Source organism: Patagioenas fasciata, chromosome 8 (genome assembly GCF_037038585.1).
Source record: "Patagioenas fasciata isolate bPatFas1 chromosome 8, bPatFas1.hap1, whole genome shotgun sequence".
In the NCBI taxonomy this organism is placed as follows: Eukaryota; Metazoa; Chordata; class Aves; order Columbiformes; family Columbidae; genus Patagioenas; species Patagioenas fasciata.
The window spans coordinates 30,617,827-31,194,542 of NC_092527.1; the positions used below are offsets into that span (position 1 = coordinate 30,617,827).

The following is a 576,716-nucleotide window of genomic DNA, read 5'->3' on the forward strand; positions in this document are numbered from 1 at the left end:
CCCTGGGGTAATCTTGCTGATGTAGTATGAACTGAATGTCTGGGAATGTCCCTGAGTGTGGCAGGTGGGGGTGATATTCACAGAGGGTGATTTGAGCCACAAGTAACAGCTCTTCAGCTTGTAGGGTAGGAGAGACCTGCTATTGGGGTGATGACAGTACTGCCCAAAAGAAAAGTGCTGGTGAACATACCTGTGCATGAAACCAATCGCATTCTGTGCTATGTCCGTGTGGTGACAAAGAGCAATATGGTGGACACAAAGCAATGCTTTGTGCTGGCAGCATTTGGGAAAGAAGATATGTTCACAAGTCCTGTCTTGGTGTGGGTGAACTTTGGTCATGAAATTGGGGATGATCCTTTGCAAATGAGTGACTAATCCAGGTGTGAACGTGGACAAAGTCTTAAACAATGTCCAGCAAGGCTGAGAAGATAAATGAGACTAGGTGGAGTACACATTAGCTAAGCAGTGGCATTTGCTAGCCCCACAGTAGTTTTTACTTTGTGGGGACAGGGGTTCTGGAGACAGAGATCTTCAGGAGCAGCAGTGAATTGCTGCTGGGTCCACAGGGACTGGAGAAACTTTAATCATAATGTAAAGACAAGTTCTGTGTGTCACAGCTGCAGCCTCACTGTAGGAGGATGACATTTGGTGGGCAATGCATCCCTTTGTGGTGCATAGCAATGGCAAGATCCAGGGGTGGAATGTGTCCTGCTGATGCTACATATCTGGGGCCACTGTTGATCTAGGGAGACAGTTGAGGTTCTTCCTGTTCCCTGTACCATATTGCTGCTTTACAAGCAGCAGGAGGGTGCAGACCTGGGGCTGACCTGGCTCTGTGCATGCAGATCAGTGCCTGCCACAGGTGTGTGTAACTTGTGCAATCCCCTCGCCTGTGGTTTTATGGATCAGCTCAGGCTGAGGTCTACGTCACAGCTCCCACACAAATGAAATGTCATCTCCTAAACATTTTGGCAGTGTAGTTTGAAAAGAAGCCGATTCCAAGCCAGAAATAACATCCGTTGCGTTGGGGGTGGGTGATTTGTTTCCCGTGCCCCCACCTCCCACTTTCCCTCTGCGTCGGGATTTACAGCTCACGGGCCGGGCCGTGCCGTGCCAGTGGGTAGCGGCTCCCCCCGCACCCGCCCGCTGAGCCCCCCTTGTCCCCTTCCCGCGCCCCCCGGAGCTGGTAGAGCTATTCTCTGCAAACCGGCTTTAGCCTCCGGACACTCTCTTCACTCTTGGAGAACAGTCATTTAGCGACAGCTCATACCGTTTGCAGCAGCCAGCGGTGTTTGCAATCCCCTCTTCCCTCCTCCGACTTGCTTTCCGCTCTCTCCGGGGGCAGCCGCGCTGCACAGACCCCCCCAGCCCGAGGCATGCGCTTTGCAGCGGGATGGGGCTAAGCTCGGGGCACCGGCTAGCAAGGAAACCCCACCGCTCTCCAGGGAGGGCATAGCCATCGTGTCCCTGTCGCGCTCTCCTTCCCTTCCTAGCGGCTGGGAGACCCCAGTTAAATGGGAGAAACTGTGGAGCCGTTCCCACTCAGGGACTGGGGGTGGTGGGGGGAGACAGCGCGGGGAGAGTGGTGTAGTTGGTGGATCCGTCCTTGGACGGCAAAGAATGTGGTAAGTGGGTGTGTGGGACGATTAACATAACGCTAATTATTGACACTTTTCAAAGGGAGGAGGAGAACGAGGGAAGGTCGTCCGTGGGTTTCAACTGTAGAGAAAGTGTCGGCGTGTTGCTGCGCTGAATCGCTCCGGAGGGACGTAGCACAGGCACAGATGGCTATGACAAGGGTGACCCCCGGGAGGATGGGAAACGCCCCGCAACCGTGCCTGCCTTCTGCCCTTCGCACCATGCCATTATTCACGCCTTGTCCGGGAGCTGAAGCTGCAACGGCTCCTTGGGTTTTGCGAGCAGAAAGCAGGTGTCCTGGCCGGAGAAATGTCACATCCCTGCGATGGGAGCGGGAGCACTATACTGGCATGACCTAAAAGAAATACTTCTGCCTCACTCCTCCCGACACAGTCCCGAGATGATGCTTCAGTGAGCTGCCTGTAGATGCTACCCTTTCTTCGCCCCCCAACTACGACCTGCTAGTGTCCTTTCCTGGATGGTGGTGAGGTTGCTGGGATTCCCACGCACACGCGCAGGTTCCCACGGCCGGGAGGCTCCGCTCGGGACGGGCACAGCCTCATACCGGAGGCCGACTCTGATGCGGTGCTGCCTGGATGCCTGACGCTCTTACACACGGGGAATCACCCAGGAGCTACTCATCTCAGCTGCGTTCCCTTATGTCCCTTACCCATACCCAGCCTTTGCGCGTACATGCGCATGCATATACATAGAGTGAGGAATGCCTACACTGCCATAAATACGAGTATATGTAAATATACATCAGGTGAAACAGTGCATGACGGCTGCTTTATCTCAGGCAAGAGCACACATACCAAATCAGGAGAAAAGGCTGGATGATGCTCCAGCTGATTCGGCGCGGTGTCCCGCTCCCGCCCCCGGCCCCGCTCCCGGCCCCCGGCGGCGCGGCGCAGCGCGGCTGGTGACTCGGCGGTGTATTTCAGCGGCGGCGGCGGCTTGGCAAGGCTCGGGGCTCCTCCCCCCGTGTGGTGCTACCCTCTCACTTGATCAAATCCTTGAACGTGAACAGTTTCACTGAAAAGCACTTTTCAAAAAAAAAAAAAAAAAATCCACCAACAGTAGGGAACAGAATCCAACTACCGGGGAGTCAGGTTTGGTGGTTTTTTCCTTGTTTTTCTTTCTTTCCTTTCTTTATTTTTTTTTTTCCTGGTCGTCGTCTGAGAGACTGAGAAAGGGGGAAGAGAAAGGAGAGTGAGAGAAAGAGGAGCCTTTTGCAAATAATAATTATTATAATTGGAATAAGAATCCGGCCCCTTTCTCCTTTAAAAAAAAAATTTAAAAAAGCCCTAAACGCAACGCCTCGTTCCCCCTCCCTCTCCAAGCCCCCCGACTCGCTCCGCGAAGGGATGGAGAAGCGGACTAACTGCTTTCCGACCAGCCACATCGTTTTTCTCGCCTGGACATGGCTCTTACTTCTCTCTTGGTGTTGCACCGGCGCCGAAATAACTTGCGGATCCTGCTCGTCTCCATCACCCTCCTGGCCGCCCTCCTCGTCTCGCCTTAGGCAAGAGCAGCGACAGCCGCCGCCGCGAGGATTACGGAGCTGGCCGGGCGGCCGAATGCGGGGCTCGGCCGGGGCGGCGGCCGCCGCGGAGCTGCTGCCGGGCGGGGAGCCGGGGGGCCGCACGGGGCCGCGGGGAGCGGCGCTCCGCTCGGCGGGGGCGGGCGGCGGCGCGCCCGGGGGCCGGGGCCCGGCGACACCGCGGAGACGGCGGAACAGCGAGGGGCGCCGGGCACTACCGGCGGGCGGCGGCCGGGGGGTGCCCGCGGCCGAGGGGCAGCGCGGAGCCCGGGCTCAGCCCCGTGTGCGCCTGGAGGAGGGGAGAGCGGAGCGGCTGCGAGGGGCAGAGGAGCTGAGGCTGAGCAGCACCACCTTCGCGCTCACCGGGGATGCGGCGCACAACCAAGCCATGGTGCACTGGTCCGGGCACAACAGCAGTGTGAGTATTGCCTCTTCGACCCGACCCGGCTGGGCTGGGATGGTGCCGCTGCGGCCGGGGGTGCGGGGAGGAGAGGGGCGCTTGGCGGGCACCTTGCTTCTATTACCAAAGGAAGAGGTACACGGACCAGAAAAATAAAAAAGTTTCCATGGGAAAGGATGAAGGAAAATGGGAACACTTTCCCACCCCCCGCCCCGAAGGCAAAGCTGTGATCTCCGAGGCAGTGCGATCGGAGCGTGGCCAAGGGGGCTGAGCTGGCCGGAACCTTCTCCCTTGTCCAGGGGAGACCCCCGGCTCCCCGCTCCAGTCTGTCCCGTCTGCCTGTACAGCTGGGTCCCCTTTCTCTCTTCACATGTAATATACACCTCAGCACGCTTCGCTGCCTCTGTGCCAGGGTATGAGTGATGTACAGTCGTGGTGGAAAAGCCCTGCTGTTCCCCGCTCTGCATGCTGGCGACAAGAGAGATCCCATTAATTCATGAAGCCCCACAGCACATTAAGGGGCTCTGAAAGGAGGCAGGTAGTGCAAGCACAATGAAAAGTTCATAAAAAATCGACGGCATCTCATGCCATTTCCCTGAAGTCAAAAATAGCAAGTAACTGAGGTGTCCCTGAAAGCCTGTGAGGCTGTGGTGCATGTGGGGGGTGTCCCAAAAGCCCACACGCCATCATGCCATGATAGTGCAGGGCCCTCCCTCGCACCCTGCTTTGCAACGCCTGGCAGATGGCTGTGGAGAGAACTTCAATTTTCTTTTAACTTGGTATCAGAAATACTATTTCCACTCTGTAAAGTCTGAGAACAGGTGTAATTTAAAGGACTCCAGGAGACATTTATGTTTGGTGGCAGTGTTCCCATTATTCTAATTATTAGCGCTTATCATTGCATTGAAAATGCCTCTTTTATTGTTTTGCCGCTATTGGAAATTGGCATAAAGCAATTAGCAGCATTAAACAGATCGGCTGGATTTTCAGATACATTCTTCATGAAACTGATTAGTCATTAAAAAGTGAATTGTCTGTCTATCTGACTGGCTATCTATATCTATGCATCAGCTGTAGCTCCATGATGTGCAATTCAACCACCCCTATTTTTTTGACTGGAAGGTTTTTTTTTCCCTCTATTTATTATTACTTAGGCAATAATTCTGACAGCAATGTAGATGTTACTTTGATTTAACCATTTTTAAAAAGCAGTTGTGTTTGCCAGACACAAATTCCACTCTCATTAAAGATGAAAGCAAACATTCAAAATAAAACAGCTGCTTGGTATATTTTAGCAATACACTTGTCTCTAGGATTATTTATTTTTAATATAACATGGCATGTAATGAAAAAAACAACCTATATGCCCTCTGTTTTGTTTCATTTTGGTGCTGAATCAAGGTGTGTTGAGCAAAAGAAGCTAAAATCCCTCCCCCCCATTCATTCCTAGCATGGTTTTCCAATAGTTTTGAGTCTTTCCAGTTAAAGTAGCAGGGAAAACTCCTTCTGTAGGCATTTTCAGGGGAAAGAAATGTTATCTTTTCTAAAATGCAGGTCAGAAAATGATTTTCACAAAATTCTCCCTCCCACCTTGGTTTCTTTTACAGAAATGTGCCATTTAAATAACTAGTTTCCTTTATTCTTTAACTCCAGGTGAATAAGAAGGGTAATAAAGTAAAATGTCTTGATTGTTCACAACTTTCCATTAAGATTTTGCACCTCAAGATGCCATGCATTGAAAGCTTCTAACTCACAAACACAAGCAAAAAGCAAAAGATTGGTGTTTATTGCCAGTGTGGTATTCATAGGAAGGAAAAGTGTGCGTGTTAATATATCCTACGTAGTATTATCTATTAGCTATCTTTCTAATATGAGGTTTCCCATCTGAAGACTTTTTCTCTTCTGCCTCTTAGAGAAAACACACTGCATTTAGTGATTAATTGGATTTCTTTTTTCTGAACAGTGTAGAGGGAAACTTAGATGCTTGAACCTGGGTCCTTTCACTTTTTAGCAGAGAAATCTGAATCCAATGCCTGTTTTTCTGCTGCAGTTCAGTTTTTACCTACTTGTACTGTTGGGGTGACTGTGGCACAGGAATGTCAAGCAATTTGCCCAAGGTCACTCAGGGAAATTGTGTGGCTTCTTTTGCCAGCCACATTGGTTCCCAGACTCTCACCTCAGCATATATTTTCTTAGGTCACAGTAAATGTAAAGCAGCGGGAAGGTGTACTGAAAATGGACAAAAGATATTAACTTGTGTCATGATTATGCCAGATGACCTACGAGATCAGGTAGGACATGCCAGGACTGTATAAATGGGACTGTATAAATGTAGGAATAGTTACATTTATACAGTCCTAAAATTACGTTTGGCCCTTGGAAGGCAACCAGGAGGCTGATGTGGCCCCCGGTGAAAATGAGTTTGACACCCCTGCTGTATGCTATTGCTTTCAGGCTACCCAAGCAGTAAAGAGGCATACATCTCACTTTTACTAATTCCCTGTTACTTAAACAGACTTCAGAACTTAAGCTTTTGTCTCTTATGATTTATTAAAAACATGATCAATCAACATTCATGCAATGAACTAGTATATTTCAAATCAGGCATTAGTGGTGGAGAATTCCTAACAATTGGATGGATTTGCAATAAAGATAAAAGCATGGTAATAAAAAAATCAGTTTTTTACTGGAACGTATAGATCTACAGACATTCCACAAAAGAGAGATCTTTGCATCTGCTGCATGTCCTGTTACCTAGAATGTTAAAAACTTCCTGTGGTCTTATTTTATTATTATAAGAACAACTCCCCCTCTGTCTCCTATACCCCTTTCCTCCCATCTTCCTCAAATCTCACTTTAATTTATTAAAAATTAATCCCATCCACTCAACAAACTTTTGTTTTCTCCATTTGCAGATAGTGAGATCGGGATTAGGATAGAAGCAAAAGGCTGGTGAGATCAGGGAATTTGTGTTCTCTGCTTTGTCCTACCCAGAGGCTTTTTCTGCGACCTTAGGAAAGACAATTAACCTCTCTGGATCTCCTCTTCCATGTTAAATGAGGATAGTACTACTTAGCTACCACAAAGTGGTGGTGTGGAGCAGAATTCCTTTCTGCTTTGTACAATACCTGAAGATGTTCAACTGGAGATTGTTAGGAAAATGCAAAAATACTGTTCCGTGTAGAAATGAGGTTTGTGTTCTTGGGAAGGGGACTTGACTTAATTCAGTGGGTCTGATATTAGAAAAAGGAGATTGTTACTTGAGCTTCAAGTATCGGTCCGCCCTAATAAAATAATTTATTGAGAGAGGTCACTGAAGGTCTTGAGGGACCTGGTAGAGATCAGATAAAGTGTTTTCTTGCTAAGGCCTTTCTGAAGGAGGAAGAAGTTTTAGTGAAAACTACTCTAATTCCCAGAAGATCTGCAAGCCATTCTTTTTTTTCAAAGCCATTCCACTCTGAACACACACCATGTACAAATGTGCATTTGGTGAGCAGGTGTATCCTCTGCACTTGTTTTCCCTCTCTAGACGGTTATGTTAGTGCATGAGATGTTTCTTCCTTCTGCTCACTGGATGCTCTCTCCAGCCTTCTTGTGAAGATTATCTGAATCCTCGGATTTTTTTTCTTTTTCTCTTTCTGATTTCTAGGATAAAGACCTGCAAAAATAAGTAACAGCACCTTTAGTGTTGTTACAGCCTTAAATCTCACTGTCTTGTTTCTTGACAATAGATTTTTTTCAAAAGATTTCAAGAAGCTACTGTGGATAAATCACACTCAGATCATTCTCCTGACATGATCACTAGTGGAATGGTAAACAGGGACTGTTGTCATTAGGTTTCAGAGTTGACCCTGTGATGAATGTAGCTGTTTATAGGAAGTACTTAATCCTGTTCATGCTTTTTCCATGATGGCAATGCTATAAATTCTGTGGTGTTTTGGGTGGGTTTTTTTGTTGCTGGTTTGTTCGTTTGTTTGTGGTTTCTTGTTTGTTTTCAATATGAGAAGCAAAGATGCACATTTTTAGCTTTCTTCTTTTGACCTCTGGAATATATTTTCAATCCATTGTCTATGGAGAGGCTTCAGTTTATTATCATAGTATGCTTTAGATATCATATATATACATGCTTTTTACTTTCTAGTAACCAGAGGCGAACTTCAGACATATAGATGAGGAAATGCACTATAATGTGACAGTAAGAGTAGGAGAGGGTTTTTGTCTAAGGCATGTGCAATACTGCAGGTTGCTTCAGCCAGACCAGGTTCTTGTATGATCCTAGAGGCTGGATTTTTCATGCTATAAGAAAGAAGTCAGCCATGCATTTCTCATCTCAGAGCAGTGCAGAAGATAAACCTGCAGAAGTATAGTGTGCCTAAGTGAGATAGCTGCTACCTGTGCAGGCCACACAACTGCACTGATGTTTGTGGTGTGATCCAGTCTCTGAAGTTGCGGAAGGCAGGACAAGAGCTGGTGAGAGACAGGACTGGGGTCTTGTTTTTTCTTGTCAGCCAAGCTATACTGTTTTGTCCAGAGGTCCTGTCAGCCTGTGGCTGTCATCTCTAGAGTTAATGTGGTTGTGAGGCTCACTCTAAGACTGGGAATATGAGATGTCTTTGGGAGAAAACTCTGATAAAGAGGAGGCCAATACTACTACAGTAGGCTACAGCCACCTGAAGTAGAGTTAGAACGAAGATGGAGCTTGGTTAAAGAGGATATAGCGTGTGGCAATAGCCACAACGTATGTCACATTGGACCTTGGGAAGAGTTTCTTCTCAAAGAAAGTGGTGCAGCAAAGCACCATAAAGTTTTGAGAATCCCTGGAGATTTCCAAGACTCACGTAGACATGATCTGATGGTGCCAACCCTGCTCTGAATGGGCTTCCGTGATCCTTTCACCCTGCTACTACTAATCCTATTCCTTTACCCTGTGCAAGCTCTGAGGGCTGGCAGTGAAAACCAGGTTGTACAAGTTCTCGCGGTGAAGTCTGCCTCTTCCGGGAATGATTCTTCTGAATGCTGTTGGCAGTGTTGTGGTGTGATTTGCTAATGTACTGGTGGTTTGATGCTGAGACATTACTCACTCCCATGGCGAATTACAAGCTGGGGAGGGTGATGGGCTTGCTGTGTGCCAGGTAGTTTTTCATTAAGATGCCTAGTAATGCAGTGTGTGATGGGCAGAACGAGGTGGGCAATGTTTGCAATTCCAAATAGTCTGCTGTGCTTGGAAGGGTGGAAGGGGAGAAAATGGATCTTTAGGCAGGTAATGTTGCATTTAGTTGTCAGCCATGGGTAACTGCTCCAACGGTCTAGTTGGGTTTCAGTCTAAAATGTTTACTCCTAGATTGCAAGAGGGTGACAGAGCAATCATATTAATTGCACTACATTTGGTAGATGTTTTAATTGCTATTCTAGACTCTTTCTTTCTCAAATGTTTTTTGGCTAGGTTGTGGTTGTGTTGCCATTGAAGGTAGGCTGGCTGTGTCACAATGTCTTGATGCATTTCCAGTTCCCCGCTACCGTTAGTAATGAAGTTTGCCACTGAAGTCCTTCTCCATGACTTTGCCAATCCATTTTTAATTAATATTGAAGTACAAGATGGGGAAATAGAAATGAAACTCTTGCATGGCAATTGCTTTTATGTTTGTGTTGCGTCAGTAGAGCAGGAAGGAGGCATCTGGAAAATATTTTTCAGGTTATTCCTCTCCAGACTGATTTTATTGCAAAGTCAGGTTGATGTCCAGTGGATCGGCCTTGATGTTGCCTGTGGATCCTGTGAAGCTGGCAGATTCCCCGGGCCATTACTCTGCCTAGCACAGCAAGCTGTCGATGTTCTTGTAGCTCAGAGCTCAGGAACAGCACTGGCTCTGTTCTGGGTGCCTGTCAGCAGTTTCCCTTCAGGCCTCAGTACTTAGACTTTTTCATGCTCAGGGATGAGGCCTAGGATTTGTGGCTAAGCTTTCACAGTGATTTAAATGGAAACAGAAACAGATATTTGATTCTTTAATTAATTTTTAATGGAAAAATTCATCCAATTAGATGACAAAGTATTTTGAAAATGGGTGTGAACAGATAATTGATGTTAGGCAGGAAAGATTTTTCCCAAAAGAGAGGTGATATGAGACCTATGTTTTCTTAAATGCAAGGCTGTGGGAAGATGAAACTTTCTGAGAGCTTCCAAATTCATAGCTGGATTCATAGCAGAGATTCTAGAAAAAATATGAAAACAGTCTCATCTAACAGGCAAAACACAGGTTAAGGTGTGAAGATCTTTAATTCTGGTTGTACTAAAGGATACTGGAAGCCAGTCTTGCAAACAGTCAAGTATTTCCTGAAGTCATACCATAGTGTCATGCTTGTTAAGCTCACTGGATGTCTGTAGATAGAATGGAGGAGAGCAGTACATGCTTACCTGGTCAGTATTCTCTTACAAATCTGTGTTTGTTTCAGGATTAAAGGCCAAACCTGAGCTCATGGTTGGGATTGGTTCCAGGACAATTGCAAGGAAACCTGTCAGTTCTGGAGTTAAGGCTTGGGTTTGGCTGGGATCTGGTCAAGTTTAGCTTCCAGTGAGAATCTGTGCTTTAAGATGTTGAGTCTAGCTTGTCTCTAATCAAACAAGTAAATTAAATGACATGTTCCTTGTGAAGCACTGAATGCAGCTTCCTTTCCTCCTGTGCACAGCCCTTCCCTCTCTCTTGCTTGGCTCTGGGAGGTGGTAGTTTGTCCCACACTTTAAGCCATGCTGGAGACTGATGTGGTGATGTACTTGGCAGAGCCCAACAGGGGTTTTCAGCTGAAATAACCCTTAGATGGAAATTACTGCTTTGCTGTAGCCACGCCTTCGCATGCAACTTTCTTGGTTTGCTTAGACTCCATGCAGGATTCCAAGGCAAATGAATTCCCAAATTCTAACTTGCCCTTAATGTCCAGGGAAAATCGCAGCATTGTTAATGCTTCATTCATGGAAAAAGAAGGGCATGACAGTATTTTCTGTCCTGCCTCTATGGAGTGTTGTGAGACCGAGGGAACTGAATAAAGTGTGCTGCATGTTTGAAAAGTGAAACTCTGTGGGTGTTAGACATAATTGATAAATAATCTGCTATGAAAAGTTTAGGGTCAATTCCCAGCCCTGGTTGCCAGCAGACTCCCAGCATACAATAAAAATTAGAAAAGATTTATGCTGAATAATCAAATATATATATTTTTTTCCTCCCCTCCCTCTCAGTCCTGGAGGAGACTTGATTGCTCTCCCACTGAAATGAGTGGCAAAACCGTCTTGTTCAAGGACGGTCCCTGACACTGAGGCTGTCACGATGTTTTCTCCCCTTCATATTCTGATATGCAACAAAAATGCTAACCGGGCAGATCTGCGGAGCACTACAGGGCCTCTGTGCCCAAAATAGCATCGCTTTTAATTAGCCCCTGCGTGATTTGGACGCCCTGGGGTACAGGCTGTAGGAAAGGGTGCCAGGCTGCTGGTGTGTGAAAAGCAGAGCTGGGCGCTAGAGGGAGCGTGGGCATTTGCTAAAGGAAGGAAATCACTGCAAAGGATGGGGAGGGGAGCTGGGGCCTGGGAAATGCTCACTGGCAAGACAGACGCTGCTGAAATATTGATATGAAAACCCGCTTGGAGTCATTGACTCTGTGAAACTCTTGCTGTCTGGGGTTCCCTTTGCAAGAGAGGAAAATAGTCTAAGCATGCACTTGGCCATGGTAAAGCCTTTTGTACCCTCCTCATGCTGCTGATACTATTTCTTGATTGCTAATTGCTGCCAGGCTTTTTCCTGAAGGTAAGACTCCCAATGCCCAGGGTCTCTCATCTGTTGCTCCCCTCCAGTCTGACTCATGTGCCTGTAAAGCCACCAGCAACCCCCAGCAGCTGGCAGCAGTGCTGCTGGGTTGGAAAAGGGAAGATGTTAATTAACCTTTACAGTGCCAGGAAGCAGCAACCTGAATCCTGGCTGCCCCTGACTGGAGCAGTGTGTGCTCTCCATTTCCTCAACTGCTGTGCCCCTTTTTGTCCCCAGGATAGCTGTCGATAGACCCTCTTAGCTGCCAATCTTCTCCCTCTCCTGCACCAGCTATAGCTGGTAGGTGAGGGCAGAGGAATTGAGCTTTGTGTGCCTCGTCTACAGAGGATACATTTGCTATAGCAGGTCCCTGCTACTTGGGACTCCACAATATTTTGACCAGTTTGAGGATGTTGCATATCTTAGTGTTTCTATTCCCCTTTTCTTTCTTGTGAGTGTGAGGGAATAGAAGGGACTGGAATTCATCCCAGCCACTGCATGCTAGGACAAAATTACATTTTTTCCTGGGCAAAGTGGTTGCACTTACTGCTGTCATTGGGACTAAAATGGATGTTTGGGACTTGGGAAAAATGGAACTGAAGCATGGCAAATCACTTAGGTCAATGATCAGCTAGAGGCTTTGGAATTGGAAAAGCAACTGCTTTGATACTGCTCCAGACACTACACCTGTCTATAATATGTAGGTACTGGTGATACATTTTCAGTGGATGGTGATACTACTCATATGCTCCAGAAATATGCTGAGCCCCTTGTGGGGATTTGGTAGGGGACTCCAGTGAGGGGTTAGTGGAGCCCAGGCCTTGAGCCCAGAGCTCCAGCTGACTTTCAAGGCAGAGAAAAAAGCATGGGTTGAGTTCAGATGTGCTTCCTTGGGGTGCCAGAGGAGAGAAGGCTGTGCATGCAGCTTGCCTTCATGATTTTTTGATTTGCCATTGTGCCTAATGGGGGTGTGCATTGCCCCATACATTGGCTTCCCTGTCTACAGGGCAGAGTTAACTCACGTGCAGGGCTGTTGCTGAGGCTTAATATTTGCAAAAGCAAGAGAATGTATAAAACATGATTATTTAGCTCTTGCCAGAAATGCTTTAGGACCTCATGAGCACAGGGTAGAAGGAGTAGAAGCTCTAATTGGTTGTTAGCCTTTCCCTATGGTTTTTCCCTGACTGGCAAATTCCCCCCAGCTGTGATCAATATATCAGGTGTAGACAAAGAGGACGTCTGTCTGCAGCCCTCCCTTGCCTCTGTGAAAAGACTGAAGGGGGAATTCTTTCTGCACAGGTAAGAGAGTGGATGACTGTGTAGTTGTGGGCATTTCTCTGTTCTAGGCTTTCTGTCCTTTACCACCAAATACTGCTAGTTTTGTGCTTACAGCATGATAGGTGTGATTTTACTTGTAAAGCTCTTATATTTCAGCTATGTGTTTCAAAGATCACTGAAAGGAAGATCAATAGTATTAGTCTTATTAATCTGATGGGGTAGTTGTTTTTTGTTTGTTTGTTTTTTGTGAAACTGAGGCATGCAAGAGAGGAGGAATCTGTTCTGGGTTGTGCTGCTGATCAGAATTAAAGTTTGAAGGCAAGTTTTCTGGTTTATGTACCTTATTGATATGACTCCTTAATGACAAATGACATCTTTTACTTCATCTGCCACGGCTCAGATGCTGTGTGTATTTTCTTTTTAGAAGAGATTGCATGAAAGAAAGGAAAAATAGATGAGAAGAGGAACTAAGAGGGGGAAGAACAGGACTCTCATGAATAATAGAGAAGTGGAACTTGCTCAGCTAAAATCATTAACAGATTGATCAAGTTAACGTACTGCAAACTTCTGGCTGAAAGTGATTTAAGAGCATCTTTGTCTGCTGTTCTAATCTCTTTACCAGCATGGCTCCCCAGATTGAGTTATTTCAAATTGCAGCTCTTTTTGAGCTGGATGAGAATTGACATGGTGAAACTGCAGGAGCTGTAAATTTGGGCTTCCACTGGAAATACAGAGAGACAGGAGAGGGGTCACATCTGTCTGCTGAGGGGGTTGGGAGTTGGCTGTGAATTATGTGGCTTGTTTGTAACAGGTTGGAATATTCTAGGATGACAGTCATAGTAGGGCACATGTAGGTCTGTATGCTTGTTTGTGCAATGTTGTTGGGGGTAACATAGGATGCAAAATTCAAGGGTCTTGTTAGCTTTTGGGATCGTTAAAGTGGCTTCCCCACCCTTTGTATTACACTTCACAGCCCAAGGGGAAAAGTCTCCACCAGGTACAGCTGAAAGGCTCCTGGGTGAGCCAGGCAATTAGATCTTTCTCCTGCCCTCTTGGATGGGGCCTGGGCTGGTTCTCCCCATGTTATGCTTCTGCAAGGTGGAGAGATGGGGCACTATGTGAAGGGCAATGTCTTTGTTCTGCCACCCACAGCGTCTTTCTTGCTTTGTTCCCAATCAGTAAAATGTTGGTAGCACATGACACTGTAGTGTGAGTGTGGATGGGGTGCAGAAGGGTATCTGGGGCTGGAACCCTGTTCTCCTGGACAGACCTACTCTCTGAACTGGCATGAACCCCTGTGTTTTCAGTGGGACAGGGTTTTGCTTCTGTTTGTGCATCGAAAACCTGGTGCAAGGCACAAGACTGGTGAGCTGCATGTAAAGGAGCGTGGTGGCCTTGTGCACAGGAAGCCTTGCTCACAACGTGTGGTGGGAGAGGCAGGTAGGCAGACCTGTGCATCAGGCAGGAGGTCTCTGAGAACCACATTTGGCGTCTGGCCTGAAAAAAGGCTTGCCTGTGAGATGGTGAGACTGCAAATATGATAGCTATGGTACTTGAAAGAATAGTTCTTTCAGAAGAGAGTAAATCTTTGTCCCAGTGTGCTTTGGCAACTGTTGGAGCAATACCAGGAGGAAGCCCTGTGCAGTCACAGTGTCCATGTCCGGTGTTACAGAGGTATAATAGAGGTGATTTGACAGTTGTTGGCCAGACTTTTCTGGGTAGCTGAGCTTTGAACAGAAGGGCTTTCAAAAAAGTGTGAAATATTGAATATGGCAGAGAAAGGTCTGGCTGGGACACCCCACCAGATTATGATTTCTGCTGAGTGTTTTTGAGGCTCTGCCCCAGTAGCTGTACTGAATATTTGATTATCTGGCCTGTGAGAGCTGTCTGCTCTCCGAAGGATCTGAAAATGAGTGAAATGTCTGGCCATTTTGTTAAGCAGCAGAAGTTAGCCATCACTTATCCATTAACTATTTGCCCTTCCAGGACTCTTCTATCTCTCAGTGTTTCTTTCATCTCTGTGATGATCCCTCATTCTGTTGCCCATTTGGAGGAGTAACTAGTGGCACATGGTGTACTTGGCTGAGCATTACAGATGTGCTGGAGGGCTGGCTGTGGTGGATATGCTGATCAGCGGGAGCCCTGCCAGCTGTAGGGATGGACACTGGGTGGCTCGTGGTTCAGGCCAGGTATTATTTTGGGACCTGCATCTTCACTCAGCTGAACTTTCAGGAACTCAGTATCTCTGTGACCGTTTCCTCTGTTAAATGCAGTTCAAGGTGGTCAACAGATTCCAAAGTTATCCCTCCCATGCTAACTCCCAGACAGCATTGTTTGTTTCCTCCAAAGCTGAAACTTTGTTTCTTTTTGAAGGCAACCTAAAAACACAGCTACAATATCAGCACTGAGGAGGCCTTAATTTGCCCAATTAATGTTATTCACTGTTGTTTTTTGCCAGCCTGCCTGGGAACTCTGTTCCTTTAATCAAAAGACAACATCACTGGCAGTGTAGCTTTCTCAGTTTGCTTGTGCAGCATCTCTTTGTTCCAGGCTCAATTCTGTCCACCCTTGCATTTAATTAAGATTATCTTCATTACTTGTTCCTACCTTGCATGCTACAAGTAACAAAGCCTGCCTTTCTCAGTTGTGCTGAGATCTTGTACTGGTGGCTCTTAGCTTTCTGTGTGCTTTATTTTTTTAAATTTTTTGTGTTTCCTGTAGTGCCACTGGAAATAAACAATAAACTGGAGTGGGGAGAAGGTGTCTTAGTGAAAACTCATAGAAGGAGGAAAGAGGCAGGTCCAACTCCAGCACTGATGAATGAGATCAAATGGTAGATGGCCCGAAAATATTAGATCATTTGAGAATGCTAGGTCTTCAGTAAAATGGGAGATTATCTTCTTCTTCCTCAAAGGGGAAGGTTAACAGTCATGAAAGTCACTGACTAATGGAGTCTCTCCTCAGTTTGGGGCCTGAATGAGCCTCAGAGATTTCTTCATGCACTCATCCTACTGAAGACAAGGGTGAGAGGCAAGAGCTGACCCACGGAACACGTGAGGACAGAGGACTGAGTTGATATGTGTGTGAAAGTGTGCAGTGCCACTGTTCCTGTTTCACAGATCACTGGGAAGCACCTTAGCTAATGCTGTGCATTCCTACCTATGAAAGTTGGTCTGTAACATTTATCACCCTTGGTAGCAAACAGGTGTATCAGTATAAAGCTTGCTATACCTGTGTTTGTCAAAATGATCTGCATGTGGGCGCCTGAGAGGAGTATGGGAAGGAATGGGGTGGAGCTTCCTGGGCTTTTTACATCTTTTAAAATCTCATTTCAATCACTGCATGCTTAGGAAAAAAAAATGTGGTTTAGAATTGTAAAAGATACTAGGCCTTTGTTTACATGTGTGCAAGGATATGTGACCTAATAATTGTAGAACTAGATATATAACTATTTAACTAGATAAAATGTAAGTACCATGTAACCAGAGATTATTTTGGGCTGTAGTCTGACTCTGCCTGCTTTTCCTCTGTTCCATCTCTACACTATTCTGCTGTAGCTCATGTGCTCTGATCCCTTTATATGGGCTTGCAGAGCCCACGTTTCTTCCCCTGATGTGGCCTTTGGGCAGTGGGTGTCTGATATGAGTCAGGAGTGAACGTTTTTTCTGTGCCTGGTCCAGCTGGATCTTGGCAGCCCTCAGTTACAGACCAAGTTACTTTGGTTGAACATGGTGGTTTGTGTGCTGAATTTGGAGCTCTCATTTATGTTCTCTGTGGGTTCAGTTTTACTCTGATCTTGTAATCTGCAGATCTAACTGATCTTGAGATAGGAGGGAATGATAACAAGGTGGAAAAGAACTGGCAGTTAGTTCAGGTCTTTCCTTGCAACTTTTTCTGTCCTGAGCTAAAAGCAGTTTTTCAGAAAATGCCTGTGAAGTTGTAGGGTTTTGACAGGTAAGTAGAAAACTGCGCTTAATGGTTAACACTTGGGAGCAAGAATGGTGCATTTTTTTTTTTTTTTTTTTTTTTTTTTTTTTTTTTTTTAAAACCCAAGTGTATGTACAGCACCTTGCCCAAATCTTCTATCTTTAGAGGATTATGTATATAACAGGGGTGACATAACCTTACTGTTTGTTTTTGGCTGCATATACAGAATTTGAACCCCCCTGAAGAAGAGTCAGTGTGCTCTTTCCCTGCCAGCCCGTTCCTACAGACCGCAGGTGATCAGTTGTGGTGGGGAAGACGTGGCCTTTTCCGTTGTTTTGCCTTTTTGACGCTGGCCTCCGTTAGTCTCTAGGTTGGCATGTTGGTTAGGTTTTACTCACTTTCTCCTTCCTGAATGTGGGGCCAGAAGATGTTCTGCTCCTATGCCATGGTCCCCTGTGGTGAATTTGTGCTGACAGGTAGTGCTGGCTACAGGGAAGCTGGTAGCTATTTCAGGTTCATTTTTTATTTAAGTGTTCTCCCTCCAGAGTCACGCTTGTGCTTGACTTATACTAATGCATTTTGAGAGTAGGGAAAAAAAAAAAGGTCCCCTGAGCAAGGCATGTGCAACTATTTGAAACTTAAGCAGTGTTTTTTTAATGCTGTGCTGCTTTGTCACTAAGTCTAACTCCTGCTGGGAGAGAAGGGAGGAAAGTGACTATTTGGGGTCAGTGTTCAAGTGTCTGGGACGTGGTCAATTCAGGTTAGGTGTACCATGGCTGAATGATGTCTGGAGTCATCTCAGACAAGAAGTGGGCAGAGAAATGCTGTCAGAAGGTTTTTCTCCTACCTGTTTAGGTTGATAGAGTTGAATGGGTCATTCTCACCTGCCAAGGTGCATAAATTGCTGTCATGCAAGCTAGAACTTTAGACTTCTGGTTAAATGGTCTGTCCTGCCATTAACTGAAAGGAGAGGAATGATATCAGTAAATACATATTACCCTTTCAAGGGAAGCTGTTCAGCTGATGTTCATGGTCCAAAATTCACTCTAGTTTATGGCAATTTTATGCTGGTGTTGCTCCAACAGAACTCCACTTATACTAGTGCAAACAAGACCATAATGTGAATATTTCAGTGTGCAGTGTAGAGCCAGTGTGGGGTATTAAAGTATCTCCTTGGCTTTCTGCCTTTGATTTTTTTTTTTTTTTTTTCCCCCCTTCTTCATTCTTCTTAGCTCTTCTTTTCCATTGTACTGAGCTTGGGACAGTGGACATGAGTTGCCTGATTGTGAGGAACATGAATAAGGCTGCAACTTGAGGGAGGAAGATTGAGGTATTATCATAGTGTGGGCAAGTATCATTCTCTCCGTCTTGCACTGGTGGGAAACTTGGATGTTCAAGTGCAAATTTGCTGTAGTGTACTAGCGTGAGCCTGTGATGGCGCCATTAGCAATGCAAACAGTGGTGTTCCTTGGCTACCAGTGATCAGGGCACCTTAAGATTAGAACAGCTCAACTGGACTTGCCAAGTCTCTCTTCTTTTGGAATATTTTTAATGAAAACCTCAGTGTGAAAATATATTCTAAATGCTGGTGTGCTGGTTCTGGGAAAGATGAGTGTTTATTTCTAGTGCACATGATATCTCTCAAAGCCTTACAGGCAACTGTGTGCACTCAGTTCACTGCTTTGCTAACCATCTTCACTGCTAATGAGGGGCTGTTGTTTTGAGAGGTCACGACCACCTTCCTGAATGGAAGTTGGAGAAAAGGAACAGTTTGTAATAAACTAGAAAAACAGACTTTGAAAAATTGTGCTGTGCTGTATCCTTGAGCTGGGTTTGCAGACTCTTTTACTCTTCTGCTGGTGAAACGGTTGCTATGAGTTCTGTGAGTTGGTGTGTTTTGTTTGGTTTTTTTTTTTTTTTTTTTTTTGTTTTGTTTGTTTGGTAGAAAAATAGTACACAAACTTGGCCAGACAGCCCAAGTACTGTGAGTGATCCCTTTGCTATACTAGAAGTGCTGTTCTGGATCCTTGCACTTCTGCTTGGAGTAACTTGTCACTGGAATCCTTTTGTCTCTCTTTTGTTCCCTCTTTAATGAAACTGCTATGCTTGGTTTAAATCCTGGGTATTGTAAAAAAACACTTGCCTTGAAAAGGACCCTTAGCTTGATGAAGCAACAGCTTCTGTCAGAGCAGCATGTTTTATTTCAAGGGCTTTTCATCTTCCTGATGCTGGAGTAGGACAACAATAATTCCTTCAAATATGGTGGCGATACACTGATGGAATGTCAGTAGGGTGAGAATTAGCCACATGTGCCTTCCCCTTTTCTGGCTGCTGGCAGGCTTGGATGGGATGGAATTTGAAAGCCTTTTCTGTCTGCATGGCTGTGCTTCAACCTATCTTTCACAAAAGACAGCAATCAGAAGAGCATTAATACTACATTAAATTACAAAGTGTCACAAGCCATTGAGCTGCATGGTAGAACAGAGGGTCATCCCTTGAAGGAGTTGAGCAATACAGGAATATGGTCCTTTAGAAGCAGTTTTTAGTGATGATGAGGGCCTCAATTGCGAAGTTCTGTCAAGCAGCATCCAAAGAACACACCAAACAAAAATGAGGCTTCTGTACTGCATTAGTGGAGACCGTCCTGGCTTGTGGTATGGCATATTCTCTTGCTGCTTTGCCCATTGCCTGAGCTATGAATTGCTTTTCCAAATTCCCATGTTGGCAGTGACCATCTCTAGCTGTGCTGTGCTGGTCCTTCATTGGTCTGGGATTTAGCTTTCCTACTAGGACAAGTCCTGCTGGCTCATCTGAGGAGCGCAGCCAGTGCTTTATAGGGTCTTGATGAAAGCCTAGAGAAGTCATCTGGACTTTGGCTCTGGAGTTAAGGATCCTTAGCTCTTGAGGCTGAATGACTTCAAGCACAAATAGACAGTGCAGTAAAGGTGGTGTATTTATTAGAGCAAGTTCTCATTAACTCTTCTTCTTGACAGGTTGAATATCTCTAACCGTTACTGTCCGTTGTCATACAAGATCTGACTCAAAGCCAGCAAATTCTTTGCATTTCTACTGAGTTTAATAGGTTTTGGATATGTGCCCAGGAATATAAGATCACATGTGCTGGATGAGACTTAAAGTCCATCTATTCCCAATGTCATATATCTGACATTGCTCAGTAGCACAGCTCTATCTGGTATTGACTTCTATCTGGCATATCCTTGATTCCAGACAGATGCTAGATATGTAGCACACAGGGCTCTGCAGATAACTTACTGCTCATGGTGTTTTTGTGTGTCTGTGAGGTGGCTGACAGAAGGGAAACAATTCGGGCTTAACCCCAACCTCCCATCTCCACCCTCATAGGTCTCCCCAGATTCTGACTTGGAGCAAGCATAAATTCTCATTCCGAATTAAAACCAAAACCAACCAAACAAACAAAACAACCCCAAAACAAATAAAATCCCCAAATCAACCAATTAAATGAAAAAAAAAAAAAACCAAACCAACTAACCAAATAAACCCCCTCCTATTCCTCCTAATTTTAAAGGATTTTTTTTTTGTAGAAAAGCTGAGGGTTTTTTAAGCTAAAATGAAACATTTATATACTTACAAAAGAAAATTCAGTGCAATTTAGAAAATATAAAATATGCTGGCCATATTAAGTAGTTGTTTTACTGTAAAAAATAGTTATAGAAGCTGCTAACCCCTCTGATTTTCTACTCTGTGTTCTGTCTTGGTATGAAGTTGATGAAAAGAAGGTTGCAGTGTTTATTTGCTTTTGTTGCAGGAAAGCAGTGAGGTCCATGCATAAAAATACAGATTATAGTGTCTGATACAGGCCACATTAGTAAGACTGTGTTGCTTTGTTCTAATTACAGGAATTATGTTGCTGACGTCAGTTTGTCAGTCAGCAGAGTGGATGCTTATGTGCTGCTCTGGAGGTCACCAGAAAGTAACAGCTGAGAGTGGTTTGTTTTGAGGAAGTTTTTAAACTGAAAAATTCAAATGGAAAGGTGTGTTTTTGTTGCTTGCTTGTTTTTAATAGGGATTTGGCAATACTTTTTGCTAACAACAGCAGTTGACTAAAACTGAAATCAAACTCCCTCTTCTTTGTCCTGGTTAGAAACTTACTAGTGTATGGTTGGGTAGGTTGGTAGGTTGGTGTGTTTAACAGTGGAAGAGGAGTTGCACTTCACATCTAGATCACTTGATAGTATTTCTGAGATCCAACAAAATATTTTGGCAAATGATTTCATTTTGCTTAAAGGCCTGGGGAAGGGAGGGGGTTGTGTGTGGTTGGTTGTAGTGTGTTTTGTTTTTTTTTTTTTTTTTTTAACCTCAAAGTTAAGTTGCAACTGGAGTCATGAGTGCCTTTAGAAGCAATGGGGTAGAGCTCACCTGAGCATTAGTTGTGCATGATAGATAAATGTATATGAGCTCATCCTTTAGCCTTTACATTAACCACTGACAAGCTGTTTCCCTCTGTGCCTCAGTTTCCCCAGCTGTGAGAGGAGATGGACCTCTTTTGCAAAGCCCTTTGAGACTGACTGATAATAAGCACTGTTACCTGTAGTTTTTGGCAGCTGAGGGTCAGGCATTGGCCATAGTTGAAGGCAGACAATACATGTGAACTAGTCTATAGTATTTTTCCAATCTTAATTTTTGTGGGTTGCATAAACAGCATAACAAAGTTGTGAGACTTGTGGCCTGTTTGGTTGTGATCCCATCAGTCTGCAGGGGGTTGTAGTCTAAGAGCTGCTGCGTAGATGTTCCAGTTGAATTCAATTTATTGTTTGCTTTTTGAAACCTAATTTCATTTCTAAATGTGGAAAGTGTATGAAGGTGGAGATTTGTCCTGGTGCTGGGAGGAGAGTCCTAGTCTGATTATTTAAAATGAAGTAGTTCTGATTAAATATTTAGCCTTTAAACAACACATTTAATACAGTGAATTGCATTTTTATTTATTAATGGCTGTTGCAATGCGGTTTGGAGAGGAGTCCTGCTAAAACGCACTGTTGTGATATTGCGAAATATAGTAATGACTGTAATATTTTGTTGAATTATAAATGTCCACTGTGCCTACAGAACTACATAAGCGTTATATTTCGAAGTTGTTTTTATTTGAAGAGTGATATGTGGTCATTGTTTTGCCTTTTTTGCATAGTTTTTTAGACTGTTGTTAATTAAAGGGGCAAAATAAAAGCAGGACGAACAGTCAGGTGTTGCCACCCTCTTCTCATTATTAAAGCACCCCCAGGAAATGTGTTGAAGATTATTTCTCTTGTCCAGAGCCAGGTTTTACAAAGACAGATTCCTTGTAGTGGAAAGATTGCAGTTAAAGGGAAAGGTGTGTGGGAAAGCCATGCACAGGGTTGACCTAGACCGCTGTTTCTTTAGCAGAACACCCTTGTCTTACTGCTCCTACTCTTTGGCTTCTAGAGAGCACAACTGAGTTTTTCAGCAAAACTACATTTATGCAAACTGACAGAACTAGTCTTAAAATAGCATCTAGCGTTAAACTGACATAAAATGCATTAAGTGGTAGTTACACTAAAATGAACAAATATATCACCTTCTTAAGAGGAAGATTAGTGTCCATGTTATTTTTCAGGCAGCCTTTTGTAGGTAACCTACTGGAAAAGAAGGTGTTAGTCCAGTCTTGTTTCTAAAATTCTGCTGACAAGTTTTCCCTGTTTATCCATGGGGGAGGAAGAAGCAGTGAGCTAACAGCTAAGTCTGGAAAATAAGTTTTGCGTTAGAACGAATACAGCTGCCCAGACAGCTGCATTCATATTTTGTTCCTGAAGGATGAAGTAGATTGTTCTTGGACCATTTAATTACCTTTCTTTTATACTCTGTACCAGAGAGGTTTGTTCTATGCTTGCTGTGATCTATGGTATTGCAGTTTGTCTTGAAAGAGGAACTTTTGGAAGACATCAGTAAAAGGCATGGTCAAGCAGGAGTCTGAATGGCATCTGTCTGAGCTCACTTCTCAGCATTTGTGAGCTGATCGGGAGCACAGTACAACAGATCAGTGTGATGGGTTGTTGACTTGTGTGCTGCAGATAGCTCTTGACAGCAGGGTGGAAATGAACATTTTCAAACTGACACCTAAAAATGTCTATAGCCTGTCGTGCTTTATAGGGGGATTTTTCCAATTCAGGGACACAGTCTCTAGGGAAGGCTTGTGAATTCAAAGCTGTTTCTATTGTAGACATGAATGCACATTAGTTTGTTCGTGGAAAAGGAGCTTGGTCAGATATGGAGAAGGTATAGGCCACTACTTTGTCTCTGCTGTATTGTCTGTAGCCACAGACTGAGGAGCTGGTGGTAAGAGAAAATAATAGGCTTTTCTCCAAGGATAGCTCTTAGCTTCCCCTGGGCTTTCTGCTGCCTCATTAGTTGATTAGCTTCAAAGTGGTGTCTTGGGAAGAATCAGTGCTCTCAGCCAGGCTCCCTGGCTGCTGGTGAGAGGGGAACCTGTGTCGCTGGGGGATTTGAATGAGGTTGGTAGAATGCTGCAGGGGTGAAAGGAGGTGGGTGCTTCAGAGGGCCAGGTGATGATCCAGTTGGCTTTGAACAGTTCTCAGAACCATGAACAGGGAAGGAAAGCGCTGGGGGGCTAGAACCGACTTCAAACTCCTTTGGGTACTTAACCCAGAAAGAAAATACAATCGGAAGAGGAAATGCACATTTATTTCCTACCTGTACTAATGACCTCTGGCAATTATCTACCACCTTCTGCTGAGGCAAGGGGAGATGTTAATGGGAGAAGGAAAGGAAGAGGAAACTGGGTTCTTCGTAGTGGTTGGGTGTTTCAGGGAGTTGAAACACTTGGGAGCCAAGTGGGAAGATGGGAGTAGGAAGGTCAAGCGACAGTGAGATCTGAGTCCAATAGAGCTACAGAAAGTGGTGCCCAGATGAGGACTTGCTGGCCACAGGCAATCTGGCAGGACTGTTAGTCTATATTATACAATCTTTGGGTGACTATATTTCCCCAAGAGTTTTCTTGTAGGAGGGAGAATTATGGCCCTGTGACCTGCTTTTGGTCAGCATGGCTAAATGTTCCTCCATGGTGAGGCCATGATGCTCTAAGCTTGTGAGGTGCCAACTCCCATTAATTACATAGGCATCAAGGCATCAAAATCCACTGAGGAGCTGGAGTATAGAACTTCTTTCACTACAGATTATCATGGGAGAAATCTTGAAGCTCATGCCCCTGTTTAACTTCAGAGATGTTTTTCTAGTAACAAACATACACCACAGTGACTACACAATGGGACTCCATAGATACTCTGCAAAGCCAATGAGAAAAATCCAAGTGTAAAACCTATTGTGAGAAAATCACTTCAGCTCAAAGGGAGAAAACTTTGTAGTAAACCAACTTCCACTTCTGTGCAGGGGGTTGCCAGAGAGAACTTATGGTAGTAAGTAGATTAATTGAATTTAAAGCATAGAAATTGTATATAACCTATCTGAACTATAAGTAGAGAGATGTAAGCAGATGGTGTGCTGAGTGAACCCATCATTCTTGACCTCTCTAACTGCTCCAGGTAACAAACATTTCCCTCTTGCTTATGTGAACATTTGTTTCTGGTGCTTGCTGCGTATGTTTTGCCACCAGACATTGGCAGCCTGCTTCCACTTACTAGAAGACAGATTTTGCTTATCACTGCAAGAGACTGTGATGTGATTATGACCACCCAAGGCTTGGTCTCAAACCTTGCTTCCTGAAATAATAAATGGAGGTTGACTCATCTTTCTTTAGCTTTCAGTTTCATTGTAGTCTTAGGTTGTGAAATGTATTTACGTGGTGATTGTCTCAGCAAAGATAGCGTCCATCTTTTCTGAATTTCCAGATGATGTCTTTTTTGTTTTATATCTTTATACGCAGGTTACTGGGAGCGTGATTGAATGAAGCAATTCTTGCTTGCTAGTTTTCCTTACTTAGACTGTAAGAGTATGAACATGGGGGGAAAATGGTCTGCTTGCAGGCATGAATTGCTTGGGAAGAGGGGGAAGGACCAGCTCTTACTTTGTGTGTAGCCAGCTGGGTCTGATCTAGACCAGGTGCTGGGGGGTGACTCTGTTCCTGTGCAGTTCCCTTCATCTGTATTAGAGCTGCAGCAATCCTGCATGCAAAGAGTAAGTATGAAAAGGTGACTGGGGATTGTAGTGTGACCTGCATTACTTCTGATCTATTGAGCTATTCCCCAGTAAGTTAAACATCTTCTTCTAGTGGTGTTATTTTGCTATCACTTAAATACTGAATGCAATCTGTAGAGTTTGAAGTGTACAGCCTACTGTCTTTTGGTTTTGGTTCAGGCAAGAGAGCGCTGGGAGAGCTTGAGCTTCCTTGGGGGAAGTCTGGTGCTGATCTCTGAGCTGATTGAAAATGCAAACTGGATTTTGGGTGAAGTAAAGCCCAATGGATTTTTCTGGGTTGAGCCTGGGCAGGTGCTACTGACTGCTGGTGTTTATGTTCCCAGGGAAGTAAACTACAGTAAGAAGTCTGGATACCTTGTGAGGCTACTACGTGTTAAAACTGGATGCCAAAGTATTTTCCCCAAAATTGCTTGTGCTTTTTTTTGCAGCCAGAAGAAAGAAAAAAGGAAGAAGGCATAATGAGAAGCTATTCAAATGCTTTGTTAACATATTATCTAAGTGACTTTGCTTTCAAAAGAATATTTTTTTCATGTTTAGGTGGCATCACTGAAAAATATTAGTCCTACTAAAAATTTATTTTTAATATTTCACATTGCTGTTTACTAGTCTTATGGCAAATGTTAAATTGAGTGAGAATTTTTACTTAAAGTTTTCAACCACATGTAGTGCTAGTTTTAAAATGAGAATAAAATCAGTACCATGAGTCTCCATAAGACTCCTGGGAGAGGAGAGTGATTACAAACTTACTATTGATGTGTTTTTTTCAATGTAACCAGTTCTCAAAAAAACCTGAAAATTTCTTGAAAAATTTGAGTTTCGATCAAAGGACTTTGTGACAGAATACTCTATGAATATTTTTGGGGGTGAAATAGTTTTGATTTTTGGTTGTTCAGTGCTGGAAATATGGTAAAAATTTTGAGCAATTTTAAAAATTGTATTATAAATGTTTACAAAAATGGGAGAAAACATTTAAGCTTTAAAGGAGAGCACAGATATTTTCCAGTTGGCTCCAGTCATAGATAAATCTGTCAACATTTATAATCTGAGCTAAGAAGTTTAAATATCAAGTATCATGTGCTGAATGTTTATATTGAACTGCCTACAATCAATCCATAGGGTCAACTTTTAAAATGTCAGAGGTTTAAATAGGACGTGTTGACAAGAAGCTGAGATTTGCTCAGGGCACTCATATGCAGAACAAGATGCCATTTTTCTCAAATGTGGTGCTTATGGCTGATGAGTTACCTGTTTTTTGCTGGCAAAAGTTCTTAAGTTACTGGAGCTGTCATTAAAGAATTTTCTGAGTGTGATTGGGTTTGGGGCACTGGAGCTGGTTCCCTGTCACTGGCATATCACTAGTAGCTTTGACCCTTGGTAATTTTTGCCTTAGTGGAATTTTGTTGTTGCTTTTTAATGCTTGTGCAGGAGAGGAAATGGCCTGTCAAATCAGGTGAATTAAGGACTATTTCAAGGGAAGATCTGTCCTTGAAAATCAGGAAATAATTTAACATGTGCTTTCAGAGCAAGGCTGCACAATACATGAGAAACAAAGGGGGTTTTGCCTATTTGTGTAGCAGTTGAGAAATGAAGAAAGGATAAAAATGCTTAAAACATCAACGGTCAAGTGGGAGGTTTGGGGTTATTTAACTTTCAAATGCTAGCAGATTGCTTATCCTACCATTTCTATTGCCTTTGGAAATGTGGAAATGCTTCCTTTCTTCCACCTGTTAGAGCTCAAATCATGTACGTGAGCATCATAGCTGTAGGTGTAACAAATGGGATTAGTGAGAGTTGACACCAGCAAACTCCGATGGGTGACAGACATGAGGATGCAGGGACATGATTATGAACAGGGCTGGCATGGTTTGGGGTAGGGAACATCCCTTGCTCTTTGGAAAAGCAGTGCCCAGGATAATGAGAACCTGATCATGTCTGGACTCTTTACCATCATAATACAAGTAAACCACTGCAATATTGGGCTTCAAAGAGCTGACTTGTGATCCAGTAAGGTAACTGCAGTGTGCCTATCCCTTTTCTTTTCCATTTCTTCCTGTTGGAGCCATTCACTTGGAGAGACATTAAAATGCTGTTGATCACTTTGGTTTCTGGAGAAAATATATATGAAAATCTGGCTTTCAGTGAATATGTCCGGATACAACATATGTGTTCAGGGAAATCAACAGGTGAAATCTTCTGAACTGCAAGCTTTGCAGTATCTCACCAGCCACTAATTTTAATCTAAAGCCAAGTGACTGCTGTGCTGATTTCTCTGTATTCACCGCTTAATGTGCCCAGGTTGCAATAGGCATTTTTCTCAAGCCCTCTGGTGTCTGGGGCTCAGAATGATGCAGGTGACAGTGCCAAGAGAAGTGTCTGGCTGGGAACACCTCACTCGAGTCTGTTTGCAATGGCAGCCATGTCTCAGAGAGACACAGGCAAGAAAACACCCTTTCAAATGGTTCCTCAACTTGTTGGATCATTTGAGTATTTTTGAGGCAGGCTGTGGAATATTACTCTTAGCAATAGCCAAGGAACCTTGACTTTCGGTACAAGTCTTCTGTATTACATTAGTCAAATTAATCCCCAGCCTGCCAACCCTTGGTGAGTTTGGTTTACCATCTGTGATGTTTTTTTTTCTATTTAATTTTAGCTTAACGTTTTTATTTTAAGGGTGCTTGTTAACTAGTCGCCATAAAAAGTACGTATATTGAGTCCTTGCTTATGTCACGCTGGGAGATATGTGTTGAACGTCCCCACTGCGGAAGTCAGGCTTCCCCACAGAATATGAATGCTTTGAACCTTGAGGACAGTAGTGTCTGTCCTGTCAAGTGTGATCGGGGTCTGTGCCAGCACAGAGGATGTCATGGTAGCCCATATGAACATGACACTTCTTTGGCTGTCATGCACTTGAAAGTGGTCTCATCTAAATGAGCAGCTTTACTGCCTAGTTGATAAGGGCCTTTACAAGGGCTGACAGAGCAGCCTGCTGATCAGTGAGCTGGCATCAGGATTTGATGCCATCTACTTGGTGTTTTCAGGCTCCCTGTTGCCATAAATCTCAGGGGCTCCTTGAAAGAACTGAGGCACTCTGGTCCTTTGGGGATTCTGTCCATGGGTTAATACCTGCTGTGACGCTGAGAGCTTATGATAGATCAGGCATGTTTGAGTCCAGCAATGGAACATGATTCATTGAAAGTGGAAGCTGAAAGCTTTATGGTGAGAGGAGAAAACAACGCAGTAAAATTTTTACCTGGCTTTTCTGCTTATAGTCAATAAATAATTTACTCTGTTAGTAGTTTAAAGCTCTGATTTTGGATCCAGTCATTTCTGCTTGACTACTTATGGTGCTAATGATCTCTTCTCAAAGAGCCTTCAGTTCAGGCTCAGAACCCTGCAAATGAGAAGACATCCCCCAGGCCTTGACCACCAGCTCTCCCCAGTGCTCAACAAGGCATGATGTCCCAGGTGCTGGGAGAAGAGCTGCCATTCAGATAATTACTCAGTGTGTCGTGGGCTGTGCACTGAAGGAGTTGAACTGCTCTTCTCCGAGTCTGTCAGTGTTTGAGAACATGCTGATTAGGAGCAGCTAAAAATAGTAGTGTAGGAGGATGCATGCTGAAAGACTGTCTTAAGTAGGCAGGAGAAAATAGAGACTTTGCTGATTATCCATGTATATGTACACACACACACATACATACACCCCCCCCCCCCCCCCCCCCCCCCCCACTAGGAAACTCTGCAGGGAGTTGGAAATGTAGCAGCTGCTTGTGATCTGGAAGCAGCTGGTTGGATTATCTATGAAATGTGCTTTATGACTTCAGTCATCCGCTCCAGCATGTCTGGCGCTGTCTTCAGGATTTTTTTCTTCATCTCCCTGGTCTGGCAGAACCCTTTTCCAGCCTCTAAAATCTTTGCTTCAGGACAGTTAGAACCTCTCTCCCCTTCTCCCAAACCAGAATTTTCCTGTAATTCTTATTTTCTCTGGCTGCTTGTTTCTTCTCCTGCCTTGGCCACCCATAAGTCCCTCGACTCTAGCCAACTGCCTTTACGCAAGGCCTGCTTGTATGTGTTATGTTCTTGGTGCCAAGATGACTTTGATATATAGGGCTGTGATGCTGGTTCATTATTCTGATATCTATCTTGCTGCAGTTTGAAGATTCATTCCTGGAGGCACTAATTGTATTTCTTTGTGTTTTCAAAATGTTCCTTAACTGCTTTGTTTAAGGTATTTCTGATGAGCTGGGCTCTACCGCTCTCCTAAACACTGGTGACTGCAGCAGCATAACACTCTGATTCAATTAAAAAGATAAAACAAACCCAAGATTGCAGTTCTGTGTGACCATTTGGATTCCACTGCACCCACAGGGATCACACAGCTGAGAAGACACTTAGCATGAAAGAGTCGCAGGGACACTAGTCAAAGAGTTCTGGTTTCGTCTACTCTAGAAGATGGTGGTATAGTTATGTTCTTGCTGATTCATTGTAATAGTTCCCCAGAGGAAGATGATTTTCCTATTCTTTGATTTAACAAAAGATTTGGTTATTGAACATTGAGGCTTTAGGGGTTGTAAGATGTAATCTTGCAATGAAATTCAAATGACTTGAAGAGCTGCCATCCCTCAGAAGACACAAGGTAAAAGATTTTTTTTTTTCTGGGTCAACCCTGCCTTAGTTCAGTGTGAAGTTAAGAAGGTTCTGGTGTTAGCTGATTAACATTGGTGTAATGTTTAGCCAACTTTCCTTTGTGTTTTCCAAACAGCGGTGGTCTCCAAGGTACAGTAACTGCTCATGCAACTCTACTGATCAGCAAAATGAGTTTGTCAGTTTGATGTAGTGCTTCATAGTGACTGAAGGTGGCAGAGTTGAGAATGCTCCTGTGACTCCAAGCTTGGAAACGGGTTTATTAACTGGCCATGTAGGTCTAGGGAAGTGTGTCCTTAGCAAACATCAGACTACTTTCCACTTCAGAGTGTGACAGCTGGTGCAGTTGTGTGCTGTAGCCTTCTCTTCCTAGAGACTGCCAACATTAAACATGTTTGTGGTTAGTTAAGAAAAGAATTAATTCATTTTGTTTGGGGAGTTTGGTGACTGGGAACCCTAAAAGCTGGATTTTATTGTCTGTTTGTATTGCTGTTAAACTAACTGATGCTTCAAGGGAAGTTAGAAAAACCTGCCATTTTAGGAACCATTCTGTTGCCATCTTGGGAGTGTTTTGTATTTCATCTTCTAATTTTTTTTTTTTTTTTTTTTTTTTGTGAAGACATCTACATAAGAATGGAATATCTTGCTTACAAGTCTTACCTACTTGCTCCAGCTATAGCCAGCATAATCTCTCATGTAAAGAGTCTGAAGACTTGATTCTTCAGGCTTTAACAGAATAAAGATAATTAATAAAGAGAGGATAGACATGAGATTAAAAAAAGCTTTCCAGGGACTTCTCTGAAATCCTTTATGGTGCTGTTGATGATAATTTTGCAGAAGGAATATCTCTGCATTACCATGTGAAAGTCTGAGCTCTGGGGAAGCCCTGCCATGCAAATGTGTGAGTACTTGCAGTAGCCTCATTCCCCAGGTTGTGTGGGGTTAGGGACCTGCTGGTGTGACTCAGAGCTTTCGCACACTTGGATTTCACAAAGTACGTGATGGAGAAAGCTGCCTGCGAGCTGTGCATGTCAGCAGCCTGAATAGTTCAAACTCTGAAGACTTAGCTACATGCATGGTGCACTTTGCATTGTGACATATGACAGCTGATGGCAGTTGGCTGAGGACTGGAAGGATGGCTTATGTTTCAGCAGAAGGCTCACTGAAATGAATGTTCTTCTGCAAAATGTGTTCGGTTGCTGGTGTTGTGTGTGTGTGTTTTGTTGTGTGTGTGTTTGGTTTTTTTTTTTTTTTTGGTGTGTGGTTTTGTTTGTTTGTTTTGTGGGGTTGTTGTTTGTTTGTTTTCCTGAGGAAGCTGTCAGAAACTTCTGAGCAGCTGTAGTCACAGTGTGCATAGAGGGTAGGGATCACCTGGTGATAGAAGTGGGAGAAAAGGAGGCGTTCACAATTTGATTTCTCACATGTGTCAGTAATACTGATAGAGGTTGATTCTCTGAGTATTGAATTCCTGTGTGCCAAACTACTGATATTGACAGGAGTCTTGTTGACCTCGGCACTTGGTGGAATTAGTGATTTGTAGAAACATAATGAGATGATTGTTCTGTGTGATCCATATAGATTGCTTGAGATTGCAGTGATTCTACTGACTGACTTCTGCTACAGCAAGCAAGTTGCCACTTGGCTATTGTGCCCAAGCAGATCTGATTCCCTGTTGCTTGCACTACTGCTCTTAGGAGTCAGTGGTATTTTTCTGATATGGTTATACATTGAATTATACATGTGCTTTGCTCAGCATTGCAAGTGGTTTGTCACCCTATGGCCTTTTTGTTTCCTTACGACTACTCATTTTGTCCTTATTCCCTAAAGTTCACAACCATCCCAGCTGTAATAAACTACAAACATTTGATTCTGATAAGCTGTCACAAGAGATATCAGTGATGTAAAGATGGTTAGTAGCAATAAGAAATGGAAAACAGAGTTGAAAATAAAATGTTTTTAGGGAGCTCTTAGCAATTCTCTTGTGATCTTGCTGTTGATCTTGACTGCACAGAAATGACAGTATGTACTGAAACACCTTGCTACGAGGAGGAAAGTAGAAATGGCCTCTGTTGTCAGGGTGAACTGTGGAGGAAGGCTTGAAACCTGGGGACTAGCATGAGATTTTTGTCTCCAGAGACAGAAGGTGTTGAGTTGATTGGCTGTTGAAAGCTAGGTTTCTACATCCCCATTTAGGCAAATAGGTCTGCAAAGAGTTCTTTAGAGACATACCAAAATCCTTCATATAGTGAGATGGAAAAAGACAAAGTGACTGAAGCTGCTTTTTATATTACCGTGGGGTTTCTTTTTTTTTTTTTTTTTACTTGAGTACAAAACACATGTATGTGCACACACATGTATATGCAGTCGTTGGAACCCAGAGCCTTCTGCTTGGATTCAGATACCAAATGCCAATTGAAAAGGTAGATACAGGCACCTAATCCTGTACCCTGTGCTTCACTGATTCTCTCCTTTGGTGGTGACTGAGGGATTAAAAGGAACATCTGGATCCTGCTCAGGGTCCCCAAAGCAGCTGGTGCTTGGAAACGTGTTCCTGGGCATGTGCTGGCTGGAGGTTGGAACCGATGGTCCTTCTTTACCTGGATGTTCATTTACACTGTTGAGTTATATTCTTTAGAGTTGAGATAGGGCTGTGGGGCTGAATCATTCCTGTCTGATGGAGTGATAACAGAAAATGAAATCACTGCAAACACAATTTACTTGGTGTCCTTGATGAGTGTCTGTTAGAGAAGATGATGATTCCCTGTCCTGTTCTTCCAGAGCCTTTACGCATGCTCCTCATTGCACACCACAAGTCTTGGGAAGATGGTGAGGTATGAGGGAAAGTGATTTGTTTCCTGCCAGGTGAGGAGGTTATTTCTCCCAGGAAATTTTCTAAGGTCTTGCAGGTTCTGGCTCTCCAGCTGGTATCCAAAGCTTTGAGGGAATGGATGCTCCTGTCAGTGCAGGTAGCATTGCATGATGCTTTATGCACCAAACCTGGAAGAGGAGCAGCCAGGGACCTGAGGTACTTCATGAAAGTTTGTGAGTATTCGTTTCTGTTTTGTGTTGTTGGTGTTGTGTCATGCAGACAGGAGCAGGTCTGGCTGCCTCCTGCTCAGCTTCCCCTTTTGGAAAGAAAAAGAAACACAAATGGATTTTGTCACCTTGCTGCTCTGGGAAACTGTATGTTTTGATGATTAGACATCAGCTTGGAATTTCTGATGTTTTAAGATGTAAGGTTCCAAAATACACAAAGACCCCTATGGGAAGCTTTATGGTTTGCAATCCTCCTTACTCTTTGAGGTTATAGCTTTTTTTACTGTTTGTGTTGTCCTGCAGTTGATTTTTAAGCCAGGTGGGGGGGAAATCTTTTGAGTTCTTTGCTCTTTTTTATTAAAAAGAAGTTATTTTTCTGCAGGGCAGGAGGAATTTTAAAATGCCAGATGGGTAAATATATGCTTATTTCACCAACTATTCTTCATTCTCATGGATTTCAGTTATTTGCTGCTGCTTTTTTTTTTTTTTTTGACCTTCATTGACCAGTTCTACTTAAGTTACTTTGGGGAGGAAAGCGTAAGGAAGTGAAAGCTTGTTTGAAATGCTGTGGGTTTTTTTAGTGCAGGTTGTTTCTTTTGTCCTTTTTTAAATGTTTAACAAAAGTGTTCTTTTGTGTTCAGTTAGGGGGAACTGCTTTAGTTTTTCAAGGCTGGAAAAAGGACAAAAAATTTAGATCAAAAGGGCAGAGAAATGTTTGCTTTTGGTCAAAGAGATATGCTATTAGATATATGTTTGGAAGCAAAATTATTGACAAGCTCTAATATTTAGGTACTGAAGTGTTTCAAAGTGCTTTCTCTGCTTTATAACTCCTCACATCTATTGATCACTTGAGCTTTCTGTAACCTTCCTCCTTCCAGCAGATTGGCTGGCAGTACCTTACATGTTGCACCCTTTTTAGAAATCCCTCACATAAAACATCTTAGGTTTGCGCAAATATATTCATAAAGCATGACAGCGAAAGACTTGAAAGCAGAAGGAACAGTGCTGTCCCATTATCACTCCGTCGTATTTGGCAGTGACTCCAAGCCATGTGTTTACCAAGCTTCAACAAAACACAGGTTATTTGAATCCTGTGTCTTATCTGGGAGTTTTTTAGCATGGACTGGATTTTAGCCTTGTTTGTTACATGATGGTAATGTGACAGTAATAGCATTTTCCATCTTGCAGAATAGTGCATTCAGGAATGTTATGAACAATTTAGTAGAAACCTCTGTGACAGGAACATTTCTTAAATGGAAAAGGTAAAGATTGTGGCTGCAATGTGTTTCCATCTGACCCTGTCTGCTGCCAGCAGAGGCTTTTGCAGCTGGTTCTGCTGCAGCCTGTTCCCATGGCCTCCTACAGCCCAGCACTGACAGCTGATCCATCAGGTGGGGAACCTGAAAACCCAAAACTTGTCAGTGTACTTTTCAGCTCTCTTTTCTTTCCTCTGGATTCATCACCCAGCTTTTCAGGATTACCACAAGGCTTGCAGTGGGAACGAGCAGCTGAAGCTGGCCAAAGGGCAGATCACTACCAGTTCTGGTGGCAACTTGGGTTTGTGCTGCATTAAAGTGGCTGCATAACCAAGCCCTTGCTTTACTTCTGCACTGACCAGCCATTTGTGCTCTTAGTTATGTTGTACTTATATCTCAAAGCTTATCTTCCTTGTCTGCTTTTGCAGATCTTTCACTAATGCTTTTTCAACCAAAGCATGTCTGGATGAAATTACTCTGGTGTTTCTCACCAACTGGGGGTATGCTGTGTCTCAGTGGTCTATTAGTGGTAGGTTGCCAAGAGCTAGTGGGAATAGGGGTGTATGGGGGGGAACAAAACCAACCAACCAAAAAACCCCACAACAAACCACAAAAACAAACAACCAGCCAAAAAAAAAAAAAACCACCCCAAGAAAACTGAAGTATCTCCTGCCACTTCCATTCATCTAGTTCTCATTAGTCGCTGGAAGGACTGGGGTCTTTCAAGCCAAAACGGTATTGCTGTATTGTGATAATGTGCTTATTTGAAGTTTTGAGTGCTCCTGAAAATTGTTTACAAGTCATCTGAACTTCTGGTCACCAAAGGTAGTTTTTGTGTTATCCATCCTGCTATTGTGACCCAGCAGAGAATGTAAGGAAAACTAGCAGAGAGTTCAAGAGTTTAAGGGTAACTACTGAGAAACTGCACTTCACTGGCAGCCTGGCTTACAAGTTGTTTAAATGCATATCGGATCTCTTGATTTCAACAAGTGTTGCGCTGCGCTTATGAGAGCGCTTGGTGGTTGTGGATCTGTTTCTACTTTTTTAGTGTGTGATGGGAGTGGTGAGGTTCCCTTTGACTTTTGGTGTTTTTCAGCCTTCCCAACCTCATCAGGATCTACTTTCAGATGTTGCTTGGCCAGGAGTGGGTGGGTATAGGACTACTGTTATTTTAGCTGAACTTGGAACTGAGTCCTTATCCTACTAGACCTGTATGGTTATCAGGTGGGAGAGTTTGAGCATCTGGTCCAAAAGGGTATAAATGCTCTTCCCTCCTCTGTGTTGATTACTATGGAGTCCTCTCCAGATTGACTAAATGTTTTGCATTTCAAGCAGTGCTGTGAAAACTGACTGATCCATTTGGCATTATGCACTAGTTGGTCTGTTGGCAGATGTAGGATATTGGATGCTGACTACATTTCCTTCCAGTGAATCATGGGTGCCTATAGCTAGCCAGGTTGTTACTTGTTTGGGGTTTAAGGGCTGGTTATAAATATGAGGTCTGATACCAGATTGATGGGTGAGTCTCATGGGAGATAAGTGCCAGTGCTGGCATGCAGAGAAGTTTACTTTTGAGAGGCTTTATTTCACTTTCATCCTGCAGGTGGGAGATGTTCCCCTGGCTCTGATGTGATTGCAGGTAGCCATAAAAATCTATGTGCTTTATCATGAGACAGATAACAAGCTTGGCAGAATTGGAGTCAGTGATTGATGGCTTTAAGAAGTTAATTAATTAGAACAGTGTTCTTTGGCCGGTGGTCAGTCTGCTTGTTAATGAGTTGTGTAGCACTAAATATGATGACAACTTAAAGAAAAAAGCTCTGCAATCCTAAACATCCATCCATCCAAATACCCACATGCTGGCAAAAGATGTGCAAAAATAAAAGCAGTAAAGGCATATTTGAAGTAAAATTTTGTTCAGCTGTGTAAAAAATAAAAAAACCCCAACCTGTTGTAATAATCTGTTATGTGATTTGGGCTTGGGTTTCTTCTAAGATGACTTGGGTTGCAGAGGGTTAGACATAAAAGGGCTCAGAAACACAGAACTGGGGATATTGTGTTGTAATGCTTTGAGTGGCAAAGCTGACTTAAAAGATTTTTGCCTTTTCTGAAATCCCCACCTCTGGGTGGTGTTCCTCGTAGTTGTGTTGATGCCATTGTTTGTGGGAATGTACATGTCATGAATTGCTGACAGTCAGATCAAGAGCAAAACTGAAAAGGAGGGGAGGGACGGTGAGTGAAACAGAAATCTAGTCCCAAGGATGATTGTGAGGATATAGATCACTGTAGAGAGGGTGAGAATAAACACAGTCAGAACCTCTTAGGCAGGATTTGCAGCCAAAGAGATTGTAAGTGGGTCTGTGAGATGGGGTGCTCACAGAAATGTCCTCCATTCGAGAAGATAAGGCAGCTTTATTTTTGTGGCACTAGATTTCGTTCTGGGGTACATTTCCAGAGTGTCTTGTTGATGTACATTGCAGTAACTGTCATTAAAGTCAGAGACACTTTTAATAGTGATTCGAATTGCCCAACTGTGACATATAGACTGCAACAGCAGCCCGCAACAGATACGTTGATGTGTCTAGAGCCATCTGACTGATTCATAGCAATTAACTTATTTTGTAAATTGAACATGTTTTTCTATTTGCATATTGTTCATTGGCAATTTGGGACTTTTCTGAGGTTTATTCATTTTTCAGAATTATCTCCTGTGACTCATTGTTTGTCCATGGCTGACTCATGAACTCTTTCATACAAGCATTTGATATGCCGGTTAATTTGAATTAGATTCATAGGTTATTTGGCATTGGTTTGGTGTCTGATTGGACAAATCCAAATGCTAAGTTCAGACTCCTTGAGAAGAGTTCAGGTCACTCTGTACATAACTGTGCTCCACTATTCATATAAATTTGCTTTTTCTGTAAACTCTTAGACAGAAATGTGCTCATTGAAAGTATTTTAAGAAAGATTACATCAAAAGATGCTGGAGCAAGATCAGGGCCAGATCTTTAGTTTGTCTGCAGAGATAGGATAGAACTAAATTTTTAGCAGTCTGTTGTGGTAAGTTTTCTGATGGCTACATCAAGATTGGCAAGAACTGGTTTTTGGGAGTAGCTTATGCAACCTTCCCATTTTGCTGCCTGAGCAAATCTGACTGTAGGCACATGCATGAGACTGGATGCTGACAAGTTACACTGCTGTAATTGCTTGCTACCTCTCATCTGAGTCTTCAGTGCTGAATGATGTGCATCCTTTTTGTGTGCAACTGCTGAACTCCAGGGAGACAAGCAGCAGTGTCAGCTGAAGCCAGTAACGTCTGTCTCATCCTTCCTTCCTTCCTTCCTTCCTTCCTTCAGCGTGGGGCTGTGCTTGTAGCAGGAGGGCAGAAGTGAAAGTGTGTCATCTTCTCAGATGCTCCTCACTCAGGTTAGGCTGGTAATATGCTCAGAAGGAGATACAGCATGTATGCTATCAGTTGCAAATCTAGCACTGGTTGTGTTACATATCTTGGCATATTAACTTAAAAACTATTTCAATCTGGAGGTAGGTCTGTGTGTCTCAGGAACACTCTTTATTTTTGCTGTAGTGTGTGCTCTGGCAGAAGAGCAGAACAAGCAGCTCAGGGAAGGAAACATATCAGAACTGCAGGAATTTTTCAAGCTCTTCTCTCAGTACCCCTTTACTCATTTGTGATCTGTTTAATTGACCATAAACTGAGTGTGGGACAGGTTGCTTGTGCCTTAGCAATTATAGCAGCCCAGCTTAAATGTTCTTTAGTCAATACACATCATTCTGTTTGTGTCTGGTATTGACAAAAATGTAGCTTGGCTTCCGACCCCCCTGAAGGTTCCTTCCACCCTTGCTGGGGTTGTGCCTCATCATGGCCTTGTCTGGCAGAGCTGTGCTGAGGGATACTTGGAGAGAATTGTGTCTTGTGAAGAAGGAGGAGAGTAATAATGGGTATTTGCAAAAAAAAACCCCTGACTGTGTTAGTGAAAATCAAATTCTGCCTGCTTGCAAGCAAATTTAAAATACTTTAGCAGTGCAGCTCTCTGGAATTGTGAGAGTGAGCCCATTTCCAAAGTGACAAACACTGCAGAGATGGCTTAACATAGACAGAAGGCTCATCCTTACCATGTTTTGTAGTCTCAGGGCTTGCCTAGATCTGTAACTTGCTGCTGGTGGCTTGCATGTTTTCTCCTCCATCCTCTCATCCATCACAGCCTGTCACCTGGCTGCAGGAGCAGTCTGGCAGGCAGAGGTAGGTTAAGCTACGTCAGAGCTTTTTGTTATTGAAAGCACGTTCAGCCTGTGGATGTTAATCAATGGTAAATTAGAATGCAATTGATATATTCGTGTGACATGCACATTAATTTTAAATGTGTTTATTGTAATTAGTGCTATTACAATGAATGCCAGAGGAAACGGGGAGTGATTAACCTCATATAAGCTTTGTTATAATTTGTTTAAAAAGTTCAGTTTTAAAATGAGACAATCAAAATGTTGCTGGTTGATAAGGGGGAAAAGCATAGGAGGATGTGTTTGAGTGTTGTTTCCTGATGAGGGTTCATATGGAGACTTTGCCATTCTCCTCTGACTTGCTTGGGTGACTCCTTCTCTACTACCTTCCTTCTTCCCAGTGAAGGCTTTTGACTTGGATCTATAAAGTCTGCGGTGGGGAAGCTTCTCTGCTTCTCTGCAATACTCTGCCTCTGTCACCTGCTCGGTCTGTCTCTGATTTGTGGGGCTGGAGCGAGAAGCTGTTGGGAGTGTCCCACCTGGCAGGGCCTTGTGTTCAAAAGACCCATAGAAGATGATGTAAAACCTTTGGTAAAACATGGAATTAGAGTCTCTCCTGGCAATACACAGACACAACGTTGTGATCTCATGTAGCAGGGCAAGAGGAGGCTGAAAAGTCTGTTTTGAAGGTGAGGCTGCATCTAGGAGAGGTATCATCTGGAGAATCCTACTGGAAGTAAGTGTCCCTCTCTTCTATTCCAGTAATTCCTTACCTGGAATTTGTGTGTTGCTTGTGTTAGAAACCTTGTTTGCTCTCATCCAACCAGTGTTCTGCAGTGGCCACTGGTCCACGAAGAGAGATATGTGAGCCTGCCACAGATGTGATGAATAGAGCTAGGCTTTAGCCAACAGGCGAGAGGAGGACTAGGACTCCCTGGCTTGTCTTCTGTTTCTCAGAGTCTTCTTGGAGTATGATGTTAACTATGTCTTCTGTGAGAGACAAAAGGGGTTGCTTGATCCCATCTGTAGCCTGTCTGGTCTTGGTTAACCCTAGGGATTAGGCAAAGGAAAAATAAAAATCTGATGTAGAGGTCTAGTGGAAACTTGCCTTATGCAAGTGCTGTGGGTGACTCACTGTATCCCTCCTCCTCTCTGCCAGCCTCTGCTGCCTACATATAGATTCAGTTCTGCTGATGCATCCACATCCTGGTTAACTGAATTCACAGTGGAGGTTGTTCTAGTCCACCTAGTTAATAATAAATACACCAATAAAATGCACTACCTCTTCAGCATTGTTATGTAAGTATAAGTCTATAAGTAGATCAGGCTTTGTTCTGTGGACAAAGAACAACTACGAGAGCAGAAATTAAATAGATTAAAGGGACTGGTTATTAGAGAGCCTTGTCTGCTCTGCAAAAATAGTATTGCAGTATAGCTCAGGGTCCCTACTATTTAACTGATTGAGCTTTGATCTTTCCTACTTATTTCCTCATGAAGTTCTCCTGATTTCTATGAAGACACATTCTTAGTTCTGGGCATCTGTGTCCTGTGCAGACCTGGCTCTGGAAGGAGCTAGTAGCTGTCCAGTTATGTTGAGGCTGTTTCAGGGACTTTATAGTGGAATGGTACAGAAAGGACATTTTTGGCACAGATATACCCCATAGCCACTGTATGCAGAGTGCTTTTGGTACCTGAGTTTGTGCCTTTGCAAAGTGCTGTGCATGTGTGTGAACTGACGAGCTGGGAGCCAGGCCTGGGGTTTCTTTGTTGTATTCTTTCAGATGATGTTGCTGTGTCTCAAATTTACTCATCTGGCCTGTCCTCATTCTGCTTCCCCCCCCACCAAAAGCTATGCCAATGTCTGCGCAGCTCTAAAGAAAACATTGATAAGCATGTGCCTGTTTTATTTTTCTGTCTAATTCTTCACTCTGAAGGATGATTGAAAGACAACTCTGAAAAAGGGTGTGTTTTCTCTTGTGTGCCTATATGTTTTCATCAATAGAATATAACCCTTCAGGAATGGTGGCAAAATAATGAGCAAGTTGAGAAGAGCCCTGTGAAAGCTCCAGTGGCTGTATCTTGAGTAGAGGGCCTTTGAATCCCACCCTGCAGTTTAATTAGCCCAAGATGATGGGTTTTGGTATGAGGTGGGGTTCCCAAAATGCTCTTCATCTTCTCTACAGTTTGTTCAGAGGAAAAGGAAGATGTGTTTGGAGAATAAATGTTTGGATTAGTCTCTCTCTACAGATTTCAAAGGTAGAGATGTTTTTCAGTGTTGTCTAAACTGATATCCCCTGTGATGGAGATGAGTTTTGCGCTGAATTCTGTCTCTACAGCAGCATGGTTAGGTTTTATTTGTGGTCTAAAAGCAATGACAGCATGTGGCTTCATCAGAGACTACTGTTCTTGATTACATGACAGCAATATCCCTTTCTCTGTTTTTGGTGACATACTGTGAGCTTTTTGGTTTTGCTGTGGGGCAGTTTGTTGTGAACACATTTTGCTTCTGGAACAATGTAAATAGTCAGTTTGGCCAGCATCGTTGTTTTTTGAACTTAAAAACCTTTCAAAACTAGGACAACCATTATGTATAATGGCCAGCCTTCCAGACATAAACTACTAATAGCTCATGTAGGAAACGCCAATATGTAGGAAATCCATTTGATAATGACTGCATGATGCTGGTGCAAAACAGCACTTTTCCAAATATTTTTTTTCTCCTTTTTCTCGATAATTTGCTTTCAGCATCCCAGGAGAGCTGCCTTCTTCATACTGGGGCTTGCTTGGCCTATTGGGTTTCCAGGTGAAAACATAGGTTGCTTGATCCAAGACAAAATTTCTCCCAGTCTGCTGGGGACAGGGCCTATGAGTTGTGGTTAAGCAGTGGTAAATCTGCTGGCTTTGGGGGATGTTTGGGGTATAGGTCTTTAACACATTACCCCTGCTTATAAGATACTGGGATAGAAGAGGTGGTCTGTGCTGCTTCCTTGCTGCATTAAGCTGCCTCAACAGCCTTGGTTGTTGCTGTGGCATTTAGACACGTGTAAATGAGTGGATCCATCCTATTTTGAGACCTGTGTTCTGATGTCTGAGGTTTTGACTCTGACAGAGGCTCAACTGATTTAGCTGGCTCTGTGTTTGTGCTTCAAAATGGTAAATGGCTGGGTCAGGACATGAGCTTCTCTGTTGTCCTCAGTGTGACCATAGGCTGGTATTGTGCACAGCCTCCAAGTGCTACACAGATGCCTGGAGAGGATCTGCTGTTGTTTGAGCATTAGCCTGTGTTTGGTGCTTTCTCAGGGAGATGATTATTATGTTTATACTTATAGGGTATATTTTGCCTTTCCTTTTTTTTGGCTGATTTCAGCCAAATTTGGCAAAAAGTCAGAGGCATGTATGCTAGGTAGCCTTTATAATCTTCAGGATAGAAGATGGCCAGAGAAGGAAGAAAGACCTTTGGATTGCGATGGCAGCTACTGTTATCCTGTGTTGGACGTGAGGGGATCCAGATGAGAACCTCAGTGATTAGGGAGGTGCTCTGCACTGAGCAGCCAGGAAACACCAGGCAGTAGGGACCAGATGTTTGACACCTTGGTGTCAGGTCTCCACTGAATGGAGGGTGCTGGTTATGCTGATACTCTAGAGCTTGTAGATCACCACTTCATCTACAGGGACTATTTTTTGTGGGTCGAAAGCAGGCAAAACACAACTTTGTGCTTAGGGAGTGACTGGCAAGGGACAGAAGGTCAGTGGTGAGCATCACAAAGAAGGGATCTTCCAAGGAGTGGGGAATTAATGGCTCTGAACACTCTTGCTTTGTGTTGTGTGATAAATCTGATGGAGGCAGTAAAACTGGGGTGTCTGCAGGGAAAGAAGTCCAGCTGCCTGGGAGGGAGAGTTACACAGCAGAGAGTGGAAGCCCTGGCTGCAGCCCCAGGACGTGTCCATTGCTGGGTTAGGTACAGGACAGAAGGGTGGAGCAGGAGCACTCTGTGCTTTGAAGAACAATGGAGACCAACTTACAGCCAGCTGTGTGTTTTATCTGATGACTCACTGTCCTGCTGAAGAGGAGCTTTTGGCTTTTAGTCTTAATCTTGGAAATAGTAGCAGCATGGTGCACGATTCATAATTGACCAGTAGGGAACTTGGGAGTGCGGTCCTGTGATCTGCTTCAGCCAAATTCTTGTACTGCTGTGGTGGGTAACTAGTTCAGAAAGTGACTGGGAGGGAGCAGGAAGGAGGAAAGGCTGATGATGTGAAATCCACATTCACAAAGGCTGGTTTTGCAGCCATCCAGACAACACAGCAGTAGTTAATGTTCATGTTGGACATATGAACCCTGTTTTCTGTGGCTTGAAATGAACATTGTCAACTATTTATTTATTGTTTTTAATTTCTTTTTTATTTTTTGCAATATGCCCCAGAGGTTCTTCAATTACACTTCTTTCCCCACCGTTCTTTTTATCCTTTTCTATTTCACAAAAGACAGGGAGCATTTTTCTCTCTCTCTCTCTTTTTTTTTTTTTTTTTTCCTTTCACCTTTTTGTCAGGTCTCATGTGCAATTTCTCTGGGCAATTTAACCACTTTATTGTTCTACCCCTGAGGTAGCTGCATAGAAAATAAATCGTGACTAACTGTAGGAAAATTGTGACTAACTGAAAGGAACTATAAGAGAACATTACATTTTCCTTTCAAAATTAAAATGTACCAGAAACTCCTGGATCCTAGAAAGCATCGAGTCCTGTATATGTTTAATAACTCTGGACTGTAGGTAAAAGAATACCCTGCAATGTGATCTGAACTTGCGTATTTAGCAAACAATGCCTTATAGGATCTAAATAAGCAAGTGCTATGTAGTGAAGAGAACTTAAAAATACAGACTCTCCCTTGCTTTATGCTTTTCATCAGTTATCAAAAGCATCAGTCCACATTGTGAGCTAGCTGCTGGGTTCTTTCTTGTAATGAGAGCTGAGTATGAGTTATATTATAGAAATGTAAATGGAGCAATCAGAACCTGAATCTTTGCTTTTCCTTCCTCTGCAGCTTCTGTAGTGGGAATGAATGGAAATAAATCAGCTTAAAAAAAAAAAAAAAAAAACACCAAACAACCCATTTTCATTGCTTTTCTGAAGGCCTACATGCTGGGTTTTGGCAAAAACTAATGTTTTCCACCAAATCGTAAACCCTTGTCAGGAGTGAAGATAAGACTTTAAAATGGGAGCAGAAGAAACGGATCCTCGTCTGTGACAGTGCTAATGGCTGCTGTTATCATTCTAGATGATAGGAGCTGCAAGGGTAATCAAATGGTGCATTGGCATTGATATGAATATTTTTATCCCAATAATCCAAAGAAAGAGAAAAGAATTCAAGAGGGAAAGCAGAAAAGGAGACTCAGAATCAACTGCAAATGTTTTCAATGAGGGAAATAAAATATGAGGTTCAGCACTGAGCAGCCCTCTCAACTCTTAGGGATTACTGCTCTTGGCCTGGCATTGGGCACACAGGCAGGACATGGCTGGAGAAGCTGAGTCTGTTAGGATGGAGCTACTTGGTGGCTACCAATATCTGCAGATGTCGGTTTGCCTCCTTCAGTGCTAGCTTGATTTAAAATTTGTTAATCATTAGGTTTCTTTGGAAAAGAAGGAAAGAGATCCACAGCATAACACTGAGACTTCTAGTTCCAAACAGTTTATATTGTGGAGGACAGAGTAGAGATGTGGTTATGGTGACAGTATCTTCTTTCTCTTTAACAGGAGCAAAGATGCAGATTGATACACTGTTCTTTAGCATGCAAAAGTGAGACCAAAGCCAGCCTTGTGAGCACATCTTCTAACTGAATAATGGTGGCATGTAACAAACCTAGTGCCTTATTGATAGGAAGAAAGGTTTAGGTCTTTTGAAACTTCATTAAACACTCTGTAGTAATTAACTACTGTGCAAAGGTAGCTCTCTGCAATGCTGTCAAGCTGGGCTAGTTCCAATTAGATACACCACCTCACCATACATTATTGACTAATCTAGACTGGACATAGGGTGCTTGAGAGAAATGACTTGGAGAGAATGTGCTTCTCTTCTCTCTTGTTGGGAGGGGACCAGGTAATTTGTTTATAAAGGGGTGGTGAGTCTGGTTATAAGAGTTTCTTCCATGTTTTGCTTCCTAGCTTCAGTTTCCTGGCATGACACAGAGATTTTCACAATCCCATGAGTGACCAGGGCTGAATATCACAATGGCTGTTTGGGACCAACTGAAAGATGATCTAATTCAGCATCCTGGCTCCAGGGGTGGTGGGTAAGTAGGAGAGAAGTGAAAGGACTGGGGCAAATTGGATTATTTAGTTGGCTTTTAGCCATCCATGTATGTAATTTTTTTGTCGGAGTCCATTCCCGTTCAAGAGACTTGTGACCTGTATAGTAAAAATGAGCGCAGTCAAAGGAAGGAAAAGGGTAATAGATGTACAGGAAGGGCAGTGATAGGGCTGGAGGGTATTAAATCCAAGTACCTTGATGCTCAGTTACCTTTTCCATTGGTATATATTAAATTTTGCTTTAGATCTACCTTTAACATATCTTGTCTACAATACATACTGTACCCCCTTATTCAATAGATGCACCTTTCCAGTTGTGTCCTTGAGTCTCTTTCCTTTGCTGTGAAAATGCGCTGTTTTCTTCTGCAAGCTCTGCAGAGCTAATATAGCTGTACAAAGAAGATGGATTCTGCTCACCTCATCTATCATCCGCAGCGTTGTCACCCGGGTACTTTTCTGTTGCTGAACCCTTTATTGCAGGTGTGGATGGGGGAATGCAGATTCTTGGCTAGTGAGGATACATCGCTGGTGCCCTCTCCTGGAGGCAAAGCCGTGCTCTGCTAATGCTCACGAGAGCATCTCCTGTCACCTTTCAGTAATTCATGGCTTGGAGAGTATAAGGCATCAAGATGGGGACTGTCGTGGGGGATCAGAAGAATGAAGTGTGCAGTCCCATACCTTGTGACAATTACCAGATGCTTCAGAGAAATGCTTGGCATCTGTGGGATAATACACACTGCAGGGAAGTTTCTTCTTTTTCCTAGATTGGTACAGGCCCAGGAATCTGATGCTTTAAATCTACATGTAATGCTGTAACATGGCAGTGGTGTACAATCCACAATTTAGAGAGTTGTTGCTTGCATAGTTTCCCTTTCAATTGCTGGGGGGTGCTGGGGTGATGGTGGTGCATGCATCTGGTTTGGCCACCAAAAATCTGCAAAGTGAAATTGCACCATTGAGGGGCAGTTCCCCCCAAACAAAAAGCTGTTGAAGTGGTGAGGGCAGGTGCTCTCTCTTGTCCTGTTTTCATATGGAGGCTGGTCCAAGCAATGCCCTGCTCCATGACTGGGCACTATCTCAGTGTGTGCCCATAAAGCCCATCTTGCTCGTTAGGTAGCTACAACCTTTCTTTCAGAGCAGTCGTTCAAAATGCAGCCTTTAGCCATCAGGGTGGTTATCCTTAAAACTACCAGTAATGCAAGTAATTCTATATATGTGATCATTTTTCTCAAACCTCTTGCGTGCAGCTTTTCCTCTTCTGGCTATCACAAGTAAGAACAGTGTCTTGATCTCCTTGGTGAGGCAAAGGATGGATGACCCACTGTTGAAGCTTATGTGTTAAAAGAAACTGGATACCAGAGCCTAACGTTCCATGTAGCAGCTCCACTACTCCAGATCAAAGGCCTATCTAACCCTGGATCACTTGTATTAGAGAGGAAAGATACATGTGCTGAGACCAGGTTTAGAAACTGCATTGGATCAGGAGGTGTGAGTTCTACCAGATTTGAAAGGGAGCTGGGGTGGGCTATGTTGGCAGCCTGGGAAAGAGGAGGTAAACAAGCAATAGTGTGGGTGTGAACATTGTGTAAGGAGGTGGGTGCAAGGGTGTAGGAGCTGGTACAGGGAGAAGGATTAGTTTGCTAGGGCTGCACTGGAGGAGACAGAGACCAAATGGCAACAGTGGAGTTGGTAGGAGGGAAGGAACTGGTGACAGAAATTGAATGAATTGCTCTGGCATCCAAAGCAGATAGAGGAAGAACAGGACTGTCTTCCGGCTGCTTCCTTGCAATCCCCAACCCATCTCCTGCCTTGCTCCCACACAAGTCTGTGCTGTCCTGAGGTGAACAGGACTGTCACTGAACAAAGCCTGTTATTCATCTGGTGCAATTTCCTGGTCTATTTTTCTGTGTTGTTGCTCACAAAGCTATGTTGGTAAAAAGCAAATTTCAGTTCATGTAAAAATGGCCCAAAGAGGGATGGATTCCTTCAGCGACAGTGTCAGGTCCTGCTGGCTTTGCCTGTGTCAGATTAAGCCCAGTGTGTGAATGTGAAGGTGTACCAAGTCCAAATCTTCCCTTGTCTTTTGTGGACATGTGGAAATGCCTTTAGGAACCTACACTGAGGAAACAACCTGAGTGCAGAAGCTACTACCTTAGACCTGCAGTCTGTGTTCTGGTTTTTGTGACTCCCTTTGATAGCCCCTTTGAGCTGTATCTGTGATGTATGTACAAACCCAAGAATGTTTAGCTTCAGGCAGCGTGTGCTGATGAACAATGAGATGCCTCCTTGGCAGATACTTGTAGTGCTTATGTTTGTGAAGAGGGTATGGTGGCATTTCCAAGTTTTTCCTACTACCACAGGAAAGTCTGTGTTAGAGGGGGGTAAGGTGGTCCCATATTATGTTACTGAAGGCTAGGAAACAACCTGTGATGCATTACAGAAAATAGAGAAAATTGGCAAATTGAGTGAAGCCAATAGCCACCTGGCAAGGCCTATATTCATTTACTCTGCTGGGATACTGAAACTTTCAAACTTATGAAAACCACGATAATACTGAGTCTCTGTATTTCCAGCCAGCTGGCTGCAGTTGCTGTGACAGTCACCTCATTTGCAAGAGAACAGTGAGTTGACAGAATCTACTGAACTTTCAAACAGCAGCAGAGACCAGAAAGTTTTTCTTTAATGGGCTCTATGATGGGCCCAGGGCAAAATGACTACTACACTTCAAATTCTCCAGGTCCCTTGTCAAATGCTTACTTTTCCTTAGAAATGCGTTCTATTCCTTTTTGGTTTGGGCTTGTTGTTGTGTTTTTTTTTTTTTTTTTTTTTTGAGACTTTTTTTGTATCTAGAATTCAAACCTTTATTTTTAACCACGTTTGTATGGGTATGTTTTGTAAGTGTTGGATATTTTCTGTTTCAGAATAAAGTTTTCTTATCATTTTAATTTGGGGGGTGTCTGGAGAGGAAAGGTAGGTGAGAGGAACAGGGCTGCAAGGCATATTTAGCTTTAAATCACTGATTTCCGAAGAGATTTCCCGTCTTAAAACTATGTTGGTGAGAAGTCATTGCAATCATTTGCTCTCAAAGAAGTCTAACTCTTGGGACAAATCTCTGGAGTACATCTGAGCTTTCTGTCTATTGAATTCTCTTTGCTGAATATTGATACTGTTGTCTGGGTTACAGAGAGAGATTTGAGCTTACAAGTTGTATTAGTTCTTTATTACATCATCTTAGATGGCCTTTAATTTGTGTCTGAAGCAGCTGAATCACCTGAGTTTGAGTTGTAAAGCCATGACAGCACTCAGAGAAACAGTTTTTTCTCTCATTAGTAACAGGTTGTTGGAATCAGATGTGAGGCTGACATGGTCTGCTCTGATACTGAGGCAAAGCAATGCCTGCAAAGGGCTACAGTTCCACTGGAGCTCAGGGTATTCAGCATCTTCCAGAGACAAGCAATACATCCCCAGTGACTTGGGGTGTGGATGTGGTTGAGCCACTGTAGCAATTAATTTGACCAGACTTGCTTCCAGATTAAACTCAGGGATATAAGCATACGATTTCTTTTGAGGTCTGGTCCAGTCGTTCATCTTGTCAGGTATCTTTGTATTTCAGAATCCTGCCTGGGGACTGAAAGTGTTTTGTAATACTTAGCATGTGTGTGCATGGGGAAGGAGATAAATTATCTTGCCATCACTGGTTTTGGTGATTTGTTTTCCTCTTTAGTGGTCTGTAGCCAGATAAATGTAAGCATTTCTATACCTTAGCCAGTCCGATGTTGCTGTCCGGGTCTGCTTACCAACCTCATTCAAGCATTCCCAGAGCTGTATGTAATCCTCAGCAGAGATAAGGGGGTATCTTCACTGCTCTTGAATGCTTGAGCAGGTCTGTTCCCATTTGCACTTTTTGCAAAACTGTCCCCTGTCAATAATTTATAAGCACTAGGAAGATCTCATCTAGAAAATTATGTATAATTCTTGTCAGCCATGTTCAAGGAAGAAGAACTGAAAATGGAATAAGACAGGCAGAGATGGGCTACTGCGATGACTGGGGAAAAGAGATCCTGCCTCATGAGAGGAGACTAAAAGCTTGTAAAACTGGTGGAAAGGACAACGGAGATGGGAAGTGCTTGTTCTCTATAAATACATTAAGGTCACAAATACTAGGAAGGGAGAAGAGCTAATGAAAACAGAGGGCAATGTTGGTTCAGGAACAACTAGCTGTTAACTCTTTGTGAATGAGTGGAAGGTAAAGGGTGAAGGTTTCTGTGCAGAGCAGTGAGGCTGAGTAATTGCCTTCTCAGGGGTACCATGAAGGAAATGGAGCATTTTATTAATGAGAGATAGTTGCTGATGATGCTTTTGGAAGATCTTGGCACACAGGAAGTCTCTGCTGTTTGTGTGTTCCTAGACAAAAGTTGTGGGATACTTTTTGTAGATTTTTGGAGACCATATTTTTCTAGGATGAATTTAAATGGCAATGGTCTAGTCCTCCAAGAATTTTCACCTGATCATACTGTTACTATGTGCATATGCAACTCCTGCGTGTAAGCTGCTGCATTTCACTCCAGAACAGATTGGTTTAACCTGTGGAAGGTGTAAAGAGTGCTTTTGGATAATTCTATACATTAACCTTGACTACTTTCAAGGTGTTTTGAGGTGAAGAATGCTCTTGGAAACATAGACAAGAGGTACTTGTTTCATGAGATGGCAATGAAGACAAAAATAGCTCTACTTGTTGACAACATAAAATGATGTTGCCTTCAGAATAGCATGATAATTGGAAAAACTTCCTTGAACATTTAGATGGTGATCTGGGGCACCTGCATTATTAGACCCCCTCTCTGTAGAAGAACCTTTGATTCACTTTTAAGGAATAGAGCATGTCATTTGCATTGACTTTGGATGGGAGCACAGGTATTCTTTTGTTTGCAAAGAACAGGTGGAAGATGACAAGTAAATGATGATATTGTTACGCTTGCACTTTAATAGTTTCCAAGGAACTTGCAAGCAAGTGAAGGCAACACATGAAATATTCATAGTTTGTCTTTGTTCTCATACAAAAGGTTGAAAGCTTCCAGAGCCAGAGTTCAGGGTACATGAAGCATATGGAAATAGTGCTTGCAGCTTTGCCTGAAGGGCCAACACTGACCTTTTTTGGGAGTGATAAATATTTTTTTTCATCTTATCTCAATTGAAAAAGAGATCGTGTTTCAACACTCGAGATTCAGTTCCTTCATCTGGAGCAGATTTCCTTCTAGATCTCTCTCCTCTATAGCCAACCCCCTTGTTTGAAGGCAAAATAAGGTTTTTGAAGGAAAACATTTCCTGTATGCTGTCTCTTCCCTCTCAGTTTATAGAAGGACCACAGCTAGAAATGTTTCTCTGTAAATGAACAGAAGAAAACAGACATTGCAACAGCAGAACTTTTACAAGTGGTTATGCCCAAGAGGAAACTCTACCTTTCGTCACAGTGCTGTAGATCTGTAAGCAGGAGAAACATCCAGCTTGTTCCACAACTGTTGTGTGCCTGTTTCCTCTAAGGACCAGGCTTTTCTCTTACAGGGATTTCTGGTAACTAAAAAGGCAACAAGTGTCTATGTGTCTGCTGTTTTCCCTTCAGGCCTTTCTCTGTTGCAGCCCTTGATTGGCATTAATTCAAGATCATCTGTTCCTAGTCAGCTGTGATTGACTGGCTAAATGCAAAGAGCAGGTGTGTGAGATCATGCAGCTCTGGTGGGTGCTGGTCTCTCTGAGCACCCTGTGTCCTGCTGCTCCTCAGTGCTGCCCTTGCTGTGGATGGAGAGAGATTTGTGTGCTAGGCTGAAACAGTACATTCTTGCGGGTTTCCCCACATGTAAGTCCCTTTAGGGGGGTGGGCAGAATGTGGTGATTCGATACACAGCTAGGATCTTAGCACTCTGGCCAGAACATTGTCAGCGATGAGCTGAGCCAAGGAGTACTTTGCTCTGGCTTCTTGACACTGCTGGTGATATCTGGAATGCAAGAAACCTAGAGACACTTGCAGATCTGTGATGCTACTTTGTCTCCAGGTGACTAGAAAATTAGCCAGGACTTTACCTGGGAGCTGGAGATATGCAATCTCTAGTAGCAGGGTTTAGTGCAGGGACATTCTTGAGCTGGTTAGAGTGTCTAGAACTTGAGTCAGCATTTACCTTCACATCTGTCCAAGTCCAGATGCATACTGTATATTGTATAAGATAGGTAGTGCTGTTGTTGTATTGTGTCCCTGCCCTCTCCTGGGTATTTGTACTCCTTTGATGGGATGTCAGAAGGGTTGCTCTTGAGTGATGTGATCAGGGGCTTGTTGACTCCCTGCTGTCCATGTCTGGGTGTAGTGGGAAATCCATTGGTACTTAAAGCTACTCTTACTGGTACTGATACTTAAAGCTGGTGTTTTCAAGTGTGGGTGTGGGGGTCCTGAGAGGTGAGTAGCTCCAGCCACAGTGTGCTGACTGGCTCTAGCAGCCAGTTCAGTGTGTGAGCAAGTTCCTTCTGTTGGCTGAAATTCCCTACCCAGAGAAGCCGTTGTTTCACTTCAAACACTCATGCCTATGAAAGGGGGCAAGGCAGTGCTGGGGTGACCAAGTGCTGAGGGAATTGCCTTTCTGAGCCAACCTTGGAATAGGTTCTGTGTTCATGCCCTGAACCACCTTCTGTGAGAGATGATCACCTACTGTATTACCAAAATGGTGATGGTTTATAGCCCTGGTCATCTGAAGCAATGCTTGCAGTGGGCAGCTACAGATGTTTCTTTTACCTGCTTGAAAAAAAACTTTAGCTATGGAGGGAGCCAACTAACAGCCCTGAGATTTCTTCTTTGCCTGCAGAATGGGCGGAGCAGAGTATAACCTTCGTAATGTCACGGGGAACCTGCCCTGACATGGGTTGGAGGAACTGCCAGCGCTATGATCTGTTTGTTTTGGCTTGCAGGAGAGGTATCCCTTCTATGGGGTGTCGGAGAAACACTGCAGAACTCTGAGTCTGATGTAATTAAATTAATTCAGGGACCAGCACCAGTGGCCTGTTGTTTAACCAGCATTTACATTCAGCTATGACTGATCATAATGACTAAAAGTAAAGTTGCATAGATTTTAATATTGTATTTGGTTTATTTAAAAATAACAAAAACATTGGCTTTCAAGAAGCTGAGTTCTCAACTGGAGAGTATCTGCACTTACTGCTGATGTCTGGAACTCTACATATTTTTACTCACACAGACTGTCATTACTTATTAGTCAGTTTGTAGAATTTAATCCCAAGTTGTTCTTTGGATAATGCCATATCCACAGAGATAATGCTGACTGTTCAGTTTTTGGTACCTCCCTCTCTGTGCATTAGTAATGCTCTCTAAACGATTCAGCCACCTACCTGCCTTTTTCCATGATCAGGTAGGATTAAAGGAGACCAGTAATCACGAAAAATTAATATTTGGAGGTAAAATTAAGGGTCGAGTGAGAATAGAATGAATAGAAGTAGAGAGCAGATGGTAAGACAGTACATCCAGTCAGTACAATACGAGAGAAGTGGCAAGAAAGGAGCAATGATGCAGAAATTCTCTATATCTGTGAAACTTTCCTACCTATGATCATGTGGCTTGTATTTTTCCTGTGCTGGAGTACAGGGCAGTGTTGGTGACTGGCATCAGTAATGGAGCTGCTACTGGTGGATATACCAAGGAAATAATACCCAGGAGTTACAGAGGTTTGCAGATATTCCTCAGCAGTTCAGCTGTCAGCAGTTCTGACATTTTATAATCTCATCTCCTTTATTAGTCTCTGCTTCGTTTTTCTTCTTGTGTGCATGTGCATGCTCTCTAGTAATGCTGCATCATGCCTGTCCTACCATCCAGTGCTGCACAACGCTGGAGATGACATTTGCAAAGTGTCAGCAACCCAGCAGCTTGGAAAGGCCATTCTGCTCTGCTGAGAGTGGATCTCGGCACCTAAACGCTATTGTTATAGCCTATTCAGGAAGCCTGAGCCTGGCAGTTTCTAAATGGCAATTAATTTTTTTTTCATCTGTATCCTACGATATTCTAATTAGAAAGTTGAATGAAGCGTTTCAGTTGGGGGGGGAATAAATTTTTATCAAGATGCAAATGTTTTGTGAAGATAGTTTCAGTTTGAAAACAGCTTCCATTTTTGAAAAGTATTTAGAAAATAAATCTGTTAAAAAGTAAGTGGAGTATGAAGCAATTAGGAAATACTTCAGTTTGCTTTTGCTTCTTAAAAGCAAAAAAAAAATTAATAGGCTATGAAAACTTAATAGAAAACACTTTTGTAGTAAAATTGAACATTAATTTCATTAAAGAATTTCCACCGCCCCTGCCTCCCCCTTGAGCTAAAGGCGTTTGAAAGCTTTGGCTGGTAATAGTGGCAAGAGCCTTCCAACTGCCATTCCAGTAGAGGATTGTAGGACTGGGATCCGAGTGGACTTTGGTTCATAAAGCATTTGAACCCACTAATATGAAGCTTGCTGCTTCTTGTGCTGATCTTTATGCAGACTAGTTCTTCTGTGGTTTTGTTCATACAGTTAGGATTTGTTCTGGTGGCTGGAATTTTGTGTGGTTTGGAGAAGGTGCAAAAGAGGTGATGTAGTTTAGCTGAGATGAATGCCTCCCAGCTTTGAGTTGTGGCCAGTTTCTCTAAATTCATGGGTGGTTTCATTCTAGCAACAATGGAAAAAAAATAGAATGTCATGTCTGCTGGCACAAGAGCTTGGTAGAAATTTCAGTTCTATCATCAGCATTTCATTCCTATGACATGTGATTGTTCAGATATATGACTAATCCTCTAACAGTATAGCAATCATTTGACCTATTCATTTTGTTCTCTGATTTGCCACCTGAAAAGCAAAATATCTCTGCTTATTACTTTTGGTATCAACACTGAAGGTGAGAGAAGAAAAAATTAATTTCATAAGTATTCCATGTGAAGAATATCGAGCTCTATTCATCAGGATACTTGGGTGTACTGAAGTATTGTGAAATGTTGTGCCAAATCCCAGCTGCCATTCGCCTTGGTGATAAGCAGCAGGAGGAGGGGATGCCAAGTAACAGCTAATAAGCTTCAGTGTGCTGTACAAGAGGAAGCACAGCAGTAAACTGTGTCATACTGATGGTAACTTTAGCTGTAAAGTGTGAGAATGAGGTGCAGAATTCATCCAAAGCTGCTGGACTGAGTTGCTTCTGCCTTTCTTTTTTTCTTTGAATGATCTGATGAGACTTCTTTAAACATGGAACCAGAAGGTAAGGAGCTGTAGGAGGAAGCACTCAAAGCTGTGTTCTAGCTGATCACAACAGGACCCTTGGACCTCTGAGAGGTGGAGGGTGGGTGAGCTGGCTCAGACTGTCAGACCTTGGTGTCTTGCCTTCCTGCCACCCCCTTGGGAGTTCTTACGGAAAATCATGGAGAGATCTGCTTTCTGCCCTCTCACTGCACTGCTAGGTGGTAGATGGAGAAGGACAACCTGCTCACTTTATCACTCATGGTCTCTACAGCTCTTAGTGTCTTAACATACAGGCTAAGGTGAGCCTCTGTCATATTTGTGGATGGGGGACCTTGTCCAGCACCTGAAAGGTCTCTGTGTGTCAAGCCACACAAAGAATGTTTTGAATGGGAACTGCTGAATTTTGGGTCTTTTGTAAGCTGAGAATTTGTAGGTGCAGATGCACTTTAATGCCTTGATGTTGAGAACTGTTGTCACAGGAAGGTGATAGGAAAGCTGGACTTTAAGCTTAGGACAGCCTGACCCGTCCTGAGAAGAGGTGCCACTTGCATACACTTCTGGTACAAGAGCTGGTCCTTCCACTAAAATGAATATTTTTTGTGTGTGTCTAATCCTCCTAGCTGCTTTAGTTTTGATCTGTGTAGCACTGCTGGTGGTACTGACATCTTTCCTGCTTGCTGATTTTTTTTCTCCATGTTTTCTTGTCGCTGAAGGTAAGTGCTCCAAGAAAGCCCTGTGAACACTTTTTCTGAGGCTGATGAGCTAATACTGAAGACTCATCATCTCCTCCTTCCATCCATTTTTGTATGTATCTAAATATGTTTCCTGGGGCAGGATGGATTTGTCATTGTTATTAAGAAATGGAAATAATCTTAGTTCAGACTCATGCTCTGATGTTTTCTATGAGAAGTTCCAGTGTCTGTTTTCTTTCCATAATTGGAGGTGATCTGCATTATTACTGACTTGCAGCAATGTCTAACCTGTGAATGCATGGCAGGTTGTGTGTGGGGAAGATGTGAGGAGAAAGGAAGTTGCACAGTGTGGGAATATGGTTGTTCTTAATGTCAGTGAGCAAATGGGATCAGGAGGGCTTTTCAGGGTGACAGCAGTCTCATGCTGTCACTTTTTGTAGTCAGTTGTGACAGCTGGTTTGACTGCAGCATTCTCTTCTCTACACCTTTTCAAACTTTGTGTTTCTCACATTGTTAGCAGAGAAATGAGCTGCACAGCACCCATGTCCTCCAGCAGTGTGGTCATGGTGAAAGGAGGATAGTGGGAGTAGTTATTCCCCTTCAGTGAGCATTATACAAATGCAGAAGCTTGTTGATTCAGACCCCTTCATGTGCTAAGGCTGGGCTAGGTTGGGGGATGCTTTTGCTTGTAGGGGTTTGCTCTGAGTGACTCTTTTTTTTTTTGGCTTTGTGGCTACACAGTGGACTTTCACCCTTCCAATATACCAGTAGAGTCAGGAATGGATGTCTCCATTTAGCTAGGGACCAGATTGTATTTAGTGACTTGTTTGGCATCAGACTGAGAGTTTGGGCTGGAACTGAAGACTGGTCTCAAAAAGAGAGAGCTGCGAAACATTCATGATTGTCCTCATTTTCATGTCTAAATTTGCTTGAAAGTAACTACCAACATCTCTGTTACTCCAGTAGCAGCAAAAATATTGTAGCCTGGCTCCTGCCTTGTGCTTTTAATCTCTCTACAGGTGTCCAAAACCAGCTGGTACGTGTCATGATCACCATGTTACAGAGGAGGAGACTGTGACAGAAAGATTAAGTGTCTTACTGGTATATGCACAGGTCAGTGAAAGAAGAAACAGGACAGACTGCCAGGTTTCCTGATCTGAAAACTATAGAAAAGAATATTTTAGGAGCTGATCTGTTGGGATATGCTTAATTTCTTCCAAACTCTCACAGATAAACATCTCTAGCATTCTCTATGATTCTTCCACGAGTGTGTTTTTTGCTCCAGGATAAATTGAGTCAGTATTTCACAAGCCCTGCACATTATGACATTTTCATGCCTGACTTTAAGAGGTTGGGTATTGGCCATTTTGCTTTGGTTACTGCTTTGAGTTTGAGAAGACAACAGGAGAGCATCTTTGGGCTTGTCCTTTCAGCTATGTTGCCACCTGTCCTCCACTCTCTCTGCATCTGGAAGCAGAGTTTTCCCAATATCATATGTCATCACTAATTAACATGATACCAGGACAGCATAGTGCTCCCCTTATAGAGGAAAAGCAGCTAATAATGCATGACATCTACCTAGTGCAGTCTGAGCTGGCCTAATTTCTTATTTGTGCCCATGCACTCATGTTTATGAGCAACGGTTGCTTGGCTCCCTCGCTGCAGCGAGCAAGGACTACACAAACTAACAGTCTTTAGAAGTCTCATAAGGCAGGACCAATCTTTCACAGTTTACCAGTGACTTGGCCAATAAAACTAGGAAACCTATGCTAGGCTGTATCTCACCTGTAGGTGCGTGGGAGAGGGATGTATGTAGTCCTGGTGTAACTGTTGTGGAGCTCCAGGCTGGCAATGGGTGAGGACATGAGGTCCTGTGTGAGAAGCATCGATGGAGCTGCGTAGGGAACTGACCCAGAGAACAGCAGAGGGCAACAGCCAGCTTCAGCAGGGAGTGGATTCTTCTTTCCTTGTGCCTGTCATCTTTTGGCTACTGCTATTAATTTTCCCATGTACTAAACAATTCACTCAACTTTTTTTTTTTTTCTTAAAAAAAGAGCCAATTAATTGCTTAATTTCCCTTTGCCTGGCTCTTCTGTTGCATTGGGGCACAGCAGGGAGGCTGTTTGTGGAGGAAATGCCTGCTGTATTGGCTATTTCTAGGGAATTAAGGACCCTAACAGCAGCTAATCAGCATTTTAGCTGTAGTTTTCAATATTTTCTCAGTGTTAATGTTGATAATAGATAGCTGGCCCAATTAAAACAAAAAATTATCAAAGCGTGTTTGAAGTGCCCTTAGGTAATTCTGTGTGCCCTTAGGTAATTCTGTGTGCATTTGTTGGAGAGCAGCTAAGAAAACAAAATTTGACCTTCTGCAGAACAAAATCATGTTATAGAGAAGGATTGAGACAGTGGGAGAGTAAGAAGTAAAAGCTGATGTTAATAAGGTGTGGCAGAGGTTTGGCCGTACTGGATCATTTTACCTGTTAAATGCAGTATGCTTCTTATGGCACTGAGCAATAAATGAGTGTTATGTTTGAGTCATATAATCCTTTATGCTAGTTCCTCAGTGATATCCAGAGGCAAAGAGGGTAGGTATCTTTCTGCCTCTGAAGGTAGATGATTCGCATTCTGAAGCATGAGATTTGATTACTGTTATCTTAGCTGCTGTGATTATTGACAGTAAAATTAACCAGCTCTTTTTAAAGCCTAGACTTGTTCTGAATATACTGGCCATTTAACAGGGTCACCTTTCACTGCTGTGTGAGGCAATGGCATCACAAGCGGGTAGAGGATTGCATTTCTGCTGGGGTCTTCACTCAGACATGGTTTCCCAAACACCCAGTGCAGTTAGGCATTGAATTTGTCTGTATGGTTGCTACAGTCGCATGAGTAAAAGTGGCATGCTGTGTGGCAGTGTGATAAAAAGACGCCCACAAGTCATAAGGTTGCTTTGTAAAATCAAACCCCTCCAATTTAGCATAGAAGTAGTGATATCAAAGTTGAGAAGTTCCCGCTTTGATTCTGTGTCTTAAGCTGAGTTCAGTCTAAGTACTTTTTTTTAAGAGGGTGGTGAAGAATGCCAAATTAAAGCAGGAGAAAGTGGTGGCAATTAGGACAGGGAGACTTCCTTTTTGAAGTCAGCAGTTAGTTTTGATGCTGAAGATGTCCTCTTTTAGATCTAATAGGTAGATTGTGGTTTAGCTTCTGTGTCTTGACTGTGGTATTAACACACAAATAGACCTAGCTGAAATCCTGTATATTATGATGAACCCTGGGCTTACTGTGTATACCTTGTGGCACTTATGTACTAGTAGGTATCCTTATGAATTCCAAAAGACTAAGAGGGTTGTTGTTACTTGCCTGACCTTAATGTCACATCAGCAGACATGAGATGTGCCGTGGTTGTTAGCAGTGGGCTCTTGGTGCTGGTCATACTTTGAGACGGGCAATTGTTTGTACCAAATCAAAGAAGCAAACTGCGGTTGGATGGACTAGTTATCTTTGCTCTATCAAGCTCTTAGAATGCCAGAGTTTTGTAAAACTGCATCTCTCCACCTCAAGAGAAGGCAAAACAGGAGACTAAGAGATTCCTGACCTTACAATTTAGTCAATGAGTTTGAATATAGTTTCAAATTGTGTAGAGAGTGTGTCAATTTAAGTTTGGTGAAGTGTATGAAGTGCTGAGAGCTCTGAAGTCCAGGTTATTGGGGAGCTTTAGGAGTATAATACTGGCACCAGATACCAAAAGGATATGTTGTCTGCTTGGAATTGCTATAATGGTAAGAGTTACGCAGACTGAGTGCTACTATTTGGAAAGGAACTGCAATACAAGTGATAAAGAGGAGGGATCATCGTTTTATGGAGTTGCAGAACTATTTTCATTAAGGGGAGATAAAGAAGATCTTCCTCTAAATCCTGGTTTTGCTGAGACTTCCTTTGTGCTACAGAGCAAGACACTAGGCTCAAATACTCAAGGGATTTAGGAACCTGATGCCAACTTAATTTCAGTGGCTGCCAAGTGCTCAAATAGGAGTTGGAGCTGTGTGAACCTGATAACTCAGGACCCAGGAAAGTTGCTCAATAATAAAGCAGAGGTGGTGTGCAAAGAAGCTGCAGGTATTTGTGAAAACACCTTCACTGGGCACAATGATTCCAAAATAAGCTTATTTCTGTGAGGTGTTGCTACACTTACTTAAGAATGCATTTCTTGCACCAGTCAGTTTCCCTTTGCAGACAATCCATTGTGTCTCTGCAGCTTAATTCTCCACCTGTAAAATAGAGATAATATTGTCCATCATTTTTCTCAGATCATAAATCATCTGAGGTGACCTGACAATCCATACATTTGATCCTGTTTGGATCTTGAGTGCTATTTCTGTGTGAGCAATAACTTGCAAAAGTACAACCCAGAATCTGTCCTCTTCCGCTGAGCTGCTTAGCTCTGATTGCAAAAGGGGAACCAATTGCTCAAAAATATTTTTCCCCAGACATACTTGCTATGTTTAAGAGTATCAGTCTATATGCTTGGTTTAGCTAAATCCAGCACTCAGAAGAAAAAAATGATCTAGATACTGCCAGAGTCTTTAAACTCAATATCCAAAAGGGAATTGAAAGACAAAGTTTCTGAAAACCCCGTGTAGCTAACTTTCTAGTCCTTCTACTCCGTAGCAAAAATGCTGCAGATTGAACTGCCGATACGAGCAAGTATTTTTCCTTGCATTAGGTTCTCTTGGGGGATGGCTTACTGGACTCTATTAAAGCTAGTGCTGGAGACTGAAGGGCAGCTGAGGTCTGCGAGTCTTGGATTCTGAACTGTCCTCTGTCTTCAGAGGCAGAATTATTGTTTGGGCTGTACAACATTAAAATGCAAAGTGGAGATGTAATGCTGCTGGACATTTCTGAGCTGCAGCTGATATGTTGGCTGTTAGGAGATGCTTACACTGCTAGCAGAGTGTTTGAGGCCATATTTGTGGCACTGTGCCAAAACCCTGCAAGCTGCACATTATTAATGGGCAAAGTTCTTGACGAACAGAGCATATAAACACATTTTGCTGGTCTTACTTCTGCAGAAAACTGGGAAACACTCAGCACCTACTTGACAACTTGCAGAGCTGGATTCTGGATTCAGAGAGAGCTCTTCCTGGGAAACATCCTTCCTATTAATAAAGAAAAAAGATTATTTGATAAGTCGTGGCACAGAAATACTACTTTTGCCTTAGGAGGCCTGGCACAGCCTGTGCAGGTGGCTGGCATCAGCAAGAGTCACTAGTATTGGACACAGTGGATGCATCTGGGAAGGTGAAGGGCTTGATGCTTTGGAGATGTGTGTTGAAGAGGTACTGAGGGATGTGAGGCGAAACCCAGTTAGTCCAAAACATGGCAACTCTACTTGAGAGTTCAGAAGTTACCCTGTCCTGTGGGATTCAAGAGATGTGAATTCAGGTCCTGGCTTGGCTGCAGACTTCCCATGTGACTTCAGGGCAGATATTCAAAGGGGACTTAGCATTTATAAAACAAAGTAGCAATTTCAATAGTATCAGGCTTTTATTATTTAATGATAATAAAAAAATTTGAAAATGTTCTCCTCTTTTTAACACCTCACATTGTCTCACGTTTTGCCTACCAGCACCTCACCGCTGCCCCTCCATTGACAAACCTGTGCAGAATCACCTGTATTGAGGTGTGGCAAGAAGTACTTCATGGGCATGGTGAGCTCCATGTGCTGATGACCCCAGGCTGGAGAAGGTTTTTAGACTGGCCCTTAAAGTGACATATTAAAGCCTTCTATAAAAAGGGCAGGGGGAGAACAACCCACACTCTTGCCTCTTTTTTTTTTTTAATGTAGTATGACCAATATAATTTGTCTGGTGGGCCCACATTTGAGAAAGATATTGTTCACCTTGAACACTTGTCTACAGAATTAGTGTCCTAAAGATCTGTTATCCTTGAAGGTTTCAGATACCAGAGTTTCTTTAGGGAGTTGGTGACTTAGAGAATAGCTCCCTCCTCAACAACAACAACGAAAGGACAGACTTTTTTTCTCTTTTGTTGGAGCCCAAGTAGGATTTTAGTCTGGGATAATAAATTTAGATCTGTATTTAGTCTCCTTTGTATAATTCACTCTACTTGTGCCCGATGCACTGATGATGCTTAAAGTATTCCTTTGGTTCATCCCAAATGTGATTATTATCACTTTTAATTATTGATGAAGTAATTATTATCATAGAGTAATTTACTTTGACCTTTTTGGAGCTTATCCCTCCAAGGGGGGCTGAGTTTGTGTTTCTTCTGTGTTGTGAGGAATAACAATGTATTCTGTCCAGGTGGAGAAACCCTGTCTCTGGGTTGGAAAGCAGTGACTGTTACACACCATCACCACTGAACAACCATCCATGGGGTCTGGAAAGAGCAGGAAAACTGAAAGAGCAGGAAGATCTCTGTGGAGATTAGCTGTTTGCATTTTGGTTAGATTTAGTGAAGCTTTGGGGATGGTAGCCATGGAGTCATACAACCTCATTTGCTATCTTTGACTACTGACTTCCCAGCAATTTTGGAACTCTGTGCTCCTCTGTGAACTGAAAGGTCAAAGGTCCCTAAAGACTACACTGAAGCTGTCTCTGAGTGTAGCTGGTATCCTCTTCTGACAGGACTTTTTGTTCCAGTAAATAGGATAAAGCTGACTTTGTGGGCCAACAACAGCATGCTTACTGTGGGCTGTGGATGCCTGAAGCATTTTTTGCAAGGGGTCATGCAAAGAGGGTGCTTCTTGTTGCTGTTCTGCCTCACCTCTGCTGACCCACTGCCACACTGAATCAGTAGTGCTGTTCCCTGGGCACCAGATGCTTTGCTTTACTGTGGTCACTGGAAGGCAAAAATGTGAACAATCAAACTCTGTGCTGTAACAGTCCATGTGTTAAAACCATGCTGGAGACCACTTTATAGCTTTCATCACAGCAGAATCAAGGCCCTAATTCTCCCTTGGAGCAGAAGTAAACAACTTCAGACCTCATGAGCATTATATGCCTTTTGGACAGATGAGCTAATTCTTGTTGTGGCACAGCAATGTGTGACCCACTTTCAAAGGATATAAATTTTTTATGTCTCCTGACGCTAGCAAATAATGCAGAGCTAGTCCACTTCTTGGGCTGACTTTCTGATATTAATAAGCTTCATTTGTTTTTTTCCAAGTGGGAACGGGATTAGAACATGCCTTAGTTGCACTGAGGTGTGAAAGATGCTACCTCCTTCTTAAAAAAGTAAACCTGTTCCTGTCCTCCAACTGAAGACACCAAGCAGGACCCACATGGAAACTGTTTTTGAGTTTTGGACAAGTGACATTGATCAACCACAGCAGTCTTCCTCTGAGGGTGGGTGCACAGATGCTGTGCTGGTAGGTTTTACTGGAAATATGTTGGTAGAACAGATGACTGCAGCAAGCAGCCACTGAGCCATGCTACCTCCTGCTTGTTGTGGAAAGAAGAGGGATCTGGCTCTAGGCAATACCACCTGGTTTAAGATGTTATGACGTGGTGTGGCATGGCACTTTGTAAGAGGAAGCAGTCCATGCTTACAACCTTTCTTTGGGTTGATGCTTTATTCATGGAGACTTTCAAGGATAAGAAGCTCCTGGTTTCGGCTAGTATTAGCCCATGTTCTAGCTGCCAGCAATGACGGCTGTGAAGTCAGGAGAGAGCATCCTCTGTTCTGGCTGTGTGTCATATCTCCTCTTTCGTAGCACAGCCAAACTGGGCAGCCTGCTGCCTTAGGACCTGATTTTGGGTTGCAGAGAGAAGCAATACTACCATAGGCATGATTGGCTTGGACTTGCAAATCTGTTGGTAATGTGGGATTACCAATGGCTTGTTTATTCAGGCCAACAAATTTTTGAAGACTGGCAGGCAAAGATCTCCAGTAACTAGCTGTAAGTCTCCTTGCTTATGTTTTGCTGAAGTAACACTGGCTTATGTGAGCTAACAGGTGACTGTATATGGGATGCAAAGTTTGCCAGAGCAGCCGTTACTTTTACATGTGTGCATGAAATCCCAGTATTATCACCCCTGAGGAGTAAAATGCTCAAGGCTTCTAATCTGGTCCACTCATGAGTGCATTTACACAGCTCTCCTTGCATGCAAAATGTTTGCTGGGAAAATCTACATTCTTCTACTTCTACCTCCTCTCTGGGCACACATGGCCACCCTTGACCTAGAGAAGAGCATGTTCAGGAACAGCGAGTTCCTTACATGAAAAACAAAAATGAGTGGTACAAGAACTGAGTCACCTCATTGTTAGTATAGTGAATTATGTAACTCCATGCACATCATTAACATGTCATTTGTCACAGCAGAGTTTGATGGATATATTAACCTCATTCAAGCTACTGTTTGCTTGCAGAATGGATAAGGGCTTGTCAGCTTCATACAGCAGGAGGAAGGGCCTCAAACTCAGTAAAATATGAAACATTAAGGAGAGTTGGACATCAAGGTGGAGTTTGGGCTGAGTTTCCTTACAAGTAGGAGTAGAAGTAATAAAATACACTTTTATTATTTTAATGACCATGGCATGGCTTGAATTGCAAAGGTCACTCTGAGATCTAGAGGAAGAAAGAAAGGAGTATGATCAAGGGAACAACTTTTTCATTCTCTGCCATTATCTTCCACCAAGGTTACATTCTTCTTCTTGTGCCAAATCATTATAGCACCAGGTAGGTCTGTAGTGTGATTTATCTGTAGTACTTTGTATGTATCCATGATTTTATCTGTGAGACAGCCAAATGTATGCTCAAAGATCTGGTTTTCGTGGTGATGGGTATCCACAGTAGCACCTGGCAATAATTGAAGGGTGTGTAACAGATCTAGTGTGCACTCTTCCATGCATGAAGGTCCTTCATGCTCTCCAGTTCAGGGTGGCATCCCTCCTTGCTATTGTACAGAAGGATTAGGAACCAGCATTCTTTCCATAATGGTTACATCCCACTTGTGATGACATGACACGTGCAACTAACCTCCTGCTATAGAACTGCTTAGAGTTCTTTTCCAGCCATAGTATCCCACTGTCTTATGTTCCTTGACACACAGGATTGTTGGACTCAAGATTGAAGGGTCTTTTCCAACTGGAATGATTCTATGGAGTTTGACCCCTAGATCCTTTGCACAGGTCAAGGTACTAGCAAAAGGAACAGGGGGAGGCATCTAGTGCTGCAGGTAGATCCAGGTTCCTTCAGGATGTCCAGCAAGACCTGAGATGTATCTCTAAAGTAATACTTGGAAACATGGTTGAAGAACAGCTGGGAATTTGACGTTTTTTCACCACTCCCCATGGCCCTTTGTGTGTTAATAGCTGGAGAAATCCTGTTTCTCCTTAGGAAGATTGCACTGCTGTGATTAGAGTAGGTTAGGAATTTGCTGACGCAGATATTACATGCTATTTCCAGTGCCTGGTCTATTCATTCCTTTTGGGTTTTCAATATACCTGTCAGTTCCTTATTAATTATTTGAGGCTTTCTGTTCTCCAAATGATGACCTTTTCTAAGAGAAGTGTAGGAAGAGAGCTGGCTTTTCTAAGAAGTGAGTTATACAAAAGGGAGTAAAATACCCTAAGGAAGAAGAAAGAAGAAAAAAAGGAAAAAAAGGAAAAAAAAGGGCAGAAATCCAATTTTGAGCGTGCCAGTGAGAGAAGTCAGGAGTCAGTGATACAAGCCTGGATTGAGAAAACAGCCCATAACGTGTCTACAGAAGGTAAATACTAAGGTTATTACATTAGCTACACTGGCAACTCTTGTTATTAATTTGAGGATGCTGATATCACACTGGCTGGAATTTAGGTAATTGTGCCTGTGGCAAATGCTTCTAACAGTTCATGCCTGAGTGAGACTTTTGAGTGAGACAAGAAATCCATTACCTTAGATACAGCATTCACTCAACAGCCAAGGTCCTATACATCCATCACTTGCCACAAAGGTTGTGTTCCTGAATCTGAGTGTGTACTTGAGCTCTCTTTTTCTGAGAAGCATTTTAATGCACTTGCCCAGATACACAAATACACTTTTTCTTAGCCTTTATGGTTATGCAGAAAATGTCAGAATGTGAACTGAAGTGTTAACTGTCCCCGCAGGAGTTCAGGCAGCCAGAATGAATAATTTTCAGAGGTTTGAACAAGCTTGTTCGTTGAGTGAGGTGTTAACCCTGGAATTTGCAGATGACCAATTAAGCACCCATAATGATTCACAAGTGATGGTTTTAGCTGAAACACCCAGCTAATTTGTCTAGTCATGAACCCATCCTGCTGGAAGCCCTGTGTAGCACAGCACAGAAGTCTTTGTCTATCAAAAACACAAGTAAAGATGAGAAAATAGAGAGAGAACATAATATTTAGGAAAAATTAAATCCCATGCAGAACACTCTGTAAATACAAGTAGTGACGATCATTTGTGGTCTTAATTTACCTACTTAGATAGGATCTGAGTTAATTGGATGATATGTGAGAGTGTCCAGGGCTTTTGTTACAGAGTGTTGATCTATCTTGCTCTAGGATGTGAAATAATGTATTGCATGGAAACCTTTGCTCTGAATTGCCCATCTGTGGATGGACTTGCCTTGATTACATGTGTGTGGTTGTTTGAGGGTGAATAAGCCTTGTTTCAGTTCATGTCCCCCACCTCTGTTATAGTTAACACTGGACTAGAGGTATCTATGGCAACAATAAATGTCTAACTCGGGCCTGACTGTACTAGAAAGATTTACTGACTTGTGGTCTGTTGGTTGAAGGCTGTCTTCAAATACAAAGCAAAGTGCTAGGTGGGCAAGTGCCACTTGGTATGGGGATAGTAAGTTCTCATCTCCTGTGCAGACTGCCCCATGATACCATCCAAGGCTGGTAAGAGATGGCCTACTGATACTACCCAAGACCCATGTAAAGATAAAGCCTGATGAATTACTGTTTTGTGAGACTAAGAGAAGAGAAGAGGAAGACCTCTCTGCTTTCTGCTTCATCCCAGTAAGACTATTGTATTATAACTAACAGGAAGAAAATATATCTCTGACTCTAACAAAATTGAAAGGGAGGCCTCAACCAAGAGGTAGGAGAAGACTGGTATGGATCATGTGAGTTAGGGAAGACAGAAACAACCACGAACTTAGAGGCTGTGAGTCACATTTACTGACATTCACTTCCTTATTCTCGATGTGTTTTTAAACTACTGACCTCAGACTTCAGGTGTCTTGGACATAACTGAACATTTTACTCGGGTAAGTAACTCTCTAAATGTGTTATGATGGAATGTGTTTACCCTTTTGTACAGGGACACAGAGGATTTACCTCGGTGAAGTGCTATAAGTAGCTATTTGAAAGAAGAGTTTTATTTTTCCTATCTGTATTTGGAGGTAAAAGGGAACAGGACATTTAAATGAAGATTGACACACCCATTATCTAAGAGCTAGCAGTCCATTATGTCAAAAGGGCTGGGAAAAAGCAGTCCAGGAGAAAATGCTGAATCCAGGCTTAATGTCAAAGCTCTGAGATTGGTAAACTGCTCCCTGGAGGTTTTCAGTATGCAGACAGGGGGATGAATAGGATCTGTAACTTTCTGGACCTTTGGTTTTCCTCAGTTCCATGACCAGACTAATTGAATGTTGGCTAAATACTAAAGTTTTTGCAAAACTGCCTTTATTCATTTCCCCAACGGATTGCATTGGATTTCTTAATTACAAGTATTCTTGTATTTTTGTCTCTTCCCGCATCTGTTCTGGAGCAGATACCTCTGCTATCAAAACAATTAGGAACCCTGTTCTTAAAACATTTTCTTTGTTTTCTCAGCAGAGATAAATAGTAAAGAGAATCATAAGCCCAGAAAGATCCAGTTTATCTCTTCTATTGCAAACATTTTCAAATGAGCAAGGGTGACCAAAGACAATGCCACTGTATATTCCTGGCCCCTTGCAGTTTTGTCCTGGTTGTCAATGGGGCAGGATGACAGCAAGTGGTGGTGTGGAGGGCTGAGAAACTTAGTTTTGCATCCATAGCAGGCAACTAAGCAATACTTGTCCTTTCATTGCTACTAGAAATTTGACTAGCGAAGGTGATGTACTAAATATATAGCAGGCCAGGTTCAGCTTTGGTCGAGGAGGACCCATTTGTGCCGAAATTAATTAATTACAATCAAGGTAAAATTAAATTTTCTGTAAGGAGTCAGAGTAGTTGGTTCAGCAACTAATTAGTTCTTTGGCCTATTGGAAGGTACAGGTTTTGAATGCAAATGTGAAATAGGATCATATAACACCTGGCACTCCTGTGGACCAGGACGTAGGTTTGCTCCTTACTCAGTAGAGCAAACTGCATGGTCACGGCTGCACCTTCTGTTCAGTGATAACTGCACAGCCTGAGCCACCCGCAGTGCCGAGGACTAGGAAATAGTTATGTAGCTCATGCAACAGCAGCCCCTTCCATTGCCTGTTGTGTGCCATTAGCAAAAAAAACTCGCACAAAAGTGTCTGATTTGTTACTACCTAGATTTATGGCAGTGTAGTGTTCCTCTTAGCTTTTATCTTTTCATTTTCTCATTCACTTTGGAAGTCATATATGGAATATTAATTTTTGCCTGAACAATTGCTCAAGAGATGGTACAAAGAGAGACAGAGATGTTGGTGGTTATCTCAAGGGACTTGTAGCCTAGGTATAATAGGTACAGAATCAGCTAAGAAAGTACAGGAAAAAGAATGGCAGGGTTAATGCTTAGCAGGCTACATCCAGGGGCTTACTAGTACCTGCAGCCATTCATGTTCTAAGGCATTTTGGAGACATCATAGTAAAGGAGAGGTTTAGAAGAAACTTAAAAGAATATACTGTGCAGAAGCTCACAGGGGTGTTCTTTCTAAGTCCAAGGGAAGGGTACCGGGGGAAGGACTCCTGCATCTAATGTGTGGGCAGACGAGGCTGGCAGGTGACCAAGGACAAGTGACAGAAAAGTCAAGAATAAGGAAAGAAAGAAGCATGTGCTGCATGTTAGTGATGTAATTTAGGAAGAAATAGGGAGAGATTGAAGGAACTGAAGAGTAACTGGAAAGGAGTTCTGAAAAGATAAGTAGGATTTCAGGGTTGGGGGCTTTTAGCTTGAAGAGTACAGACATTTAGTTCAAACAGTTGGAAAGAGGGAGGGGAGAGAGAACAGAGGATAAGGCCCCTAGGGCTTTCTCCCGGAAGTCAAGGGCACACATGAGTGGAAGCAGCAGATGTTGAGAATGAGGGAAAACAGGCGTGGCTGGCAAAGTAGAGAAGGGCTAATAACAGGAATGAGGGGTGAAACAGTTGAGTGCCACACAGGAAACTGTAAAACTTCCTGCTACCTGAGACTTCTGTTGCAAAGTACCTGTTGTATCACTGCCTGTTGCCTACCAGCCTCTTTTTGTTTGTAAGATGTGCTCTTACTCTCAGCAGCAGGAACTTTTTGGGAACTCAAAGTTCTAGACTTAGTCTGTTTTATCTATTTCCATACTGTGAAGCAAAGAAGCGTATAAAGAGAAGAAAGGTTTCAGATGAGCTCCCTCTATTATAAGCCATTTCTTACCAGCTGGGACAGCAAATAAGTGGCACTTATACACTGAATTTAATGCATACATGTGGAGTTGCCAACCTCGGGATTTTGAGCAGCTTGATCTATTAGTAAATCCATTCTGCACCTTCCTCTACACAAAGTCAGGTGTTAAAAATGAGACCTTTAGTAACTGTTAGTAGTAACAGGTCCTCTATTTACAGTGGTCCTTTGCTGCTCAGAGATTGCAATTTTCTTTTGCTTGAAGAAACATACATTCACATGGTGAAAATTGGAGTTTATCCCCCATGCTTTTAGATGCGATTGCCTTCTGTGCAAGTTAAAATTCAGCTGGCTGGTAAAGCAGGGGCTTTTGCTAAACTGTCAGCTATGATATTAAATGCCTCTGGGAAAGTTGCAGCACAGGGAGAAAAGGAGAGTGCAGGAAGTATCCCACGAAATTACACTCCTAAATATGTAATGAAAATGAGTTACAATAGTACCAGTTTTCAGCCTTGTTATCATTATGGATTTCTGTGATGCCATTTTCTAGTTTCTTTTTTTTTTTTTTTTTTTTTTTGTCAAGAAAATTAGCTGCATTGGAACTTTAATTCCTTCCTTAAATTACTTTCCATTCTCCTCTTTTCTAAACCTACTAATATGGCTTTTTTTCTTCTGATTAGCCTTATTTGGCAGACACATCAATCAATACATGTTTAAAGCAACAACATTGTTATGCAGTTGTATGTACCCCAGGTTCTTCCGCTAGGTGGATGTATATTTGTAAAGCCATTAACAGAAATATTCTTGTTATAATCAAATACTTAAAAAGGCCGTGGTGTGTGCATGGAAATTAAAGCATAAATAAAGAGTTCTTGCCTACCCTTACTGTTGAAAGATTTAATCTCTGTGTACCTATTTTGTGGGCCCTGGGTAACTGCAGCCTGGGTGGTCAAAGGATGGACAGAGCATCCATGTGGAAAGAAAAAAAAAAATACCACCTTATGTTGTTTTGCTGATGAAAACCAATTTTTTTTTTTTTTTTGGTGGAAATGGAAATAAGGGAATGTCCTCGACACACAGCTGATATGAGTAGTTTGGGTCCATTTCCTAGCTGATAAACATCCATGTAACAGAACCACCAGTGCACTTCGTAGAAATCATTGATGTCAACAGAGAGGCCGACTCTGAATGGTCATGGAGGAAACAATTTGTGCTCTTACCCTTGGAGATGTGTCCCCCTGAGCCAAGGTTGATGCACACTGGTGGGGAACAATGCATAGACAACTTGTCTTGTGCTTTTTGTCTGTTGTGGTGGCAAATAAATGTCTTGTTCTCTAGTCTTGTCAGTCTGAAACTTTTCTTGAGCATGAGGGAGCAAATAAAAAAACAGAGAACCACAGTTAGAATTATGTGGCTGGCTCTGTGTCACTTCTGGATTGCCACAGAGATGATCACATTAAAGTTAGTATCTGAATAGCTTAAGCTACCCAGAAATGAAAAGTCAGGTACAGAAACTTGTGCTCAGTTTAGTACCGCAAGTGAAAGTAAGAACCAGAACCTGTCTGAGTGGCAATGTTGCTTTCCTTTATGGGAATAAATTAACTACATTATGTTCCACATAAATTGCATTTATACCACACAGATTTGTTAGGGCTGTATCTCGGGAAGAACTGTCTCCTCTGCTATGACAAAGTTGCTTTGGCCTTTCCAGATCTTGGCACATTGTAGCACAATCCCGCTACTTCTTTGCTGTTTCTCCAGCATTGCCAGCTTGTTTTTGTTGGTTTTCTTTGCCCAGGGGCTGTGTTCTCCTTTTCCTTCCCACCTCCGTGTTTCCTTTCTACGTGAGGGCAGTGTGACAATGATTCTTGATGCCTGCCATATTTGACAGAAATTCTTTTAATCCTGTTGCTGAAATATCTGTACAATTGTGCAGTACTCAGTTTGTTCACTAAAATATTTGTTGAGAACTGAAAGCAAGTCAGGTTGGGGTGGAGGAGGGAGAAGGGGAAGATAAGTCTAGATTTGGCTCTCAGTTGCTTGCATGTGAACCAGTAAGCTTCTCTGCTTATTTGGACCAGCAGACTTCACTGGGTCACCTTTTACTTCTGAAACAAAGCAGGTCAGATGCTAATCCAGCTTTGCTATATTAGAAGGGGGACAGTAACAGAACCCTACTTAATAACCTTAATGCTAGCAGTGGGCTTCCTGCTCTGAAGTTTGAGAGTCAGGTGCTTTTGCGTTGTGTGCGCAGTGTACTTGATTCTGCTTTTCCTTTGTCCACTGTCTCATGGCATCTAGTCTTGGAAGACTTGTTCCTCCTATGTACTTAGTGCACAAAGCCAGACTACATTTGCTTCTCACTAACGCTATTAGACTAGTATTGCCTTGCTTCACCCTCTCAACTCTTACTAAGTTGGTTCATTTTCTTTGTCCCATCCTAGACCTGCATTCATCTTTTCTTCTAAGAGAAGCGATTAGCTCTTGAGAGTCTCTCTCCATCTGCACAGCAGTCCTGGCAATGTTACCCTCTCTGTCCTGCCAGCTAATACACAAACATTTACTCAAACTATTCCCTTTCCGTAGCTTGCTTTCACTCTTGTCAGTCCCTCCTTTAGCAACCAAGCTCCGATGTACACTGAGAATAGGTATTGGAGGGGGAGAGTGTTTCCAGGAAGCAAACCCCCAGCAGCTTCAGTGAGCAAGATTGTGCATAACCTGCAAGATACACTAAACCTTGCAGTGCACTCAGTGCAAGTAAGGCCTTGGTATTAGCTCTGTGGCCAGTCTAAGTTCACTTAAAGATCATTTGAACCTGAAAGAGAAGAACGAAGATGCTCAAACAGAGGGTAACCTGGCTTACAAGGAAATCTTGAATGGATGGGAGTTGTTTAGTTAGAAAAGAGGAAACTGAAGAGGGATGATAAAATTGATGCAAAAGGCAGTTGTTAAAGGTTAATAATATTTTCTATATAACTATGAAGTACTGAATGACAAATCATATGCTTGAAAAACAGCAAGTTAGTTCATATCAAAAGGTTTGTGATGGTAAAGTGAGGAAAGACTGGTATAGATCCTTTGAAGGCTGTAGTGTTTCTGGCATCGAAGATCTTTAAAAACAGACTAGGCAAATATCTCTAGGGAGTGATTCAGATAAAGTAGATTCTGCCAGGGGAATGGAGATCAGTTAGATGATCTCTCAAGATCTCACTAGTTCATGTTTACTTCCAAGCCTGAATGATCCTCCAGGTTTGTTACATGTTGCAGTAAAGGCAGCAGGTTTTACTTCCAGTTGCATCTTTGTATCAATCTCAACAAGATCTTGATTTGCAAGAATTGGTGTGCAGCTTAGTCTTTTCTTCAGAATCTCGGAGGTGGCTTATCATACTTTTTTTTTTTTTCTTGATACAACTACATGTAGGCTTTTAAGACAGAAATACTATATAATTCTGGAAGATAAGACCTGGCATCATTTTCATGAGCTTTCTTTAAAGGAAATATACAAGTGCTTACTGATTGCTATACATATAGGTACAAGTTTTCACTGTTTTCCTGGAAAATAGGAAGCACTTCAAAACTGGGTCTCTCTAAGCCACTGTAGCTAAAGCAGGTAATTGTATTTTTGCACTTTGCCTGTGACAAAGTAATTTCTGGAGGATAACACTGCAGCTATAGTGATTACATCTTTACTTCAGGCTGCAGGAAGGATGATAAGAAAAACAAGCTTAAGTAGGCTGTGCAAGGAAAAGCTGCAGCGAGGACTGGATTAAGCCACGCCTGGCTGGGGGAGAGATGGGGACTGCTCTTGTATTGCACTGATGTGACAATGAGACCTGTGGGGGATGCAGAGGCAGGAGACCAAACCTCCAGTGGAGGAGGAGATCTCAGCAGTGTCAAGACAGCAAGAGATGGGAGAGCAGTGAGGAACTTAATCTGATTTTGGAGGAGCAGAGCTCAGAGATGGAGTCAGATGGGGCTCTGCTCTGTGCCTTCCTAGTGGTGCTTGCTTCTGTTTGGAGAAGGGTAATTCCCAGATGTTCACTGTGATTTGGTGGTAGGAAATACTTTGTTAGGAGAGTGATATCCTGGTCCAAGCTTGGTAAAGAAGGTTAACTCGTTTCATTGCCTTTCAGCTAGGGCAAGTAAAAGGCACTTAACATGTCTGAACTGTTACAACATATAGCTGTGGGAGGTAACTCTCTAAGCTGCTAGACTCAGTTTTGCTCATTCCTGACATTCAAATGTAATGAAGCTGAAACAGTGACAGTGCACTGTGAAATCCTCCCTTCTTTGTGAGTTCTGCTTATTTTTAGCATTCACTGCCATGTCTTCTCCATCTAAGGCTGTAGATGCACTTTGTCTGGGTTGTGTTATTGCTCTCTGATGTTCCTGTGAACTCAGCCACCCACTACAGCCCTGGTTGGCTGGACATCCAAAAGCTTTGTGCAGGATAGCAATACTATGAACTAGAAGGAGACTACTGCCGCACCTCAGGTGTTCACTTGGAACATGAGTGAGAACATCTGCGTAAGAAATCAGACATGAGCAAGACAGAGGGGACTTCACATTTCCCTTCTAATAATAACTTTTAGAAATAGCTTGAAATTGTCAGTGCACTGTATTGACTTTATGCATATCTTTGAAGTGTCCAGACTCTGCATCTGCAGGTGCTACATTCCTTTTAGGGTACCCCAGAGTAATTTGAGTTGTACAGCATCTTGATGACTTCAAGTGCACTGTGGCAAAGCAGATATGATCACACTTTAAAGTAAGATTGCTTACCTTATTCAATCCCAACACAGGTTCCTCTTTCAACATAGTGCCCACATAGGGCAGTCACTTCATGGACTCTACAAATGAAAGGCACACCGACAAATCCGTGTGGTGTCCAGATCTCAGGAGTGACTCCTGTAGAGGGGATAGTGAGTCACAATAAGTGGAATGTGAAACTGCTTCTAGGTTCAAAAGATACAGTTTTCTATTTCTGATGTGTTTTGATAGGTAAGTGCTATCTCAGCGAGTCCTGGATGGTGCTGCGAGATACTTCAGGAGTAATTAGGAGTGCAGACTGCAGTTCAAAGCTGACTATTGTTCATTTTTTCTGCTGCTGTGACCGATGGGCTTTGAGTCACAAAGACACTGCCAAGGTCTGTACTGTCTGTCCATAGATCTCCATAAGGCATTTGCTATATGACCATGAAGCTTGGAATGGTTGGACATCCATCTACCTATTTCCAAGGCTGCCTCTTGCCACATGATCCATAGCTACTGCTCAATGGAGAGAGAAGAACATTATGCCCTTGCAGTGAACGAGATGGTTGTATTTAAGAATGCCCTGAGGTGATAGATCTTATCCACACCTTAATCAGGCAACATGAGAACTTAAACTTTCTGGGCATGATGCAAAGTGCACTTGTGTAGCAGGAAAGGAATGACAGTCTTGTGGGTGGAAAGATTTTTGATTCATAGGCTGGTTAAGTCTGTTGTCTGTCAGGTTGGCTGCCGATAAACTGTGGTGAAAACTTGTCCTTCCTGTAATTGGTAGGGATGGGCCTTTTATCTTACACACATTTCTAAATGAATCACCCCTGTGCACAGATGTCCAGATACTGGCACTTACTGAACATATACGCTTTGCAAAGCCTCATTTATTGCATACCTTTAGTGGATTGAATTCTAGCAGCCTTTGAAAACCATGGTATTAAATGTTATATGGGCCAGCAGGGAAAGGGAGGCACATACTATATGAGATAAGAGGTAGAGTTTGCAAGGATTTCTTTTCTCATGCTTATTTTTTTTTTGGTTACAGAAAACAAATTACATGATCTGAAATTAAATTTGCATCTGCTTGATGGAACAAGGAAACCACTTTATTTATAGTTTCCAGATTAAAATAAGTGAAAGCTTTTTTTTTTCATTTTGCTTTTTATATTTCAAAGACATGTACCTGATACAATTTAGGTAAACTTAGTTCTGAAATATTATTTTGAAACAGGAAAGGTGAGCTCTGTAAGGAACCACTGTGGAGGCCAGACAGCCTTATCCTTTAGCTCTGATTTTATCAGATCTTTTCAAGCTATCTTGCTCCTAGCCCTCCAATAGGAGTTTATTAGGTTGGGCTAAAAATAGGTCTACACCAGACCTAGGAAGAACCTCCAAATTTGGAGTTTTGGAGTACAGTGCCGTATTTCTGCTGCAGTCTGGCACTGCAGAGGCAATGCTTCTAGCACAACCTTAGCTACTTCGTGTGGTACTACTGGGATGGTGCTGCCCTGCCTAGTTGCCAAGTTGCCATATCTGGAGAGGATGTATAGAGGTATTGTGTATGTGTGCCTCCACATGGAGCTGTCTGGAATCTGATGATTCATTTACATTTGTCCCAAGCTGTGTTGCAACCCACTAGGCTGTCTCTAGAAGTGGGTTTCCATAAGCAGACTGTACATTTTTGACTCACTTTGACTTGTCTGTCTTTCCTTTTATAAGAAGGATGGTGGTAGAGGATTTTGTTTTGGTTGTTGTGGTTTTTTTTTGGTAGCGATCAACTATCTTGAGTTAGAAAAGTGCACTGCATGAACAGGGCCCTCTGGCTTTATTGCTGTGTGATTGCTTGTGCATTGATCAGTGGTGTTTCTATTTGCAAGGTGCAGAACTCATTAAAATCATAGAGTGATTCAGATGAGGGGTGCAGGGTGGCTCTGCAAGTCTTCTGGTCCAGCTCCTGCTCAGATCAGCTTTGAAGCTGGAACAAGCTGTGATGTTAGTTGCTCAGGGCCTAGTCCAGTCAAGTTTTGAATGCCTCTAAGAACAGGAGATCCCCCAGCCTCCCTGGACCCCTGATGTAGCAGTTGATCACTTTAATTGTGAAGCACTTTTTCCCCCTCATTTATACCTTACCTTGGTACAGCTTGTGTGTCATTGCCTGCCAACAAGGTTGATGCTTCTTAGTGAGACTTGATACCCCTTGTTGCAATGAAGAGTCATACGTGTAGGGGGATTATAGATAAGGGAAGTCAAATAATGCATCCCTGAGCTATTACTATTCCTGAACAGGGCCAGCAACTTTGAGTTTGAAGGCTGCACAGTGAAACTAAGATTCATTTTCTGCCCGTCTCCCCATTTCATTAAATTCCTGGTCTCAGCAACAGTTTCATTTTGGACTATTTACTGTTCTTGTTGCCATCTTTGTCACTGGAATGGGATATCAGCATGTTAATGCCTCATATAACCCGTGAATGATGGTAGAGCACTGTCGCTCTTTGACATTTTCAATGCTCTGTAATTTCATTATCCGGCCATTCTTCCCTTTCCCTGCAGAGTAGTGTGTCTGACATGGTGATTGCCACTTCTAATGTCTTTTTCTGCTACTACTTCCAAAGATTTTCCTCTGTCATTATGGGTGGTTCATCTTTCCCAAAAGAAAGGTAATTCTTCAGGTTGAGATGAACATCCTCAAACTATATTTTTTTTTCTTGTGGCAGAAATAATCAATCACTGCTTCTTTGTGATTTTCATTGTGAAGGATTTTATGGTACCATGTTAGATATATAAGCATAACTCTTCACTGTAACATGATCACTTTCTGAGTGGAACAGGGGAGGTCTGATAAAGAACTGTTAGTTCTGCTCTTGTTCTTTATACGTCTTAATTCTTTGGGTGCTCCTGGTCTCTACCTGAAAATGGTAATACAAGCTAAACACTTGACAATTCTTATTGTGAAAGTGTGTTTTGAAAAGTGTGTTTAAATAGCAGAATGTTTAAAAAGTGTCTCCTCATGGAGCTAGGTTGCAGAGAGATGCCATGTATCTGATGTGGCTGATTGCTCTCTGTGGTCCACTTCAGACAATCATCTTGGCATTTCTCAGATTCCTCACTACTACAAGGATGGAGAACAGTGGCAGTGCCCTTGACTTTTCCTGTCCTCCTGTGGTATAAGATTTTTTTTGGTGGGATTTTGTTTTCTTTTGGCTTTTGCAGTGAAAATCTGGATTTTGTTCAGAGAAGTTAAGTGTCTTAAGATTCGCAGAGTGGGGACACATGAGGCTCTATGAATTGTTTTAGACAAAACGTTGTCCCTCCTAGTTCTACCTTTCTATAATAATATAACAAGCTCATGGAGCGAGTATATGCAGGTGACTTGTTGAAATCTTACTTGCTCAACTATTTGGCAAATGTCTCTGGATATCAAAGATACTAGACATCAGGACTTGTTTTAGTAACATCTTTAGGGCACTCACTGAATGCTTATACTAAACAAGACAAATATGTCCAATGTTAGCAACAATTCATTTAATAGCAGGGAATTTTGTAGTATGTTTAAGAGCGAGGATCAAGTGGCTGAAAATCCCAGAGGGTTTCTCATCCATGGGCATGTTAATTTTTACTAGAAGTTTTAGAAGAGTGGTAGAAGCAAGTTCAGAAGAAACTTCTCTCAAGGAAATAAAGTTAGAAATGCAAAACCTAAGAAGCTGCATTTGCACGTGCTCTTTTCCTTTGCCCCTAGCTTGCAAAACTTCTCAAAACCGTTACTGGGGTCATTACCCATCTGCTGGTAACTGTTACAATTTGAAAGGGCTTTTCATGGAATGCTTGGGGTTAAGGGGCCTTCTCCTGAGTTCCGGCTCTGTTTTGTCATTTGGAAAATAATTTCACTTTTTTTTTTTTTTTTTTTTTTTCCAAGTGAGTGATAATATTTGCTAACGTAACATGTACAGACTGAAAGTCTTTGATTTCATTACTCTGGATCTGTTGGAGTTCTATTTAGTGTTAAATGTTTCTGTTTCTGCTCTTGCACACAAATTTCTCATGGAGGCATTACTGACTCTCATGGGTATGAAGCAAGATGTCATTATGTTGGTTGCTGGATGGACTGTCATACCTGTAAGACTTTGGATTTAGCTTGGATTGTGGTATACTTGTTATGATTCCTGTCTACACAAATCTCCTGATCCCCTCTCTCCCAAGCACATCTGAATTCTTCTTGTACACAGATGAATTTGCTGTTAATTCAGGACTCTCCAAGGGGCTGGTGCAGTGCATGGAGATTTACTGAGTGCTGGAAATACAGCTCGGTATTTGGAGCCATGACTGATGCTGTTTGTGGCAAGGACATTTAACTAGACACAGCCTCATGGCAGAGCCCCTTCCCTCACACAGGACACAGTGAGATACTGTCCCTTGCACTGGAGCTGCCAGTCCTTGGGCTGGTGGTGTTGCCACTTGTCCCCAGCAAGGTACAGCTGAAGTGGACATAGTGCACAGAAATGTGATGGGGGTGTTCAGTGAGTTGGGACATGTGATTTACTGAATTAATATTCAGACTGAAATCCATATATGCATATATGGCCAAAGGACTTCTGAGGTGGGAGGGAGGGTATGGGTCTACACACCTGTGCAGGGAGCAAAGTGGACAAGAGCTGGCAAGGACCAGCTGGGTGAAGGAGAGAACTATGTGAAATCTGTTAACCAAAGGTCAATCTCTCTATGCTGTTGCTTTGTGGCTAAAAGGGACCAACTCTTCCCCTCTCTTAACTGACTAGAGAGCAATCCAGAGGAGATCAGGCTCCTTGGACTAACTTTAATCTTTTTAAAGAGAGGAAACATTTAAATTGCAATATCTAGAAAAAGCTTTATGAAACTGGGTTCTCAGCCACTGTGAGTAACCTTGCTAAATAGGCTACCTTGCTTTACAACTTTAAATCTACTTTGGACAGAGTATTAGCAATTATCCCATAGGGAACAATCCAGTATTTTCTGGATGAGCTAATAGACCTCTTCCATCTCTACTTTCTATTGTGCTGTGAAGATGTGGATGATTGTTACTAAAGACCGTGAGAAACAACTGGTCAGCTCGTTGCCAAACTGCTATAATTCATGGGTGTTATACATGGGCTGCAGTTTGCTTAACATTGCAATCCATGTATTCTAAATTGTTTTCATAGTGCTTGGCCAATAAAATTACAGGTTTATTATGTTCGTGTGGATCTCTTGTTTAATCAAGAATTCCACACGTGCTGTGAATGCTAAGCTGTTGCTCTAAAAATACCCCTTGTTCTCTTGATATAAGAGCATGTGAGTCAAGTTGGGTTTATTTTTTCTTTATATTGAAATGTAAATCCAGTATTCTTGAATGTGAAGGGCTCGTGGCACCTTTAAGTACTAGCAATAGCTATTCAGGAGTGCTCTGTGCCATTCTGACTGTAACATTGCTAATTTGAGGCATCTAAAACATCCTGAGTCGATTTTCTGTATTCTTTCTTGGGGTGAAAAAAACAAGGCAATGGAGCTTAAAAACATCATGTAGTTGCATCTATAGCTAGATATGCAGCTGGACAGTTGTCTTTACGTGTGTGTTTAAAAAAAAAGTAAAGAGTATGTGAGGTGGTTTGGGGATTAGAAGTCAAAAACTTTAAATGGAGATCTGAGTGTATTTTAAAAGTCACACTCTGTAATCAGAAAAGTAGGAACTGAGACTGGGTTTGTTTTGTTGTTTTGTCTCAAGTCATCACTGGCTTCCAAGAGCTAGGGCTTTAAGAAAACCAAAATGCAACAATCCATGAGAGATTACTTGAGATCTTTGATGCAGTGGAGGACTGTGGTGCTCTGACAGGTTCAAGGCTGAATCCCTGATGCCTGTTTGCTTTAGCATCAATTTCCTTGTGAGAGCTGCTCTGACCACAGTAGTCTTGGGCCAGGTCTGTAGAGCTGTTGGAAACAGTCTTGTGCTGATGTAGTTACTGGAGACATCTGTACCCAATTGCCTTTTGAAAGGCTGAAGTGGAGAGTTCCTTCATTACGCTGTGTTGTAGATGTGAATTTACAACAGGTTACACTGTTCCAATAATGATGTTTGTTGAAGATTATCTTGCTGTCTGTCCTGCTTTACAAGGGCCCAGAAAAGTATTTCTGATTTGGGAGGTGCCTTATTAGAAGTAGTTTGTAGATGATCACCCTTGTGAAAGAACAATCATGAAACAGCAAAGGTAAAATGGGCCTTTGTATTTGTTCTTTATTGTGTCACAGCTACTTAAGACTTTCTGCTCACCTTTTCCTACCTGTGTATCTTGCCAGGTAAGACAAAGAACCTGTATAGACTTGACACCATGACACCATCAGCTTGAATCAGTCCTCTGGTCCACACTGTGCTTCAGGCTTTGGTAACATTTGGAGCTCTAATCCTTTGCCAGCTCAAGATTTAGTAATGAAAAGCCTGTTGCTGTTTGTCTTGGAACTTTATTCACCTGTTGGAGTGGGTTCTTGTCATGATGAACTTCTTGCATAGTCACAAAGGCAGAACTGGAGACTGTTGGATCTAGCTTATATTATAGTCCTCTGTTTTAGAGGCTGTTGTGATTATTAGAATTATTCTTAATCATGGGTTTGCAGCCATCACATCATGAAATTTGGAATGGGTGGTGGGTTTGTTCACTGGAGGATCACAGCACATAGAGAGAACTTGCATGGAACTTGTGGAGATGACCCAGCTTTACCTGAAGAAGAACTGGCAAATTTATTCCCTAGTGCCCTATTTAAGATTTTGTGGTCATATGTCGTGCAAGAATAGGATTGAATTTCACCCTCAGATAAGCCTTGTCACCTCTCCCTGTCCTTAGTACAATCCAGAGACAACTAGACACGATTGCTTTTCTGTAGTCCTGTTTTATTAGAGCCTAGACAAGCTAGTGTGCCTGGCCCATCTCCAGCCCATGTTTTTGTTTCAGAGCAGGTGCCAGTCTTAGGTTTTGTTGCATAGTCATAACAGATTCTAGAGAGACTGTGTGGCAAGGCGTGATAAGGGGGTGGAAGAATGTCTGAAGTCCTTCCTGCTCCTGCGAATTCATGACATTCATGAAGACAGGACCTTGTGATGTGACTGGTGAGGGAGAGGAGAAAAGATTATTCTGATGGAAATCCAAGGCTCCTGAGACAGTAAAGAGAAGAACGAAGCAATCTATCAGAGGCCTTGCATAATGGCCATTATAAGTCTGGTTTGGTCAATTTGCATTCTTCTTTTGTCTCACTGCACAGCCGTTCTCTGTTATATTCCTCAAGGGTCAGAAGGATTTTTGGAAGTTTTGAGAAACTTCTAGTTCTGAACTGACAATATACCAATGCAGAAACAGTCATTGAGACTATTTTTGTTGTTTAGAGGCATTCTCCCATGCTGGGCAGTTTTTGATATCTCAGCACAATGTGCAGGACAACCCTATAGCCAGTGTATGGGAAATAACCTGAAGGTCATCTGGAGACCCTGCAACACAGCAGAGTATATTCATAGAATAGGAGCCTCTGTTTCTTCTCCCTTTTCTGCCTCCAGGTTTTGAGTCCCAGGTATTCTTGTGATGGTGAAGAGAGCCAATGCAGGTGCTGGCAGATCAAAGAACTGAGCCTTCTGTTTAAATCTTTCCTTTACCATGCAAGACTGAAAGGGATCTATCTCTTGTGTTATAGCATCTCAAATCCTGATCTTAAAAACAGTCGCAGTTTAAATGTCAGTCAGCAGTCCCAGTTGTCATAACCATGATTCTTATGAGGAAGGATATGGACAGTGGCTTGAAATGAAGACTATGCTTCAATTTCTCAGTCGGCTAGAGGGCCAGACTTTTTCAGGTCTAGACAAAGAATTTTCTAGATCTTCTAGGTAAGAGGAGGAGAGTGATCTCAGAAGGTCAAACCTGAAAGTTTTCTACTGCAGTGAGGGTTGCAGTACAGAGCAAGTAGATATTTTCATCTGACCAACTTCCCCTGGGACCCAACCAGCTCTAAAAGTCAATAATGTTTTGGATTGCAGTGTTGATTTGCCTCTTTTATACCATCTATGTGCATAATGTTGACTCTGTACTTATGAATTTCCTATCTTTTACCGCTTTGAAATTCTCAGCCATAATGTTGCATTAAAGGAGATTTGAATTCAAGTTCTCAGCTTTTTTATTTTTTTTTAAGTAACAGAACGCTTAAGTCTGTAAGAAAAATTGACCTTGACAGCTTTAACTGTGCTATTCCACGTCTTCCCATGTAGACATTAGCACAAGGTATTTCTAAAGTGGGAAAAAATATATTTTCTTTCTTGCAGACCTCAAAAATAGATGAATGGATTTTTTCTTAATTTGCCCCCTTGTCCCTCCGTCCCCCCGCCCTGCCGCCTCAGCCGCTTCCCTGGCAATATTGGGCTGACATCAACAGTTGTGATTTTATTGTGGTTCCTGACACATTTCTTTGTGCTTCACCTGCCCAGCCCTGAAGTTGGTGCAAGGACTTCGCAGGACAATTTTTTGGGGTAGAATGTTTTTTTTTTTCTTCCTACAGGGGTGGATTTTAAGCAAATATTTTTTACCTGTCTTTAGGAAATACTTAGATGGGGAAAAATGTTCACTTTCTACTATCCGTATCTTTCCTCCAAAGCTTTATTTCCTTGGCAGGCACAGCTCTGGTAACTGGCTGCTTTGGAAAATGGATCATCTGGCTTGAGTGACAAAACAGAGATCTGAATTTGGAGTTGAGGTCCATGTAGTGCCTTTACTCTCAGGTCCTGGGTATATCCCAGAGCTAAGTCCATGTGTCACTACTGTAGCCTCTTGCTGCCTGGAGGAATCCTTAGCCCTAAGTTAGGTTCCTATGATATGGCATCTTAGGGGCCTGCTCTTTCAGCTGACCTGGAGAGAGGCATCCCATCACTGCCGTGAATTCACAGTTTTGAAGTCTTTATGTGGCCAAGCATGAAGGAGGAGAAACCACAGTGTGTTCCTTCTGTTAGACAGGTGGTACAGCACCTGCTCACATATTTGTTCCGCTTGCCAGGAGGCTGCTTTATCTCTGGGTGAGGCTATTTGCAGGCTATTGTGATACAGATCATGTTTGTTCTTTCTTGCTGATGTAGCTGCAATCTGAAATAGTTAAAAGTCAGGTGGAGGTAGAGCTGAACCCCATGGCATCTGCCTATGGTGAATGTCCATCAACTGGCTCATACAGTTATTTGGGTTATCAGGCAGAATCCAAAGGGCTCTGGCCCAGCAGTACTTAGGGCTGCTCTCTGGAGGGGATGGTCTGCAAGCCTGGATGCCTCAGAAAGAAGGGAGAAGCTGAAACTTGAACTGTCCTCTGTTCTGTTGCACATCATAGAAGCTGTTGCTAGTGTCTTGCATGGGCCAGTTTGCTGTTAGCATACCTGTTTCTCTGGACTCCATAGGAAGAACAGCCGTTGTTTTGTTTTAGTGCCCTTAGATTCAGGAGGATGTTATGTATGGCTGGTTCAGTGTGGTGGATGTACACAGAGGAACTATTCTCAGCCCAGTTTCTGGAAATACCTGGTGAGCCAGATTTCATGAAAGTCTGCTTGATTAGGCCTTTCAAAGGAAATAATATCAGGGCTCTAGGGATGTTTGGCATGTGCAAGGAGCTGTTCTTCACAGGAATAAATGAAGGAAGTTGCCCAGAGAGAGAGTGTTTTCACAGCAACAGATGAAAATAATTTTGCTTAACTACTTAATGATACAACACAAAGAACTCAAAAAAAAAAAAGGCAGCTATGTAGCTATGGCACAAGGAGTTCAGGCACTGTAGTGATGATGAAACATATGCACATGATGAATACAGAATAAAAATGAAAATAAATACAATAAAGATGATTAAAATCAGGAACAAAGATTAGTTCAGAGGAATACCAGTAGGAAAAGGAGCTACTAGGGTAGAGTTTGACCTTACCGCAGCTGAGTCACTGAGTTTCAAAGTAGGTTTGGGCATCTGCAGACAGGAACTGCTGCATAAACATAGGTTCAAGGTCAGAAGAGTGCAGTCAATTGGTCCAACCACGTTTTTATTACCTTAATATGTAAGTTAATCAGATCATTTAATCTTTGTTGAATCTACAATAATGTAAAATATATGTTAATTGGCTAGTTAGCACTCAAACTATTGCTTCTGACCTTTTGTCTGTGGAGAGCCCTGACTCTTCCCTGCTTGTCTCTTACCTCCAGCACTTTCTGATCCTGTATGTCCTGCTAAACTTGACTGATCCAAGTTGCCTGTGATAGTTACTCTTATATTTTAAACTATCACTTATATTTTTATCTTATTCTTTCTGCAATGATTCTCATATTTCACTTTCCCAACTATTTAGTTATATTTATAAATACTCTACCTAGCCATATGTAAAGGATTATGATTAAATCATGGGTTTATACTAATGATGTTGGAATCTTTCAAGGTCAGGTAGAAAATGAGGGGGAAAAAAAATCTAAGTACTGGACTTTTATAACCACAGTAACCATAACAGAACAGTTTGCCTGTCTTTTGCCGTTTTTTTCTCCGTGCCTACAGTTGTCACCTGGCAAACGGCACCAGTCCTTGTTTCTCTGGGCTGTTGCAAGGAAAGGAATAAGCCAAAGGCTAAGGTACTTGGATTTGTTGATAATAAGGATCCGGTAGCAGGAGTGGAAGATCTTTTAACTGGCGGTTAAAAGCAGATGCAAGGGCTTGTCTCCTAACAGGTACATCCTTCCCTTTCATGGTAACATCTGTGGACCTCCAACTTTTGGACTGGTTCCCCTGGAGGGAGAAGGATGTTTTCTCAGAGTAATATTGTTCAAAATGGAACAATATTGTCTCAGAATAAAATTGCCATCACAAATTAGTCTCTCTGCAGGTGGGTGAGCTGGCATCAAAGCTGGGAATAGAGCGGAGAGGGTCTGATGTCCTTCCTGGTTCTGAGTGCCAGGCCAGTGACAGGACTGCTGTGCTGATGCGGTGGCTCCTCCAGCACCCATATCCTGCTGTCATGTTGAAGGCAAGGCTCTGTGTTTTGCGGAGCTCAACAGGTGCATGTTTTTGTGGCATGGTACCTAATTCCCTGCTGCTATTCTCCTGAACTAGCAGTGGGGAATCTTTGGGTCATAGACATGAGGCTGAAAAGGACTTCAACAAATTATTCAGTCCATCTCCTGTCACTGGGAAGAGAAGGAATCTCTTACCCATGCTCTGTTTAGTGCCATTATTTGAGTTTCTAATTGGAATCTGAGGAAGATCAGTAATATTTTTGTATATATATGTACATATACAGGGGAGGGGAGAGAGTGCATGTGTGTGTGTGAGAGAGGAGTGATAGTTCAATAGTAAAGCCTTGAGTCTGAAATGAAAGAAGAATAAGGTTCCTTAATTTTCTTGAAAAATCAGCTTATAGGACCTTTTTTTTCTCTTGCTTTCCGAAATGGCTTAGACACAAAATTCCCCACATAATTTAGTTTCCTTTACGGAACCAGTCAGTTTTGCCTTCAGTCCTCAAGGAAAACCCTCACCTGTCATGGCAGTTTACAACATCTCAAAGGGCTGCTCTGTCTTACCTTCTGTCAACCTTATTTATTTATTTCTAATTGAGAACTGTCACCTGGAGTTCAAGTCATTCCTTCTTTTCAGGTCCCCATGTCAGAAGCTTTAAATTGCCCTTTAGCAGGTATACGACTCCACAAAGTTAAATTGCTGTGCAAAATCTGCTGTTTTGCAGATGGTATCAGAAGGTAATTGGAACAAAAATGGAGCCAGAGAAGTAGCTGGGGCCTTGTTTTATTTTCTTCCTGAACTCAGGTAGAGATGTGCACACAGCAACTTTAAAAAGAAGATGAGGGGGGGAAAAAAATTAAATTTCCCAAGTCTTTGGTGGAGGCTTCTTAGCAAAGGGGAAGAATTGGGATATATGATCCAGCATTGGTTGCTGAATCAATAAAAATAAATTGTGAGTTCTTTGCTATCACCTCTCATAATGTATGATAGGGGACCCTTAAATCATATCACTACCTGCCAGGAGAGATTGTATTTATGTTTAACTGAGTTACACAGAGATAAAGCTCAGGCTTCTGTTATTTTAAGCAATCTAGATGTCTTTTCTGGTGGGAATGTGTGTGTTTATGTGCAGCAAGGCCATCCTGAGGAGCTGGGCAGGACTCTGTGGAGCACAGCTGTGCCTTGTTGGGGGTGGGTCAGATAAACTGAGGTTTTTTTCTGTCTCTGGCTTCTCTGACCAGTATTAGTGGAAAGCTGCTGACAGTATTGGTGTGTCCACCCTCTGCTTCAGTGTGTTTATTCCTAATGGTCTGGAATTCTACTTAAATGTCTCCTGTGTCTTATTGCTGTCCTTAAAAAGGTGACTGATTCACCACACCTTTCCCAGACACTCTCTCCTGATGCCATGTGGCTAATAGTTCTAATAATACTTAGTTTTTATGAAGTGATTTCTCCTCCGTCCCAAAAAGGATTAAGGCTTCTTTATCTGACCCGGTACTGCAGCCTCTGGGACAGAATCCAGCTGCTCTTAGGGGCTGATAACCTTCCTGGAGGCGGTTCTTTTATTTCTTTAGGAATGAGATGTTAAGAATGTGTTTGTAGTTTTTTCTCTGTGTGTCCACTAAAGGCAAGCACATAGGTATACAGGAGGTATATGTGCTGAAACTGAAGCAACATTTACCTTTTTTTTTTTTCCCTATTTCCTTGGAAAAAATTTTCTGTGAGCGATATTGTCCAATTTTTAACGTGTAGTGGAGATGAAAGAGTAATATGGGTGACTTGCAGATGCTGTACAGCTAGTGGCAATGAATACCTCTTTTTTAGGTAATAATTGAAATCTACGGCTTGAAGGGATGAGAATCTGACTCTTTTTCCCATGCTGTTGTAAAACATTAGGGTCAGATTCTTCTGAATCCTGGAAGCACTAGTCCTTGCTTTGGTGGTGGTGTTATTCAGGTGCATTCACAACCGTGTAATGGACTTGTATGTGCAAAGCACCTCTGAACATTTCCTAAATCACAGTCCCGGCACCAAAATGTTTAAAACCAAAAGCATGAGGGACCCTGTCAGGCTCAATTCAAAATCCTTTCTAGAACTGTGTGAGCCAGAAAGGTAAATCCATTACACTGGAAGAGGTGTCTGTCTCAGTGTTGATGCCAACAGGTGCTTTTTCTCTGACAGGCTGGGCTTGTCCTTTAGTTTCCAAGCAGAGAACGAACACACAAGAATCCTGCCCTGTTCTTGCTGGTAGCAGCCTGGCAAGAGCAAGTTGGGCTTTCCCGAGCTGGCCGGTTCTGCAAAGCACTGTAGTGGTTTTGTTTCTTTTTTTCTTTTTCCACCTCAGATTCTCTTTGTTCACTGCAAGCTCTTTAAATGGGAATTTCAAACTGCTGCTTAGATCCCGAGGGCTCTTTTGTGAAGATAATGTGATCTGTCTCCAGCATCCCAGGGGAATCCATGGGAAGACTCTGGCTCCTGCTTATTCTGCTGCCTCTGATTTACATTGAAAGGAAGGAGGACGGGGACAGAAGGAGCATACCGTGGCAGTTTTCATACTGGAAATTGAAAAGCAACACAGGCAAAGGAGGATTAAAGGAGAATATCTTTCTTTTAGTTACTGGTTCTTGTTTTGAAGACCAATTTGACAGTCTCAGCTGTTTGAGATCACAAGTTCACTGGAACATGTTTTGCTTTGCTGTGTGATCTTGGGACTTGTCTCTTTCAATTTCAGAGGGTTCTCTTGCCTGCAGTGCCTGAAGCCACCCACAGATTGTTTTAATCTCTCTAGAGGTTAAAAAAAAGTCATTTGTTACTGCTTAAATTGGCATCACTTTACTGGTGCAAATGTGTCACTCTGACTTTCAGTGAGCAGGATTTGGTGCGTGTTTCTTACTACCTCTGATTTTCTTCTTGTGTCTTAGTTTGTGCTATTCCTAAACAGCTAGTAAGTAACTGAAGATATGTTTTCTTCAGCTACATGCACCAGCCAGGGGAAAAGAAGGTAGATTGGTATTTAAGGTGTATGTGTTCTCTTTTTTGCTAATTGTTCAGTTACTGTGGGTGAACTTGTATTGCTGCTTTGTCTTCCGGGTGATGCTTCTTAGCTTGAATTAACTAAATGTGTTGAAGTGGATTATTTCAGCTATGTTAAATTTCTGGATAGAGACTCTTTTGGAATAAAGTGGTCTTGATTTTTTTGTGATGTATTTGCAAAGCAAATGGAACCAAACTCTTAAAAGTTGATTTGGGTTCTTTTTCCCAAGTTTTCCTATGTAGAGAAACACTTAATCTCTCCCTGCCTCTGGTTCCTCATCAGTAAAACAAAGATGTCGTTACTTGCCTTGTTTCACAGTGCAGAATCTGTTAACACCTGTGGAATTTAAATTCCTCACCTGGGAGCTTTGTAATAATGCTATATACTTCTCACAACTGGAGATGACACTCTTGAGTACTGGCAACTGCACTTAGACCTCTAGGGTAAATGAGGATGGTGATGTTGGGTAATGTGATCGCATGCATGTATGTGTTTTTTGAGGGTGTATTTGTGTGAAGTGGTTTTGGTGGGACTAGGGTTATGTAGTGATTATTTTTGAGATCCAGTGTACCTTGGTCTAGGAAAATATTTGTACTGGAATGAAGTTACTTTGCTTCCCAGCAACCTGTGTCATGCTATGTTTTGAATTTTCAGCTAAACCGGTGTTGATAACACACCAGTGTTTTAGGTGTGGCTGCACAGTGCCTGCATGGTGTCAAGGATTTCTGTCTTTCTCACTTTGCCCACCCCAGGAATAGGTGAGGGGCAGTCAAGGGCTGGGGAGGGGGCACAGCTAGAACAGCTGACCCAAACTGGCCACAGAGGTGTTGCCTCCCACATAATATGATCCTCTGCAGTAATAACTAAACTGTCTGGAATTATAAGTTTTCCTCACTTTTCCTCCAAACTTTCCTCATCTCTTCCGGTTCTCTCCCCCATCCCCTTTGTGTGGGCAGAGTGAGTGTCTGGGTAGGTGCTTAGCTGCTGGCTGGGGTCAACCCACCACACGCTGAAACACAAATGTATGTGGAGCATGTAAATGAGCTGCTGCCCACTTTCTGAACATTTATGTGGGAAAAATTGGGCTGATAATGGTGGCTTTTGCCTGAGTTAACTTTGAATCCAAAGATTATATAAATCATAGAATCATTTTGGCTGGAAGAGGCCCTCAGGATCATCTAGCACTAGACCATGTCCCTAGAAGCCTCATCTAAATGCTTTTTAAACACCTTTGGGGATGGTGTTTGACAACCTGACAATGCCTGATAACCCTTTCCATGAAGAATTTTTTCCTAATATCCAATTTAAACCTCTCTGGGGGCAACCTGAGGCCATTTCCTCTTGTCCTATCACTTGCTACTTGGGAGAAGAGACAGAACTTAGCTTAGCAAATTCATCACCCTGAATAACTTCATGAGTTTGATCAGTTCATCTTTAGTTATTAATTTTGTGCCTTAAAATACCCCACCATCAAAACCCAAAACAAACAAATAAAAAACCCCAACCAAAACCAACCAACCAAAACCAATCAAACAAAACAACCCAACCAAAACCAAACAATTAAAAACCTCCTCTCCCCGCCACCTCCCCATGTCCCCAAACTCCAAACAAACAAATCCCCAAAACAAAAAGAAGGAAACAACCATGGACATCCATGGAACAGTGCTGCTGGCTTTTAAGATGTCTGAGTATTTTAAGCCAATTTGCTTTCAGCTGTGAGCAATTTACTCGTACTGGTCATACTGCGGTTGTTCACATTTTAAATTTACTTGTTGGGTGGTGGTGTTCTCACATGAATTGGGGAAAGTCAGATGAAAATTGCAGACAAGCTCCCTGTGGCTGTTGTGTGTGGGGTGGAGAAAAGGTTGCGAATATCATGGAAATAGGTTTGTGGGCAAGAAATGGAGATCCCAGTGTGCCAGAGCAAGCAGGCAGAGAGCTCTCATTTTTCACATGTAAATCTATCTGTGGTCTCTTTGTCGCACTGCCCAGTGCTCATCCCTTTGCTCGTTATTAATTACACTCTGTAAATACGTGGACAGGGCTACTGATAAGCTGTGCTAGTGTCTGTGCTGATATAGCAGGATGACTTAGAGAGGAGATGAATCTCATGAAGTGGATTAGTGCTGGCCTTTCAGATGTCTGCTTGAAATGATCACCTGTTCTCTCTGACTGCTGTGCTGTTCTCTCTGCTGTCTCTATTATGAGTGTTGCCTGATACAGGAACATGACTACCTTTGATGTGGCATGTCTTGGTTGTCCTGAAGGTCATTGTCAACCTGCTGAAGGAACTGCAATGCTTTTACGCTCTCATTTGTGGGAAACTGAGTTATAAATTCTACTGTGGGGTATATGCAAAGCACTTTGGCAGTTTAGAATTGGCAGGATCTAGAAGAGGGTTTAATGAACGAAAGTAATTTTCCTTCATAGTAAAATTTTATGGGCATCAAAATTCTTACACCACTGAATACTCTGAAGAGCTGCTGAGCACTTCTGTGATTTATGGGCTCAGGGATTCATAATAATTGTCTGAACAATAGAGATCTCTTCAGGCATGTGTTTTCAGTGTGGAATGAAACTCGGGCTACTGTTTCTGGTGATATTTTTTCTTGCTTCTGTGCCAGCAAAGTTACGTCAAAACTCAAGGCAGCTGGATTGGGCATTCTTGGAGACCTGCTGGCCTTGCTTTAGAGAAGCAGTCCATCATACTATATCTGGATTTAGTGGTTCAGTATACTATACAGTGAGATGGCAGGATTTCTTGGTGCCAGAGACTCTTAATCTGTATTGTAGTATGAGCCACTGAAGATAAAGAATTGTCAGGAGCTGGCATTTTTGTCATGCAAACCTTATAGCAGGATATTCAGCAGGCAGAATAGTTCCTGAAAAAAACAAACAACATACTGACTGTGGTGAGGCATGTGTGTAAAATAAAGTGCATAAGGAAATTGTTGCAGGACTGGAACATCACTTGTTACCAAAGAAAAAAAAAAATCTGATTATCCTTTCTCTATCCCCACTTCTGTCTAGAAAACCAAAACAGTTTATTGAATTTTTTCAGGTCATTTAGTTTTGTGTAAGCTCAACTTGAAATTGTATTTTCCAGAGGGTTTGTATTGCCTTAAGGGAGCTGTAATTCAGCCTGGCCTTTTTCCCTGCTCTGCTCTGCAGGCTGTTTCTGCCTTTCTTCATTCTCAACCAGCTGAGTTGTTTGGTCTCCTGAGGGACACCTGTCCTGGGGTGTCCGGGGAAGCGCTGTGTAGCTCTGTGGAGCCTGGCCAGGGGAGGCAGGGGCAACTTCACATCTGAGCTGTATTCCTTAGGGTGAGCAGTATGACGCCGGAGAAAATTGCAGATCAGCATTAGAAGACTTGAAATTAATTTTGGGAAGATTAGTTTGATGAACAGAAACAGTTTAATTGGGCACTGTAAGGGTGTTTCCTGTATTTTTATTAAAGAACACCTAAATGTAAGTTTTTGCAGTTTCTGAATCAATATCCCTCTAAATTTTTTTTTTTTTTTTTTTTTTTTGCTTTTATATCTTTTCCCCAGAGCAAAATGTTTTCATAGTAATTTAGGTTGAAGAGTGGGCATTTTCTGTGGGGTGGCAGTTTTAGATTTCCCTCAGTTCAGAAAATGTTTATTTTTGTTTTGAAATAGTACATTAAATGTAAAATCTCCAATTTTCGATTGAACTCAGCTTTAAAGTGAAAACTGTCAAGATTTTCATGCAAAATTACTCTGGCACAGAAAAGCCACGGTTGTTTGTTAGTGTTGACAAAAACAAGCTAAGCTTCTTCAACTACAAAGTAGAAATTGGAATCGAATGTCTCAGCTTAAATCAATGAGGGTTTTACCATTTTCATTTTCTTTTTTCTTCTGTCAGAATTCAGTTTTGGAAATTATGTCCAATTTTCCTTATGTTTTGTTCCATTATTTTTCAACTAAAGCGTTCAAATAACAGAATGTCTTAGAAAATCTGGTGCTTACCCGCGTCTGCCCTTGATATTCCTGCTTCTGGTTTCCTCTTAGCACGTTCAGGGCAACATGATGTGAAGGCCTCAGAATAGCCCCTTGAAATGCTTTGAAGTTTCCTCTGCAAAGCTGTGTCAAAAGCACCCCATGAAAACAACTCGCCAGCCAGCTGTGCCTTTCAGGCTTTGATTTGTGTTTTAACCATATGTGACACGTCCTTAGTACCTACATTTGCTCCACGGCCTCACGAGGCAGCGTTGTGGGGAATGTGTGTTTGCAGCTTTTCTTGGGAAGGTTGTGTGTTCAACCTCTCCAATCCTCTCTGGTTTTCAAGCTCCCAAATCACTGGAAGAGTTGGCTTTAGTGAATCTGGAATGTCTTGTGTCAAGAGCAAGTGGGGACAGGGTGAAGGCCACCTAGGGTTGTGGTGCAAGTGTGTTGACTGGCCTGGGCATGTGTGATTTGAGGGCCAGGTTGCTGTAGGTGACTGTACTGGGTATTACCACTGCCTCAGGCATCTCCTGCATTTTTCTGGGACCCTCTGTGAGATTTACCTGCAAAGGGATGCTCATGTTTTTCCTTTTCATGCATTAACAACAGGCAGAGCTGGATTTTTGTTTCGCTATCCTGGTGAAAATCCATACTAAACACCGTGCTTTTACTTTGGATTTATACCCAGGAGCTAAGTAGGATTCAACTCACTCCTGTAAAGCTGGTGTTAGCCTGGTGTTTGGAGGGTTTATTACAGATAAGTGACATTCTTCAGAAATATAGAACATAAGAGATCTGGGGAGAGACACACAAAAAGCTGGGAATGTACAGATGTTGCCTTCAGTTGTAATTGTAATTTAGGGTAGAATTATTCTGTTGAAATTTGACCAGGACACAGAGATTTTGTTATGTTTAGGGTCGGATCCAGGATCCACTGAACTCACCAGAAGTCATCCTGCTGTCTTCAGCGTGATCAGGCTCTGAAACTAGAAAACTTTGTGAAAGCTCACCATAGTTGTGAGCAATAAGAAAGGTATTATTTCTGGCAGGGCAGAGCTTATACTGTGGTACGTGGCTTCCTGGAGACTCTTGAGAGGGGCCCTGTCCAAGCTCCTGTGGGAATGAATATAGGGAACATCCTAAAAATATCATTCTCATCAGGTTTTGTCTGGGAGCAGACTGCACTGCTTCCCTCAGCTGGTGTTAGGGGAGGAGGTGTCCAAACCCTGGTTGCTGCAACTTACAGCTGGCTTATCCCTATTTTTATGGGAAGGTGTGTGCATGGTTTAAGCTGCGATAAAAACCATATTGTTCTTATTTCCCCACTGCACAGCATTGGTTTAGGCTGACACGAGCTCGCATACGTTGACTCAAATCTGCCTGGCAGGTTTCTTTTCACACCCTGCTGGAAGCAGCTCGGCTTTTATTTTCCTCCTAAAGGTCTCTGTGTGGGGAAATAAAAGGACAAAATGCAATCAAGGAGGGGGAAAGTGAATCCAGTAGAGAGAGGGATGCTCAGAGCATCTATTCTTAAGCCATTAAGTTGGGCACTGACTGCATAGTCACGTACCAAGGTCCCTTACAATCTGAACAGGTTTCTTCCCGATATTATGCTGGCAGTTACCGACTGCTGCAGCCGTTGTGATATTGATTAATCCTTTGGCATTTTTCTGCAAAGCTTTAAACTCCTCACCCAGCAGCCTTTCAGCTGGGAAACCCAAATGAGAGGTGTGGTGGGTCCCACTGCTGCGGGAGGAGGGAGACATGGTTTTTGTAGTAGAAAAGATCCTTGTCACATAGGAAAACATTAATGAAGCCAAACCTTTGGGTTGTACCTCTCATTTGGACCTATCTTTTAGCCAAACTGTGAAGTATTTCTTAACAAACCAAACCAAACCCAAGAATTAAGTAAAAATTTCCCTAGATGCTTTCACAGCCCAAGCAGATGAAAGGGAAACTAGGCTATTCTTGAATCCTACAAGAGGAAACAATGCCGAGATTTTAAAATGAAGCAATACCAAAATGGAGAGCTGCCCCAGTGCTCTTCTTGAGGCTGGTCCCATAGAATCTGTCGGAATGAACTGTGTGACATTAGTTATGCTAAAAATGCAAAGAACAGATATTCAGATTTCTTAACTTCCACTGAGGAGCCTCTGTTCTTTCAGCAGAAGTTCCCACCTGAGCCTGGGACCTTGCACAGGGGCTCACAGGCTATTGGGGTACACAGCTGCCTTTCTGGGAGAGAAAGGCATCACACAATGTAGCTGGTAGCTAGCACGATTACATTTACCTGTGAAATCTGGGGTCAGAGCACCAAAGTTCTCAGAGGGAAATAATATTCCCCTGTTGTCCTCCATGTACTGCTTAACTCTCCCCTTCTCCTGCCTCAGTTTTGCATGGACAGGACCCAGAGTGTTCATGGCTCACCAGGTAGCCATTCAGTGCATCCTGAAGGCTCTGACTCTCCTTGACCACTAAAGATACAGCTGAAGTTTTGTTTTGCACTGTGTCTAAGCTGGATGTCATGGTCTGTGTCCCTCTGTTCTACCACAGCGGAAAGGTGATAGCATGTGGAAATTCCCATGCTTCATGTCAGTGATAGCAGAGAGAGACGAATGAAGCTTGTTCTGGGTAAAATGACTGTTTTGCTGGATGGGGTTCTACACAATCAAACTTGTCTATTCTTGCATGGAGACTCACCAGTTTGTGGAAGCACTTTGAGAAACAGAAAAAGTTGACTAATTTCTGATTGGGCTGTTGAATTTAACAAGGGTGTGTCTGATTCCCATCCCTGACATTGAATAACCATCATTGTAGTGTAGTTGTAGAGAGGGCAGCTAACAAGGTTTGATTAATTTCTGTTGTCATGTTTTATTTCAAATGGAAAACATTACGAGGTTAAAATAAGTATTACTGGTTACATGATGCATTAAGGTAATGATTTTTTTTTAACTTGCTTGATCCTATAATACCACAATTTTAATGGATAAATGCTAAGCTCTTTGGCTGATTTCAGATGCCTTGTGTATTGTTACACAGCCTAAAGGAAAACTTTTTTTTTCTCTTTCTTTTCCCTTTTTCCCTTTCTCTTCCTCCCTCCCTTACCCCTCCATAGGTGATTCTCATTCTGACAAAGCTTTACGACTTCAACTTGGGGAGTGTTACCGAGAGCTCACTGTGGAGGTAAGTGGGTTGTAGAAATCACAGCAACTGCATGGAGGGGTTGTAAAACGGGAGGCTGAGCAAGGGAGGTGTCTGAGTTGATCGGGGAGGAGTCGGGAGGGAACCTGAGAAAACTGGAGTTGCCTTTTGGAAAAGGGATACGTGGTTAAGAACACATTGCTTTAATGAAATGGGGTTTGCAAAGAGGAAGGTTCTGTTGTAAGGGTGTTTTCCTGGCACACAGAGGAGCTTGGTTTCATTCTTGCCTTTGAGTGTCCTTAGACAAGTCTCTTCGTTCCTTGGAGTCTCTGCTGTGAGGCTGGCAATGAGAACAGTCTCTATAGGTGGTATGTACCTGCTGTAACGGTGTCTAAGATGGTGTACAACACTATGTGATACCATCTTAGCTGACCTTAGCTATGTTCCTCAGCACTCTGAGCTGAGATGATCATCTTGGCAGTGAATCTTTGTTGCCTTGGGCTGTATAAACAATAACCACTGAAGGACTAGAGATATCACAGAGAGATGCTGGTGTCTTTTCTTACCATCCCGCCTGTGGCAATGAAAGGGAATACATTTAACAGAATTGTTATGAGGTGTTTTTTACCGTAAGGACAAAAAAAAAAAGCAAAAGCCAGCCTTGTGTCAGATCTGTCTGGTATGTGATAGCTACTGCTTAAGCTGATAGTTGGTGGAACTGTTAATGCATTGTAGTGGTTGCTCCAGGTGTGAGCAGGTTCTTGGCAGATGGTCTCTTATTCTTCTTTCTTTCTAGCTAATTTAAAAGCCTCTGTTTGGAGCAGACTTTGGGCATGTGCTGCGGGTTTATTCCCAGTAATGTATTTAAGGGTTAATTGTTCAGTAGAGCTCTTGAAACTTCTCAACTTGCACAGTACATCCGAAGCCTAATTGCACTGTACCATGGTAATCTGCAAAAGTATAAATAACCACGTAGCGAAGAACAGAGAACACAGTCATTTCCACTTATCCTGGTACTTTTAAAGGTATTTAAGTCTTAAAAAACTTGTGCCTCTTTACCTAACAAGTACAAATGGCACTGTGATTATGCTTTAAATGTTTATTGCCAAACAGTCTGCTCTGCATAAATAATGGAACAAGCATGCAAATCCTGTCGTAATACTGAACTCACAGCATTACCTGAGCTCTGCAAAATGGTAATAGCAACACCCCTTTTGGAGTTTTCCCAGAGTGATGGAAATGTAGTTCATCATCAGTACAACTGAATGCATCCAGTTCTCAGCCAGCTGGGGAAACACATTTACTTGTGTTTCAGTGTGTTCTGGGGCACTTCTGTATCTTTTCTGCAGTGAAATAGGGGTCAGTGTAGGGCATAGAAACTCAGAAAAGTTGAGAAGTCAGAACTTCCTGAGTTATCTTGCTGGGTCTGGGAGGAAAGCTCAGGGTAAGAACTGTGAGGTAGAGCTCCTGGGTGTTCCTGGGTTCTGAAAATCAGTTTCCCACCTGGAAACTTCAGGATTAAGCCATGTTGTACTTCAGTGTGGAGTATTAGAAAACAGCTATGAGTTTCTTTAGAAAGGACGTTGTAGAAATACAAATAGATACTGAGTGTAAGCAGTAAGCCAAGAGAAAGACTGCTTTTCTCAAGATTTTCTGTTCTATTTGCACATTAAGGCCTCTGAATCTTTGCATTATTTAAATCAGTACTTTTCAATATTTTCTTTTATTTTTTGAGACCCTGAAAATTTCAAAAGAAGGAACTGTCTTTTCCAGAGTGAACTTAAGCCTTTTGGCAATAGGTTTGCTTTCCTTAGTTACTTTTTGTAAACTCCTTCAAAGCCATCTGTTGAGCCCCCAGAACTGGTGGGTCACAAACTGAATGCAACTATCAAGTAATTATCAGAAGAAGGTCTGGACATTTCCAGGTGTGTATTGTTTTTTTTAACTCTTCCTGTTTTCTTGAGTTATGATACATCCTTTCTGCTAACAGGGAGTCCTGCCCATCTGAGTGTGATATCTGTTCTGAACGGTTGGCAAACGCAGTTGCTTCCAAAAGAGAGGAGTTGCTTTTGTGGCAGAGAGCAGTGAATCACACAGCCATGCTTCAAAGGATGCTAAGATAGAGCAGAGTGCAATGCAATCTCCAAATATCATCTTGCCTCCGCCTGCTTCATGCATCAAAAGCTTCTTCTCAGTTCCCCCTGGGTTATAGCATGAGAGGCTTCTTTTAATGGAAAACTGAGTTGCCATATGAGAGAAATTTCTAATCCCTGCATCAAAATACAGAGACAACTAAATCAATAAGAAAACATCCTGAATGTAATTAAAAAGGGGAGCAAGAACAAGAAAGAAAAAGAGAATTAAAAGTAGCATTGGAAGCTGCTCCTATATCAGGCTGATAGGAGTTTAGACAAAGAAAATGCTACTCAGCATGTGAATGCAGGAACACTGGCATTGCTCTAATAAGCAAATCCATGCTTCTTGGGCCCAAAAAACTACAGAAAAAAAGACTTCAATTCCTGCTGAAGCAGCCAGCCTTGAAGCAACCAACTTCAAGGAAAAGATACACATACTCAGTCACACTCCTCCCCTTGTGAATGTCACCTTTCTTCTTGGTCACAAGAGATACCTGTCAGTTTTGATTTTTTGTTTTTTCCCACCCAGTTGAGTGGAGGTGATCATTTTCCTCCTATGAAAGGAAGCTACTTTATTGTGGTTGCACTTGCGATGGTGTTTGAGACATCAGAATTTGTGGGGAGAAGTATTTTTGTAGGTTAGCAAATATAACTGTAAAGATTATTTAATTACATAGGTGTTTCAGACATGCAACCCCTTCGTTATTTCTCATTGTCTAGCAAAATATCTAACTGGATAGTTGAGAATCAAGCTACATCCTGCCTTCTTTAAGCAAATATTGGATTAAGGGTTGGACATATGTATTCTGTAGAATTTTTTTTTTTTCCCTCCCCTACTAACACTTCTTCTCCATCAACAAAAGGAAAACAGTTCTCCCTCTTAATCTATAAACTTGTATGGTTTTGATTTGCAATGCTGTTAGAGCACCTTTAATTCCCAAACCCTCTGTAGGCCCAGGTCCCTGCATCAAACTTCATTGCACATGATGAACTGAAAGCACAGGGGAAGGATCTGTCATGAAATATTAATTCTCTCTGTAAAGAGACAGGCTGCTTCACAATAATTGCAGTTCAAGAAGGTATCTGTTGAACAGAGGAGAAGGAGAGGGTTAGATATGCAAAATACGGTGTCTGAAAGGTGCCATTCACAACTAAGGGTTGAAAGCTTGGGAGGTTTTTTGGGGCCTATTTTTTTTTTAAAATCTTGGGCAAATTTTATTCGGGTGGGGAGAGAAGGGAAAGCCGATTCAGTAGCTTATTTCTTCAAATGTGTGTGTCCATAAGACTTCCAGATAGGACCATAGAAATTGTGATTGTGATAAATGAGTTTTGTGTTCAGGTGTATTATGTGGGGAGTTCTGTAGGTTGTGTGGTAGGCAGCAAGTACTTAAATCAGTTAATCTTGTTGCTGTCCAGTTGTTTCCTTCTTGTTTTGTGAGTGTGAATAAACAGGAATTTGTCAAGCTCCTTTCTTATCCTGTGGGCCTTTTAGATTTCACAGGTTGAACATTTCTTTGATTGTTGCTAATCCTGTCTCCTGTTTAAGCTGTACAGTTTTGAGATAGGGTTGTGTGAACATGACATTCTGGGTAAGTATTTAAAGTTGCTATTGTAATATTTAAAATGTTTTCAACTGTTTCAGCTAGTGTGGGTTGAGCAGTTATTTCTGTTAACATAACTGGAATAAAAGTTATTCCACTGTTGCCTTTTTTAGTATCCAGGAACAGTTATATTTATTTGGATTGCAGCAGCTAAAGAGACAGCCTCCATCCCAAGGGAGCTTTCAGTCTCGGATGAAGACAGAGACAACAGGGCGATACAACAGACAGGAGAAGCACAAGTTAGCAGGGCGGTATTTATGATCAATACAACAGCCATGACTGCAACACATCAGCTAATTAGGCAGTGGGGAGTAGTTCAGATTTTCTTCCAAAGTGCAAGCACTTGCATGTGTCAGCTCTGAGTCCCTGCTGCCATTTTACCCACCTTTGATGGGTCCCCTGGAGTTCCCCTCCTCTGGCTGTGGTCCCAGCTAAATTAGCTGCTGGTACATAATGCCAGCCCACGCATTAACCCATACTCAAAACCATGACTGATTCTTTCTGCTTAAGAGGCTAAAATGCTGATGAAGGAATTTATACACGTATTTTTTCTTGTTTATTAAACAAAAAACTATTTTTTCATGGTAGCACTTAAAAATCCCCAAGCATTTTTTTTTTTACTCTTGTGGCTGCTCTGCCTGAAGAGATTTGCCTGTTGTCTTATCCTCTGTGCTGAGTTTAAAAAAATAAACCAACTTTTTTTTTTTTTTTCTTTTTTTTTTCTTTTTTTTTTTTTTTTTTGGCAGAGACAGCTGCAAAACACAGCAGCTGCAACTCCTAGCTTGGAGCTAAATGACTAAAACCTCTCAGCTTGGTTGCAAGCTGCTTTATGTCTTACGTTGCTCTTCAATTTAGATCTGTTTGAATTACCAAAGGGCTTTACGCTGTTTCTTCCTATGTCCTTACCTCTTAAGCCTCTCACAGTCTCCAGGGACCATCAGTATGTATCGGTGTTACCTCTAGCATTTGTTCCCTTGCAAAGTTTCAGAGCTCATGCTGGTTTTTGTGCCCTAGGCTTGTGTGTTGCACAGGGAGCTGGCTCCAGATGGGGTTGCTCTGTAGGTGTGAAATGGTGAATGCCGTGTAAATGCCACGTCTCCCCTTTGGGCACTGGGACTTAGTCTCCTTGCTTCATATGTAGCTGTCTCTAAGATAGGAAAGAAGGCAAAGATCAGGAGAATCGTTAATTCTGACTCAGATTTCTGTATCATCCTCTATGAAACATGGTAAACCTGAAATGGGTCATGACACAGCCAGAGCTTCCTTCAAAGGGAATTTCTATCCCAGTGGCAATGCATTATGTAGACTGTGGTGCTGAGAATGGTGACTTCTGGTTTCTGCTGCAATACCTTGCTCAGTACTGGTCAGGCTCCACATATTTTGAAATGGGACATTGTGTTTTTTCTGGAATATGCTGTATTGAAATGCAGTCTCTAGACAGGCAGTGTGACCAGCTGACATCTCCCTGCAGTGTTGTCAAGTTTGATTATATTTATTGGTTTTCAGTATTATGCTGACAACCTGCATCTTAGATATATGTTATTTTCTGAAGGAGTGTGTTCAGGCATGAAATTAATGGAGCTGATTTTCAAAGTAGTAATGCTTCCCATTATTATGTCTTATTTGAACTTTTTAATGACACTGTGAAGTGCAGAAATCCTGTGCTGATGAAGAGAAGGGTTTCTCATGTCTGCACTCAGCCACCATGGCATGGAGGGAAGGAGCCAACTTGGTGTGTAAGCACATTCCTGACCTCTCTTTGATTTGAAAACCAGGATACCCAAAATTTCGGCAACTCCACTGTTGTTGTTTGTTAGTGTATAAATAGCCTAGCTTGGCGGTGGCTAGTTTTTTCAGGCTATGGGAATCACTTGTCAAAATCCTTGTGGCTGAGAGCTGCTAGGCACAGACTATGTTTGCTGAAGAACTATGGGAATGGAGAGGTGCAGCAGGTGACTGCAGGTGAGATGAGAGTTGTTCCTTGGGGCTCCCAGCAGCCTGAGGTGTGATTAGTGTTGGTCTTCAGCAGCATCCAAGAACAATGCAGTTCTCAGTCTCCAGTATTCTTGCTGATTTGTCTTTTCCCTATAGTGAGTGATTCAGTTTACCCTGTCTCAGTGCAGCCTGGCTGTCAGTCACAGATGCCACCATGGCATGGGAGCCACAGTTGAACTATTTGGGAGATGCACAGTAGCTGCATGTTGGTGTGTTCATGAGCTACCTACTGCCAAATGAAGATTGTGGCCATTTAATAAAGAAGTTCCTTGTCCCAAAGAGCTAGGTAGTCACTAGCTGTGAAGAATAGAAAACACAGCATTTGTATGTGTCTGGGAGTGGTGCATAGATTAAAGTCCCACCTTTCCTTATTAAGATGCCTTAGTCATCTCGTTTCATGAAGCTCGTTTGTTTTTCATGAACCAGCCTTCTGGCTGGTCCATTTGTTGTGTCTCTTAATTGCTCCATCAATGACCTTTCTGTGGGGGCGGGAATATCATCATACAGGGAACCTTTTGGATTTATTAATTTTTTGTTTGCCAAGAAAGCTCTGAGACTAATTACCAAGACTTCCCAGAAGATATTAGTTTACAAATTTTAATGACACTTGTGATTTATTAATGTGCTTCCCCCTGCATCTGCTCATCCCTATTCCTTGGTGGAAATCCTGCTGAATCGGAGAGAATTAATAAAAACAGAATTGCAGATTGTAATGGTGTTTTAGCTAGGCTGCCAATTAAAACTTTTACCCATATTCAGAACGCTTTATTCATATTTGTAATTTCTCTGAAGACAGAGGTAAGTCTTAGCTTTGACTACATTCTGTCCAGAATCTTGATTTGGTGAGGGTGTTGCGTATCAGTCCATGGTGGCGACACACAGGTCCACATTACATGTACATGTAACTCACTGCTCAACATGGTCTACACATCTGTGCTTCATCCACAGATCTTCTGTGACTTGAAAGTGGGAATGCTTTGCTGAAGTTGTTGACCTCCAAACGTGGCTGTGGGAGGACTGGGTTGGTCAAGAATGATGGATGCTGCGAATATGTTTGTGTGAGGAAAGTGTTAGTTAAATAGGTCTTGAAAGGTCATGTGGATGTACATCAGTTTTGATCTCATAGATAACTGGCTTATTTGGGATGTTCCTGTTAATAAGTTGACCTGGGAATTTTTGAATGCACTTTGTTTTCTGGCTGGAGACAAGGAGGCAAGAAGAAAAGGCAATGTATCAAATTCCAAACTTTTCAAGGGAATATTCTTAGGATAAAGATTGAATTCCAGATAAAATGTAGAGAAGGTAAAAGCGAACTTTGTTCAGTTTTCATTTTCCATGTTTCAAGTAAAAGCCCCAACTAGCCTTCTCTCTTTTCCTCTCTCCCTCATAACTGTTGAATTATTTATACTCCACAAAAGAGCTCCAACGGGAGAGACTGATACTTGTCTTACGTGTGGAAGATCCAAGTTCAAGCCCTTGCTGTGAATTAGTATAAAGGGAAGTACTTTTTTATTCCTCAAGTAATTAAATTGTGTAACTCATTGCTACGCGATGTTGTGAGGCAGAAATAATAAAAGCATAAATGGATTTCAGAAGGGGATTCAATGAATTAATGGAGGGTATTTCTTCTGGTGGCTGTTAAATGTCATAGTGTGGCTGTAGCCTCTGTCTTACAGTAATTACTTTATGATATGACATTCAAGGAACAGACAGCTTCTGGATCAGTGTTGCAGAAACGTCATCCAGTTTTTGTTTTTTTGTTCTTCAGCAATGAGCTATTTGTGTTTTAGGTATTGTAATGGAATAGGTGGGATTTTTTTTGAGACATGATACATGTTAGTTGTTTTGGAATTTGGAGGTCTCTTAAGAGAGATGGGAAAGAGAACATGGGAAGAACTGTGCTGTCTTTTATCTCTTCCTTGAGTTTTCCCAGAGTATTCTGTAGCAAACTAACAGGCAACACAAATTTTTGACCTGACCTACTGTGGCTGTCTTATTCGATGAAGGAATTTGAGTCTTCTACACCACAAGTAGGTTCTCCATCTGTTGCCCAACAGGTGACTATCTTGGATGCTATCACGTTTTCTTAGTAAAGCTATTTTACGTGACTAAAAGTATGCTTTGAAATAGTAGATATAAACAAACAAACAAACCCACAAACAAATAAAAACAAAACAAACAAACACAAACAAACCCCCCACCAAAATACCCCCCCACAAAAAACCCAACCCAACCAACCAAAAAACACCCAAACCAACCACCCAACAAAAAAACAACCAACCAAAAAACCCCACAAATAACAACAACAAAACATAAGCAAGCAAACAAACCAACCAAACAAAAAAAACCCAACAACAACAAACAACCCCAAACAAACAAAACCCACTAAAGCAAACAAACGAAAACCAAAACCCAACAAAAATCTTCTATATAATTTAACTCGCCAGTCAGTCTTTTCAGGAACACAATGGGGTTTGATCATCCTGACAATGGAAACTTAAACCTGTCCAGATCTCTAGTGTTTCCATTCCAGAAAGCTTAGATAATGGAATGGGAAATTCAACTTCAAAAGATATTTCTGGTGTGATAAAATTGTGAGGATCTCAGTGTGAAATAATGACATTTGTTGTGGAAAAAAAAAAGGTGTTTAAGGGAGGTGAAAGATTATGCTTGTTCCTGCTTTTGCATGTTATATACCCTATATTTAATATAGTTTTTTTCTGTCCTTGCCAATGAATTTATTTGATTATGAACTCCTCAAGAAGGGAGACATCCTATCTCATCAGAAATAAATTTTAGGCTTGGTTCTTGTTCCCAGGTATGTAGTCCTGGGGCTTTGGTGGAGAAGTTCAGAGGATGCTTTGCCAAAAATGAATGTGTTTTTGAACATCACAGTCCATATGAAATAATCTCATCAGGGATGGCAGGTAAAGTGTTTGTAGTGCTTTGCCTACTTGTTTAAAAAAGTAGCGAGACAGCATTCAGGAGGGAGTTTGTAGCCACAAACCTGCTGTTGCAGGTCCTGTGGGTGTTGTGACTGTTGCCGCATCAGCAGAGACGCATCTGTTAACAGGAATTGGTTATTCCATCTCTTCTTTATCATTTGGAGCAGCAATTCCATTGCTCTCATTAGGGAGCTGCTCCTTTTGTTGAGTTATCTCATCTTACATTCTAATTAGATTTGGATGCCGACTGCAAAACTTTTTGCAGGAAGCCACACTTAAAGATGAATTTGTTTTGGACTTACTAATGTCTTTTTCTGATCGCTCTCTCCTGTGCAGAGGAGTTTCGTTGGCACAGATTAGTAGTGGATGCATTCAGCGTGGATATGTGCCAATATTAATGAAAACCACACATTAAATTAGCTTATAAATATGCAAATAGATAATTGCAAAAATAAGAACTGTCATCGTAAATTACATAAGAACTTTCGTAGTAGATGTGACCTAGTAGGACTCAGCCTGACAAGAGTTGTTCAGGAAAGAATATGATAAAAATATTACAATATTACCAAGTTATGTGGTGTGGAAGGTGTCTACCAAAGCAGGTGCGTGTAGCATCTCTTATATGAGGACAGGCTGAGAGAGCCAGGACTGTGTAGCCTGGAGAAGAGAAGGTGCAGTGGAGGGATCTCATCAATGTGTGCAAACACCTGAAGGGAGGGTATAAAGAAGATGGAGCCAGGCTCTTTTCAGTGGTGCTCAGTGACAGGAAAATAGACAATGAATGAGCACAAACTGAAACTCAGGAGAGTTCCCTCTGAATATCTGGAAACATTTTTTACTGTGCAGGTGGCTGAGCACTGGCACAGGCTGCTCAGGAACGTTGTGGAGTCTCCATCTTTGGACATGTTCAAAAGCTATCTGACTGGTCCTGAGCAATCAAATGTAGGTGACCCTGCCTGAGCAAGGCACTGGGCCAGATGAGCTCCAGAGGTCCCTTAAAACCTCAACCATTCTGTGATCCTGTGAAGAATAAGGGAGCATCAGACAAAGGTTCAGGACAAGTAGAAGAATTTGATTTTTAGGATAACATGTAGTATCTGTGGATCTCCTTACTGGAGCATGTTTTGGTAGGTAAAGTTCTCGTACGTTCAGGTGGAGTCTAGGCGAGTTCCTAGAAGGAAAAAAAAATTAAAAAAAAAAACTGTCAAGAATGATATTGCATGCGAAGATTTTATCTGTGGCTCAGAAAACCCCCTGGGCTCTGCTCAGCTAGAGATGGGCACTGCCACCAATCTCTGGGCAGCCAGGGCCAGATCAGGAGCCAGCAGGTTCTCCCACTGCACAGTTTCTGAGTTGGTGCCACCTCATGGCTTGCTGCAGGATGTGGTTCCCCATCCACACTAAACCTAGGCTTTACATCCGCTTACATGATTTGTTTCTGTTTGAGTGAGCTGTTCTTTTCCTCTCTCTTCCCCTCTCCCTACTCTCTCGACTCTTTTTCCTCTTTCCAGTTAGGCTTGGGACCAATTCATATAAATCTTTGATGCTTTGTACAGTGGCTGGTAGAATATAGTGCTTTAACATGGGTTGTGTCTGTTTATATTGGTGTTTTATTATGTTGTGTGTTGTTTTTTTCCCTCCAAATGTACTACCATTTTATAATGGTTATAAATAATCTGATGGATGGAGAAACATTGTTAAAAAATGTACAAGAAATCCTTCCATCTTTCTCTTAGTCTGGTCTGTCTCTCTCATTATCTCTGTGGTACATGCATTAAGCTTCTAATGAAATTAAGAAGTGCCCCAGTATCAAGGGGTCATTTTTCCAAATAATATTTACAAAGGGGTACATTTACCCAGCCCAGAAGGTAGCCTTTGATTTATTTACTTACCACATGTTCTTCATCTGTAAAATCTGTCAGCCTATTCTTTTACAGTATATGCCTGACCAAGTAAAAATGAAAGCTCCTGTAAACTACTATGGGAACCTAGTGCATTTTTACATGTAAGATTTCTGCCTCTGAATAAAAACTGTAAAAGATAAGTGAGGCCATCCTGTACCCAGATTATTAGGGCTTGTTTCTGAGTCTTTGATGGGCAGTTACTTTAGAGAATTGCCTCTGTAAATATTATTAGTCGCTCATATCCAGTTAGCCATGAAGCTTGCTATCTAGATGCCTGAATCTAGGCTATCTGCAGGATCTGGGCATTCAGCATCCTGCAGGTCTGGTCAGGGATGCAAATGTGGTGCTGTAGTGAAATAGTTGAGGGCTATTACCCTCTGATAAAACTGAGAATGTTGTATGGCATCTGTAACTGGACAGTTAAATTTTCTTTTACGGATCATGTAGTCCAGCATGAAGCATCAGTGGGGAAGATGAAAATATGAGATTGGTTATAGCAAGATGGCTAGGTTGTTAATATAACCATTGTTGCCAAGCCTTACCCCAAAGTCAGGCAGTAGTTTTGCCTGAGCGTAAGTGGAGCAACTATGAACTTTCCGGAGTGCTGATGCATTTAAGATTTGACAGTCTCCAGCTCTCTGTGGCTACTGCCAGGAGTTCAGGGCTTCATAGCAGAATTAGGGAGGCTGAATGGATGTGTGCATCTCAGCTGTGTACCTTCATAGCCCGAGGTTTCAGCAGGGACTCTCATGCCATGGGGTCTGACTTCATACACTGTGTTGTGCAAGCAAGCAATGAGCTGGGACTGGTGCTATCTGTAATTATTAGTTTGTACAAGCTCAGCATATGTCCTTTTGCATCTCGTTCTCTGAAATGTTAGAAATTTTAATAGCAATTTGCTTTAAGAAGGAAGCTTGGTTGTTGATTGTTGATCCTGATGAGGGAAGAACAAGCAGAGGGTTCAGAGCAGAAGTCAGGAACAACATAGGGAAGAACAGTCTACACACAGGGAATAGGTCCCAGGACCTGGTGTGAGAAGAGAATTGTATGACTTCCGTCAGCACCAAGGGATGTGTGAGTTCCCTGAGGACTTCAGCAGACCGTGATCCATCCATGGGTCTCACATAATTACTTCAGGGATCACAGACAAGCTGTTGACTTTGAGGTGCACCAGACACAGGTTTCTGTAAAGCCAGCATATAGGAGGGCTTGTCCTTTCCTTGGGGTACTTGAAGCTGTAAGCATGGTTGAGGAAAACCAAGGCACTAAGAGCATCTGTTAAAACGTAAGGTTTCAGATATAACGTTTTATTGCCATGGAGTAGTTAAAGCTACAGAGCAAGCAGTGGAGCATGGTACATCATTCAGTGTGCCTCTAGCAGAGTAGAGAATAAATGTCCCATGGAAGATTAAAATCCCATCGGTTCTATTATCTGTAACCAATAAAGGCAAGAGGGATGTGTATGAGGAACAGAGTTAACACAGCACATCTAGCTTTGTACCCACAAGTGCACATTTTCTGTTTTGTGCAAAGTATGGGAAACAAAGCAAGACTTTTTTTTTTTTTTTTTTTTTCCCTCTGGAAGAGTAGATTGCAAGGGAGACGGTGGTGATCCATCTCTACCTCTCTGAGGACTTGTATGGTGGTCTACACCAATGCCACCTCATCACAGGGGCAGAGGGTTTTGCTCACATCATCTGAGAAGTTCATATCTTGTCCTGTGGCACTTTAATGGTGATGAGTACAAGTCTCTCTGAGTAAAACGACATAGCCCTGTTGTGTTGTGGTATAATAGATATATAAGAAGCCCATATTTTCTCTTTGGATGTGCTCCTTTTATATAGTGACAGTGCATGTGGTTAGTTTGGGGGACAGATGAGGGTGAAGGTGAGTAGGCTGTGATCTAGCTTAACTGTTCAGCTAGATCTGATCCAAGTGGGGTGCGTGGAACCTGGTGATTCTGGTTCATCATGAAATGTCCTCTATAACATAGCATATCGAAAGAATCAGATTTGTGACTGTGCAGACATGGGAATAGTGCTTTTCCTTGGTATGCAACAGCAAACTTGTTCTTATGTCTCTCTGCTTCAAAAGTATTACTGGACATGGCACTTTGCAAGCATGCCCATCTTGCAAATAAGGCAATTGATTTGGTACTTGTGCTGCTAGGAAGCTTTTGGGACACGATTGGCAGTGCCATTGCTGAGTAGCTCAGGTCTTGTGGAAAAGTGGGTTCTTGAATTCTTCTGCACAGACGCCCCACCTTTCTACTGTTTAAGTTTTTGTATCACTTGCAGGAAGCAAAGGTAAAATCCTTTGTTCCTAGGGCTACTTTCTTGTGCTACCTTTATCTCAGCTTCAGTGGTCACTGTGCTCCCTCTCATCCTGTGTGACAAAAAACATTACAAATGCTGCGGTAGGCTGTGCTGCAAACTCTTATCTTTAAAAATGACATTCATAAAGGTTAATAATTGGAATGAGCTCTGGCAGTTACTAATTAACACCATTACACAATCAGCTCACATTCTGGCAGCATTAGGCATACTTAATCAGTCAATTATCATTGATCTCAGAAAGCGCTGCTCTAAAGTTAGCATAAGGTGCCTTTGTGAGTGGAGGGAAGGAATTTGACAACAGCACAGTGGTCAGGCTGCTGGAAACGTGTGGCTTGAGGGACCAGTGTTGTGTACCTGATTGTGACGGATGGATCTGAATTAGAAATCAGATAGTGTAGAATCACCTTCAAACAGAGGTGTAAATAGGTTTTACCACTGTCTCTCCTTGCTGTTTGAAACAGTAGGAGTGTTCATAGAGAAAGCTGACTTTGGGGAAAAATGGGTTTACTGGCTTCAATGAATTTCGGTAAATGTGATGACTTAAACGCTTTCCAAAGGACAGATGGAGCATAAGGTATTTTTGTCCTTGCTTTTCTTTTTCTTTATATGATTGATAGTTCTTGAGGTAAGGAAGTTGCAAACAAGATGGGGATGCATGGGATTTCCCGTTAAAAGTGTTACATAAAGTGGTCTTAATCTCATTAATCTACATGTTATGACAGCTTTGTGCTCTCTAAGGAACTTGGAGGTGTGGAACCTTTGCTGTTTGTACTGTCTCAGAATGCAGCGGGATCTGGCCTGTCTGCTGCATGGAACGGCTGTGGTTTTCTAGCCAGTGTTTTGTTCTTCCCAACTTGAGTGTGGTCAGCACATGCATGTTTTCTAAAACTATTTGTTGTTTGTGCCTGGTCGGGAAGGTGTGCAGTGATGTGTGGCCCACACAAGCAAGCATGATGGCTATTGTTGAGAGCATGAAGGAGATTTTCCAGATCTTTATATGGAAAATGAATGTGTGGAACAGAGATGATCAGGGCTGACATGTTGGTCTCTGTTCTTTGTGGCTTCACTTCTTGAATTCTGGTTTTTGACTGTTTAAGATATAGTCTGCAATGCATGGAAATTCACAGGGAGTTACATACACCTCGATAGAACAGGAACATAATTGGTGGCATGTTGGAACATAAGGGGGGTTCAGGATACTGTGAAAGTAAAGAAATCTGTGTAGCTGAAGAGGCCAGAAAAAACGTGTGTTGTGCTTGATTCCTCTTTGGAACATGACCCAGGGCCTCTGTCTATTTAGGACAAGGAAAAATGTATTGTTGTGATTACTTTGGAGTGCATTTTCAACCTTTCTCTCCTGCTGCTTATTTTCTGGAACTTTCCATTTTGGGCAGATGATCCAGAAGAAAATCTGGTTAGAAACCTATAGGCTGGATGTTTCCCAAAACCTTTTTTGTTTTGGTGCGAAAGAAATCTGAGAATATACTTCATGGCTGACAGAAGTCAGAAATAAATTGATTTCTTTCTGTATGCTTGAACTTTAGCGTTTGCTCTTAGTGAAAATTTGCAAGGGATCTTGGGAGTAGGCATACGAAAAACCATGTCAGAAGCTCAACTCTGGCTTCAGCTTTTGTAAAAAATTAGCCCAGTGCAAAGGGCTTTGTTTAAAAACTTCTTTCCCATGCATATGATTCCAGAAGTAGCAGAATGTGAGTGCAAGCACAAGCCATCCCAACTCCTAAAATTTCCTTGCCTCCCATTAAATTTATCTCTAAAATTGTGCCCACATACCAGGGCAAGGCTCATGGTTTGTTGCTGTGTGTACATACTTTAAGGATTTGTGCTCAACGATTCTTTGTTTCAAAGCGGAGGGCTAAGATTCACTTGAGCTGCAAATGCTTCTCAGGAGGGTAAAGTAATCTTCGTAGAAGAGATGTGAAGATTTTGTTCACTATTGGTGATTGTACAATGATTATTTAACCTGGATAGAGGAAATATGTAAAGGAACCTGTTTAGACATATGTCAGTAATGTGGAGTTCAAATTTTAAGGAAGTCACAGTATTTCCAGGCACTTTTCCAGGCTTTGGGTCAGGCCTTGTAAAAAGTAATGAAGGGAAACATGTCTTCATGTATCAGGTACTTCAGCTGAGAAATTCCCCTGGGCAAACCCTGGGGCAGCCTTGTGGAAATCCGTGCCTCAGGAGAAGCTGTAAAAGATGCTGCTTGGGCTGGGTGCCAAGGCAGAGCTGTGGCTTCTGGGTGCAGATGCTGCACTCCAGAGCTCAGACAGGGATTTCCTCCCAAAGCCTCCATTAACACATAACCTGTGCAGGGTCTTCTGGAGGTGATAGACGCTCTTGAAGAAATGTGCAAGTCTCAGGACTCGGAACTGGTAGATAGCTGTGGTGTTCTGCTGTATGAGAAATGATGTCTTCTGTGGTGGTACTTACATACTTACATACTTACGAAGTATGTCGTGGTATGGCAAGAAATACTATGGTAACATTTGTAAATGTTGCTAATTTTGTGAAGAAGTGGCAGGCCACAGTAGCTCAGTTAAGGAAAAAACAGTTGGATGTTTTCTTCTTACAACAGTCCTGTAAGTACATAAATAGCTACAGCATGACCCTCCACCCCTCCTCACCAGCCCCTAATAGCTATTCTCCAGTTACTGGATGATTTGCAGCAGTGCAGAGGCAGGTTTTAGGAAAAACCTCCTTAAAGCTGAGACTGGCTTGCCTTGGAAGGTGGGAAGTCTCAATTTTAAAAGACTTTAGGTATGTGCTAGACAGCCTTCTGAAGTAGACGTCTTGTTCTAGTTAGTCTTGCCTTTGGGAGGGAGAACATTGAAGACTTTTTCTTATCCCGGTTTCTGCGATCCAGTGATAGCAGAGCCTCCCACCCATGTCCCTTGGGAAGAGAGCAGCACAACAGGCATAATACTGGAAGCTGACTATAACAGGAGCTGAGAGGTTGAATAATTTTTACTTGATAGCATTCAGCATAGTTTTGCATCTTGTGACCCATCCTACCTTGTCTTGAAATGTCCCTGTTAGAATATTATGTAAATGGGATAGTGAAGCCAGCATGAAAATTGGACAATGTGCAATAACAAGTGTTAACTTTAGACTGAGGCTGTGTTCTCTGCATTGCATTAGTTCCAATTTAGATCCCATCAACAAGCAAAATATTGCATCTGCAGATGCACAGTTTGATAGGTTGCACAGGTTTGATGGCTTGAGAGCAGAAAAAATTGTGATCTCACCTCTTTGTCCTCCTCCCCAACTAATTACCCAATGGAGACCATACAGGGCACAAATCAGCTAGTTGGTGTTGGATGACTGCTAGAAACATGCAAGTGCTATCAGCACAATGGTGTTCACGCTGACAATGTGCTGGCTGAATGGTTGGTGGAAGAGTAAAAAGATGTGTTTGAAATGTGAGCAATCTTATGCAGTTCTCAATCTAGCTTTTTTCTTTCCTAAAGAGGCATGGAGCTGTGGCAAAAGCCTGTGCTTAAACCACAGTGCTGTTTTGTTTGTAAAGCTAGACAATGGAAGATTTTTAGATGTAATACTAGGTAAAGTGGTGAGTGCAGGCAAGGACATCTTGATAGTGATTTCTTTAGCTCATGGTAGTGGAGTAGGAGGGATCATGCTAAAAAAGAGAGTCTCATATGACCTGTTGACTGGAACAGACTGTTGCTTTGCTTTCTAGTAGTCCCCATGCTTCATGGAGAAAAATATCAAGTGATTAATTACTTGTGTATCATGGAAAGATCAAATTTAGAGAAGGAGTCTTTTGACACTAGAGTCTTCTTCAGAGCAGATACTTTTTGAAAATACTGGGTTACACTCAGTAATCCTAAATTTAAAAAAGTTTGTCTAGAAGCAGCTATGTAGAAAAACTGTGAAGCAATAGCTGTGTCACTGGTGATTCATCAACGTGTTTCTATTAAAACAATTCCTGGTTATAAAGGCAGAAGGAACATTGTAATCACTGTACAAGATGATGAAGAAGGAAGTCACTTGCTGCAGATACCAAACAGAGGTTAATTCCCCAGATGAATGCCTGCTTGATCAGCTGTTAGTACAGTCTTGCTGGAACAATTGTCCTTCCTGTTAAAAAAAACAAACAAAAAAATCACACAAACACCAAACACAACCAAACAACACCAAACCAACAAACCCAAACCGGAACAAAACAAAAACAACCAATAAACCAACACCCAAAATAGACCAAAGTACCCTCTTACCCAAGCTTGTCTAACCTCAGTTTGTCAGGTTTTGGCTCTTGTCATACATTTGTTGAACAGGTGGAAAGGCCCTCTAATTCCTTAGGCAGGTACTTGCACCCTGATCAAACACCAGAAGTTTTTCATAAATGAGCAGGTTTTTCCATTCTTCAATCATTCTTGTTTGGGTGATTCTTTTCTTGTCATATGGCACCAAGTCCAATGTCCTCAAAATTTTTATGTTCCTGTTTATAATGTGGGAAGTCTCAGGCAGACACTCTTCATTGAAATGCAGCTCTACACGTCTTCAGATTCAGAGATTTAAAGCACAGAGAAGAAGTAATGATAATAATCTAGTCATGCAGCGCAGGCCAGAGAATCTGACTCAATAGTTTCTACATTGAGTCCACAGTGTAGTTTGAAGTATTGCTTGTTGGCTGGAAACATGTTCTGTCTTTGCTAATACTTATAGTCTTTCAATTATGTGATCTGATTTGCATTGCTGCTAGGACTGTATTTCATTTTTGATGCTACAGCAAATGGACTTTAGGCTGAATTGGCCAAATTCAGTGATGCTGAAAGGCAGGCTGGTATTTCTACATGTCTGAGAGCCTCCGCACCTGTGAAATTTCATATTGCAGCCATGATTCCTTGAGGATGAAAATCTAAGCCTCAAAGCTCTTTTATTCCTCACTTTCCCTCTCACGACATTATAATTATTTTCAAAAAGCACTGAAAGCATAAAATTGAGGGGGACAAAATAAAGCACTAGCTCATTTATATGGAACTCTTTTTTTCTGAGCTGTTTTTATTGGTCTTTAAAGGACCCTCAGAGTGTTTTCCTCCTTGAGACCGAGGACTGAGAAGGTTTTGTTTAATTCTCAACTCTACCAAAGGCTTCATGGCTGATGACTGTCTCCATGGATGGATGCTTACGGACTAACTGGGTGCAGCCTTCATCAGGCTTCACATCATCTGGGAGCTGTTATCAGACTGCAAGTAGTGCTGAGCAGCCCCAGCTCCTCATCACCAGCCAGGAATGAAAATGCTTAGTACATTGAATGGTAAGTGCTCAGGACACTGCATCAGCATTGCCGTAAGGAGGTTGCTGCAGATGAAGATCCTCTCTGTCTTGGCAGGGGTAAGGGCAGCTGTAGGGTTAAAGGCACTGTACTGACCAGCTCCCTTCTTGATTGCTTCTCCTGCAGGAATTTCTCTTGGCTCAGGGGAGCAAAATTAAAATGTGCAAATTCCATGGCTTTCTTCCTTAGTTGTGGACTGAAACAGGACACGGTCAACAGTAGATTTGTGTCGGAGGATTTTATTTGCTGTGATTTTAAGATCAGGGGGTACAGATAAACTATGCAGCTTTTCTGCAGCAGGAACTGAAACGCTATTTTGCAAAGGCATGGTCTTGGCTGATCTGACCCTTCTGGCACAGAAGAAAAATGGCTCTGCGTTTTGGAACAACTGGCTTGTGTTTCCTCATGTAGTTAGTTACCTGAAAATAGCTTTCTGACCTTTGTACAGATGCTTTAATTTCTCTTCCTGGACTAGGATATTTTATTTTAGCTTTGCAACTGTATTATTTACTTCTCTAATGTATTTTTAGGTGCAGTGGTAGCATGCACATGACACAAAATAATGTACAGTTTATATTTGAATTGGATTGCAGATCCCCATGCATTAAGGAAAAAAAGCTGTCTTTGATTCCCTGCCATTAAATATTGTTATGTTGTTTATAGGGTTTTAAAATCAAAAGCTCACCTAGTCATTTCAGCACTGGTCTGCTCCTACCTTTCTGCCTCTCAATAAGGCATTTATAACAGTTCATACTGTTTTTTTTTTGTCTAGCAACATTTGTTGCAAGTAGTTTAGGACAAAAAAAATAGTTTGCTATCATAAACCCAAAACTGCAGAAAGTCTTAACAACCTTTAGTTATCCTTCCTCAGAGTTCCCTTTAGAAAGAAAGAGCTACCTGATGAGATAAAAACAAAGACTTGGCGCTAAGAAATCTCTGTTTATATTCTGCAAATGTGACTTTATTCTATCAGAGTATTTTTTAATTTTCTATTTATTTTCTATTTATTTATTTATTTTTTTATGACAGAAATTGTGAGATGTCCCTCAGTTCCATTTGCTTTGTTGAAATAACAGAACTGATGCTGCGGTGCATGTAGTCGATGGCTGTGGCGTGGAAGTGGGGCTGGTGTGTCTGATCCTGTATGCAAAGGGATGGCCTGAATGAGAGGCTGGTTTGACAAATTGCTCTTCAGATAACAGCCTCTTCCCTGCGTGTTTGTGCTCTCTTTTTGCTGCATAGGTCTAATGTGACTGGTTAGGTTTAGTGGCATTTGAGCAGTGAGGTTTCTGTCTGTCTCTGGGAGCGAGTGCCAGAGCTGGCTCAAACTTGAATTTTCTGTCTCATAAGTGAGTGATGTTTAAGTTTCTTTGTCCATCTAGACATCTTGATGAAGCATTTCCACCCAGCACTACTGATGATTCTGCAAGTTACAGGATTTTACTGAGATTCAGTCCAAAATTTCCTTTATTCTAGTTCCAATTTTTGCATCCATTTTGAAGAGGCAAATAGGACTTTTTTTTCTGGCTGAATCCAGCAAGAATTGGATCAAACTTTTAGACCTTTCACAATCTGATTGTGAAAGGTTTTGATCCCACCGGTCCTTGCTTTGCCAAATTGTATACCTAATTATTTTAATCTTACCTGCAAAGAATACACTTCACTCTGGAATACTTAACAGTTTTTTTCTATGTATTTTGCCCGAATGTTGTTTGCAAAACAGTAATAAGACTTGCAGAGAGCAGTTATTGTTCTTATCATTGGAGACTAACAGTTTCTCTAGAAGGATGTTCTGTCATAGCGTGGGAACACAGTCAATGAGAAGGGTATTTTTGCTGCTGAAGTTTCTTTTCTCTAGTGATACTTTTCTGGATTCTAGTTCATTTGTTCTTGAACATGGTAGTTATAATGAATCAGGGCAATGTGCTTCTGTGAAAACCCCATTTGGTGAAGTTTTGAAAGAGCATCCACAGAGCAGGAGAGCAGGGAGTAACCAGCTTTGGGCATTACCTGGCAAGGGAAGAGCTTGGTGCTGCACTTCAGGAACTGGGCTGGCAAGGCTTTTGGTACTTGGCACATGGCTGTGGGCCACCTGTCAGGTCACATGTCATGGTAAGCATTACGTTTCCTTCCAGGTTGCAGAGCAGCCAACAAAACAATGGCTTTTATTGCTCCAAACAGCTTCAACTTGGGAATGGAACAGCATGAGTGCAGGAAACTATATGTATCCTGGATTGATGACCACCTGTGCTGTGGCACACCTCTGCTTCGTGTCAGTTTTCTCTTGGCTGAGTGGATGAGGGAAGAGTGGCACAAAATGAGGGAGCTGTTGCGGGGTGGTGACAATGGATGTCTTTGCTGTTTCCCTCCAGTCCACAGACACTGCAGCCAGCACCTTAAGAAAGCTGTACCTGGCAGAGTGCCCCCTCTTGCTTCTGCATTAGTTTGTTCCTGTCTAGAAATAGCTTTTGTTTGGACCAAGTGTAAACTGACATCAAAGATACTTTCACTTCTTTCAAAGGATATTATTTTAAAGGGCAAATAATGCCTACAGCAGGGTCCCCTTCCTTTTACTAGTGACAAGCTGATTATTTTTCCTGCTATTTTTTGGTTTTGCTGTTCCCAAAACTTTCAACTGGTATGAAAACTCCCAAGTGGCTTTTGCCCAAACGCATGCAGGTGAGCTTTTAAATGTGAATTACCTGGTAGATAAATGAGGATCGGTTGCTATATTTAATTATGCAGTCTTCTGTAATGTGTCTGCAAGAAGCATTCATCTTGTGGATAGTAATTATTCTTAGCATGCCCATCTAAGCAAGATTATGCTTTGGTAATTGGTTTTGAATCCTATATCCATTTTATTTTAAGCAGCACTCTCTTTAATCCTTTCTATCAATGTTTGGGGATTGAAGGTGAGGTGAGCAATGTGGCAGGAGCAAGGGAAGGTTTTCTTTTTCTTTGTTAAGATGCTGCTGAGCTGACATGGTAGAAGTGGAGGGCGGTAGCTGGCGAGCACAGATGATGACAAACGAGGCTGCTGGCTCATTTGTTCTGCACACTGAAATGCTACACACTGAGGCAGCCCAGACGACACTGGCAGAGACAGTCTGTGCAGAGCCACGTGCCATTGCTGGCCCTGGCCTTGCAGTGAAAGTGGGAGACTCTCCCTCCGGTGACATGGGGCCACACTGATGATACCGCTGTTACTCATCAGCATTGGAATTTTGATGATTTCTCTGTGTGGCTCAAGGTACAGACCAGTTGCCTGGCAGTCTTGGACAGCAGGTGGTCGAATAGCTCTTCATGCTTTTCAAATGGAAGTTATGATTCTTCAGCTAAGTGCCTGTATTGGACAGATCTGACTGTAACCTAGAAAATTGATTGAGTTGTGGCTTTGTTTTCCTTTTCTATGCTTATTTGGTCCCATTGGTCACACTAGCTATTTTATTTATGCAAATAAGCTCAGAAGATACTTTCTGCAAAATGGAATTAGATAGCTCCATGTTCATCTCGTCTTTTCTCTTCAGTGGCGAAACTGAAGCAGAGGAGTTGACAACTAAATGTTTTCATTATCCTAGCGAGTGCTTCCAGCCAGAAGGAATAACTCTTACTGGGGAGGGGAAAAAGAGTAGATGTTCATGGTATGGTTTATTGCTGCTGGCAGAACCATGTGTGGAAGCTCTTTTTATTGCCCTGATGTTTTAATAGGTCCCCTCAAACTCAGCACAGTGTAGCCCTTTGCCCTGCACTGTCTCCAATCTGTCTGGGTACCTCCAGAGGTCTCTTATTTTAAAACTTCTCTGGTAACCTGCTTATCCCTCCCCACTCAGCACAGTGCATTTTCTGAGTTGCATGGAAGGACAGGGAGCAGAGAGCCCTTCATTCTCCCAAGCTCCGTGCCTTCTAACCTGTGCAGCATTTATGAAGGCACTAGACTTGAAGAGTTCTTGTACTAGGGAAACATGGCATCCTCTGCTACGTTGTTCCCTAGAGCAAAGGACATTGTGTTTACATAGCATAGGTAATAAACACAGCTCTTGGGAACAACTGACATCTCTATTCAAAGGCTGGCTGCTAAAATCCTCAACTCAGCAATGAAAAGCAATCTGTCATACTAAAATAACCCCTTCATTACCTGGAGGCAGAAGAGCTGCTTGCAGAGTACCCACACTGCTTACTACCTCCTTATACACTGTGCTCATGTCTGCTACTAGTAACCAGCATGTGCTCAGTCCAAGGCAGGTACCATGTCAAACCAGATGGATCCAACTGACTAGTTTGAGATTCCTAGTTCCATTTGGAGTCTTAAAAACATGGTAGCTGTCACATATTATTACAGATGACTGTTAAGGTGGTTTTAGTTTTGAGCAGCATGATGCATCTAGCTCCTGGCAGGGAAAAAATAGCATCGTGCCAGTGAACTTTCCCATCCATGAAAGGTTATTACTACAAGGGTTGATATTCCACTTGCAGAAAGGAATTTATAATTGTACTTGCTTATACAACAGCAGCAACAACAATGTTCCTATGACAAGAGCAAAAAGGGAGATTAAGAATTTATGTTTTCTGCTCAGTAGAGGTAAGATGGATATATATTTGAGAACATGGATTTAGCTGTCCACTCCTAGAAATGAGGTCAGGAGATCCTGTGAGTAAAGACTTGAAACAGTCACATTACCATGCAGCATTTCAAAGTCAGGTTTTAAAAGTGTGTGTGTGTGTGTGTGTTCATGTTTGTTGTGTTTTTTTGTTTATGTTTCTGTTTGTTTGGGTGTTTTTTGTTTGTTTCTGGTGTTCTGTTGTGGTGTTAGTTTAGTGTTTGTATTTTTTGTTGGTTTGTTTGGTCTTTTTCTTCTTCTAGGAATACGAGTGTGATTCTCACCATTAGCAACAGAGATCTAAGGGAATCTTTGAGCAGCTCCAAGCCATGCCATGTGTTTGCAGTCTCTGCAGAGAGAGGCTGAAGGCTTGCATAGACTGAGAGAAGATTGTTCTGCCTGGAGAAGGCAAAACTGTGTTCCTGGGGTTGGTTGAGAGAGTCTAGGAAGAATAAGAGAACAGTGGTGCTGTTTTGCCAGAACTGTTGGGCCCAGAGACACAGCTTATCCTCTTGAGATTGTTCAGTCTACATTTAATTGTGTCTCTTGAGCGTTGCCTGAGTAGAAGGCTTCTCTTGGATGAACAAAGAGAGGAAGGCACTGCATGGTTGCCTTGGCCACTTCCCCCTTGATCATCTTTTTTTGGCTGACTGATAGTGTGGCACTGTGTGGTATAGGTATGGTTGAGAGGGTGGCTGAGATCTGGAAGTGATGGCTGGTGAGTGATGAAAGGGAAGGGACATGGCTTTTGAGAAACTGCAGTGGTGGTCTGACTGGGCCCTTGGGGCTGGTTTTGGGGAAGCCAGACATTATTGGAAGTTTCTTGGAGTGCTACAGGCTTCTGATAATTATGAGTAAGTCAAGAAGTAGCCAGGGCCCACTTCCAGAAGCTGTCAAAGCTTATTTTGTTACCTAATTATCCCATTAGTTACTTCTGTTGGTGGGGAAAGCTGTGTTCTGCAGGGCATGAAATATTTGGGTGCTCTCAGCTGTGGTACCACATTGACTGCAAAGATGATGGCTCAGAGTTACAGGGTGGTTCAGACCTCACTTTTTCTCCACTTGTTGGGTAGAGAGCCTGAAGCTGGATGTCTGAAAATCAGTGATGTGAGCATGCTGCCTTACAGATTTAATGAAAAACATCTGTGTCACCTTGTTTATTTGGCCTGATTTTTCCCTCCCCAGGAGGAAATTTTCATCCTGGTTTCCCTGTCAGTCCTGTCTTTGGGACCTGGCAAAAGCTGGATGGGCTTGGGGAGTTATTTCCAACCGAGTTCAGTTCTTAATCGTGGTAAAAATAAATAAATAAATAAATAAAAATCCTTCCATGCTTCTTTTCCTTTGGAGGCAAAACTAACTTTCCAAGGCAGAAGATGAATTTGAGATGCTGCTCACAGGAGAGACGGTCTCTTTCTCATGCAAGTGTGTATCCACCAAGGGCTGAACAAATGGTGAATGTAGCTGTTAGCATTGGGAATAATTACCAACATCCCGGAGAGCTGTAATGGGGGAAGATAAGGATGGGCAAACCAGCATGCTCTGTGTGTGATAGTCACTCCATCAGCCTTTAAAGCCAGACAGTCTTTCATTTTTATTATAATTGTGGCATCTCTTTAATTTCTGTGGCATAATGCACTTAATCCATAATTATAAAATACGCAACTAGCCCTTGGCTTTGCTGTGTTCTCATAATGTGAGAGTGATTCTATGTTTTTATTAATTTAACTTTCTGCAAGCTAACAGATTGCCATAAAGGAAAACAGAATTTCTCAACCAGTACAGCTAATAGCTGTATTTCAGCAAAGGCCCCATGGTACATGTTGAACAATAACTACCACTCCTGTGCTACTTGCAGTTTTTAATTGAATTTCTATCCCATGGATATCATGTCGAAGCCATTCATCTGCTCCACTAAGTCTTCTGATATTAAACAAGTTCTTCCAAGTTATTACTGTAGTACAAATACTGCTTGATAGTTGATTTGCATTACATATGCTCTGGTCTGGTGGAGGTAATGCAATGCAGAGAAGTTTAGCTTGCATAGGCACAAGCAAAAGAATCACATCTTTATGCATAAAGCTGTTGTACTGTGCCTTTCCACTTCTTGTAGGAATGGTAGGATCTGCTCAGCCTGTCCTGCTCATAGTGAGACCGTGACATTGGAAAAATTATTGTACAGCTGTGTGATGGTCTTGGAACCAGCAATGGAGACCTGCCCAGCTCATCAAATATTTAGAGTCTTTGTTCTCTAAGGAAGTGGCTCTTGACAACCCCTGCCTGCAGCACAGCAAAAGTCTTTCTTGTTCCATGGTTTGCCATGTTTAGCCAGTGCTGATGAACAGAAGTTATAATGCTTGTGCAAGGAGTGCAGGGTAGATCAGCGCTGGGGAAGAGCTGGGAACAGGTCACATCTCCTAGTTATGTGCATGTAGCATAATAAATCACTCCTTGTTTCTGACATAGTGTTCTTGCTTAGAGGCTGTGAGTCTTAGAATTGACTGTCCTGACATGAACTTTGACCAGACTGCCATGTGGTGGGGTCTAAATATCTCTTGAATAATAAACTCTTGACACTTGTGAAACTGTGCTCTCAAGTCCAGTGTGTGGAACTGAGGGGATCCATAGCTTAGACTTGTCTATCACCTTGCTCTGCCCTTTTGTTTCATCTACATAACCTTTTTGAAAAGAGAAGTCAAAACATTGCATTCTGTTGAAAGATGTGATTTCAGACCCACTTTCCCCTTGCCAAATTCAGAGACTTCTTATGTCTAACAGTGTGTCTGTAATACTGGAGCATTACAATCCATGTCTAATGATTTATCTCTGGGCTCTTCTTATTCAATGGTGTCTCTACATGATAGTATACAGTAGATGAAAGCAGGATGAGGTTTCCATCCAGTGTGTAGAAAGGATCTACATAACTAGGCTGTTCAGGAGGGAATGTCTGAACTGTGTTTACTGGCAGTCAGTAAGAGAAAGAAGAAATGTCTTCATTTGTAGGCTGGAAACAATACACTGTTTTGCAAAGCTCTCAATGGGAGCTTTCTCAGGGTTTGCAAAAGAAGTGCAAGTGTGCCACGCTGAATATTAATTATGTGGAGATTCTGAAGTGCAAAACTAAAGGTGATTTCTTAGCACGCTTCTTCCCTCTCTACTGTTTTCTATTGATTAATATACTAATGCTATTGGGGAATTAATAATAAAGTGACCTAAAAAGTCATAGTGACCCCAGACATCTGGGCTTTGGAGTTGCCGCCTCCCAGCTGAGGGGCTGGCTGTGTTGTCCTGTTTCCTTTCTGTTCAAGTCTGAAGGACACGCTTGGTTGGCGATAGCAGGGTGCAGAGAGGCACTCAAACAACTGACCTGATCTTGGTTTGATGTTGTGCAAACAGTTATCAGTGTCTGGCCTTCAGCATATTAACAAGAAGTTCTTGGGAAATGGGAGCACTGTTGCTTGCCTGCAGCTTGATTGTGTGAGTGCAGGGCTGTGCAGGTTGCAGGTAGTCCCAAGCCCCCCCCCCCACCCCAAGCTGCTGATATTTGGAGAGAAGTCGATCTCAATTCTGCAGCCACGAGTTTCAACTAGGAACGATTCAGTCTTTTTATAAAAGCACCTTGGAGTATAAATTATCTTAATGGTGTCTAGATTGTGATGACAAGGTTTTAGCTGCACGGTAACTTTTCAGTGATGTAGGGATGGAAGTTTAGGCTGGATATTAGGAAGAAGTTCTTTACGGAAAGAGTGATCAGGCATTGGAATGGCCTGCCTAGGGAGGTGGTGGACTCACCGTCCCTGGAGGTTTTTAAACTGAGATTGGACATGGCTCTTAGTGCCATGATCTAGTAAATGGGCTGAAGTTGGACCAAGGGTTGGACTTGATGATCTCTGAGGTCTTTTCCAACCTAGCCAATTCTGTGATTCTGTGATTCTGTGATTCTGTGATTCTGTGACATCTGGGCACTGCTGATTGGGGAGTTACAGGAGTGAGTCTGATGCATGAAGAAGCAGCTGCCTGAGGATAACCTTGGTGTCCGAGGAGCTGCCATCGAAGGTGTAAGCCTTGCTGTAAGGACAGTGTTTGCTGTATTTACATCCTGTTTTCTGGATCCAGCACCATTCTGGGAGGTTCATAGGGCAGCTCCAGGTTTAGTACTTTCTGTCTGGATTCAACCTCCTGTTAGTTTCTGCTGCCCCGTGAGCTATCCAGGCAGCATTTAAAAGCATGTAGCAAAATCCCATTTAGAGAGCCTGTCTAGAAACCATGATCTGAAAACTCTGCCTCTTTATCTTCTTTGTAATGTTGCAACTCTAATATTAGCTTGTGACAGCGATTATTGATGGTGTCATTAAGGATGAAATCCCATTCCCAGAAATGCATTTAATATTTTCCCCCTTTTTTTTTGCCACAGGGATACTGATAAGTAGTGGCAGAATGAGATTTTTTTCTTGTTGTGGTTTTTTTTTTTTTTTTTTTTTTTTTTTTTTTTTTTTTTAAGGAAGAGAGAGGGTGGGGGTTAAAGAAGCCCTTGTTTATTGTTTGCTCTTATCCATGAGGAATAGCAATTAATTATAGAAAATATTTTGTGTATTAGAGTTATTAAAGTGTAATCTTTACAAAATAATGACTTGTAGCAAACCCCCATCATTTATTTGCTGCATTATCAGCATCAGTTACATTGTAAGGTATGGACAAAGAAATAACCACTTCAGATAGCACTCCCAAAATGCATTTACTGTTGGCTTGAAAAGACAGCTGCTATTTCAGCATGGTACTCTGATTATTACAAACACATTGTTTTAAAGCTTAGCAGCTGTGTGATAGCTGCATATGTACATGGTGTAATATCTTTTTCTGTGTTCCCCCTTTCAATAATCACAGCACTGAAGTCTAAACATGAACTTTATTGATCCATGACTGTAGCTCATTAACATGGAAATATTCCCTTACATCTGAGTCAAACACAAGTAAATACGCTTGTCTAAAATGAAGTCTGAGGAAAGGCATTTTTGACTGCATGGACTGTGATTAATAGAAGCACACAAGAGAGAGGTTGAAGTAGTATTGGGGTGGGGGGCAAGAAGGGTATCTTGGTTAAAGCTTGGCCATTTTCCTGTAGGAGTAGATCTAACCTGTTTGTTCATATTTCAACTGGATAAATGATCCTGGTCTGCTGTGATAGTTAGAAGTGGGTGATGGGACTGGATGGAATGAATGTTCTGAGGAACATGCTGTACTGTATTGAGACTTTCAGTTTTGGATGTGATGAATAGTTTGTTTTGGACATATGCTAGCTGAGGGTCTCATGTTAGAATTGAGCAATCAAGCAGTGTACTCAAGGCAGTGGTGCAAATCAAGCAGATTTCCTGTCCAGATGCCCTCCCAGGAACCTTCTGAAGGGACAGAGGTGGGGGAAGAAAGTTCATCTGCTCTGAGCCATTGGCCACTCATCACTGTGCTTATTCTTTGCAGTAAGAGGTGCACCACTTTCCCTACATGTTGTCATGCTCAGCATGTCCCTGGCACTGCTCATTGACATCTTCATCATGACTAAAAGCTTTTGCTAGAAATCGTGCCACTGTGTTAGCCTTCCTCTTTTGTTACCTGCATTTCATTTTCTCCTCCATCTTCAGAGTAAAATCTGTAGAGATGTGCACAGACAAGTCTGCAGAACTGCCCTGGCGTCCAGTGGTTCAGCAGATCCTTCTTGACTGCAGGGGGCTTGTTTTCAGAGCATTACTATTCAGCTGGCAGGAAGATTCCTTCCCAGAATGTTAAAGCTGATGTTAAAACAAACCACGTGCCTTCTGGTAAGGCAGCTAAAAACTATAAGGAAATGGCTAGTGATGAGCTGTCACTACTTCCTAATTAATCACAGGCTATTGCAATCTACCTGCCAAAAGATGGGCAACTCTTTATGCTGACATTATCCTTGGGGGTCTTAATGGTGTCCTCCAGGAGTGTAGTATCATGCTTCATTTTCTCATTGGATTTTGAAGCATCACGTTGAGTAGAATGAAGAAAAAAAGCCAGTTCTCTCCTGGTCTAAATAATGTTGCTGAAAGAACTTAAGTGCCACTGCTTTACGATTGTCCAGGAGCTGTGAGCAAACCATACTGGGTTAGAATACAATTAAACATACACTAACAATTAAATTAATTCTGCTCTTTTCTTTTTTTTTTTTTTTTTTTTTTTTTTTAAAGTATGGATGCATGGAAAGTGCTGGCAGAAAGTTGAGCAACAGTTGGTTAATCAACAGGCAGAAATGCTGAGTGGGACTGGAGCCCAAGGTCCAGTAGGAAGCATGGCCAAAAGCCTAAACCATGCTGAGTCACAGACTGGAATGCTAGGATAGGCAATTATGTTGATGTACTCTGAGCTCTGGCAGACCTCGCACACTAAGTCCAATCCATATATCAGGGCTGAGAAAATGTGGATCTGAGTTTACAGTTTGAAATGTCTGCATCTCTGTGAACCTTTGTGGGAGAGGCCATATTGCAACCTAGGTGGTTGGAACAACAGCATAATATATCACCATGTGTAATGGCCAGAAAGATCATAACCACATAGGAAGCCTGTGGCAAAGTAGGAACCTTGCAGGTCTCCCAAGATACCTTTCAGTGCCTTTAGTACAACAGAATTCTTTCTTCAGTGAACCTCAGGGTCTGCATCTTGGGTGTCTTATCCTTTTCATAAGTAGTTAAATCATGATTATATCCAAAGATATAAAGAAAATCCATGGTGTGTCTAGAAAAAGGACTTTAATATCTTGGATCACAGACAACTTTCCCTTTCCATTTGCGTTGATAATACACAGGGTTCTTAGGTCTTCAGAAACTCCTTTTAAAAGACATGACTTTAACATGCATAAGAACCACGTTTTCAGCACGCTACTTAGGAGCAAAGGCATAAGGGATATTTACCCTTGTATTTCAGGGCCTAAACAAAAATATTCCTTGTCTAATACCTGGAGGAAATACCATTCTGTGGTGTAGTACTGGAGCTAATTCTCAGTTTTAAGAAGTTTACATTAGCTCTTGAGACAGCCTATCAAGCTAGAGAGATGACTGGTCTCTTCTAGTACTTCCCTTAATTTCCTTGCTTCTTAGCCTAAGGTGTCCTCTCTCATGAGTTTGAAGGGATGTGCATTTCTTTGTGCTCCGTTTACTATTCTTTCATTAAAATGACAATCATCTAGCCATCTCCTGGGGGACTTGCTGAGGCTGATTGACTTTTCAAGCCGTTCCCACTTTATTGATCTTTTGTCTGAAAAATTTCCAGCAGGTTTATTCTCTCAAGACAAAATATTTTGTGCTGGATGAGCTACTGAGCACCAAGCACGAAAGATGACAGGAAAAGGAAGCTATTCTGAGGTAAAATTCAGCTTGAACCAACTGTGGTTTGAAAAATATTAGGCAGTGAGGTCTTGGGACACAATAGTGCAGGAGCGATCAGGTATGTGCTTTCTGAGCTGCCCACAAATCATAAGCAGTTAGTGGAGGCGAGGGAGATCCCCATGTTGAGGTTCTGCCATATGGATCGCAATAATTTATTAACTTTGATAAAAACCAGGAACCTTACCTCTTTGGAAAGTCTGTATAGACACAAGCTTAGACCTCGGTGTCTGCATTTTGAAGACCTGCTAACTAGAAGTGAGACAGTTAATCCTCATCCTCAGGGAATGAATAAGACTCACCCTCAACCAGTGCTAGTGTGAAATATCTACATGCAGTGTAGCACTGGATTTAATTGTATTATGAGAGGCTTAATCCAGCTGCTGATCTGACTGTTGCCCCAGCCAAGAAACTGATTTACAGATGACTGGTTTCTTCAATTTTTGCACTTGTATCCCTGTCCTTATGTTTCTCAATGAAAATTGTCTGTTCTGAAGAGCTAGAAGAGGTTGTAGTGGCATAACTTGTCTGGATGAGATAGGAAGAGTCATTTGGGACCATTCAGAACAACCTTAGCTTATTGTCCTGGGACCCGGCTGTATGACCAGGCCACCCTGCAAAGCAAGTGGTGCAACCTACATAAAGGCATTTCCAGCTGTGTAATCCAGCTCATTTTCTATTGTGAATTATGTTATCTGTATTATGAGATGCTCAAAAAATGTTAGCCCGTGGTTCAGGAGGCTGAGAGAGTTTGAAGCCCCTGTTGTGGATATTTCAGTGGCAACTAGAATGGGTAAGCCTGGAAGGATTTAGGAGAGGGCTGATTATATGTTTTGTTTTATTTATTTATCTTATTGAAATAGAGCTTGTGGGAAAGAGCTTGGTGGGAAAATGTCACTGCAAAAGAACTGTGTGAGGAATATTAGCCTGAGACTTACTTGTGTTATTTTATGGCTCCAAATTCTCTTCATTCCTTAAGAAAACCAAACTTAGCGCTATTACTTTGACTCATCCATGCAGACTTAAGCTTCTGAAATTTCTTAGAAATGCGTAATTCTCAGATATACAAAATTGTGAAATGCTTGTAAAATACTAACATCCTCTTGTTACTGTTACTATTAGTTTGTATGTTTGTATCTACAAACATACATAGATACATAGAAAAAGTGGGTCCTGACCTCTATTATGTAAATTAGTGTAGATGTGCCAATATTATTCATTCACTTGAGTGTGATAGGGTCATATTGACTTAAACTAATTGTGGATCTGGTGCTGTCTTCTTAGTTGTAGAAGAGTAGCATGTAGAGACACTCAGTCACGTTGTGACTGGAGGTGAAGATGTGTTCCTCAGTCTAGAAGAAGGGACTTTTTGCATTGCCAGACCTCAACTGTCTCAGGTGGCTGCATCTCATGATGGCTTTTGTTTGTTTATTTTTTATTTTTGTTTGGTTGGTTTTGTTTTTATCGTTGCTTTTGTTTTTGTTTTTGTGTTTTATTCTTTTATTCTTTTTTTAAACAGTAAGATCCAATCTTTTCCCAGGAAGCTAAGTTAACTAAATGGGAAACTGGAGTGCTGAGGAGCCTTCCCTGGTGTCAGGCAGGATTGCTGTGGTATTTATGCTCAGGTTGTGTGGGTGCGCTGCAGGGGACAATAACCTTTGTGGGCCACAAGTAGGGAAATTGCAGGTAGACATAAGGCTTGTGGGAGAGGGGTCAGCTGAGGTAGGGAATGGAACATGTTGCAGACAGACTGTAAAATTTGGTTTGGGAATTGTCTGGGATTTTTAATACCTGTCTCTAAGGAACTGGGATAAATTACCTCCATCATTGCCTTCTTTTTAACTACATCAGTTTTGCAAAGATAGTTTGAAAAAGTTAACATGGCTTCTGTTACATTAGAGATGACTCAAGTGCTTCTAATGTCCTTGCTGTCCTGCCTACTCCTGAGGCCAAAACGGGCAGATGGTGTGCCAAAGGCAAGTTTCTGGTAACCCCTGGCCACAGCCACCATCCTAGTGAGCATGAGTGGACACTGATGTTGATATCTTCAACTGGAAAACTGTGGCTTCAGTCACCTCTACCCAACTCTTAGAAATATGAGCTGACCTGCTGTCAGGGTAGTTTGTATTGCCCAAATTGTATTTATTCTTGAAGTCATTGGGAGGACTTCTTTGTCATCCACATCCAGCACAGAAATACAGAGTTTAGTGGTGGGACAGTTCCACAGTCTTCCCTTGACATTTTAGTCAATACACATTTAAGGGGAGTTCCAGTTAAAATGCATCTAATAGCATGGATTTTGAACTGAATCTCTACAATTGCTTCAGAAAATTCTACATTCAAAGCACTTTCCTTTTGCTACAAAGTGATACAGATTAGAATGATTAGCTATTTAAGAGAATCATTACAGAAGCATTTTGAGCTGTAGTAATGAAAGTAGAAAAGGGCCTGGGAAGGTCCTTGTTCCTTATTAATAATCTAATTAATATCTGATTAATTAATGAGGCTTTGTCATCAAAGCTGCCTTTTGTCTATGAGGCTGTTCAAGTGTCCTCTAGACCAAATTTCTTGAATATGTCTTGATAAGGCCATCTCTGCTGAGTCAGTGAAGTGGCTGGAATCAAATCAATACGCTACCTTATCAGGAATACGTAAAACTCTTATTTGGAAAATTAGAATACATCAGAATCAAGAACACGATAAACATGTCAGATCTCTTAGACCAGGGGTGTCAAACTCATATTCACTGGGGGCCACATCAGCCTCATGTTTGCCTTCAACTTCTCCTACATTTTTACAGTCCTAAAATTACATTCAGCCCTTTGAAGGCAACTGTGAGGCTGATGTGGCCCCTGGTGAAAACTAGGTTGACACCCCTTGTACAGTACAAATTGGAAGTGAGTAATGATGAAGTGCAGTTCTTCAGAGTTGTGCAAAGATAATATCTTACATAGATTTCAGAGCCATGAAGATAATTAAGTGAGTGAAGCATCTCCCTTATGAGGAAAAGCTGAGGGAGCTGGGTCTCTTTAGCTTGGAGAATACTGAGGGGTGATCTCATTAATGTTTATAAATATGTAAAGGGTGAGCATCACAAGGATGGAACCAGGCTCAAAAAGATGTTTCAAAAGAAGTTACCAAAACTATTATCTGATTGAACTTCTTTTTCCTCAGTGGGATCTCTGATCTGACTTCTGAATCTTCGTGAAACCTAAAGTCCACTAGAACTAATGGGTAATGGTTCTAGAAGTATCAAGGATGTAAAACCTTGTGTCTGATGGCAGAAAGATGTTTTCTTTAGGTTGTTTTAAATACCCTGGGTTTCTGCTGATACATTCGGATAGTAATTTTTTTTTTTCCCAAGAAAGATCTGTATGTTAAAGATTGGTTTCTGAGACATCCAAGATGAAAGTTGTAATTGGACTTGAAAGACCAGTCATAGAATGATCAGAGACATTAATAGATTGTACAAAGAGTGGCTAAACATAAAGAGGGAGTATTCAGACTGGAAAAAAAATCTGTGGAGAATGTGACAACAATCAGTGAAAATACAATTGGCAGCATGGGGCTCCATGGTTTCAGTCTTGTTAAGTGGTATTAGTGGACTCTGAATTATATTATCAAGTTAAAAGGGAACATTCTTCATACAGCACACAGTTGTTGTGTTGATTACCATGTGACAATGAAGTTGCCAAAAGTTTCCCTGTGGGGTTAGACAGATTTATGGAACCAAAAGCCTACTGATGGCTCTTGTACAGGAAAAGATCATCGTCAATTTAGGAAGTCCATGGTATTGCTGTTGGCTGGGAAGCTGCCCCAGAAAGCAGTACTGTATGCTTGCTCAGTTTCTGTTCACTTCACCAGACTTTCATTGTCATTCTTACTTTTCTTTAGTGGGGTGGGGAGGCAGTTGTCTCTGTACTTTTAAAATATTCTGACTTGACTAAAATCACTCTAAAATCATGGTTGAGTGAAAACAAGGTCTCAGTAGAGCAAATGAGCTCTGCTAAGTGGAAGATTCACAGAGTACAGGATTTCCTTGTTTAGTAAGTAGGTACAGTCCAACATGGCTTCTGGAGAGACCTTCATTGTAAAATTTCCAAATCCAGACTTACATCAGCTCCACAAAGGGAAGGACTGAAGACTGGATTTTGTTTGTTAGCTCCATTGCAGCCATTTTTGATGGTATAGAAAACAGTGCTCATGGTGTCCTGGCTGTGGCTTTAGAAGGTCCTTTGGGATGACCTAGTAAAACTGGTGGGGTTTGGCTTTGTTTGTTTTGGTTTGTTTGTTTGTGTGTGTGTGTGTGTGGTGGTGTTGTTGTTGGTTTTGTTTTGTTATTTTCTGTCAGAAAATTGCGTTCTTCCTTGTGTGTGACCAGGTCAGCCAGACAGCCTTGCACTGGTAAGGGTGGATCCTTCTGGGAGCTGCCTCACTGTAAGGGAAATTAAACTCCATTGTTGCAGGCTGGCAACAGGACCTGGGCTCCTTTGGTTGCCTTGAGGCTGGGAATGAAATAGTCCTGGGGACCTGGCAGCAATGAGCGACACCATGACCATGTTTCTGGGAGAGCATTGTAGACTTGCACCTGTTCCCTGCCTTGGCAGTGGCAGTGGTCACCCTGCCTTTCCAGAGCTCCAGTTGGGAGCGGATTAGCTGCAGGGCCAACACTGTGTTTCTGCCTCAAGTATTTGGCTGCCCAAAGCAAAGACTATGGCTTTGTCTGGGCTAATAAGCAGCCCTAAAAGAGGAAAAGTTGCTTCTCTCTGTTATATCTAAAAACAAAAAAGGCTTTGGGAGTGGAAAATGCTTTACGACCAACAGCCAGGAATTAGTCTGAAATCTTCAACAAGCAAGAAAAGCAACAATCTCCAGGAGTTCAGAAAGGCATTCCCAGAGCATGCTAAATGACAAGGAGCAGCCTCCTGCCCTGTCTGTTAAGTTACCTGGACCAGTTTCCAACATGGTGCGGTAATTATTGTGTGGTTGGCCTGGTTCCAGATTTCAGGAAGAACCCATTTAGTAGTCATTAGTGCAAAGCAGTGTGGTGGGGTTAGTGCTGAGCTGGCTTTGCCTGGGTCTTGAACAACTTAGAGTCACTGAGGTCATTGGCCAAAGGGGTTGACAGCTGGGGCTACCCCAGGGAGTGGTTGAGCTGGACTCTGACTTGGGAGAACTCTCTTCTCAGTGTGTCATAGCTTCAAAAAGGTCTTTATCTCAGGAAGGGTATTTGAGGGGGGGCAAAGGGGAGACAGAAACAAGTTGTTTCACAAGCAATGTAACTCTGGCAGCCTGACTTCTTGTGTTGTGCAGTTGAGCTCTTTGTAGTGTGTTAATATGTGAGCTGTGTTTGAATGCTTTCCTGCAGCTGGATGTTCAGAGAGGTGTACCTGCTCTCATGTCTCCTGGCATTAGGTTTCAAGATGCAGCTTTTTCCTGAGCGATAAGAAGTTTGCTCTCCTTTTGTTGGCTGCTGGTTTTCATGAAACTTGTAGAAACTTTGTTCCTCTTGGGTTTTTGTTTCTCTGTCAAACTGGGAGAAAATTGACCAGTGGGTAAAAACAAGAAGTTGTTTAGAGGATATGGAGAGGCAGGCACACTGCAGGCAGACAGTTTGCAGGCACATGAGAGGAGAAGAAAATGTTAATCTGGGCTGCATCTGTTTCTGTTGCTCTCTGAAGTGCACAGAGAATCAGGATATTCTCCTACTCATTAAAGTGGAGCTGTGCCCCCATGCGGTTCTCGGTGTGGGGCTGTGGGTTTATGTGTACTGAGATTCTGATCTGGAGAAGAATGCATAAGCTTTAGTGTCTTAGGAAAAAGGCTGAGAATCTAAAATCAAAACCATACCTGCTCCTTCTTCACAGACAGTCAGGGGGAGTCACAGGCGCAGAAGAGAAACCCCCTGACAGAAGCGCTGGTAGCATGTGTGCTCCAGGAGGTCGACTTGTCCCTCCAAGCCATCCAGTGCTGGCATTTGCAGCTCTTTTGCTCCTGAGAGACCGATACATATTTTATAGATTATCTCCATAGCTGGGTATCTGAGACTGCAAACAAACAAAACCTCCTTTCTCTGCCTGGCACAGCCCTGAGATGGAAATCATCTGAGAGGAGGACTCCTCTAAAAGTTATTTGGATGACATTCTCTTTGCCTCTCCACACCTCTACTTCATATCCCTGGGATGTGCAATCTTAGCGCAATATTAAGATTAATTGTTTCAGGCCTATTTGTGAGATTCACAGGGAAGCTCAGGCTCAGAACTAGAGGAGCAAGATGGATCTTGTGAACTCTGGGTGCAATGAGTTATGACCAGGTTTTGTAGAGAGGAGCTTCTCTGCCTGGATGTGCCCCTTGAGCCCTGCTCTGCCAGGCAGTGGACAGCGCTCAGAGCAATGGTTAAAACACGTCGTCACCCATGAGGAGAGGACAGTGGAACCAAGCAGGTGATTTTCTTTCCCAACTATTTATAATAGCATACAATTATGGGAGAATTTGCAGTCTTCTGGTAAACTAATTACATCATAAACCTTGCTTTTCCAAAGGGAATATGTAGAATTTGATGCCACAGCCTGCTTAGGGAAAGCCCACATTTATTTGGTTATATGAATATGACACTTGTGTTGCACTGGATCATGTCTTTCTTCATGTTAACCTAGAACAGCAAATAGATTCTTCCTCATGGCTGGTAGGAAATGCTAGTTATAAAAACCAAAATCTGAATTGGAGTAGACAAAAGTCCATTCAAGACTGGACTACCCCTTGAGTGTTATTGCCTTTCTTCGGGCATTGACAGCAGCTTGGTTTGCAGGATGGAAAGCAGGATAAGAGGGGACAAGGCAATGCTGTAAGGTCAAGGTATGAGGACATAGGGAACAAAATGCATGGACTGAGCTTTTGCAAGTTTGATATGTATAGCCAGAGTCCATTCCACAGTGTAACAGTTTCTGTGGTACCAGTGGTGTAACGAGGTACAGCAATTTGGTTTATGACAGTATCGTTAATAACACTTTTATGTATACATAGGTGTGTCTGTGGTTAGAAGCTATCTGCAAACTTCAACATGAGGCTGAAGGCAATAACAGCCTTCCAAGATGATGAGACTCCAATGATGGCTTCAATGGAGCAACCCAGAGGAGAAGCAGCCAGGCAGGGTCAGTTGCTCATAAAAGGCCCAGCCAAGGTTAAAGCAGCCATTTGGGGTACAACTCATGGAAAGAGTCTTTTATATCACTGAATCATTGTCATTTTGATATAACTACAACATTTCTTCTTCTCTGCTCCTTTAATGATATGCTTTGAGGTGAATCCTATTCTGACCAGAGGAAAAGGAGAAAACAGGGTATCCAGACTGCTTGTAGTGCCAAGCAACTGTAAGGACATGGGGGCTAGTTAATTTACAGTTAGAAGTCTTTGACTGCAAAGATAAGTAATTAATGATGGAGAACGGTTCAAGTTAAGATTAAAAGCTGAGCCAGACTTAGGTTGCTAGAATTAGCCAGACAACTTTTTCTTTTTATTTTTTGTAAATACTTGTTCAAGAATTAGGCAGTTTGGTGATAGGAGTTTAGTAGGTTTGAGTATTGAGCCATACACTAGATGATTATAGAAGCTGAAATGGCTACTTGTGGGTGCTTGCTTTTTGAAAAAATGAACCATTACCTATGCAAGCTTTCAGTTTCTTCATCTCTAGAATAGAGATAATATTTCCCAGTATGGCCCTTGGGACTTCGTTAGTTTGAATGGATTAACATGAGACAAAAGCTTCAGATTCTTTGGATAGGGAAGTGCTGTGGAAATACAGTATATTATTGTGATATCCTTTGAGACATTTCTGTGAAGCCAGTGGTGTCTGTCATGATAATAAAGAAAGCCTTAGAGAAGCTAACAGAATAATGATCCTACTTCCTTTCTAGCTATTCTTTGAAAGGGCAAATGCAATGAGTGATAATGGTTTAATGAGAAAGAGTCATTAGGGCATCCAGCCTGCATCTTTAGAAGTGCAAGGCATTTTGGGAGATCTGAAAATGACTGGGAGAACAAAACCAAAGTAGCTTTGTCAGAATATTAAACTATTATTTGTATTCTCTTTGAATGCTGATTGAAACCAGTGATCTCTTTCCCTGGCTGGTGGCTGGTACATGTGTAGTCAAGAATGTGGCTGTTCAGAGCTTTGGTGCTGTTGGAAGGGTGAGGTCAAGGAAGTACCTCAGTTTTTGCCCTCTGTGTGTTCCCCTCTGCTAAGAGCTTAGTGTTACTTGAGGATTCCTGACCTGTTGAATTTGCATGTATAGGAGGCCTCACGTAGTGGAATTAATTGGCCTGGATCATTCAGTTTTCTTAACTGAGCTGCCTCAGTTTCAAGGTTAGCTGGAGGAGGAAAGCTGCTAGTTTGTTTTTTGTGTGGCATTGACACCTAGCAAGACAAGAGCTTCAGATTCTTTGGATGGGAAAGTGCTATGGAAATACAGTACATTATTGTAATATCCTTTGGGATGTCTCTGTGAAGCTCAGCAAGTACCAAAACTGTGCATTAGTACAAAAGAGTATTAAGTGTAAATAGAGCTAGTATTTAGCTCCCTTTCAGTATTAAATAGCTAAACTAGAACACAAGCAAGTTAAGACTTGAAACACCCCTGAAGGCTGAGTGTTCAAAGCAGGAAGGTTGGTTCATCCATTTAAGGAAAGAAGTGGTTTGCAAAACATTTAGTAATTGTGACTGAAAGATGCACGGAAGAAAGTGTGTTAGAGCCACGTCAGTGATAAAACAAGCTTTTGACTTCTTGGGTCCTGCAGCTTGGAAGCCTGAAACCTGTTTTTTGCGGCATGTCTCTTCTGCTTTCATTCTGGACTTCGCCAGTAGCAATAAAACCAGCAGAGGTGGGTACAGCTTCTGCCATCACTCAGTTTTTGCAGCCACTGCAGTGGGAGCCTGGAGCTGCTGAGCACAGCAGTTCTGTTCACTGTGGTGCCAGAAGGGTGACTTGGGCCATTCCTCTGCCAGACAGGCAAGGAGCAGAGGATTGGTCTCAGGCAGAACCACAAAGCTGCAGATGCTGGGGACTTGCTGAACTTAGAAAATCAGAAAATTACTGGGGCGAGTTACTGGGAAAGGCACAGAGTTGCTACATGTTCTCTAATAATCTGTATAGTAAAAAGCGTGTGTAGAGAGGAGGGCTGGGGCCATGAATTCTCATTCTAATAGAATCATAGGTATGCCCAGGTAGGCTTTTTGTCAGGGTCTTTTCTTGTCCGCCTGATAAGGATCGTGTTTGCTCTGTCCACATGATAGAAGCTGTGTACGGTCAGAGGCCAGGCTTTCTCCACAGTTTGGAGGCAGTGGGTGGGCTCTTCATGCAGGTTGTGACACCACTCCTAAAAACAAACTGGTACTTATCACTCTTCAGTTGTAGGATCCTGTACTAGGTAGCTGTTGATTTGTTCTGGTAGGAAAAAATATTGGTTTTTTTAGGAAAAGCAGAGTACAAAAACACCAGAGAAACAAGCAGGGCAAAGTGAGGTTTCCAACATGCCCACAAATGAGGAGGAGGAAGAAGCTACAGAAAACCCTCTCTGACGAAGCAGTCCTTTTCCCCAGTCACGAAAGGGTAATGCCACCCCCAGATCATCTGCTCCTCTGAGGGGGATTTGCTAGTGTGGGGGCCTGAATCTGTCTTTGTAACTCAGAAAAATTAAATTCCTGGCACAAAGTAGGATGGGGGTGACTGAGGACTCAAGATACCAGTTTAGGTACATTTTTATCTACACACGAGTTTAGCTGTTACAATTCTGAGCCACATTTGGATCCCCATCTCCAAGTCAAAAATCAGCCTACTTAAATAAAACTGTTGATGAGTTTAATTTGGATTCTTCTGTTGGATTTATCTAAAAAGAGAATTGGTGCTAAGGATGCTGCTGAAATCAGTCCTCTGATGTAGATATCATTTGGAACCCCTACCAGCACACAAGAGCAGAGCCTGCCCCCAAAATCCATGTTCACGGGTGCACCACAGCTCCCCAGGTGTGTAAGATCAATTGATGCAGAGACAGACTCCACCCCAAAGGACTCAAGTTTTCTTCTCTTTTCTGCTGCCCACCCTGAATGAAACACAAAAGCTCGAGTTTTAAGGGTAGTAAAGCTGAAGCTGTAACTTTGAGCACCTGTTCACACAGTCCTTTCCTTCCCATCCCCTGAGCTCTAATAACTGCAAACTCTTTTTGTCTCCTCTTTTCTCCAGGTCAACAGACTATGGCACTACCTATGAAAAACTAAATGACAAAGTAGGCCTGAAGACTGTGCTGAGCTACCTTTATGTCAGTCCCACTAACAAGAGGAAGGTAAGGGAGAGCCATCAAGGTGGTAGCTATAGAAACTAAATTACAGCATTCTGTTCATTCTGAGAGGAATTATGATCCTAAAGTGAGATCTGTTGGTAATTCACAAGAGCTTGAATTTGCAGTCTAAGTTGTGCTAGTGCAATTCCATGAAATCCAGTAGAACTATGCCTGTTTTACTTGTGATGGGGATGAAGTGCTTTATCTCCTGCTGAATGTGTTGGAGAAATAAAAGGGTTGCTTTTATTTGCTTCTGCCTGTTATACCTTTAGAGAAGCTGAACTCACACAAACATTTCTGGCACTCTTGCTTACACTTTGGCTAATACACCTCTCCCTGCCTTCTCTATCTCATTATAAGAAGTACTGAGTAAAACACATTTATTTCTGCATTTGACTGTTTTTTCCTCTTTATGCTTTCCCTAGCTGGAAATTGGAGGTAAAGAAGTAAATGACATTTTCATTGGTTGCATCACGTAAGGGGGCTGAAAGCAGAGTATGCCTGGGAGAGTGGGTGGGAGACCTAAGGTTTGATTTGAATGTGTAGGAGAGAAGATGAGGTCATAGCTTTCAAACCCCCTGCTCATGCTTCCCACGTGATGCAATTAGGGCTGCAGGTGGCTCACAGAGTGCAGCCCAGGAGTTTCTACTCAGTGCCTTTTGGTTTAAAATTATTGCCTGTGTTGATTAAAAGAACATAGTGGGACAGAGATGCTTTCAGCCACCCACAGAAATCAGTGTGGGAGGGCTGCAGCATGTCGCTAATTGCTGGCAGGGGAGTTGTGTTTGGATGGGTGCAACCCATTCCACTTGATCACTTCCAAACTGCCCATCTCCATCAGTAGGTTTCCAAACTAGTATCTTGATACTTGTACTGCTCGTATTGCTGCTATTGTAGTAGTGGTCAGTCTACACAGGTTTCAGGATTTATGTTTGTTTGTGTGTAACCTTAAGGCAGCCAGAGCCCTGATTACTATTGACAACCATATATGTGTATGTATAGAGGAGAGGAAGAATGCAGTGGGCAGGCCACAGCTTATATTTTTTTTCTGATGCAGAAGCTGAATTCTCACTATAACAACCTTGACTTTTTCCTGACCAAAATGGAAGGAAGATGTTTTGTAATGAGCTTTCCTGGCTTTCACACCCCTCATATTCAACATATTGGCCACTGAAGAGTTAATTTTCCTCCTTCTGTTTCCAGAGCAACTCTGCCCACCCAAAATCAGAGGCAATATGCTCAGTTACAAATCCTACGTCACTGGTGTAAAGTCTCACTCACAAACCAGAGTATTAGGATATACAATTATCTTCTAGCAATTTCTCAAGCTATTGAGCTTTACAGATCAGCAGTCTTTTTTTGTTTGTTTGGGTTTTTTTTTTGAATTAATAACACCTAAATTTCATCATCTAGTGGCATGCACACCTATATTTACCTGCTGTTTTATTATTTTGGATGACAATTTTTAAGAATTTTTTTTTGGTGTTACATCTTAAGGAACTGATTCCTGGACCTGTCTGTCTTCCTACTTCTCCCTACCTAAAAGCCTTTTGAAATTGAGAGACAAGCTGTAAGAAAGACCCATAGGAAACCAGCTTCAGTGCTGGCTGCTGTGAGAACAACTTGTTCTTCATTCTTCTACCTGTTATAGATGTATGGACACTGTTACTGAGCATGGTTAAAGAACTGATATGACTGAAACCAGAGCTGACTCTGCTGCTTTGACCATCTAAGCAATTCCAAACATCCATACAGCATTTGAAAAATACCTGGAGAAGGTGTCACTGGGTTGGAGCATCTGGGATTTGCTGAATTCAATATCAGGTTTACTGTCCACCCACCCCTTACAGATTCATGAGGTTGTGAACTGAAAAAAATGAACTTGGGATGCAGTCTTCTCAAAGTCTCTCTGGGTGAATGCTGTTATGGTGTCCTGCAGGGTAAGCATTATGTTTTTTCTTGATCTCTTAGAGAATAATGAATCACAAAGCTACAGGTGAATTGCAGCCCAGTAGAGAAAGTCTGGATCCTTGTGTTTCACCTCTAACAGCGCAAGTGCTGACTAGTTGAACACGATGCGGTGATGTCTTGTGGGTATCAAAGATTGTCTTTGTTTCAGGCAACAAATGGAGGGGGAGATATCAAAAGCAACACATTCACAGGGCCTTTGCACACACAGTAAATCATGCAGACACTTTCCAGGCAAGATATCCTCTCCTGAGGCATTAGCTCTCAGGTACTGATGGGACCCTGCACGCCTCGCAGCTCCTGTCGATTTGTGATGGCTTTGCACACTGTTGCTAGCCCTGTCAGCTCATTAGCGCTTAGAGGATTAGCAGTTACTTGGAGGAGGGGAAAAGCTTTCCATACATTCGTTCCTAATTGATTTACTAGTGAGAAGGATAATTACCTCTCAGCTACCCTGCAGAACTACAGTGGGAATTACCTGTCAGATTTCTTTGAAGGCCCAAAATGCCTCTCTTCAGCTGTTAAATAGGAATTATGCATTCAGCCAAATGCCAGTTATATAAACATCATTTACCTGAATTGTGGCATAACTCTGGGCTCACTTAAGAGGCAAGAGGATTTAAACACTGGCTTTTTTTCTTTCTTCTTTTAAAAGAAAAGCTTTTTATTTCTAATTTCTTAAAAAAAAATAGTGGGAATATTGTAAAATTTTTGGAAGCTTCTACTGTATTTTACTGCTCAGTGCTGTCAGGTCATGGTGGGACACTGATTTCTCAATACCAACATCTCTGCTTATTGCAATATGGGGGATCAGATAAGGCCAGAAATGCAGAAACTGAGCAGGTGGGTGAGGCATGGCTACAACCCATGGTCTGGGAGCCTGTGTCATTCCCCTTCCTGCCTTGTCCCAATAAAGCCATGCTTGATGCACACCTTACCCTCCTGCATTATGTCACCCCAACACCTTTTTCTTATGAAGAGGATTCCTTTCTGGAAGAAATATTGAGCTTAATGTAGGAATAATTTGGTGAGATTCTGGAACATGTGCTACATGTGGATATGAGATTTGATGACCTAGGCCTTAAAATATTTATTTATTTAATTCTCTTTGGGTTTTATTCTGCTCCCAACAAAGTTAATGTCTGTGCAGCAGCTATGTAACGCTGATGCAAAAACAAGTCCTCTGTTAGTTTCATGTATCACTTGCCTTTATTTTTCGAGCTCAAAACTTTTGTTTCAGTTTGGCTTATATGTTTAGTCAATTTTATTCATTTCATGTTATCTTTACTCTTCCTCGTAAGCTGCTCCTGTGTGTGTCTCCCATCCCTAACAGGAGAGCCTCAAGAGGGTGTTTGATGTTACTCCTGTCTGTTTGGTGTCCTGCTGAGTATTGACATGTCTTTCCTGACACAGCAGACTGACAAATGTTGGAGCAGCCTGGAAGCAGCTGGTTGATCAGTCCTGCCCCTTGCTCCTCAGTGAAACACATCAGGCACTAGTGTTTGTTGGTGAGCAAAATCACCACGGAGAGATCATGGCTTTATGCCTGAAGAGAAAAGAGGCAGCTGAGAGGGGAAGAGTTGAAGAAATACAATCTCTCTGGTCATCATGGTGATAAATCCAGGCCAGCTGGAATTCTCCCTGGGTACTGCTGGCTCTACTGGTGTTTGGCATTTAGAGGCCAGGTTCAGTCTGCTGACCCAACCTGCTGATCACCGGTTTTGGGCTGTCCAATTCCTAGACATCACAAGAAGGTATTTGGAAAACACGCTTTGCCATTGTCTAATTTGAGGTTTCAGCTTTGCAGTTATAATTAAATCAATATAACAAACATCCAAATACTACAAGAAGTCACTGAGAATACTTCTTCCCAGCCTTGATTCCTCTTGCCTGTCAAGTACCATTGTGAGTGATCAGGGCTAACTTGGTGATCTGAAAGCACCCATCGTTTGAAATGAGACCACCTCAGGGTGCCGACATAATGAAGAGTCAAGCAGGCTGCAGCCCAATGTGAATCCGTAGCCTCTGGCTGCACCAGAGCAGAAATTCTTCCTGCCATGAGCCGAGAGTACTTCATCCTCATGTGGAGCAGTCATGCTGCTAATTCTCATCTCCTAAGAACTGACGAGCTCAGGGTTTCATACCACTTTGTAACTGTGCATACAGCCTATGCTGCTGGGAGCTGCAACTGCCAGACTTGCATCTGCTCTCCTGCAGGTGCTTGGGCTGTTTCTTCTTTCACTTGCACACTAGGGGCTTGTATTTGGATCAAGAAAATCTACATTGAGTTCTCATTAATACTATGAAATTCCAGGTGATCATTACATGGAACAGTCAGACAGCTCTGAAGGCCTGGGGGCCATGGCTTTCTGAAGAGCTGTTTTGGGTCCTAGTGAGAAGCCAAGTGCGTGTGGTTTTGACACTTCCACCACCATGAAGATGCTCTAATGGGCAGAGTGTATTCCAGGACACATTTTCCCCTTCAGTGCATCTACCCACCCAGTTGTTTGCCTGAGAGGCCACATGAGCAGCATCTGCTTTGCCCCATTGACCCACAGATTGCAACAAGCCTGATAATTCTGTGGTGAACTTCAGAAAGGAGAAACCTTCATATTTGTTTAGCAGCACCCCTTCTTTACAGTTGAATGGGATTTAAGGGCAGATGGCTGAATGCTCAGAAAAGCTGAGACTTGCAAAAAAGCATAGCTTTGGCTTTTCTCCTCTATAGCCTCTGGTCTGTCTTTAGGGATATGACAAAGGCTGCTTACTGTCTGCTGGGCAGAGATCTCAGTTCCCTGCTGACCTTTAATTTAATGCTATATTTTGGGCATTAGTTACATTTTACTAGAGGCAGATTTTCACAGCAGTGTGGGAATTAAAATTGTTTATTTCTTGCAAAGCACTAGGTGGAAAAGCCTCTTCTATTTTAATAAGAACATTTCTCTTGACTTTTTAAATTCTCGTTTTCTTTCTACCTCTTTTTTCTTTTTGGTTGTTGAAAACTTTCTGATAGAAAATTGCATAATTTCCACAAAAAATTAACCCTGTGATTTTTTCACTAACTGCCTGCACTTCAAAATGGCACTGCTTTGCAACTGAAGTTCTGCAAGTCCCTATTCTCTAGCATGGGTTGGCCTGCTGGTTGAGATCCCTTATCTCAAGAACATTTGCCTTCTTCTTGATTGACAATAACAGGATTCATTTTAGAATTGATGCCTCATGGAGGGATGCAAAGTCCTTCCGAAGGGTGTAGAAAGAAGAATGGAAGTCCCATATATCTGAAGCACTGCTCCTTGAAGACACTGAGGTGCAATTTTGAATCTCAAGGAATTGTTGAACCGTAGATTTCATGCGTTACTTTTTCCATTAAATGTTCTGTGAAGAGTGAATATATTCTTGGTGAAGGTGGTGTGTAGTTGAAAACCCAGTTTTCACTTTGAAACTTTTATTTCTGCCCTTGGGATTCCTGTGGAGGTTGAGAGGATGGGGTTAAAAAGCACTTAAAAGAAAATGGAGAGAGGAAAAAGGAAGTGAATGACAACTCTGACAAAATCAAACCAAAAAGCACTTGCCTGTATAGAGTACTGCTCAGATGAGATGTGGATAACCAGGAGGTCCTGATTGCATTTAAGATCTGAGATGCCAGTTGTGATGTCTTAGAAATACCTTCCTTCATGAATTTGCTTTGCAGTTCAATTAGGTGCAGTCACATTTAGTTTTCTCCTGTGCTGTTACCATCGTTGTTGTAGGTGATGACTTGAAGAATTAAAAGGTCTGAAGTCTTTTATGCTGACTCTCTGCACAGAAATATCATCCAGGTGCAGTGACTGAAATGTGGATTCCTCCATTTTTCCCTTATACCAGAACTGAAACATTAGAGATTTTATTTATAGATAGACCTTCTAGCTAAGGGATTTGAACACTAGTTGCAAACAGCAGAAAGCAGAAATAAAGTTACGGTGCTCAGTTAAAGAGCTTTGAGAAAATGGTTTTGCAAACTAGTTTCCCAGCTGTCATAAAGTCAAAATAAAGGGCCAGTCCAAATCACTGAAGCTATAAAAGCCAAAGGCATGTGGCACCTCTGATACCTAGTCATGCCTCTGAACTTGGCCTATCAGAATGAGAAAAGTTTAGAGGTATTTGGACAGTCAGAAGCTCTGAAAGCGAAATCTAATTAGATTTGTTTGTTTCTGTGCAGCTTCTTGGGGATGAAGCATGGCAACTGTTTATGAGCTGGCAGAGAGCAATGCTGCGTTGCAGTTCAGGTTAATGAAGCAAGAATTTAATTGTGACTGTAATATTGAAACTGCAGAGGAATGCATTTACCTGACTGGAAACTAGCTAGCACATTGGGAGTGACACCTCCTGTTACAGCAGTTGGAGATCCTAAATGAGTGCAAGTCGCCTTGACCTCCTTTTTATTTCTTCTTGCTTACTTAGGGAGTGATTGAGAGCAAATCCTGCCCTGGCCTCATGTATCTCCAAAGGGAATCCTTCAACTGCGATTGGTGCCTCAGGGCAGAACCATGGTCCATTTGATCCCAAAGGGAATTCCACAGCATTTTGTTCTCTCCTTACTCATCAAATGCTGATGATAAAGCAGTGGTTCCCACATGCACCTGATCCTTGCTAACCCAGCCTGAACTGAGCTGCCATCCTTCGCCACAGCTCCCATTAGTCATCTGCTGCTTTTCCCTAGGGTTGCATCCCAAGATAACAGTGAGAAACTGAGCTCTGGAGTATCCAAAGGCCATTTGGCAGATGGAAGGTTTAGTTGGGCCCTTTTTCCTTATTATACTGACACTGTGGTGAACAGCATGTGTTGCAAACTGGCACTTGCTGGTAAGATCTCAGGGAACATACTTGTAACACAAAGGCAAAGGGGCTGAGTTAGAGCCACAGGGCAGGAGTGATAGAACCAGTTGTTTCTATTGTCTTTCATCCTTGATCTTTCCCTGCAGCCCAGTGAAATACAGTTACTAAAAAGCTCTTGGTTTTGCAGCTGCCACTGACAAGGCCTTAATTACCTGAGCTGCAAATGGAGTTGTAATTATCTCTTTGTGCACCCCTTCTCTGGACCTGTTGAGCTGCATGTGATGTTCCTGTGCTTCTTGGCTCTCCAAAACCCATGCCAATCAGTCCAGAGCCTGCATGGGCAGAACCTGCCCATTGCTGTACAAGAAAGGCTGTAGCTCTAAAACACAGCACCTGGATTAGGTGAGCTCAGATTTGTCTGCTCTGGTTATACCAGTGGGTTGTACAAATGTGACTGTGATCTGGTTAACATCTCAGTGTATTCTGTGTCTTAAATACATTCCAGGGACAGTCAATGTCAGTCTCCAGAGCTGACAATTTAAATAGGAGTATAAAGGTGGGAGAAGTAATATTTTTCTTCACTTACTGGTGAAACAAAGATGATATCCACAAGGTCACCCGCAGAATCAGAGGATGTGTGACATGACGTGTTTTATCTATGAGATGGACTCTTGCGAGCTGTTGTCCATGGGATTCTCTCTACTTTTCTGATGAATTCAGCTTGAATTTGTCACCTAAGAAAATAGAAAATTTTTGTAAATGTTTGCAGAACCATGACCAGAAACTGTGTGAAAGAGATCTCTTGAGTTGCAGATGTGTTGTAATACCTGGAGAAAATAATGTAGGAATTTCTCCTTTTGAGGGGATTTTTGTCTCTCTTAAATTTAGAAAAGTCATATTTACTCTGTAAGTTTCTCTGACCTTTCATACATAACAAATATTGTTTCCTGATGCTGACTTAGTTTATTAGTGATTTCAAACATGGTTCAAGATCAATGAATGGAAGATGTTGAGGTGTAAAGGCAAAATAAGGGTGTTGTTAGAATACCCTTAATGTATAGGATCTTTCTCAGTATGCACAAATAGGTTTATTATTATTATTATTATAATATTTGGAGATTGTGCCTTCCTGTGGATCTTTAGTCAAGGGGTTCCTGTGCAAGGGTGCTCTGCCCTGCTGCAGCCTGGGGCTATGGGGCCTGGCATGTCAGATGTCACACTAGGACCTGACCTGACCTATGGGCTCCTGTGCTTAAAGAAAGAAGGAACTACTATCTGTTCATTTACAGATTTTAATGTTACTATTTTTGACTTGACAGAAATCATAGAGATAAATGAAGGTTGTGCAGCATCTCTGGGATGTGGGATGTGACCGTTTGTCAGCACATACAGCACAGAATTGGGACCCAAGCTTATGAGAGATCCCCAACAGAAGTTTTCTGCTTTCTTAAAAAAAGGACAATCTGATCATTGTACTCCAAGGAAGGCTGACTCTCAGTATTGGGTGAACATGCAAACTAGAGATTCTTTGGGCTTTTTCAGTTAATTCTCTGAAAAAGTAAATGTATTAAAAACTAAAGAAACAAAAAACCCCAAAGCCCACTGGACCTAACACACTGCTCATCAGCTGTTTCTAAAAATAAACACAATTGAGATAATTAACAAAAGGCTCACATATGGCACTATTTAATGAGGACAGAAAAAAGAGGGTTAGAAGTGAGATGGGTTTCTGTTTATACCTATATTAAAGATACTACATTGAAACACATCATTTCAATGTTAATGAAGGAAAAAAAAATCATATATTATGAAATTCCAGAATTGAGTTTGCCTGTGTGTGCCTTTCTGAATCTGCATTTCATGTCTTTGAACTTATGCATTCCAAGAGCTTTTACTTGCATTTTTCATAGGTTTCTGAACTCATCTAATACATATTACTGCTGAAGTATTGAAAGCAAATGGAAACCTAATGCAGAATTTCATTAATAAATGTAGAAAATAAAATGAGGGTTAAGTTGGCTTTATTAAAAATGTTTTGTTAAATAAATTTCATTTTAGTCTTCACAGATATTGCAAGTCTGGTTGATAAAAGTAAGCATGTAGACAGAAGATGTTTAAGAGAAATAAGAAAAAAACAGACACTTGCTATTGCCATTTATCCACCAAGGAGTGGAACTGTGACCCTGAAATCTCTGTTTAGATGCTGTCTGTGGCTTTGGGAAAAAATTGGCCACTTGGATGAAAGCAGATATAGATTTTAGGGAAAGGCAAATCAGAATTCAAACCCTTTTGACTTGGCTTACTTACCAGGCAGACTTCCCTGAGATTGCTTTGTGTGCAAAATAGAGTAGGTGAGCACTGTTTGTGGTGGTAAATGTAGGTATCTACCACTTTAAACATACAATTCCCTGTCCCATCATCTTTAAAAAACCTAAGATTGATTGAAGAGAGTGTCATTGCACTTGTTTGTCTACTTGAATGGCTGTGGAGTCAGACTGTGAGGGGGAAAGATGGGAAAAAAACAAGCCAATATTTCAGCTTTGTTTTTCTATGACTTGCAAATAATGTTTTGGGAAAAAAGGCCGGTTTTTGGGTAAGAGTCACCTTGGCAGGATACTGGTGCACATCTGTGACAGGGCTTCTGTGTCTGGCTTCCAGAAGTCAGCCCACCTCTCCTGTTGCTCTTTCTGATTGCTTCACCTTGAATCGCTAGAGTCAGGGTCCTGCACAGCCTTAGGGGATGGTCTGAGGCTGTAAGGAGAGGAGATAGGGTAAAACTGGAAAGGTCACATACACTTTTAGATCTGGACTTCCCAGAGCTAACTGCCAATGTCTAATAATGAGGTAGCTTGCTCTCATTTAGCTATTAAGTGTTAAAGGACAGATCAGAAGTTACAATATCCACTAAAATAAAGCTGCAATTTTGCCGCTCAGCATGGTCATTGCTTTTGTGGAGCAGTTGGACCTGTGTGAGCTTTCGGAGTGCCCTGTCTTGGCTGCTGGGAGGAAGAGAGGCTGCCTGTACTTAACACCCAGCCTGTCAGCAGAGTGAGCACAGCTGCAGATCCTGATGTAGGGCAGGTTTGTGAGACCTCCTTCCTTTCTCCACCCTCCCTACCTCTCTGTGAAACATGGCCACCTCCTTTGCTGCTGCAACTCCAATCATATATTAATTTATGAATTATGAAAAATGAGGTAGTTTTGAATTAATGAGAAGGGGAATGGTGCTTCACAGACAGCGGGGTAATCAATCAATAATAATGAGTCAGCATGTCCTGTTATTAAAGAGGAGGAAAAATAATAGAATGGGTGGAGAGCAGCTCTTGGAAAAGGGGCAGGTGGGTCCTTTTGAAGACTGCGTAATGGTCTGACCTTGATCTTTCATGATATGAGCTGGTTCATCAGAATACAGTTATTTTTCTTTAAGGAAAGTAACTGCCCTGCCAACCTCAACCCTCAAACCCAGCAATGTTTAGCAAAATGTCTTTTTATTTCATTCTTTTCCAAAGTGAAGAATCAGGAAATCCAGCATTACTCATTGAGTGAATTCTCATTTTTAGTAGAATAGATGAGCAGTGTCTGCAGGGTATGTGCTGGCAGTTGAAGGGTCGGGACCCCATCTCACTTTCTGCCATGTGTGCACATCTGCCTCTTACAGTGTAAGTGCAGTAGCTCTGACTTCAGCTCTGATGTGATCAACTCTGTGTAAAATGCTTTCTCCTAAGCAGCACTGTGGATCTTTTTGCCAGTTTATACCTAAAACAAAGTATCAGGGTTGTGCTGCAGATAAAACCTTTGTCCCTGTGCTGGTTTGATGAAAAACTAGTTAATTTTCCTTCATGCAGTTACAAACCTTTCTTTTTCATAGCTAGCATAGTCATTGTTTGGACTTAGTTTAAGAACAAGTAAATAACACCACATGACAGAGTTAATGTTTTTAATTGTGCTGGTCTGAGAGCCAAGGACAGTTCTGAGCACTCTGCCCACAGGTGTGAGGTGGCTAATAAGGGAGGCATGTGTGTGCATGGAAGGATATGAAAAGGAAAATATGTCATTTTTTCCCAAGGCTGCAAGGTATCAGTGACCCTCTTGGAACAGGACATGGCAACTGTGTTTCAGAGACACTGGTGCAGTTGCTCACCTTCTTGGTGTGTAATTGCAGACAAGACTTCTACCATAAACCTGCAAGGACTGTATCACTGGAAGCTAATTTTGCAGATGTAATGGAAAACATCAAAGCCAGTGAGCTTGTAGTTGTGAATCCTGTTCCTGAATCCTGAACCTTCCAATATATTGGGATCCCTGACATGTGAGTTAGTGTGTGGAGCTTGCAGCCACAGCTGGGTGCTACTGCACAGAGCTCTGCAATGCCATCATGTTTTGTAACTTTAACCTTTAATTTTTGGGGGCCTTAGTCTTCAATCTAGAAAATTGATAGACCTTCTCCTACATCCTCGGCTTCCTTCAGTGGGAGGCTGTTAAGAAGAGAAGTGCTTTAGGGACAGTGAGTGACATGACTAATAGATACCATGTTAGTAAATTGAGATAGATCATTAGCATCTGGTTGTGAGCATTGATAAAGCTGACTGTTGTCTATGTTCTCTCTGCAATCTGTCTAAAAAGCAGAAAAATAAAGTGTGTAAGCAGAAGAGAAGCAATGATGCATTTAAAATTGTATTCAGGTTTAATGGCCTCAAGGGAGATAGATAACACAATTTTTATTTTTCTAAAGAGTCATGAAATACTCTACTGTCCTCAAATAAAGTAGACTGCTGTATATGAGCTTCAGAAGTTTCCCTCCATGAGTAACTATCCATGCACATCTCTTTGTTTTCTGTAATGGGGCAACTACTGTGAGTAAACTTATTCCCACATATAAGTGTTCTCCCAAGTGAGACCGATAATCAGAGGAGTGTTTTTATATAAATGATGTTCTCAGTTTCAGCAGCTGTGGTGCACACAGCCTCTCTTTACTGATAACATTATTTTCTGTAACTATTTCTGCTTACATGGTAAGTTACCATCATGGTGAAAATTATGTTGTATTTCTATAGAGAATAGCAAAACTGCGCATTTACTCAAATAACATATAATTACAACAGTGAATGCTCCTTTTGTCTTTCTGGACACACAGTTTGAGATCAGAGCTGTTTCGTGTCACTGGAAAAAGCTGGTGACCACAAAACAATGTGTCAGATGTTGTGACAGTTAGGGATTTCCTATGTAAACCAAAAAGAGTTAAAAGGCATCATGCAGAACTGTACCATGCAGAAATACCAGACTCCAGAGCAAAGCATAATATACATCAGAAGCTTTACATTTCCCTTCTCCTGATTTGGTGTCTTTTTTTCTGGTGGAAGCACTCATTGTTGCCTAAGGCCATCAGCTGGGATTCCTTCTCCTTCTGGTTCAGGCCCAGTCATGGACATGCTGGTCAAACTGGTTATATCAAAACCAGCCGTAAATGGTGATGCTTATAACCCATCTGGTGGTTCATAGAGGGGACTTATGCGTGAACATGGTGCAATATGGAAAAGCCATTGGCAAATAGCTGAACAACACACAGCACCAAAGTGGTCTCAGGAAGATGGGATGACTGTGGCAGAGGACTTTGTTCTGATGATCTGTGGGGAGCTGGAGAATGTGCAGCTATAACAAGAGTATAATGGGATGGAATAACCTTGGTTAAACTCTGCCTTGCTGTGACAATGAGGTTTTACAACGAAGCATGTGGCTGTTGCCAATCCGTCACTCTTTGCCAGGTCAAACACATGCTTTTTGGATGGCTTCCATCCCCACTGGCACCTGAAATTTAACAAGAAAATGCTTGCTGTGCCTTGTAATTAAAAGTGAAAAGTACATGTGTCCAGTGCCAAAAGACAAGAGAACACAGGGAGTCATGTTGTTCTGACCTGCTTAGCAGTAAAACAAAGATGAGATGTTCTGCTTTGTTGGGTCTAGCATGATGGCTTATTCCACTCCTGTGCATGTAAATTGGATGCAGCCTGGGATTCGGTGTTGTGGACAGGTTCGGATGGCAGACTTAAAGTATCTGAGTTCTTTTCCTAGCTCTGATTTTGCTTAAGCCTTACAGCCATGATATATTTCCATTTCCTACCTGCCAAGGAGGATGGCAGAGTGGTTTTCCTTGAGGAGCTCTTGCATTGTATCTAATTTAGCCTTGATTTGCTCCTTATCCCCAGGGCATCCTGCAAGGTGCATCTGTGCTCTTGTGTAGCTGCTTGAGGTGGTAATTAAATGAAGTGCTCTCTCCATAGGGTGTGTGAGCTGGGAATTCTGTGATGTGTTTTGTTTTGGTATGGTAATTTATGGCAGGTATGCCTGCAATGCCAAGAGCGTATTTTAATTTTGTACAAATCTGAACAATTAATTGTAATTGTAATCTGGATATAATTAAATATGAGAAACAATAGAGATCAGAAAGATTAACCAAGGTTATTCACTGTAACTGTGCATGGAGGGCTGATGTACACCTTTTTAGAAAAGGTAAGGTGGTGCTGGTCCTCATTCGATTGTGTATTACTAATCTCTTTTCTCAGAGTTAATAACATAAGATATCTCTCCTATGGATTTTCAGACAGGAGGACAATAGATAATCATTCTTTAGCCACCAAACTGCTCTATCTCAGAGTGTCCCCAAAGTCTTTCTGTCATCTCCATCCCTTTTAATTTTTAGAGGAAGCGAATGAAAGAATTACTGAGATGCTGTTTCGGCAGCAGGTTTATGCTTCCATCATTTCTGGTTGACACAATGGGCTCCCACTGATGTTAATGTCAGAGATCTATGCTGTCTTCTCAAACAAACTTACCAGAGTAGAGAACTGCAGTGTCCAGCACAGCTGGAGGAATCTATGGAGGAGGTCCTTCATGGGAGTTGGATGCTTGCAGAAACAGCTGTTGGCATCTGGAAATTTCAGTGAGAAACAATGGGATACTGCAGAGTAGAGGTTGATCTGTAATTCCTGATAGGAAGTTCTGGAGACAGAATTATATTAAGTGCCTGAAAGGTCTTGAGAGAGCTATTTGGTTCTTTGATCAAGGTACATGTAATGTAGACCCAACGCAAAAGTCTCAGGAAAGTCTATTTCATTGCTCTGTTTCTATGGGTGTCTGACTCATTTTTCATTATCCAATAATAAATACAGTAGTGAAAGTCACCTTTAACACTTAAAGATTGCTTGGATTTTATGGGATTGTATTGAAATGAGTGCCAAGGTATAAAAGCCTTATGGTTGAGCTACTTTTATAACACATGCTTCATAAACCCTTACAAAGTGAGTGCAGTGCACTTCATCCTTTAAGATTACAGCGTTATGATTCTGGGAGATGGTGATCTGGTACTATATTCATTAATTAAATCTGTTATTAATGTTAAATTTTGGGCAATAAGAAGTCAAGTTACAAGAAGTTGAAATGGGCTAGGTCCAGACAATTTATCTCTCATGAAAGCTCAGTGCACCTTCACTGCTTAACTGATGCCTACAGGTTATCCTTAACATTAAGGAAGTTTTTGAGCCCATGTGAGGCAAGAAGGAGCCAAAATTTGGGCTACTCTGTAACACAAGAGATTGCAAAGAGAGTTTTCCTTTTGGGGTGCAAAGTTAGTAATTATGTGGAAGCTATTGCCTTCTTCATGGAAGTCTGGTTTAGATTCCCAGAGAGAAGATGTCTTTCTTGTCACAGCTGCTGATCACTAAGTAGTGGGGTGGGTTGTATGTAATCAAACAGGATTTCTCTCTGGAGCAAATTTTTATCACTGCCATCTCATATTTTTTTTCTGTCTGACTGGTCATGGTGACTGGAAAGGCAGAGGTTGGCTTCCTTTTCCTTTGATTTTTGCAAGAGTCAGTATATCTCCAGGGCAGTCAGAAGGTATCCAGTCATTTCTGAACATCTTCTGTAAAAGTTCATGTAAAGTTAAGGTATGTTTTCTAAACAAGTGCAAATCATGCAAAGATATTTGTAGCTTAGTGCTGATTTATATGGGCGTTGCTTTCGCTGCTAAGTAGCCAATTACTTCTGACATGGGTACTTTTTTGTCTCAGATGGCTATGGGCTGATTTAATTAAACTGTAGGGTTTTTTTAAATTTAAGTGACATGTGATGAGGGAAGAAGAAAAAAAAGAGGAGATGTTCTTTGCAATGAGTTGCATCTGTCCTCCATTGGATTGGGATAGAAGGGCTTCAGGTATGATGTGTAGCTGTGTTCTGAGAGGTTAAGGCTGTGTCTGTACATCTGAGTGCATCCTTTAGCCTACAGGGCAAGTAAATTGCAGTAAGGATGTAGGAGAGGAAGAATGCGAGGGGAATAAATAACCAAATATTTGCCAGGGAGACATTTCAGATGGTCAAACATTTAATCTAAAATGCTTCAGCAGTAAAAAATTACTTTTCACCTAAGAGAGTTCCAAACTTCACATTGAACATACTTGTGATGAATTGATTTTTTGAAGGAAGAAAATGATTTTTTGTATCTTTAAGCCTTTAAATGTCATTTGATTTTGGTTTTTAGTTTCAAAAGGAGGAAAAGACTTCATAAGTCCAAACAAAGCAAAAATCCTCCTTTTGCATTGACATTTCAGCATAAATTGTTGAAATGTTTCAGCTTTTAAAACTCAAAGGTAATAAGAAACATTGTGGGGAAGCAGGCTTAGCTCCATAGGTCTTGTGGGACCATTTAATCCTTTAAATGTTTTAAATCAAAATGGGAAAGCAAAAAAAAAAAAAAAGTTGTTCTCTTAAAAATCAGATTTATGTTTTCTTATGGTTAATGTAGATGTAGCCCAGCTTTAAGAAGTGCCTCTGAGTTGAGGATCTAGTGGAAGGAGGCAAAAAAAAAAAGCCTCTTTACATGTAAGCTGAGAACATTCAATATGGAAATCGCTATGAAGCTGTAAACATGAAACCTTAAGTTTCTTTGTTTTTACAGCATCGTTTTTGGCAGAACTACCTTTTCAATTGCAGGAGAGGATTTAAGAGGCAATGCTACAGAACAAATTGCTAATACTTTGCTAAGGATTTGGGTTTCTTTTGTAGCTATGGAAGTCTGGGTGGTTTGTAGTGTGTGGTTTTTTTTTTAATTAACTGTTTTGTTTATTTCTTTTTAGGATAGTGCTTTATATAGGTAAATGAGAATGTGACTGGGACCTCTGAAAAGGGCCTCTTATGAAAAGCATGTTAAAATGAAGAGGAAGATCAGAAAGCAATACACAATGGTTTATCTACTGATTTCTGGGAGCAAAAGATGTTTATTTTGAACCTGATTTACCTATATTCATTTACAGGGATGCTTCCTGCTAATGTAGCTCAGTGGTACCACTACTACAGGTATTGTCTCTATAAAACTTCTCTGTGCTGATTTAAAAAGAGACATTTTGGTAATTTACAGTCAAAATTTATGTTGGCTAAAAAATAAAAGGATTAAATGAAAACTGATATTAATAAAAATTCCTTTTATGTGGCAGGTTGTTTCATTTTTTTTGTCCATAGATAGTTTATTAAAAGCTCCAGCTGTGTATGAAGCAGATCTCTTATGCTGGTATAACACAGAGACAGGGAGCAAAAGCAGTGGTAAAGTGTTTGAACCTGATGCTCTGGATACAAGGTAACATGATGGGAACATGGGGGTGGTTGTTCTTGTGCTTTGGGTGCAGAAGAGGAAGGGTAGTGGTGATGTGCCAAGCAGGCCTGTTAAACGAGAGAAGGACCATGACGGATGCTGGGAGAAGAACCTGGTGCCAAGCTTTAGGGGACTCTTTGACATAACCGCATCAGACAGATTCAGACAGATAGGAGTTCAGACTCCATGTAGCTCCAAACCAGTAGAATCTGGGCATGTTGTAGTGTTGTGCCCATGAGAAGTGTGCTGGCTCATTACTGGTGTGGTTCAGTACTTCAGACCACAGTCATCTTTGTGCCCAGGTAGCTTGGAGCACAGGAATCAGAATGTGTCACCATCTTGAGTTGTCCTCCTGGACACAGCTTATGTGAAACCAGTACTCAGGAAGGTGTTTGCATTAACACAGTGACATTCCTGAGATTTTAGTCAGGGTAGCAGGAACTCAGATCTTAGTTACACATCCTGCTTTAGTTTTTATTATATTAGTCCCATCAGAGGGCTTGCCATTTCAGTGGATTTGTGCTGTGATTGGTGTCACTTTCCTTCTTCCCCTTCTGCATTTGTTCAGAGCTTTTTTAAGGGTCCTACATACTCTCCAACAAATCTGAGTGCCTTTAACTGCTTCTGTGGTTTGTGTATCAAATACATCATGGCAGGTATAGGTATGACACCTCCCCTCTTTGTTCTTTCTGCCTGCAACCTGTGCTGCCTATTTCCTGGGATAAATCCCCTTGAAGTATTTGGAGCCAGATGTGTTTCCTGATCACATGCCAAAGATCTCAGGCTGTACATTGTAGTTTATGTTGCTTTTGCAAGGTGGCCTCTCCAAATCATTTCCCTTCAGTGTGCTTCCCTGCTGGTATCTGGTGTTCTGCACAACTGGATTTTATTCAGAAGAGTTCTGTATGTGTCATCGTTGTCCTGAGAGCTCCTACTTTAAAGGAGATACACCATGTACCAACCTGCTCTCTTCCTCTGCATTCATGCCCTAAGAAATGTCCTAAAGTTCATTCTGATTTTCAGCCTGGTTTGTTTTGTCTGGTGTGTGCTATTCATTGTCCACTGAATTTTGGAGCCTGGGCTATAGCCTCCAGCAAAAAAGCTGTATAGTATAAACCACCTCAGCTTAAGTATGTTTTCAAGGACTTGCTCTTAGCAGTAATCAATCCTGCCTCCCCTTCTACTCTTGTCTTAGACTAGAGAAGACGACAACTGAAAATAATGTTTTATATATGTGTGTGTATATATATATTCTAGAATGTAGCAAGGTGAAATGTAATTTCCTTTTTAATAAAGACTGCTATTTAATTTAATATTATAGAAAATTATTAGATCTTAAACCCCTATAAATTACCTTCGCAACTCTCTGGTACTCCTTTGCTGTTTCCTTATGGCGATTATAAATGGCAACACAGCGTACTGACAGAAATGCTTGTTCTGACCGGAGTTTGTTTATTGGCTCTTAATGAAAAGCGATTAATCTATATCACTGCTGGAATGGATCCTCTGCCCTGGCCCCATAATGAGAAGTGGAGGTTTTGGGCCTTTGACAAATGTCCTGCTATTTCCCCTGCCAAAAGTTGTCCCCTTTCTCCATAGCTTCCAGGAGGCAAAAACAAAACAAAAAACAAACCAGAGTGTCACACTGTTTTTTTCCTGCTTACCACATAACAAACTGTGGACCACACCCTGCTGCATGACTGGTGATGACCTTTTGTTTTTCACTCTGATTGAGCCTCCTGTTTCTTCCATCCTGCTTTGTGTAGGATCAGCCTCATTTGGGAGGGCAGGTGACAAGAGAGATGCTGGGTGTGTTCCTTTTTCAGTTGGAAGAATGGAGAGTTGATATCCGAACTGCATGGGGGGGTGGGTGACTGATGTGATGGCACTTACAACAAGGTACGGCAGCTCTTAGACTCTTCCAGTTTTCCCTCTAGCTGTTAATTTTCCTGGCTTGGTGGTTTTGTTATTTGATCTTGAAATCACTGTTATGCTTCCAGAGGAACAAATTGCCTGGCTTTGTGAACCATCTGTTGAAAACATTACACCTTTTCCATCTCATCTGACCCATTTATTGAACTATCCACCGAAGTGTTGCAGATGGAGTGTGAAAGAGCAGCATGAATGTTTTGCGTGGGTACCACATCAGTTCTATGCTCTTTGTGGGCTGCCTTGTGCTCCTTATCTGAGGGCAGAACTTTAACATCGACTTTTTAATATACAGCATTATTAACTTTGTAACCTTCTGTAACATCAGGTGGAAAATCTTCTTATTCCTGAAGTGTCCTTCCTTTTAAATGTAAGGTCTCTCTGGAATACCTTGTTATATTGGCAATATTGCAACCTTCTTCCATTCTGCAGATGCAAATGATTTTTACTGAACTGTTACAGTTCTCTGGCACAGGAAATATGCTTTGGATGAACAGGGAACAAAATGACTTTGGAGTCTAAGTCACCAGTGACAGAAAAAGTATTAATATCTTGAAATAGTGGGGAAACCTTTCTTGTTTGGAACAAAATGAATTCCATATTTTGATCTGATTAGAAAGAAGAAACATACCAAAGCTTCCTTCTCGTTGGACGCCATTGGGACCTATTCTCGAGAATTCCCAGGGAGTTGCCTGTGAGAAGTTTCCCATTTCATGTCCTGTGCACCAGAACACAACCCAAGTGCACTTTTCCAGGACTTGTGGTGTGGCTGCCTGTGGGAGCAGGTGGAGGTTGCTTTATGAGGCTGGTAAGCGGTGTTTGTGAGGGATGTCAAAGGAGCTCAGACCTCACTCTGGATTCATACATGTGACTTCACCCTGAGACCATGTTCAGTTCTAGTTTTAAAGGCCCTTTTCATTTCTTAACGGGAAGGATCAAAACCCATTTACATTACATTCACTTTCCCTTTGTGACTTCATGGAGTTAATGAGGTACTTAAGATTAAATAAGTGCTGAAATTTTTTTGCTTGATCAAGGTCTAACATACCAAGAGTCTCACCATTTCTTGAAAACTTATTTTGGTTGTCAAAATTAATGTGTTTCCCTACTGTAGTCTTGAAGCTGTAGCTCTGTGAAACTGGATAAGAAAAGTTAACATGGACATGTGAATGTAAAAAACTGCAGTGGGATCTCCTCTAGCTGATCATTCTGCATCTGGCTAAAAAGGCAGTTCCTGGATCTGTTTTCCTGCTGAAAGGCAGTTTCTATATTTATTTCAGCTACTGTATCAATAACATGCTGTGTTTAGCACAGCTCTAATTTATTTCCCACTGTTTGCCTTTATTTTATGGTACTGGCATTTGCTTTAATGTGATGTCGTTTTCTCCAGATGTTAATAAGATGGTGTTAATGTTTCCACAACATTTTTCTTGATAACATTTATGTAGAGCATGCCATCTGATAATGTGGAATCAACCCATTTTAAAATATTGGTAATAATATTCTAATTAAAATTAGAGTCTCAGAAGTGTTTTCCTCCCTGTACAAATTGAGGTCATACACTTTCCCGCGCTTGGAGAAAATTATGTGTTCACTGAGTGAATGAATATTTCCTACTGTATAAATTGGAAGTGTGATATATGAGATCATGTATCAATGTTTGCACACACCCACATAGACTATTTTCAGATGCCAGTAGCTGATCCAGGTAGGCATTCTGTTTTTTCAGGGAGGTGTCACACCCATTTGTAGCTCTGCAAGCTGCCGAATAATGAACCTTAAATCTCAGAGATGCCCTGTTGTGTACTTTTGGAGAGAGTATTCCACATTGGCAAAAGAGCCGGTAGACTGGAAAGGGAACAGAAAAGCCTGGTGTGGCTGTCTGAAATTGATATACCCAACCAAATTCAGCTTTGATGTCAACATGGTATTATTCATTCTTGCTGGGCTTTCTGAATTTATCTAGATACAAACAAAATAATAATAATGATTGAAAAGAATCACTGAATGAATCTATGAATGAATCACCATATAAAATGGAAGTGAAATACTGAAAACAAACAAACAAAAAATCCTACGTGGGAAATCCTATGGGCTGCTTACACTCTTGAGCTATGTTCTGAACACATCTAATAGAAATCAGTGCTGTATGACCTCACTTTCTAAATAACGTTCAGTTTTACTTTTCCATTAACACTCTTTTCCCTCCATTTTTCTATTTAGATCATGCTTCTCAGTGATCCAGAGATCGAGAGCAGCATCCTTATCAGCTCTGATGAAGGGGCTACCTACCAGAAGTATCGTCTGAACTTTTATATCCAGAGTTTGCTCTTCCACCCCAAGCAGGAGGAATGGATCTTAGCCTACAGTCTGGATCAAAAAGTGAGCAATTTATTTCATATTTCAATGGTTCTTGAGCCAGGTGTTGAAGTGGATAGTGTCAAGAAGGTCACACTTCCAGAGATGGAGAAGAAATTACAGTGTGCTTTGTTGTGATCTCACCTTGCAGGTTTAAATGTGCTCAAAACCCACGCAGTGACTCCAAAGTAAGCTTGCTAAAGAGAGTGAAGTTACACAGTGATCATGAGTATGGAAACTTTAGTAGTGGTGATGGTATCAAAGATGAAAAGAATCTGTGATTCGACAAATACAGAACTGTTCTAAACATCTTTAGATTTGTTGGCTGTGGTGATTGCTGAGCTGTCTTTGAGGATCAAGCACTGGGGCTGAGCTGGTCTGTAACAGCTGGCTGTTGCGTGTGACAGAGTGCTCTTTCTGCTTGCAAACTGAACTCGGTTATCTGGAAATCAGTGATCGGCAACGATGACAAACTCCACTGTGCCACTTTTTAACTCACTTTGCAGTGCCTTCTTTTAGTGAGACAGCTCTTAAGTCTGTTACTTTGTCCTCAGCAAGCCTGCTCCTACAGAGCTCTCATCTACCTTGAAAGCTGCTGAGCCATGTGGATGCAATGTGACTTGTAAAGCGTCATGGCTATAGACTGTGTGCTTCAGTTCTGCAACAGCAGTCCCCACTACAGCCCAAAGCTGAGACATAGACTGGATCATGAAGCTAGAAATTTTAGAAAGCTTAAAAGAAGCCAGGCTTTTATCTTTACTCTCTTCTGTCATCCATAGACTAGAAAGCAAAAACATGCTGAATAGCCACTTTTAAGTTTTTTGCATTCATCTGTTAAGTATGTGTGTTCAAGATGGGATTTTCAGTTCCTACAGTTATTTTTTAAGTTTTCTGAACTAGTCAGTCTCATATCCCAGCTATAAGGACAATATACCTAAAACATTGTGCCTCTTGTATTTGACAGAATTTCATTTGAAAGGCTAGTGTAAGTCTCTACCCAAGTAGTTGCTGAGAGTATAATCAAACAATCTAACCTTCCCATCCCCTTGTTAACAGAATGCTATGGCAGGCACCAGCTGCTTTGCTGCTATGCTACTGGTAATGTTTGAGTGACATTTGCAAGCACAAAGCTATTGGAAATACACTGCTTTCATAGTATCAAGTCCTTACTGTATGAAGGAGTTAGTCAAATGTCAAATAGTTTTGTGCGCTCAGATGTGTTAACAGGGATTTTGAAGTAGGCTAGAAAGACCAATCTATTCGATGTCACAGAATGGTTTGATGCCACTTTCAAACTGGAGGTAAAGCTTTCAAATAGTGATGGTGTTTGTACAAAGGCAGCCCTGAAAGAAACAGAGATCCGATGGGTGTGAGAAGCCAGATATGACATGCTGAGTATGCGTTTGCAAAGAAATCCAGCTGTAGTGAGTGTGGAGCATCTGCTTTTGGGTTGAAACACTGTAGTTCTATTTCCAGCACTTTGTAGTCTTTTTGTGCTATGTTAGCCACTGAAAAGAGAAATTAAAATACAGAGTATTCACGTGCATTTGACTATGATGTTGTAATTGTACTTCTCTGGTCCAGTACAGCAATAGTGGCTCAAGAACATCTGGGCCTCTGCTCCTTAAAACCAATGCATCTGAGTGCCCACTTCAGCTGTTCTCTTCTGATCAAAAGAAAGCCAAGGAAAATGAACTATGAGGTTAATCCGGAGGTTTCTTGCATTTTATCCCAGGAACTAGACAAATTTGTCCACAATGTAAGAGCAAAGATGAGGTGCTCTGCAGCTTGTTCATCAAATGGAAATGAAACAACTTGAAGTTTAGGCTTTACCTTTATATCTGCCTTTGCATTCAAGGCCACTCATGATGCTTTTCTTCAGCATTCAGAAAGACGGCCTTAAGTGCTGGTTGAAAGTTGATCCTTGAGTGGAACCATGGAGGCAGCGCTTTTCCCAGTTGAAGCATTTGCTTAACATAACCCAGGTTTATATTGTACTCAGCCACATCTTGGCTTGGTAAGAGCTGTAAAAAGATTGTCACTCCGGCTCAGGATCATGCAGCTTCATTCCATTACAGTTGATGCTGAGATAATGGACTGTACTGTTAGAGTGCAAAGGCAGCACTATAGGCTGTGACAGCTGTGCTGTGGGAAGTTTCCAGATGAAGTCTTCTGAGAGGCCAGTGTAATTCATGCCTGCCTGTCTGGAAACAGGGGTACTGCCACAGCTGAGTTGGAACCAGAGGTCAGCTGTGACCTTCTGTTAGGTGCGAGTTAGGCCAATTATAATAAGAAAGTGTCCTTGAGGCTAAAAACCCTAAATCCTTAAGAAGCTTCATCAGGTCTTGTGCATCTTTATAAGACTGTTGCAATTGTCCTCCTCTCTTGTTCTCTAGCAGCCACATCTGGATCTCACCTTCCCACACCACTATGCTGTGCCCTCTGTTCTAGCTGTGACCATGGGATTGTGCCAGTGGCACGATCTGCTGCTGACTGGAAGAGAGACATCAAGATATTAAGAGTTCCTAAAATAAGTGGCTAGAGAGGCTGCAGTAGTGCTCTGCAGTTGTGGGGAGGCTATCCAAACAGATGCCATGCTGCTGTCAGGGGCTCATTCTCCAGCTGCAGCCTGGTTCTGCTGGTCCTCCTCTGGCCTTTTGTTTTGTGCCCATTTTCCTGTGAAGCAGCCTGAAGTCTCCTGGCACAATATAGGTGGTGCTGGATCAAATAGTGCTTGCTTTCTCACTTTATGTACCCAGGTTTTTCAGATACAACTGCTCTGAAACACTTTTGATTTAAATGCATGAAAGGTCAATAAAACAGAAAGTTTATCAGTCTGTAACCTGCAGGTAATATTCATCCACAGATACTGTGACAAGGAAGGTGCTGATGAAAGTCAGTGGCTTGGTGTATGTTCAGTTGGGCAACCACTCCTACAGTGAGAGACCATAATCTTCCATCTCTCTACGCTTTAAAAGTGTGTTTGACCTTTAAAGTCTATTTGTAATGACTACTTTAGAGGCAGATTTAAAAATGCAAATAATTTTGAGAACAAATCAAATACATACAGCTTGACTCCCAGCAGTAGGAACAATTAAGGGAAGATGTAATCCATCCTCTCATAACTGTGAATGTGTAAACAAGTTTGCAAATTTAATTTCATTTCTTAGATTAAAAAACAGCTTTCAGATTAATATTTATTTTATTAATTTTCTTTCCATTACAAATAATAACATGATGTTGTAAGCAAGCTGTGGTCAACTTGGAAATTAATGAGAATGATCAATCTGAAAATCCATTTTGCATAGTATGTTACTTCACACAGTAAAATGAAACATCAACAGCTAGTGCCCTACAAATAATTGATTTTATCACTGCCTAGTTCAAAATATTTTAAAATTGTTTTCTGTATAAAAATAGAAAACAATATTAGTGCGAAATAAAAATAGTCAATATTTTGGATCCTCCTCTTAGAAAGTTTTCCTCTGAGATCTTCTGACCTACAGTTCCATGACTGTGATTCAAGCCTCTTTTTAAATAATTCTTTTATCCTAAGCATCCCTCCTTCTCTCCATTTTAGCTAACTTCTACACATTTGACAAGAATATTAGTCTATTTATGCAGTTGATTAAAAAATACCCAACCAAATAAAAAAACTCAACACATTTTGCATTCTGTCCTCCAACAGAATAATTGTCCCTTCCAAGCTGGTGTTGTAGAAGTTGCATTCACTATTTTAAGACAGTGGGGAATAAATGGAATAATGTAGAACTCGACCCTACCCTTGTGTGGAACCATGGTCTTTATACATTGTCTGCAGTTTGGCAGTGGCAAAGTGATAACTGTTTTCAGACTATGATATCCCAGTTAGTTATTTATGCAGCTAATAGCACCTACCTACAGGCTTTTAGCTTGCCTAGGAGAATACCGTGAGACCTCAGACTGAGTGTATTTATTTGTGACATGCAAGGCTCGTACTCTCTTTCCTGAGCAAGAGATACCTTCCTGTGGTAATGTTCTAGTTGTGAATTTTCTCAGCCAGTCACTGTTATGCAACTGTCAGGTGTAATTCTGATCATAAGCTTATGCTTCCATCTTGTCCTGCTTGCTCTCTCTTACTCTCAGCCTTGATACTTAGTCCTTGCAGTATGCTCTGTGGATAGACTATCTGTTTTTCTTACTGCTCCTCCTATAGCTTTGTTGTTAAATAACCCCACTCCCCTAGCTTATCCCTTGCATGAATCTATTTTTATACCTACTTGTGGACTTTTGCTACCAGTCTCATGCGATTCTAGTTTAAAACTCAAACCTCACAGCAATCTTAAGTCCAAAAATGACCTTCCCCTTCTTTTAGCGAAGGAACCCATTACTTTTCACCAGAACTGTTCCTTGAAACATGACTTCATAGCTGAGAAAGTCAGAGGCTTTCCAATGTTCTCTTCCATCCACTGAAATAATTGAATACAGCATCAGTTCAATCCCCAAATCTTTTATTACCACTCCCACATGGGTATTGTCCCTCATTTTCTTACTTGGGGCTATTCCGGGGAGCAAGGGAGAAGATTCGGTGAGATGGATGGAGCTCAGCAGGCTTTCTGAAAGACATTTTACTGTGTGGCTGCTGCTTGTTTTGTTCACATAAGGACAAATCACAAGCACTACTATTTGTTTCCTCTTTAGAGTATTCAATGAGTTATTGAGGATACTTCCTCAGTATGAGCCAACACAGCATATCATTCCTGTTCTTAATTTTTGTAGCTGGTTATGGTCCTCCTCTGTCATGCTAACTCTGTTGTATTATCAAATAAATGCAGTATGGCTGAGCCAAGAAATCTGTTTGTGTGGGCACAAATGTGTAGCAAGTTCGTAGACCTTAATGTCTTCTCACAACATATAAAGCATAGACAGAAGGAATTTTTGCAGGGCTTTAAGCAAGCATGGGTGGGTATACTACTCCCCCCTGAGCAGCCATGTGGCATTGTGCAGTTGTCAGGCCCTGGGAGATTAATTGCAACTTGCGAGTAGAAAATCTTGGATCTCTTCCCAGTAGCTTTGTGTGTGTCTACTTTATTGATAAAATAGTGCAATCTGATGTGTGCACATGTTGGTTCTGTAAATGGCCCCCTGTGGCCTTTGACAGAAGGTGGACACTACGTAAATGTTATAGGCAACTTGGCTGCAAGTCAGGCTGGGTCTCACTAGTAGTGTCTGTATTGGTGCTTGGATACATGAGCCAAAATAAAGGGAAAATGGGGCTTCTCACATGTTTTTGCAGAAAATACGTAGGAAGCCATTTGAAATGACCCTTGCATCAAAGTGTGATGGGAAGGGGAATACATTAAAAAGGTGTAATATTATTTGTTGGAAAGTATTGGAAACTGCTTTATGGAGTGCTGTGAAAGGTGAGAGTCTACCAGCATATACATGAGGTATCATTTTCATTGCTGCCATTCATAGTGGCTGGGGATGAATATCTTGAATTGGTCTTTCATTTCTGATAATAATATTTCAAGTGCCTCATCATTTGTCTCACTTGTCCATGGAACCAACTAATTCTTGGTAAGCTCAGCTTTCCACACCCCAGCACCCTTCTGGGGAATGGATCAGTCTGGAGGGGGAAATGGAGGGGAGTTTACAGTTCCATGGAATTTCTCTCAGAATGACATTGAAACTTCTTGCAGAGCAACATGCATGAATATATATATATATATATATATTTTTAAGAGATAAAATATTAAGGAAACAGGGACAGAGAGACTTTAAATATTTCAAATCACCATTGTTAAGAGAAAAAGAATATGCAAAGAGATAAAGTTCCACCTGTTCCTTACAGGCCAAACTGTAATTTGGAACCCCTGGGAATAGGTGAGGGACTAAATAATTCAGTAACTGACCAATTTAAATTCCCCTGCTACACCATTATGAATTTGAGATAAACATTTGGATAAACAAGGCTGACAATCAGTGGCTTCTCCCTCCACAGAGATTAATCTTCATCAGGAGGTAAACAAAAGAAAGTGGGTGTCTTAATATCTCTTCAGTTGAGGTGATAAAATGTGCAAGATAACATTCTGCTGTATCACCAAGTTGCACCTGACAGTATCAGGTCTGACTGGGGAGATTCCTTCAGTGTTGGAGATGTGGCAAGTTATCTGAAAATTGAATGTGGTGCATGTCAGAGCCCTGACTATCTTGACTAGACACTGCTGAATTTATCAAAAGGAACCACAGATAACACTAGGACTATGTGGGAAAGTTTTTTTTTTTTTTTTAATAGGCTAGACACACAGAACCAGAGTCATGAAGGCAATTCCTCTCTGCTGCCAGGTGAAATTGTCTCCTGAAGTTTGGGCCCAGGCTCCCACTATGACATGAGGCAGTTTGGCTGTTAAGGATGGTATTTTTTTTTTTTTTTGACAGTGTCCAGTTGGGTGAGGTGCTGCTAAGTTTATCCAGTGGGCCTTACTGAGAGGAAGGCAAGGTTGGTTTCATGTAGGCACCTGATTCTAGGCAGTCATCCATCTTTGTCTGGGATTCTTTCTGAGGAGCCATTTTTATGGACTTACACAACAGCCCAAGTTGGAAGAGATCTTGAAAGATCATCTCGTCCAACCTTTTGTGTGAAAGGGAGCCCAGAAGTGATTATCTAGCATCCTGTCTAGTCATTTATTGAAAGCATCTAGTGAGGGGGACTCCACTACATCCCTCGTGGGGAGGTTCCAATGACTGATCGTTGTTGCTGTAAAAAATGTATTTTTTTATATCAAGATGAAAGCTCTCCTGATGCAACTTATACTCCTTGTCTCTTGTCCTCTTCATGTAGCTCCTTGTGAAGAGGAGCTATTTAAAGAAATTAAGTCCTTTATACATGCATACACATTGAGAAAAAGACAAATGCTCATCTCCTCTGGGACATGAAGAGAGCCCTCAGTGCTCTGAAGGACCCTTGGGCCCTACACCTCAGGGCCTGTCAGTGCTACAGGGTGTCAGGCTTAGCTCTCCCTCCATCTGCTCTGCCCAGCTTCCCTAGCATAGACACTGGACAGTTCTATTCTCCTTCGTTCCCAGTAAGTGCCCCAGGGCTTGGTGTCAGGTATTTCTGTGCCTCTCATTGAAACTTAGGCATGAGGAGGCTTCAGGGTTGTGTTCAGGTGCACTTTGAATTGGAACTCGTAATGTTGGACAGTGCAATTCTATGATAGCAGCTGCTCACTGCAGCTGTGCTGAAATTAAGCTGATACATGTCCAAAGTGAAATGTGACTCCAGCCCTGTAGGTTCTCTTTCTTTAGGAACTGAGGTGTGGGGCTGATGAGGAGAGGTGGGTTGGTGGCTGCCTCACATCTCATTTTGGTATGAATCAGCAGGCTTCCAGAGCTGTCACCTTGTCCTCAGCAGCACTCCTGATACTCAGATGCTCATACTTCTGACAACTACAGTTACAACTTCTCCTTTTATCAGCAACAGCTCAAGACTGCACCTCTGGGCTAAAACTCAGCTTTTCTTAGCAAGATGTGAACATCATATTTAACAAGGAAAATAAGCTCTTTCTGTTCCCTCATGGATCCTCATGGTAGAATCACCATTTAATTGTATGATGTCAGAGAACACACGGGGGCTAATTTCTTATCATGGCTCATTGATATCTGAAGAGCACGATGGCTGTGGTTCCAGACCTAAGGATACAATACTCAGCTTTCAAATTTATTTTGTACCAGTCACATGGCATTTGAGCACCCTGCAGAGTGAAGCTGGAGTCAGGTGTACTGCATTCTTCACCCAAAGGAGAAAGAAGTTGCTCCTACAGGCCTAACATACTAAGGAATGAAATGAAGTGAGTATGTTGTCCAGCTATAAACACTTAATGTTTCATGTTTAATACAAGCCATATTACAGTAACTGCTCTTAGAAATCCCTACCATACTGACTGGTCCATTGTATTGCACATTCATATTAAGAAGCAATCCCTGCCCCAGAGAGCTTGCAATTAAACATGAAGCTGACAGAAAAAGCATTGTCCCTGGAGTATCCACAGTGTATTCAGGCACAGGTCATTAAAGTGTTTCATTGCCTAACTACCACTGAGGACTGTAACAAAGTCAGAAACTGAACCCAGATAGAGTCCTGTTCCCATGACTTAACCACAAATAAGCCTTTCATCACTTTGCCTTTTGAATGCTCTTCTGAGAACATCAGGTTCTACAAACATATCATGTGTCCTTTGCTGGACAAGCCACCTGCCAGCAGCTCTCTCAGGCAGGCAGGGCTCCATCAAACAGATAAACTGAAATGTTAGTAAAGTTAAAGAAAACCTAACCAAATGAAAAAAGCCACCACCCACCAAACCCTGGAGATTGGGAATATTTAACGGCAATTTACAGAAGTCTCTTCTTCAATATGGTAATGAACTGAAGAATTGAAATCACTTAACTTCATTTACAAATCATGAATATGTATCAGTGCCTTTAAATGAAAGGACGACTAAAACAGATATAGTGTTTGTTCAATTCATTAAAAGGAAGACAATTTATCAGGAGTTTTTTTTCCACTCTTAAACTGAAGTTATATGCAAATGTAGGGAAATCAAGTCCTTGCGCTAATTCTGCTGCATGATGAATATTTTTATAATCCTAATTAGAACCAGTCATTTGGTTCAGCAATTTCCCCCAATCTAGCCAATTTGAAATTAAAATAGATGCCTTGATTACAAAACTCATTAGCAAAGAAGCACCCTTTTCGCTAACCAGTTCATTTGGAATGCACAAACTGAATGAAGTGAGGAGCACTTGTGTTGTCAATTGCCGTAAGTGAAGTGAGCCTTAATTGTTAGCATTGTGAAGTATTTGTATTGCTGCATGTTTCATTGCAGTATAATATATCATTCATTAAATGTAACAAAAGCAGTTTTTAAATGATTCAATTAAGTGGTATTGGTGCATCAGGTAATTTTTATGAAGTCAAATGTCATAATTGTTTGCATTTGAAGTATTGATGGGCATTACTGTCAGAAAGAAGACGTATGACTCTGCGTTTATCATTCTGATTATGGTAAGCTTGGCAGTTTTAATAGGAGATGGGAAATTAAATTATACAGCCCTGGCTCTACTTCAGAAATGTCCAATGAATTTTGTCCTAGCAAAATAGTGAACTTTGGGCTTGTGATGATTTGTTGTGGCAAAAAGAAAGTAACTGCTTGTGAAACTTGATTTAGCTGGAACAGACTTTCCTAATGCCTTTTATTTATGTTACAGATACTTCATGAACAGATTTTACTTTGAGAAGGAAAATATAGAGATGAATGGGGGGAGACACGTTAGATGCTGAAATGTTCTCTGCTGCTGAAGAAACCTAGTCCATTGTGTAACAGAGCAAGGGTCCTCTGGTTTATTCCTGGGCCACACTAAATCATGACTGTATATTGATTTTATCTGGAGCCTAAGTGGGGTGAGAGGTGGTTATAAATATAGCAGATGGGAATAAACATGAAGGAATGAAGAAGGCTGAAAAATAAGCGCACCAGCAGCATGATTTATTTTGCCTGACTGTAAAGATCTAAAATGTAGCAATGTATACCTATGTTAGGTGCAGAGGCTGCACACAGTAGTTGGTGGTGATCTACTGAATGGTGTTGATTGATTTCTAGAAGCAAATGCAGGTGACTATTTTAGAATGAGGTAAATTGTACCTTAGACTCATTTGTATTGACTACACCTCCACTGACTGTCAAGAAAGTAATTTCCTTTGCTGAGATCTAAGTATTTGCTGTATTACCTGAGGCTGGGGGACTTGAAACCAACCCTGTTGTCTGAATGTGTGCAAAAGGGATTACAAGGGATGTGATTCCAATATGATCAAAGCAACAAAAAGCATTAAGTTTCCAAGTGCCTGTGATTGTGCCTACATGTTATAATGACCCAGGCCTTGGAGGAGAAAGCAAATATGACGTGCAAGCAAAGATGGAATTACCAGTCTTTTGTTTTTTCTTTATCAGGATTCATTTGTGTAGATGTTAATTTTCTACTAGGCTGCTTCAGTGAAATGAGGTGTATCCCGAGGGGTTTACTTGGCCTTTTTTCCTTTTTGCATTTCTTACTTTCTCTCTCTTTCTTTGCCTTCCATGTTGCTTTTCAAAGCTCCATTTCAGTATTTGCCCAGCCTGATGGCACCATTAAGTCTCCTCTAAAACCTGTTTAGCAGAATTATCAGTGATACCACTTTCAGTTGAAGAAAGAGTGCAATTCAACTGTTGACTCCACTAAACCGTCTGTTGCTGCTGACTGTGGAAGAATTTAGTTTGGTGTCCTTTCCCCTCTCATTGAATTGACTCCATGTGGTGCTTGAGTTTAGAAATGTGGCTATTCAGGACAAAGAACAATAGGATTAATTTTACCCAAAATATTGCAGCTGAAATAAGAGGAGCCTAAGAACATAAACTTGTGTGAGTTGTCATCAAAATTTCATTTTGAATAGCACCACATTTAAAATGTAGGACTTAACAGGAAAAAAAAAAAAAAAAAAGTAGTAAAATCTGACCTCAGACAAGCCAAATGGTTTAGCCTGGGCCTAATTTTAAGGTTATGCGTAAGTGTTTTTGTGGATTAAGACCTGTAGGTATGTAAGCCTTAATACATTAGAGTGTGAAGTGCTTATACAGACAGGCTTTTTCACTATTGCGAAGTGCCTGCAGGGACATACAAATCATGTATGGGCTCTTAGTGTTGGAATTTTAGGTAGTTTCACTCTCTTGGATTTTGCTGTTCTCTTATCTTTCTTTAATGCTTTGGCGGCGTTAAAGCCATAGCTTGGGGAAGATGGGTCTGCCAGCACCTGAAATTAAGACTGTGAACATGTAGAATTGAATACAGAGGGACACTATTTAAATCCCTCAGACCAAGAGTGCTTTCTGGAATGTGGTGTTTAAGAAACTGTTATGTTTTATCAACCATGAGGGGTCATGCTTGATCCAAAAGGATTGGGGACCCAGCAGCTCCCGTTACTGTCAGTGATTCAGGCAGCTGAGAGCTGTTAGAAATCTGCTCAACAGGGACTGTTCTTTCTGTCTGGGTAATGGTAGCATTAATTAGTATTTGCACATTGCCTTGACAATAAAAGGTCTCAATGTTTAGAAGTATTGCACATTAGGATGGCAGTGGGCTACTTAAGACAATACTTTCATCTTTAATGTCCTTAAAGATGGATGATTGGGATGAGATAGACCAGTGTCCTTGAGGCAGCCAGCTAGATGGATGATGCTAAGGGGGGAAGGTACAGTCTTCCCTGCCCGTGCATGCACATGCCTATTTGCTACATCATCAGCAACCCAGAACTGGGGCAGTCTGTGAGGGTGTTCCTGAGGAGTGTATTTCTATATGCCAGATCAGGAGCTCACAGTCACGAGTTGGGATAGCTGGCCTGGGAATGGCAGGCTGTTGTCCCTTGCTCTCAACTCTGCCCCTAAGGCAGGGGTGTTTAATCTTCCTTTTAGCAGCTACTGAACCTCTGGCATAATTGCCTAACCTGAAAAAACTGCTAGTACTTGGAAATAGAGACATGTGAAGTATCCAGGGATGGGAATCTTTAGGCACTATACAGTCTTGATCCTTATGCAGAGCCTTGGCTGCAGTTGACAGTGCCAAGGGCCAAAGTATGTACCAGTGTTTTACTTCTAGCTGCTACTGTAACTATGCTTTCCATTGCAGTTCAGGATGTACAGGATTCAGTCTAGCCATCAGATCCTACAGCCTGACCCTGGACCATAGAGAGCACCTGTGACTTGATTTCAGTGGGGGTCTACTTGATTTTGTAGATCCCAGGATGCCCTTGTGACTTTTGCACCATGCAGTTCTTAGTAGCTCCCTTTGTGCCACGGCCAGAAGGAATCACCTGGTTTACCTAGCAGCACTTGCATTAGCGCAGTCTTGTTACCTGCCATAGTTGTGGAAGGAGATTTAAATGCCTCAGAAATCACAGCCTGATGGTTGCCAGTACCAAGGCAGAGTTGACAAAGCAATGAGAGAGGCTGAAGGACAGAAAGGCAAAGCGAGCTATGCAAGAATTAGCCAGCTAACCATTGACAGTGCTGCAATGTTACCCAGGCTTCCTAAAGCACGTTTTGTTTTGCTCTCCACTGGCCCAGGTGGTCCTATAGAAATGTTACAGGAGTTCCTCTTCTTGCAACCACATCTCTCTCCAGGCTTCAGGCTGTGGCAGAACTTCCAGTGTGGTTGGAGAGGGGACACCAGGTGGGAATTCCACATCAGCAGGTGCTGTAGTGGTAAATGTGCCACAGGCAGAGAGGGCCCCTCTTTATATTGTAGCACAGCACTATACTAAAAAATTCTTAATTTAACTTCAAATAATTTAGTGGCTATTGTTTGAAACAGTTTTCTATAATACTGGAAGCTGATATGTGGCCCTAATTTTGTTTTAGGTTGCCCTTTACAAATAAGTTTGTCTCTCTCTCTTCCCCTTTTGAGTCCCTACAAACCTCCAGCGCTTGGTTTCAGTGGGGAAATGGACCGTGTTCTGATTTAATAGCACACCTGAGCTGCTTTACAAAAGATGTGTGCAATCGCATATGTAGGAGCTGAAATTCAGTGTGGGACCATTTGTTTTGGCAGGGAAATGATGATTTATATCACTGGAGGATCTTGCCTGAAAATATGCATGGTATTCTGTTCCCTCAAGAAAACAAGATGCATGTAGTGTACTCCTTCCAGTGCAGATGTTTGTTTTTCTCTCTAAAATCTGCCGGCTGAGAGATGCAGTCTCTGGACTCATCTGCCTGTGTGCAAGCTATCACTTATGTTAGACAACTATTTGTTTCCATTGTTCAACCTTGACATATGAAAATTCACCTTTTTTTTTTTTTTTTCTTCTGATAGAAACTGCTTGTAATGAATATTATTCTGCAGAATAACGGTGCCAGAGGAATAGCTGTAAGTCCTTTGTCCTCACAGTAGGCACAGACGATTCGAATATCCCATACACCCCATGGTAACCCAGTGTGTGTTTCAGGTTTTCATGGTCATTGCTTCAGTGGTGAAAAGAGAGGCCAGTGCCTGGATTTTATGGTCTAGCACCTCAGAACTAGAAATCCAAAGCTTTTAGACATCATTAATTGGTCCCTTGAAAATCATTAATTTGGCAGAGAAAAAATCAGGAAGGTGCTTGAATAGTTTCGGTTGTCCTCTCTTATATTTCTCTTGATTCTTCTGTTGCTTAGGAAAGGTTAGGAATTGTGTTTTTCAAATGCTTCCTCACATTTAATAAAACTAGAAGCTTTAAAGAAAAAAAAAAAAAAGGCAAAAAGAGCCAAAGTTTTTGTAATCTCCTGAGTCTAGAACTGTTTTCCTGTGGGCCATCTATGCTTCTGAGAGAGATTTTTATTCATCATGGCAAATGCTGCTCACTTTCATTTGCATTTTGGTGTGTGTTTCTACTGGATGTTCCATGTACGTTGTCTGGGAGAAGACTGGTGGCCTGTTTGTATGGGGTGTGCACATTGCTCGTGTGCATGTTAGAATTTTTGCAGTAGAGAAGCCCCACAACAGTTTTGTGGCAGTTACAAGAAGTTCTTCCAAAGTAACAAAATTCTTTAGATTTGTGTTCAATTGATTTTTATAGGACCATGGATGGCTATAAAACGTAAGTTAGGGCATGATGCAGTAAAATTTTGGCACATCCAGAGTATTGTGAGTATGATAAAAGGAAGAGCTGAGGCACCAAAATGAAGGGCAATATGTTTGATAGACAATTGATGAAACAAACAGCAAAGCTTAAAGCTCTTTAGAAAATCCTTGGGATTCTATAGCGCAAAAGGAGCAAAATTTGATCCTTCCCCTAGCCTCCTGCCTTGGGCAGCTCATTTCTGCCAGTGGCTCAGTGATCATAACCTGTCTGAATGTAGATTTGGTAGCATTTTATACTTGCAGTGTTCAAGTGATAGCAGCACATCCAAATAACATGTTAGCAGAGTATACTGTACCCAAGGGGACTTTCCTGCCATATAGTAAGAGAACAGTGATGTCATCAAAAGTTTTGCTGCCAAAACAGGACTCTGGTTTTGTCTTCCGACTAACACAGCACTTGCTTCAGGCCAGTTGATTTCCTCAATTCTCGGTGCAAGTCCACGAGAGTTATGGACACGTACCCAACGGCACAAATGTGACAAAGCTGAAAATTCTGCTGCAAAACTGAGTCCAATGTTCCCTAGATGAGTTGTGTGTTTTCTTTAGTGACACCACAGAGAAGGCTGCTTTATTTTTCCTCTGCAGCCTTCGCTTCCCTTATGAATTATGCTGCAACATCACTGTTGAACATAGGTTAACTTCAAGAATTAAAGTTACATTGTATCAAGTTTCGTGACTCCTTGACTCTAGTTGTTGCCTTGGACACGGTTTGTGTACTGCTGGATTTTTATGTGGTTTTATTTTTTTCTTCACCCTGCTCCATAAAGTGGATTGAAGGTAGCTAAAGTTTGAATTATAATAAATGGGATAAATTGTTTAAATATAGACACCACAGAATATACAGAAACCTAGAGAGCTGGCAAAAGGGGTTGGATAAGAGTTTTCTTTTCTGGCATGATCTGCAATTGCAGATTCATTTATTCCAAAGGTACAATTTTCCACTGTTTGATTGTAGAAATGGGCTGATGGATGAATCAGGGACGACAGTGGAAATGGTGTATGCCCAGCAGCCCTAGGGGATCCCTGAAACATGCGAGTTTCTCATTTGGTGATTTTCCTGGCAGTGATGTCTCAGTGCAGTGACAGTTTCAGCTACAACTGTCAAGCTAAATTTTCCCTGATGGTGGTTGGTATTTACAATGATGCTGTTCATTTGGTTTTGTCCTGTAAACATCCATATGCCGCCCTTTGCGCCAGAGCGTGGGTGGCATTGTCAGTCTCCCCTGCATGTTTGGATTGGGATGAACTGAATCCTTGTGAAGTGCAGGGAGTACACTGTCTCTCATCTTCCATGAGACCACTTGCTGTTCAGGATGAAGGAAAGGCTATTCCTCTGGAGCTTCCTGGATTTGAAACTCCTTCCTACATGTGCCCTCTGGCTTGGTTGTGTGTGTGTAGAGATAGGTACATGTGTAAGCAAGCTCTGTTTTTCCCTTCAGTAGTTGCATGTTGTCTGTGCATGGATTACCAGGGAATCTGGCCAAGGAGGAATTTGGCTAGTGAGAATTAGACTGAATTACCCCACAGGATTTGAACAGCATTATACAGGCAGTACTGGAGAACATCTTCAAGCTCACAGAGCCCCTGGTAGAGTCCAGAGCTGACTGGGGAGTAGGACAATAAAGCTGTAAGGAACTGCAAGTTTATTATGTGCTCAAGCTCATGGAAACAAGTTTGCTTTAGTACTTAAGGCATCCAATGAATCAAGATATACAGGCCATTTCTTCTCAAATTTAAGTTCTCTTGATTTATTATAGGACAGGATATGACAAGCATGCAGTAGTGAGGATGGTGTAAAATAATGAATTGTAGAAGATGGTACAACAACCAGGATGTTTGAGTAGGAGATAATATTCACTAACCCGTGTTCTCTTTCTGGGGACACAAGGCTCCCGTTAACTCTGATGACTCTTTCTCTGGGCTGGTTTGGTCCAATATCTGGCCTTGGTCCCAGGCAGAACAGAGATAGGCTGTGTGTGGGAACCAGAATTGTTCAGAGAGGGATTCTCCCAGTGCAGGACATGTACACTTCTTAAACAGGGCCCTTTCATCCACTGTAGCTTCCCAGAAACCTTTCAGGATGGCATTGGGGGATATCTGTGACCAAAAGAGTTGGAGGTATCATGGTGTGTTGTGGCAGCCTGTAAATGCCTGCTGTAAGGCCCAAGAAGCAGAATCCAGCTAGAGTACATCCAGTGAAATGCCAGTTGTACCATCCTTCCTGACTCGCAAATCTCTTAACAGGGGGAGCTGAGATTATAGGCCTTTGGTCCATCTACTGATTACACTGCCATAAGAAGTAATGGACACTAGTGACAAAATGGGAAGGAAATTATTAAAAATTAATATGTGCAATGCTTGTATTGAACTGTCTTAGGAAGTGTGTCTAGGAAAGTTCTCTAAGCATTAGAAATGTCTGTCTGTGCTTTCTCATGCATGCTAGCCTTCAAAGCTTTCCATTTCCTTGATGTTATGCCATTTATACATACAGGTAGAAAGTTCTGTGCTTCCTTTTTACAATCCCTGGAAAAAATTCTGCACATTCAACTCTTGGAATCTCTCTCTTCTGGTCACTCTTGTTGATTAGCTTTTCCTGACTTCTCTCCAAGTTGTCTGGCAGCTGTGCCTCTGATGCATTTCTTGGTTTATGCATCTTTGCCTCAGACTTGGTAAAACCTCTGCCACGGAGAGCAAAATGTTTAGCTGCTCTGCATGCACAGTAGCTGGTTCATGAACCCCCTGGGCTGATGTGCTAATGCCACCGAGCCAGAGCAAACCCCTCCAGCTTTACAGCTTTGTTATTGTGTGTGCATGGAGGGAGGCTGCAATGGTCTCTGGCAGCAGTGAAGGATGGGGTTAGAGCCAGAAAAAATTCTTCATGGAAAGAGTTGTTGGGCATTGGAACAGGCTGCCCAGGGAAGTGGTTGAGTCATCATCCCTGGAAGTGTTCAAGATGTGTAGATGTGGTGCTTAGGGACATGGTTTAGTGGTGGACTTGACAGTGCCAGGTGAACAGTTTGACTTGGTGATCTTAAAGGTCTTTTCCAACCTAAATGGTTCTATGATTCAATTTATTCAGTGTGCAGCCATGAGCTTCCTCAATCGTCAGAAAGTATATATGTTGTGTAGCTCAACCTTTGTTCACCCCGATTTTGGGTGCTTATAGGAAATGTGCTTGCACAATGGGCCAGTGCAATGCTGTTATTTTCTCATTTTTCCTGGGGATGACAAGAGCTACTTGTTAGCTTTTGAAATCAGATAAGATCCCGGCTGAGTTCCTCTCTTAAGAAAGGTGTGATTTAGCATTCACTAAAGATTTCACAGTGATCCCTTCTTTGTATTATAAATCCCTGACCTTTGTATCATAAATCCCATGGCCTCAGTCTGAGAGGGCACAGTGTCCTCGCAGAGTGAAGGAGGTAGAAGAATGTGGACAGTTGGTGAGATTGTTCTGATTTTGTGAAGAAATAATGTTGCACAACACCCTGCAAGGTGGCATGAAGGTCTTAAGCACGTGTGAAGTTTGTTGCTCTTCACCTGGTGAGATGAGAACTGCATGAGGAGTGTGAACACTGACCCTCTGCTGGGGCTGACCCCATGTGGGAGCAGCTTTGCTTTACAGCATTTTCACCTATGTGAGCCAGATTAGTTTCAGGTGTGTGTCTGCTCAGTGTCTGCAGGGTGATGGGTCATGTAACTTGGGAGCTGCCTTTAGTAACCTCCCTTGCCTGTGAAAATCCTGATGAATGGAAAACTGAAGCTGAACTGGGTGGCAGGAGTGTATGTGTGTTAAATAACATACAGTTTAATCTGGAACAAAGTATGTTGCTTTAATTTTGCCAAAATGACATGTTCTGCTTGAGCCCAAACTAATATTTCTTTCAAGCTACGTGAAACTTTTTACATGGGCAGCAATTACATGTCAGACTAAAATGCTGTTCTGAGTGCAGGTTCAAACCCTTTTCATTAATGCCCATGTATATGCTTTCACAAATGCTGGTTTTTTTCCACATAACTCAACAAAATCTTACTTGAATTTGGAAGGTGTTTCGGTGATGTGCAATCTCTTTCACTGGTCTGAAAAAAAACACTCATTAAATCCCGTTCTGAATAAAATAGAGGTTACCATGCAGATAGTGCCAAAGGGTTTATAAAGAAGAGAAGAAGGGCCAGGCATGTGATTGTAGCTTTATGTCCTGCTCTGGCTAATGTCTGAGCCTCTTCTGCTTTGCTTGTTTTAGTCTTATGCTCAATAAACATAAAAGATTGTTCTGTAATAGCAACAAATGTACCCAGACACTTGCATTGTAATTAAAGGCATATATCACACAAAAAAAGCACATTTGAATGAAAAATGTTCTCATTAGACATGTAGTTCCCATTTATTTCCCCTTATTGTTAAACTTTTGGAGTATAAGCAATGAGCAGAGTGTCAGGAGAGGCTTCTAAAGGGGTGCAATGTGAAGCCCCAGGAGCAAACAAGATTTTCTTCTTGGGCTGAGAGGACACAGAGCTCCTCAGCGGAGGCTGACCTGCATGGCCCTCTTGGCTGTATCCACATGGCTGATGGATCCAGTTAGCACAGATTTTGGATGAAAAACTGCCTAATGATTTTTGAGCTGAGAAGAAGCTGGGCAAAGGGACCAGCCTGGCTTGGAGGGAGAAACCTCAGCAGCCATTAGAGCTGATTCAGTCTTTTGTCACTGTTAAAGAGCTGATCCCAGAGAAAAAGAGAGTGAAACAGCAGCTGGGGACAACAGGAGCAGCCTGCTCCTCTGGCTGAGCCTACTGGATGCCAGTGGAAAAAATACTGGTAGATATATCTCCTGGTGCACCTTGTAGACCCTGGCAGCAGGAAGAAGCTCTGCCACCTCCATCTCATTCCAATCTTTTCACAGTTTGTGTTGTCCCTGTCTTCCCTGTTCTGTATCCCTGCCCCTTTCTGTGTCTAGTCTCACTCTGCTCTGCATCAGTGATGTGGGAAAGCAGCCCTCTGCATGGCATGTTACTTGGGAGGGTTTTCTGACGGTGTGTTTGTGTGCTAGTTTTTTTGTTGTTGCTGTTTGGTTTTTGTTTTGTTTGTCTTCAGTTTTCAGTAAGGCTTGTTAACAAAACATTCATCAGAATTGGGTCAGTTGCAGCATATTGCTCAACTTTAGCCCTGCCCCAGACTGTAGAACTGATTTTGAAGTGGTTAAAATGTCATAAAGAAAGGAATAAACAAGCAACCAAAAGAGTTAGCCTTCCCTCAAAATGGCATTTCTTACCTTTTGTAAGTTACTAAAGATAAATTATTTAGAAATTATTGAAATGTGTTTTGACTGACCAAAGGGAACACATTTTTTTCCGCAGATTTTTGGTTTAAGAAAAAAAAAATAAGAAAGTAATAATTTTCATCTCAGTTCTGAGCCACTCCGGCATTTCTGGGGGTGGGGAGAAAGTAGGAAAAAGAGAGGCTGTTTTTCACCCAGGACTGAAACACACCTTAACTTCTTTAGTGATACTCATTTATGTCGCTGCTCCTGTTACAGCTGTATCTGGACTCCTTGTTTTACTAGAAACCAGTCACGCAGTAGAAAAGCAAAACATACACTATGTTCTCAGCAGAAATGAGAGGTTTTTTGGATGAGTATGTACCAATTAGGCTAAAGAGAAACTGAAATGTGAAGGTTTTTGAGTGAACCTTTTTCACCAGTTTAGTATACTTTCCTCTTGGAGATGAAGTGGAGAAGCAGAGAGAGGCAAATCTTGCTTTGAGCATCAGGTTTAAGCAAACTACACCACTGTGAGTGAACCCAGCAGGTGAAAATATTTTTTTAACTGTAAAAACATGAAACATGGCATCAGTGCATTAAACCTGCATGGTTTCTTTATAAGCCAGGTTTGGGTTGAGTTTTGCAATTACAACATGAAGTTGAACATTTCCAAAGTGTTTGGGCTTTGTGCAGAAGATCCCTGACCAGTGTCTTACAATAGTGGGATGGAGTCTGAGTTTCTTTTGCCTGAAGACCTACTTTTGCCAGCCAGCATGTGAAATATTTCAGTATCAGATTTTCAAGTGTAAAGAGAACTTTCCAGCTTCTGCTACTTTTTTTTTGATACTTTTTTTTTTTTTTCTCTGTATGAGTCAGATGATGGAAATGCATTTAGTATTTAATTTCTGTGTAGACCAGTTTCTCATCAAAACTGTTTTCAATGCCCCTACTGTGCAACACCTGTAGGGAAATGAGCAAATCTGGTGAGTCTCAGACGTGCAGTAGTCTGTGGACATGTTCTTTTTTCACACCTAAGATAATCTGGCTGAACCATGCTAGAGAAGAACGTTGGGCTGTAATGAGGTCTTTTGATGCAGCCTTTAATCACCTGGAAAGGAAATCAAAGCAGAGAGATAAACCGGTCCATTTGTTTTCATTACAATTACTAGTTTTTACAACTCTGTGTAAACAAAGCCCATAAATATGGTGCTGGTAGACTTCTTTCTCCTAAGCTCAGCTCCACCAGCTGTTACACAAATCTTTTGGCTTGGGAGGGAGGATTTATTTTTAGGTTCTTTAGTGTGAACTGTCAAGGATGCCTCACCTGAATTCTGATTTCCAGCAGTTTGTGGCAAGAGAAGAGAGTGAGAAACGTTTATTTTTCTTCTCTAAACATCTAGAAGCACTTTCAGACTTCAGATCTTGGTTCCTCTGAAGCCCCAGCAAATCAAGATGTCAAGGACTGATATTTCTCTGGGAGGAGGTGGAAGGAACAAACACAGATTACATAATTCATCTTGAGTTGATCATCAACTTGAAGGTGACGTAAGCCTTTGTGTCACCTGCTTTTAACTGCTTGACACTCCAGAAGTGTCCCCCTGGACTGAGGGGAATGGTGGAAGAGAGGAATCAGAGGAAGGCCCTGAACCTTTCCTTGAATGCAGCCTTTTATTACTGTGAGTAAAGCCCCTTCCATGGCCAGGGTTGCTCCTGACCTGGTTTCAGCCACCCAGTTGCACATGTTAGATGTGAACCTTGTCCTTATTATGCTGCAAGTAACATGTCCTGCCTGACATGAGAACCTGAGAAAGGGGGCTGCAGAGACCCCACAGCTTAAACATTATACTGGTGCTATAAAAGGGAGGGGTTTCCAGCTGTCCTCAAAAAGAAGAGGGATGGAAGACAGGCAAGGAAGATGGAAGATGTGATATAGAAGCAGGACGTGTTTCTGCAGTACCATGCTATCTGCATGGCTACATCAATTCTGTCTTCTTACCCAATTCTTCTTGATTCTGTTGTTTTTCTTTTGTTCCTTTGCTCTGCTGAGGCTTCGCAGCCTGCTCTGCTGCCAGAGGTACACAGTACGAGTGCTTGAGGGCAACTGATGGCTGCAGGATTCTTGTAGGGGATCTCCACAAGCAGATTTAGCATGTAGGACTATGAGAAAGGAGGAAAACCACAATTTTATGACATCTCAAGTGGAAAAATGAATAAGGGAAAATGGTTTGCTTGTTACAGGTATTGACTGGACATATTTGGGTCAGTCTTAGCTATTTGGCAGTTTACTATCCCAACTTTGATTTCTTGGGATTTGGGGATCTAATTATTATTTGTATGAATGAGGAGTTATAGGAAGACAGTGTCTCAGGGATTCAGCTAGTGCTGAAAGAAAAAGACACCATTTCAAATGATGAAAAATGTAAAACAGAAAAAAAACTAAAGAAGGAACACTTCAGCAGCTTGGAATTTCTGTGCTAAATTCAACCAGTGGAGCATGGTGACTAGAGGGATCTGGCTGTTGGCAGTAGCCTTCAGTGGTTGAGTAGGGGTAGATGTTATTTTAGAGTTGAAAGAAATAGAAGATAACAGGGAGAAATACAATTATTACTCATATAATTTCACTTGCTGCAGCAGTGCAGACTCATTTGTTTGGGTTTTTTTTGGTTGTTGTTCTTGTTATTTGGTTGTTTGGGTTTTTCTGTAAGTAAGGGCAACCTTGTTAAATCCTTCCTGTGTCTAATTTAAGGTGTGGAAAAAAGATCTTTCTTTGCAATGGGTGAAATGAGGACCATCCATTTATACTATACGGAATATTGTTCCAAGGTATTTTGAAGTGTTTCTCCTGCAGTACTCAGCTGCTTAGTGTGCCTGTAGAGAAAATGTTGATGTTATCATCTCCTGAAACATTTTCACTGCAGTTCAAATTTGATGCATATGGCTCTCTTCTTCCATGTGATGGGTCATCTCTGGCAGTTATCAGACATGACTTCTCTGTTCTGTGCTCTCAAGGCTGAAAAGTGTTTTGAGTTTCTCCTCCAGTTCATTTTCCTTCTAGGATTGAACTTTCTGACATGTTAATGGTAGCACCTTCTTCTCCTTTTGTAATTTCATCTCTAACGCAGAAGTATAGAGAAAAGGCACATGTTGCAATTTTCTGAGTGGTTTACAACATTTTCTCAGCTTCTGAGCCTCTAATTTTTTCCCAGTGATCACAGTCATTTTCCCTCTCTAGAGAAAATCAAAGACTCTGCAACAGTCTTGGTTTTCTGAGTTATTCTTTTGCAGACCACTTGTGTGCAGTCCAATTTCCTACAGAAATATTGACCTAATTTTATTTTTCTTCTGTCCCAGTTTGATTTTTTTGGCAGGAACCCTCCACACATCTTTTAGATATTTTTAATTTATATTTTTCTTCTTCTCCCCCCACCAGCTCTGGCTGAGAAGTTTGCTTTTGTGCTTTTCTGGGACCAGAGCCATCTTTTCATGCGAGCAATCCAGGCTACTGCTTGGGATCATGCTCTTCTGAGGACATGGTATGCCAGCCTAGCCTGCCCCTCCTCTTCCATCATGTTACCATATGTCAGCTGCTGCCCAGTAATTACAACTGGGCTGACCCTCACCCTGCTTGATTAATACGAATACATCTTCCCATCATCAGCTGGATGTATTGTCTGGGGGAAGTCTAATTTTGTATGCAACAAATTAATTGTTTCCTTAAGTACTTACAGTCCAGCTGTTCTTCCTCACTTTATCTGACACTATTATTGGCAAGCTCCATATTCACTCCAGGGTTGGCTGGCAGACATGAAACTATTGAGATTCTCCCCAGATGTTTGCTCAGACCAATAGACCTAATTTCATAGCAATGAAGAGTATATGATTGTATTTGTATGTAAACTTTTCATGTATATTCCTGATGCCCTGATTCTTCTTTTGTGTTTGAGTAAGAAAGTCTATAAATACCAGAGCTCTCTGAATCTGTTGTCCATTGTTTCTGAATCTATACATGACATCTTCAGTGAGCCTCTTGCTGTGGTAGTGTATCCAGGCTATTGGACGCTTGGCCTTTCTTCAGCTCATGCTCAACTTTCAGTCTTCTACCTGCTTCATCCAGGAAGAACAAGGATGTCAACCTGGGAACAGGGGACCTAACATGAAATCCATGTTAACTAAATAATCTGTCTGCAGTGGGGTCACTGTGGACTTATTTTAGTGTCTATGGAGAGAAATGGAGGCTTCTATGGTATGAATGATAAGCAACTTTAGAAGTGTACCGTAGTATGTCAAATGTGCTTTAGAAGTGCCTGTTTCAAACCTGTTTCTTGCCTATCTAAGGATGACCCTTGGTGTCTAGTTCAGATATGGATGACTAACATCAGGGGTTGAATTTCTTCTTGTGCTTGTTTTTCCTTCATTCCCTGTTCTTCTCCCCTCTCTCCAGAAGTGGAATTTAAGCAGGCCAGTTTCTTGCACTGCTCCAGTTCTAAGAACCTTGACTTCTTGAGAAAAGTCATCCTTTTGTATTATTTTTTTTGCTAGTTCTCATTTGGAAAATAAAACACCCCAAACAGATTAACCCAGGTCCAAACAGGATCATCCAAGCAAGCCAGCAGGATGTGTCACCCTTAGAGTTTGTACTGAAGAATTGCAAAAGCATGGAGACGTTTCTCACATGGAACACTGTATGTGCATTTGTGTGTCTATCACTCCTTCCTTTTGAGCTCTGTAGTTGTGTCTGTGTTTCTGGCGTGTTGCACATGTTCATGGCATAGAGTCTGACAGCAGGGATAAAACTACTTCTTTAAGGGGCTTGCTGCCTATCTCAGAAACAATGTCAGTGTTAAATGCTGCGGGTGTTCTTAGAATTTGAAGCAGCAGCATTCAGTCTGTGTTATGTAGTATCCTTGTGATTCAGAGTTGTGCTTGTGAGCAAGACAAGTATGAGTTAAGGTTCTGACCTGTAGTGAAATAAAGTTGTTTATCACTTGGTCTGCCAGGGTCTTTCCTTGAACAGAATGTGTATTCTTAGTAAAGCACAGAACTGTGTTGGTGTTTGTGATATGTTTGATGCTACGATCCTTGAATGTGGAGCATTGTGATGCTGTTTAGATAAACATTTGCTCTTTACCTTCTTGATGGATGGCCTTTTCATTTCTTTTAATCATGTGTCTGACTAGGCTTCTGAACATAAGCAGATTTTCCCCCGTGCTCAGTACCCATTTTCAAAGGCTGTGCCAGTACTGCTGAGCTAAAAGCCAGGTGGGAAAGCAAAGCTGCTCTTGGATCCTGCTAATGTGACTGACCAGCCTGATACTTTCAGGGAAATACTTTACTTGCTTCATCAGATCTGAAAGCACATTAAAAGTTATCTTTTTGTGACATGCAATGCTGGCCACTTCACTTTCCTCAATCCCATCTGCCCTGTGGCAGCATTGCATGCCAGTCTGTGGGCAAGCAGAAATTCTAGGGTCATGCCTAGGAAAACCCTTGTTGTATGCTGCAAGGGTAGATGAGATTCATAAGCATCATTTGGTGGGTTCAGTGGGGAATTTGAACATGGTATGTTTGTTCTCAAAAGTACCTGGGGTTTCAGGAGGCCCCAGGTGCTGTCTGCTCAAATAGGTGCAGAGGATACTGGGATCGGCTGAGTGCTCTGTGTTTACTGAAGTGCCTCTGTGGCAGATGCAGGATTCTGAGTTTATTTTCAAGTTAAAAACTGAGTTTTATCACCTTTGCCTTGAGTCAAGACTTCGTTCTGGTTTTGAATACTGTTTCTGAATTGCTCCTTAGTCAAGCCCTCTGCATGTTGTTCTTTAGCTGAGTCAAGGCACAAGACCAACCCATAGAAACATAAAGGCCTCGAACAGTCTTAATTTTTCATTCATCAGAGTAGGTCAAATAATACAAGGGAATTGCAGAAAGGGTGTACCATTACAGTACATCCCCATGGTACCCTGAAGTCCATTCCTCCTAAACCTGCATGTTGGAGTGCTCTGGAAGGTAGAAATGCCAGACGTTACGTACCACTAAAGAGCCAGAGCAGAGCTTTAAAAAGGGAAGAACTTGGCACCAACATTCTTCATTTCTTTCCATTGCTTAGTATTCAGCTTTAGAACAAATTAATCTCTATTGAAATCTGCTGTACTTGCCATTAAATTTGTTGTCTCCTCTAAAAGCATCTATTCTCCCATGAAGGTAGATGAACAAAAAGTGTATATGTATATATATTCAATTTTAATGCGTACTAGAAAGCTCTTTATTGTATGTTTTATTTAGTAATTCAACATTAACCTTTACATTCAGATCTGTAAATAATACTATAAAAGTGAACTGGGCCAGAGAGACCTTTCAGGAATTTGTTCTGTCATACAGCTTTAAGATTCAATCATGTGGTTAAAATTCAAACTGGGTGCCTAGAATAAGTAGGTGAATAAATAAATAAAAGTTCTTGAAATGAATAATATCTTCCTTATCTCTTTATCTGAAATTGCCTAAAGGCTGCAAGTTCAATTTAATCCTTCTACCATCAGTCAGTCTGAGCTTTAACGGAAAGAAGTGGGGGGAAAAAATACTCAGTAACTGGTGTCTGTTTTTTAACTTGCTAGAGAGAAGGATGCTCCCTAAACGAGACAATATGGGAGAGAGGAGTAGTTAGAAAGAGATTGTGCGTCATGCCACTGAGCTACATGTAGCTACTGCTGTCATGCAGTTGCAAAAGAAAAGGAAGTGCTGGGGGCAAAAGATAAAAGAGAATCTAAGGAAATGGATGTATTTTGCTAATCCTTTCCTCTCATGGTGGAAACGTTTAATCCCCAGCAGAACACAGTAAGGACACCAGTCCCACTTGCACTTGCTTGTGAACAGGAGCTAATAGAGGCAAAGATGCCTGGAGCTGGTGATCTGTGCAGCACGGCAGCTCAATCTGCAAGTCAGGAAACAAAGAGGAGAGAGCCAAGTTGTCTGATGCAACTGATGCAACTCAGTCTGTGTGCAGAGGTTCTTGTATGTGTAAAGCCATGTCAAATGATTCAAGGAATATGCTGGCAGGCACCATGCTCATGTCAAGGCAGACTTGTAGTGTTATAGAGGTTTGACTCTTGGAGTGTGGATTTTCAATTATTGTTTCTAAAAATCTGATGTTCCTTCAGAAGGAAGGAGGTGATGCTATTTGGATAAACATTTGCTGTTTACCTTATGATGTACAGCTTTGATGTTGAATTCATAAGCCTAACCTTGAATTTGGAGAAGGGATTTTCTTTTTCTGGCTCCTTTAAGTAAAAAAAAAAAAAAAAAAAGATAAGCAATGTTTCATTTTGTATCTGTGGAGAATTCCTTTTGGGGCAGAGGCTTCTCTACGGTATTTTTTTCAGAATATTACTGTGAATGTTTGACTGTAAAAACAGGGGAAGCCCACGTAACATGGGCTTTTAGCGCAATATCTTACCTTATCTAATGACAGTGCCAAAGAAATATGGCCAAATCATAATATTCAGATCATGTCTGATCTCCTGATGGGGCAGAAAATCTTTCCCATATTTCTTAACACAAGCCCAGTGATGTTGGTTGGAATAAAGTCTATACACTTGAAGCCTATTTTGACATGAAGATTGGAGGATGCCTGCTTCCATCCTTTTTCCCCTGATGTGCTTTGTTCACTGACGGCTTGAGGTGTCATTGGCAGAAATTGCACTTCCCATTAGCATAAATGCAAAGGACCGATTCTTTTGTCTTTGTACATACCAGTTGCATTAGATCCTTGATGGGGTCTGATTTCAGTTTTTGCGTTTCCTTCTGCTAGCTATAAAGTGATTTGGTTGTGTAGTTGAGTACAAACACAGTAAGAATTAACCAGCCAGCTCAGGCTTTGGACACAGCTCAAACAACCCTTTCCAGTCACCTTTGTAAATTGTTCTGTGGTCCAGTTCTGATGTGGCTGCTGGATCTCTGTGGTCAAAGATACCGCCCATTCAAGAAACTTTAGTGTTCAGTGCAAGCATACATAGTTTATCTTCCCAGGCACACTTAGCTATCCATCATAGCTGTGCCGTAGGTTGTGAACCCTACTAATCTGAACGTGGACCTGCCTCTGATTTGTAAATCCAGTTACTCAAAATCAAATCAAATGCAGAACCTTTACTCAAATTATATTGTTTTCCCATTAAGGACCTGAATTTGGATATTTCTCAGCTCTGTTATCTACCTCCTTAGACTACAATCAATCCTTATTTAATTGAGCCAGAATTTATTTCAGATGAAATGTATTTGAAATCATGTTCAAAACACTGCCTGCTATTTATTTCTCTATGATCTAGTTGTAAAGCAGAGTAGTTAAGTTTCAAAGTGTATTTTTTTCTGAAGAGCCAAACTTGCCTAAAGTTAGAGAAAAGGAGCTTATGTATGCTTTGTTTATGACTGAGTGGATTGTGGGTAATAAATCAATCATATGGAGAATGGTGTTTGTGGTACTAAGCCCAATGTATACAAAGCAAACTTATGTTGGAGACTTAGTGTGGAGTTGCATGGAAATTTGGTTACATTACAGCTGCACCATTTGTTAGCCAGAAAGACTCAAAATTATTGTTAGATGGAAAATTTGACTTTCAAGAAGAACCACTTCACTATCTTTAACTAATGAGCAGATTGATTTCTAACTTATCTCAAAATTTAGACCTCATTCAGAACATAGAAGTTGTAAATTAGGAGCGATTTCCTTTTCTTTCCCACACAGAAGAGAGATATAATCCATAACATAAAAGTGAATCGCAGCATGACTTTGAATATGGTCACTACCTACCACATCATAGTCATGCTAACTGATTTGTCTTTCATTGTATTTAATGTTAGGAATTTACATGTCATCAATCACTTGCTTCCTGTAGGGCTGAAAAGGCCAGAGGGACTGCCAGCTTTGTCATGTGGCATCTAAAGTGAATGTGTTGTCGGCTGAAATCAGGAAGCGCTAAAGTATTCAAAAAGAGTTTGGAAGAACCAACATGCTTTTGAGTCTCAGCAGCTCTAGGTTAAATGTGAGGGGAGGAGATGACCTTACTAGCCTTCCCTGGCAGCAAGGCTGATCAATAACTGCAGGATGATCCACTCCTGTTCTTAATCTGGGCCGATTTTAATTCTTTATTTAGCAGTAGTCCTTACTCTTCCTCCTCAAAGTTTATATTTCTCTTCTCTCTCTGTCTTTCAGCTGTACAGCTCCATGGACTTTGGAAGAAAATGGCAGCTCATGCATGAGCGCGTCACTCCAAACAGGTTTTACTGGTGAGTTATGCCCTTGGGCTTTGCTGACTTTGGGCAGGTTGTGGAGGGGAGAAGGGCATCTAACATGGAGGGTTTGGCTGCTTTATCTGAACACTAAGTATGCCCTTGGTTTTGGTCATTATCAATGTTAGATACTCAATCCATAATATGTATCTTGCAGTTCTATAGCTGAGTGTCTCCATGTTTGTACCTCTTTCTTGTCTGATAACAGTGGTGTCTTGTAGAGACAAGTACAGGTCTTTTGGTAACTCCAAATCTCCTGCTTACCTACGTACAGTAACACAGAGAAACTGCCCAGTGCTTCAGTGACAAGACTATGATCATTAGACCTATTTTTCAACCCTTCTGAGAGCTACATTACCCACAAAACAACCTTTGTGCAGAGCCAGCCACTCTGACCAGTCTCTTTATGCAACCATTGGGAGAAAGGAAGAATCAAACTCTGCTTTGAATCACTCTCTGAGGAGCCAGTTTCTTCCTACTGACTGGTGAAAGCCCAGGATCTGCAAGCAGTTGCTAAAAATCTGCTTTGTGACTATTTTCCTTTCCATTTCCCAAGTATCAACTTCCAAAATTGGGAGTGTCTTCAGAAGAGATGATTAAACTAGTTTAGTTCTTGTTTCCAAACTCCTCCATTCCAGATGCCATTTTTTCCAAAATTCTCTTCACCACGTGAAGGCCCAAGAATTTAGTTTAGTGAGAAAGAGAGAACTGAGTACTATTCTTCTGTAGTTGAATCTAGGATTTGGGGCTTGAATCATATTCTTAATGCTTTACTACATGCCAGAAGATGGAATATTTATGTGAACATACAGAATTGCTGATTTACAGAATCTGTGAATAGCTGAAAAAGTACCTAGTCCTTAAGGCCAAAAAAGATGGGAATATTAAGAAACCACAGGCTCCTATTCTGAAGAGTCAAAACTATAAAGGACTTGGATGAATTTACTCCTAAATGCAAAACATGAGATATATCTATATATTTCTAGATATCTACCGATATCTAGATATATAACTTAGAGTCAAATTCTCATAGAAGTTCTTGCACATCATTAAAATATGTGGAATCCAGGCCTAAAACATCTATAGAGTGGATTTGCAATATTTTCACACCTTGCAGTGGATATATATATAGTATTCATAGTATTTTCAAATTGTCTTAGTCCTTCTGCAAATCTCTCTAAACAGCTTTAGAGTTCCACATTTAAAACGTGGATTTTTGGCACTAAGCCTGGAGATTTCCCTCAGTGTGCCTGTGGATTTTGGACAGTCTAATAAAGTTTTTGAACATCTAGGAGAGGAAGATGTGATGGTCACCTGCAAAATACATCAAAGATCTAGAACCATGTCTGACCATGCCACTGTTTCACATTTCCATAGTGAAGGAAAGGTAACCATGTTCTCCTGGTTCTGGTGGTGGATGGTTGATTGATTTAATTATCCAAAAATCCTTTGATTTCACTGTTCGTGCTAGATGAATGTCACAAAGGTGAGTGTAGATCCTCTCCAGGTGTGTCCTTTTGTGGAGCAGAATAGCTGTTTCCATGGGACAATTGTACCCTACCCTTCAAATAGTGCAGTTGAGCTTAGGGGAGAGACTTTCTTGGAGAATGAAGTGCAAGGGCTGAGCTGACTTGAGAACAAAGCGTAGTCTCCTTCTGAAGGAAAGGCTCTGTTGTTGTGGTTTGTTTTCTACTTTTCTATAATAATGGTTAGTGGAAATTGCCTGGTTTTGTATATTCATTTGACGCCCAAACCTGTAGATTGTTTTCAACAATCTACCTCATTTTTCATATAACGTTTTGGCTGCACAGTTTGAATGCTACTTTTAACACTGCATTATATAAAGGCTCTGTTTCAAGTGTCTCTTTCTCTTAGAAAATGTGGAAGTCTTCTATAGTTAAAACTTGTATGGCATAGAGCTAAAAATCTTTATTCCACTCAGAAACAGTAGAATCCCACTGACAATAAACTTGCCAAGAGAGTGAATTAGGTTTTTCCCAGAGTGAGAGAGATTTCAACCAATTCGTAGTGCAGGGGTCAGAGATGTTGAAACTTTGGAACATAATAACTCCCCTTAGCTGTCTGATTTCCCTTTTTTTTTTTTTTCTTTCTTTTTTAAAGCTGCAAACTGTGATGGCTTACAAGTTCTGACCTGTAAGATGTGTACAGAAAAAGAAATGCAAGGAGAACACTTTAGCCTTGGGAATTTTTTTTCTTTTTATTAAGCTATGAAAGAGGGAGAAAGTACATATAGCTATGTTTCAGAGTGACATGAGACACTACTCTGTGGAATTCATCACCTTATCAAATACTACATTATCGAACCTCTTAATTAAAACTTCCAGGAAAGGTGAAATAATAGCAAAAGGGAGATGCCAAAATCCGAGGTGAGCTGCTTGTTTGTGTTGCTCTGCGTTGTTTATTAGCAGGGGCTCAAGTAAGCATCCTTCATCAAATGGCAAAGTGTTCATCTGATCTGAATGCATCTGGCCGTATCTGGGGCAGCCTTTGTCTATTTTTTTTCTTCTTCAAAGCATGACTTTCATCTCTCAGGCTGTTGTGACTGGGTTTGTGAAGACTATAATCTTCACCTGGTTCGTGGGATCAGTCAACCTGACAGGGAGAGGTCTTATTTTTCTCTCTGAGACCTTTCCAAATAATCATACCTTCCCTGAGAGAGCTCCAGATATAGAGTCTTTAAAGCCATGAGAAAATTACAATTGCATCAGAACTCTTGAGGCTGAGATATGAATTCTCACTCAGCAGAGTAAGAAAGACCTATCTTGGTAGTCATCACGGACACAAAGGTCACTCTGTGCATTTTACTATAGCTCTGGCAGGCAGCATCTGTTATGGACCCCCACCAGTCAAAAATAAAGTCCTAAGCTCTCAACCTGATCTGTGGCTTTGTATCCCGACTCTTGCCTTCAACTCCTTTCCTTAGTCCCAGATTTTAGTGCCAATCACTGGTTTGTAGCTTTGTATTCTCCTCCTGTATGGATGTCACATGTCCCACAGTTAGGGGACACTTATCCTCAGTTCCTGTGGCCAGCTCAAAGTTTGTGCATGAGCTGAGATTCACCTCATAGTTATAAAAACTAGGATCTGAGATCTCTACTTCTGTAGTAGTGATTCATTTGTTAGCTACACCCACTGATGGCAGTGGCAGAGCTTGAACAGAATGTGTTACTTGATGTGAGTACAGGCATCCAAATTTGGCTCCCATGTGTCTTGGCCTCAGAGATTTTAATAACTTAGGATCCTGTAAGGCTGGAAATAGGCATTTACGCTAATGTGATACAGAAATTCCCAGATCACTCGTCACTCTGAAATTACACAAGATAACTGGAACCAGCATGGGTGCAAAGTTTGTTCAAGAACTATTTAATGTTCTTTCCTCTTAAAACACATTTCTGCAGTTCCCTCTGGGCCCTGTTTATTTTCTCTCACTATAACTTAAACACCTGTGCTATCATGTGGAGGGATATAAAAAATGCAGTCCATATTTTATACTGTAAGAAATGTTGGGGAAGTTGCCTTGTCTTGTAAAACACATGGTGTGTTCTGTGCTGACTAAATTCTGTTTCTGTTCAGATAAGAACTCAAAGCACTTGAATTGTCCTTAAATTGCTTTACTGCCTCTACCTTTACCTGTACTGGGACAATGGGACTAAGCAGGTGGGCAAGACGGTTCATGAAGCATTCACCAAACCTTGTTCAGCACTTTGCTGGACCACAACTTTTCCATGTCATCTTGGGTGGCTCAAGCTGACTTTGCCTTGTTATCTCCTAGCTAAGACTGAAATAGGAAATTATTTCTTTTCCTTGTTGGAAGTAGCGGGTGAGGTACTCGGATATTGTGATACCAGGTACTACAGCAGTGGATTAAGAACACTGAAGGGCACTAGAGAGTTAAAAGATGTTTTCATGTTATATGAAGACCTTTTATAATCTTATGGCTTACTTCTTTAAAATGTGGAGTTCCACAAGGTGACCTGTGTTTTCTGGCTTTATCAGCTAAACGGTTGTGAATATCATCCCTGGTTCATCTGCCTATGTTTGCGGAGCAGACACAGGGAACACAATCCTGTGCAGAGGACAGAGCTGTACTCCTTGGGACACACATCCTCTTTTTTCAGGTCTGCCCAGGCTGCTCTTTGCTGGAGCGCTCATTCACGTTTCCTGCCTCCCATCATCACTGGGGAATATGAAGTGTTGGATGTGGGACCACTTTCCATTTTTTTTGCCTGGTACATCTAGACATTAATGCTTTTCTCATTTTAATTTTTTTTTTTAAACATGCTTTCTAGGATTTGGGTTGATTCTGTCAAAGCCTGGGAGAGGGAACAGTGGGGAGTACCCATTTGTGTGGAAGAGAGGGAGAGATCTGCACAGCATTTCTGATGGCTAGGAGGATATTTGGAGCACTGAAGTAATTGCCCACGATGATCCTAGACAGTAAAAGGCGCTGAAATAGACACTAGTGGTGAAAGCTGGGCAGGAAACACCAACAAGGAAGGAGGAGAGACAACATGAGGAGGAAAATAGGATGTGCCCTAATCTGCTTCGAGGAGCAGTGTTTAAATCCGCAAACAGGAGAAATGTGGTGTAACGAGAATTTCTCCAATACACTGCTGATTCTTGCACTGAGTGTCCCCAAAATTTTATTTTTTCTTTTTCTGTGATAACAAACCAGATTTCTGGTTGGTTTGATATTCATGAATGCCAGCCACAATTGCTTTTAACTCCAAGGATTAACAACTGGGAGAAAGGAATAGGCTGTGGATCCACTTAGATGAAGCTTTGGAGTTACAACTTCTCTGCCACAGATCTTTGAGACATAAGCCATCCAATTCTGTCTCTGGAGGGCAAGGTTTTTGGTCCTTTTTGGCATCATTTTGGATAGGAACAGTGACAACATGTAGCCAGTGTATTTCTACTTATTTGCAGCTTGCGTTTCGTGAAGACTATAGCACAGTCTGGTTTGAATATCTGAGAGTAATGAGTTAAGGGATTTACCTCAGTGTTTCAAGTGGTTGTGATCTGGGTTTGGATCTGAAGTTGGACAGAGGTTTGCATCTGTTTTTATTTCCTTATCTCTGTGACAGCACTGATATTTCCTAATCTCGGTGCCCATTTGGGTCCACACAGGCTGTTTCAGCAGCAGTTCCATAAGTGACCTTCGGATGCAACTTTGTTACTTTTACTTTGACTGGTTTGCCAGCAATGAAATGGTTAGTCAAATATGTGCCTGTCTCTCCTGTAAATCCCACTAATCATTAACTACCAGATGGTGTCATTGGATGGTGCTGGGGAAACAGTGCCTGATTTTTTACAGCCAAGTTTAGTGTTAAGAAAACATAGTCTTGTAAAAGTCAAATTGACTGTTAAGTAATCCTGCACTAGAATTTTTCAGAATTGAAACCATACTGTACATGGAGCTGTGGATAAAAGGAATAATTCCAGTTTAGCAGCCATGGCTAGTACCACCTATAGATAGCATCATCGAGGCATATACCCAGTGGCTATTCACATAGTTTGCACATGAAGAACTGAACAGGGACCTATTAGTGAAGGCTAATAACTCATTTGCCTGTGTCAAGGGACTTGCTTCCTGTGCCCTGTGGGTGAGAAGACGCGGGAAAAGTTTTTGTCCCAGAGGGTAATGCTGACATAAATCTGGAATGCGTTACTCAGGCCACCACAACCATGAACTGTATTAGGCTGAAGACAAAATTTTCAGATTCTAGCCTCAAGCTCTGTAATAAGAGTGCGGAAGAGATGAGACCTTCTTAAAAGGTCTTGGCATATATTGAAAGATTTCCTTGCAAGGTCACATTACTTAATCAAAGATCACAACACCATGGTGATAATAAAACCAATTTCATTTTCTGCAGGTGGGGAAACTGTGAGGTTAGGGATTTTCTTTTCATTTTGTGTGCCTACAATTAATGCAATTGGCAGTATAGATATTTTATGTTTCCAAACATTAGGTCATAGCTGACTAGCTTGTGATTACATGGTAACTCAGTGGCAGAGATAGAAATAGAATCTGAATATAGAGTTGGATACTTTTTATTGGCTTGAAATAGTGTTTATTTTTGTTGAAAAAGTTTCAAGTCATTAAAGATATTTTAGAATTCATGTCAACATTATCCAAATATTTGTCTCAGAATTAAACAAAGGAAGATCCTGAAATGGTTGGGATTTTTAAAATGTTTTTTGAAGTGATTTTTAAATTAGAATAAAACCACATATTGCAATATATGAGCTTTTAAAATTAAAGTAGGGAAAGAGTGCAGTCTGAAACAAAGTGTCTGGATAAAGTCAACATAGAGGCATCTATTTCCATTTTGCCCTGTTGTGATGCAGACCAGATATTAGTCCACAATATCCAAATTAGACGTTCAGTAAGATTATCATACTTCTTAATAAATGTGATCAGTAGCATACAAGACTGATCAACAAAGTTTGAGAAACCTTTGTGATATTTATATTTTGCTTCTGTCCATGATCATGTTTTTTTCCTAAACTTAAATGCTATCCTGTTTTTCAACTATAGATTGCTAAGTGTTCTTCCAGGGATGCTGTGATAGATTTCAAGGATATCTAAGAGTGAAGAATCCTAAATGACCCTAAGAAAAGGAATATCCTTCACTTTCTGTCTCTGGGAAACCCTGTAGCACGGTGTTATAGAGGCTGCATAGAGCTCACCTGTTCTGTTTGTGCCTATAGTTAGTCCAAGGTTCAGCCTACCATTCCCATTTTTGAGCACAGTCCATGTTGTTCGTTTTTTTTATTGTTTTGTGTGTGTGTGTTTGTTGCGGTTGGATGATTGGGTTGTTTTGGTTTTTTTTGCGGGGAGAGGGTTGGTTTGCTTGCTTTTTGTTTAGGTTTTGTTTTTTGGTTTTTTTTTGAACTGCTTTATCAGAGTTTGGCACAAATGGTTGGATCTGGGAAAACATCTTTGTAGAAGGTGGCAAAACCCCCTATTATAATACCGGAGGAGTAATACAGAATATTTTCTAGTTTACTTGGGACTAAAAGCGAAGATATTTGGGTTTCTGGTGTATTTTTACACTTTATGCTGACTAATGGCTTCATACTATAAAGGAAATTTGATACAACTAGTCTCTGTCCTATGAATTTAAGCTCTAAATAGTAGCTGATGTGTTGGAAGAACTCCTAAAGGATGTTCATTGCTTGACTTTGAAGTTGCGTGATGCTCCTCTCCTTACTGCCTGTTTTCCCAGGAAAATAAGCATTTGACTTTTTTAGAGAGTCCTGCGAATGCCAAGCTATTAGGTTCCCTGGGTTCAAAGTTCTATTAGGAAGACAAAAGAAAAGCATACTGGCTACAAGGAGTATGTGTGATCATGAAGGGTAGTAATTTAACGTGCTTGAAATTCTCCTTTAAAACCAGTGAACTACATAATAAATGAACCAGAAGAAAAGAGCCAATGACAGAAAACTCACATTTCTTATACCACCTCTGAAATTCTGGTTAATATCACAGCCAGAACAAGTTCTTTCATTGACCCATTGAATATACCCTATGGGAGGGCAATTTTGGAAAAAGTTGCCTTTTGTGAACTTTTCTTTCTAACCTCCTTTTTCTTGCAGAAGGAGGGATTACCCACTAATGTAAGTGTGGACGTCCCTACATAAATCCTATCTAGTTTTAGAATATGTGATTTTAGTACAATTTGTGATGTTAGCCATATGTATGACTTTAATGTACTGTGGCTGGCAGTGATTTTTAAAATTATTTTAAAGACTGGAACAATACGGGTTGAAACATTTCTGTTCACTGTTTTTTAAAGTTAACGCTTACCACTAAATGTCACATATTGTACTGCAGTTAGGGCTTTCAGCCATCAAAAAAACCATTTGCTTTGGTCTCTCATCTGTCAGGTTTCCTTATGTCCTGGGGGCCAGTCACTTCTCTCATTTCTGCCCTGGCTAATCTTGGCTCACTTTGTAATCCCCCTCATTCTCTTGTGACTAAGTGTCTAAGACTGGAGTAAACCAGATAAACCACTAGCAAGAAAGATCTAAGTAGGAATTTGTTGAATATTTCATAGAATCATAGAATGTCCTGAGTTGAAAGGGACCCACAAGAATCATTGAGTCCAACTCCTGTCCCTGCATAGGACAACCCAAAAGTTCACACCATGTCTCTGAGGGCGTTGTCCAGTCTCTTCTTGAACACTGTCAGGCTTGGGGCCGTGACACCTCCCTGGGGAGCCTGTTCCAGTGCTCCAGCACTCTCTGGGTGAAGAACCTTTTCCTAATGTCCAACCTAAACCTCCCCTGGCACGTTTTCCTGCTGTTCCTTCAGGTCCTATCACTGGTCACCAAAGAGATCAGCGCCTGCCCCTCCTCCTCCCCTTGTGAGGAAGCTGTAGACCATGATGAGGTCTCTTAGTCTCCTCTTCTCCAGGCTGAAGAAACCAAGTGACTTTAGCTGCTCTTTATATGGCTTCCACTCTAAACCCTTCACCAACTTCACCAGTTTCTCTCAATTAAGATTGATCCCTGGACTGGATCTGAATGCCATGTCTATCTGGACAGTGCATGGGGGAAGGACCTGTTTCCTTTCTCATGCAACAGGGGTAAGAACTCCAGCCTTCATCGCAGTGTTTCACAGACCAGTGTTGGAAGCTTAAATGCTGTACCGCAGACCAATGCAGCCTGCCTGGGCCGACTTCATCCTGTCTCTCCTATTGCACGTGAACTCGAACACAAATTAATTTCAACCTGTCAGTAACAGTCCCAGAGTAATTCTTTGTAATACTTTGTAGGAAGCAGTGATGAAAGCCAGCCCTCTAATTAATATATTTAATATTACATCTCTGAGGCATATGGGGATTTCCCATACTGTCATAGCTTGGCAAAGCTAATGAAAAGCTAGGCTGCCAGGCTGATGGTAGTATCATATTTTGTGCTGTCTGGTTAGTAAGGAATATTCTCCCACTTTTTTTATTTCTGTGTGTGTGGTATTTGCCTGAAGTTTTGGCGTTTGTTCTGTAGCATACTAATCTCTGTTTCTGCGCAAATGGGCAAATTTTCATTGTGGGAGAGAACCCTTCTTGCTCTTAGATGACTTGCAGAGAAATCTTTGGGACTTGTTTTAACTCGCCACTTTTCTGAGAAGTTGAGGAATGACATTTTCACATCCTCTGATTGTGGACATAATTTTCCAGCCATTTCATTCAGTGGCAAAACACCTGCTGACCTCAGGGAGCCGAGCCTGGCTGCTGCCCCAGACCTCATCCCAGATGGCACACTTAGATTTCCAGAGATGCACCTTTGTGTGGGTTCTTACAGCTCTTGTTTCTTTACAGCAGCTGGGGCTGGAAGCATTCTTGCATTGGAGAAAGTTGCAATCAGGTAGGGAATTTATCCTCACTAAGTACATCAATATTATCAGGGACCGTTTTTGCTTGAAACTCAATTTTCAGTCGTACCTCAAAGCTCTTTGGGTAGATTTTCTCAAGAAGAATCAGAAAAGGACCAGATAAATTCTAGTTCATTTTCCTGAACAGACTTCAGCCTCTGAGCCTTTGTAAGTTTGTCTGCCATTAAGTTGAACAAAAACAGTTGTTTCATTTAACAGAAGGAGCTGAACCTGTGCTCTGCAGAAAGAACAGTCTTATCATGGCAAACCAGACAAGATGTTTCTGCATTCATTTAAACGTGAGCCATTTGTGTCACTCAATAACATGCATTAAAGATAAGAAGGTCCCTCTTTATGCCTTCTGCCTGTTGAAAATTAACAAACTCTCTTAAAACGACAATTCATCAGTGGTTATATGAGGCAGAATTCATTCTCGGCAAGAGAAGAAATTGAAACTCCCATCCTTTCGTTCCCAGGCATTCCCCTGAGCCTCCTCTATAGAATGAGAAGAGTTTAATTTGCTATTGTTAAGCATAGTGAGCATGAAGCTACATCAGAACCTGAGTGGGAAGGAGTATCTTATTAGCTGCACTACAGGTTCTTTTAAATAATGTTGATTCAGTAACTTGTCTCTTGCTGATCATATACAGAACGAGGATGAGAAGCCAGTAAGTGAGGCTGTTTTACTTGCGTATTTGGAGTGAGCTAACTGGAATAGGAGATAGCGGTGGCTACCATAGCTCTGTAATTATCTTGCAGATAATTGTCCTCCACTGGACAGAAGGCAATGAAAATGGGATGTAGGCACATTTTCACATGTTTAGTGAAATACCAGGAGTTCTGCAGCTAAGTTTAAGTGGGAGAAACATACCAACCTGTGACTGCCACGAAGACTGAGGAAGTACTATTAATAATCAGTACCTGTACACTTCAGAGCTGACTGCTGTAGATCTGGGTTTTCTCCCATAGGACAAAATCCTGTTTCTATTGGAAAAAAAAATAAGAAAAACAAACAAAATTCTGTCAGGTTTTTGGCCAAAGGTTACAGAAAGATTCTCAGGGTTTGCTCACAATATTTTGAATTTTCAGATTTTGATTGAAAATCTTTGAGGGAAGGAGACATGCTCCATTATAATATTGATTTTAGGGGAAATCTGAAATAGTGGCTCCCTAAAGCCATTTCTGGATCTGCTGTAGTTTCTCTAGAATTTTTTTATTTTATTTTATATTTTTTTATTATTTCTACAAATCATTAGATTTGAACAGTCCACTGACACTTCAGAATTTGCCTTGAGGCTCAAAAACAGCAGAGTATTACTTTTCATTTGGCCTTGTACTTTTATTTCCTTTTATTGCTCATCTATAACAACAGATTAAGAACCTAACAAAGAGAAGCTCTTGATTCATCTACAGCTTGACCATACATCTTTACTTCTTGACATATGGGCAGCACAAACCCCTGTTGCAGCACTCTGCCCTGAGCTTGCTTACTTGAAAAGGGTGATGCTGTGGGACTCTGCCATTGTGAAGAGCTGGGACTGCTTGTGGTGCTCAGCCTCTGGGCAGCCTTCTCTCCGTGCAGTTGGTGCGTCCATCTGACTTGAAGCAAAGGAACCCACAAAAGCTCTGTGGTTTCTCTGGTCAATCCTGCTGCAGTGTCACTCTTCCACTGATGGAGAGACCTGCAAGTGGCTCTGGCCATTTTATTCATCTCCTTTCCATTCTGTGAGGATGTTTGTTTTTTGAATGCAAACCTTTCATGTCATCAGACACATGGTGATCTGCAGACCTCCTGTCACTGTTGCTTTTACCCATCATAGCCACGCAGACTTGCCATTTCTACAGACAGAGCTTGTTTTGCATATCTGTCTGCTGCCAGAATCCTTTTTGTTTCCTGCTTGTTTGTCTTTTCCTCTTGTGGATGTTGGGACAAATGAGCATCTCACTCTCAGTGGCTAATTGAGTACACTTTTTTTGGCGGGGGGGCAAGAAGACACATTGGTGCATTTATGCTTGATGGTCCAGAACAGAGTAGTTTATTCTCCTCTGTCTTTCTACTCCTTCCCCTTCTTCTACTTTCATCTCTCTGATCCTTTCCTGGCTGACGGTTAAAAGTTAAAGAACAAAATAAGCCATTTCATTCTATTCAGGTTAGCATCTGAAATGAAGAGAAACAACTGTCACAAAAGGCTTGTGACAGAAATCTAGTTTTTCACATTGACTTTCTCCAAAATGCATAAACTGACCGACAAATGTATTTCCAAAATGTTAGATGTTATCCCAGGGTGATTCTTCACAATATTCTGCAACGGGGAATGTGGAGATTCATCCTTCCTTAATTAATACAATGTACAATGCCCATAGGCATACAGGGCTCATCAGCATATCCTGTACATTTTGCCTGTGCCAAGTTTCATACTGGCATCCCCTCTTTGGACAATTTAAGTTTTATTTTTATTCATCATCTGCTGCATTCATTTATTGAACAATGCTTTCAGTCTGAAGCTTTTCAGAGGCACTATATTTTGCCTAGGACTCTGTTAATAGTTGAATCACTGAGCCTTAGCGTTTCAGGTGTGTCATAATTTCAGTCAGAAAATGTTCTAACACATAAGGGCAATTAAACACATAGTAAACTGAGAATCCTTGTTTGGTGTAAAACATTACTTGAACGGGTCATGTTGCTGGGAGATGTTGGGGAAAAGATCTTAACAAACTCAAAGGAATGTTATGAGTCTTCTAAATGTTTCCTTCCAGAGAGGGAAGCAAACTCCAGTGAAGTCCTGGGCTGAGCTGATGGTGTCTCTGAGCAAGTACTTTACTTTTCCAAAGTGATCGGAAACAGGGCTGATTCATGGTTCCTGAAAAACCGAAGCAATAAGATATAGCAATTATTCATCTACGTGACTTTCAAAAGAGGATAGCCAAGCACTGGGTAAACATTAATTAACTAGGCTTCATAATATAGTAGGTACTAAACTAATATTAAACCAAATGCAGGGAAAGAGATGAAAGTCAATATGTCAGTGACCAATCTTGGAAGAGAAACAAAAGCTCTGTGCTTGGGTTTCACAGATCCGCACAAATCACAGCTGGTAGAAATGACATTTGCTTGATTTATTTATTTTTTTCCAAAAAGCTGAAAAAACCCCTACACTTTATCAGCCTCAACTCCCACAAACTATTCTACTCCCAAATTTTCCATAGGGAAACAAAGATTTTTGGTTAAGTAGAAGGAACTATTTATCTGGAGGGGATTCCCCTTGCCCCCTTTACCCTCAGTAATTTGGCTTAGATTTTGATCACAAAAATTACTGTTGTACGCAAAAATTTCTGCAGTTTAGGTTTCTACTTCTCCAATATTTCTGTTTTTTCCTCTCCTATTCCATAAAAAAGGGATAGTGGACAAAGAAAAGTATGAGAATTAGAAAAAAGCTAAAAATATGTAATTTTTTGTTTTAAAAAATATATATACTTTTATTCTTCTTTCCTCAAAGGAAAAGGAAAACAAAATAAAATAGCAGTCCTGCAAAAAATGTCCCTTCCTCCAGAAGGCAAAACAGAATCAAACCCTTCTGTTGGAATATGTTTCAAACTTGTCCACCATTAAGATTGCAGACCTCTAATCCCAGGTAAATCTCCTCTCTTGAAATGCCTTCCTCAAAGCATCATTGTGTCTGTTGGATGCACATAGGGCAGAGAGCTGTTGGTATATCATGCACTGAAGCTTTGAGATGTCTTCAAGACAATAACATCTGAAGTTGATGAGCCAATGCTTCATTACTTCCACCATATTCCAGTGCTGGTGCTGCTAGGACATGGAAAAAAAAAAAAAAAAGGGCTTCTTACTCAATTAGGATAAGCCCTCAGGGCTGCTTCTATAGATCCCAGATCGGCTGTACCCTGATGAGTCAGGAGCAGCAGGCTGCCTGGGAGAAGCTTATTTAGTTCGTAAGTAAGCAGCAGGACTGTGACTGCACCTGGTAGCACACCCGCTTCGAGTGCTGACTTGACGCAGCTGACAGATCTGATCCCTGCATGAGTCTCAGTCCCCATGAGAAGTTATTTCAGGCTGGGAAATTAAGATGCCACTTCCAGCACATGCCCTGCCTGTGCCGCTGGCCTTTTCAAACATTGACAGGACCCTCAGGAACTTCAGCCTTTTACCCACACACATTTTTCAGTTTATTTCACAAAAATTCAGTTGTATTTATTGGGATTTATAGTAATGGTTGGGGAAGAAATGCCAGAGGACTTTAAAGGATTAAGACCTATTAACTGGATGAGAACTAGACACAGAATTATTTGTACTTACTTAGTTTTTAGTATTTGCATGCAGGCAAAACCAAAACATGAATCAAAAGCAGTTTTGTTCTGTTGATAAATATTCTTTAAAGGTTTTCTTGGGTTCAGTGGCATTTCTTTCCCATTGCTGTTAATTTCTGTGATATGATGAGTCATCTTCTATGTACCAGGAAGAGGAAAAAAAGTTTCTATGTGCAGCAGAGCCTGTTGTCTTGTGTGGATTCTCTAGTGATTGGTGACATGGTTGACCCTAAATGTCAGCTTTTCCCTCAGGGAAAGATGGATTTGCACCTCTTTCCTCTTCCCATCCTGCTATATCTGTGAAACAACTGTATATACCAACTTTGTACTTCTAGGACCTGTAATCCACTGAGTTTACAAGTGATTGATTGGTTCAGACATTCAGCAGGTGGTGGGGTCGAGATGCAGGTAGGCAGGCACACGTGTATGCATATGGAAACACACGCAGAGGCTGTGAACACAAGAGTTTTGTTTCTTTTGAGATACCAGGCAGGACACCTCCTTAAAATTCACTGGGATGTTTTAAAAAGGATTGGCTCTGCTGAAAAGAAGTTAGCTGAGAATAAACACTTGGCAATTTTTTTGCCTTATCTTGCAAGTGAAGTCTCACAACAATTACTTCTGCCCACGTCCAGAATTGTAGCATCATGGAAATTAGCACTCAAAAAGATGTAGGAAGCTCCAGGGACCTGGCTAAGACACTTTCTTATTGTAGCTTCCTGCCCAGCTTTTTTTCCATTTCATTTGAAATATGCTCTGCAAGGAGATTTTGTCTATAACTCTTCAGAAACTTCATCACATCCTCCCCCATCCAGCAGCGTCTCCCCCTGTTCAGCCACAGAAAATATTATTGTATTTATGTGTTTAATAAATACATCCTTTACCCCAACAGTTCAATATTTGTATCTGTTCTTAACTAGGGTAGTTTATGGCGTGTTGTCGGTCTGGGGTGTACATAGCATGTGTGCACATTGGCTCTTACATGTGAAGAGTTAACAGCTGATGGACTTAGTTTTAGGCTTGACTGCAGTAAATAACAGATCAAAACACAGAATCCCTCTGGTGACCTGAAGGTAACTGCAGTTATTGACACCTAGGTGAATGTGATGCCATGTCAGATGATGAAGGTAGACTGTTGGCTCTTGGACCATATTGGAAATGTAGGTATAATGTAGCAATGGTGCTATGTGAAAAGGCCCAGATCAGTTGAGAAGGAATTGTCACAAACTTTATAGATCAGTTTCTGGTCCCATTTGCCCATGTGGACATGGCCCTTTTGTTGCTTGGATGAGTTAGTTCCATGCATTGCTTGCCTGGTACCACACAGAAGTGTTTATTCACTTCTGGGGCAGAATACAATTGAAATTCCAGCAGACTAATTGGCAACATCCACAGATTTGACTGCAGTTGCCTGCAGCAAGAGAATGTGTTTTTCCCCGTTTACATATTACAGCACAATAATTATGCCTTGTTCCTTCCCATTTCTAACCCTTATCTACTGCACAACATCCTGCTAAGTACGTCTCCATCTGTTTCCTCCCATCTCTTTACATGAGCAGTGACAATTGCCTTCAATCTGACATCCCAACCTGCAAAAATTAGTTCTAAGTCAGCATCTTGGGAAAGTCTCAACCCATTGTAAAAGTTTTGATTTTGTTTTAAAGTTGACTGGTCAGAAACCGGGCACAACCCTGGCAAAAAGCTCAATCCAGCACATTCCAGACCAAATTTGAAAGGCTGATCTGTGACCTGATTTTTTACCTTGTCATAAATCCTTGACACAAATGTTGCTGATGTCCAGTGATATCCACCTTCACCCCACAAGCTAATGGGTCCAGGAGATGGAAGAACAGAGCACCTCTTCTTCTCTGTTGATGGTTTAGGGAGCAAGGTACAACAACAGGCAGCCTGAATTGCTCAGCATTCTTGATCTAAGATGCTAGAGCAGCTAAATCTCAGCACTGTCTTTCGTCATTGAATGCCTGATGCCTGCAAAATGGGTAGGGGAAAAAAAAAAAAAAAGTAAAAATGGTTTATTCCATGGAAAGGCAGTAGAGTTGGTAGGAACAGTGAGCTGAAGTGTGCAGTGGGCACATAACCCAGAGAGCCTGTATCTTTCCTCTTCTCCTTTCTTTGCATATGCTAGCATTTTTCATTTTGAACTACATAGTATCTTCTATGGAAACAATTCAGGAGTAGCTACTTACAGTGCAGAATACTTTGTTTTCCTTGTCCTTCTCACTTGCTCTCCCTCACAGTCAGAGATGAAATATTAGTAGAGTAGCCTAGTAAATGTGCATTCAAGCACAACATTCTTCCTGCAAGACAGAAGTAGGGATCTTGCCAGGGTCCTATCCATCCTTCAACTTTCAAGACCACACAATCCTCTCCTGAAAAGAAGGGAGGAAAGATCTTGGGAAAAACAAGAGCTACCATGAGAACAAAAAAGGAAAAGCAGCAGTAGAAGGCTGGGGGAAAAACTAACCATTGCTTCCCTCTTAATGGAATTCAGAGATAGTCTGAATTCTTAATTGGCCAGTGATCCTGTGCCAGCTGCAATACTGGCTGCAGGGTCCGAATTTCAAAAATGGCCTTTGCAGCAGTCAGGGAATGCGTCAGCATGGAAAAATGACCTTTCCTGTCACTTCTGCCTACATCCTCTCAGCATTTTCTCATCTGAATGGTGATAAATCAATAGAGATGCTAGAGTATGTTGATTTAGCATGGTTTCTCACGGCAAGAGAACCCTTTTTTCCTCCCTATGGCCATCCAGGGCAGCAGCCCACCCGGGTGCATGTTGTGGACCTTGGTTTAATTTTTACTGTCTGGAGCTTGTGCACATACAAAACACAGAGCTGAGCTGTGCATGGCACCTGAGGTGGGACCATGTGGCAAGAAATCTGTTTTCAAGCTAAGCTTAGACTTCTGAATGTTGGTAAATACTCATGTCTTTGTAAGCCTCTGAAATAGAGCTGTTTATCAACCAGAGAGCCATGAAACCCCTTCTCAGCCAACCCACTCTGTGGGTTCCACTTGGTTGTAGAGAACGTGCCTGGGAAAGGATAAGTCAGGGGATGCTGAGATCTGTCCTCAGTTGCTCAAATAAGTTTGAGCAGTGCATCCTCCAAATGTTCTTCAGAGAGATAATGTATGAGAAAATATAAGGCTGTGAAGATGTCTCTTGTTTTGTTTCTGTTCCTGTATTGGCAGACCTGAGAAGTTGTTGTAGTGAGTTCTCAAGACCAGAGAAATTACTACATGAGATAAAGGAATAGATTTACAGTCTCTGCGTGCCTTTTTGCAGCTAGACCTGCATTCACATCTTGCTTTTTCCACTGCCTGACTTCTTTGCATTCTTTATGTAAAGCTTCTTCAGATAAATTATGAAAGACCATTTACTGAAAATACCGGTATTTAGGAGCCAGAGCACTGCAAAGCAAAGCTGTGTTCTTTGCCAGTGGGAACAGACGTGAGGTGAGGCACAAAGAAACAGCATTGATTGGGGATTTGTTTCTGCAATCAGAGTTTTTGATAGAAGAGAGCTACTTGGTTTGGGAAAAGGAAGAATGACCGATACATTACTTTACAGGCTTGTTATCTGCCTGCAGATAGCAGGAGCTCATCTTACTTTTGGGTTGCAGGAGATTGCTTTGTGGGCTTTTCCACTTCAAGTAGGGTGTTTGGCGAGCAGAGAAGTACTGGGAGGTGCTGTATGCTGGGGTCATTTTGTTTTCGTTGTCAAAACTAATAAGGAAACAAGTAGATGGCACTGGGAAAAAACTTCAAGCTAGTATGACATGTTTCGGGAGACGAGTCATCTGGTGCTCACTTAATAGACATTATGAGCAGATCTACAAAGCTTGTGTATGCAAATGCACAATGGTAATGAGTATTTTGGATTTTGTTTGATAATACTTAGGTTCTTCTAATTGTAGTCCCTTTTAAAATGAATAGTGCTGTGGGAGGCTGATGTTTCTTATTACCTGGGCCAGGAGTAGGTTTGCCCCACTGCTGGGGGGGAGGGACAGTGCGCCCTCCATCTTGAGGGGAGGGACCCAGATGACACAGCTGGTGACAGGACACAGCAGATGGCTCTGGGAGAAGGCTGGTATCTGCCTTCTAGAAGGAAGCCTGGAGAGTGCGGGCTCCAGGGTGAAGCTGGATTTAAATAGGAAGCCTTGGGAAGGGCTGTGGGGCAGGCCCCTCATGTATTCCTAACCTGCACTTAAAAGTAAAAAGTACTGAAATAACTGTTTCCTCCATCTCTCTTGGCATGTCATACGCAAAGGTTGTGATTGCAGAACAGCTGAAATGACAGCATTTAGGGCTACTTATGGGACAAATGCGGAAAACTTCTGCTATAAACTAGAAGGATGTGTGTTGTTTCTATATGTAATGGGAAATAATGTTGCTGCACACCATCATGTTTTTCACTGACATTTTAAGGAATTTCTGTTTGTCCTACTGTCACTTCTAACTGTGTCCAGATACTTGGAAGATTTGACCCCGATAGTTATACGGTCACAGGGACTCAGACCTGTTCTGGCATCCTTACCGATAACAAACAGCACTTTTTTTCGCTTGTGGAATCACCCTGGAACTGATGGTAGCGATTAAGGAGCAGATTGTTTCTCACTGGGAGCAGAATGATGAAAGCCCTGCCTGTGCAGCTTTGTTTTGTTGTGTTGGGTTTTTTTAGCCACAATTCACAATGTTTTGTGAGTGGACCCACTACCGATGCGGTGCCCCAGTCAACGAGCAGCGCCAGCTTCAGTTACCTACACGTTGGGTCATAATGTAGTTGTTTTGGCATTTGCAGCACTGCCTGATCTTAGCTGAACTCTGGCACAAACATTCTAGCCATTGCTTCATTCACTGCGGTTTTTGTGAGATCAGAGCATCTGTATTTTGTTCTGTTTCTGGTTTTGGGTTTTTTTGCGGGGGGATGTGGGAGATGTTTTAGCTGTTGATGCCTTGAGGATGAAAGCAGCAAAAGATTGTGATAAAAGTGTTTCAGAATATTAGGGAATTGTGAACGTTGGCCTGCTCGGAGGGAATCTATTATTTACAGTCTACTGTATCAAATTCAGCTTCCACCAAATTAGAAACTGATTTTTGTCATTGTCTCTTTTTAATCTAACCCTTTGTTTCACTCAGGAGAAGCAGCTCCATAAATCACGTGGACATCTAGGGATTTTTTTTTTTTCCCTGCCAGCCATTGCTAGGACTAAATGTTCATCTCACAGTGATTCTTATCTGCCAGGACACTAATAATAACATTTCTGTTCTGGGCTTGACTTTTCCCTCTGCCAGGAGGAAAACTATCTTTGCAATGTACCTTGTGAAATATTTTAGGAGTAAAATAACAATTCACAGGAATATTTGCCTTGATTTACTTGGGTTTCAACTGGTATGATTAAAGAAACTTATCATGCCTTGTTTCATTATTATCCAGGACCATGGTATGCGATCATGGGGTGAATAATGCATATTTTCTTGCTTGCTTTTTTTTTTTCTTTTTAAATCAGAACTTCACCATGCAAATGTGTGTCGTATTTTTTATTTTGAAGATGGGCAAACTAAGGTAAGTGATAGCAAGATTGGCCAGCAAACCAGAGGCAGATCAGGAAACTCAGTCTCTCATGTCACGGATCAGCTAAGTAAAACCCCCTTTAAATTTGCTGTCTATAAGCATGAGACTGCTGTGCCCTCATCTTCCCTTCAGCATTAAAGCAGAGCTCTGGTTTTACTGGGTTTTGGAAACAGCTTGCTTTGCCATCACAAGAATGATCATTGTAGTCTTGATCTTGAAGACAAAAGCAGGTTCACTCACCAGTACCTGGGATGATTTCTGTCTTAAAGGTGAGTATGTGGCCCCTGAGAGCCAGCTGTGTAGAAACACAAAGGAGACAAGTTGGTAAGAGGTGGAGACCCACATACCAGGTGTCACAAGGTAGACCTGAACTGGTTTTGCTTTCCCTAGCCCTCTCTCTGATTTCAGCCTTTTATCTAACTGGCTGCCTTCTCTCTCTCTCTCCCCTCACCAGGTCAGTGACTGGTTTGGATAAAGAACCCGACCTCGTGCACATGGAAGCACGGACAGCTGATGGACGTGAGTACCTGCAGCCAATGCTGAAAAGTGGTCTCTGAATCACAAATGGAGTGGGAATGGAAATTCATGTTACTCATTTTGTTTCTCGTTTTACATTTGAATTGATAGGAAAGATGTGGGCTGTGGAGTTTGATGGGAGGCATACTCTTATCCTTAGCCCAAGGTGGGAAATTCAGAGGCTACAAGGCTTCTGTGTGTGGAGAGACTGGGCAGAAGAAAAATCTGTTGGGCTAAGAAGCCATCTACTGTGTTTCCTATTTAGCTGTTTCACTATCACATATTTCTCTGGGCTACTAGCACTGTGCAGTACAGCCTCTGTGTATTTCCAGGTGTTTGGAACAGCTGGGTTGTGCCTGGGAACCTGAGAAATTGACTACAGTCAGATGACTTCTCAGGTCTCTATGCCCCAGGTACCCTCTGTTTCATAGTGAAGGGGTTTTTCAGTTTTGCTTATGATATATGAATAGGTGCTCCATACCAAAGCATTACAGGTCATGAAAAAGTGCCTGGATCTGAAGTAAGAAATATAAAAGAATTCTTAACTCCTCACTGAAATGATTCTAACCACATTTGCAGTAGAATGGATTTGTATGTAGTTAACCTCCAGCAAAGAAGACAATAAGTATTAGAAGTTGACTTTTTTTGCCGCTCTCTCCAGTGTTTTAGGTGTTTCACACAGGAGCTACAGCTCCTAAGGTGGAGCCAGCTTTATTCCAGCTCAGTGCTATGCAGCAATGGGACATGTGTCCCTTTTATGCTACAAGGACGGTGTAGAAAAGCAGCATAGGACTGAGGTAGTAGCGGATTTCTCAGAGGAAAAGGCCTGATTTTGCTGGTTGCAAACTTTTCTCTGTTGTAGTCAGGCGCTGCGTAGGCCAGATGCTGTGTGAACAAGTTCCTGTCTATCAGGGTGACTTCTCTGAGGCTGTGGATCTTCTAAAATCACTCATTGGCCTCCCACTGCTATTTAGTGATGGCAGATGAATAAATTAGCAGGCAATAAAAGCTCAAGGGTGACAGCAGTTTGTTGAATATGTGGAAAAAGCAAAACAGGCCAGCAGGTGGGTGGGCAAGGTAGGGAAGCTTCTTCAGTGCCTTTGCTGCTGTGTGTGCTGTTCCAGGGATGCTGGGAGAAGTGGCCAAAAGCAAATAAAAATCCTGAGTAAGTAAGCAAACAAACTGCTGATGGAGTCTGGATTCAAACTAAGTTTAAACTTGCTCACCCAGCTATTTGAATGTTGGATGTGTCAAGGATATAGATGCTTCGTTTGAAAGATGTCTCCCCAGTCTGCAGGCCTTCAGGTCTTGTTTGCTTGGGGGTTTACTGTTTGTTTTTGTTCTAATGTATAAATTCAGCGCTTTGAAATTGGCAGTTGATGGTATTGAGGGTTTCACTGAAAGTCAGACTTAAACCAGTAGTGTCAACAAAACATGGCCATTGCAGGCCATCATCCCAGCAGACAGAAGCGAGACCCAGTGGGCTGTGCTGGCCCTGCTGGCACGTCCTGCTGGGGAACAGCACCAAAATGACTCCTCTCCCAGCCAAGCATAGCACAAAAGAACTGTGTTGCTCCAATTACAGTTGTTGAGACTTAAAACGATACTAGTTTGTGTTACAAAACATCAATTGCCTCAAAGCTATAGCCTCACCTGGTGTGAAATGGTACAGCTCTGTGTACTTAGGAATGGGAAGCTGAACTTTTCTCCTAGTTGGCTTTGTAACCAAAAAGGGCCTTCATGCTCTCAGTGAAATGGCTGAGGCACTTACACCTGCTGGAAAATGGGTCCCTGCAGTTATTTTCTCTTGATCAGAAAGTTTCTGATGAAAGTTTTCCTCAGTAGTGAGGAGGAGGAGGAGGCATTTTTAAAGCCACTTAGGTCAGTCTGGTGGCTCAGTCACTTATCTGATGCATTAACAGACATAGATTTGAGTATTACCACTGCTCAGTTCGATTCAGGGACAAGAATCCTTGCCTTCAGTGTCCCTGGCCACTTTGAAAGGACATGGTTCTTCTAGGGGGGTATTTGCCTGTGCTGAAATGGTATTTAGGATTTGACTCTTCAACTTGATGATTTTTTTTTCTGTTTTGTTGGTTGGTTGATTGTTTTTTTTAACAGTAATGGGACTCAAGAACATATCTAATACCAATTCAGACAGTAGAGCCTCATATATGTTCTGTGGCTGGGAACAGGCAGTGTGTAATGCTAGAGTCTCATTCATTGATAAATGAGCCAGGGCTATCAATAAACTCATGGAGCTGGGAGGCAGAAATCCTGTTCACTGCTCTGTCTGTCCTCCAAGATGTCTTGCCCCATGGGTTCTGTCTGTCCAGTCATTAAGACATAAAGAATGGTAGCGTGTCTGAAAAAACATCTGCCTCACTGTTTTGTCTCTTTAAATATTTGCAAGAGGCTGCTAATTCCAGTACCTGATCTCAAGCTGTTCCTGTCGACTGTAGCTGATGAAGGTTTTAACTTTTTTCTTTTTTTTCTTTTTCTTTTTTTTTTTTTTTTTTTTACGTCTTGGCAGAGCTATTGTAGCAGAATAATAATCTAGGCTTGCATTTTTAAATTATAAAAACATATAGGAGCCTTGGGCACTGTACCTTCTGCCTGTGTGTAATAGACAGTGGCAAGGGCAGGGTTGGATGCAAGGGAACTATTACGAATACACTGACGCAAGCACCCACCCACACCCCTGGGAAATATATACTAAACTTTCTGGTGTTCAGTGAGATAATTTTCTCCTCACTCACAGATACGATGCAATAAACGGTATTTTAATTAAAGGGAAAAGGAGGATAAAAACCTAACCATAAAGATAAAACAAGGTAACTTATTCCTGGGGAATAATTTACAGTCCTATCAACATTCCTAGACCCTCTTTTCCTTTGGGGAAAAGAATTGTTAATGACAGCTAGCTGTTTTCACTGCCCTGTGATAACCTTCACTGGCAGTTTATGATTTTAAGTCTTGCCTGGCACCAGGACCTGACTTCAGCTGAGCCAATCTGCCAATTCAACTTGTTTCCACCAGCTGCCCTTCTCCACATTTGCCATGCTGGCCAGCCCTGCCTGCTTTTAGCTGCCAGGGAGGAGAGGAGCTGGCCTTGCTGTCCTGTGCCTCTGTAAGCCACAGTAACTTGCACATGGGTTTGCCCTTTACAGCCTTCAGCACAGTGACAGGTTTGACTATTTCAGCATCTCCCTTCGGGGACCCACATCTTTGAGCATTACCCACCAGAGAGAGCCTCTTGTGCTCCTGCTGCCTGCCAAAGCCATCATGACTGGTGGGCAAAGAAAAGACTTAGTGGCTTATTGCACCAGTTTATCACTGCAAATTTCAAGCAATTGCTTCAGCTTTATCACTTCTAAGAAGGGTAAAAATACAGTCTAAATTCTGAAGATGAGAGACTATGTTAATTGGCAATGGGGAGGTGTTTCGAACTCCTCAACTAGAAAGTGGCTGCACATCTGAGAAAGCCATTCCCTCATCCTAAGTGAGATAAATTGGTGGGAAGGGTATGTGCGGAGGTATGAATGCTGGGATTTGAGCTGCAGCAAATCCTTCAGGCTGCTTGATGTCTATATTGCCTCATTCACAGATGGGCTGAGAAAGTAGTTGGATGTTGGGTTAAAAGCATGGGAAGTTTTTGAGGCTGTCTTGGAAATAGGAGCTCTTTTCAACTCCTTTTGCAGTGTAACATAATAAGAAGAACCCAAACTCCCTAATCGTGGTGTTATATGGGATGATATATAAATGGGAAATAATCCCTGGAGAGAAGCCAACTTCCCTTAATGCGGGCATCTCCCCATGAAGAGTAGGTAAGGCTTTAAAGGCATAACTTAGGCACATGCCACCTGCCCCTTGGGGCAACCATTCTCCTTTGTGGCTGTGCAAACAAGGCTGAAAAGTTAATTCCCTTCAGAGAAGAGGGAGATAACAGCTTGGAAGAGAGCATGACCCCTTCTCTTTAAATTGGCATTTTTGTTGAGGGGCCCTGTATGAATGGGACCAGAGCTCATGAAGCTCATACTCCTCAAGAAGGTTGACCAGGAACTTGGGGTTGTTTCTTGCTTCTAGTCATACACAAATGCAAACTGCACGCTGTCATATTTTCACCTAATTTTTTAATATGTTTAAAAGGAATTTTTTTTTTTTTTGGTGGGGCAGCAGGAAGCAACACAAGACTTGAACTTGGTTTTGTGTCCAAAGGTAGACAGGTTTGACAATAATTTTTCTGTCTGTGTTTTCTTTCGTAGGTCTTATGTTGTAGAATATACAAAAATAAATAAACAAGAGACTACACAGAAAATTAGTAGTAAGATACCCCTCCTTTTCCACCACTGACTTCCTGTGAATATAAATTAGGTGCCTTTCTTTGAGAATATTTGATTGCTGGTGTAGCACACTGAAAATGACACATTTCCCAATAGACAGGAAGCTAGTTGTCATGTCAACACTTGTGATTTATTTGCATTTATTTGTGACAGGTTTTTATTCCTCTTCCCATTCTGTCACTCAGCAGCAGCAAATTATCCCATTTTCGGAGGGATAAGTATATCCAGGCAACTGTGTGGGAGAATGCACCGGAGGGAATGAGCTTCTAAAAATATGGTTTATGACCTCTCCTCCTTGTTTTGCCTAATTTTAGTGCTACTTCAAAGAACAAGTCAAGGCTGCTGTGCAATTTGGATAGCATGGCAATATATAAGACCCTCTCTTTTTCTGAGGATTTGCTTTTATACACTGCAAAGGTGTCTTAGATTCCATGTTGAGGAGATAAATAGCAGCTCTGGACCATGTGTGTGTATGTCAGATGATGAAGACCCTTAATTTATCCCAGCTGAAAGTCCAACCTCTCTGCTGCTGCTGGTATTTTATGTGAGGAGAAAGCACAACTCTGTTACTCCACTTATTTGGCACTGTCTCTAGGCCAGATATTTTTCACCATCCACTTTAATTACCTCCAGATACTCCAAGCTGGCAACAACATCAGTTTCTGCTGCTTTAGCATCATCGGTGGGACTACATTTTCACTACTGTGCCAGACCTATGCAACTGCTCTGAACCAGCCATGTAGCCCTTATTAACCTGCAATTCACAGTGCCTCAACCCAGAATCACGTCTGTAGCCTTTAAACATGGACCTTCGGTCATGTGACTGGGCACAAACCTTTAATAGATTAAAGCTTAGTTGTAATTTGTGATTAGATTATTTTCTAAAGAATGATTATTCTTGTTACCAGTGCCTCTGACTAGCATTCTTTTTGCATTAGGAGTCCGTTGGTGGGACAAAGCCATGGAAGGGGAAAATGTCAGTTTCAGAATCTTGTCTTTAAATCTGGGATGATGGTTAGCTGAGTGTCAGAGGATTTCAGTCATGCCCTCCAGTGCTTTCAACAGAACCATGTTTTGCTGTCACTGGAAAGGCACTGACTGGGGACAGTATCAGGTTTTATGGTATGGAGAATCCTCTAAGCAGCTTTGCTAGGCTAGTTACTGTCCTTTTAAGCTTCCCTTTTAACCTTTCGGGTTTAGTTTGACAAGATCCTTGTTAAGAGGTGCGGTTGTGAGCTAAAATCCCTGCACCAGGCTCACCCCAGCCCTTATAAATTCTCTGCTTTCTTCCTTGATGGTCTGTGCTCACCCTTTGTAGAAAAGCAAACAAGTGTGTGAATCCAAGAAGCCTGTAGAAGTGCTGCAGTGTAAAAGATATGACCCTTGTATCACTGCAGTCACCATCTTAGTCTTTTTTTTTTTTTCTCCCTAATTTGCCCTTTTCAGAAGAGCAGTTGAAAGGCAGAGATGGCCTATTTCGATTACATGAATCCGACGACACAGTGCCTTGAGTGTTCTGTTTCATGACATCGTCTTAACCTGAGTGAAATAACGCTTAATCCCCCATAGCCCCTGGAAACTTGCTGGAGGCAGGCATGTCTATTCGTGCCACTCCAAGCAACTTTCTGCATGTCTGCTTTTGCCTTATGTCTTCTTCATATTCTTTTCTCAGTTCTGTACCTTCTCTCAAGCAAGGCTAAGGACCGACAAGGCATCCCATTAGTGTGATGGTCTTCTCATCTTCTCTCTAGGCAGAAGCATAGTACTGGCTTGGTCTTTCTCCCCTGCCCCCTGCCTTGTGTCTTACTACCACAATTAAAACCAGTCATCAAGGCTAGGGTATTTCAAGGGGAGGGTGGGGATATAATTCCCAGCAGGGTAGTGCAGTCTGTAAATTCTGCCTGGGTACCTTTGAAATCTTCTTCTGCTCCATATGGTCTCATCATCAGTTTTTTGATGCATTTATGTTTCATACCCTCCATTTGTGGTTTGAACTCCAGTCTCCTGAAGGATGTCTGCACAATGGGGAAGGGAAAGAGATCTGAATCCAGAGAGCAGTTAAAGGCTGGAAGTAGATCATGCAATAACATCTGTCCAGTTGGAGACAAAGTTAAGACTTCCCTTATCAGAGACCTATTTTTGAGTTGCCACTGATATTTTCAGAGAACAGGCTCCTACCTGGGCATTTCTCATGCGTACATGCTCTCCTATTACAGACACCCACTACTTGACCTGTCGGATCCAAGAGTGCTTGGAGACCAAAAGGAGTGGACCATTTTCGCGCTCCATTGACATCAGCTCCCTTGTTGTTCAGGATGAATATATCTTCCTCCAGGTATGTTGGCTTGATATGAATGTGACGTGAATTCTGCTTGTGTGAGGTATTTATTCTGTGTAAGAGCGGAGGAATTCTTAGGAGAAGTGCATGGGACATAAGAGCTGGGACCCTGTATCTGCCTGCTATAGACTGGCTAAGCTGTCTGGGATGAAACAGTTGATTTATCTGCTCATCACTTGTCCATGGTGAATCTTATATATTTTGAAATTTATTCATCAGTAGTAGTCATAAGGGTCCATGGGTTTCACAGAAGCTCTAACTTGCTGTTGCTACCAATTTGACAATCAAGTAATGCTAATGGACCAAAGAAAGATTTGCAGTGGGAGGTAGAATACTAAACATTGGAAAAATATGCTATAGGGCAACTTCAAAGTGGAAAGTGGCTGTAAGTTTCTCAACTGTTGATGTTGGGTTTGGAGATGAGAAAGTGACAGTAATCGAATGAGAAACTACTTGGTTTTGAGATTTTTCTGAGAATACATGGGCTGGATGGAACAAGGCCGTGTGTCTCCATTTCATACCTGTGGAAGTGTGAGAATGAATAGTACGGTATGGAAGAACAGTTTCTGAAGATACGCCATTTAGGCAAAAACTGGAAGCCAGGCTGCAGTGGTTCCAGGTTGTATTATAGAAAGCTCAAGAGGCACAGAGATTACAGACATGATGATATTAACTGCTTGTCACCAATGCTGGAGAAGGGGAATGGGATGAGTTGAAGCTTGGATCCAGGTGGTACAGAAAAGACATATGGTTCCCTTTTTGAGCAAGACTAGATTATGTTAAGCTGTTAAGCTCATATTTTACTTTCTTAGGGGAACATTTTTCTTGAATGCATCCAAGTTATAAAAAAGTTCTGTTTACTGTGAAATTTTCCTTAGAAATGGGGGTTAAAGTGAAAAGGTTGCTAATTCTGTGCTGGATTAGGTGGAAGACTAGATCTAATTGACCTGAGAGGACTGCAGTGTGGAAAATACATGCACTTGAGTAACATTGACAGACTTCTCCTTCTGTGGGTAGGGAAGTCTGCTGCTCTGGAGATGACCAAGTGCTTTGGGAGCCCAGCTGCCCTCATTCCCCTATGAAACCAAGCCTGCTGCTGCCTCCTTTGGCATCATGGGGAGACCCAGTGCTAGAAAACACTGAGAGTGTATCTTTTACCACTTAGTAAGTCACGATTTGACTAGAGGCAATGGCTTTCCAATCGGTAAATGTGCTGTTCTCCAAGGAGTGTTTTAGAGAAACTCTCTAAATCTGGAGGTTTATGTTTGTGGCTGAGGGTATTGTGGAACATCCTATTCCTTATGGCTAGCATGAGGCCCTACAGACATTTCTGATTCCACAGTTCCCATATGTGTTAAAACAACGCTGCTCCGTTTAGAAAATTGTGCTTGCAGTGAGGGCATCTGCCTCATATGCACATTCCTCTGCCTCAAATTAGCAGTGAGCAGCTCAAGCTAATAGCTGCTAATTGCTTCAAGTTAAAAAAAAGTGTCTGTGTATACAAACATAAACATACATGTATATGTAATACTTCAAGTGCCTTGACTGTCCCTAGTAATGTTTTCTTATAGCTAAATGGGTGTTTGAACTGAAATTTATATACCTGCACTTTTAAAAAAATGTTAAATATACACACTGAAGATTTCTGTTGTGTTAGGCAGGAGACTTTCCCTTTCATAGGTTATCTGTCACTTTCACTCTTTTTTTGCATCATGCTTGCAGGATTTCTGACTGTCCAGCAGCTTGTCTTCAGCAGCTGCAGAAAATGAGCATGGATCGAGTCCGTGTAGTTCTTGAGTAACACTCAGGCATGGCAGATTCACAGAACACACCTCTCTGAGCTGAAAGTGTGTTATTAAGTAAAGCAAAACAAGGGATTCATTCACTGCTTCACATGGGCAGGCAGGTGTTCAGCCATCTCCAGGAAAGCAGGGCTCGATCACACGTAATGCTTGCTTGGGAAGACAAACACCATCGCCCCAAATATCACCTCCTTTCTTCTTCTCACCCCAGCTTTATATGCTGAGCATGATGTCATATGGTGTGGGATATCTCTTTGTTCATCTGGGGTAAGCTGTCCTGGCTATGTACCCTCCCCACTTCTTTTGGATTCCCAGCGTACTTGCTGGTGGGGTGGTGTGAGAAGTACAAAGGCCTTGACTCTCTGTAAGTTCTACTCAGCAAAAGCAAAAATATCTCTGTATTACCAACACTGTTTTCAGCACAAATCCAAAAACACAGCCCCATACTAGCTACTATGAAGAAAATGAACTCTAATCTAGCCAAAACCAGCAGAGCTCAGTACGTATGTAGGAGTGCTGATATGTCCTGGATGTATTAGTCTCACAAGCCATGCGATGTAGCTGCCTATTATGGAATGTGTCAGATTCACTGAGTGTGCAGTGTCTCATGCATATCATTCTGTCTGGATAATCTTGGACAGAAATACAGGAGCCAACTCTTTTGAATTTCAAATATTAGACAGAGATGAATAAATAAATATCAAATTAAATGTTAAGAACCTGGTGAGGTGTAATAGCTGTGTGAAAGACGGGTGCATGAGTTCTCATCTGTCTGTGCTGGAACAAATCAGAAGTAATGTTGTGGAGCAGAGAGAGGACCTAATTTCTTTTAAGTTTTGCCATGAAAACAGTAGATTTTTAGTCTAACCCAGTAGTCTGTGTTCCTTTAAAATGACTGAAGATCATCAGAACCTTCAAGGGAAATTTATCTTCTTCTGTTTTACCTATTGCAGGATGAGATAGGTCTGTCTCTGAATATGCCCTTCTAAGTAATATTAGGAGGAACTTAAATATAGCTTAGAGAAGACCCTTAACTTTTTGACACCCAAACTTAGGGAAGATGAATACCAGCCATTACTATCAACGTGTTATATTATCTGCATACAAGAATTTACCAGTGAATATCTAATCTAATTAAGTTGATCAACAGGCCTGTAGTCTAAGATTCTTGGGAAGGATTAACCTATGTAACTGTGGACTCAAAGGAAACGTGCATAATGCATGGGGGAAAGAAGAATATGGAAAATATTACGGTGCCATTATAAACCAATGATTCCCTATCATGTTGTGCAGCAGTTCTGAAAGGAACTTGCAGAATTGCAGTGCAAAGAAAGAAAATGAGAATGATCCTATGTTTGAAAAATCTCGCCCATGAAAAAGGTATGAAAAGACCAGGACCTGGTTACCAAGCAAAAGAGATAAATAACATAGCACATGATGAAAAATGTAAAAGGTAATGAAGAAGGAAGAAATAGCTACTGAGAGAGCAGGAAGAATTCTTATGTATAAAACAGTAGGTGATCACTCTGAATTTATTAATTTTCTATTTGATTGATCAATTGTTATTTAAGGATGCCTAACTCATAACTAAGATTGGATAATTCTGCATAAATAGGCATATTGAGAGAAAATCTGCCCTCTGTATCTATAAGATTTCATTCAGTTCACAGGATTGCTGTGATGTAGCCAGGACCCAGTATCATTGTCTTCTTTTATGTTTAATGCTTAAAACTCATACAGTTTGCAAAGCAGGTCATTTATTTGTGAGAAAACCTTGGAATATATCAGAATTTATTTTCTGTACCAAAAAGGAGCTAATTCAATGAGCAACTTTGCCATTAAGGTCAGTGTCGCTTGTGTTCAGTTATATAGCTGTGCAGTAGTGGAGCCCATACTTTCTCTACAGCTGTAATATACCATTTTCTATAGCTGTACCACACCTTTTCTTATTGATGTCTTTGAGTACTCACTACTGAGCTAGTATCACTTTCTATGCATAGGTGCAGGTATAACCTGCAACTGTCTATAAGATTTGACTTCCCGACAATTATCTGAAACACTCCAGTGTTCCCATGTGCAGAGTAAAAGTCCGGGGGTCAGGGATAGTTGTTTAGTTTTTGTATTAATCTATTGTATTGATATTTCTATGGTAAAAGAAAATCACAGAGACAATTTTGGGAAAAACACTTTTCAAGCAAGTTTTGTATCAGGGTTTCTGATGGAATTGCCTAGGTTGCTTAAAAGAGTCTAAAATGCAATACGCTCTAATGAAAATGGGGATTATTTTTCAGGAAGTTCTGGTTTGAGTGAGAAGGCATTGTTTGGAGAAAAACTTGTGTTTTTTTCTCTAAATAAACAAATAGAATCAGTACTACTTAGTTCTTTAAAGACTAAAGAGAAGGTCAGGAATGATCTCTTTATGTTTCCCGGCCAATAGATAAAAAAGGTCCACTGAAAATGTAAGAAAGCATGAGCAGATGTCATCACTGATTAGGGGGAAGGAAGAGGGCCTGGGCTAAAAAAGTTTATGTGCAACTGTCTCAGGTGCAATAGCTCAGTGATTGTGCTGCATGCCTGGAGTCCTGTGTTGGATGAGCTTGGCTGCCAGCAGGGCCTGATGACAAACCCATGAAAGGACTGTATTTGCACACAAATCTCTTAAGGATCAGGAGAAGGGCAGTAATCATGGTGAAACCCTTCTAAATGTGTAGCGTGAAGACTGCTGGTAGTACTGTTGTTGTAGTGCTGGTGGCCTAAGGAGGTGAGACAAAGTTTAGAGGGAGAAGTAGCTTTTTTTAATGGGGTTGGAATTGACAGAGTTAGAAAAGGGACAGATAAGCTTTTCAGCACATTCAGAAGATCCTAAGGGAATTGATAAAAGATTTGGTATTTGAAAATTGTCCTTTCTTTTTTTTCCAGCTATAGATGTAGGTCTTATAAAATATTTTTCCTCTCTCTATTAATCTTGTTGTGTTTTCCTTGTGTAAACCCTTCAGTGGGTGGCTTTCCTCCCAGAGGTCATACCAGTCTAGCTCAGCATTTAGTTAACGCTGTCTCCATTCCTCCCTTAAGCTTCTATCTCTGTCAGCACTTGGAGACCTTCAGGGTAACTTCAGTCTTTTTGCTTTGAATGGGCTGTAAGTCAGTGAAGAGATGTATGGGTGGGCGATCAATACCTATCTTGATTGTTTTTTATGTCTTTATTTTTCTCTGAGATGGTGCAGACTCTGCCATCCCAACAGAAGTGCAGCTGAAGTTGATCCGAAATGTAGCTCGGATGTTCAGTACTTTCTATGGCAGTGACAAAGCTACTGGGCAGGGAAGACTCCTCTGAGATTTAGAAGCTAATACATGGATTGAATTTGAGGGTGATGCCAGTTTTCTCCAGCAGGCCAAACAAATGCCTTTGGAGATGTACACTTTGAGATCTACCATTGGCTGGTGGTCTCACCTTGTAAGGACAAGGATCAAAACCTGCAGGCTCTGACTGAAAATAGCTGGCTGTTTGCTTCAGACTCTACTCCATTTCCACTTTACATGGGAAGTTCTTTGCACCATTAACCATGCGAGTACATTATCACTTTCCAAGGCTTTAGAAGTGAGAACATGGTTGCCCCTTCCCTTTTTCACTCCCACGGTATGATTTATCAAGGTGTTTAACTGCTGGCTGAAATTCATAAGAGGGCTTTGTCTCTCACCTGGCCTCTCCTGCCATTTCTCCTCTTGGTAAGCTTTCTTGGCAGTTTTCTATGCCATTTCATTTATGATTCTGTTTCCTGGGAACCCTGGGCACTGTACAGCTTTATCTTGACTCCAGATTCCTTGAGGTCAGGTTCTGCTGGAGCTTATGATGGTCCCATGTCCAAAAAGCTAAGCTGCTCTGGTGGTTGCCCTATTTTTTGAGGTTGATGTGATGAAGGAAGGAGCATGAGGAAGCTGAGAACAGAGTGAGTCTTGACTGTGGTTTACAATCCTGAACAAGATGGAGCCTGTGGCACTGCCATTGAGGGGCAGGGGATGGTGATTACTCACAGCTTGCACATGTAGCAGTGTGGGACCAGCTACAGTTCTTATAGATGGTAGGAAATCCATGCAGAAAGTGAAAAGTTTAAGTCAAAATGCTCTCTCTTCTTTGATACTGACCATGCGTCTGTCTCTCTCACACCCTTCCAAGTAATTTTGCAATTAGAAGACTTCCGCTTAATTCAGAGTTGCACAGCAGGGCAGTGTCCCAGGCCACTTAGTAGCATGAGTGAGAAGGGGCAAACCTAGAATTTCTCCAGATGTTATGTGGTGCAGCTAAGTGGGACTCTTACAATACGTATCTGAATAATTCCTCTGGCCGAGGAGCAAACACTTCTGCCGAAAGCTGTTGAACCAATTCAGTCGTCTTTTGCATCAGAAAGTCTCCTTAAAACATACGTAGATGTCACTATTCACTCACAATCACTGATAGCTTCTTACAGAACCCGTGGATAACGTTGCCTTTTTTGGATGCCTGGAGTCTCACCAAAATGTGTCTAAAATTTTCAGCTGAAGTAGTTTGGCAGAAAATGGCTTCGATAGAAAATGCCTGGGAAAAAAAAAATCTGAATCATATTCAGTTTTTATCAAAGTGAATATGTTTATGAGAACTTTTTCTTTTTTTAGAACTCAGTAAAAAGAAAAATCTTGATTATTTATAGCTTTAGAGCTGGGGTTGGGGAACATTTATTTCTCTTTGAGGTTTTACAGAGGGGAAAAAAGTTTATAAGTCTATAAGCTACATATGTTTAAGCTTAGCTCAGAGAAGTAGTTACTATTACTGGTTTTAACTGTGGCTGTTCAGGAAAACTTAGAAGTGCTTATGTCTGGTAGGACATGAGTGTATGTTTCAGATTTATTGGGTATTTAAGGGTAGGCTAAATGAGCACATTTGCTGAATCAAAGTCAGTTATCAGGTGAGTAGACTTCAAGCAGCAGCCACAGCTGAGATTATGCCAATTCATATGGATTCTTGACCCCTCAGTTCTCCAGCTGTCAATTTAATAACTTAAGTAGTAAATTTTCTGCTTCTTTCTTTTTTTTTTTTTTTTTTTTTTCCCCAGTGTGAAACTTCTCAGCAGTGAAACAAGGTAGGAGGGAAGAAATTAAACTTTGATTTCCTGGTATAAAGCCTTCTCTTTATTTTCATAGAAGCTAAATACACCATGTTCAAATATAAATTTCTTTCCTCTAAGCCAAAGGTCTTAACAGAAATCAATCCATGCAATTTATTTTTAACTTCACCCTGCTTAGCTACGATTGATTTTTATCTTTGCGATCGATGGTAGAGAAAACGGCTTGGTGGGGCAATGGAACGCTCTCCAACTTGTAGGGTTTTGTCTTTGAGTCTTTTATTGAAGAAATCATTAAAAGCTTATTATGAAACTAATAGGATGAAGACGTTTAAATGATGAACATGATTACACCTGTTCTACTGGTGAATAATGCCTGCTACAGCTGATCTTGTCTTGCCCCTATTTAAAATGCTGGACAGCACTCCAGTGGGGGAAATTAATCCATACAGATGAAAGAAAGTGCATCCCAGGTGCTAGTTAAAAGCTCTTCTTAAAGCAAGACAGGCAATAAGTAGTTATCTATTTTCCTTTTCACTGCTGGATTCTTTTCATCCATTTCTACAACTGTTTCATCTTTGCTGTGCCAAATATCAGATTTTGAACTTGAACTTAAATATCTGTTGATTAAAAAATTATTAGCATTTTCCTTTATTTATTTATTTATATTTATTTTTTCTAGGGCTTTTTGTGCTGTACTTTCTTTCATCACTTTCTCCCTTCCCTTCATGTTCTCTGATTTATCAGCAGTGTCGACAGCAGAAGATGTAAAGGATTACCTTGGCAAACTCATATGTTTGCTCTGAAATCCTTCAAAAGGAGATATAATGTGTATACCCATGTTCCTTGTTAAGTTGGTTTCTGTGTAGGCAATCTGCATTTGCAGCTCTAACTTTGCTCATGTTTTGGTGTAACCATGCACATTATCTGCAGGAGTTGCTTTTGAAACAGGTCCAATATGTCCTCTTGAGAATACTCTGTCCCATCATAGCTCTGAGGGGAGAGGGAAATGAACAGGGACTGATCAGTACAATAAATTCTCCTTTGTCTTAGCAAATTTTCAGTGATGGGCCTGAGACTCCAAGAAGTGTCATGTTTTCAAAGCCTGCTGAATTTACCAGGCAGCTTGAGGTACAGAAACACTAATCTGTATGTCTCTGCAGCACAGGGAGACGTATCTCCTCACATTTGGGGAATTGCATATTGCTTTAATGACTGTGCAGAAGGTATGATATTAATGAAAACCCCAGGGAAGACAATTCTAACTAGATGGTACCTGTCATTATGTGATTTATGCTGAGGCAGAGGAGAAGCTCAGTATGCAGAAATATCTGGAAGACTGTTTATCCTGGCCGCAGTAGATAATCAAGAAGGAAGAACACTACACTAGGCTTGTTCTTCCTCATGCCCTGAATCTCTAGTGACTTGGCATTGCAGTAGGGCTTGGGAGAGGAGACACAAGTTTTCAATCCTCATGCTGGCAGAGCTGTGCAAGGCCTAGCTGGTTCTGAAGAGAACCAGAGTCTCTCACTAAAGGTGTGAGCACAGCAGCCTGCTTGCTTAACCTGTCACTTCCCCATGCTTTAATCCACCATCTGATTTAGGGGATTTTATGATCACACAAAGGAGAAAGGGTAACTAGGGTTAAGGTAGTGAGGAGGGATGCCAGGGCACCCCATGGATTTGGAGAGCACAGATCCTGGATGCTGTTACAATGCTGACACAGTGCATCTCATCTCTTATCTTCTATCAACGCATTTCATGTTACTGGGAAGTCACCTCAGTTAAAAAAGAAGGGGTTTATTGAAAATAACAACAAAAGACTTACTATTAATGAGGAAGTTTAAAATTTGGTTCTGTAATGGACTGAGTCACCATTTACTCTGCTTGAAGTGAGAGGTAAATTACAGGAATCACAAATGTTTAATATGTCTGGTCATTGTGGGTTGATCTGTGTTATTATCAATTCTCTTTTGCTTTGAACGTTATCAACAGTGTAAAAACTAGATGATCCATTCCAGTAACTGTGCAGGGTAAGTGATTGTTATTTTTGTAAACCACTCAGGCTGATAAACTGTGTAGAAAAGAACCCTCTATTCTTTCTCAGCCATTAGCCACTATCTGCACACTGTCACTGTTTCTCCACCAAGGCTGTGCCTCTAAAGTATGATGTTTAATTGTCAGCATCAGTGCATGTTCCTTTAGGCTTTCTGTGAGTTCTTTGAGCAGCAGGAGACAGGAGGGTTCTTTCTTAGCCCAGGATTGTTTCAGAGATTTAGTAGTTCCGTATTTGTTACATGAATACCTTCCGTACATTGGAAATTATGGGTCCCAGCATCAGTTAGCCAGGAAAATGAGAATGAAGCCTGGCACATTGTGGTCTATAGTTCCTGACATCATCTGGGATGTCTTTACATTCTCGGACCTCATAACTCATTCTGTTTGCTTTTTGAACTCTTTTAGACAGCACATGGTTTTTTAGTTAAGCAGAACATCTATCTAAGAAAAAAAGGATAAACAAAACCTGCCCTTCACAGAGTCACAGAATGTTAGATATTGGAAGGGACCTCAAAAGATCACCTAGTCCAATCCCCCCCCTCTGGAGCTGGAACACCAAGATGAGGTTACACAGAAATGTGTCCAGGCAGGTTTTTAATGTCTCCAGAGTAGGAGACTTCACAACCCCCCTGGGCAGCCTGTTCCAGTGTCTGTCACCCTCACTGTGAAGAAGTTTCTTTTCATATTTAAGTAGAACCTCCTATGTTCCAGTATGCACCCATTGCCCCTTGTCTTATCATTGGTTGTCACTAAGAAGAGCCTGGCTCCATCCTCATGACACTCACCCTTCACATTCAGTCATTAACATGAGAAATGGCTTAGTGTGTTTCTAGATATGTCACAGAAATTAAGGAGATGAATGGATTCCATGTCAGCTTTTCTATAATTTTCTGCAGCCTTGTGAATATATTTGTTGTCTTTCTGTATGTTTGATGTGCTCTGTCTGGTTGCAGGTCAGGAGGGGAGATGAGACAGAATATTGAAACTCTCAGGGCTCTTAAAGAGAAACTTCTGATGTTTCTATTTTTAAGTGTCAAATGATGAGAGACCGTACTTTTGTCTTGAAACAAAATGTGCAAGTATTAGAGTAGTATATAATGAATGGAGGGAGAAAGGAAGAACACAGGTTAGGAAAGATAGATGTGTTTAGTGACAAACACATTTGTCCAAAGGAATAATTTCCACTGATCAGGAGCCCAATTAAACAGATAAAATAGAAATCCAGAAAAACAGATAAGGGATCCAGTCATTAGCAAAGGGGGAAGAAAAAGACAAACCCAGCTAATTCTGTACTGAGCATGACAGAATAGCTCGCAGCAAATAATTGGGTGACATTCATCAAATGTGAACAAAAAGGAGGCATTAGAGGGCAAAACACTATCATAATCTCTGGGATTTACAGTGTTGGATAGTTTGCTCATAGGAAAAGTTCATCAAAATAAATTAAGTTGGGCCTTAAAATTCATTCGTTAGCACAGTGCTTGCCAAAACTTTATTGAAGGCATGATAATTTTTTTGGAACTGTTATAACCATGGATGTAACTCATGCAAAGATGAGGTCCTGGTTAGGAGAAGCTTCACACAGCTCCTGCCAACAGAATTGTGGATGGCTTCATATTAACTGGCTCAGAAATAACACAGACCACAAAGATTTCTATTTCTAAACCTTTGTCAAGGTTACCTAGTCCAGGTAGAGGATTGGAACAGAGTTTAGCTAATGCATAGTGAACTTGAATAGTGTTTGAACCCTACCTTTCTGCCTTAAACAAACAAAAATAATCCAAACAGAACAAAACCTCCAGGTACCATTTTTCAGTGGCATAAAGCCAAAAACCTACGTAAATCTCCCTGAGTGTGGCAGAGCTGAAGTAGATCCACTGTTGGTACAGAGGAGGAATTTGATCACCACTTGATATTCCTGCTACTTTATGTTCATATGATGAAGTTGAAGATAGTGTACTGTTCCCAGTGTTAATTAGACATCACAGCATTTACAAAGTATGTAAATATTCATGTCCGCATCTTAAAGATGAGTTGATCATCTTGTCTTAGCCCATCAGAAGAAGTGGATCTTGAACCTAGGATCCTTACAAGTAGTCAGTGGACACATTCAGTCCTATCTGGACTCTGGTACAAATTAGAGCTGGTGCTGAAATCATGAATGATGTAAAATGAGCTCATGTGACAGTGTGTTATCATTTGAGAATTTGAATCTTCCAGTGGAGGTCAGAAATATCACCAAGAGGAGATATTTATATATTCCCTGTGCTGTTTAGATGATATGACCTAGGAGTGTGGGATCCTTTGGGCAACAAGAGATACAATTACCACTAGTGAAACACTGGAACAAGTTGCCCGGGAAGGTGGTGAATGCCCTATCCCTGAAAACATTCAAGGCCAGGCTGGATGGGACTCTGAGCAACCTGATCCACTTGAAGATGTCCCTGCTCATTGTGGAGGGGTTGGACAAGATGACCTTTAAAGGTCCCTTCCAATCCAAACTATTCTGTGATACTGCAAACATGGATTTTTGCATTTGAATTGGACTCAGCTTGAATCAACTGCATGGTCTGTTCTCTCCTGTGAAAACTAGATTTTGATACAGCAATATTAGATAGGAAAGATGTCCTGGAGAAATAACACAGCCCTTTCACCATCCTCACAGCTGGAGTGCAGACCCCCAAAATGCTACTGTGCCAGTCCGCAGTGGACTTATATGAAGTGAGAGTCAAGTGACTCATGTTCTCTCCCTGCCTCTGCCACAGCCTTGTTTTGATACTCTAGGCAAATCACTTTAGATTTTCCTGACTATGTTTCCTCTTGACTTTAGCTATATATTGTCTGTATGGAACTTGTTTGGGATATGGGTAATTTTTCTGTCTTCTTATATGGTATGTAGTATAATGGTGGTTTTTTTTTTTTTTCTTTTGGGAGCACTAAATGTAACTGTGATAACTTCACAAGTGAAAATGGTGAACAAGCAGATGGAGAAGTCTTAGTGTAGAAGCCTGTCCTATTTCTAAACCTTGCTTTCTTTCCAGTTCTTCAAACTGTCAATAGAAAAGCCTTATCTTGAGTTGATTAGATATCAAATTTCATGACCAGTAATATCGTGTCCTTTGAATGACAGCTTCTCTAGGGAAGAAAGCCACTATCTAGAGGTAATATCATTACTGAGGATATAATTGATGCTATAGCAATATACCATGTAAGCTCATTCTGAAATATCACTGTCAGATAAAAGGAAGTATATCTAGGAGAGAATCTAGGACCTTTCTGCTAGCTTTATTGGAAACTTAAGAAGCAAAAAAAAAAAAAGACATTCTATGTAATAGAAAGTGCTTTGTGTATTGTTTTATCTTAAAACCTGCAAGACTGGCACAACAGCAGAATATAGGAAATTCACTGATGTAAGCCTTCCAGTAGGAAGGCCTGAAATGGTACCAGAAAGAGCATCCACAGCAGGAGTGACTAGTGACAGGTTTAAAATCTCATATTTTACAAATTGTCAGGGCTAGATTTCATTGATGCATGGTATTTATGTGTAACCTTTACAGCTTGTTCAGTCCATAAAACCTCAGGTTTGGATGCCTGTCAGTTCCCTCCACATCCTCATTCAGACACAATGTGATTTTGGAGAAACCAATTTTATAGCAACAAGGAGCATGTCAGAACTTAGCTCCAGCTTTCCAAGAATGCCTTCATTGCATTTACTCTTTGCATTAAATGGTGGTCATGTGGATCTCTTCTCTTAGTCACTGTAAAAAGTTATTGGAAGACAACCCTGGGCCCAAGGACCTCGAAGCACAAACAGACAAGGCTGAGAAGCAGCAGAGAAAAGAGCTGTTACCTCCTCCTTACAGGAGAGGAACAGAAGCACAGAGACCTTAAATGGTTTGCCCAAGGTAGTCATGCTGGAACCATGTAGTGAAACCAGATCATCTTCTTTCTTCTACTCAAGACCTTAAACTTTATGCCCTCTTTTCCCTTTTTCCCCGAGATGTTAAAATCAAGCTGGATTTGAAGCATGAAAGACAAAACAGAAAGTTCAGTAGAACAACCTAAATATCTAATGCTCCAGCCCTCTCAAGTCTGGAATTTCTTTGGTGTAATACAGATGCTTTTAGGGACAGCTGTGCAGGTCATAGAAAAGATATCTGTAAGACAGGTTGTCAAACCCTCTTAGAGGTGTCAGCACAGGGTGTTTTGGAAGGGTCATCACTCAATTTCTTTTGGCATTTCCACAGGTGACAGCTGGTGGAAGAGCAAATTACTACGTGTCGTACAGACGGGAGCCTTTCGCACAGATTAAATTGCCCAAATACTCTCTTCCTAAGGTGAGTGCACCAGTTATGAACACAGAGGTGTAATATCTTGAATAGCACAGCCTGCCCAGTGGTGAAGCACCTTGATGGGGTTCCTCTCTGGGGAGGTCCATTTGTTGTGGTACTTGAATGATTGTTCTTAAATACAGATTTGGGATCTTTACCTCTCCTTGCCTTTGATTAGTGAGTGTTTTAGGAAGAGCAGTTTCTTTTATCCTTTGTAAAGAGCAAATGGGAATGAACAGGTATCTCAGAAAACAGAGCTCAAACCAACTTCTCCTTGACTAGTCTTCTATAAACGCCTTTCCTACCAGCTCTCTATTAATGATTTCTCTAGTACCCTGGCTGTGATACTGAGGGTTCTGGAGAATCTCTGTACGATGGGAAAAGCACAGGGTATAGCAGCTTCAGTGTCCTCACCCTGTGGCTGGATGTTACCAAGTCATGGAGGCAGAGTTGGCTCCCTAAAAGTTGCGCCTTACCAATGCCTTGAACACACAGAACCTTGGTGTGATGCTGCTTAGGAGATGACCGAGATGGCCTAAGAATAACACTGGCTGGCAAACCTGGGAGGGAGGGAAGTTGGTACTTCTCACACAACTGTGCCTCGATTCACCTTCTCAGGCTGTAGCTTTCTACCAGATCAGGCAGTGCAAGCCTGAGCAAGGAAAATATGTCCCTAGAATTACACACAGATTCCATAGTGTAGTCATTGCTTGGGATTGTGAAACAGAAAGGACCAACCTTTCCAGCGCCTTGCCTGGATACAAGTTTCTGGGGAGCATCATGGGCAGCCAAGACCACTGTTGCTCTTTGGAGCTTCAGGATGAATGTTGACGCTAATGTCATAGAGAGCTGATAATCAACAGTAATGCCTCTCCCCTTCCTCCCACAAGTGAAAATTTTGGTGGGATAATTGTAAGATAATTGGTTAGGTTTGCATTGTGGGCTGGATCTCTGCCTTTCTGATTGCCTACAGGATATCTGCAGTCTAGCAGATAAGGCATATTTGCTTCAACTTGTACCTGCAAACTTAAGAGTTGTGAGAAATTTGCACCTGAAACTCCCGATGTTGCCCTTCAACTTCTTCCCATTTGGGTTGATCACAGTCCACAGTGTATTGACACCTGCATAGCACGTATATGGTTTATTTTGTTTGTAATTCCATGGTGGTGGTGCGGGATTCAGAATGTCTGACCACACATTAACTTTTGAAAACGCTACTGAAATTTTTCAGGAGAAAAATGTTATTTATGCTCCCACCTTTATGGATTGTCCTTGAAAGCTGTCACTCTTTAAAAATACAAGTGGATAGTGAGATTGACTGCCCTATAATCATTCTGTTTTATTGACTAACTCAGTCATAGATTGCTGGCCTGTTACAAGACATTAGTTGGTGGTCCTGGTTTGGAATTGGTACATAGCATAAAACATGGGATGCTTACGTCATTTGAAAATCAAAAGTACTTTCAAGCTAGGTTTCACAGCAAAGTCTTCTAGCCATGTAAAGGAGGCTTGTTTATGCTGCCCTTAGTCACTAGAACAGTTCTGCTGTACCGTAATAACTATCCTGTCAGCTGAAGATTAATGAACTCTGCTGGAGTTGTACATATGTGAAGCTGGCAATAGAGTAATGCAATATTTTTACTGCAACTGGTCAAAACAGATTGAAGTAATTGGGTGTTTTGCTTTATTTTCACACTGCTGGAATAGGTTGAGTATGTACTTAATCTTTAGGGAATTAGAACTGTTGGACAAGAAAAAACTTCCTGATTTATTTTCCCTCATTGAGGGAAATGGCAAGTCTCCCACCGATTGCAGTCACTGGGACAGAATTAGGTCTTTGAATGTTTTTTCTCCCTGTCCCATCCTGATAGGCTCTGTTATGTCTAATAGAAATAGCCCCATCTGATCAACCCCAACTTTTCATCTAGGTATCTCAAATAGAAGACTAAGTTGCCTCCTAGGCAGGAGGGAGGTATTGAGCTGATCTTGCTCCAGATATTCTTTCCAAAAATTAGGTCACTCCATCCTTTGGGAGACTTCCAGAATTATGGTTTCTTGATGCAGAAACAGTGCAAGAAATTAATCGAGGCTCCTTGGCACCTTAGGGAAATTTTAAATAGATACAAATAGATAAATGAAGTCCCACATAACCACAGTGATTTTGCCTCTAGCTGAACTAGTGTTAGTTTGTTCAACAATGGTGGCAAGGATCAAGTGCCTCAATAGTCTTTACCTCCCTGGAAACCATTTTCCATGAATTTGCTTTAAACTGAGAAACTTTACTGTTGAATCTCTTTGATATTAAGACTAAATGGAGAAACCCTTGCTGGACCTTCGTATCTTGGTCGGGAGCAGGAATCCAACACGTTAGTGGATATATTATTTGTTAGCCTGTAGGTAGTGGGTAATAGATCTCAGACAAATTCTCAATAGAAAAGCATGTTATTAAAAATCACTCCCAGCATTAGCTCAAACTGATCCCCATACTTCAGCCTCAAATAAATGTGAACTCCTGTTTTTTTTAAAACTGCTTCTTTACCAGTTGGAAGCACAAACACATTAGTTCAGTATGTGGATGGAAATTGTCACTGCTTTCAGCCTGGTACTACACCATCATGCTTAGTGACTATGAGGACTCCAGACTCCAAGGTTGTGAATCTTCCATGGCAGATAATACTCACTTTCAAATTTATAAATAAAAAATGAATCTGGATTAAATTCCTTGAAGCTACCAAAAATGAAAGAAGCAAAAACCCTTCACCCAGCTGGTGATCATTAAAAAAAAGGAAATACAGAAAAGTCACAATGGTGGTAATTTATTGGCTTGCTCTAACAGAAAATTGTTTAACATACCTATAATTCATGCTCCATCTCCATTCTTTCATAAGTCATGGTAATTACTACATGTCCCAAAGGGCAATGAAATACAGAGATCCTCAGTAATAGGTCTTTTGTCTTCTTTTAACAGGACATGCATATTATCAGCACAGATGAGAATCAGGTGTTTGCAGCTGTACAAGAGTGGAACCAGAACGATACATACAACCTGTATATCTCGGACACCCGAGGGGTGTACTTCACCCTGGCCTTGGAAAACGTGAAAAGCAGTCGAGGACTGGAGGGAAATATTATCATTGACCTTTATGAGGTATGTAGTAAAGGTCACCCTACAAAGAACAGCAACTGCTTGCTAGTTCAAGCAAGTATAAATCCCTTACCAGCCCTCCAGGATCTTCATTTGTTTTGGGATCAGCCCAGGGGCATTTATTGGATTTGATGCTGAGCTGGCTCATGTGGGAATAGATGCCATGCATTCTGATATAGGTGTGATAACTGGTTGCTTTCAAGTCAATAGCTGGTTAGCTATGTGGCATTTCCAGAAGTGAAAGCTGTTATACTTTCTCTTCCTAATGTGGATGTCTAGAGAAGGACTCAAAATACTGTTTTTCCCCTTGGACAGCTAGAGACACCTGCTCGCAGGCAGGGAATGTGATTTCACCATCATGAGCCCTGAGCAGTTTATGAATTCTAAGCAAAATTTTATAGGTGCCATTTGCTCGGAGATAACAGCTGGTTAACTTCTACCCTGATTTATCCTCCATTCTCATTCTTCTGCCAAAACCAGTCCATTCAGAGCACTTGTTCCAGTTCCTAGTTTCTTCAGAGCATTCTGGTTTTGGTGTGTCATAACTTGTTGGATGGAAGATCTGCTAAGGCTCAGGGCTCAGTGCTCTGCCAGCAACAAGCAACTAATTGGTAATATTAATAGTAGTGGTTGCAGGCTCACTTGGGATCCCAAGTTCTAATGTCACATGGAGAAATGTGTTTGCAATTACATATAGAAATTAGGATTACATTTATTTATTTCAGCCACAATAATGGCTATTTAACAACATCATCAACTTGTTCATAAAAATCCAGCTAGTTTAAGACAATGAGAGAAAACTGAAAAATAACACATGGATCAGTATAAAGAATAGACTTTCCATTTTATTTTCACCTAGTTAAATACATTTTATTGCCCCTGAAATATGATATATTTCTTGATTGTGATGAACCAGCTACAATAAACATGCATCATCTCCAATTCCTTGGCAAACTCTGTATTTTCTAGCTGTGTATTATGAACTCTTTACCGTTAAATGCTGATAGAGATTTTCACAGAGTCATTCAAAGGGCAGTTCACTCAAGGGGCTTTAGAGTGGAAGGATTTTTATCCTGGTTGTTGCCAGGAAGTTATACAGCAAGTTCCTTCTTCCCACCTCACTTTCACAGCTGTGCAACGGAAACCAGATTGAACACAAAATCTTGGGGACATATTGGCAGGAGCATATTCTGCTGGAATGGGTGCTGCTGACAAAAATCAAAACATTTGGAACACCTGGGTTGATTTTGACAGAATTTAGGAGTGGAAGGGAAGCGAAGAAATCAAGTTTGCAGAACATCAGTGTTTCAGCTCATTTGGAATTTCCATATTTTGTGTAAAAGAAAAAAAAAAGACCAATACAAAAAGATCCCACCCTGCTTCTGATGTGTCCTGCTGTCTCCAAAGTTATGGCAATCTGGGGAGGGAGTGGAGCAGACTGTATCCTCAGGCTCACAGCAACCATGTGTGACATGGTGCATGCTGTACCTTCAAGCCCATCATCAGCCTGTCTGCAAGCACTCAAGAAAATCCAAAAGTTGACTGTTTCCTAGGGGTTTGCTCTGTGAACATCCTTGTTTTTTCCTTCCAGGGAGAGAAAGAGACTGCATGAAGCTATTCAGCTGTGCAGGCATCATCAAGATGTATATGTAATGCATTCACAGTCTTTGAAGGCTGGATTGAGATGACTCTATTGTTTTTTTCGGAGACCTTCCACTCCTGAGAGTGCTCAGATGGGCCTTACTTTTGGCCCATTCTTCAGATGTATTTTTTCATCTCTCTCCATTTTTCCTAGGTAGCAGGGATCAAAGGCATATTCCTGGCTAACAAGAAGATAGATGACCAAATTAAGACTTTCATTACCTACAACAAGGGCAGAGACTGGCATTTACTGCAGGCACCAGACACTAATCTAAGAGGGGAACCTGTAGTTTGCCAGCAGGTGAGTGACAGACCTCTTCCACAGCACAACTGACTCCTTCATGACTGCTTATTAGTCACTAGGTTAAAAGAACTTCCAGTGAATCTGGGTGGGAGGGATTCTTGCCAGTCAGAGAACTGCAGAGTCCAGGTGCTCCAAAATGGGGCACAGTTTACAGACAAGAACTTCAGGTTTGTCTTACTGCCATAATTCAACACCGTTCAGTGAACAGCCCTTTTACCATAGGCTGTAACCCCTGTATTTCAAAGTTTCAAAGGAGTGGAGTTTCACTGGTTAATATCTCTCCATGTTTTTTTTTTTTTTTTTTTTTTTTTTTTTCTCTTGACCTACTGGGCATTAAGTAAGTTGATTCATTTTTCTATAGCTTCATAGATTTTAATGGAAAATTCTGATCATCTTTCTTGATGTTTTTATGGAACTTAAGTCAGAATAAGAAAGTTTCCGGAAAAAGTGCTCTACATCAGATCATTGTTAAAAACAGGTGAAGACGTGCTTGCTTATAATGCAGTGTTCCTGCTTCTCTTGTTTTCAGCTACTTTCATGGTGCTTATTCAGGAAATGAACATATGCTGCTATTTGCATCAGTGCTGAGAACAGAGGGGTCATTTTCAGAAGGATCAGACCATCTGTGTGCAGTCAACAAGGGTCCCTCTGATATTTAACTTGTTGCATATTAAAGCTCCTGCCTTTTGTTTGTTTCCTGTCAACAGCCCTTTTGCTCATTGCACTTGCATCTGCAACCCTCAGAAAATCCCTATACTTCAGGAAGCATTTCCAGCAAAGAGACAGCTCCTGGGCTGCTGGTGGCAACAGGTAAGAACATATGTGCTGCTTATCGCCCACTCATGCCCCGCTGGGAGCCTGAGAGTATACAAGATGTTTCCTGTTGATATAAAAAGTTTCAGCTCTGTTTCAGCAGTTGCTGAGGTATTTCACATCAACTCCTATTTGCTGTGGGCTAGGAGAAGATAGGTGGCCCCTGCCTTTAAAAAAGATCATACCTGTCAGGTGTTTGTTGCTCTGCAGTAACCCATATGTAGGTGCAAGGGATCATTACCAACTGCCATTACTAACTCTTCTCACTTGACATCAGTCCACCAACTACTGTAGATGTCTACCCATTTACTGGAGTTACCATGAATGAAAATAGGTCCTCTAAGCATGGCTATGCTCCTGGGAGATCTCCATACCTTCTACCTTTTGAGTAGCAAGCAGAGCTGTCACAAAGCCTGTCAGGTGAAACCTTGACTTGAAGAATGCCTGTCTTGTGCACAGCACCTACTTCCAACACTGCATTGCTCCCAGACTAGCAGCACTTCATCAACACTGCATGGGTCATTGTTACTGTGGGTTGTTCTGCAAAAGAGTGCTTTGGCAGGTCACGATGTTTTAATAGCAACCTGCTATAATGCTTTGCAGTGGCAATGGCTGACCCAGTGTAATTAATCTTACAACCATTACAGTCCCTGTGTGCACACAGCATGTAACCTAATCAGGATGGATGGGGCTACCAACCATACCCAGAACTTCCAGAGCTCTGTGGGAGCTGCTGTGCTAACAAAATGCTTTCTGAATGGCTGGCCTCTGAAGCATGTAGGCTGCCCTGCCTTTTCACGAGGAGTCTCCTACATGTAGTAAAATATGTCCGAATAGCTTAACTGTTCTTTCTGAGGCCCATTTTATCTCCTTTGTCTTGTTCAGCCTAACAGTGGCTTGCAACTGTGTCATTTTAGCATATTGTCTATATGAATTTACACTGTTTCTTCCAGCCTTTTCCATTCTTATGTCCTTCTGTGCTTCCACGTGTCTGCCAGACTAACCCAGAACCTGAGAGACAGGTTCCCTGCATGACATTTGTATCTCAACAAGGGAAACAGTATGTGATTTCCAGTTCACTGATCCAGGCCAAACAGGGTGAGATAATTTAGTTTAAACCTCCAAATCTTCCTATGCATAGTTGAGTGGAGTCATCACTCCTGGCAGTTCACACTTGCTAGACGGATGCTTTGGAGCAAGACCTACTCATGATGCTGTGATTGCAGAGCCTTTTTTCTTTAACCTTTTAGGAAGCACATAGAGGCAGCGGGACAGTGAGATTCTAGGCATTGATCTAAATTGTTAGTAAATGAGGTTCTTTTCAAGCTGCCAGAGCATGGGATGAATGCTTTCCCAGTCTAACAATTAACCTTTAAAAGGCAGAATATCATTTCTGCTTTACTGCTTTGTACAATAAAAAAGCTTAACCTCTTGGGAATATAAACATCTGTTTCCACTCACCAGTTTCACAACAACAGGAATGTCTCACCAGGTTGGAGAATGTGTTCCAGGATAAGTATTGCAACTTACTCTCACAGGCTGCTCAAACTTTTTGTGTCTTACTCTTTGATTTGCCGTGGTACATTTCAACAATGATGGGAAACTTGGACTCTTGATCTGAGGGTAGAAGTTAGATTCTTGCAAAGAGAAGAATTATGTTTTAGTATTTAATTGTACAGCTGCGAAATACTCTTGACTTGTTTGGAAGTTAGTTACGTTTGATGGGGTTTGGATCCCTGTAGCTGAAAGAACAGGGAGAATGAAGAAAATAATGGAACAGTTTTGCACAGAAAAGAGGACAGAAGTGATAGCAACAGAATCTCACTTTTTTACTCTTTCCTTGACAAAATCTGGAAATCCCTGTTTAGAAAGTTGGTTTTCCAGTTTTGGTATTTAAAATGTGATGATACGAAACTTATACTTCTGCCTTTAAGTCAGTTTCTAACTCTTGAGGACTTCCACTCATGATAAGACACTGGACTAAACAGACTTCGGATTGACACAGTAGATTTATCCTTGTGAGCCTGGATGTCCTCATGAACTGTTCTTCTATGTGGTTGCCTATGGCAGCTTTTTCTTGTAACTTAATCTAAAGCAGTTGGTCACTCTTGCTGGTGTCAGGGGAGAAGATTAGGTAGATGGACAGTGTGATATTTCCTATATCCTGAGCACTGTTGGAAAAGCCTTTCTTGAATTGTCCTGCCTCCATGAGCCAGAATTTTTTTTAAATAGCATTGTCACAACAATGTGGCAAGTTGGATTCCATGATGGTGACAGGAGTGTGTTGACCCACATCTGGGTTTTAATTTCTCATTTTCCAGCATTAAATGTCAGAAATTCAATTAACATTTTCATTAGTGTGTTTTTATTATACTCTTGTTGATGTTATAAATGTGTAAGAGTGCCACCTCTCTCTTTTGCTATTTTTGAAGAGAAAAATACTAGTTCTCCTTTCCTTCCATGGAAATTACACCCACTTTAAAAAGTCTCATTTGGGAGGCATATGAGTGGATCACTAGGCAAAGAATTCATGAGCTTTGAATGAAGAGGTTATGGGTTTAACCACTGTGTGGTGGCTGTGGGCCATTATCATTGGAAGGCCTTCTGATGGAGTATCTGACAGTGTTACATCTGCCTCCTTTCTATGGGACAGATGTTCATACCACCAGAATCCCACCTAGCACTGATTGAAGGTACAGTTGACAGGCTAGCAGGAAAAAAAAAGCCCAAAACAGTTCCTGGGTGATTGTGGTAGCTTTTCTCTGAGCCACAAGGTACTTTGGGAAGTGGAGGGGTGAGAACAAATTAATTTAGAGCAGACCTACATTTCTCAGTGAGGCTGGTCACTGTGGAAATTTTAGCTCTGGAAGCAGAAGCAAGATGCTGACCTCAGGGCATGGTGGAGAATAGGATAATAAGGGCTATTCAGAGCATGTGCAGGGGTTTACTTGGGCATCTCTCTCTTGAAACTATTGTTGGATGCTCAGAGGTTCCAGAGACCAGGGATTTAGTCCAAGTTCATTATTTATGCTATATTAAGATACATCACTGTAAGATTTGAGGTTCTCTCTGCCACCCCAAATGAGCGACCTTGGAAAAAACACTGTTTCAAGCTCTGAGATAGTGTATCCAAATGGTGTTCTGCTGTGCTTTACATGTGGTTGAGGTTTATGTTAGAGCTTTCTGTTGCATGGCTTTGATGTGTGGCACCTCCATTCACTAATGCATGGTGGAGGCAGAGTAGCTCACCCTATAAGGCTGTCAGTAGAACACTTTCCATTATAATGGAAATTACAAAATTAAAATTAAGAACTGTACCATGTAACCAGTAAGTTTAAAGTCACAATTTGGGACATCTAAGTCAACGAGAACAATCAATATTGTCTAAAATCTAGTTTCTTTCTCTCTGCTGCAAAGTCATTTGGTTCACCTTAATTCTCTGAACTGTTTCTGCCCCCAGGTGAGGTTCATAGCTAAACAAACAAGACTTCCTTCAAGTGGCACTTATATTTAATTACAACATAGTCCTCATTAATTGCAAACAATTAGGAAACCCAGGAAGAAACTTTATTTATTTGGCTGCAGGTTCTGTAATCAGTTTGAGCATTTTGACAGAATCCTGAATAGGCTTCCTAACCCCATAATAATGGGCTTCAGTGGGGCCTGGTTTTCAACCTTAAACTCAGTCATATGAGTAACATCCCTTTGGATGTTCTCCTTTATACAAGAAGTAGAGACAGAGGTAATTACCTTACCCTTGACAAAGATTGACAGATGACAGGAATGCAACTCACCAGCCAAAGCACAAAGACTACAAGTTCAGAGAAAAAATGTGTATGGAATAGAATATCTGGTAGTCAGGGACAGCAACCACTATTCTTCTGCAATTCTGATGATTTGTATGCACCAAATAGACATGAGGTTTCATACACAGCTTTTTGAGTATGTAGATCCTTGCCCAGAATAGGTCTTCCTTTAGTGGCTTGCAGTTATGGACAATGCAATCTGTTGGGAAAATAAGCTGCTAATACTGTTTCTCCCTGGTGTGGCACAGCTCTTGTAAATCAGTCTTACCACCTGACCATGGTGTTGTTTGTAGATGAGAATAGAATCAAAGAAGCACTGGTCAGGCCAAGGGCTTTTGATTTCCTGGAAAAATGCAGTTTGTCACAGTTGAGACGGACAAACGACATGGACCAAGTTCTTCCAGGATGAAAGTAATAGATGCCATTTATTGCTACAAGTGCATTTTTATACAATTCTACCAGTTTATGTGTCTTTTCACTATTTGTTACAAGTTACAGCACTAACATCTCATTGGTTAATTTTGCTATCATACATGTTTTCCTTCTATCCCCTTCTCTCTCACGAGTACATCTCTCCTCTCTCACGGGTACAACTCCATATCTCCGGATACTCCTTTACTCCCATCCTTCTCAAGGGTAAACCTTAATATCTTCAAGGCTGATCTCTACTCCCATACTTTCTGTCAAGGATTCCATAGACCTGCTGCAGTTTCCTACAGCAGTTCTGTGTTCATCTGTACAAGAACGACTGACACTTGCTTGTGTTGCAGGCACTATTGGCTCTGAGCTTTCCTACACTGATGTTGGTGTATTTATCTCTTCTGATGGTGGAAATTCCTGGAGACAGGTATGTTTTGCAGAGCAAAGGAAAGCATGGAGCCTTTTGCTATCCTTCTTCTGAGTTTTCCCTTCCCAGTGAAATGGAGCACTCATGTAGTACCTGATTTGTTTGCAGATCTTTGAGGAGGAATACAACGTGTGGTTCCTGGACTGGGGAGGGGCACTAGTTGCCATGAAACGCACATCAGTGCCCATCCGACACATGTGGTAAAGAAACTTGTTACTTTGAGAAGGTTTCCTGATGTGGATAAGCTGACACTTGTGCTAATATATTTTGTGTTAACTGGTCAACATCTGCTAGTGTCTACAAAATGAGCAGCTGAGATCATTCTTATCTGCGTTTTACCATCATTTTGGTTTTGTTGATTAATACAGTGATTATTATACCATTTATATCTCTAAATTGTACCATTTATATAATGGCTACATATGTTATCATACTCATGCATGAATTACTCTTTGCACTAGTCATGTACTATGAGGCTTCAGGTGGCATTTCTTTCCCACAGACACATACATACTGAGTAAGAATTCCTCTTTTGTGCTTCGGGTATTTCTGAAAGGATGTGTCCCTTGCTTCTGCTTTTTCTTTACATGATTTGGTATTAAATTGGTAAGATAAAGGGAGGGAGAGGAGAGGGCAGTAGGTGTTGATAAAGACAATAGAGATATGTTGTTAATGTTGATGTCTCCTATAGGATTCCACTATCAGTTTCCAGAGATACACTGGTAGTAACTAAATAGAGTTAGGGGTGGAATAGGGCAAAATGATTTCTCAGTTGAAGATACTGCTTTGCTATAAATGGGTTATAACAGTCTGAGCACTAAAGATACTGCTCAAAATTATCCTCTCCTTCACCTTTGCCCCTCTTAATCCTGCACCAGCTAAGCATGGGAGAGAGGCATTCTGAATTTCAGAATTCACCTTGTTTACAGAAAATGTGTGTGGTAGCAACACCATCAGTCTCTGGTCTCGAGCAAAAAAGGGGCATGGTTAATGGACTGACCTACCTAGCTTCTAATGTTATTTAGAAGTGAATGACTTAGAAATAACTTTCAGAGACAAGTTTTGTGTTTCTGACTGCAAGTTTGAGTTGTCTCTCAGCTTGATGGTACTAAGCGTATATCATGCTCTTCATGCAGAACAGGAAATGTGGCCTTCAATCAAATAGAAAAAGAAAGCAATGGTGTTTGACAGTAGTGATAAGGTGTTGAGGTCTTCTCCACCTCAGTCATTGTTGTACAAAATCCTCCAGTCAAATTACAGTAATTCAGAAGCTGGAAAACTCAAGACAGGCTGTCTTTACCCATGATATGGTAATGTTCCAGAGGTGTACCTTAGGAATATTAATGGCTACTTTTTCAATATGAAAAGCTTCTGGACTTTATATTCCTTACCTGCCAGATAACTCTGGGATGGCTGCAACACAGATTTCTATTAGAGTTTGAATATGTTGCATTTGAGCACATTTCTTTACCACTCAAGCCAATAAAATGACTGCTGTAGTTTTGGTGTGACAGTGGATTGTTAACCACAGGATATATTGGCTCATATTCCCAAGGCTTTGTAATTTTTCTAGGATCTTCTTGAGACAGGGGGACCAAGACTTCTCCTCGAGGTGTGTGCCTCCATGTGGGATTACAAGAAATGAGGGTTGTGATCTTTGTCTAGCTTTCTAGTGTTCAGGAAACAGGTTGGTTGTTTGATCATAAACAAACTTCTTCCAGTCATAACATAATATAAACAGCTGTACTGAGTCAGAGCCAGGGGTTGGTCTAGGCCACGCTCTCTTGCCAACAGCCTTCTTAATGACATATACAGGAGAGTAGTAACAGGGCTGACCCATAATGATGCTTCCAGCAGACTCCAGCTTTCTGTCTGTGGTTAGAACGTGGTGTTGCATTGACTGGAAACATTCGCCTCTGATAGGTAATTTCTTCATCATGACTATACCTGAAGTGCCCTCAGGAAAAAGGACATCAATACCACATCCAACTCTTTAGACCTAACCAAATATAAGCCAACACAGGAGAAGTGTGTGTTAGCCAAGCATAGGTGTCACCAGCAGTAGGTACATCAGGCTGTGGAAAGTTATGCTGAGGAAGAGTGAAAGATGAGCCACATACTGAAAGAGCTGTAAGTCATGTGTTAACCATTTATGACTGTATTCTTCAACCCAGGTACGACTCTTTTAATTGTGTTTTACCTTGTGAAGGCTCTTTGGATGTAAAAAGCACATTATGTACAAGTGCCTGTACTTAAATTTGGGGGAAGTTCTGGTCACAGATTGATTTTCTGTAGGAGCTGAGAGCCCAGTTTGCCTTTGCCTACTTTACAGAGGTTCCTTTCAGATGCTCTCCCTTTCTACTAAGTCTCATGAAATGGCACCTGCAGTGCTATAAGTGCCCCACCCACTGTATTAAATAAGTAGTGATTTAGAGCTGTTATCAATAAGCTCCAACAGGTTTCATCCAAAATTGTACCCTTAGGGACTTCGGAATTTGCTTCATACTGCCTTAGTAGGCACATGTTTTATGGGCAGGACTGGAACAGATTAAAGGGTACATGTATATCTATTACTTCTCAGGCTCAGACATTGTACAATAAGTTTCATCTTGGAGCAAAGAGAGGCAGATAATTGAAAAGCCAAGAGAACTTTAGCTAAGCTAATGAAGCATGCTGTTCCTCAGAAATTGAAATGCTATTTAGATAGATAAGTATGCAAGCAGAACAGCATACAAATGCACAGGTGTATGGGAAGATACATACATTTAAATAAATAGATTTGGGGCAGATAAGCTTTTTATATGCTGTTGTACTCCCAGCTTTCTGTCTTTGGTCTGTAGTCAGCTTCCTATTCTGGCAGATGTGCATTGTGATTCAGTTGGAAGTGTTTTGCTTGGTGCTGTAAGAAGCAGATACTTAAGGAATGGTGACTGCAAGCCTTGGCTTTCTGCACTAGAGATCTGAGGTTGGTGTAACCCATTTTTTTGATACATGTTACACTGGCCTCCTGATCATTTGGTGGCATCTCAGATAGTGTCCCTGATGCTACCTACTTGGAGTGGGGAGAATTCAGTTTCCAGCAAGACCTTCTGAGACAAATCCAGGTGCTCAGATTCATGTGCACACACACGCACACCTCCCCCAAAAACTTTCCTCACCTGGAAAATAAGAAACTTTTTTTTACACTCACTTTAAAATGGAAATTGTTTCCTGCTATTCAAAGAAGTCTGTGCCGTTATTGTCTTTTTGGTAATGTCCACTGAGAGTAATCTGTCAGCTTTCACAGCCCAGGGCACCTTGCAGAATTATGGAGAACTGTGTAATGACGCTGCTGAGAGAGGATCAAATAAGCTTACAGCCAATAAACTTTTGCATTTCTCTGTTCTTTTTTTGCTGGTATAATTTGGAGCTGGAATTCTGGGCAAAAATTTTGCAGGAGTGGTTGTGTGGACAGTCTGGGGGCAGAGAGAAACTCGGTTGCTTTCAGAAATATAGATGAGCAGCAGCCCAGGGAGCTGTCTTGTGCACACCCTCCTCTGGCCATTTTCTGCGCTTTTGTGGGCACAGACTATCAGAGTGATGCCAGGGCTGGTGACTCTTGGAGGGCTGGGAAGCCAGGAGCTGGCAGAGGTCCCTGTGACAATAGGGCAGGATCTCACAGCCAGGGCCCATCCCACCACCAACCCAGGAGTGGGGCAGCCCCAGCCTTGGGCACCAGGCACCTCACTTGGTGACATGGACAGGCTGAGGCCAAACTAGGACGTCAGGCCTGTGGCAGAGCTGGAGCCTGGCACTCCTGTGGTGTCAGTAGGGCTACTGGACAGTGGGTGAGGTGGGGAATGCGATGAGTGAGGCTGGGAAGGGCACTAAGGCAGAGGACACCAGAGTCCTGACCCAGTCTGTCTGCTGGTGTAGCCAGTTAGGCTGTTCATTCGCTTACTCCTTCACAGTTGTCAGAGGTAGAGAGGTTGCTGGGGTGTAGCTGAGAGAAGGGTTTGCTAACCCTCCTCTGCTAAGCTAAAAGCCTGTTGTACTAACTCTAATTCAACCAAGACCTTGTCAACTGGGTTAAGATACACATGCTCTTTGATAAAAACAGAAAGTGAGGCATGTGGTGGTTGTGGGTAGGGACAGGTGATCAAAAGCCACTGGATTTACCTTGCCTTGTGACTGACAGTATGAATACTCTCAGCCTCTCAGAAGGGAAATGCTTTAATTTCAACCAGCATACAATTTTGCTTTACAACTGTAACAGGCAAGGAACACCCAGACTAACCACTGACTGTGGCTCGGTTTGGCGTCCTTCCTCCACCTCTCTGTAAAACTAAGACTACCTCTGAGATAACATGCAAAGTAGTATTATTGGGGCTAGACAGATTGTAGCTTATGCCATATGGCATTGATACACACGTGGGTTGAAACATCCAGGAGCTGGACTCAGTGATCCCAGTCGATCCCTTCCAACTGAAGACATTCTATGATCTATGATCACAGATGCTGACAACACTTGTCATGCATTCAGGTCAGGGCTGCTTATGCTCTGAATGATGCCTCATGTGAGGTGCTATTGCAGATCCAGAAACAGGACTTGGCAATGTCCCTTTATCCCTTGTGGTCTGGTGTACATCTGGATCAAGAATACCCATCTCTTTATTGCCAGTGATTATACTTTCTAGGCTTTGGTCTTCCAAAGTACACAAACAGCATGAATCAGTAGGCTGGGAAATGGCAAATATTAGTCCTTGTCTATAAATCTAGCTGTTGGAACTTGCAGTTGTTCTAGAGTAAATCTTTTTATGTATATAAATCCTGTCTGCTTCTATCCCAGGGTGAGTTTTGATGAAGGAAGATCCTGGAGTAAATATAGTTTCACATCAACACCGCTTTTTGTGGATGGATCCCTTGTAGACCCTGGCATAGACACCCAGATAATGACGTAAGTATAGCAGCTCTTAACTTTTAAAAACGTGATGGAAAAAGGGGTGCATGGAGATCCCCAAGTGCATGGTCAGGTTACAGATAAGTTGTGGTATCACCATCTGTGGAAATTTTCAAGCTTTGGATAGATGAAACCTCAACTGCCGTGATCTATAGTTGGCAACAGTCTGTCTTGGAGTAAGAGCCTGGAGTAGTGACATCCAGAGGTCCATTCTCATAAATACTGCTGAGATTGTTTTCCTTGAATCTGATGGCCCAGGGACTACAATGCTCTTCAGGTGCCAGAGATCTGTATGGTTGCACCTAATGTCAGTTCTGTGCATGCTCCAATCTCAAAATACAACTTGGCTGTCCTTTGAGATTGCTGCTGGGTATGAATATCCCCAAATCCCATTGCTCACTATCTGTATTGTGGACTGTACGTCTGATTTTTAGCTCAAGGTAAAGGTGCTCTCAGTGCACATATGCAAAACTGAGCTCAGAATAATCTCCCTGGTCTGGGGTTTAGTATACTGTGATTCACCCATACCATGGAAGGAAGAGTCTGGGCTGGCACTGAAGGTGCTTGGACCTTCCTCCTCCCAAGACTGCTGAAGCATTGGGTAAGGCTGGTGGAACTGGTGGAGTCGTGTTGGCCCAAGAGCAGGCCAGGATCTGACTTTAACAATGAGGGAAAGCAAGGACTAGATAACTGTCTTCATTGCTTGCAGAGATACTTTCTTGCCTGTATTTTCTCTGAGCTGGCTGGAACAGCTTTCTGAAAAGGATCAGAAAGCAAGGTGGCTAAGATGCCTTAGACTGAGGCACACCTGCAAGGCATACCTGCAGCAGCATGAAGGAGTGCCTTTGGTTGATCACATCAGACACTTGCATCACTCCAACTCATGGGCAGAAGACATACTGTAAATTTCACCTTGCAGTCAGTTTGCTTTTCCTGCTTTCTGCACTTGCACCTGAAGTTCCTGCAGATTTTCAGTATTTGCAAGAGAAAAGAGATTCAGGCCCAGTATATTTTCTTCAAGACTTCAGTCCATCTGCCTACTTCAGTGACAGAAATACGTACATGGATCTCGTTGCTGGTGTCACAGGTAGTGATGGACTGAGAGTAGACTGCTGGGTAAGCTTGTCATCAGTTTCTGAGGAAGCTTGGATCAGATAACTGTTGAGTGTCTTGGGCATTTCTGCTAGCGATTTGAATTTATTCCAACTGGGTTGTGTGATTTGTGTTATTATGCCTTTCAAAAACCAGACCTACATCAGCCTTACACAAACAGAAGCTACTGTGTGCCTTGGAGTGCCCTGTACTTGCAGTTGGGCTCAATTTAGCTGCCAGAAAGGGGCTGAGGGAAAATCCTCTTTTGGCAAAGGGTCATTTGAGTTGGCTTCTTTGACATTTATGCCATGACAGAAGAGATGTGCTCATGCTGTAGTCTTGGGAGGATCAGGAAATTGTACTCAACTCCTGCATAGCCCATCTATATCTCCTGTGCTGAAGTTTCCTGGGAAGGCTAGGCTAAGTAATCATGATTATCCTTTATACCTATGAAGCATAGGAGTGGCACTCTTAAGTTTGTTCCCAAACAGTACTGAGGCAGCCTCCATGTCTGTGTCACAGACAGATGTTGAGATTTTATCACAGTACAGGTGGTATCAGTTCTGGCAGGGTTTCTAGATTTTCCTTTACTCCAAAACTATGCCTTGGCTTTGGCTTTTTCTTCATAAAAGTGGAGTACTTGTTTATGTAGAAGAATATATCTGCTGCCTTGCTATCTGCAAATATTGCCCCTATTTTTGCAGAGAGCAAAACCCAACAGCATATGATATACCTGTGAGCCTTTTCACAAGACTACTGTGAGCATCCCATTGGGGAAATACATGACAGTCCCCAGCTGAAGATTACAGCCTTCATTCTGCTCAATCTACGCTTCTTTTTCCAAATGCAGCAATAATGTGGCACTCTCTGTGTTGGTTAATATGGGGGGTTTCTCCAAAATTATTTGTGCAATGCACAATATGTATGTGTAACTTCACACAATCACAGACAGACACACACACATGCAGAGAGACAGATCTGAGCTCAAATAAATCTGCGTATCAGCACCTTCGTTGAAATCAATGGAGTTAATCAGTTTCAACTATCTGTGGATTTAGCCTATTTACTTTATAAATCAATGCAGTTTTCTTTTGAGATGAAAGGTGCATTTTAAATCTAAGGCTATTGTTACTTATTTCTCTGTAGTCTTCTAATGGAGAATGTAGGAAGTGAGTTATCTTGCTGAATATTTGGTATCAGCTTTCAGTGTTGATTCTTCTTCTTTTGAAATCTTTGCAGGCATATTATTATTATTGCTCTTGTTACTGGTATTGTTTTTATTATTACTGTCATCATTAGTAATTTTTAAAACTATTCTTAATGGCCTGTTAAAGCCATTTAAAGAAATTTCACATTATACTTGCCATAAATGTTTAGAGAAATTCCTGTCCACAGCATTAAAAGAACTGAGGAGGAAGAAGCCCATTTATAAAGCCCATATGCAAACCATTTCTATGCAGATCACTTAGGTATTTCTCACAATGAGAATTTTGGTGAATTCATCTGTGAGGGCAGCATAGGATCATGCTGAGTTTGTGGAAGCTTTGACTGAGGAGAATCAATGCCTTTCTATTGCTACTGGCCATCCTCTGAACTAAGATAAGATATGCTGGTTGGACGTGCACGGATATTGTGTTTCTGGGTAGAAATGCCAATGATTTCAAGAAGCTGATGACAGGAGCACAGTTTGAGATTAGCATCTGACGATGATTAGCTGATGATGGGATCAGTGGGAGCTCTTAGAGTAGAAGCAGGTCTGAGGCAGAGAGACCAAGACTCTGTTCATATTTGTGTGCTGCCAAACTGGGCAGGTTAGTGGCTTTTAAAGATTTTTCTTTCATCCTGGAAAATGCAAAATATTTCATCTAGTGGTCTTGGCTGATTCCTGTCAGGGACAATTTCTTCCATTGATTTGTATCAAAGTGGTCTGTGTTCACCTATTTCAGAAAAATAATATTCTGGAGAGAACGTGTATTAAATAGTCATTATACTCCAACAATTACAAACATATTACATTATTAACAATGTTATCATAATACTATCTTATTAAAATCAGTATATCAGTAGAATGACTATTATTGCCAACCTTCATTTTGTGGCACATCCTGTGAGGGGCTCTCTGGCCTGTAGGAAGCAGCCGCAGTTTTAGCACTGAATTTCATACCACTTCGTGGTTGTTACATGAGGAGTTGCAGTATCTGTCTGTACTGTACAAGCATCCTAAGCTTTCTGGATCTTTTGTGCTTCGTGCTTTATATACATATCCTAAAAGAATGCTAAAAAACTTACCAGTGTGGTAAAATCTGTAGATTTGCATGTAGGGGCATTATATGATTCTGAGTATCGTAGTGTACTTTGAATTGGAACCTACTTCTAGTGGGGAATTGGACAAGATATCTTGCAGAGGTCTGCTCCAACATAAATTATGGGTTGGGCGCATTCTTAGGTGACCCAATGAATGCCTAGAAAGCACTAGTCTACAGGTTTCTAACTTCTGTCCTGTAGCCCTTGCTGGTGTTGCTCGTCTATCTTTTAATGATTTCACATTCTGATGGGTCATATATAACATTTCTGTGTTGACAAGCCATAGGGCAGCATGTTACTCGCCTGAGGTTGTTCATCAGGGGAAAGGAATGAGATTGTATTCCCTTCTAGTCGACTGTGATATATCCAAACAGAAGCAGTATTTGCTCAAGAGAATTGCTAGTCTGTACCATTCAAATCAAGAGACAAGATGTTTCTGTGGGTCTAGATTATGGCTTTTTATTGTTCCAGCTCTGACTCGTAGTTGTTACCCCTGCCACTTCATCTCCAAACCTACATAAAGAGAAATAACCTTTTTTCATTCACAGTCTTGCAGAGCTTTGCTATTATTTTAGGGACCCATTATATGTATGTGCACAGACACTCATTTATAGATGGGGATCATTACGTTTGTCTGTGCTGATAAGTATATATTTATGTAGACACACCCACGTGTGTGTATATAAATATATGTGTTTCTGTGTGTGTATACTTGATGATCCATATATATCTGTGTACGCATCATTGAGCATTAATGTTTTCAGTGAGAGGATTTAATACAAGCTGGTCTGCCAACATTGCTGTGACTGCTGCCCTTGGCTATGTGTATGTTAGAAATGTAATGATTGTAAATGAATAGGTTATGAGTCCTGGCCCTTTTGAACACCTTCTCCTTTACATGGCCATGCAGCTTTACCAGAGATGAAGTGGGAGCATTTTTTATTCCAAGGAGACCCATAAAATTACTGGCAATCCATCACTGGGTGGCAAAATAGTGGGGCAAAATTAATAAGTAATTGAGAAATGTTGTAAAAGGTAAGGTGGAGACCAGAAGAGGTTTGATGTAAGAAAGAGAGCATTAAGAGCACAGGCCATATTGAGTCAGACCAGAAGTCCCACTAGCTTGGTTCCATGCTCCAGCAGTGGCAAATAAAGAATGCTAAAAATATATATTTTTAAAAAGCATTATTCCCTTGTACAGTTTTCTTATTTACAGATATTTGCGAATAAGTGATTTTCTTGGCCACAGAATCACAGAATGTTAGGGATTGGAAGGGGCCTCAAAACATCATCCAGTCCAATCCCCCTGCCTGAGCAGGAACATCCAGATGAGGTTACACAGGAAGGTGTCCAGGCGGGTTTTGAATGTCTCCAGAGTAGGAGACTCCACAATCCCCCTGGGCAGCCTGTTCCAGTGTTCTGATACCCTCACTGAGAAGAAGTTTCTTCTCAAATTTAAGTGGAACCTCCTGTGTTCCAGTTTGAACCCATTACCCCTTGTCCTACCATTGGTTGTCACTGAGAGGAGCCTGACTCCATCCTCGTGACACTCACCCTTTATATATCTGTAAACATTAATAAGGTCACCCCTCAGTCTCCTCCAAGCTAAACAGACCCAGCTCCCTCAGCCTTTCCTCATAAGGCCAAATATAGTATTCTTTGTATTTCTAAGATGTTCTTGATTTTTTATATTTTTTGAGGTTTTTTCCTCTCCAAATCCCTTTAAGAATTTAGCAGTCACATTATTCTGTGCCCAGGAGCTCCATGAGTTAACTTATTCTGAAGAGCTGACTGACTTGTGGAAGACATTAGCAAAGTATGTACAGGTCTGAAGGCACCATGGACAGATTCTGATTAGCACTCAGCTGAGATCTGGCAGATTGAGTAAGAGAGGGGCAAGAGCTCCCAGGTGCAAACTCTCACCAAGTTCAAAATTACATGAGAGTCAGGAGTCATTTTCCTGTCACTTTCTGATAAGGTGATTATCATCTTTAAGCAAGGCAACATTGGCTGCCTTCTGCTCAACTCTTGCTGTCACATTTAAAAGCTGATAGAGGAAAGAAAATTACAAGCTGATACAATGTCCTTGAAAGATTCTGCCCCTTTGGCTAACGGTGGGGACCTGCAGATCCATCACCTCTGAGTGGTTGTGCTGAGAAAAGGTGAAAACAGGTGATAGAAAATAGTTCCTTTGCTGGAATGTGGCCAGAGGGGCTTGGCCTTCTCCCTGCTGGGCCAGTCTTTGCCCTCCATAGCATAGCTGGCACCCCTGCTTGCAACCTCAGCAACATGGCAGAAACACAGAGAGATTGTTCTTCCTAAAAGGAACTGTGGTTCTTGTCCAATATGTTTAAAGAAAAGGCACAAACACAGTGTTCCTCAATTCCTATGGCCCAGCAGAAGCCTTCAAACTCTCCTGCCATCAATCTGGTCTCTTTTCACTTCATTCTGCTTGAGAAAAAGAGAAAGAAGCTGTCCGGAAAAGAAAAAGACAGATTTTTCTTCTGTATCTTCTGCTGCTGAGCTCAACAGAGGATTTGGTGAGGAGGGAATCTGGAGGAAAGATTTCACCAGAGGTCTGCAGAAAGCTATATCCAACTTGCAGCTCAATGCAAAAAAACAACAGAAGGGATCATGTACGAGGGCTGTTGTGGTGAAGGATTTTGAAGTCTGCCCTTATTTATTAATCTTCACTTCTTTTGGGAAACAGTGCTGACCAGTCAGCCTGTGCCTGCTCTCAGACCTACCAAAACTGTCTGGTATTTGAGAGATTGGAAGGCAGCTTTCAAAACTCGGCTTATCCAAGTTGCATAGGTACCATTAGATACCTAGAAAGAATGGGTAGATTTTAATTGTTAGTCCCCATTGTGGTTTTATTTTGCATTTCAGCTTTCCTTTCTTTTTATGTTTATTGCTAAATCTGTTTGTGGTGCAACTGGCTTTGTTATTGGCTATGGATTTTACTGCAAGGCTTTGATGTGTCCTTGTGAGTTCACTGCACTGTCCTCACTCATGGGCTGTGCAAACTGCAGTGTGTAAACCTACATAAGGACTCTTCAGAATGGGATCCATGAAATTAAAATGAATCTGTGAAAATAATGACTGCATACAGACAGAAAAGTAACATTTTTAACTTGATCTGAGAACAAAAATTACGAATATAATTATTAAGTTAGGAAACCAAAACGATTGAGAGGATGTTGGCATTTGCTATAGTGAGCTGCATTTCTGTATCATCTCATCTAATTTCAAAACCTTCTGGAAGTAATTAATAGCTGGGACTTTGCAAGAAAATGATCAATGTGCTAATGCCATCAAGTGACTTTACAATGGACAAGAAAATGTGTGTTATAGGAATTCACATTTTATCCCAGCAGATGATCAGTTTATACCTCAGAGTAAGACAGTTGATTACCCATATCATTATCTTTGTTTGCACGACTTAAAAACATTATTAATGATCACAAATTAATCAGTGTCACTTCTTCCTCCCATCTTCCTCCCTGCCAGAGAAGTACTGTATTTGTTTGCTTTTGGATTGCTGCATGAGTTCACCTGAACAGCTCACAGAGGCACAATATTGATGGTGCCTCTGATAGTTGCACTATGAGGTGACATCTTTCTGTGGCACCTGAATAGACAAATCAGGTGATGAGAACATCTACTTAGAGTGATCTTTCTCAGAAAGCAGTGTGTGATTTATCAGGCCTTGGGAAGAAGGCGTCTGTGACCTGAGATCAGTTCCCAGCAGTTGTGCCGTGTACTCAGAAGATTCCTGGCAGAACCTGTAACACATGGAGAAGGCATCGGGCTCTGTGGCATGTATTGTCTGGCTTTGGCTTTCCGGGACAAACATCGCTCTCGTTGGAGTTATACTATTTACAGTAGGTCAAATATGACGCTGAAGAAATCAACACCATTAGTTGTATTCCACAGGTAGGGAAATTGAGGCAGAACAAGAGACGTGCCCATGGTCAGTCACTCATCAGGATGTCATGGAGAGCATCAGTTACATCTTTACATCAGTTCTCCTGAGTCTCAGATGAGAACTCCACTGTGCAGACTTTTCCCATTTTTCAGGGAGAAGGAGATGTTGAGATATGTCTTTAATGCTCAGACAGGGTGGATGGAGAGCAGGGAGGAGGACTAGAAAAAGGTGTGCTGACTGGAGGCTTTTATTCACTGAATAAAAATCCCTCACAGAAAGAGCCAGAATGAGCACTGGTTTGATACATGATTTCCCTAAGTAAAAGGACAAGTGTTGCCTGATGACAACACAATCCAGATATTCTCATCTAGAGGCTAATGGGCTTTCTTTTGCTTTTAAGTAAAGACACATGGATTATCAGTCCTGTGTTGTCCTCCTGCTAGCAACTGGCCTGGACTGTGGGGTGAACAGTCAGGGGTAGGGTGCTGTGCACATGTATGTTCCTCAGAGCCTTTACCTCTCTGTTAGAGCAAACCATGAAATATTCTGGTGCCCTGATCCCACCAGCCCTCAGGGACTAAGAAGCCATACGGTCTCAGCACCTTTTCAGCTCAGCTTGGCCCTGATCCTGTGCAGGGCAGAGGGTGGGACAGCACACCAGCTTTTCTGGGAGCTGGGAAGCCTCAGAGCTGGGTTGGCTGCAGAGGTCATTCTAACAGATGTTTTCATCATTGGGTTGCAGTGACTGATGGACAGGAGCGCTCAAGAGGAACAGTATTATAGTTTGAAGCATCTCACATGGTTCAGGTAGTGCTACAAGCCTTTGTTCTGATGAGAGCTTTTCCTTATATGATCACTGTACATGGTTTCATTGTTTCACAATCCCTTTGTAAGTGGTCAGCCAGCTCCTCATGCTGTTGCCCAGACAGGTACAGATCTCATCCCCTCTTCTGAGCCACCTTCTCTCTCATACACTGTGCCAGGCAAAGCTTGTCCCCCTGCTTCACTGCAAACTGGCCCTGTCACATATGTTTGGAGCTTACATCTTCAGAGCAATGGCTTCCACATCTGTGTTGGACATCTCTGCTTGGAAATCTGCTGATTCATAGGATGAAAGACTGGAATGACTGAACATGCTGTGGTTATCCAGCTTCTGGCAAAGGGGCAGCACCTGCCTCTGTTGGGACCACAGACCTATTAGCGGAGGAAACACTCAGATTGCTGATGCCTGCCAGAATATTTTCTAGAAGAGGGAGGCAGCATCTTCAGGTTTCAAAGCTGTCAAAAACTGGTTGTCTTTTATGAATGCTTCGAAGAAGAGAGAGAACACTTCTGAAAAACAGCATTAAAAATTAATGTGCTTTCCCATCCTCCTTCCCAGGTGTCTCACACTCTCTTTCATGTTGCTGGGATTTCTTTTGAAGCAATTGTCATGTAAAGTGGTTTGGGAACATTCACAATGAATTTTTTAGAGACCAGATTTCAAAAGGTTTGGTTTGTCATTCAGTAAGTTCTTATTTTGATAGCACTTTGGTTTTTTGTGTGTGTGTGGTTTTTTGTTTGTGTTTTTTAAAGTCTCTGTCTCCCCCATTGCCTTGTTCATTATTTGTGCAGCTAATGAAGAAATTGAGCCCAAGCTGTAGGGCTGCTTTGTAATTATACGTTCTGCAGTTTACTTACTAATTGCACTTGGCATTACTTGCTAACTAAAAGATCATGCTGTACCATGTCATTTGTAGTGGTTTTCCTCTTCTGGAACTTTAAAGGAAGTGTCCATTGAGCTGATGACTGTTTTCCAAAACTTAAGGAAAAAGGTCAGCCATGACTGTACTGCAGAATTTTTATTGCAAGATTTTGGTTTTTTCTCTCTGTTCACAGAAGCTCTTCCCCTGCCCCATCCATCCCTCCTGACCTGGAATCTGGTAATGATAGAGCTTTCCATGACCAGTTCAATATGGATTGTCAGTCAGAGGATCTGACCAATATTTTGAATTTCTCTTCTGTGGAAAATCTCCATGTCATGCATTCAGTTTCACTTGGAGGTGGAAATAAACCACTTCCTTCAGATTTCATCTGCATGAGAAATTCCGTGAAATTCTCACTTGACCCTTCCCCTTGGGAGACAGAATACAGACCAAGATTTACTTGAACAATTTTGTCATCATGAAAGCTGCTGTCTGCTGTTGGTATATTCTTGGTAGTTTCATTGTTGCTGTTTTTATCCCTCTGAGTAGTAACAGTAGAATAAGGCTGTATATTTAAGATAGACCATAGGATTTACATTAATTGGCACCAACTGAAAATCTAGATCCAAATGGATGGTATATTTTATTTGGAAGAAAATGTATCTCTTCTTTCTAGAAAAAAATGCCATTTTTTCTTACTCTTTTTACTCATGAACAGAAGTACAGCAGCCATGAATCACCACTGAGTTGCCCTCAGGCTGTTGTTCCTAGTTAGCAGGTCAGCCAAAAGCAACTGAATTAAAACCTCCAAAGTGTCTCTTAAAGACCATATTTATTGTTTAAGAAAAAAACTAGACAGTGGTTTTTTTTGTCGTCAATTGCCTGCCTTTCCAGAGTCATCTTTCATCTTTTATTTTTCCTTTGTTTCCAGTCTCTTGCTCCCTGCATCATCTCACCAGTCATGAGACAGTGTAACTCTCACTCTTCCATGCTCCCTAATTACTGATCCATGTCTCTTTCAATTAGTTTCTACTTCCTTGTCTCAGTCCCTTTCCATCCAATTTCCAAGTAACCAGTGACCTCCTTTAACGCTAATTCCATCTAATCTCTAATAAAAAACAATTGGGAGGTTACACAGCCCATTTGGTTTTCTCTAAAGTCATGATTTATGTTTAATTCATGGGGAAATAGCTCATGTCTCACTTCTCATTCATAAAGCCTAAGCCCGCCAGCGCAATTTGCAACTGTTCCATTGCTGCTTATGTGGTTTTGGCCCTAACATCTCAGCTTGCACATAGGACCTGGTCTTGCTTTACTGCTACTTTCTTACACACAGCTTGCTTCAGATCCATATTTCATAACAGGCCCTCTTTTTGTGTGTGTGTGCAGTTGTCAGCATTTTCTTTTATTGTCTCAAAAGCTATAAATGTCAACAAGTGATAGAGGTACATTTATATACCAATTCCTTCTATAAGTGTGTGCACTGAGCCAGGATCTCTAGCATAAGCTCACAATTTTCCCAGGTAATGTAGGACCAGGATAGCCCAGCTGGTGGAGAGAAAAATCCAAACTAAATCAAGGCAACTATGGAAGTAGAGAGAACCTCATACAGGGACACAGTTCATGTTCAGCTAGACCTTGTTTGTTTGGCTGGATCTTGGCTCTTTCTGTTAGACAATGTCCCCACCTCTGGTCTGTGTTACCCAGCACCCTGTCTCAGAGGAAATGGCAGTGATTGTTTTGTGTTACCTCCCTATAGTCATGCCATGTTGACGCTGAACTAATAATTTCACTTGGAGAATGGAGCACTGGGGTATAAAGTACCATAACCAGCAGCAAACCCCAGCTCAGATCTGGCTAAGCTTCTTAGTTCTGTCTCTGTGCTGGTTGTATAAGTGCCAGAATTGGTCTCACAGAAGAGCTTTATTCTCCAGGCTTGCCAAGAGCCACAGGAATGGAAATGCAGAGCTGAGAGAAATGCAGGTTTACCTGGCAACTGCTGAGGTCCACGTCTACGCATCATGCCCAAAAGTTAAATGGCCTTAGAGTTCATGAGAGCAGATCAGCCAAATTTGAATAGCTCTGATCCCTGACTTTTGCACTGATGGGTCCCAGCTGAGATTGCATGGACCTACCCTGGGTGACTCAACATGAGCCCATCTGATACCTATCCTAGATGCCTGTAGGGAGGAACTCTCCTGTCTCTGCCATGCCACTATGTTGAGGGTGGTATTGGCCAAGCCCTGCTTGTGAAACCACATTGGTAGTACTTGCTGGGAAAGTCTTGGTTACTTGGTTAGCTCTTAAAATTGCAGCAGTAGCACTATGTGCTTCTGTTTGATGGACATCAAAGAGCGAGTGAACACCTCTGGTTGTGGTAGATTAGCCACTCAGTGCTCCTGCAGCTCTGATTGCCCAGATCTGAGGCTTGCCCTGGTCTTGGTCAGGTAACTTCAACCCCTCCAGAGGACTAGAAAATAAACAGCACACTTGTTTCCATGGCAGAAGGTGATTCTTCCAGACTGTGCTTCATAGCACTTCTTGAGTCTACCCATCAAATACTTCCGGTGCTACCTGTTAGAGGTGCAGATGTAAATAAAGAGGAATGTTAACTGAAGTCAGAGGGCAATTTTGCTTCACTTTCTCTCCCTGTACATTCCCACAACAAAAGTGCCAATTCAGGTCAGATGAAACATTTACTGATTTGCGTGATTTTTTTCTTTTTTTTTTTTTTTTTGTTTTGTTTGTTTGTTTGTTTGTTTTTTTATACTTGCTAAGACACTTCCTCTGCAAATGTTTTTCTTTTACAATAAAAGAGGAAAAAAGCCATGGTTGGTTCTAGTGTTTCCTATATGAAACAGTCTATTTATGATGACACTGCAATTAGCTTTTCCTCCAGTGTTATCAATGGAAGTATATATTTGGCTCTCTATCTAGTTTTCTGTTAATCCATCCACTTATCTGGTTGTATAGTTCATCTCAAAAAGTGTTGTCTATTAAGTATATTTGTATTTCTTGCTTTTATTTTACATTTAGATATTCAAAATGCTTAAAACTTAGCCTATTCTGCAGGGGCTAATCTTCTTAAAATCTGACTTCAGAGTCCCCCAGGGTACTTTGTGAGAAACAAAATGAGGTACCATTTCGTCTCCCTTACCTTGTTGACGTCTAGTGAAGAAAAAATGCTTCAGAAAGGAGGCTTCATTTGACGTTTTGTGTAGTGACGATGAGTTTATCAGCTGTTTCCTTCCTTTGTGTCTTCAGTCATCTGTCTCACCGATTGGTACAGCTGAGGACAGGAAGCCTTACCAGGGACCTTGACCATTATCTCCCATTACACACAAAGGAGCTAGGCTGACTTGTAAAGATAGAAGTCCTCCATCTATATCCAAACCAGAACAACCAAGTACTGGCAGCTTCAGTGCGTGCTTGCTCCGTATAATGTCCTGCCAGTTTACTTTAGACATGATAGAAGGGGACTTGATTTAGATATAAAAACATTTCTATGTCTGTGCCTTGGCAGCTTGTCTGAAACTACCAGCAGGGACAGATCCAAGTGGATACAGCTGATGCCTTTCCTGTGAGCCATACAGGAGCTATTACTTGAGAAGATCTGTTTCTCACATCCTAGGCAGGGACAGGGATTGAATCTACGCACCAGAGGTGGATGAGTTGTTATCTTGTGACCCACAATTCATTCAGCTGATCTGTCAGAAATGAGCAGTATTGAATTACATTGAAAGCGCAACTCTCAAGAATGCAAGGAATGATAAGGTAAAAGCAATGCAATTTGACAAGAGAACATTGTGTAAATGTAAAAAGCCTTTCAAATAGTTTCTGTACAAGGTTATCCAGTCACTATATACCACATTTGTGAATTATTGTGTATTTAAAAAACTAATGAAAGATATAATTATAGTAGCATTACCAATCACCTTTTCCAAAATGACTCCATCATGAATCCATAAGCATTTTTGAATTGTTTTCCAGGTTCCTAATAGTTTTTCTGCAAATTGATGACATCCAGCCCTGGCAATAAAAGCCTTGCCTTGTTTCTCCAAAGAAGGGATTGAGGAGCTGCTTCTGGTTTCCTAGCAAAGGTTTCACTGTGGGTTATGCATAGAGCACTTGAGAAGATGCTGTCCTATTAGCTAAGATTTTATGTGGAGTTTTAACTGGTTATGCTGAGGGACAGAACAAAAATCTATCCCATCTAAAGCCACTAAATGGCTTAGGTTGGAGAACCATTGTTAAATTGAGCTTAGTCAGAAAACTGACTCTGTCTAAATGCCATCTGAGTTCTTGTATTTATTGCTTCTCAAGGACTTCCAAATCAGACTGCCTAGATGGAGAAAATCAAAACATGCTTTTTGTGTTGGCTTTCTAGAGATGGACCTTGAAAAAACAGGTTTCTTTTGTCTTCCATCCTTGCAACAATGAATTAAGAGCTCTCAGACCATGGTAGACAAAGTTATTAAGGCAAAATATGTAGTACCTTATGTCTCCTTTCCCCCTGTATCATCTTGGCAGTTTAGCTAAATTTATTTAAAAAAAAAAATCCACCTCCCTAATTTAGTGAGCATACAAAACAAATGAGAAACAAAGGCACATGGGAGTTGAATAAGATAATATAAATGAGATGGTATCTTCAAAGCAATGTGAGGACTCATCAGTTGAGTAGGGAAAAATAAACTCCCACCAATGCCTTTTTCCATCTCTTTCCTTGGGACTTGTTTTATCCAGCCACTCTGGATACAGAAATCCAGATGTATGTACTGAAGCACTTAATGCTAAGTAGTTACTGATAGCCTAACGCTAGCAGTTTTAAGACATGGCAGATCTTTGCTGTCTGACCAAACCTCTCTGTTGATCCTGGCCACCCCAAAACAGATATGGTGGGGAGGGGTCATGTGGATGCACCTTAATCACTATGGAAAAGTTTCCAGTGATATAGTTCACAAAATCGATGAAAACGGGGTTCAACTGCAATATGTGATTTTGCTCAGCCAAAGTTTGTTCACTGTGATAGTTTGTTTAGCCATTTTTAATTCCACAACAGGTGAGGAGTTCAGTCACTTCCCAAGGAAAACTGAGAATCCAGTGGGACCCCATACGGATAACATAGCACTCTTTTCCATTATGTTTGCCAGCTCTCACAGAAGTTTCAAATGCACAGCAGAATTATCTTGAAATGTAATGTAACCATCATCATGTTGACTGGTCAATCAAAAATTGCTGTAGGTGTCTGAGTTGCATTATTGGTAAGCAGTGCACTCAGGACGCAGTTGCTTGTTGGCTGCTCTGCATATGAGCAGCTCTTATTGCTGAAGGCTGCATCGTAATGGTTGATCAGGCTTAAGAAGCTTTTTATTAGCAAGGCGGGAGGCGGGGGGGAAAGTTTCTACTTTAGGAATCAGGTGACCCAGAACCATCTCTGCAGCACAGAGAAAAACATCCCTGTCTGTTCACACTCCTCTAATTACATTTAGTGTAGTATTGTTTCCATCTAAATTATAGCAATTATATACAAAGATCTTCTTTGAAATCATTTAATTAAAGAGTTGCTAATGCTCTGTGCTTTTGGAATGCTAATATATTGCCTTCCAATTAGGAAACCTTGCTTTTTCCATTAATTATGATTATCATCGAAGAATTTCAATGGTAGAGGGGTTTTAAAGCTTTTTAAAATAGATTTAAGCAAGTGGTTCTGGTGATTTTTGTAAAGCATGAAGAAACCTTTTGCCCTCTTGCTGGACAGTTAGCTAAGGGTCAATTTGAAGAACATTTCCCTTGAGATGCATTGGCTGCCAAAGCATTGGATTTCTCCAGCCGTGTTATCTTCGGGGTTCAGGCAAGTGTTTGTGTTCAATTATGTTCTCCCCTCCTCTTGCCACATTTTCTGTGTAAGAAACATCCAGGTCAAATCCTGAACTGGTGTAAATCTGTTTGACTGAGTGAATTCTGCCTGCTGAGTTGGCATTTTTCAGGAATGACGTTTCAGTCATGCATCACACCAAGGGCAAGCAAGATTCATGGGAGAGCTGCCCAGCTGTGAGGTAACATGGTGACCAGATGTGCACTCTGTAGGAGTATGTGCTGAAAGCAGCTGTGGCATATGAGCTGGTGGGATTTACCCAGTGCCAAGGGAGAGTGGAGATGGGAACTGCAGTTACAACTCCTACCCGAGTACAGTTTCAGAGGCCTTCTGCATCCCCCCTCCATGCTATAATATTTCCCAGTCCTTTCTCCTTCCACTGAGTGCCCTGACACCCTTTATTGATATGGTTTTTGTGGGATGATTTTGGTCCAGGATGTGCCTCGTCTGTTGAGGAAAAGGAATTGCAGTTTCTTCTGTAGCTTTGTTTGAATGAGGTGGTGTTTTCTATCGCTGGTACCCCACAATTAGGACTACACTAAGAAATGTTCTGAAGGTTCAGCAACAATCTATCTAATAAATCCATTCCTACAGACAAGTCCTTCCCCACCTCCTCATTTGTAACCTGTGGATGCATTTGTCACAAGTTCCTCTTGTATCCTCTCCCCTTCTTGTCAGCTTCTTGGAGCTTGCCTCTGTGAGGCTGAACTTGGGTTTGCTGTGGACGGGTTTCTATTTCCACAACTCCAGGCTCTCAGATCTCTCCCTGATACCCATGATCTGAGACAGGTCTAAAAGGGAGAATGGCTGATTCCTGGATGGTCTCTTTTTTCATGAAAAACAGCACAATGATGAGGAATTTTGGTGCAGGCTACAGTCTACAGGAGGATTTGCTTTAGCGGTGAAGGAAGAGCAAAGCCTACAACCCTATGTGATTACAATGTAAATTAAGATGAACTAGAGTAAAGAATGCAAGCACACTGGGGACACAGCAGGATTCTGGATTGCAGTCAGTGCTTGGAAATTTTCTCTTTTGTTTCTCTTTCACTTTCATAGGGATATTTGTAAATTATCTGTCTCATTGTTTTTTAGTCTGCAATAATTAAACCAACAAAAACTTATATCTCATAAGTGGCTTAAGTAAAAAAGTGAGGTGAAAGATTCATTATAATGAAAAAAAAAAAAGCATTCTTTCTCTACCCCCTAAATCTCGCAATAAGTGTGATACAGTGACATTTGCTCCTTCATGAGTGTCAGAAAAGATTCAAGTTTCAGTACATACAGAGGGAGGGAGGCTGCTACATTTGCAGGTCACTTGCCTACAGTCCATATCCCAAATACGTTATTTCAGGTGTTCCTTTCCAACTCATTAAGTGCTAAGTTTGTGCAACATAAAAGCTCGGCAGTAAAGAAACTGAGTCATCTAAGAAGGGCTTTTGATTTTAGACAACTAAACCCATATATTCATCCAAATAACTTCCTTGACATTATACACATTACTTTCAATCTGGTTTTTTATTGTTCTGAGTGATACCTAGCTGTCAGTATTAGACTTGGGGCCCTTGTGCTAAGTACTAGGGGCATGGAAGATTGTCCAACATGACTGTACAAAGAGTCAGGGAAAGGCTAAACAATCCTAGGATGTCACAGGAACAGGAAAATGTTATTTATAACTGAATAACATTTTCTGGCATCAAGCTTCATGACGGCATATTGGTTTCTGCAACCAAGTTTCATGAGAAGTTATTTGCCTAATGGAAGTGTATCTCTGGCTGACTCTCTTCTTTCTTTATTCTTCTCCCATGCTCAGAGTGTTTGGGCACTTCAGCCTCCGTTCTGAATGGCAGCTGGTCAAGGTGGACTACAAGCCCCTCTTCAGCCAGAGGTGTAACAAGGATGACTACCAAACCTGGCATCTGCACAATCAGGTATTCCCTATGAGTACTGAGGGCATGAGGGGAGCTCCTTTTCCCATACTGTGTTGCCAGATAGGAATGTATTTGTTGTTTTCAGTAGAGCATATGGATTTATTGCATCCATCAAGTCACAGTTCTAACCTGTTGATGCTTTACTTCCCCTGAAGCATAGGCATGAATAAACATGGGGCTAGTCTTCTGTGGGCAAGTTATGGAGATCGTTAACTTCTCTTTGTATGAAAATATTCTATTGCACCAGTTGGATCGTTTTGCCCTCAGTGCTCAGGGCAATGTAAAACCTCACCTTGTGACTGAATTGTAGGAGACATTGAACTCTTTGTAGCTCCATCAGTGACTCATAAAAATAATTTTCTTTCACGTTGCCTTTATTTTCCCTACTCAAAAATGAAAATAAAAACATTTATTCATCCTGCAGGTCCTGCAGGTGTCTGTAAAACTCTGGGGAGCCCTTGAATAAAAGGCACCAGAGAAGACCAAATTATTTCATTTCATTCAAGGGACATGCTTTGCTTTTCATACACTTTGGCTTATTTTCATGCTGGTTATATTTAGGTCCAGAAGCCAGTATAACTGAGAGAGCCCAATACCCTCTGAACATTATTTATGTATTACTGGCCACCAGTATGCTGTCCCACTCCCTGCAGGGAGCCGGAACTAGAGCCAAAACTATTGGCACTGTGATATTCCTGAACGAAATCCATGAATTAGAAATGAGTATTAATTTGGCAAGGATGTGTCAGATAACTGAAGTAATAGAATTGAACAAATGAAAATACTTTAAATGAAAGAAAATTGAATATATAACCAGGCAGCCATCTTGGGAATCACTCTTAGTGGGAAAGTGTTTCAATTAAGAGTTTTCTCTTTTTCTTACTTCTATGCAGACAAAATATTTCTGCATCAGAGAAAATTCTGTTTATAGCAACTCACCTAAATGTGATTTTTTTTTTTTTAGATTAGCTATTCCCAGTAGTGCTCTTGGAAACTTTTGTGTTCAAAAAACCCAGTATAACACACCATCAAAGTTATTTGAGGTGTATAACAAAGCCAGGTGTATCAGAAAAAGAGGAGGGGAGCCAGGACTCCTGGGTTTCACACCTAGACTTTGTCCCTGCACTGTGTTTCAGGCTTGAGCACTTCTTCCCAAAGTAGATTTCATCTGATGTGTGGAAGAAACCATGAAGCACATCCACATTGTCTTTTCAGGATAATTCATACCACTAGATACATCGGTGAACACCTTCTGAAATAAGGCATAACTGGGTGCCTGTGATGGCTTGGGCACCCAGACATTTTGGGCACATTGTCATTAGCATCTCAACTCAATGCTGAACACATTGCACTCAAGGGTCCTCCCAAGGTGGCTTTTGAGTTTGCAAAGCCACAAAAGGGAGCTAGACTCTTAGTTCCCACCTCTCCCAGTGGTAATTGCATGCTTTTGTTGCCTTTTTTGTCTTTTTGACAAAATGCTTAATTTAGGGCCTAACTGCCACTGCAACTGTTGGTTTTTCTTTCTCCTCTTGTTCCTTGGCTGCTGAAGGGGGAGCCTTGTGTCATGGGAGAGAGGAAGATCTATAAAAAACGCAAGCCTGGAGCCCAGTGTTCCGTCGGTCGAGACTACTCCCAAAGTGTGGTGTCTGAACCATGTGTCTGCAGTCAAGGGGACTTTGAATGGTGAGTATGTGACTCTGGGGACTTTTGCAGGGACTGGTCTTGTAGCATTGGCAGAGGTCAGACAAAAAACCTTGGAGAGAAACTGGGTCTCATGCAGCATTGTGGCTGTGATCGTACCATATAGCATAGATGTGATCCCCATATCTGTTGTGTGAGGGATGTGATCCCTTCATCTGTTCATCTCCGTGAGAAATCTAAGCCTGGAATTCAAAAGCAGAAAATTATAAGCACTGAGTGTTGTTTTTTTTAATTGGTCCATTATTCTGGAAGAGTGAGAACCAGGACTCTTTTCAGGTCCAAAGCATGTCCCTTACAGGAGAAAGAGGGAATTTCTGTGTCCTCACTTCCAAGGTCATTGAATACTTATGGAACAACCTAGCAAAACATGCACATTTTAATTGCTATTCCTTTGAATTCCTGGGAACCATTTGTTGCTTTTTAGCAACGTTGAGAATTTCTGAAAGGGCTTCTGTGGCATGACTGTCCAACCCACCCTTGTCACATGTAGCTAACTTGTCTTGCATAAATATTGGTGCTTCTAACTTCATGGGGCTATAATTTCCAACCTGTTTTAAGGCCACTTTGAAAGCAGCTTAAAAATAAAACAGGGGAAAAAGGAACCACTGCTTGACATTGTTTTACAGTCAGGGATGGGAGAATGCATAACAGTCAGGATCTCTGCACAAGGAATTCCTGTGGGGAATTCCCAGTAGGCAATATTTCAAAGATTTAAGACTGTCAATAGCTGCGATGTTTGATCTTAAATGATCTGAAAGTCATTTAAGTGGAGTTCAAAATACCTTGAAAGCAGAACAACTGAGAAAACATTTTCATTTTTATAGTAGATTATCAGGATCAGTGTCTGATTTGGTATCGGTGTGATTCCTGAAAACGTCACTTACCTCCAAATCCTTCTTGAAGAGGTGTGAAGTGTGATATCTGCATACTTACTTGGACTTAGACCAGCTGAGACTTACAATTCTTTTTAGAACATGGACATGCTGAAATGCAGCAAAAATGAATAAAAAATATCGTCCAAAATGTTTTCTTGAATATCAGAGTAGTTTGGCTCTAAGAGAGGTTTGAGGATATAGAGCAGAGATTCTAATCTTATCTGGGTGGAAGTTTAATTTGTTCCTAATGCCAAAATTACATCTGAGACTCTTTAGCTTGACTCAGGAGATCTTTCCTCTTTGTTCTCATCATGGGAACTTGCAGGATGAACAAACTATCTTACCCTGCAGTATCTGCCCTTGGCATTGCTATATGCATCTGAGCTGAACCAAGCACCCATCTCCAGAGATGCTTAGGAATTTGCTCTTTTTTCTTCCTTTTTTTTTTTCTTTCTTTTTTTTTCTTTCCCTGCTTTGTGCCTCACCAGCTTTCCATTTTCATGGTAAGCTTGTCTTTTCTAAGCTGTAAGTGGAAAACTGTGGTAGCTAAATTGGCCTTAAGTGCCATTCTGCCTTGAAAAGGGTCCGCATCAGAATACACCTTTTCAATTGAAATGTTCCTTGCATGTGTTCAGTATAATTTTTTGCTTAACTTTCCCACTAAAATGATAGAATATTGCTGTTAACCTTGTCAGTCCTGCAGAAGAAACACAGTTAGAGGTCAGCAGGCTGGCTTTTGTTTCAGACTCTGCACTGCCAACAGAATTGTTAACTGACTTCCAATTGCAAAATAAGTATAGCTGGTGATAGTGAATCAGAAGAACAAGTTTCAGTTTAAAGGTGAGTTTTGATGCCAGTCCGCAGGGCTGACTGGAAGAAGGTGTGAGGCAATCAGCTTAAGATACTAGCAGCACTGGAAATGGGGCACCAAGCTTTATTAGGTGGGCCCATATGAAGTTCAACAAGGCCAAGTGCAAGGTCCTTCACATGAATTGGGACAATCCCAAGCACACACACAGGGTGGATAGAAAACGGATTGAGAGCAGCCCTGAGGAGAAGGACTTGGAGGTGTGGGTTGATGAGAAGTTCAACATGACCCAGCAATGTGCTCTCGCAGCCCAGAAAGCCAACCATATGCTGGGCTGCATCAAAAAAAAGCGTGACCAGCAGGTTGAGGGAGGTAATTCTGCCCCTCTGTTCTACTCTTGTAAGAACCCACCCGGAGTACTGCATTCAGCTCTGGGGTCCCAATATAAGGACATGGACCTGTTAGACTGAGTCCAGGGAAGGGCCACAAAGATGATTGGAGCACCGAAGCACCTCTCCTATGAAGACAGGCTGAGAGAGTTGGAGTTGTTCAGTATGGAGAAGAGAAGGCTCCAGAGAGACCATATAGCAGACTTCCAGCACCTAAAGAGGACCTACAAGAAAGCTGGAGAGGGACTTTTTACAAAGCCATGTTGTGACAGGACAAGGGGTAATGGCTTTAAACTGCAAGTGTGCAGCTTTATATTAGATATAAGGAAGAAATTCTTCACTGGAACAGGTGGCCTAAAGAGGTTGTGGATGCCCCATCCCTGACAGTGTTCAAGGCCAGGCTGAATGGGGATTTGAGCAACCTGATCTCATGGAAGGTTGGGGGCATGGCAGGGCAATTGGGACTAGATGTTTCTTGCAACCCAAACCATTCTATTATTCTATTCTATGACCTTAAAAGTGATTTTCAAAGAGGAGGGGTGGACTTCATCTGTTCTGATTTGTGACTTCTAAAGGATGAGACAGTTATTTAGTCAGTGGCAAGATACAGGTTATTCTGGAATATGATTCACCTGCCTTCTTCTACATGTTGATTTTAGAAGGAGAGGTGCTGAGAAGTACCTTCTTCCTCTGCTGATTAGAAGGCTCTAGGCAGGGAGCTTATGGAGATATGCCCCCCTGTAGGGGTCTACAGCTGGAAGGACAGCTCCTAACTCTTTCAGTTGGTTCCTTTGAAAAGGAGAAGTGTCTACTTAACCTTTTCTGGCAGGGTTCATAATTGCCAGTTGTTCTTGAAAGTACTGACTGGCCTGTCTCTTGTGTGTGAACTGCACAAGTCCTGCAGAGAGTCAGGGAAAGGAGGAGAATGAGCACCTGGGATTGTGTGAGAACACTGACCAGCAGGTTCCAACAGACAGGCCCTCTGCTTCCCCAGTAAGTAGGTTTGGAGGCTGGTTCTGGTCACAGAGCATCCCTTGCTACTAGGTGTGATGACACCTGCCTTCAAGAGCTCTGCAGGCAGCACAGATGACTGTAGGAGCCCCACAGCACAAGCTGGGAGGGCTGTGTCCCTCCCATTTGGTCACAGCACCCTTGCCCCTGTCTGCTTCATGCTGCAGTGTGATCTGTTTCCTGCTGTTAGATATAAGGCTGATCTGAATTTCCGGGGCAAAGACCATGACCCAGGGCCCCAGTTCAACAAATACTGATGAGTCAAGATCAGGGGTGACTCCTGTCAACCCTTCCAAAAGCAAACCTCTCTTTTTCTGACAGAGAGAATGGCAGAAGGAGCTCAGAAGTGTTATTAAAATGCTTGCTGATCTTTCTTTTGCCTCCTCCTGCTTCTTTATTTACTCTGTCAAGATAGCTTTCCTGAGAAAGACAGCGCAGCTGCTGGACTTGATTATTTCCTTAACTTATGCAGACCCTGGGGCTTACGAGAAGGAAGGTGGGCAGCACGCAAGGTTTTAATATACATTTACCAGAAGTTAATGAACAAGCACAGAACCTTGAGGGCATATAGCAATGTTGTCTTTAATTTTATTAAATATTTATGCAGCTCTTTTCTTCTTTGGGGCAAAGTACAGCTCCTCCTGAATATTTTTAATTACCAAGTCACTGCCAGGCATTTTTGACTATGCAGGTTGAACCCGCTGAGAATGATTAAATTGAATGTTGAGAGAAAAAGCATTAGGGAATCTGCAAACCTTTTAGAGTAGCTTGCAGAATTTTTGCCCTCCAAAAAAGAAACAGCAGCAGTCTGGGTCACTGGGAACATAGCACAATTTTGTCTCATCAGAGCTCTTCCTAGAGACTTTCTGTTGTCAATTCAGACTCTGAATAGGGAAAGCATAAAACTCAGAGTGTCCTAAAGGGTGCAGAGTGCTTTCAAGGCAGTGGCTTCTGTAGTGTGTGTGTTCCCACAGAGGTTTAGTTTGTTGGCATTTGCTAATCGGCTTCAGTCAAAAATCCTTTTTTTATTTGTCCCTTGAATCCAGTCTGCCAACAAAGGCTATGCATAAAATCTGATCCAGAACCTATTAAAACTTATGGAAATCTTTGGATTAATCCTGTTGCTTCATCATTGTATTGGCATGCAAAAGAAGCTGTAAAAAGAAGTCTTGGATGAGATTGTGTGCTCTTCCAATCTTTGGTGCTCCAGGGAAGCATCAGTACTCTGAATTACCTTCCTCATGTGACACAGCATCATGTAATCCTTAGCTTACCAAGTTGGCTGTGTTGTTTTAGTTCAGTGTTAGAAAATATCAGCTATGGTTTTCTATCAGTCCAGTCCTAGCTCAGTCAAAGAGCAGGGAGGTCATCAACACACATAAATATACATATCTTGGCTAGTTGTTCAGGATGTGCTCCTAGGGTTTTATATTGTTAACTGCTTGGTCGGGAAAAAGTAGCATTAGATCTTGGAATTCGTCTGGTTCATTATGAAAACAAAGACTGCAAAAAGCAAGCAAATCAAAAGTACCCCAACAAGTGAAATTATTGGAAAATAGGAATAAGAAAAATAGGAAAAAAAAATAGCAATACAATTTTCTTTCTGAATCTCTGCCCGTGTTTTGTTACCAAATGAAACACAAGTCCTCCAGCACTCTGCAAGGTTGGTAGTTCTGGTGTTGACGAGTATCACATACCTTCTGTGAACTGTGTTCCTGCCTCCCAAACTCTCAATAAGCCTGATCCATGATGTTGCAGCATCCAGCCAAGAGCCACCAACACACACATGCTTTGGGAAATGAAAATGTCACCTCAAACTCTGAGCTAAATCTAGTGAATGGGTATGGTGATGCACTCATGACTTGTCTCTGCAGTGACTACGGGTATGAGAGACACAGCAACAACCAGTGTGTCCCAGCCTTCTGGTTCAGCCCATCCTCCCTGTCCAAGGATTGCAACATTGGTCAGAGCTACTTGAACAGCACTGGGTAAGTGAACCTTGCAAACTCTCTGGTTTTGGTGACCTTGCAGCAGACAAGATAACCTGGATGGTTCTTTTTTTCTCTGCATCCCACCTGGCTCTTTTCCAGTCTTATTCGTGAAGTAATGTTTGCCACAGCATCTGTATGGAACATTGCCTCATTCCTCAGAGGCAGGGAGAAGCACATTAACATAAGTGACATGTAGATATTGTATTGCTATCAAGTGATGTATGATCCCTGGAGCCTAGACTTGGAGCTCCCCTTTGCTGCAAAATTAAAACACAAATCAAGAAGGTCTATCTGAGAGACAGATGAACATTTAAAAGGACAGGTTCAAGGTATTTCACATTGGTTTTTGTTGAACCTCTTCCTATCTTACAGCTTCTATTTACAACAGCTTCTGGGGCGGCCAAAATGAGCAATTTTTAGCCTATTTTTTTTTTCCTCTACCATTGTCACTTTGTATATACAATACCTTGAGATTTCAGACAAGCTACATGTGCTGGTTTCTCTTGGTTTTACCCAGAACAGATAGCAAGTCTTGGTTTATAATGGTAGTATTGCTTTGCACATGCTATTCTGTCATTTGGGAGATACTTTGAAACTCGAGGTGCACTAGCTGGTGCAAAATTGCCATGTTTCTTCTCAGGCAGTCCAGGCCCTGAAGACTTTGCAGGGCTGCTTCTGAGTCACGGGTCCTGTATGCTTCATTGTTATGATGGGGTTTTTCATGGCCAGTTGATGCGGGCGGCTGAACAAAGATGCTGCTGGGAACCTGGAGTCACTCTAACTTCAGAGACCCACTTTCAGCTGAAAGGTTGCTATAAATATGGGACATAATTACAGGATCTCTGGGCATGGTGACTGCTTGTAGCCCTCTTGACAGAGAGCAATAAAGGAATAGTTAAGGTCTGTGTCTTTTTAACCAATACTGTATTTTTACTGTCACGTTACTAGAAAGGGTTAATGCCCCTCAACAACACCAGGAACAGCCAAGTGTCTTGCTAGTTAGCTGATCTCTTCCAAGAAGAGCCAAGAGAAAAACCCATTCCTTGAATAATTTTAAAACTGGACTGGACAAAGCTCTTGGCAGATCATTCCAAGTGTCTTCTAGCAGAGTAGAGGCAGACAAAATGTAATAAAAAGCATAATTAAGAAACTGGGATGCAGGGCACAGTCCTGCAGGTGTGGGGAGTTCTCCACCTTTTAGCAGTGAAAAATAATTCACCTCCACATTGTGTGTCTGTTCTCAGTGATGCTGCTGAGAATCTCTGGGGAAGTCTGGATTGTGATTTGTTTGGCTTTTTCCAATGTAATAAAGCATTAGATTTCTTTGATTCTTCCATTCAGTGATGGAATCAAGCAGATAGCATATGTATTAATATGGCGAAACAAAGCAAAAACTTTTCCCCCCACCTCCTGAGCCCAATCTCCTTTTGTTACATTCCCCAGGTACCGAAGGATCGTGTCTAACAACTGCACAGATGGCTTGCAAGAGAAGTACATGGCCAAGATGGAGAAATGCCCTGGAAAAGCACCTCGGGGACTGCACATCCTCACCACTGACGGAAAGCTGGTCACGGAGCAGGGACGCAATGCCACCTTCATCGTCCTTATGGAAGAGGTGTGTTAGTGGGTTCAGCAAACCTTGCACTGTGTGGTAGGGCTAGCACTCTTCTCCTTTAGCTGTCAGGTTGCTGAGAAGAGCGATCAGGTGGGATCATGAAATGATGAACACTCCTGAGATTCAGGAGAGTCTCTGAAAGAGGGCTATATGTGAAACACACAAACCAGTCACACTGGGTCTAGCCAAAGGCATATTTGGCCAGTTTTCTTGTCTACCTGTGATGATGAGGCTGATACTGAAGAAAGATTGATCTGGTCAAAAATATATTTCCCCACTAGCTTTTTGGCACCTCCAGTGAACTGCAGTTTATGGACTTTGTGAGGCAGAAATGGTGTCTCTATGCTTAATAATTCTGTTTCTGAGATGAAAAGCTTTAGCTGAAGCTTTGCTGGGAAAGGTTAAGAACAGTGAGGAACATTTTCAGACTCATGGGGAGCAGTGAGGGACATTATTGTATTGCAGTAGGAATTAAGCCTCCTCAAACCACCTCGGAGCTCCCCAGCCCATATCTGTTTTATTTATAATGTGGTACAATTCCCTCTGTAGCCAACAGTAGCATAAATGACACCGGGACATGCTAGTGCCAGAAGCATCAAAATATTGCACTTCTGGCAATCTCTCTGAAACACGTACCCCTCTGTTCAGCAAACATGTATGATGCAGCCTGTGTCGCCAAGGCCTGTGGATTGGTGGAGGGTTCAATAACTAAGGAAGGTACTTAGTATGTATTCAGGCTGACAGGTGGATTTTTCAGATGATCTTATGCCTGGTTTGGTCTGTGATTTGGTGTTTAGGGATATAAGTGACTGCACGACAAAAAGCCCTGCTACATTTGCAGTGGCTGTGTTCCCCTGCTGGCTTCTGACTGCCCATGGAAGGTGTCATTGGAGGTCCAACAGTGATTTTCCCACAATGGTTTGTGTTACATTTATTTGCTTATTAAACAGAAGGATCGACTCTTAGCCTCTCTTCTAACATCTTTAGGTATCTCAGGAGGGGCAGACAGGGTGTGAAGTGATGTTGGAGAACCACAGGTACATTTGTCATCTACTCTGTCCTGTGTACTTCATTTTGGGACAGCACTTGGAGACAGCTGGGAGGCAGACAGATCACGGTCATGAACATAAAAATAATTACACCAGGACAGATTAGATGCTTGTCTCTGGAGTATCCCGTCTCTGACTACAGCCGGCAGTAGGTCTCTAGGGAAACAATATTAGAAACAGTGCAAACCTAGTGTCCCTTCCCCTTCCAGTTCCAGGAGTAACCTCCTTTGGCAACTTAGACCTTCAAGAACACAAGAAGCTGTTGTAAATCTGAGCATGATGCCATGCAGAATTTTTTTCTCATGATACCTTGTTTTATTTTATTTTTCTATTTTTCTAAACATACATGCTTCTATTAATTTAAATTCTTATATAGTAACTAAATGTTTCATTGGGACCATACTAATTTGACAGGGCCTCTTTACATACTTCTTCAGAGGTTCATGCATGCTCTGCTTTTACACAAAGGGGAGTTCTTGTCTACCTGGCTGATTCTTTTATATTCTGCAATCTTGACATGGTAAGACGATTTGTATAGACACTGTTGAGTGGGAGTTCAGAAAAGAACAGACATAATCTAAAAATTAGGAATCTAGTAGTAATTTATTAAGGAACTGAAGCGGAACTGCTGTGTACAAAGAATGATAAACAGATGGGGAATAAGGCAGGAGTCAAGGCAGATGAAGAGTGAAGTCTTTACAAGGCTTTAGAGATTGAAGAGGCAGCTGAATAAATATGTGAGGGCATTCACTCTATGTCCTTTGTTGAAAAATAAGGATAGTTAGAAAAACATTTCATTGAAACAGTTTTTTTCTAAGGGAAGATGATTTTTGAGAACACGTCTTTGAGTGAACAGCTCATTCCATAGAGAGTTGTGTGTTGTACTTGTTTCTCAAAGAACAGACATTTAAGAGGGGGGAAAACCAAACCAAAACAAACCAAAACGAACAACAACAACAAAAAACCAAACACCACAAACAAGAAAACAAAACAATACAAAAAGCACCAAAACCGAAACACATCACACCACTGATTTTAGCAAAACGTATTCCAGTCTTTCAGTGTGAACCTGAGACAAATTAATTGTCATCAAAATACTCCTCGTTATTTGGAATAAATAATTTCTGTAAAAGTCTTAATTATTACATACCATGCTGTCATACAGATAAACTCCTTCCTCCCTCCACCTTCTCTGGTCTCTTTCCTGAGGGGTTGTTTTAAACCTATGTCTACACTCACTATCTGAGCCAAACGGCAGTCTGGCAACCTCTGTTTTGGAGACATATGTGGTCTCCACTCAGCCTTCTTACTGTTTCAGACTAGCCCTGATCAGCAATTTTGTGATTAGCCATCAGTCCCTTTCTACCTTCTAGTACATACCCTCAACATATTGATGTGACTGAGTTTTATGCTGTCCAATGCTAAATGAAGATTTCATCATAGTTAACTGAAACCTAAATTTCTCAGGATTTTTAGATTTATCTTTAGTATTTTTGTTCACAGTGGTAATTCAGAATATGTGCATGACAAGGACAACATACAAAGAAATGCAGAATGACTGATGATTTTGCTGTTTTTAGAAATACGGGGCTGGACTGTGACTTGAACTGTGTATACATGCAAGGGAACACGAGGAGATAAGAACCAGTTTTACCTTTTTTTTTTTTTTTTTTAATCCAAGTTTGAGAGCACAAAGAAATAATAGACTGCCAAATTGCTGTTGTATGGAGTTGTGGTCTTGACCAGATCTATAACCTGTTTTTGCACCTGATCTTTTCTGTGCATCCCCACCTTCCCTCTGAGGGTACACAGACTCCCCTCAGGTCTAAATGGTTGTTTATAAGGCAGCTGCAGTTACTGAGCTCTCGTCTTCTGTTTATGCCATCTCACAGGTTCCCTCTTCCAGTAATCACAAGGTGATGGCAAAGCTTTATAACAGGGTTGTAACTGCAAGTGAGCTGAGAAGTCAAGCAGTGTCTATTCAAAGAACAAGCCTCAGCAAGTATTTGAGCTCTGCACTAAACTGTGTTTATAGAAAAGAGATGGACACATCCATGTCATATTTTTGTGCAAACAATTTGAGAGCTTCATTAGAAGGAACCAAAATATAATACATCATGTATATATATTCCACTCCCACCTGCTCCAAGCATATGCTGGATGAAATAAAGTCCTCCTGAAATCATTGGGAGTTTGGCTCTTAACTTTAGAAGGCAAAAATTTCAACCACTATTCTGTCTCTACAGTTTTTGTCTATTTGCTATCGTGGCTTCCAAGCAAGAAAATGTTCCCATGCTGGTCTTGTTGGGGAGATGACTTTGAAGGGCTGTTCCATAGCGATACTCATCTCCACTCATTCCACTACTCTTTGCCTGCTCACTGATTTCAGTATGCAGAGCTCCAGTCTTCATGACAGCCCCTAGCTCATTCCCTTTCAGTAGTTTGGGGGACTTAAAGCAATAAATTCTGCCTTTTGTATAAATATGGAAAGCAATGATTTTTTTTTGTTTTTTCATTTGAAATGCCTCCATTTCTTTTTTAATTTATATTCATAGACTCCAGAATATCTGGCGTTGTGTGTGGAGCTAGCACACTTGGTTTAGTATTTTATATACTGGATACAGAAGTATGGAAAGGAGAAAGAAAACAGGATTAGTGTGATGGGCAGGCTTTGCATTGAAGACATAACTCTCATAGGAGAGTGGAAAGATGATCTGCTACTGTTCAGTCATGAAAAACCTCTTTCTGCTTCTCCACGTCAGACCTTCTCATTTCAGATATGATCCTATTGGAGAAGCAAAGAGGAAATAGAAAAGATAATTGTAAGGCATGAGAGAGGAGCTGCTGTGATGAGTTCAAGAGATTTCAGCCTGAGGTCATCAGTGATGAATCTAGTCCAGATCAAATTTTTATCTTCTGTTGAGTGTCTTCCATATTAGATGAATTTGTGGTCTTGATACATTCCCTTGAGAAGCAGTTTTGAAAGGCTTAACAAGCTCTGGGAGACTTCTATCAAATAACTGCATATCCCAAAAGTGTAATTTTACCCCCGCTAGAGAATTTTTTAGTGACTTAAAGAACTCCCGGTCAAAAGGATGTTATTGGCTGCTCAATATTATAGATGTGATTTATTGTCACTACCACTCTAGTCATCTATGTTTACTTTTTGGTTTATACTGTATTTTTTCTAACCATATAACCAAATATCTATATTCCAAAAACTACATGTAATAACCCTGCTAATATGAGCGTGTACCCGAAGACTCCAAGTATATACTCAAGACAAATTGACACCTGAAAAATACCATTCCTACATACCAATTCGTTAATGCAGGTGTAGCCTATGAGGAAGATGAAGTCTGAGGGGCATGCTGTGGTCCTGCGGGGACCTGCTTCAGTGTAGTCTGGCTTCTTGTCTGTGCTCCCAGGTTTCCATCCAAAGGACAAGATCAGGTGCATTTTCTGGACTGGGACCAGCAGCAGAACACAGCGTCCTGCCTGTGTCAGTGCTGCCATCGCTGCTTACACAGGCTGATGGCAACTGCCAGTAGAACAGCAGGTCCTGTGTGTTTGGGGTCCGTGGGAGGAACGACTGGGACTGCTTGCCCTTTCATGGGTGTTTCTATCTCTGCAGGAACCTTTGTTGTGCACCTTTGATCTCAGTTGCTGATCATTTGGGTCAGAACAGCCCGTGAGCTATTTAATCCTGGTTTAAGGACCTCTTTTTCCACAATCCAGCCAATATTCTGGCTTTATCCTGACTGTCCCAGGGCGATAAGAAGTCATGAGCCAAAATGGATCTGTCCTACATATGAATGTGTTCAGACCATATGAAAAACCTCTTTCAGATATGAGGTGCATAGCCAGAATTTAGTCTGTGAGTCGTGTGTTTTGCCTCACACGGATCAACATGAGAATCACTGCTCATGGGAAAGCTGGTGCTATCAGCTCTAAAACTTGTAAGGACTGTCGTGGGTGTGTTGTCCCAGGCAATCTTTTCCCTTTGTCTGATCTGCGCAGATTTTCTAGGAAGTCACAGCTTGTTTTGTGCAATACCTGGCCCAGAGGCCTTAGTGATATCTCTGAGTTCAGTGCTCTTTGTCAGTGAGCCCAGGGGCTGCAGGACCCCACAGGGTCTGAGCTGTCTGAGAAGAGACTGGAGATATCTCAGAACTGGCTGTGAGTTACATGGTTACTTCCATTCCTTAGATCAGTACTAGAAGCACACATCAGCTTTGATCCTGACTGTGCATTTACAGCAATAATGGGGTTTATGAGATGGCCAAGAAATATTTCTGAATTATCTGTTAAAAAAAAACCCAAAAAGTTAAATTCAGGAGCAGGATCTTTTTTCCTGTTACTTCAGAATATCACTCTTATCCTCAGTACATCTAGGGATTGGTTTCAGTTTTGGGCTAGGAGCATCTCCAAAAGGTCACATTATCTTCACCAACAGTGAATACAGTGGACACCTTTCAGGAAAGGAAATTACTTGGGCCAACACATCTTATATATAGGCAGAAAACTACAGATATTTAATCTGAAGTGCAGTTTTATTTCAGTTCAGTGAAATCACTGCAGTGGGCTTTAGCTGTTTCAATTAGCCTTGTTTTGCGCTACTTTTAGTCAGCTGGGGATGAGTATAAAGTAAGGTTCCAAGAAGCTGAAGTAACAGACACTCCTACAGTTCAACTACAGTGGTTTAAAGCATGATTTAAATTAAAACAGTGCAGCTGCTGCCTCTAGACAATACCTGCAGTGCTGGAAACTCTTGTCTATTGTTCCCTCCTTCATTTAATAGCTGTCATTGACAGTAATCCTAGAAGGAATTTTCTCATCATCTACTTAATTCTCCTGTGTATCCAGGCCCTATTTCTGTGTTGACTGACATTAGACTAAAACTGTCAGTCCTCAGTGTGGGACTCAAGCTGTATAAATTCAGCCATCCTGAAGTTACATGTCTAGGTGAAACTAGTCATCTAGCTTCTCTGTCATCAGGGTACACGGATGGATATTTGCAGAAGATGATTCATGTCACCTGTCTCAGTTATCTTAGGATGGGATGTGTTGGTCTCTTGCTGTCTTTCTTTCTTTTCCACTGACTATACAGGACACCTGGAAACTAACTTAGACTAGACTTACAGCATCTCAGTGACTAGGTTCTGTTTCCTTGGAACATATTGGAGAGCTACTTCAACCATTGTCCTGTTCCTGTAGCATTCCTGATGCTCCTGTGCCCATGTGGTAACTGCTCTCCAGTTAGCATCTAGCCATCCATCAATGTGGTGCCCCCATCTCACTGCCTCTGGTGAAGGCACTTGTTGGACACCGCCCATTCAGCAAAAGGCTGTGCAAAGCCCTGGCCACTTCAGTGACACACAAACCTCAGCCATGCATTGAATTAGATGACTCAAATATGGTTCCCTTGATATATGCATGTTTGGCATTATGCCCATCCAAAATCTCTAAACCCAAGATCAGGAAATATCTGTTTACAGCTATAAATGCTTGGCTATTCTAAGCATTGCTAGTATGTGATTATCTGGTGTTCACTTGAGTCTGGCCCCTTTGGGGAGTGACAGAACAAAGATAGGCTTTTTTGGTAAAGTTACGAGTCTGTGTCCATGCTAATAAAATGGAACTGAGAAGTGGGATGGAGGGCAAGATAAATCATTCTTATCAGATTCGTAATCCAACCTTCTATGTTGCAGGGTGATCTTCAGAGGACAAACATTCAACTTGATTTTGGAGATGGCATTGCAGTATCCTATGCTAATTTCAGCCCTGTTGAGAACGGCATCCGGCATGTGTACAAGAGCGCTGGCATCTTTCAGGTGACGGCGTATGCAGAGAACAGCCTGGGCTCTGACACCGCTGTCCTCTTCCTGCATGTGGTCTGTAAGTACTTCCAGCTGCTGGATTTCTTGAATGAAAACCTGACCTCACTGAAAATCCCTACAACTCCAGTTGGGCCTAAAAATACACGCAGACCCACCTACATATGCAGCTCGTGTTCTTTACCCTCATGCTAACACTGAAAAAGATGATACTTCAGTATTAGACTTTTAATATAGTTGGATCTGCTAGTCAATATGGGAGGTTTGACCCTGAAGCTGAAATGTACAGATGAAAATGGCTGCTATATAAATTACCCCTATTATACAGTGTGGCTGCTGCTGGAATCCTGTGCTGGGGGGTGCAGACTTTCAGACTCTCTTCTGTCTTGTAAGTAAGCTTCATTGAATGAAGAGGAAGGATAGTTTCTTTTAACACAAGTGTATCTGCAGTCCTCACAGAGAAAAGTTTGAGAATGTTTCTGAGGCTTTCTGAAAGGGTCAGAGACAAAACAGCATGTGAAAAAAAAAAAATCCAAATGTGTATTTTCAATATGCTCCTAATACCAAGAGTTTAGATTAATCTACTAAATTTTGAGTCAGTTATTCAGGATTTGGGAATTTACAGTGCTTAATAAATAAAAGCATTATGCTGTGTGTACTTCCTGGGATATGAAGGCACTGAGGGCTAATGCGCTACTTTTCATGTTTCATGTGTTCGACGCGCATCCCTGACCTTTCCTTCCTGTTTGGTACATCAGTGCAGTTTCTCTCCATTTGACACATGGGCAGACTGAAATGCTGAGCCCCCAGCTGGCTTTCTCAAAGCCACAAGAGAGAGCAGAGGGTGTGGAATGCGGGATGAGATGAGGAAGATGCCAGTTCTTTGTCCTGCTCTCAGACTACTAGATCTCCTGGGCAGAGAGCTCCGTCTGTATTCAGATGGACCTCATCAGTTTTGCCCTCAGTGGTGTCCACAGCCATGTCTGTCTTCCCCCTTAGCCTCTCAGAATGTCTTCTAGCCATTTCTTCTGCTGGGAGAAAGCATGTCAGAAATTTCCAAAACTCAAGAACTTTTTTCTTAATTTCAGGCTCCCTGTGTGAAGGAATAAATGTTCCTTGAAGATTTTATTATGCTCATAATTCCCTCAAAGTCAATCATGGCTGCATTTAACAACCTGTTATTAGAGCATTAACAGTTTTTTCCTTCACCTTAGGCCATTAGCTGAAAAAAGTGATGGTTACCTGGTAATAACAACCAGCTTTGTATGGATTATCTGATTTTTCTCATAGGAACTGCTTTTTCCTGATGAGGATTTTAGAGCAGAATGCAAGGGGCAGGTGCTTGGCCTGGTTGTGCTACTCTCCCCTCTTCTTCCTCAGCCTCTCAGATCTCTCCTTTGTCTTTTATAGCATTCTTACGTGGCCAACTTCTTATCATTTTCTCTAGGGAAATATTTTGCAAACATTTACCTTCATGCTAACACTGAAAAAGATGATACTTCAGTATTAGACTTTTAATATAATTGGATCTGCTAGTCAATATGGGAGGTTTGCCCCTGAAACTGAAATGTACAGATGAAAACGGCTGCTATAGAAATTACCCTTATCATACAATGTGGCTGCTGCTGGAATCCTGTGCTGAGAGGTGCGGAAAGGCAAACAAGCTCCTTAACCTCAAGCAACAGTAGTTTTCTATCCTGCAGCTTTATCAGTGGTCTGTCAGTCTTTCACCTTTCTGGAATCTCTGGTCAAGCTGCTCACCTCTTCATTTAAAGGAAGTGAAGATATTAGTGTTTTTCCTCTTTCATGCACTGTCAGAAAATATTTGAGGGAACCTCCTATTCTCGTGAATCCAGAGTACTTGCTATGGGCAGACATCAGGAGTGATTTGCTGGTAGAGACCCCTTGGGAAAAGGAGAACAAAAAAGAATAAGTTTTAAGGAGCCATAGCCAAGAATAGTGTCCCATTGTGCTCAGAGCTCTGTGTTCTGGTGGTAAAAGAACAGCTCTTGCTCTCCAAAAATCCTCGTAGTCCAAGTAGGTGGAGAAGTGATTAATGTCCCCATTTCATGCTTGATGAGCTGAGAGGTAACACAAGAAGATCGTCTCAGTTAAAATCAGTGAATTTCCTACTTCCCAGAATTAATGTCTTATTAGAAAAAGAATTAAATCTTACTCCTTATTTCATGCTTTCCTTCTCACAGTGCTAGTCTATCTGCTTGCTTTGTTTTCTAAGATACCATCTAGAAAGACTCCGTAACACAGTCTAATGTGCAGCAGTTATCAGCTGAAATTCAGTACCAGTAAAACCAAAAAAATCAAACAAGGAGCAAAACAATAGAGATGGTAAAAGCTTAAAACAAACTATCAAGTGAAACCTTAGTATTTTCTGCAATTTCTTTTTTCTTTTTCTAGAGAGGAAGTGGCTTTTTAATTCTGGACTTCATGCACTGGACTAACTCTGGACATCTGTCAGACACAACTGTGCATTGATAGTTTTGTTATTTTTTAACTCTTTCAGAAACATGATCTTCTGACAGTTAAATGCTTTGATGTACCAATGCACACATCTTTCAAGTAGTTCCTGACTTTTTTGCTAGTGGTAAATGACTCCCTACAGACTTCTCAAGGTCAGGCCCAAGTCAAAAAGATACCAGGGATTTCCAAAATCATTAATCTTTCTTTTGGAGACCTAGAAAACTGTCAGGGTGTATTTAATCAAATCATAAATGCTTCATATATAATCAGATTTAAATCATCTTGGCTAAAATGATTTTCCGACAAAGCTGGGTAGCTCAGTGGATATATTATCAAGAAAACACCTTTTTTTCTCTCTGTGCCCTATCCCTCAAGCTTTCAATAGCAGTTTGCTGCATCCAGTGCAAATCCAGTTCATTGTTCTCCCTTAAACTGCATTTAAACAATACTTTTAAACACATTGCTGACTCTGTCTGAAATTAGCACTGTGCAAAACATGTATTTCTGGCTCCTCTAGAATGAAGAGTGAGAAAAAAAAACAATGTATGCATTTATGTTTGTTAATCTGGTATCTTTTTCTTTTGCTTACTGACTGCTAAAATTCTCATGCATTGCTACAACAGACTCTCACTACTGACATATTTATTTGAAGGAAATATCCTTGCTGTTCACAACTACACAGGGAGGATTTAACTCAAAGCCTCTAATAATGGACTCTCTCATCCCTCAGGTCCAGTGGAGCACGTCCATCTCAGTGTCCCCTTTGTCGCCATCAGAAATAAGGATGTCAACATTACTGCAGTAGTTTGGCCCAGCCAGGCAGGCACACTCACCTACTTCTGGTGGTTTGGCAACAACACCAAGGTACAATTACCCTTTGGTTCCTTTCTACTTCCTTAGCTTGTTGCACCAAACAGGGAACTCTCCCAACCCTAATAAAAACTTCTTGGTTTTGCTTGGTTTATGTTTTAGATTTTTAACATCTAAAAAGGGTTTGTCATTATCTGAACTTCAACTTTTGTGAGTTTATTTCCTCTTGTCTCATGTTGTTCTTGGGAGTCATTACTTTTTTAGATCTGGTTATCAGCCCTACTGAGCTTTGAAGACCACTGTTATTACCAGTGTTCACTTGCAACTTAACTGAATATATATATCCCACTATATATGGGATAATACTGGCTTTCAACATAGCGTTTAAAAACTGCTGGTGTTCAAATAACCATGGGAGTTTCCATTATGTACCAGTATGCAGTATATAATGCTGGATTCCAACACAATATTTTAAAGCTGTTGGTGTTCAAATAACCAGTTCTATCTAGAATTTCAAGCGAGACTCTCAATGAATTGTTTGTGTCCATCTGTGACTATTGTTCAAAGTCTTGGGTGTATTGGAGAGAGACGTGAGACTTGTTTGTAGTGAATTTTCAAATTATGAGCCAAAAATTATTATAAAGAACTTTTTATCAATAATTAGATTTAAGTGAAACTACAAGTTGAGGCCATGCTTTCAAATGGAAAGAGCAGGATTGCTTATTAGCTACGGTTTTTATTACAGGCTTAAAGAACGAGACAGCTGACACATAGGGAATGCCCTCCATTATTACATTGTGAAATGTACAGACAGTAATTTTGCAGTGTAGTATCTGCTGTTATTTACAAAAGCAATTTAAATCACATCATTGTCTACATTATTGAGTTGCAATTGAAGATGGGCACTGAGGTGAGATCACAATAGAAAAAACATGAGGATTTTACATGAAATATGGAACTTCAGATAAAAAATGGTGGATACACCAGTATTTTATTTTCTCTTTGACAAAGCTTCTTGCATTTTAACCTCTTACCCTAGCTACAAACAGGAGCAGGAGAAAAAAAAGAACCCAACAGTAAATGCTGTGTCTACTGGGATTTTACCTCACGTTAGGAAGCTCAGTGTAAGAACTCACCTCTTTTTGTGGAAAGATAATCCAGGCACCAGAGGAGCTCAGGAATATAAACCACTAACTATAACTCGGCAGGTTGCTGTGCCCTGGCTGAGCTGTGGCAGCCACCCACATACACACATTGAGTCCATGATAAGTACCAGAGAATTCCACATAGATTATACTCCACTGCAATAGGGGGATGCAAGATCACATTACAGTTCTGATAGTTTTGGCTCTGCTGACACATGGACAACCACTGAAGTACATGAGACATTTAGGTACTGGTACCTGGACCATCTGCTTAAGCCATCTAGGTGTCAGAGTTTTCCAACCACTGCTTTTGTCTTTAATATAGAAGTTGGTTGTGAATAGGGCCTTAAAGAAAGATTTATTTTTTATATTTTTTTAATAGAAAGTAATCTGTTTCAGACCCAGAGGCAACAGAGTACAAGCAGATGTGGATGTCTTTGGGATGGATGCTTTGAATGTAGCTATACATGGAGCAGCTGATCCTGGTGATACCCTGGAGTGACTGTACATTTTGAAATCTGTTGAGGTGTAGATTAGTGAAGATGGTGCCACTCTACCTGTGGCCAAATCAAAGGCAAAGCTTTATCTCCAACTACCTCATGAAATGTACTTCAGCTCTGACAGAAGTATTGCAAAGGATACAGATGTAACAGCAGCAGCCACCTTTTTTTTTTTTTTTTCAGGACAACAATCTGCATCACATCAAAATTCCTTCTGGCATGTTTAACACACGTCAGATCCTTCTCTGTGCTCATTCATGGGCAAACGGTGATGCTTCTAGTACAGGTGGAAAATAGGGACACTGATTTGTGTGTGAATTACAAGATGAGATGTGTAATATTGTACATAGTAACTGGTATTGTTAGGTGATATATTGTGCTTCCATGCTGAGGGATTGCAGCTTCTTTTTCTGTTCAGCCTGTGGGCAACCCAGGCAGAACCAGATGTGTCATGTCACTGTGCAGTCTCACTAACATACATTCTGTGCTACTGTACAGAAGGGTGCTGTCTTAGACTCAAATGATCAGCTGGGGTTCTTCTCCTGCCCTTCCCACCCTGCTGGAACCATTGTACGACATTTCTACTGTGCTGATTTTTGAAGTATACCCAAAGGCCAATTTGCTTGGATTAACACAGGTCCAGTTTAATGAATGTGTCCAGCTGTCTAATAGGTTTGAGCAAATGAACCTTAAACTACTTGATTTAATTTAGTTTCCAGGTCTTGGTGCTTGAATTAAAATTAAGGAACTGGCTTAATATTAAAATTCCATGATGGAGGTGAAATCATCCATGATAATGGAATGTCCACCATATACACATACAAAAGAAAGAACTGAAGTTTTAAAGGCCAGATTGGTTCCTCTTATCTGCTGTTTTGCAAAATCACAACCTGTAATGTCCAGGAAGACTGCTAATACCACTGCAGTTTGATATAGGCCTATTCTACTTGTGCAGTATGTGTCTATCTAAGTATATGTTAGCTAGGCCTCCAGGACTAGCACAAGCTGACACCCTTGCTGAGTTGATCTGAGTCCCCTATGATCAAGACTTTTATTTTTTCTACTGCTTTTTCAGCTTATGGATGAGGGAATCAAGGGAATGTGTCATTCTGCAGTGGGGGTAGTATGTTTGCCAGCCTGGTCTATGCCAGTGGAAATTTTGTCTATGCACATGGCATATATGGCCACTGCTGTGAAATTCAGGCAAACTGGTGGTCTGATGGCATGAAGTGTGAGAGCTGGATGGTGCATGTTTAGGGGTTTTCCTCTGGAAACAAACTGGCAATGTGGTAAAGGGACGATAGCAAAGGTACAATGGTTTTATCTGTTCTCCTAGACCTCTAAGTGCTTTTGTAATGGACGCTAGTATCACTATTTCCATTTTAATGGTTTAATCTAAACCAAGAGATTTGTCTATAGACCAGTTGTGAGATCAATGGCACCACTAAGACTAGACCTTTGATTTTCAATATGCAAATCTCCCTTCCCAAACATGGTGCACTTTTCTTGTCTAGATGTTTATCAGTGTGAGAGTTTCCTGTGCAAATACAAGAGCTGTAGTGCTATCAAGGACATTTTTGTTTGAGAAGGTGCAGATAAAGCCCGCCTCCTCTGCCAGGGACCTGAGCTGGCTAAATGCAGGTCAACCTTACTCTGGAAAGCATTCAGCCACATTCAGACAGCAGTGTCAGAAGGTATTATGCCATGCATTTGGCCTTGTTAGCATGGTTTGCCAGCTTAAGGTTGGAGCTACCTTACAGGCTCAAAACGTGGACAGGGCAATGCTGGTGCACTTGATCTATCCTGAGGAGAGTTGTTCTGAGTTAGATAGATTTGTGCTCATAAGAGCAAGGGTCAGTTCTGAATCTGAACAGCTTGGATTGTTTGAAGAAGCATCTGCATCGTTGGTTTATGTTCAAATGCTGCTTTGAGCTGGATCACGTTTTGTACAGATGAGGTAGCAGCTGTGCTGAGTGTGCGTGTCTGTGTGTGTGCAACACTGCATTCTGCAGCACCAACTCTGCAATTGCTGACCGTGCTCTACTGAGGTGTTCACAGTATAACAGGTTGCAGTTCACTGGAAGAATGTTTCAGGAAGCATTTACTGAAGTGAGAGAAACCTTTGCCAATGGGACAGTTTCCACTGGGTAGTGTTTGGGCCACATTTAGGCCTAAGCAAGATATGCAAGCTTGGAGTGCCATTTCTGTATTAGGAAGGAAGTGTGTCATGGCCTGGTGGATTAATCCTGTGTATGTTGTGATCCTGAGTTGATCTCATACTGTTTTTGACATCACCATCTGTGTTTACCTGTTGCAGCCCCTCATCACACTGGAGAGCAGCATCTCGTACGTCTTCACTGTGGAGGGGATGAACACTGTCACTGTGCAGGTTTCTGCGGGCAACAGCCTCATCCAGGACACCAAGGAGATTGCAGTGCATGGTACTCTCAGCCTTTTACATCCAAATCTCTCAGGGGTATCTATAGGTGAAGAACAGTCAATCACTGCTAAACCAAAATGAACTCTCTGAACTCCCTAATGCCTGGAGGAACCTCTGAAGACAAGCTGCCAACAAAGTAGCTCAGATGCTTTGTGATCACACAATACAGAAGTGAATTGGATGGAGCAGCTACCCAACTTCATAAGCTCAGCGCTGTAGTATAGTGGCTGATGTCTCCTCTGCCTGGTGGTCTGTCTGTACACTCTGACTGGGAACTCCTGAAAGAAAAAACACTGGCTGTAGCCAGACTGCTTTCCCCCTCCTTCCTAGCTGTGGAAAGAGTCAGGGGTGGCCTGATTACAGCTCCTATTTCTCTCTATACAGTGACTGGATAAACAAAAGGGATCTGGGAAACGGGGTACAGAAATGACTCTGTTGTTGGTATCTCTGCCCAGCCTCCATGCTGCAGCTGGAGGTCTGAGTGTGTCCACTGGACTTCCCTTTGGGACATGTTTGGTATGTTCTTGCCATATCTGTCTATCATGGGCTCCAAAAAGCACCCTTTGACAGACCACAGACCTCACTCAGTTTGGGGCTTAATAAAGGCTGAGTGGAAGGGCACTCTCGGCAGTTTTGGCCAGGACTTTTGAAATCTCTCCAGAGAATAATTTCCACCCTGGGCTAGTCTTAATTTTCTTCACCCAGTTATGAGCTCCAGCATTTGAGGGCAAACTTTTCTTTGGATAGCAAGTTTTATTGAGATACAGGCTTTAAATAACTGAAGGTATACTGCGTGACTGAACTATGTGTTTCTTGTTTCAGTAATTAAATATAAATAAATGTCCTGCTGGTGCCTGGAAAACTGTATGCTCAGATTTAACAACCAGCTAAATAGATATTTATTGATTGCCTGGCTGTGAAATGCAATGGATTTTTATAATTTGTTAATATGATTTAGCAATACCCAAACTAGCTATTAGCAAATATGAGTAACCCTCTACTTGATCATCTTGAGCACTGCAAAATGCAGTAATTACTTCTGGGAAGCTTGCATCTTTCCACTAGTTTCTGGAATAAACCTGAATCAAGCATATCTGAGAGGGGATCACACAGATGATCTTTGTAGTTGTGAAGTAAAGGTCTTGGTAGGTCCCACAGAATGCTCCTCACTGTTTTTAAACACTTTGTAAGAAATGTTGCCATTCTATTTAAAAAATTCAAACCTTTGGGATTTATCACAAACTGATCCAGTTGCAATGTCCAAATAGTTCTATGCAGCGCCATGCTGCAGACTGTCCCGGTCTAAGGAAGGAGTCCTTCCAGATCCTCAGTCTGGTGGTTGGTTCAAGTCTGAGTGATACCTTTAGTAAACATGTGCTTTGCTAAATTTGTATCCTAATCTGTGTCCTAAGTTGTTATGGCTCTAGACAAGGAAGCACGGCTTTCTGGTGTTAGCAGTGGAGAAGATTTATTTAGGTTTTTCTTGCATTGTGATTAACACACCAAAATTTACTCAAAAAATAAACTGGACATGGTACTGAGGGTTCAAAAGTCAAAGGTTTTATATATAACACTCTGGGTTAAGCCTTCAGAACTTGAGTTTCCCTGCTGTCTTTGATGGCTTGTTTTGTTTGAAAATATACTGCATCATCTAGAAAGATCAGATCTTGCAAAAGATGCAACATAAACGCTGTGCTGGCACATCCCTGCTATTCTGTAGATTTCCTCATTTATAGTCTTGCTGGTTTATCTTAATCTAAAACAGGTACCTTCTTACAAATGATTAATGGTGCTTATTTGAAGTATCTGGAGATCAGGTGCTTCAAGATGACGCACAGCACATCTCCAAAAACAGAAAGGAGAGTCTTCTACTCTGGGAACTTACGTCTCAGTGTGCTTGCCATCCTGAATCTGTGCCTTCCACTGGCCCAAATCCATTGTGCAGAGTTGTCATAAGGATTCCAGGCTTGGTCCCTGGTGACACCAGAGGGGAGAGCTGGAATTGGAGAAAAATTTAAATTGTTCTGTACTTGAAGTCTAGGAGGTTCTTCCTCCTTCCTGCAATCAATTAGGAGGTAATTTTAAAGTGTTTCATTAATAGCCATTGCTTGATTAGCCAGTCATTAGCACCACTGGGTTTTGATTTGTTGGGGGTACTAACCGCTCATGGCTTCCCTCCAGGAGAGCAAACAGATAATACCTGCTTTTGAAAACATTACTTACAATAAGTGTTTGCTCTGCAAACCACAATGCATGCAATTGCACAGACTTTCCAAATTTCAGCCAGATACTGCCTTATTTACTGGTCAACTTCCTTGTAAGCAGAATCTAATGAAGTCGAGTGGCAAAGTTACAAAGCCCAGAGGCATCATGAAAGGAAAGCATCCTCCCACCTCTCTCATTTTTACTTCCATTTCTTCTCGGAAAAGCCACAACTTGGCATTAGGGCAAAACGTCCTTTGTGAGAACCTTTGTAAGAATTCTTCCTTTGCAGGCTTTCTGTCCTGCTTAGTGTTTGCCAGTGTTTTTTCTTCCTTCAGCCTTTTCCCTCTAAGATAATTTAATTATGGTCTTCCCGTTGTCTTCTGCACCCATGGATGTACTCCGAACACTGCTCATTTAATCTTCTCATAAATACTGTTTTTCTATTCCAGAGTATTTCCAGTCTCAGCTCCTGTCATTTTCTCCCAACTTGGACTACCATAACCCTGACATCCCTGAGTGGAGACAAGACATTGGCAAAGTCATCAGGAGAGCTCTTGCACAGGTGAGCATCTGTTTTCTTGTCTGTACTGACATCAACTAGGCTCTAAATACATGCACTTTTCCAACATGCAAGCGTAAAGGAATGAGAAAGAACAGCAGTAATGAAGCTATAATTCTAAATATATAAAAAGCTTCTTAATATGCTGGATCTTTTTACAAAGGTAAACTATATTGGGAATTTTGTGGAAATATTATAATTACTTTTATTAATGTTTCTGTGGTCCTTTTTAGCTTTTAATATCCCTGAGGACTTTACAAATTCTACATTGTAATAGTATCATTATTATTCTTATTTTGCCAAATTGATATTAGAGAACCTACTGTTTTCTTATTCAAACATTTGGGTAGTGTTACTGTGTGCTGTTATACAGCTGATCCACTTCATCCCAGAAGACAGACAATGTACTATGTTGGATGCATGAGAAAAATATTTTTACCTCTTCCTGATACTCAGCCTTCTAATGCAGCCAAGTGTAGCAACCAGTCAATGTTATAAATCTCTACTCCCTTTCCAACTGGGGCAACAAACGAGGATTCAGAGAGAAAATAGACTTACCTTTAAAATACAGGACAAAGAGAGACTTCTGTGGGTCGAAGATGCTGAATCTTCCTTTGGGATTAATTAGAATACATTAACTAGCACTCATGTTCTTGCAGGAAAGGGGACAGAAAAATTTATGATATCAAATAGCTAAGGACTTTGGTTTTATGTGAAATCAGGAGATGGATTTAGGCAAGCTTTCGTGTTTTCAACATTCTGCCGAAAATCTTGCCTGTTGTTTCTTGGGCTTTGTTTGTTGGTTTGTTTTTTTCTTCAGCTACAGCTGCTGTTAGAAATGGAGGCTGATTATTTTAAACTACATTCCTACTCAGGATTTCTCATCTGCAGCCCACTCAATATTCACAGTTAATAAGAGTTTCCTTGAGCATGTAGGGTTATGGAGAGCCGGCATCACTGACCAGAGGAGCTCAACCTGCACACCATAACCATGGCAGGGAGGGAGGGACACAGACTGCCCAGAATAAGCGGCACTCACTTTGGTTGTCAGCACATGCTTCTTAAGAACAGATTTTCACCTTTTATATTCAAATAAAGCTCATTTTTGTGCACAGAGGAGAAACTTCTAACCTTGCACTCTAGACATACAGTGTTACGGGGTTTTTGTGTGAAGAAAACGAGGGCAAGAGGAAATGGCCTCAAGTTGTGCCAGGAAAGGTTTAGACTGGATATTCAGAAAAATTTCTTCCTGGCAATATTTATTGGGCATTGGAACAGGCTGCCCAAGGCTGTGGTGGAGTCACCATCCCCTGGAGGGGTTTAAAAAACATATAGATGAGGTTCATAGGGACATGGTTTAGAGGTGGATTTGGCAGTGTTAGATTAACAGTTGGACTCAATGATCTTAAAGGTCTTTTCCAACCAAAATGATTCTATAATTGCTTTCCCATCCTGAGAAAACACAAGGTTCATTTGTTTGAACTGTTGTTCCTTTTTGCTATAGAGTCCCATTCACAGAAAAAAAAAAAAATTAGGTTGCAACTATGAATGATTGCAGCGAACAGTAGAAATCATGTATAAGTGCTTGTTTGTATATCCTTTTGTGACTATTTGGTTGCAGCCTGTGAGCTACATTTATGGCATGGATCACCAGGAATGGGCTGACCCATTGACATACCTCAGTTCAGGAATGAGGCCAAGGAGCTTGAGGTGGGGTGGGACCAGGGAGTAGCCTCGGTGGGCAGGTTATGCTGAAGGTGTGGAACTGGCTCTTGGTTCAGCAAACCGAGCAGTTCGTGGCACAGCCCTCCTGATCAGCCTCAGTAGTAAAAAGTCTTCCACTGGCGACATTAAGTTATTAATGTATGGTAAATGTGGGTCCACCTAAGCTGATATTAGAAGGTGATTGCAGGCAATTTCTTCATATGTCCCTGTCAGTTGCACACTTACCAGTAGTCACACTGAGCTAGGCTCTCTGGATCTTACTTTGGATCATTCTTTTGTAGCTAGAAGGACTATATGAAAAATTCAGATCTGGAGACATAGTGGGTTTGGGCTTTGGGTTGAGATCTTTGGGTCCATGGGTGTTGTCAAGCCTACATGTACTTCTAGAAATTACCTCTAGAAAGAACCTCTCTTTCTGACCCACCAAATGGGCAGAACAGCTCATTAGGACCACAACACCTACAGTGGAACTGACAAATAACTATTTGATGGGAACACTGTACTGAATGGAAACATCAGTAACAGAACAGCAGCTGGAGACCTCCTCTGTTTTCTTTTAGGTGACTGGTATCCCTGATGAACAGATCCTGGTAGCTGTATTTCCTGGGCTGCCTACTTCTGCTGAACTCTTCATACTGCCCCATAAAAACATAACAGAGAGGAGGAAAAGAAGTGAGGCTGATCTGGAGCAAGTAAGGAAAGAAGGATTCATGAAACATTCATTCCTGTCATGCCATTTATTGATGGCCTCCTTAACCTGTTGCGGCTTTGGAAATAACTTAAAATAAGTGTGATGAAACTGGATGCATCTGGGACCATGACAGTATGGTTTATGGCATTAAAGAAAATGATTTTCAGAGGAAAAACAGGCTTTTCTAGTACCTCTCTGTGATATGTCACAGTCTACCAGCAGTGGTTCTTCCTAGATCAGTGGTGTGTCCTTATTACAGTAGTTATGGCCAAAGGAACCTTGAATATGTACTCCCTCTGCTCCCTGGAGGAATGCTAATAGCCAGAGACCAAAGCAGCAAGATAATATATTGAGGTTTACTAAAAATAAATCAAGCTCTTCAGCTTGTATATCATTGGAACAAGACCTCTTTTTTTTTTTTTTCTGCAGCAGCGAATGGCGTGTGCAAACTATATTTGGAAGTTACAATATCCATCCATTTAGATAAATAGGTAATTACCATGATGAATAGCAACAGTGATATGCAGGCAAGGGAAGAGCTAGGAACAACAGCACTAGTCTGCTGAAGCTTTCATGGTAGAATTACCAAGTGATTAAATCAGGTCCATAAAGGCGAAGGAGTGAAGTACTGCTGGAAAGGCTGCTTAGCTCTAGCTAATGTGTGCAGCATTTTTACTGCATGCAACCTATGTGTGACCTCATCTCCAAGTTACTCTTGGAGAAGTAACTCTTCTGTGATCAAACATTAAATAATTCAGAGGACTGCTGAATTCTGTGGAAGCTCTTGTCACCCACTGAGCAAAGTCAGTCTCCTCGGAGTAGTACATTTGTTCGAGCAACCTAGCAAAGCTGGCTTCTTAGATTTATGATGGTGAGTGTGCAGAAGAGATGTATTGTGGTGGGAAAGTTTGGAAGGCTTTCTGGAGGGATCTTCTTGGAGTGATGTGCATCCTGTTCAGTAGGATCTACCCATATGAGAATTCCCTCCAAATAAGCTGTTGTGAAACTATGTCATATATCAGGATTATACAGACATGTCAGATAAGGTTTCTGACTAGCTGACCATGAGGGCTGAAGTCTAGGGTTCTGATTTTATTTGATGGTCTACTCAGTTGTACTTTGGCACCTGTTGTTGGCTTCTGCTTGAGGAACTTTGCTCTGGAGAGCAGACCATCAGAACTACTCAGTAGGTATGGATAGACCATAAGAACTACTCACTCTAGGCAGACTAGGCATTAACAAACTCAGGCTCCAGTGTGACATGCCAAATATGTGCTCTGAGGCAACCAAAGAACACATAGCTGGGTTGCTGAGCCTTGAGTAAAATCCAGTACAATGCTTCTCTTCTAAATTAAGGAGAAATACAGCAAGTTTGCCAATTATCTTCAAAACTGGATTGTCTCATCCCCAACAGCCTATTTAAATAGGAGCTACATGACTAGGATTGTCCTGAATCAATGTGTTACAGGCTGGACTACCTAATTTCTATCATTCGCCAATGAAAGACCAGTATGTCAGTGATTTCCAAGTGCATTACATCAAACTTACAGGACATTGGGGAGTGTGAAAAGATCCTTAGTTCTTTTCCCTCCTCCATCTCCCCAAAAAAGAATAAGAATTTGCTGACTTTCTCGGTTTGCTTCCCATGAGAGGTTATGTTAATTAACACGCCCTGTGAGTCTCAAAGCATCTGTTGGGAGACTTGCATGCAGTAGCACTCAGTTCCATCTCCACTTCCTCAATCTCTCACTTCCCTTCTTGCCCTGCGTTCTTGAATGTTCTCCAGAGCTTGCTGTTTTCTGTATTGTAACTACTGTCTCTCTTATTATTTCATCAGGTGGTAGAAATCCTTTTTAATGCTCTCAACCAGAACCTGGTCCAGTTTGAACTGAAGCCTGGTGTTGAAGTCATTGTGTATGTTACTCAGTTAACATTAGGTGAGTGTGCAGTCAAACGCGTAGCTCTGGTTCTCCTGAGGCTTCAGACAACTCCAGGAGAACTGGTCTGCATCAGAGCACTCACAGTTTGGTATGTGCTACTGGGATATGTAGGACTGATCACATTGAGACATTGTCTGTGGTGGAAGCAGGGAGTGCCAAAATCCACCAGTGGCATCATTATGCACTAGTTTGTACAAGTATTTAAAGTACCTTTTAAGAGTTCCCTATGGCTGAATTGACTAGTGCATTGATGTTTTTCAAGTGTTTTTAAAATTCAGGTGAATGGCGTTCTATTAAGCTCTCATTGGGTACCTGTGGAATTCAGTTGGGTGTATTACTAACTCTCACGGATATTGGATCAAATCCTTATTGCAAAGGGCTTGTTAATGTTATGACTAGCCGAGAAGCTTTATAGGGGCAAAGTACTCATGAAAAGAAGATTCAGGCCTCTTACAGGGAATACATGCCTGAATACTGACTTCTACAAATTAGAACTTATTTAAATTTCAATGCTACCTATCTCCATTTTCACACAGAATAATGAATAGTCACTTCAAGCTTCATCACCCCTTTGGCTTTAAACCACCCTAGTGTGAAGCTCTCAGGTACTGCTGAGAATTTTGGTCAGCCTAGTGTGAAGCTCTCAGCTACTGCTGAGACAGTAGTGATGACTACAGAGGAGATGATAGGTTTATTTTGGCTATTGCTTTTTATGACTGTCCTTGCAACTATCTGAAATGTGGGATCTTGTGCATGTGACATTGCTCACAGCCTCTCCAAAAGATTAGGATTCATGTCCCATGATAACACAGATCAGCTTCTATTTACATGAAAGTCTCACAAAGCTAAGTGCTGGGATAAACCAAGGCTTGTGACCTATCCTATAGGTAGTGCCTTTTTGCCTTCACTCTCTGACTGTTGTTTGGGGATGAGAGTCAGATGTCAATAGGTGTAGGCTGGAATTAATTAAGTTGCAAAACTGGGAATGATATCCAAACATCTGCAGTCTTCAGGTTCAGCACCTGGGTTTGTTCTAGTAAGACACTGCAAGGTATGGATTTAGCTTACAGTGCTCAGCTCTTCTCACAACCTCCTCCTTGTGGGGGTGCTGTATTTGTTTCATGTCCATTTCCATAGTGTTTGACTCAGGTGAAAAAACAGTCAGCTCTGTTACATAAAAGAGTCCGTAGAAGCACTAGAACCAGAATACCGGCCAGACCAGACTCTTAGGTGTGAAAATTCAGCAATGGAACCAAAAATGGTTCTATTTGTAGACTTTGTCCCTCTCTTCTTGGTGATAGAAGAGGAATAGAGAGCAGTGAAAAACCAAAATCAAATGTTAAAAACATTCAGCTGCTACTTATAATCATTTGCACATCATTAGAGCCTTCTCATCAGACTCTGGATTCTCAGCACAGTGCTCAGGCTGTTCAGACGGTCTGCTCCGATGAGCTGTGGGAATAGCTGCATAAACAAGGTATAGTAATAAACTTTATTTAGCCCACCCAAAAATGTCAAGGATAGATGGATCAAATCTCCAAAATGTTATAATGCAGTGCGTGCTTGGGTCCAGGATTATTGCTTTGGACTCTTCCACATTATGAAAATTGACTCAATTAAATGTCTGTGAAGTGTAATACAAGGACAAACCTTGAGGCTTTTCACAAGACCAGATCCCTGTCACATGTGAGACAGACATATGTCCTTTGAAGATGAGAGTCATGCTGTTCATGGATGCTCTGAAGTAGCTCATCCAAAGGGAAACAGACATGCATTAAGCCACACTTCACAAATTTCATTTCTACCCCAGTCCTTGGAAAAGCCTGAGAATAAATAGTCCAGCATGTTAACACAGGAGTGATCACCCATTCAGCTAGCATGGCTCAGTGTGTCTTTTCACTAGCAGATGTTAGAGTGCACTGTCTTGAAAAGGAGGTTGGCATTCCAAGGACAAGAGAGTCAATTTGTTTCCTACTGACTAGTCCTGCCAAAACCAGAATGCAGCATGCAGTGGTGATAAAGCAGGTGTGGCAGAGACAGAGTTGAGCTCCAGCCTCTGGTAGTTATGGGTTTTGTAATAATATCTTTCAATAGTAATGCTCTGCCTTTCCTCCTGCAGCACCCCTTGTTGATTCCAGCACGGGTCACAGCAGTTCGGCAATGCTGATGTTGCTGTCTGTGGTGTTTGTAGGCTTGGCTGTTTTTTTAATCTACAAATTCAAGAGGTACGTTGAGAAACTTTAGGGTATGGGAGGAGGACACACGGGGTGATTTACAGGGAATCTAGGCAGAGCAGTACGTGGATTGCAGATGTAAACCGGGTTATGCTGGCCTAAGGCTTAGACCAGTACAGTTCTTCCCCTTCCACCACAAACTCAGTGCTCTGAAAGCTCATCATGAGCTCAGAAATCAAGCTGTGACCTGCTTCAACAGATCTGTTTGAAACACACCAGGAATGGGAACCCTGTGTGCTCGCTGTATATTGAGCTACACAATGCAGACTTAGTCAAAAATCACACGATGGATGTCTTCATACCATCGATATTTACCTGGCCAACTGCCTTTGTGTAGCAGTATCTCATTTATATCCTGCAAAGTGAATAGTTTAGTCTTGCAGAGGAACAGCTGTGATTATGTTAGGGATGGAAGACTCAAAGCCAGAAAATTTTGTGTTTAGCATCAAAATGCCTTTGGGAATCTGTGCTGAGATTTTCTTTGCCAGATGTTAATATAAACCTTTTGATTCCAGGCAGCAGGCAGGACCTGTGCTGGCCCATGACACTTTGCTGCTACAAGCTATGAAAGAAAATAAGGGAGAAGAACGGTCTGTTTGCTGAAGAGCTGCCTTAAGAGAATATATTTTAGGCAGATGGAGCTCCTTAGGAGGAACTTTGCATTCAGTACTTACCGTGTTAAATGATCTATGTGCCTAGATCCTGTCCAGTGGCAACACGTATTTGAGGCATAAGCTGAGTCTTGACTTTACCAAAATCTGTATATTCTGGCTGTCAGAGAGCTGTGAGCAGTTTGGTAATCCACTTTGCTTTGGCAGTCTCCAGGTCATGTTATGCTACTACAGCTCATAAAACTTGCTCTTGTACTACTTAAGCACCCTGAGCCTTAAGCATAGCAGCAATCAGCCTTGTGCTGTGCTCCAGGGCTGGGAAGACCCCACCATGTTAAAATCTGCCTGAAAATGCAATGTATTACAAATCCAGAGTGAGGGGGAAAATAGTTAAAGCATCGGTTTTGCTTAGCCCAGAGCTCATCAACTTGCTGTCCCCTCTTATCTGTTCTGTCCCAAAGAGGACAAATGCAGGTCAAACTGACAAAGCTTAGGATTGAGATGCCCAGAGTGTCCTAAGTTTGATTTTTCAGAACAGAAAGCAACTTTTCAGCTCTGTCTAAAATCTCTGACTCAATGGGTCAGAAGTGAGAGCATGCAAAAATTCTTAATGGAGAAAAGAGGTGAAAACAAAAGCTTTTCTCTGGCTCTCAGTGATGCAGAGGTCCATTAGCAATATGTACTTTTCTGATTAACGGTGATCCCAACCTGAATACAGAACTGCAACTTACAGGAAAATGCTCTGGGGAGAGCATGGGACTGCATGAATTTTTAATTCCACAAATTTATAGAAACAGTGCTTTGCTCGTTTGCAAACAGACATGTTGAGTCCATCAAGTTATAGACTCAGCAGGCATGTTAAACACTGCTGCCAAAGACATGCTTGTTGAGGAGGTCCAGGTGGAAAAGGAAAGAAGTGGGAAAATTAGAGAAATAATCTGTAAAAAGATTGTTTATTTTCTGGGAGACTGAGCATATAGCAGGTTAATACTATGCATGTATGGGCGGTGAGTAATAGTGGGGCAATGGGCAATTGGTGCACATGTGTCTTGGGACACGTTTGCTCAGAGATGTGTGGTGGGATGTTGTGGCCACCTGTGTCTGTGCTGGAAGGCACAGCAGGATTAGGTATGGATAGATAGATGGATGCACATACGTTTAGCCATCTCAGTTTCTTTTTTACCTGACTCTCTGAAGTACCTGGAGGCTCTCTGCCTCACAACTCTGAAGAGCTTTTCTCACCTTTTCTATCAAAGCTCAGAAGACTATCACTTCTCTACCACTGCATTGTTTGGAAGCAAAACTAAGTCTTTTAATATCTCCAGGCATATTCTCATGTCCACATCTTTACACACCTCCAGACATATTCTGGGCACTTAAATCCTATAGGAATACATTTGTACTCTCTCATCCAATGTGCCCATTCCCTGTGCAGTGCTCATGTCTTCTTGTGATCTGTAAGGCAAGTCTGAAGGTTCTGAAGAGAGGGTAGGAGAAAAGAAGAAGATCATGAGGTTTGTTCACTGCTGCTAAACAGCTCAAATATGTCCTGACTTCCTGCTGGTTAAGAACAGAATGCCAAATCCAGGGAACAGCAGTTGTTTGTGGCCAGAACTTCACTGGAGTAAGATCAGCACAGAGCTATTGAATTCATAAGAGTTGAGGCAATTTCCACTGCTTTCAATCTTTGACATATCCAACAGCAGACAGGTTAGCATAAAGAGATGACATTTTAGGTAGCCTCTTTTGAACACATCTTCTTGCTCTCTCCTGTGATTTTTAAGGAACTGAAAAAAATTCTCTGAATTTTTCTTATTTCAGCAGTGTGGACTGCACGGCACAGTGTCATTTTAATGGCATTAAAAAAAAACAGTCAGCCACCTTCCAAGAGGCAACTACACACAGATAAGCATAGCAACCCCCACGATGCTTAACATTACCTTTCAGTTCACTCTTTTTAAACTTGTATTCCTCCAGAGTTTACTATCTAACTCTCTGTCTTACTAATTGATTTTCAAGGATATCTTTCTAGCAGTCAAATTCTCTTTGAAGAAGGAAGAAGAAATAATCCATCCACTTTCTTGGCTTCTTGAGCAGCAAGGGAAAAAATCAGTCCCTGCAAACCTTCATGACTTGTAGCATGGCAAAATGTTGTTGCAGTGAAACGGTAAACAAACAGACTTTGGGTGGATGTCATGAGGTACAAGTCCCTTCTGTACTCTGAGGCAGGACCAATTCCTTATAACTCTTTCTGATGTGGCAATTCCTACTGAGTCGGTCTGGACCAGTCAACAGAAACAAGCCTAGCATTTTTTTTTTTCTCCGTTGACAGTAGTGCTCAAATTGATTTTTACTTTTGGTTTCCAATGCACCACTGATCATGCAATAAATACTGAGCGAGTTGGCAATTGCAGCTGATTGTGCTTAGTTGATTGGTGTTCTCTGAGTGCACAGTGTCAGTGAGCTCAACTTCTCATATGAAAGGGCAGGACCAGAACATTTAGATTTACAGCTAGATGTGCCTTTGGGCATGGGATAGGAAGGCAGTGGCCTGGGGTTTGAGCTTTAGGCTGGTGTTGGAATCAGTGAATGCTAATGACACGTTCAGAGCCAAACATCGCTGTGGTTGATACTTTCCATCACTGCCAGTGCTGTATTTGTGGGATTGGTCTCGGTTTAATTGGCCTGATTAATCAATGACATGCCAAGGATCCCAGTGTTACAAAATATAACCTCTCGTTTTCCTGTCCTACACAGGAAAATCCCTTGGATTAACATCTATGCCCAAGTTCAGCATGACAAGGAGCAGGAAATGATTGGCTCTGTCAGCCAAAGTGAAAATGCCCCCAAAATCACTCTGAGTGAGTTCACAGACCCCGAGGAGCTGATGGACAAAGAGCTGGACACGCGAGTGATGGGTAAGAGACAGCCCTTGTCTGGAGCTTGTTTGACAGTCTGGGTGAGGATGTTGGTCACTGGGCTATTAGGAGAGGCAATGACTGTGGCTCCAGGTACAAACAAAGCCTGAAGCACTGAGACAGAGAAAAACTCTCTCTGCAACATGGTAACAGGAAGTTTTTCTTAAAGTTTTTTGGCTTTTCTGACAGTGTTAAGACTACCAGGGTAGGAACCTGGAAACAGCAATAGGTATATATGGGTTAGTAATGGCTGTAGCTCACACCTGTGCCTGCTCACGACCCTGTCTCTCCTGTGGAAAGGTCAGAAATTCCCTGAACGCTAAGAAGAATCATCTGAGCCAAGCTTACACTATTGGTGTGCTATCATTACAAGTCAGTATGTCCCTAACAGCATAATGAGTGTACTGCTGGTCAGCTGAGCTATAGTAACAGGTTTTCCTCGTGCTCTATGCTTATTGCAAATACAAAAAAGGATGTGTTACTTTTAAGAACTTTTTCTGTCTTTACACTTATACAAGCACATCCTAAAAAGGAGAAGCAATACAGACCAAACTATTGAAGCCACTGCACTGACTCTGTTCTCCATTTTCTCCTCCACAGGAAGCATCTCAACAATTGCCAACAGTGAAAGCACAAAGGAAATCCCAAACTGCACTAGTGTTTAATAATGAGAATCTACTTGGTCTACAACATTTCTGACTTTTTATTTGTAATTATTATTGTTATTATTATTATTATTATGAAAAAAAGAGTTATATGTCATTATTATAATTTGGGAGGGGATGGGGCGGGCTTTTTCTGTTTATCAGGGCTGCATTCGTAAATAGCAGGGGTTCTTCATATTTAGGAAATACTCATCAGATTAGGAAGAAAAAGCAAAGAACGAGTCAAGTGTGTAATGAGATTTGAATGCCAGCCTTCTGTTAAATACAGAATGCGAATTAAGTATTCAAATCCAACAGGTAGGTATAGTACCTTAGGCAACATGTTGCAGGTAACGTGTCCCTTTTCAGCCCTTTTCAAAATAAGTCATGAATCAGCTACTCGATCCTGCCAGAGGGCTCAGGCTGGGTTGTTGCACCAAAGTCTGCAACATGCCAACAGCTCTCGCTTTCCAATGACATGCATGTATCAGCTTTTTGCGGGATCTTGCCTCTTTTAATTGCTTTTAATTTCAGTCACCCTCTGGCACTGCTCACTGCTGAGAAAGGGAAAAAAAAATCAGAGCAAACACAGACGTCAGTGTTCCTTGGACTGTAGATTGTCTGGAGGGGACAGCACCACAAGGGATGAAGGAGTATGCCTAATTTATGAATGCAGCCCAAACCACGTGCATGTGAATAGCGAGGATGCCGAAGGCCTACTGTAGATAATTACGATGTACATAGCTTTTTATTTCTTGGGAAATAATTTAATGTTTAGTAAAAGAAGATATGTTTAAAATAAGACCTGAACCACATACACACATGCACGCAGACACATGCACACACACACAGGTGCACACACACAGATGCACACTCGTACACGCCAGCCAAGCAGGGACCGTGGTGAGCACTTGAGTCATGCTTTGGTTTCAAGTGTGTTCCAGTTGTCTGTCATATTTCAATCTGACACGGCTGTCTTTAAACAGCATAGTTTATTTCTCTGTGTATAACTGCAAGCCTTTTTTTTTTAATATACATATATATATATACACGGTATCATGTCCTATGATGGAGCAGAAAAAGATATTAGCAGGACAGACTATGGGTCCGTCATGAATATTTTAATCATGTTCATCATCTATTCACCTCTTTTGTCCATTTCTGAGAAGGATCTTGGTGACATCCATTAGGGAAAATAAGGAAAACAAACGTGAATTTATCACCAGCTCAGTGTGAGCAAATATCAGTGTGTTTGCAGCACCCAGTACAACCTTGACCCAATGGTGGGTCAGGTCGCAGTAGCTTTGTTCCCAGTGAGAAGTCATGCTTTTAGCAGTTAAGCTGGTGAAATATGCTGCTATTCTGGATGTGGAGGAGTTGTACATTTTGGCTGAGCATGACACACCCAATTAGGGACTGCTCTTTGGAGAGGGGGATGTGGGGTCAGACCTGCATAACTGAGCTAGGAAAAGTCTTTCTTATGAGTGCTGCAGAATGGCTGCTTCCAATTTTGGATGGAAATGCCATAGGAGTAATTTTTGCATGGTGGCTTGATGTTTTCTGATTACAACAGAGATGATAACAAAGAAAAGGTAGTGAAAAAGCACTTTAGGAATCTTGTAGTGCACCGAGTTGGGAATAGCCCGTAGGAGCAGTGGAGTTTTGGGGCTGGAGGTTGACTTAGTGGTAAGTTAGTTTTATTCATTTTTCTTGAGTTGATAATGTTAAAAATAGACCTTCTTCTGCAGAGTAGTAAGACCCAGCAGGCGTAGAAGGAAGAGTGGGGGCACGTTTGGAAAGATGTTCTACTGCCTGCATGGTAACAGGAAGCAGAAGTGAGGTCAGGTGGCAATGTTTGTTATCAGCTTTTAGCATCTGGATGCAGGACTTCACACCATCTTTAATATATCTGGACTGAAATGAGAGGGCTGTGATTTGGGTGTTATTTGCAACCTTTCCGCATTGCAATGTGCCAGTTGGCTACAAACCAGCCTCCGCTACATGTGTTCTCTCTGTTAATGGGCTGGAATACCTTTCAGAGGTTATAAATCCTGATGGATCTGAAGGTAGAGAGTAAAGTGGCTAAATACAGTTTCACAGAAAAAAAAACCACAGGAGGCATTTCAAGATTAAAATTGTAAAACTAACATCATAGAATGTCCTGAGTTGGAAGGGACCCACAAGGATCGAGTCCAACTCCTGTCCCTGCATATGACAACTCCACAGTTCACACCATGGAATCGTAGGCAAATGTAGCGAATTACTGTTTTGTCTGAAGTACTAAAGCTAAATGTTCCCAGTAGTTCTGCTCCTCCAATTCACTCATGCTTGCAGGCCTTTTCTGTTGATTTTAAAATATCTTTTTTGTTTCCTCCCTCACTTTTCTGCTCTAGTTCCCAATGTAAGATGGAGAGTGGTGGCTGTTTTTTTTTCTATCTAACGTGGAGTTTCAATCCATCACATGTGCATAAACTGTTTCATTACTGTCTCTGTTCTACCGAAACACCGAAGTAGTTTACAGTAATGGTCCAGTCTGGTGACAGCACTGTCAGCACAAGACCATCGCTTCCCATTTAGGTATAGATGGGTGAGATGTATGTAAACAATGGTCCTGTGGGGCTTAGCTAAATTGTGGGCTGATCTCAGTCGTTGCTCATCATTAGGATTTGAGAGACTGCTTTTGTGAGCCGCTGCAGAGGACTGGATGATAAATATTCATTATTTTCTCTATTAACTTTTTCTTTTATAAACCAGGAAATGAAAATGTTCATTTTTGTTTATAGAGTTTTCTAGTTTTTTCACAGGATTGATCTCATGTTCATTTAAAAAGAAAGGCAGAGGATTACACTTTTCACTATTTACTTTCACAAATTTTTACAGGTTTTTACTTTTTTTAAACAAATGTTGCCTTTAGACTGTTAAAGATGGTTGTTAGGTGTCTCATAACAGATGGGAGCAAACAAGGAGGAAAAATGGGCAGTAAGTTGCTGAAAAAAAACATTCTCAGTTCTCAAAAAGAAATTTAATCTCAATGAATGCTGAGAAGTTTCTAAATGATAGAGTTAATTTTTGGAGAAACATCTGTCCAGAAAACCATTTTCAATCCCAAATTATCCTGAAGGCACTAGAAAGCAAACCAATAAAATCCATGGAAACCTGCCTGATCCTTGATTTGACACAAACTTCATCATCTGTGAGATTTAGTGGGTACCGCTGTCTCTCAGGGTGGTTTGTCACTCTGCTGTCTGGACCAGAGGGTGCTCCAGGCACATCTGGAAGGAGTTCCCTGGGATGTACATGGGATCACACCTGCCAGGTCGTACTTGCTGCATTAGGGCACAACCACAGCTCACGGCAGCTGAAAAAAAGGTTGTGCTCATGACTGAAAGCTGCTCCTTTAGGATACCAGAAGGATAACTTCTGCATCCCAGTGGGATACCCAGGGCTGTATCTATCCATGGGACCTCTGGAATGTTTGGATTAGGTAACCAGTGCTCTTAATATTTTTTTTGGAAGGCACTGAGCTGTGGCATTGGCACAGACTGGAGTATTGGCCACTTTTATTTCTGTATCTCATGCTGGGAAATAAGAACTTGGGGATGTCATTAGGGGTTTTTTTTCTTGCAAGTTTTACCACTGAGGAAAATGTAATGGAAATCCTTGAAACTGTAGATGATTATTTACCTGAGTAAGGAGGGAAAGAACCAGTGCCATGAGTGGAATGAAAATATTTCCCATGGCGTAGTTGTTTGCAAACAGCAAAAGACTGGGACGGTGCCCTCTGTCACTGCCAGCCTTGCCCCCATAATGGATTCTGCTGTATTAGCTGTAACTTAGGAATAAAATAGGAGACATGGAGAATAGATGCAGCTTTTGGTTCCATATGGCTGTAGATCTGATGTAAACATCCAATCGATCGTCTGTAGTTTAATCTCTGCTTGAGAACCCCAACACTAAGCCTGGAAGGATCAGAGATGAGGACAGAGCGACTGGGGACTGCAGAGGTTTCCAGTTACAGTTGCCATCACCAAGAGCATGTGCAGCACAGTGTCTATTTTCTTCTGGACTAAGCTTTGGTTTCAGGGATGTACAAAGATATTCTGTTCTCCCTTTCAGTCTCCCTTCAGTCATTTCCACACACATTCCAATTCTGACAAACAAAACCAGAATCCCTTCTGATGATGCTGGACAATGCATTAAACCAAAACCACCACCATGGTTTTAAAGGATTAAATGAGGCAGACAATTGCAATACCTATATTAAACACAGTAATACAAATGCATGAGTCATATATATACATATATATATACTGTTCTTGGTTTTACTGTTCCATTTGAATATTTCTACTGTAAAAAAAGGCAGTGGTTTTGAAATTGTTGAAAATAAATGTATTTTTGTACATCAGAGTTACCCCTGGCTGCTCTTTCAGTCCTTTCTCTTCCCAAATTTCCTCTTGGCAAAGTCTACTCTGCCTTCACTGAATTTCCCTTGCCATACCCAGCCCTCTAAACCTATCAGTCACTCAAGGTCATGCCCAGTATACGGAGGTTGAGCAGAGATATTTTATACAGCAGGGTAAGATAAGAAGATGATAAAACAACTACCTCTTCTTCCTTCTTACTCCAAAAATAGTCTCCTTGACTTTCCATCCTACAGGCTGATGCTTTTTGGAGCCCTAGAGGTAAACAGGAGGGGAGAACTACCTGCTTATGCAGACAAGGCCATGTGAACCCCTTCTCCTTTCTGTTGACTTAAGTCTGGAAGAGGCTGTAGAGTGCCCATGTGCCCACCCTCATCCTCCAATAGAAAAAAAAAGGGGGGGGGGCACACAAAAAAAGCACACTTTCTTCAATCCTTGGCACAAGAGACTGTTTAAAAAGAAGAGAGCATAGAAATGTGTCTCTGGATTGGCATCAGCCATCTCCCTCCATAGGCATACACACACTCACACCCCCTTCCTTTTACCTCTGGAGGTCCATAAACCGCCAATTTTGGAAGTGTGGGAAAACTACCTGGGAAACATCTCTCCATGACTGTCTTCTCCGTATGCTCCCTCCCAGGTATCCACTACTGGTCACTGATGCACTGGTGGAGGTGGGACTGATGGGTTAAATCTTTTCTCTGACCTTATTCAGCTAATTTTTATGTACAGATTACTTAATAATGTGCCTCGTGTCTGTTGATTCTCCCTTTTATTATCAATGATCAGTTGCTTCTGGTTTTCCTTTATGTCAGTAACCTGAAAATGTCAGGCAACCAAGGACTAGGTTGGCCATCTCTGAGAGTGAGTTATGAGAGAGCTCCTACATCGCAGAAGACCTCTCAGCTCTTGAAATCTTTGTGTCTGGCCCTCTTTACAGCAATGCCAGTGTAAAATTTCTGTTAATGGAATCCTGAAATATAAGTTATGAGCAGACAAACACAAGTGATGAAATTACTGTGGCTTAAGGAGCTACCATTGAGACTCAGTAATCAACTACGTGCAGAAAACCAGCCAAGTTTAGCTGTGAAGTGAACTGCAGGCACTTGAACATCAGCCTTCATCACAGTCTGGAAACATGGGTAGTAGCTCAGTCTTTGCCTGAATCCAGCTGTTTTCCTGTGATGGGTAGGCTGATTATTCCCTTTATTAAACGTGGTATTAAGTATTGTTTGCTACATTAGGGTATTACCATGGTTGTGCTAAATACCCCTCTACTGGGGATATGGTGCTGCCCAGAAGTGCATCATGACTATTCCTGGAGTCAGCTCATCACTGTCTTGTTTCACTCCTCATCATGGTGCCCTTATGACCCAAGGTTGCCATGCTAGGTGTGGGACACCTGTAGAACAGGAGACAAAAGTACTGTCAATGCCATTTCCCTCAGGTGTTCATACTGAAAAGTTTGGCTTGGTTTGGGACTGTTAACTAATGGTGCTCTTGTGTTCGTTGTGCAGGGAGAACCTTTCATTACTTGTGCAATGGGAGCACCTAGAGGGCCTGTCTGAGAACACAACCCCTCGGGCCCACCATTGAATAATAAACCACATTGCATCAATGTTGGTGATGGAGAGCCCAAGGACAATGAGGTTTGGTCAGGGCTGGCTGCATCCTCACCCACACGCTGCAAAATAGGACAGAGATGGAGCAAGCTGCATGCCTCAACCAGCCGAGACTCTGTCATCACATTTGGGGCCCTAGGCTGGATCGTCCTGATGTAAGGCAGAATCTGATGGACCTGTTGCGTTGTTCTGGAAAATGAGGACCCTTCTAAAATCATTAGCCTGAAGAGGCTTATACTCCTTGTTCCTGCTTGCCAGGAGCGTACTCAGCCTTGCCAAGGTAGGAGAGGTGCCTCTTTCCCTTGGTTTAGCCCAGGTCTTGGTGCAACCAGAAGTACTTACGCTTCAGAGAATTAGCCCAACAGAGGATACCTCGTGGTCTAGGTGCCTCTCTGTGATTGCTACTGCCCTACTTCTAGTCCTTTTTCTGGGGACGAGACATTTCCCACCCAGACCTCAGGGCACCGTGCACTTAAACAGGCGTTTAGCAGCACTTCTTAGCTGCACTTGCCTTCTGCCCCAGTCTTCCTTTTCCTTGGCCCTCTCCCCAGTGAAGTACTCTGGTTATTAAGCACTATCAAAGCACCATTGCATTACTGACATATTATTGTAATACATCACCTGAGTGCTGCTCTGCTGTCGTATGTCATGGTGCTACATCAGAGAACTGACAGGTGACAGGAACCCCAGACTCACAGACAGATCACTTTTCTAAGCTTTATGGGCTGCTTTTTTTTTTCTCTCAGACAGAAAGCAAAGGCCAAGAAAGCAGTACTGGACTGCTGCCACAAAGCTTTCAAAGCCTTTAAATATATTTATCTATACATTTTTCCCTTGACCCTGAAACATTAATTAAACAAAGCTGCTGATGTTTCTGCATGAGCCCATAGAGATGGGTTTATTTTGGGTCACGGAGAAGGGAATCATTCTCCAGTGTGAGCTGTTCCATGAGACTAACATGCGAGTGTCTCTGTGTGAGCAGAAGAGAAAGATTTGTCCTTGTAAAACAAAAAAAAAAAGGTTTGTTCCTGAATTCCAGAGAATTTACTATTTGTAGGTCTCTTGGCAATATTTTAAATGCAGTTATGCAGGTGGAGACAGGGTGATGGTGGTGTTTGTTGTTGGGATTTTACCCATGATCGATACAAAAGGATTTGCTCTGCCACTGCTTTATGCCAGTTCTACCTGTGCAGCCCCAATGACATTAGTGAATTTAATCTTGATTTACACTCACATTAAGAAGAGTTACATGCCTACTTCAAGGACAGAATAAATCCTTTTTAATGCTTTGTTATGAATGTCAAACAGTTTTCAGGCCAAAATTTAAGGGAGATTGTAATACTACTAATAATAGAAAAACATACACAGGTACATAGTGGGAAGGAAGGAAGATGTTGTTTATTAAACAGAAAAGTTATGATGTTTGCTTTTAAAAATCTCTGTTGGTTACGTGAATCTGGAAGGCAAGAAGGAAAGAAAAACTGGAAATCAGATGTGATACTGAGTGAGGAAGAACAGAGATGGACCTGGCTGGCTGAGAGTTGGTGGCGGACCAGCTGCATAGCAAGATGGATGCTGTGAGAAAGAACTGGCTTCTGATACAAGATGTAGGAAACATGCCTGAAGAGGTGAGTGGGGAAGGGCAGGAGGATGGGGATATGCTGTGCAATATTTGTGAATTCATGAGATTTACTCTTCTTTCCTTATTAACTGGAGTGTATGCTGAGTGAGGGAATGTGTTACAGTTATTTCCCGGGATGAGACAGAAGGATGAGCTTTTACAGGGAGCTATTTAAATGGACCGTCTAGAAATGACTAAGGCAATTGTCTGGTCTAAGACAAGGAATGCAGTTACCTGCAGTGAGCATCTCCTTAAGAGAACCTCAGAGAAACCAGGGAAATCCAAAGGTTTTTAGGGTGAAGCAGAGATCATGAAAATTAAAGTGAAACAACCCGTAGAAGACAAAGTCAGCCAGGGCAGCATCTCTTGTTGCCAGACCTGGAAATGTTTAGTTGTACTTACGATTTTCCAAACTTGCTATACAGGCATGAAATCACACTCATATACACACACTCTCCCCCTCCCTCTTTCAGAGATGTTCTGGGTCTCCTGAGAGTCCACAAGGACGACGAAGGACTGAGCTCCATACCATGCCACTGAGGTACCTAGGGACAGACTCTGCTGCCAGCAGGAGAAATATTTCTGTTGCTTCAGGAGCCCTTCTCCACAGCACACGTGTATGCCCCAAAGTGTCTAAGGCTTATAGAGAACAAGTTTGGGAGTCTAAATCCATTTGTGGCTCTGGACATTACTGCCTAATATTATTACGTACACTTGGAATAATCTGAGATTCTGTTAGTAATACCTGTGAGACTGTGTTTTTAATCTTTTTCTTAACCTTGAAATGTTCCTGTCAGTTCCACTCTACAGGCTGCTAGAGATCTGAACCCAGTTAAAAGATGCTGAGGGACTTTCCTCTTTGTTTTTTGTATAAAATTTCCCTTCCTTTTGTAGGTTATGCAGCAAAGTCTCAGCATAAGCTTCAACCCACACACACAGCCCCATTGCTCTTTGGGATTAAGAACAATTTCCAATCTGAACAATATTTATACTAGAAACAATTCATCTGTTTTTAAAAGGAAAAGCTACAGACAGGACAAACACGTGTACTCCCGTGGCTTTGGTGCAGGAGAGCCTGAGGACAGTGTTTGGCATCAGTGGACACACTCACTGTGGGTCAGTCAGTGACTCCTGTGGGCCATGGGGCACACCCTGCCCTGCATGAGCACTCATATCGCCCGACAACCCTAACAGCTAAGGGGTAGGATTTAAGAACTGCTGCAAATTATTTATTCATTCAAGATACTTTTGTCTGCCCCTAAACATTAACCGATCTTAAGCAGTGGGAGGGAGTTGATCTAATTTATTTATTTATCTATTCCATTGAGGAATTCTGGACAAAGTTATTTTGACAGCAAGGTGTGAAGGGAATGCAAGGTCCAAGCAAACTAGCACAGACTATGTCAGGCTGAGAACCAAGCTTCTGTGACAGCCCAGTGGAAGTTTCTGGCCTTAGGAACTCCTGAGTCAGTCCAATGCTGTTCACTTTATAAGGTGTGTTGGGACAAAGAGAAAGATGGAACTGAAGAAAGCAGTTCCTCACTTAAATGGCTAATTGGACTTAAATCACTAACCTAAGCTCATGTGTAAGATTCTGGTTTGGGATGAAATGGATCTCTGCATGCAGTTAAGCTCCACCATGTTTGAGACTGAATGTCTGGTCGAAGCTGCAAACTGGACTGAATCTCCCCTAAAGAGCTCCTGGCTTGCATTACAACCTCTGACTGTGATGAAGCCAAAAAGGGACACTTGGGTCAGTGGACTGGAAGGTGTTGAAGGTGGAAGTGGTTGGAAAAGCCTTCAACAGGAGGGTGAGGATTCACTCTTAGCCCAGAACAGTGCTAATCTTTTTGGTGAGGTGTTTTGTCTTGTTTTGTTGGGGTTATTTTTGCGGTAAAACTCTGCCTCTAATTTTTAAATCAGAATTAATAGCTAGTCAGGAACACTGGCTTCAGAAGTTATTATTATGTTTCAACAGATGTTCAACCAGTCAGATTATTTAATTAGCTTCATGCTCCTTAACCTCATAAATCTGTGAAAGCTGTGACAAGGAAAAAGAAAAGGAATTAATGATAATAAATCAATACCCTAGACCTTCTTAATACAGCCTAAAAAGTTTGGATCAAAACACCATTGAAAAGTTTCAGGAGTGAACTGAATGTCTGTGTCTGGGATATAAATCTCACTTGAGCAGAGGTCTGGGGGAAAAGGCCCAAGATTACCACCATGGCATCCACAGGAAACGGGGTGAGCCTCTGTGTGTAGGTAGCTGGTTCGGCATTGGAGAGACCTGCGCACAATCACTAGCTCTGCCACTGATTTAAAATGTGTCTTTCAGAAATTTGATGAAGTCTAGGGGCCTAGGACCATCACAAAGAAAATTATATAGTCTATATAGTATATGACTATATATAGTTATATATTTCTATGTGTTCGTGTATATACGTATTTATACATGTGTATAGATATATACCCACAAATATATGAGGATTTTTCCCAAGAGTACTCCAGAGAAGAGGGTCATTGTTTAAGTTACTGTTTTGAAGAACGCCTTCTTTTCTCTCTTTCTTTGCTTCATATTGACAAGGATGCCTTAAGAGACTGGCTTCCTGACTGCCATACCTCTGTTAGCTTCCTTAGCAGTATCTCCCCTTCTCTCACCCTTATGTTGTACAAAAAATGCTTTTCTGTTTTAATGAGGTGGGTGGATGAATAGATGGCCTTGGAGGCTGCCAGTACATCTGCAAAGCAGCAAGACCACCCCAAATCAATGACGATGGAAAGTTAAGTGGCAACATTGTTGCGTCACCAAAGTTTACCTGAAGTACTTGATGCTATCACAAGCAATAAGCTCAGTATTCAATGGGTATGAATCTGGCCTTGAAAAGTAATCATCCCCTCTTAGGCTTCAAGCAATTCAGTGGGCAAATCCTTCTGATGTACGGCAAGCACTAACCATTGCTGGGATCTTGGGCCAGCTGTCATCAGCAACTGGGCTGGTGTCTCTGCATTTACTGCGCTCATAAGTTATGCGGTTACAGGGTACACAAGTCAGTGAGTCAAAGTGCACAGTGACCCACTTCATCCTCAGCATGCCTGGAAAAGAGGGCTTTATTCCCATGTGTCGTATTTTAAAATGTGTTGCCCTCATCTTCATTTCAGAAAAATACGTTGTTGACAGACTTTTGCCCCTCTAGAGATTGACTTCAAACAAGAGATCATTTATAAAGGAAAAACACCATTTAGTAAAAGGGCTTCTTTTTTTGCACTCTCATTGGCTCCAGCAAGCCACTTTTTGGTCTTATTTTTTCCTTCCAGCAATTTCATATAATGTGCCTCACAATACACCTGCCCTCCATAAACCAGATAAATCAGCGAGGACAGAAACCCGGGCATGGCAGGAATGGATTTGCTTCAGAAACTTCTGAAGGTCAGGACTTTGCTCTAAGCTCTGTGCAGTGGAATTTAGGTCAAGCACAGACAATATGGTCATTCCCCCTTAGATCTATTAATACAATTAAATGTTTTTTCCCTGCATGGACCTGGTAACACTTGCTCCACAGCGTGCACCAGTCATTGCTCTGGACTGCAGTAAATGGGTCTGCTGCTTATTCTGTTCGTACCATGGTAGGAACTAACATCACCTATTGAGCTTGCCTTTTTTTCTTATAATCAGGTACATTCCAGTGGTTGTACCGTGCTTTGTTTTTTTGGTTAACTGCTTCCTTTCATCTCTAGTGCCACCACCCATTTCGCTGCCTTCCTTACTTTTCACATGGCATCACATCCCTGCTCAGAAATTACCACCTATGCAGTCAGTTAAGTGGGGAAGGTAAAATCCACCCTTGGGAATTCGAAGGTATGGAAGAGGAGAAATCTGTGTGTAGAGAATGTCCATCTCTTGCATACTTGCATGACTGTCACAAAAATGAAGTTCAAAAACGTTGAAACAATGTGACCTCCCTGCTACTGGGGGGTTAACAAACAGAATCTGCTGCATCTCAGTGACACCCTTTGGCTGAAAGCATCTTTCTTTTGTCAGGCTTCGACGCAACCTGTGAAGAAATGCACAGGACTCCCCACTAATACTCAATTTATCTTGTTTCCCCTTCCCATCCTGTAGGAAAACAAACAAATTATGTTTGTACTTGTTGCTTTTGTTACCCCTCTTTAGAAGTTACACTGCCATTACATATGTTTTTCACATCATTTTTTTAGTAGGGGCAGAATTAAGAATGAAATTGCAAGGGAGGAAAATGTTAGTAACAGCTCCATTTTAACAGCTCCATTTTTTATTTGATGAGAAGTACCTCCCAGGTAAAAGACGACATTCTTCTTGGATAAATTCCACCTTTTCTGCAGAGCATGAACAGGTAGGCTGAGGTTTTGCATGGTAACCCATCATTAGCACTGTTATTACTGCCAGTAACCAAACAAGCTTATGTTTTCTAGCAGTTAGAAAGAAACCATTAAAATATCTTTCAGTGAAATCAGGACGGCTTCTTTTAGAAGCTCCTCTTTTAGAACTCCACTGCCCTTTAAAAATATAGGGTTTTTTCTTCCTCTTTCATTTCTTTAAGTTTTTTTTTAAAAATGAAGAATATGTCAGGGATTAAAATGAAAAAGGATCTGGAATCATTTTGACTGAGAGGAAAGAAATATTTGTACATTATTCATTGTACTCTCAGTTATTCATCAAAAGTTTCATTCTTCAACTAAAGTCTTTTCCTTATCTTAAAGCCACTGACATGAATATATATCATCAAGTTAAAAAGATTGAATTACACTTTTCCCGCTGCTGCTAAGATTCATGGAAGCTCAAAGCCCAGCCTAGTCCCTAGGTGTACCGAGCCAGTGCATTTTATGATTTTTCGGAGAACAACGCTAACAGGGTTTGTCTCTTCATTGTGATACGGAGATGATTGAAAATGTGCCGCTGTATCGCTTGATAAAAGACCTTTGCCAAAAAGCAGAGCAGCTTTGTCATTTGAGAACATTACCCATGGGGCTTAAGAGACCTACTTGACAGCAAAAGCTCCAGCTGATTTTTTTTTTTAAGCAGTACGTTCTCCATTGTCATTGTCAAGCAACCTGAACAAAAGAAGGAGCTGTGATCCATAAAATCTCCCCTGAGTGTTCTGCTGCTCTGTGAGTACTGGGGAACAAGTGACATTCTCTTGCTCCGGTTCCTCATGCTTGTTCAGGGGAGAGTCACTCTTGGTTCGTACCGCTCTACCATACCAGCTCGTGGCTTCCCGAGGTGTTGGCTGTTCTTCAGCTTTAACAAGAGCATGGGCACAGCAGCAGCACTCAGTGCAGGATCGCTGCCCACCCTGCCTGATTTGACTTCGTAAGTCCTGGGGAGATCTCTGCTGCCACAGTGACACCTGGAGCATGAAGAATCACCATTTAAAGTGGGTTTGGTGTGTCTAATGTACACAGCCAAGACATGTCCTTTGTAGGATTTACTGTGCACTGGCTTGAGGCAGAGATGTCTGCAGATGCTACTTCCCACCCACCTGTGTAATGGAAAATACGTAGATCTGAGTTTAGGTCCTGCACAGGGATCTGGATCAGTCATGTGCACACATCAGCCCCGTGACAGACAGGCGGAGGTGTCCAGTGTGCAGGATTTGGCTCAGCCTTGCTCTGGGCCATCTCAGCTGTCACCTCCGCCTCCTTACTGCCCACCACCAGGGAGAAAGGGCTCTCCCTGGCATTGCTGCACCAGGGCATAAACTTGGTGGCATCAACCCCAAACTCACTGCGAAAGGAAAGCTAAGAAGGGTTTGCAGGTGTCCTGAATTTCCTAGTGGGTCTTAGTTGATTTACATTTGACACACAAGGGCTGAATCTTTTTCCCTGATCTTTCTGAAGATGCATTAAAAGAGCCAGTGCATAATAAGTGCCCTCAAACATACAACAGGCAGGAGACAAGTCCTGGGGCTGTCTCTCATATCTGTGTTGCAGGAGCTGACACTGGTGCAAGGGGTGAGGCAGGTGTTAGTGTCTCTGAAAACATCTCAGAGCTGCCAAAAAGATGCTGAGACCTTCAGCAAGACAGACCTCAGTGAAGAAAAATCCCCTTATTCCTCACAGTCTAAGAACTGCGAATTCAGTTTCATGACACAGACTCTAACTTTTAAAAAGAGTTCTGGATTCAGGGCTACCAAAAGGTACGTAGTATCAAATACAAGTAACAACAATAGCAATGCAATATCATTTAATTATATAAAATGCTATTGTACAACTATTTCTTTTGATAGCAGTTCAGACCTAGGGCTATTATCAAGCATTTCACTGCCAAACAGGTCTATTTTACCCAAACACAGAGAGCCTTTCCCAGCCAGCTTCTGCTGTAGTAACCCACAAGTGCATTTTTCTGCCTGTGCAGGTGGTTGGGCACTCACCGATCCTTGTTTTGCTCCATAACAAGGACAGTTTTAGATGATCCGCTCTGAGTCATACATCATTCTGCAACAACATGCATTTGATGGCAAAATGGACCACTGCAATTTGAGCAGGGCTGAGCTCTGACTTCCCAAGGGCACATGGTGATAACTTGAACTGATGGGAGCCTAGGAGAGGAGGACTGTAATTAAAATCACCACTGACATTCAGGAAGACTAGATAAAATAATAATAAACTGGTCCAGGGAAAAAAATAGCGACATGGTCATTGTCATTTCAGATTAAATGAATCCTGTTTAGTGTGACATACATTTTTAGAAAACATACATATTCTTCTTGTCCTTGGCAATTTAGCAAATGTTGGGTTTGTGTTTGCCTCCCCCAAACCATAATACTTGCAAATTTTGCTGCCTTTTGCTGCTGTGAAGTATGGAAAAGAAGTCTGCGTTTTAAACTCAGCCCACATAGCCCCTTACATACCTACTGCAAAAAACAGATTGTGAGAGGCCCAACAGGAAAACACATTTCTGTGATTTCAATACCTTTCATTCTCCCCAAATTATGAAGTGATTCTGGGCAAAATGTAGCTGAGGAAGCACAGTTTGCTCTGCAGTTGGTTGAGCAGCAGGGCTTAACCAGGCAGATGACCAATTAGTGAAGGCAAATAGCACTGGAGCAAACTCTTTTGAGCCAGACTGCTACTGCAAATGAAATGAAGGGTTATTCAGCCTGTGCCCAAATATAAATGAGGCTGAAGTTAATCTAGCTGTCCTAGCTATGCCCAGAGTATTGATACCTGTATACACTATGGCTATGGTACTGTTATTTTTAAAAACAGGATAAAGACTATGAGGAATTTAGAGATGCGTTTGCTTTGTTTTGAGTTCTTAAATCTTTTAATTTCCATAACCTGTGCAAAAGCCTAAGGAGATTTCTAAAGTATACATAAGCAAATGCTGAAAAATCTCACGTGTGTCACTTCTGCTACCAGAAAATGTAACCTGAAGTATTAAAGAAGAATGTCACAGTCCATCAGCTACCGAAGCTGCAAGACTGGGAGACTGGTGTATATCAGGACACTGTTCTGACACCAGTCACTCAGAGAACTGCACAGCAACAATATCTTCAGCAGCTGCCCTTATTTTACAAGTTAACTTTTTTCACTGTTTCCCCCTTCTGAACTCCAGAGCTTTCTCTTTCCACATGAGCTGAGCTTTCTTGAAAACGATTGTTTAATGGGAACATCTGGTGTGTGAATGGAAGACTTATTCTTCCTTTTCCCTTCAGTAAATGCTCATTGCATACTCTAGAAGTTGAATTTCTTTTTCTTTCCCAAAGCACAGAAAAAATTATGGATCATTACTTGACAGAACAGACTGTGCTCTTTAGTTACTTAGCATGTGATGGTGTAACCTGCAAGCCATGACTTAAGAGCTTTCCCCATAATTAAAAGTTTTCCGCTATGAAGTCTTGGTTTCTGATTAGAATGTAGCAGTGCTTTCTATTGTTCGATTAGTGCTAATTAATCAGTACCTGTGCACACTACTTCTTGCAATTCAATAACCACAATCTGGGATATTTCTTTATTTGTGAGGAAAAAAAAAATCTTTAAATAAATAAATAAATCAGAAAAAAAAAAAAATTGAGTTCATTTACTTGTCTGCTATTTAGAACTGTGGAAAGTTAAAAAAAATGGAAAGTAGCTATTATTAAAAAAATATTATTTGCATTCATATTTTCCCCTCTACTTCACCTGTTCCTATTTGCAGTTGAGGCGCCTGCTACAAAAAGATGACCTCTGCATGGGCTTTTATAATAATTGGCTTGGCAAACATCTACTGTTGTTCATGAACTCATGGGCTCCATAAAGTTGTGTTCATGCACTCCAATGGCTTTTTGGCTAACTCAGCTTCACCTGAACTCCCCGCTAGCTGAAAATGATTTACAATGATCCAATGGGATTCTGCTGTGGATAAGCCTGGCACAGTGCTGGCACTGGCTGTAAAACCAAAGTGATAGGCATTGATTTACCTAAATGCATTGAAGACTCCAGAGAAGATAAAATAGCTTCGTATTTCTTACCCTAGGATCAAAGCACTAGATAGTCTGGCAAAGAGAGGGCAGAGCAAACTTACAGCATCATGTGACAGTTTGAGCTAAGAGTCATGAAACAGAAGCCCTTCTCCATTCTTTAGTCATGATTTGACATCAATCACACAGAAAGTGATGCCAAAGCTTAGAAAATGCCATCCGGAACCCTCTGCATCAGGTACAATTACCTCTTCCTGCTAGTTTGGGTCAAAACTAACAAGTAAAATGATTTAAAACGGCATGGCTCAGCAGCCCATGCCTCATCCACCTGCCCAGCCAACCATCTGGGAAGCACCAGCTGAATCCAAGAGCTCTGCAGTTGTTCCAGCTCATTCCCAGTTAAGTCAAGCAAGGTGTACAGACCATTTGAAACTGCCTGCACAAGCTGACTGCATGACAAGCAGAAAACTGCAAATCAGAAACCAGAGCCTCATTTCCAATGATTGATGTGCCAGGGTACATGAATTGCTTGTGAGAAACTCCTAGCATCTTGTGGCCAAATGGGTTTGAGCAAGAAGCATCTTGTGTGTCTGTGCTCCACTTTTTTTCCCCTACTCTGCATTGCCAAAAAAAGTAATATTTTGAATAAAGATGATAATTTGTTACTTTTAAAATCTACTTGAAGTTCCCTACAAGGGACCTCTGGGTCCCCTGTAAAAGACCTCTTGGTCTTTTGGCTTCCAGTTGCCTGAGATATTCAGAAAAATCTGTGCCACATCAGCTGGGACTTTCAAATGAACACATGTAGCAGCAGGGATAGCCTACAGAGGACTGATTAAAATACACCAACCTGGTGAGAGCTTATCTATCTTGAAAACAACCCACCTCCTCTCTAATTTTGAGGCAGCATGTCCCACTGTCTTCATTCCTGCCTGTCCATTTCTTCTTTTGTTCTGACAAGACACTGTTCTCTGTGTATGCAGCTTGGTCCCACTCCTCTTCCCCCCTACTGCTTCTCTTTTAAAATGCAAACATTCAGCTGTTAATCAGAAGCCTGCTGGTTTCCTAGACATTTTACTATCACCAGCCTTGTGACACTGCCAATTTGGATCATTTTGCTCCAAGCATATTTTATTGTACAATTTTAATATCAAGACCACATCAGGCGAATTACACAAATCACGCTTTGAATGCCTCTTTGGGGTTTTTGTGTGTGTGTGGTGATGTTTTAGCTTTCTTTAATCAAGCTTCAGTCTCAGAAATAACAGACCACTCATTTATTTTCTAGGTTTAACAACCACCATGGTAACTATCAGAAACCACAGTTATAGATGTTACACACCTTCCTCCTCTATAAGAACTCCTGAATTTGTCATGGAAATTGGCTTGATGAGTTAGATACAGATAAAAGAGGGACAGAGAGGACAAAAGCCAGAGACACCACTGTGGCGGTCAGAAACATCTCTTTCAGTTTCATTTACTGACACGCGCATTTGAAATAACAGGACTTAATGACAACAGAGTGGCTCAGATGCTGAAGTTTTTCTCCAAGAAGAGATAGGGAGGGGTGTTCTGACCATAAACACTGGAATTAATGCTCCCCCCAAATATCCAAACCAGGATTATTGCCCTAAATTACGTTAAGAACTTCTAGCAAAGAGAAATGGCCTACGTTAAACACAAGTTTCCTTTTGAAAAAGAAATGAATGGTATGTAGGATGGACTATATCCCTCTTGGTCTCCTCTCTCTCTCTCCCAGTCCCTCTGGGCAGATCTTTGTTTACCTTTGTAGAGATGAACATTTAGCTTGCGGGGGGAGGGCAGAAATTGAACCCAAAGAACCATGTCCAAACCCTCCACAACTCAACTATTTATTTCTCCAAGTCACTTTATCTGCGGAGCAACTCTCTACATACAGGCTTCTATTTTTGCTCTTTCCCCTTAAGGGGCTGTTAACTATGTAAACAACATCAAAACAAAGAGCCTGGGACATTTCATTAGAGAAAACCATATCTGCTTCCAAAGGCCTCCTGGGAAACAGGAGGAGTTCATTAAAGCCAGGGTGGTGTAAAAGGCTTTGTGCATATGCAGGAATGGAACCACCATGAAACATTAATGACCTCAATGCATTAGCAAATCTTAAACTAAAGTAGAATTACTCTGTCTCTGGGGACCCGAGTGCACCTCCTTGGATTTTTTTTTACGCTCGGGAAAATGTAGGCTTCAAATTTTAATGTGAAGAGCAAAACACTTTGGTGGTATGAAATGAAGAAGGCAATCAAGCTGGCCCTAGGCCAGTGACATGTAGAAAGGAGCCATCCTAATTGTCAGCTGGTACCTTTGCTCCAGGCAGTGATAATGCCAAGATATAGGCTGCTTAATCCACACTGCCAAATAAAGGCTCATCTGATTTCTGTTCCTTCTGATTTGCAATGAACAGAATCCACTGCTGAGTCATTTTTCTTACTTTGGTAACTAGCTATATGTCTTGCCATTTATAAAGCAGCAAAGAGACATTTGGCAACATTGCGTCAACAGCAGGCAACTGTTCAGGGCCCTATTGATCCCAATGGAAATTGCTGTATAGGTCTCTCCTTTTGAGTTATGATCTCTACTAAAGTTGGGTGACTTTTCTCCAAGGAATACTTTGTTCAGCAATAGCAGAAAAAGCGCAATTTCAAATGCAGTGAAACCCTGCAGAACAATTTATGCTGAAATCTGCAAACATGATCAGCCCAAATAAAAATATATCTCCCTCCACCAAGCACAGAAATGATGGCTCAAGTTTGTTTAAAAGTTGCATTTGAAAAGAGGAGAACAAGTCTTACAGAACAGAAGGAACAATGCAAGTCTGCAAGATGTTTCCTTCCCAGTGTTCTGCCTGCCTCCAACTGTTATTAGCAAACATTTCCCCCCAAAAAGCCCTGGCACCAACAAAATTAAAACCAATGCCACAGAAAGTGTATTTTTAATATTTCATTTACTATTTTGGAAAAAACAATGGAATTTTAAGAGCTGCTTTATATTTTTAGACACATGAGGTGGTACATATCCTGTTTGTCTGAAGGACAAGCACTTCTGGTATGAGGCAAGGCTTTTATTCTGGTTTTAAACTTTAATGTTTGTTAAAAAGTAATAATGCATCTTTGTGGAATAGGGCTACGGTGCTAAATATTTAAAGTAATTGCGTAAATCTGCCCTGTGTCAGAGGCAAGAGTTTGGGAAGCATGCTGCCAAATTGGGAAAGGGAACATTTTCTTTTTGAAGCAGACCAAACATCAGTTCGTCCCACCCTGCCTTTCCTCAGCACAAATTCTTCAGAGCAGAAGGTACTTCTGTTCACATTCAATGGAGGAGCTGAGTGTCCCTGCCATAAAGAAGCACTGAACACCATGTGTCAAGCCTGACTCTCCTCATATCCCACGATTTAAATGGTTATAGTATCTACTCCAGAAACAGGCCTTGTCTTTCTCTGCTAAGTGGTGGACACCACAACATCATCACTTGTTTTAAGAGCTTTAAGTCAGAGATATTTTCACTGCTTCCTGGAACAGCATTTTCCATCAAAATAATCACAAAAATGCTGGTGGGAAGGCACCTGTGGAGGTCTGTGGTCCAACCTCCCACTCAAAGCAGGACTTTCACCAACACTACAGCAGGCCAGCTGTGGCCTCACACAGACAAGCCTAAAAAGCTGCCAACAACAGAGATCCACCACATCTGGTGACCTGTTTCTGTGCTGCAGCCACCTCCTTTTGAAGAAATTTTGCCTGCTGTCCCACCTGAACTGCCCAAGCTGAAATCTGTGGCCACTGCCCTTTGTTTTAGTAGAAGCAGCAGCTCTACAGATCCTTGCTGGGCTTCCTTAATATCCTGTATTTGACATAAATGCTTTTTCTGTAGCTCAGATATATTTTGTTGTATCATAGAGTATCTTACTCATTCCCAGCTAGAACTGTGAGCACATCCTTGCCAATCCACCCTCTCATGTAGGCCATTGGTACAATGTACAATATAGGGGTCAGCGCCTTGCCACAAAAAGTTTTTTGGCCAAGAAAAAAACTTGATGGAAAGTAAAAACAATACAAATCAGACCACTCTCCAGGTTGTTCTGCTGTAAATCTAGTGTTCATATCAGTGGCTAACTCCCTCCCACCCTCAGTTAATTATACAGCCAGGCTGTGAAGGTAGCAGAAACGTTAAAAAAAGCCCATGTGACAGACTTGCTGCCACAGCCAGCTGCCATGTTTCCCCAAAGTCAAGGGATGGAAACCAATTAGGTAGTCTTGCCTTGCACATAGAGTCTGATGCTGCTACTGAGCAGAGAAACAATCTCATCAGTTCCCATGGAAGGAGGCAGAATGAGAAAGACAAGGGGGAAGGCAAGTGAATGGCAGCTGGTGGAGGGCAAGCAAGTAGCATTTTCCAATTATAGAGCCTAACAGGGATTGGTTTATGGATATCTCATTCTTTTCACGTTTGGCACCTTTCATCTGAAATCTGGAGGCCGCAGGCAGCACACAAACTAAACTTGGCAACCTCTTACTCAAAGCTGCTTCTGGATGGCCACAATGCCAGTTTTGACAAACACAGTCACTCATTCCCCCATCCCCAGTATTCTTCCTTTGTTTATGTTAACTAATTCTTTTTCTTGCTCCCATTACACAGCTTTGCCTGCCGTAATGAGAGAGACCTGCTCATTAGCATCTGAGCCTTTGAATGCCTTACTGACCAGACCACTGCACAAGATCATTAGCAAGGAGTAAAATAAAAAATACTAAGCCCTGCAAAACAACAGCCCTGCTCTCAAACAAATCACAAGCCTGTGTTTTCCAGTTGGTATCTTATCCAGAGACATGTTCTGGAAACTTGGAGCAGATGTGGCAGTCTTACCACTACAAGCTAACCTATTCAGACGTGTTGTGCAACCCCTCTAGCCCTGAAATGCAAGGCAAGAAGTGGGTCTGTCTAAAAAAAATGAGTTGGTTGTGAATCTCACACTTGTCAGGATCACAGCTATAGCCAGAATTTGCTAGAGTTTGGGGGAAATACCAGTTGGCAGCAGATCTAAGCCCATATTTTCAGAACTCTCCCAGTTTAACATCAAGTGCATTTTCCTTTCCAGTCAGAAAAATACCACAATGATGTGGAATAGCTCATTCTCTTCTTAGCAAGCATATGAAAAAGTCTTTGGCCAGAGTTTTCATTCAGGTGCTTTGCTTTTTCTGAAACACTATACCAGTCTGTGCTTTCATTAGTTCTTCTTTTTTATTTGAAAAAAAACCCCAAAACACAACAACCCAAAATGTAATTTAATTACCAGCAGCACTGTGATTAAATTTGGCCTTTTGATTTCCCTCACAGTCAACCTCCTCAATTCCATCTCCCCAACGCCTCTCTCCATAGTATCGATTCAGTATTGTTAACCTTTCTTTATTACTTGTTTATGTTCCACCATCAGTTTAAAAACATCAATAAGAGGCTTTTTAAAAAGGACAGAAGCAACAAATAGAGAGACACTGAGGAAAGGTCAGGGATGTAGAAGGAGGCAGCCCCTGCTTTGTGGAAGGAGCAAACAGACAGTACAGAAAGGTTAGTGGTCCTGCTGCTGAAATGAAGGAAGGATTTATTTATTCTACAGAAATACCAACTAATGGTGCAGCTATTGCAGCAGACACAAATACCTGTTCTGCCCAGTCTGGACTCAGGATTACTGGGAAGGGCTAGACCTACCTTCAGATAATGCAGCAGAGATGGTCTGCAGGATCTCTCCTTCCAAGGATCAGGACGCTTTAGGTGTATTTCAGTGTTTTTACTTCTTGTTTGAACTTAAACCAAATATGAGGGGATGTGTTGGCTGTGAAAAGCAGCAGAGTGGCTGTATCAGAGTGGGACTGAATGCATTCAGCTGTCAGCAATTATCTCCTCAGGCCAGGCACCACCCAGAATCCCAACACAGCTGTATCTGTTTGGGGTTCTGCTGAACTAGGAAAGCACCACAGCTTGGAGGAGCCAGCTCAGGGTCCTCTATCTCTTCCTCTTGACCCACGAAGCCTATCTTCAAGATTCAGATTTTCCCAGTCTCCAGAAACTGTCTTGTATTTGAGAGGGTTTTCCCAATGCAATTGTAAAAAATTACTCTTTTTTTTTTTTTTTTTTTAATTTCTTCTTTTCATGGAAGTCTAACAGCTGAAATACTTGTAGCTTTCAGAAAACAACCTTTTGCCTTCAAAACTTTCCTTCTCTCGCAGTCCAGTACAGACACAGCGCAGAAAATACTACTCAACATGAAGAAGATCTCCATTCCACATATTCAGAGTGTTCTGTTAAAAGAAGAAACAAAACCCATCTTAGTTATTAAAGATGTATTTCTTGTGACCCTTTAAGGACAGATGTAACACATATGACAGATCTCTCTTCAACTCAGAAAGCTGTATAAATAATACATCTTTACTATTCATTCTGAGAGGCAACATTGTGGTTGGAGTAGTTCTTGAAGTCTTGCTTTGAAACACAAATATGATCAGCTAACATCCTAATCTGTAGTACTGGCGGGTGAAAATAAAAAAAAACAAAAAAAACCCAACAAAACCCAGGAATAAAACAACATCTTTGATCCTTATGGTAGGTTAGAAGCGGTCAGGATATCTGATTCTTATTTTGCTTCTGCAAACAGGATGATGTATGCAGGTGAATATTGTGCATTCCTGCACACAGTAAATGTTAATCTCTCACTATGAAAGTTCACTTGACAGAAAAATTTTCACTCTAACAGACATTCCTTCCCACCTTTCAGTCTCAAAATGAGATCTTTACTAAGCACAGTATGTTTTTTTGTACAGAAATTATGACTATTTCTGTTAGGTTGTAGAAGGGTATTCTATTTTTCTGAGAGGTACCTTCCTACCTATAAAGAGCATATCCTGGCTTGGGCTGTTCAGCTACCTCATGAAATCACTGTTTCTGACATTTAGCACCTCAGACTCCATTTTGCATCCCAAGCAGTAAAGCCCCAGAATGTAAATGCTACTCATTCCTAATGTTCAGCTTTCACCTAGAATTATGGAAAGGGATAGCACAGATTTTTTTCCTTTTGCCTTCATAGTCATCTGAAGATCTTTACAGGCAGTCAATAAAAGTATGTTAAGGCTGTAATTTTTCTTTTATTTTGAAGTTCTTTATCACATCATAGATATTTTAGTCATATGCACATTTCTTTGCTGCTAAATTACAATAATACTCTTCTGTAAACAGTAACTTGGAATCTGATCCACATTTCAGGAGGGACCATGTGCACCTTGTACACAGCATGTTACCAACACTTTGGATGTGAGACAGTAATAACAAAAGTTAGTTTACCTCTTCTGGTTGAGGTTGCTTTCAGGTTTGACATTGGCATAGAATTTAGTGATGAAGCTTCCCATCCCAAGAACCATATTTATGGGGCAATATTTCTGACATGTACTGATTCCAGGTATGACACATAAAGAGGGGAACATTGTACCTTGTAGTCTTCTTGAAAACTCACAGTACACTTATAAAACCTCATCAGCAGTAAAGTCTGCCACTACTTTTTCATCTAATTCACTGTTGAGAAGAACAGCGGCTTAACTGTCACAGAGTCAGAGAAGATATCTGTTACATGTTGCTCTTCATGAGCAAGAGATACACTTACAAATCACACTGCTAGACAACAGAATGGTGGAAAACTAATAGAAAAAGCAGTCTCCATGAGTCCATCTCAGAGAAACTACAACTGCAGTCCTGTCTCCTTATTAGAGGTGCCTTTCTTCAATTGGAGAATGTGCAGTTGCAAGGTGAGGTCAGCATTATCCCTGCTATGGGATTTGTAGATAAAACTATTGAAGAGCTGTTACTCCTTGCTTGATTGAAGAACACAGTCACACTTTCAGGGTGACCAGCTTTACAAACAAAAATGAAAAGAGGGAGGGTACTCCCTGGGCCATGTGGTAAGGGGATGACCTTGCAATAAGTCATCTGCTTCAACATAATATCTGGGTCAAAGTCTGTCTGTTGTTGTCATGATGTGACTCCAGGAATGGGAGTTGAGTGAGAGACACAGGAAATATTTGGTTTTGGAAAAAGCTGGAGCCAAACTATTTTTCCAATATTATCTCAGGAACATGAATAAAATCCTCTCTGTTGCAGGTTTGCCTCAGCTAAATCAAGATGTCTATGTCCTGTTTTACTCTGGTTACTCTTTATGATTTTCCTGCAAACACTGAGTTTCTGCAGCAGCACCATTACCTAGCTTAGAGCATGACATGTGCAAGGGAGAAGAGTTTCTGCCTGAACAGCCTTTCTTGGTACTCCTTATTGTCTTATTTGGAAATGAGTTTGTCACCCAATCAGGGAATGAAAATTAAGCCTAAACCAAAAATGAATGATCAGTGGAACACGTAAGTCTCTTACACCCAGAGAGTTACATGAGGGTTCCAGTCCTCGGTGACAGTTGTTTAAGAAACCAACCTATTATAACAGACAGGCTGTAAATCTTCATTTGCAAAACCCCAAATAACAACAAGAAGAAAAGCTCTCCTTCTTTGTAGTTCTCTAGACCTGAAAGTGCTTAATCTCCAGGAGGAGAGACAATAGAATAAACAGTTTGCTCAGAGAGATGGTGGAATAAATGGTTAAAGCTCATGTGAGAAAACTTATTTCAGCAGCAGAGAGAAATGACAGCTAAGCCTTTCAAGTCAGTGGTTAATAGTGATTCATGGAGATCTATGTATCTTCTGTTTAAGGTAACTCTTTACACCAGGGAAGCCAACACCTCCTCAACAAAGTCAAAATGTGTTAACAGGGGAGATTAACAATTGGTGGTTTTATTAGGGAAGAAGTTTTCACCTTCTTTTTACAGACAGTGGTTCTGCCTTTCTAGATCCCTGGCTGGGGTCATCTTAGATGTATAAGTTCAAGCTGAAAAACATTAAACTTGTGCATGTAATGACACAGCGGAGAGATTATTAGTAGTATGATGGAGGATTAGAGGAACATACTACCAAGGAAATGAAGATTAGGTACCTTATTGTGAAGTATGCCTTTGTAGATTATATGCTTGGTCTACATACAAGTTTTGTGTTGGTTAATTACTTATCAGTTAGTAATATCAATGAAATGTTGTAGTTTTGGTATTCAGGTCAGCCTGAATAGGTCCTTCTGATCCTGAAGAATCAATCTGTGATTACAAGGAGCAATATGAAAGTACAATCCAGGCTCTTGGCTACACTCCAAAGAATTGGATGCTTGACCAGCTCTTGGCTTGTTTATGAAGCACTTTTAACCCCTCAAACATATATTAAAGTAACTCAATGCAGCCTGTAAATAGAGATAGATTTTTTTTTATGCTGTGATTATAAGTAATACTTTTAAGAAAGGATCCAAATCACACACAATGAAGGAATTTGCCATAATTATGATTATGCACTGTTGATAATTAGTCCAATGAAAAGAAAGAAAGGAATAAAAGAATTTTTATGACATCAATTAAGTGGAAAAAAAAAAAAGATAAGATAGATGAGATACTCTAAATAGCAGCTTTCATTTATGAGAACTGTGCCGCAGGGTAGATGGAGCATTTGTGGGTGGGCAGAGGATATCACGCCTTGGCAGCAAGCTACATCCTTCTTTCCTCAAAAGACCGCTGATCAAGATCAGATTGAAGGTAAAAAAATTTGAAACATCAGGTGGGAATTAAGAACTTAGAAGAAAACTGTCTTCTCTATCATCACACTGTAAATTAAAATGACCTCAGGATGTGTGATAGAGGACATATGAAGACAATGAAGGTAATTTTTGACCAGAGGAAGTATTAAATTATTTTACTGCAAGATACTTATGCATGTTACTTCTGCAAGGACACTGTGAGGGTGGTCAAACACTGTCACAGGTTGCCCTGAGAGGCTGTAGAGGCTCCATCCCTGGAGGTGTTCAGAACCTGGTCCTGGGCAACTCGCTCTAGCTGACCCTGCTTTGAGAAGGGGGTGATAAACTTTTTATACTCAGGTAATTTACTTACAAATACATGGTATGGATGACTAAACTAACAGTAATTCTAAGAAGAAGAAAATGAAAAAAAATATAACAAGGAAGAGGAACAGATTAGCAATAACTAGCTCCTAAATTTTAACTATACCAACAATGATTAACTATCCTTTGGATAGAAAACTGCTAAGCCACTTCTTCTACCCTCCTGAAGTAAGCGTGCATCATAGTTTCTCATTTTAGGTTTGGCTGGATAACAAGACCTGATCTAAGCTCATCTGTTCTGTTGCATGGTTTGTATTTTTGCTAGCTGCTCCTTGCTTCACTAGTCTCTATAATTTTTAGCGTTGCTTCACTCCATTTCTTGACTCACTATATTCTCTAGCTGGCTTTCTGTTTTGCTGCCAGGTTTTGCTACTTCAGCTCCGAGGAGAGAATGGAGAACAATAGACAAGTCACAGCTCAGCTCAAAGGAAACTAGGAGGTAGCTTTTTCTGTTCATACAGCTGCAAAGTCTCCCGCTTCTCTGTGTCTCATCTCTAGCCTTTGAACCACATTACTGGAAGTAACTGTTTAAAATTAATGGGATGCCCAGACAGAGATAATTAGCTTAAATTTCTGTACACTTCTATAAATACAAACTTCATCAACTTTACTATATAATTTCTTCTTTTCCAACTATAATTGAAGACCACAAAGCAGCTATGTTTCAGGCCTGCGTTTTCTTCCCTTTTCTTTTTACCCCCTCCCCCCCCCCTTTTTTTTTTCTTTTGGCTTTTTTCCTCCTGAAAATTGTAGGGAAAAATGAGGTAAGGGAATCTTGCCTTCATTTCAGTCTTGGCCACATACCTTTTGTGTACTTCTAAACCTCTGGTCAGTGGTGATCACATACAGACTGTGGGCAGATCCACTTCTATCAGGACCCTCTGTCCAAACCATTACCAGTTCCCAAAAAACGATTGTACCAGGAAAATGTGATCTCAGTGAAAATTAAAGTTTGAAATAAACTCATATTATTTGCAGTCTCTTTTTGATGAAGAAGCAGTGCCTCATATGTAGCTGTACCATATTTCTTGAAACACTCTGGAGTGCTTTTCCTCTTAGGAAGGAATATGTAATTGTATGTAATGGTATTAGTTGGTAATCCTTGCTATAATATTTATGTTTTAGGACAACTGGTGGCACTGTACAGTGCCTATGTGTACACATAGTAAAAGGAAGTCCCTATCTCAAACAGCATACTGTTTAAATTGACAAGCCAGATGAAGGCAGGAAAAGACTCTCATTATCCCCATCTTAGCGCTAAAAATTCAAAGCTTGTGGATGTTACACAAGTGTTTTGGCACCTTAAAGTGGTTAGCTGCTGAACACAGAAGTGAACAGAATCTCAGATTCATGTTTAAAAATAACTACTCCGGAAAAATTACTTGAAGGAACACAATCCAGCAGTGGTTGCTCTCCTGGATTCAATTCATTCAGTCTTATTGGACAAGGTGCCAGAAATAAAACGTATGACACACACAGAAATATGTGCTATTAGGGTAGTATGATAATGTTGTAATTCAATTTTGGTCTCCAATTAGATAGTCAGGAAGGAGAAAAAGGGAAAACCTGTAATACACAGCTACAAAACAAGTTTTTGAGATGTACATCTGACTGTGTTTGATGAAAGGATCTTGTTGGCTCCTCTGTTGGGGTATGTTGTATACCTCCCACAACCAACTATCCACCTGACTTTCTGTAGAGAGTGCTCAGGTGTGAAGATGGCTTCCTCTGGGATGCTGGTCCCAGCAATGAAACCCATTCCCACACCTCTCCTGTCCACCACCAGCCATCCCACCCACCCAGACAAGTCCTCTTTCTCCTCCAGCAGCTTCCACAGCCTCTGAACCAAATGCCTGTGCTGGCTCTGTTAAAAACCCATTGGATCCGGGTGTTCAGCTGCACCACTGCAAAACCCACAGTTACAAAGCATCTGGAAGCAGCTCAGGTTTTACTCTCCAAAGCAGACCTGAGCAGGGTCTCTATATCCACATGATACCGCAGTTACTCTGCCCATGATCTGACAACATGAGGCCTTGCTGCAAAGGTCTTTCAGCTCCCAAAGGCAAAATACTCTCAGCAGGCAGACAGCATGGCCATCTCCAGCAGCTGATGCACATCGCCTCCTGGCTACATGGTTTAGAGAGGGCACCATCTCGAGTGAAGTGGCCATATACACAGCTGAGGACTCCTCCAAGCCTCCTCTGAACTCCAGGTTTCAGCTCAAAGTGCCTGATATAATGAGAGGGCCATGCTGCGGCCTGCCAAATTGTTGGTTTCCTGCTATGATAATGAGAAAGTGTTTCATGTGCCCTCAGGCTGCTTGGATCATATTAGAAGGCTGGTCTGGGTACAGGAAAACTAACTTTTTTTTGTTATTTCTCACTGAAAATTGCTAGCTTCTTTCTACATACATAGCTGCATTGGTTCTGAAGACTGTGCAGCTGGAAAGGTGAAAGTACACAATCTTTCTGTCAGAGCAATAGTGGAAACAGGAATGCAGTGCCAATGTCCACAATTCCCATAGTATCAAACAGCATCCCAGAAGAAAACCCATCCGAATTATGAACTGCAGAAGGGCCACTTTTGCCTTAAGAAGCAGTGGCATAGCGCAACCTGGGAGAGCATATCAAGGAACTATTGCTGTTTGTTTGCCCTGCTGTTGTGTTCTTCCTAGGGGATCTTTTACAGTCTAATTCTAATGCTGGAGATGGTGAACTGAGTGGGTGAAGCCTTGGGGTGGAACTCTGATCCCTTCTGAAAATTATTGCAGTGTCACCCATAATTCTCTTTCAGAACCAAAAAAATGAGTTATCTAAGAAGGCTAAAGAAGCTGTGGTCAGAAACTAAGAACCTCAATGAAAAAAAAAAAAAAGAAAAAAAAAGTAATAAATTATCAGTTTTGCTTCAAAAAGAGTACAGTATTTTATTTAAGAGCTTTGAGCCTGACTTTGCCATAGTGTTGGTGTAAGCTATGCAAGAGAGCTGCTGTCTTCCATGTCCCATCTAGTACACTTTAAAATGGAGGGGGGGATGTTTTAATAGCTGAGAAATGGCAAAACGTGACATCTATTCATACCCATCTCACTCACCATGAAATCACTGTGCCTACATAAATTGGACAGGCAGACAACTTAAAGCACTTTGGAAGGAGACCCTTAGAGACCGAAATAGCTATGTTTTGCTAGCAAGGTGGGACGTGGTGTCAGAGAGATTCTGTGCCCTAAGTGTGTGCACAGGAACATACACCCACTGACAAGCACAGAACTGCTTTCAGGATCACCTTATTATTATGCAGGAAAACTGGTGGTTTTTGCTTCTTGCCAACAGGCTTGTGTGCTTAATGTTGTACAGGAGCAAACAGTTCACAGCATAATGATTCAGAAAGCAGAGCAGCACTTAGATGGTCTTTTAATGCTGAATCATTTTAACCCGTGTTGTTGGAGAGGGTGGACACAGCTGGTGTGCATGGCTTTTGCCGAGTGGCTTCAGGAGGTGGCCAAACTTGGCTTCTCTAACGCTTACAGTGCTCAGCTCCCCAGAATTAAAAATCCATGCAAACAGATTGAAGTGCTCATGACTTCCAGACATGTCTGAATTTTAAGAGCAGTTTAGAGAGATGGATTTAAATCCACATCCCAAAGGCAAACAACACCATAAGCTACCGAATTACTTCTGGCCCTTTTTCTCTATATGTATAACACTGTCTCTACAAGCAAATCCCCAATGTCCTTTCATTCATGCATGCATCCAGGTGGTGTATTTAACCTGCATCATCCTCAAACCTGCTCTTCTCAGCATTTAATAATCCACCATCTGGGTCAGTTTCAGTTGTGGGAATTATTCCCACTGAGCAATGTGCATCCTTGAACTCAGGGCTCCTCAGGCCTCTTCCCTCCATTAGAGACCACTATTACAGACACCAAACAATTCCCTGTGGGATCAAATCAATGCTGTTTTGACGTGACTGACATTCATAGCTGCTTCTCTTGGCTGCAGTGGCTTTAGGATGACCTGCTTTGTAACCAAGTATTTTAACATATGTACATTTTAAAGTAATTTTAGAAGCATTTAAAAATGGGTTGATGGTAGATAGATGGATAGATAGAGGCACAAGTATGAGGCTTTGACACAGGGTCCCAGGAGAGCGGGTTTAGGAGAAAACTTGAGAGCATAACATAAGCAAACTCCAACAAACCATCATCTGAAATGACTTCTTTTGTCCCTTTTAGTTTTTCTGATAGGAAAATACCCCAGGAAAGAATCATTAAGCTACAAAAGCTCTTGCACCTGAGCCATTCAGCCAGTGACAGTGATGAACCCATTGCCACGTGCTCCATCATACCCAGCCAATATCTGCTTCTCACTCAATTCAGATACAGAGAGCTCTTGGCCATCAAACCTTGGATTCAAAACCCTCCAGGGGCTTGCTTGTCTGAATAATGCATAAGGCTGAGGAAATCTACACAAGCTGGAGAAAAAAAAAAGAGATGAGGTTTGTCAAACTGGCACAAGTGATTTGTTCAGTGCTAATAAGATGGTGTTGATGGCTGAGCAGAAGAACAGTTACCGCTTTTTTTCATGGTTTGAGGCTTGACGGACACTGTTTTAAGCTCGAGTACTCCATCTCTAAGAGTGCGGAGGTCTTGCCTCTGTTTTCATTGTCACCCTTGACTATCTTTTACTGTCACCACTTGCTGCTGGATTTTTTGGGAGTGTTGATTGTGTGTGACTCCAGCTTTGGTAGTTCTGGGAGATTCATGAAGTGAACATTAGTGAATCCATTGCTGTGCTAGCACCTTAAAAGACTTCACAACTTTCTGGATATCCAAAGTAACATCCCTCACCTCTCTGTGCCTCAGTTTCCTCAACTACACTGTATAGATAAATTATCTCAGCCTTTTTCTCCCAGCTATAAGACCATGTCTCTGAAATAACTTTCTAGCAGGAATATACTTCACTTGAGTTATGGTGGTCCTCCCAGGCTTTGTGCTGCTGCAAAGAGCAGAGCTTTATGTTGATGCACCAAAGGAACATGTCATCTCATTAAAAGTGCACCTACAGACAGATAAGTCGCTCTTATTAAGTGTTGTGCTCTGACCATTTCTGATGTGTGTAACGTCTCTGCCACATGGACTAAACCAAGCTTCTGATTAATAGGGACCAGCAGAGCTCCTGACAGAAACAAAGTTGTCTCTGTTGCATGTGGATTCAAGCAGCAACTGCCTCCAACTTCTACACCGTAGCAAAGATGGACCGCTCAGCTGAGCAGTGGGACATGCCTGTGCTTCTGGACCATTGTTAACAAAAGTTGTCAGGATTACATTTTCAGTGAATCTGCTTTATTTTCCACCTGTGGTGGATTAGCAATCTCATCAATAGAGGAATGGTAGCTTTTTAAGACACTACCTGTATTGCTTTCTACTGAAGTATAAGTCCCAGAGAATTCTCTGCACCCTCCAGTGCTTCTCTATGCTTTTCATCTCTGTCCTGTGAAATAAGACAGAGCTATACTGCTCCCACTAAAGAGATCAGACAGTACATCTCCATGATTCCCACTAACATCACGAGTGGATCTGGAGTGAAAAAAAAGGCATTTTTCAGTTCTCTTCCAACAGTCCCTCAGCTCCTGCAGACTGCACAGCTCAGTCTGAATTTCAGAGGATTACAGGCTGTAACCTGTATCCTCTGGCTCAAAAGTCCTCTTTGAGGGACAGGTCTATTGCATATGCAAATAGACACGTTTTCAGAGAGCATTTCTGCTCCCAGCCTGCTGTGCTGGCGTGCAAACTTCCCTCACGTTCCTTCCTGGCTGCCAGCTCCTTCCAATCACTCATTCTGAGAGTTTATTTGTAAATGAGCAATGAACAGAGAGACAGTAAATGATGTGCTGAGGGGACTGGGATGAACCTGATTAATATTCTGTCCTTTCTCACAAGTCACAGGGTAGATGACCACAGCCCATTCAGAGAAGTCCCGCCTGCCCAGTTCTTTGGAGAAACAATTATAAAATGCAAATATTGAGAGAACACCTCAGTATCTCACAATCTTCAATATTATTTCCTAGACACGGGTTACATGTAAGAAGCAAAGTCTAATAAGCCTTTTTCTCATTAGGCTGGGGTTGCTGTTCAAATAAGATGGGGTAGGACAGAGAGAAGGCTGAAGCGGATGCTCTTTCTCTATAAGCCAAAATCCACTAAACTGGAGTCAGGCCAGACATAGTCCAAAAACTTTTTACTTGCACCCTTAACTGGCTGGCAGTATCACAGCTCCCCTTAGACTCATAGAATGTTAGGGATTGGAAGGGACCTTGAAAGATCATCCAGTCCAATCCCCCTGCTGGAGCAGGAACACCTGGATGAGTTTACATAGGAATGTGTCCAGGTGGGTTTTTAATGTCTCCAGAGTAGGAGATTCCACAACCTCCCTGTGCAGCCTGTTCCAGTGCTCTGTTACCCTCACTGAGAAGAAGTTTCTTCTCAAGTTTAAGTGGAACCTCTTAGGTTCCAGTTTAAATCTATTACCCCTTGTCCTACCATTGTTTGTCACCAAGAAGAGCCTGGTTCCATCCTTGTGACACTCACCCTTTGTATATTTATAAACATTAATAAAGTCACCCCTCAGTCTCCTCTTCTCCAGACTCAAGAGACCCAGCTCTCTCAGCCTTTCCTCATAAGGGAGATGCTCCACTCCCTTAATCATCTTGGTTGCCTTACGCTGGACTCTCTCCAGCAGTTCCCTGTCCTTCTTGAACTGAGGAGTCCAGAACTGGACACAATATTCCAGGTATGGTCTCACCAGAGCAGAGTAGAGAGGAAGGAGAACCTCTCTCGACCTACTAACCACCCCACTTCTAATACACCCCAGGATGTCACGGGCCCTCTTGGCCACAAGAGCACAGTGCTAGCTCATGGTCATCCTGCTGTCCACCAGGATCCCCAGGTCCCTCTCCCCTACACTGCTCTCTAATGGATCATTCCCCAACTTATACTAGAACCTGGGGCTGTTCCTACGCAGCTGCAATACTCTACATTTGCCCTTGTTATATTTCATTAATTTTTTCCCCTCTCAGCTCTCTAACCTGTCCAGGTCACGCTGGATGGCAGCTGCATCCTGGAAAAGCCTGTCCTCATTTCACTGGAAAGAGAAAGGCTTGAAGAAACACAAGTTGGGGTGAGGGGAATGAGATCTACTGGTGTCCAGACCCTTTTTCCCAGTGAACCCAGGAAAAAGTCACACAGAGCTCTCGTGTGCATCTGTTTGTTTCCCAATGAGAACTGGTGCCACCGTGTCCTTCTCTCCTTTGTCAACATTGGGTTTGAACCAGAGGAAAAACCCTTGCAGACCCTGGATCAGGATCAAGACTCTTCAATGAGGTGATGCATGTTGAAGTTATAAAGCAGACATTCAAGGAAATGTATGCTGATATCACAGCCAAAAAAAAAAAGAGGAAAAGATAGCACAATTGATTTCCATACTCTGGTAACATCATTTAGCAAAGAATGACATGAAGACAGAGAGTTTCATGATGAAGGAAGGCCTGGATTTGTTTAATTGTCAGCTCTGCCTTTTGACGGATATTGCAAAGCATGTACATTATCAAGAAGGAAGAAACAACCCCAAATGAAAAACACGATTGTGGCAGAATGCAAACCCCCCTCTCTCCGCCCCCCCTCCTTCAGTATGGAGGGAGTAGGCACATCTCCCTCTCTCTGCTACTTGAGGCTAACAGCTTCTTTTGTTTGGCCCAGAGCACCCTGGCCAGGGCCATTAGGAGAAGGGATTGCCAAGGTGCCAGTTAGCCGCTGGGCACCTGTGATCAGTGTGGGGGATGTTTGGAGGCTTCACAGGCACCCCACACACGGTGTGGGGGTGCAGAGAAGCTTCTAGAATGCCCACAGTCAGGTCTGATCAGCCAGTATAAAAACGGGACTCTCTCGTCGAGACTGGGCCCATTGTCGCCGGTCTCTCGGAGCTGCGAGCTGAAGATGCTGCTGCCGAGAGCCCCCTCCCCGGGATGGAGACCCCGCTTGCCTTGTCGCCACGGGTGTGAGTAAAACCCCTCACAGGATTGCGAGTATATTTATCCTTTCCGTGCACATATGCACGTGTAACTTCCCGTGCTTAATACAAGCACGTATAAAATTATTTCCTCGCACAATCGCGAGTGTATTTATATTCCGTGCACATTTGCATGTGTACTTTAAATTATTTCCTCGCACAATTGCAAGTGTATTATAAATTTATCCTCGCACAATCGCGAGTGTATTTTCCTCCTGTGCTTCCACATAAGCACGTGTAGTATTCCGTGCACATTCGCACGTGTAAGTAAATTAACCCTCACAGAATTGCAAGTGTATTATAAATTTACCCTTGTGGAATCACGAGCGTACGCTTTACCTGTATCTCTTTAAGAATAATCCCGCACCGTGTTCAGGCAAGTGTGTACTCCTCTGGGACTCAGGGGTGGTTCCGGCATTGTTTTGGGTGAAGCCACGTGCATACACTCTGTGGACCACCTGTTGTACCAGTTGCTGCCCCTTAATAATTTTCCTCAACTGATACCCGAACCTATATTTAAGTCACTTTTGGAGTGCTAAAACCCTGTTTCTCACCGGTTTAATAAAAGTTGTTTTGGACCCTGTTGTCCCTTAAATTAGCCTCGGGGTGCCTCCGTGACAACGATAAACTAGATTTTTTTGAGACATGAATATATTAGTCCAAAATAAAACAAAACAAAAAAGGAAATGTTATAATGGGTCAGTGAATACTTTTTATGGTAGGATACTACCCTAAAAGTAGTTCCTGCATAGGAAAAATTAAGCCAAATTCTCAGTTATTCATCCTGATGACTGGATGGTATTTTCGCCTTGTAAAGCTGTATCGTGCTAATGCTATTGCTGTCATATCAACAAGGTTTACAATTTCCTCCTAAATCTTCTTGCTGTTGTTCTCCATTTTTAAGAGCCTATTAAAATAACCAGGTAACTTGCAGAGAAGCTTAGTCTTTTAGTACTCACAAATTGAAATGAGACTCAGGAGATCTGGATTTGACTACTGATAGTCTCACTGGTCTCTGACATAAGCTCAAGCAGTGGCTTAGGTAGTGGATATCCAAGTGGGTTAACTCAGTGTCAGAAAAGCTGTTTTCATTAGAAACTGAAAATCTAAAGCCTGTAAACACAAGATACATGCTCAAACTGCTCTAGCTGTGTCCCAGGAATGACAACTTTACCCCTGGATTAATCAAGGATAAGCATTTTGTTATCTAGGACATCTGCCTTCTCACACATTTGCCTCCTTCATACACAGTTGTCATGGGGTGATTTGTTGGGTTTTATACCCTATATTTCCTTTCTCAGTTCAGGCGATGCTTACTGTCCATCACTACATTATATCTTAAGCAGGGAGAAACATTTTCAGATGAGCAGCTAGAGACTGAATCAACTCAAAAATTATGGGTGTTCTGGGTGAATCATTTCCATCAAAAAAGCAAAAAGTGAAAATAACTTGACAAGAGCCCTGCTGTGCTGACTCAAAGTTTCTGCAGAGGTTCCATTTCTTCTTTTGGAAATAGCAATTACATAACTTTTGCTAATTAATCTTTACAATAATCCCAGAAAACAAACTTTAAAAATAAACTATGAGTTATTCTTTAGCAAGGGGATTCCAGTTCGAAAAATACAAACCTTTTTGACAGCCTAAACTGACTTATGTTTTTTCTTTGTTTGCTCAGAGGTATAAATGCTTAAAAGAAAAATCAATTGTTTTCTGTGTTTTATGAAGTGAAAGCTGTAACACCTCCTGTCTGTGGGTCTGCTCACTCCAGAGGCTGTGGTTGTAAAAGTGTTTCTCTTGGCAGCTGTTCTGATTTTAGCTGTTTCCCTGCTCCTCCTCTCAGCACCGCATCCTCCTGTTCCTCACCTAAGTGCCTGCCACCTTGTCACCTCATTCCCACCCTTGGCCATGTATTTCTACTCCGACACAGCTCTTTTCATCATGATCCTCTAAGAGGCTGTCTAGATCACAGACTTGAGCTGGCTTAAAATAACCATTCCTTCCTTTACCACTTTTTTAAGGTTTATTTTTAATCTGGATCAGTTCCTCGAGTGACGGATCAGAGAACGACGTGTTTCACCAGACGGTTACATCAACGCAGCTGAACTTGTATTTTACGTAAATGGAATTTCAGTGGTAAGAGGAGAGGTGGTGCTGGAAGAGTGGAGCTGCAGTTGTCACTGAACTAAACACTGTGTAACAACGGCCTGCAGTCAGAGCTGTGATTGCAGGTTCCTTCAGACTCCACTGACTTTAATCTATTGCTAACTGTGTAGGTTTGTCAATGCAGGACAAGGTTTAGTATGGACTATTAGATGAAGAATTTATCAAGTATTGATTCAGCTCCTGCTGGGTTATCCAGCCTTCCCTGACCCTTCTGCTGCTTCAGTTTCATTGTTATTCATGTCTGAGTAACTGTTAGTGAAAATTAGGGTTGGTAATTTGGGTTTGTAATTGGATCTGATAACTAAATAAGTAGGAGTGGGGGGAAAAAAAGGCAAAATTGTGCTAATCATGAATAATTACAAGCCCAAATTAACAACTCTATTACCTTTTCTCCAAAACAAACATGCCCTCCTCCAATATTAGTTTCAGAAACTGAAAGGTATGAGTTGCAGGTTCCTAAATAAAACCTAGAAAGAGAGATCATTCTAGCAAGAGTCCTCAGCACTGAGACCTTTCAGAATGAAACTGCTGGACTGGAAAAGTCCTTGTCCCAGGTGCACGGCACAAAAGTCGTAGCTCTGGCAAAACGCATTGCCTTGAAACCCCAGCATCTAAGGCAGATATGTGCTCTGCCAAGTTTTCAGAAATCAGTGAGAGCTCAGGGACAGAGTACAGGGGGAAATTTTACAAAGGCTTTCATTCCCTGCTGCAACAGAGCGAGGAAAGTAGGACGAGTCTGAAGAGTTACTGTGAGAGTTAAAAGCAAATGGAAAATCAACCCAAACTTCACCCTCCCTCCCTGCAGCCTTCAGTTGCCATCTCAAGGTCCTACCTGCCTGTCACGCTGAGGAAGAGATTTCGGCAACGCACCTTACCATCCTGTCTACTGGATGAAGCATGACCTCTTGACGAGTTGCCTTGAATATAATGTAAAACTCTCTTAAATGATTGAGGAGAAAGCTGGGCTGTATGCGGGGTGTGTTGATTCCCAGAAAACATCTAGGCTTATTTTCAAAAAGACTTTCTATGTGGTTTTACCACCACCGAGCAGCCTTGTTGTCGTAGCCCCAATCAGCATGGCTGGGAAGCTGTCTGTGCACAGTGGGCAACTGAGCAGATGTTTTTGTCCTTTTGTTGAACCACAGTTATAGGAATCTCATTGCAGGCATTCATTCTGCAGCTCATTTGTGATTAACAAAATGGAGACTAATTCTCTTTAGATACACAGGGCTGCAAATGTATAATACCAGCAAGTTTTGTACTGCGTATCTGAATCTCTGTCATGGAAGACTCCAGCCTGATGTGTTTATTGAGTGCTGGTGAATGGTCTGCGCATTAACTGGAGTTGCATCTCATACTCTTAGAACTGAAAGAAGACTTTTGTGTTAAATGGTCACAATGTAACCTGCAAGCCCATGAAACTCTTATTGATTCCATGTGTCATTCCGGGACAGAGCTGTGATTAACACTTTAGAGAGGGACCCTTGTCCAAAAATTTTTGCACCACTCAGGACAGAGGCATTGCCTCCCCCCCAACAGAGAAATGTTACAGTGCTTTACTATGAATTTATAGATGAGATCTGCATCTTGAATGGTGCTTGGCAACATCAAAATGTTCTTTCCCAGAAGGCAACAATATTTGGGTAGTCTGGAAATTTTTGAACTGCCACCAATACTTAAACAGCTAGGTGAGTTTAATGCAATATGCTTTAAGGGTTCAGAAGCAGCAGATCATTTGAAGGTTGACATCACCTTGGCTGGAGAAAATGGCTTTACTTCTGACTGATATTCTTGTGTTTTTCTGTGAAGTTAGTTTTTTTTTTTTTTCCTGTGGTTTTGCTTTTGTTTGTGTGGTTGATTTTGTTTGTTTGTTTGGGATTTTTGCCTATCTGTTTGGAGATTCTGTTTTTTTTCCCCACAATGCAGGAACGGAGCCCTCTTTGCTCATTGCAGTGTCCCATTTTAAGCCTATGTGTTACATTCCTATTAAGAGTTGTCATATAGTGGCAGATCTGATCTGTTTTCTTGTGAGATTGCAAAAATAAAGGTATAACTACAGTTCGGTGTGTATGACAGTATTCCTACATCCGTTTCCAATATTTTACATTACAAGCTATTGGCAAAGAGTCAAGGAAGCAATCAATAGCTAGATTGTTCAGTACCCTGAGCAGGGATCTAAACTGTGGAGTGCTGTTACCCACTGGGACTTGCATGTACAGTCCAGAAATACTGCAGCTGGGTGGGCAGGCAGATAAAAATCATAATCACAGACATCCCATAGGCAGCTTTTCCCAGTATCTCCTTTTTGAGGGGGAAAAAAAAAAAGCCATTCTAAAAGCCTGTATATCTTTCTTTGAAGAGACCAGCACTCACAAAGTATTCATTCACCATTTTTGCATCTCCTCATATGGACTTGCAATTGTCTCAGCTCCTAGTTTTGCAAGATCCTGGTTATTCCATCAAAATGCCTCTGCTCTTCCCTGTACAGAGGAACATTTTACTCTTTCTACTCTCCCTCCATTAATATTCACAGTGTCCATCTAGTTGCTGCATCCAGCTACAAGTAGGGAATACAGCAGCTGTGTTCCATCATGACACTCAGCGTAACAGGTCAACTTCTTTGATGTCTACTTTTTAGACCAGCTTTAGCCTTCAGAAATTTGCAATTGCCATGTCTGTTTTCTCTTGACTACATTTTACTTTCTGGTGTCAGTTCAAAATATTGTACATGTAACACATTTACCAGTCGTTTGTTATGGTAATTCTATATATCCTTGGGCATTGTGTAAAGTCCTAGGCAGACTATAGAAAGATGAAACAAAGCTGGCATTAAAGCTCTGCAAATGGTTTTGTCTTGTTAGCAGAGCTGCTGTCCTCCAAGAACACACAGGTCTGGAAGACTCTGCATCCTCACAGTGACCACAATACTTGCAAGTGCACTGATAAACAACACTTGCTGAGCAAGAGGTCTCATATGTCTCTGTGAGACATATACATGTCCCTCTGTCTCTGTATGTTTGTCTCTATAAATGGGAAGATGGGGTTGAAATGGTTTCTCAGTCCTCCCACCCCTTTTTTTTTTTCTTTTTTTTTTTTTTTTTGTGAAGCTCGTCTCCTCCTTATCCTGCTCTTCACGCTGGTTACAAAGTGTGCTGAAGCAGTCTACTCCTTGTCATATTTTAGGAGGAAAATGACATGGGTATTGGACTAAATGCAAAAAGATACTTTCCCCTAGTGAAAACTGGCTAATTGATGTCAAATCAAATAACTTTAAAGACCTGTGACAGCTACAAATCAGATCAGAGAGGGCAATACCAGTTCATTCTACTTCATGCAGGGACTGTGGTTTGCAGTTTAAGTGACAGCACTTTGGCATTCAGGGCTCCTTTATAACCCAAACAAATCAAATATCAAATATTTTTTGATCTTGATGTCTGGCAATAGTTGATGATTAAAACTACTGCAGTGAAGCCTGGGAATGGATTATTGTTATAAAAAGCTGTAGTCTTGCTGTTCCCTGTTCTCTTCTGTGGGTCTGGAGGCTCAAGGCGAGAAAAACTGGGGAGAATATAATAGATACTAACAAGAGAGGTCAAGTGAGACCAAGAAAAAAAGTTATTCTAAAAGATTAATTTTAAGGATACCAGGCTTCTCTGTCTCTTCACCTCTGTGCTTGAGATTTCAACCTAAAAGTTAACAAAACATAAAGGATATTTTAAAAACTAAAAACTAGTTTCCCAGTGATGATTCTCTGAATTAGAATTGAGTTATCCATTGATTTGGATTAAAGAAGCACAGTTTTAGACTGTGTCCACTCACTGTTGCACAGGGAGATGCAAGCTCACTTTCTGCGGCTTCCTCAGGGCAGATGAGTTAATCTGAACTATACTCTGAGTATTAAAATATTCTTTCAAAGAACAACAGGGAGTCTAAAATTAAGCAAAGAAGAATTGTGAGCAGTGATGGCTGACAGAAGGAGTATTTTTTTTTTCGATTGGGCAGCTCATGGATTGACTGATGAGGGGAGCAGTTTTCCTGAGACAGACTGATTTGGACCCAAAAGTTTTAGAGGGGCCCCTCACCTTTTCTAATAAATGTTATGAGTGGGTAGGACACACGCACTTTCACCCCAGAAGCCTCATGGCTCATCGTAGCCCCTTGCTTGCACTCACCAGCCTGCCTGAGAGGCCAGATCCTGCACAGGGCACAGGGCACTGCCGACACAGCTACCAGGCTCTCGGGTGCTGGGTGGCTTGTCATCACTTGAAAAAAAAGTCACTTCTGTATTTCTGAGAGGATATATTTTCAGAAGAAAAGATGAGGAATGGTCTGAATATGGAATATAGATACGACTTACCATATCTTTATGAAGACATGGTCCAGGCAAGTTGTGGCTGTGTGGAAATGTCCTGTGTCCCTCTCAGCCTTCACCCTCGATTTTGCTGCACAGCACAGGGCAATGCTCAGACGTAACACCGAGGTTCAAACAACATTAAAAACGGCTGCACTTTTTCGCCAGAAACAGAAACTTTCCCACTAGAAATAGGTCTCAGGGAAAAAAAGCCTGCAACTGAGCCATGTTTGTCTTCCTACCACAACCAGCAAAGGTTAGAAATCTTACTCAAAAGCCTCTTTCCATCCTGTATTGGAGAGTATGCAACATCAGTAGACATACTGGCAGCAAAATATTTGGCACACATAACTGTTTTCATACTTTCCAAAGCCGTGGAAGGGGCTTTTAATCTCTTTTTACAGATCTTTCATATTAATAGTATGATTAAAACATAGGAATGTTTGTACCTGTTTAGATGAAGGTCTGTCAGAGCTTTGTCTCCAGCAGTAGCTATCAGTAGGTGCCCAAGGAAGAATGAGACAAGTGATTTATTATTTTCCCCTAAATGATCTCCCTACTTCATATCAGGAGACTTCCTGAATCTGGTTTCATTTGCTTATTACACATTAAGAAAAAAGAATCTTTCTGAAAAACAGAAAACTTGCACAAAGAAAACTCTTCGGATGTTTTTTAAGGCAGTGGACTACGTCTTCAACTGTACTAAATCAGCACAGTGAAGATGAGGCTAATCAACTGATAGCATTGCAGGCAAAAAAGATTATTCTTCTTTTCAAAATTTTGTTGAAGCATGTATTTTACTTTAAAAAAATCCAAAACTTTTTTTTTTTCAGATTTCTATAGATAATAAAAACATAAATGAAAATCACTAATGAAACACTTTGAAAATGTTCCAATTTTTTAATAAAACCCTTGCTTAGCAATGTTCTATTACTCTCTTAGGAAGTACAGTCCAAGCTGTATCAAAACCTAAGACCTTTTGGATAGCATTAGCCATATCTGCTCTGTGGCTCTCATTTTATTCCAATTCAGCAAGAAGGTACCTGCTGTTGTGCATTTTCAAGAGAAGCATGCCAGGTTTTAAAGCCAGCTTTAATTTTTTCATTGTAGATTATTTTATTAAAAAGAATAAAAGTGGAAGAAAAGGTAAACCATGTGCTCAGCTGGGTTTAGTATGAATTAACATCATTCCTTGCAGCAGGGACTTTGCATATTCTAGGACAGCCAGGCTGCAAATCATTTCTTTCTCTCTGCAGGATGATTATTACTAATAAAGACTGAACGATTCTCAGCCTGATTGCTGACACACATTTACAATTTATCTCATGGCAAGCTCTGGATAGAGGACATTTTCAGAATAGACTGGGAGTTAGGCAAAAGAGATTCATATTCAAAGTCATCCCTTTAAATGTAGATAGCAGACAAGGTCCTAAAACTAAGATTAGCTTTTCAGGATGGTTTTAGTATTAGTGAAATGTAAAATTTGACCCTCCTATACAAGAATGGAGGAGGGGAAGGGTGGACTAGAGACAGCAGACAAGTTGCACCAGGCAGTGAAACCTAATGGTGAGAAAACAGCGTAGAAGATGACAAGGGTTCCCCACTACTTTCCCAGTGTTTAGTTGCGGTCCTGAAACACCAGCTTGATTTCTTTATTATGCACCCATAGCACACACAGGAGCTGACATGGCAGATCAGCTTTGATGCTGGAAATCATTTGTCTTGTAAATGCAAATGGTTACCAATTAAATAAAACTGGAAAATAGAAGGATGCCTTTTCTGCTCTTTACATTACAATACAAACTTGATCTGACATATGAGCAAGAAATCTTAAGTTGCAGACAGGTCATGGGTGGTCAAAAGTAGATGGACAGGAAGAGCTTCAAATGATCATTAGTCATCAAGAAATGGTTCATAAGAAGACTTTAAAAAATATTTTCTGAGAAGTCTACAGAATTATCAGCATGTCTGGTGAGCTTGGCTTTGAGGGACTCATCACAAAGAATTAAAATGACAGCAGGCTAAACCCATTTCAACCACAACATTGACCTGGAAAGACCTTAATTACAAGTAGTCCTACCCTTTATTTCTAGGTTTATTCAGTCATCTTGGTCCATTCAATCGTTGCTCCCTCTATCAAGATTATCCATTATGAGAATCACTTAACTGTCTGTGTCTGGTGGTAATTTTTGTGATGTGGAAATATCTTCAGCAGAAAGACCCTGAAGACATCATATTATTTTAATAACAATTTTTCAGCCCAAAGCAAGACAATGTTGCTGTGTCCTGCATGTGAAATATCAGTCTTTGAAATTCTGCAGCACTGAGCTAACAAGCCTGATTGGCGATGTGGTGTGAAGGGGCAGTGATTTAAAGATCATTTTAAACATTTACTCTGCTTTATTGCAGCGAAGACTTTCCCTTCCCAAAATTTAAAATTTAAAACATGCTTCCTCTGAGCATGAGGGCAATGCTTTTTGCTTTCTGAGATGGAACAAAGTATTTCCTTGATGAAAAAAATATGATTTTGATTTTAAGCAGTAGGAACATTTTCCCATTGCATATTTTTCATGCTGTGGAAACTAACCGTCCACCAAACATTTCAAATGCGAATTCTGAAACAGCTCTGCTGAGACATTTTCCTCCTCATTTTGTATTAAAGTATAGCCCTGGATGTTGTGATTCCAAACAAAACTCTCGCAGGAGTTGCTCCCCTCAAATATCAGGATATCATCCCCAAATCCCCTATGAATAAAGGAAGTTTTCCATTCCACTTGTTGAACATGAAAAGCAGGGGGATAAAGTTCATAGGCTGGAAATGAACAGGGAAAGAAAGGAATGATATAATTTCATTTTTAAACCTCAAAATGGGGAAAAGGGAAAAAAGAACAAACTTAACCTAAGCATGTGGCTCCTATACACATACATGAAAAAGTACAATGGCACAGATTCCTTCATCTAGTGAAAAACTGAACAGGCTCCCTTGAGCTTTGGTATGTAACATCGATGTACATCTTATAAGGATCTAGCCTGGGAAAGTAGTGGGGCTCATTTCTCTTTAAAATTAAAAAAAAAAAATCATTTGCCTTAATCCATTTAACATTCAAACATCCCATTAACCTAACTTAAATGCTTTCTTGTAGGTTTTTAATTTAGCACACTGACCCCCAAAATGGAAAGGCCACTTACAATTACAAACCCCACAGTGCAGCCACCACACTCTCTGACTTGCAGTCATCCTTATCATCTCAAACATTTTCCTCAAGCTGGCAAGCAGGAAACTGTTTTCCTCTGTGTGTTTGTGGCCTTTTCTGTTATTGTTCATTAATTTATGTGGCTTTGGCAAACTAAAAGGGAAGGAAAATAAAGGGAAAGAAAAAATAAAGCAAAGGAAAAGTATATAGGGCCATTATTTTATTTCCTGAGGGTTCCTGGGTTCTGCAGAAATGATCCAAAGGGAGAAAACCCACTTCTAAATTACGCACCCCAAGGACAGCCCAGGTTCACCTGCACCATCTGGCAGCTCAGGTTTGCCCTGAGCTTTGCAAGGCAAGGTGAGAGTTCAGGCAGGAGGCAGCTACTGAAGGGGCAGGTTTAGTTTTCACTGAAAGTTCAATAGAAATATCTCTCAGGCAGCTCTGAGATTTCCTGAAAAAAAACAAAACAACAGGGTGCTTTTCATCACGGCAAAAGGGCCTTTTGAAGAGAGACAGGAGCAAATGCTTTCAGAATGGCCATGTCATGTTCCTGTCATGTGGAGCGTGCAAGGAAACCACGCATGAGCAAAAGCTGGAGAAACAGTCCTAAAGCTCTTGACATACGAGGACTTTTTTTATGCAACCTGTTGATATTCCTTTACTAATGATGGTGCCCTGCATTATGCTGGAGAGAAAGCATCACCCAATGAGGGTAAGGGGAGCTTCACTAACTGGAAGATGTGTGCAGAAATAAGCTTTTAGGTACGTAATTATCTATCTAGTCTCTCTGCTCAACTCTGTACAACATCTGCCTCTGGCACACATTAGTCCACTGGGCTCAATGGTCCACTATGTCAGAGACGGAAAGTGTCCTGTGTGCCCTTACGCCACAGCTGGTATGACGAAAATTGTAATTACAGGGTTGTATTTGTTACACAATGCAACAGCATTTGATGGAGCTGTTGCTGTGTGTTCACACAGATGAATTGTCCACCAAGCTATCCATCCATGTCAGGTCTGTTCACCTCCGTCTGGCTCTGAGGTAACCTCAGGGTTGAACTACATGGAGTTACACGATGAGGGTTTCTGCCTGTTATTACAAACAAACAAAAAGATTAAGTATCTATTTTCTGACTAAAGACTAAGTCTCATTTTAGGTACCTAAGCTAAAATTTGAGATTAGTCCCATCCTAACAGAGTCAAACCCCTGTTTTTATCTTTCAAGTTGCTTGCACACAGGTGTCTAGATGTATCACAGCATTGCCATGGCTGAAAACCTGCTGTTGGTCCTGCACCTGAGCCTGAACAGTTTCCTCTGCCTATGGACCTCGTGGACCCAAACACAGGTCATCTAACAAAACCAGAGTTGGTTACTGCTGTTTCTTTTAAAAGATGGTGTGGTAGGAGTGTCTGTGGGGAGCCTGCTGCCTCCTCCCCACATCTCTGGTCCTCCCCACAGTGAAGGACACATTCAGTTCTTGTCTTTGCCTGTGTGAACACTTGTCTTCCTGGTGAACACTCCGCACACCTTACTAGACCAGACTAGACCATTTGAACCAGCTGTTACACACTGTAGGAAAAAATCATTAAGGCAGAGAGAAGGTGTGCCAGAAGAGTGTTTTGCTCTAAGACAGTTAGGGACTCATATCCCAAAGATTGCATTTGACAAGGCACACAGACAAAATCCCTTTTTCCTTCTCCATGAGTAATTACCCTATAGCAAAGAGCTGGACTCCCTGTCTCTGATACGACAAACTGTGGGTCTGTTGGGCTCATTTCTGGCTCTGTTTTCAGTTGACCGTTTTGAGCCCCAGTGACAGCAGAAGCTCAGGTTACCTGCATAGTTATTAACCTTTCAGAGCAACTCAGTTGTCTATGAGGAAGAGTTATACTGAACTTCATGACACCTACCAGAAAGGCAGCAAAGTATTGCCCCTTACCACACACGTCCACACCCCTCTGCACCCCCTTCCCCATGGGCTGGTGCAAGAATACGCACATATCTTCTCTTACCCAGATCACCCAAGTGATTCAGTGCAGTGTTTAATCCACTGAGCAAAAAATGTGTGTATTATTTCTTAGTTTTAGCTCTCCTTTTGAGATGAAAAGGAATTCAATCCACCAAAATCCCAGTGGATCCACCAGCCTCACAGTCATCTGTCTTAAGAGGGAATGAAATGAATTTAATCTCCATAGATCACATTGCATACCGCATTGCCAGCTGTCTTCTAGCAGGGGCCACCGTTGCTCAAAGGTCATAGTAAAAATCCCTTGATTAAAGAAAAACAACAAACACATTTTAAATTGCTAAAACCATAAGACACTGCCATAAAGCAGATTATGTGAAGTAGATACTGTTAAAACAGTTTAAATGCCTCTTTCAGGCATGAGTTTAGTTATCTCAAAGCATATTAGAGAGAGCAATAAAATTTAATGGCCAGCAGTAAAGTGTTTATGTGTGACCCTGAACACAACGTTGCCCAACCGCACAAAGTGGTAACTGTGCCACACAGGTCAGTCATGCCCGGCAAACAGTCTGGTTCCCCACTGGAGCTGGCATTAGATCTGCTTGGGGAGAGCTCAGCAGAAAGACCCCAGAGAGCCCACAAAGGCAAGATAAGGAAACCAGTGCTGCTGCAGGGCTGTCAGGGCAGCAGCTCGGCCCTGCATGTCCTGAGGAGCCAAATCAGGCAGAAAACCTGTGTGTTATGTGGGTGTGTGTTGAGAGACAGCCTCTGAGAGGATAGCATTGAGTTTCAACCTAAAAGGAATTGGTTTTCCAGCCTGGCATGAAGGCTGGAATTCTTCCACACTGACTTACGCAGTCAGCGGGATCCTGGTTTTACAGGGTAATTGCAAGGTCCCTTGACTACCTCCTCAGTTACGTTGTGGTGTACTCTAGGACACACCGGCATTGTGCCACATCAGAGATGATGCTGACGGTCATTTGATGTCCTGCAACTTTCTGATGGACCAGTCCTGTGAGTATAAACTTGTCAGTGCATAGAGGTACCAGTAAAGATGTGTCCTCACACAACAGACAAGGCTCTCATCCTTCCCCTGTCCCCCCCCCAAAAAAAAAAAAGAAAAAGACAAAAGGTATAAAATTTTGTGGGTCACATTTGGGGTGAGTACAATGACGACAGAACGGGAGGCAGACAGTAGGAGTCGATGCCACAAACCAAGGTGACAGGTTGAGATACAGAAATCTGATCTTTTTCTGATCTGTCAACAACTGTGATATGCCATGCTGCAAAAGTCACTTTATGACTCCCTCCTTCCCATCTGTGCTTTTATTCACACTGTTGGATTTCTGCTTTTCCATGCATTTGTATAGCACCTAAACATGATGATTTAGAGTAGACTACCTAAGTATTCTCATCATAAGAAGCAACGTTGGTCTGTCAGTGCAAGAAAACACCTGGAATATGATTACCTGAAAGATGTTACATAAAGATACATGCAGTGGACCGAAATGTGAACTCTTTCCTGCAGTCGTATTCCTTTAATAAATTTATCCTGTTTCCAAAGTGAGCAGATATGCTTCTGGCTTTTTAACACTTTCTTTTGCCACTTCCTAAGCATGCAATGGTCCCAGAGCTTTTGCTTCAGACAGCAGGACAGCTGGATATCCCTGGCTGCATGGTTGCCTGGTGCTGCCTGCATAACTGTTTGGCCTTTTCAAAACCAAAGAGTTTATTTAATCTCTAGAGCTGTGTTCCCTGTTCGGGACAAAGTCAGCTCAGCAATGGCCTGTGACTGAGTTAGCCAAGTGCCTTATTCCCTAGTCTAGTTCCAGGACTCCGTTGTGCTGTTGCTGTGCCAGCCTGCCCTGCGAGGGCTCCTTCTGCTCCGGCACAGAATGCACTGCCCTCTCCCGCCTGCTGCTCTCCCAGGCAGGGCGGGATGCGGACACATTTTTGTTATTGAGTGGGCAGAAAAGGGAAATAAAGAGAGGGGCAATTCAGGGAGTCCTCTGCTCATCCCAGCTGAACCCTCAGAAAATGCAAAAGGAGAGGAGAGCTGGAACACTGCCATAAGTAGCAGGCAGCAATGCATATTCAGGATGACTGGAACAAGTAGAGATGTATGCATGAGCACAGCTTTTCCTTTTCCTCAGAGCATGCATTACAATATTCCTTAAGTTACAAAAATGGTTTTAGTCAGTTCTATTTGTTTTCAGATGGCAGGTGTGGATAGGCAAGGAGGTGAATAGGAAAGGGGCTTGCATCTTAATTTGCAAACTGGCTAACATTTGATGCTTTAACCTCCTTCATCTTTGCCAGTCTCCCAGAACTATGCCAGCCTCTCTTGCAGAATAAAGCAGGGAAGGGGCTGTGTTACACATACAACGTTTTTTTTGGCGTTGTTTATTACTAGGCAGTCTGCACAGCCCAGGTGCCCAGGGGACCCCTCCAACAGGGTCTGGTATAGGACTTCAGTGAGATATGCTGCACGTTCTTTCCCGCTGGGCTGGACTGGTCCATTTGCCCTTTACTGAAACGCTCTGGTGTTTTATAAATAGGAACAGTGATGCCTGCAGCATGTCACTGCTATGTATCAGGAGTTGTTCTCATACTATACTTTAACCCCAGAGCTCAAAGGTGCTGGAGAATACTCACTGTACTCCCTCTAGGTGAATAAACCAGGCCCTGGCCTTGCTTCAGGATATTCTGCTGATTAAACTTAAGTTTGGCCATCATTGCTTATCAGTACATTGCTCTGGACTGTGCATTTGCTGATTACCTTCAGTTCTGGCTCAACCCAATTATACTTAAACTTATTTGACACGTGTAGAATTTTGCTCATGTACCCAGCAATGCAAGTTGCTGATTATTACACGGCTGTTAGGTTTGGCTACTTTCGAGACTGATCAACCAAGCCAACAAGTAATGAATTCTCTTTACAGCTTGCTGTCCTCATTTGGATAAGCAATTGACTAAGCAAGAGGCTGTTTTTAATTCGTGCTCATAGTGCACAGCTCAGCTGTTACTCCTCATATGGTACAAGGGAACATCTCACCTTTTTCCCATCAGTTACGCACTGCTTCCCTCTCCATCATGCCATACCTAGCGAATGTAGCAAGAGTTATTCATTCTTTTTTCCTCATGTATTTGGAGCAGAAACTTAGGCGGCTCTTGGCTCAGGTGGATGAACAGTCTCCTGAAATCATCAAATCCTGGGCTCAGGAATCAATGAGAATATAAGGCTTTGAGCTCACCCATTTTAAAGTGACCTATGTCAGGTGATGTACATCTTTTGCTGAATTTTAGTAGCTGAGACATAGACAACTTCCAGTCTGTAAATTTCAAGACTTTAAAAAAGTCTTAAAAAAGACTATGCCTGGAATGGGCATATTGGCTGTTTAAAAAAATATAGGCTCTGAAAGCATTAATTAAATCAGGCATAGATGCATCCCCAGGTATTCTGATCAGCCAGATCATCAGCTAGTATAAATGAGTTAAGACTCAGAAATGCCAGTAGGTATTTACAGATCTGGTCCAAAGGTCTCACCTCACAGCAAGATTCACCTGTTCTCTTCCTCCTGCTAGACAAGAGAAGACTTCTTTTTATTTTTCTTTTTGACCAAATACATATGTGTGAGGGAAAATGTACTAAAAATTAGGAAATTAATATAAAGAAAAGGAGATGATGTTTTTGTTTGCAACAAAACTGCCTCAGTATTTGGAAAGTGGGAGGAAAGGGGAAAGTAGGAAAATTGAATAAAAAAGAAAAAGGAAAAAAAATAAAAATCCATCCTTGTTGCATAATGTACCTTGTGGGGATTTTTAAGAGCAATGGAATTACATGTTACTTATTGGTAATCACATGTTTAACAAGGTGTTCAGTATCTGCTGACTAAAGTAGCTAAAGGAAACACGGGTATTTCTCTCATCAATATTTAAATCTCATAAAATCCCTTCTAACTGGATTGTCACCATGCTAGAGCTGTCATTTTGCAGGCCAGGCTGCAGACTAGTATGAAGAACACAAGTGTGTGTGCCTGTGTTTGTATTCAGTTTTGTCCCTCTTTCTCTTTGCTTTAAAGAGAGATCTGAGACATTTCAACTGGGTCTGTGGACAAGAGTAATCCAGAGATAACTGGCAGGTAGAAAAGTTGGAACACTTTTTCTAACAATGAGAGCTGATGACAATTACAAGCTTTTACAACCTATCCTCGTGATTCAAAAACTATTAGAAACCTTGTGCACATCCTGAAAAACAGTGGACAATGAGATAATTTTAAAAATCTGTATAGAGGTTACCCTCTGCTTGAGCCAAGCTCTGAAACATTAGAATTCAAATTTCTTAAGAACAAACAGCTCCACAACCTTACATTTTGAAATAAATTAATGATCAATTTCAAACAAGGTTCCAGAAAAAAAAAGGGATTTAAAGAAACAGAATTACTATGCAGCTCCTAATAGAGTAAAAATATAACCACCACCCCTTTCAAGACTAACAGCAGTGGGAGAAAAAACATAAATTGTATTGATTTTAGGGATTAATACATTAACCCATGCATTATTAAGGAAACAGAAGCTATTTTTGTGCAACTGCAATGAAGGGTGCAATCGGATGAGTTCTTACAAGCCAGTTTCAATTAGCTGACACCAGTCAGTACCAGATATTGGTTGTTTATCTGAAGTGAGCTACTGGTGGAGTGGAAAGAGATGCCTAGTTATGGTGGGATCTAGCTCATTTTCTGAGTCATGGAAATGACCCTGGAGGATCTGCTTTTCTCAGAAACAAGGAGTGTTGGGGAAAAGGGAAACGGCACTTGGTAGGACTGAAAAGCAGAGATAGATCTCATCATGACTCTTCACATCACACTCTACTACTATCCAATGCATGAGCCCATCTCCCTTTGAAGTCACTAGGAACGCTTGAGGCTCCCTTTCAAGTTATAGGAACCACTATATTAAAGGTGTGATGAGCTGACTTAAACTGAGAGGGTGGTCTTCCTTCTTCATCCTCATCCTTCTTATTCTTTCCCTGTGCCAATTCATGTGACCCTTGCTGAACTGATTCAGCCCTCAAAGCAGGCACAAAGAACCTTACTTCTCACTGGCTGTGGCTTTTCTGATCTCATATTGAGTAGAATCAATTCAGCAAGGGTCAGGTGAGCATCAAAGCGTGTGCAGATAAGCAAAGAGACCATACAGCAGCGCTGCCTTTTCTGGTGTCACCAAGATTAATCCTGTTTGTCTCACGTTACTGCACCTTAAAGAACCATTGACAAACGCGGGAGGGCTGAGGGAGTAGCTGGTGGGTGGCTGCAGTTGTAGTTGTTTCTGGAGGTGACAGACTTCACTGAGAAGAGCTATCACACCTCAAACTTTTGCCTAGAAGTTGAGTGCTCTGTTGTATCCCTTGAGAAGGCTGTGATTATTCTTGTCTACTGCCACATAGCATAAATATTGCATGTCTGCATTATCAGATTATGAAATTATAATCATTAAAGTATTAAGCTAGAAAGGAAACTTGGCTGGATGTGATGAAAATGATTTAAAATTAAGAAGAAATGTTCTATCAGTGAATATTGCTAGGAGAATAACTCTGGAGAGTGAAACTATTTTTTTACGTCTTGACCATCATTGAGTGAAAGCTACACACCTTGGTACAGGTGGTTGTAACAGCTTAGAGCCATCAAAGAGAAGTTTGATTACTGCAGTCTGAATTCCCTCATATCTTTTATGGATTAGCTGATGTAATGACAAACAGTGAAGGTGGTAGGATTTCAGACATAGATAGAGGTCCACCAGGAGTCTGAATGATTTAACCTAATCATCCTACAGAGGACTCCATCCATAGCAGAGTAATGACTTCTGAAACTAAATCCGTGCTTGAACAATAGGCCCTTGCTTCAGTTCATGACTCCGGTGCAGCTATACTTATTTACACAGTAGTTCCCAATTCTGTTCACAATTAATCTAGCCTCTCTGTTTACACCAGCACACTTCCTCATGCAACTTCATAAGTAAGAACACAGTCAGGCCTCTAGAGAGAAAAATCTCTTTATTTCTTAGAGCCACATATTCCCGAACTGCTTGTTATTTCCAGCATCTTCTATATTTCTCCTGGCATGAAGGCACATTTCTCACTTTAAATTGACTTCATCCAATCATCTTTGTTTTTGGCCGCTTGTACTGTATTTGTTTCCCCTAGAACACACTCACTGCACCCACTACTGTAATGATTTAGTGGTTTTTAATTGTCTTCAGCCCTCATCACTGAGCTTTCAGTTTTTCTGCTGCAATATTTAACACAATCATACTGCAGGAGAGGGTGGAAGAAAGGGAGAAATGACACTTTACATTAAACTGTTCTCCAGGAAAGTGAATTTTACATAGGGATCTATGAACTGGGTTTTTCTACCTTTCCAACGTATGTAGCAAATTGATCAATCTTTTTCCAGACCTGAAAAAATTCTTAAAAAAAGAAGAAAATTTTGCTTTAATTCCATTTTACGATCAAAATCCTATTTCCACAGGTGAAAGTAAAAAAGCCAAGTGATCCGCCTTCAAGGAACTAATCAAAACTGAAAGCGTGACTGGGGGACATACAGGATGGCAGAGATTTATCTCATCTTGAAGACGGACAGAAGTTAATAACGGTACTCTCTCTGCCTACCTTTCTCTTGGCATCTCTCACATACATTTACATTTTGCTTCCTTTCCCAATGGGATCTTTATGTTTTGAGAAATTAGAAAGACTTTCTGTGCAATAAATATTTTCTTGCCTTTGTGTGGCTATTTACACATTCCTTTACAAAATATAACTCCCCTTCATGCCCTCTCCCCATGCTGTGGGCTGTGTGACACACGATGCAGAGAGAAATGCAGAGCATCCTTGGAAGATCATGGGTTTTACAGGACTGCAGTTCAAAGCTCTGTTCCCATCTTACTGCATAATGCTGGTAAAAGATATACCCTCCACTGGCTCTTCTAGAAATTTCCAATAATCACTCATCAAGATCTTTGTGCTGGAGGATATTCAAGGGACAGCCTAGCAATGCCTTCCATCTTGTTTAGGTGTTGGCAATGTCTTGCAAGGGAGCCTGTCTCCTGCTGAAATATCCCATTTCATAAAGACCACAAGCGGTTTTTAGATGTATTGAAGGAGATATTGCAGTGCTAAGAATGATATTCAGAGAGACAGCTGGATGTGCTAAGTGAAGCTGAGATCAGGAGATATAACAGGAATTCAGCAATGGGCAATGAAACCGTGTATTACCTGAGATTTATACCTTTGTGCAGCTCTGTTGCTGGCTATACTAGGGAAAAAAAAAGACCCCCAAAAAAGTGCTGGGTAAGATATACTGGAGATGTGATCATACCTGGCAATTCTAAGGATGCTGCAGAGGCTGCTGCATCCAGAAAATTATAGAGGTTCTTTTATCATCTCTAAGCATGGGACAAAGTGCTATATTGTTGTAAGACAGCTTCAGGAACTTGCAGCTCCAATCAAACCTGCAGGCCTCGCAACTGGTGGTGAATGCAGATCGAAACTGGAATGGGAATTCCCTCTGTCCAGGGCAAAAGAAAGCTACAGGGACAGGAGAGGGTTAAAGCAAAATTCTCCTCTCAGCAGAAGTTGAGGTGTTCAGATGTCCCAGCAATGTATCTTCTGGCCAATTTTAGCTGTTGGCAAGCTCTAATAATTGAAACAGGCAGTTAGATGACGGAAAAAGAGAAGCACATTTGGAAAGCTTTTGGCTACTAGAAGAGATGTTCCATAGCCAAAAGTTGGAGGTATGATAAGCCAGTTCCAGTCTGCATTAGTAACCATTGCTCTACATCCATCTTCCAGAACTCAGAAGGGCACTCTGCAGCATGGTGGTACAATGCATTATTGGTCTTCCAAACCTTGCTCAAGCAACCAATGCTGGTAATACAGAAGAGAGAAATTTTTCTCTCCAAAAGGACTGCCAGAATAGAAGATGTCTTGAACGTATGCTTGAAATGGCCTGCTGCTAAGGATGGTCTCATGGCATAAGAGCTCACAGAAACAAGAGCTACTTGACTCATTTCCTTGTTTCCCTCAGTAAGTGACTGCTGCATATGAACTTGCACAAACAGCACCATAGCAGAGGTTACTAGTATATAATGTAAGTCTGAGTTTAGCTGGTTCTTGTCAAAGAAAGAAAGAAAAGTTACTGTTTTCAGAGACAATGCTGGTCCTGTGGCAAATAGACTGTTCAGACCACAAGAGATGTGGAGAGACGTGAAGACTTCTATGTCCTGAAGTTAAGAAAGCCAGTTGTCTTGTTGTAGGGAAAATAACTTTTTTTAGTATGGATATAACCTAACCTCTTGATGACAGCTGTTTTAGGATGGCTGAATTTGGTTGGATAACCAATGAATCAGAGTGAAAGAGCTCTTTCTCAGTTCAGAGGCATACTGAGAGTGTGCATGCTACAGCAGCGCCAGCTGATTATCATGATGATGGGAGATCCAGACCTCACAACCTGCCTGTTCACAGCAGCAGAAATACATCCCCCTTGACAACAGTTTACATCTATAGGAACATCCCAAAGCAGCTCAGGAATACAAAAGCACACATACTAGAAGTCAGTAACACCTATGCATTAGCAATTATCTATGGTTTAACTGCATCCATCAGTATAACTGAGCTCCTAACAGAATCTATCACAACCACTATCTACAGTACTGCCTATCATTACATTATAGGCCTTTAGGAAGGGAAGTGAATAGTAACTTTTCTTCTTCAGGTTGCCTCATAAATTTATACACAAACAACCTTTTTATAAACTTTTTTTTTTTTTTTTTAAACTCAGAAACCTGGTCATTGCCTTGTATCAGTATGAAAACCCAAGGATGGAGTGAGAAATGAGATCAGTCACTAATTCTGGATGATCAACTTGAGACTGACAACATACGCTGTATCTGTCTGAAAATTAATATCTACAAAGTGGACTCCTGAATCTGAACTAATCACCCTGAGCCCTCTCAGGGTGAGATGAGAGGAACTGTGTGCAATTTATCTCAACATGAAACAGACATTTAGAAGCTAGATGGATTGTGTTCCACATGTGTGCTTATTTCTCCCCACTGACTATGAAGAAGGTATACTAACTAGTGTAGGCAAAGATGTTCACACTTTACACAGCTAAAGTTAGGTGAAATGAATTACACCCCTGGGTCTGACTCTGTGAGGCACCAAAGTTTACATAATCCATTGATACGAGCTATAGAGGCTACATGCTTCTGAGAAATCTGGAGAGCAGTAAGGGGGCTCAAGCCAAAAATGGAGACACTCTAGATAGGTAACTGTCCTTGGAAATTGTTGGCGAAAAAAAACCCAACACATTAAATGTTCATCACCCCACAAGAAATACTTTTAGTAACAGAAAGTATTCACGATGCTTTACTTGAATTGGTTAACTATATTCTCTAATCCACCCTCCTGAGGAACTTCTAGAGAGATCCCAGCATATGTATCCTCTATTTTATGTAGTGTGAATGCACTTCAGTGGGAACTTTGATCCCTCTCACCATCCGCAGCAACTCATTGCAGCACTACAAGACAGCGGGGTCAGTCTCAATTACTTCGTATCAGATGCAGTTGCTTAATTGGAGGCTGTGCTGGAGAAACTTTGTGAACTTGCAGCAAAAATAACCCAATTAAATATATTTTGCTTCTGAAATGTACCCAGTGTGTAAACTAGCCATCTCCTTCCTCAGCAAAACTTAAAAATAACTAAATGAAGCTAACATTTTCCAACTCAACAATTCTCTAATACACAGCATTTAGGTAGGGAATAAAGAAAGGTTTATTAGCTGACCCAGAAATTATGACCAATGCACAAGAAACAATCTATTCCTAGCAGGAGAAGGAAAAGCAAATTGTTCAACTACAAAAGGAAAAGGCAATTGAAGAACTAGATACATTCAGAAGTCTGGTTATGGGAGAGGGAACTTCACATCAGAAGTGCTCAGTGACCAAAGCTGTAATGCACTGATAATTATAGATGGTATTCTATATCTGAAAAGATGCTTTTCACTCAAATTTTTTATCAAAAGCAGGAGCAAATTCAGGAACAGCCCACAGTCTGCACTGATTTCAGTGGTTCCAGTCGGCAACCTGGATACCACAATGGCTGAACACTTCAGACTGCACGGGGGCTGAACTTAAACTCTGTTACTGTTGAAGAATGGAGAACTATCACATCTGGGTGATTTCTTGACCATCTCAACCGAGAGACCAATCACAAAGTAGGGTTCAAACCTGTAAAGGAGATGCATGAAGAAAAAGGGAGACTGGGTGGCAAGAGCTTCTAACGTACTGGATAACAAAATGAATGCAATAAAGCCAATGGCCTGCAGCCTCATCCACTGCATGAAAAAGCAGAAGAATGGGCACTGGAGCAACGTCTGTAATATTAAATTATCACACCCCTTATTTGGAACTGAAGCCAGACAGTATCAAACAGCATTACTACACTGTCTTCCACTGCAGAAGTAGGATGGCTGTATCCAAAATGCTTACTGCAACTGTCTCTGATCATTTCCCTAGAAGCTAAAAATTGAGTCCTATATCACCTATATCACCTATCCCAAGACCAGGCCTGGCAATGCTCCTTAACCTTTGTTTAATCTCCTGGTACAGACATGTCCTGGGACAGCAGAAGAGATTTCCCAAAGCCCACACCAAAACTGTGAAAGCTCCTTCTGGCTCATTTAATTTCTGGTAACAGAAGCTTCACAGTCGTGAAAGCACAGATGTGGTAGTCTTTGTTTACTGAGAGGAAAGATTATTGCAGTGTGATAGAGAACTCAAGCAAAACATACTAAGAAGTGCACTCTTTCCAGGACTGAAGCTTCAATGAAGAACTGTGAGGTTTCAAAGAAAAGACACAGCACATCTTCACAGCAGCCTAATCCCCATTATCTTCTCCCCAAACTACTCCCTCTGCTCCTTTTCCAGGAAAAATTTAACAGGTCAGCGCAACCCCAGAATCCTATGAGTTTCATGGAAACTGCAACAGTGTTTGGTGACTTAAAACAACAATGCTGGTAGCATTATGTGCTCTGAGTAAATTCATTGAGAAACATTTCCCACTATCTCCCTTTCAAATAATTTACTTTAATAACTCCAATCCTATCCAACAAAGTATTCACTCATAAGCTTCCTCTGCAGAGCATATGAAAGTTAATGACAGCTCTTGGATGTGATTATTTATATGCCTGCTCCTTGTCATCACATACTGAGGTCCCTTCTGATCCCACTCAGCCACTCCAGCTTCAGAAGGGTAAACCAGACCCTGAGGGCAGAGTACAGCGATCCCAGATTTACCCGCTATTTGTGGAGCCACCGTGTCTGCTGACAATAACCTGTACTGAAGATGCTTACTTCAGTTTTTGACTCTTCACTTCGGTTGAGGGGCTGGATGACAGAAAATGTTTTTTTGGTTCTTCACTGTAACTGTCTGAAATGAGACAGAAATGATGAAGAACTGGAGATTAGCACCTCATGACAATGAATAAGGATCAGCAAATGGAAAGTTAAGCACACATATGGGCTGCTTCAGAGGCACTTTCTGCATCTATTTTGGTGCTTCTGTCTTCTGATTTTAAAAGGCAGATGTCAGTTTTGCTTTTCTAAATAAACTGTGCATTTTTACATTTCTAGGCAGGGAAGTTGCATGTTCATTGTCAGTAGTGTACTACAAAAAATCCTAAATAAATGGATATGTTTGGTGAAGTGGTCAGTGTTTGGAAACCATATTATATAAGGGAGAGCTTCACAACCTGAAGGAGGAGAATAAAAGAAGGATTAAGTAGATTCAACCAGTTACACTACTTCTTTCACTGGAAGCAGAATTAGCCATCAGCTGAGAGCTGACTCTGGGGTCTCTTAACACTGCACTGTGAACTATTCAGTGAATGCATTCGTGCTGTCTGCTGGGTAAGACAATGTTCCCAAGAAAGTTTTGGGGGAAACAGAAAAAGCTGGAAAAGGACCATGCAAGCTGTAGCTACAATAAATGCACCTTTACACAAGCATTTCCTACCTGGTTGTGAAGCCCTAATGTTCCTCATATAGGAAAGCTACATTTTCTGAACAACTTGATTTCCTGGGTTGGATTAGGGTTTTATCATACTGGCTCATGGAAAAGCCCTTTCTTACCTCTGATAATTCGCCATCTAAAGTGACACAGCACATAAAAACTGTCAGAGAAAACAGACGAAGAAAAGATTTGTGACTTGCTGAAGATCATACAAACCTCCTCCTAAATTAGTGTTTAACTCACGGAGACCTACTAGCTCCTAAAAGTATGTATTAGGCCATCACACAAAACTCCTCAATCCTGTCCAAAATACAATTGTTCTTTTTTCTCCTCCTGTATCTGCATTTCTCCTCTTCTGTCCCCATTTCATCTGATATTTTAATGACGTATTTTACCTCATACTGCTTTCTCAACTCTATTTTATTTCTCCCTGGCCTAGTAACAGCATTGCAAGGCTCACATTTCAGTTTCGCCCTGTGGAGAAACTATGCTGATTTGCTTTCCTTCCAGATGTGAAGCAACCTGCTTATGTTTAATATTCGCTCTTCAGTCACACAGCAGCCTGCATTTAACTACATTTTTATGCATTATAAATGCACATACATTTGAAAGAATAAAATTCCTTCTTCCTGACATCACTTTAAATGAAGCCAAGGTGAGCTCTTGTTTCCCTGAGGCAACCTGACATTTGAAGATAATTTTTAACCATTTCAGTTTTGAACTATACTTTTACACTTCCTAGCTCCTTGTGTTAGTGGGTCTCCAAGCACTCCCCAGAATAAGCACTGTGTAACCCTCCAAACAGTGTGCTAAGGAATATAAACGTAACTTTTATCGGGGGGGGAAGTGACTGAAAAAGAGAAAAGGCAAATTTATGAAAGGTCTAGTAGGGATTTGATGTCAACTCCCATGGATGCCTGATGCCCAAGACTCTGATCTGCTCTGTGCAGTGTGTGCTTCTCATAAACAATTGGTTCCAAGTAAAGGTTCCAAGTTGTGCTTTCCTTCTCAGACTTGGATCATAACTGATAAATCTGCTACATGCACGCAACTTCACTTTTCATCTCCTGAATCACTGTCATTGCAGGCTGAGGTTTCTCTCTGAGCACCCTGATGTCAACAGCAAGTGTGGGTGACTTTGTTGTGTGGGTGACTGAGCCACCCAAACTGACCAGAGAGTGGCACCAAACCCAGGGGTATCTCACAAACTGACTGGTGGTCTCAGAATTCATTCATTCTCAAGGCTGTAGAAGGAGCAGTTGTAACCCTGCAGCCCTTTGCCACCTGGTCATTGACTTAGTTATCTTTTACATTCAAGGGAAACTCTAATTTCTAGAACAAGCCTCCACCTACCGATGTACATCCACCAAGGGATAATAATTCACAGCATACCCTGAATGTCAGTGTCAAGTGTCTGGGCTCCAAGGCTCTAAAGTGCCAGAAAAGCAGGAGATACTGGTTTTGTGTGTTCAGCAAGAGACAGCCCTTGGCATGAGTACAAGTCCTCTGCAGCCCCTGTAACCCCACTGTGTATGGCACACTGCTCCTTTTGCCTGTACGTGCCAGAGACAAGAGTCATTTATCAAAGTTCACACTACAACAGAACTCTTGCTAAAGAAAGGGCAAATTTTTGTTTTTTTAAAGCAAGACACAATTCCTTAAACATTAATCTGTGTATTTATGGACAACTTGTTTCAGAATGGGCTTTGCAAGCCTCACTTGAAAGTCAGAATACGTGCTGAATAATCACAATTACTGTCCACTTAATGAGGCAATGATGCTTTGCTTAAAAGAGAAAGAAAGAAAAAAAAAAAAACACCACAAACCCAATCTGCCTTCAAGTGTGTTTGTCTGTGAATGCTTTCCAGGACCAGTTGGAAAAGAATTTATGGAGTGACAGCTACTAGTCACATGATGCGAAATGCAGTATTTTATGGACTGTTCCTTTTACAGGTCCAGACCTAAGCAAAATTTTTGTTTAATTGGAAAACAAAGAAGACCCACTGCAGGGCATCAGATGGTAAAGCAGCATTGACTATTCTCTTTCAGTTTGTTTAAAGACAGTGCCTCACTGCGACAGTGTTGGCTTTGATTTTTGAAAGCATACAAGAAAGACTACTGACAATAGATACTTCCATAATCTAGCAAGCAAAGGCTGATTAGGAATCAGTGACACGGATTTCAACAAATAAAGCATAGAGTGTTTTGCAACAGTGAATGGAATCACTGAACAACGTGACTAAGGATATGGTAGATTTATCAGTACATGAAGCCTTGAAATTCATTTGTTTCCAGTCATAGTTGTTTGTGCAATTTACCACATGGCCACATCAGCACTTCTCTCCAGCATAAGGGAGCGGGAAAGACTGCACAGCCAAGGACAACACTATTAATTTTGGCAGTATGCTTACGTCAGATTAAAGCTTCCTGCGCCCAGAGGAAACACAGAATACTTTGTAGTATAAACAGGATTATTACTCTGGAGGACCTGACTCATTGTGTTTGGAATTCATTCCATACAACTCTGGATGCCTACATCTGAGGTAGTTACTTTAGGCTTCCATGCTAATTACTGAAGGAAAAATAGGACACAACTAATAAGGCTTGGATCAATCACACAGAAGTGCAGATTCTCTCCACTGACTGTCAAGGATGTTGACAGTGGCTTGGAGATGTCTACTTTATGAATCTCACCCTTTGTGTCACTCATGATCTGGCAGCAGAGACAGTGAGGCAATAAAAAAGAATTTAATTCTTATTGATGCCTCCTAGGATCCCTGAAATAGTATTATGCAGTTCCTACAAGGTACTTAAGAAGGTAATTTCCTGCAAAACTTCTTCCAAATTCTGTTGTGTTGTGCAGTCAAGGAAGTGAGACAAAGCACTGATCTCAGTTTGCCCACAACTTGAAGCTGGAGGCAACGATTCAGTGCTTTGGGGGTGGTTATCCAGGGGGATGCTTAAATCAACATGACTGCATCTTATCCGCCTTGCTCCTGGGCAGCTGTTTTGTTCTGGAGTAGAGCCACCATGGTCTTGATTCACTAGCTTGAAAGCAAACCCTGCTGTAGGAAGGAAGGAAATTTGGATTGGATCCCAGCAACACGGTCCATCCTAATTTCTTAAGATGTCAGAAAGGGTTTCTCTGAGATAGATACTATGGGCCTATTAAGGATGTTAAGGACAATATAATCTAGTCAGAGAGCACAGAAAATCAGAGTTGCTAGAAAACAGCCCCCAGACATCTTTGTTGACCTTAAGAAAGAAGCAATGTCTTTTCTGAACACACTGGAGAGAGGTGGGAAAAAAGGAAAAAGTAAATGGCAGTTATTTAATTTTTAATCTTTCTAAAAGCAGTTTCAGTATGATATGAATGATAGCAGTATGAGCAGAGATTGTTACTTTAATAGGATTATTGTCAGATGCTGGCTGTGTTCATACTACAGAAATGAATTTCCTGCAGCGTGGATACATTTCCATGTTTTATAAGTTACAAAGACTACTAAATGTATTTCATTTTTGTTATCAGGTTTGCAGCAGTCTATTTTTTTTTTCCTATCTGAAAGATTGTATCTGTGGACATTGCACTCAAAGGTTGAGATCCTGATTTATAAGTTCTAAAGGCAGTTTGTTAAAAGTTTGTCACATGGTGCTGATTTGCTACTATCCATCAGGTGTGTGTAAGTACCTGTCTTGAGGAATGTCTCTTACGTCTCTCTTTGGAATTGGAGACTGTGGCCAGATCTCTAATTGTAAGTCTTAATTTTTCTGAATTAACTCAAATCCAGTGTTTGGATGCAGACATAGTCTTTGAGTGAGGCTGGAGAAATGACGCAGCGGGACCCCAAGCCTCCCTTACACCTTTAGTACAGTCCCTGATGTGCCCCTTCATATAGGGCAGAGAACCTGCTTGGTGGCTGTTCTTTGATATGAAGCCCGCAATGCTTTGCAATGATGTTATGGGGGGGGGGGGGGGTAGGGGGGGAAGCACCAGGAAGGAAAATCAGATGGGCTTTTCCTCAATGCCACCTGTGAGAAAGGACCACGGCAGTCACAAGGAGCTGAGCCTGAAAGCATCGCATGTAAACAAATACACAGTGTGTTTCTCTGTGCTGCTCTCAGACACTTCCACAGATGCCTCAGCTTTGATATTATTTCTAGTGGTAGATTTCATTTCCCTGAACTGGCAGGATGCCAATTAATTCTTTGTAGTCTGTATTTAAGCAAAAATGATTTACAGTTAAGATGTCTCAGCTAATCATAATGTAATTAATAGTCTGTAATGCTTTTATGTCTTGGAGAAGGAAACATTTCATACCTTGGAGTTTTGGCTGCACTGCAGTGATGGACTGTAGGACATCACTTTTTTATTAGAAAGCTATTGCCTCATTGTTTTGGAAACGAGAATTTCAAAGAGCTTGAAGGTAAATTTGACATTTTGATACACTGTTTGTTACTGCAGCATATTCAGCTCTTAGATAGGATAAGTAAATAAACACCAGTTGAATTCCCTTTGCTGACATACTGTGCAATTTCCCACTAAGAATGCAGTAGACAGTATCAAAGATATTAATTCAGCATTTTTGTATTTATATCAGAACATGAATTAAAAATATACTGGAAATCAAAACAGCTGTTTCTACCTATTTACTGGGCTGTCCACGTGACCTGGAGGAGCCCCATGACCCTCAGTATCAGAAGTTGCTCGAGAGCGAGAGCAAAGATAGTTTGGAAAAAACACGAAAGGTGACTTCAGACAGCCACAGAATCCTTATGAGAGGGAAATCTGAACTTCAGATGGCTTGTGGGAGCAGGACAAGCTGCAGTCAGCTTTCCCTGGCAGAGCTCAGTGTAGGCAAACCCTTCACAGGAGCTGCACATCTGCAAGACTGTCCTTTGGTGGATCAGTCATATGTCCGCTGAGATCTTCAGCAGTTTCATGCTATAAGCAATACTGATTGTGTCTATTTTAATCATTCAAGCTCCTGATACTGAAACCACGTGTGTCCAGTAAGACCACCTGCAACACCAGTGTTAGGTCTTCTAGACAGAGGGGCTTGGAAAGGCTGCAGTGGAAGGCTCTCTGGACTCCTGCTAGCACAGGTGACCTGATCCTGCTGAGAAGGGGCAGAGATGCAAGACACATCCTGGGGAACTTCACAATATCCTCTACATCATCATGTGTTGTTCTGAGATGCCTGGTCAGGCTCAGAACTGGATGTGTCAGCAGAAGACAACTCTAGCCAGCGCTGTAGGCTCAGGCCAGGGAAGTGGCTCCTGGCAGGCACTGCTTGAAAACTAAGCTCTGGGCCTTTTCAGCAAGCTTTGTTTGGAGAGGCAAGCCTAATTTCTAGAAATACCTTTTCCTGCTGTTTGGTGGTTGTCATTTGGATTTGGCAATTTTTACAGTCTCCCTACTGGTTATACTAGAAAGCAATCAGCTAAAATCTTGCTGCCTCTTTAGAAAATGGTAAAGTGATTGGTAATGGTAAAGACTGAACTCCCTAAAACAGTTTCAGGGATTTTTTGATAGAGACAAGTAACTGAAAATGTGTAAATACATTTTATATTTGTATCTGTTAACAGAAAGATGACTACCTGGATACATTTAATTTTCATTTCAAATAGAGTATATGAGTTAGAACTGTTAAAAGACTGGAGATGTACATGTATTTTAAAACCACAAAATGAAAAAAAAAAAATCAAAGCAGAAGAAAAATACACTATTGTCTGTACAAAATTCTGTAATGTTCTCCAACTAAGCCAGTTCAAGATTTTTTCCATCTGATGTCCCTAATTAATACTGATAACTGAAGGCCCTTGAGGACCCCTACAAATTGGTTTTACATTGAAGCTTGCAAAGTGTATAAGTACTGTAAAATAGCCATCTAAACTTGCAGTCTTCTGCCTTTGCATAGAAGTTGTGATTCTTTCAAGTTCCAAAGTAAATGACCACTTTTTCATTTGACACATTTGGAGAGTACTCAGTAGAGTAGCAATCTGAAAATACATTCAATATTATTCAAAAAACATTAGGGATAAGTGGATTTCAGTCCATGCCTCTCTTGGAAGCTGGACTTGCCATCTGGGCTGTGGATGATTTCATTAGAAGGTACACCGGCTCAGATGAGTCGTACAGGCTCTTGCAGCTTTATTTGGGGCAAACTTAGTCATTACAACAGAGAAAGATCACATCCCTGAGCCTTTGATTATCTCTGGCCTGATCAGGGAGGAAAAATATCATTTGTGCTGTTCAAAGAAATCAGCAAGAAATTATTTGCTCTCTAAGACTTTTTAAAGAGAGTTTTTTTTTCTACTTTAGTCAGATATGATCTTACTGGAGGTCTCTCTACTACATAAAAAAATGCTGTTATATTCACTACAAAGGATGAGATTTCAACTAATCTGTCTTACTTAAGCAAGTGAGTCACTGGGCAAGAATGTTCTCCGCACAGTGGTGGGTGCCACCCTTCAGATGGCCAGGAGGAAGACAAAGCCATGGCACAGAGTGACAGTTTAGGTCACTATCTGTCAAAAATTGTTTTGCATTCTCTCTACTGAACTGGCCATACAAGCCTGGAACTCTGTCTGATCCTGAGTTCACAGATTTGACTCAGGATTAAACAGTTATCTGAATATTTGGTCCATGGAGAGGTGATGGTGATGAAGAAAGGCTCACAGATGGCAAAATTAATCATGTTATCATCTTGCCTGCAAGTAACATCTGAAGTTTCTGTCTTCTAGCCACACCAACCTATGGAACAATTAAGGTCAGGTGGACCTTTGGTTAAAAATAACAGTTAGGAATATTTACAAATGGAAAGGGAATACTTTATATTTTTATAGCATAGCTAGCAGAATTACAGACTGTTTTATGATTCCAGCATGAAAAAATTAATTAAGATCAACTTAATTAACCGCTACAGACCCCAATTAGTAGTCTGTTAGTGTCAGTAGTTTTGGCTTCTCCTTTCTTATTTTCTCCAAAACTGTGGAGGTTCTGTCAAACGCTCAATCTATTCCTGGGCAATACTGTTAAATGTACACACTAGGAAAAAAAAAAAAAAAAAGAGAGAGAGATATAAAGTACTAACTGCCAAAGAAAATCAACCTTTTTGTTTTCTCATTTACTGAGGGTCACTTTCCTCTCCCCTCCCTTTCATCACAGTACTTGTGCACCATTTGTCATGGTTCCTGGGCTCCAAACTCTGACAACAGCAGGTGGAATACAGCCCTCATATTTCTTTAGATCATCAAGTGCAAGTAGGCATCCAACCCACTTTCTGAAACTGGCAGACTTGTGTCTGCTGAGAACCATTTCCCAACAAAATGTCGTATCTGCTCATCAAACAAAGCAGTTGCTATAACTGGAATAAAAGTGAATTATGCCAACCCTCTCCCACTTTTGATGGAGGATCATTAACAGAGATTTGCTCTCTCAGGTCACAGTTCTTAGGTCTGGAGCACAGAAAACCTTAAATTTTGTGGTAGGTCTCACAACCTAGGTTAGTAAGAGGAAGGTCTTGAAATTGTTCACAAAGAAGCCAATGGGTATAAAAGAGTAAGAGAATAATTTCTTTGTGAATAGCCTTCAGTTCCTATCCTTACTCCTATGCCAGGAGCAGACATGTCTCTCACTATAGTTCACAATATAACGTGGTGCAGAAACTCATCTTCACAGGCTGTTCAAGAAAAAAGCAGGAGAGAGAGCTGGGATAGTGAAAGGGAGCAGGGAAACGTGTGCCATTCTCCTGCGTCACGACAGGAAGCTGAGGGTGGATATGTAAATAAGCATGACAGCATCCTAAATATCCTGTGCACCTCCTGTGGAAGTCAGAAACCCTCATCCCCTATTCCAGATCAAGGGAACTGTGGCAGAGGTCTGATGTGAATTTATGCAACTCTAGCACCTACAACAGCTTATTGCTGCTTAATTAACAGCAACAACTCTTAAGGTGCCCAGCTGGCATTTATCTACTTTTCATCATCAAATCCCCACCTTTGTCACTTTGCTCATTGATACTGTCTGCCTGTAACTTTGCCTGAATCTCACATATAAGGCCTAAACCTAGTAGTCACTTGAAGCACTGCATGTAATAGCAAAAGTAACCAGAGGGACTCAACAGTGCATATTGTAGAATAACTCAGCGGGGGCACCCATATTAGAAGTAAGAGACTTATGTTCAGTTCAGGAGAGCATCTTCTCCAGGAAGTCTATCTCTGTCTACACTTTCCAATTGAGCTTTATTAAAGAAAAAGCTTGGGGAGGAAAAAAAAAGCAACAGTTTCTAATGTTTCACAAAAAAGTGAGACCTAGAATCACCAGATGCCGTCATTTAAAGCAGCAGTGGCAAGAAGAGCAGGTGTACACCTCATGCTAATGAGCACAGTAGGTCCATCCTCTCTGAGGTTTCAGTACAAGTGCTAGCTGCTTGCTTCAAAAACAAATTAATCTCAGTTTCTAGCTTAAAACATAGAGGGAGTTTTTCTGCCCTCCAGGAGAAAAGTATAAAAACAATGTTAGTATGTGCTCTTGAAGCTCACATGCCAACAGCAAAGACCTGATTTTTATTATTTTAAAATTATTTAAGGAAAACAGTGATAAAGCTAGTCTAATTCAGTGGGAAGAAACTAGTCAGGGAGCTGCCCCCAGGCTTCAGAAGCTGGCATAACTAAGGAGTCCTGTTTTGAGAGTATGGGAAAACAAAATAAAGGCTCTGGCTGAAACAATAGGCACTGAACACAAAACATTGTTCATTTGCTTTTGAAGTATAACTACAATATCGGATCATGCTTCTGTCTTATCACGCCTTTTAGCTCTAAGTCATTTCTGAGCTACTGGAATGGAGGAAGCCATCAATAAGGTAGCTGCTAAAAGGGACAGTGCTCCTGTTCCATGACTCATCCTGATGGTTGAACCCTGCAAGTCTGTTGGGCCAGCCATCACTGATCCAAGATGACACAAGATGAACACACTAGTGACTTCACTTAATCCAAATTCTGTCATTAAAGTCTATACAACTTCCTGGGGAAATGTCCATCCACTGAAAATTCTTCCAATTTTAGATATCTTGCTGATAAGTAGTACAAAGTAATGGCAAAGATAATCTTTTCAAGTGTGAGATGGATGGATGTACTTGAATTCTTCAATTTATCTTTGAAGCTACAAAAGAAGTCTCTATTCATCAAGAAGCATGATTATGAATATACACAGTACCTAAGTTTATTCCAGTGAGAAATCCCTGTGAAATCAGCAGCAAAATTCTCCACACAAATGGAGCTACACAGACATGTGGTTGTTGCCAGGTTACAAGCTGCAGAAGGATCATCCACTATGGTCTAAGGTGTTGTGGGTAGTTTTTTTCCCAGGACTAGGTGGCCATATTGAAACTCCACAAAGTAATACAGTCATAGAAGTAAAATTTCTGATGACTAGGATCCTTAATGAAATACTGGATTTGATACCAAAACCATGTGTAAAATAAATTTTATACACGTCTGCATAATTTGTTAACTTCATAGTTAGGTTATCAATATATCTGTCTTGTAATTCTTAAAAACAACCTTAGATAATAATGTTTTTCACTGAAAAAGGGCATCCCATAATCATATATCAAAATTATTGCCCAAAAGATTAAGTCTGCCAATAAATTATGAGACAAATACTCAAGACAAATACTCCTTCCCTCCATTATAAACCACTGTTCTCCCTCCTTCCTAGTATTTTTAAATACTAATTTCTCCAAAACTTTCATACACAAACTTGAACAGTGATTAGTTGTTGAGATAATCCCAAAGTCAGAATGTCACTATGAAGAGGATTAAATAACTTCCTGCCTGAATAAAAATGTCTTCACTTCTTCCAGCTACTCCCTCAATATAGCAGGACCCACAAAAACTGAGGCACCATGAGCAGCTGGATAGAAGAGTAGTCATCAGTCACCTTTACAAGCTGAATTCAGTCCTTTTTTCATGGTGTAGTGATGTCTCAACACAGGCCAGGGAAATTATTCAGTTGGGACCATGGTGTAGAGTTCAGACAGAAGGTTGTTCTCAGTTGCCTAATCTTTAGGGTATTGGAGTCAGGTCAACAGCACCTGGATAGTCCCTCCACTGTTTTCCATCTGGTAATGACTTGTGCAGAGATGTCCAGATCTGTTCAAAAGGAAAGGCTCTCCAGCGTGAAAAGTGGATTTGTTACCCAGGCTCAGAAGGAGCATCACAGAGCAGAGAGAGATATAGAAACTCTCCCTGCTTCCTCCTCCTCCATTTGTAGATTTGGCTCTTAAAAATCATCTCCTCTGTTCACCCAGGGTGCCCCCTTCAACCTCTTGCCCCCACAAACCAGGACAAGGAGTGGCAGCCCCTTTCCACACCACTGTGGCATCCCTGCCCTCTATTTAATGCCATTGTTTCCAGACAAAGCAGGCAAGCCAAAAGAAACTTCTATGCAAGAGGCAAATCTCCCAAAGGGACACACAGACATGGTTGTCTACTTTTCAGACCTACAAGCCAAAGCAGGTAGTTAGTCAGTGTTTGGGGGGAACACATCTGTCACATAGACACAGCAGCATCACAGAGAGAGAGAAGAGATACAGCAGACAGTACCAGATGTTATAAAACCTCCTCTAAATACCAGTAAGAAAAGGCTTTATTTTTCACCCTAGAATATTACTCACCTCACCTGCTGCTCTGTCATGTCTTGCTCTGTTCTTCAGTGAAAGAGAGGAGATGGGCAGGGCAGCTCTGTTATCTGAGCTGCCCACGCCTCTGCTCCTGCTCCTAGGAGAGTGGAGAGACACGCTGCTATAAGGGCTATGGGGCCTGGAAGCAGCAGCAATTTATAAGCCACTTCTACGTGATATTAACTCAGAGTCCACACCAAGTTTAGTGACATCATTGCAGGTGCCCACCACACTTGTTTGCACAGCAGTTGCTAAAAATACTATTTTTTTTTTTTTTTTTTAAAGGAGATTTGTTTTCCTACGGTTAGGCTGTGAGAATCTGTTGCAGACTGAGAACAAAGAAATACCAGAAGACTTGTAAAAAGAAAGCACTACAGGCATAGGAAAACCAAACTTACCCTCTCTGTAATAAACAGCACATTTATGTTTCTCAGCTTCACAATACCCCAGGTTAAATGCTACCTATACATTTATATCCATATCCAGTGAAGCAAGACCATGCAAAGTATTTACATTGATGGCACTCAATTCAATTAGCACTGCAGCAAATCAAGTCAGACACCTCTAAAGTCAGAGCTCTGCACTGCCTCTGCTTGGCTACACTGGCTGCAAAAAACCATCACACCTGTTTTCAATCAGCACATTTATGAGGTTTCTGAACTGCATAAAGGGATGCAACCTGATTCCTAAGCATCCCCAAACTATTTCAATGTATAATATGCTCTTCATATATATGTACATATATATGTTGTAATATATAAAAATATAGATGCTCTTATACATATATAATATATGCTCTTCAAGGCTTTCAGTAAGGAAGGTTCCCCACATGGGGAAATTAAGGCGTAAGAAAGCAATTATCTTTATGTTATTCCACACAGGATGACTAGGATGTCAGTGTCCTGATTGCCCGCTAGGATCTACTGGAGGACGCCATGTGCTGCTGCGAACCTCTTACCCTCCACAGAGGGTAAATGGACTCGCTCGTCTCAGAGATAGGACTCTCGCATCACAGGCTATCAGCAAAGCCGTTTGGAGGAAAACGGCTCTTTTCAGCACTCGTGCTCAGGATATAAAGGACTATAATCTGGAACATTAGACAAGGACTTAAATCCCTTGAAAGAAATGAATTTAAGAAATGTATTTAAGGGATTCGGTTGAACTGCACCTTGGAAACACATTTCCCAGCATTTGAATAGCCTGGACATGGCCCAGGACTCCTTCACATTTGAAAGTATGAGAGTCACTTTAGTTATTCAAAAAATGACTATCCATCAAATGACCATATTACAAAACCTTCTGACAGGGTACCACACTCGTCACATTACAAAAATGCAAATTACTGAAAAATATTGTTGCTAGAGGACTTTTTCCCCCATATCAAATAGGTAAAGGTCACTGGAATTGGAATGGGGTTTTCTGACTACCATACTAGGTTGCGGAAGTCCTCGGACACGTTCCCTGGTGTACCCCACTGGTATACACAGGGAAAGTGTTTTTCTACTCAGGATGCAGGGGAGGTGAGCTGTGGTTGAAAGATTATTTCTTGCAGCCCCCCACAAAAATCCACAGTATCAACAGCGTTAAAATAATACAAACATCATTAGTGACAAAGACAGATTTATTGCCTCCAGCCAGACTATGCTTGTTAAGGGAGCCCTGTATAGCTCCATGACTGGATATGAATTCTAATAAAGTTTGTTTAAAAATATGGTTGTATTCCAAATGCAACTGTGCAAAACTGGCAATTCTGATTTTAACAAATCTATTCATTCTAACTCCTCAGAGACCTACAGGTTTGCTGAGAAAGGCCCTTTTTTTTGCTTTTTTAAACATCTCTTACTAAGAACAGAACAAGTCAGAGGATTTTCTTACTCACACTCCCCAACATCGTGGTTCTACTTAAAGGAAGCAATTGTTTATTTATATATGCGTATATTGTGAAGTTGCCCAAACACTCATGCATGCAGAAACCCATGTAGAAAATCTATTCACAGTAATGAGGCATAAACAATGCTCTAATCCCAGAGGAGGACGGTTGCTTGAGTTCCTTCACCAGAAGGTCGTGTTCACTTTGAGATGATGCTGTTGGTGCTCCCATCAGTGCTAGATTTTATTGGAAAGAAATTCAATGAATTGGATACTGATTGATATCCTACAAACTCTTCCTGGATATACAGAACTTCTGGAAAAAGTATGACCATTATGTTACCGAACAATTAAGTCTGCGTTAGCCCGCAGGTGTAGAAGGAATCTGTATAAATGGCAACTATGGAAGAAAAATTAAGAAGACAAGGACACAACAATACTGAGTGCAAGGAATGTAATCTAAGGACAGATGCTCCATCTCTCTTTTTGAAAGAAACTAATTCTTTGTCCAAGCCATGGATTTTATAGGAGGATCTGGAGCCTAAATTAATCGTCTGTTGGTTTTGGAGTGGGATTTTTCAATATTATTCACATTAGAAGTAAAGGCAAAAAAAACATGTTCACAGAACATTTAGCAATGCACAGCCAAGTGACAACGCACCATGCTACCTATGGTGTTGTTTTGTGGGGGCTGTGGTTTGGGAGGCTAAAGCTCCAACACTTTAACGCCATCCCCACTTTGACCAAATTGCAGGACAGTCCTACCAGTCAGAGCTTCTGGACTCCATGTATGATTGTAGGCAGCAAAGTACAGGGGACAGTGGATCAACAGATTAGGTAAGTAAACTGGTTCAGCTGAAAAGCTTCTGAGAGAACAGGAAATTAAGATGGGTCTTATCCACATAGGAATGTGGGTATAGTCTTTAAGCTTGGAGCACACCAACACAGTAAATAAGAAGTTCCTACATCTTTCTTTACACTGTTTTGGAGAGTGTACTTGAAAGAGAGAGAGATGCAAAGTTGCTCGTTTGATTCTGTGTCAGGAGGGGTGTGTTTCAGACTTCAGAGATGCTACAGAAGCAGCTACAATGGTAAATAAAATTAATAGGAACCTGATGTTTTTAACTGCTATTTGCGTGTAATCACTCTTAAATAAATGAAGGGAAAGTAGGAGAATAATTTGCTTCTAATCAAGAGTAATAAAGAGTAATAAAGTGAGCAGCTTCATTTCCTTTCCAGACTTCTCTGACTTCAATGCTGTTTTATCTCCCAGAAGTTTGACAGCAAAAGGCAAAGTAATGCTATGATGAGAGGTGGGATGTGTGAAGAAATTCTGAGGTCTCAGGGCTCTGGGTCTTGGTCTTTTTCTCTCACTTTACCATGCTCTGATAAACCTCATCTGTTTAGCTGCGCATTTTAACAGACAGGGATGGGAATTAACATGATGCTGAAGACTTTGCAATACTGGACATATTGCCCTGACTCTGAGAAACACCTTTCCTTTCTGGAAACTGGACCCTTCTCTGAGAAAAAGTTCAAAAATCTTTTGAAGACAGATGCAAAGAGTCTCACTGATTTTGATGATGTTCAGATTACCCCTGCTCTTTAACCACCTAACTTGCAGACTCTCACTTAACAATTAGACCATAATCTATTTATAGAACCGAAGAATAAGCAAATGGAATCAACCTAATTTTTATAACCTCATTTCCATTGATTTTGCTAACTGGAAGAGTGATACTTTTCTCCTTAGGAGCCCATATCTGAGTAGGAATTCTATTCCAAGGTTATAATGTTAGTATAGTATTTGACATAACTAAGCAGAAGTGACCATTTGGCTCAACCTGATTGAGTCTTAATAATGGTATCTCCTGTGCACAGCAGTGATGAAGGCACACAATCCTGTATAACCACAGGCAGAAACATTTATGCACAGGTGTTTATTATTCAGTTCTACATTGCTCATCTAATCATTTTTGAATGGAAAAGAAAATTCAATTCACTCCAATCACAATACATTGTTGCTTGGTAAAATTGAATATAGCTTCAACAATGAAAACAGAACTGCCAATAAATCTATACTGGATGTAAACAAGGGTGGGGGAAACTTTCACAGTTGTTACACAGTATTTTAAACAAGCAAACTTTGATTTTCATAATGACTCTACACTCAAAGCACCTCATTCTTTTTAATTTATCCTGTCATTAGCTCATTCGGGAGGAATAATACTGGTAATAGAAGAGGAAACATGAAGATTAGATGTTTCATGAGAGTCCTACAGCACCACCTCTGAACTTCCTCCTCCCTGTTCTTCTGAACCATCCTTTCACTTCTGCATTCACACTGTTCCAGCCAGGGCTGGGCTGTGCTTAGTCCCACACCGCTCACACAAGACTAAGTCAGGGTCTGCAAGGCAGCATGAGTGACTAATTTGGGTGAGATAATCCCAAACAGCTCTGTGCAGAATAGCTGACACATCTGACAACTCCAGCTCTATCTATCTACATGGCATGCCAAAGGCCACAGACGAAATCCCTCCTTTCCAGCTTCATCTGTTCTGTCACTTTTTCCAGCTTATCCTAAGAACTTCTTTACATACTCCTGTTCTTGAGCTTTCCCATGGCTCTACAGTTTAACTATTCCTCTTTCCTTCCTATTCTTTCATCTACCTTTGTGCTGCCTTTGGTATGTCCCAGGAGCTTTCAAAAAATCTGACTTATGTGTCAGGGCTTGGTCCAGGGCCAGATATAATAGTGCTGCTGACAGGTTAAAGAAGAGGAAGGATGGGCTGTGCTGCAACATGACAGCTCCATCCTCACCTCATCCCACAGCTTAGAGCAAGGACACTGAACACGATGAATGGTGAGATGATTTTTCTCTTAGATTCCTGCGTAAATCCATTTTATCACACCTTTTTGTTCATAATTTGGTATAGGCAGAAAATGAAGCAAAGGGTGGAAGATCCAGAATATTTGGTGGTGAAATTTATCACTCAAGAGATCAAACATCTGAGACTGTATAGTGGAAAAAATGAACCATGTAGAAGTGAGATCCCAAGGCCCTGGTTTGACAGCTGGGACATGATCCCTGCAGGCTGACTGCCCTTAGTGCAAAGTGTTGGGAGGGCAAGCAAGGTTGAGACTTCACATCCTAAACAGCAATGGCTTTTCAGGGAAGGGGATGTGAGTAGGGCCTACAACATTAAACTCTTACTTATCAGAGCACTGTGATTAGATAATGACTCTTTGCACTTTCAGCTATGCTTTGGAGCAGTACAGGCTAATCAATCAGGTGATCAGTGCTACAACGACATTTTGCTTATTGTGTCAGTACTTGTCCACAAATCCTGAGTAGAATTCATTTTTTTAAAAAAACCTAGTATTATTTTTCACACTCTAGCATAGAATACAGACAGGTTGGGTGAAGTAGACCTTCATATATATTGTTCTCTTGTCCAGGTAACTATCTTATTTCATTCTTATCCTTAAAGGGTAATTCTCTTCGGAGACTGAGAAGTAGAGCTAAAACAACAAAACTGGGTCATGGGAAGCACTGTGATAGGAAGAGGTAGATCTAGTAAGTCAGGAAACATTTCACGCTGGATGGCTCCACTGAATGTGGGACCTTCCATGAACAAGAGCTTTCCACACTAACAAGGTTATGAGAGACAGAGAAGCTTCCATCACTCTTCCCAAAGTGGTCACAGAGACTTGCACTGTCTCTAATATAGCATCTTAGGCTAAACATTTTAGACCGTTAATGAATTTTGCAATCCATCTTCCTGGACTACCTCCCCTTCTCAGTGTATTTTCAAGTGAACATCAAGTCCTTTGAATCATACCAGGGTTTCATTCTGACTTTTTCTTATAAACCAGTGTTTCAAAGTCCTACCACAAGAGATACACCAACATGGAGGACTTTGTCATGTTTTTTCCCCTCTTTAATTTCTTTCCCTTAAAAAAGGGTTCTCAGTGGAAAATTCTTATTGATGGAAACTTCCTCACCTGGCTCAGTTTATTTACAGAACAACCAGGAATTGTTCATCCCATCTTTATTATGCTTTCCCCTTTGAGGTGGGAGCTGAGGCACAAAACAGTTTAACTGGTTTGCCTAATGTGACACAGGAAGTTTGTGGGAACTGTACCTAAATCTGTGGCACACAGACGCTTGAAGACAAGGCTCTTCACCTGCTTCTCCCTTTCGTCTCCAGCTTTCCATGAATACACTCAAATAAATTTATGACAGGAAGGAATAAATCTGAAATCCCTATTGCAGAATATTTCCAAGCAAGGATTTAATATTCATCTTATTCTAATCAGACATTTGATGCCTTTCCAGTTGGAACACACAGATTTGTAAATGTTGGACCAGGGTCTGGCTTTCAATAGCTTGATGTTTGCAATGGATGGCCTGGGCTCCATCTGCAGATGATGAATAATTCATAGAAATCAAATGGGAGATAACTGTAATGACAACTGAATTCAAGAAAGACAGCTCCTTCTTTCAGTTTTCAATGAAAAGAAGAACCAAATTTTGGAGTAATAAGGAACCCAGTGTCCACATCTCATTTAGCTCTCACTTTTCCCCACTAAGTATCTCTCCTTAAGCTGCTGACAGTAACCTGGGAAGAACAGGACAAAAAATTGAAGACACACACTGTGGTGTAATAGGCTATGTCAGCATTGTCCTTTGCTAAATCTCTGGCATGTCTGTGTATACCTCAGAAAGGAATTTATTCTGTACAATAACTGAAATTGCATCTATTCCAAGAAATACAGAATGTAATTGCATTTTAATTTTTTTTACTATTATTATCTCCCCTTTTTTTCTGGATTCCTATTTGGAAACTTTAATGGAAAACATTTACCCTATTTAAGAAATAAACATACAAACTCCAAATACTTCCCTTGTTCTCACTGGTTTTGGAGTTACTCATGTTGATTGCTTGCAGAATTTGGTTCTCTTAAAAATCTCTTTGTCAGTCTTGGTTCAACACTTAGTTTTCATTAAATCAAAAGGAACTGACAAAAGGAAGAAAAGTAAAGGAGCACAGAAATGAAGCACAAAATACACGCCTAAGTGATGAAGCTGTGACTAGACTAGCCAGGGTGGGGGGTAGAAGTTTGCTAAAGAATACTGGGCCAGCAGCATGGAACTGTGCAGTCCTACAGAAAAAGGGTCTTTGTGCCATTCAGATGACGCTGACATTTTAAATCCCTACACTGTGACTGTTTGTTTCAGAATGCAGTTCCCCTTGCATCTCTGTTTTATCTTTTCCTTTACCTTAATCCTCAAATTACTGAAGATTGCTTAGATTTTTTAGCAGCAGCCTCCAAGATTGGTAATTTCTGCCTTAAACAAACAAATAAGAAATGGACACCTGTGATGGATGTAAAAGCTTCTACGCAAAAAAAAACCTGAGCTTCCCAGCTCAGCAGCCTTTCAATGAAGACCATTAAAAAATAGTTAAAGGTGACAGCTCTTCACTTCAGCAAATTCAGCCTCTTTTCTTGTTGCCATAGTACCTCTTCTTCAAATCCTACCATCTTTATCAAAGATAAGTTTTCAGCTGTTGCCCCAGGTTTGAGGCCAAGTCTGAATTTCGTGATACAGCTACACCAGATGCTGGAGTCAGAGACACCTTCAGCTAAGTCATGCATGTTACTCAAAGAAATACCATAACCAGACTGTCAAAATTTTCTCATTTTTATGTACGTATTATATCCTCTGTGGCCTAGGTGGTCTGTGAACAGTACATAAGGTGTCTAATAATATCTCGTATCTAAATAAGCTTTTATCTTGCTAACTGTTATTTTTTCTTTATCAATGACAAACCCCATACATATATGATTTTTTCTACTGAATGCAGTTTCCTCTTGCACAAATAGACATAGCAATACTGATATTCAAACCTGAGCCAAACCTGGGATGAATGTCTGAGTTTGGCACAAACCATTATGACCTTCTGCAAATTCTTCAGTTCTTATACAGACAAGCAATGGCCCTTAACACAGGCATATAAAACCTACAAGAGAACAGCTTTGTAGCTGTGGATGGAAACTTGAAGTGGTCCTGGAACAAAACCAGTAGCCGTTATATACTTTTAAAAGTGTTCTTTGCCTTCTTATTCTCTGCAAGTTCTTGTCTCACTGAGTTCACAGCCGGGGCTGCAAAGCAGCATTGACATCAAAATAATCAATCACTGTAGTTATTATTTTAATTATGGCATAGGGAGAGATTCCTTCATTTAACTGGCTTATGGATAATATTGGGCTTCAGGCTCTCATATTGACTGCAGAAGGAAAGTACCTTTTTCAGCTTTTTCTGGAAAAAGCAGGGAGGAAAGTCCCAACATTTCCAATAATTGGCTTAGGGACCTGCCCAAGAACTGCCAAGACTTGAGTCATTAGCCCTCCTTAGCCTGCCTGGATTTGAACTCACATTTTTCCTAAGTTGGACTTAATCACTGGTTTAACAGACATGGAGGGAGGAGTGAAGGAAGCAGCTCTGCTCTTCTTCCTTCTGAAGCTGAATCACTGTGTGGCTGGAGGTACACGAGGTGTAAGACAAGCAAGAGCAATAACCTCTGTGGACCGGAGACATTTTGAGCTTGTGTTGTTTGTCCCGTTCAGGCACTGCCAAGCTCTCAGCACCCTGGGAAACAAATGGTGGGCATGCAGGATGCTGAGGTACAAAATGAATAAATAGGAATTCTTTCTGCTTTCCTGGATATAGGTAGACTGCAGTTATTCAGGCACCAGGTACTTCAGCAGTGCGACTCCTTGTCATGAAAAACTGGTTATTCAGACTGACTTGGGTTCAAAAGCAACTGTACAAATTAATGTGTAGAAATCCTTGGAGGGCTATGAAATGTGAGGATAATACTTCTGGGTCAAGGGGTGGCTGTGCTGCCAGTCACTGGAAGGCAAGACTTTCTGGCCAGCAGTATCCTGAGCTCGCTGTTTTTATTCACATGTAGGCATGGGGATAGAGGAAAGATACCAGGTTTGATGGCCTTGTTTTCTGATCCCTTATGGTCATCCTTACATTTTCAAGTATACCCACACTAATTCAGGTAGTATTGAGGAGCACAAAATCAGTCCCACAATGCACCTTCTTAGAGCAGAGGCTGGATATGCAGAAAAGCCCTTGGGACATGCTTTGTAGGTATAAAGCCAACACGACTACATAGGACTCTGCTACAGTGACAAGGTTCCCTCTGGGGTGACTGCTCTGAAGACTCTGCTGTCTTCTCTCCCAACATCCAGCCCCTCTATCAAGCCTGGTACAGCACCAATGCTTTCAGGGAGAGTGTTTCTTGGTTTAACTCACTCATCTGACTTCCCTGTAGCCCAGTCCAAGAAAACCAGCTTCCAGAGCTCCGTCGCCCTTTCCAAGCCTCTCTCTGCTCCTTGTTGGTTTTCCTTGGCATGGGCCTTTCAGCAGACATGAGGCGAACACTAGACATGCGACAGCTGTGCTGGCATAGCCAGAAAACACATCAGTGGGAGATCCAGAAGAACAGATGCAACCCAGCAAGGACTGCTTGCACAATCCTCTCTGTGCCCAAAGCAGTGCCAAGTACCTCAGCAACATGTAATGGGCACCATGCCCTCCAAACAGACAGACATGAGCATTGACAAACCAGAGATTACATCCAAGCATTAAACATAAGCTTGTTCTGGGGCACTTGTCCTAGCCAGACAAGTCAAAACAGATGGCCAGACCTGTAGATCTTTGTGTTACACATCTTAATTACACAGCATATTTACTGACCTAATTGGAAAGCCTCTCGTTTTTAGGACCTTCACTGTGTGCACAACTGAGGCTTAAAAAGATACATCAAATGTGTGACAGGGGAACAATTGCCCTATGGAAAGAAGCAGCTCATTTCTCTGTCGTTGGTAGATGATGTTTATATGGGAGGGAGCTGGACTATAATTAATCAGATTAAATTCAGAACAGATACGTGCAAGATATCCCAGTGAGAAAGAAAAAAACAGACTCAGTGTAGTGCAATGAGAAGGAGTTGGCTGTGCAGCTGGCCTGCAGATCAGGCTCTGAGGATTTCTGTTGGCCACAAGACTAATGGGATTCAGTAGCACACTGCTGTTAAAAAGGTGGACTGCTTTCCAAAATAGGCTCTTGGCCGTCACCAGTTTGAAGTTCGGGGAAGGTGGCTGCTCTGTACTTAACAACCTTCACTGGACCTTTTTTTTTTCCTGCTGCTGAATTTGCAAGATCTGCTCTATAATTATTTCAATGCCCTCACGAGGTCCCATGGTAGGGTATTATTTTAGACATCCTACATTAACAGACATTTAGACAAAATGGAGAATATCCAAAGGAAAGCAACATGGGTATTAAGATCTTGGGTAAACATGATTTACAGAGAAAGGCAATAGAAATTAGGGTCTATTTAAACTGAAAAACTAGCAGAGGTTTGTAACGATAGCTGTCTACAATGTCAAATGCTCTCAAGATCGTGGACAGAGCTTACATGTTTTCTGAAAGTGACAGGACATGACGCAGTCAACTTCATTTGTTAGTAGGACATGACAATTTAGGATTGAAAATGAGGCATTTTGCATGCAAACTTGGAGGATGATTTTAAGACATTCAACTATGAATTACACCAATTAAAAAACCACAGATTCTAAGGAAAGGATGTGATTAACAAGCACTGTCCAACCCCACAAGACAGCAAAGATATTTCTACATCACTGCCACCACCGAGTCATGCTGCCTGTATGATAAATCATGAAAACCTTTCAAAGGAAATTTCAGAAGTCCCTATTTCTCATATCTTAACTTTTTCCCCAGTAACTTTTTACAAAGTCATTCTTCAAGTTCTAGAACTTTTCTGAGGTATAGTTGTAGCAGCAGCTCTCTTAGGTCACGGGGGAATATTAGTAGAATAAGATGCTTCCGAAGATGAGTAAAGAAGGCAGATTTAGTATTAACACTTTAGGGTTGAGCTTTCCTACATGTTGCTTTCTTGCTTGTTCCAGAGATAAATGAAGCCGGTTTTACAGAAAAGCATGGCTCACAATTAGCAGGGTGTCAGAACGGACCTTCATGTCTATCTTGTTTCAGAACAGGCCATTTCACTTAGTAATTTTTGCTCCATGGTCATATTTTAGGGGTTTTATTAACTTTTTCAATTCACTTGGACTTGGACAGCTGCAACTGCTTTGCTGGAGATCCGATCCTTTCCTTAGAGAAAGGGACTGAGTAGATATGCCTGTACCAATATCGGGTTCATATGTGAAGTGACAGATCTTCAAGAGCAACCAACAGACACACAATCGTGTAGAAACACACACACAGTCTCCCTGAGATCATCATACAGAGGAAGTATTTTCCTCAGTACACTAGCCACAATGTACCCTGATAAGTCACTGGTTCAGACGCATGGAAAATTGAATATTACAAGTGTGTCTCATCTTTAAATTAAAAAAACAAACAACAAAAAAAGAAGAGCCCAAGATCTAATAAGCCTCCTAGTATTTCTGATATTCTCATCTGGGAGTTACAAAGTAGGCAAGCTGGATGTGTACTAAATTCAAGAACAAATAACCATGAATGAAATGTTAAGAATACAAAGCCAAAACTATTTCTAAAAGGCGTAAGTAGAGCATCATTTCAATTGGTCAGATGCCAAATTAAATGTAAAAAGAGGCTAAAAAAATAAAATCAGAGCAGAAAATGTTATTAGAAATTAAGCTAACAGAAAGTGTGTATTTTCCTGCTTTTGTAATTATCAGAGTCATTTTTGGGGAGAGAAAGAGGTAAGTTTTAAAGGGGAGGTGATAGGTTTGCATGTCAAAATGGCAGGATGCGCTGGTCATCATCTAATGTAAAGTAAATAATATAATGAAAGTAAATAACATAAAACATATGTTTCTCTTTCAGATTGTGTTTGTAACAGAACAACTGAGTTCTCTGACCAAGCGATATTGTGGAGGATTCAAGTGGTGGTAGAAGAGATTAGACGCAGAAAGGATACCTCTATTTGCATTTCTGAAGCATTGTGAGAGTATGTCCTAAAACCTAACTTTCTGCATGTCGGGGTATTGCTGGAGGAGAAATCCTGGACATGTCTGGAGAGCACTTTTGAAGCAGTTGGGATGCCCAGTCCCAGCACCAGGGTGACCTGGTAGAGCAGATGACCACTGACTGTTTGCATGGAGGGTCTGAGGAGGCCACAGGGGGTGACAGTCAACCACCAAGGACCTGCTGCTGGACAGTGCCATGCTGGCACTTCATGGAGTGGACAATGCCATCAGGTTTCATGCTCCATCCTTCTCCTTGAGTGGTGAGAAGTGCAGATCATATCAGAAAGGCCTGTTCATGTGCTAGGGACATGGCTGGCAACACCCTCACCTTTGCTGTCACAGCAAAGGAGCCACCTTGGACTGCCCTTGCTTACACAGTCACTACCAGAGCAACTGCTTTCAGGAATGGATGAAGACAAGGGGAACAGCGTGGGAAAGAGAGGGGATGGCACAGAGCAGGGCAACTCCATTTCTAACACAGAAGAGGGAGACCCAAGAGAGATTTTTTTGCAGAAAGTGAGCTCTTTCAGAGGGGCCCACACTGTTTATAAGGGGCCCAAATGTTCTCTAAAGCTCTGCCTCATCAATATGTAGCTAAGGATCGGAGGCTAACTCTGCTTTCTCATGTCAAGGAGAAGAAAAAGCTTCCTTTATGCTTTCTGGAGCCCTCTTGTCCCATCTTCTTTCAACCTTTCATCATTAAAGAGAATTCATTCTGCAGCACTCGTCTCCTACTGGTCATGAAGGACCTGCATTTCTGTCCCTGCTACATGAATTTTGGAGTTAATGTAAGATCTGTGTAGGGCTCTTCCTGGGCAAGAATATTGACACATGGTGGTATCTGGAAACAAGTGGCTGATCTTGAATAACTTATTCCAGCAGAATTTGATGCGAAGACAAACTTCGGGCAAGAAAAAAACCTGTCATCAAGGAGACTTAAATATAGACGGCTGAGAATTTTTTCTCCAAATATTTTCTTGACTACAGAGACATTTCCATTTTAAATTGGATGGAAATCCAGAAAAATCAAGTATTTAGTTTTCTGACATAAACTCAGCATTTTTTCATCAAAACAGTTTTGATTTGTGTTGATCATAGATTCTTCTTTTAAGTAAAATCAAGTTTGCAACCAGATGTATTCGTAGTTTTAAACAAAATAAGGGGCTGGCCACTGTTAACTGTAAGACTTTTTATTGAAACTTGCTTACTTACAACATCACCAGGACACCTGCTAATATAAATACCACTGCATATTGCAATTGTTGCAGTCACCACCACTTGCATTTGCATTGCAAAAAAGCCCATCCATTGCAGTGCTGGTGTCTGAAGGAAAACCTCGGGAAGTGTTAGCAGTAACTACTTCCATGCTATTTTGCATGATTTAAAGACTATTAGGTATTTCACAGGTTATATTTTAGACATGTCTTCACCTCTCTCAGGTAGAACCATCTCAAGGCTTCTCATCCATGCAGGGATGCCTGGAGGGAGCTGTGCTTCCCTGTGGCAGCCTGACATCATGTGCAAGAACCCAGGGCCACGAGCCAGACAGTGTGAACCAGGATCCGTGGCCAGTTCAGGTGACAGCAGGGCCTGGGCTGTGGCCAAACTGAAAAGCAAATGCCAAGCTGCAAGCAAAGAGACAGAAAGGCTTTGGTATTATCCTCTGCGCCCTAGCAGGGAGTCTTGGTCACTGTAGGAACATGGTGGATACCTTACCTTTGTCACGTGAGTTTAAGAGCACAGTCTGATTGATGCAGCTTGTCTGTGTAGCTCAGATTACCTGGGAGGAAGATAAGGAACAGCTAGTGGAGTAGCTGCAGAATTCACAGATGCCTGCAGAGCAGAGCAGTAATAATGCCTTGTGAATCTGTATATAACAGGTCCAAAATTTGTGAGGAAGAGCAAACCAAACGAAAACCCCAAATCTTACTTTAGGAGTACAAGGAAACACTCTACAGCTCTGCCCATGCCATTTTGAATTATCAAGTTGTTCTCTAATAAGGTGTAATGGGAAGCAAACCCTAATGAAAGCAAACAGTACTTTGTGTTTCACAGCCTGTCACTTTGCTTGTTTGCTGCCCAAGAGGAAGGCACTGAGAGATTTCTCACAGGAACAGTTTTAGTCTCCATGCAACTGAGAGAAATACACCCACTCGTCCCACTTGTCTCCTTTACAGATATATTTTCTGTTTTCCTTTCAGGATGAACAGGACAAAAAACATCTACTTGTTCTACATACCTTCAATCTACCTCTTGTTGTGAACATGGCTTTCCTCTACATACATGAAAATGAACTTAAATTAGAGGAGGAAAAGCAACAAAGGAAGAAACATTTGTTTTTAATAAGCAGCAGAAGCAGAGCTAAGAGAAGACCTTCCTCAGGAGATGCTCAGATTTGTCAGGGGGGTTCAGGTGAGGACCTGTGGGCTGAACCCTATTCTCATTTAACACAACCGGGAGCTGATTCACCCACAGGAAACTGCTGGCTTTTCCCAGGGCTGCCACATGACACTGACATTGTCTGAGTAGGCAATAACCATTTTATACCCCTCTGCAGGCTCCTGTGTAAAGCAATTGTTTAGCTTGCTTGACGTTAGACCTGGCTTTAAATCTACTGACAGGATTAAAGAAAACTCTTAACACTAATGAATCTTGGAGTAACTTGATGATTTCCATAAAACCTCACCTCCAGGAGTCATGTGAATTTCACGTGAATCACTCTTTTACAAAGTATAGACTCAATAATTCTCATTGTTTGGGGAAAAAGCTGTTAAAAAATGGTCATCGTATCTTAAAGACATAGAACTAGAAAACCCATGAAATACTCCATAATTAATTTTAAATAAAGAAGCATCATGTAATGTAAAAAAAACCCTAAGGTTCTGGGGCATCTGCCTCATAGCTGCCAATGTTGTTATGCTGTATTTATAAAATAGGTGCATTGGTAGCCACAGAGAGTCAGTCCATCACCGAGACAGGCTGAGCTGGTTCCCCCGAGCTGTGTGTTCAGCAAAGGCCCCAGCAGTGTTTGAGCAATTTAGCACTTTCCAGGAAGCCAGACAAACTAACACAGCCTGTTTATTTCCTCTTTCTTTCAGCACTCCCACGCTGGTGCCTCTGTAAAGGAAAATATTGATGGATCTGAAATATGTACGACATAGGCTGGGAGTCCATGGCAGTCATCCCCTAGCAAGCTGTTTCTGAGGCTGTTTCCTTTAGTGAGACCATGAATTATTCTCTTTCTCTTACTCTTTTTTTTTCCTGGTCATATGAATTTGCCACCTGCTAAGGTGCTGCACAATTACAACCACCAACAGCATGGAGGAAGAAATAGCAAAGTTTGCTCTACAGTAAGATGTTTGCAGAAGATTTCAAGATGCAGTAAAGGAATCATTTTCCCACCTGGGGGAAAAAAAAAAAAGGAGGAGAAGGAGAATAATATTTAGGGCTAGCCTGCCAAGTTTTTAAAGTTTCACTGAAATTTTTGTTGATCTATTTAATGTCTAGAAGGTGTCACACTTCATTTCTAAGTGACATGCCTCAAGATCCCTATTTATGCACTGAATATTTCTGAACTCTATCCTTCATCAGGTTGCCATGAAAGATAGTGAGAAAACTTGAGTGAAAACTAAAACCCTACTCCTTTTTTTTCTTGATTTGCAGACAGAACTGGGCTGGCTTGTCTCAGTGGCAGGAAATGGGGACAGGGAGCCAGTGGGGACCCAGCAGCAGCTGGAGGGAGCCCTATGGGACACAGAGGAGTCCTGAAATGGAGAAGTGATCAGGAGCAGTGTCAACTCCTCCAGCAACAACCAAAATGAAGACACCCATAGGTGCTGTCCCCAGCACCATCCCTTCTGTAACCACAAATAAAATTGTTTTGCCTCAGTATGAACTTCTCACTTCCACACATTGGAACTGAGGAGAGTGATTTGTGGCTTGATTTCCCCTCTTTAACAAAACCCAAAGAGAAAAACCTTCCATCAAATGACTAATTCCCGCAGATGACTTCAAAACTCACTAGGGGGAGTTTAATCCTCGATGAGAAAAGGAGCCAAGGCATTGTTTAGGAAGCCCAAACTGTCAGTATCTTTCAGTCCTTTTGTGCCAATGTTTTCTCATAGCAAACAAAGAAATACCCTTTGGAGGATGTGCCTGGCGTGGTGCATCACCCAGGAGAGGCCACAGCACAGTCACGCTGTGAGCAACTTCCTAGCATGAAAACAAATCGCAGTAGATGTAATAATGCAAGATGCAATGAAACAACAATGAAACTTGCTCTTTCAATATTTGCAGAAAGATTATTTATTTCAGTAATGACTGGAGGGAGGTGAGTGTTGAAACCTCTCAGTGTTAACCTGTGTTCTCTCCTGAGCCTTCGTTTGGTCAAGAAGAAAGAACTCAGCAATGTAATAGAAACTGTGCTCCTTTTTTTCCTTTCAAAAATTAACCCTTTTCACTTTTATGCAAAATTCATAGCAACTCAAAACATTTCAGAGACAGCCTTATTACTATCATTTCATTTCCCTTCAGAAAGCACATTCCTTTGTGAAAGTATCTGGTTAAAATAATAGCTCCACCTTCAAGGGGTGTTAGATCACAGTTGGTAGACAAAGATCAGACACATCCACCTGACAAACCCTTTGAAATGCCAGCAGAGACAGTTTAACAACCAGAAGAGATAGTTATTCATGCGGTTGCATTTCCTTTTCCTATTGTATCCCCATGTATTTGTCTGTTAGGCTTCTCTGTTTCATCTTACCTCTAAGACCTCAATTAATGGAGACCCTGAATTTGCTCCTTTCCTGGCAAACCCCCTAAAGCAGAGTGCCCAGTGGCTCTGCAAGCCACAGACAATGATTGCTTTAATTTGTATTATTTTCTGTGTTTTTAACAGCAAGCTCACACATTTTTAAAGAGATAACAGGGAATTTCTACACAATGGAAGCATGTCTAGCAAAAAGTTTGATTAGGGGGTTTGTATACACCTCTTTTGATAAAACAATCTGCAAAATAATCCTCCCCTGAAAAAACAAAGTAGCTCTGGGGTGTGAGTTGGTGATTTTGCTCTGCCCTGCTTCCCAGGTGATCCAGCTCCTGTGCTTTTCTTTTGCATTTTGTGCTCCAGAACAAGATGATTTGCACAAACCATCACTCTGTGTAACCCAGCCACCCTCTTCAAGATGACAAACCACCCTGTGTTGTGGGGGACATATCAGCTAAAAGGCAAATCTGGCCTAAAGAAGGTTGTTTGTTTTCTCAGGAATTAGATCAAGGAGTCACACTCATTGACTCATGGCTCTCTAAGAGATACTTCATAATTTTAAAAATAAACCTAGGCATATCTGCTTACTTAACAGTTCTATTTAAGCCTTTGTAGCATGCTTGAAATGCTACCCTTAGCAAGAGGTGAGCTAAAACCTTTGCAAAACATTACACTGTATTGTATTTCTTGCTAGTAATAAAAAGAAAATAAATGTTATTTTTCTCCTGATTTCTATTTGTTTCATGACTAACTCAATAAACAGAGATTAAGAGGGAGCCTGTCCTTTCACCACAAAGATGTTTGTTTCTATAACTGAGATAAGTCAGCTCAGTGTCACAACAGGAATTTAGGATTTTCTTTTAGACAAGAGAATGGAGTGATGTATTTCTGCTTTAATTCCCCTTTCCATTAGAATAATGTTCCATGTGTGCCTGTCTGAAATCATCCAAGTGATGGAAGTCTTTTAAACGCAAACCTAGAAAGCATCATAGAACTGAAATGCTGTTGCACTATGTCCTGGTTAGGCATGGTTAGAAACCCTTGCAAAGTTTCTTTATCCTCGAGCAATTATTTTTGTAGTATGTTCAGTTTATCCCTGCATAAGAAGCAGTGTTAAGTATTTCTTTCTATTCCAAATCATCGTGTTCTTTGTATCTCTTAAGACTTCTTTCAGTCATCAAGAATGACTGAAATTATCTCAGCTTAGTTTTCACACATACGAGGTTTTTCTGTGTGTGGTTAGAGGAAGTTTCACGGTGATCAGTGTCTTTCTTCGGTCTGAATTGTCTTGACAGCCAGACATCTTCTTCAAATATCTGCAATGCTAATTGTAAACCTCCTGACTGGTATTTCATCAACGAGAGGGGGATCGATTCTGCAGATGGAGGGTCTAAGACTAGAGAAGGGAAATAAATAGAAATCTGCGGACAGTTTGAATGAGGAGGAGGAAGAGAGAGCTGAACAACATGGCTTTTGTGCATACATAACTGGGGGGGAGCAAAGGACCAGAAAGTGTACAAAAGTCAGAAACTGTCAAAAGCACATTTATGAAACTTTAAGATTATGGGGGAAGGGAAGAAAGGATATTTTTGAAGGCAGAACAAAGAGATATGAAGGGAAACCTCCTCTTTTCACCTGTCCTTCCCTTCTGTTGCATGGAAGAAAGCTACCATGAAGGAATGTGATCTTTTGGCTTCTCCTTCCATGGCCCCTAAGGCTACGTGCTCATGGAAAGGGTCTCCAGATATTCATGCAAGTTTCAGTCCAATTTTGAGTCTTCCAAGACTGATCAATCTTAGGTAGGGCTTTTAGCAGCCACCTGAGAAAAGATATTGGGTGAAAAATTTGGAGGTTCACCTGAGTGACAGTACTGATGGCAGACAGCAGAAAACCCACTGCCTTCATCTCTGTGTCCTCTCCTCTGCAGACTCAGTGGCAGTGAAGAGCTGCTGCTCTGCTCTGCTCTGTGTGGGGAGCATCAATGTTTCCAGCAGGGAAAGTAAAAATTTGCAGACAAATATATATCCTTGTTACTCTGAGGATATGTATGAGCAATCGAAGGGGAAAACAGCAACTTTGCAAGAATATTGTGCTCAGCAGGACATACAACAAGGGAGTAAGAATGAAACTGTGCTGGAAAGAAACTTCGAAAAATTCTGAAACCACAACAAAGTTTGGTTGTGCACAAATCTAGCCCATACCTCAGCAGTGTATTATATTCCATCATCTTGTTTTCCCTTTGGGTGTCTATTTGCATTTAAACCAGCCCAACATCTGGTGAAGGACAGCATGGCATGTTTCAAACCCTTCGCTTGGATAGCATCACTTCAGAATAAATGAGTGCTTGAATGCACCGAGTAGGGAGTTCAGTGATTTGTGTGGCTGGGTTTTACACATTCATTTGTAGAGACAAATGGGATTTGGAGCGGGTGACAACGGAAGAACTGCTGGTGTGGCTAACTCAACGTGTACTACATATTCTGGACGTAGAAAAAAAAGTGAAAAACATGGTGTGTTGCAGGCTAGATAAGAACACTTTTTAAATTATGCCTCCATGATAAAAGAATAGCTTTGAGGAGCATTGTTGCTAAATCACAAGGAACCACACAAACAAGAAAAAAAAAAGGTAATGTTTTGTTAATACCATGAGAACTCTGTGGACATACAAATCTAGTTGTTATAACCCATTTTCTAGCTATTCTCTATAAACGCGAACAATTTGTTCAGCTTGTCTGCCTGTCTTTTTCACTGGATTTCTAACAAAATGCCCTTAGTCCTGGCAAGTCGAGCAAGATCAAGATGACAGTGTCAGCTTCCCTGAAGTGTCCCTGACTGCATATCCATTCACCTGCACATAATCCACTTACGTTTGTCTGCTGTGGACAGTGGCATTCAGCTACCTCTCACGTGTTTTACCCGTAGTCTCTGATACCCACTAGAGACCTAAAGGATGTACCATCTTTGGTCATGACCTTGAGTAACTAGGGAGGCTGATTCAACATAAAAGATTCTGACTTAGGTAGAAACAACGATTTCTTTTTAATTAAGTGGGGTGATGGAGTTATTATGGCAAAAAAATAAGAGACTCAAGTGCATGGCATGACGAACTCTAGACAGAAGAACCTACAAGAGGAAGAATGCATGAAGCCCTGAAAAGGGGACAGCAGAAAAACACAGAGTCAAGAACTTCGGTCATGAATTGCATATAATTAATAACAAACAAACAAAACCACAACAAAACCCTACACACCCAAACATTTCAATTTTTCTTGCAAGCCTATATACATGTTAAAATGTAACCTCTTCTCTCCTCAAACCTCAGGAAAAGTACCTGTTCTTCCAATATGAACAAGTTAACCCTTATTAAAAATTAACATATATCCCTTGATAGACTTTTGCATAGAAGATGGTTATTTATATTTGCTTTTCTGAACCACTATATGGAATATCTGATGTCTTCCTTGTGGTGTGTGTGCCACAGCTCTTTTTCAAATAAATGCAATGAGAGGAGGAGATAACAGTGAGCAGCTGTACAGAACTATCTAAGCTCATTCTAGGATTGAACCACAACTGGGTCAATTACAGTGATGTACTGAATGCATGGGCAAATGAGGGGAAAAAAGTGGCAGAAGAGACTTGGTGGAGGGGGTTGGTTCAGGAACCTGGTATCTGGTCATGCAGGAGCTTCATTAATTAAAACAGGACAAAACAGAAAGCTATGTAGAGTCATCAGGGAGCTTTTTTAAGTCTGGGTTTCCCTGAGAAGTGTTTCAATTCTACAGGGCACAGACCTAGTCAACAAACAAGATTTGAACAGTATACTTCAGACACATACAGACCTTTCCTGTGCTCAGGATTTTATGGATGACTCAAAAAGAAAAATAACTGGAAAACATTTCGAGAAACACCTCAGTGTTTCTGATGAGCAGCAGTAGTCTCGCCTTCACTGTCTAAAAATGATGTCTCTTTAAATATACTTCCTACACTCTTCCAAAACAAACGGTCATTTAGTTTTTTTCCTTATTATTGCAGAGGCAAGTGTCCCTACAGTTTTTCAGTGCCAGATCTCTTACTTCCCAGAGAAACAGAAAAAATCAAACAAAAAAAAAACCCACCACACCACAAACCACACAACAACAAACCATCCAGCAACAAGAAAAATAGCTCACTTAAAATAAGCATTAATAATGACTGTATGATCTCCAATTTGATATCTACATGTTTATTTCTTTGTGGAAAAGGTATTCATGGGCCTGACGGCAGTTGCTTTTATTTTACTCCTGTCTCTTTGATTTGAGAGAGTTCTAGTGCATAATGCTTTTCACCAGAGAGATGCTGTATAGCCTGTGTCTCAAGCAGTTAGAGTAAAAAAGATCATTACATGAAGTTAATTCCTTGGTAGATGCGACAGATAGATGGGAAAGACATTGAGTGTCTACACTTATAAGGGAATAAGAAAAAGTGCGATATTCCTGGAAGAGCTGTAAATTATGTTTTCATTATTTCTTACTTTTCCTCCAATTTTTAAGGTCTGCTTGGTGATGACTTGATAAAAGTACAGTTAATAGCAACCGATAAGAAATCTAGGCTAAGCAAACTAAGTCTACCGTGTTCTGGTGGTTCTGACTGAAAATAATGCCTGATTTACTACGATTCTTCATGCATATTTATTTAGTCTTTTCACTGCAAGTCACACTACTGTCAATTTTAGTTGCAGGAAGCTGACAAAGATTACAAACAGCTCGTCATCAAACAGAAATCTTTTATAGGAGTTCTTCACTTTCGGTCATAGTAATCCCCTAGAAATGGGATTATTAGAAGTGCAGGGTTGTGTTTTCGGCCTGTGGGGAGTTTTGTATCAGCGATGATTGTAATGACCTGTGCTGGGATCTTGACATAAGTGTCCAGCTCTTCTGTAACACATTGTCCAGCACACTCAGTGCTTGCTGGGGTTAGTAGCTTCCTCTATGTGTCTCCAACAGCTACAGGAATCAAGTTTCTTAAGAGCTTTTGATTCACTTTTAAAGCTCTATCAGTGGAAATGTTCATTTTGTACGCAATCTCAATTTAACAAACATGGTTACAATTCAGCCAAGACTTCCCAGTTCCAGGACAGCCAAAAGTACTTAAGTTGATGGTTTCAGAGTTTTCAGACTGCAACATGGGGTTAAGTGGGAAGCTCAACACATGCATTTACATAATTGTTTTTTAATTATATTAGTCTTTTTCTGGTAGATTATTCCTAATCTGTATGTCTTTAAATAATATTTTAAAAGAAACCCAGCTAAAGGAGCTCTCAGGAGTATATATGGAAGTTAAAGGAATAACTTATTCAATGGGTTTTTGTATTACTTGTTTTGATTTCTAATTTGTCAGATAATGCTGTGGATAGGGGTGTTATTAGAAGAAATAAAACTGAGGTTATGAAACATTTGTTGATCAGAATAATTCAATGGATGGTATGGATTTGACTGGAGCAACATTCATAACATTTGCGTGATCTGGATGGTGGATAGATAAGCACTGCAAAATTTAAATAATTCCTTAAACAACTGCATTATATGGAAACGTTCCTGCTGAGGTATAAATTGGCACTGTAAAATGAGCAGCAGGTGCTAAAGCAAATTCGACTCATTTATATAAGAGGAAAACTTGCCAAACTACATACATGTCAAATTTGCTGCTCCCACTAATACGGGGTACTGTTCCATTAAGACCTGTGTTTCCCAGACACAGAAGCCAGAAGAAACCCTGTGATGTTCTTCTGCAGTTAGGCACAGCCCATTGGATCTGCAGTAAAATGAATCTCTTCCAAGCACGCAGAGCACTGACCGTTTGCTAAGCCCCATGTGGTGTCAGGCACTCCTCCAGAACCAGGGAGTGAAGTGATTATGTGATTCTGTGACTGATGGCTCTATCACATGCCTGAGATTCACGGCTCACAAAGCCAAGCTCCAGTGACTGCTGCTAGTGTGCCTGCAGAAAATGCAAAGGAATTTGCATTTTAATGTAGCTTAGCCAACAGAAGAAAAGGGTTAAGACTAGTCAGCTTAATTTGCATTTGCAGTGGGCAAAAATAAGTGCCTAAAGACAATGGCCACAGCTTGATGTTATGTGTGCTGATTTCATTTGGCATCTGAGGCTCTGCCATGGAAAAATCCTTAGTGGTCTGGTTAAACCACATACCCGCAGGCTCCTTAACTTTTAGGTATCTATTCACGCTGCATCTTGGCGTTCTGCTGTTCCCCTTTACTGTTTCTTCTGTTGCCTTTGGCTATCAGCTAGCTGAGTACGTTAAAAAGGCATCATTGCCTCTCAGGATATTTCAGGCTTTCCTTCTTTGCAAGATTAGACAGCCTTCTCTCTATTCCTCAGCTAGAGGAAAAAGAGCTACCCTTTTAGCCTCTCCATCCTTTTAAGGACTAATATTCTCCTCATTTCTTCATTTCTTTCCTCCCATTTTCAGTGGCCTTCAGTGCAATACATTAAGTGCTCTCTTTTCAGAACATGATTAGGTTTTAACACCATTCATCCAGATCTAAAAATAATGGGTCAGTCTTGGTGCACTACTCACCCTGCTGCCTTATTTGAAAGAGCGTGGGTTATAGGGCCTGCCAAAATCCTTCTCCAGGTTTCCCAATGAAATGGTTCCCCTTCCATGTAGTGCTTATTTCTTGGGTTCTGCCACTTCCATTTAGACAAATCAAGTGGGAGGTGCCTCTCAGTCTTGCAGTCTAGTTAGCAGTGAAAAAACAAACCAGGGGCCTTTGCGGTGGAGCACTGTGTCAGGAACAAGTCATGGTTATGGAAATTGTATTTCTGTTTTCTCAACATGAGTAATAAATGGGAGGCACCTGCACTGACATTATTTAAGTCTTAATATTTCAATTTCTATAGATTGTAGACACTTAAAGTGTCCTTGGACCTTCTTGGAAGAGAGAATACTTCTACTGTTTTTTCATAGGGTAGGTGATATGACATGGGAAGGTTTACCTGACTTGTTCACAGTCACAGTGAAAAAAACTAGAGCATAGCAAAGAACTGAATCTATGTTTATCAGACCCCAGCAATGTGTGCTATCTAGTGTCCTGTGCTTCTTCCACATAGTAAAACCAACAAAAGCTGATCAGAAAATGATGTTATCAGAGACAAGTACTCAACATGAAAGAAGGCAATAGCGATCAATATTAATCCTGAATCCTGTTAGGTTTCTTCCTTTTGCTTGTGTGATAGGCTTTTCCAGAGCTCTTCTCTGCTAGTTAGCAGCTTTCTCCCAATTGCTACCCTAAATTATTACTCTTACTTTGCCATTGCTTTTCTCCTGCCCGTTTTACTTCTATATGTCACAGCTTCTTCCAAATAAAACCACCATCCTGGATTTTTGTCAGCTGGCAATTTGAGACAAATTTCATTTCAGATCTGGTCTAGAGCTCATTTAAGTCAACAGGAATCTCTGTTGAGTTCAGTGTGCTTTCCAGGTGGGCCTTTATAGGCCCTTTATAGGCCTGTAGTAGGCTGGATATAAGATGTCTATGTTGATAAAACAATGTGCCTAACAAAATTGTACTGCACTTACAGGTTGCAGAATCCTTTATTTACCAGATTTTGCTGGCTAGTTCAGGAAGGAAAAGACAGGGAGGCAGAATATCCAACATTCCAATAACAAGTGGGGTCTAACAGCCAACAGGAAAGGCACTAAAAAGCAAGTGCAGTGGAGCACTTCTTTATGAAGGCATTATGATGAAGCCACCTCTGGAATTATTTAATTCTGTTTGTTTTCATTTCACTCCTCTGCTCACTTGGGTACTGCATTAAACCACCAATGTTCCTGGGATGAACAGATGAACAATACACAAAATGATTCCTTCATGTCCCTTTCCTTTTTTTTAATCATCTGGAAGAGGGAAACCCTCTAATTCTCTGAAGATGACATTATCGTTAATGATATTTGAATATTTCTAAAATGTAGGTCCTTTTTGATTGCCATCCAACACATTAGGGTCCCTCATTCTAACTTTTTATAGTTTTTCTCAAGCATCACAAGGTACAGCTCTATTTAGAAAGCAATAATGAGGACACTACACCACAAGAAAGGGACAAAACAATACACTGTAAGAAGTAAACAAAGCTGTTGTCGATGGATCAATCAAGCAATATTACAGACAGTAGAAACTCAAGTGATGATCCATGCAGATAAATTAGTCACGTAATATTAAGCAACAGATATTAAAAACTGCAAAACTCACTGCAGCTTGAGACACAAACAACCTGTGGGGAAAAAAGAAAAATCATCCCAGTTCGGGACTTAATGTGACCTAAAGCCAACACAAGTGAAAGCAGAAACAGTGTGAGTCGGCACATCTCAGTGGTAAGGTAAGACCCAGCAACTGGGAAGGACACAAGACCCACAATATCTAAAAAACCCCTCAGCAGCCTTGCCAGAAGAGTTGGGATTGTTGTTCCCTTCTCATGTAACACCAGTCTCAGCTAAAGAGTTGATTTAACTGTTTAATTGTTTGCAATCATTAACCTTTCAATAAAAACACAGCTTCAGCTTATTAAGCTCATTAGCCTGTAACAAATGAAGCTTTTGAACATGCCAAGGAGCAAAATATAACTGGATTCAGAAAGTAATTAGATGCATTTGGAGAGGATGATAGGTCTCCTGAGGGCTATTCAGCACTGAGATGAGGATACAGTCTCTGATTCAGGAGGTCCCTGGGCTGCAGACTGCAGGGTGGTTATATCAAGGGAATGCCATATATGTTTGTCTAGCTCTTCGTGTTTCTATTACTCTGTGGTTGCTAGATCAGGTGGTCCTTTGATCAGCTGTTCTTATGTACTATTAATGCTTGGCCAGGAGCCAACACACAGTGTCAAACTCACTGGAAGAAAGTAGTAGGAAGCATTGGTTTACATCTTACAAACTAAGCACCAGCCCCAGCAGAATGGTGGTATAAACACTACAGCTGAAGCCCTGAAGTCTAGATTTTGACCAATGAATGAATGTTACTCAGCACGGAAGATAAAGGCTTATTCAGCCAGAGTAATTATCAATCACATGCAGCTGTAACAAAGTCTCCAATGTCTGATTTTTGTCTTTGACTTTTTTTTCTTTTTTCAGCACCCTTGGAATAGATGTATTTGCATTACTGCACATTGTAAAGAACCAATTTTCAGTGCCTTGAAAACACAGGCTGGGTCAGGAGGGAATACGTGGCTGCATCACCTTGGAGTTTACATTTTTGGTCCATCCATTGCATTCTTGAATGATTACTTTTCATCAAAGCTCTAAGACCTTTTCTGCCCCACCCTGGGATCTTTCCTAGAAGCAAATCTTCACACACACAGATCTGAACAGTGCTTCTTTTTGACCTACTTGTAACGCCACCAATATACTTACAGGTGAAGCTCTCACTTGTCATATGACACACTGAAAACAATACCAAAAGGACAGAGAACTATTCAAGCTACCTCTGTGATTAGTGAGAGGTAAACAGTATAAATCCACTACCAGCATAGTTCTTATTTCAGTTTTCATGCTTGCCATACTCTCCACAAATTTTTCTTCTTCAGTCTTGTGTGCTCTTAATGCCCCAGAGTAACTTTATTGCTCAAGTAAACTCTAAATCTCAAGGAACTACTCAAAATCATTGAGCTGATTGTGCATCCGTTTTATTCCAAGGAAAGTTAAGAAACAGGAAAAACAGAAACTAAACATTTTGTTCTGGATCATTCAACCTGAGCCACATTTACTGAACTTCAGCAGTGTCCTAGAAAATGTTTGCTCTTCGAATGGCTGGGATTATCTGTATCAGATGAACCATCAGTGTAAGAGATCTCCTTGCTGTCAGGCCAAGCATAGTTTGGGGCCTGTTCATTCAGACCAGTTTTTATTGGGGTCCCCGAACCACTTGCATGAAGGGGAAAGCTCTTGCTTTCAATCTTATGTGTGTGAAAGGTATGAATGCCACACTTGTCACTTGTGGCTAAACCAAAAAGGAGGCTTGTGCTTATATTCTCTTTCAAGATCATCACCTTGAAGAAAGTTGTCTGGGAAGCTGCCTGTATTCTTGATTTAGTTCTTGGAGGTTTAGGGTTTGATGTAGCATTGCATGAATTTCTGGCTATGTCCCCACTCAACTCTCATCACACAGAAGGCCCCAAATATACCATAGTTTGTGTATCTGATCACCAGAATTGTCTGTATCTTTTTCCAGATGGAGAAGAGTCCCACAACCCTAGCATAGGGTCCAGATGGAAACACTATGATAAGCACCACACAAGCCAATCTAGAAAGATGCAGTAAATGCAGTACATAGATCCAACAGCTTCTCAAGTGAGTGAGCAAAGACGTAACTGAAATCAACATTAAAATGTGGTCGTGACACCTGATACTTAGGAAGGCCACTGCATTAAATGGTGTAGATGATGAGGGCAGGGTGTGCAGCAGCATGTAGAGACAAAATGTATCAGCACTGTAGCCCAGGCCCAGAAACATTATGACTATGAGCGAATTCACTCATATATGAAAGTACTGCATCTTCTAATAGGAACAAAAGTCACAGAGCAGTCTACGAGTTGCAAAGATGTAAGGTTGTGTCATGTGTGCAAAGGCTTCCACAACAGAGGAGTCATGTTTTGACAGTGTCAAACTACTGCACAAGTGATCTTTAAGAATTATAGTAGGAGCTTTGTAGTCTGGGTGGGTTTTGTTGTTGTTGCTATTGTTTTTGTTTGTTTGTTTGTTTGTTTTTTGTTGTTGTTTTTTGTTTTGTGAAGGCCAGACTTCACAAGCAGATTAACATGCTCCATATGTCCAGTCAGTTTGCTGAAGAGCCCAAAATGTGCATCCATTAAATATAATGAACAAGGAATGATAGATGGTGTCTCACACTCCCAAGCTTGCAATTAAAAAGAAAGGAACGGCTGTATGGTAAAGAGCAGAGAAAGCATCCTTCAGTCACATATCCTTGACACAGAGATGTCAGCTGTTCAAAAGAGATTTTAACATCTCTGACATTAGGACAGCAAGGGAATGGAAAAGTAAGCAAAACAAAACACTGGAAGGGCATTTTAACACTGTGTTAGGCAAATGAGAGGATAAATGATGACTATATATTGGATGGTGGTGGGAGGGTTATAAACATTACAGAGACAATTGCCGCTAAATGAGGTGTATCCCAGGCAGCTGTCCTGATGCATTAGGAGGCTGTTCTCAAAAGAAAAGATTCTCCCATCAACACTAAACCAAAACAAAATAGAAAGATCCCTTCCACACAGCTCACATGCCTCGAATAACTCAGCAGCATGTGAATCAAACCCTTCCAGAGGGAGGCTGTGTTCTGTCCGACACCTTTTGGGCATTATTTGAGCATGGACATGCACTCTCTGTAAACCTTAATTATCAGAGTAACCACAGAAGCAAGCAAGTCTGCCCTGTTTGTATGGACTTTTATGCCTCTGGTCTCTGTGTGGTACATCTGCGAGCCTCCATGATGGACCAGCCCATTGGAGGGACTTGGTTGGCTATTATCTTGCTGGATTGCTCTGATCACAAGCATTATTGGTTTCTTTCAAGGTCCATTTTTCTGTCATGCCATATGAACCTCTGACTGTCTGAGGTTTCTGTGTTTCTTTAATGGAAATTTTCTGTGTGCAGATGTAAATGCAGTGCAGTGTGAGAATACAACACTCATATTAAAAATAGTAGTGTTTGTTTTGTTACTGCTAATAACATGTGCGGCTCTTCTGGAGCACTTTCCGTCACTGCACTTTGTATTACATTATCATTTCACAGGCAGAGAAACTGAGGAAGAGACAAACACAGCATCTTGTCCTGGAAAATAGTGCCACAGCTGAAATACGATTTAAGACTTAAGTGCAGTGACCTGTCCAGAAAGCACTGCCTATCTTTGGCCTGTAGGAAAATTATAGTCTAAGACAACTGTGGTTGCTACTCCAGTGAAATATTCTTATTTCTGAAACTGAGCTCATGTTCAATACTCTTTCATGTCCTTGTTATGCTAGAAGCCTCAACAATGCTGACTTCAGGGAACTCAAACACTGGGTCTCCCCCACTGCATTAACTGATTGATGCTGGCGTAAGGTTTTCAAGTCACATTTCTTTTCCAGTGGTCAGTATATCAATAATGATCCATGGTGCAGCCTCAGGTGTTCCACAGAATGATGGCAAGTCCCTTTTAACCAAACAAAAATATGTCTACAGACAACAACACAAAATGAAAATAAGGGAAAATAAATGAAGAGGCAAAGTCTACAACTAAGTTTTACTTGATTGAAAGTGAAATCTATTCTGGCACAAGATGGTGCATGGGGTTATTTTTTAAAACACTTCACTTACTAGAGACTGAGAGTTACTTTTCTCACGGATTTGTAAACTGGCTATCCTCTGAGGCGTGCTGAGTGGTAGGATGCAGATATTCTGCCACTACACAGCCCATCACCTTATAGAATGGAGTGAGAGCTACCTGCTGTTTACAGCTCTGACAGGAGAGACCCATGTCAGAAATAATGTTGATACATCCCTCCAAAACAACAAGATGGTCTGGAGCAAAAGAGCATCTCAGTAGGAGGGACTCCATTTGCATAGACATAGTATTGCTTTCTATGAGAGCTATTGCTGCTGTTGGTACTACAATCACATCCAGATTTGTCCCAGGGCACCAGGGCTCTTCTGTACAGACTACAGTCATAGTCATTTCATGGAGTAAGAAGCATCTCTGGCCCCAGAGCTTCAGATCCAGATGGCTTAAAGGGAATGTCATGGAGGCACCCCAGAAATCAACATAGGCAGGTAATAAGCTCCAAACAGACTTTATTATAACCAGAACTGTCTAGTGGAAAACCAACTAGAAATGGGGTCTATCCAAAATTATTCAGCACTCCGACAACATTTACTAAACTGCAGGCTGGATGTACCAGTTGGGGATATTGTTACTGTATGACCACACCAGAATGATGATCCACAGCCCATACACATACACATACACTCACAAGAAGAGGCCTCTCTCACTCATGGGCACTCAGAAGAAATAATCACTTGCCTGAGGGGAGCACAGGCTCATTCAAGGATATATCCAGAAGAAAATAACCACTCACCAAGGAGAACGTGAGAGCTCTCAGTCCCGGGAGTCTCCTTAAACAGTGTTCCTGGTCTCAAGGGAGGGCTCTGATCACAGTCCTGCTGCTCCAAGAAGACCACTCAAAGGGATGTCTTCAGTGGCGGCCCCGTTTTATAGCCTGGGCAGCTCTGGCTGTGGTCATGATGAGCATGGTCCAGAAGCTCCTCTGGGCCTGGGCACCCAGTTGGCTGAGCACCCTGTCTGTTGACCAAGATGCTTGGGCTGCACTGCTGTAGGACTGAGCCTAGCTGAGCAGGCTGGAGAGAGCGTGTGTCCATATCTAAAATTGTGCCAGAGCAGAGGCATCCACTCTTGACTTTTAGAAGTCCCTTCTGGAGAGAAATGACATGGGGAACGCAGCAGGAATGAGAGTCTGGCATAGGCTTGGCGAAAGAGATAGTGGTAATGGAGGACAGAGTATTTAAACCTGAAAAAACGGAAGCGTTTTCCTTCTGATTGAAAATAATGGGGCTTCTAGCTACAGCCCACCATCCCCCGGTTAAGAACCTCCATATGGGTGTTGGAAATCTCATAGTATAGCAAGCACAAAATGAAAACCTCTCCCCTCCCTGGGTAGCAGAGCAGTCTCACTGCTGAGGAACACGATGGATTTTGTTTTCACCATCTTCTGCTTCACCACCTGGATGGAAGGAGGGAAAAGGAATTGCTTGCCCCCAGGCATATCCTTTGAAAATTGTAATTTTCCTGTAAGATTGCTTCCATCAAAAAATTCTCCTGAAATAATTTTATTTCTCTGTGCCCTCCTGCCCTAGTTTCTCTCCCCTTTTTCAGCAGCTGAATATGAAACCAGTTGAACATAGGACAAAAAATGACTTTTTCTTTCCCTTATTTTGAGAAATAAAATCTCATGGTTGATTTGTTGAAAGCTTCTGTTTTACAGGGAAATCAATTCCTCCTCCAACCCCTCTTCATTTTAAAACAGACACTAGAAAAATACCCATTCCCTTTAAGTTTGACAGATGCCACCACAAGGTGAGAAGGAACCACTGTTTCTTTCTGTATGGTCTTTTTTAATATGCTTTATACATGGAAACACTTCTTCATTCATCAGTTGAAAAGTTCATTTCTTCCTGCTGCCCTTCACTCCACTTTCACGTCTCCTAAGCCAACCGTGACTCTGCAACACAACTGACGCTGGTATAAAGAAGAGCTGTGGAAATGGAAGAAATTAAAAACTCCTCCAGCCCTAAGGCTAAGTATTGCTCTCCTATTTGTTTTCTCTGTATACTAGGCTTAATACTTTTTCTCAGCTGGGTACACGAGCTAATATACTACATAATCAGAGGGAAAATATCACCTTATAGAAATCTCATTTCTTATCACGCTTGAGGTTTCTGTGGATACTGGAAATACTTTACTATTTTGTAGTATGTGGGCAGAATAGAGAAGAAACAAAACAAGTGAATCATTATTTTCAGCTTTAGGGTCTCATTTATATTAAAAAGTCTAAGCACTCAAAGTGGAAGGAAACTCAATCTTCTTCCATCTCATGTGTGCTACCTTGTTACTGAAATCCAAGTAATTTCTACAAAGGAACTCAGCTGATGCACAAAAAACTTGGGTCTTTGGGGTGCATTTAGTGATGGGACATTCACGGCCCACCTAAAGTACATATAGCAATAGTATGAAACTGTCTCCATATCCATGTTACTTGTTTTGGTCACTCTACATGGCCCATCTGTTCTGTGTGATCGGTGTATCTGTAGGACACATCTGTCTGGGTGGCTTTGGTCTGTGGCAGTGTCTTCAGGATTTCAGTCTGTGAGTAATAACCTACCCACACTGAGCCTCTCTATCTTAAATGGTGCATGAGTCTAAAGGAGTGCAAGCCTTTGAACAATCCCCTTCTGCCCGCTGATTTTCACCATTCATCAACTCATAATTTATCTGAGGTTAAAAAAATAAGATAAATATTTGGAGAGAGACACATTAGGAGAGAGGCAAATCAATCAATATAGCTCCTATCCTTTCAGAGTCTTTTAAAAAGCTGTAAATATCACAACACAAGAAGGCAGGTTGCAAGAGAGAGCTCAGCTTGAATTAGATACGCATCAGTGTGAGTAGAAGTTGATAAAACACATAAAACCCACCACCTCTGTCCCCGAAACCAGGCCTCAAGCCTCCCCTTCACTCTCAGCCACACTGCAGGGCAGACCGAGCTCAGCCATTCGGATCACCTGTCTTGTGATCAGATTTGTGTACTATCTAGTTATCTGAAGTAAAACGAAATTTAAGATGCAAATTGGAGTTTAGAGAGAAAGAACAAAAGCAAAAGCTTTACCACAACAAACCATGTGCATGACTAGGCAAGCCATCTTCCTCTGACGATAGTTAAATCAGGTTAACATATTTGCAGACTTGTTGCTTATAGTGTATATTTTAGCTCCATCCTTTCTATAGACAAAGGAATATTGAATAGTATTGCCATATTTGCAACTTAAGTTATTCTTTGCAAGCTTTTTTTTTTTTTTTCCTGTCAAAAGCTCAGGATCCTGGAGATACCTGATTTTGTGACTCCTATACTTTCATTCACACACACTCTTTCTCTAGTTTCCAACATTTCAGGTAGAAGTTTGAAAAATTCTAATTTGCCTCTCCATTCTCCACATGAACAACACAAAACAAGTGAAAAGATCACAACCTGACAAGGGTTTCACTTGGGATTTATCCTTGTCTGAGCTTGGCAGTGTATGTGCTGGTCTACTTATAATAAGAGACAGATGTCAGATCCTCAAGAGAACTTAGTTGCCCGTACTTCTCCCTGAGCTGGTTAAGGCTTCACGAAAGCTGGGAGAGAGAAGTGCCTAAGTGTGGGTGTTGTGGAGCTGGATGCTGCTGGCACTGCGCTGCTCCTGGGAGGGAAGGAAAATGATAGATACCATCAAGCTTTGAATGCAATCAGAACCACATGGAAGCACTGTACTTCCTTAAAGAATATCTTTATGGGTAGTAATAAGAAAGCCAGAAAGCCCTGCAGAGTAACTTACTCTGGAGGCTATGCCGTGAAAAGCCACAGGCTACGAGTATGATTAACAATAATGACTCAGAACCAGGATTTTTCCTTTGCACTGAAGTCCCCATTTGTTCCCAGTATACATGACTGGTACTGACAAGCCACCATTGGATTCATTAGGGAAAGTGCGCTGCCTGCAGATGTATCTAAATTTATAATGCAAAATAAATACACTTGTCCTGAGTATCGTGTATCACAGTGGAGACAGAGAGAGGAAAGGAAGAAGGGGAACTTCATACTCGGATGTGTCTGACATTGAAAACTGTGAAGTAGGATCAGGAAAGGATAAATAGTGAATTTGTAGAGGAAAAAAAAATGTATCACATTAGCTAAAGAGTGAAAGTTTTTTCATCTTGGGATTACTTCCCCCCAAACAGTTGGTTTGTTGGTTACTTCTGTCACTTGCTAACTCCTAATTAAGAAGACACTACGGGAAGCAGTCTCTTCATATCTAACTACCTGACAGTCACCTTTTTTCTTCAGAGTTGATCCTTTTTGAAAAGCTGGCTCCCAGATCAATTACAAAACAAACACAGCTTGGTTTTTGGAAGGGACCTTTTTTCTCTGTCACAAGCTATTTAGTTTTCCAATCATGTGGCAGCTTCACGTAGTCTTCCAGAGAGAAGGAAGAACACCGTACAGCAGAACAACTCCTAGGAAACATCTGCACCTGCTTTCTGCCCACACATCCACACTCATCTCTGAACCAAGCCACGAGCGGATCCTACACAGCTGCTACAAGGCATTATGTCAGGGTTTCATTTGCCAGCATTTCCACCGCTCTGGATTGCAATTCTGTCTCGTAACAGCTCCCAGAGCAGTTTCATCAAGCCACTAATGTCAACCAAGTAAATAATGCATGCTTCAACTTTGGGCTAAATATGCATTTGTCTGATAGACCGTAACAGCCACCAAGTCTGTTGTGCTAAGCAATCCTTAGCTCTATATTTACTGGATCAATGGAGTGCTTATAGCTTTGACACATAAATCAGTACTTAGGTAAAAAAATAAATAATTATTAAAAGTAAAAGAGCATTGCTGTTCATATATAGTACTTACATGGAAGAAACCTTCTTCTCTCATGTTGCTATTTTTCTGGAGCCCTCAGAGCCCTGGTCAGCAGACATGCTTAAACACAACTGAGTAATCTGAAGTCAGTGTCTGAGCTTCACCCATTTTAACCATGACTGCTGCAGAACAGGGAAGGTTCTCACAGGTTCTAACCTGTCCCCTCAGTATCATTTCAGAGCAGCTGACACTACCCAAGGCACTTGAATTATGTCTTGCTTATTGTATGAGAAGAGACAAGACTGTGATACTGGTTTACTTGTCTGGGGTCTGTATCTGTTAAGGACAATAGGACTGCATGAGGATGCTTCTGCAGGACCAAAATACACAAAGACAAAATACAGATGGCTTATGCACTTCGACAAGAATCACAATTTAGTAATCATTTCCCTCATGGTCTCTGATACACATCAGCTCTGTAGTGTATTGTCTCCCTCCTCTGACTGGACATGGGAGTTGGAGGAGGCAGCTGGCTTTATCACTCAGGTCATTGATAGGAGGTACCAGTGACTGTGGGTCTTATCTAAGGAAACTCTAAGGAAGCCACATGGTGGATGCTGAAACAAAATGCATCATTGTTGTGTGAAGAATAATCTGAATTCAGAAGTGAACCAGCTCAGAGGATTTCTTCTTCCAGGCTTTTCTGTTGGTAACCAGAACAGTGGACATCGCACCTTGTCTCTTATTTTTCCACAGATACTTGGTATAAAATGTGGAGTACACACACACCTGCAGCTCTTTTTGAGCTTATAAAGGCAAAGCTATTCCTAAATTTCAGGGAATAATGCTATCTATGAGATGGTGATTCCAGCTTGTCCAATTTCTTGATGAGTAGGATCTGTGGAAAGGTGAAATGAGAAGAAACCTTCTTTAACTCAGGACACTATGAAGGTGGGGTGGACATTGAGGGCACACTGTGACCTAGCTGGTAGTATAAGCGTTAAACTAGATAGCTGCTTAGTGCCAAATCACTGCAGGCAACTTTGGGTAAAAACCTATGAGGGATGCTGTGCTGAGGGAGGTTACTACTAAGGTCTGCTGTCCATCATCTAACACAGAGGAAAGAAGAAATTTCAAACTAGAGTTAGCAGAATAGTTGTGCAGCCCACTACAGAAGTCTTATTTTCAAATGTATTTACTCCAAAGTCTTTCTGTTCCTGTCACCCAAGACCTAATATTACTGCAATCCAGAAACCAGGTATTTCTGAGCTTGACTCTCAACTATCAACACAGATTTCTCAATTAACTCTTATTACTACTGCCTCCAGAATCCTGACTCTCATTTTGCATGTCGAAGCATCAGCTGTCTGTTCCAGACCCTAATTGTGTTGGTTGTGACCTCTGTAAACTAATCTGCTATAGCCATTTGAGCAATTAATGTCTTATGCAAAGTTTAGTACAATCTGAATAAATAAATAAACTAGGCAAAAATAGATCTTTTAATAAACAGCCTGTCTGGCAGCAAAATATTTGTTTAAAAATTCTAATGATGATCATGATTTATTAATGCACTTGTCAACATCTGCTGCTGAGAGCATTAGGTATGCCTCAGTGGGATTTGCCCTGATTTGTTGAACATAAGTCAGATAGACAACAATCATGTAATGAAAAGTATTACAGTTTCTGAATCCTATCTTTTTAATGTATGGGGGGAGTTGCTTCCTGCCCTCTGTGAATCTGCTCTTTCTTTATAACTTTATTATTAACAATGAAAAACATCTCCAAATCAGTTCCTCGGTTGGTGTACCGTGTTCTGTCATCTCCTGTGATCAGGTGAATCCACCCCATCAAAGCTGATTTGAATATTTTAGTGCCTGATGGTGAATTGAAGAGGAACATGCTATGTTTATATAATTCTCTCTAGAAGGAGGAATAAGCAGAGGTGATATATCTCAGTAATGGATAAACTTTAGTTTTCCTACTCAGGTACCTTCACCTACGTCACTATTTCCAGAGAAACTCTGTTGATGTCAGAAGTGGATTAAAATGAGGAATGGGTACACATTGTATTTATACTATACATATCATGATGCTCATCTCAGTGGGCTATTTTGCAGTCATGACCGATATTTGCATGTCAATTCGCATTTTCTTTATATTTTTAGCTGTCCTGCTATATATCTGAATTTTCTCTCTAGGCATTTACTAGGCATTTCCAAAAAAAACAAACAAACCCAAACCCAAAGGAATCACTGTTATTTTCACACATGGGTGAAAAGGGGTGGCTAAATTCTACAGAATTTAAAATTCACTTTTTATTGTAAATTTTATTACAAAAGATCCTTAAGTGCTTTAAGGTAGGACTGACTGAAAATCAAATTCTTACAGCTGCTTTTGAACTGACACTTATTATAACTACTGCAGTATCCTCACTGTCCATGAAATGCTGCTCTTTTGGGTGTGAAAAAGTGCAGTGGTTGAAGTTCTGGAATATCTGGATTCCCCTTCCACTCTCAAAATTGAAATTTAACCGTTTAATCACTGAACCTTAAGGCATTGGGCAGAAGTCTCTTGTCATCTCTGGGTTTCATTCCCTGAGATTTTCACTGGGATGGAGTCCACATCCCATTCACCCTGCTACTCAGTATTTCCTATCAGCTGTAGAGGGTGTTTCCCAATCTAGCATGCTGGCTCATGGCAATCCCATTTGGTACCCACCAGGAACAAACACTCCTCAGACATTTCCGTGTTGCCCCCAGGCAGAGTGCTGGTAGGCTGACGGTGGCAGGATGAGCAGGAAACAGCAAGTGAGAGGAGCCCCAGCAAAACTGACTTTCAAATGTCAAAATATCTTTAAAACCTTCACAATCCCAACCTAGTGCTTTAAGACCACGATGAAAAGTTTGCTATCTTTCCAGACACATCAGCAGTGAGAATCTTTACCTAGAAAATGATGAAGAAAATGATCCATTGATCTATTAGTCAGAAGCTCTATAGCAAATCTAATGAACAGCAGAAAAGATTTTCCAGTGCAGTAGAAGCCTGTTAAACAGATTGTCCTGGTCTTGGAGGCCAGTATCTAGTGGAGTGCCTCAGGGGTCAGTACTGAGGACAATATTATTCAATATATTCATTAATGATTTAGACGAGGGAATTGAGTGTACTATCGGCAAGTTTGCTGATGACACTAAGCTGGGAGGAGTGGCTGACACGCCAGAAGGCTGTGCTGCCATCCAGCGGGACCTGGACAGGCTGGAGAGTTGGGCGGGGGATAACCTGATGGAATTTAACAAGGGAAAGTGTAGAGTCCTGCATCTGGGCAGGAACAATCCCAAGTTCCAGTATAGGTTGGGGCATGACCTATTAGAGAGCAGTGTAGGGGAAAGGGACCGGGGGGTCCTGGTGGACAACAGGATGACCATGAGCCAGCACTGTGCCCTTGTGGTCAGGAAGGCTAATGGCATCCTTGGGTGTATTACAAGGGGGGTGGTCAGTAGATCGAGAGAGGTCCTCCTTCCCCTCTACTCCGCCCTGGTGAGACCCCATCTGGAATATTGTGTCCAGTTCTGGGCCCCTCAGTTCAAGAAGGACAGGGAACTGCTGGAGAGGGTCCAGCGTAGGGCAACAAAGATGATTAAGGGAGTGGAGCATCTCCCTTATGAAGAAAGGCTGAGGGAGCTGGGGCTCTTTAGTTTGGAGAAGAGGAGACCGAGGGGTGACCTTATTAATGTTTATAAATATATAAAGGGTGAGTGCCACAAGGATGGAGTCAGGCTCTTCTCAGTGGCAAACAATGATAGGACAAGGGGCAATGGGATCAAGCTGGAACACAAGAGGTTCCACTTAAATTTGAGAAAGAACTTCTTCTCAGTGAGGGTAACAGACACTGGAACAGGCTACCCAGGGAGGTTGTGGAGTCTCCTTCCCTGGAGACATTCAAAGCCCGCCTGGACACCTTCCTGTGCGACCTCACCTAGGCGTTCCTGCTCCAGCAGGGGGATTGGACTAGATGATCTTTTGAGGTCCCTTCCAATCCCAAACATACTGTGATACTGTGATACAAAATGTCATTTTCTTAACAGCCCTATAACACAGATAAATAGTGGCTTAAGGACAGAGGTAGCCTTTGCTCAACTTCATATGTTATTTTGATCTCTGTTTGTGAACCCTGCTCTCTAGAGGCTTATTCCAGATATTCATGCAATGCTTCTTTTTAGTTAAATAACAAAAATCAGTGTTTCCCTGGGCACATCAGTCCTCATGTCAGGTTTATTTCTCTATATATTTTAATAGGTCTTTCTTTTCAAAGGCATTTAACAAAAATCTACTTGGTGTGAAACCAGCAAGGAAATCTATTCATTTAACAGATTTAGTCTTTCAACCTGTTCAGTTCTGTATTGTACTTGATCTTTTGATCTTCCAGGTATTTATACTCCTAGCAAGCTTATAGGTTCAACTGATATTTGTTTCTTAAGGAGACATCTGAATTGTCAAAATTATGATGCATTATTTATTTTTTCATTTTTTTCGTTCTATGGAAGGCAAATCTGTTAACAAAGATCTATTGTTTTTAACCTGTTAGTAACTTGGTTTCTCTGTAGTAAGGAGTGACAGAGATTCTTTAGAAGAAAAACAAACAACAAACCAAACATGAAGAACTGTACAGATGCACTGAAGCATAATACAAAGGACGGCAAGCCTGCTATCACTGCTGTACAACTCCTCTGTTGTTCCTCTTGTTCAGGACAGGCAGCATGTGGTGGAGATATGGGAAGACAGAAGTGGTACTCAAACAAGGGTCACCCCTTTGCGGTTATCTATGGAAGGGCCACAAAGCACAAGAAGCAGAGCGGGACTGTTGTGGTTTCACTTTGTTTCATCACAAGATACACAACAGCTAGTGAAAAGAAAAAAAACAGAAAGAAGCAGCAAGCTGGATTCATCACCATTTTTTAAATAAAATTTCTGGCCTGGAAATTGGAAAAAGAAAGTAGCAAAACTTGTTCGAGTAATTGAAAAAAAGCTTTAGAAAACTTGGAAGGATGAGTGGACAGAAGAGGACAATTTTTTGCATTGCATTTCTACTTGCATTGTGTTGCAACAGTTCCTAAGCAAAGTACAAGAGAAGCTTTATTGTGATATCAGATTTACATGGTAAAATTTAATGCAGTACTTGTCAGTTATAAATACTGAAAGTATCAATAGAATGTCAAATTATACTTGACTTCAGTCTGAAATTGTTATAAAAGCACAATCCAAATTTACAATCACTTAGCCTTTCTTCCCCGCTGCCCTTTTTTTCCTCAGTAAAGCTCATTATATGAGATTGTTCGGGAGCGGCTAAATATTTTTCTTTTCTACTTGAAGTCTGGTGATTCATTGGGGTTTACATCACCACTGAAATCTTCTACCCTTAGAAATCAATGGCTGAGGACTGGAGTGGGGACCCAGCTTTTTAATTATGGCTTGAAGTAATGTAATTGTGGATTTTAATGGCTCATACATCTCTTTGACATATCATCTGAGTTTGTTGGAAGTTTTGAAAGCAATGAAAAAGATTTCTTGGACAGTGAGCTACCAAAAGAGAAAGCATTGACGTTAATTGGAGTGTAGACATAGTATCATTTAATACCTCTGTATTTTTTTGAGATATTTTGCACATAGAACATTCCGGCATGGTAGAGGGGAGCATAAGAGGAGATGCCTGCTGCTCCTTCTGTTCAGTGATATTTTATATTCCTGGTGCCTCAGTGAGCATAACAGTTCTGATCACATGAGAAATTCAACATTGCCAGCCCTGCCTACTCAGAGAGTGAGTCTGGTAAGATTTCTGAACGTTAGGATACATTGGCTGACAATACAGCATATCAGAGTCATAGCACCCTATTCCAACACTTAGTGTTGGATATTGTTGATACTCTGAAATAAGGCTTTTGTCTCAAGCCTATAGCAAAAAAGTCCATTTATGAAGTTTGCCTAGCCAACAGGGAGTTACAGTAAATAATCAAACAGTCCCTTCAGGCTTCACATGTCCACTAGCCTCTGGCTTAAGAAATCATCACCCGCATAAGAACTAAGCAAGGTCTTTTTAAATGCAATAAACACCTTTCCCAGAAGCTTTGATTGAAAGTCTCTGTAAATGTCATGGCCTCAGTATTAATAGTCTCTGCTGATGTTGGTTAGGTAAGTGACACTAATCAAACTCATTCCATTCACTGTCCAGGTTATTCCACCATCCTGCAGGGAAGTGCCTGTGCCTATTAACATCCTTTTCATTAGTGATTTTATGATTCTTGTGAAATACAGAGGAATAGGACAAAACACAACTTGGAAAGGAATAGCCTTCTCTCATTTACAAAGACATTACCTACATATGTTGGAGCTTTGTTCTGTTTGATTAGTTATTGCAGTTGTTAAAAAACTTGGCTTGAGCCTGGTCTCAACAATCAGCACAAATCAGGAGGAACCGAATTATCTAGAATTATTCCCTTGTTACTAAGGGAAAACAAAACAGGTAATACAGGCAATACAATGAAAAATAGGAAATACATGTTAATGAAAGTATTAAGTTACATTTTGTCCTAAAAAGACTCCCAGGAAAAAAAAAAAAAGGCAACAAAACCAATGCATTCTTTGCAAAAGACAAGAATAACCCTATGTAGGCAATGGAGAATGGCAGGCAGAAAAAAGGCTTTCCAAATAAATCCTTGAGCAAGGAGTTCCTTAGGTTATTTCAAGAGGAAGATAGGATTCATCCAAAAGTCTAAGTAAAATAAAACACAGCATTAAAAAGCCTTCCTGATAGAATATCTCCTTGAAGTGACTTAATTCTTTAATACAGACCCGCAAGAACTAAGAAGAATTCAACTACCTAAGAAATTAAAAGAATCTCCAAAGTATTCACTAAAGTGGCATCACACCTTTCATTATGTCCTGACATCCCAAAATGAATGAGGGTGAGAAGGGACAACATTAGATACTACAGTGATCTTTGCTGCTGTCACTGGGGTAGCTTCACCTGACAAGATGTTCAGTGTCCTGTGGGCCAAAATGTCGTGTGATTGTACAGAGAGAAATTGTCCATGAAATTTGGCAGTGTAAGCCTGATCTGACAGTGAGAGCATAAGGAAGATATGTGACTTTTTTAACATAGCACAGAGCTCAAAGATGAAGCAGAAGAGAGACCCCAACCTCTTCAATATGTTGCTTTTCCTTGGCACCAAAGTCACCGTGAAGCAGCATCTGCCAACCCTGGCAGTCAAAGGAGCTTATGGCAGCATCTGCCCCTCATTCTGGACATATCAGCTGCTTCTCACATCAGGCAGAATTGCTCAGAACATGGTCACTGCTGTCAGTGGCTTTCTGGTATCAGATCAATAGCACTGTGCTGCTTCAGAGTGACAGTTCAATTGGAGAGGAATTCTGACATCCGCATTTCAGAAACAAAGCCAAATCCTGCAGTGGAGAGCCACAGAAATGCCCCTTGAAAGAGTTAAATGTTTTTTGTCAAAGATAGCTCAGATTTTCTTAGGGATTAACTCCCAGCAGCTAGTTTATACAGTGTGTCAGGAAACTGTGACAACTTAGAAACTATTACAATTTTATTTCTCTTTTTCCTCCTCAAAAACATCCTCATATTTGAACCTTAAGGTGCACTGGACAAATCCCATGAGATAGCTAGATGCAAAGCAATCTCTGTTTCAGCTGGATAACAATCTGACTACTGGTGTGATACCACTTTAGGATGCATGACTGCATTGTTCTGGAGCTGAGCATTTCTGTTGTGAATGCAGTAATTCTCTCATAACAGGTAATTACACAAATTACATATATAATAAAATCTGTTCATGGCTGCATGCCAACTTGAAAAAAAAATACGTAGTGATGTTGAATTTGAGAAAACTTTGCAAAACCCGTGCTAGGAAAGCCTGTACCTCCATGAGTGAAGATTAGGAGTCAAGTGAAGCTTCCAGGTCTTTAGATCCAGCCACGCCACTGTGTTTCAATCTCATAGCCTAGGAAGTCTCAAGGTCCAACCTTACATCAGTCCCAAGCAGATTCAGCTATATTTGAGCTATTTCCTCTCCAAAATAGACATGGAAATCACAGGTCTGACATTTCATTAGCTCAGTGATTTCCTCTCCAAATGTAGGCATGGGAGTCCAAGGAATATATGACCTTGATGTTTGAATAAATGTCAGGCACCATAATTTAACTCTTGCCTGCAGAATCAATTTATCTTCAATCATCTTTCTTTGCTGTTTTTTGCTTTGGCTGTCCTTTTGTCAGGACCGAGGGTGGAGAGCAAAGGTAAAGCTGATGAAGAAGCAACCTTCACAGTCCCTGAAAGGCCACATTATCACTGTGTTGCTCTCTTCTAACAAAAGCCAGCCCAGTCTTATCTGATTTTACTACTGAAAAACAACACCTGAATTGCAAATCAGGTTTATAGGGTATAAATCAGATTGGGTATATCTCCAACACCTCAAAACTGACCCCAAATTCCCTATTTTGGGCATGGGATGGTGAGAATCCTCCCTGGAGGCTGATCCTTCTGGCCTGCAACTCCAGAGACATCTCTGCAGTGGGAAGCTATATGTAGCACTGAAAAAGGATGGACTTTACCCTGGCAACTCAGGAAAAACTCCTGATAACAGCAAACACTTTGGAGAGGATCCTAGGGAATCCTAGGGCCTGTAAAAGCTTCTGTCTAGGGAAAGGAAGCTAATGAAAAAAAGGAAAAGTGGTCACCCTTGTGAATACATCAGTGTTGTTTGAGTTCCTCAAGACAAGCCTGCTGGGAAAGACATGAGACACACTAAAATGGGACAGAACATACTTAAGGTCTCCTGGGGTCTGTGCCTTGCTCTGCTGTAGACTCACAGCATGATATTGGACATCTGACTGAGAGTTCTTACAGAAACAATGGTACCCAGTGTGACGTGCTCAGGATATATCCACCTTTCTGTTAGAACACTGCAGTGATGGGCAGTGCTCGACTAGAGGACAGGCAGCTTTGGTTATGGGGCTGTGGAACTACTTGGGGAGCTACAGCACCTGAGCAGCAAAAGAAAAGTCTTGAAATAAAAAAGAAAGGGAAATCACCTGGGCACCTGTGTCCTAGTGAATTTGCAGTGCCTGTACGTATCTGGACATGGGAATTTAATTGTTTTCTGCAGCCAGAATATGTAGAGGAAGAATAGATAGTAGCTACGTTTGGTGCAATATACAAACTTCTCAGTCACACAAAGACTACGAAATCCACTTTCTAACCGATTAAAAGTTTCGTATTAAGGAGTCTGTCATTATAATGCTGCAGAGAAGACTCCTGAAAGGTTTGAAAAGCCAAACAAGAGCTGATTAGCTTCAATATCAAAGCAGAGGGGCTCATTTAGTCCAGTGCCATTGATCTTAAATACAATCTCTTGGACAGACAGCAACCTCAAAAAGAAAAATAACAAAAAAAAAACCTCACTGAAAAGCAAATCACAACATGACAATTGTAAAAAAAAATAAAATGGAAACATTTCAGTTCTTCCAAGAGACATAGGAGAAATACTGCCTATGATTTTGCATCTAAATACACTTTGAATCAAATTTTTTCATCAACCAACCAAATAGAATCTTTTTTTAAAAGTCCTTATAAATATAAATGCCTGCAATCTGGTCAGCTATAATAACACCCAGTGGTTCAGATAATAGGGATATTTACTAGATGGAATATTTGAAAAATCCACATACCTTGACTCTACAGCTCCAGAAAATTCTCAATAAGATGGATCTGACTCTCCTTTTACTGAGGTCAGATAGAGATAAAACTGAGCCTTTGAAGTTCGAGTCTTACTGTCCACATGCTGGCTGAATTTCCAAGGCTATGAGAAACTTCCCTTTACAAATTCATTCTTCATAGAGTAGTCTTTTGAACATTAGGCCTGTGTAACTTTGAATTCACGTGCTTTTTGAATGTACTTATAGACCGTGTTTTCATGGTCAAAGATATTAATATTTTTCCTTATGGAAGAAGGTGGGAAAGACACAAGATAACGTACTTGGTACTGGTAGGTAAAATGTTATCAATAGAGTTTCAACATTATATACTGACTGGGCAATGGCTGCTTAATTTTTTTTTCTTGAAAAGTGACTGTATGACTACAGCACACATGGAGGAATTTATGCATCAAGATGAGGAAATCATACATGTGTTTAGGGCACTTGAAAGTGCGGACCTTCCAGAGAGACCTGCTAGAAGTAGGAGTAGATATCAAGAAAGATAGCCGAGACCAAGGAGTCATCCATGAATCAGCCCATGAAAGAGACATTTGCTTCTGTGCATAACAAAGGAGTGCAGATGGGGAAATAGAAATAATTATTCAAAAATATTTTGCAGTGAAACAATAGCACTGCTTATCTCATCTCTGCCCATCAACCACAATGACTGATTCATGTCCCTGATGTACTTTGGAGGGACAGTTTAATCTAGAAGACGATATGCTAGGTGAGGAGTTGGGAGATCTCCCTGCTCTTCACAACTCAGAATCTTTTTTTCTTTTTTCCAGTGTCTGAATTTCCCCCCAGGGCACTGGGCTACTGGCAGTTTCTGACAAACAGCTTTGATATCTGCTAGTTAGAATCTCTTTTTCATAACCAGGTAGGAGCCTATTCAGAACAACAAAATTGAAATGTAAGTGGTACTTTCCCCACCCTTTTTCAACGATCTTTTTCCTCTTCTCTGTAGGATGAGCTACTATAGAGCAAAGATGATCAGTTAGATTCAATCTTTGCTTGCTCTGGCCATTCTGACAAAACAGACTGCTACCTAGAGTGAATTATCCAGATATTTGGAAAGGGAAGTATATGCAATAAGATGTATTGGTGGAGGAGAGGATGACACTGTGACCCAGGCAATTGCTGGCTAGAAAACAGCAACTTATTTTGTGCCTAGTGAAGTCTGGAAGAGATATTAGGCTGTGTGCTCTGAGTCAAGAAAATACTTAAGTACAGGACTGAATGCTCTGCTGAATTGAAAATATGTTGGTTTTGTTTTGTTTTAATGTAGAGCAGCTGGAGACAAATTTTAATTCAATTATTTGATGTTCAAGGCTCTGGTAATGTCCTGCTTCAATACAACAGGACATCAAATCGCATCAAATATTATCTCTAGCACAAATGTTGCTTTTGAACAAGTTTAGAGGAACTCCATACGCTTGTATTTGGAGTAGTTGAGTTGCTGAGAACAGAAAGTTGACCTTGCATAAAACATCTGAGTCCCACTCAGCTGAATCACTGTAAGTCCACTTAAGCAAAGACATTTGAACTCTCTGGGCAACCTGGTGGAATATAAAGAGCCCCACATGAGGATTAGAAATTATTCCTTTTTCTCAATGTCTATCAGATTTCCAGAGGAAAATTCAAAATATCTGTAAGTACATAATACATGTGAAAGAAACTTTCTAATTCAAACAAAACCTTGCAAAGTTTTACAGCCAAGTGTTTTTGAATTAACAGTTTTACAACCAGAAGTCAGAGTATCAGAATAACAAATTAATGTCTACAGCTACAGGAGAGGAAATGGAAAAAGTGTCTAACTGCCTCTGTATGGTATGTGTGTACATCTGTGCTTAAAGCCGCACCCTGTTGTCTGGGTTCTTTATGGAACGTGGCCTTTTTTCCAGTGGGGAATAAAAGACAGGCAGATGCAATGTTTGCTGCTCTGGCTACCAAATCTGCTAGCCTGCTGTTAGCCCAAGAAGCCTTCTTGGCTTGGGCAGATGTCCAACCTTGACCCATGTTAAATAAGGAGATAGATAGTAATTTTAGTAACTCTTTGTAGAACCTTCCAAAAACTCATTCTCCCTTAACATTTTTTCTTCTCTTCCCTTCTGTCACTAGTATTATTGGCATTTTGAGTTCTTAAATTAGTGAAGAAAACACCATTAGGAATTCCATCTGCTAAATTAATCAGGAATGTACGTAAGAGTCTTGCAGCTGCTTGCACATGTTATCACCATATATTTGAAATACGCACACATAGTTTTACTGCCTCATCTTTCTCCAGAAGCTCCCCATGTTTGTACCTGTTCTTTCCTGCCATGAAAAAGGCTAAACTCAGGCTCAAGGTGCAGTTCATATTCAGGGTTAAGATTACTGGGCATTTCTCTACTGCTGTCCTTCCCTGTGAAAGCCTGTGCAGTCTCACATACTTTCAAACTGTGAGTATTTAGTAAAAAATCAATGGCTTTCTTGAGATATTAGTAAACAGATGCACTACTGAAAGGTGGATTCAAAATTATTTTTTTTTTTCCAGCAAGGATTCATATGGAAGGAACAGTTTTGAGTAGGTGAGGAAAAAAGGACAACTATTTATTCTCTATCCCTTTTAGCAATATTGCCATGTCCAGTACTTGTCGGCAAACAGACATACTAATGTAATTAGAACTGAATGTTTTATTCAATTATTTGACTGGACCCATCTTTAACTCACAGAGTGTTCATACTTTCCACATTAATTCAACTCCAGTTGCTTGGACTGAATATAGTGTCCTTAAATAGTATTTGTCCATTCTCCTTAGACTTCCCAACAACTCTACACATATTATTGTTGCATTTATGAAAATTTACAACAAAAGCTTATGTGTAGGAATCCCAAGGATCCTGCTGATTAAGGAAATATTTTAATTAAAGACTTTAAATTTACCTCTGAAATATTCAAGTCATTTTTTCTTTTTTTTTTTTTAATTTTTCCATAAAGAAATATTATCCTTCAATAAAAGCTGTTTCACTCTCAGGCTCATATTACTCTGTCAGTCATTCTTCAGAGACAAGGCAAAACATTCAGCTTCTTACATGATATCTGGAAATGGGAAACAGACACATTTCAACTCAAGGGGAGCCCAAAATATATGTATTTGTGGAAATCTATGTTACTATAGTGTATTTGTATGCAGTTCCAGTATGAAAGAATACTGTGTGAATAGAAGTGCAATTAAGGGAGCTATGTGTGAAAAGTCCTTTGTCCTGACACGTTCAGTAAAGGTAAAGAGAAAAAGAACACAGAAATAATGATAGTAAATGAAGACACTTTGCTCAAGTGGAGGCTCCTTTTTATTTCTCAGATGCCACAGAACAGACCAATCATCTATTATTACCTAAAACAAGAGAGAATTTTCATTCTTATCTAGGCTGGCAACTGGCATTTGACTAGTTCGAGTTGCAGCTTAACCTAAGAAGTGCTTCTGGCAAAAAAGACATTAAGACATGTTAACTCCAACAGTGGTACAGATGCCTACAGGCACTTCTGCATAACCAGGATTTAATGGAGATATTAATGATATTTGCTGAGCAGTTTGCTGTGTAAGTTACACAGTGAGTCAGGAGAGGGATGAGAGGGGTTTCTATAACCCTGAAGTTATATGTTGATGATCTTGCAGTTATAGACTGAAAAAATGCATACAACTCAGTTTAATGACCCTCTTGGTTTAATAATATAGCACATCATGTTTTGTAGACATGAAACATCTGTTACAATCATATCGTAGATTTTGTAGCGGTAAAGAAATAAGGAGGCAGATGGGTTCCCTAGTGCCAATGGTGTCAATGCTTGTTTAGAAACCACGTATTGAATCACAGTCAATCTTTCCTTTTTGTTTCCCAATTCCAGCAGCAGGGATAGCACTGCTAATTTCATCAACAGAATGAAGCTTCTTTCAAAGGGAGAATGAGGGGATTATAGACATTCCCCTGGATTTGAATGTCACCAAATAAAGCTAATTTCCAGGAAAGAGGAAGGTTTTATTTCAAGGAGTTTGATGACTGTGCCTACTGTTAAAACCTAAATTTTACAGCAGCCTTTACATACCCAAGTCAATTTTAATCTGACTACCAAGGTACCAGTAGTCATGACAACATGGACTGCATGGTGGACCAGATTTCTGATTTCACATCAAGGAGCTCCAAAGGGTTTGTACACGGTCTGCCTGTGTGTCAGTGATGTGACTTAGTGTTCATCAACTCCCAAGCTAAATGCTATATAACAAGTTCAGGTATTGCTGTGTGTGAGGCAAAATTATGTCTAAGATTATTATCACTGTTTCAGGTGTCTATTATAATTTATCTTCATAATGTTTACCAGAAATACTTTTTAAAATTTCTTTACAAACTTTATTTTTCCTACTAAATTCACTTGTTCCTCAAGTTTTGACAGTCTTGCCTTCCCATGAACTCTTCACCTTCTACTCTGCCAGTCTCTACATAAATTTAACAACTGCTAAACAGCTAAAATGTTCCTTGTACACTTCTCCCTAGCATGTCAAAAATTTGAAATTTGAATGCCATGATCACTGAGTCACCATATCAAGTGAGATCAGATCCCTAATATTGCACCAGCTGTCCAAATAAATTTGTATTTCATTTCATGATGTGGCAGGAATCTGAAGAGAAAGTGCCTCAAGATGACTGAAATTGTATTGCCAGCACACAGACTAACTTGGGAATTGCAGGTACACATGGCATTTACCTTTGCATCTCACAGCCCCAAAAGCAAAAATGCATTTACTACCTCTATTTAAAACCAATCTTATCTCTCACTGTTCATACTTTCAGGGTTTTTAGTTCCATCAGAATTGCTGTTAGTTATCAAATTCTTGGCTGCATCTCACACTTCTAATTAAATTTGAAGTTCCTCTTGTTTGGAAACCAGCAGAGAATAGTTAAATGGGGCTTCTACAGTGACTGATGCAAAACAGCTGTATTCATGATGAAATACAATTAAAAATTCAATATATCTTATCTGCTCCAGCCAGTGATTCAGCTGGAACAAGTCAGTTGCTGCTGTCGAGTGTGTCCTTGTAAACAGGTATTCAGAAAAGTAACTCTGCCTGTGTTGAATTGAGTTGCTTTTCTTAAAAACACTAAATAGAAAAGAAAGGATCGAGGTCCAAGGTGTATGGCTTTATATATTTTAAATCTATATAACAGAACTGTGTTTTGTTTTTCTTTTTCCAGTCTGTGAGGCTAAACTGATTTATTTTACTCGAATTTCTGTCCCACAAACTGTTAGAGCAACAATCAAACATTTGTTTCCAAGTCAGACAAAGGCTGTCAAGTTATGCATACTCATATACATTATATATGCCAGGCTTAGAGAACAGAAATCAACACAAATCAAACAGCAAGTACAAAAAATATTACGATGTGCATTTTCAGTCAACATACAATAGTCCATTCCTCTCAGCAAGCAAGAGAAGGTGGTTGATTATATGGGACGAATTAATCATAACCACAGGTATGTATCTTTTTTAGCCCATGGTATCTGACAGTGGCTAAATAGATTTCTAAGCCTTCACCAAAGAAATTATGAACAGAAAATCCCATGGGGAGCTTGGAAACACTAGAAGAAATGAATAAAACATGTTTCTATTTCCCAATGAATCAATCCACACACATTCTCTCTCCTTTATCTGTACTTTTTTATTGGCTACCTTAAGGGGACCTTTTGCCATTCTTGGGAAATCTGGAAGGAATTCTCTTGAAAATGCAGGACTGCTCTTTTCTATAAATGTGGTGGGAGTTGACAGATGTGTGAAACTGCTTTACAATCTCTATTGGAGCATTTAGAAAATAACAATGACATTGAGTTGGAACTATCTGCCTAAAAGTTAGACAAGTTGTTTACAGAAGTCTTGCATGTACCATCACATACAGACAGTGCAGCCCAATCATCTAAATTTTAGATAAGTGAAATGAAACTCACACATACTGCATAGAAACCAGGGTAAAAATTCCCTGTATGTGCCTACAATCCACAGTTTCATTATTAATTGCAGCCAAGAGAGAGCTTTCAGATATCCATGGGAAGAGAGCCTCTAATGTGAGGGAGCTACAGGACTCGGCCCCAAAACAGGAAAGACAAAAGATGAGCCCTGGCAGCTGGCTGACTAGTGCTCTTCTCCATCCTCACACCTAGTACTGGGGCAGCCAGTTTTCCTCCAGTAGAAAACCCAACCGTTCCTACTTCACTTACATGTGTTCCCACTTAACAGCCAGTGAAAGCAACCTGGGACCTGGGATATGAATTCTCAACTTAAGACTAATGTTTGGTGCATCAGCACTCAGGCAAGCAAGGCAAGATATTCCCTGGCAGTCCTCTTGCTACAGGCTAGTTTTAGTGAGCAATAGGCAGCTTTGATTTTTAGTGTCTGGAGTGAGAACAGGAATCCTCAGCTCAGCTTTTGTAATCCATAACAAAGGCAACAAAATATTATCTGCTTTAGTACTGAGGAGGGGTCCAGCCTATAATGTACCAGTATTTTTTAGCTATTATCACATCCTTCTGGGTTGTGAGTTATGGACTTGAATAAAAGTCTGAGCCTATGTAATTGCTGTGGCTCCTTCCACATCCATCTCCCACCTTTCCATGCTAAGGAGGGTTGTCCTCACTGTGCATTCACAAAGAAAAGCAACACACCCTTTCACAGCCCTTCCCTGTTAAGTCCTTGCAGGTAAATTAGCTGATGTTGTAAAGGAATTATTTCATTAGGTTCACAGTTGTGCCTCTAACAAGCCGAGTGTTTATAAATCTCTGGTAAAGCTTTCTTGAGACATCTGCATAGGGAAGAGGAAGAAGATACGGAAAAAAGAGACTGGGCACCAGGGAGGGCAACAGGAAGATGAGTTGGTGGTGAGACATTCTCTGAACTCCTTCTGCCTGGGTTAACTCCCTGAGGTAACCCATCAGCTCTTGCTGTTCCATATCATTAAAACTAGACTCAGTGTGCATCTTCCTTAATAATTCACCTACACTGAGCCTAAAGATGAGATCCATGTGGCTAATTCTGGTTGCTGTTAAATCTCTTTGCTTTGAACATGAGTAAAAACAGCCATTGAAGTTTTTATCACAGCTGGGCTTGCAGCTGGCAACAGCCTCCCCATTCTGCTTCTGTTACGAAAACCCATCAACTGGGATTTATATTACAGCCATAACATTTGTTTCAGTACACTTACATTTGTTGCCGTAGATTTCAGGCAGACAGCACATGAATTAGCAATTTCCAGTGACACCTACAGATGTACAAAATACAGACACCCCACAGGAAGAAGCACATACAAATCTAAACATTATTTTTTTCCCATTAAAACTATTCATAGGAGAGGAAGATGGGCAGACTCCAACACTGAAATGGCACCACCTTCACTCAGCATTGTTTAAGCCCTCCTGACTGCAGTAGTATCACTTGTTATAAACAGTCCCTCTTGTTGCTCTTGATGAATTTGCTCCAAGCTGTTTTCTATTTTTGTATTCTGATTCCAGAACTCTATTTCCAGAAACAGTTCAATTTTAGAAAGTGTTGAATTTAAATTAAAAAAAAAAGTCAAGTTTTAGATTTAGCTATAGTCAGTGCTCAGCAATAGCACTGCAAGCTTCTCTTTTTTCCATCATATTTAATTTTATTCTGAAGAGAGAAAAGGCTTTCTAATTTACGAAAGACAGGTGACAATTCATCCTTTGCTCATGACAATGGTCATATCCTGACCTGGTACTGGACTGAGCCATAAAAGTGATACTTTCATATCTTTTTATAAATTCATGTTAAAAAAATTCAGCTCAATAAAAAGTTTTTGTCTATTTATTTCATGCAAGTAATTACCAAAATCAAAACAGAAGAATCCCTAGAAATTCTAGTTTCTGAAATTAAAAACAGGAAGCCCTTACTTCATACCCTTCCTCAAAAAACTGGTGTCAAATGGCTTTTCACTTTGAAAAGTTTGGTTTTCACTGAACTGAGATTTTTCAAAAAAAGAAAATATTGACTGTATCATTCTTTCCTAACTCTCAAATGAGATGGAAACTTATCTGTTGAGCCCTGCATAAACATCCATGACTCCTTTCCTATTAAAGCCACAGAATCCACATTTCAGAGGGACATAAGGGTCTCCTTGTATTCTGCTCTGTTTACGTACAGTAGGTAAGCAGCGTGGAAAGCACCACTCCTTGGCTTACTTTATGTTTGTGAACATTAACACGTACGGACCAAATAATTTAACTTATGCAAATCAATCTGCATCAGACAGAGAGGAAAGAGAATACTGCCATCTCCCATCTGATAGCACAAGCTGACTTACACATACCCAGCGAATAAAGGCAAACTTCACAGATGATATAGGAGAATCTCCCAGTGGTTCTTTGTGTGCTCCCAAGACAATTCAGCAATACCCAAAATGTAATTCCCAGAGATCAAAGCAATGCCAAAATATAAATACGGTTCTTTCACCAAATAATAATATTGAGCATGAATGTTCATGAGCCCAGCAGCCATCTCTTAACTATGTATGTAAAATAAAAATATAATTCCATTGTGAATATATTCTCAAGCTGTACTTTTGTTAATAAATATGTATATCAGCAAAGTAGCTTTTCTTATTGGAAAATGTTTTGCCTTTACTAATATCTAATTGATTTTGTCAGCTGTGGCTATTGGATTGAATAGAAATAATAAGATGCTACAGGGAAACTCCTTGATCAGGCCTTAAAATGAGTAAATAATTCCTTAAGGGATACAGAAAAAAAAAAAAAGCTTGAAATTTGGCTTCGCCTTGGAAAGCTGCATCACTCTACCAGCAACTATGCCTCTGCTCCAACAATTATTTCAAATTGCTACAAAACAGAAGAATCAAGTTAAACAAAATGAGATCCTTTCAGCCTGGATTCATCTTTTCTTTCTGGGAGAAGTGAAGAAATCAGAACTATTTCATTACTCAACTCAAAGTCTGAGTGGCATCTACCTGGTGCACAGTGACAGCTTGCAGATTCAGAAACAGGAGCTGACTTTTGAGAAGTGAAAGTTAAAAAACAAACAAGCAAACAGCAACAACAACAAAAATCACAGAAAAAAAACCCCAAACCCTCCTGTGATAGATAACAGGCTGCAGCTAAACCCTGCTAAGCTCATTTTCAGTTTTGCTTCACAGACCTTAATTCAGATTATTGCACTTCAGGGACCTTAGGAGGTATTGATTGGGGAAGTTTTTGAAAGCCACTAAGTTTGTCTGGAGCTCTTGAGTAGAAAAGAACTGAGTCAACACAGACTACTCACTAGAGTAGCAGAATAAAGCACATTGCGTTAGCATGAGTAGCTGTTGCCTTGCTGCAGCACGTAACCGCATGGCAAGGAAAGACTTACAGTAAATAAAATAAAGTATTGGACCAAAGAACTGATGATGTGGATTACAGAAAGTCTTATGCTAAATTCTTGGTAAGAAGGATGTGGCTATGTCAGTTGTGGAATCGTAAGGCCTAGTTTCTTTTAGACTCTGTCTTTGAAGCCATCTTAAAATCTGAGCAGATTGTCCAAACACCTTGGCATTCTGCTGAGAATAGGGGTTTTCCAAAACAGAAAATTTCCATCCTTTTCTTCACGTCCATTGCAATAATGAAATCAGCTTTCTTTCTTGTTCAGAAAGCTGTATTTTTCAAACAGAGAACCAGGATATGCAAAGCAGAAAAAATTAGGGTATACACGTTTGCTTCCGTCTCTTTCAGGTTTTGGCAGGAGTCACATCAGTTGTTAGTCGATGATAGGGTTTAAACCAGAACTTGGTCCCTGATATGGTCCTCTGGCCCCCATGTCAGACCTTTTGAAACTTGACTTGAGGGGCCATATCTGGATTCTGAGCTTTCAACATCAGAGAAGCAACTCTATCTCTAGCCAGAGGCTTGGTCCTGGAGAAGGGAGCTACTAGAGATTCCTAACTAAATTCCAGGTCTCTGTACCTTCTTATTACATCCTCATAGCTTCCCTCAATAAATCTGCAAAAGCATTACCCTCGGCAGCTTCGCTCATTGTCCCTACACTTGGTGCATCAACACTGACTAGATACTTTAGAAAATGAGGCAAGACACACCTTTGATGTCTCCCAGAAGGAATGTACACTAATGGTCATGGTGGTCAAGCACAGCCCCCAGAAGAACTCTGTCTCATGAGTTTGCGTCTCATCTCTTTCTACTTCATGTGACTTGAAAATCTACATGTGTTAGATTAATACTTTAAAATTACATTAGAGAAGCCTCGGTGAATTCTAGCAGAAAAAATGCAAATAAATGTAGATTTCTGTTATTACCAGCTTCATCAAAGCAAACAAGCAGCAGTGGGCCATTATCAGACTTTGGTAAGAGTGCATATTGAATGATTTCCCTAAGGGAATCAGTAAAACTCATCTCATTCCATTTCCTTTTATATAATAACATCAATTGTTTCATACAGGACCACCTGCACACAGCGTTGTCTGACTTATTTATTTTATTTCTTCAATAGGAAAAATCAAAAAACTCTCCTTTTTCAGTTCTATATTGTAATTTCAAAATGTGAGAAAGTGACTTGAATAAAGGTATTCAGACAGAAACTGAGGAAAGTAGTGTTGCAAATGCATAATCATGCATTAATAAAGTAATGTCTCTGAAAAGAGAACGTTTTAGTGCCAGAGATAAAAGGAGACTAAAAGAAAGAGAGGCAGGAAAAGGAGAGTGCTGAAAAACCTGAATTTCTTTGCTGAGAGACAATAAAATGAGGAAAATTTGCTACGAAGAAATAACTTCTATGGCTTTTAATACTCCAGTAGCAGTTGGCAAGTAATCAAAGTTGATTTTCTTTCCATTCAAAGCCATCATAAGAATTATTATTTTTGTAATACCTATATATATATATATATATTAAGCTCAGACATGTTTACAACTCTATTTCAGTGTTGAAAAAACTTGTCTTGAATAATACTGTACAAAGCCACCCCTGAAAAAAAAAAATCATTCCTAGAAACAATCATATCCCTATCTGTAAAAGGAGTTCTGTATGCATTTTATGACTGATATTAAGAAACTTCTTGGCTTTACAGAAAATACCATTGACAAAGAATTAAGTTCCTCCATCTAGTCTCACAATGAGCATTTATGTCCATACAGAGTTTGTGAGGAATTCCAGAGGACTATCTGCTGTAACAGTGATCCAGTCCAGCCCTCTGATACTGATTTACCTTTAGACTCCTGTGTAACTCTGCCAGACTCATGATCTAGTTGGTTGGTGGGACTTTCAGCGAACAGTAATTAGACTGTGCTACGATTACCAACAATAATTGGCAACATAACCTTTAACTGTTGCACCTAGAGGGAAAGGTGCAACATTTGCAACTCCACAATTAGGTAAGAAACTTGTGACTGCAGAATAGTGAACGGGAAGACATCAGAGCATTCAAGACTCTTCCACATCATAACCAAGAGGTAACTGATTCCCATTAAGGAATTTATTAAAGCTTCACCTTAAAGCTGACTGACTGTCTTACCTTACTCTGATCCCCATCCTCCCTGACCAAAATTGGCCCTGGAGCACCAGTCTAGTAAAAGTTCCTCTAATTTTGAGTTACTTAAGACAGATTTATATCTATTTAGAATCCCATTTTCTTTAGTGGAAATGCTTCTTTTTCTGAGACACAGCATTTACATTTTTTTAAATGCTATTAGTAGTGACAGAGAATATAACAATGGGAAACAGTCACAAACTGCAGCTGGAAAGGTTCCGTTTGGACATCAGGAGAATATTTCTGAGTATATTGGCAATGACCACCAGAGAAGCTGTGGCATCTCCTTCCTAGAATATTTTTAAGATTTGTTTGTACAGAACCATGGTTGACCTGAGCTACTGATGGTGACAGTACTGACTGAAGGTGGGGCTGGACGAGAGGACCCCCAGCGATGCTCTCCAACAAATGAGTCTATGACTGTTCCCAGGTGTCTATCTCAGAGGACTTATTCTACCTCCTCTTGGACTTCGTTCCACCAGACAAAGCAAAGTGAACTTATTCTGTTATCTTTAGTCTCTCTTCCAACTGCTTCTGCATTCCTCTGCTCATTCCCATCTCCCTTCTGTATCTGTAGTCCAGCACAAATGATGTTTCCGGGAACCAGCCAACATAAGCCTATGCAGTTTGTCTAAGGTCTTTTCCAGAGACATTAAATACTTCCCTGTGTTTCTCCTGGACGAATCTCACTTGACATATTTAAATTACTATTTGTTTTGGTTTTGGTCATATCACCCCAGTGGCTCTTGGTCATCCTATTGTTGACTTATTTACCTAAATATTACTTTGCCTCAGTTATTTCCTAATGAGGATTCCAGTATAAATATGACATATTCTATAATGAACATTGACTATAGTTTCTGGGAAGATGTTCTTGAACTTCAGAGGTAATCTGATTCCAGTTAATCCAGACCTTGATGTCATCTCATTCATACTATGTAATATTCAGATTTTCTTTAATTTTGTCTAATGCCTCTCACTCTGTCACATCAAATTTCATTAACGCTGTCTTTTTAAGTCTAATTTCTGAAGAAATATCATCTTGATGCCAGTTCTAGGGAATTCCACAGATAACTTCCCTTCAGTTAAGTATTTCTCATTTTAGCACATGCTGTTGTAATCTCTTCTCTAATCATGACTTGCCTTGTAGTTAATTCTACTAATAACAGTATTCTGCAATGTAACTACTATATTCCCATGCTGTACCTTATCAAACGCAGTTCTGAAGTCTGAATAGATTAAACTGATTGTATCTCCCTTACCTGAAATATAAAAAATGATTCCTTGTCAACAGATGAATTAAGCACTAATAAAAGACAGCAATATCCCATATTGGGAAATGAAACTAAAAGATCAGGTGGAGATCTGTCTTTCTAATTCTGCACCATACTTTCTTCTGGCTTCCCTGGACTTTACAAATGAACTCCTACTTCCTTGATTTTAAAGATTTTTTTCTTCCCCATCTACCAGTAATTGTTTTAATTAAAACACATGTCTACCAAGATCCAGAATGAAACTAGAAATATACCTTTGATCAAGAAAGCTGAAAGCAAAGCAAGGTGATTAGGTCATGTGCACTTTTGTTTCCCTTTTAATATTTCTCTTTATCTTTTTGATTTTGACATTAACAAGGGTTGGTATAAGTTGACTTGAACTATTATTTTAAAGACCAAATAGTAGCACTGAAGAGATTCCATATCCACACTTAGTGAATGTTAAGCTGAGATCTTTTGTGGAAATCAAGGAACCTCATCCTTAACAGTTTGGACATGACATACTATGGGAAGAACTACAGTCCTGCAGTGAGAAAACAGAAGAGGCATTTCTGCCAATAACTGTGTTGAAGGTTATAATCATCAGAGAACACTGCCATGCTAGACACCATGTAAAGAAACTTGGAGTTCCATTCTTGCTTAGGTCCCTATGAGCTCAATTTTGTTGCCTAAGCATAGGAACTTGATGCCCCTTAAGATCTGCTAGCGCATCATGCCTGCTCCCCTGTCATTGTTCTAAACGTCCCTGCTCTTTCCTGAGTCATGTGTCATATCTGTCAAACCTGTGTGAGTGCCTTGGATACCTCAGGACATTTCAAATGGCTCTACAGGAATTCATTCAGAACACTAAATCGAACCATCATTCTTCTTGTACATGTCTTGCACAGTGCAGATTTGTAGGAGCATATGTTGTTTGTTTTACTGATTGTTCACAGAATGACAGTTCCTCTTAGGAAAGACTGGGAATTCAGATGAGGATTAAGAACTTCATCCTACGTATCTAGATGTGAGCTGACATCTGACCTGCCAGGGTAGTCAATATAGAACTTATCATGAAGGCTGGAGAGCTGTTCATCCAGCTGCCCAGCCACCATCTGCTTCAGGGAGACCTGAGTCTCCATGGACTGCCGTAGCTATTTGAATACCTGGCCCCAGTGTAAGCACCCAGATGTAGTTATCTCTATTTAAATGCCTTGATCTGGAGTCGATTCCCACTCTAAATGCCTGTTGCCTGCAACTGAAGTGCTGAATGCACTGAATAACCTGGATATTTCCTTCCATTCCTGCATATCTATTCACTCATCAGTAGAGCATTTGAACAGTTCAGTGCTTCTCTGCAGCCTGGTGTTAAACGACTTGTTTGATGGAGCATCTAACCCATGAGACTACTGCATCTTCTAATGAATCCCAGTTAGACCCATACTCATAATACCTAACTCATAATCTTTCTTTGATCAGTGTCAGTCCATTAACCCATCTATCGCAGATCACTATGCTCAGCTTCATGACTTTTGGGAAATTATTAGAATATGATCATAACCAAACAGACATGCCTACTCCTATGGGCAATGATACCATGGCCATTTTCTAGTCTGACACATCTTGCTTGTCAAAGTGATCCAGCAAGAATTTGTAAGAAAGGAAAAGAACTATAGTGTTGTATTGTACTGTGAATTGATTAATTTGTGGTGCTCTCACTGATCACCTGTATTGTTCTGCTGCAGCTGACTAAGTAGAGAGATTTTAGTGATGCAGCATTCTCAAAGTCATTTGACCCATTCTTCATTATATGCTTTTTACAATTGTTATAGTAGATTAACTAACTAATGGTGGCTAGGCAGTACCATTCATTCTGGGTAGGTTATTTCAGAAGCTGAGTTTTTGCTTCTGCTATTGAGAACAGTTGGTTCTGTTCATGGTTGTTGAGAGAGGACTGAGCCACTGGGCAGGTCCAGATTGGGAATCCCAGTATGGTAATGGTTTTGTATTTTTGAAGCCAACATAATGACTTCAGAAAATATGAGGGCTCTGTGGTATAAAATGATACAAAACATCCCACAGCCCTTATAATTCATGGCCTGGGGACTTCTGAATCAGAGGTCTCCTGGAAAATAGTCAAAAATTTCTGAAATTGATGAAGTGGTTTGGTAGATGACAACGTAAATAGCTTTTGTGCCTTAGAAATTATTACAAAAAATGTTTTCAAAGGATTTAAATTTTCAGAGAATAAACGTGTTTTTTTCCTAGGTATATTTTGGAGTATTTTTACCTCTCCTCCCCCTTCACTTCCCTCCCTTCCATCTGCCAAGTAAAGGGAAGTGCAGAAGTAAAAGGAGAAATTTAGAGTAATATTAAAATTCAGGCATATAAAGAGTACTTCAACTTCAGAAAGTGATTTTTTTTTTTTCTCCATAAACCAGAAGATAATTTACAGAGAAAGGGGCGGGGAGCATACAAAATTAAACTAAGCCAAATCCAAAATATTCCTCTATTAAAAATTTGGGTCAGCTGTCCTGGCTGTGCCCCCTTCCAGCTTCTTGTGCACCTGACCCAGCATCAGGAGCTGAAAAGTCCTTGACTATTAGCAGCAACTGAAACATGGGTGTATTATCTACATTATTCTTATTCTAAATCCAAAACACATCACTATGCCAGTTACTAGGAAGAAAATTAACTCTATCCCAGCTGAAACCAGGACATGTGGTGAACAGATAAGAGTCTGAATCTACTTTTTTATTATTTTCTTTTTCACTCTGCCTGAAGCTTGGTCGTGCTACTAGCCCCCCTTCAAATTCCCAGTTGTCATCAGCAAATCATGACATTGTGGTAGCATTAGAGAACATTATCTTTTTGGTATACTGCTTTTAACTCCTTCAGCCTGCTTTCAAGAACTACCAGCTTGGGGTCCATTACAGGACTGTACCAGTGGCCTGTGGAAACTCAAGATGATGAGCTTCCAAAGTTATTTAGCTTTGCAAAACAATGCATTTTTTTTACAACTGAGGTTTGTCAGTCTGCTATCACTATCACAGTGTGAAGCCCAGGCCTCAGCTATGGAGAAAGTATAACTATTTGTAGCCACAGGCTTCTGGGAAGAATGGAGATATCCTGCAGAGTCACTGTCAAATGGAGAAATGAATTTCCACAGTGCAGTGATAGAGATGTATAGCAAGATTCAGCAATCTAATTAGTTTCTTGATCAGAGGAAGACAACTCTTCAAGGCAAATGAAAAGGTCATTGCAAATCCCAGAGAAGTATTCATGTCTTTTGTCATATTTGCTGACAGATATTTAAATATAACCACTCACTTTTCCTGCAGACATTGTCAGCAGATGCCAGACAGCTGACAAGCAGCAATGAATTTGTATCACTGCCCTGACATATCAACAATGAGGAAGCGGATAGAACTACTAAGTGTTCTTTTCATGCTGCTCTAAGACAGGTCAGTGTCAGCATACACTTACAAGTCTTGGTGATGCATAAAGGACATAGTGACTTGTCTGAAGGTGGTTTAGCCCACTGAACAACATTAGAAGGGAAAGGAAGGGTGTTCCTTCACTGGAGCACCATGAGAGGTTGTAGAAGACTGGGGATCTTCCAGGCAATTTCTGTATGACCGTAGTCAAGTCCCTTAATATGCTTCAGGACTGAAACTTAACCACATACTGACTGCAAGACTGACTTTGGGTACTGTTGGTGAGGTGGGTTTACTCTTTCATTCTGTCTGCAAAACAGGGACAAAGGCACTTCCTTTCCCCACCTTTTCATTATCACTTCCTTTAACTGTAAAAGCTTCAAAGTAAGGATAGGTCTGGATGCAATTATGAAGTGAATGGACAAGAGTCCAAACTATAACACAGGATTCTGAACACAGAATATGTTAACAGAAGAACAGAGGGTCCATGACTGGAGAAGTAACAACTTTTCATGCATGTATAAACTGTAAAACCAGACTTCAGTATTAGCCAATATTTTAATAGGAAAACTAAAAGAAGTATCAGCTTCCTCCCAGTATGGTATCTCATTCCTTCAAAGAATCTGATCACTCCCATGGTCAAGATTGTTCTGTATCCCCATTCCATCGTGTCCTACTTCTAGTACATTTTCCGACCTCACAGTGAAAAGCATGTATGCTGATAGGCTGCACGGAGAGTTCTCAGAGTATAGAACAGGTATATTGAATCATCTTAAATATGTTTTTTTCATACAGACTGTGGACAAGAGATTTCTTGTTGAGAAAAGACTTCAGGAATGAATTTAAGAGCTTGGCAAGAAAGTAGAGGATTTTACTTAAATAGAGACTTCTATAGCGCAGGCAGGTCTTTGCACTCAGAGACCTGGTGAATCAAATCTCATGCTTCAGAGTATTAGATGATTAATGCATAAATCAGAAAGGAAAGAATCTCTCACTGTTCATTCACTAATTAGGTAGAAATGTTGGTATGAAACTCTAAGTTACCTTCCTTTGATTGGGAAGTGATGGACGCAGGATGCATAGCATATCCTGTATTTCTGAAGGAATACTAAACTTACATTGCATTAATGGCATGTGTTAAAATCATAAATATGTAATGTGATAGGTGCTTTAATATGCTTAAGTATAGCACCCATTAATCATCTCTATCAAAAACAAAGGTTTTACTTTACATGGAGTTCCATGCCACTCTAACATCTAAATGTTCAAAATAGGCACGTGAAACATTTTTAGATGCTCAGGGGGGAAAAAAAAAAAAAAGAAAAAAAAAAAGAAAAAAAAAGAAAGAACATATGAAGTAAAAGCAAAGTCTAAGAATAAAAAGAGACTTACAGATTTATCCAAGATGTGAACGCACCTCCAGAAGTTCCTCAAGCCCCCGCCCACAAGTGTTCTAGGTATTTGCTTTTGCCACAGAAGTGCATTTCCTCTAAATCAACTAAACAAAGAAGTTAATCTCTTTTTATTAATTTACCCCTAGAAAAACTCCTGAAAAAAGGATTATTTGTTCCTAAGTCAGCTTCCTTGGATATACATTAACATTCTGAACTCCACAGAAATAAAAATCATGCCATTTATGATTTCTCATCCTGCTATTTCTCATGTAAAAACCAGCACAATCTAGATTATAGTAGCAATAAATCGGGACAAAAGCTTTTTTAAAACTGAATAAATAAATTAAAAATATAAACCTTCAATTATCATTTGAATTTTAGCTATTATGGCCATTTTTTGCTGACCTTTAATGTGCATACATAGGAAAGAGAGCATCAAGGAGCTTACATTTATTCATTTTAGAGTACTGTACTACTGAGGAAACAGCATGTGGTTATGTGTTTTGATGGCAGTTTGTTACTTTTGACGGTTAGTTTCAAATTATGCATCATTGTGTTTGCTGCATGGTAATGATGGTGTGTGTTTTATACCAGAGGGGACACAGTCAAACGTCTTCCTAGTCACAGGACTAGAACTGGTGTACTCAGGATATAGAAAGCAATATCCAATCTTTTCACTAGCAAGACAGACAACTAAACACAGGGACTGAAGTCCTAGATCTGACCTCAGTATTAAGTAAATCTGTTTACTTCAATGGATGAAGAGCTGAAATGAGCTCACCATGTACCTGCAATACTGCTATGGTACTGAACTACAGGGGATCTCATCCTCACAATAACGACAAGCTGCTGCTCAGAACATTGCTCTGGGTATGATCAGCATGCTTGGGAATAGAGGAAAATCGCCATTTGGTTCAATTCAGTCCTCCTAAATTAGGCAGAGATTTGATTCCAATGGTCATTGTCAGTAGTTTAAAGAGGGAACGTAAATGTAACAATGGGATGGATACATTTCATAGCCATTAGTGTTGCCGGCAAAGTGTTTAAATTAGTTTCTAGCTAAATAAATCCACCTATCTCTTAGCCTTAATTTCAAACAATGGACTCAGGTTTTAGAGAACAGTTTCCCATCTTCTCATTGAAAATGATACCTGTAAAAATCACTGACTTTCAGATTCAGAAGATGAATAAAATTGAAGAAAAGGAAAAGATTTTTTTTCTGTTCAACTAGAAACACTATTTTTGTGGGTTTTTTAAAATTTAACCATTATGAAAAGGTTAGATATATATATATATATATACACACATACACACAATTAAATTATGATGTCAAAAGTGACAGTATAACAGAAAAATAATATAATAATAAAAAAGAGACTGTTGTTAAATGACTGCTGAAATGTTTTGACTTCTTTCAAATGTCCCGTTTGGTGTATTTTTTTAATGAGTAATTAAATAAATTAAAATGAATCCATTAACATCAAGCTTTTACTTCAATCTGAATTTTCACGAAAAAATAATTCTAAAAGTGCTGTGCAGTTAACATTACTAGCACTAGGAATGTTCCTCATATGCACCTTAATTGTGTAAGCCCTACCTTGTTTCTTGAGCAATAGCTGCAAAAGCAGATGACACACTCACTACCCTTGTCTTAGGCTTGTTTAATAAATTGTTTCTGTTCCTTTAATATTTACATGTCCTCAGTAATATCCAGCAGTACCTTCAGACATACATACATATGCACACACCTGCAAGGTAAAAGCCTCACTTCATACAGTGCAGAGCTCTCTTTTCATTCTCATTTATGCTGCACTTTTCTCCATGGACACCTAAGTGCAGCTCCAGTTCATTTGTTAATCAATGAATGCCCAAATACTTGTGAGCTATAAAATGTAGTGCATTTCCCTCTCTGTTAATGGAACGATGGCTGTAATGTCACAGTCCCATGGTTTCTTCTCCTAGTGCTAGTCCTTAAAACTTTCAGTTAAAAGAGATGATTTACTCGCAATAGCTAGTGAAGACATATGTTTTGTGCAAAATATTTTCAACATATACTTCACAGTCAAATTGACAAAGAAGGTCATGGCTGCCAAAAGAGAAGCAGCATTTCTCTGCTTTTGGGATCCTCTTCTGCAATGATGTACACGATGGACAATTGCCTGTTACATGCAAACCGAATCCTGTAGTCTCGACTGATTAAAGAACAACTAATATCACTGGACCCTTCATAGTTGCTTCAACAGCCTCCACAGCTCAGATTTTTAGAGCTATTGAGCTATGTAATGATGGAGGTAGATGTCTAGAGATTTTCTAAAGTGCCTAAGCAGAACAGGTCCTTAATGCCTCACTGCTGCAAAGGGATCACAATTTCACTCAAAATCTTCCAGCTGAAACTATATCAGATGTGAAACGGATGGATTTTTCAGAATAGAATTGTTGTACTTTGAATGTCATTGCCAAGCTGTTTCCAACTAGCCAGGTAGCATTTCGAGGTGAAAGGATTTCTGTTTAAATAAAAAAAAATTAAGTAGGTAAAGAATATATGACATTTAAACTACATAAAAAATGGGATAGATGGATTGTGTGGTTGTTTTTCTTTAAATATCTATATTTTACTTTGTCTGTGGGTCAGAACTGAATCTATTTTAACAAAACATGAGGTTAATCTAAAGCGAAATTTTAGTTTTAAGTCAGGAATGCAAAACAGTCTTTCTAGGCAGAATAACCCGCTGTTTGAGTCCTGGTGGATTAAACACATTTAAAAATAAAATCTAAGTATATTTCAAAGCTGATCAGAATTTTGAATGTAGGAATGGCATAGGGGTTTTTTCCCCAGAAAGCATTAAAAAAGCCTGAAGGAAGTTAACAGGCTGAAGGCTATTTTTGCCTGATTCTTTTTGCCAGAAACAGTGGCAGCAATATTCTTCCAGGCAGCTGTGTAACACAACATGCAAACATTTTGGATAGGAGCTGAAGAAACATTTTGTAGACCTCAAACTACAGCGGGAGTTCAGGTGCTCATCTTAAAAGATTATTGGCAACTTGAGGGCCCAGATTTCTCCTTTCCTGATGAAGCCTAATTACTTTGTAAGAGAGCAATGGACTAAATTAGCCTCTGGAGGTACCTATCTCTCTTCATTACCTCTACAAAGAGTGTAAGGTGAATAAGCTCAGTCTCCTGGGCATTAAGTAGAATTTTTGTAAGTGAATCATATTGCTGAACCTTCCTTTTTTTTTTTTTTTTCCCCTTTCTCCCATTATATTCCTGTACCTACACATGCTGAGGACATTGCATTTGTCTAGTCTGGAGAAAAGGAGGCTGAGGGGTGACCTCATTGCTCTCTACAGCTTTCTGAGGAGGCGATGTGGAGAGGGAGGTACTGATCTCCTGGTATCCAGTGACAGGACACATAGGAACAGTTTACAGCTGTGTCAGGGGAGGTTCGAACTTGACATCAGGAAACATTTTTTACTGAGAGGGTGGTCAAACACTGAACAGGATTACTAGAGATGTGGCCAGTGCCCCATGCTGTCTCTGTTTAAGAGACATTTGAATAATAATAATTTGCTTTAACTTTTGGCCAGCCTTGAAGTGGTCAGGCAGCTGGACTGGATGATCATTGTAGATCCCTTCCAACTGATATTATCCTATTCTACATACATGTATGCTTCTACATACATATCTATGCACATATTGCTTAATCCAGCCTGTGACTAACACTGACAAGCTTTCAGGATAGAGTGAGGCTCTTCTTTCTTGTCCCTGTAACTCTCTGCTGCTCTGCACAGAAGAATTTTCCCTTTCTACACCCCAAAGCAATCACTAAGATTTTTAAATAGCCTGTTTAGACAGAACAATAAATATCCATTACTAGTAATGGCAGAGCACAATCAAACTAATGTTCACAGACATTCTTCAGTGATTATCATTCATCAACACTTCCACCTTCAAGCCAACTCTTAATCCTGCTTGATGTTGCCTGGACATGGTAGGACATGACAATTGAATGTCATCTCTTCCAACAAAAATTATTGCTGTTTTGTGAACATTGAAGTTTTAGTTTACATAGCAACACTGAAAGAAAACTTAGTGCTACCCATTGAAGTAATAAATGTCAGTAGTGGCAGTTCAGTGGGGAAAATAATCTCAGTCATTGCTGTTCATTCACTCATAATGAGAGCTACAGCCAATGCAACTGTAGTGCTAGGCAGAGTGAAACTCTCTGGTACCATTACATCTTATCTTCAGAAATAAAATAATGCCCATTAGGCCTTCAACAGTTGAAGAGGGCAGTAGAGAGAGATAAGCAAGGAGGAGGAATAATTCATTTTTAATTGTTAGATTATTATCTGTGAGAACTCTAATGGTTGAGATGAGGGCTCTCCTATTGCTTTCAGTATTCATAGCCTCTTTTAGTTTTGGGGAGGGACTTCAACATGCTCTGATTTTTGCATAGATACTACAGAACTGGAAAATGATTGATATCAGTAAGTAAAAGGCATTATAACTTACACTCTGAGAGTAAGGGCTTATTCAGGAAGCGGTTGGTAACTAGAAGGCCACTTTTCAAAAGGAGTACCTGACGTGAACTTTCATTATTTCTCTCACTCTTCTTGCCAGCTTTATTTATGTCCTGTTCACTTCCAACCTTTTGTTTCCTCAGAAAAACTTAAGATTCCTTGGGTGGACAGATACCAGAAATGAAAGACATCCTTCACTCATTCCCTTTGTGATGGGACACATGTGGTTTACATATAGACTTGGTACTGTTGTAAGGAGTGAGAGTTAGGGTCCCCAAATCACAGCAGCAGGTTAATAACCTAGACTGATGTGCAGGGATGGAGGTTTGCAGTCAAGCTCAAAAATGTCTTCCTTTGGCTTTTCAGGTATTTGAGACTTTGAAAAAAATTGTCTCCAAGATATTCCAATAGCTGTCACAAGTAGAAAAGAGATCTCCTAAGATATATAGATTCTGTGAAAGTAACTGACATGTTTCCCAAACAGTATCTGATCTGATCACATTGAGAAGGAAAGCATGACCCAGTCCTAATGCAGATATACAGATCAGAATTTAAGGAAGGTGTCTGACTTAGTGGGTTCTGCATTTACAGAGAGCATCAGGTGCTACTTCATGGGCAGCACATCTCAGTCTGATCAGAGATCCTAGCCCAAGGCAGTCTGGCTACAGATGGCTTGTGTCTGCGAGTAACACAAAGGGATTTTTTGTGTTTGTTGGATGGTTTTTGTTTGGTTGGATTGTGTTTTGTGTGGGTTTGTTTGGTTTGTGTTTTTTTCACAGCAATAGACTAGGTAGTACAGTTTCAAAAGGGTTTAGCAATAACAGCAACGTCCCATATGAGAAAAAAACCAAAACCTCAATTTTTGTTCAAGTGATTCTTAATAGAAAGATTTTGATGCTTTGAAAGAAAACATGCAGGAGCAAAGATAGGAAAAGAGCATTTGTCCTTTTTTTAATTGCAGCTTAATACCCACAGCACTAAGAGACTTAATCACTAGAAGCTGCTGCTGTTCTTTTAACTGTCCACACAGGCAGACTCCTCCCTTGGTGTGCCTATATCAAATGGGGAATTAGGAGCCACTTGCTGCCAGTGCTGTAGGTGAGTGAATGAATGACCACTGAGCTGCTACACAATCTGTTTGACTGGCATCCCATGATGCTTAAAGCTTTCAAAGAAAAAGAGGCCTTAGTGTCAGCCTGCATTACTGCCAATATTGTTAAAAATAATCAGATTTTTTTTTTTCCACCAATGGCAGCAATGGAGTTTAGCTGGACAAGGTTTAGGAAAGAATAGAAGTATTATAGGAAATGGAGTAAGGTATCTCTGCGATTCCCACTTACGCTGGAAGGATTTACTGAGTCCTGGGGAGAGCAGAGCTACTGGGACTGTGGATCAGGAGGAAAAAAAATCAAGATGTCTCAATAGAGGTGCATGTAGCTGTAGTTCTTCCTCTCAAAAACAGTGACAGTGCTCAGTGGGGAAGGGACTTAAAGTTGATGTTTTCCAAACAAAAAAATTCCTTTGTGAAGGATACAAGACTTCTGAGCTTATCAGTTTGGCTTGGTAAAAACAAAAGTGCAATACTTTGTTTCCTTCTTTTTCAGTTCAACCTTTGCCTAAATTAGCAACTACTTGGATCAGTGTATTGCGCTATGGGAAGTGCATGCCTTCTACTTTTATGTTGACCACCACTGTTGAACCACACAGTTCCCTTCTGTCAGGGAGGCAGCCCAAAACTCAATTTACACAGGCAATAAGCTCCAAACAGACTTTATTCTAACCACAACTGTTTAGCAGAAAACCAACTAGAATTGAAGTTTATCCAAAATTAATCAGCACTCCAACAACATTACAAAACACAGGTTCAGATAGGTTAGGTGTTAATTACTGCACAGCTGATTCAAATTCAAGGGATCAGATCCCAAAACTCTAGAGCAATGACTGAAAAATCCACATTTTCTCACTCTTAGAAAGTGAGGACTCTCAATGGTACCCAGATCACTTACCAGGTCAGTAAGTTGTCTCACTCCCCTCTGAATGTTCCTCAGATGACCAGTCAACCAAAGACGGTCTTTGCCTGCAGACCCACTCCTCCAAAGAGTAATAACTCCATGGTGTTCTCCATTTATACCTAGTTGAATCTGAACTGTGATCATTTATGGTAGTTGTCCAGAAACTTCTCTCAGCTGAGGCAGCTCATTGGTCAAAGGCCCTGTCTGTTGAACAAGGGGCGTGTGCAGGACCATAGTGGTCCATCAGCAGGGTGGAGAGGATGAGATGCAGTGCATCTGCCACACCTTCGAAGGATCAAATGCTGCAGAGATACTGGGAAATATAGACTAGTCCAGCCCAGGTCCTGGAGGACCTGAGTAATCTAGACGATGGTATTAACAGGCACCGCAGCAGGACAGGCAGATGTTGCTCAGTGTCAAAGCAAGCTGCAATGTTTCAGAGAAACCAAATGGCATGGAGACACCAGATTTCTCTATTTCTCTGGAAAAGAAAAAAAAAAAAAAAAGACTTAGCATGAACAGAAAACAAACTTAGAAATATTGGCAGATCTTGCAAAGAAGAAATTCCAATTCCTGACAAGCTGTAAAAAGTACTGTAAACATGAGGAAAACTACTTTATTCTACAAGTGTTTGTAGTTGTACCTGATTTGTTGGGGGTGGGGAGTCTATCAACTCCTCTTTGCCAAGGCAAGGTATTAATTAAGCAGCAGGAGGTGCAGAACATACAGCCTGTTTATAACTCACATTTCAAGTTGTTTCTTTAGTGGAGACAGAAGTAGGTACCTGTCAGACCTCTTGCTAGGAGGTTTAACTCCATCCATTCATTACAATACTTGGGAATGATGACATCAGCAGCACAAGTTTCAAACCCAGGTGGATTCTCTCTGGCGTGAAAGAGACAATTCAATTTCATACAAAGACAAGCTCAAACTCTGCCTCTTTATTTCATGGCTTCTTTCCCAATGAGAAATACCAATTGGTGCCATTTTTGTGGTAGATGTACATGAAAATGTTAGAAATAGGTAAAGGTAGTTAGTGTGTTCTCTCAAATAGCAGAAACCTTGATTCTTTGTTTTTCCAGAATACTTAGAGCAGCTTGAGGAAATCACAGTTTCTGTGCCTGATTTTCCCAGCTTCCACAAGGGGTAATGATATCTTGGCACTTCAAATATATGTGGCAATGAGAAATACTTATTCCAAGTTGCTCAGAAAGAAGACGTAGCACAACGAGATTTGTAGAGAAGTGATATCCTTGTTTTTTAAGATCCATCAAAACAAAAATGATTAACTGACTTTACAGAACATGAAAAACTGTTGTGCTGTAAAGCTCTGTAAGATAACATTGTGTGAACTGTAAACCACTAAGCTTAAGAAAGTAGTTCTCATTTGCTCTGCATACCATGAAGGTGTCATCTCCCTTAACAAAGACAGCACCATAATTGTATGACGTGGAGTATCATACAAGGCATGTATATATTTATTCAGCCTGACTTTGACCAACATTGTTCAGCATTCAGCTAAACACCCAACCACAAGGACTTCAACCCTTCAAAGTCTTTCTAGATATAAGAAAAATTATCACTGGACTTCAGTGAAGCATTGCTTTGCAATTTGCTGGAGTCTGGGCTCCCCTCTAAGTGGTCCCTGTAACACAGCTGATTAAAGACCTGCCAGGAGCAGGTCCATTTATGAGGGTATGCAAATATAAAATTTGAAAGATTCTGCAATAAATGAATGCAGATAAGCCAGAATCAGAGGTGGAGATTTCTACTTGCTTCATTCCTACCCTGCACAGGACAATTTAATAGTATGTTAAAAGGAAACCTTGACATTATTGTTTATTTACCAAATTCAGAAGTAGGTCTTCAGTGATGGTAGTGAAGAACAATTAATCAAAATTTTCCATTTCACTGCTGGTAGTTATTGTTTAATGTTGCTGCAAGCATGGAGGTTAAGGCTCAAAAATCTCGTGTGCATCACAGAACTGTGGAAGAAGGAAGTGGAAAGGTGACAGAAGCAGCTGATCTGATCAGAAATCCCTGGCAAGGCTCAGAAAGATATGAGGTTTGAGCAGGGAGGAAGGGGTGAGAGATACGATATGAACTCGTGTAGAGCTATGCAGCAGTCTGAATGTCAAGAAGAGAAATTGTTGTCATATTTTTTTTTTCCTCTGGCAAAACTGGAGCCACAACTGAAACAAATGAGTTGAAATGCTCAAATAATAAAAGATCTCCTGCTTGCTGCCATGACTGAGAGTGGAAGAAACTGGGGTGAGACCCATTCCAGGTGAAGTCTGGGGTTTTGTAGAACATAAAGCAAAGATGATCAAAGACAAAGCAGGCTGGGATGAGTGATAAACTGTCTTCTCTATTCCAACATCATCGTTTTTTTCAGGTAGTAAACATAAGGATTAATTGTCAGGAATACAAAATTCACTGCTTTATGTGAGATTGTCAGTGTTTGCAGCAGGTCTGCCTGCTTAATGTCACTGATGTCATCCCTTCCTTCTCTAGAAAAAACAAGCAATTAGCCAAGTTAAAAGTGATTCCATTGAGACTGGGCACTCATTGAACCAGGGTCTGTATATTGAGCCGAGTCAAAGTAAAAAACATACAAAAAATAGAAGACAAAAAGTGGAAGGACCACAATTATTTGTGAAATTGTTTCAAATTTGGTGGATAGTAGGAGACCTCACCTGGAGTACTGCATCCAGCTCTGGAGTCCTCAGCAGACAAAAGACATGGACCTGTTAGAGCAGGTCCAGAGGAGGCCACAAAAATGGTCAGAGGGCTGGAACACCTCTGCTGTGAGGAAAGGCTGAAAGAGTCAGGGTTGTTCAGCCTGGAGAAGAGAAGGCTCTGGGGAGACCTTATTGCAGCCTTTCAGTACTTCAAGGGGGCCTATGAGAAAGATGGGGACAAATATTTAGCAGGGCCTGTTGCAATAGGACAAGGGGTAACACTTTTAAATTTAAAGAGGATATATTTAGACCAGATATAAGGAAGAAATGTTTTACGATGAGGGTGGTGAAACACTGACACAGCTTGCCCAGAGAGGTGGTGGATGCCCCATCCCTGGAGACATTCAAGGCCAGGCTGGACAGGGCTCTGGGCAACCTGATCAGGTTGAAGATGTCCCTGCTCATGGCAGGGGGTTAAGACTAGATGATCTTTGAAGGTCCCTTCCAATGCAAACTATTATATGATGCCATGAATCTGTGATTCTATGAGCACTTTTCCTCTGCACTGAAAAAAAGGTTAAAATGTTTGTGGATAACTTATTTTTATAAATGAAGACTTCACTTCTGTTAAAATGAAGACTATTATCCTGGATGCTAATACAATCACATTTTGAGAATTTTAAAATAAAATATTGTGGGGCGGGGTTAAATGAAAACTTGGTAACATTAAATGTATTGAAATGTATTTTTATAAAAAGAAAAAAGGAGTTACTAAAAGCCCAAACCAAATGAATTGCTTTGCTTGGGAATGAACAAAATATCTAGGGATGGGTTTTATGAAAAATCAAAAAGACAAAGACGATATCTCCACTTTTATTTAATCTACAACAATTTTCTTCTGATTTTTCAAGTCAACACTGAATAAAAGATTTGCTCTTCTTTCTGATCTAGCTGTGATCTAACCAGGGTTACCTGAAGACAGTCATAGTGCCTTTATTTTACAGATCAAAAATTAAAGCACAGAGAGAACAGATGACTTTACAAGATTACATGTGAAAAGCAGCCCATACAAGGAAGATTACCCTAACATCAGCTTAAGCTATCGCCTTATTTTATCAGTACTGCGTGGGGAACAGCAAATGGGCTTTCAAATTACCATACACCAGTAAGTTCCTTCTTCATGTAAAATAAGACTTGTCTGTCTAGAGGTAATTTACACAGCATTTCAAGGTATGGGTTCCACATCCCAAGTCTCTACATTTGGTGAGATGGGCAAGTACCTGTGGATAAGACAGCCCCAAATTTATCATTGTCTCTTGCAGTGACTGAGAGTGAAATTCCGTTTCAGACTTACTTTTTTCCCAGTGCACCTCTGAAGTCCTTACTCTGCAGTACATCAGAGAGGTTGCCTTGGGAACAGTGTGAGCATTTTGTCCAACACAATGCAAATGAATCTCTTTGAGAACCTGATGTTTCTGAAGATGTATATTGCCTAGAAATCATTTATTTGTCAGAAGTGGTCCAGTTTATTTCCTTATGTCCGTCTAACATACTCAGAAGTTGTTCTTTCCATTACTGTTATTATAGCTATAAAAATCTCATGTTTAACAGCAAATAAGAGATGAGGTTTTGTTCTCATAAGGATTTATCCCACTTCCATTGACTCAATTACATGCTAGTGTTGTGAGACACAGAGTTCCTTCACACCTGCAGCCTTCAGTGCCAAGGGAAGAGCTCATGAGTTCATGAGAGCATTCATGAACCCAAGGCAGTGAAGCACAACATTGAGGTCAATGCACAGCTGAGAAGGGAAGTTTGAACCTCAAATTCCCACAGAATTCAAGAGGAGTTTGAAATGTTCTGTAAGTCGACTAACTGCAGTCTTACAGCTTACTCAAGCCAGGATTTCTTTCTGAAGAAGGTTGGCCAACTTGAGGCATATGCAGAGCAGGTAGCTGCTAATGAGCAACAAAACTGAGGTGGGAGCAACATAGTTCTGCATGGTACCATCCTAACTTGGACACTGAAGGCATCAAATAGCAACAGGCATTCAAGGCAATCTGTCTGACAGGCATTCAAAGCAATCTGTCTGCTGTTGCCTTTGCTTTCCCAATCTGCATGTGGAGAACAGAAAAGACATACAGAGTGAATGGTGAAGTGACCTGGCTTGGGAATGAGAACAAAATTGAATTGTGCCTACATGGCTGAAACTTTAACGTTGGTGCACTTTTGAGGGTAGAATACAATGCTGGACCCTGGACGTGAACGATGGTGCTTTTGTTGCCTGCCCAGGACTCTGAAAACTTAATCACAGCTGCTTAGTCTGAAAAGCATCTATTGCTGCGGGACCAGAAACTCAACTTCTATTCAGACTGTCAGAAGTGGATATATTGTCCTTGCCCACATCACATTTGTACTGTGAGCATCAACACAGTGAGTACTGTAAATGCTCAGATCTAAGACGTCTTTTTCATTAACAATAGAGACAGGCACAGCTGCTGTTGCACTCAGTGGAGATTTTCCCTTGTTACACAACAGGAACTGTACTGAGTCTACATTTTAGATTGTATTTTGGCATTCATTCAGTACCTTGTAATGACCAGTGTAAAATCTTTCAAATCACTAATGGACCACTGCAGAGGAGGAACATCTTTACAATTTCAGAGAATCATGACCTTCCTGTGCTAAGATCAAGATCTTATTTAACTGAGATTTCAAGCCCTTTTTACAGAAATGGCTAGGCAATTACTCCCTGGCTTCTGTCTTTTCTGTGTGGAGGGAACTTTGGCTTTCTGAAGCACCAATTAAAAAGCTTCACAACTCTCTCTTTGAATTGCTTCATTGCTCCTGTTAATTGTCTCGTTTGAGTCTCTGCCAGAGTTAAAGTACCTTGTTACAGAGTTATGAACCTGCAATCAACTTTGAAAACTTCCACTTTACAAGTCCAATTTAGTGTTTTCTTTCTTTCTTTCTTTTTTTTTTTTCTAACTTGAAATGGAAGGGAAAAAATAGAAAAATGTATTAGGTGTTTCCTAAATCAAAGTCTTTAATAACATGTTAATCTAAGTTATTATAGATTCTGAAATGCAGTTATAGACAGCTGAAATTTTTGTATGGCTTACTGTCAAATATACAAGAGAGTGTTTGGAAAGTCTGTAAGCACTGTAATCATGGATAAAATATATTCTGCAATGGGACTCTAAATTTGCAGCAATTATGTACCATTTAGTTAATCTGCCTACATTATTTATGAAGAGTATTTTGTAGTTAAATACTTGAAGAGTTGACAGGGTAATGTTCAACAACTACTTGGAACAGCAGTGATGGAGAGGCAGTAAAAAAAATAATTTCAATTTTAAATGACTGTCTTTGTGTTCATTTCCCTGTTTGTTTTTAACTCATAGTGTGAGATCTTTCTTAAAAAAAATTCAAAGCTCACTCTCTGCATGTGTGTGTGCTTAACTGCTGTATATGTCTGTATACCTATGCCTACTTTACAATGAGAAAAAAATAACTTGGGTTTTTTGAGACACCTCGGCCACCTGTCTTTTTCCACTCTCAGTTCCATGAACACAAACAGTTTTTCACCCTGTTTTTTCATATGTTAGAGGAGTAGACTTAGTTGGTGAGGGTCCCATCAGAGATCAGTGTCGTAACATGGTTTTTGACCCAATCACATAACATATATGGATACACATGTGCACTGAACCCTCGCACTCACAATCTTAGCAAAGGCAGAACAGGAAAGAAAACAGGGAGCAAAAACGTCTTAGCTGTTCTTGTACTTTTCACACTGCCGTGCAAGGGGACTACAACAAACCAGTTGTCTGCAATGACGCTCGTAATCTGGGAAAAGTAGGAAGGAGAGATGGCTCCCAGATGGAGAAGACAGTAAGGGTAGAAGAGGAGGAAGTGTCACATGTACACATACTAGGCCCAAAAGTGGGCCTGACTGATAAAAAGTTGGGTGAACAAATGTTCCCCCTGACTTCTTAGGAATTGCTGTTGTGCGACATTTCTGAAGATCTTGGGGGGGGGGTGTGTGTTGGTGTGTGGGCAGGGGGTGGGTGATTGTGTGTGCACATATCCTCCCAAAGCACAGACACTACCACCAGCTGGGACAGGTTCTTAAACTATTTCCCCTTGTTCTTTTCCAGTTCCTAAACCTTGAGATTAACTGGCATTAGCACAAATTCCCAGCTCCCTCTGGGATTTCCTCCATGAATAAAATCTGCTTTATTTGCCCACGTGAGCTGTCTGTACAGCACATATCAGATTCATTCTTTATTTAAAACCCCGTGAGACATAGCATGCAAATGCTGTTCCTTCAAAACCAAATTAATGCCATTCATTATAAGGTGGGTGGTGACTCACCAGCAGATGACAAGCCGGTTGAACCTGGGATTAATTACCAATGCAAGTTAGGGTTTTTTTCAAGCTGAATATGAGCGCAGTTGCTCTCCCAGAAGGGAACAGGCAGTCAGTCAGTTTTAGCAGGTCTCACTGAGCATGCAAAAATATTATTTCTGTGACTGATTCACTGACAGCCATAGTTATAGTGGATGCCTGTAAGGCATTGTCACTAACAATACTTCATTTGAATCAGGTTTCTGTGCCATTTGGTTTTTTACTGGTTTTGGGCCAGAAGTTTTAAACAGGTGGTAAAGTCCATACATGTAATTTTGGATGAATTTCATCTAGAGACCAAAAGCAGTTGCTGTCAGAGCTGCTGTTGAAGAAACAGCTTTCCCACCTCTCACTTGCACTATGGCAGTGGCCTGAGCTGTTGTGGTACATGCCCCATGTGGCCAACACAAGGAGAGAACATGCAGATGTGAGTGGAAACCGTCTCTACTGATGGCAGCCTGCCACCATGATGAGTTTGAAGAGGGATTTTTTTTCTTTCCACAGTTATACAAGCCCACTGACCATTACAATGACAAAGAAAATAAATATGCTCTAAAACTCACAATGTTAAATTACCAATGGTCTGTAGTCCCAAGGGCTGGACTTTTTACTTTTTCCTCTCTGTTTCTGGCATTCAAGTTAAGCAGGATATTAGGAGATGCCAAGCTCCTGGACAGAAGGCAACCTCCCAGGAACAATTGACATTTACAATAGAAGTTAACAAATACTTTGAAAAATGGTTCCTGTTTGACTCACCCTGTGATTTTATTGAAGCAATTGGATTTTTTTTAAAAAAGAATGCCTTGAAGGATCAATGACAATAGAAAGCAGTTTAGTAAAAAGAAACTGACAGGTTTCCATCTGCTAAGCAGGACTTTCATCCTGATTGCAAAGAGCTGTGAACACATACAGACGCACAGACTACACAGTTATTGACACTTACTGATGAGCCATAACTTGTTATGCTATGGCACTGTTAACTCACTGCTTCTGTTGTTGTGGCCGCGCTCTCAGACCACTGTGCAAGTAAGCTTGTGCCTGACTTGTCATGAGGCTAAATACAGAGATGATTGCTAAATGCACAGATGCTAACATGACAAGAATACATTTTTGTGCTGGTCTCTGAAATCTGAGCAGTGCTACCCAAAACTTATGAAGTCTAGTCTGAAAAACGTTTTTCTTCTCCTCATCAATTTCTGCTATTCTGTTCAAAATGAAAAACTGAAATATGGGTGTTTCTCATCAATTATTTTTTCTAAATATTTTAGATGTTGAACTTTTAAATTTTGAAATTATATGTTAATGTATCATTTAAAAAAATATGCAATATTTATATACTCCAGAAAAATGAATTAATGACTGTAGTACAAAGATTACATAAAATGTTAATTTTTAAAAATTAAACTTCTTCCAATTGTTTAAAGTAGAAGTATTAAAATAACTTCTTATTTCTGCAAATTTTGTCATAGATGTTTCTGTTCAGAAATGTAAACTGGATCTAAGTTTCACATCTAGTGAACACCTGTCTTTAACAATAGTGAAGAAAAAGGAAAACAGTTCATTTCAGGTTTTTTATTGTGTTTTTTATTGTTGTTGTTTTTCTTCAACCGAAACTAAAGAGAGTCACAAAGTTTTTCAAAGGAAGCAGGGGTAAACTCACCAGCTTCAGTTCTTGGGAGCATTCATGCCTGGAGTGTGGCTTTGACTTTCCGCTGGAGCCCAAAGAGAGATCAGAACTTCAGTGGCTGATATGCCCCATTTTATAAGCCAAACAAATTGGAGAAGCTACTGACCTTTGGACAATAACATGTGAAGAAGCTGGATTCAGGCCATGACACATGTATACTTCTGATGGACAAAACTCACAACTGATTCAGAGAGATTACCCATGCTTTTTAAGCACTGAACGTGAGTGTGGTGTGTTAGGATGGGAACTAAATGTACACATACGGACAGTGCTTGAGATATTGCAGGCAATTGGAGTTGCTGCTTTCCTTTTGTTCCTTTCAAAGCCCTGTGCTCAGTCCAGATATGAAAATCTAATGAGCAGTGAAAAATAAAGAGCTTTGTTTGTCTTTTTTTTTTTTTTTAACCTCAAAGGAATGCTATTTAAGAATGAGATTTATGAATAGTGCTTCAAAGTCCTTTCGCCAAAAGGCTTTAACAAGGAATATGACAGGTACTACGATAACTTTTAACCCAGCAAAATAGATAAATAAATAAAAGATTTGAAAATTCAACTTTGTTCTGCAGGTGGACGTAAGTGGTTTGACATTTCAGACTGGAATCCCAGATTGTCTGTTGAACTCAAGGATTAAAGAACGACAAGGATTTTTTCCGTTTCTTGTTTTTGTAAAACTGCTCAAAGAAAGCAGGAGGCACAGTCCCAGGGAACAGTCAGTGAGTTGAACAACGCATTTAAAAGGGCAGAGAAGAAAGAAAACAAGGAGTCTACTTTTTCAGGAGTCTGGTTATTCCCTTCTTAAGTTACTTGAGAGGTTTCACCACTGTTTTATTTCTGAATTATAATTCAATTCAAAGCTTTAATGAAATGGAATTTTGTTAAAATGCCCCTTTCCAAAGTAAGAAGGTTGGGATTTGGGTGAGCTTCAAGGTCCTTGGAATCATTCAATATGTATTCTCCAGGTCTTAGCAATATTCCCATCGACAATGACATTGACTGACACATTTTCAAAACCTGGTTTGATTCCAACAAAGCAACATTTAAGGAATGACAAATTTTGGGTTTATTTCAGCCTTGTAAGTGATCTCTGTGTAAGCTGAATGAAAACGTGTGTGCTCTCATTTACCTTGGTTATGGGTCCAGCACTTCGCACCTAAATCACCTTCTTACTGCCGTGAAGGATTAAGTCCTTTATTAGGACACTACTTTGGACTCCATTCAAGTAAGACATGTTTGTGGGTAATCTTAAGCTGTGGGTAGTCATCTTGCCTCCCTCTCAAAGTGGCTCACTTTCAAACACTTGGCTCGACTGAGGCCAGAAAGCTCAGCATTTTGAAGGATCAAGCAGCTTATTGAACAGCAGAAATTATCAGCTGGAATTCTGTGGCTTGTGGTCTGTGGGTCACACTGAATGATAATACTGGGCCATTTCAATCTTAAAATCTAGAAATTGATGAGCTTAAGCAGACTTCTTATATGCATAAGCCTTTTCTGGACCAAGGCTCAAAATAGTGAAAAAAATAGAAAAAATATCAAAGAACTGAATTTGCTGCTGCCTCCCCATCGATATTTGATTCCTTCTTCTGTTTTGCATCTTGCAATCCTTGCCTTTTCCACCAAAATTAAGACTGGACTCATATGAACTCCTGTACACATTTGATTATCATTATCAGATATTAGCCCTGGAGGAGGAAATGATGCTGACTGCTTATATTTATTTTTCTGCTGAGTTGTTCCACTATTTGACTTTGCAACCAGTGTTACTTACCAGCTGGGAAAGCAAATGTTAAGTGTTTTTTTCTCCCTGCAAGTCCTTCCCTGGCTTTCTGGTCATAGTTTCTTTTGGTTTTAACATAAAAAATGAATTTTGGAACTAAACCAAGTGCATATGACTTTTGTTTTTTTGTTTTTTGTTTTTTTTTTAATAAAGCTACATAGTAATTCAAAGGACAAAGAGATCTGAAACACTGATGGATAAAGAGAAAGGTTAATTGATTTCTTTCACTGCTTTCTTTGAGGGAAAGGAGTTCTCTCTAGCATGTCTGTCTCCATTCCCATCTCTCCCCCCACTGACATTGCTGAATACATTGCTTAATATTAACCACATTTGACTGAAAAATCTCAAGGAGAAATTTCATTGTAAGTGACCATATAAATGTGAGACATAGGTTCTTCCATAGTATCCCATGGTGCTAAGGATGGGAAAGTTGACCTGCATGTTTTGGAGGCTTAAGAGATAATGGGAAAGATAAAACATGTATATCCCAAATGGTGGGAAAAGCTTTGACTATGCGCTCAAGGCACCAAAGAATCTATGTCCAGGACCTGTCACAAGTAACCTGGCTGTTTTCCCTCCACTGTCTTCAGCACAGCTTATCCTAGCTTTTAAAAGGAACTTTTAGATGTGTAATTGTTTTCCCTCTTTAAAAAAAACCAAACATATACATATATATATATAGTAAGTTTGATAGAGGAAAGGTTGAATCCATCTTCTCGAAGAACTGGTGGCCACACTAACAGCTGGAGTGGTTATCACAGCTTCAGTCCTCCTCATATCTCTATAACTGACTGAAAATACTTAAGGCTTCAAGTTCATTTGAATAATAATGGCCTACATTTTTCTAAATATCTATCTAAGTAGATACATGACCTTCATTGTCCAAGGACCCCAAAGCACATGAAACATACTAATTAACTAAATCTCACAATTGCTAAGTACAATGAGCATGAAGCTGACACTTGATTACTATTTCTAATTATATCTGGTATGCCTGAGGTACAACAGTATATGGAGAGCTCAAAATCATTAGAAGTATAAAAATTAATCTCACTTTCCCAAAGGCAGGGCTGTGAAAAAAGCTCAGGATTCTTGCCTCCTGCTTCCTAGCTCAAGCCATGCACATGATTCCTTTAACTGTTTGCCCATTAAATTGCTGATTCAGCAATGTCCTTTAGCACAAATTTAATGTGAAGCCTACAAATAATTCAATTAACTCTGTATTGCATCTAATACACATTGAGATATGCAAGTACTTTTGTAGAAGACCTGGTTGAATAAAGCAGTTAAGGATGCATCTTAAGCCTGCAGTTATGAAATTCTTTGATGAAGGTATTTTCCTAAATCGTTCTGCAAACTGGTCTACTAATCATCTTGCAGTCCTTCTAGTGCTTTAAATCCATTAAAATATGTTGCTACAATATGATATTTCAGTGCAATATTTAAATATTGACATGACTTCTAGCATGTGTACAACTCCACCCCTGATAAACAGATCGGACAGTGTGGGACAATGTGTCCACTGAAGATACACATAAGCACTGTTCTGCATTAGAGAGGGAAACTGTAAGTTTGTTTTTTCAGTAGACATTTTATGAAGCTTTCAATGTACACCATATCATCTGAGGTCGTGTTTTTATTCTTCTGCCTTAGCTTTTGAAATGCTTCACTCAGAAGCACTAGGCTTCAAAGGACCCACAATACTGTTCCTTGTCGGGCTTTGACCATCATCACATCACTCCAATGAAACACTGACCAGAAACTGCCAATGTCTGAGGCAAAAAGGCAGATGCAGTTCTACAACCTGCAGGATATGACAGTGGTTTTGTTCATTTGCAGAAATTTGCTTATTAGAGACCAAACATGATCCGTGAAATCACAGAACTATGGATCATTTGCAAATGCTGCTCTTCCCCACTCAAAGCACAAGGAACTGAGAACTGACATTACATGTGATAATGCTTGAAAAAACCCATACTGGATATCAAATTATACAAACCCATTGGCTCTCTGATCTTTGGATCTGCTGTCTAACAGTGAGCCATGTCAGATCATCACAAACAAGTACTTTAATGACAGTCAGACCAAAGATTGTGTCACCATGAATTTGTACCACTTGGCTTACTTATTGAATAAACAGAGACCTGAGAGATGGTCTTCTACAAAGTTTCTTTGTTCCTTGTGGATTGGCAGTGAGATCACTTTCCTTCTGTCAAATTTGAACGGAGTTGGTCAGTATATTAGAAAGTTATTGGTGAGAATGGAAAACCAAGTTAGCAGGATATGACATGTGCACATACAACTCTGTGTGTGTATACACACATTGTACAAAAATACATCTCATTCCTCAGTTCCTTACTAGAGCTGTATGCTGAGAGAAGGGCTGAGTGTCCGTGGAAGATACCATAGCTGGATTTTCCACTATTGGCCATATAGGAAGAGCATCCATTCTATGCTTCATGATAAACTTGTTAGGAACACTCAGGGCTCTCCTTGCCATGCATCTAGAGCCCAGTAAAACTATTTCCCTGATTTAACTCCCATGGTGGTTCCTCCTCTGTGCGACTTCGGTTCTGCAGCACAGAGCGAAGAGGGGAGGAAGGCTGGGGGTCTGCAGCTGCTGATACCCACAAAGATCCCTCATCTTGCCTACATTACATACACTATTTCCTTTACTCTGAGAGAAATTTTGTCTCTGAAGCATCCATGTGGGTCCATCTGTACAAGCCTCCATGTATGAAGACTGCAGTTGCAGACTTTTGAATCTCAGCCAGGGAAGCTGCATTTTGACCCTGGGAGGAGTGGACAGAAGCAACACAGAAGTGCTTTTTTATGTGCACTACTGTCTTACAAAGGTCCCAGTCTGGCAAGTACCACTTTGAACTGTAACAACAAATGCCAGGAGCCCTAGACATGCTGTCCTTACTGATCATCTTTCCTCCATCCTAACCTTGCTGACTCACAAAAAGGTGGCTGCTGTGCTTGGACCTGACCAAGCCTCTCTGGCCATAGCCTGGTGCAGGGACCTTGCTGAAGGAGGACTACATGTGAGGGATAGTTGGCACCACAGAGATAATGGCCTTTATAAATGAAGAGTTGGCTTCTAGACAGTGCCAAAAGTTTGCTGCTTATGTTCAACCAGACGGATCATTAAAACAGTGCCAGAGGCCTTTAGTACTTCATGAAAAGGAAACAAAGCAGCAAAATGGGGTTTACACTCAGAAACAGCCATCCTTTCCTGCCAGAAAAGAGTGCTATTCCCTCCTCCCCTCCCCCCCCATCATGTTGAAATAACTTTCTTCTTTCACAGCTTCTAGGAGGCAATCTGACTGAGAAGATGGGAAGTCCAGCCTCACCAGGGTGGCTGACAAGACTCAGAGGGCCATTGTGGGGCAGTGTCTGCTACTCTGTGTGGGCATGAGGTTGGCACTCAGCTGGATCTGGAGGTAAATCAATCCATTAACTTACCCTAACCATGGCCCTAATTAGTTGCATATGTATAATCAGCATGCTCACAGGCATCTTGTCATGGAATAGCAGGCTGACAGACACAGATTTGTTACTCTGCATCTGCTACCAGATTTTGGAAAGTCTGAATTTTTGAAACTGAATTAAAGCAAAAAAACCAACCAAATTTGCCAGCTGTCCCTTGTGAACAGATGGCTGGGAACACCTTCTTTGAAGAAAGACCCTTTTGACAGGAGGACAATAAAAGTTCACAGTTAAGATGAAATTATTTCTGAAATAACGAGTAGAGATCTTTCTCTTATTCTCTGTGTTTTATATATGCATCATAAAAAATGAAGATGAAAATAACTCAGTGCTTTAACACTTCATACTATGCAGATAAGTCCTACATTGGGGAGGGATGTATCAAAATCCCATGTTTGGCCTGACTGAATTTTCATACTGAAAACAGTTCTCATAACTGTTAACCCCAAAAATGGTAGGTGTGGAGGGCTGCAGGTCAAAATGATTCCATCATCTGTGTTATAAATTGTTGATTTTGTGTCTTACAGTGATGTTTTTCCTTCACACCATGATTTTAATCTGAATCCATAATATATTATTCAACTACTAATGAAGCCTGAATTGCTAATAAAGGAACAGGTACAGATACACTCATGGACTCACCAGTGTATCAAAACTAGGGTCTTCTTATTTTATGTAGTTTTTATTACATACTTTTATTCAGTTTGAAAAAAATATAGCTTTGTTTAGACTCCCCAAAAGTTTTAATCATGTGCCTTACAAAGTTTAGCTTTGTTGAATTGCAACATTAGTGTATTTTTTAGCTCATGTGGGTTTGTGTTTTTTTTTTTTTTTTTTCTTTTTCCCCTAACTGCATGTTGAAAGAAAGAAGTTAGCTTTACGGGCTCACTTATATTTGATTTTCCATAATTATGGGCTATTTTGTGACGTTTTCCATGGTGATAAACTGTTCAATGATGTGTGGCCTTTTTTGCCTTCTCTCTTAATCTCAGTTGAATATTTTACACATTTCAGTTACCATTAGGAGAAAAAAAACATATTTGTAGAGGAAGACTCATCGAAACAATTATTAATCTTTCCAATAAATCTTAACATAGAAATTATTAACTAGCTGTAAAAATTGGAACTGTAAGTAAGAAAAAAAGCCTAGCAAAAAAAAAAAAATCACCATAAGCAACAACATTATTCATTGCTGGCAGGATTCCACAGTATCAGTTTCAATCTAAGGGAATTTTAAATAATTTTAACAATGTGGTGTGATTAGTTCTGTAACAAAACCTCGATGGAAAAATATTGTTTTGTCATTAAATCAGTCAGCAAACAGGTGTCATTTTGAAATAATTATATGGGGAAAAAAAAGAATTTAAAAGTAAGGGTTCTTTAATTTTTGGAAGAAAAAAATGTATTATTACAATTCTCTCCTTTTCACTGAAAAACTCAAGTTAGAAATTAACATTTTTCCCCAGAGAAATTTACTATCAGTGGAAAAGCATTTCATTTCTAAAATGTTCATTATGTCATGGCAGAAAGTAATTGATCTGTTAATCTCTGAGCTTTCCCTTTGAAAAAAATGAAATGCTGTGATGGTGATCTCAGCAAGATTCTGGGACAAAATCTGTTACTGTCCTGGTTTTGTTAAAAACAAGACAAGTTTCTCTTTTAGTGAATTTTCCTTTCAGCTAAATAATTCTAAGTACCTGCACTTTTCTGAAGTTGGACACATGTTTTGGTAGACATAGCAACGGAATGCAAGGTCACTAATCAGGATGCACATCCCATAAGTGATAGGGGCAAGGAGGAGTGAACTGAACAGGTGACTAAAACTGACTGGAGTATTCCAGCCCATTCACATGATACTTCGTATAAAAGTGGGAGATCACAAGGGTCTCACTCTCTCCTTGACTATGGCCAGCATCTGGGGAGGACCCTGTCTGCTGTCCCTGTGACCTGAGGCCTAGGGACAGACCCTGCATCCTTGAATCCAGTTCTGGTTTGCTGCAGACTCCAACCCAGGACTTCTAGGTGCCTGCCCTGCAGCTGCTAGGGCAGTGCTGAATTGTGCCTGGAATTTCAAGATGGGTTTTCTATATTTTGTATTATTTGCTCTATTTTATTAGTAGCATTAGTAAAACATTTTTAACTTTTTCCAACTTGCAAGTCCTCTCTCTCTCTTTGCCTCTCTTTGCCCTCCTATTGCCTTGGAGAAGAAGGGAGTGTGCTGAGAGAGGGGGGAAGGGGAGGGGGTTAACAAAACATCTGCCATCGTTTTTTGTCGCCCTGCAATCAAACGGTGACAGTTACATTACCTCAGAAAGGAAACAGTTTGTAACTGAGGTAAAGTTTTAATGGAGCTCTAGAGCAGAGTGTGATACTTAAAAAGTGAACAATACTATCTTAGAAGGGACCAGGATATTTTGAATGGTCATTTTCCAATAACAGATCTATTATTCTACAGTTGGAAGCAAATCTTTATGCTGGTTAAGAATCTGCAACTGAGTTCTGTGTAGCACTGACCTGTGTTAAAAGAGCATCCGACAAATAATTTCAACTAGAGATGATCAACTAAAACATCAGAAGATTTGAATTCTGATTTCTCTGAACTTAAGACAGGCCTTTATGAAAACAAATAGATCTTATTTTCCAATTAATTTTATAGTGAATTAAAACTCTTGGCTCATTTTGTTACCACATAAATGTCAATGATAATGAAACATTATCCAAGGCTGTCTAAACTAAACTCTCAAATAACTTTATAGAAGTTCCGTTCCAGAATAAAGTCTCACAATAACTCTCTGTCTTTACAGGCATTCATTCAGTAATTCTACTGCATAAAAATGGGTATTTTTCCTTCTGAGAATCTCCTAGACATACCAGAGCAGAAATTAATAAGGACAGCAACAGTAAAGTGACGTGATGAGCAGTGGATCCTTCATAGAGCACTCATATCAGAAACACACTCGACCATACCTTTCACTGTGCAGCTGAAATAAAGGTTGGTGAGAGCTCATCTCCTGCCCAAGGCTGGGAACACTATGAGAGCAAACTACACCAAGATGGTCAAGTTAATGGTGCACAGCTGTCAACAGGGAAATGCAGGACTTAATCCATTTCTGTCCTTATTTTTAGGAGAACTGCATTGCGGGCACCCACCTGAGTGTCTCAGCCAACTGATGGTCAAGTCAGCCTCCTGCAATCCATTATTCATATGAAGGCAAGCAACTCTGGCACTGAAAAAGGATGAAGGAGATCTCTTTCATGCTCACTTATCTGAAATTCCATCTGACTTGAGGGAACTTTTGTCCAATTGACATATTTCAACAAAAGCGATCAGTTTTAGTGAATCAGATTTTTTTCCAATAAAACACACTTTGTAGAGAATCTGATTTATACACTGAAGGTTTGCAGAATCCAGCTTGTGCAATGCCTTTTCTCTTCAAATATCAAAACATTTTATAAAAAAGGAGAGTGGAGAATCAATGTTTTATTATTAGAAAGTGAAGAGTGGTGGTTTAGGAACAGAATGGCATTTTGTTGACAGTCAGACAGCAGTGGAGCTCACAGAGCGATCCAGGAGTCCTGCCTCCCAGTTATTTGCTTCAGCAGAGTTTTATGAAATACTGTTCTGATCTCTCAATTCCTCTATTATGTGAGTGGCCAAGAGAGTTTTGAAAGGTTTGTAAAGCATTAAAATATATTCTTGAGCAGATAGCTTACCTGGCAATTTCTTCTCTGGAGAGGTTTTGGTTATTTTGACTAAGTAAAATTCAATCTTGGAATAAAGCACTCCCACAGATCGTTTCTGGTTCTATCCTAATATTTTGTTTGACAAAATAAACTCAGTCTCTATGTTACTTGATCTGACAAGATGCTTCCTTTGGTGCCAACTTTTAAGCTGCACTAAAATACAAAAGGGCTTAAACAGTTTTTCATTTTTCACAGATAAGGAGCAGGATGAGGTGAGAGGAAGTGTTTGATGTTTCTCAGTCCATTTCTCAGTCATTAATGAAATCCCCAGTGCCCTGACGTCTCCAATTAGTATACTCATCTGTTACCTCTGCTTTGTTCACTGACGCTGATCTATTATAAAAGAAAATCAAGGTAAACCAGTTCCTGATTAAGTAATACCATGTTTACACAGAAGGGAGGGTGCAGGGGGGAATAAAAGGGAAACAAACAAAATAGGGATGTTAGGATTACTGATTTAGTTAATTATAATCTTCAATTATTTGTGAGTGAACAGCTTCAGACAGCTTTCCAAATCAAGCCCTGGATGTGGGACACAACTCTTACCAGTCATTCTAGAGGTTCTAAGACAACTGGAAGCCACAGTTAGGTGTAACATGGGAGAAGGTGACATCTCTGCGTGGAATCCTTTAGTCCTCCCACAGCTCCCCAGAATGCCTTCTTCAAATCTTGAGTCATAGCAAATAATTAGGTCTTTAAAACTTATAGCAGTGGGGAAACAAATATATTTTCTTTCTCTGCTGTAGCAAAGATAAAGTGTTTTGTTACAATGTTACTAGAAGATGCTTGTTTTGACCTGGGATTGTTTTGACTCCAAATGGAAAGCTGCCAGATCAAACCCATCTTGAATGCTAAGACCATGTAAAGTGAGTGAAAGAATAGTTTCATTTATGGTTATTTCTCAACCTCAACCTCAACCTCAACCTTTTTTTTTTCTGTCTCCTTACAGATTTTGGAGACAGATGCTGATGGTAATTTCAGATTAACATAGAAGGTTTGGAAAAAAAAAAAATAGAAAACCTGTTAACTGAGATTTATATGGTGTTAACAAGCATCAATAGATTTGACAGGCTCAATATAAGGGTATCAATTTTTGGCTTGCATTCATGAATCAACTCCTTAGTTTCTGGCTCTGATCTTCTGCCTAGCAGTGAATTTAGGAGGTCAATTTGAAGTAAGTGTTTGGTTTTTTTTAATAATTAAAAATCAGCTTTTTAAACCACAGTCATATCTAAACAGAGAAAGTAAATCCTTCCTTGCAATGAATAATTGCTTAGGTGGTACTAAAACAAATATATGCTTGACTTGCAATTCTCAGCCTAATATGGTATCGTTGGGAGAGCTGCCAATAATGCAAATAATGTAAATTGTGATGAGGAGAACCTGTGTGTTATGAACCAAGTTTGGAACAGAGCTAGTGAACTCATTTCACTCAATTCTGGTGATAAATATTTTAGTTCATTATTAAGCTGCACTGAAAACCGACATCAAATCAATGGTGTAATCAAGGGTAAACGCAGAATAATGCAGCTCACCCATATTTAATTTTAGCAATATATAAATGAAATGGAGCTTCTCACTGCTTGTTTGGGAACAACAGGTTGGTAGGTTTACTCACTTTTTCATCAACCGCTTCACTACTATTACAGTGAAATTTATCTTTGTAACACTTCTGCATAGCTACCTAAATCTTGAGTGTAAAATATGAGCTAGCTGTCAAGGTTCCCTTTTCAGTGAATGGAAGTAGGTTCCTCTCAACTTAGACATTTATTTTAGAATAGGATGGATCAGCCTACATTCTTCACCTTACAATTGCTTTACAATAGATTCCTGCCTTTAATGATGTAAGACTTTGTATCTTGTGGTAGGCCCATGTTGTCGAACTATTTCTTCTTCTAAAAAAAAATATTCATACTAATGCGATAATACTGAAATAATGGAGCTACTTTGGAGTAGAATATGAGTCATTGTGTTCAAAATCAATGTTACTTAAATCAGAGAAAGGCAACATTATTCTCAAATTTCAGAAGCCCTGCCTTGTTCCAGTAGGGATTTTATACCAAATTGTGTGAAGCAGCAAGAATAAAACTCATCAGGAACCCATGTATATTTACACAAACATTTAAAGTTCTGTATGTAAGAAAGAAGTCTCCTTGCCTGATTAAGCAAGATACTATCTTATGAGTAAATAACTTTCCGTTCTATGTCCTTCCTCCAGTGATCATAGAGGTGAGTAGTTACCTACCTTAATTATCTTTTGGTTTAGAAATGGAACTTGCATTTTGGCTATCCAATTAGTTTATACTGTTGCCTCTGTTAATGGTAGAATTTTGCCTTGCAAACTTTGAAGTGGTTGAGCTGAAAAACAGGATGAAAAGGAGATAAATATGTCAATTTCTTTTATTATTTTTTATTTATTTATTTTTAGCATCACTGATCAGCTTGGAAGAGACCTTTGGGTGTCTCTGTTCTAAACTCCTGCTCAGAGCAAGGCGCGAAGTTGGAAAAGCAAGGCTCAATGTTAGAAAAGCCAACTCAAAGTGTTGTCTAGCTAAATTCCAAAAATCGCCATGGAAGGGTAATCCAGAGCCTCTTGGTCAGTCTGATCCAAGACTTCTGCCATGGCAGATTTTATTTTCCCCTCTTGGTAAGAGAAATTTCCATTTCTGCAGCTTGTGGCTGCTTTCTCCTGTTCTTTCTCTACACTCTGAAGTCTGGCTGCTTCTCCTGCTGAAAGGAATGACTGTCCAACTCTTGATGGAAGCAACAGTTAGCTCTCTTCTTAGACTTCCCTTTTACAGGCTTGACAGATCTATCTTCCTCTCATGGACTTGCATCAGCATGTCAATGTCTCACTTGCATGGGTGGCCCAAAACCAGATACTACTCCAGAGGCTAAAATAACCAAGTACCAAGTAGCAGGAGTAATTAATTCCTTAAATCTGCTGTTCATGGTCTCTTTAACATAGAGCAATAATCAGCTTTCACTGCTGTAAGGGTGCCTTGCTGACACATGTTCAGTTTGTTGTCCACCAGTATGTGCACCTTTTTCTGCAGAACTGCTCCTTGTATAGTCAGTGCCATGCTTACACTGTTGCATGGAATTATTCTCTCCTGCGTGCAGGACTTTGCATTTGAAACATTTAAACTTCCTGAAGTTCCCATTGGCCTGCTTTTCCTGCTTTGCCAAGGTCCCTTTGAATAGGAGCCCTACCCTCCAGGCTACCAACAGCTCCCTCTCCCCTGCCTCATCACTTGTGACTCTGCTGAGGGTCCATTCTCTCCTATCATCAAGCAGGTTGTCGATGTAGATGTTAAACAGTATTGGCCTAGGACACCTAAAGAACACCACCACTCTTAACTGGGAATCCTGTAGGCTTTAGTCTTCAGACTGTTCTATTGTTTGAATAGCCCAGCCAGTTTTGCAACCACTTTGTATTCCACCCATCTAGTCCTTATGTCTCCAGTCTGGCTACAAGGAAGCAAGTTGAAATTAGTTATTCTCACTGTTCCCCACTTTTCTACAGAGTCAGTCATCTTGTCTGAGACCATTTTCCATCATCTGGGTGTGGAAGAGGCGGGCAGAGTATGATCCATTAGAAGAGTTTGCTAACACAGAATAACTCTGGTTTCTGTTTTCCAGGTTATCAAAAGAAACCCACAGCCTCTTGCCGAATACGTGACAACCTCCACATGTCAAGGCTTTAATCAGGCCGTTATTTATATGATGGTCAGCGTGGAGCAATTCACAGTACATCACAAAAAGTAGCTCAGGATTGTGAAATTTACGCGCCTTTGTGAATCTGAGACAAAGAGACTTCTGAAAGCCCTAGCTTGGGTCTGCAGCTTGTCATTAGAGACAGCTCTGCTGCTGGAGATGAGCAAAATGAGAGTCCCTCTGCCTTACTGATCAGTAAAGATCCTATGCTACTCCCAGGGCCCTTGGCACATTTGAGTACAAGTCTTTTGTCTGTCTAAAATGTCCCCTGCAGTTTCAGCTGAAGATGTCTCCTTTTAGATTCTGTAATACTGCACTCTGTTGGAGATTGTTAGACTCCTATGGGGTTCAAAGTATTAATCTTCTGGAGAGAAAAAAAAAGAGAAGGAAAACATTATTGGTGCATTATGAATGTTTATCTCTGATCGCAAAGTTTTAACTATCCTTCAGAGAACAAACAAGCAGACAAGCCCTAGTTCTAATTGCAGCTAATTTGCTATAAAAAGAATGCTTTATTGTCACTGTTTTCATGTGAATTAGTTGAGTTTTACACATATTTAAAGGATATCTGACCCAAGGAATCTATTAATAAAGTTGTTGAATAACTCTGAGAAGAGCATGCCTCTGGGTGGCAAATGATCAGGGCATAATACATCATAAACCAACTCTTAAGCCTAAAGCACATTTTGAAGCTTTAAAACAGAGAGATTCCCTAGAGCAATGACCTTCATCACTCAAGGGGAAACAAGTCACTTCTTGTATGCAGGAAGGAAGATTCATTTTCCCTGTTGTTTCTGGAAGGAAAAGGGAAATGCATATGCCTTGCTATGCAAACATTTCTGCACAAGGTAGATGATGTGCTGTGTTCAGGAAAAAGTGCACAGTCAATTCAATGTGATCAGCCCACTGGAAGAAAATAATGAGCCAGGTAAACTCAGTCAGACTGAACGGCTCAAGGCAGGGTGGCCACGAATTTTGGGAGAGGGAGTTGCCTTTTTATTTTCTCTGACAACCCGTCAGGGCAGAAGAGTCTGTGGCTAACAGTGTTACAAACCCTTTCATACATCTTTGCTTTCCCCACAGTCTCTAGTCCCAACTTGTTGCTCTTATTTGCCTCTTTCAAAGGCCCTGACTCACCATTTTGTGCTACTCTCCTGACACTGCACCAGCCAGGCAGATGGGAGACTTATCCATGTGCCTGAGGTGACTCCTGCCCTTCTTTGAAGATGCTGCAAAGGCTGCTGAGCTAGTAGGGCACCTTCCTTTCTTCATACTGACTGCAAAGGCCTTCTCTAGTTCTTTCACCTGCTGACTCCACCCTTTGAAGGCTCTTGCTAAGTCACTTACTCTACAGTGGATTGAGAGGGGAAAAAAGACTTTTCAGATTATCTCCCCAGTGGAGCAGACATTAGGGAATTTTGTAATGCTTTGAATTTCTGTGGTCTCTTTCATCCAAGAAGCAATAAAGGACTTTTAGATTCATTAAGCGTCCTGATCCACTAGCATTATTATCCCCTCTTAGAGATAAGAGCATCCAGTCTTACAGCAAGCAGTGCAGAGACATGACAGAACAGGACTGAGAATGGGGGTGTGTCACTATCTGTTCTCCAAGTAGTAACCACAAGAAACATGTCTTTGCCAAAGACTCTTGATGCAGTGATCTGTGTTTTACATATCTCTCACTATGTGATTTATTTTAATCCAAATGTTAATGTGAACACTGCATGGCTTTCCATGATCTAAGGAAATATACAATATTCTTAAGGTTAAACCAATTGAATATTAAATTACGTTAACAATTTATATTTATGTTGTACATAATTATGATATTTTAGAATGTAAGATAATAGAATAAATAATCTCCTTTTCTATGCTCAATATTTCAAGTTTTTAATTGCAAAATCTACAGAAAGAACACAAAGTAGGGCAAAAAGAGCGTGCTTGTAGCTCAACGCCATAGATATAGCATCCACCACACTCCTGACAGGGATTACTCAATCATAGTGATCCATGTGCACTTAGACAGCTGTTGATACTTGACAAAATTGACAGTAACCACAGAAGGTCTCTTCATTATGATACACAACACTGCATGGGTAAGAAAGTGAATATTCTAGGAAACTCATGATGAAAGGAAAATATAAATGTCCTGTGCAGTCTGGCTTTGTGAGTATAGACCAATAGGCAAGAGACTACTTGCTATTCAAAGTCTGTCACAGATTTATAGTTTGACCTTGGGAATGACACTTTTCTGTTTCCTTTCCTACCTTTTGCATTACAAGAAGTGGAGTGATTCAGAGCCAGATGAAATCATAACATGATTGAAAGCCAGGTAATGGCCTAATCCCTGTCATGCCACCCAAAGTGAATGCTGCCTTGGCTTGTGGAGAAGAGGCAGAAATAACACAGACCTCTCTCATCATATAAGTTCATGTTGCCTAGTTTGAAATAGCTGCCTCCTCAGTCCCCAGCCACCAGGCACTGCTGTAACAATAAATAATCAGAACGATGCATTTGCTGAGATGAGTGAAGACTTGCACAAATGGAAATGGCTGTTCAGACTTCCAGGGGAATAGTGGGCTCATGAACAGGTAGCAAGGCCATTGCTCAGGTAAAGCTCACCAGTGAATCTGCCTAGAAATTTTCTGAGGAAGCAGGAGAGTCTTCCCGGTCTTGCCCAGTCGTCGCTGTGATGTGATCTACAGCTCCCATCCACCCAGCTTTGACTCAGATGCGGAGGCAGGTGCTGCTCTCTGTGCAATACCACATTCTGTGCATGTTCCCTTCTTCCCTACAAATCACTTCGGGTGAGCCAACAGCCATTTCAGCCTTTCAAAGCAGCTTGGTTTTATTCCTCAAGAAAGAGTTTATAGCTAGGATTTAATAAGCCTGTAGGGCTTTATATTTTGGCAAAAAATATCCCATTCTGCCCAAAGGAAGCTATGTAAACAAGGGCAGTGATTATACATTCCAATGACGGAATGAATGTGATGTTTATACAGTAGGATAATAGACAGAATATTTCTGATTCAGTTGGTGATTATTTACCATAACCAATGGAATTTTTATTTTAGTATGATAGGCTCTGACATTTTCACCCTAGAATAATTGTATTCACAGATTTGGTATCTCTCCGGTCTATGTACTGGATAGTCTAACCTAATATTTTCATGCTGTGCAGCAATTAATTTTGTGATTCTGTAATGTGTGTTGTTTTTTTTTTAAAATTTCATTTTTTATATTCCACTCACACCATTTTTCCGCTCAATTGAAACTGAACTCTATTGGTATTAAAAATAGTGTAAGACTATCTTTCTTAGCCAAAGTTAGAAATCTGGCTTTCATCCTCCTTAAATCACACTAATGATGGTGGCTAAATATACAAAAAATTGACATGCAATAGTAATACCTTTGCTTCTGTCCTGTCACTTCATGTTTACTTTTTCATCTCTCTCTTCATTTCTTCCATCTCTCTTGTCTTTGAAATATTCTCTTTTCCTTTATTCAGGCCTCACCTAAGAGAAATAAAACATCCCATTCTACCCTCCCTTTTTTTTCTCCCACATCTCACCTTTACTCTCCAGTAACAAAATGCAAAACATCAGGCTTGGTAGGAGCCTTAATACAGAGATAGACAGGATTGCCCAGGACCTTTAATTAGAATCTTACTTCCACATCTGAGCAGAATGTGGATTAATGAAAGTCTATGCGTTGTGTTGTTGTCTTTTTTTTTCTTTACAGACAACAAAGAAGAAATCAAAGTCTTCATTATGGACATTTCTATCAGATAAATCCAGTAAAACACCTGACAGACATCACACAACTATAACCTTCTCTCTTTGCTGTCTAATGAACCTGGCAGGAGTTGAGGAAGCTGTGCAAGCAGGCAAGAAATTACTAGAATGTCTAAACCTATTGTAACTAACCACAGAGATGATGGACCCTCCCTGAACTTGCAAGTTTGAAGTCAGAGGAGAGATAAAATTTTCTGAGGGAAACATATCAACGATACAGAATATTCACTCAATGAAGAATAATTGTCTGCTGATTCTTTTGTATTGTCTGAATTATTTAAAGCTACAGATTTTTACCACATCTTCCGGGTAACTAATATTAAAGATCAGGAGCACTTCCCACCAAAAAGTTTTTCTTACTAGCTTGTCACTAGTTTACTATTGCTCTAGGTCAGAGCCCTTGCATGATCCGAAGCAACCCTCCTTTTGCTCAGGACTTTTCCTATTTTGTTTTAATCCTTTTCTAAGTCTCTCTGTGGCCTCTCTAATATTGGTTTGGGTTTGGTTTCTTGCGGCTTTTTTTGATGGTGTTGTGGGTTTTTTTTGTTGTTTTGTTTTTACTCTTCCCTTCCATACTAACAGAAGGATTGCAAAGGTTTATCATCTGTAATATCTATAAGGAAGCAATAGGGCTGGGACCCAGCACAAATGATTTCTGTCTCTTATCTCTTCATAAGTTTGCTGATGACACTAAGCTGGGAGGAGTGGCTGACACGCCAGAAGGCTGTGCCGCCATCCAGCGGGACCTGGACAGGCTGGAGAGTTGGGCGGGGGATAATCTGATGGAATTTAACAAGGGAAAGTGTAGAGTCCTGCATCTGGGCAGGAACAATCCCAAGTTCCAGTATAGGTTGGGGCATGACCTATTAGAGAGCAGTGTAGGGGAAAGGGACCTGGGGATCCTGGTGGACAACAGGATGATCATGAGCCAGCACTGTGCCCTTGTGGCCAGGAAGGCTAATGGCATCCTTGGGTGTATTACAAGGGGGGTGGTCAGTAGATCGAGAGAGGTCCTCCTTCCCCTCTACTCCGCCCTGGTGAGACCCCATCTAGAATATTGTGTTCAGTTCTGGGCCCCTCAGTTCAAGAAGGACAGGGAACTGCTGGAGAGGGTCCAGCGTAGGGCAACAAAGATGATTAAGGGAGTGGAGCATCTCCCTTATGAAGAAAGGCTGAGGGAGCTGGGGCTCTTTAGTTTGGAGAAGAGGAGACTGAGGGGTGACCTTATTAATGTTTATAAATATATAAAGGGTGAGTGCCATGAGGATGGAGTCAGGCTCTTCTCAGTGGCAAACAATGATAGGACAAGGGGCAATGGGATCAAGCTGGAACACAAGAGGTTCCACTTAAATTTGAGAAAGAACTTCTTCTCAGTGAGGGTAACAGAGCACTGGAACAGGCTACCCAGGGAGGTTGTGGAGTCTCCTTCCCTGGAGACATTCAAAGCCCGCCTGGACACATTCCTGTGCGACCTCACCTAGGCGTTCCTGCTCCAGCAGGGGGATTGGACTAGATGATCTTTTGAGGTCCCTTCCAATCCCAAACGTACTGTGATACTGTGATTGTTTCTTTCTCTTTTCATACAGAATAAGGTTAGGGTATAGAATAGATGAGGAAGCTGCATCAACCTGTCTCGCTTGGTCCACATACAAAATTCAGAGCTATTGTGTGTACAAATCCCAGCTTTTGTGGTAGGAATATTTAGATCACAAATGCAGAATCAGAAAAAGAATCTGGAGGCTAATAAATGCACATTAGTACTGTTGATTTAGTTTGATGCTTCTGGAGGACATCTGCCTTGAAGTCTGTTAACGAGTGAGGAGACTCTTAGTGCTGTTTTCTATAGATGAGAAAAGTAACAGTGGAGGAATTCACAAAGGCTGCTCCCACAAGGATAATATTAATCTAGCATGGGTTTTCAGGGTGACTCTTTGGGGGAGTTTCTATCTTCTTTTTGTCAAAGGAAAGTGTGTAGGAGGTAGATTTCGGGAGTAACCTAAGATAAGATTTCTTTTCCTGGCTCTGTCCCTAGATTTCCAGGATGACAATTGACAGGGTGTATTCAGAAGATAACTTTAATTACGGAAAGCAAACAGAAAGTGTTATCAGACGTGGGTGAACAATATGGTGTTCTCCACCAAAGAATTCTGAGAAAACTGAATAAAAAGTTTTTGCTGATGTTTCCAAGAAAAACTTCAAAACTTTAACCTAGTTTTTTAGGTTACTAAAAACCTAAACTTTTTTTAGGTTACAAGAAATAGTATGGCAACATTAAAAATGTTCATTCAAGTGTACATTTTGCATGGTCCATATCCTCTTATATTTGTTATTAAAGTACTAAAGTGGGCTTTGTATTTCTCTTTCAAAAGAGAACCCAAAAACTTTCTAAAGGAAAGATTATGTATGGCTTTTTTCCTTCGTATGTGTTATAATTTGAGGACAAGGCGGTGGCAGGGGAGCTCCCCTGACATTTGACTAACTTTACTATGTGGCTAAATCTGTTTATTCATCTGTACATCTCAGAGGACCTATGTCACTTACTTTTAAATAGCAGAAGCAAGGCTATTAAAAATTAGTATTAGTCAGTCATATAATGGATGAATGTGTGTATTACTTTTTCTTCTACTGGTTGATTTGCTACAAGATAATAACCTATTATTGCTACCGGCTGTTAATTAGCAGCTAATTAATAGGTTGATAGACTCTGAAGCCAGGAGGGACCATTAGCTCATCTGGTATGACCATGGCAGCCTTAACACATTCTACCCATACTACCAGAACTTGTGACAGGCTATTAAAGCCAGTCTTTGACAACAGCAACCACACTAATGAAGTCACCTAGAAATAGAAAACCTCCACATTCTTGTATAGTTATTCCAGTATTTTGCCACTATCAGGGTAAGCTGTTTAGACCTTTGAATATCAATGAATGTGTTTTCAGCTACTTGTTGTTCTCCACCAGAACAAAGAGCTTTCTATTATCTTGTATTTTCTTCTCCCAAAATTGTTCACTTTTTGTAAACAAGCTAACTCTACATCATACATTTCACAAACTAAATAGACTGTTCCCACTGACTGCCCACAAGAATTCTCATTCACCTCTGAAATTATTTCCTATACCCTCTGCACAACTTCATTAACTTTTTAAAATAGCAGAGATGCTAGAACATCTGGAAGGCTTTACTAGGTACAGGATTTAGACTAATCCTTATGCATCTGTCACACAGAAATACCATTTAGATATTGTCCTGAATTTATTAGAGGTGTTATGCCAGATTACCACACTGCTAGCTGCTTTGCCACTCCTGTACCAGTCACTCAATCTATTGAGCAATATCTTCATTTGGAAGGTTATTTGAAAGACAATGAAAGGTGACATGCCCTGTATTTCAAATGGCTTTATTTTTCCACAAGAAAAAGCAGGCAATCATTCAACTGTGCTGTACGAAACAAAGGGAGAGTGTCTTTCGTTTTAGTCAGTGACTAATAGGTGTTATAATTCTATAACATAGTAAGTGACGAAGAGGAGTTTTAATTCCCTTGGAAGCAGACTGATGTAAACCAAGTATAGTAAACCTGGCTCCTATGCTTGTTTTATTTCCTCAAAGGTGCTTGGTTTGGCATTCTGATTTCCTAAGCCTTTATTGTATCTTCCAGCAAAGGTCACATTTTCATTTTCTATGAAAGTAGCCCTGAGGAAACCCTGAGTAATTTCCCTTTCTTACTTCACATTCTCATCACTTCTTACCACCTCTCACCTCCACCCACTGTTTTATGTATAATTACTAGAAGTTTTTTAGGATCACATATGGCAAATTAATTATTATTATATACTCGATAGCATGTAGACTTGTAAGATTATAAGAAATGAGGGAGAAAATTAAATTGTTTTATTGCTTTTTTCCTACCACTGCTACTTTCTCAGTGTCCTCACATCACACGGAGGGAGGTAACACCAAAGGTTCTTATCTGTTTCTGTACATTATTCTCATGAGACAAACATTACAATATCACCATTTGGGTGAACTAAGACACTGTGCAGGAATGCAGTGCCAGGATGACATAAGCAGGTACAGAAAAGGTACGTTAAGCAACACACAGTAGGCAGAATGACTACATACTCTTAAGAAAATTTTGCTGAGCTGCTCTCCTAATGCACCTCAATGCTGTGCATTCTAAAAAATCCATATATATTGTCATCTTTGTATATTAAGGAACTTTTTGTCACAGAATAAGATAACCAGCAAAGCTAAGCCAAAGAATGTTTTGCTATAACTCTTTCATAGCTTCTCAGTTCCACATTTAGATCTTCCCCTGCCATGGAGGAACAGATATCTCCCTTACCACAAAACACAATGAAATAGCTATCAGTGATTTAACAAATCCCATAAGATCCTCCTTGAAGAAAAAATACACTCCTCAGAATACCTAGATGCACACTGTTAGCCTATTAATATATTTTTATGCAGACTGGTTTGGTTTTTTCAGCCTCTGGCTTTGCTGTGTAATTATACTTCTCATTGTTCAGCCTTGTGGACCAGTCCTGTAAGCTGAAGTTCGTATAATCTAAAAGATAACTGTTAACTCTAGGACTGCAAAAGCTTTAAAATAGAGACTTGCTGAGTAAAGGGTTGTACAGTAGCTATCATGATATGGTGATCTTAGCTGACAGAGTTTGAATAAGATGAACTAGATGTCCTTTGAAGGACACTTGAAGCTCCCTTCCAACCCAAACTATTCTATGACTGTCAGTACTATTGATTCAAATCAGTGGAGCTAAACAGCCGGTTTCATTTGAGCTCACATGGGTTGTCCTCGGCTATCTGTTTCTGTTATTTGAAATAGAAACAATCAATATGGTGCTACAGACATTACTAGAGATAGCAAAACATAAACCATTAATTGCATCATGTGCAATCATTACCAGTGTAAACAGGCAAGACCACTTCCCATTTCACCTTTTTTTAACTGAAGCATACAATATAATTTTTGTCCCATTTTGAGACAACAAGTCCCCATATCCCTATTGCCAAAGAGACAGTGGTGAAGTGATTCACTGGCTTCATGCCAGGAGCTAATAGAAGGGCCAGAAATTGTATTTAAATCTCTTGTACTCAGCTAAGTTACCTGTTATAATAAAAAGTACTTCTTGGTGGTTCATGGACACATAAGAACAGTCCTGAGGATGCATGATATGTAATTTTTGAAAAAGTTCTAAGTGATGTGAATTGACCCATAGTACTTGACAGTTTGATCCAGACCCCTGTTGAATTGGAGGTGAGGGTATGGATCAATTAGGGACAATTTGGTCTATTATTTACTGATGTTCCCTCTTCGAGTTGTATTTTGAACTGTTCTTTCCCCAATATTTTAGGCAAATTTGCACCATCCTTGCCTATTTCCATGATAAAGAAAACATCCATTACCAGAGAACAACAACGTGACAGTTCCCATGTTAGTTAAAACGACTACTCAGCTATGAGAGGTGTTTTTAAGAAATGGAATAGCCTGCCAGGAGGAAGGTAGATGTCCTGCATGGATTCCAAAATAGGGACTTTTACTTGTGAATGCGACAAAACAGGTCAGGGATGTGATGTCCAGGGAAGCCTTAGGTGCAGTGGCAGTGGAGTTTCAGATCCTGATGGAAGTGAGGAAAGCAAATAACAACATAAAGACTTCGGGTAACAGATAAGCAGACTTGGGCTTCATCAGGAAATGGGTACAAGAGCATCTGTCAGTTTTGCCCAGTTTATCAGGCTGCCCAGAGACATTGGATTCTGTGTCTTTGGACAGTTGCAAAACTGGACTGGATAAGGGCATGGGCATCTGTATCTAAGTTTGCAGTTACCTCTGCTTTGAACATAGGGCTGGGTTACAGACCTCCAGAGATCCCTTCCAGTCTAAATCATTCTGTGATTTATGCTATATTTTCCCTTTCTTTGTCTACTCACATGAACAGTTCTGTCCTTTTAGGTCCCAGATAAAGGACCAACATAACTTTCCCTGTTTATACACATAACAGGAAAATACTCATATATAATTTGTCATGTGACATATTGACTCAAAGTTGTTCAATGCATCACCCTGCTGGGCTAAACGTCTGCTTGCTTTTCCAAATCAGTTCTGTGCAATGTCTACCTATGATAAACTGCTCGTAGCCGCGGTGCTTAACAGATAACAGCAGCAGGGTTGTGAATTAAGGTCTTGTAGTAAAAATAATAAATCTCTGAATTTTGTTTCAGTGAACCAAAATGGATTTTTATATTGGTTGCCTAATGAAACAGGGTGTATGTATTCACTCTTTAGGGATGAAGTGTCCATCTGTTTGGCCATCCTCCCTAATCTTTTTTTAATTAATTCATAAACTACAATAAGATTAAACAAAATGTCAAATGGTAAAAGTCTCAAAGATTAAATTACTACAAGTATTGATAGGCCAGAAAGCATCCTCAGCTGAGGAAGGTCTGCCACATGATTTTGAGTTTTCTTAAAAAACAGAAAACATACGTAGTAGAGAGCTGTGACTGTCCCAGACCTGTGGAGTCTTTACCTGGAGCTCGCTGGTGGGCAACAGAAACCACAACCACAAGGCAAATCCTTTGGGAGATCCAACTTTACTAATACTCCTGCTCACAGTGCAGCAGCTCATTGTAAGAGTTTGTGCTAGGGCTTCACTGCTGTGTAATGTATAGCTAGTTTTGATCACGTTCACATGTTATGATTATAGAAACAGGGCAAGTCCTGGTCTGACAGTTAAACATTACAGTGTGTTGTGTTCTTGTACAGCCCTTTTGAGAATGAAGGAAAGAACCTTTTATTGACATTTGATTTACTAAAGATACAAATCAATAACAAGTACAGATAGGGTAAGATTTGATTTTTAACACAGAATCTCTGAGTTCCTACTCTTGGTATGTGTGACACTTCTCCCCACAGCAGCTCTCAACTTAGATTTCCCTAAAACTGACAATGTTACAGATTCAAGTGTGTGATGGTACTGGAAACAGAGAAATTACAGAGGAATAGTTGCTGTGTTGTGAATATAGTAGTATTCTGAACTTACTTCAGCGAGTCTTCTTGCTGAGAAAATGATTCCCCCATTAGAGACAAAATTTTTCTTCTAGCTTAGCAAATCCTGACTATATCAGTCAAAAAAAAAAAAAAAAAAAAAAAAAAAAAAGAGAGTATATATGCATATAAAAGCAACAGATAAATAAGTATATATATTAACAATTTATTCTCTCCTATGAGTTGGAAGTAACAAATGCAGACACAGGTGAAAGGTGCTAAATTGTTTTTATTGCATTTCTTTAGATATACAGTATGCCAGTTCAGCTCCCAGAGGCATTAAGGGAAAGAGCCCAAAAGCAACATAAACAAATTCAAGCACAAATATAAACAAATTCAACATTCACAATCACCCCTCAGTAACTTGACTTCTATTTCCGATTCAGGGTTGTGCCTAGGGATCTTAATGTTGGAAAATGAATTCGTAGGTTCCTTATATTCTTCTGTTTCTGGGTATAGCATCTCAGGATTTATTTTATTTTTTTGACAGCCAGAAGAAGAGTTTTGTAATTATTTGTTGTTAGATACTACACAGCAAAGAAATACCAAAGGAAAATGTTGAAGCTGTTGAAGGGAATGCAGAAAATAAAAGGAAACCTATTACAGCTGCAAGGCTCAATAACAATAATTAAGGACCTTATTGCTGATTATATTACAGAGTTGTCATTGTTTTTTTGTACTGAATGTTTATGGCATGTACTTTGTCTCTGTAGTATCTATCACCTCTGTGGGGAAGCACCAAATCTATTTAAGTAACACCAAAAAAGGGGAGAAAAGATATTTATGAGTAAATTTCTCAGATGATCTGAAAAAGGCTCATTATTTCCTATCAAAGTTTACAACAACTCCTACAGTCTACCAGGCACATGGAACAGGCCCTGTGGAAGGTCCCAAAATTATTATAATTAATATCAGAAGATTGGATCCTTTAAATACCCTGAAAAAATCTGGTCTTTTTGTGGGTCTTGCTGGCCTGGCTTTGAAAGAAAATCATCACCAGCTCTGTCAAAAAGGTGGCCTTGCACTGTAGCCTGGGATAGCCCTATGTCTGCTCCAAAAGACATCTCCTGGCACTTGCTGAGGTCTTCAGATTGTCCTTTCCTGAGGCAGATTAGTCAGTAGATTGTGTGCTGATTCATGTATAATAGTACACAAAATAGATGGATCAAAGCTTGAAAGAAGAAATAGAGAGAGGCATATACATGAGTGGAAATGGGGACAAAATGCAATATGTGTTTTTCAAAAGTAAATTGAAACCAGACAAACCTGGTATCTTTCTGTTATTTTTAATAACAGAACTGGTTTTGGCTTTTGTTTGTTTGTTTTTTAAATAGGTATGGGATACACTGTGACTGTTATGTACCTGCACCTCTGTAAAGGATTTGATCCCTGCCCTGCACAGAGAAACTGCTAGAAAGGAAGTTTACAAGTTTAAAATCTTCTAAATGGATAAGAAAGCTGTAAAGCAAATATGTATGTATGTGTCACAGAGGAAAGCTATCAGATTGGAGAGAGGCTAGGAGAAAAATCCCCAAAGGGTTAGTCTTTTCTGTTTTGTCTTTGACAACCTGGGTACAAAGTCATGCCATATCAGATGCCAGAAGCAATTATGATGCAGATACAGTGGGAAATGCAAAGTCAGGGACAGAAATATGTCCATTTTTCTGCCCAGGACTGAACATGTGCAATTTTTCCATGCCTGTTCTCCTGTCTCAGGATAGAAAAAGCTGTAACAGATCACAGGGAAAGGAAAGGAGAGGGAGATGGCAGAGATACTGTCTTGCCTGTTTAAAAAGGATTGGCTGAAAAAGGTTCAGATCAACCACTGACTAACTCAGTGGCTTTGTTAGGAGACCGGGCTATGAGAAAGCCAAGTTTAGTTTCTCGACATCCAGGTACTCATATGAAATAATTGCTCTGTAAAGTTCCTCATCTAGTAAACTGGGATAAAAGTACTTCCTGACATAGTAGTGGTTGTTGTGGGGAAAAATGCATTAAAGTTTATGAGATCTTGAGCTGCCATTTTAAAAGGGTCCCTGTGAGCATCATTCTTCTGGAAGCTGCCACTGGATTTAATGGAAACTGATGACTTGCAGTGAAAGATTTAGTGTTAGTAAATTTATGTGAACACCTAATGAGCTGTGTATGGGTTGATTTGAGCCATTTTACCTGGGAAACTCTGTGTATTATTTGATTTCTAATTTTTTGCTACCTGCAACTTCAGGTATTCTATTGCTTAAACACCCTTCAGCATCTACTGCTCTGACACTCAAGAAAAAAAAAACATCTAGTGCTGAGGAAGTATACCCTATCCATGCAGCAGAGTAACCCTTTTTGCCCAGTTTGGGCATGAATCTTTCTCCTTGCGGTCAGTGCTAAATGACAAAACGATGTATAGTGTGCAGCTGCAAGGCTGAAATTGTGCCATGCGTACTGCCATAGTGTGTGACACCCACTCTCACCATTTAACCAACTTTCTTTCACAGAAAAGCTGGTGACTTGTCAGCCCAACACTCTCCTGGATTTAATACTAAAAAAATAACTACTGGGTGGCTGCTAAAAGGCCACAGACGATAAGTGGAATTGTGAGGGAACAGAAAGAGGGCAAGGAGAGGAAAAGATCTGATTACTTTTTCATGTAAAATGCAGTCTTCAGGGAAAATGTAATTTACTGCAGATAAAAATGCAGTGCGTTGCTGAGCAGGTGTAAGTAATTTTATCTAATTACTACAAATGGGTTTCCATGTATTTGAACCATCTGGGAATACTGAATAGTAAAAAGATGTAGGGAGAAGGTGAATTTGGAGAAGGTGGAAAGGAACACCCTTAATAACTGATCTTAGTGAACACTCTGGGGTAATAGGAACATTGAGAATGGTCTTAGACAGCTTAGGAAAAGAAGTTTCTGCAGCAGGATGTTGGGAATAGGCTTCAAGAGGCCCATGAAAAAACAAGAGTAACATCTGCAGTGGTTTTGCTTTCAAGGATGACAAATCCCTTAGAGCCAGGAGAGGTATTGCAAGTCCCATGAACTGACACTGGACAGCCAAAGCTGGTTGTTGTTAGGATAGACAAGTTAAGCTACATTGGAGACCAAAACCACGTAGCAATAAAACAGGAACCTGGTAATCTTTATACCAAGAAGTCAGGTAAGTGATTCTGATGTTCTCCAGAGGATTGCAACTACACACCATTTTGACCATCATCCTGCTCTCTTTGGTTTTCTTCTCTAAGACATTACGATTGGTTGTCTACCCCTGAGTGCTGTTGAAGCACTCAGCATATAGCATCTGCCTTGCTAAGGTCATGTGAGCATCCACTTCATGCATGGGCTGATTGATGCTTTGACACTAAGTGTGGTTTAGTACCTCATTCTGTCTTGGCTGAGATGCCCATCAGCTCCTCCTGTATCCATGGCTCCTGTGGCTGTAAGGCCTTGGGAGCACGAGACTCACTCCATTTGCCTGACATTTTAGCATGCGAAGGTGTGATATATGATTCCAAAAGGTCAAGGACAAAAGCATGTTTCTACAGGTGAGTAGACGTTATCTGGCTTTCGTGATGCAGTGCTGTTAGGAGCAGTAGAGATACATGGTCAGGAGGGGTATCTAAGTTATAATCTAGTTTATCTCAGCTAAGACAGGTGATGCATTGTTCTTTGAGCAGCAGTGCGGCGGGACCCATCTTTCATGCACCGCAGTACCTGAGAATCGTTTCAATGGTTTACGGCAGCTAGCAGAAAGCCAGGATGGGGGGAGGGCAGGCAGGGAGCAGGAATCAGCCTGGAAAACAGTTTGGTTTTAGAAGAATGGGAGGCAGAAATGATAAAATGATAAATGCAACAGGTATACTGTGCATCTCCAATTCAGGACATGTTCATGTCAGTGTGTTTTAGAAAGACACTGGTCCCCAGCTAGAAGCGGAATTTCCCTCTTCACCTGAAGCACAATAACTGATCATGTCTGCATGTTCAGCTCCTCGCACCATGGAGTAATCCAGGATGGATTACAAGCAGCTGTTTTACTCCATGCTAGTGCAGACTAAAAGCCACATGCACACTGGCAGCTTCTTATTTCCACCCACAAAAGCATAGATTTTGAAATTGTTATGTTAACATAGCACATGGTTCTTTAAGCTTGCTCTCTGGACGTATATTGAGTCCTGTATCTCAGAGCAAAAGATATTAACTTGGACCTGTGACCACGTTTCAGTTACTCTAGATGTACTCTTTTGTTCCTTTTTTAATCCCAAGATCATCAGCAATGTGACAGCATTGAAAAGAAGGCTTTGGAGTACTCTGGAAAGCAGCTTTCTCTGAGATAGGTGACCTGACCTATGTAGTGGCATGTGTTATTGATACATCAGGTTAGGAGGACATAATGAAAGAAGGATCTTAGAGCCCATAGACACAGCAAGGGAAAAAACAGAGTAGTAGAGGAGTACTTGAACTTGGAGTGTCAGAAAGCAAGGGCTAACTCTCCTGCAGTTTCTTCCCCTACAGCCATAAAGCCATACATACATGTACCATCAGCACCTCCTGTTATCCTGCTAGTTCATTGCCCAGGAAAAAGAAAAACTAGTAACAGATGCTGATCTTCATCAGAATGAAGTTCAGCTTTGATTTAAATAAAATCGTGTGAGATCAAAATTTGTCCTGAAGTGAAGTAGGGGGTGATACCTCAGTCCCAGAGAGCAGGAGAATGAGAGTGATTTCTCAGAATAAGAGAAATGCCAGTGTTCCAGACGGAGGACAAGTTTCTCATTGAGTCTAAATGTGTGCCCCAGTTCATGGAGTATCTGTGAAAGGTTCTTATCGGGTTAATAGCATCTGCAGTGACCAGGAACATCGTCAGTACAGAAAATGCCAAAGCCATCTGATGACATATAGAATAAAATGTAAGGAGTACATGAAATCTGCTTCTTCGTGAAAAAACTCTGCTTGCTGGAAGCGACAACAGCAGTCAGACCTTGTGCAGGAGGGGTCTACGAACTTTCTTATTCCTCGTCTTACACCCTAGTGAAGGATTATCTGCTCTTTCCCTGGCTTCTCTTTACCTCTGCCTCATTGCAGTGAGTTTTCAGAATAACTCTATCAGCTTCATGGCTGAAATTCAATTCATCAGTTCATCCCTGTCTTTGGGGGTAAATTTGGCTCTGTAATAGGTAGCAGGGGTTGTTTTTTTTTCTTCCTCACACAGCATCTCAGACTTAAAACTTCCAAATAGCAAAATATGATATCATCCTGCTTCAAAGGACTTCCCTCGCTCTCAATGAAGCAGCTACCTTCACTGAACTATGTTTTTCCCTCTTAAGCAGGAAGTCTTTTAAACCTTTAAGCGGGGAATTAAACCTCATTGCTTCTACCACTCAAGGCAGTTTCCCATTAGAGGTACATAATTACATTAACTAGAAGAACAAATTGTCCTACTGTATCTTAAAAGGAGCCGTATACCACATCACAGGTAGGTCTCATGCTGAACATATACAGTAGAGTAGATCCCTCACGGGAAGTGAGAAATATAATGCGGTTGGGTTCCTGTCATTGGCAGCAGCCCGACTGACTTGGCATCCAGAGAAGTGCCAGACCTACTCCTCTTCCTGCATCTGACTCCTGCAACCTCCCTTCTCCCACATCCCGGGGTTGCTAAGCAACCTCCTGTGCAGCGGAGGTGAAAAAGAGCTGTCAAATTTAATATTTTTTTGTCTTAAAGTAGCAATGCCTCCTATCTAACTAAAATATTATAATCAGGAATTAATTGTTGGTTTAACATCATGATGAAGCCTAATCTCCTCTCCTCTGCCCATTCCCTCGTTTGGAGTCCTGCACAATCTCAGGGGACCCAGGAAATGGTTGCACCTGAATAACTAAAATTAAATAAAGTTTGAAGCTGGCTCTATTTTTCACATTTGCAGCTGGTTTGTAAGTGAGGGCACGAGCAGGGTCTCCCACACTGTTGAATTCAGCATCTGACAAACTGCAGGAAATTGAAGCACAGAGGGGTTGTATTTGCCAAAGGCAGGGAAATTATATACATTTAAAAATAAAACAAGACATAGATTTACCACACTGCTACAATACATTTCTCATAGTGATTGGCATGTTTAGCTTGTTCCAGCTATGATTCTTCTGAACTGATCTTATGAGGTGGCAGAACTAACTCTACAACAGGGGCAAGATGGCATCGACACCTGAAATCACTTAGCATGAAATAGTCTCACCTCTGCTCACACTATATGTATATACATTCATATACAAGAGGATTTCAGAGTCAAACACACATACAAGATGCTATTGAGCTGTGCATTCAGATCTAAGCTTACCTGCTTGTATAGTGGGTCTCAGCTGGGAGAAGACAACAGCCCATATTCTCTTCAGCCAAACTAGTGACCATTTCTCTAACTCTTGCTGAACTTCTGGACTTGGATGGTTATGGAGGTTTTATAGATCTTCTACAAAGGGACATGATGGGTAAGATTTAAAATAGGTAGTATGTAATTAGGTCTTGAATCAGGATTTGGCATGTGACATAGATGTATCCCATATCATGGGAAGTGAGAAAGAGAAATGAATAGCATTGCAAGTGTGTCTGATTCCCATCTGAATAGAAAATGTATTAATTTGCAGTCCTCTCATCTTCCTAGGAAGTAGACTATGTCCACACATCAGAGAAAGGTGAAAGAAACTAAGAAATTAGGTTGTTATTGTTAACCTAATGTAAGGAATATCTTTCCTAGTCTTAAATCTCTTGATTGTTGTAATTGAGCTCTGAGATGTCTACTATTTATACTGTATTGGCTACAGAACCAGTGACTTCTGCTGCTTCTGCTTGAGACAAAGTGTCATTGTAGTCCCTTCAGCCCTGTCTCTTCAGACTATTGTCTCTTCAGGGCTTTCCTGACCGCGTTTGGTATTTCAGCAGGTTGCTGGATCTAGTGATCCACAAGGCAGCCGTGTGAAGATAAGACAGGAGGTACAACCCTAGGCTTGGCAAGCTGAGCCTATGGCCACTGGCTTTCAAAGAGAGAGGCATAGCTGTTACCTATTTCTCTTTAGACCTGAGCGTAGAAAGATGTGTAAAATAACCTGAAGCCTTAATCTTTATATGGCATGCATCCCTTAGGAAAGGAGAAACCAAAATATACTCAGCTAAACCCCTCCTCATCTCAAGCAGGACTTCATAAAACTGCCTGAATAATGAACAAACAGACTCACTAGCATGTTTGTGAACCAACAACTCAAGTGTAATTTGCTACTACCTCATGAAAGCACAATCTTTGCTTACTGGTTATATTAAAATAACTGATGAGTAGTAATGGAAATGCATGCTCATGATTCCCAGGCTTCATGAATTTGCACCAAGTTTGCATTCACTATGCATTACTTGTCCTTTATTGGGTTATTTGGAAAAAAAAAAAAAAAAGAAGTAACAAAGTCATGGAAAAGAAGCAAAGCTTTTGGGCCCAAAACCACAGCAGTGGGAAAGAAAAAAATATCAACAGAGACCATTATCAATCCACAGGTAAATGGGGGAGAAGGAGGCGTTTTTGAATGATTCACAAACCTGGGGGGGAAGGAGGTTGATTTTTCAGTTTGTTTTGTCCATTTTATTCAGATTTACTGGCTGTGCATCATAATGAGGTGGTTTTTTGAGCACAGAACATAGATTTCTTACAGTGACGAACAGTCATTAGAAAAGTTCTTCCTCAAAAATAACCCTCATCTGTGCAGGGATTTATGCAATTTTCAAGCTAAACACGTAAGAAGTTCAGGTAATGATAGAGCAGGTGTGCCTTGGGAGGACTAAATTACAGGAGTCAATAAACAATTATGGGGTAGGATCTGGATGATTGAAAGAATGTTAGCAGCACTAATAATTACAGAAAATAATGATTCTTCAGTTCCATGTGTAGGTCTTTTAATGTCCAGGCTTACAGATTCAGTGGTTTTCTGGGTTTGAAACTTCATAAACAAGATCAGTCCTCCATTTACACTGCTGCTGTGTTAAACTGTTTTGTAAGAGCCAGCTGTGGCAGTATGGTAAAGTCTGTAATATAATAGGTAACAGGGATGATCTTCATGACAGAGGATGGGATAATTTACATTGATTTCAGCAAGGTTTGCATGATGGCATCATGACTCTTAAACCAGAAGCATTTGCTGTGAAATTCAATGAAGTCTAATTCTGAACTATCGCATCTTCTCCCATCACTAATACTAATATATTAATCAATATATATCAATAAGTGTTTATGCATAAGGTGAAAGAAACCTTCCCATTACTGAACATGAGTATAGAGACCTGAATTCATCCGAATGTTGAAACTCAAGGAGAATAATCTTTCAGAAGTTGATGGCACAATCCAGGCTCCAGAAAGAAATAGCAGGGTACATTCGGATTTCCACTTGTGGTAACCTGATATTATTGTCTATCACAAGTGTATTTAGTAACTAAAAATACATGAGCAATATTTGGGGTAGGCTGCTAAGGGAAGAGAGCACAAGAAATCACTTTAAATGTCAGAACTACCATTGACAGTAGGAGGAAACCTGGGAACCATGGTACCTCGAGGAAGACAGTAGAGAGTCATCAAGATCATTAACAAATACAGCTGAAATTGATTAAGCAGGGTGGTGTTGACAGCAATCTGGGCATATTTTTATTTTTCCTATGAGGTTTATATGAAAAATAATCTATAATATGCAGTGCTACACAATTTAGAATGTTAATGAAAAAAAAATCTAAAACTGATGATTGAATTTTGTACTTTAGCCGCAGGAGAAATGAGCTCCCTGGGCTCTTTCCTTTTTGCAACCTCCAGAGTATCTTTCTGTCAACCAGAATATGAGAACAGATTCTTCAAAGTGTAAGTCTGGGTATGGAGTGCCTGTGTATGAATTAAAATAGACTGCATGATAGAGGTGATTTAGCAAGCAGTGGATAGGCTTTGCTTTTCTGAGCTTGTTCTTGACAAAATGGACCAAAACCAAGAAAAAGCATAAAAGCAGCTGGAATTCAGGCTGCTTTTGTGGCAAGATATACTTGATTCTACAGATTTCTGCCCCAAGTTTAAAAAATGGCAATGTCAATATTTTGCAGTGTTGGTAGATAAATCACCACTGTAGACCATAATGTTTTGCTTTTTCCCATGACACTTGTCTAAGTACCTCTACAGAATGTGAAAATACTGACCATGGTGCCATGTCAAGATGCTACTTTGATGTAAAAAGACCACTGGGCACTTGAACTTCCTTCATGATGTACCACATGGCAAAACCTCCTGTTAATTTGGAGTTGGACAGCCTTGATTGCTGAATTGCTCTTAGTCATTTCTGAAAGGCTGATGTCCAGCATATGGTGACTGAATGAAAGATGTTGAACTTGATTGTCTCTTGGCAAAGCCTTCTCCTCACTTTATGTGAAAGTGGAAATAATGGGGATGTAACATGTTGATCTACTGATGACTCCAGGTGGAAAATAAGGTTCATATATATGATCCATTTATCAATTCTCTGTAGTAATTTGTTAAATAAAATCCATGGTGGAAAAAAAATGATCTGTTCCAGATCGTCATTATCCCTCTAAAAAACTCTGCCTTGAACAGAGGAGTGCCCTTTTAGATATGAATCTTTGACAAAGGTTTTGTTGTCTCAGAAGACATACTTTGGGGATCAGAATCTCGCCTAGTAAGACAGCATTTGTAATCACCTTGAGATGGAAGCACTGCAGATAGTTGCCACACAAGCTTATCACTAGGATTGCTTTTCAGGGTCAAAACATCCATCTTTGATTTTACATACTGGCAGAAGTTGATCTAGGATGCGTCCAAAGAGAAGTCCAGTCCCAAGGGACTTGCTTATGGGACCACTCCCACATGATCTGGAGACAGGACATCCTTTGGAATTCAAATGAAAACAAAGACAGCCCTCTAGTTCACGGATACACCAATACTCCCTGCTCAAGCAAGGATGGGTAAGGAGGCTTCAGCCCCAGTACAGATGACAAGGGATTTCACTGACATCTGTCAGGTTAGTCTGGAGTAGCTTTTATGAAGCTGAAGCCACTGTAGCACATTACAGTGCCTGAGAAAGGAGGAAAGGCTCTGTACTGCAAAAAAAGTAAATACTACTGAGCCACAGACTGACTTCTAAGGTTAATTGGGCATTTAGTTTTAGCTGCTGTCACAACAGATCAGTCATGTCACACTGTAATCAAAACTAACACCTTCCAGTAGGCTTGTTAACTATTCTAACACAGGAGGCAATTGTTTCAGTAATAATGCAAAGGTAAGGAATATTCCTTTGTGTATTACAGACATTTATAGCAGCAGCAGCACCTGTCCCCTGAAACTGTGAGCTGTACTGTTTATGAAGGAAAGACCTGATTGTTTTTGTTTATTTGTAGCAATACAGAAGTCTGGCTGAATCAAAGTGATTCATGGAAAAAGGTCAAAAGTAAAGAACTGCTTGGTCCAGATGATGGCAATAAGAAGCTTTATGAATAAAACCAGACTGCAAAAAGTGCAACTCTATTTTTAAATTTAAATATGTCCTATTGAAATATATAGAAAGATAAGTCCAACAAGTACTCATACAGAATGGAGGATCTGAGGACAAATCTCCAGAGATACATCCTCAAGCAGGACTGAAACCAAACTTCACCCACAACCATGTTACACAACAAAAGGCTCTTGTTTTGGACCAAGGGGCACTACAGAAAAGAAAGCAAACTACATTCCTTTTAGCACCTCCTCTGTATAGCTCTGCCCAGGAGTATACCGCAGTGAAGGTCTCCTGACAAGGCTGTATGTTACATTCAGCATATCACTGATACTATGATGGTACCAGATTTGTCAGCCCATCTGTTAGCCTTTTTATGTCCTTCTCACTTCTTATCATGATTGGGAGGTTTCCATGTTTCCTTTGGCCTGGCTTGTTCCATCTGCTAACACAGGAAATGATCTGGATCCTTCAGATAGACCAAAATGGCAATGGAGCATTTTTCTTGTCCATGTGATGTTTGGTGAATTCCTTCTGTTGGCTGAAAAGGATCTGTGGCCATACCTGAAAGCCTTAGAGGTCCTCAGGCTGCTGAAGTAATTCCATTTCTCTGAAACGAGGTACTATTCCGGATTTCCCAGAATCAATCTCCTCAGTCATCTCTTGCACTACTAATAAAGAGTAAAATTAGTATCTAGTCTTCAGAGCATGAAACATGGTTAAATACATCATTCCTTACCACAACTTGTATATGGGCTGGTAAGACTGGAATTTTAGCCATGTTATACAATGACAATGGATCATTATCTTGGCTAATTATTTTAAACCTGCTCATGGATTTGTGTCAGAGCCTTCCTGCACATACTTGGTTGTGCCTATGAGCACCAGGTTTCTGCTAACTTCTAGTCACAAATTAAAACTTTCTCTTTGTGTGGGTTTGTAAGAAGGATAAAAAATACAGAGACACACTTAAAGGAAGGACTAAGAAGTTAAATGGCAAATGTGAAGCTAAGGAAAAGTATAGAGGTGAAATGAGAGGCAAATGAGGCTTTTCTAAATTTATAATAATTACTAAAAATCCATCTTTAACATTACAATTGCAAATATTGTATTACAGTGACTCCTTTGACTAGTGTTATTGAAAGCATCCTTTTCCCCGATATCTGTGTGTACCATAAAATAGGGACACAGCGTTGCCCATGCCATATTTAGCCTTTTTTTTCAAGTGATACTCCTCTAGAAAATAAAACATGACAGGAAATATTTACCCAAAAACTAAGGAACCAACAAAACAGCAGTTTCCATGAGATTCTGTAGCAGTGCATTATACCTGAAATAGACCTGAGTTTGTCTGAAGATGCTTTATTTTCTTGACAAAAACATGAGATTAACTAGTAAAACCAGGAACTCTTCATAAATATGCTTTTGTTCTTGAACCCACTTTGAAATCAAGATGTATTGATAGCTATATGTGCCCCTCATCAATGTATGACTGGCTCTTGTTAAAATATTGCAAGAGATGTTAAGGGAATTGGAAGAGAATTGTTGTAATGAAGTGTAAATATGGTCTGGACAGAAAAAAAAAAAAACAAAACAAAACAAACACACACCAAAAACCAAACCACCAGCAGAGGGGAAGAAAATCGCAGAAGACTGAAGAACGAAGACAGAAAAGACCACAGCAAAGAAAGAAAGTCCTGATCTGAGTTTAACAAGACCATGTTGCTACATAGCCATGACAGGAAGAAATATGCTTTTTATGCCAGTACCTGCAGGGCTAAGGACTGCTTTAGCCCCCTTCACAACTCCATACCTCAAACCAGAAAACAAAGGGCTTTCAAAGCAGTTTTGCTCTCCAAATCCACAATTCAGGTGCTCCGAACATCAGCGTGTTCCCCTTTCCTCAGGGTGTTTTCCTTGGCTGTTGCTCAGCTTTTCCATTAAGATTTGTGCATTGTTGCACAGGCTGCTGATAAGTTGTTGCACACACGGTCGGCTTTGCCAATGACTGCTTGAAACTGCTGGCAATTTCCTGGTAGGTAGGAATTAATTCTCCAAAGGAGGGAAAATCTGTGGTTTATAAATACATCTTTTAGTACTCAGCCTGCAAGAAACTTGAATCAGAAAGATACCTTTATTATTTCTTCTGTACAAACTCGTAACCCAGCTTTTTTACTTTCTTCAATCTTAGTATATGCTTTTCTCAGTATAGCTGCAGCTGACCTCTCTGAAATAAATTATGTCAGACAACACTTCACCAACAGTTTTCTTGATATAGAGCATCTCAGGTTCCTTTGTTGGATCAGAAACACCAAGTTTCTCCAAGTATAAAACGACACTTCTCCTTTAGAGAAAAGTCAGAAAATCTCTTCTTGACCACACAGAGGGAAGGGACAGACACCAAGCAGCAACTATCAGCAACCAAACTCAGAGCCTCCAGGTGTCTCACATATAAGGCTTGTTCCTTCTGGCAAAACCTCCCAGAAACCATCCTCCCAAGAGCTGGCTACTCCCTTCCTCTGAACAGAAACACAGTGTGTCCTGCTGTGGACCCCATATCTACTGAGATATAGGAAGAATTACTGGCCTGGGAGATGGCCAAATGCTTCTGTCTAAACCATTAGCCAGGGGACAGTCACCTCCAATGCATATGACTCTAAAGCAGTACGTATTTGTTGACCCATGCCAGACTGGTTGGAAATTTCGTAACTAAGAACGCTCCCAAACTCATAATTTCTAATTCCCTTTGCAATAGCAGACTGCGCAAAAAGACATTCACCCTCTAAGTGAGCCTGTAAGGAAAACTTAGCAGAGAAATCTGGGCAAGCATCACTCTCTAATCAGCAATCAAACTTCCCTATGAAGCTCTAGAGGGCCTGATTAAAAGCAGATGTGGGTAATCTTAATGAGGGAAAAGATATAGCTGCTGGGAGAATAGAAGGTTTCATGAAAAGCCCTTGACTCTGTAGTAGACCTTCATATGGGGTTAATAGATTTGGGCAGGCAGCAAGCTATGGTTTTATGCCACATTTTATTAATCACGGGAGTTGTGTGTTACACTGCAGGATAAGCAGAGGGAATTTGTTAAAGTGCAGCCCTCCCTAGCTGCACATCTCTAAAATTGAAACACAGTCTTATGATCACTTTGAGAGATTTAGGAAGCACTTGTGTTCCAGATATCCACGAGCTTGCAAGCTATCCTTTTACAGTTACAGTATCTCCTTGAAAAAGTGGGGCATAGAAGAGAAGGATTCTACCAAGAAAACACTCTGAAAACAAACCATGATGAGTGGGACAGTTTTATTCTTCCTAAATGGTGATACCTGGGGGTATCTTTTTGCTAAGGGCTGGGTTTTGAGGGGAGGAGATGTTCACTTCAGACCCTTCTGGTAGGGAAATGACAGTGAAGTTTTCAAAGGTAATTAAAATTAATCTTCAACTGCTGTAAAAACAAAACACACAGGGAATGCCTTAATTGGCAGCACTCTGTAACAGAATGTTTGTATTTACAAAAGAAAAGAGCAGTCCAAAGTAATCAAAAGAGGTTCAAAAAGAATTGTGGGGGAGGGGAAATCATGCTCTGAGGCTCTCCAGTTAGAAACTTTCCTCCGCAGCTTAATGGAGTGATTTTTCAATCACTTTTGAACTCCCAAATCCTAACAAAGCTCTCTAGAAGTGAGGATCCAAGGTGGATACGTCACTTCCATAGATTACATGTATATAAATGAACTGGCATGTCTTCAGGTATCTAATGGGTGTCTCAGACATAACTGTAGGTCACAAACAGTTCATAGATCACAGAACAAAACCCCTGCATTTGGCTGATCTGATTATCTACTTCCACATCAAAGGCCATCTGAACGTGTCCACAATATGTTTATCCTTACAACATTCCTATAAGGCAAAATGATACTTCAGCCTATATTTTACACTCGATATTTCTGACAGTCGTGAATCACTTTTTCTTCTTTTGTATACTTTCCATGGCTTTGGTCACTAAAACGTCTTTGTCAAAATTGCTACACTTCTAAGAGATGACACAACATGACATAGTCAAGTCAAGATTTTTTTTTTTTTTTCTCAAGACATTTTTTCATTTTAAAATGCAGTTTTATTGAGATTGTACTTCAGGCAGCAGAGAATTAGTTTGGATGAATTTTTAAGCTAAAAATGGGCCAATGTTGTCCAAAAAAATTGTTTTGACACTCATAAAAGGAATAAAAAAGTGTTTCAATTTGAAGTGCCTTCGTGTTTAAACATTAAGCTAATTTTAGGCAAGGCTTTTTTTGAAGTCAACATCTAAATGAATATTTTATGGGTTTCACTCTAAACCTTTTCAGTGGGTCCTGACAGAACACATTTCAGCATGACCAGTTTGGAGGAAGTTTTGAGGTTTACATTTTCCAGGTTTAAGGTGGAATTTTAAAAATAGGATCTTGAGTCTGTTGTTGAGGGTTTTTGTTTGTTTTGTTTTGTTTTCAAAGGTGAGATTTTATTTTCCTGACTAAATTCTTCCTGTCCTGTTCGCTTGGGAAATAACTAACTAAAGAAAACCACTTCACTATTACAAAATTTCTCCTGATAATTAATGCAAGGTTTTTTAAAATGACCTCCACACATCACGGCCTCACAACTATGCAAAACTGAGAATAATTTTACGTTCTCAGATATGAATTTAAATCCAAGTTCAAGCGATTTAGTTTTCAAGGTAGAATACACTTTAGAAAACCTTGAGGGAAAAGCAAAGATCTCAATGGTAAAATGCTATGTGCACCACAAATTCACAAATAATCTTAGAGGGCCCCCTTTTATTGAATATGGCATGCATATATCAACCTCAGGGTTTTTGTAAACTCATGAAGGGCAGCATGGATTAAAAAAAAAATGCATAAGATGTTCTTTTCCTAAAGGGTAAGAAATCTCTAGAACTACTGTGTACAAGCGGCTGAAAGAAAACCTCTTTGAAGCTGGATATAAGTTGTTATGAAAATGCAATTCAGAACACATCTGAACTGAAGCAAAGTATGGACTGTTTCACAATTTAAACAGTGGAGAAGATTTAGGGAAGACTCTGGAAATGAGCCCAAGCTAACTTTATAAATTATTAAGTGATAATAATTTAAAATGAATTCTAGTCTGCATAATTTAGGCATATAATTTACCCTCTACTTTTTGGTACTCAGTGAGCAGTTCTTCTAATGTAAGCACTTGAATTTCCTGATCGCATCAGCAGCAGTAGGTGATCACTTCCCAGGTGATGTTCTCTATTGAAATGAAGTCTCTAGACTTCATCTTTTTCATCTGAAGACTGTTTCAACAAGTGCTGCTGCTAGGTAGAGTGGTTCTAGTGGTTACTGTGGTTTCGATAGCGTGTGAAAGTACAACCACAAGATAGTCACAACCTGGATTTAGCATTCAGGGCTTCTGCAGTGTGTCCTTGAGGGCTGTTCTCAGATCACACCAGCTAGCAGAGCATTTTCTGTAGGATTTGTTGCAGCAGAGGAAAAAAAATAGTTTGTTGGCTGGGATTTTCTGCTGCACAATACAGCTAAAGCACAGACACGTATACCTCCCAACTGTGTTTACACAGCAATTAATTTCTACTTGCAGCTCCTACTGTTTATAAGGAGAACCAAGTAATTTTTCCTAACAATTCTCTAGAAATAAATGTGCTGTCTTTACTGGGGTCGTTATAATTCTAAATAGTGCATTTCAGGATCATTTATAATGCAACAGTCTTAATAAACAGTGCCAAATCAGTCATAGTATTCCTAAACCACCCGTTGCTCAGTTCCTCTCTTTCCATTGCCTTTATGGAGAAAATAACAATAAATCTTTATTTGGCAAAATCCTTTTTATCCAGAATTAAATAAAAGAATTAACAGCCCTCTCCTCAGTCCTCAAGTTCTCAGCTTAGAAAAAGAAAACATCAGCCAATACAAGAATGGGATTAACTTCTGGAGGAGCACTTGTCTATTTATTTAGTTTTGATTCGAGATAGTACACCAGAATAGACTAGGATGTAAAATATTCTGGGTCACAACCAGAACTGCAGAACAGAATTTGGTCAGACATTTAGCATAATTCTTTATTCCTAAAAAAAAGAGGAAAAAAAAAAAAGAAAGAAAATGACATGAATCAAAAATTATTTTTTTTTAAAGGTTTCTCTGAGAGATAATAGACTCAAAAGAGGTGTCCCTCATAGCAGTCTTTGGACATTGACTCAGTATGGATCTGTAGGTTAAACTATCCTCCAAGGCTCAACGGGACCACTTACTTCTATAGTGAGAGACTCCATCTGAGTCCCCTAACTAGCTCTGTGATAAAGGTTACAGACTTTTCAGCATATTTGATGTGAGCTTGCTTTTCACTAGAGCTAAAGCAATTGAATCCAGTGCTCCGAGTTCTGCTTAAAAGGGACACTAGCTGAGAGGAATGAATGGCTGAAAGATATTGATGAAGAGCGTTGGATGGCATAATGCGTAATAAAAATGAGTCACACCTTGGCAGCTCTCGGGAATGATCCTACAAATAATTAGGAAATTAAACTTACTGGAAGAGAATCTGCTGCAGAGTCAAATTTTATTTTTCTTCTTTCAAATTCAAGTTTATTTTTCAATAAAAAACAAATTCCCTCCCAAAAGAACCCCAAAACCCCACAGTTAAACACTTCAGGATCTACAAAACACTCTGGACCATGATCTTTATCTCGTTTGGTGTTGGCTATTTGCCTTTCTAGAATTGTTGGGGCTAGGGCTCATTTGTTTGGTACAGGACATCCACCATCTTTTGCAAGTTCTCTCAGACTACCAAACTTAAGGTCCTGTGAAGGATATCCTATGCAGACAAGCTTGTTTTAAAGACCTCTTAAAATACAAGTTAATACCTTCACCCCCTCCCCCAATTCTAAAGTTAATTTAGTTTTTTGAGAGTGAGGTAGTTTAAGAAGTTTGCAACCCTTTACAAAGTAAGGTTACTCTTGTCAAATAACTTTGTAAATGTTCCAAGGATTTTGAATCCTAGTGCTGACATTTATTAAAAAGATTTTTTTTTTTAATTTGCAAAGTAAGTTTTATTTTTTATGTTTTCAGTGTTCTGCTTCAAAATAACATATATGTTTTTGAGAAATTAAAGCTGAGCTACTTCAAAGTTCAATGGCTAAATCAAAGCTGAAAGGCACCAAAATGAAACATCACATAGTTGTGTAATTTGAATGAAAGCTCTCAGGTTGGCATAAAAAGGGTGTTTTTCTCTCTCATACACACACTTTGTTTTAGATCAACCGTAACCAATTATTGCTGCTCAGTTTTCCAGTTGGATGCCATATCAATATAGCAGCTGAACTACTGTTCTGTGCCTCAGTTTAATCCAGATTATCCATATCTTGAATGGATTTCAACAGAAAACAGAACAGAGGAGAAGACATGCTGAGAATTAGCTGTGTCTAGATAGTGTAAAACCCCGGCAGAGTAATGAGATTCCACTGCATGCTGGTTTATTGTTGAAGACTATAAAAGACAAGCAAGTATTGACATAGAATGTATGTTACTGATATTTAATCTGTGGTGGTAACAGAGGAGCTGAAAATGAAGGTCATGAGGGTTGTATCTTACCTATTTGCGATACATAGCTCGGTGAAATTCAGGTAACTTCCATCTGCTTACTCTAAAAGTAGAAGTACCAGAAATATCAGTGTGTATGAGACATACAAATCATCATTACTAGTAGGCATCTGCCAATCCTAAAAATGGAAACAAAAAAGACCAAACCCCCACACAGAAATCATTTACAGTTAACACAAATGAGTGTGAGGGTGAAGTACTTAATAAACACATTATAAAGACAATTTTTTTTTTTTTCAGACTGAAAAGATCATGGAAAGTTTAAATAGATGCCTCTTGGTATATTTGCAAGCCAACACAGAGGAAGGGTTCACAACATCAAATAGTACAGAAAAGACTTTCATAAACATGTAAACTAAAACTGTTACTTGTGTATATATAACATTGGCTAACATGAAACATTAAACCAATTTAAAAATAAACAGCAGCAGACAACCAGGAGCAGTTAGCATTTCATGAGTGATGGAAGAAATACGAAATTATCTGCAGATTTTGGTAGCTGGTGAGACAGCCTCCAGAGCTGTCATCCCTTCCATTCATTCTGGTATCACAGCCTTTTCAGTCTTGCATATTCATTTTTGTGTTCTCATGAAATAGTACTTGCTTAGTTCTATAGTCACATACATAAATACAGACTTCTCATTCCAATAAACATATGCTGTTTTTTTTCTCTGTGACAAAACCAGACATCTGGAAGTCAAGGATGTGGTAGACGATAGTATGAACTGTATTCTGGCCAAGGGTGTAGCAGTGGTTTCTGGAGTAAAGATCCAGACTCCACATGTAGTGCACCTGGAAGAAAACAGCTATACCCACTTTTGCACCCCTCCACACCCTTCAAAGAGGCATGCATGTTATATAGGGAAATCATGCAGGGAGTAAATTGATCATTTGTCCTGAGAGGTAAAGGAGTTAAGGCAGCTGTATGAGAAGTTAAGCTTGTGATGCAGTGGCATAAAGAACTGCAAAGAGTAATTACTGCAAGGGGAACTCAATTAACTGGAACAAACAACTGATTGTGCAATTAAGAGAAACCCTGTAAATCATTACAAACCTCTTGTCATGCAGCATCTCTCCGCAGTCCTGCTGTAGTGGCCCTGCTCCATCAGCTAACAGTTTGGGCTAAGCTGCAATCATGTTTTCATTGCTGGGTTATGAACCACTAATGATGATCGCTTGTTTATTTTCTTAATTACCTCGAACAACAATGCACGTCTCTAACCCTTCGTTTTCCTAATGTCTTGGCAGAGGAGGAAGTGCAGGAAGTCTGTACAGAGAGTCGTGCAGCAGTCTGTGTACCACAGTCAGGTTTATGAGTTTGCATTTGTATCTTTCATACAAAAGACCATCTATCCCAGGGAAGGCACAAAGTTCCTTTCTTATCAGATCATTTATCCAGAATGCAACAAATTTGAGTTTCAAATCCACTCAGACACCATCGGCTGGAAAACTAGATTTGCACTTCATTGATTACAAGATTTGCTTCTCTTTAGGAGGGATAGGGAGAGAAAGGAAAAAAAATATCTCATTTTAGTCTTATTCAAACAGAGGATAATAGAGAAAAAAAGAGATCAGTAGAACAAAGCAGAATAGTGAGAATGTGTGGAAGGAGAGGATGTACAAACTAAGGTGGCAGGACTGTCTGAAGATAAGATTTCTTGAAACTTCACCTTTATGAGCTTGCTTGCAGTTGTTTCACTAACTCTTTGTGATGAACTTGTCATGTTGGCCTCCTCCTCTGGATGAGGATATTGGTTTTGTTTAGTCTCTAAAATTTCAGCAAGACATATTACACTGTTTACGAAGCTTAGCGAAGTCGGTGAACGGAATAAAGTGTTTGTGCTGCATCTTGTCATAGTCTTTCCAACTACCTGAAAAATGTTAATTTAAAAAAATATCCTGCCATTGCTCTTCTGTGAATTTCCCAAGGGGGTTTAAGTTGTTTGTTTTTATTTTGTTTTTCCTTTCAATCTTTATACATCAAGAGAACTTTTTTCCAAAGGCAGCACCTATGTACTCAGAAGAAACATGCCCTCATGGTAGTTGGCCCATCACTGTCACCTGGAAAAAGAAGTCCTTTTCCTCAGCCTCCTTTCTAACATACTGAGATGCATAAGCAACTTTTTTTCTGAAGGTGCAACCACTGATAGTGTCCTCTGACACTCACCATTGCGAGTGAGAGGTGCCATACTGACTGCTCTGAAGAAATGTCATCTTTTTACCTACTGGACAGTACAGGCAGCTGTTTCTTACACTGCCCCTTGCTAAATGCATTTTTAAATTATGTTGGCAAAAATAATCTCGAAGGGAAATTTGCCTTCTGTGGCCTATTGGTCCTTGGCCTGGGTTTAGAGAAACTACTAATGAGGCTGATGACTAGTGACAACTCTGGTGACAGTACTTATGGTAGAAACCTCTGCCTGGATGCTCTGAACTGGGTGCAGACCCACCAGTCTGACCCATCTTTTGATACCGTGCAAATGGCTTTGTATTTCAGAGACTGCAGGATCATTTATCTTCATTAAGCCACAGTTCTTAAAACCTATAATTAATGACAACTAGTCTGGAAATGGCTATGCAGAAAAGGAAGTACTAAGGGAATAAACACATTCTGAGAAGAAGAAAAGTTCAAGCTGGAGGAAAAGAGACTTTAAAATTCCTCTAACCAGGGTATCACTTCCCAGAAAACCTGGTATTCACACACATTGCAGTGTTTGGTAACGTATAGGAAGGCATGGCAGGCACGGCTGCCAGACTTTCATAGGACTGGCTTGACTAGTTATTGTCCAAGGGCCAGGTTGATGATTGTCATTTTTTTGTTACTGCTTAGAAGCAGTTACAAGGACATTTGTGGGTGGGGTGGACAGGGACATGTGGAAGATGGAAGATGTAGAGCAGGAAGAGAGATCCTGCAATGCCAGAGCTGCTTGTGTTCATCCTCAGATGTGCTCATCCAGAGATCCCTTCACCTAGGAACATCCCACGCTGCAGGGAGAGGGAAGGTCCCATCCTTGTGCGCTGGGTCTGGATCATCACTTCCTAAAGTGACTGTAGTGACTTGGTTTGCAGCAGTATATGGATAGAGGGTGACAGGCAGCTCTGGTATGACCATCTTTACACACCAGTAAGAAGAAGTGATGGAATTCACTTAAGGTATTTGGTACCCAATGGATAGAAATCAGCAATCTTGTTCAAAGCTATCTCCTCCATACGAAATAAACGGTTTCAATTTTCAGCCAGCTGACCCTTCATGAACAAATTGCCTTTACGGGTGTGTGTTAACTACCAGTCATTGTGAAGATCCGGTGAAAGCCCCCAGGCACAACCACAGCACTAATAATTTCTTTGCTATAAACTGAGGTTGCTATTCATTCCCAGATAAAAATCCAACACAGTTCTGCCAACTTCAGCTTGTTCCTGTTTCTCCAGTGAGCACCAAATACCAGAATCTGGTCATAGGTCCTCTGCTTGTTAGGAGCAGAACACTCAAAATAATAAGAACCAGGAAACCTGCACAAATACCCTCCTTTTCAGGAGGCTATGAAACAGATGGCTTGGTTATAGCATCGTTTCCCTCTGCAATAAAGGTTTTGCTTAAATTCTGTAAGTACAGCTCATCTGTCTCAGCCAAGGGGATCCTAGAGGCTTTGTCAGTTTTGTGTGTCTGTTTGGGGGCAAGACAGAAAAGTTGTTCTCTTGCCATGGAATATAAATGTGCTTCAGTACAGCAAAACAAGAAGGAAAAAGCCTGACACCTTATAACCAAGGAAACAATGATTTTTCACGCAGGAGAGGAAGCAGAGCATAAAATAGGGTATACGGGAAACAGGGCAGGCATAGCCCCATCTTGTGGCACAAAGTCCAATTCATGTTTCTCTGGCTGTGCATGGGCCACCATGTCCCAGTGACAATGTTCTGGGACATTGCTCTGTGCAGCTGGCCTTTAAATATTTCAATATATTGGACTACAAGAAAGATGTCTGCTCTTTGCCAAGCAGCTGCCTATAAACAGCTTTCTAAATAGCAAGTCTAGACTGCACTAGCCTAATCCAAAAGAGAACAGGAGGAATTGTGTAATTAATTTTTCCCTTTCTCACAGGGAAGAACCACTTTGTGCTGGGAACACAGGGGTCGGTCTGAGTATAGAAAGGAACTGAAGTGACACTGGTCTTTTTTGGTGTCTGTTCAATTTGGGAGTTTCCTGTGGTCTGTGGCAGGAATAGAGCTGCATGCTGACAGCTGGCTGGTCTCTTGCTAGAGATAATTTCTCCAGTTCTCCCTTGCATCCACTCCAGCTATCAAAGTAGACATTTATCCAGGTAATTTCATATTCCAGAACAGTCACCCCACTCAGCTAGCTGCAGGCAGACAGAATACTATCAGTCAGTGACCAGGAGTAGCTATTTCGGGATCTTTGTGGTCCCAGAGCTACAGGAGTGCAATGTAGAAATCTCTTTTATTTGTGCCCAGGTTATGTCTCCTAGGATTTCTTTCTGTAAATACACCCCAAGCCATCTACTGCATGTTGAGGAGGACATGAGCAAAAAACTTGCAGCTAAGAATGCATCAGTCATATCTATGGGGCTGTGCAAAAGACATCAGATCTGCATTCAACTTTTTTTCCAACTAAGACCCAGCTCTTTAAGAGATTCTGGCACATTGCACTGATTCCAAGAGTAGCTGAACTTTGAGATGAGAATTAGGCTCCTAAATACCATCGAGTTTTGAAGTGTCACGACTGAGGACTTTCCAGACACAAAGAAAGGTTTGTCTCACTACAGCCTATCTCTGGAACAGTCTGGCTTAGGTCTCCAAAAAAGATTGGAAATCATTACGGAGTTCTCTCTCGAGCATTCTCTTCCTTTCTCATCTCTGTTAATGAGCATTTATACATGGAGAACATGTTCTCTCATGTCATTTTGTTACTTTTGCATCTAACAATGAAGTAAAATTACTACAGAAAAAGTGTAAAGTTTTTGCGTACTCAGAAGTTTATTCAAAACTTGGGCCAAAATTTGTAGATTACCTGAGTTCATCCAGGTGTCCTAGAAAATAACTTCCTTGAAAACAGATCAATGAATCATCTTGGCCATTTGTATTTGTAGCTCTAATGTGAGCCTGTGGTAGCTCACTTCTGCTTTACTGTGAGCTGAGGGTTCAGTAAAGGGTTGACCGGAATCCTTCACCTCCCATGGAATCCTGTGGTCAGTGTGGCCATAGTCATGGATCACTGGTTAGCAGCACCTGCCATGTGGCTTCTTCATGTCTTCAGTTCAGTTCCTTAAGGGTGGGCATTTGCATAATAAAATAGAAGGGCAACTCATTTGTGAACTAGCAAATGATACAGACCTCTCGTGGAAAAAGTCCATCTACATTATGACATCTCCTTCTAAGAAAATATTTTTAAATACTTTATGCTGAAATATTCTGTGGTGAAGACAGCAGCCATCACATTCTATACACATCAACTGGATAAATATCCACCTTATTTTTAATATTTTTTTTCTATTACATGCATCTAAAGGATGTCAGACTCTGCTACAAGCAAGGCTTGAGGATAGGTATCTGGCCTAAGGATCTTCAGGTTGAGCACAAGAGCAAACGTAAACAAGTTGAAGTTCATAAGCACAACTGGGAAAAGATTCCAAATGTTTTAGCTTACAAAGTCATCCTTCATAAATTAGGTCATACTCATTTCCTTCCCTCTCCATTAACCTCTACTTTTTCTACCCTATTGGGTGTTCTTTCCCTATCTGGAAAAGATATAAGCTCTGTAAGAGAAGTGGCTGGGAAATAAATAAAATCAAAAGAAAAAAGCTGTCATTTATGGTCGAAGTTACTGCTAGCAGCATTGGAAGGGCATACACTGGAAGACTGTATGACACTGGGAAACCTTTGGATTTATGGGGTGGCTTGCTGGGATGGAGGAAGATGAGGTTTCAGAACGACAGAACTTTATTTACTACACAATGTATGCTGACACATTTTCTTTGATACTAGTGAAATGTGAACATATTTCCTAGAAACTTCAAGGGACACAGAGGAGCCTTCACTAGTGGCAAAGGAAAACACAAATATCAATAGCATGAGCAGGTTGTGAATGTTTCCCTGTTTCTAGAAGAACGTGGGAATATTTTTATTTTTGTTCAGTATTTTTCAAAGTTTTCTATTTTTTGTGTTATCAGACTTTTAAAAGATAGTTGACAAGGATTCTTTTCAAAAGGTCAGAAAGTGGTATTACTCAGGTTTGTTTTGCTGAGCATCCTTTGAAGACTATTTTTCTACAATAAACAAAACTTGAGAAATCCCTAATTGGCAATTAAATAGTTCTTCTGGACATCCCTATTTTTTTAAAAAAAAGGCATGTAAAAAAACAAAAACAAAAAAAACCTGATATGGGCATAAAGATTCAGCTTAGCTTACTAATGCTTTGGATAAATTTGTTCTCAGAGTATTTCAAATGTGTTATTTGCAAATCTGTTTACTCAGTACTCAGTTCTGGCTCCAGCAAAATGGTATTCTTTACAAATAACATTATTCATTATGTTTCTCCCTGACTATTCGTCATATGTTTTCTTTGCTGATACTCAATTGTTGATGTTCACATTTTGTTGTATTATGCAATGAACTTACTTAAGAGCTTTAGCTGAGCGAAGGTCTTGCAATTCGTGGGGGCCAGGTCCTTCACTGGAGAAACACGTCAGAGTGCCATAAACTCTGGCCCCCAAAGGCAGAGTTGGGAATTGTTCCTAGTAGATGCCAATACCCAAATCTAAACGGGGTATGTTTCACCTTTTACAATAACCTTCAGTCAGCCAGAAAATTGTAAGGCAGCAGAACTTGCCTTTCCAGGTATCACTTTCTCCTGATCCCCACAGCCTCCTCTGCATGTCCTGTAACGTAAAGTTTTCTTGCTTCTTTCTCTGTCTCTTCGCACCCCTTCCCAAACCGTTTCTTGTCTTTTGTCTGTGCATCCCTGCTCCTGCCTGTCTTCATTACTGACCATGTGATTGAACACTTTCAATTTATTCGCCATGGATCAGCTTAACACCACTCCTTTCTGTAATTCACCTGTATGCTGCCTACTGTTGAATGTTGTTTAATTCTGTAAAGCTTTCCAAGTTACAACCTGCTATACACTGTGTCATCATTTATTGGCGTCTTGAATATTTAATAAAGTTGTTTTCAAATAATGTTTCAATAAATGAAATATATCTGCTGAAATGAGATTCTGCATATCAACATGATGAGCAATGACATTTAACGGGATGGAAGATACAGACAAAGGGAAGGATAGAGTATCTTGGAGAGAAAGAACAAAGAACCTTCCTCCCTGCTTTTTTTTTTTTTTTGCATTCAGAATTTTTGGCTATTTTTGTCTGAGATTTCTCCCACATAATTGTCAAATTTAATTATTTAGAACACATATCCAATAATGCACTAAGACTAATTCCCCAGGAAACTGTCAAACTTGTAAAAAGGAGTGGTGAGAAAAGCCCTGGAGGGATTTTGTTTAGCATGACTGCAATTCAGAAAAAGATGTATGCACAAATACTAAGGGCTTGGGTATTTGCATATACGTGTAGATGTGCACATGTATTTATACATGCATATATATTCTTTTGCATAGGAAAAAAAGCAGAATTTCTATAAAAAGTGAAAAACAGGTGGATGAAAACTGTCCTTTTTTAGACAGAAAAAAGCCCAGAATATTTCATTTCTGACTCTGTACATTGATACAGACAGTTGATGGGAGGATTAGTGCTGACTTGTTTGTGATGTAGAGGTGAGATTTGTTTTCTGTGAGGATTCATTATGCTATAGAAACTCAAGATTCTTACAGGTGCACAGGCACCCAGTTACAAATGAAAATCAATAGGAAAGAGTTATGTCCATCTTCTTAAGAACTTGAGCACCTGATCCAAGGCCCATTTGTTGGTTTCCTTAGACTTGGCAACAGGACCTATCTCAAAGATGCTACAAATAGAGACAAGGTCAAGGTCTGCTGCTCAGTGAAGGGAAAACAATGTGCTAAAGCATTTGTGCACTCAGCTCCCTGTCAGCTTCCCTGTGTCCCCCAGGATGCTCCAAGGTTCACAGCTGTGAACAAGCAGCTGAAACATTCGAGCACAGGAATCAGGCAAAGTTAAACAGCTAGAGAAGGACAATATCAGAACTGGAAATAGCTGAGAAGTAGGAAAGTGGGTGCAGGACAGGTAGTTCAAATTACCAGCTCTAATCCAGATCTTCCTACTTCCACTTGGTTTCTTGTTTACAGGTGACCACTAATTTTCCTCAGAAAGGTGCAAGAGGGACAACACACCAGAGTTGTGCTGAAAGGAGCTGTTGACATATCCTGAATGACAGTGGGGGAAGTTTCCTAGATGCCAGCCGAGGACAAGCGCCCAGCGGAATGGCCTCAGAGGAGCTAGAAGGACAGAGGAAGAGGCAAAGGATGTTCCCCATCTCTCTTCTGTTTTCAGAGGTCATAAAGAAAATGTTTGGTGAAGAAGGGCTTTCAAAAAGCAGAGCCCAATAAGCCAGCCATGAGCCCTTCCTGGCCTGTCCCCTCTTAAACTAATGAGATCTTCATCCACCCAGAGCTGTCAAGATGGGTGGTGAAAGTAAGGACTAACTCAGACATAAGTTTCACGTCTAAAAGCACTCTGAGATCTTAAAGTCCGCAAGACATGGTGGAGCCTACTCATTAAGTGGCATGCTTAATTTTTCCCTTGATTTTTGCTGATAACTTCAAGATGTCAGAGGCTGATTACATTATTTTTGATAGTCTTTTCTTTAGTCAGTGAATTTTGGGGCTGCTCAGGTGTGCTTTGTGCATTTGTGTGTATGCACAGGTGCATGGGATTCAGGTGTTTGGATTCTGTATGTGTTGTTCCAAACAATATGTTGATAAAGCCTCAGGCTTCAGGAAGAATAAATCTGGGAGAATCAGCACAGATAGTAATAGCTTCTGCTAACTGTGGTGATTCAGAAAGAAGCCAGAGACTAAATCAGGTATGTTTAATTTTTGCCACTATAAAATACAGTTCCTGGTTGCTTGCTTTACTCAAGAGTAACCTGAAAACTAGAACTGGGAAGAAGCAATTAATATTATGCTTCTCAGGTGTTGAGCAAGTGTTTCCTGGGAACAATTTCTAATATTCAGAATAAAATTAAAGCCTTTGAGAGTTCTGCTACCCAGTACTAAAAGTGTTCCACTCCCTAAATATTCCTTGATTTTACTATTTCTGTGAATACCTGAGAATGGATGGTAACTCCTCTGAGAAGAAATCTTAATAGTGTAATTAAACCCGCAATGCACCCTTTCTGCTCCAGTTTTGAACTTTAGAAGAGCTCAAGACTGTATTCTCACTTCTGGGATGATATATCACGTGGCTCCCACTGAATTACTGCTGTACCTGAAATGCATCATCTGCTGTCATTCCAGATCCACATCTCCCCTCTGCTTGTGGTATTGCTATAGTGCCTCAGGAATTGCTGCCTCAACACTAGCCCATCCTAAAAAAACACCGCAGCCCTAAAAGGAAAGCTCCTTGCTATTGCACATGTGAGCTAAGTCATGTTTACCCATGTGTTCTCATACTGGGCAGGCCACATGGTTTCAGACCAGAGTGTCAGCCTTTCAGCAGGTTTCAAAGGGGGAAAATTTCCTTTCTCTGTCTTAATACATGGACCAAGAGTCCCTGAGATACTACATCAGGGAAAAAAAACAAACACACACCACAAGATCCACCCTGATGTGAAGCAATTCTTGAAGGCACTGCTGTTGACAGGGCTACTCTTGACCTTGGCAATATGATGGATTGCTCAAACTGTCTGTATCATCCCAGGGAAGATACGCAGGCATTTCCTCTTGCACATATCTTTCAAATCACTCATTAAAATGTGGACTACACTGTGGGACAAGTGCTGAGATCTTGTTCATCTTCCCAAGCTGTTTTTGCTTAACAAAACACAAGCAGGCAAAATGTAGATCTCTGTTGTTTGCTTGACGTAAACAAATTACATTGTGGGTCAGATGATATATAGAAACTATCCTATTAGCTTGACAGCCTGCAGTGAGTATCTGTTTGTTTAGAAAAGGAAAACAAAGACAATATTTTTGCTCCATTAGGAAGTGTAGGTTGTTTTTTTATCATGTGTACAGAGAACTGTGAAGTCAGGTTGTAGTAACCACAAGACCAAGGAGCACAAGTGCTGAGGTAAGCATAACAAAAGTCTTCTGAGCAGTCAATAAGACTTATATCCTAATGTGGTAGCCAGCACAGTTAAGGGATGCTTAGGAAATGAATATGTAAAAGCGCTGCAATAAAGTATGAAAGGCAATCCTGAGAGGATGGTTGTATGGAGTTTTCCACAGGACAATATTTCTAGGTGTCATAGCACCCCGTATCTGGCAGGTTCTGTTCAGATAAACAAGGCAGAGCTGCTTTGATGTTGGAAATATGCACAAATTTTAACTCTGCTTCCTGATTTCTGCTTAAGCAAGCCTGTGGCTTTCTCTAATGATCTTTGTGTGACTAATCAGAAGCAAACCAGAGATAAGGTGCGGCAATTGTGCTACTTAATTTCAGTGTTATCTGATGTTTATGATCCACCTCTTACATAATACGGACTATTGACGCAAAACTAGTCCATTCTTCCCTGTCTTTGCTAAATCAGGCTTGCCTTCAGCTCAAATCTCCTTCTGAATACTGCTGTTAAGAGAGAGGCATTTAACTCTGTCCTAGGTGATATAGTCATTAGGAGAACAATTAACAAAATAAATCCTGTCCCTTGCTGAGCAGCGAAAGGTGCCTTCACAGAGACAGCCTTTCTAAGGGGAGCAGCACAAAGGAGGAAGGAAGGACAGCATCACCTGTTGGAGCTAAAAATGGGCTACAGGCAAGCAACAGACCACCTGAGAACTGCTATGAAATAAAGGAGAGTCCCAAAGCAGAAGTTACTCTTGATAAAAGGAAAGGCCTCCTCCAAAAACAGAGAAGGCTGGGAGAGGAGAGGCAGAAGTGCGTAACTAGAAATGGCTCAGTGGGGCAGATTTTGCACCTGCAAGAGGTTGTTCCAGATTTGGGTGCATATTCCCTGCCAAAATATGCATTTAAACATTTCTGAAATAGTTGTCCAGGTATCTTGAGTTTCACGGAAGTCTGCAGGCAGCTTAGCATGAGGTGTTGCAAGCTAAAACCAGCTGTTGCTCTAATTTATACCCCAGGGTCTTTTTGCTGCTCAGTGTATGCTGAAATGGAATGGGCCTAAAGGGAATGTAAGTTCCTCTTATTTCTTCCCTTGCTTTACACTGTTCTCCCAGAATGTAACACAATATACTGTGCATTTTCCTAGGAATTTCTTTATGCTGATCTCCTCAAAATACAATTTTTTATTATTATTTTAACTCATGGTCTATATCTGACCTCTGTTGCCTGCAGTATGTGAGGCATTTGGCCTCCTAATCTCTGTGTAGATGTAGATAGTTTTCCAGAAAGTAAATGGACTGCTAAATTTCCCTGAAATGAAATGTCTGTTTTCTGTGACTCTCTGAAATGAATGGGAACCAAATTGTTTTATAAAGCTGTCTTTAAAGACTTGTAAGAGCTAGTGATAGAGGCTTGATCTGGGCCTGAAGGGTAGCAGGGAGCACTTAAAAAGGTGGAAAATCCTTTTCACTTGACATAGTGACTCTTTCAGTGAATGAGTCTTCCTCTCGAATACATGTGCCACTGACAAAATTAGGCCATGCCACTGAATTACAGAATCTTTGGTGCAACTAGGCAGTCTTATCCTTTATATTTAATCTTTCATTAAGAATGCCTATTACATTCTCATTCTGTGTTGACTATATATAAACTTGTGATTCAAAGTAGTTCTGCCTGGGAATCAGTCACTGCAGTGTGCTGGGCTTATATCATGCTGGAATACTCCACTCACAATGCAAAATTCCAAGGCTTTATTAATATTTTGCAGTATTTTTGCATATGTCTCTTTATGCATATAACTAGACTCCTATTTAGCATATGTATCAGTGACATGCAATGCAAGGGATATAAACTTAGTTACAGAAATACAGCTGTATCTAGTGCCTTCCAAATATAGCTAAATATTCTTTATCTCCTTCAAAGATAACACTTCTGAAAGCTGCCAACGTATATGACAACTTCTAGACCTAATGTGTATTACTGCTAATTCTACTGAAATTGACATCCTTTTACTCAGTTTAACCTCCCTTTTAAAGAAGAAAGAGTAAGATTGTAAGAACGTGATATTTATTTATTCATTTGGAAGTCATCACTTGCCCACGTTACTGTTTTCTCCCATAGGGAAATATTTAACAGCTCAAATAGAAACAGCAAGAAAATATTTGTGTTTTGTTGGAATGAAACGTTTTTGAAAACTCCAAACAATCCACCCTTCTTCTTCTTCTTCTTCCTCTTCTTCTTCTCCTTCTTCTTCTTCTCCTCCTCCTTCTTCCTCTCCTTCCTCTCCTCCTTCTTCTCCTTCTCCTTCTCCTTCTCCTTCTCCTTCTCCTTCTCCTTCTCCTTCTCCTTCTCCTTCTCCTTCTCCTTCTCCTTCTCCAGGGAGACCTTATTTTCTACAGCTACCCAGAAGGAGGTTGTAGCAAGGTGAGTGTTAGTCTCTTTTCTCAAGCAACAGATTATAGGACAAGATGAAATGGCCTCACGATGATCCAGGGGAGGTTTAGATAGGATATTAGGAAAAATGTCTTAACTGAAAAATGAAGCGTTTTCAAGCATTAAAACAGGCTGCTGAGGGACGTTGTTGAGTCACCATCCCTGGTCTTTTCCAACCTAAATGTTCTATGATTCTGTGATTCTTGGTCACCAGGTAGAGCTGTTCATCCCGGGAAATTTTAAATTTTTCAGATGTTCTTACCACTTGGAATGAAGCCAGTCTGTGCAACTCCAGTTACAATAGCAGCTTTTCTTTCTCTACTTTTTCTCTTGCATAACCATCTGGCTTTCAAGCTCTTTATTCTAGGTAATATTATTTACCTTTCTTCATAGTTCCTGTTTCAGTAAACACAGTTAAAATTTCATCCCTTTACTCTCAGGGTTTCTGTAGCTTGAAGACCAAGATAATACTGGAAGGCATTTCTTGGCCTGATCTTATCTGTTGAAAATGCTCTGCAGAAGCAAAGCCAGTGGACTCAACTGACCATGAGATTTGACTTCTGTGGGCTAAACCTAATGATTTTGTCTAACTGCCTTCTGAACACAGCCAACGTTCCATATTTGACTGCATCCTGTTCTTTTGCTGCAAGAGGTGGTTTGGATTTCTCTATCTAGCTGACAGTTTTTTTAGAATTCAAATCATATTCTCATCTCAGAGACTATTTAGAGAAGATTGAAAGGAAGCAGCTTTCTAGCTTTGGGGAATGTGCTTCTTAGCTTTGTGCTTTAGACTTTTCTTTTTGTTATTTCTTATTTTCCTTATAATAATACTATCAATATCAAGTTAAAGGGAATTCCCTCGCTGAACTTGTCTTTTCACAGACTTATCTGCCTAAACATTCATCTGCCCAGAACTTAGATCCTGCCTCAAAGCTTTATAGCAGTTGTTTTTATCAGATACTTTAGAGATTTTTTGGTGAACATTCTTCCTTTTCTCTGTTAAAGAAGACTGATTTTCATGTAAACGCCGTAACACTGCTAATATCCCAGAGTCCCTTTGTATCTGCAGAGTTAGCCTTGGATCCAGGACTAAAACAGAAGGTGTTAAGAGGAAGAAAGGACTCTTCAATGCAGAGTTGTTCCACCATGGGTTTAATGTCAAGGCAACCCAGATACCTTCCAGAATTTGTCCCTTCAAACACTACAGACATCAGTAACATCACGATGCTCATAGCATTCTCTTACGCCATGTCTGGTATAGACACCGTAGTAATTTAGGTGCCCTGTGAATTCCTTCAGCTCTGGATTGATCTTTTTTGGATTTATGTAACAGGAAATGAAAAAAAGTCTTCTCTGTGATCAAAATTGTTGAACATTTGTCTGTCTTACACAGTGGACACACTTTTTAACTGTTTGAAAGCCAATAACCATATAACAAAGCCATTTGTCTAAGCATGTGCCATTGCACCAGGACTACCCAGACCTTCACAGTCTTGGATATGTAAGGCACAGTTTTCCTCAGTGTTGTTGCTAGCCACAATCTCTGACATTAAATCTCTCTTGGGTGTATATAACCCTGATTGCAAGCCACTCCTTTGTACCTGTGCTTTACCACCTCAATATCAAACAAACTTGTGCTTTTCTGTTGTACCATCTATCCCTCACAGTGTAAGACTTTACAAAAGAAATATGACTAAGGCATCTCTCATTGAATTTTAGGGCAATACTGTGAACAAATCACACCGTGAGTATTCTGCTAGGCACTTCTAAGCAGCACATGGAAGAAGTGACAGAACTACATTCATGCCTACTGCCCCTGTCACAGTTTGGCTGCTAAAACAAAAGCTTTTCCCATCACTACACTTAAGTTTTGCTAGTGATATTAGTCACCACAGGAGGCAAACACAAAAATTTGCTGGAGTATTACTGCCTGGTTCATAGTGTCTAAACACTCTCTGCTATAGCCAACCAGAATGCAACAGGAGTCTCCTAGACCTTTTATAAATATATTATTTAAGGCAGAGTCACTACTGGAAAGGTGTTCACAATGAACAGAAATAAGTCCATTTTCTTAAGCTATGGCAAATAACTGAAGAAAATTGTAATTTGACCAACTTGACCCTGTATCACACAACTTCTTTGCTGGTATAAGTTGATTTAGCTCTTTTTTTTCTTCAGTAGAGCTATACTAAATCAGGTTTTTGGAGAATCTGGCCACATCTCTTTATTGTGGTAAGGTTATCTATGTTGTCAAACATCATCTACTGCAAAGACCATTTAATGCATATGGAAGTCAGTTCAGGGACAACTTGTCAGATCATGTTATTCATGTCTGTTGTGGTAAAGTACAATCAGAAATGCAGAAAACATCTCTCTTTCAGAAAGGTGAAAGAACAACACAAAAGAGCAGAGACACACTAATATATCTAGAAGATGTCATTTTTCCTAAAATGCATGTTTTCCTGGAATGCAATTTTAAGAAGAGTGATACATCCTTAGATATTCTAGAGATAACTGACATTTTCTTGATTTTGTTTCCCTGTCCCCGCAAAATTTTAATAGAAAAAAATATTTAAAATGTTTAATTAAAAACTCTTAGTAAGAAGCAGTCCTGGTAAAATTTTGCTAATACAGAAATTGTGGGTATTGTCTGCTTTATTCCTTAACCTACAACTTACCTTACTATGTTTTAACTATGTATAGTAATAAAAGAGAATTGCTATAGCTAACCAGCTAAATGAAAATTTAGAATATTGCAGCCACGTGCACGAGTAGTCTGTTCTAGTACAGGGATTTTTGATAGAACATATTTACAGTTCAATTTTGGATGAAATAAAGTCAAGCAATACAAATTGGCTTCATGCACAATTTTGCAAGCGGACAAAAATGGCAAAAATATCAATTATGAGTACAATGCAAAGGGGGCAGGAAAACTGACCTCCTGCTTTTCCTGCCTCTAGGTAACATTTTCAAGGAGATACAATGGTAAGTGGAACTGTGTCGTCTGAAGGAAAGATACACTTGAGTACAAAACCCATCATATCAGGTATACCAATCCTCCATTTTTCATTTCTTCAACTCTATTATATTGATTTCTGGCCTTGCTTGAGTCTCTCTCACCCAAGGGGGCAGAGTCTTTCAGAGGTTTGTGGATTCATTTCCCCACTCAAGGTATCAATGAAGTTGGTATTTTCAACAGAAAAAGCAGGGTGAATACATACAGTGTGGAGTGGTTCCTTCAGAACTACGTCAACAACACATGTAACAGGGAGTTGTGTACATTCCCTCAAAACTTTGTGTGAGAAACAGTGGGGCTTAAGCTTGAGTGTAGCTTTGTGCCTCTAAGCTAGAGGGTTCCTTTGTCCTCTGCTATTTCTGCAGTCAACATTCAATTACTACCAGAAACTTGGAGGCTATCAGATAACCCTCATATCAGGACCCAGTGCCACAGTTTATATAGTTCAATAGAGATTACTTCAGTTTACTGTGAGAAATCAAGCTCTTTCAATTTATTACTTTTCAGTATGTGAGAAATATATTTCTTTATTTTCCTTCTTTGCAGCTAAAGAGGAAACGACCTCAAGTTGTGCTAGGGGAGGTTTAGATTGGATATTAGGAAAGGGTTGTCAGGCATTGGAACAGGCTGCCCAGGGAAGTGGTAGAGTCACCATCCCTGGGGATGTTTAAAAGGTGTTTAGGCAAAGATTTTAGGGACATGGTTTAGTGCTAGAGTTAAGATAGGTTATGGTTGGACTCTATGATCCTGAGGGTCTCTTCCAACCAAAATAGTTCTATGATTCTAAGAGACATTTTTCTCTGGTTCACAGAGAAAAACAACTTCTCTTGGGAAGGCTGTAATATTTCCTGCCCTCCTCTGGCCATCCCAACCACTCTGATGGATCCTCTGTTTTGCACTGTTTGGATGGTTCAGCTGCCTATGCAACCCTACAAACTGAAGAAAGTTAAAATCATTTTGTATGATTATTAAATTAATCATACATAAACAGCAACATTCCTACAGTATCAAAGTCAAGGTAGGGAAAATTTGAAGGGGACAGATGTTTGTAGACTTTCCCACTCATGACTCAAAAATCCAAATGGCTGGGGCTGATAATATCAAGTGTGTCTTGGTATCTCATTCACTAAGACACCCCTTTGTCTGCAAAAAAACCTTTTTCTTCTCCAACAAGCTCCCATTTTCTTGACAAATCAAGGGCTAAGCCTCTGAAAGGAGCAAGTGTCCCTCTTTTAAGTGACATTTTCTCTGATGGACCTTACTTAATTCAGTTCTTGTCCCTCCTAAAGAAATCTGGAGCTCTTCCCAGTAGTACCAGAGTTCAGAGTCTCAAGTCACATCTTTAGCAGGACTAAAGGGAAGCCATGAAAAACCTCTCAGCTACAAAGCAGCAGATTTGGTGTTCAAAGGTAGAAGCATGCTAGTCCCAAGATTTGTTAGCAAGTGAGGACCTGATATTTTCCATCCTTCTGCCTGAGGGGAAGACGTAGTCATCTGGCACGTGTTTACAGGGCATGAAATAACAACTTGGCTGTAACACTTTAGGTCAAATCCCTTCAGTTGATCAGCTTTGAAGAAGTGGCAGGGGAAGCACAGGAGCACTGTGCGTGTATATATATGTGTGCGTTATTTTCCCTCATGCTTAGGATTTGATATAACTGTATGAACACCTGCTGAATGGAAAACTGAATTCTTCCTGCCACTTGAATGACAGAGCTGCCAAAATGGTGATGAATATTTCTTTCAAGGCTGATAAAGTAATCTCTCAGTGCTGGTCACCACTGAGTCTTCAGGAAACCTTCAAATGCAATTTTCCCTGTGTAGGGTTGTACTTGTTTAGATTTTCAATGAATTGCATCAGTGTGAAACCACCCAAAGAGGACACATAAGGAAAGAAAAAGACTTAACTGGTGTGTTTCTGATTGACTGTGTAGTTCAATATTGTGCTGTGAGCTGCATTAACAGTTGACCTCATCCCTTTCACAGGGACTGGGATAAATCCAGGGAGAAAGCAACTTTTGCTAAACTATATACAGCACAACAAAATGACTATGACTCTTTGGGATTGGGTCTTAGGCACAAGTGAGACAGGGTAAACCACAGGCCATAGTGAATGTGCATACTGGCATTTATTTAAGAACAAGTGAGATTAGAGTTTTTACCTTACTTGATTATCTCACACACACTCACACGCTCGCGCTCCCACAGCACTGCATTCACCAGGGCTCAACTTCCCTGGAAAAAGGTGGCGTTACCAGCCAAGGTCACTGACTGTCCCCCAGCATTTAGCTTCCTGATCTTACTGATCTTTTCCACATCCCACATCTTTCCTCCAGCAGAATTTTCACCTTCTTCTTTCTAGTCCAGTTTCCTCTCTCTGAAACAACTTCTTTTTGGGAGCATCTTTTTGAACGGTGTTCTTTTTCCAATCCTCCAAGTCCCCTGTTTTCCCAGCCTAAATATTCTACATGCAGAGCAGTAGACTGCAAGGCATGAGTGCCAGAAAGTTCCATTTTAGTCATTTACCCCCTCACATGTATACACCCAATTGTCTGCTGCCTGTTGCCAGTCACTGTTCAAACTATGTTTTGTGCCTATAACAGTTGCAGTTGGTAAAAATCAAACTCTCCCCCTGAGTCAGCAGAGCTGTACTGATTTCTGCCAGTTCAGAATCTGGCCCAAGACACCTTGCCTGTGCTCTGCAGGTGGAAAAAGGGGCATGGAACATTTTCAGGCATGTTTGTTTAGCAGAAACCAATCCTAGAGGTGGAAAAACCCTTTTCTTATTTGCTTGAATATTTGTGTTGCTGTTTTACCACAGAAACATTATTTTTCTCATTAAAATCTTGTGTACAATATTGTTTGAGCATCATGTAAAGCCTTCATATAAAGAAGATTTACCGCTTTTCCTCTTAATTTTACTTGTTTAGTTCAAGTCCTGTGTGATTACTTTAATGCAGAGGTTTGCTGCTGAGGGCAATTTGGAATGTAATGCTTGCTACTCTCCCAGCAATGAGGCTTCCTCCATGAATCCCTAGCTGGAACCTGCTTGTGTGCCCTGCCCCATTTCATATTGATGCAAAAAACAGCGTTAAAGGGAGAGCACAGACTGAAAGAGAGGGACATTTTGCAAACTTCCCAAGTAGCCTTGTCAAGAATATGAAAAGTTGTATTACCTCCTTCCCTACTGTATTACCTTCCAATGAATGCCCTCAGCTTCTGATATCTCCCAGCCCCCCTTTTTATTTTCTTTCCTGTGGTGAATTAAACCACTAAAATACAATGGCAGAAAGTTTTGGAGTTTCATGCTTGCTTTTCTGGTCTCAAATTTTACAAGTTATGTTCATTTGCCCCTGCTCCACACTTCTTCCTCAGACAGTTTAACGGAGTTGATAGAAAGAATTATGATGAGTATCACAGGTCCCTTGCCTTGTATGGCATGTCAGTAGTCAAAAGAATCCTTGAGAAAATAATTTTAGAAAATTATGGGATAATAGTGCTTAAAAGACAACTCTGTATGTGTGCAGACATACCTGAACCACACTACTGATGTTCTGGGCTAAATGCATGCTCTTTGGTCCAAGAGATTTATAACCACATTAACTATGTTTGTGCCTGATATATCTGCCTTTTAATATATTGCCTGACTTGGCAATCTGCAGGTGAGAGCAGCCTCAGCTGAGCAGCATAGGCTAATCTCTGAGTGACCCTGTGTGTTAATAGTCTAAGAAAATAGAAGATTTTTCCATTTTCCAATGGTGAAAGCCAAGGTTTTAAGTTTCTCTATGGGTTATGGAATTCCTTTCTCCCCTTTTGGGAAAGCTTTTTCCCTGGGGTAGCACTCAGGATAACTGAGGCACAGAAGGGATTTGATGGGTTGGGGGAACTGCTGACATGCTGGGCACCAGCCAAGCTGTGGATTTCCCTTTGCAGAAATGTACAGGTAACGAGAAAGGGGAGTTTATTAGGAAACCATTTCATGCTTCTTCTGTGTAACAGAAATCTGAAATGTACTGGGGCAAGGAAGAGGTGTCAGCTTCTGTTTGGATGGTAGGTTTAAGAAAGCCATGACCTAGGAGCTCTAGCTGAAATTATATGGCGAGTAGGGGAAGTTGGGTTGCAGTGTTTGTTTGTAGGCTGAGCCTTCCATGGTTATCTGCACCACTGTAGACAGCAAGAGACAGACTTGTGTATCTAGAGGTGTCTTAATTTCACATTTCTGTGGGCAATGTATGTGTATTAGTTGGTGCTTCTACTATGTCACCTGAAATGGGGAGCAGTTCTGCAGAAATCCCATCCCCATGATGGCAGGACTTCCTCTGAAGTCGCTTTACTCTCTGCTAAATAAAACAACATCTGGATTGAGCAGCTGGGTAATATTGAGTAACTGCCTCTGCACAACCATGAAGTGCAAGGAACACAGCTCTTTGTCTCCCTCCTATGGCTAACTAACGTCAGAGCTTACAACTGGGGTAACATCCATGCTCCATTTCCGCCATGGGCAAACCTTACAGTCACTGCTCTTTTCAGCCTCTGAATCATCTGCCTAAACATCTATATCCAGAGGTTTGGAGTTGTGACTTTGGAACCAATCTGGAAAAACGTGAATTTGTATGTGCTAATGCTTTAGGACAGGGTGTTTAGTTGCCTGAGCTGAGACATGGAGTAGAACAAGAGGGCTCCAGCCCCCCTCTCTGAACCATTGTCATATCACATAAGGTCTTTCCCGCTTCATAAACTCATCTAGAAAAACCAAGCTGGTAAATACAGCTGGCACATACGAATTTATACATCTCTTCTTTGATGAAAGAAAGCATGTGGGATTTGCAATGTTCAGTAGCAGCAAGGAGCTGACTTTTAGCTCCTATCGCAGATCACAGAGATACTCAACACTGCAGCTCTCCTCTGTGTCCCACTGTGACACCAGGGCCATCCTGCAGCACGCTGGCCTGTCACTGCTGATACCTGCAGCACGCTTGGGCTTTCAGACGGTTTGGTGCTCGGCTGCCTGACCTTTGCGTGTGTGTGATCTGAGATGATCACAGCCTGCAGAAATACAGCCACAGGCAGAAACAGAGGTTTGCTGCAGGCCTGGCTGTTCTGAACTAGAGATGGCAGATCATGAATCAATGCAGATGGAGAGGCACTGTGAGAGCAACAGGGGACTGGGGAAAAATGGGGTTGGTCTCCGACTTGGTTTCTGACTTATGTCAGCAGGTACTGCTAAACTCAAAGTGCTGGCCACACAGACAGGAAAACAATTATTATTGAAAAGACATATCTGAAAGATACCTTCAGGCTAAAAAAAAAATATTTAAAAGCAGCTTTGTCTAGAGATGGCCTGCAGTTTCTGTAGCCAGCACCCCACTGTCCTGCCTTTCTCTCTGGAGCCCAAGTGGCTGCCTGGATGGGGAAGAGGAGAGAAGGGGATCAGCTACATCCCAAGGCCACAGCTCAGCTTGACCTCATGCTCTTAAATTCACAGACAGTCCCTGTACCCTGCTGCTGCATTCTCTCTGTTGAAACAAACAGGCGTAGATGTCATCATTAATGTCTTTGAGCCAGGAAGTCAAGGCAATAACATGCAATGTGTCAGCAGAGCCGAGAGGAAAACCCAGTGCTGGTGGAGTCTAAAGCTAATACTGACCCAGCCACCCATGCTAGCTCTGATTCAACAACTCCTCTGCCTAAGGGTCTTGTTCCCATCACCTGTGACTAAAAGGACCTTTGAGGTTGGAATTGCATTGGAGGCTGAAGGCTGCAAAGCTTTGTGATGCAGAAGAAAGAAGTGATGAATGTGCGATGGATCCTTCAGCTGTGTGGCTTGTGGCTGTTATTGGGGTGGAAAAAAAAGTTCAAGGCAAGGCAATAAAGTACAGCCTTTTTGTCCTCTCTACACTTTCATGGGGAAAACCGTTATACTACAGCTGTCAAGACGATGAAGCTCCTCCCATAAAATCACTGGCAACCCTAGCCATTCCTGTGTAATTATAAATCTGTGCTTAAATCACAAGAAATACCCATTAGTTTGTTTGTTAAAGAAACATACACACATATACATATACAAGGTGTGTCAGTAAAAGCCACCTGTTTATGAATTATGGTGGTTTCTCCAAGGATAACCTATATGCACTGCACAGTACATGTAACAGGGCAACACAGAGAGCTGTACAAGATAAGTATGCAAAAAACTACAACAGAGCTGGCCCTGGTGTCCCTGTCTGGGGGTGATATTAGAAACTTGCATTCTCTTTAACTGTTACAGGCAGTGTAGGTGCAATGTAGCATATCTGGGAGCATAAAATTCATGTAACAGCAAGGGTCAGCTCTTCCAAAGCTGCCTGATTGTTTGATGGCCATTTTGGGGACAAACTGTGAATATAGTCAGACTGAAAGTTATGATCAGGAAAAGCCCGGGAATCCTTCCTCACTAAAACTCATCCTTCAATGAGACGATCTTAAGAAATCTGAACTATGGTTATTTTCTTCCAGTTCTTTTAAAATCAAGCTCCTAGACAGGAGATTGCTAGTTTATCTCTTGGTAATAGGCCTGTTGAGCCCAGATACAGGGCATACTCAGTGAAAATCAGGTAGCAAATTCTCTCCAAGAGCACATTAGCAAACAACTAGACAAGTAATCCATGAACTGACCCATACCTTTTCTCCAGCCTCAGTTGCAAATTACTCTTTGCTTGTCTCTTCATTGCCAAAATTAAAACACTTTTGAGTACCCCACATGCACATCTGGCAGAGCAGCAGAAAGCTACAGGTAGAGAATGTTTGAAGATACCAATCCCAAAGCTGCAGCTTCCTCCATTCCAATCTTCTAATCTTCTGGCTAAATCCTAATTAGATGGTGTGTCCAAAGGGAGATGAAAAGGAAAAATTGCAGGGACAGAATTAAAAGCTTAGCCCATGCTTGCAGTTGCAGCGATAATTTGCACTTCTGGGGCAATGCTTATCTACAGTGGGACAAGCATGTCATATACCACAAACTGATGCCTAGAAAACTTTGATCAGCTCCCTTCAGGACAACTTAACTTTGCAAAGATCTGTTTTTACAGCAAGCATTTATTTTTACTGTACCACTGGCAAATGACACTAAAAAGCTATTGTGGCTGATTGATTTTTCTTGTGTTTTTGTTAGCCAGATTTGTTTATTCTTAGCATCTTGTTCCAAGCAAAGACTACTTTAAAGGATTTAAGTTAGCAACATGAGTATGATGTTCATCTATTTATACAGACAACATCACTATGACCACCAACTTCTAACCTATCATTACAGAGTCTAGAAGTTAGTAGCAACAACTGGCTGTCACAAGTTGAGTTCTCAGTGGTTTCTATTTTATTGGTAAAGGCATTGTTATTTCTTACCCTCTGAAAGGAAGCAAAAACATTAACGCTGTTTTTCTTTGTCAGTGAGCACCAGAACGGTTAATGCATGTTAGTAAGATGTTTTTTATTGAGTTACTCTGAGATGAAGCAAACCTTATTTCAGCCACAAAGACCTCTTCACCAACCCTTGTGATCAAAAAGAACTCTGTTTTCATTCACCATTTTGGAATAACAGCACTGCATTGTTCCAGGGTTGTTAAATCACTGGTCAGTTCTTGACATACTCAAAATAAGATATAGAAAAGTTATTATAGTCCAAGCTCAGAGTGCCCAGCACTGTGGTTCTTACTGTAGACTTATGACTTCCACTGGAGGTATCCATCTCTGCCCCCACTGCTGGCTAAGATGACAAACATCTTATGGCAATGATCTGTCTCCAAAGAGAAGTGATAGAGATTGTATTCTCATTGGAAAATTCTAACATGTTATATGAAAACCACTTCAATGAAACATGCTGCCTCTAACTTCAGAACTGCAAGAGCTTCAAAAACTGAAATAAGATGTGAAAACAGGGTCAAAGCATTCTATTTGAGGCATTTAAAGGAGAATGATTTGATTTTGCATTCTGTTTGGTTTCTCATTTATCTATCTATCTATCTATCTATCTATCTATCTATCTATCTATCTATCTATCTATTTGTTACTTACTTATTTTTACCAAAATATAAACCAAATCTGAATCAAAAGTCTGACCCATGTCAAAAAAGAATGTCTCCTACCTCTAGGGTTTTCCATCATGATTCAAGTGGCAAGACCTTTTCTACGTTTTGGCTTTCTAAACCCCAAATGTAAGATTCACCCTAAATTAATTAAAAACAAAGCAAACAAACCCCCCAACAACAACAACAAAACCAAAACAAACCACATCGAAAACCACAACCATTTATTTCACAATAATATTCACCAGAACTTGGGCCTGAAACGGGCGTCTGCTACAGAAATATATATGTATTTTTCCCTTTTAACCAGACTTCAAGACAGAGTAACCTTTTAGATTTTCTATTTTCCACATATCCATGCTAGATTTCCTATGAGCCCAGCAACAAGGAAAATGAATATATTCTTTCACATAGTTAACCATCTGTATGTAGTAGAGAGAATGGCAATCGTCCAGAGGACAGTGCTGTATAACATTTATTTTAAAATAAGAAGTTCATCTCTTCCTTTGCAAGATTAAAACATTTCTCTGTCCTACATAAATGAACTCTTCTATCCATGGCATGTGCAACAGAAAAAGGCGTTTCAGCTCAGTATTGAACTGAAAGTCCTGCTTGGTTCATTATGACATTGGTGATTATCATATTTGCCTAGAGAAGCAACTGTTTGTGGAGATCCAGGTTTTAGACTGACAATCAGGGGATGTTTTCAGACAGGCAGGTCGAGCCAGGCTAAAGAAACAGGAAGGCAAGACTCTCTTTAAGCAACAACTTACTCTTATTAACACTGAGACCATCTGGGTTGTTGCATGATGCTCTGCACTCACAAAGACACGTTTGCAGCTATTATCTTGTCCCCAGGTGACTGGAACAGAAACGCACTATTTTCTGTTTGCAGCAGCACTTTTCAAGAACAGCAGCAGCACAGCATCACAGATCATAAAGCACTTTGCAAACACTAAATCACAAACCAGGCAAGTGCACACTGTGTTTTATCCCAGGTTTCTCAGAGTGCAAATTAGGGAGCCAGCGAGCCCACGTCTACTGTGTCTGTAACTCTGTACTACAGCTCATTAAAGCGATTTGCAGTGAAGTTTGACTTGTTGCTTCTGAATGGCAGGACCCCAGCAGAAGAACCGCGGAAGGTCTATTTTAGCCATTAACAAGAGAGGCCCAGTGATTGGCATTGAGTTGCTCTGAGGCCAAGGAGCAGCGACACGTTGGTCTGCGGCTGCGGCCAGCTGCCTGGCTGGGCTCTTGCAGTTCTCCCTGCGTAGGATCAAGAGTGTTCAGGAGGACACAGCTGTTGATGCAGTGCAAGTAGTTTTCAAAACAGTTTGAAATCAAAATGACTGTGTCTCAGGACTTTGACAGAAATGTGATCTTGCAGACAGTTAGAGAAGACAGAGCTATGTGGATAGGAACAGACCTGGGAAGAACATGCAACTGTGGAGGTAGCTGTCTTGAGACAGGTAAGAGGACAAGGTAAGGATGTCCTAGGAAAGTGTGGTCAAGTCCAAGGTCATAAGATGCCTCATGGCTGAGGCAGGAACAGGATGCAAGTCTTCTGAGTTAAAATCCAGTGCTTTATTCCCTGAACCACACATTTAGGCCAGAAGGAGGGCTATGTCTAGCTCAAATGTCTAAATTCCTTTCAAAATACAGAAAATGCCTAAATTACATCTCTCTCCCATAAACAACACCTTCTCATTAAAATAAGAATGTGGGTATTTACAGTCTGATTTCCTAAACACTAGACTAATGTTCAGGGCAAGAGTGAAACAATGTGTTGGGAAACACTTTGACCAGGATAATTTCTTGACTATTTAGTTTTGTCTGAAAGCTGATATCTGAATTCAAACTATTGCCCCAACCACATGATCAGTATTTAATGCCTGAAAACTGTACAGTATGTAAAAGTTATCGTACTCCAGAACTCAAAAGGAAACTCAGGAAGTCTGTGGTATGATGATGAGTATCTGGTCTGCTGAGGAGCTCTGTATATCATATCTCTTTTTGCTTTAGTTTTTCTTCTGAAAAGAAAAGGCATTTTGTTACTGATGTTTTTAAAGAGTTCAAGAAATGAAAATTATTATTATTAATACATGAAAATACCGTTATCTTTGGGGAAAGAAAAAAAAAAAGAGTTGGGTCTGTAGGTATTGTTGCAACTAGCAATTTACATCTCATTATCTTCTAGAATATTAACTTTCATCATACTGCATATTCTCCTTGCACTGTTTCCTTTCATACTTATGTTGACTGTAATACAAAGTCACAGGAAAACCTCTCTCTTGTTTTGTTCAAGTAAATTACACAGTAGTTCAGGGATTTTGATAAATTGATACTTCACCCCCATCATCTTTGGATATGAAGAGGATGCAAGAAAGAAAAATGAGATTTTGTCCTTAATGTATTGCTCTGCGAATGAGAAAAAAAAAAAAAAAAAAAAAAAAAAAAGGTCATTATTTTGTTTCCATTACGTGTGATCCTGGTAAGGTAAACCATAAATGACTGGTGCTACTGATGTTTGGGCTCACAGGTGTGTAAGATACTACTTCTGAAAAGGTCAATTCTCCTTCAAATGAAACATGACAGTGTGTTTGAAGGAAATGGACACAGGTACTAATTCTGACCTCTGTGGATAGTTATATAGAGGCACAGTTATTCATTGTACATTGATTGTGTTTCGGGTTTTCTGGGTTATTTTCCTTTCACAGGCATGGCCTCCATCAGTGTTGTTACCTGGAGCAGCAAGACAGGAGATGACAGCCCTGTCCGAAAGGAACGTTTTGAGCCCATGACCACCAGCAAAAAATGTTGATGTCCTTTGCGAACGGATCAGCCTTGTACCTTTGCGGGGAGCTCTGCCAAATGGGATCTACGTTTTACGCGCTCTGTGTGACAGTTGCACATCCCCGATGAGGTCCGGAGCTTTCAATAGGGCAGTTGATGGCTCTTTAGCACCTTTTGTGCCCCCCCGTGCCGTTCCTCCCGTCCCCCGCCCCGGGACACGGTGACTCCTCAGCGACGCCTGCCCCGGCTGGGGGAGCGGGAGGGGCGGGAGCCCCGTTGAACAAACAGGTGGCTCAGCCAAACAGGTACCCAGGCAGGGAAGCTTCTGGGCCGTGCTCGCGATGGCCACAGCCAGAGCCACCCGGGCTACGAAACGGGGCCTTTGGCAAAGACCACTCTTCGAGTGGCTGTGTCAGAGCAGAGGGTCTGCGAACCTGCCACCCCATGAAACAGGGACACGGTTTAAGGAGACTTCCCGTGATTGAGAGCCCTCATCTTCTCCTTGGTGAGTGATTATTCTGGATATATCCTCAAGTGAGAGTGGCCTCCTCTTGTGAGTGTGTGCGGGCTGTGGATCTTAATTCTTTTGTGGCTGTGTGGTAATAACATCCCCAACTGGTCCGTCCAACCTGCGGTTTATCAAGTGTTGCTGGAGTGCTGACTGATTTTTGGATTACCCCTGTGCTGTTTGTATTGGGTTTTGTTGTTTGGTTTCTTTGTGTTGTTTGGTTACAGTTCCGAATGACACGGTCAGTCCAGCAAGGTGCCAAGCCCATGGCTGGAGGTGCTAAGAGTGGACTCACAGAATTAAACTTTAGCTTAAATCTTAATTTGGGTTTCATAAAAGGAAAAGGCTGTTAAAATAGCTGTTTCCTAATTTTAAGGATTAGATTCACCTGCTGCAAATCAGAGTAGCTCAGCTGATTCAGAATAAGCTTAACAGTTTAGCAGATTGTCCTTATGCTTCTTTGTAAGTTGTTTGGGTTTTGGTTTTTGTTTTGTTGTGCTGTTTGTTTGTTTTTAATCAACATGTCACACCTCCCCTGTTTCTTTTTTCTTTTTTTTTTTTTTTTTTGGTAGGTTTCCAAGTCTTTCATTTGGTTTGATGTAGCAAATTTATTTACAATGATGATATTTGTAATCCTTTGAGTCACCTGAGGTCTATTTTTCTGATCCTTTTACAGCTTTTCATTTTTACAAAGGTATGTGTACCTATGTGCATACACACAGGTGTGGAAGATTGCTATCTGTATAATTAACAACTACAAATTGGCTGTTTTCCCTGTTACATTGTATCCGAATCCTTTTTTAAAAAAAAAATAAATTTATAGATGGGGATAAAGTGAGGAATATTTTTCCACAAAATATGTGTAGTTTCTGGACATACTTTTACAGACGTAGTATGTCTGAGGTGTGCAGTCCAGTACTTTATTGCTGCAGATTAAATTTGATACCAAGAATGGTGTGTTTTGTAAATGACAGTAATGCTTTCAGGACATGCTAAAAAGTCTTGATGTGCATTAATGAGCTAACCAGAGCCCTTCATCTGCCTCTGATAGAAAGACAATCATTATCACAGCTGGATGAACTAAGGCATGGGCTGAATTGTCATTGTCATGCCACGAGACAGCAGAAAGGCTGGGACTGCAACCCCCACATGCTGATTTATCCAACCTGTGTGTTACCTGCTACATCAATCAATAGCCCTGTCTACCACACTTTCAACTTTCTCCTTTCAGACCCTAAATATTTTCTAGCAGAACAGTGATTCCAGCAGTGCAGATTTAACCTTAATGATTTTCTTGGTTAGTTTTTGTTGGTTCCATTAAAGATGCAAAATAAACTTAGAAGCAATAAACAAAATGAAGGATCTCTCTACCAGCTAGATGACATATATCTTCCTGATCCAGAGCAGGCCTTAGAGGGGAAAAAAAATTGTTTGGTTTTGAAATGGACCATGGTAGTAAAATTGTTTAGTTTTGAAATTGACCATGGTAGTACACTTCAGAAATCTCAAATGTTTAGTTGCACTTTGCAGTAATACCAGTGCTGGGATAGCTCATTCCTTTTCTCCTGACAGGAATGGAAGGTACTGCTTTTGTGGCCTCTGTGATAAATGACTGTGTACAAATTCCCAGATTCTATTCAGAATAGTATTTTCAGATGTAAGGTTTCCTGTTAAAAAGCTAGGCAGTTCATTTTGTCATCTCTGCTTCAACTTCAACAGAAGCAAAAAACTAATTTCTCTGTTTGAAGAAATTTAATTTAAAACAAGAAAGCAAGTAATTCTCCTTACAAAAAGGGGCATTTTATTAAACCTCAATGTTAAGATGAAACTGAAAGTTAATTCAGGAATGACGATTTCTTTCTATTTTTTTTTTTTTTTTTTTTTTTTGCATTGGTTACATGCAGATTGAAGACACTTCTCAGCATGTAGCAATGGGGAGAGCACTGAGGGCATCATAGGGGCTTTGGGAAAAAATCCACACCTGGGAAAGAGCACAGATATCACTGAACCAAACTGCTGTGCATTTTCAGTTGTGTAAACTCTTTTTGACACCCGGTTTTTCAATGAGGTCTTGAAATGGCATAAACCAGAACAGCTCCACTGAAGTTGATGATGGCATCAAACTGAGCTGTGTCATGGGCTTTGACATTTTACTTGTAAAAACAATGCCTTCAGCCTCTGAGGAAGCACTGCAGTGGTCATTTCTACAATGTCTTCAATACATATATATGTAGTTAACTCATTTCCTCCATTATTTGCATAATTTTGATTTATTTTCCATATACTTTTATCTACAGGGAGTGTTTAATTTCCTATGTGTTGTTATTATTATATTTCTTATTTATGCAGTGTTCTGAGGGTCATTTTCTTTTCTGTAGCACACCAAATGGCTTCAGTTAAGCCAAGTTACAAATATTTACATGAGGTGAGTGTTTATCTCTTGCGGTCTTCTACTCAACATGAAAATGAGAAATGGAAAACAACAAATAGACAATACTGCAAAATGCAAATCTGTGCATTTCTGATTCTGTACACTCAGGTTGCTGCTGCAGAGCAGAACACATGGATATCTTTCTGCATGCCCTCATATTTTGTGTACTTTCTGAGTTGAAACTCCTTCCTCCCCATTTTTCTGATTGTTGTGGGCCGCCCAAATGCTTTGATTTGGCCCATTTGCTTCAAAAATATGTGTGTTTTTCTTGTGTTGTGGTTTGGTTTTTGTTTTTTTTTTTTTTTTTTTTTCTAATGGACAAAGCCAGGGTCCTTTGCTTAGGCTTCTGTAAGACAGCCAAGCATAACCTTTTTGCTTACTATGTTAATCATTCAACAATGATAGTACTTCTATTCAGAATGATATTCTCTGTATGTTTGTGCTAGTGGTGGAATGCATTTTTGGATTAACAGTATACTGGAAAAAGAGTCAGAAAACTTTAATACAATATCTATTTTTCCAATTGGCAGTTCTCAAGTCACTCCATGTGATCATCACTCTGTACCTTAACATATCTATTACCACATGAGTTTAACCTCAAAGTTGATTGGTGTGGGAATTGTCTCCTAACACAACAGTGGCACCACACACACAGAAGCTTTTCCTACATTGAAATCTCTTCTCATTTACTAATAAATCAAAATTTCTTTTATCCTACTACCAAAACATCCTAGATACATTGGATAGGGACATAGAAAAGAAGGCTTCTAATTCTTATTGAAAAGCCTTATATAGTGAAGTGAGCCTGAGCTGTGATCAAAGTCTTTAATACTGAGCACAGCTCATTGTGTTTTCTGTTTGCTTTCTGATTCCAAGTCCTGAGTCATCACCATACCTGTTCCATACAACTGTCTAGAAGTGCCAAATGCAGATGGGAGGACAATTTAAAGTAATGAGCTAATCATAGTTAATTTTCTTGGTATTTACTGTAATAACATTAATTTTGATGAACCCCTCCATTATTAATGTGAATGTCACAAGTGCTTCTATAGCATTTCCTCTTGGATTCTGTATTAATTAACTAGGCTGTTAATCTAAAGTGTTACTGCAGAAATATAATAGAACATAAGTCAGTGAGGAAAAAAATATTTCTTAGTCAATTGGAATGTATGGAATATATATTAAAAACCACAACAAAACCCTAGCAGAATCATAAAATGCCCCCTGCGATTTGTGAGGCAGGGTGACGTTTCAGCACCCTGGACAGAGTCACAGCCCTGTAACCGTTCCGTTCACCAGGCAGCGGTGGATGACTCCACCATTTGAACTCATCCCTCTTTACATGTAATGGACATAAATTGCATTTATGCCTGCTTTATAGCCCACTTCAGTGCCATCATGGAAAAGAGCCTTAGAATAAATTAGAGCAGACCCACATTTCTTAACCAGTTTTCAAAACATAGACAAACTTGATTTTTTTTTTTTTTTTCCCTTGGGGAGTTTAGAGCTTAGCAGAGTCTCCAAATAAAGGATGACAAATTGGTCTGTGAGAAGCAGTATTTCACGTTGCTATAGCATAAGAGCTGGACAGCTAATATGTCCTCTGATTTCTGCCCAGTGCCCCTAATCACCCTCTTTGATTCTTCTATATTGCAATATATTCTATATATCTATTTTTCTGTATTGTAAACAAATACCTGGGAGCATTATATAATTCACTAACTGTGCCAGATCTGTTATATTTTTCATTTATGAGCCATCCCATGCCCTACTAACATAGATTATCCCACAGAATTTAAATACCAGGAATAAACACTCTTCACCTCCTTTATTTTTTTTAAACCCAGGTTGAACAGGACAGAGATGGATTAGAAGCATCACTGTGTATGGGAGTTAAAATGTGTGCTAGTTCTTATTACTCCAGATGAGATACCCTTCTCTCCTAGACTTTTGAGTGACTGTAAACCTCTCAGTAGCACCCCTTGTTTGCTTCTTGCTTTCACAGCACCGGAAAAGCCTTTTTGGCACTCGCTCATGAACACTGTCTCTCCATGTCTCAAATCCCTGAGATTTTTCCTTAAAAGTCTATCTAATAAACCGATGTCTTGTCTATGCTTATGTGCCTCCATCTTCTTGTCTTGCCTGTCTCTAAGCTACAGTCTGATTTTTGTTTTCTTTCTCTGGGTCCATAGATGACTATGGAAGTAAATGGAAACCCAGGTATACCATCACATGGCTTGCTCTGGTTGCTTGTCCTGGCACGTTTCGGCACCCGTGGCCACCTTGTCACAGCTGGCTCTAGTCAGCATAGAGTTTTGCCTCCCGTCTTACAAAGCAAGTCCTATGCACAACTGCTAAACTGCTTGTGAAAGAGAAACTTCTGCTTAGGGTACAATTTGAAGTACTGATTTTAGTGACCCGGTTAACTTTCTCACAGACAGAAGGTTGTCCATGTATCACCCTTGTTCAGAAATGTGTTCCCTGAGATGTCTGCCTAAAGGGATTGAGCTCATACTTTCTCTTGAATGATTTGAAGTTGGGTACAAATATACATGCATGGTTTTAACTCCAGAAGAGTCAATATCACTTTTTTCTGTGTGGTTTCTTCTCAGGTTTGGTAAATATCAGCTTTATGCTGTGTTCAAGAAGTGCCCCTTCCTGCACAGAAAAATCTAAGTGTGTTTAGTATCTATCATGCACTGACCTCAACACAATCCTTGTGAAAAAGAGTGATGAATAAGTGAGAGAAGGATACAAAAGCATAATCAGTCTTATTTGGTTCTCCTAACATGTCAGTGGTGAAGAATTATAGACTCTTATCCTCAGTCTCAGCCTCTAAGATCACAGACCTTGTCAGAGAAGCTTGTCACACTCAGGCTTGCTAAACATGTTACAGCATTATGATGATGTAACAGATGGCAAGGAGCAAGACACAAAAGGAATTTGATTATATCCTAAGGAAGCTATTTTAAAATATGGCAAATGCACATCCAAATCTCATTTCACATATTCATCCAGGCCTAACAGCAAAATACTCTGTAACAGCTCAGCAAGAACACTAGCGAAGCTCAGAAAATAAAATGTTGCAAACTGCTTTGTCCATCTCTGATAGAAGGTACCACCTATGTGTAAAATAATAGCTAGAGCTGCCAAGCAGATTTATTATTAGTGAAAAGATGTAATGATGATTTTCAACTTCAGTGAGAGAGAGACTGGATTGACTGAGATGATATCTTGCTACTTCAGAGGGGATTTTAGTTTAAAGAAAACAACCTTACTAGTCACTGTGGTCTGTCTTCATCACTTCTTATGATCCTTATAGATTTTCATGTGCCAGCTGAGGACATGGTTTAAGTTGCGTATTTCCTGCAAAAGCAAAAGAGCTACATCAATTCGTAACAGCAAAAATCTGTCCCTTTTGCTAGGTTGTCCCTCACAATGATGCACAGTAGGCTTTGCAGCATGGCCAACTCTCAGCTTTATTATGAACCTTGTTTTCATGACTGTTGTCTGCATAGAATTTAATTGTTTGAATTATTTTACTGTTTCCCTGAAAATAAGACCTACCCTGAAAATAAGCCCTAACATGATTTTTGAGGACATTTGAAATACAAGCCCTGCTCCAAAAATAAGCCCTAGTTAAAAAAGTCAATTTAAATAGTGTCCAGGCAGCTATACATGTAAAAAGGGGCATCTTTTGGAGCAAGAATTGATATAAACCCCTGTCTTATTTTTGGTGAAACAGAGTATTTTATAAGACACACTTTTTCATCAAATGGTTCACCTTAACAGTGAAAGTTTGATTGCAAAGGGTCCCAAATTAGCAGTCAATTTCACCTAAAAGCATACAGTTCTCACCCTTTAAGATAAAGAAATAGCAGTTTAAGCCTTGCTTTTGGATGCTTTTGATTTTCAAACACTGCTGCTTCCAGTGAGGTCTGTTGGGCGGACTGAGGAAACTCAGTCAAAGAGAGCAATTAACCAAAAGGTTTCAAGTGTGTCAGTACTCTCAGTGCTGGCATGAAAAACCTTGAATTATCCAAAGCCAGCAACCAGCCACTCCAATGGCAGCCCTTTGCCTCCGTGCCTGACAGTCCCAAATGCACCAGCCAATCCTTCCAGAGGGGGGCAAATTAGGTCCCTGTGGAGAAACCCCCCAATAGAGTCAGCTGGGTAGCTGAGAGTCACCACCCAAAATAAGAAGGAAAGTGCATCCATTACACTCCTTGCTTTCAGCTTTTTCACTTTGCTGCCCTATTATCAGCTACTAGAAAACACTCTTTCTATCAGCTTATTACTGCTCAGACATTGTGTAAGGTGCTGGGGAACAGACTGAACACAGCTGAGCGCTTATTAATGATGGACTTAACCAATTAATAAGCATGCTTTCTGTGCTCTCTGAAGACCAGAACATGCATATTTTCAGCTGCAGTTTCTTTTACTCATACTATATTGCTTCTTTACATTTGTGTTGTGGGGTCTTGGTTTCATGGGTGCTTTATAAAATGTTTGCATATACGCTAATTAAAAAGGATTTATCAGGTTGAGCTCATGATGACTGAAGGATCCTTTCTCCTTTGGTAAGGTTTGAATATTTGAATAGCTCATTAATGCTCCTACTTTTTCTCTTTATAAGAAGAGACTGAAAAATGAAAGAAGGGGATTTGCTGTGTGGCTTTAGATGAAAGGTTGCTTCATTTATTTTTAAAGCTGTCTGAAGGGGTTAAGCCCTACTCTGATTTACATCAAAGGGCAACTTCCCTCATCAAAATAATTCCTCATTTACATTGGCAGGAACCATCTATTTGCAGGGTTTCTTGTGTATAAACAATATAAAAATTTATCTGAGTCTTTTGCCTTTTGAAGGTGTAAAATTGACACAGCTTTTCTGAATCCCTGTGAGTCAGGAATTGCTGTAGTTGACTTGGTTGTGATGTAAACTGGACTATCATAGCCTTTAAATTACAGGAAAACACCCAGGTGGCATAAATGAAGGTATTTGACCTGAGTAAAAAAAATGCCAAGGGGTTGATTTTACTGCCACTATACACCTGCTGCAATGTTACACCATGTTTACATTGCCACAGGTGAGATTATTGCATCTTCAGAACTGAATAAGAGTAGTGCCCATGCAATATTAGTAGTTAAGTTTCAAAGTAATGTAATATATCCAAAGACACACACATATGTTTTAAAAATACTTCTTATCAGTGTTAATCCTGGGTGCTTGGCTGGACTATTATCTCATGAAGATTATATCCCAGAGAGATTTTATTGCCCACTATATCTTTCTTTATTTTTCTTTCCAAAGTGCTTGAAAGATCCCACTGAGTCAATTACACACAGTATCTCTTAATAATGTCCTCTTCTTGGCACATCATTGTTTTCCTTTATGTTTATTTTAAAAGGTTAAATTAAACAGGAGAGTAGAGATAAATCCACATTATGAATTATGAAATGTTACCATGTGATCCTGAGAATGCTAAATCCTCCCCATCAAAATTCTGGGCAAAGTGGTGCCCTGGGGAAGTCGGTGCTAGAGAAAGTCAGGATTGTTAAAGCAGAAGGAAAGCAGGGTGTATGAACTTGCTGTTTAAAAGTCCAATTTTCCTGCACTAGGAGGCTGGTGCCAAACATCCTCTTGGTTTTTGACTCCTACACTTTAATTTGCCTGCACATATGTGTATTATGTAGCAATTGAACTGATTTGCCAAAGCAAACAGGGGAGAAACCCCCAGTGCTTGGGAATCTTTAGGAAAAGGTCAGTTTTAACACCCTTCAGGACTGGTTTTGGAGCTGTTCATTCTTTCAGCAAGGTGATCCTTGGAAACTCACCCCAGCTCTGTGTTTATCTGAAATTCCACAACACGCGTATGCAGGAATCTTGTGGGCTGAAAGAGAGATAAGTGCTGCTCTATGGGAACAGCAACAGTGATGGTCTTTGTACTAGTATTAAACCTCATAACCTTTCCTGGTGCTAGAGGGGTACCACACTACTGAATGAAAATTTAGCAGGCATCCTCTTGAATGCGTAGAGCTGTAATGGAGACTGTGGTCACCAGTACTACAAATTCCAAACTAACCGCTTCCTAAAATACACCAGGGTGTAATACAAGCGTGGCTCGATTTCCCTCCTCCTAACAAACATATCAAATTGTTTGTCCTCTGACTTCAACCTACCTTACCTTGCCATATAAATTCAACCAGATCCAGTGAGTAAATATAACCCAACATAAATCAACACAGCCATCAATAGCCTTACAGTAATATGTACTGGCATAGCCTAGGGACTATTTCCTTTCACCTCTTATCTTCAGCTTTATCATTGCTTCACTGTGAGCTACGAAACAATGACCATGTCTCTCACACCTGAAGAAATTGTATCTTGGTGATGAGTGCAATATTCCTCATATAGCCATTGAGTAAGTACATAAAGCACCTTATGAGCCTTCCAGATATAAAAGGCAATATAAAAGGAAATAGTAATATGCCCACATAAATATTAAGAGAAAACTGATATTTCTCTTTTATAAAAGCAATATCCATTCCCAACTTAGTATTTCGTGGAATATATGGAAAGATAAAATCTGCATGCCCACATTTTATGGCTATATTCTTGTCTACAAAATTTCACCTGCAGTTTGCTCACCCTCCTCATTTCCTCCTCTCCTCCCCAATAAATCATTAAAAGCAATAGGGCTTGTAAACCTGTTGTAGTACAGGATTCCCTGAATGTCCTGTGAAAAAAGGTCAGGAAGGAGAGGTTTGTTTTGAGAGGTAAGTGATGCATGTAAGAAAAGAAATGAAAAAACTTAATGCTGCAAAGAACAACAGAGTGCTGAATGTTAGGAGCAGGCAGCAGCAGCGAATGTCAAGCAAAGTGGAAAATGAACTATATTGCATATCTCTAAGAGGGGTAGCTGGCAAGTTATGCAGACCATCATTCCTTTATTGTCCTATTTTCTGCTTTCCCATTGCACATACCACCTGCAACTGATGAAGTCTGTGGCCAAACAAAAAAAACCCCAAATGAGCAAAATAGTCAAAGCAGGGCTTTCCCTGCCATAGGGATAAAGCAAATTTGCCACCTGGTGTAAACTTATATTCTCTAAAATAAATTGCTATTGCTGGTCACTTCAGAGGTCTCTTCTGAAATTGCAACAAAATGACTATCTGGCTGCACTTCCATCCTCAGTGACTCTTCATTAGAACTATCAGCACCTCCATTTCCAGTTTTGTGGTTTGTGTATTGTTTTTGTTGTTGTTGTTGTTTGTTTGCTTGGTCTTTTTTTTTTTTTTTTCAGTCAGTTGTGTGTCATGAGGAACATGCCTGTAATACAGAATGGGATGTGGGGTTATGACACTTAGCTGTAAGCATGTACACCATAGCTTAAATCAAATAATCTAGTTTACAGCCCTGTGGAGAAGGCTATGATGGATTTTTCTGGAGTCAAAGCCTTTATTCAAGATGGTACCCTTCCCTGATGATATATTCACAACAGTGGAGATGTGCAGGACTAAACTGCCTCTGTCTACACTGACTTTGGAAATGGCCGTAGAGAAGAGCAGAGGGAGCTGGAGGTAGCAGTATCCCAACCATCTCCGCCTGAGATGCTGCGTAGTCACAGCCTCACTGTGATTTAAGCTGCTACCCCTGCAACAGGGATAGTACAGGTTCCAGCTGTCCTAGGTGAATCAAATAGCTGCACCAGCTTTAGCTTTGGGACTGCTCTACCATGGTTGTCTGAGCATGACTGAAGGGGCGCCCAGAGAGGGAGGTCAGATTTGACTATGGACACAAAAATGGTGCAGAAAGTAGCTACCAAAATTAAACATGTGGGACCTCCCTGCTTCTCACTGTTTCTGAGTAATGCAGGCAAAATGGTGCTGCTGCAAATGAAGAGCCAGGGCTGGACTGCTTCTGCTGTGGGATAGGAGTGAGGAGCTGGAGAGACTTGCTGCCACTGTCCAGGGTTGAGGATGGCCACTTGTATTTCAAAGGACAATTGCCTGTCTTTTACTTTGCTTCCTTCCCAGAAAGGGAGGCTATCAGCACAGCCCAACTATTCCCCTGACACCTCCAACCTGGGCTTTAGAGTATTAATGTATGCAGCAGGAGGAACTGCCATTTTGCCATCTCAGCTGTCTGTTCCACCATGCCATGAGTTGCTGGGCTCAAGCCTAGAGCAGTCTCTGGAGCAGTCTCTCCTGTGCTACCGATAAACCAGAATGTCTCAATTCCTGTGGCTTTGCATATTAACAACACTATTATACCTCCTAAAAGATGTAGTATGACCCTCCTCTTCTTATCTCCTGGGAACAACTTCTTTGCAAAGAGATTCAAATTATTTTATTTACATGTGTAGTGAAAGTCAGGTCAGTTAATAGTTTCTGAGACCCTTGTGAATTTGCTGCATTTTACAAAACCAGGTTGAGTTTACAGATTTTTCTCCCTTGAAACCAATTATTTCTTAGGTTGATTTTTTTTTAAACTCTTTTGTTAAAGGGCAGCCTGCTTCTTTAAAAATACATCCTCTAGCCTCTAGACCTGGATTCTTTAACATTTAGTTATGTAACCCTGTTGGCTTCTGTAGAATAACTCATCACATAATATGTATCATCTTCAACCCGTCTGCTTTATATTACACTATTTCTTCGTGCACCACTAACGCTAATCTCTCATTTGTTTTCTGTGCTGACTGATTATTATTTATATTAGACCAGGAATTTCCTGCAATGACTATTGCCCTTTAAAAATCCCCATTTTTCAGTTCCCTAATAGCCCTTAAAAAAAGCTATTACTAACCAGCAAAATGGTCATAAAAAGACTTGGCAATCCTAACAAAATCTGATCTATATAAACTCTAATAGAAAGTCATGATAACTTCACACAATTCCGTTCAAATATGTCTGAATTGGAACAGTTTGATTTTAAAATTACTTAATTTATATACTTTAATTTTATTTCCTGTTATAGATTTTTAAATAAATAATTTGGAATGTGGAATCTAATGTTTAGCTAATTTTTTTTTGTCAGAACTTTATTCCATAGGAAGTTGCTTCTTTTTTCTTTCAGTATGTGCGCATGTTTGTATTTTTTTGGTCATATTACACTCTCCTTCCACAAAAAAGATCCATCAGGAAGGAATTATGGCAAAACTGTTATCGGTACTTTTGGCCAGGTGCAAAGAAAATAAGTAATAGGTACAGATTCTGTATAAGGTTTGACTTTTATATGCAATTCCAATACTGCATGAATGATCTACCTTTTATGTCTCTTACCCCTTCAATAAAAAGCTGCCATGTTGTTCCTTAAAAAACAAAAACATGTGTAGTAAGTTATACCAAATAGCCTCAAAGCCAGAATATATTCCTAGTGCTCTGTAGTGATTCCTTTCCTCTTGCTATACTCCTAATAATAATTTAGTGAATTCTTTGGCTTCTAAACTTGTCTTGATCCATCTGAACTTGCGCCAGCTCAGGAAGATGTCTTGAGAGAGAAGACTTAAATGAGAACAGTCCTAATGCAATGCTGCCATATTTAAGAAAATCCTCTTAGGTTTCATGAAACCTAAGGAATTCCTAACTAAGGTCCAGTATTTGGAGGATGCTGGGAAGATGCAGTCTGTTCTTCTCTGCACTTTAGCTGTGTTACTTATCCTGGTCTACCTGAAATGGTGGGTTTATCTGCAAAGTTCAAAGGACGCTGAAGTCAGACTTCTCAAATATTCTACAGCCCAGATGAAAGCCCAGCTAAAGAAACTTTCCCCATCCTTAATTCAATTAAGCCATTCTCATGGGGGCTGTTCTCTGAGCTTTGGAAGAAGAAACTGGAGACCAAAGATCAGATCCTTTCAGAGTTTCTTGATATTCATTAGTTACTGACAGTGAATTAATATTAACCATGAGTAAAAGCTCGAAAATGAACTTTAAAGGCTGCAAATTGCCTCTGTTAATGCTAATGATCATTTCCAAAATAACAGGTGGTTGATTGAGATCTTCAGCTGTCTTAAAAGGTGATACATTATGTTAGTTCTTCTCCAGGAGCTGTTGAATTCCCATATTACCCTCAAAAGACATGTATTTTCCCGTTAGTTAACGTTTCATGGGATGTTGGAACATTTATAAAAGGTGTCATATTGCTGAGTGGGAAATAGCTAAGATTGACATAACCATTAACAGTGAAAGGTGGTGGCCCCAAACTATTAAATGAAAAGATCAAGTAATCACATAAATCATTGTTTACCAAATTTCCCAGTGAACACAACTGAAGTGTTGTCTTTCCTAGTTCAATCTGCCTTTTTGCAGATACTAGTTCTCCATGTCCAGTTTTTTCTCTGATTCTCACCAGTTCACCACTTTACAAATGAGATTCCGTTCTTCTGAGTCATTTAGTGCTGTTTCTTTATAAAACTAAGGCAAGTCTCTGACAAAACCTTTACAAATCATTCTCTTTACTGTTTTAAAATTCTTTGAAATTCTTTGATGAGGCCTATGAGTGAAAATTACATGCTTGCTTATATGCAGACTGTTTATATTAAATGATTAGGGAAGACAGATTACTGAGTGTTTTGAAAAGACATTATACAGAGATTATTCAAGAAAACAAGCATCCACCAGGAAACAAACAAATCCCTGACAATTGGTGATTTGATGTGAGGAAAACACTGTCACTTTACAGTTCAGAAGAAATCTGACTCCATTGATCCTATTTATTTTGTACTTCATAGAAGTGCTTCAGCTTGTTGGGATCAATAGTAGCAACTCATATTCTACCAGTCACAACTGTTATTCCAAGAAGCCCTCCATCAAAGGCAATCATGTTTTTCTTCAGAGCCCATGCATTATACAAAGAGAAACATTTGAAGTAAAAGTAAAACCCTGTGCCGAAGTCAGCATGGCGCAAAAATGTCAGCCATTTGCATATGGTCCCAACATTGAAAACAAACAAACAAAAAGGAATAAAAGCACAGAACATAGAAATGTTTAGAAATGTCTCACATATCCCTTTCTCAACAGTGGTTAGATAGATGATGCTATGGTTCCCTGACTGATGGCCAGATGGCATATAAGCTTTTTGATGATGTGACTATGTATAGCTCTTCCTCCTGGCTTTCATTAGCAATAGCAAAGATGATTCCAAGGGTCTTCATTACATCACATTCCAGGCCTCCTTTAAAAGGTGGGAAATCAACCCAAATCACCTATATAAACTAGACTTCTAGATGTGCTATTAATGAATTAAACCATTTCGTTCAGCTGTTATTGGGGAAGACGTGTTTGGGGAAACTAAAAAAATACTTAGAAAATTATTTTCCTTTTCTTTTATCTTTCAGCCACAGGTAAATGATAGCTTGAGTCATCTTCTTTGGAAGAAATCTCTATAGCAGCTGATAATTACTTCTCTGTGGTAATGATGTCTGACTGATATGTTGACCTATAGTGACGTATTCCTCAGCTGTGGTGGTTGGCCGTCACCAAAGCTAAGGCAGGTGCTAATGTCCCCAAACAGGATGCCCAAATGTATTTGTTAGTAAATAGTAGAAATCATACAGAGCCACTGCCACAGAAGAGAGCATTTCTAGGTTAAAGATATTTTCTTTCTTCCCCTAAAACACTTTTGGATAAAAGTTACAAACTACTGGGATAGTTTTGGTTGACCATACACCTGGGACATGCTGGGACTTTCGAGGGTTTTCTGTAAAATGACACATTTTGTAATTCTCTGAGGCTTGTCCTCTGCTTCCTGGCTAATATCAGCTGAGCACTTCTCCAATTCTACCCATCTGGAATTCTTTTGGAAGAGGTTGCTCTTTACTCTATATGTCTAAAGCCAACAGATTTATTCCTGGAAAATCATGCAGAATTATTCTTCCAGAATAGTCTCACTTGCAGACTGCCACAATTGGACAGTTAGGTTGAAATATTCTTCCTTTCTTGTATTATCTATCATCTCCAATTGTACTGAAAACACAAAAAAAGTCATAAGATTTTTAGGATAACCTTGTTTTTCTCCTTTCCTGGACAATGCAGCTGGCAGTTTAAATGGCTAAAGTAGAAGGACTATTAGACCACTAGTGACATCTAATAGGCATGACAAATAACTGAAGTTGTTCCTGAACTGAACCCAGTTCTCAGTTGAGGTAATCTTGCCTGGAAAGATATCCAGGTCCTCAGACAAAGGACTGGCAGAACTGCAGAATCTACAATTTACCTTCATAATTTCTACAATTGGATATTCAGCTTCAGCACTCAAAATCTTTGTCTTGCTTCTCATTCAGATATGTCCAGATTTAAACTGCCAGCTCTCAGTTCTCCTTAGACTTTTTTTTTTTTCCTAGGTTAAAGAGCCTTTTAGGACCTGGTATTCTCTCCCTACAAAGGTGCTTACACAGACAATGAAGGTAGTGACCTCCCAGTTTGGGCTGTGGGTTTGGAAGTTTCACTGCTTAATTGCTATAGACAAGCACCTGGGGATTTCATTGACTCAAGCGACCTTGTCATGTATCAGAGGCACTGGTAGCACAGCTGAAAATAGAAACAAACCTTCTGGGCTCTGCTTATGTGCACCAATCATAAGCTATATGCCAGATAATATTCACACTTAGCTGGAGTACACAATCACCAGTGTAATGCACGAGATGTAATATGTTGAGTCAACTAATGGAAGGCAGTTTCAGGGGGACGGGGAATCCAAGCAAGAGGAAACTTAGAAGGGAGTTTGCAGTAGAGGAATTCCAATGTGGAACTGCCAGCAAACTTCTGCTATGATGTTGGACATACCACTTAAATTTGCTGTATTCTGCCTAAAAATATAGCCTTGGCCATCCAGTGTGGTGAGAAGAGTGGGAGGCAACCTGATTCACTGTGCTGTAATAGGAGTAGTAACTGCAGAACACCCTTACTGCAAGGCAGGTGAAATAGCTTTTTTAATTCAAATTCATGTTATCTGCCTGGATCAAATGCCTCCATTTGCATCACAAAACCTGGGTTGCTGAAAGTCCATAAATATGAGACTTTTGTTTTTCATTAAAAATAACTGTTTCAATCCTTGTGTCAAGAACATGTGAATCATAACAGCCTAAAACACAAAGCAATATTAACCGATATAATTTTTGGTTTCACTTGGCTTTTGCTTCTGAATGGATTTTTGATGGATATGTTTGATTATATCAGTCCCCAAGTATAATAAAAAACCCCTGAAGCTCACCTGTAAGCAACAGTTGGTTTTCAGTTGCCTGTTGCTGCTGAGAATTTGTCCCAAGTAAGGACTTGTAATAGTACATCAAACTACGGGTTTTCAAGTGTTTATTTTATGTATGGAGATACTGTTAATATGTAAACATTTATCCTGTACTCAAATCCCATAGATTTTTGAGTTTTATTTTCAGACTGATTTTGGTTCATTTGTTGTTTCTGAGCTTACATAGCATTACCTTCAAATTCATGTCCTTGTTCACAGGGCAGATGGCTCTGAAAATACAAATTAAAAACATAAAAAGCAGACCCTGCATTTGAAAAGAAAATATATTCTTTTTAGACATGTATCTGTTTTGATTTTTTTTTTTTTGAGTGCCAAACAGTGGAAAAATAAGCTTTTAAGAAGCTAATGCTTGGCTTTAGAAAAACATAGGTATTCTTCAGATACATAGATGCTTCATTGTAAAATCACATAATAATTTTTCTATCCAGATTAGGCTTTTGAATATCCTGTGCTTTTCTAGTTTAAAAAACCTTATGCTGCATTACGTAACTGCTCAAGCATGTCTCTTTAATGGACAGGATTTATTTTGTATAATGACTTCTTGGAGAAAAATGGCTTTAAACAACCCCTGATGCAACAGCTGCTGCTAAATTTCAGCTGAATTGTCTCACACTCCACAGCGCTGCATTGCCAAGCGTGAAGGGGTGAGTGCCTTCTTCAGCGAGAGCCGTGCAGTTTGTCTAGTGCTTTAACACATATTTGTATACTTGAGATGATATTTTAGAAAAAGACATTGAATAACAGCTTCCACTTCCCTTGTCTGGGTCCTGCACCTGGGCAGAATGGTGACATTCTGCTTTTCAAGAAGGTTTTGTTACCAGCTACTGTTTATTTTGTGGTGGTATCGGCAGGGCTGCTGTCACTGTGGCTTCATCAGTCTGCCCTCTGGATCTGCTTCAATTAGAGCTGTGCACGCACAGAAGTATGTGCATTTGCAAATTGGTCATGTTAGATAAGGATTATGAAGCGCACTAGGTATTGGATCAGCTAATTATCTTAAAATAACTATGAAGAAATCTCCCTGGAGCAGGGCACTCCGCCAGCTGTGTCCCAGCATGGGCTGATAGCTCTCTGCTGGGGAACATCAAGACCTTTTCTTCTGGGGACTGGAAAGTGCTTTACAAACGATAATTAGCTGCAGATCACAGCCATCCATAAGACACAGCCAGATATAACATCCTTTTTCTGTGCCTCTGTAAGCTTGATTACTGGTCATATTAAGACCAGAAGCAGGAATGACCCCTGTTGCAGGATATTCCAACTTGAGAAGATGATTGCTCGGCTATAAATCGCTGGCTCTAAAGATCTTTGGTCTTCTCAAAATGAAATACATACCCTGTAAGAACGGTTAGGAACTTACTAAGAAAACAAGTTCCTGTTTGCACAACAATGTGGCTCAGGTGCATTACTGGAGAAGCACAGCTCAATGAGGTATCACACACACACCAGTGCAGAGCCTCTGAGATGCTCTGTTTTAGTTTGCATCTGTGACAGAAAGAAAAAGGATCCTCTGTCTACTAACAGTCCCCAGTGGGTATCTGACAATTCAGAAAGCTGTAATAGTGTAAACTTATATTTTGAATCCAGAGAAACAGATTTTGTACCAGGGGAGCAAATGGACAATTAGCACCTTTACCTGCAGAACCACAGCCAGCTGGGAGCAGAAGCTTTTGTTTCCTACACCAGTGCTCTAAGGAAAGGCACATACTGTTTGCAAGTATGCAGCTGATGAAAGCAAGAATTTACCTCTAGCTCTGCTGGTTAAATTTGTCCTCAGGTCACATGGGTAACAGTTAACACCATTTTCCTAGTAATGGTTTGTCTTCAGTTGATTCTCAGGGCAGTCGTAACTGTAACACGATGTTCCTCATGCAGATTTTTTTTTTCTAGTTAAAAAATGGAAGATGTTTGACTTTTGATTTTGAAGGACCTGTTCTAACACTGGTCTTGAGAGCCTTGTTAGCTGTAGCTGAACTTCAAGGAGATGATCAAGGTTGGAGCAATCCATGGGGTGACCATGTTCTGTGCTGCACACTAAAATTCATCAGAGTTGAATGGGGACTGACCTGAAATAAAGCACTGCTGTTGTGATGTTTTCCCTCTGATCTCATTTCCATTCATTCTGTGATCCAAAACATCAACACATCTTGTTTATTGTTAAGAAACCCATTAAAAAGTGTAGACAATATATTAGAATTTAAATATTAATCTTTGTCATGGTCAGAAAGCTGTGAGTTACAGGTTTGTTACTCCAGTAACATCAGAGAGGAATTACAGAACCTCTGTATTTTCATCCATAAACATTTACATTTTCTCAAAGCACAACTAATAGAGCGGGTTGAAAACCAGTAACTTATTTCATGAAGAATGCTTGCAATTTTAAAAGATGCTTCAATATAGAAACTTGGAAATGTAGTAGTCATTAATTAATTCAGATATTATCTTGATTATTTCCATATGAAGATATAATTTTTTCCCTTTTTTAATGGTGGTAAGGATAAGGAAGAGCAATATGGTACGCATTTTTCTCCCATGATTCTTCCACTTCTTGCATCTTGCCACTGAGAGAAGAGGTAGAGGATATACAGAGACAGTATTGAAAGAAAAAAAAAACTGTCTCTTGGAATTTTTCAGTACGGAAAAAGGCTATTGGGGGGTAATCCTAAACATGTTAAATGAGTGTTTCATGATTTGACATTTCAGACTTTTATGACTGTTGCTGTAGGGTAAACACTCCATAGATAATGCTTTGGAAAATTTTGTCAAGCATAAATCTTAAATTAGTAAGATAAAAAGGTCATGTATAGATTTAAATAGGAGTGTTAGAGACTATTGAAAGGGTGATAATTTGATTTTTAGCTTGTAATAGTACTGTGACCTACACATGAGAAATTAGGCATAGAGATTTATTATCAGTTTTTGACTGTAAAAAGGTTATAACTTGCTTAGTGAAGGTGGAGGTCAGGGTTAAGGCAGTTTCTAGGATATTAAATTAAGAAAACAATCACTGTGAGGTCAGTGGGACAGAAAGATCTTTTCAGCCTCGGATTGTATAGAAAGAGTAAGAATGAGAAACTAAGTAGATGAAAAAGAAAAAAGTTTATGAAACCCAATGGAAAAAACCTGAGGGAGATCTGTGTGAGGACAGAGCAAGGGATATGAACGCTTCTGTTCTAAGTGCAGCTGTTGCTTCCCTTGGTGATCACACTCTGCAGGTTCTCAAAAAATTGAGACTGCAGTTGGTTAGCCTCAGAAATGCGATTATCAGTAATGGGAAAGCATTAAGAAAGGACTACGTGTAATGAATAGAAGGAAACACTTCCAGATGGTGAAACTAATTAGAAAGTGAAACATGAACGTGGGGAATTTATAGAAGCCTCATAGCAAAGGTCACTGAACATAGGACTGAACTAAACACGGTAGATTTCTGCTGAGGGATTTTTCATGGCTAGTTATGGTTTGCTCTGTTACTCTTGAATAACCAGTTTTTCTTTTGGGGTAAAAATCTATGCAAAGTCGATACCAATAGTCTATTTCTACCAACATTACTGAGGTTCACCGAAGGTCTCATTTTCTTTAAGTAGCAACATGTAGGTAGTTCTAATAATGTATACACCACAGCTGCTACATAAGCACATGTTAAATGCAAGACAACAGAAAGGACTTGATTACTTCAGATATGTCGTAGCATGTTTCTAATTGCCAATCATTAGATTCCTGAAATGTGGAGAAGTTAGATGTTAGTCTCCCAATGATTAGCAAGACTTTTTCTTTGAATTATCCTTTAGCAGTGTCAATGTTTTTCCTGCTGTCTAACCTGGAGTGTCACCACAGAACATGATTTATTAACAAACTTGTTCTTGGTGTGTATATACGTAGCAGGTGAGAAGTATCTAGGCGAGGTGCTATAATATGAATAAGGTGCTTTTCTCATCCTGTAGTTAAGCTCATAATATGCCCCAGGCCAACTCTGCCTCAAGTCAGAATGATATCCAAAGTCTTCGGATGGAAAATGACACTGCACTAATGGACTGCATTATTTACTTTCCAGGGGATACAAGGGGGGATTTACAGCAGCTAAAGATGTTAATGGATATAAAAGGAAATCCACCCCTCTAAGTACCATGTGTTTACAGGGACCTCTGGGAATCCTTCTGAAATGCAGTGATTTCCAGCACTTGTTTCCTGCACAAGTAATGTCTCACTCTCTTTCTGAAAAAAACCACACATAAACGAACTACATCATGAACTTTAAGTGAAGAGTAAATATTTCTCCACAACCAGAAACAAAGATTTTGGGGGAGAATCTAATGATCCTTGGAAAAAAATCAATCATTTCAATTTAGTTTCTACATGCACCACCTTTATTTTATATTGATTTTCTACCTTCACAGTCAGCTTCACACCAAAAAGTGAGATAGGATGGTGACCTGCATCCTTGCTTTACCACTGTCATCTTTTACTAAAATCTATTCTGTGCCACATCACTGAAACAAATGCTATGTGTGCATGCTTACCAGACAAACTTTATAACCAAAAATATAAGACTTTATACTTATTTCAAGAGAAGTTTTCTCCTTAGAGCACTGTGTTTTATCTGTATGGTGAGCACAATAGGGGCAGTGTTAACACTTGTTGAAAGAGTTGATTTGTTCATGATTTTGGAGCATGACAACGTAACAGAAAATTTGGTGTTTCTCATTCCTGAGAAACTCTCAGGAGTGAAACTGGAAGTATGAGTGGATAGATTCTGTCCCACTAAAAAGCTGAAAGAGCTGATCCAAACAGACGCTTCTGATCGTCAGTACCAACACATGCAGTCAGTGTTGTTTTTTAGACAATCCATTCATTATTTATTGCTGTTTAACACTATGAAAGGTTTCCATCAACCATATAATAGAACTGCTAAATTAATGGACACATGTGAGACTTGGGCAAAGATTTGCTTTTGTTATGTTTATACTCTTAGTAAACTTTCTCACAGTTTTCCTAACCTCAGTGTTTTCCTCCTAAATGATCATGACAGAGGTTACTTTTATTTCCAAGAGGCTTATGCCTTGTAAATCACTTCTTTACAGTGGTATTGTATGTACAATCTATTCAAAATCTCCAACAGACTTTATCCTAACCAGAACAGCTACACTTTGGGAGCCAGGTTAGTTTTTTGCCATTATTCCTCTCCTATTACAGTGCCTTTTGAGCACTAAAAGTCAGATGAAAAAGAAAACCTATTTAAAACTAGTGATTTTTGAGACATTTGTACTTTAGAGATCTACAACGTGATTGTTGAAAGCTGAGGTTGGCAATATTAACTCCTCCAAAGGTGGATGATTAAAGTAAGTGTAGCTATAAATAATCTCCATATGTGAGCATGCCAGGATTAGAAAAAGAATAAAAATCAAGTTGTGCAGATATGTAATGTGAGTAATGGTCAAATGCGAAGTAAACTTGAGCTTTCTACGCTCATATCTCTGGATGTGAAAGTGAAAAGTGTTTGAGTATATTAAAGCATCATGAATTTCAAGTAGTAAAAATAGAAAAATGAGATACAGTTAATTGTATTTATTGTGTATACCTAATATATGTGTATATGCATATATATGTATACAGACATCTGTATGTGAGCAGATATACATTTGAAGAATTTGGGTAAAATGCACTAGACAAGCAACAGAAAGACAGATTTCATGGCTGATGGGAAGATTCTTCATGGTAGCTCTGAATCAGTTTGAGTTTGTTACTGTATACACACCCAGTCTATTTTCAGGGTGAGAATGAAGAATAAAAGATGGAAAGAAAACTTACAAAGATGAAAAAAACAAAGGAAGCTGACCAAAGAAAATACAAGTTTGGAATAAACATCAAACTTTTTGTCCTATGAAGCATGTAAGTAACACTCGCCCCAGGCCTCTCTAGTTGTGAGACAGACACTTATGTTGCTGCAGAGTTTGGAAGCATTTCAGCCTGGGGTAAAATCTTCCAGTAGGATGAGCAGTCACTGAGCAATTCTCTTTAAGGTTTGCCAGCCAACCAGATTTGCTTTCAACAATATGAGCAGGGATCTCTAACTTACCTGTGATTGTTTCTAGCTTTTCAGCTTTACAGTTTTCCTTTTACCAGCTGGACTTCTCTCATTTGAATTTCAGCCTAATTAGGCTACAAGATTTTTGGCAAGCTCTGTCCATTTCTATCATTGCAAATGTGCCTCAGTGTATTGCAGAAACCTGTCCAAGTCAAAGTAAGGGGTATTTGCTGTAGTTTCTTTACTGGAAATTTTACAGGCTTCTACATGGTTTTAAGATTGGCTTAACTAGTAGATCACGCCTACCCTTAGCCTGGAATTCACTGATCAGCTTTATGATTCTGGGAGCTTTGTTGAACGTTTGGGCAGGAAACTGGCTTGTTCATTTTAAAGTATTCACTTTCCAGAGAAAAATCAGGATCTGCATAGCTTTAGAGCCATTTAGTATAGCTGAAAATTAGAATCTGTCTGGTGATGGATGATTCGTAATACTGACCTGGGTGTACCAGCAGCACCTCCTGCAGGCTTTGGACCAAGTTTGTGCCAAAATTCTCTTTGAACACTGAACAAAATTGAAGGTGGATAGATGTGTCATGTAGCAACAAAATGGCAACAGGAAGCCAGTTAGGATGTGTCTTTTGATTACTTACCAGAGAAGGTTCTTTCCTGAGGAAATGTCTGTTTCTCAAAATAAAGAAATCGTAGCCGATCAAATGAGAATGCAAACACTATTATGTAGCCTTTGATGAAAAACTTAGTTATTACGTATTCAGAACAGGACATTGAGATTTAGCTAAAAGAAAAACCAGGTAAAAAAACCTCACCAGCTTTGAGCCTTACCCTAATAGACATGTGTGTGTTTGGTTTTTTTTTTTTGTTTGTTTTTTTTTGTTTTGTTTTTTTTTTCATAGTAAAGGATGATACTAAGCTTCTTTTCAACATGAGTGCAAGAGTTAGCAAAAAAAAGTGCTTTTGCATAATTTATACACTCTATTATTAGGCTTTAATATTATTTTGATTTTGTAAAACCATCACCTTTCACTTGCCCAAGCAAGTGTGTAATATCCCAGAGTGCATGCTTTCGCTTAGTAAAGTTTTGGGTTTTTTTTAATTAATAAATATTGTGAGTTACCACAATAGCCTCAATCAGTCTATTGGCCACTTTATCCTATCCAAGATTTACTACTCCTCCACCTTAAAACCCTGCCCCATCAACCTGTTACATTTGCACAGAAGAGAACCCATCAATTCATGTATCTCAAAATAAGAATCACATTTTCATGACAGGTCATTTAGAGCAAGTATTTGTGTATAGTAAGTGGGAATACAGGCAAACAACCCCAGAGTGCCCATGAGGGAGAGTTGGTTGTAACAGCTGTAACTTGATTATTAAAAAGTAAAATTTAATAGGTATAGAAACATAACAGCCACAATGGCTAGGGTTTCTTTGTGCGTAAACAAACATTGGCAGCCTTAATGATAATGAGTGGCCTTCCATGCGTAATCTGTTTGGTTTAACAGGTGGTATTTCATACTCAGGCTTCATCACTAGGATAATTTTCTTGTAAAAGAAAAAAAGATATTATCTCAACAAATAACTACAGCTTCCATGTATAGCTGGCCTAGTAGGCTAAGCAGCAGGGGTGAAATCTTGGCGCTATCAATGCAATACACATTTACTCAATATGATGTGTGAGAAAGACTGTTGTGGGCTGCATAAAGGAGAGCTTCTGAGTGGGCAGTCTCGGATGATCCCAGGTATGTGTTCCGCAAGCAGTCTAATTGAGTGATGCAGATGGTCAAGACTTAACCCACAAACATTGTATTTTAACTGGCTGGAATTAGATAACATTTTTTGAAGTCATTTGCAGTGTAGCACCATCTCTAAGTCCAAAGTAAAACTCAGAAATGTTTGTTGACAAACATGTAGGAAAAGTCAGTGTATTTCCCAGAAATTTTACTGTCTGTATATGCAGGAAAAAAGATGAGAAACAAATATTTGGTGTATTTTGCAGGTGTAAGAAATGTGTGGCATACAAAAGCCAGATCTTCTGAACATTCATCTTGTCTTAGAAGAAGAGCAGAACACTTTACTTACTGACTATACTACTTAAGTGATGTGTTTTGTTTGAAACAATTGCATCAGATGCAGACAGACCCAAAAGCTTTGCAGAACTGTGCTTAGAGCACAGAGTAGTTTAACCAAAAAGATCACCCTTCCACTTGTTTACTTGTTTCCAAGTTTCAGATGTCTCAAGCCATCATCCTAATAGAGGTCTGCTTTTCTGACTACTGATTGTATATAAATAGTCACAACTTCCAAAAAAGACTATGAGGAGGAAATATTCTTTTCATCTGATCTTGCTTTGCTGGCTGCTCTCTGACAAGCAATAACATCATGTTTGAAAAGCTCAGTGATCCCCCAAAACCTAGTTAATCCCATGAGCTAGTTGCAATTGGCTGCATGATCCTCCCACACTGGCAGCTGGCATTTGTAAAGCTCTTGGAAGTCCAGCAGCCAGCACTCAGTGCTCCTGATACCAGAGTCCCTCCTTCTTTAATCCTTACCTTGTCACACCACCACCCACACACACAGCTTTGTTCAAAAGGTCTTTTGCTGTAGAAAAATTGGAGTCCGTAATCTTGACAGTTGCTAATAAAGCTGCTTGGATGGACTTGCCAGAACAACCAGTTGCTTCTGTTATCCATCACTGGGCTCATTGGTTTTAGCTAATCTTCTGCATTAAAACTACTGATGAAAACTCAGCAGTTTCCAGGGAACAAACATTTGGGAGAAAGTTGAGCAGTTTTATGCTGTGTGTTTAAAAATAAAAGGAAACTTCAACAGAACCATGAGTGTGTCACAGAAATCCCCAACACTGCAGACATAGCACACAGTTGCATCATGTGTATGCCACAGCAGTAGTTCTGTCAGAGACTGCGTTTATTTTTTCCTCAGAAGAGGAACATGGAGAAACACCTATTTCTAAAGGTATTAGGAGGAGTGGTAATTCAAATTGACATAAATAGGTAGAATAAAATCAGAGATTGTTCATTAGTATAGTGACCATTAGCAGAAATCAATTGCTGCCCAGAATGCATTTTCACTACAAGCTTGTCTGATCCTAGTAATGGGAAGGGGACTGGAAACTTAAATGTTTCTGCTGATTTGAAACCGAGCAGTGTAAAGTAATTGAAAACAAATACTGTAATTAGCTGATTTTTTTTCCTAGTTCAAAACAGAAACATTGTTTTTCTAGTTTGGCTGGAACTTCAAGGAGAAATGAGGAGGGGGGAAAAAAATGCAGGATAAGCCTGTTCTTAGTGGAAGTATCAATGGCTTAGGATGTCACCAGTGTATTGACTATTGTCTTCCTCCATAATTAATTACATTCAATTTCTTTGTATTCTACCCAATACAGGAGCTAAATGAGATTTCGGTAGATGTCTTTTAGGTTTTGGACTGGCACAGAACATGGGTGAGAAAAAAAAAGTGGAGGGAATTTTTACAGTCCATAGTAAGTGTTAACTTCTAAAGAGAAAATAGAAGTTTTGCTTTCCTTACTGTTGATGAAGTAGAGTGAGTGCTTTCTGCTTTAACTTTTGTTATGTTTCCAGAACAAACACTTCATGGGACAGAGAAAAAAAATTCTATTAAGCAAACTCCCTATTGCTTTTAAGCAACATGCAAAGATTGTAAAAGGGAAGCTAGATCTTCACTTGTTTTGTTCCTTTTCACATTGTCAGAAATAAAACTTAGCTTACCATGAACATGGAAAACTTTTATATCAAATGAAGTGTAATTGTATGATTTTATATTTTGGTAGGAAAGAAAACACATTAGTTTTACACCCACTTATGTATTGTTTATTCTTTCCATATATGCACGTGCACACACACGTACGTGAGAGCTCTCGTGCATCCATGGATTTTTCTTCTTTCGTCCTTAGGTAAAGAAATGGAGCTTCTGCCTCTCACCCAGTTCTTGCACATCATCCACTGTGACCTGTACTTTAAGGATGGTGAAAGCCACAACTTCATCACTTGTTTTCCCAGTGCTGTGAAAGGAGCTGCCGTACTGCAGTCCCAAATGCACAAAGGTCACTTCAGCACTTCCCAACAGAGTAGTTAATAACAGACAGTTCTCCCCCAGTTCCCTTCACTTTCAGAAGGCTACAGATAATCTCCACGAGCAGTCAAATCAATACCTCGTGCTCCAGAGTGCCAGATCCACACTAGGAGTCTATTGCCAACTTCAAGCTAGAAAAGTCTCTGAGGCCACAATGTAAATTAGGGACTGGCTTGGTTTGACTCCGCAGGATGTTCTCACAGCTGTCTCCCCCTTCACAATCTGTTTCACCTCAGAAGAAGAGAAGTACAAGGCTAGTCGGTTTGCATGCTGAATTATGCATTCAAATAGCTTGTGCTTAAACCCCTTAAAAAAAAAAAAAAAAAAAGAATCTTAATGACTTAATTAAGCTCAAAACTGCAGAATGCATCTCCTTAATACTGAACTTCCAGATCGCTCTCTTTGAACAAGCCAGCAGTGTGACAGTAAGTCCAGAGTATAACTAAGACAACAGGAAATTTAGTGCCACACTAACTTCTTACTTTCACATTTAATAGATTTTTCTCCTGTATTGTCACACAAATATAAGATTTTCTTTTTCTTCTGAATACTAATACGTTTTAAAAGTTATTTTGTTACTTTCTGTCCAGACACAAGATTATGACTGTCCTATATCAGTGCATGTTCTGGAACTGACTAGATCATTCCAAAATGAGAAACATAGTTTCACTTTGTTCAAAACCTGAAATTTTTGTATTTATGCAAAGATTTGCTCTCTATAATAGATCTGCTATATATTATGTTCCTTTGGCTGTTTAGATTTGGTGAAGGGTAGAGAAGGAAGGTGAGTAGTAAAACTTTTTTCACATAAATAAAAAAAAATGTATATTCAAGATTTTGTGGCAATCACTCCCTCCTAACACCTTTGTAGACTCAAAAAAAACCCCAAAACAAACCCAACCTGAATTTCAATAGTTTTGTGTCATTTATATGACACAGCAGACACTTATGTGTTCATAACAGACAGACATCAGTTGGAAAGTTTATGCTATAATGGGAGCTGTAAGTTGTGTGAGTGTGAGTTCCTTCTCAGTATGCTTAGTAGCTGTAATGGAGCAGTTCTAATGTGTATCTGTCTGTCTTGGTGTCAGATCTGAAGGCTGGTTTATTCCCAGCAAGTCTCAGGGGAAAACAGTGAGACCACAAAGTGCACCGTGCAAGAAGTCAGCACTTTGCACTTCCAGAAGGGAAGTTTGATAAGTTGTACTTTGTTCAGATCAGGCTCTTTCTCCATGTGAGACCTGTTCTGCCAACCGCAGCTTTGAACGGACCCTCTTGTTTCTCTTTCTTCCATCACACCTTTGCAGAGCTCTGCTGCTAATTCTGTCTTTTGGGATTTCACCTGCCCAACCCTTTCAGAGGGTTTTTGGAAAAAGAACTTTGATACCTTGTTATTGCAGGCTGAATATGCTGTTATAAGGCATCTTCCCCAGACACAGCTGTCTCTGAATCCCTCTCCCATGAGACCTTTAGTGCCTGGGGGCTTGACTGTCATGACATCGCTCACATAACTTTGTAACCATCACACAAAGGTAAATGAAAGTTACATGTTCCATTTATAATACATTCATGTCTATTTCTTAATAATAGATATTATGTGGCTTGACAATTGAGTTTTGTGTGTCAAATTTCTGGGTATCTGATGGATTGAGAATGCTACCAAAGGGGCAGCCCATAGAGGAGGGGGGCTAGGATCAGACTAAGCTGCTTAGCTGGATATAATCTCCCAAAACAAGCCATTTTCTTCCTTTCCTAGTCTTAACCATCTATCTGAAAGCTGTTTTCTCACAAGAGCACAACCACCTGTGTTAGACTCAGAGGAAAAAAAGTGGGAATGTTTGTGTTATCCATGGGAGCTGGCATAAGGAGAGACAGGATGGGATATGTGTTGGAGATTAGCTGTCAATGCAAAAGAGAGAATAAAAAAATAGACAAAGTCCTTGATGGAGGAGAGAAACCATCTCAATCTTCAGAACTGAAACTCAACATTTAACTGATATTCCTCTTTTTTTTTTTTTATTCTTTTTTTAAACTCTGATTTCTTTTTAACCATTGGTTCAAACTCAAAGCAGTTTATTAGAGAATTCAAAACATGCTTTTGGGTTTCAAGCCTGTCTGTAGCGATTAACTAGGACAGCAGAGTCAGGGTCAGGACAGGAAGACCCTGGTGGCCACCTGAACCCGTCTCTCTTATCCCATTCAGTTGTTAATGGGATGCACAGAATGATAATCTGTGCTCGTGTATCATGTTAGCAAATCAAAATGTCTTGTGACAACACGAATACCCCATAGTATTGGTGACTTTCTGAAATGTCTCATTAGATCTTTGTAGCTGTGTAAATTAAGGAGGGTCAGGTCTGGCAGAAATGGATGTGTCTCCCTGAATGCTGATTGCCTGGAGCTGCAGCAGCACGGCTGGAATCCAACATCTTTGCAGCCATTTTGCTGCTTTGCAGAACTCTTTTATCCAGATCAGATAGACATGTGCATGCATGCACTGAAAATGTCTGAGTGATGGAAGGAATTTAAGGAAGAAGTGAAAGAGTAAAAAAGTCAGTCTGTTGGGTGAGAGACTAGGCCCCTGACATTGTCCCCCCATCCTTTGCAGAGATCTGTCATGACCTTTCAAAACAGTCTCCTCTTGTTCCCTTTATTTTCTCCAATCAGCTTTGTCTTTTTAAGTGACTTGACAACCCCTTTTGCAATGCAGATCCCCCAGCATCTTACTTACCCATCTAGTTAAGTATCGGTCTTGACAGTTAAGTGCTCTTTCTTTGACACAATATTAAAGGATTTGACTGAAGTACTCTGAACATACCCCAGATAAACCTAATCCTGATGTGCATCGAATCAGAAAGGTCTTCTTCCAGTTGCAGGACCGTGAAAGGTGGGGGGGAAACAGCTGGAATTGCAGCCACTAAACCTGGACCATTCTGAATAGATTTCAACCTGAATCTCTTGAAGAAAGGTAAAGCTAATGCACCACATCAGAGACTGGGCTGCAGGTAGGGATAGTATCTGAGTGAGCCTACAAGATTGTTTCAAGCACAAATAATGTATCAAACATAGACTGGGGCAAAGGGGAGGATAAATTCAGTCACAAGGTGGAGACTGGGAGTGAAAAGAAAGGATAGGTAGATGGGGCAAACTTGCGTGTGATCCATGCCATCATACTCCACTTTCCCTTTGTAGTGACTTAGAAAACAGCTATGAACAACAATAAACAGGAATAGCTTATGAACACAACTGATGTAAGCATGGGTGTCTTAAAAGTTGCAAGTTTGGTCCTGTGGTAATCTCCTGTTACCATGATATAAACCACTTAGGGAAAACGTTTTTTTTCCCCTCCTTTTTGTGGTTTTTTTCCCCTCCTTTTTGTGGTTTTTTTCCCCTCCTTTTTGTGGTTTTTTTCCCCTCCTCTTTGTGTTTTTTTTTTCCCCTCCTCTATGTGGTTTTTTTTCCCCTCCCATTTGTGGTTTTTTTTCCCCTCCTCTTTGTGTTTTTTTTCCCCTCCTCTTTGTGTTTTTTTTCCCCTCCTCTTTGTGTTTTTTTTCCCCTCCTCTTCGTGTTTTTTTTCCCCTCCCCTTTTTTTTTTTCCTTACATAGGCTTGTGTCATTCTTCGTCAAGGAATCTTTTTTAATAGAAACAGCTGCAGCAGTCCTGATAACTATAACGTGTTGTACTGTGTCCCAGTGTTTCCTTTTCTATCATTGCTTTGGTATACATTGTGGAAGCAGCATGTCCCTCTCTCTTATGGAAAGTGCCTGACATGAACAGCATGGAGAATTACATGGTGTCAGTAGGTAGATGTTTTTCATAACTCTCCATTTAGTCACCAAGGGCTCAGCAAGTTTGGAGATAAATAATTCCAGGGTTGGTGGATTATTGATGTTCTCCTACCAAGGAGGCAAGCAGCTCAACAAGGTAAATGGTCATGGGCCTTGGCTATGTTGCTAAAGATAGAAGAGAAATGTCTCAAGAAAAATGCGGGTGTCCTACAGAAAATGGCTACCACAGCAGCAAGTTGTCATGAGAGATGAGTCTCTTCCTCTTGTCAACAAAATGAATGGTGCAGGTGCCTTGGTTTAAAAGGGAATCTGCACCATAAGGTGAAAGATTTTCTAGTTGAGACACCCAATTAACAAAGGTGACTGAATCATTTAGCATATTTTAAACATGGATCTTCTATTTCCTTTTTAAAAGAGTTGACAGGTAATTAACTTCAAAACCACTCATCGTGTTCTGTCATTGTAGCTTGTGATGTGGTAAAGTTCTTGTTTTAAATTAGGAAATGGATATAGATGATGGGGTCATGAAGTGCAGATCTAGACCTACACATTCAGTTCACCAGCTCAGGCAGGAATTTGGCTTGAAGAATGAATCTGAATTTTGGCATCTTCTTTTAAATGTAGAGTAAATCTGTGAAATTCAAGTTGATAGCTGAACTTTTACAGAGCTCTGTAGGTGCTCGCAGATCCATCTGCGAGAGGAGGGCCAGCTTTATTTCCAGTTCAAAATAAAGATAGGTACATTAAAAGTGTGACGTCTCTGAAATTTGCCTTCCTGGACACCACGCCACATTTTTATGTGTTCAAATTCAAGTTGAATAAGCCTGAGTATTTTCACTGAAATCAACTTGGTTTCATGTTTAAGAATATCCCTTAGAGCTTCCCAGGCCTGGGCTGTTGTCTGGCAATTCCAGTGAGATTTTCACATCTCCATGCATTAAGCCAGAAAATCTGTGGAAAGGCCAGCACAGCAGTCTCCTGCCCAGAGTTGTGAAGCTCTTGTGAAAGCCAGGAGACATCTGAGCCAAGTATAGAAAGCATTTGTTCAAATAAAAGATAATTTCAGAAACTCAGAAGAGCACATACTGTTTTTTTTAAATGAATTTTTTTTTTTTTTTTTTGGTGAAGTAGGAGCAGAATACCTCAAATCTGTCAAGACTGAACAATGAGGGGAATACCTCTGTTCTGCCAGAACTGAACACTACATCTTTTGTCTTTGTCAGAAGCTTAGACTCCTTGTGCTTTCAGTGCTTTGATTCACTAGATTTAGCTATCTTGCAGGCCTTTTGCTGGTAGAGGCATGAGAATCTCTACAACTTCAGCAGTTGACTCAGAAAAGTACATTTAATACATTACAGTAATGGCTTTCTTGGCAGTAGTTTCTTTTTATTTATTCTTTTTTTTTTTTTTTTTCCTCAGAGCAGTTCTTGAGGAAAGAGCTTAGGTGTAAAAACAAGTACATCCATTGCACTTATAAATGTGTGAAATGAACAAAAAAAAATCCTACTCTTCTGCAGGAATAGCACTTGCAAAATGCTGCCTAGGAAACTTGGTACAGCATCAACACAATGGATGTGTCCCTGTTTCTGGGACCTGGGGGTATTAAGACATTTGTTTTTCTACTACTGCACTGTCCAGCAACAGAAAATTCTGGCCCAGTGTCTTTTTTAAAAATCTAAATAAAACTTTGAAATAAGTGCCTGCCCCACCCTAAATTCTTGGGTAAAAACTAGAGTCAGCAGAACACTTCTGCTTTACCTAGAAAAGATTTCCTTTAGTACTGTAGACCTTTAAATACATCAGATAGGAAGGGGAACTCTGCACACACAGACCAACATGCACTGAGGGCAAATCCTGAAAAGAATGATCTCTTGAGGGCAAGTGTCATAACACCAATAATGCTATATACATTTGCTTTGATTTTTGCTATGAATGTGCAAACTGCAGTAAAAATAACTGCAAAAGTTGGTTTCTAGTCTTAATGTCCTAGAGTTGCACTGAACAGCAGACTGTCCTGGGGCTTTTGTTTCCTTGGTAAACCAGATGAAATAAGTTTTTGGTAGAGTTAGTATCTATAATGGGAGGTCTGAGTTGTCGTTTAACTCACACAGCGTCAGCCTGGCAACAGCTCAGCCCTTAACCTTATGAGCAGCATAACTGTGATATGACATAGACTCTTTTGTGCACACACGAAGGAGGGTTTCTGGTATCTGAAGGAACTGAATCAGAATCGTTTATTGCAGAAAAGCACCATGAGATCCAGCTGATAGATCCAGCTAACAGAAATTTAGACTAGGACTAAATTACTGATTTTTGCAGTGATGGTGGTTAACCAGTAGATCAATTGGTAGAGGAAATATAGCAGTCTTTCTAGTACTAGGAGCCTTTAAATATAAACTAAGTGCCTAGAAAACGCTACAGTAATAAACCAGAATCAACAAAGAATTTCTCAAAATTGAAATGCCTGTTTTACACATATTAGCTATAGTTGTCCTTCATGATTTTAGAATACACAAATGTTCAAGGGGAATCTTACTGCAGGCTCTGATTCAGTAGAGGGGATATTTGAAGTACCCTTAAACTACATCTTTCAACATAGGGATGGACCATGTAGAGTTCTCTTTTGCCTCAGCTTGTGTGCTGCTGTTTTTTCATCCAAAGCTGTGGACCTGACAAACTACAAGGCATTTAGAAACTCAGCTCCTCTGATGTTCTTTTGGGTTTTAGTGTCCAGTTTCCTAAAGTCTATTAAAAATTTGCAGACTAAGTCAACTTGCTATCTACAGTGGAAGAAATAAAGAATAAATACATCCAAATAAACTGTGCACATTGGTGTAGCTTCTGATCTCTCTCACACTTTTTTCGTTTACCATTCAAAGCAAAATCAGACTCTGGCCCAATAGGTCTGCAGCAACAAAACCTATAGCAGACAACTGAAAACAAGAAAGGATATCCCTGCTTCACAATACCATTTCTCATCTCTATTAATGTGGTTTAAAGGCAGCTTGATCTTTCTTGCTCACCGTGCGACCATTTAATCGTTATGGATTGTTACAAGTTGCTTCAGCAAGCCAAGTATTCTAGATGAATGTCTGTTGGCAAACATATTTAAAGAAATTGCAGCATATTTTGAAAGGGACTAGGCAGAAATAATGGCAGTGGGAGGTCTGTATTTGTTTAGAAATCTGTTGGCACACAGACTACAATCAGCTCCCTATAAGTTTTCATTCAGACTGAAATCTCTGTCCAAAGTCTGTCATGCAGAAGAATATTCAGCATTATCAAGGAGGTTTCTATTTGCCTGTGAGGATTTATTGTGCACAGAAACAAAAAACAAAACAAAAAAATCTACCAATGCAATAACTAGCAATATAAATAAAACTGAGGATAGAAGGAAAAGCCAGGATATCTAATAATTTCAAAGCTTCACGACGATCAGGTCCTGAAACTAAAATATTTTCTGAATTACGTGTCTCTGAGTTTCAACAAAGCAAAACTTTGGATCTGAACCGTCCTGAACTCGGGGTCCTTCCTAAAATGGGATGCAAATTTGAGGTGGTTTGGCACTGCTTGAGGTGGTAGATTAAGAAAGTCTTTCTGTGGTAGGAGAGGATCCATTAATGCAGTCACCCCTTCCTGACAACTGCAGGTAATGAGACTTTTCCATTTGTCTTCATCTGGCTGCTGTTCTGGTCCCAGCTGTGCTATTGCAGCTGCTGTAATAAAAAGTGAATAGATTGGGGAAGATTTTTATTCCATAATATTGTATTCCAACTTCAGTCTTGAGTGTCAGTGTTTGAAGTGGTATCTAGCTGCAGCTTTTATTACATTCGTTTTATGACAGCACAGCACGTTACCACCCATCAGATGACTGCAGATACCTTAACTTACCCCAAAGGTCTCATAAAATACAGTCGTTTCATGGAGGTTGCTTAGACTTTTAAGAATTTAACTGCAATATAATAAGTGCAAGTGTATGTTTGCTGATGCTCAACTGAGGATAACATGAAAGTAAGATGTTATGTCGAAATAACTAAATTGGGTCATAGTAAGACTTTCTTCAGATTCCACTTTGGGCCATTGACAGAAGCAAGATTCTGAGCTAGAGGTGACTTTGGTTCAGATAGTTTGAACATAGAAAGGAGTCAAGTCACTTTGGCTAGAATTGCAGGTGAATACCCTAACAAGGAAAGGAACTAAGACCAGTTATGAAAGGGAATATTCACTGAGAAAAGGGGAAATGTAAACGTAAATTATTTTGAACTTGCTAATTAAGTGTCTACTGATGAATCTTCCAGTTGTCTGCTATAGGTCAGCCCAGGGCTAGAGATCTCGTTTAACACTTCATATTTGTGATGCTGCTGCAGACAGCACTGCACTGCCTGCTCAGTCCTGCTGGTTGAAGCACAGAATTTATTCTGTGCAAACAGATGGGTTAGAGATTTGTTGGGCTTCAGTGAGACTGCTATTGCTATTCTGTAACAGCATCAGTTAAATAAGCATTAAGGCAAATGGCTGTGTTCTAGAAAGGAAGATGGGAAGGCAGTAATTTAACACTTGTTAAGAAAAAGTCTCTCTCCCTCCCTACCCTGCACTTCCCTTTATATTCCAATTGTTAAACCTAACTTAAAAATCCTAAGTCTTTGGGCTACTGTGGGGACTTTACTGCCCTACACGCAAAGTAGATTCCATGATTTGAAACTCTGCTGTGGAAGGTGCCAAGTCTAAGTCTCCAACTAACTCTCCTCTCAGCTTTCTGAGGCCTGATCGCCTCAAATGTCTAGCTTAAAGTTGTCAGGGCACTAATTACACAAATATTAGATTTATCCTATGTAGGAACAGGGTGGGAATACTGACTCTTTGCCATGTGCATGATATAGTTAGATGAAGTAGGATTTCAAGTTAACTAGGAAATTTTCTCCATATTTCTTAATGGGATACCATGATTGGTTTAAAAGGCTACAACTTTGCTTTTTCAGATGTTTCAACTTCTGCATTTCCAGGTGACCTAGGACTCCTCAGCTGTTAAGTCTGGCTGAGATACTCAAGCTGGCTCCATCCCTTCATCTTTAAATTAATTCCCCATCATTCTAAAAAGGCATCAACCTTCATTCAAAGAAGAAAAAAAAGAACAAAATCCTCCTATGAAACTTTTATTAACTAACAAGACCACACTATCTGGGCATTTGCAACCATCACAGCCAACCTGTGGGATTCAGAAAAATATTGCTCCCCCTTTTATTTGTTATCAGATCAGTTTCCAGAGGATTTGTATTAAACAGCCAAGAGGAATTTTTGGTGCTGGGGGCTGCGTACCTGCAAACTGTCATCATGGAGGATTTACAAGTGAAGTATACCACAACAGACAGTTGGAGACAGTTTCAGCTCTTTATAATCTGGACATTGAGGTAGTAATAAACTTGCCCTTCTTTCCTGCCAGTGAATTGGCAGCACCCAGAGATTTAGGGCAAAATTCAGTTTGAAAACTGCTTCTTAATTATTTTCTATTAACAAACTAGGCAGATATTTTTTTAAACCAGGTAAAAGAGCTCACTTCTAGGGGCAATTACTAGCATACATTCTAGAGGTATGAGCTTGTTCCAAGCAGGGGAAAAAATCGAAGAGGAGAAGCAGGCACTAAGAGCCCTGGTCCAGCAGACATCTGTGAGTGATGGCAGGAGCAAGATTTGCCATGACCTCTGCTCCCCAGGGAGGTGCAGTGTGCAGGAAGGGCAAGAAACTGCATGTTTCCCTTTAATGCTTATTTCTATTAAAAAAGGAGGGAGGGAAAAGAGATAATGATAAGTTGTCTGTTATATGTTAGATTTAGAAATTTTTGTAAACAGAGTGCACAATTATAAAAATCAGGAAAGGTTAAGACAGCCCAGACATCCTGCTTTTTTCAGTCAGAAATTCATTCAATATGGGGAAAAAAGCCTTGGGGCACACCTCTGTCCTATATTCTGCCATAGAAACTGTTGACTTTCATATGTAGCAACAAGCAAAAAGTTAATCTGATTCCTACACGAGGCTTAAAAGTCTTTTGTTTCAAGGAAAACCTTTGCTGACAACTCCCTGGCTCAACTCAGTGGCTTGGCTGAGCATTTCAGAGGAAACTTAGCTTCCTGGGGTGCATTTCATCTTTCTGTTATTTCATCTCACTGTCTCCTTACTGGATTCCATCTCCTGCACTCTCCTTCCCTTTTTGTCTTTTCAACATGGCCATCTTTTGCTCCATTTTTCATCCGCATGCTGATCATTATGTGATTTTGCTTTTGCTTAGCCAAAAAACCCAATTGCAATGACCCCAAAGTCCCAGAAGTCAAGCCATCAATATAAGTTTGGAATGAAAGCAATATTGACTGCCAGCACTTCTATAATTCCTAGCAATCAACTCCATTCTCTTCTCCCTTAATGACAGATGGATAAACCATTTGACTTCACTTTTCCAATCTATACAGAGGCCTTCACCATCCCTTATAACCCTCAAACTCAAGACGATTAGGACTTGATTAAATCCTGTCATCTCTCAGGTCTCTTAAGCCGAGTAATGGCTTCTTGGAGAAGCCAAGTAATTTTGCAGCTTCTCCCATTCCCTCCCTCTCCATTCTGGTCCATGTGCATTTCTGGCTCTAAGCATGGGTTTAATTGAATGTACTTGACATCCAAAGTAATTAAAGAGATTATTCTAGACCTTTAACATAAAAGCTATGTTTTTATTAGCAATTTGGTTAGGAAAAAAAAAAAGTACTTATACATATACCTATATTTACATATACATTTCAATTATACTTGCATTTACATTTTTATTTGCATTTATATTTGTATTTGTGCATATACGTGTATACACACGCTATGTATATAGACATATATATACATGTAATACAAATCTGCCGATCTCTACTTGGTGTTTGTTCACATCTCTACACTGCTTCATGCATGCAGATTAATTTCCATGAGAAAGAAAATACGCAGAAACCCTGATTCCAATGTGTTCTGTACCTACTAGAGTATGCTATAAAGTATGTGACAGACATGCTGCCATGAACTAACACATTCATCTTCAAAAATGTTGGTTGAGATTTCTCAAAGCACCCTCAGGTGCTTTGTAGAAGACTGAGTGCATGTGTCCCTTAACTGCCAGCTGCATTCAGACTTTTCAGTCTCTGCTTCTGTGACACTTTAGCTTTATATTCTCAGCTTTCCTTACTTTCTGATTTTAATTCATTTCCACTTTTTATTCGCCCAGCAGCACCCTTAATTGACAGCTTTAATCTTTTCTGTCATTACAACATTTCTGTTCCTGTAATTCTTTTACCCTTCTTTACCATGTTAACACTTGCACTTTACATTCAGCACCAGTATAAGGATGGTTTGAGCTTAGATCTTCAGGTAACAGCCTTACGTGATGGTTACACTGGGATCTGTATCTTCATCATGGCATGTTTAGAAGCCAGGCACAATTCCCACATGCTAAAGCTAGAGCAATATTTGCTCATGATCTTCAAAATCTTTGTCAATGGCCATCATCACAGCTGTTGATAGTCCCTGGGTCTTGCCCAACCTGAGGGGAGAACAGGGTCATGGATGAGCTCTGCTCAGCTAAGAGACTCAGAGTATCAATCTGTTCAGGTCTGTGCTGAAAATGAATGCGTATTAATAGAAGAGGAATGGTGGACACAGACTCTGGCATCTAGAATAAGGAGAATACATCAATGCCTGGATCCTTTTGGCTCAAATGGCAAGGTGACAATTTTGAGGAGACATAAAAGATATACCAAGCCTCACAAAAATGTGATCTTATTTCTGTTGCATGGAAATGGAGAAAGATAGGCAGAGTTAATTTCAAGTTGTGCCCACATAAGCATTTAAGTTGTTCTCAATTAATCCCAAAACATTATTTGATTAGAAAAGCTCAAAGAGTCCAGCTGTGCCTGATGTTTGCCCTGCAGAACAGCCATGGGCTTCTCATCCCTGCTTTGTTCCTGAGATCTCCCTGCAGCCAAAACATGGTCATACAGGACTAGTCCTGCAGAAAGAAAATGTAAGGGTGGGGCTGTTTCAAACCACAGACTGTCTGCGAGGCAGAGGTATCCATCTAATAATCAGAGGAGCAGCATTATCAGATGTGAGAGCTGGTCAGTTTGCAGTCAGGTTTCATTTATAAATTATTCATAAAGAGCTGACAAATGATCGAGCAAGCTTTTAATAAGAGATTGTATTTCCGTAATAAGATTAAGTAATCATGACATGGAAACATTAGTAACAAGTACTAATTGAATCTCTGACATGCTCATAACGATATGTATTATAAGTGGGATAGACTTAAAGGGAATCAGTATTAAATAACGCCTGGTAACTCCAAGTTGCTCCTAACATCTCCAATAGCTTCAGTGAGGCTACTGTGTTATCCCACTAGGAATACATAGCAGGGCCAGAGGAAGGGTGAGTAACTTCCTTTGTCTGTCCTGTACCGTAAAGACTAAAAACTTTACTGGCTTATCTGTACCTTGACATGTTTTGCTTTTCCAATAGTTATGTCAGGGACAAAAAGTGTGGTCCAATAGTCAAACATACCCTTTTGTTTCATTTCTTGTGAGATCTTAAGGTTGTGATCTTTCTGTAACATCTGGGATATTGTTTCTCCAAGGTGAATCTGCACAAAGATTTTGAAGCAGGGACCAAAGCAAGGATCTTGCTTGGATGCAGCAGCATGTGTTGAAGAGAGCACCTCCAGAAAAAAAAAAAAAAAAAAAAAAAGAGAATAATCTTCACTTTAGGGGGAATCTATGTTGCTATTTTTATTTCAATAAGAATCAGCAAGTCATATTGAAACCAACATTATATTTCTTTTGTATTTGTTAAGAAATGATAGAAATATAGAGGTTTAAAAGTAAAAGAAGGTGTAATCTTGGTTTTCAGCATGTCAGAGGACTGTGGGATGATTCTTTAAACAAAAGATCAATTAAAACAAACCTGGGTAAGAACTATAAACAAGTCTGTTGTCTAAACCAGTTCTGTATTGTCTCTGGCTACGCCTAGGGATTAGATTATGTATTTGTTCTTTTCCATCTCTGGTTACTGTGAAGCTATGCAGAGTCCTGAGACAAAGCTGTGAAAAACTTGATCTAAAGCCAAATTGCTCTGGGGTAAAAAATAGCTTTTCTCTTTGACGCAAAATAGATGTCTCTGAGAAGACATAGGAAAGGATGAAAAAAAATCAGTAATTGCTGCTTTTGCAAAGGAAAGCTCTAGGGCCAACTGACTTAATTATGCTAATCACTCCATCAATCTTAATAGAAGAGAGACTGTAATCCTAAAACTACAGTCAGTGAGGCGCCAAGAAAATTCCTGGTTTTCTTACATTTGCTAAGGCCACTATCACATGGCATCGTTAGAAAGGTATCACCTTGCTCAGAGATAAACCTTAACTAATTCAGATCCATTCAAATGGTCAGGCAGGTGTCAGCGGAGATGGCTTGTACTGGCTGCCACACGAGATAATGAGACAGCTCCTAAAGCTTGTTATGCAAAAACCTCATGGAGGGGAGGAGAGCCAAAGAAAAACTTCTGTTAAACTTTAAAAAGGCTTTGAAATCTTTCTCTTCTGTTAGTTTTTGTGACTTTCTGGCTTTTTTGTTAAGTTTTTCCCACTTTTGTGTGTTTTCAGGTAGAAAAGTAATTCAGACCATGGCATGAATATGAAGCCTGAGTCTCTTGAGGAATGGTGCTTTTACTCAAATAATGAACTGAGAATTGTTATTAATAGTGGAGGTGGATTTTTCTGAAGGAACATATATCTCAGGTCTCTTTTAAGGTGAGAAATGAGGGAAATACCTGTGAGCATGGAGAGGTTAAGTGCTGCTATTCTCACCTGGTACTGAAAGAGGGATGGGAGTCTGATTTGACGTGATAGAGCTTGATCCTACCATCTCAAAGAGATATACTATGACTGACATATATTCATTCATGGATCTAATACCACCCTAGTTTACTATAAATAGTTCCACGCGTCTATATCTCCCCAGTGGAACCTACACAAGGGCGAAAGAATCCTTTCTGCAGGTGCCTGATGAATGCTGATGATATATAAAGCTTTAGCATCCAGCTGCTTTTTTCCTTTTTCTCTCACCTTTCTGAAAAAAAAAAAAAACTACTGCTTACTGTCAGCTCGGATTTGGTCACATTACAGACAACAGCACAATTTTAGCAAAAATTGACTTGAGTATATAGCCTTATATTCTCCTTTGGGAAGCAGTACAAGTCAGTTAAAATAGAAGGTCACCAAAGATTCTGAGGATGAAGGGATAAATGACAAGGTGTGATATTTTTCTCTCAGCATGTTTCAGATTAGATGCTGAGCAGAAGCCCCCTAGTTTTTTTTCCCTAGAGCCCATTTCCCCAGATCTGTTTTCAGTGATGTCTGTCTTTCCCAAAACTAAATAATCCAACAACTTTATTTTGAAACTTGAGTATCTGCAAAATTAAAGTCTCACCTGGGTGGGAAAACCTGACACTTAAGCTAAAGCACAGGAGTAGATGTAGTCAGACTCCATGTTTGAGTTTAGAAAATGTGTCTCCATCTCCTACCCTAATGATGATAATCTCGTGTGAACTGCTTACAAATATAAAGAATTAGAATTTGGTATAGATTTTTCTGAACAATTAGTATTCTCTTTGTTCTCTTGCTCCACCTAACTGAATCAATTTTGTGCAAATTTAAAACTAAAAAAACACCTTAATTTTTTAACAAATATGTTCTTTACGTATAATAAACTCCGGTGACCACATTCTCACTTTAATATGGAAGGCTGATACTCTCAAAAATGTAAAGTGATTTCTAAATGAAGATATATTTCAAGTTAATTTATATTTTTATTAAAAACCAATGAAAATATGAATGAGAAATATATTGACATGGGATGAAACTGTTCTAAATTCTGCACAAATTAATGACTAGTTTTGGTTGTCTTGAAATGACTTTTTATTAAATATACAATTCTGAAAAGAAACAAAAGATGATGGATGACATTTCGGAAAAGCACATTTACTACAACCTAGATTCAGAGATTAACTAAATAAGTTATTTTAAATCATGCACTACCACATGGATCTGTGGAGAAGATATAAACCATGAACACATACTTGATTTTACTTTCAATAGTTTATACTAGTTTTTAACTTCAAGTAAGTTGATATTAAATTGTTCAGTTTGAACCATTTGACACAGCCCAATCAGATCATCCTACCCTGTCATGCAGGATGTGCCAGGTTAGCAAACAATAAAAAGCTGTAGCAAAAAACTTCTTCCTGACTGCTAATGCTGATGTAACATCCTGAAGGTTGGTACCAGGTTATTTCATCTCAGGTACTGAAAAAGCACAATGATTTCATGAAATCGTTCAGTAGTTCAATAAATCTAGCCTTACATTTCTGATTCAATGGTAATCTAACATTCCAAGAGCTGCAGACAGCTCTATACTCTTTTAAGTAATATACAAATCTTCTACTTGATATTAGCTTGTTTTTCTTTGGGGAGAGAAGATCAATTGCTATTATTGCAATATGTGACACCTTTTATCACAAGACAGTATGTGAATAGAGAATATCCAATTTCTATGTCCTGCATTGTACTTAAATCTTCACTTGCAAAAGTCCTCTTTGACTAACTGTCTTGAGGACTGAATGAAGAAGGAAATGTGGTTACTGGAGATTATACATAAACAAAGAATGTTTTTGTTAAAAACCAAGGCATTTATACCCCACTATAATATTACTCTATCTTTAACAATTTTGTGAAATCCATCATAGGAGATGTCACTGAAATAATATAGAGATATGAGACACTGGGTTTTGGAAGGCATTTCCTATGGTGGCCCTTCTTCAGTTATTGTTTAAATATTCACCATACTACAAGCTTTGCAGGTAACAGGACTTCTAACAGAAGAAAATTAAATTATTAAAATTCTCACCTCTAGGAAAAAAAAAAAATAATAAAAAAAAAAAGAACATACCTGCTTATGGCATGATTTATCTGGATGGATTAAAGCTGATCCCTTGGAGGGTTTAACTACCAGACAGCTGCATACGAGTATGAGACAGAGAAAGAATTCAGCAGGAAATCAAATTGTACAGGGAAATCTCTGCTTTGGAGATGTGGGAAATACCAGAGAAGCTACCATTTAGATGCTGGGTTGATTGTACAAAGGAAGGAAAAGTATTGGACTATGTGAAGTTAAATGCAAAAACAAATAATTGCAGAAGTTAGTGATAGACTGTTTCTGAAGTACAATATTGCTAGTCATTCGAGGGAGGTGATTGTCCCACTCTGCTCTGCACTGGTGCAGCCTCACCTGGAGCACTGTGCACAGTTCTGGGTGCCACAGGATAAAAAATGTATATCAAGCTACTGGAGAGTGTCCAGAAGAGGGCTACAAAGTTGGTGAAGGGTTTGGATGGGAAGCTGTATGAGGAGTGGATAAAGTCACTTGGTTTGTTCTGCCTGGAGGAGAGGAGATTAAGAGGAGACCTTGTCATGGTCTATAGCTTCCTCACAAGGGAAGGAGGAGGTGCAGGTGCTGAAATCTTATTTTTAGTGGCCAACGACAGAATCCAAGGGAATGACAGGAAGATGTACCAGGGAAGGTTTAGGTTGGACATTAGGAAAAGGTTCCTCACCCAGCGGGTGGTGGAACACTGGAACAGGCTCCCCAGGGAGGTGTCACGGCCCCAAACCTGACAGTGTTCAAGAAGAGACTGAACAACACCCTCAGACACATGGTGTGAACTGTGGGGTTGTCCTGTGCAGGGACAGGAGTTGGACTTGATGATCCTTGTGGGTCCCTACCAACTCAGGACATTCTATGATTCTATGAAGTTCTTCCAGCTCAGACCTTCCTAAAGAAAAATTCTGAGCTCTGTGCACACACAGTGGAAGAAAGCAGCTCTGCACAAGTTTGCATCCTCTTTTATCCCCATCTTGAAGGTGAGCCTAAAAAACAAAGTAACATCATGCTAAGAAAAGTACAATTGCAGAGGATAAATTAGTTCAAGAAAAGTGTAAAATCAAAACAAAGAAAAAGATGAAGCTTGTAATACTTGAGCTCCTGCCTGCCTGCAAATATTTCATGATGGAGAATTGCTGCGTTAATGAATCTGCATATGACACACACATGTTGGCAGGGGATTCAGGTGTGCATTTGATTTTTATATCATCTAGTAATGGGAGAGATCAGTGACTGGCAATTCAGTAGCACTGAGTAGATGAGAAAACAATTGGAAAGCTGGTCAGAGCTGACTTAATTTCCAGGCATCTGGGCACCAGTGGTACGCAGAAGGATATTTTGCCTGTAAAACAGTTTAGGAATCATCTGTGATTACAGTGAAGCAGGCTGTCACCAGCTTAGCTCTGAAGGGGATCAGGGCTGGAAAGGGTTTGTAAGGCCCTGGTGACCGGGCTGTGCAGCGTCCCTGCAGTGCTGGGAGCATATAGCGGCGCAGTTCGGCTACCTCCCATGGCCCAGGTGGGGTCCACAGAGGCGTCTGTGTGCTGCACAGGAGAGAATGTAGTAGGGGCAAGTGAAGTCAGTGGAGCTGAGTGTGCAGAGCTCTTTTGGCACAGATTTAATAATATCACCTGTGTGAAAAGACCGTACATAGCTCTGAAGGAACTGCAAATACTCTTCAGCCTTTGCACATGTCAGCTAGTAAAATGGATGTTGAAGCAATATTTTTGAAATTGTGACTTTCAGCTTTCAGGAGTGGCATGTCCTGATCATGTCTGTCTTGTTTGGATCCCTCTCATTTGTCTACCAGCACATAAGGCAGGTAAAAGAAAAACTTTAGTGTGATTCGCAGTGGCTTTTTGAGCAACAAAGAAATACACTAAGTTCTCATCCATTTGGTATGCTGAGCCTAGCTAAGTTAGATCTGCAGAGCCAATAGTCCTGTATAGGATATATATAAAAACATCCTTGTTTCCTGTGGTGCAGTAGAAATAAGTCCAAGGTATGTTTTACTTAAAAAGGAGAGTATTTTCAGATAGCAACACCTCTAAGAGAACATTCTCAGCAGAATCCACTTTTCGTATATAGCTGTACGCTGTGTTGATGTGGTGACCCAAACACCCTCATAAATTTAGACTGTATGGAAGGCGCTGCATGTAATTATCTGAAGCATCTAGAACATTTATTATGATAATTAAAGTCAATTACTTTTATGACAGGATCAAAAAACAAACACCACCTCTAACGCTTCCCTAGTTTTCTATCTCTTGCACAATATAATATTGGCACAGTAATTACCGTATCTCACCACCCTCCTAGCAAATTCCAAATGCAGGGACATCTTAATTCACTTGGCTGGTTTCCTTCCACATGACCATTTCACTCAGCAGCAATAGATGAGTATGTTCCTTAAAATGTTGATGGCACTCCTGACTTGGTTTACTTCAAAAAATGCATAGTTTATTGTTGTCAGAACACCTCTGCATAATGAAGGACATGGTTTGAATGACTGCTAAGAAATTATTAGCTCATAAGTAATGCTAGACACATCCTAATGCATTCTGAAATGGGATGTTACTGTGACTATGGGAACAATACGAGACTGCGAATATCTTATACCATTCATTTGTGTGTAAATGTCTGCTCTGTTTGGAGCTGGAGTAGAATGGCAGTCTACCAAAACAATCACGAACTACTTTTCCTCTGGAGATTATATTCAGGGACCAATTAATAGATTAACAAAGTTATTGACAGTGTTTAGAAACTTTGAATTTCAAACTTCTACTGAAATGTACTTCAGTTTTAAAGCAAAGGATGCTCCATTTAAGTCAAACAAGGTACCTTACGGAAATAGAATGATGTGATTTGTTACTAGCTATCATGTTCAACATCAGCTCTCTGTTTCCCTGTTCTTTTCTTGTCTTCTCTTTGCAGTAGATGCAGCAGTTATCTATATCACAACAAAACCTCTTCCAGCTCTTGTGGCCAAGGTCAGAGATCTTTTGTGCTCAGGGCTGAGCCTGCATTTTCTGAGAAAAATTCCCTCTCTGATATTGCTTGTGTGTTAAATAAAGATGTATATGTAAAAAAAAACACCACCACCAACAAAAACCCCAACCAAACACAATAAACCACCATCTCAGTACAGTGAACTTTAGTTTTGATTCACTCTTAAAATAAGATAAACTGAATTAAAAAGAACGATTAATAAAGAAATGCTTAGGGGAAATTCACTTATTAATTCATCCATTACGATGGGACAAAACCCAAGAAAATTAGTAGCTGTTCTTCCAGCTCTCAAAAGTAGTTCAGAATCATCAAAACAAGCAGGATACTGAGCAAATACTTGCAGTTCTTAATGACATACATCTTTCAGGGAAGACCAAACAAAAATTTATGTCAGTACAATACATGGGAACGTTTCTGGGACATCTGACTACATCTGACTTCCATGGTGCAAGTGAGAATCTCTTGCAAAGCACCACAGAGGTGACTGAGTTCTCCTGGAAGTCAAACGGTATAATGAATAACGTGAGTCGGGCAGGATCTCAGTCTGTTTAGATTGTTAGTGCTGATAAAGCAAAACATAGGGTTTTTTAAAAAAAAAAAAAAAAGTTGCCTAATTGAACTATTTTAACTAAGCTGAATAACCAGCCAAGACACTGAAATATGAAAACATAGAATGGTTTAGGTTGGAAGGGATCTTTAAAGATCATCTAGTTTAACCCTCCTGCCTGAATCAGGTTGCTCACAGCCTTATCCAGCCTGACCTTGAACGCTTCCAATGATGAGGTATCTACAGCTTCTCTGAGCAACGTGTTCCCAGATGATATTTTTTAAGACTAAAAACGTGAACTGTTCTGTGTCCTCCTACCACCAACACCATGTCTCACACTGCCTCCTCTCACACCGTTCTTGGTTAGCAGACACTTTCTCAACCTGACAGGGAGTCAGTGTTGGCTAGTTACTGCTTTGCACAGATGGTGTGGGCTTCTAACGTGATGGGCATCTCAGACCCCAATAAGCTTCAAGAAAAATCCTTATCAGTCTCCAAGGTGCAGCAGCACCTTATGAAACAGAGAAGGCCTCACTCTGCTGATACCTGAGGGTCTTATTTTAAACGGGAAATGGACACAAAAGGCTGCAGTGTTAAAACCAGGCTGATGTTCTCTATAACTCCCTCCTTGCTTTCAATAAGGATTATAAATCACACTTTGTCAGCGATGGCATGGACACGGTATGATCAGGAGCTGGAGTTGACTCTGGGGAGGTGGGTACTCTGTCGTGTTCCTACAGGAGACTCTCACTGGGACAGTCAACAAACCCCCCTGGCAGCCGAGATATGAGAGACGGTTCTACTGCAGCTCAGTGTTGGTAGCAAGGATTTGGTTGCCAGCAATTTAATACCATCCCTGGGAGCACTGGATCACTGGTGGAAAGAAAAGTACATTTCTCCATATGCTAAGCACAGGAGGGAGAAGACGCATTCCTGCCTGCCTTGCTACAGTTGCACATTATTACGGGAATAAGAGTGGGGACATAGCGGAGTGTTGTGGTGATGTGAAGGCTGGAGCACAAAACCTCAGCTCTCTACACCAGCAATGCCATAAGCCTTGAACAAGAGCTTGTATTGAGTTTGTGGAGAATCTTCTCCAGCAGCTGGGTTGTATTTTTTAAAAAGTGTGTAAAAAATATTGATGGGGCCACCAGAAATATATGCAGCTGCTGTAAGACCATGTGATTTCCTACATGTTACATGACAAAAATTCAAGTGAGGTCTTTGATTTCCAGTGTTAATGTCCAAAGGCAACCAGCAAGTCCTTCTACAGGTTAGTCTACAGCATTAGTGATACCTAAATGTACTTTACTGTGTTGGCCATTTCAAAGACAGAAATGAACATATTGTGGTGGATAGTGACCCAGAAAACTCTCTCTTATCGAGGCCATGTGCCATTCCATTGAGATCCATGCAAGCTAAGCTGAAGATAAAAATAATTGGGTAAAAGTCAGTGTGCAGTAATTGACATTAGATGATGTAAGATTCTTTTCTTCCCTTGACCCTTTTTTCTCCTGCTCATACCCTTTTAGTCTTTTGTTCCTGTTATATTTCATACTGGGGTGTCTTAATTTGAATCTGTTCTCCCCTGAAACTCCCCAGCATTGCTTAGGAAGAATTTCTTGGTAAATTAAATTATTCTTTGCTTATAGATCAATCATTTTAAAAATAATAGTACATTAATTAAATAGATCTTTGCCTCTATTAGTAATGCAAGCATGTTGAGAAAAAAAAATAGCATTCAAATAGTGATGAATGAATTTAATCATTGCCATAAAAAATGCCATAAAGGATGAAAATGACTCATTAGAAAAGAGTCTGTGAAAGTAAATACTTAGCCTGGTAATGTTTCCTGGGGAAAATCAAGATCTTAGGGATCAAAAACTATAAAATATACTTTGCTCCAATTACAGTGCTGTTTTTTTTTCCATTGTTTTTACTATTATAAAGCTGTGTTATTCCAATGAATACATATGGAAAAAGCTACAGCTAGAAAGTGTTATTTATTTCATCACTGTAAACTTGAAAACTACTAAGAGCAAACCTGGTTTGGCTCTCAGCTGCCAAAAATTTTCAGTCAGTTACAGCAAAACAGTGAAAACCACTCCCTTTTTATACTGTCGCATCTCCTCTATGTATCACTGCTCACAGGGACCGCAAGCTCAGGTTCAACAATTCAGCGGTCAGCTACAAGGCTGCTACTCTAATACACATGCCTGTCTATCTGGGGAACTGTCCCTCATATTTGTGTGTTTTATTTCAAAGGAAGTAAAAAAATAAGCAAACTCGTGAGGATAAAACACAAATAAACAAAACCAACGAACATTTCTAGATCGAGTTGTCACTTGCTGCACAGCAACAAGATAAATTGTATGCCAAGGATAAGAAAAACCTGAGTCTCTTGTTCTCAGCTGCATGGTGACCTGGACTTATTTTCTGATTCAGGGAGCTGAGCCTGGGAGAATGTATTATGTGAGGAGTATTTGCATTTGCAAAATGATTTCCAGGTAACAAGATTATGGAGACACAAGGAAAAGAGATTGTTAGGCTACTACCATTCCTGTGCAGAGAATATTATGTCTACTACCTCATTCCACAGCAATCTGGTAGATTTTTGGTGGTTTTCAGCCATGTTTTTTTTTTTTTTCCTTGTTTCTCATGTTCAGGTTTAAGATTCCTGTGGTTCTATGGGGCAGTAGCAGTTCTATTATCAAGTGCAAGAACAATGTTCTGAGACATTAATACGTGGTCAAAATGAAGTTATTAGAGAAATTAGATCCTTCCTGAAGAATTTGCTAGAGCACACCAAGTTCACAATTTACAGTATCAGTTTGATGGAAAAGGTATCAGAAGTTCAGACATTTAGCTAGTAGTGTTACCAACATTGTACCCTGTGAGAAAACGGGGCATCTGACACTTTGCAGTTATTATTGCTTTTGGGCTCCCTGTTCTAAGGTACTTATAATCCATATCTATGGCATTAAAATGAAGTATGTCACTGATACTATTTTGAAGACAAATCATAAGACAATTTTAGAGTCCTAATGGATTTTAAAGATACTTTAACCCCTTTCCATTTACAGAGTCAATACTTGAACTGAGCTTGGATACTTTTGGCAAAATTGAATTAACAGAGGCTTGGTAATAAGAGGCCTTTGAATCACATGAAACATTTACCCACATCCCTAGTGAGCTTCATCATTGGACTTCTGAACTGTCTTGTCTTCCAGGACAACAGTGATTTTAATGGTTCATTAAAAAAAAAAAAAAAAAAAAAAAAAAAAAAAAAAATTGAAATTTGATCACTCAGACTTAAATATCAAAAATGAGAGGAAGAGACTGCAAAAGGCACTTGGTAACTTGCTGTGGTTCCAGTGCTCTAATAAAGAGTTGTAATAACATCAGGAACCAAATTTTCTACTTAACTGGTCATTGTCTTCATAGTTATTTTCAGATACAGTGGATCACTTTATTGTTCATTCCGAAAGAAGACATTCACTAGGGGTGACATTTAATTCAGATCTTCAATGGTAAGGATCGGAAAACACTTCCTAGGTAGTAGAGAAACTAAGGTATTTAGAGGACATGGACATGTAAGTAGGGGATCTGCCATGCTTTGAAGGCTTTTTCCCCTCTTTAGCACAGGGTGGGTTGTACATCCTCAATGCAGAGTGAAATATTCCCCCTCCAACACTCATCCTGCCTGGACTGAGGGTCAAGCTGCCCTACACTGAAGAACAAGACTTTTAGGGCTGCCTGAAATTTGAATAGTGAATAGCCTGTATGAACTGGTAAAATGCTTTTCTGCTAAGAAATTGAATGAATCAAAAGACTTAGAAAACAAACAAACAAAAAAACCAACCAACCAACCAAACAACCAGAAAAACAAAACGAAACAGTTGAAAGAGGAGTAAAATTTCACCCCCCACAACTTGAAAAAAAAACCAAAAAAAGCCCTGATCTGCAGGGAAGCCAAGCAGGGAACCTGCAATTAACTGTTTGGCATTTATGCAGAATCCTGGGATCAATGACCTTTGCATACTCTCTGCAAGTAGTATAGGCTATTTCTGCTTGAAGAGATTCCTGTTCACAGGGGCTGAGAGTTTGGGGTTTTTTTTACACTGTTTTCATGCAGTCAAATAATGATGACAGAAATGCCAAGAAACAACATCAAATATATTGTGGGTCACTACTGATCTTTTACCAAAGTGCTTTTGGTGTTTGACACCTACACCAGCTCATCAACACATATCAGAGGTTAAAAAAAAATATCTTAGGTACTGTAGAAAATGATAAGAAACAAGTAGCAGGGAGACAGATAATACTGTCTGAACCCAATGTTATTTCCAAAGGTTAGGAGAGAATGAATATTTCTCCTTTTTTTAAATGTCAATTTAATCTGAAAGACACTGAACCTCAAATAACATTTCAAACTAATGTAGGACTTCTGAAAACAAGGTAATTGCTGAACTAGCAGCCAGAGATTTCATCTTGAACTGATTGTTACTTCCAATACGCTTGATGTTTTACAATGTAAATACATGTATGGGGAGAGGAAAAAAAGTGTAGGAAGGAGAAGGGGAGAAACGATTCAAGGTCCTTGGCAGTGGTGAGTTACTGAAACTGATGTGCTGAGATTTAAAGAAGGATGTACTACTACCTGCCTGTTTGGTTTTTTTTTTGTGATCTTTCCTCACCAAACACAGAGACTGGTATAGTAAAGTTTTTGTGCCTTTTGACAGGGAGTCATTCACTTTAAAGGTGAAGGGCTTTGCCCAAGGCTACACAGAAAAACCTCATCACATCTGAGGAACAAAAATTCAGGATTTTAGTGTTGGATGTTTCTTCTAAATGCTATTTTTACATCATAATAATCATGTGACTTCTTACATTTCTTTAAACATACTTTGCACCTGGCTGAAGACATGGTAACACGCTTCAGGTTTTACTGCTCATGAGTCGGAAGATGACAAGTTACAGGATTTTTTACTATCAGCTGATGCAGCCAGAGATGTTCAGCTTAAACATTAAAAAAGACCTTCTTAGCTAAAGGACTTCTGCAGGTCAGGGACAGGCCACCCAGAGGAACCTTGGAGTCCCAGTCTGAAAGTTTTTTAGACTCAGGTAGAAAAATATATCTGCATATCTACTCATTTCCTCCTGCTCTGGGAATGGATATATGGACATGGTACAGTAATAGATCAACTGATATTTCAAGTAATAATAATAATAACAGCACTATGAGAGCAGAGTTCAAAGTGTGCACTGTGTCACTGCATGCTCCAGATACCTATCTAGCATTCAAAGACTTTAGTTTAAAAGCTTTCTTTGCAGAACAGTCATCTGATTAAGCCAATAATTTATTTTTCCTTTTAAAGATACAAATCATTGCAACCAGGCTAACATTTAATATTTAAGTTTGGCTGTAACTTAATTGTTGGAAAGGTTTTGAGATCTCACCACAAATTTAATATCAAATCAAATGTTAAAAAAAAATTAATTGGCTGCTGAGAAAGGTGAAATTAATACTACCCATACAATGCCACAGATATTGTAGATTCATGTTTATTTTGAATATGATTTATGAGTTAATGACCGACAGTAGAGAATCCAGGATTCAGAGCAATCTACTTGCAGTGTTCTTTTCCTTTTTGCACAAAATAAAATGACTTTTATGCAGAAATTAATATAACAGTTTTACCAAATTGGTTGTGCTGCTATTTATGCCAATATCATGAAGAAAGAGCTATTTCCTTTTAGAGTATGGGGGAAGGCATGTAAGGAAGTTTCAGAAGAGAAGAGGAATGCATAATGCAGTGGGGTAGAACTTTGATGTATAACTGTGCTGAAAACTCATCTGAACTTTCTTTTCTGTATTAATTTAAGTGCTCTGGAAGTGTTGATTGTCAGCTTTTATAGGAGAAAAAAAAAATCACTGTCTTCATCCACAAATCAATGCTGTAAGAACAGTAGCAGTGCAAGGTTCTGCACGAACCATTATCTTTCAACATGGTCTAAGTTGTGAACATCCCAAGAGGCAGAAATCATCTATTGCCATGTTTCAAGAGAATGATTTGCATAATAAATGTGGCAAGTGATGATGACATTTTGTGATGTATGCACTCCCTCAACAGGAAATATGCTAGGATTCCAGATTTAAAAATTCATATGAATTTTTAAATAGCCCTCAGTCCTTCAGGTATCCTGTGCTGGATTTAGACTAAAAATTTAAAATGTAAATGCACCTTCTTTTGCATCTTTTTTATGGCTTTGAAGGTGAATATTCTTCGGTGTTCACATGCCTGTGAGTATTGTTTTAGAACTGCGCATCCACTGAAAATAAATCCTGATAATCCTCCTTGATCAAAGATGGAAGTGATATACTAAAACCCTTTGAGAAGTGGAATGAGTATAAGATCATCCAGACACTCACCTTTCCCTCTTTTCTCCTTCCCACATGCTAAATAGTATGAGAAAATGAAATACTTGTCTTTCTGTTAGTTTGTAAGACTAAAACCACTTCTGTGTGCTGTGAAAATGTCTTTTTTTTTTTTTTCCAATGACTTTTTCTAATAAAGGCATGGACCTTTTCAAAGTAACTGGTGGTCTTCCAAGAATTATTTTGAGTACTCTTTACAAGAACAAGTTCATATTTGTCGAATCTTAAGACCAGGACCCTGATCAAAGTTCCACAGTATCAGTCTGAATCTTCCTGTTGTCTTCCACTGGAGTTTGGAAGTTGTCCCAAGTACATCTCCTAGACATGACAGCCTACCTATAAAGTTTGAGGGAGCCTGCCTAGATTCAGTCTGAGTTAACTTGGGTATTTTTTGTATTAAATCAGGAATGATCAATTCTTTTACACTTGAAACGATCTTTACTCCCAACTGTGTGTTCAGGAAAACTGATGCATCAATTTTGGCTGTGGGTAGCCAGTTTTCAAGAAGACAGGCCTTCAGTGAACTACAAACTATAGATTGCATAAATAAAATAGGAAAACTCTTTAAGGTGAAAAAAATCAAATTTCCTTATGTCTCTTACACGTGACCTGACTTTTTTCTGATCAATAATTCATCGTTATAAAATAAAGATTGTGCAGAAGAAGTTCACAATCAGACAGAATCAGCTGTCAGCAACTGGATACCATGACTGGATTTTAACAAACAAGACACCTACACTGTAGGTGGATAACAGAACACACTGTGTAACAGAAGTTACAGTTCACTGTAGAAGTCAGAGGAGTATTTCTGAAGAGGTAGGAGTTGTCTCCTCTGGATCCTGTGGTCTGAAGGGCTGACATGACTAGCTCAGAATTTGTTCAGATCTTTAACTATGTTCGTGCTTTGTCTCCTATGAGAAGCATGCTTGCTAAGAAGTACTTTATTTACACTGTGAAGCAGGATACAATGCATAATAAGAATTAGATATACTTGGCACACTTGATTCGTGAAACTTGCTGTCTATGCAGAATATAGCTACAAAGTCTGCACTGTTGTATTTATACCACAGAAAAAGCCAGCTTCTATTTATTACTTAGCCTGAATTCTGAGAGCTTTCCAGTTGGATCCACTCAGCTGTAAATTAAGAAAGGTACAATGGGAATGAGTTAAAGCATTATGCCAGCACTGCAAAAATGTTATTGGAAGTGAGTTATCAAGATGTCTTCCATACATAGTTTATTAGATATGTATCAGTGACAAAAGTGTACTGCTGATAGGCTTATAAATGAATTCAGCCCGCAAATTTTCTTATCTCTATTGAGATTAGCATATCTCATCAATACTTTATCCATATATAGGTACATGCTCATTAATAACTGCCAGAAAAAAGGAATTAGATTATGATGTCTTTTTGTACAGAGAGAATATTCCTGGAATTAAATAATCAGGTTTGTATCAAGCACTGGTCAAGCGTTTCCTACTTCTCCTCACGTAGAACAAACTCAGTGGCTGAAAGGGTGCCCAGCTATATTGTTAGTATCTTTCTTCCTGTGTGAGAATGCCCGGTGAAGGCAACAGCTGTTTGTGCCTCTTTCCATTTTGAATAAACCCCCTTCACCTCACAAGTGCTGCTTTAAAAATCAAGCTTCCTCTCAAAATACCTGATTTCTGGTTAAATAATCCACAGCTCTCTTTATAATCAAGCCAAGGAGCTAGGATTTCAAAGTGTTCACATTGCAGACATTTAGTGAACTAGGTTTTCAAGGGTTACTTCAATCACAGTGGGGAAGTTTTGGCAAGCCAAGAAAAAGCTTTACCCATATATATGTTTTTTGGGCACATTTCCAACAGAGGCTCAGAAGTTGCTCTCATTCATTGTTCTGTCCAAGACCTGAACTGAGAGGTGGCGAGTGAGCAAGTTCCTGTCTCCAAATTCTACAGATTATGGACAAACAAATCAGAAAGAAATGCTTAACCCACAGACAATGGTGTAGTCCTCCATGAAAGTTGAGGAGAAGCATTTCATGGAATCAGTAAATATTTTTCCAGCAGTAAAAAGTATTTGGAGTACTCTTTTTCACCCAGGTTCCAAAGTTCAAACATTCAGCTGAGGTGACTGGATATAAAGCTTTTAGGAAAATCTGTTTCTCTGGTTTTCCTCAGGAATACCTTTGAAAGTAGTCTTTACTTTCTGATGACTTATACTCACAAATCTTCGTCACCTTGCTTTGCCTTCAGTCTAGGGTTAGATATGATTTCTTCTTTTTTTTTTTTTTTCCTCAGGACAGCTTTAACTCTGCCTTAGCATTATTTCTGCCATCTCAGGTATTATTGTATTTTCTCAAAATTGTTACTAAGGGCAGGAAAAGTTATTTCAGAAGGAAAACTGTTCCTGGACTGCTGTATCTCTCAGTGTAACTCTTAGATGTGTTACCAGTTACTTCTACCATCTACCCATAATATTATTCCAAATCCCAGTCATTTCCAAAGAAATAAGGATTAGGACAAGCAATACCTTCATTCTATGATTATTTTGAAGAAAAGATCATAAAAAAAAAGTATAATGTTTATAGGGACTATTAATTTTTCTGTTTTCAAATTATTTTACCCGCACTTGAAGAAGGACACTTAAAAGCCACTCATAAGCAGATTTCATTTCTGTTCAGACCTAGGAAAAATAAATGCTCACATGAACAAATACCGAAAGGTGTGGATGTGGATGTTTGTCAAACCTCCAAAATTCATAAGTAGCTCATATACCCCAGAGTTCTTGCTGCAGGTAACTCCCATAGACTGTTTTCACCTACACTTGAAATTACTAATCTTGACTCTCATTGCCTTGTTTCAAAAGGACGTATAGCCACCATGAAGTAGTGATTGAGTATAGCTGTGTCTGACAAAATTTATACTGACATTGCCAAGGTTCCCCCATCTTCTTTTCATAGGTTATAGAATCTTAGTTGAATGTCTGGCCAGAGAAAAAAAAAAATGAAGCATGAATGTAGGCAGGTTGCATGAACATTTCCACGTTTGAGCAGCAGAAAAGAAAATCTGCCATGATACACTTCCATTTATTTCCATGGCAAATAGTGGCATGAGAATAAGTATGTCTGATGTGGTTCGCCAGGAACAACATACAGAAAGAAATCCATTAGGAGACCCATTGACATGGACCAGGGTGGTAATATCTTCCTACATGTAGAAGTAAAGTTTGGCTAGATGACTTCCTAAGGAACATCACTGAGGTGATTAACCAGAGAACAGAAGTAATTTTTTGTATTTAGTGTTGGTATTGTTGTGACAACTTTATGGCCATTGTAGACTAATGTGGCTGATTTGTCTCCTAAATTATTGCATAGTCACAGTCCTCTGCAATACTTGGGTGGTGGATTTTGTAGGTAGGTTTTGCTCTGCATAAACCTCAGAAGTCATGGCTGAATGCAAGAAAATACTGTATCTGAATGTCAAATGAGCTGAAAAAAAACCCATATGAACCTATTGTCACATTGTAGGAAGGTAGGCAGACTCACTTTTTGCCCTCTTGTTCTACACATTATTGCATTTGTGTTGAAAGAGACAATCAGTACTCCGGGTAGCTTACAGAGGTCAGAGACTGGCAGATCAGAGAGTGAATCACAGACAGCAAATTCTTTTACTCTGTGACAAAGAGGGCACTTGAAGACAAAATACAAACTCGTGTTTACATACCTTGTTGAAATGTAGACATTGATATTTTAGGCTCTAGGGACTATTCTTAGGAATTGAAATTCAACATGGTAGCACACTTCCTTAAGAAAACCTGCAATATCAATTCTCGCATCACAGCCAGAAACCCATGAAAAACTCCTAGAAATGGCAACATGCCTGTATATGAAATGAGATCTAACTTTGGATATTAATACTTGCATATTTTCATCTATTTATAACAGCATCAGAAGATTTCCCTAGTATCTCATTAGCCCTTTCATCATTATCACAGAAGCATGCACTCTCTGCTCCTCTGTTTAGATCAGAAGAGCAAATAAGCTACTTAGTATTTGAAAAAGCAAATAATTTCGAGTAAAACTTCTTAAAGTTGCCCTCTGCTACAATGTAAAGAAGAACATAATCATATTTTTTGTTGTAGTAGTAGTATATACTAATATAGGTAGCTAATTTAAGGTTAGCTGTACACCCTGCATTCAAATAACAAGAAGAATAAGATGTAAGTAGATAAAGCCAGGAGGCCAAATGACTGTATCACTCTAGGAAGTTATCTGATTTCCAGAAAGAAATATCTGATTTCAAAATAAGGAGGGTGTTATCCTCAAGCTTAAGGTTACTCAAAGACATCCACAGCTTTTCTGTCTCCTATGAAAAAGCATAACCAGTTAAGAGGGTAGATCACACAATGCCAATTAAGAAAATGGAAAATTTCCAGACCTGCTGTAATTGTGAGTTATGACCAAAACCCCTTTGCATTTCATAGCACTATATAATACATGGGCGATGATACTTTTTGACAATTTATATGATGCCATTTCATCATGGTGGCTAGGCACTATTCTCTTCCTTAAGCAAAGAAAGATATGTCATTCCATCTATTTGCAGCTGTAGGTCTGGTTTCTTGAGAGGACTGTGATTTTATCCTGTTCATCAAACACTGTCAGCACCTTAATTTCCCTGGAGTTTGACACAAGTAGCAGCAGGCAGGCAATGAAAGTTTTGATTCATTAAACTCATTAGCATTTCTTGGAGTTTCTGTTGAGCCTGAGCAATTACTAATAAAAGCAGAATGACTGTCCTTGACCAAAATTCTCCTGAAATACTGATGCAGAGAACAAACCAATTGCATGGACTCTATAATGGCACTACATACAAATAGTCTAATCTGCCAATTTATTGAAATTCTTCCCATAATTACTGTTGTGGAAAGAGTCTTGTGTGATGCGTTTTTGGAGATTAGCTTGAAAACCATATACCTAGGTTAAAATATCTCTATATGTGAATAAAAAAAAAATATAATTGAGAACTAAATCCAGACAACCAGTAGGCAGATATTCAATTTGAATATACATTTCAGAAAGTTGGATTTCTGAGGGGTTTAAATATGTAAACCAATTCATAAAGTGCACATAGAAAATGGAAGATACTTGATTGAATCGTCTTTTTCATGAGCAAGAGACAAACATTTCTGGATTTTGATGGGAAAAACCCACAAGATATACGATGTTTTGCAATTCATAGAAATAACTGCTATCCATGAATTTGGTTCTTATGGGAGAGTGTCTAGGACATCTGACCATTCCTTAAAGATTTATTAAAGTATATGGCACCGTACAGGCAGCTCTTAAGCAATGACTTCTGGCTTTATGAGGATTAATTTACATGAAGGTGTGCAGGACCAAGGGCTTTTATTTCTGGTAGACTTCAGGGCACAATAAGATCCAGCACCTCAGACTGATGTCCAGCCTTATACTTGAACAAGTTTTGTGATGGAAATCCTACGCAACTCCCCTTGAGAGCATCATACATTGTTCTGATTGTTCTACCCAAAGTATTTCCTAATGCTAAACTGACATTTTCCCTGCAACATCCTAAATCCATTAGTCTTGTTCTGCCCTTGATGACTTGAGAGAGAACTTCCTGTTCTCTCTGTAAAATCTCTTTATGCATGTATAGACAGTTATGTCTCTAAGTGCTAGATGGTCAGTCCTCTTTATCACTCTTGCAATTTCCATTTTCTAAGTATTTTATCATTTTTCTGCTGTACCCCTGTAGACTACCCTTGATTTGTCTGCAAGGTCCCTAGTAATCCAGCATGTAATCCTGACACATTGTTCTCATATCAAGTGATGGCTACAGGAACATGCAATCTTTCCCTTGCAAGATGGAAACCCCCCTCAAGTGGGTATTTTACCCATATTCTTTTTCTTTTGTCATCAAACAGAGGTGCTGTGACAAGGTCCAGGCAAGGCAGCTCAGGTCCATTAACCTTCCTATTGCGAAATATGTAAAATGAAGCTTTACAGTAAACAAGAACAGGAGTGATGCTCTCCCACTGAAAACAGAAACATTGAAAACAAATATGCTGTATTAAAGAAGCAATTCTTTTCTGTTTGAGGGTGGTTAACTATGAATTTTAATGCCACTCTCTTCTGGTTCTGAGGTTCAAAGTGTCTGGCTGAAGTTGTCACAGTTGAGAAGTGCATTAACCTACATAAATGAGTTTAAATGTTCACATCATATTTTATGATCCTACCATAACACAAAACTACAGGATTTCAATTTTAATATATTATTATTATAGCATTATTCCCACAATTTTCTCTAAAAATCTCCAATCCTAGGAAGACAGTAACATCTAATTCCTCCCCAGTGTGAAATACAAGTATTTATCTGTCATATAATTAACAAAAAATGACTTTCTTTCTGAATTAACAGTGGTTTAACTACAAAAAAAAAATGCAAAATGATGCATATTTAGAAGCTATTATTTAATTTCAGTGAACCATTCACTAACAAGGAATTCAGAGGATTAGCAACAACCACCTATTTGTGGCAAAGTTATGCCAGCATGAAAATATACTGTTCTATTCCTTGCATTCTTACAGCAGATCTCAGAACATGTTCTCCATATCTTCCAAGTCATGTTTCAGTTCCAATGTTGTGGAATTTAAGCTGCTCCAATATTATCTTTGGTGATGTTAGAAAAGCAACCATTTGGAGCAAATCTTTTTTGAAAAATCGTTGTATCAGTCAGAGCATCTGTAGCATCCAAAACACTTAGAGAACAACCAGTCAAGACACAGAAATCTGTTTAAAAACATTTCGTAATTTTTCTCTGTGCTGTACTTTCCCCTAACTCCATAATGCCCCAATTTGCATTTTGCTTTCTCTATGCTTCGTGTTCTGAGCAACGACTGCCCACCCCAAGGGTTGCTTTCAGCATTTTTTCAGATATGAAGTTACAGCAAGTAGAATTTTTAGAGCTATAAATCAAGGTCTGTAGAGTCTGGAGCATTCCCCTGAATATGTGCACCCAACTTCCCAAACCTTATTTCAGTGTACGTTCAAGGGGAATGTCATTCCCTAAAGATCATGTATTTGTTAACTGATGTCATGTCTTCACATTTCCCTTTCTAATACTTGCCCCACAGGGGCCAACTGCTTCTCGCTATTTTTCATGTGCAAAATGTGAATGGCTGAGTGGAACTCACAAACTGTTTGGATATCCACCACTGTTGCTGCCAGATTTTATATCCCTAGCTTAGCCCAAAGAGATAAACTGCTTGCCTGGAGAAAAAGCTGCTATCTGGTTGTAGAACTGCCAGGGAAGCTGAACTGCAAGTCCACCTCTGTCCCCAAAGTCTTGTAGCAATGGTGTTATCATGCATCTCAGGCAGGAGTGCTGAGCATTTTGTTCATGGGGTTTACAAATTCCCAGAGGCTCCGAAAACCAGTGTTTTCCTGTGTGTGAGGAGGGACTGCTAATCTCAGCCTCCTGTTCATCTACAGTGATCATTGCTACTGTAGTACATAGACATCAGAATACCGTAACAGGGGAGATTGAAGCATAGAAGATGAATAACACTTGCCAAAACACGCAGCTTCTCTAATCCCTGTTGGACAGTGAATCCAACAATCACACAAGGAATGATCTGCAAAGCCATAAATCAATGGAAGTTATACGCTGTTGAAAGAAAGTGAGAGATTTGCCTTCCAGACACAAGGAAATAATGAAGGTTGTCTGTACAATTTGCTTTGTATTTTATAAAAGACTTTTGACTATATAAATAATACACTTGCAGTATTCTGAAACTGGCCAATATTCACAGATATTGCAATAGGCTGTGGCAGAACATTAAACATGGTTTAGCAAACTACAGGAGTGCAGTAGGATATATCATTAAGGAACTTGGTCTCTAGCTAGTTTTGCTCATCATATCTCTATTAAGACCGGTGGAACTGCTGCGATTTTTACCAGCTGACCCTCAGACCAGTGCAAATATTTCCAATGTGTTCTTCAGAGTAAATGGTCAATGAAATTGATTTGACTTTAATATTGAAATGTTGGGAAAAATACCAGCTGTGACAACTGACTTTTACTCTCATATAGTACTAGGGAAAAATATCAACCATTTAATGTTGTAAATTGGTGAGCTGCTTATTCATGTTAGATGAGACTACCAGAGAAGATACTTCCTCAGAAGAGCTGTGGACTGGCTGTGCCTTACAATTGCTACATCTTTTTCCTCCTCGTAAGCTCTGCAGAGATTCCACACTTCAACATCAACCTTTCACCTACATGGCAGCCAGAAATGAGAGAGTATTCTCATGTATGCTAGAGTTCTGCTGCAACACTGGGCGACTGGAGTTTGAGTATTATAAGTGTCTTTCTCTGTTAAAAACAAGACCAATCTAGGGTTTTTTTTCCTTTTTGAAAACATACTTATGACCTTCGGTTACATAGGATATTTTTTATCACAGAGTCCCATCAAAGAATTTAGGGGAAGTATCCAATGGATTTTCTGATACTTTCAGAGCCAAAATTTATTCCAAATAGCTTAATGTAAAATAATCAGAGAAACTAGATTTTACTCTCTCTGTTCTCCTTACTAACCCAGTCTTTCCATAGTTTTATGAGTCCCTGGATTCTTACCTTTCCATACCTGTAGGCAAAAAGTATGGGAAAACACAAAACCTCTATCTGCCTTTCTTATTGACTCTGTAAATTACAAGGTGACAAAATTCCATAACAAACCAGTAGCAGTATAATTTCACTACTAGCCCGTGGAGTCTGAGCTAACTACGTGTTTTTATCTGTTACGGATTTAACCCAGCACCCATTTCACAGGCCCCTCCCAGTGCTAACATATCCAGGTGTGAACTGAGGCCTGTGCAGTCATTTACAGCTTCAACAGTTCACAGAATTTTCTCTCAAATTACAATTAATAACTTAGATAAAAAATAGCTTTACCATATCAAATATTTCTGTAAGCCCCCCCAAACCCTAGCTCTATTATACACTTGCAGTATGTGTTCATTTCCAGTTAAAGGGTTTTGGATCTAGATTTAAATATACAAACTCAAAAAAAAAAAAAAAAAAAAATAGGTGGGGGGAGGAGGGAGGCAAGTATATCCTGTATTTTATATGATCAACTCAGCATTTCAGACTTTCAAGATTCTGTAAGTTCCTTTATGTTTGACCTTCATATTAATTTTAACTGCATTAAAACTGCAGGACAATTGAAGTTACCTTACCCCAAACAGTCAATACACACAGAAATACGGTACTTAAAAATATACAGACTGCATCTTATTTTATTTTGGCAAGTGGCTTTGGTAGAAGAAAAAAAGAATTGTTAGAGTAACAGGAGAACTTATGAGCCTTGCCAAAGATTGCTTCTTGAGTGAGAGCTTGTTTCTTTGAGAGTATGTGTGTATTTTATTTATTGCAGCATCACAATAAATCATTTTACGCTGAATTCATTTCGACATTTGTGAAATAGCTCATTATCAAGTCACTTTGTCAGAGACAAATAAATGAATATTTTTAGCACATTAGATGGATATTAGCACTTCACATTGGTAATTGCGCCTTTCCTGACAGAATCTTCAACTGTGTTGCAAATATTTTTTAAGTCTTATGCCATGTATGGGGGGCAGGTACAGTATTTTATGCTCCTTCAGCCTCACCCACTACACTACAGACTACGGAGATTTCCTGTTCCCAGTGAGTGCTTGTTGAGGATGCTTAGACTATTATTGCTAAACAAGATACATGTAATTCAACCTGCTGTCTGTACAAAGTCACTTCCCTCAGTTACTTTAGGCTGTGGATTTGTGTTTCTCAGTCTTACCTCCTATTCCTCCAAATCATCTGGTCACAAGCAATCCGCACTGCAAAGAGGCTGCAGTCACTTGTCTGATTATGTTTCCCTCCCATATGAAGTTTGATTGTGAAGAAGTCACAAAGATGTAATATCTGATTATATGGACATCTGACAAACCTAAACACACAAAATCAAGCCCCAGAAACCCTTGGATTCAAACACAGAGGAAATTAGTACAAGTATGTACTTAACCAAATGGGTGTTACCTGAACTCTTTTAGTATATCCTCTCACACCATTGGAACTAAATAATAAAGGAAATAGAATGAAGATTCCCAAAGTTCTGCCAAATGCAACCAGACACCAGCAAGAGTAAATAGACTGCAAAGCATTTTGTCTCATGTACTAGAAATGTGCTTCCTAGGGCTTGAGAACCAGTCCTTAACTCCTCCACAGGGAGCAGATTTCTAGTATTCCTCTTGTGAAGAGAAACTTTAAGAAGAGAATAAACCTAGTAAAAAGTACCAGTAGACATAATCAGTGATTAAAATTTTAATTGCCTAAACATAGAGACTTTTTTCTAAACGATAAGAAAACACCAATTCTTAAACAATCACAGTTGCAACCTCACTACAAATATCAACACTCTTTATAGGAAGCTGTGAGAACCCTGGATCAGCACCCTTCCTGCAGTAATACACTACTACCTCTAAGGATAAGGCTATAAATTAGCCTGCTGCTAGTAGTAAAACTGCTAGCAGTAGTAAAACTAACCAGTATGTATGATAGGTAGATTCTAGCCTAAAACATGAGATTGAAAAAAAAATTGATATCTATCTATAAAATCACCTGGTACCCTAAAATCGAGATTGGACTTTTCTGGGCTGTTCATCTCCTAACATCTTACAACTGAACTAAAGAGCTACTATTGCTTTTCCTTTCCACTGTCCCTTAGCTTACTCCCTTCAGTGTTTTGTATAAGATCTCATTTGTTTGAAGTGTTGAACTTTAAAAGATCTTACAAAACTTGCTGTAGTCTTAACACCAAAATAACAAATACCCTTTCTTTAACCATGCTTTTCTCACTAAATATAGAAAAGCCATTAAGAAAGGAGTTTTATATAGGTCCCTTACGTTGTGTTCCCATTTGTTATAGGAACTGGGAAGCTATACTTTCTAGGTGTCGTTAGCCAAGGTCTTTTGTGCTTGGCTACAGCTGGGGAGGAAATGAAGTAAAGTGTGAGCAAGTGTGGTAGGTACAAGATGTTCACAAATCTAGGTTGGGAGAGAGATTTATGTCTGTTAAAGAACCGAGGTTCTAAAGTAAGGGAGGCGGGTAAGGGTAAGCAAGTGGATTTGATAGGTAAGAAATATTCACAAAAAGGGACATAACTGGTTTCATGCCATGTCAGAGGACATTTATTGTTCTTTGCAAGCTTGTGTTTCAGTTTATTTCAGAGATTGATGGACAGTCTTACTAATATTGTTCAGCACCACTAAATCTTTGAAAATAGATGGATTATCTGAAGAATTAGGGTCATAAAAGAAATGCACAATTATGTCACTTGTACATCCTCAGTCATAGCTCAAACAAGCTCAAATAATTTCCCCCTCAAAAGAGGTTTTATTATCATGAATGTTGGGGAAACAGTCTTAAGGAGCATTATTTCTATTTGCCTTACTCTAAGCTATAGGTAGAGGTTGACTTTGGTTATTTACTTTCTCATTTACATAATTTTTACTTTATCTTTCCTGTCTGTGGAATGTAGAAAGCAATATGTTCCTCTGTGAGGACCAGCTCATGGGTGCCTGGTGATTGTTTCACCCAAAGCACATATGTTGCAAATGGGATGCTGCATCTTAAGCAGGAAGAAGAGCTCATGCACAGCAGTGTGTTCACTGGACTATTCTCTTTCTTTAGAATAGCTAATTGTGTACAGACACTTTACATTTAGGTTAGCTGTGCAAGATGTGGGTAGGTGTGTTTGCCACAACTCAGCTTGAAATGGGAGCCTTTCTTTCCTGTGTGGGAATGGTTAATTAATGCTATCGTTATTAGAAAATATTTGCCAGGTAAGGTGTGTCCTTTAGAAGGCTGATTTGATTGGGCTCCCTGTAAATTCATCTTTAACGACCCTTTCAGCAGGCAAGTATACAAAAGAACTGGGAAGAAGAGTAAAAGCCAAAAGGTAAGTTCTCCAATTAAGGGCTCAGGGAAACTGCGTTCACTGTAATTCTAGCATAGCAATTGGTGCTGCAGAAGAGTTACAAGGCAAGCTGCTGCAAGAAAATAGCTTTAATACACAATCCCCCATAGTTTCGTCAGAATAATTGCACTTGATATTACATCTATTGCACATGAAGCATAATTTCCTGTTCTACAACCCATGATCAATACCTTTTCCAATGCAAGAATCAAGAAACCCTAAAATGCTCCTTTATGCTGTCATGCAAGCTACTGTAATTTCCATCTTGACTTAACAAGGTATGCTGAACCTAAACTTCCCTTGTCCTCGTGACAGGGATAGTGCTTGGAGGGAACAGCAGGGTGATGGGGTGGGAGGTGAGAAGGGAAACCTCATGCAATTGCAGGAACCTGCCAGTTTATAAGTAGTGGTGATGGTCATGTCTAGCCCTGAAGCAATGTATTTCTATAGTGGTTTATTACTACCTGTGTCTATGCAATCTTTCCAGTATCTCTGTTCTAGGTGGTTACCCTCAGTAAAGGTGAACAATGGTCTTCTGCAGGAAAGAGCCACCTCCTAGTGTCTTGGGAAGCAACAATCTAATCTTGTTTCCTGAAACTACATGCTGCTCTGAAAACACTTACGCAGATAGGCTTTCTGTGGGTTAAGGAAGACCCTTCTGTGGTGTTTATATACTTTCCACTGTATTTCCCACCTGCTGCCTCCTGTCTGACATTTGGATTGCAAACCTCTGGGGACAGGAACCCCCTCTGTTTAGCTAGTGCAAGGGGCTCTAGTCTTTAATTAAGAGTCACAGGTGCTGCAGGAACAAAGGTATATAAATACTTGGCCTGTTTCCTTTTTGGATATGACTTCTGAGTTAGCAGTAGTATCTGGTGACTTTGATGGAACAATAATTATGTGTAAATATATTAATTTTCATACAGGAACAAAGGTAGATGTGCTCTTGGAAGCACAATGAAAAGAAAGGATTGATGTGTCTCAAATTCCCCCTCCCAGTAAGCAAGAAAACAGGACCCCCAGAGCTTTCTAAAATCAGCATTTTCTCTGTTCTCTTCATGAAGGATCAGACTCTTCTTTTCTCATCCACTTTCTTCTGTTAAAATAAGGACATAAAATTTGGCTGTTGTCTTCAATATCTGATTTTAGAATAAAGCCATTATTACATAATCTCTAAACTAAAGAGCTGTTTCTTTAAAAGTTTAACATGCTATAGATTCCACTTTCTTTGAAAATCTAGCTGCAGGTATTGAGATATGATGTGCAGAGTTTATTGTGGGTGGGGAAATGAAATTTTAATCTTTTTAGGCCATAAAAAGGTATCAGTTCATCTTTGAAAATCTGGTTTGTTTTTAGACCAGAGAGAGGAGAAGAGCAAAAACAAAACCCCACAAAAATTTCTGACTTTGTTCTGAGGATAAAAACTAAGGTTATCAAAGAGACTGACTGAAAAGGGGAGATGTATTTTATCACTCTATCTGCCCTAATCAGAAGCAAAATCACGACTTCCCTGAGCAACTCTTGGATTCGGACATTTGTCCCCAGGACTCAGATTCTCTGACAGAATGCAGAGATTGCTGGGGTCACTTGGTGGAAGAACAAGGCTCTGGTACCTAATGTAGATCTCCACCTCTACAGTTATATTGCATTTTTAATACCTTAGAATGCAAATCTTTACTGTCTAGCTTGACAGACAAAGTTAAAAGCTCTTTCCCAGAAACATAAGTGAAACAGTAGAAGGCTTAATGGGAATATTAATGCAAGGCATCAGAATAGCAATGGCAATGCTGGAGGGATGCACTGGAGATACAGCTCTGAGATTAGCCATCAGGAGTAATTTCTGCAGCATCAAATAATTACTGTGAAATATTTTCCTTTCGGATCCCAGGGTGTAGCTGCAGTAGCAAACAAACGCTTTAGCACAACAAGAGTTGTTGTAGAGCAAAGCAGTACAGTGCAAGGACCTGTCATCCCCAGTGATCATTTGTGTCACCTAGGGCTAGCCTGATAATCTTATTCCAAAGTCCGATTTTACAAACAGGGGTTTGGGATATTGCAATTATGATCTTTACCTAAATGGTAGGTTTGCTGGTGTGCAGTTTCCACATGGGTTTCTCTGGGGACAGTCCAGCTGGGGGAACTGCAAAGCACAATCTAAAGTCCTTCAAAAGTACACACCAAGGAGATTTGTGTCAGAAAAGCACTGACACTACACAATAAATTGCTAAGGAAGATGCACCCTCATTCTGAGAGTGGTTTCAGTTATTTTCCTGGCACAGTGTAAGAAAAGTATTTTATTTCGTGTGTTTTAAGGCTGTGTGGGGGGCCATTCAGCTGATGTGGTAGCTGAAACTGCAGCTATTTTCTCTAAAGCCTTTTAAATGTTGTTTGCTGCATACAGTATGTTTGCTGCTTTGACTGATCCTCTGGAGCTGTGTCAGCTTCTTTCATGCTGCTTCTGGTTTTCCCACTTGGGTTCTCTCAGTCCCAGGAAAAAACAGTTGCTCACTACCATATGTGTGAAAGGGTAAAACCCTAGCGAGGTCTTGACACCATCCCAGCTCCTATCAGAAGAATATAACGGCCTGTATTGGCTTATAGGTACAATTTTGCTTTGGAGGCTAAGGTGCAATTGTTTATTAAAGCCCTCAGAATAAGTGGAAGTGCTAGGAACCCACTAAAGACTGCGATGATAAAATGCTGTGGAAATATGGTTATGCCACTATGATAGAAAGAACTTATTTGGAAAAAGCCAACAATACTGTTAATACACTCAGTAGTGATGCAGATGGGTACAGCAACTTGCTGAACTTGGACCTTATTTAGCTTAGGACATAGTATGGACTAAACAGAGAAGACTGTTCCCTCCCCCCAACAATGATCAATGCGATGATGAGCTGTGTCTCTTCAGTTATTCAGATGTTTGCTGGATAACTCTGACCTGTCAGCCTCCTGTTCTGCTTATGGGTGCAGATCCATACTGCCATGTTACACTTAGATAAGCAAACGGTGCTATCCTCAACCAGAGGAAATATTCAGGGCTGCTTATTACTGTGTAGATTTGCAAGCTAGTATTTATGCGAGGATGTGTCACCTGTTACTGCCAGAGCAGGGCTTTGGTAGTGTGAGTTGCGCAGAGAGTTGTGTGTCGATAACTGTTGGGCTGTGGCAGAATCCAGCCAGGCACTGCGTGGCCAGGTGGCTGCTGCTGTGCTGGTGAGTCCACATGTTGCCCGATTTGAGAGCTTCTATCTGAAACACACTCTTGCTTTTAGCCTCCCGGACAAGTTTTTCATAATTGCATACAGGGCCTTGATTCCCAGCTGGACTTGTTAACACTCTCAAGCAAAAACATTCGAGGATCTGTTATTTTATCATGGTCTTTTTAAGAGCTGTAGCTCTGAACCTGCACTTTATTGTGTTGACTGCAGTACAGGGAGACCAAAGGAACTTGCCCATACCTCAAATGATTTATAGATTACATATAAAACAGGATGCCCCTTGAGTGGGTATATAATATGAAAATGTGGTTGTACGTTTAGAGTTTGGAAATTTAAAAAAATTGTTTATCTTACACATCTATTGCATGTAACTAATTGTCCACAATAAGAACCGATATATCTTTATTTGTGTTACTGAATTTGGTTTGAAACTAGTTTAAATGAGGTTATCCCACAAACTTTTGCTTCCATAACTGCAAGCTTTCCTGGAAACCATGCTCTTTTATCTCCAGCATTTGACAGTGTTGGCTATTGCTTTTCTGATTGGTTGGGGAGAAGAAGAGGGAGAGCTCAGTCACTTCTTAAAAATCGTAGTTTAAAATTCCAAGGCAGAATGTTATTAATCACATTCCTTGCCAGGGCTAAGCAGACTCCAAAGTAATCTGGCCACCCATGTATTTTTAATAGCAAACTATAACCACTTTAATTCTTCCCTGAGCATTGATTAGATGTGTTATAAACTGCAGTGAGAGCCTCCTGCCTTGTAAACACTGGTAGAAAACACAGTCTCAAAATTCACATAGAGTTTTTTTTCTAGGACTCTGCAAGATAAACTGGAAAGACAGTTGCATTCCACATACTCAACAATATGCAGATGCTGACTTTGTAAGCCAACATAACTGGTTTTGAGCAGAAATATAGACCAAACTTCAAGAAGATCTTTATATCCAGATTTCAGTACCCCCAGTGACTCCCAATTAAGACTGGAAATAGGTGACCAGATGTTACATTTGCAAATGCTGAAAGCTGGTGGCTGCTGGGCATTTTCAAAATCTGCTCTTATATAATTTGACAGCATTTTTTTCACTCCTACCTGCCAAGGATTGTGTGGCGTGTTGGGTTTTTTTTTTATCCTTTTCATGGGCTCTGTTTATCACTTACCTTGTTGATAGCTGAGACTTAAAGTAGTGCAGGGAATTCAGAAATAAAGTCATCACATAAATGCTGTTTTTCAGTGTAGCAAAGAAAACAAATTTCCTGAGCACCATGTTTTGAAAGATGAAAATAATTTTTAAAGCACTCATTTAAAAGGGAGGCTAAACATTACTGAGAAAATAAATGAAATCAGTTGCTTGCTGTATAATTCATCTCCAGGACTGGGATGCAGTTAAAAAAGTTCAGATTTTAGTATTTAGGATAGATGAACCATTTAAATAAATGGGAACTCTAATTTTTTCAGCTTTGCAAATCTGTGTTTTGTTTCTGTCAGTTTTAAAATTCTAGGGTTATGAGATCTGAGAAACTGGTTCCCCAGGTGGGATGCAGAGGTAAACAGCAGTTAATATATCTTCCCCAGTAATAATGAAATCCACAAGCAATGGGGATGCTCTAATGGATGAATTTTCATGGAGTGTAGGGAGAAAGATGTTATTTTTTGTCCTGTTAACAAGACCACTCTTAGCCTGCATTTGCAGGGTACTTGTAAGGTCAGGCAGATTGCTCTTCACTAAGCAGAATAAAGTGTACAGTTAAATAAATAAAATCTGTAAGTGAATTTTTATACTGACTGCATAAAAGCACAAGGTTGATTTATGTAATAAAGGATTCATGCTTAGCCAAATCAGCATTTGTCGTATGTAGTTTCCTTCTCAGTTGCCTGCATCAGGAGAAAAGCCATCTGTCATGACTCCTCTTCTTCCAAGGGTTCAGCAAAGCAGTCTGAAAGCTCTTACACCCAAGACCTAAGGAGATAGGAGAGAGATAATTGCAGTGCATTGCCAATAAAATAATCAGCTAAGCATTCCTGACATTTGAGTTCACGAGCTTTTCATCGCCCTGGAGACTGGGAGGAGTAGTGAGAAATATAGGGGCAGAGCACAGTTCCCAGAATGGCCACTCATAATTATGGCAAGCTCTGTGCACTTGCGGTGCCCGTGGTACAGGTTGGTGATGCTTCGCTGATGTGAGCTTAGGCTTTCAACCAGGCTGAACCCAGGGCCCATGGGGGTCTGCACTGTGCAACCAGCGTGTGATGGGCTGCACCCCACAAAAGCAGGGGTGCCATTGCTGCTTGCTGTGCCCACACCAGGTCTCTGGTAAAACAGACACGAAGGAAGAGACAGCATCAGAGTGGACTGAACTGACCCCAGTTTTTATGTTCTTTCTTCAGGTAAAAATTCCTGTTGTGCTCAATAGTCAGCTTGTAGTGTTTTAAATACTGTGCTTTAACTGAAAGTCAATTTTATTGAAGAGGAAGGAAATAATACAGACTTTAAAAAAATATTCCATTGCGATCTCAAATCTTCTAGAAGATCAATTTCTGAAGGCATAAGTTTGCCTGCAATTATTGTGCTACATGGAAATTTCGCATAATGGCATTTATATGGACTTTTCCTTCAAACACAAAGAAATAAATTATACAAGTAAATTACTTGAATCACTAAAACCTGCCAGTTAGGATGATTCACAAAGATTAATCTATTGCTTTAAAACACCAAGCAGCCAATTAAAATTTTAATTCAGCTATAAGCTGCTGCAAAATTAAAATTTAGCAATCCTAATTCTGTGGGTAGTTCGACCAGAAAATAATCAAACAATAAAGAGTTTGTCATGACCATCATTATGTTAAAACAAACAAACAAGAAGTTTTATGGAGCAGCTTGTTGTTTGTTTGTTTTCTTCAGCATTCCTCATGAAGTAAGGGAAAAAATGTAGGGCTGTAAGCCTAAACATTAATTAGCTTAACAGATGCCTGAAGGAAATACACTGGGCCAGTTATCAGCACATTCTTTCCAGTGGAAAGAACATTCCTTTAATATTGAAACAAAATGGACCGTGTCTATTTACTGGAAGAATAACAATGCTCCAGATTTTAGTTGAACAGAGATGAATATGTTTTCTACTGATGTAAATAAATCCCACTCTTCTGGTTTAGGTAAGGTCAAGAAAAGAAATCCTTATGTTATGCTGGAAGTGATGGAGATTGAGTTTGAATTAGAAATTGACTGAAAATACTGACTGAAAAATACAGAGATTTCAGGTGTTCCAGTTAGATGCAGAATGAAAATGAGTGACAGTCTCCTTCAATATGAAACGTTGTCTGATGGTTAGGTCCCTCTTCAGAGGTGACAAATTTTAGAGTAAAGCCATGAATAAGTTCTTAAAAAGTGACAAAGTTTGCATGTTCATGAAATTTGAGAGAAGAGCAAGTCTGTATAGATGCATAACTTGTCACACAGTGAATTCCATACTGTTCATTAACCATATGACTCCACGAAGTTGTGAGAACAAAAGCTCTTTTATGGGATGCGTGCTTTTTGCTTTGAATCTAAAGGATTCAACACTTAAGCAACAGCAAGAGTCAGCAAGTACTACTGCCAAGTACATGTTCCTGATCATGCCTGAAACACCAGTTTAGCTGCCTTTCATGTGTCTTCCTGCGAGTGATGTCAAGTGATATGACTGTGGCCTTGTGTCAGACAACATGACAGGGCCAGGCTGAGCACCAGAAGACCATTCATGAGTTTTGCTGGCTGAGGGGGTGTGGAAGGAAAACCAGTGCTTGCAGTAGCGGATGGCAGAGGTGGCCTAGAGAGGGCAGGAGCTCCCTGGGTTTTGCCAGGTCTTCACACTTCATAAAGTGGAGGTCTCTGTGAGGGTTTGCTGTGACAAGCTGCAACACTTAACCTGCTTTCCCAGGTATACTCTCTTTTAGCTAATGCTTAAGCACATAGTAGAGCAATGGTGCATTCCTGTTCTTGTGCATTAGTCCTTGGTGGGAATTTCTCTGGTCATCCCAAGCTCGTAGATATGGACGGGTGGCAGTTTATACTGGACAGTGCAGGCAAGTTACAAAATCTTTTGCAAGGTAACGATGTGGGGTGATGTTTGAGGTGTGTGTGTTGGGTTTTTTGGGGTTTTATTTGTTTGTTTTCTTCTCCCATTGCATAGCAACTAAATGTTCTCATTTTATTGGGATTATCTTCATAATTAATAGCTTCTGCTTTCTTTCTTTCTTTCATACAATATTATTATCTTAAATCTCTGTTGTGCTCCCTGCTGCCCACAAACATGCCTAATATAAAATTTTCTGTTTAGATCTCCAACAGATAAAAAACATGGCAGTTGCCAGCACCTACAATTTTATCTGTTCTGTAATGATACAATGTCAGTTGTTATAGACAGATTGAATGTTTTCGTCATGGTAAAGAGAACCTTCTCTTTCAGATACCTATCTGAATCTATTCTAGTAGTGGTGAGCATTGCCT

The 576,716-nt window shown here is 40.8% G+C and overlaps 1 protein-coding gene and 1 long non-coding RNA gene across 3 annotated transcripts in view; both read left to right on the forward strand.

Annotated features, from left to right (window-relative positions):
- Positions 1-2,576: 2,576 nt before the first annotated feature.
- On the forward strand, positions 2,577-295,777 carry SORCS3 (sortilin related VPS10 domain containing receptor 3). Its single transcript, XM_065843270.2, has 27 exons — positions 2,577-3,599; positions 93,570-93,637; positions 134,057-134,156; positions 154,729-154,887; positions 183,004-183,077; positions 202,854-202,918; positions 209,475-209,593; positions 222,800-222,889; positions 225,852-226,031; positions 227,824-227,970; positions 228,681-228,783; positions 233,363-233,439; positions 233,548-233,639; positions 238,268-238,375; positions 255,073-255,190; positions 256,740-256,873; positions 261,849-261,962; positions 263,409-263,580; positions 270,341-270,527; positions 273,675-273,808; positions 277,717-277,840; positions 280,494-280,606; positions 282,889-283,020; positions 284,857-284,956; positions 287,079-287,184; positions 290,562-290,722; positions 291,323-295,777. Exons 1-27 carry the CDS (start codon positions 3,006-3,008, stop codon positions 291,385-291,387), a joined length of 3,636 nt encoding a protein of 1,211 aa, XP_065699342.1. The 5' UTR covers positions 2,577-3,005; the 3' UTR covers positions 291,388-295,777.
- A 280,402-nt stretch (positions 295,778-576,179) lies between these two features.
- Positions 576,180-576,716, forward strand: part of LOC139828564 (uncharacterized) — an 8,257-nt gene continuing 7,720 nt past the window's right edge. The window contains exon 1 of one of the 2 annotated variants that reach the window (XR_011740323.1): positions 576,180-576,316. This is a non-coding gene — a long non-coding RNA (uncharacterized lncRNA). The remainder of the gene's footprint in view (positions 576,317-576,716) is intronic. The other variant, XR_011740324.1, reaches the window with a different exon arrangement.

Excerpts from the sequence above, each read along its gene's own strand:
- SORCS3 (XM_065843270.2), top strand. The coding sequence starts at position 3,006 with ATGGAGAAGCGGACTAACTGCTTTCCGACCAGCCACATCGTTTTTCTC. Across the intron at positions 233,440-233,547 it reads GTGGAAATTCCTGGAGACAG|ATCTTTGAGGAGGAATACAA; the intron begins GTATGTTTTGCA and ends ATTTGTTTGCAG. Across the intron at positions 270,528-273,674 it reads CCTCTTCCTGCATGTGGTCT|GTCCAGTGGAGCACGTCCAT; the intron begins GTAAGTACTTCC and ends CTCATCCCTCAG.